We start from the raw sequence: 576,716 nt of genomic DNA on the forward strand, positions 1-576,716 counted from the left end.
CAGCTGAAATAAATATGTATTAAGTATTAATTAGCACTGCCCATGTGTAAATGGTAAATAATACCCAAAGTGATAATGAAATCCACTTAGTTGTTGTATTTGTTTGATGGCTCGTATGCACATGTTTAAAAGTTAGAAGCTTCTATGACAAACATGAAGAGTAAAAGTGAATACACAAAGTATTAAAAGCTCAAATATTTTAATACAGTGTCATCTTATGGAATATACACAATCCACATTTCACTTTCACAAGTGCGATAAGAACTCCTTTCTTTAAAGATTACTTAATTTGAAACTGAACAGCATAATCTAGGGGACAGCTCCCTAATCAAACACAACTCATACTATATCAACAAACATTAAGCGACTCAACTGCAATTTAAAGACATGCAAATCTGAAGAATTAAAGCAAGCTTTTAATTAGTAAAGAAGGGACTCCTCTGATGTGTGTGACGCCTGGAGGAACTATTGAAACAGGATCCAGGAAAAGAACCCCACATGATACTAAGTAACTGTTTTAAACGATTTATGTAGCTCATCAATATTCAAGTGTGTATAGTGCGCAGATATAAATTTCAGTGTAAAATGAGAAAGCCTGGTGGCCATATTTAGCATTGTAAATAATACTGTATGCATGCATAATTATCAGATTATGCATAAGGTGACTTTTTTTGTTTGTTTTTCTTAATTGAGAGTAATCAAAAGAAGAGAAATCCTTCTTCTATGAAACTACTCATTCTGTGTTGTTTTTTGGCTGGACTTGCACGAAGGTAATTACTGGCATTACTCAAGCGTGATGATTGACAATAACAATATATGTCTATATGGCTTTATGTCATGAATGAGATTTTAAATTCAGAGACAAAAATTTAACTTCTGAAATTTATAGTGAATAGTGGATCAATCATGTTATGTGTACACTGATTAGCAGTAATTCAAAATACCCCCAACTGCACCTTGACATGATAAAGTTCTACAAGTTGTAACCTTCATGCCCAAACAGCTAAAGGTTGTCCTGCAAAGGTTGTGTTTGCAGAACAACTAATAAGTCATCTATAAATGAGATTTTGCATGTTATTGCGTGTGTGTGTGTGTGTGTGTGTGTGTGTGTGTGTGTGTGTGTGTGTGTGTGTGTGTGTGTGTGTGTGTGTGTGTGTAGGACACACAAAGGTCAAAAGATTTTATCTGAATTATTTATATTGCAACTTAGTGACACATTAACACAGATAACACCAGAGAGACAGACATGGGAAGAGAGATGAAGAGGAGAGGTTGTCAGTTGTTACTTTTAACTGAATTTTATCTTAAACTCTTACTATGTTAACAAAATCCTGTAATATATTTTGATAAAGTGTGTATGTTTTTCTTTCTTTTCCTTTGTTAAAGAAGCATTGTGTTTTCTCGTTGCATTCTCACAAGTTACTGTATGTCAAAGTCACCTCTACTTTGTTGTTGGCCTTTTTGTTCGTTGATAGGGAGCAGAATTGGTGTGTTGGCCTGTGAAGGATCTTTAAGACAAATACTAACACATGAACTATATTAACACTTGAAAATTTTTGGGGAAAGTCCTTCTAGAGCAAGGTCACTTACATGGTCACTGAATGCATCATTAGGTTTGGTCTGACAAAATTGTATTGTTACATGTGCAGTACAAGTAAATCATTGTAGATGTGCACTCAGGGCTCACACACTACTCCATCTCAATGCCACCAGCATCTAGCTGGGGGTCATAGTTGGAGGGTAAAGTGGGACAGACTAGCTAAGAACCTAATGCTAGGAGGGGTTATAACAACCGTGGATTCATATATTTGTTTTAGTTTATGATTTTTTTTATTTTATTTCTAAGTAATAATCAAAGTAAACAATTAAATTGTCTCTCACCAACAAAGCAAATTCAGATATTTAAAAAAAAAAAAAAAAAAAAAAACACCAAAAGAAGAGAAAGAGAACGTAAACTGGGGGATGTCAGTTGTTAACAACCTTCATAGATAACGTGTTAAGAATGGATTAGCTATGGATTAAGTATGAGCAGTTGTTAAAGACAGCAATCCAATCTTAGATGTGACACCGTATTCATCATAATGAGCTATGACACAGCTTAACACCGTGAAACCCTTAATTTCAGAAACAGCCAGGGAGAGTGAGGCAGCAGCAGGTCACTCTCCAAATGATGTGACAGAAGATGAGCTCATGTCACAGCAGCTAAAAGATATTCCAAGCAATTATTTGTATCAATAGCAGTTTCAGCTTAAACTTTTACATCGCTGACATCAAGTAGCATTCAGCTTTATTGTAATCTGGACCAGTGGTTCTCAGCCCGTGTGCTGTGACTCTTAAACTGCTGCATAACTCTCATGTTCGATAACATGAACACTAACACGAACAAAAAATGGATACGATATGTCATGTAACTGCAGATAACGTAAATCTAATGTAACCTAATGCATTTTAACATGCAAGTACTGTAGTTCAGCATTACAGTTTTAAAAACATAGTACGGTTTGAACACATATTTAAGCTTTTGCATATTAACATTATTGGGTAGTACTTTATAATAATGTCACACTATTAATTGATAAGGTATTAAAAAGTGCTTAATTTACCATTCATATATAATTCGACAACCTTAATATGCCATTTATAAATACAGATATATTAATATGCCTATGATTATGACTATGATTAGGATTATTACTAGCAGTGATATAGTAGCACTGATAGCTGTACATAGTCACACCATGTACTGCAGTGATAGCTGTAATGGCATAACAGTAACAGTTGGATAAACATATCTGTATTTGTAAATGTCATATTAAGGAGCAGTAGTGATATAAAAATGATGACTTAAGCACTTGCCTTATACAGCCTTACTAATGCTTAATAGTGTTATGTTATAACAAAGTGCTAAAGTGCTTTGAAGCTGGATTGAGGATATAAGTACATAAAATTAAAGTTCTGAAACGTTTATTTCCATCTTGTTAAAGTACAGAACATCACATCATGGGGTTGGTTGGGTGGTTGCAGTTAACTAACTAGTGACAGAACTGATAAGTCAGTGCAAAACAAGGGGACCAAAACTAGCAATCAGTCTAAGGGGATCACTTTTTCACTTCAAGTAAACATACAATTTATGGTTTTAATGGTCGTTGCACATCTTCTTAAGCTGATAACTTGGATGTGTGTATACCAACAGACTGTCGAACTAGGCCAGTGTTAATGGGGTTAATCCCCAAAACCTTTTGCACAGTGGTCTTGTCAAAGGTCTTGCCTTGTTTAAACAATGAGGTGATGTTCAAAAGGACAAAACAAAGCACTCTTTATTCCTGTTTTGTTAATTTGCTCTTGTCACCCCAACTAACTAAATGAGTTCACATGAAAAAATATTGCGTGTGAGATCTGTACACATGTTTTTTTTATGGTGGAAGTAGATACAGTAGCAAATCTGCAATCTAAAAACTAAATTCCAAAAATCAAACTAACAAATTCTAAGACTTATGAAGCATAATGAACCAAAAGTAAAACTGTAAATTATGTATATGATCCTTTTCACAGCTTCATGTTATGTTATGATCATAACATTTTTAACTGTTGATAGAATCAGGGTAATTTTGTCTTATTTTAATGTAGATATTTAAGCAGTATTTATAGTATGGTATTTATTTAGGTATGGTATGTGTTTATATTTAGTATGATGTATTTTTGTATAAAATCACTTTAGCCAAAACATTTTGCTTGAATAGTTTTTTAACCTGATATACCTTGTTTTCATTCAAGGTATTACAATAATTTCAGTGTAATATTTAGATATTACACTGAAATTATTGTAATACCTTGAATGATCTAAATATGGCAATCTTTTCATAACAAGCTATTTTGGGATTACCATACCTTATTATTGTTGAGGGGTTTTATTGTTTACAACTTTTTAAATGGGCTGTGATAAACGGGTGGACATCTAAAGTGACTATAAATGGGCAGTTGCACAGCAAGAATGATTACAGCTTAATATTTGACCTCTATCACATGTTCTGCCTACTATATAAACGTGTCATTTGAATGCCAACCTAACGTCCTGTAAGAATGTCTGTTACAGAAACTAAATCAACATGTTTGATGGAAGCGTGTCAATAAACTACAGGAGGAAAGTGCTGCTTTTATGTTCAACGAATACAGTTTAATAGTTTCCCCTGTTTTGTATGCTCTCTGCTTGATAAGCCTGTCATTTGAATGACATCCAGAACTACTGTAAGAATGTCTGTCAGAGAAAGTTAATCAACATGTTTGATTTAGTTGTGTCAATACACTGCATCAGTAAAGTACTGCTTTTATGTTTAGCGATTACAGCTTCATATTTAACCACTGTTAGGTATGCTGTCTGATATGAAGGCTAACATTTGAATGACATACAGTCAGACATACAGTCAGAATTTCTGCTACAGTGACCTACTCAGCATGTCTGTGTTTAACGCTCCCCTGCAATAGTTCAGCTCAGGCAGCTTGAAGATTTTCAAGCTGTTTGTCCTTTTTTTCCTTAAATCATTACAACCAACCAAAGCACCAATGGCTCAACTGCCTTTTCTCACGCATGGTCATAAAGTGTAAGAAGAAGGTAAGATTATTTACTTTGGAACGTTTCTTTAAAGTGCCATACCAGAAATAAAAATAAATTAATAATATAAAACAACAAATTAATTAAAAGCTGGTCTGTATAGAGACGTCTTCAGCTGCTTTTTGAAAGAGTCAGTGGAGTCTGCACAGCGTAAAGACAGTGGAAGAGAATTCCACAACCTTGGTGCCACTGCCTGAAAAGCCGGATCCCCACGTGTTTGGAACAGAGTACATGGGGCCAAGAGCAACCTCTGACCTGAAGACCTAAGTGCTGGGGAAGAAGCATGAGGTTTCAACAGGTCAGAGATACATTGGGGAGCTTTACCATGTAGAGCCCTAAAAGTTCAAACTGAAATTTTAAATTGAAACCTAAAATTTATTGACAACCAGTGAAGAGAAGCCAAAAGAAGAGTAATAATAATAATAGTAATAACAAAGTAATAGGAGTAGTAAAGGAGCAGAGAAGCCTCCTGTCAGGATTTTTCAGTTTTACTTAATTTAGCATATTTAGAAATTCACTTTTCTCCGATTCAGACCAACACTCTGCAGTAATGGATGTTTTTCTAACACTTGTTTGAGGTTGGTTTGAATGTTATGACATATTATCAAATGCATGTTAGGGAAATCATTTCTGACAGTGAGGACAGTGAGATAGATAACAGTGAGGAGGAGTGAAGAAGAGATGTAGAAGGCAGAAAAACAGTAAAAAGGGTTTAAAATATTGCTTGTTTGGTTGTTACTGAACACATTTAACCCTCCTGTTGTGTTCGCCTCTCAGTAACAGTAGTGATGTTCCTGGGTAAATTTGACCCGGGGCATATTTAAACCGAATAGTTAAATAGTTTTAATAGTGTAAAACTTCTTTGCTTGGATTAATAAGTGTAATCACCGTAAAAGATGAAAACCTGCAAACCCTCCTGCATGTTTATATGGCATAGATACTGTTTGGGTCAGTTTGACCCAGCTGTCAAATGAACGTTAAAGACCTCAGAAGTGTCAAATAATATTTGTTTCTTTGCATTTGTGACAAATATGTCACTCCAATTACACACACACATAAACACACACGTGCACAGACTCCCTATCCTATTGACTTCATCTGTAAAGTGCAAGAATGTAGATGTTGTTGTGACTTTTGACGGGAACCTTTTCTGTTCCCATGAGCAAACTCCGCCTAGTGTGTGTGCACATAAGTGGAGATTCAGCAGAGAAGGAGTAAAAACTTAAAGATATAAAGGATTTTTTTTGTTTCTAACACTTTTAGGTCATTAACAGATGAAGTTGAGTGAGTGATTTATTTTATTATTTTTTATTTGACAACTTTTCTGAACTGGTGACTTTGCACCTTAAAAAATAATCATTTGTAAATATTCTTCTTACTCCTGCAAGTTTTCAAAGCTCCAATATGAATGCGATTTGGCACTGAATGAGTAAATGTGCAGTTGCACTGTGTGCATCAAAGATATTGTTTGCTCAGCAGGCAAATCTCTTGACCCCTCCTCCTGAGCAGGATGTTTAATTCCTGTGAGGGGATGCTCGGGTAGTAACCTAATAAAGCTGCTGGATGCAATCCCAGGGCACAATGAGTGGATCATGCTCATCTGACAGACCTGCTTTCTCCAACAACCCTGCGCACGCACGACCTGCTGCTCCTCTGTAAGTACTGCAGGTCACAGCAATTACAACTTGTACAGTAGATAAAATGAAGAGTCAAGTGTCTCTGCTGGTTGAAAAGATCATCAGGACGCATGAATGAAATATATTTCACGTTATGGGGACAAGGAGAGAGAGAATACATTATTGCTTTCGGTAAGTTTTAGATTTTTGTTTGTATTTTTTTTTCAAAGTTATTGTTTGTTGTCCTGCAGGTTTGCAGGTCTTATATTGTTTTTTGAACGTACATTTTTGTTTTGCAGATATTTGAATTCGTACAAAACAGATTCCTTTTAGCATTAATACTCAAACAATGTACAGTCTTTCCTCATCCTGGTTAAAGTCCACTGAGTAGCAGCAATTAAAAGTTGTATGCTTTGACTCTAAGAATGATAATTTGCCCTTATGTACAATGTTTAAAGAATGCTCTCAATTGCATTTTGTCATGGAAAAGTCACTTGCTTAAATCCCTAGTGGAGTTATAAATGTTTTGCCCAAAGGCAGCTGCTCTGATAGGGTTCAGTACAATTCCAGCCACATGCACACACTAGGAATCCACAAGTAGGCTAATCATTTTTCTCATTATTCTTTTTGCCAGGAGGTTGCTGTCCTGGTGTAACTGTCAGAACATAATGGTGGCATTTAAAGGGATCTGGACCAAGGACTTCTGGAGGGCTGTGTCTGGAGAATACCTAGCCACACTCATCTTTGTCCTTCTTGGCCTGGGCTCCACCATCAACTGGGCTGCAGGGGAGGAGAAGCCTCCGCCAGCTGACCTAGTCCTTATCTCCCTGTGCTTTGGCCTTACTATTGCCACTATGGTGCAATGCTTTGGCCACATCAGTGGTGGACACATTAACCCTGCAGTCACTGCAGCTATGGTTGTAACTAGAAAACTGAGCCTGGCAAAGGCTGTGTTCTATGTGGCAGCTCAGTGCCTGGGAGCTATTACAGGAGCTGGGATTCTCTACTTAGTCACACCTACTGCTGCCAGAGGGTCCTTTGGTGTGACCACAGTAAGAACTTGGTTGTTATTATGGTTATGATAAATGTAAAATAGGTTTTTACTATTGTTCCTATTGTTTCTTTTCATCATTTGTTTCCCAACCGCATTGTTTCCTAATAAGGTATTCTGATTCTGAATCCTAGGTGAATCCCACCATATCCGTGGGACACGGCTTTCTCGTGGAGCTCCTGATCACATTTGAACTGGTTTTTACCGTCTTCGCCACCTGTGATCCCAAACGCACAGACTTAGGTGGTTCTGCAAGCCTGGCTATTGGTATTGCTGTAGTGATAGGGCACTTATTTGCAGTAAGTAGCTTTCAGCAAGTTAAATAAATACATATAGATAGAAACAATGTCACATTCACAGGAATGGTATATTCAGATCACTTATATAAAAAAATTTAACTACATCAGAGCCTTAGAAATTTTCTGCAACCACATCTACATATCAGCTGACTCATCTAGTACTCCTACAACTAGCAGTGAAACAGATTTAAAGATTAACCTGAAGCTCACATTACATTCCCAAATTAAAGAATTTCAGTGCAAGTTCTTTTCAAGTGCAAGCTTTTTCAGTGGAAAAAGAGCAGGTGGATCAAGCATCTATTCGTGAATGTGTGATACTCACACTTGTCAGTGTTCACACCCACACGCCATCGCATGGCAACCAATCTCTGGGGGCTTCCTGAAACCTGCAGAGAAAATGAATGCACAGGGAAACAGATATCATCTCTCACAACGCACAACTGATTTCTCATTTGGGCTGTTTACATACATACACACACACACACACACACACACACACACACACACACATATTGATAATATGCAAATTTATGATGTACAGTCCTTTTAGACTAAAATCAGTATTATTATCCATATTGCAGATCCCATACACAGGAGCCAGCATGAACCCTGCCCGTTCTTTTGGTCCTGCAATGGTCACACTTAACTTCGAGAACCATTGGGTGAGAGATCCTTCTGTATGATGTTATTCTTACTTTAAGGAGTTTGTGCAGGCGAAATTTAATTCAGCATTTCTTCCCTGTTATAGCAGAGAAAAGTCAGTCTTTCTGTGTGGAATGTTATAAATGTTAAATATACAGTATAAACATCCTTTTTAGGTGCGAAGTGTCTCTTTAAGTTGGTTCAATGAAAAAAAAATGCTTCAACTGAGGGTGACTAGTTAGTTGTGAGTTTTAGAAATGCTGAACTGAGATCAATGAAGTGCTAATCCTAATTGAATGAGTTGAGTGAACCCTTGCCAGACCATTTATTTAACTCATCATAGCCTTCAAGGCGTCAAGTCACAGTTTATTAATGTGTAATTATTTGCTAATTAAAATAATTTGCCTAGCGACATAAAAATTGGGTGTTCCATGATGTGAATGACACCAAGTGTAACTCGTTCTCACTGTGTCTGCCGTCATATTCAGAAGTCACTTCAGCCTGCAGACACAAAACGTACCTACCTCTAACAAGGCACCGATTAACCAATTGACTAATTAAGGTGTATGTCTTGCTGCTTGTGTTAGGTCTACTGGGTGGGACCTATTATCGGAGGTATCTTGGCTGCTGGTTTGTATGAGTACCTGTACTGCCCCGACCCTGAGATAAAGAAGAGGATGAAACAAGTCTTCAAGAAGGACCCAACGGGGAAATACAGGGAAGTGGAGGCAGGGGACATTGCCGTCAAGCCCGGCTCCATCCATAACATCAACGTGGAGAAAGCTGATGTTATGTTAACAGGAGAAGTATGACTATCACGTGCACTGGAAATGGAGACTAATTTGTAGAGCACAATCACAATCAAACTTTGGGGTTATCCAACTTAAGACTGCCCCCCCACCACCACCACCACCACCACCACCACCAAACAGCTTTATATGTAATTAAAAGTAGAGGCTTTCCTTGTAATCATTAATCACATTACAGATCCCAAGCAAAGTAAGACAGCTCTGACAAGCATTATTATCAGAGTCAGAGCATTAAGTTGGAGAAAAATAAACACAGCTCATTTTGTTTGAAACACAATGTCTTTTGTTTGTTTTTTGTTAAATAAAAATCAAACTCCACTTTTTGCTGTTTATTTTTATCATTTTCCATTTCGTAAAAATGTCATATTTATAAAATATTTTTCTTGTTTTTTTGTTTTATAGATCTATATTCTTGTAAGTGTTTGCTTGGCTGTATATCATATCTTCTCTTTTTTATAGGATAATTGGCTAATCTATGTTTATGTTCAAGTATTATTCAGTTATTGTGCTCGCAATCTGGAACATGTAAAACTGTGAAGTTGCAATAATAAACCTTCTACTACTCAGTTATCATTAATAATTCATCTTTCTTAATATTTCAGCCTCCATAAGAAAACTAGTAATGATACCTATATGTTGTTGTTTTTTTGTTATCCATTCCTCTTGGCTCATTGCTTTCTTATGGTAGGTGGTAGACTCTGGGGAAAAGATAAGTCCAGATCACTGATGTACTGGCTCATCTACACATGGATAATGTCTCCCTGTGGCCCAATAACTGTCTAGGATGTGTGTTCCTTGTGAGTTAAGTCGCTGAGAATATCTCCAAGTAATCTCATTTCATCAACAAAGCACAGGAAATGATAACGCTTCTGATAGGAAATAGAGGTGATCTATTATAGGATTTTTTTTTCTTAACTGAAAAAAAAAACACACACACACACACACACAAAAAAAATAGGTGCTATCTCATCTTTTTCTACAACATGGAGGAAATGATCAGCCCCACTGATTCTGTTGCATCCACTGAATTTGTCTACATGGTGCAACTAGATTGCATTTGCAAAGTGAAAATACAAGTATGAGTCAGATACTGACTCAAAAGTGTTATTACTCCCATATTGATAGGATCATACCAAAGTCACTGGTTCAGCACAACCTTTATATGGGACAACAGCATCATCTACTGGCCATGGTGTGAGAAGGGTTCCCTTTTGCATTTCTCCAGGGGAGGGCAGCCACGAGCTTTTAATGGACAGGTTACGCTGCCATAGTCGGCAGACAGTTCGTCTTTTTCACAACTCTATATTTAAATCGATCTAGATCATCAAATGCAAAGTAAACAGCAGTATTAGGTCTTGTGCAGCCCCCGTATTAGTACAACAAGAGTCCCAGTAAGTTAATAATGTTTTTTTTCTCTTAAGGGTTGTATTACAAGTTTAAAAATTGATTTAGTTATAGTATTTATTTATTGTGTGCATTTAAGAATGAATGGCAACACTTTTTGTGTTACCATCAGTAATAAATATAGAGAAGTAATGAGGCAGAAACAAAAAGGTAATAACGTAGAAATAGCAAGTTATTACCACTTAATTTCCAAGGTAATGCCTAGGTAACTCTTTTTCTCACCACCCATTATAGCTGAGTAATATGAAAATACTCAAATTTGTACAACTGGTTATAACTAGAATGTAATTAGTAATAGTATAATAATATCCTGGTAACAAAACAATAACCTGATAATAATAAAATGGTAATATGTATGCATTAGAATTTGTATATGCTGACTTTTCAATACTACCTTATGTCCTCTGCATTCTTCTTTTTTTAAAATTAGCAATGCAAAAATGATGCTTCATGTTGTGGTTATTACCTGAGAACACATGCAGCAGTTTCTGTGTAATAGCCAAGAGTAGGGCTGCAAACCCCAAGTGACCATTTTCAACTAATTCCATGTTTGTGTCCCATTAAAGCAAACTTTAAGAAATTTGATGAGTACCTGCAGATATGTGGTCGTTTATGTGTTTACAACTAGAAATCAGGCACAGAAATATCCATACTATTCCAGCTCAAACTTTTTGAACTTTGCTTTAACTGGTTATTAATGTGGAATTAGACAGAAGGGGGAAAGGTTTGATTTTGAAGCCTTGCCTCCTATTTATTACACAGAAACTACAACAAATGTTTCCAAGGAAAAAGCCGCAAGATTAAATATAATGTTTTCATCATTATCGTCAAAAAAAAAGAATGCATTGGATATACCAGCATTATAATGTGGTAATAATACACTAATGTTTAAAGCATCAATAATATTGCCTTATGTTGCTAGCAGGTTATTATATTGTTACTAATATATTACTATACTGTCACTAATTGATTTGTTTCTACATTGTTACCTGTGGTTTCTGGCTTTTTATTACCTGATTACATAGATTTCAGCATAGCATCATTCATCATTACTTGGATAGTAGTCGATATTAATTTGGTAATTAAGTGGTAATAACTTGCTTTTCTATATTAGTACCTTCTTGTTTCTGCTGTGTTGTCCTACTATTACTATAACTGAACTGCATAGAATGTGCTACGAAATTAACTCCAACTGTGACTCTTCAGATACTGTTGTGTACTGGAGTTGAGCATTTACAGCACCATCCTTTACCTGCTTGCATGGGGCTATGTCCCTTAAGGCTTCAGTATTTTGAGTCCAGCACCCTTTCATTTATATAGCACAAACAAATGAGTACGTAAATCTGATGTTTTATGCACTGACTGTTTCCTCTCAAGACAGACGATGAGAAATTGATCGTTGGTTGGTTTGGATTTATTGACCCCACTCATCTTCAACTTACATTGAAGAAGACAGGTGACATTTTCCTGATGAATATTTGTGACCTGAAAGTATATGTGACTTTTGTTTCCATACACAGACATTGACTCTTAGATAAATGCGGGACAGTTGGAAATTACCAAACAACATCCTGAGCAAACCACTAGCACAAACAGACAGGAAGCCATTCTCATCAAATGCCCGAGCTATACATGTTTTTATGCCAGAGTACCCAGAGACACCATACAGACTCTACACAAAGGATGCCAGCCAGCTGGAGGGTTTGAACCCAGAAACTTCTTATTGTGACACAACAGTGTTTATCATTGCACTACAACGCCTCACGAAAGTATATCAAACAAATATATCCACTCTATGTTGACAAACTTTCAAAAGTTTGCCTCAGACCCCTCAATTAGGAAAAGCTAATAAAAAGTGATAGCAAATAATACACCAACATTTTTTTCAGCTGTTGTTTGTGAACATCTTGAATGGCTTGTCAGCAAGATGTTGAACAGAAAACTGATAACGCATGGCTAGCCCTCATCGCGTCTGCTTCCATGAGTCATTAATTTACATTCACATTCAAATACCAACAATGGCTATATGATGGGAATATTGTTATACCCAAAGATTCATTTGCACATCACATAGATGCCAGAAAATTATATTTCAAAGTGCACCCCGTCCTTATCTAATTGAAAACAGACCAATTTCTTGCGACCTCAGATTCCCCATTCCCAGCGTAGAATAGAAAGGGCAAAAGATAAAACATACACCTTAAAGATCATTAGCAATTAATATTTGGGGATTCGTGAAGAAAAACAGCGTTAAACACTTGTTTAATAATTCATACTATAAACAAGAAAGTCTCCCACTTCCTTAATAATTTAGACGTAAGCTAATGTTGATTTATTCAGGAAGGTCTCTGCCACCAGCACTGCCTGGAGTGCCCAAATTTGAATTAAAGTAGGACAGTAGCAGGCGAGTCTGTAATAACATTTGTATAATTTTATTATTGCTCTGGGCTCAGTTCATTTCCTCCTCCAGTAGCTGCGTGAAATTGTTTGATTCTGGAAACTGCCTTGAGTCTGCGGCTCTGGGGTTGGAGGGTGGTACAGGAACAGGAAGGCATGCGACACTCTCTCTGTCTGATGCTGTCAGAAACATAAACACAGACACACACCTACGCGCACACACACTAAACTCCACGTACATGTACATACACACATGCTGAAATGGAGCGAGAGAGAGAGAAATAACTTTGTTATTCTGGGTTTTGTAATACTGTTACATTGGCTCACTTAATAACTCAAGCTGTCTAGAGGATATGATTGATATTCTCACTCACCTTGTCACTTATGATAAATATTATGCTGCATTTATGTGAGATGGCTAGGAAGTGGAATAACTCGTTCATTACATTATCATATCACACAAATATGAGAGTTTGTGTTTATGTCCCTTTCTAGCAGGGAGATTGTCATTTCTTCCTAATATTAGTCCTTTGACTAAGTCAAGCAAAAAATGTTTCTGTGCAAAAGAGTTTGTTTGTAAAGTGGCTAATCTGATGACAGCCCAGCTTTTTTTTGGTAACTTTACCACTTGGAAAGCTTTAATTTTATTTGGCCCATGAGGAAGAATTAAACTCCATAATTATTTGGGGGGGGGTTGCTAGGCTATCAACTCTTATCATGTGATTTCTAGTTTGTGTTGTTCCACTACAACTATATTGTGATTTTGTTTACCAATGATAGGACTATCATTTCCAAAATGGTAATTTAGAAAACTCTGATTACTCTAACACAAACAATCAAGTTTGGGAGGTATTAGCTCATGTAACACACACCTGAGACCCCAATGGCTTTGACACAGGAAGGGAGGGTGGAGAAGTTCTGATTGGTTTCCTCGGGGCTCTGCTTCCAACTTCCCACCCGCACACATTCCCTCACTCCTCCCCGTCCTCCCCCTTCAATTCCTTTATGCAGAGCAGCCCAAACTGCAGTTTGATGAAACACATTTGTTTGACTTAACTCTTGCCTCCCCATCATGGCTAAATCTCGAAGGCCTGTCGTTGTAATGTGGCCCAACAGCAATTGGGTTAATGAGAGGATATATGTACAAGTGTGGGACTTGACCGGAGGAGCTGTTTTCCATTTGGGTTTGGTCTGCTCATGTTATTAGGGAAACCTTTATTATTGTTGCCCTCTAGTGGGAACCATATAATAGGATTACATTTTATTAGAGCCTCCCAGCATTACCCAAGCAGCCCCCTCCTCTTGTCTCTCTTCCCCACATAGTAGTGTCACTGACTTCTGTCCACTGTGGGTGGGAAGGGTACATTTGGCGCTGCGAGGGAAGCCAACAAGTGGGGAAACCGATGACACCATAGAGTTGAGATCTCTATTGTTCCTCAGTTACTGAAAAAGAAACTCGCTGTGGTAAAATCTTAATTTTTGCATAACAAACTTGAACAATCTCATGAACATAACAGACTCTGTCATGTTTTGTTTAATGTAGGCTAATAATCAGCGGTTACACTGGTCAGGGCTCTATCTCATCACTCTTCTGCCACATCATAGCTGATATATTGTTACAATTCTCTGTCTTAATATTTTTACACATTACTATATTACATTTTCTCTAAGACCATTAGCTCTAATAGCTCTAGCTAATTGCAGCTGAGGGGTATAAGAAAGGGGTTCCAGTTCTACTTGCAGTGGTTTCCCCACCTTTTGTTAGTCGGATGACGCAGGTGATGTGATAGATGCAAGCTACCTATGCCTAGGAAGTGGGAGAAATTATTCAAAAGTCGAAATGGAAATCTGGCAGGAGCCATCCTGAAGCTATTATATTAGGTCTGAAATATTCCACATGATGTCTTACCAGATATCTAGTGTGGATGGCATAACATTAGAGTACTACCAGAGACTAGAAAGAGAGGTCGTATTTCTCCCATATTAACTTCTCTCTGTTGGCTCCATGTTAAGTCGAGAATTGTATTTCAAATCCTTTTCCTCACAGATTTCTGAATGATCAGGCCGCATCATATATTAAATACCTCATAGTATCATATTAGTTCAATAGAGCACTTTGGTCTCAGAGTACAGGCTTACTCTTGGTTCCTAAAGTAGGTCCAAAAGTACAATGAGAGACAGAGCCTTCAGCTATCTCCTGTGGAACCAGCTTCCAGTTTGGGAGACAGACACACTCTCTATTTCATACTTTCCTTTTTCATAAAGCTTATAGTTAGATGATCCTGTTCGTGAACCACCCTTTGGCTATGCTGCTGTAGGCTCAGGCTGCTTGGGGACTTCCCATGATGAACTGAGCATTTCTCCTCCACTCCTGTCTTTTTACTCCCCATGCCACAATCGTTCATTTACTCCCACCTCCTTCATAGTATGTGTTTTACCCTATTTGGGGTCTCCATGTATTCCTATTTTCTGTCTTCTCTTTCTCCTCAGCCTTCAACCAAGGGGAGCAGATGGCTGCACCTACCTAAGCCAGTTTTTTTTTTCCCTGTTAAAAGTAAAGTTCTTCCTTCCCACCACTGCCAAATGCTTGTTCATAGGGAGTCATCTGGCTGTTGTGAAATTCTCTCTAGTATTAAACAGTCTTTACCTGAACATAAAGCAAACCTGGCCTGTTGTTGTGAAGTGGCACTCTAGAAATATAGCTTAGCTGAAATAAAATAAGATTAAACTTAATTGTGTAACTGGAATTAAACTGTTAAAAAAGTCTTAAATCACAAAAGTCTCTCTTTTTACTAAATGCCTTTTACCAAGCTTTGGGCCTAGCTGAAATAATCCAGTATGGGTTGCTTGTAAGCTCAAACTCAATTTAACCTTCCACGCTAGCATGGTTTGAACAGAATACCATAGCAAGTCAAACAGGCTGTTAATGCAGGATAGTCTGAACTATAGTTTTAGTATTGTTTGTGTATATTTTGCTAGAATATATAATATAAATTAATGATCCATTAATATAATTTTCTTTAAAATGATATTGATGCATAATGGCGATCGTGGCTCAAGAGTTGGGCGTTTGCCTTGTAATCGGAAGGTTGCCAGTTCGAGCCCTGGCTTGGACAGTCTCGGTTGTTGTGTCCTTGGGCAAGACACTTCACTCGTTGCCTACTGGTGGTGGTCAGAGGGCCCGGTGGCCCCGGTGTCCGGCAGCCTCGCCTCTGTCAGTGCGCCCCAAGGTGGCTGTGGCTACAATGTAGCTTGCCATCACCAGTTGTGAATGTGTGTGTGAATGGGTGGATGACTGGATATGTAAAGCGCTTTGGGGTCCTTAGGGACTAGTAAAAGCACTATATAAATACAGACCATTTACCATATTACTGTCTCCTACTTATGATAGCCTGACACCATTATTCCTGTGTGCTAACACACTAGAGTGTGCACTTATAGAAAGGTGTTTTTTCACACTACAAGCAGTGCGCATCAGACCTTACAGTTATTTATATACAGTCTGGCACATGCTCTCTATCATAAGCCTACTCTTTATAGTTTGTTTTTGGATTCAAATCCAGGAAGAAGTATGTATGAAGATATATTTGTTACTGCGGGTAAGTTGTGGCAACCCTGTAACAAGGTCTACACATACTACAAACCCCTCGTAACAGCCCCACAGCAACACTGAGGGAGGCACATGTACATGCAAACTCAAAAGAGTTTGCATACTGAAAGTTTCTATTGAAGGGAGTGAACAAAGGCTCAACTATTATGCAGACACTTGTTTCTTGTCTTTTTCCTGTTTGCTATTACTAATTGAATAAAAGAGCTTCAGTTATACAATTACTATAATTCATGTTTAGCCTTTCAAAGCCTGATGTGACTTGGACTATATTATGGCAAAGGAGAGGTTCTCCAAAGCTAAATTTCATTGTGCCAAAGATAATACTGTATTTGATGAACAGGTCTGGCCTCAAACTGTGCAACCCTGCAGGGCAGACTGAGTCAGGAGCTACAACAGCTACAGCACTTTCCCTTATCCATCCCACTCCCTTACATAACCACAGGCCATGAGAGGGGTGTGGCGGGTAAAGCAGCAGTTATTAACTTGGTCTCAGGCAAAACCAACATCTCTTTTAGTCAACACTGAATTGCAAAGAGAGGAGAGCCGAGTAAGGTACTATAAGTGCAGTGTTAATTCACACAATTTAGGTTTATCAACGGGTTTGGGCGCAGGGGTAGGGGGAGTGTCATGTGTGTAGGTAATAAAATATATATGCAGAGGGCAGTGAATTATTAATGGTAAATGGAGTTTGCTTAGAAGTTACATAAATTATCACTTTGTCCAGAACAGAAACTTATGGGATAATAATAAATGTTAACATGCAGTGTAGCTGTGGCACAATTAAATAATCACACAGTAAACAAGCTGACTAATCTAAATGTTGCACACCAGTACTATTTGAAGTTTGCAATCTTTAGCCACCATAAGGCAGTAGTTATTCTAGCAAGTTAGGGTGCAATTAGGAAAAGTCTAAAGAAAAGCTTTCCTGGACTTCTAATGCTTATTGAACTTCCTCTTTCAAAACTTACTCTCACTAAGTGTTAACAGCAGAGACCAATTGTCATGCAAGTAATCACACCTAGTGTTTCTGAGACATTACTGTAGTCCGTTAAAATAAATAAATAAATTAAAAAAAAGAAAAGAAAAATTCCAGCAGGCGGAGTGAGTTTTCCAGGCTTCCTCTCTGCTTTCTCCAGTGAGAGCATTTATAACCCTATGATGTCATTCAGGTTCGGCAGTTTCTGTTTGGGGCAAATTTAACATCTGCAACCAATCTGGATAATTTGTCCACCAAAATGTGGTACAGCCAGTGAGTGCAGGCCTGCTGTTGCTGCCATTATTTAGGTCTAAATCCAAGTTAAATACCTGCCGTTCACAGGGACATTGGAACAATTGCTTAGGTTCCTTTTTTTGGCAACCAACACCGCACTCATTCAGCAGTCTACCCTGGTTAGTTTCATGATACGCATTTTGAATGCTTTGAAGTTTATATTAAAGACAGCTTCACTCGTGCAGAAAAAAATAACATATGGGATTTCTATAAAGGTTGTTCATTCTTATGGCATCATGGCTGACACCTGATTCTTGAAGTATTGTGGCCCAAACCAGCAACCTGTGGAAAAAGTAACCTCATCTTAACAGTTGAATCCCCTGTCCCTGTGGGACGTGCTGGTCAAAAAGTGGAAAGTTTCATGGCCGAATTGGACGTTCATCCTCAAAAGGCAATTTTGTTTGTAATTTATAAAAGATCTGAGGACACCACTTTCCTGATGAAAAGAGCTGAAATATGTTTTCACATGGTTCAGTCCATCAGTCCCTAGTGACGTGGCATTGTTTCTCCACTGTTGCTTGAACTTCAAAACGAGCTTGGATTCAGTTTTGTCTCTGCGTGAACATTAGGCTACATGGCATGTTTATAAATATTTAGTTTAAATTGATGTCTTATCCATCTTTTTTTCTCTCTGGTTTCTCTGCTTTTTATGTTGGGTAAAGTTACACTAACAGCTTTGCTTTCATATAAGAAAGTTTATGTTCTGCCCAGTAGGGGGCGCAGGAGATATTTCAGCCTTCCTTCATAGTGTATGGTATGGGGATAACTATTAAGAATCTAAAGGAATAACTGTCAACCCTGTGCCCACATGTGCACAAAACACCACTCTTAACTCGGAAAGAATAATTATGCCTGTTGACTTGTAACTTTGAACATGTAATTCCTTTACTGTTTGCATCCCCAAAGTAATTCTAAAAGCCTCAGAAGTGCCTCAATCTTCCTGAAATCATGCATGGTTGAACATTTGAAATGAGCTCGCACATCACCCTCGGGCACTGATTCAGACTTGATTGAGGCAAGGCAAGCTGCAAGTGCTTATTTATACAACTGGTCTACGTCATTTGGAGGTTGTCCAAAGGGAGGAAAGAGACTGAAAAGATCACAAAGACCAAACTCGAGTGAGAATTTCATTTAAGCACATTCTATTAATTTCGTTGATTCAAGGTTAATCAACAAGTTGTCAGGGAGCACATGCTGCGTGTATACGTTAAAGAAGCAAACTAGTCAGGTTAGATGTCTGAAAAGTAAGGGGGAGAAAAAAAATCAAAGGACTCCACCAACAATCTATATAATTATCATCATCTGCTGCCTTTCCTCCCTGGCAGAAAAACACTCCATCCATTTGTAGAAATCGCCCGGGGGAACGTTACATCAAAACTAATCATAACGATTAAAATCAGCTTCTCTGCGAGACCGAGGCAATAGGCAAGTTGGAGGCAGGAGGGGTGAGGGTGTTGTAAATGCAGAAAGAAAAAAAATATTTGATTTTATAAAAACATAAACTCAACAAAGACTGAGGCACTGCTGCTGTGATCTCTTTCTTTGCTCGCGGTTTTATTTTGCAGATTGGTTTAGACTGGGGCAGAGACATGAGCTAATTGTATCCTGATCTTTGCCTTGAGGGGTTTCGGAGCCCTGGAGCAAGTATTCTCTGTATTTTGTTCTGTCTACCTTAGCCAAGCTATTGCATTTCTCACTGGTGTAGGAACAGAGGCAGATCGTGGGCCAAATCGGACGGAAAAGGTGCCCAAAAAGATACTTTATGCTGCTCTATGTTTCAGGTAAGCGAAGATTTATTTGGTTTGATTTTATTCCCGAGGTTGGATGGACTGGGACATAGAGGCGCAGCAGCTTTTACGCATGTGCCAAGCGATTCGAGCGGTACAGTTCTTAAAAAATATTTAACCACTTCCTGGCTATTGTCCCTTACTTACTGTACAAATGTATGCGCGTGACTACAATGTAGGACGTTCTGGTGCATCCAATCTAAACGAACAGCGGGCTCAGACTGTGATCTTGTCGAGCAAAGACTCTACTTATCCACCGTGTGAATTCGCTCCTGGCGCGTTTCAGATCGGAAAACATCGCCGTCTCCGTGTCTGCTGCTGCTGTGCAACTTGCTCGTAACTTACTTAAACCCGCGTTTGTCGTTTTCGTAAAGGTTTTTCGAAGTGAGTTTTGTCGTGAAACACTTCCATTTCCTGGCTGCCCTAGATCTTCTAATGAAAGACGCCATTGTGGAGTAATTTTGCCGAGGGCGTATTTCTTATTCTGTATGACAGGATGTACCTTTTACACACGTCAGTGCGGAATCTGTGAATCATCCGTTAATGCAAGCCATGTCCGCGTTATGAGATTCACATTTATGCATTTAAAGACGAAAATAGGAGCGAATTTAGTCTTTAGTCTAATCGCTTTACCACCGCGCCGTGCGTAATCAACTCCAAGGTCCGGATGCGAATCGGCACAGATATACTTACTCAGTAGTAGTAACAGTATCGACTTATTTCGCCTGTAGGACTATACTTTGTAAACAGACATGTACTCCGTTTAAAGTGTGTACTTTCTACAGTATTGCATGTGGTATCCTAAAATATAAAGATTTTTTTTAAATAAAATAAAATAAAAGATTGTGTTTGATTACTAAACATCTACCACTGGACCCCAGGGAGAATACTCAAATCCAGCTCTGGTCACCTGTAATGAAGCCCTTAGCCAGTTTCACGAGTTCCAGGGGGTGAATGAATAAAGAGAATGGTGGGACTGAGATGTTTGGTTGTCAGGACCGATCACCTGATGGCGCTGTTAAAAAGGGAAAGGGGGGAGGGGGGGAGAGAACTGTATATAGGGCTTCAGTTCATCTGTTTCACAGTGACAGTAGATTTACAAACAGAGCTCTGAGCTGAAAGAAGACACTTAACAAAACAGGCCAGAATCGCATTAGTGAAACTACAGGATCGGTTTGAACTTCATCTTTGCTTGCTCTCGATTGGAACACTGGGAGAGTGAAGGAAATTGCCTTCCCGGGTTTCCTCCGTGGCGTGAGCGATAAGCAGAGTTTGTCCTTTCCTTATAAGACTCCTAATTATTCAAAGTAACACTCAGGTATGCCATTCAGCGTGTTAGTACGAGCTCGGGAGCAGCTTGGGAGAACAAGAAAACAGAGACTGCTTTAGGTTGCCTTCCCAATCGACTCAAAGGTTTATTTGATACACAGCAGTTTATATAGATGAAAAAAGGTTCGTGTGTCAGCTTTCCCAGTTCAAACCGGTACAGACCAAATAAGGAAACGTCTTCCTGCCTTCTGAGCAAAGTATCCCTTGTGTAGTTTATCAGTTCAGCTACAATTTATGATCATCCCAGCAAAATACACTCCTAGACATAGAATACAGAGTTCTTTCATCAGTGAATTCTGAAACAAACCACCTAGCCTTTAACGAGCCTTTTCCAGGAGATAAAGAAAAGGGAGGATGGGAGTAAGGAAGTGGTCTCATCTCTGTGGTGTTTTCGACCTTGAGGTACCAGCCTGTAAGTCTCACATTAATTCTTGGGTCACAGAGAAAGAGAAAAACAACTAGTATATGGGCCTTATTGAGTAACAGTTTTCCTGTATAAAACAATATCCTGTAAATGCTTACCGTGGTATCAAAATATCATAACAGAGAGAAATGCTGTTATTGTATTTTTGTAGTGGCTCTGCCACTCCTGTGCCCTGGGATAGTTTGCTCTATGCCAGTGAACGTGCACTACAGTCTCTAACAGCCTGCGGCTACATAGCACTGATCACACTTCCTTATCTGTGATGTCATGCTGATGTACAGCTCCAGTAACTCCACAAAGAATCGTTTTCAAGTAGATTAGTACGTCTGAGAAAACTGAGGGAGTAATTGTGTGTTCCTGGTTGATAAATAAGTAAGCACTACTATGGCTTGTTTTATAGTTACCAGCTGTGTATGAAATTCTTGATCGTGTGGAGAATCAAAGCTTATCCGGACCACCGTGCTCTACTGGAAATGATTATTTTTATGCAAGTTACAGCCAAAAATTGAAATGGTGACTACACACAAAATCAACAAGATGCTTTAAAGTACGGTACAGGTTTGCATAGTATGTTCAAATGTGGTGATGTGTTTGTGTTTGTGTGGGCAACCTCTTCATTCTTTCATTTAATGCCTTAGTACTTTTTCATACTAAACACATCTCCACGGGTCATTTGAAACATACCAAATACTCCCTTTACTGTTAAGTATAAGACGTGGAGTCAGTTTGAAGACAAAGTCTCTGCAGTCATTGTTCAGAACTTATATGCTTATGTCAGTTGTCATCAAAGAGGGGAGATGTGAAAACAAAAACATTAATGACAATGACAAAAGTTTTATTGAAATGCGGTATTTTGGCTTTGCTGCAGCATGCAGTTACTTTATATTTACAAAGTATACAAAGTCCAGTGGGATATGCATTTGATCTAGCTTACAGTTTTTACCCAAACCATGCTGTTATAACAGTTCATCATTACCTTTTTCATATATATTTTATATATACAGCTAGCAGCAACTGATGTTAACCCAGAGTTTGTAGTTGTCTGTGTATGGACATTTCAAACAAATGGCCACAGGCAACAAAGCAGAGACAACCCATCCAGATTATGTAAATACCAGTCTGCCTGCCTTGAACTGAATGTTAATGCTCTGATCTGAAATGCTAATTGTATCTTGTGAGATATGTCGAAACAGTGAAGAGTTGCATTCTGGGATGGCCAACTTAAAGTCAGTCTGTTACATATGCTGAACCCCAGAAGGCCCTTCAATTATTACAACAGCAGACAGATCCTTGCTTTCTATGTTTTTGGATTAATTATTAGTGGAACACATACCCTGCTATTTCTTACTAAATATTCAACCTGAGCTACTGTAAGGTGTTAGTTCCTTAAAGTTTGAAGAAAGATGGTCTTGCATTAAAGGCCTGAAAGAAAACTGGTGAAAAACAACAGAAACAAAAGGGAGTAGCTCGACTGCTCCGGGCTTTGATGCTCTGCGCATGTTTTAGATTTGTTTGTGCATACTGTGGTGCAACAAAATTACACGAGCTGGATAAACGAACAGATTCCCTGAACACATACGTTTTGACTTCTTTCGCAAACATCCTAACATGCATGGGAGACTTCTGTAGCGCTGTGCCAAATTCAAAATGGCAACAGGTTGGAAAAGCGCTCGTGTGGCACATCTCAGGATTCGTGCTTGTAGATTCTGAGGACGCTGTGACCTTTGAACTGATTTTGAGCAACGTAGACACAGGTCCGACTAAAGGTTCACGACACGTCTTTATTTCCAGCAACTCGGGATGATTTTGTGATATGAGAGCTCATTCCCTCAACTGGCTCCCTCCAGCTCCCAACCCTCCACTTCCCACCCACCCAACCACCCGTTCTCTTTCACTCTCTCTTCTTTCTCCCCTGCAATTTTCCATAATGCCTCACAGATTTTACACTCAATCCACCTTTGCAATGACAAGGCTTTGAGGAAATCCAATTCCACCAAGCTGTTTTCAGAACTTACTCTCCACAGGCACACACTTTCTCTCACTCACTCTCTCTCACTCACACACACGCACACACCACCATCTCCACAAATTAGTCAGGGAACAAATTACCTGCATTCTGAGTGTGATCCCACGCACTTTGCCGGCTGCCTTACACAGGTCCCCTTTTGAAGAGCAGCCATGTGATTTCTCTCTCTTTTGCCCCGCAGGCCCCTTTGCCTTCTGCGAGGGATTCTGGAGTTGAATTTTAAAACTATGTATGGCTGCTGCCTGCGCTTATCAGCGCGTGCACAAGTGGCATGCAAATCAGACCAGGATCACACACCGCATTGGAGGCCTACACTCAAAGGCAAGCTTAATTGCTAATTGGGTATCTAGGTGTGAAACTCACACTGCCAATGAGAAACAGGAATGTGGATGTTTTAAGGCCAGTGGTTGAACTAATTAATTTTAATCTGAATGTTATTAAAAATTGTGGATTCCCTACATTTCTTCTGCGGAAAAAAAAACAACCCAGGAGAGTGCTGTGGCAGTACTTTTAACCGCAATTGGACATGTTGTGGTCTGGTTTTATACTCCACGATATCATTAGTGTGGTAGCTTTGCAATGCTGATGTGGTCACTGGAGGTGGTGTTAACACCACACCGCAGCGCTTAGACTTGTCAGACACAGAGCCAGGGAGAAACAGATGAAGAAGTTTAATAGCTGCTCTGAGGGTCACACCGTTGATTTGAAGGGGTGTTAGCTGGTACTTCACATGCAGTGTTTCTTTGCTGACCTCAAGGACGTTTAGTTATTGATAACATCTTGCTGCCTGTAAATAGTGAAGAGTCTTTTCCCTTAAAACATCATATTCAGAATGCATTTGGCCATCTAAAAAATAAGAGTGATGTTCCTGACTGCTTTTGTGTGACTGGAAAGCGCACAATCAATCAGGTGCTTATGGCTGGTAAGTGTGTGTATGGGTGGGGGGAGGTTGTATTTTGGGGGGGGGGGGGGGGGGTTGAATGGGCTATTGCAGTGGTATTTTTTTCTTTTCTTTTCTTTTTTTTGTCCATGTGATTGAGAAGGTTGGCCACTGTTTCGGCTTTGTCACAGACTCAACTTTGTTCGACTGATGTGTTGGAAGGCTGAACAAAAACTGCTGCTGAACAATGGGCAGCAACGTGTAGGGGGGGGGGGGCAGTGGTCGCGCGTGGAAACACTGCTCCGAAAAGGGGGGCAAAGGCCAGCTGTTCAAGGTCCAGATGTGGCGTGTTAACCCAAATCGCATCATAAGCAGACGATCGCATTTTGCAGGCTAAGGCAGGATTTGTTTCATTCCGCGAAAATGCGACACACATACCTGCCACTGAAACAGCGACAGCCCAAAAGAGCCGCGGGCGCTACAATGCTAATGTTGTCGGGGGCTTTGACTTCTCCCAGCCACTGCAAAGAAGCCGCTCCGTGTGACAGCAACGGCTTTCGCTCTCACCCCCGGTGCTCGCTATTTTTTTCACGCCTCTTCATTTTTGGCAGGTGTGTTGGAGAGGGTGAAAAAAAAAAGCCTCACTGCTTTCTCCTATCTCTTTGACCCTAAACGTCTGAGCCGTAATGGACGAAACGGATATCATGGACTTAACGCATCAGAAGGCGAGAAAGCGTCCCCGTCCAATCAGTTCCGTGGATGAGTCCGTGCACGCTTCCCTCAAACGGCTCCCGATCCGAGCGGCGGAGTGCAGGGAGAGCTCGCTGATGTTCGCTGTCAGAGGAGAGCCCGTTCCCGCAGCATCTCTGAAGCAAAATGACCATTCGGTGACTTCCTCTCCAACCACAGTGATGCCGGCGCAGGTAAACGCGTAAAAGTGTCGTGTTGTCTGGGGAGGGGGAGAGCGATTTAACTTTCGACTTTATGGAGCGAAGTGCCGGACACTTTGTTTTTTGGTAGTTTTGTTTTTTTTATTTACCGAATCGAAGAAATCATCACCTCGGTGCCCTCAACCGTAGACTGCGCACACAGTGTCAGATAGTCCTTCCTGTGCAATATACTGTAAAATGTATGTGTTGAGTTCACGGTTTTGTTTTGTTTTTATTTGTTTTGTTTTTTAAAGCAGATGTGTCTAATGTCCTGCTCACTCCTTAGTGATCGGGACACTTTTGAGGTTTTCTCCAATCTTCACTCAAACTTTTTCGGGTATAAAGTCATTTTTCATCTCAGAGCTTAACAGAAATCGTCTCCTAATGGTGTTTGTAGGTTATCGTGAGACGTTATTCTCCAAATCCTATTATAGTATTCAAATCAGGAATCATTATTGCTCATTTTCATGACTGAGATTGATGCTCCAAATTAATTTGGTTTTGGAGATTATGGCCCACAGGAGTGGATGCTTGTGGATTGTGGCAACATTCAGGTCAAGGTCGGGCTGCTCTATCTTGCACAGAAAAGGGTAACAAGAAAAAAACCCACCCTTGCTCTCCACTCCTGACTGCAGAATATATTGGATAAAGAAATGCACAGATTGTTGTCTCTTATTAGCCTTTCTTTCTTTTTGCTTTCCTAATATACTAATTTTTTCGATCTTCCCTAGAGTTGTTTTAATTGTCTGTTTCATTTGCAGCAGAAGATTACAATCTAATGTGTCTTCCTACATGCATTTCCTTTGTGCTCCCTCAGGATAATCGCTCCAGCATGTCCAGGCCCATGATCACACGGTCACCGGTGTCTCCCTTGAGTAACCAGGGCATCCCAACACCTGCTCAGCTCACCAAGTCCAATGCTCCTGTGCACATCGATGTAGGTGGGCACATGTACACCAGCAGTCTGGCCACCTTAACAAAATTTCCAGAATCTCGGTGAGTTTGCCCTGCCATACAGATGTATTTTAAGTGGAGGGGGAAGGTTAAGATCCAGGGTCAGAGGTAACCATTTGTGGCAGGATTTTTGCATGTATTGTGTGTTTTACAGGGATGTTTTCTGATGGAGCCTAATGTTTTTTTGTCAGAATTTCCTCGCAGTTTGTTGTTTATTGGTTATTGTTGTAACGCGACGGCCAGATGTCACATTTTGTAAAACTCTGCTATTTTAAAGGGGTAAACAATTTGTGAGCACTTTAAGTGCAGAATGCAGAGAGCAGACAAAGGCAACTTGGTTATTCTGACAGATGTCACAGCGGCAGTAAAGAGCCAAAGGGCATGGAGCCATCTGGAGGCTGGGAGGCCACACTGTCGCTCCAAGCACAGGCCCGCGGGTGACTGCCTCCCTGCCTCAGGCAACCAAGCACCAGCTGGCCTTGACCTCTCAGGACCTTCTTTCTTTCTTTCTTTAAGACAGATTTAGTGAGATCAAGTTTAGGTTTTAAAAATTGTTACAAGTATTGTTTGTGAGTGTAAAAAATACACTGATATGTTGTCCTCCTTCTTCCTTCCTTACCTCCCTTTCTGCTTAAATCACCACCCCTCCTCTCTCTCTCTTACGGGCAGAATTGGTCGTCTCTTTGATGGCACAGAGCCTATAGTCCTGGACAGCCTGAAGCAGCACTACTTCATTGACAGGGATGGACACATGTTCCGCTATATCCTCAACTTCCTCAGGACGTCCAAGCTCCTCATCCCCGACGACTTCAAAGTAAGTTGATGCCCATCCTAGAAACTGTAAATTCCCATCAGCCAGTCAGCAGTCCTACAACTTAACACACACAATGAATGCTAAGGCCGTGGAACGCCTTTGGTCACTGGTCCTCCCTGAGTTACTGAAAATGGTTCACATGCTGGAGAGAAAATATCAGGGCTCTACCAAACAAACCCCAATTGCAAAGCATTTCCTCATCAAGAGATGCAGTTTGATTCCTTCTAGCTACAAACTGGCAAAGATTCTTTTGCAATACATAAGTAAAAAAGCAGGCTCGTACTGAAACAATTATACTGACACCCATGGCCATACGATATCCTTTTTTCTGCAGCTCTCTGTGTTCTTGTGCCAAGTGTCCATCCAAGGTGCCTGTCACTGTATGTGGCACATAAGCAGCCCACCCCCCACTCAAATAGTTAAGCAATAATTATTGAACTTGCCCTGGGAGAAAACAAATAACCACATTATCAGATGGACTGTCCACTGTGCAAAAAGTATGTCAGTTAAAATAAGCAGAGGCAAAAGACAAGACCAAGTTCAGGCTAAGGCCATATGCTCAGTGAGTAGATGTTGAGAGGATCATGTGAAAACTGGAATGTGGTGCAGTTTAGGCCCTGCAGTGCTGTGAGTAAAGGCTCTGCTCCTCTAGCCCATGCAACCCTGTGTTACACGTCGCCCTGTATCTTCTCTACTTTGGATCTTTTGTAATTTTTCCTGAGTGGTGTCTCGACTAGGGTTTATTGTTCATTCATGTAGAACAGTGCTTTTAAAGCTTCCTTGTTCTTTCTGGGGGTTTTTTTTGGAATATCTCAGCTTTAGAAAGAAAATGACGACTTTTAACTGTTTTGCTTTTTGTGTCTTTTAGTATGTTGCTCTCTAGTATCCAGATTGTCCAGAATTCTGCATCAAGACTACCTGTGTAGAAGATAATATTGTACAATTAAGCATCGATCTAGGAGGGAAAAAACAAAAAATATTACAAAATACTTTGAAATCTAAACAGAATAATCAACAGGAACAACATATTTGATACAACCCTGAAAACATATACCATATTTACCATGGTTTTAATGTGTAAACCGTTAAGGCCGACAACTTCACATTTCTTTTTCGAGAATGCAATGATGTGAAAACCCTTCAACTTTTATATCCTACAGGACTACAGCCTGCTGTATGAGGAAGCACGATATTTCCAGCTGCAGCCCATGCTTGCTGAGCTGGAGCGCTGGCGCCAGGACCAGGAGCTAGGTCGGGTGTCCCGTCCCTGCGAGTGCTTGGTGGTGCGTGTTGCACCCGACCTGGGTGAGAGGATCACACTCAGCGGTGACAAGGCCCTGATCGAAGATGTGTTTCCAGAAATCGGAGACGTTATGTGCAACTCCGTCAATGCTGGCTGGAACCACGACTCCACACACGTCATCCGGTTCCCACTGAATGGGTACTGTCACCTCAACTCTGTCCAGGTTTGTATCCATCTATCTTGAAAACATAATAATTGATTGCAGTAATGTTGTGCTCATTTAGCCTTTTTCTGTCATAAAAAATTAGTTATGTCTGATTGCAGGCTTTCTTTTTTTTATCTTTTTTAATCCAATCAAATTACAAGAACGGCCTCGCAGAAAAATGGGTGCTTTGATGAGTTCATCAAAGCGCTAATTTAGAAAGCTATCATTACACAAGTCTACCACCATCTTTACTTTCTGTGATTTGTATGGAATAATAATGTTGACTGTAACTGGAGAGCTGAAAAAGGGCTGAGCTTCAGTACTATCCACTGATGTAACACTATGTTTTTGGATGGTTTTGAACATATAACATTGCATCACACAAAAATGAAGCTGTAGGTGTGCTTCATATGCCAAAAAAAAAAATCAGTTAATCTGGACTTTTGGTTTTACATACAGTTTGAAAGGTCTCTGTTCAACCCATTACTTCAGGTGAAACCATGTCTCACAACCTATAAACATTTTATTTTGGTCTCTTGGTCTAAAAAGTCATTACATTGGCCAGAGTCTTCCACCATGTGCTAGATGGTTTAAAGACTGAAAACAGAGACCAGAGAAGCTGAAGGAGCCTCTCAGCCCATTTCAAGTTTGTTGTGAATTATTTGAACAATGATGACCAAAACGCCAGCTTACAGTGGGCATTAGGGCCAAACTAATGAAAAGTGATGAGAAAGTTGTTAATGATGGGAGTTTTACATAGTGGAACAGCTGAGACCTTTATCAGTGGTGCAAAAGGAAACTGTAAGGAAGAAGAAAGAGGAAGTTCAGCGTGTAATGAAAACACAAGTCAGTAACTCTGAGTGTCTTAGTGGATCAACAGATTGACGTCCATTTTAAAATAAAATCAAGACTTTGATGGTGTTCTGTTCAAGTATTGTTTCTGCGTATAACATCCGAAAAGCATTTGGCAAGATTTCCTACTAAGAATTGGATGCCTTAGTGAATCAATACCAGCAATATCTTGAGGTTGTGCACTTCTGATATATTAGTTTATCTTTGTTTATTAAAGTTAACTTTGCCTTTGTAAACTCTTATAAGTTATTAGGGGTGTTATAAATCTAAGGGTTGGGAGTCTATTCGAACACCATTCATTACAAGGAGATAGAAAATAAGTTTGTTGTAAGAACTAGAGGTCAAGTTTCAATTTGCTTTCTATTAAAATATGATCCTTTCCCAGGAACTGTGTTTTTACCTGAAACTAATACATGCAAAACTGAAGCTTTTAAAAAATAGGTGTATGCTGCACACACAAGTAAGCCTTTACTCAACAAAACACTCTTTTTGTGTCAACCTCCATTGTTATTGTCTGCATGTATTTGGCAATCCTGCATTTCCCAGATTATAAATTCATACTCCAATAACTCATTGATGGTAAAATCCTCAGACATGCATCCATAAAGGATGAAGTAAAGGCATATTTGAAAAGATTTTACAATGATTTTGGACTATGTCTCCGTCTGAGGAAGTCAAATCACCGCCTCCTTCCCAAAAAACACACACACAAACCAGACTCTGGAGTGTGTGTGTGTGTGTGTGTGTGTGTGTGTGTGTGTGTGTGTGTGTGTGTGTGTGAGTCGTGGAGAGCAAGCAAGAGAGTGAGCATGCTCCCTAGCAGGTTGTCCCCAGGCAGGGCCCATAATCCTGTTTGGTTATTAAAGCACGCCGGCGGTGAATGCTGTATCTGCGGCTAATGGAGGCAGGGCGGGGGGTTTGAGAGAAGGAAGGGGAGCAGAGAGAGCTGCCAGCAGTAGGGGGACCTTTGTAGTTTTGGTGAAGGCTTGGGCCTGGGGGAGAATTGGGGAGAGGGTTTTTTTTTCCTGAGCAGCCCACACTGAGCCAAGTGGCAGAGAGAAAGCCTCACTGCTCCCTGGGGCCTCTTCGATGGAATGTGATCCTACAACCCCCTGGACACGTCTGTAGATGTCTGCGAGGCTGTGGGATCAGGAACAGCTACACACACATAGACAAACACACATATACACTAGAAAACAATGAAAATGAGGTATGAGGCAATATGAGAGGCTCTTGGTTTTGTGAAAGTCTTGTGAAAGTCCCATCCAAATTCCCGTCACAAGCCGTATGTTGCTGCTACTTACTCCCAAAGCTGTTTCCAATGCTAGACTAAGGCAGCAGCACATAATTGGAGGAGTTTTGGGTGATTGAATGCTCTTCAGCTTTGCAGCAGTGAACAAAAGGTTAGTGGTTAACAATTTAGCATCACTGTTGTAGCGACTCCCTGACTGGCTTATCACACTGACTTTTACCAAGAAATGACCAACCGTGTGCATTTCCTTCTATAATCAATATCTTGCTTCTGACATCCTCCCCCCTTCTATCTTGTTCCACATTTCCCAGGTTCTAGAGCGTCTCCAGCAACGTGGCTTCGAGATCGCTGGCTCCTGCGGCGGAGGCGTGGACTCATCCCAGTTCAGCGAGTACGTCCTGAGGAGGGAACTGAGGAGGACAAGTCAGCGAGGGCCCAATTCAAACAGGATAAAGCAGGAGCAGCTAGACTAGAAGCCTCCCAAGCAGCAGGAGGTGCTAGACTTTTCTGTGGCAGCCAAACGCTTGACGCTGCAGAGCTCTGTGGACTCTGTTTTTCTTTGTTCCCTTGTTGATGTTTTTTGTTTTCTTAAACTTGAGAATCATCTAAAGAATAAAAATGAAGTGCAACAGGAGATTTTTTTTTTTTTTTTTTTTTTGCCATAAGAAGATACAAGATATTTGATAAGTTTGAGATTGTCCCCCTAAACCAGTTTAAAAAGGATTTATATATGCTGGATCCCCAAACAAAGTTTGTTTTAAAACTTGGAGCCTACATTAGGTTGAATAGGAGTCCTAATTTTCCCATATAAATTAAAAAGAAAAGAATTTGTTGCTGATTTTATGTGTTGCATAGCTTTTTTATTTGTATTTTTTTCAACCAGTGACTTGATTCAGTGTCGCTGGCATATTGGTTAAATCAGTTTTTACCCCTTGTTTTGAAAAGGTCACTAATGTGTTGCTTACAGTGCAGAATGTCTTCGTTGTCATAAACAGTTAGTCTCAACAACAGCATCTGTTTTTCATATAATAACATGACGTTAAATAATTACGACACCAATGAAGTGTTTTTTTCTTTAATTGCTTATTTTATTGGCCTAAGTCAAAAAATACAGTTGACATCAAAATTTAACTTCAAAGACTTTTATTTATATATATATATATACACACACACATGTATGCAGTAAGGAAATAGAAGAAGCTACTTTCGTCTGCTCTCTTATTCACAAGGGGTCACCACAGCGGGTGGCTCTGCATGTTTGATTTGACAGATTGTTCTTATTCCGGATGCCCTTCCTGCCACAACCCCAAAAGGGATTTGTGTCTCCTCAAACTGGGGATCTTTCTTTTGTTGGGCAAATGTGTAAACCACTACACTATGGAGCTGCTAGATGCAGTAAGGAAATCATTTTGTGAATTATTATGACACACCATTTGCCTCATCAGGGACTATGAGCTGCAAACCCCCCGCGTCCTACTTTGGGAATTATTTAATTGGATCAAAAAAAATTCCCTTGAGTCATGACCTGTAAATTTTCATCGTATATGTGTTTGTGTTTTTTACATTTAAACTTTTTAAAGGAAATTTTGTTGCTTCAGACATGACTGAACAGATTAAAAGCTTATTGTACTACCCACTCCAAGATCACTTTTATTTGTAGCACATATTCATATGAAGTTGAATATAAAGTATTTCTTAAATAACTGACCCACCTATGCTCCCTAGATTTGAGTAAAGAAGAATGTAGCAAAAAAAAAAGTGAAATAAATCTCAGCTAAAGTAGTTATGGTGTCTGTTCACAGTTTTTACTTTGCTGCAGGGACTGCTTTCACATGTCTCACAGCAGTTAATTAGTAATTCCATAAATTTGATTTTGCTGCATCTGTTGTACCGCTCGCAATTATTTCAAGAAACCTGAATGTATTTATGGCAAACATGATAAAAAAAAAACCCAAAACATGACATTATGTAGTGTCTTTGCTCTTTCCAACCAGAGAGGTAAAGCAAACTGCCGAGGCAATATTATACCTTGGAGGATTTATGCTGGTGCATCAGTGACTACACAGGGCATTCTTTACTTAGTTATATTGAATAGAGCCGACTTCTCCACGCAAGTCCTGTCAGTTGTACTTCCACATATTCCTGCAGGGTCAAAATCCAAAGTGAAATCCCACACGGAGCCATGTTGTCTTGTCTCCATCCCTTTTGGCAGAATCTCCACTTTCTTTGGCTATCTACAGTTTATGCTATATGTCTCCCTTTCAGGCCCCTTTGCCCCAGATTCCCTTTTGATTGACTGTTATGCTCATAGGCTAGAGGTGCAACTGTGAGTGGTTCAAAGCAATGCTCTGTTCTCAGTCATAAAATCAAAAACAATTCCTGTGCACGTGGAAGAAACTTTCAACTTTCAATTAAAAGCACTAGAATTCACTCAATTAAAACTTTGTGTTTAAGACAATACATCATTGGCTAAACATTCTTTTAGCAAAGCTAAATATAATGCTTTAAATATTCAGCTCTTTTAATTTTTATTTCAGTACTCATTATTTAAAATGACTGATCATTTTAAGCAGAGCCATTTGCTTTTTTTTTTGAAAGTTAAGTGAAAAGGTGACATCTTGGCCAGGATATATTGCTACCAGTGACTGCAGATACATTTCTAAAAGCTAAATCATGATTGGAAGAGGTGACCTTGTTGGTTTCTAGATAGATGGGCATCACCCAATTTACAGGAACTTTACTTTGGTGCAACCAAAGCTTACTCAGATTGGTCTATAACACTCAGACTACGAATACACTACAAATCAGAAAGTTTCCACTACCACCAGTCTTATCCCTCCCCTACAGGGTCTGGATATTCACACAGATAGTGGTTTATAACATTTAACACATAGCATAACATATAGCAACAACCTGCAACGACAAAGTACAAAAACCTGCAAAACCAAAAGCCTGTTTTTACTTTACAGGCCAAACAAAGAACTTAATCTTTACATTTTTAGGATTGACTTAACATGTAGATGTTTACATGTAAAAACATGTAAAAACATGTTTTTACGCACACGTAAAAACATGTAAATATAGACATGTAGTTATCTTTGTAGGTGCTGCTGGATAGATTTTGTATCTACCGCTAAGCTAAGTTAAGCTAACCAAACCAGCTACTGGCTGTAGCCTCATATGCATCGCATGAGAGTGGTATGCCTGTCTCTCAAGTATTTCTATAGTAACTAGAGCATTTTTTTCTTTTAAAAACATGTTGCTATTCTTAAATAAGTTGTAATTTTATAGGTATATTAATCTTCTTATGAATAAAATGTTATTAAGGATAGTGTCACTCACTAAACCAGTGAGCTTTATTTTAAATTCTGTAGCACTCCTACTTTTTGTGCAACATATGTGATTTTTGTTCTTTAAGTTTACTACCTGTGGGGCAGCCTCAGTATAATGAGACCTTGTCCATCCCTATCGCTTTTCACTTCCTGGATTTAGACTAACTTGAAAAGGAATTAGAGATATCCTCCTCTCAGAACGCATTATGCTGAAGAAAAGATGAATAGTATTAAAAACTGACTTCCAGTTCTTTAAAGGGCAGTAGTTTGGAGGAGAATAAAGTAATCTGGGATCCTCCTCCTTCTTCTGTGGCGCCTCTGTGATTATGTCTCTTTCACTTGCTTTCTCTCTAGTGATTATTTCCAGTCATCAAAAGGCATTGCAGGGCCTGGAGAAAGTGGCTGTGGCCATCTTTCCCTCAATCCCGAGGCTCTGCTTACTCACCACTAGTGAAGGTCAGTGGATGGACTCATTCACCTCATCTTCAGATCATCAGCCCTCGCAGTGCTCAGTTCTACAGCCTATAGTGCAAGCAGTGGCTCCAGTTCCTAATGAATATACAAACTAAACAGACTTATTAGATCATGTACGCTGTACACCATCTTCCTCTAGCTGCAGTCTTCTCTCTTGTTCTGTGTTGATCTGTAGGTAATATTTTCTACCGTAGGTGCCTCCTACCTTTATTGAAAAAGCCTCTTGGCCATTTTATGCCAGCAAGATAATTATAAATGTAACCTATGGCAAAAAAGAAAAACACAACTCCCACATCTCTCCCTTGCCATTTCTCTCTCTCTCTCTCTCTCTTTCTCTCTTTCTCTTTCCTTCTCTTTCTCTCCCTCCCTTCCTCCCCCAACCTCAGCCTCAGGAGCTGATTTCAAATTTTCAAAGATATCTCATAGTGAGGCTGTGAGATTGAAGGCTCATAAATACCTTTATTATAATATAATGGTCACATATTTCCACCCATTATTTCTGGTGGAAAAGAATAGTTCATTGGTGTGATGAATGTCTCGCAGTCTTTGGTACTTTAAATGTTTTTAGTTGGACAATCGCCGGTAGAATAATATCTCAAACGGACACTCGCTAGTATAATGATATCTCATTGTGGCTTTGCTTCAGTTAACAGCCATTCTCAACCACTGGATGTGTAACATTGCTGACCTTATTTATCTGTTAAAGTCACAAGGCCCTGTCCGTCATGTAGGTTTTGGGAATGCCTACTTTCCAGTAATTTGGGACTATGTAAATATGCTGTCTTCTGGTTCCTTTTTTTCTTTTATAAGAGGAGTGATGGACAATGCTAACGAGGCAGACTTGGTAACATTTATGTATCACTATTCCCATTGGCACAAGCCTGACTGCATGTGCTCACATTAATGAATAGGTGTGTACAAGATTACCACTATGGAATGAAAACAATCTCAAGTCTAATCAACTTCATTTCAAATCTGAAATAAGATTAAGACATTAATCCATGAGGCAGTGTGCAAGGTGTATGGGCAGTTGCTGCAGCACACAGTGCACAGACTCTGCGTTTATGCACAATGTTGATCGAGTGAATTTTTGGGTGAACACTGACAATTCCTATTCCTGTATGTGCAACAAGCCATTTGCACTTCCGAAGAATCATGTGCAGACCTTAACTCTTTCCATCACTGTCATAGATTATATGGACCAGAGTACTGGGCCACATTACAAGTACAGAAGGCACCCAGTCATGGAAATCCATGCCAAAAGACCCTGGTTCACAGTTTTTGTGCTGCTGTTAATGTCAAAGTAGGTTTTAAAAGCTGCACTTAGTGGTCTGCCACTTTGTGGCTGAATTACTTTGTTTTCTATATGGTTCCACTTTGCAATAAGACTGCTCACCGATAGTTAAACAAACTGACTTGTTGCAGTTTTGTCATCCTATTACAGTGCTGAGTGAGCTCTTTAGAAAGACCCATCGTTTCCACAATTTTTGTATGGCAATGAGCCTGAAAGCACCTGAATTCAGATGAAGAGGTGTGGCTCAATTCTTTTGTTTATATAGCGTATGCGAATGAAGCTATGAGGGACACTAATGAGAGAGTTAACAGAATTATGATCCAGTAATTTATGATAAGTACTTGAGACTTAGAATGATTTTTTTAGGTTCATATGACTGCATTCAGCTTCATCCAGACATTTCCACAACTATAATGGAGCCAAGGTTCAGGTGCATACCATGTGTGTATCGACAGAGGTGTGAAAAAGTATTTACCCATTTCCTAATTTCTTCTTTTTTGATTATTTCATTTATACAGGGTAAAAATCTATCCAGACCTAGTTGGCATTGTGTGAAAGTAATTGTCCCCCAAGACTACTGGGAACACATTCTGTGCACTGTCCAAACTAAAGTTTAGCTTTTTGGAAGATTTGAGTCCCACTGCATCTGGCATAAAATTAACACAGAATTTCATAAAAAGAACATCATGCTTAAAGTCAAACATGGATTTGGCTTTGCTGCTTTAGGACTTGGATGACTTGCCATAATTGATGGAAACGTGAATTTTGCTCTCTACCAGAAAATCCTGAAAGAGAACGTTTGGCCTGCAGTTTGTGGTCTAAAGCTCAAGCCCACTTGGGTTATGCAACAAGACAGTGATCCAAAACATCAGCAAGTCCACCACTGAATGGCACCAAAAAAATAGATAAATAAATAAAAGTGCGTGTTGGAATGGCCTAGTCAAACTTAAATCCAATTGAGATGCTTTGCCATGACCTTAAACATGCTCACAAAACCTCCAGTGTTCCTTTAGCTGTACACTTGTCTCTTGTTCTGTGTTGATCTGTAGAAATATTTTCTACAGTAGGTGCCTCCCATACCTTTATTTAAATTTTGGTGTGGCACAGTCAATGTCGGGACTTAAAGCCAATTGAGATGCCCAGGCATGACCTTAAAAAACCTCCAGTGTGGGTGAATTAAAACAATTCTGCAAAGATGAGTGGACCACAATTCCTCCGCAGCAATATGAAAGGCTCATTGCCAGTTACCACAAACACTTGATTCCAGTTCTTGCTACCAAGGATGGCGCATCCAGTTATACAGGTTTGGGTGCAATTAGTTTTTCAAAGGCAAGTTTTGGATAGCTTTTATTCTGAAATGTTTTTCTCTGATGATCTGATGAACAAATAAGCAAAGATAAGAAATCAGTATGGGGATAAATACTTTTTCACAGCACTGTATGCAGATTTCTAGCACTTGTGGCAGCTAATATTGACTGTGGAGTCTGTAATTAGGTCCCATTTTTTCCTATGTGAAATACATGCTAAGCGTTGCAGTCTTTCGTGTGCTTATCCATTAATGTGACAACATCCAATTTAGACTTCTGAAATGTTGATAGAAGTTAGTAAAATTTGCTAAGTCTGACAGGTTGCTTCCTTAGTTTTTAGGAGAAAGTAACCTGGTGCTCATTCATGGCTGAAGCTAAATGTCTTAGATTAATTGAAAAGTGTTTATATCTGAAAGAGTAGCTTGGTATCTTTATGGATGCATCGTTAAAGCCCGCTCTTACTCCCAACTCATAATACGCTGAGGCTTCTCATACCATTTTAGCTTATACAGTGAGGAAAATTAATGTGTAAAATTGGCAGGTTTTATGCATTCATAAAAACTGAAATTATGTGAAACTTCAAATGGGTCGTTAGGATAACGTGGGCTTGAAACACTACATGTACTAAGAGTAATTTACACCATAGAGCCATACTTTTAAAAAAACCCTCTAAACAACTATTTCTTAAATATGGCTTTACAGAGTTAAATCTGTGTTTTATTTTTACTTATAAAGAGAAATACTTTGTGTATTGAAAACTGGTGGTAAAGGAGTACTCAGTGTAACTTAAAATGTGAAAAGAAAGGCTGATGACCAAGGACCTGTGTGTGGGATTTGGGAGTGACAGTGTGTTGGGGTGTGTTTTGGATATAAAACTGTTTAAGGCATGATGAATTCTATAGAGAATCTCTTACTTTTGTTGCAGGATACTTGTTTACACAAAATGAAAGGGAAACACACACACACACACACACACACACACACACATGCATAAGGCAACTTCGTATCTATCCACACAAGCATGATACTTTCATTGTATATGGAACATAGCATTTTACCTGGAGTTATTTGCTGAATTTCAAAGATTCATCCTTATGTAAATGAAACAGTCCCTGCAAGTTATTCATGTACAGGGAACTGTCCAGTCAGTCGTTGGGCTACAAGCTCTATGAGACTGTACTTTGAGCTGAGAGGTAGCAGGGTTTAACTTACTGTGTGTACATTTCTTTCGGTTTTGCAGTGTTGTACATATGCATCCTCCACCATGATATACAGAATACTGTCAAAAACAGTAGTTATTATTCCGTAGACCCACCTTTACAATGTAGCCTATGGTGTTTGCCCTATAATGTGCGACAGTGCTCCAAGTGGAGACATTGAGGTAGTGCTTCACAGTATGCTGTGCTTTGTATTGTTTATTTATCAGTCAGGCCTTGAATTATGGTTTGCTTGCAGTGAAGAATTTTAGACCGGACTACGGTCGCTGCAGGCCCCTTGGCATACACTGTACACTGAGAGGGAATCATTTATATTCTACTCCAGAGGTAACAGAAGAACATGAGATTGGGAAACAGCTCAAACACCACTCTGCTTGTGAGGCTCAAGGCGGAGAAAAGTCAAGCTGTTTTTTTTTTTCTTGTGGGCTGCAAAGCACATTCAAGCAAGTTGTGTTATTCTTTTCTATTTTTTAAACTTATTCCTCCTAAAAAAGAAAAGCTTCATATATAGGCTGTGTCCAGTTTCATTGCCATGCCTAGTGTCTCAGTGGAGGTCTGATGGAATGCTCAGCAGCACGGAAATCTGATCAGTGGAGCTACATGATTAAAGATGACATATTTTAACCTGTGCTGAGAACTGCAAAATCGACTTTTTGGCGAAAACACTAGCAAAGTTACCCCATCACAGCTTTTCTTATTTCCCCCCTCTTACCCTCCTTTCATTGGTTGAGAGTTAATATGAAAAAGCTAGCCTTGATCAAAAGGTCTCAACTATACTGTAACTGTACTGTTCACAAGGAGCACACCTCCCTGCACCAGTCTTTCACATGGGTAGACCTGCATGTTCGGAGTGCTCTAATGATTCTGGAGCTTGCCATTCGAGGGCCACCCATCCATCATAGTGGTAAGGCCAGCGGCTTTATTATAATACAGAGGACAGATATGCTCTGAGGCTATGTGGGACACAATAGAGGTCTTTCAACAGACCTATAAATACATGATCTGTCAGAGTTGCTATCCTGAGGGCGCTCTCAGCCAGGCTCTAGCCCTCCGGTTGGCCATCACTTATGCTAAGATATGCGCCAGCCCCCAGGCTAAGGCTAAGGCTCAGTTCATTTCAGCCCCTCATCAACCACCACATTCTACCTCCAGCCATGAGAATAAATAAGAACAAGATGAAAAAAAATGGTGATTCATTATGATGGAGTGCAAAACCTTAACAAAACAAACAAATCGAGGGAGTGAAAATAAGCAGTGATAGCCCACTATTGACTCTTTGGCAACAGCATCTGAACGAAAAAAAAAGAGCTGTTGCTGAAATAACACAGGGATGTTGATCCAACAGCACACTTCAATATGAGGCAAAAGCTGACTGAAAAGGCTTACATGCCAAGATATTTGCTTTGCTGCGTATCGCAATGGACGACTATATCAAAATTTCTCACAAACATCCCTGTGGAAGTGTGTGTGCTAATAAAAGAAATGTCTGGTGGGTAGATGTCACCTAGAGGAAGAAGTGGAACATCACTGTACTGTCTCCCATCAGCTCTTCCTCCAATATTGTGGGGTTTTTTTTTTTTCAAAGTATATTTTAAGTGATATATGCAGCTCCTCCTCTCCTCCTCATCTTATCTCAGGTGAGAATCTCTTTTCACTGTTGCCTCCAAGCCAAGATCAGCAATCTGGGAGTTGGGTGTGTTCTTTTGGAGATTAGTGCGGATGGAGGCTGTTGCCTGTTGGAATAATAAACAGGTGAAGACTTTAGCTCTGCATAATTCTCTATCTCTGCGCCACCTTAATGTATTAAAATCATATTCTTCCTCTGGGCAGAAAACCAGCAGCAGATTATGTCCGGGGCACGGTGAGTGGAAACCCAATGACAAATCTCACAACTCTCACAACAATGATCACCTGGGCAGGAGGTAGCCATTTATCATGCTTTTCACCAAACCCCAGTTTTCAAAGGTACGATTCGAGCTGTTTAAATTATAAGCATTGCTTAAGTGCCTGGTGATGTGGTAATGCCGTGTTTACACTGCGACACACTTCACTGTATCTGTAAACAACACCTTTCTCCAAACACATGTTCATGTACGCGGCCCTCCACCCCTAACCCAAGTTCTTCCTGTCCCCACTCAGAGCATACCTACAAACCTCAGCCCATCTCTGAGTTCTCCAAGGGTTATTCCAGTCACGCTGACAGCCAAGCCAGGTAGAGAGTTGTGTTTATAATGGCTGGTGTTCCCAGCTTTAGATTTTTTGTGGCCTCATCCATTCACACACTACAACACAACACCCCACCCCCCACCCCCCCTGCACCAGCCTCATCCACCCCCAAGCGCTCCCTCCCCAACTCACTCTCTCCTCTTCTTCTTCCCCCAGATCTCTCTTTGCCACAGCTGCTGCCTCCTGGCCTCACCCAGAGCCTTCAGGAGGCTTCCCAGCTCCCTCTCCTTTTCCCTGAAGCCAAGAAGGAAAAGCAGGCAAAGAAGGAAAATAAAACTTCAGGCACACCACGCAAGGCCATCTGGGTAATCTTGTTCAAAAGGCTTGAGGTGATAGCTGCAATTTACACAGGCAAAAAAAAGAAGAAGAAGAAGAAGAACAGACCTCATTTCCATACCTACCAGCCTCAAGGAGATGAAATTGAATAAACTAAGAATTAGAAAAGAATTACAGTAAAACCAATACGGAATATTCAACATTAGTTCATTTTGTCCTTGTAACACCCCCCTTTTCTCTCACACACACATACACACACACTGACACACACGTGCATATTTTGATTTCTTAAGAAAGAAACCGTTGCGCTGACATGAAGGTGCCATGGACTAACTAACAGAAGCACACAAGTTTACACACTCGGCTGCAATCACACGCTGAAACAGTTCCACTTAAATACACGTGCAGACACACACACAGCCGAGGGGGGAAACAATATATGTGATGAAAGCAAATCAAACTGAAATCCAACATGTTAAAGTCAAGTTGATTAGTGTGGAAATGTAAAAGCATCCTCAACTGGCATATCCCACAGTCATAAAGATATGTTAATTTGCAACTTAATGGCTGAAAGCATAATTTTGCTTATATAAACCTTGAAACATGCTGCATTTCTTAAATGTGCCTTAATTTAATGAAGTAAATACCACCACAAAACAATAAATGCCCCAATTAAAGAACAGGCATGAAGAGAAGTGTCTATTTCCCACTTTGCCCCTGCGGACATATGTATCCAAGCGTGTCTGTGCATTTACCCACACGCAGAAACATATGCATTGTGTGCAACTCATAAACATCATGCCTTCACGTTTCACATTAGCATATCTGCCGTGTTGTTTTAGATGTAGTTTATCTGGTGTGAGATCCAGGCTGCATGTTTCTGTCAATATCGGCGATTATGCATTTTAGTATGAGTGTGATGGGGGTAGGAATTTAACACGTAAAAGTACAGCAATAACTGCATAGCAATACTGTATAGTTAGCGCACAATGTAGACAGGGCTACCATTCATAATTGCATGCATGTTATTAAAACATATTGCGTATCGGAGGCAAGATGTGCCATCCTCTATTCTTCCTTCCTTCTTTTCCTGCCCCTGTGTCTGTATGTCATCTGGACTGCTTCGCACCCCTGGGGGGCATATCCCATCAGGCTTGCTGTGCTCCAATGTGTCCCGACAGACCTGATGTGATCTGAGTGGCTGACGGGTTTGTCCCTGCTGCCCGCTGTCTTTTCACTTCCCTGCTTCGCTCGCACATGTGCCTAAGAAACACACAACCTGATGCAGGCTGACTGGAGTTTGCACCTCCTGTGGAAAGCTTCCAATGTGCATGTGCAATCATCTGCTGCATGCTCATCCACCAAAACGTTTGCAGCTTGCAGGAGTCATGCACAATGCCTCACAATAATAATCTCGAGTTTAATCTCGACTTTCAGTTTCGCCACAGATAATTCCAGTGCGGAACGGGGCTACGTGCTTCACTTCTACTTTTAGTATCTATTTGAATGTGTGCATAAATGTGAATGTTCAATTATGAAACCCCGCTGGAGAGAAACAATGCCCTCTTGGTTCAGTAGCCATCTTACGCACACACACACAGAAGCCTGAGGGGATGCAGAAAGAGTGGGGGTTGGATACCATGAGACTAGGGCATCAAACTGGAGCTTAGAGACAGAGATATACCAACTGGAACCTTATACCTACAGGGTGTGTGTCTGTATCTATGTGTGTGTGTGTGTGTGTGTGTCTCCTCGCATCCTCATGCTAACACAAACTCACACATATGGAGGAAGCAAGTGTCATACTGAGGAAGGGAGAATGCTACATAGGGGGAATGCTGTTTGTGGAGGCTTTGTGTGTGTGTGTATGTGTGCTTGAATATAATCTAATTGCTTACTAGTGGAGGACAAAATTGTTTTGCCTGCAGGTATAAGTATGGGTGGTGCTGATGAGAACTCATCTGATATCTCAATCCACCAATCAGCTAAGCTGGGCCGCCCCAAAGCTTACCTCCTAAAATCGTGACAGTCATATTACAAATAGGGTGTTTGTGAGAGCATTTTTTAAATAGACAGTAAGGGCGATTTAACCCTCAAGAGATCAAGTCATCATAAGCAATGACCTAACCCTAAAGCCCACACTAGAAGATTCTCTACATGCGTAGAATGAACATTTCAACTTGTATTTCTCCAAAACATAGGGTTAGGACTGAATCAGCTAAGCTAGGGTAAAAAGGTATTTGGGTGTAAGAGTACCCACTCGAGTATGGAAGCGACAGGGAGCATCAGGCTTTTAGCATTCAATTAAAAAAACAGAAAGAAAGATCAAGGGCACTTTTATTGATATTTGTCTGCACACTTCAGGCGCAGTGCTATATTGCCCTAAGTTCACAGTAATGTTTTTTTTTCTTTTTTTCTGATCAGTGATTAACTACCCTAGTCAGGATCTCAGATCACCTTCAGGTGCTTAACACAACCTAGTGTGTATCACGGCTAAAATAAACCACAGCATGAAGGAAATGGCTGCAGAAATGGCTCAGGGAGGGCATTGATGAAGCAATGCTATTATCGCACTTGTATCCACTCAAGCAGCACAGCTCGGTATTTGCTTGAACTCAAGGTAAAGGTCCGACAAGACAGGTGCTTTCAATCACAAATTTGCTCTCAGTGACTGCCATCAGTATAAATGATGAATTACTTGCTTAGTTTTACTGTAGCGCTCAAACTCTTTCCACTTGAATAATATTGCAGCTCTACTGCTTTAAGATGACACATAAAGTTGGCCATTTCTGACATGATGTTTTGACACTGTCAACTTGGAAAATTCTTCCTCCGAAAGCCCAAGGACATTACCGCCATTTTGGGGGGGCACATGTGACCCTTATGTTGTTTGCGATCATTCTAACTGACTCGTTGAGAGGAGGAGAGGGGTTGCAAGAGGCCACTCAGGTCAGGAGTCAGTCAAGGCATGTGACAACCCCAGGGCGTTGTTGGGAGTGACAGGGAGACCAAGAAGCAGAGCTGTGATGTAGCTGCGAGCCCACGGGTGAAAAGGAGGTCACTGGCCACAGGAAGCGGTGTATAAGTGAGCCCCGAGCTACCGTCCTTAATGAGTGCACATCCCCTGGGGTGTATATCCCAGCAGCCTAACTGCCACATGAAAAACTCCAATCTATAGAGCGCTGCAGGCACAAGAGAGCAGCCATTTTCATGGTCCATTCCCTAAGCCAGGAGCCATCTTATGAGGTAAACAAACCCCAAGTACAAAGATGCTCACCTTGGTATGTGGCCAGTGTTGTTCAATCATTCAATCCGTGCTCTGTGATCCCCTTGTCTTACAATTTGTTTGGTTTGAAAAGCTCACGTCTCAATCTGGGCCTCCTGCAAAGCACTGTAAACTGATTTATTAATAAAGTTTGTGTGCTGCCATGGAACGGAGGCTAATAAAACAGGATCCCTATAGGCTGAGTGGGAGAGATACATTTGAAAATAAACTTTGAGTAACTCATTAGATTAGGAAAATTATAAGAATAATAACCCTGAGCGCTGCCCGAGGAGGCAAATCTCATTAACAGGTTTTTCGATTCCCCCTTTCAATACATTTGTTAAAAGTGCCAGAGAGTGTTCAATTATCACCCGCCCTCTCACCTCCAAGACACGGGGTGACAAGAAACCCCAGAGAAACCTGCAGGGCTAGGGCGGGACCGCGTGTACACAAGAACAAACACATATACACACAGTTTCCATTCATCCACCCAGTGAGTAATGGGCTTTCTGACCATTTGTTTAATACAGTCAACAAACAAGACAAGAGCTGGAGGGCTACTCAGGCAATGCAGTGCCACTTTTGAATGAGTATGAGCACATGAAACACACATATGCTCTCAAGTCTACACATGTCCGAGTGTTATTACCCGGAAAAGAAAGCGTTTGCCCAAATGTATCTTTGTGTTCCCAAAACTCTTTCATTCAGCTGGGTTTCATAAGAGGAACATAAAAGCCCCACCTAAGTTTTTTTCTCTCATCTCTTTCCAATCTTCCGATTGGCCTTTGGGCTATGTCCTTGAGGCAAAGTTTGGGAGGCTATATTTGCTCTGGAATTATTTACTCTGCCCTCCTCTTTCTCAAGACATGGCAGAGTGCCTAAGGGAGGGTTCAATCCAGCCTATACCTGGAGTGTCTCCACCCAACCCCCCTCTGGTGGTAGGGAAAACAGTGTGCAGCATTGGTTTCTGTCCCACAGGCCTCCAACTACTGCAACAGCTTAGAAAGACATCACAATCTGAAGATCATGGATGAACAAAGCCAGATCCTAAACATACTTTTCTTATGTATTTAGGTGAATGAACGGATTAAAGGCAAAGCTCTGTTAAGGCGGTACCCATTATCGTTTACAAGTCAAACCTTTAAAGCAGGGATTTGTTGCCAAGTAAAATAAAAAGGAAGCCGAACTTTATGCTGGAAGTGCATAAACACCTTACACTCGTTTATTTCTGGTACCAATTGGCTAACAGTTAGCGTCATTGCAGCAACACCTAGAGGTAACCTATTTTGCCAGCTAATACTTCTTAAAATAACCTTCAAGATCCATGCAAAGAAGGCGTAAAATGGACTTGCACTCAGAAGACAGCTAAGCAGCTTCCTCATTAGAAAATAAGATTTAAGTTGAGCCACATGTGATTAGGCTGCTTGCAAGTGCCAAATTCAGAAGATTTTGCACAGGCTAAAAATGACTTATGCTGTACCAGAAATTGAATACTAATTGAAGTCTAATATAGTTCTACTTTTGTTGTGATATGCGTTTCTCACTATTAAAAATAATTTAGATCATGTATTAATTTTTTGCAGAAAAGTGTGTCAAACAAAGAAAACACCTGCGCAATCTGGCTGTGAACAACAAGTAAATAATAATAACAAAATAAAATAACACTCATATGAAATCTGTTGATGGGTTAATACATTTCTGCATTTTAAAGGCAGGCATCCACTAGAACGGTCCTCTGGAATTCAGATTTGAAATGTACAAATTAAAGACTACAAATTAAAAATTTAATTAAAGGACACTGTTTTGTTATTTTGTCATTTTAAATGAAAGGGATCAGCATCTGAACCAAAATGATGGATTGTCTCCACGAGTTTCATAAAAATTTCAATTGGCACTTTTTGAATAACAGATGGTAACAGTTACCTCTGCCTCAGCTCTCTGGTACCTGGCAGAGGAACAATGTAAATAACACATATTCGGTACACTGAAGTGCAGACACAAATGTATGATGGCTGTGTGCTATACTTACACTGAGTGTATGAACACGTGTTCTTTTTTACATAAAGAAGGAAGAGGATTGGTAGATATATACATACACTGTATAAAGGCAAGAGAGGAAGTCATTTCTATTCTAGCCTTCTAGCTCCAAACATGGCATCATTCATTTCCATTTCTGTGTTGCCTACGCAACTGTTGAAGCTGCATCACATGCTTGGCTTCATTATTGGTTTCCTTTTATTTTCCGTGGATTGACACTTGGCGTGACAGAGGAAAAGGAGAATGAGTTTAAAAATCAGTCCTTTGAAAATTGCTTTTCATCAAGGAAACGGTGTCTGATGTCTGTGTTATGTCAAAGCACAACCACACACTCTGCAGAGTGGCACTGATGCAGAGGAGCAGAAATCTACATGAGTGCAATGACAACAGTTTTAGGCTTGTAGGGCCCAACCTCTGCCTCATCATGAAGACTTTAAACTTTAAATCTACAAGAGCAGGAGATTTGCGGAATAAGCTGTTTTCCCAGCAGACATTTTGACTTGATTACACAGTGATTATTACAAACTATGGCGCTGCTTTGTTTCATGTCCAGGTAAGCCAATACAGTGAGTAGAGGTGGGCGGATAGATCTAAATATCAATAGTATCGATACCAATTGGTATTGGTATCAGATCGACACTAGTGCAATAGGATTGATACTTTATTTCTATCCCGTAAGTTCAGTAAGTATCCCACTGAATTGTGTTATATAAAATATGTTTCAGAAATGAAAAGAAATATACCTCAAACATGCACTATGAAAAATGTCTGGGCCTTTTTGTGTTGACTGTCACATCTATATTATACAGCACGTTTAAACAAGAGTAGTTGACCCAAAGCGCTTAGGAGACATTTACACATTTACATCCCAGCGGTCCAAAAAACCCCAACTGTTTTTAAAATCAATGAAAAGGTGAAATGTGTGTTTTGTTGTGTAACTAAATATTGTGGTGATGTAGTGGTCATTAAAATGTGGTCAGAATTTGCAAATTCATGATAATTTATCTCACAAATCATGCCATACTGCTCTCCCCTACATAAATTGAATATATAGGTTAAGAGTCTCGGCAATGCTGGCCCCGTATTTACTAGATATAAGATCGGACCAAAATTTGCAGTATGGCACAGCACTAACAGTGAGCCACAAGCGTAATACCAGGAAGGTGAAGCAGCTAAATGGAGTTCAACTGTCATTAATTATTTAAAGCTGTTCTTCCTCTATTGTGACATATCAAAAAGTATTCATAAAAAAAGCCTACAGGCAAAAAAAAATTACTTCCATTTGCAATTTTGACAATAATGCCACCTGTGAGTGAGGCAGCAAGCAATGAATCATTTATTTGTGAGTATACATCTGTGCATTTAGGCCCACCTGTGTGGCCAAATTGAAAAAGAATACAAACACTAAGATTTGACAGATTTATTTTCATTGAAATGTACCCACCATGTATGAAAATATAATTGCATCTATAGGTTGGTTGTTTTTTTTTTGTTTGTTTGTTTGTTTTTTTGGGGAGAGGGGTTGTTTTTAAAGAAAAAAAGGGAACAGTTGTAAAATTTATTGTCTGCAGATGGTTTCATTTTATACCTGTCTTTGCCTGTAGGGGGCAACCTCAATGTGCCACCTAGCTTGAACAATTGTGGGTTCAATTCAGTGCTGTTCTATTTGCGTGACAAGGTAAAAAAAAAAAAAAGAAAAAAAAAAGCAAACTATTATTGCGCCGTATATGGCACACACTAACAACTGCTCCTTGTCTAAAAACACAGTCGTGACGCAAAGAATTTAAAACAGAGCTCCTGTTGAAGTGAAATGAGTAACAGTGCTTTCGTGATAGACTGTAGGACAAAAAAAAACTGCAGGCATAGACACACACACACACACACACACACAGTCAAAGTTTTAGTGCTTAGTTTTGATTCAGCTCCTCATTAGCCACAGGGCCCAACTCCGGTTAGCTCCAGTATTAGGCTCAATTAGAACAAGATCCAATTAGAGGGCTCCTTTCCCCTGGGGCAAGGAGAGGCAGGAAATGGAGACTGAGAAATGTATAAGTCGACAACATGCGGACACAGCCAACATAAACAAACTTACTTTGTTGATCTCTGCTGTTGCTACGCAGGAGTCCTCTGGGAGTTAAAACCCTGCTAGTCTAAGCTATGAGATAAAACAAAATAAAAAATAAAAAAAGAAAGCAAAAAAAAAAAAAAAGCCCCGCAGCAAAACATGAACTCTGTGAACACAAGGGCTCCGACACCATGAAGGGAACGTCTGGGCCCAGAAAATGAAAAGCCCACAGGCGTTTTCCATTTACAGCTAAAAATCCAGCACTAGCTTCTAGCCACGGTTAGTATCAGACTCTCAAAATGAACACTAACACTACGGGGGGAACAAATGAGTAGCTTTCTATTTTCGCTCTATTAAATCTGTCGGTTAATAGACATATACCTTACTACTGACAGAAATCAATAATGTACAATAAGATAAAGGGCGACGAAGAAGTGAAGAATAGAAGGAATAAGTAGGGGGAAAAAGAAAGACAGAAGATCCAATGAGGCGATTCTGAGCTCAGTATTTCTGTCCTCCTATCCGTATGGTTAGAGGTGGTGATGGCGGCAATGTTGTGCGAGCTGTTTGGCTTGCCCTTGCCTCGGGCCCCTAGTGTTCCTCCCTCAGGCGCCATGTGAGGGAAATGGTGTGTGGTGCGAGGGTAAACCTTGACCTGCCTGCCAGGAGGCTGCACACGGAATGAAATGAGCACAAACAAAACGGGGGAAGAGAAGAGGAGGAAGAGGAAGGGTGTCAGGCCAGCAGCAACAGCAGCAGCGGAGGAGGAGGTATATGGCTTCACTTGTATCACCTTTCTGCACCTCTTTTTTTTATTGCTGTCTGATCTGACTCTGGGTGGCAGGATACATGCCGCACATCAGTGACAAGGCGCACACATCTTTCTGATTGGGAGTGCTCAGGTGTTGTGGGTGGCATCCTGGTACGCCGGCAAAGATGGAATGTGAAATGAACCGTTTTTCCTTCATGCTCTGCCAAGTTGTGTTTCAGGGAAAGATGGAAATCCCATTATGTCACATGTCTAACTTGGCCCCATACAAACTCTGAAACTCATTTGTGAAATTGGGTTCAAATCTTAATGAGTTGCAAAGTGGTTTTGGCTGTATAAGTCTGCGGAGAATATGTTTGTGGGGACGTTACGGGAAAATGTGGCAATGCGTCAGCTCTGTTTTAAAAGTTCACTTACAACCAACTTGCAACCTGGAAACCCAGACCTACAGGTCTATTCTGCTTCTAAGTCATTTAAGTGCAATAAGTGCTGTATTTGAAGATTTGCTTATCTTTATGCTGTGAGGATTTTAAAAAGAAAACAAAATTAACAGTTTTAATCACTCGAAACAAGCATGTTGACAGATGTGTGTTTGCCACATCACCCTGCTTACCTGTGAAAAGCCCAGTGAAATCCATTACATACTTTAGAGACGACTCATGAATGGAATAATTAGCACAGCATGCTTTCCGCCCGGCTGGAAGTCTCTCTCGATAATGAACAAAGGAAAGGAAATTAGCTTTTGTCTCATAAAGTCACAACTTCAAAGATCCCTGCCATTGCATTAATACAGCCATAGCCTGCAGCAGCAGGGAAGAGAATAAAATAAGCACTCTCACTCAGACCCCATTCTTATCAAGGTCTTTCTCAGGACAAATACAAGGAGTTTGGCTCTTATAGACCACACATACACACACTGAAAATGGATGAGTGTACGAAATAAGAGGAAGGGGCTTGCACGTCTTTAGGTGTAACGCTATTTCAATGCATTATTCTCCTTTGTGTAGCTGGATGTACACTTAATCATTTCAGATCAACACTTTGGCCCAGGGCTTCCCCAGCTGTGGCCTGGGCGACCTGTGATGGCTGTCTCGCCTAACTGCTGTTCCAGTCAGCTGCCCCCAGGAGCGTGAGTGCTACACTGATCTGGTGCTGGGTCATCTGGCCTGGCACTACTACATTACAGCGCATTAACAAAGGCCTAAACAACCCAGTGTTTGTATCTGACCTGATGCAATTGATGGTGATGGATACAGTTTAGCTCACAAATCGAATCAACGTCGGCGGGGGGTTGGAGGTTTCGAATGCTGTTCTCTGCATAAAACATATGTGCAAAGCAAAAGCACATTGTGGGCAAACTAATATGTATTTTGAATTAGAAAGAAAATGTATGCGGCTGCAGAATGATTGGTGTTGTCGGTGTTCTCATTATCAGCATTAAGAGTTCTGCTCTCAGAACTAAGGGAAGCAGTGCTGATGACGAGGGCGAGGCAAGTATTGTCCAAGGCACTCTCTCCTCGCTTATCTGCTCCTTTATCTGCCGGGATCAGTTGTTAGTGCTGGCAGTTTTCCTCTCCTGTCCTCTGGAGAGAGGTGGCTCTCAGCTGGAGAGAGGTGCCAGAGGCTATGCACTGTCTCCATTGTGTGGAGAGACACACAGAGGCATTGAGAGACTCAGTGCAGGTGCAGAGAGGAGGAGTGAGAGGGAACACACCTGAGGGGGCTGATTTTTTTTTTTTTTTCCTCACAAAAGTCAGACTTGTTTTTTGAGGGCCTTTTTAGTGCAGGGACATTTCTTGTCTGGAGGACTTATTTACTGGAGGTGCACTATACTAGAGGGAGGGAAAGGGTTTGCAGTACAAATGCTTCCTCTCTGACTGCCAGAGATACTTGTTTACAGATAGAGGCTGCCAGAATAAATAAAGCATAAAGAACATAATGCAGGACAGCACTATCGCTGGTACTAAAACCGTCTCGTGAATTTAATTAGTCACTTTGTATGAAGAGCAGCCTATGGTATGATGAGGCATGAAACCGGTCCCTGCGTGAGGTCATATTCCTTCAATCACAGGGTGGGTGTTCCCATACAGGCAGAAGCCAAGAACCTAAAGCCGATAACCTCATCTCAGACTGGGAGTTTTCCTGTGAAAGTGATCCTTTTGGTAACTGTTTGTTTAAAAAGTGACAGGCTACAAGAGTCTCGGTGACAGCGTCTATTCATCTCAGAGTGTCAGTTGGAGAGAAAAAGGGAACGAGGGAGGCAGAAAGAGACAAGGAGAGAGGAAGGCAGAAGGAAAGATGCTAAAAGAAAGTCCAGTAAGGAGTAAACGGGAGATTAGAGTGTTTTCACCGAAGGTGTGATTTACCTTTAGCTCTTAACCATCTTCAGATCATCCTACTAGCAATTTCAGAAATTCATCTGTTGGGTGACTGAATGAGTGCTGATGTTTTCATCACTTTCGTTTTAATTATATGTCTCACTCAGCACAGTCTTCCTTCTACTCGGCTAATTTAGATTGAGATCCTTCCAGGCTTTCCCCTATCTTTCATTTCCCTCCCCTTCTTCTCTCCTCTCTGCATCCCATCAGCCCCTTTGTAGAAAAAAAGAGGAAGGAAAAAAACCTTCATGTCTGTGACTTTCTTGCCCTCCAGCGTATGAAGCCCTCTTTTATTTTGATCATCGCAGCACAATGGATTCATGCCATTCTGGCAACTTTATTCAGTATCAGCCCAAATTTACATACTGCTTAACAAGTTTGTGCGTGACTGTTGATGCCTCTGATCAAAGTGCTTTTGGAAATCTTTCTCATCTGATTTTTTTCCCGTCCTTCATTTCAAATGCATGCTGCAGACAGGCATCTTTAACTCAGGGGCAAAGAAAGGTAACCTTAGTGCTGCACAAGCCCAAATGTCATCCAACAAGGAGGGCTCATGTCCCGGGGATAAAGATAATGTAATCTAAGCAGTATACAGTGTGTGACTGTGTGTCTTTGAGTGTGTGTATCTACGCTAGCCTCAGTGTTTGTTGGAGGCTTGGGTTCGGGGGCGTAGGGAGACAGGGGATGACAAAAGTCAAAGCAGTCATGTGTCATTTTCAGTGCTGAAGGGCTGGGACCTGCCTCCAGGGCTGTCCTCTCTGTCAGACGCACTCAGATATCTGCGCTGAACTCTCTCGCTGTCTCTTTCTTTTCCTCTTTCCATCCTTCTCTCCGTCTTTATCTAATGCACGCGCATATGTGCAGCTGCACGTCCATGCACCAGCACACGCAACAACTCTGTGCTCGAAGAGCCATACAGCAACAAAGGTAGAAGAACATTTGCATAATAGAGACTATGCAAAACAGATGACGGTAAACCATAAACATCTGCTTTAGATATACAATATGCAATGAGTCATTTCACATTTCAACATCAGTGTCTTGACCGCGTGCCTGCTGCGGGAGCGAGACTGGAAGGGACGGGAATTGTTCCGTGACCAGAGACGCAACATGTAGCTCCCCACCCACCCAACCCCGATAGGGTCTGTGAAGACAAGTGGGGGAGAATATTTCACCACACTGCAAACCAGCGGTCCATAAATTTTCCACGAGGATAGAAAAGGCTTCACTGCAAAAGCCCTGAAGTAGCCTCTATTTACAATAAAACGGGACTTTTGTAAATTTATGTGGCTACCAGGGCAAACAAGGGAATTGAAAACATTCACTAAAACATAACACTAAGATTCAAAAAAATACAATGAAAAGAGGGTGTGGGTGGAAAGAGAGGAATCGTGGGAATGCAAGATTGCACCTCCCTCAGGCAATCAAATTATCCTATGGGCCGATGGTTCCTCCTTATGCGTCGGCTGACATTTTCTTGTAACCCCATCCCGAGTAATGCTATGTGATGTGTGTGACTGGCTTCTGCCACGGCCCTCAGAGGCCATGAAGCCCTAGGGCCATTTGCTTTTGGCCTGCAGCATCCCGGGAATTGTTTATTTTAGCTCTGTCTGCCCCCATTTTTTTTTTGCCTCTCCCCCCATCATTTCACTTAAGCTCTCCTCATCTCTCCTGTTCTCTCCGTTTCTCTTTCCTTCTTGCCCAGTGGTATCTACTTTCAATTAAAGAAGGATGCACTTCTATTCTTCTGTGAGACAAAACCACTGACAGGTGACTCTTGAGGGGTAACTTAAAACCATGCCTTTGGTCTCTTCACACAAACTGTTAGTAGTATCCCCGCACCTTTCAGAGATTACAAAGGTAATGACGGCTAACAACGACAGCGGTATCTGTTACTTGACTGTATGTGCATCTCTGTGCTGTGATGGTGAGAGCGGTAGGGGTATGCTGGAGAAAGAAAACAGCTGAAAATCAATGTACGATGTGCGAGAGAGAGAGAGAGAGGAAAGAGATTTGAAGACAGAAAAAGATAAGATGTGTGATAAGAGATAATAGAATGATATTCAAAATATATCCCTGGAGCTAGAAGTTAAAAGAGAACATTAAAAGAAAACATTTTTGGATAACTTATGGATATGTAAGCCAGTACACCAATACGCCCGAACTTTACTTCATACTGACGCAGAGCCCTAAAGGGCATTGGTGGAGGCAGGCCAATCTGCTATACCCAAACAATGTGTGTGTGTAACTGTCGACATGTGACATGCAGAAAAGGGACAGTGTTGAGAGCGTAGCCTTTTATGACCCAACACACTTTGACAGCTTGGCCATCGCTTGAGGACACAGGCAATGTTGCTTTTTCATGTGACAATTTTAAGCAAAACAACTCTCCCTCGATGGATTCGATTGTTTCAGAGAGCCTTTGTGGCCGTGTACGTTAAAGTACAGAGACACGTCACAGTGGCCAGTAGATTCTGCTCGCTGCTGGCTAGAGGAGTCATACTGTCAATCTGTAGAACAAAAAGTGAGAGAAAGTGTAAGCGATATGATGGAAACTGCTTTTATGCAACACTGCGCTCTGCTGGTAGAGAGGCTGCTAACACGTTGATTAATTTGGCACAAGGAGGGAGACAGGCTTTGCAGGACTAATGCAACCTTAGTTCCCCGAGGATGCGAGTGTGCTTCTATCCTTGAAGCAGTTACCTCATTTGGACCTAAGGACATTTTGCACTGGCAAATTTTAAATATCCCAGGAGGGGCATACTTTGAAATATGGCCACAGGGTGGAACATCAGAATGACAAAAATGTAGATACTTAAAGTGAAATCTGCCTGTGACTTGGAGACCAACTAGAGAGGATAGCATTGAACAAGAGGTTCTGACTGTTGAAGTAGATCCAGCAAATTGCTTAAATCTCATCCAGCTATTGTTTAACATCATCTACAAAATACGAATGAATGACGCTTAAAGTGTACATGAACGCACGCAGATGGAAGAGATGCAAGGATTGTTTTTTTTTTAAAAGCTCTGTTACGTGTTCACATTAATACATTGTGTGTGTGCAATTGGCCTGTAAGCTGTGTGTATGCATGCGCATACAAATAATGCACCGTCGACAGCCTGCAGCAGTGTGCATTCTTGCTCGGAGAGTACATGTCCCGAGGCCTTGTTCCTCCGTCAATGACCTCTGGTGAAGCCATTATTTTCTGCATTAATGATGAGTAGCAGCCAGCGATGAGAGAGATGGACTTAGTCCTGAGGCACAGTAGCACCGATTATGGGCAACAACAATGCCAGCAAAAAGAAAGACGGAAAACTCTTCCCACAAGCAGTTCAAACGACTCGGAGTCTTAGCGAAGAATAAGCTGCATTTGCCTTATTGGCAAGATGAATTAGATAACCTAGAGGATTACCCAGAATGCACTATACCTATAGCTTTTCGTTTGGCTAATTTAGCGTCTCTCTGTCCACAATATGAACACCCCCCCAAAAAAACTAATGGCCGCTACAGCCAAGTAATATTAAAATCCAACTGGAAATGCATTAGTGAGAGCAATTAGCGTATGGATGAAATGGCTGAGAGTGAGTTACACAAAACCCATTATGTCCTACAATATATTAACTTATTACATGGGAAAAGATATCAGAGCACTAATTGATCTCGGACATCAGCAGAAACACCAACCTGTAAAGACTCACAAACAAGACAAAGTGCAATTGCTCTAGTCAAGGCAGCCAGGGCACCCACTCAGGAAATCCTGGCTTGGGGAGATGACTCTAAATGAAGGACTTTACCATTCACCATTATGTCTTTGGTAAGAGTCAGAGGGAACCCCCGGGGCTCTTCAGCACAGCACGGTACAACTTTTCAAAGGGCTCCAGATTAAAGTCACTGAAAGTTCCCACTGGGGTCTGAGGCCAGGATCCCATTAAGCAGCCCTACCACACCGCCGGCCATAATTGTGTCGTTGAGAATTCAGAGCAGTGGTTGCTTGATAAGCGAATTTAGGGAGAAATAAAAAAGGAGAGGCAAAAAAGGGGGTCTCGTTGGGCCACCATTAGACACTTCATTCGTTCATCACTAATTCGTTTTAAATGACTGAGGGAAAGGTGAGCACTTTATAAAGCAATCCAAGCTTCCAGCAACTCCCCACCCCCTTCCATTTTCAGGTCTGTGCAACAGAATGCTGATAAATGAAAAACATTACACTTTATAGCCACACGCTTCACTTCTGCTGGTGGCGTTTTTAAACTGTAGTTATCTTTATCACACTACTTGCGTTGCAGTAGAATAATCAATAAAGAGAGTGAGGAAATCTTGTGCTCTTTTTCCAAGCCTCATCTTGAAGAAACCAGTCTTTGTTGCTAGGAGTGTCACTACTAATAATTTCAGTCATTTTTATACAATGGCTGTATTTCGTAGAGCAAGCTGGTATAATGGAGTGAAACAACTTTTATAATAAATCATACAAACAACTCTGCTTTTATTGAGTATTTTGTTTCATTAAGGTTCTGAGTATCACATACAGTTTATTTTAACACCGGGGAGTTATTAGAATTGTTTACTGAATGATAAAAAAAAATGTGACCATAGTTTAAGATCTGAACCCTAACCTGAGATCTACGACTGTGTGTTTTCGCAATAGTCAGCTCAACAGTTGGATGTATAATTCTGAAGGTCTTTACAACTGGTATAGCATCTACACAATAAGTGAAAATCACAAGTTATGAGTCATTTCTTTACAATGAAATAAATGAATAAACCTTCTGAAACCTGCTAATATTTGGAACTTAAGTATGATATCATCATCATCATCCAAGTGCAATAAGGACAAGATTTTATACAACTGCTTTATGTGGATTTTTTCTGCTTTTTCTTCTCTGCTTCTTCTTCTTTTTCCTTTTCAATCTCAGCCACCAGGGTCTCAATTTCCTTGGATTCCAAAATCTGCAAAGAACAAAATGCAAACCCATTAGCACTTTAGTGAACTAGTAGAAAAAATAAAGTAACATTTGCCTTGTTAATTACCTTCAGTGGCTGATTTCGTCTGATAACAGCAAGTTCAATATTTTTCCCTCCTGACTGGACAACCTGTGACCAGCAAACAAAAAATAAAGTGAATACTGTGACCAATTCAGGACACATTTACTACGCCTGCTAAGACCACACACACACCCACCCCCCCCATTGGAAAGCTATATAGAAGTTATAGTTTATTTGGCAGCAGTTTGTGCTCTTTGATGAAACCACGACTGTTTAATTTCACATCATAGAAGATGTAAATACACTGAGTTCAACATATATGGAAATGCAGAAACTAATCGTAACCTTACCTCAAGCAAAGCTTTGATGGCCAACTTGATTGCCTCATTGTCCCCAGCAATGGCTTCTTCTGTGTAATTCTTCTCCAAGAACTCTCTCACAGTTTTTGCGCTACGGCCGATTGCATTTGCCTGTTTTGTTGTTTTTCAAAAATACATTTTTTAAAAGTCATTTTCATACTTGTACAAGAAACCTTTTGGACACAGAAATCCTACTGACCTTCCAGGCATGGTACGTTCCTGACGGGTCCGTCTGATACAGCCTGGGAGTTCCATCGTAGTCAAAGCCAACAATTAATGCAGAGATGCCAAACGGCCTGCGACCATTGCTTTGAGTATAGCGCTACAAATACATTTAAAAAAATAAAAATTAAAAAAAAAATTTGACAGGTTATTCAAGACTCTGTACTGAAAATGAAACGGCTAGCAACCATGGTGCAGTGCACAAATGCCTACTGAAAGGAATAGCTAACACATGCCTTTTTGAAGGTGTTAACAGTAAACGACTGCTCAGATGCTTCCATACCTGTTTCAGTGTAGCTATGTAGCGTGTGATGTATTCCACTGTGACTGGGTCCTCAACTGTTAGCCTGTGGCTCTGGCACTCAACACGAGCTCTGTTTATCACAATACGAGCATCTGCGGTCAAACCTATAAAACAATGAATGAGGCCATTTAACACATTACAAAGCTAAAACAAAAATATAAAAGCCAAGTACTAACACATGACACAGCTGTCTTCTACTATGCCATGTTAAATAATGAACACATTATTCAGTTATGGAAAGAAAAGTATTATCTGGGATACCTGCAAATGCCATGCAGACGTGCTCATCCAGTGCGCATATCTTGCGGACAGTCCTTTCCTCCTGTAACTTTGCAACAGATTTCTTCTCCACACCAAGGACAACAATGTCTTTACCTCTGATTCCCACCTGCATATATAAAAAAAGAAAAAAAGAAAACATTAATATTAATTTTCTCCCACAGGCTAGCAGTTGACGTGAGTAAATAGTATACAGCAAATATTCAGATTCCCAAATAAATCTACAAAGCGGATACCTCTGCATGTTTGATTTGGCAGAGTTTTAAGCTGCAAGGCTCCAAATAAGTTTATGTGTCCAGGTGTAAATGAAAAATTCCCCAATAAGTTGACTAAAGAAAGTAAGTACACAATGCAAAGTATATCAGAGGGACAGCTCAGGTTGAGGTTGAGGAGAGATAGTGAATACAGTGAACAAGGGAGCTGACTATGGAGCTGCCAGGCAGGAGCAAATGAGGAAGAGCAAAAAGAAGATACATAAATGTAATGAAGGTGGACATGCAGAGGGTTGGCATGACAGAAGAGGATTCTTGGGATAGGGTGAGACAAAGGCAGATGATCTGCTGTGTTGACCCCTAAAGGGAGCAGCCAAAAAAGGAATTAGAAGAGAGTGATGACATTTTTCAGTTACAACTAGGGCTGCCACAAACGATTATTTTGATAGTCGACTAGTCACCGATTATTTTTGCGATTAGTCGACTAATCAGATCATCATCCATTGGACGTAAAACTACAGCTTATTGCACCAGCAGCATCTGCTCTTATATAACTATCATTAGCTTACAGCTTTAAGTGTTTAAGGTCTGTGCTAACTAAAAATAAAGACAAGATGATAGTTTATTAAATTTTAATGAAATTTGCAGATTGTTTCGGTGAAGTTTAATAAACTCCTTGCTATCTAAAATATAACAGGACACCGGAGTATATTCTCGAGCATCTCACACTTCTGATAATCAGTTGTCTGCTTGACGTTTATTCAGCTGTGTAAAAACTATAACTTTAATCTCAGACAAACTGATTTACTCAGGAACAAATAAAATACAAAAAAAAGCCAAACAATAACATTTTAAGTTATCTAAGTGACTCATATATATTTTAACCTGAGTAGCGCAAGACGGCGGTGGGTTTGAAAACGATTTGCGGGGAGTCCGGTGTTCTCACGGCGCTAGTGAGCCTAGCCCCCGGCTCGCTAACGAGCTAGTGGGTAACAGATGTCTCCGAAAACGTCGGAGCGCTTTTGAAAATATGTGGTGTCCTGATAAACTGAGCAGATATGAGGTTTACACAGCTACATTCTCGCCTGAAAATATGTTAAACGTTTATTTTGTGACCCAGAAAGAATAATAAGAGTAACATTAAAACTAACTAGCTGCCGCCATTGTTGGAAACTGCGCTGGGCCGCGCTATGAATTCTGGGACACAGCTGCTCCTTCTTCTTCTTCTTCTTCTTCTTCGGGGTTTAGCGGTAGCTGACATCCTTGTACATGCAATGCTGCCATCTTCTGTTTCAGTCCGTTATTACACTCTTAAATCCTGCCACTTATTCCTGCGTCTTTTGTGATCTTACAAAGCTTCAAACGACGCGTCGACTATTAAATCAGTCGTCGACGATTTTGATAGTCGACGTAATCGTGACTAGTCGACAAATCGTGGCAGCCCTAGTTACAACCTCAGTAAAACCCAATTAAAAACTCTGCTCAGGTCACAGGTGTTTGGGTTTTTTATTTTTATGTGAGGTTTTTTCTGTGGTCCACCTGTCCAAAAAGGAGCCCTCTACAAAGTAATCAGTTATCATAGCCAAATTTACTCAACAACCCTGATTAGGACTTATTTAAGATTACTCCCAAACACTCTAAAGTTAGAATTTTTTTTTTTGCATTTATTTTCATATAATAAATATAAACCGTTTGGTTTAGCCTTCATCGTTTCTCAGTGTCCTTTCTAAGCCACTATTATGACAGATGTTACCTGTAACCAGGGGAGCTGTGACTTAGTAGCTTTGTGAGTTTATAACCTTTGTCACTAAACCTTAACATAACTACCATTAGTTATGAGGCTACTACAGTGGCTTTTCGGTGATTTAGAGGGAGATATAATATGCTGAGTAAAATTCAACTTTCCAGACCAGGTAATAATCAATCATGGGTACTTGCAAACTCCTGTCAGTTAGTACCAACACAACGAAAATGAAAGTTAAGTGAAGAGTGACACAGCGACAAAATGCTAGCTAACGCTGACTGCTTTTTGTTTGCCATTTCCGGCATTAAAAATATGTATTACACATTAGCACGCCAACAAGCTCGTAAAATTGCAACAAAGCCTTTGTCCATAACAGAAGGTGTTAAGAAAGAAAACTGCTAAACACATAAAGGAAACCGCTAGCCGCGCGTTGATCGGCTAATCTAGCGTCACCCATGTTGCTATCGTTAGCTTTAGCATTAGTTTCATTTAAAGACTTACCGCTGTAGAACCTTTCTTTACAGCTTCCTGTGCATACTCCACTTGAAACAGATGACCATCGGGAGAAAAGACAGTAATAGCTCTGTCATATCTTGCCGCCATTGCACCGCAAGACGCGTATTATAGCAATAAACTGGAGAAAAGGCTACCAAATGATTCAGCTTGTTAGCAACAAGCGATTCACTCCGTGTGTTGAAAAGGGCGCCTGCGCATGACCTGTGAACTGAGACGATACCAAAAGTGGAGTCCACCCAGAGGGAACTTGTGATTAAAACATAATACTCTGTATAATTTTATTGGTTCTCCGAAAAACAGAAATCGTAAAAAGTAGAATATTACACTACGAGCATATACGGTATTTTAATATCAAGTTTCATTTACTTTATATATTGAGAGAGGTTCCTCCTTTGAATACGGATGCTATAAGAGTGAATAAGAGTACATAAATCCCAGGACTGATATTAGTTATTACTACCAAAATATATGCAATGTTATTTTTAATTAGATATATACACTAAACGCTCCGCTTTCCCCCTTTTTCTGGCAGTTTATTTTATATGGTCTTATGGTCTAGCTCTAGACTGTTCCATTATATGAAAAATAGGTGAAATTGTAATTTAATTAAGCCAAAATGTGTGTGATTTTAGCTATTTAAATAAATTTTCTTATATATTATGATTTATCTGATCTTAAGTTTTACATCAATTACTCATGTATGGTCAGAACAAGCAGAAATCAGTAACTATGAGTTAAAATGTGCTACTTCGTCCCCCAAAACGGACCACCGCATTACGAAATTGCATCGTATTCTCAACTGCTTGATCTGAGTTCTACCGATTTGTTCAGTGTGTTAGCTACTTTTAACTTTTATGCTGTAGCTTACGTTAATATTCTATAGTATCACCATGTCGGTGGCATTTGCACCTCACAGACAGCGTGGGAAGGGTGATATAACACCCGCTGGAATACAAAAGGTAATTCATCTATTTTAGCGCGTCGCAGAATGGAGGCTGTGGCATCAAACGCGGCTAGCCGTTGAGATAATCAATGTAGCAGTGCCCATCCAAGTCCAACTGTGAGCAGCTCAGGAACAATGTTACAGGGTCAGAGCGCGGTGAATATGAACCTCCCTGGAAACGGCACTCCACGTGTGGAGTACGAGTCTTGGGTGGATTTATCGGACTAACGTATAATTGTGTTTTAGGTTAATGGAGGCCTGTGGTTTTGTTAGCAAAGCACAGCTAGCTAGCAAGACGCGTCTTTTGTTGGCTAGAAACGCACACTCACATTTTACAAAACACGACCCTTCACTGTCTCAAAATTAAGACAGAATAACATTCGGCAAGTAAATTAATTGTCACGCCAAATGACCAAGTTCGTCTGCTTTATTATGAATATTTTGGGAAGTTATATTGAGTAACACACGTAATAGAAATATCTGAATTTACCATTGCAGTTACTTGATGAAAACAACCAGCTGATCCAGTGCATAATGGATTTCCAGAGTAAAGGCAAAACGGCTGAGTGTTCACAGTAAGTTATTTGAGTTATTAAGTTTTTTTATTTTTTTTATTTCACGTTATATTTATTTCAAGTTCCCATTCACTCAAACACTGCACTGTTCACTTGCCCAGGTATCAACAGATGCTGCACAGAAATTTAGTGTACTTGGCGACGATAGCAGACTCCAATCAGAACATGCAGTCTCTCCTCCCTGCTGTGAGTATGAATTCTTAGTGGTTGTTGTGAATGACTGAAATGTCTGACTGTCTTCTCTGTACCTGTCTTCTTCGATCATACCCAATTCAGGTCACTTGGGTGTTTTAGATAAATCATCAATGTTAAAGAAACATTTTTTTAATGAGATTAAGAATTTTGAACAAAGTCATGATTTTTTTTTTTCCCTGTCAGCAAAATTAAAATAAGTCTTTTGAAAACCCTCATTGTTATGGATGTTCAGTACAAACAGACTGCAGTATTTCTTTATGTATGAGTGCTATCTGTTGAGCTGTTGTAGCTGCCATTTAAGGATTTATTGCCAGTAGTGCTCATTCGCAAGGCTTCATTAAGTAGAATAAATATTTTGGGTGAACAAATTGAATCCTTTGCTGAGAAAATCTATTCATTTCTCAGTTTGGTTAAGCTCTCAGGCACTTGTTAGTAGTGTTTAATATTGATATTGTTTTTATTGGTAGTAGTAGTGTAATTATTGAGTCTGCTTATAGTTGGATTATCCATGCTCTTAATCATTTTGTAACAATTACCCATTTGAATAACAAGTAGGCTACAAGAGTCAAATATGTCAAAAACTAAAAGCACAATTTATTTTTTTCAAGTCATTAAATGTAATCTTGATTAACTCAAAGGAGTGTTTATCAACTAGAACATTTATTAAACCTCAAATAAAGGTGTGCTTTCCTTGACCTTTAAATATAACCGAATTCCAATAAAAGATGTAAATAGGTACATGGAGAGAGGGGGGAAAAAATGGTTGAAGTTAGCCCGAGAAAGCCCATCTCACAAGAGCAACTGCCAGTCACAGTGGATGCAGGCAAATGGGGATAAAGAGTCATCATTATATCTCGATTACCTTTGGAAGCCAAAACTTAATTCATATTAAAACTTGATCAATTACTCAGCCCTAAGGTTCCCAGCATCAACAAGCAACACTGTGTACAATGTGTCTGAACACAGTGTAGAAATGGCCCAAAAAAGGCTTTTATTTGCAGTTTATTTGGCGTGCTCATCTACGCAAAACAGTTGTCGGCATCGAATAAGAAGAATTGATAAGCTTGGAGGCATAGAATTTTATTAGACTTGATTAATTCCATTAAAATCTGTTATCGATTTTCAACTGGAACTATTCTTGCATTCCCATCCGTAGTTGCGAAGAAGCACAGTGGTTACAAAAGTGATTGAAGTCACTGATTTGCTAACAATCATATAGTAAAGGAGTGAGTGTATTCTTATGAGTAAATGTTGCTTACATACCTTAAACTCAGATGATGAGTGTGGGCACATTCATTTTCTTAATATGCTGCATGGTGAGCATGTTTCTGGAGGGGTTGTCAATGACTCAAACAGCTGAGATTAGGACCAGCTGTTTGAAAGAAATGCAGACTAGAGAACGGTTTTAATTGCTGCTTTTAAGCCATAAACCGTTTAAACTGCTGCATGCATAACAGTCTTAGTTCAGGCTAGTTTTTTAAGCCAGTTTTGTTCAGTTTGTTGCAACTTTGTCTATCTATGCATTTTTTTAATCATTGAAGGTTTCTAGCTGTTCCTTTTATTGAAAAACTTTTTTCCTTTCAGTGTATATTAATAGATTTTATTCTCCTTACATTAGTGTTCTACATGAATGCCACAATCTCTGTATCAGAGTTATCATATTTTTTTCAGGAGTTTTTATCTCGAGTGGCTCAGGTTGAGATCTGTTTTCAGAGAGGTCATGTGGATTTATTTTTTTGTCTGTGTTGTGCACCTACAGCCGCCCACTCAAAATATGCCCATGGGTCCTGGTGGCATGAACCAAAGTGGCCCCCCTCCTCAGCCTCCTCACGGTCACAACATGCCCTCTGAGGGTATGGTCAGCGGCGGCCCTCCAGCCCCACATATGCAGAACCAGATGAATGGACAGATGCCTGGTATGTGTCCCCCCCCCTGCCTTGTCTTTCTTTTCTCTTTCTCCTTTTCCCTCAGTTCCTGTCTCACTTGGGTTGCCTAGCAACACCACAGAACTGTGAGGGAGGTCGCTCTAAGGTATTATAGGCAAACATGCTGAAGGATGATGTCACCCATTTGCCAGCTGTGGTGGTCTTGGGCTTGATTCTCCATCTGATTGTGGTTATCCTTCTCTGCTGAAGTAGCATAGTTCATGCATGCATCATTGTCTTTCTCCTGTTATTGATTGTTTTGTTTTTTTTGGGAGGGAGCATTTTCTTTTCTTTCTTTTCTCTTCTTTTCTTTTTTTTTTTTTTTAAGAAGAACTGAATTAACAATTTTATAAAACAAAATGTGCTGACGTCTGCACCACATGGTAATTAACTGAGGAAAAATGAAAGATATTTGACAAGCCCTGGTAGTACACATTGTGTTTCCCATGTTTCCCATCATGCAGTTCTTATTGTTACATAACAAAGGTAACATCATACACAGTTGGATCAGACATTAAACAGTCTTTAACCTGCCAGCTGCGTAGCACAAAATCTGGGTAATGTCCTGTTGTAGCCATTTGAAAATTTAGGTATTTGTCCTTTGCTATTCACAGCAAGTGTGTGGGCATCATGTGCCTTTGCCTCCTGCACACTCGGGCAGCAAACTATAAGTGGAGTATTTCTTGTTGTGTGCTAGATACGAGAAAATGCAACAGCGAACAATCCCCTGACCTGATCGTTCAGCACTATGTGCAGAAATGGAGTAGTCACACAACATAGAAAACACTCTATTATTGTTCTCCTTCGAATTGTGATATCTGGACCCCGTGTTTCATACATTGCTTAGAAGATCCAGTATTAACTGTGTGATCCAGGATCAACTGATCCTTGCTACTGTTATCCAGTTTGTTTGGTTATTCAAAGCTGCAAGAGACTTAAATTTGGCAGGCTGGAATGAATCCTTCAAAATGACTGCTCATTCTTGTTGTTATCGACAAGGGAAAAATATAGAGACAAGAAAACTATGATTGTCAACTCTGTGATGAAATTATTAGAAAAGTCATCTGGATGAAAATAGCATCAATAGTAACTTACAATTCTACTGGAAGTCTCAGAATATATATATATTTTTCTGTTACCTTTCAAAGCATCATGGAGATCTTCTTCTTATTTTTCAGGACCTAATCACATGCCCATGCAAGGTCCTGGTCCAGGCCCCAACCAGCCCCCGAACATGCCCAGTGGCTCTATGAATATGCCCCCCAGCAGCCACGGCTCCATGGGTGGCTACAATCACGCTGTCCCTTCCTCCCAGGGCATGCCATCTCAGAGCCAAATGAATATGACCCAAGGCCAACCCATGGGAAACTATGGGCCTCGTCCAAACATGAACATGCAGCCCAATCAAGGTAAAGCAGAAAACTTGTTATCTTCTACTCAATTGCATTAATTTCCAATTGCATTATTGTATAAAATCGCCCTTCTTTTCTTTTTAGTCATCGTGGACGTGAAATAGGTCTAAAAATACATTCACAAAAGAAAAGTCTTTAACATGTTGAAAATGGTTTTGCAGTGCCTTGTCATTTCTCTGACAGCTCATTTTTATTTTTTATTTTTTTGTTTACTTCAGGTCCAATGATGCACCAGCAGCCTCCCTCACAGCAATATAACATGCCTCCTGGTGGTGGTGGACAGCACTACCAAGGACAACAGAACCCAATGGGCATGATTGGCCAAGTCAACCAGGGGAATCATGTCATGGGGCAAAGGCCAATGCCGCCCTACAGACCCCCACAGCAAGGTATATTCTTTCGGAGTGTGTTTCTTATGTGTGCGAGTTGTGAGTGTTGGTCTTTCCTCTCCCTAACCCACCCTCCTGTATTTCTTACTCTCATTCCTCCCAGTTCCCTCTTATTTCCTCCACTGTTGCTCACAGAGATGTTGGCGACTAAAGATGTAACCTAGAGCCTCCCGCCTCTATAAAAATTAGTCAAGTGACCAAAAGAAAGCTTTCTACTAGGAACTAGTGGCAAGGAATCCATCCTCTTTACTCTTCCCCTCACACAACCAATCCAACAACACCTTGAATCTACTTGTGTGTATGTTGTGTGTATGTGTATGTAGGACCCCCTCAGCAGTATCCAGGGCAGGAAGACTACTATGGGGACCAGTACAGTCACGCAGGACAGGGAGCATCAGAAGGTAGGAGAACCTTCCAGCCGCTTGGAAACAAGGAAAAACAAAAACCTCAACAAATGAACCCAGGACTTGTGTTAAAACACAAATGATGCAAAGAGACTGTGACAAAGCAAACACTTCAGTTTCTTCATTATTTTCTGGGGAAATCAAAGTAAAAAAACAAAGGTGCTGCTGTCCATTGATAAATCAGGATCTAAGCAGTCATACAGTTCTTGTAATGCTGACTCCGCTTATTCGTGAACGGGTCTCTTCGAGTTGGGGTGAAAGAAAAGTCAGGGACAGTCTTATTTGAGGCGTCACGGTAAAGTTGTGCAGAAGTAGCCTGATATCATGCTACTGCACTTTTTTGGTGCAGTAGCTGATAAGTACATATGTGTTTATATATATTTTCTATTTGAGCACTCAAGAGTTTTCTTCATTTACCCATTCACATACTCGCATTACAATAGATGCTATGGGGGAAACTTATGAATCACTATGTTGCCCAAGGATACTTCAACATGTAGATTAGAGGATCGAACTGCCAACTTTGCGATTTACCTCCTGAACCACAGCCACCTTATTCATATTTATAAGCACTTGTAGGTGTGCCTCTGTCCACTTCACGTAAAGCAGACTGACATTTGAAATCAAAAACTGTGGGGTTTGTTTAAGAGCCGCAGTAGCGACACTGAAGTCTTCAAATGTTTTTTTTTTTTAAAGTATGGCACCTTTGCATTCTTGTCAAAATATAACGGCTCATGTGCAGTAGATTTTCTTGTTGTTGGTGTATTTAGGGATAGTATTAATTGCATAAGCAAACACACTTTTAAGATTACCTACTAAAATGTAGCTTTTTTTTCTTTTCTTTTTTTTTCTTCAATTAACATTTACCTTTTTTTTTTCTCCTTTTGTTTTGATTTTCCCTCTTTCTACACTGTTTCTCTTTTGACCTTTCAAACACAAGTGATTTGCTTTGGGATTTTTCTTTTTGTTTGTTTGTTTTTCTTTTTAGTCGTTTTAATGGCAAAAATGAGGAAAAATATGTATGTTAAAAATGTGCTGCTATTAAATATGATTGTGTATGTTTGAAATTCACAATAATGACCTGTTACCTCTTTTTCCTATCTTAGAAGAAATTATTAATATGTAAACTTGTACTTTATTTTTATATTCGTACTTATTCATACAAAACTGATGTTAGACTTCATACTTCACACAAATCTGATATGGTGGCTGGACACTGACTTCTGACCCTGACACTCCCTACTACAGCCGTAGTGTAGCAGTAGTGTCTGAGTTTTATTTCCTCTATAAGAGCACTGGCACATATCATACTCTTACAAATCAAATTCATCTCTTCATTGGATAGTAAGATATTTTATTCACAGTCTTCCTTGCTTTTGTGCTGTAGTCAATAACATGTTGCTCACATTCGCTGCTGCCCCCTTCCCCCTCAAAGGTAATGCTCAATATGGCCAGCAGCAGGAGGCATACCAGCAAGGCCCACCTCAGCAACAGGGATATCCTCCTCAGCAGCAGTACCCAGGTCAACAGGGCTATCCACCCCAACAACAGGGATATGGTGAGTTACGGCAAAAATTTTATTTCCCCTGTAGGAGGCGCTATAAGCCCTCTTTGGGTGCCTTATAGCCGTTGAAAAAACATTGTTCCTTTATACACTGTTGCTTGATGTAACTAAGCTTTGTGCATATCAAGATATCATTTTGAGCAGAGAGTTGAACGACACAACCGTTCTTAATGATTACAGTTACTTAATTTTAGTAGTGCTGTGTAATATCATGTTAGCAAATTATACATGATAATAGAAACTGTCTGAAAAATAATTGAAAGTAGAAACATTCATGTTTTACAACAATACCTGGAAATAAATTTGTCAAAAAATGTTTTCCTTGCACTTTCAGTGTAGCTCTTGCAGCTTTTAGGCTTTTCTTTCCTCATCCCATTTTTCTCTGCAACTTTCCATCACTCACCCTCTGTCTGAGCCAGAGCTCATGCAAGTAATGAGCTACTGGAGACGCAGAGGTTGTGAGGTGAGATCCATCTGGCACATACACATGCCTGCTCTCTCAGGCCCCCACAAGGTTATGCTCAACAGCATAAGGCATTATGAGCGCCTAATGATGTTGCGTGGGCCTCATTTGACTTCAACTCCAGTCAGACTTTGCCCAGTCCTTCACAACATCTGTACAGGAGCATATATAACATAATAATATAATATATACACAACCTTTTTTTTCCCCCCCTGCTTTTTTTCCTGTCTTTCTGGGGTTTTTTTTTTTTTTTAAATGATGCTTGCTCCTCTAATGAAGACCAACAGAATCTCTTTGATGTCTCCTTGCATTAGGGAACCACTGCCTGTCTCCAGCCTGACTCACTCGCTCTCATTCATTACTGAGTCAGGCGTGGTGGAGGCAGCCGTAACAAATGGGTCTGACAGATCCGCTATTCTTTTTGTCATCCATCACTTTTTTTTTTATTGCAGCCCACTAGTTAATGTAAACTAACAGGTATTTCCCAAAGTTTTCAGAATAACAAGTCCAAAGCATAAGAAAAATGGAAATGAGTTTGGCAGAATCAGAGCCGGATTAGGACTTCAAGTATAAACCTGTTTTTGATGCTGCACCTTAACACTTCAGTAACACTGGTTGACAGTCAGTTTTTATAGAATTTTCCTGCACTGCATGCTTCAGTGCTTCAACCTAAATTAGTTTTTTTTTTGTTCCATATCCTTTCTTCTTCTTTTTAATAAACTGTGTTCATAATAAACTACACTGTGTGGAAGCATTTCATTTCTCTGTTAACAGTGCCCAGCAATCAAAGAGTTTTGGGTTCACTCAAGGCTGACAAGCATAAAAAGTTCTCCATTTATTAATGTGTTTGTTTGTAGGTCCCTCCCAAAGTGCCCCAGGACAGTATCCTAACTATCCTCAAGGGCAGGGACAGCAGTATGGGGGCTATCGCCCTCCACAACCCGGTCCCCCACAGGGCCAACAGCAGCGCCCTTATGGTTATGACCAGGTGAGTATAACGCCAACAATGGACAGTGACAGAGGCTTGTCTGTACATTGCACTTAGGCTTTCTCTTACTGTGTTTATTGCCATGCTAAGTTGTATGTTATATATAACTCTCAGTTAGACCAGTAATTAATGTAAGTGAAGTACGATGGTAAAAATTAAGCAGTAGTACGTTATGCATGCTGTCATCATATTCGGTGGTTAAATGTGTTCTTCCTAAAAGGGTTTTCTATGTTAATATTGTTGTGTTCTGGCTAATGTGGTATGCCATTCCAGTGAAATATGAGGGCTTTAAAGAAGATTCTTCCTTAAACTTGATGCAGACTGCTCTAGTGTTTAAAGGAAGATCTGTTTGTTGCCCTGTATTTCCTGTGGTCTTATGTGGGGACCACAGCTACACTTTGATATCTTTATCTTTGAATATTCAGGGGCACATGAGGAAATAAAGACCCGGGGATTTGAACCCCTGACTAGCTCTGTAAGAAGCAAAGGTAATGGTTGCTGTGAAGACCTCAACGTCCAATCTAGACGCTTGACCACCTAGCCTTAATTTGCATTTGTTTTGTTTCTTCTGTCTCTCGTCTGTCTTTCTTTACCCATCTTTTCTTTTTCTTAAATTTTTCCTTTTCTATTTTTTTTTCTTTTTTTTATTAACCAGGGGTCGAATTGTAAAGATATGAGGTCCAGAAACACAGCATTCTTAGATTGTAATAAGACAGACAGGAGCTCACATTCTCTGACTGTCCTTAATCTCTACAATGTATGACACTGGTCTTCATAACCAGTGTGTTTGTTGGATTTAAATTTTATCTTTCAAATCATTGTTTCCAAATTTGCTTCCATTGCATTTTCCATTAAAGTCAAACACATACTTCGACCCCTGTGTAGGAATAAAGAGAATACTGCTGTTCTTCCACTGAATTTGTCTCACTTGAAAATTAGTGTCCACTGTTTAATAAGGATTATCGTCCTCAGCCATGCTGCTGCTGAAACCTGAGGTAAAAAGTTCGAATTTAGAGCTCACAGGTTGTGAGGTTATGCTGCCATCTGCTGGTCAAAACCAGTCAGTGCAGGCATAAATCACGGTTTGCAGTATGATATGGTTGAAACCACAGATTTTTGTCTGCACCTTATTGAGATTTGTGAACATAAACTTCTGATTTTTTTATTTATTTATTTATTTTTGTTTGTTTGTTTGTTTTGAAAAGGTCAGTATCACGAGGATGTTGCATTTCTCTCCACAGGGCCAGTATGGAAATTACCAGCAATGAGAAGTGATCACAGCAACCAACACAGCTCTGCTCTGATCTCTAAGCTCTGACCTCTGGTCAGTTACGAAGCAGACTTTAATGATGGTTTTAATCTCTCGGACACAAACACACAATGCTCAAAAATACAAGATACAGTTTCCCCTCTCTTTGGGATTTTATCTTTGCTGATAAGATGTAGTCATGTTTATCATATTTGCTGACATTACGTCAAAGTCAGCGAGTCACCTCTGGTCCAGTATGTCTCAAAGCAGCAATGCCTTAAAAATGGAACTGCCTTATCCTTTAGCATTGCAGATTGTGAAATGGGCTAACAAAATTTTGGATAACACATGATGTAAATGTACAGTTTGAATCTACGTGGTGCATTGTTTCTCGATCCTTCAGCTCCCCGATCATCAGAAGCAATAATGCCAGCAGTAGGTAATTGTGTGGGGGACAGGGAAAGATGAAATGGTGCACCAAGTGAACTTCCAGCTAGGCCATGGTACATGTCTTGATGTATGTGATGATGTAAAAATATATTTTATGCTTTTTAGATCAAGCTAACTTTGTATAAGACATTGGAAACTAGTACTAAAGCTGTGTTGTTAATTTCATCAAGTGTATGTGTCAATGTTTTTGTTTCTTTGGTTTTTTTTTAATGCTCTTTAAGATCCCATCCAGCACATTTCCTTTAATTGTTTAATTGTGGAACAATTAAATTAAATCTGCAACATCAGCAGCGCGAACACCGAAATATAAGAACAGGGATTTTTTTTTGACATACACAGTAATTCATCAGTAAACAAATATGAACATCATACTTATCAGAAATCTGGTGTATTCTGCGAGTTCTTTAGATTTTTTTTTTTTTCTCTTAAAAAAGTGGGTGAGTAATTTTTTTTTTTTTTTTTCCCAAACCCACAGTACTTGACAGAATAATGGTTGTTGGCCTCTATTTCATAAATGCGCCCGAAGAGGTAATATGTAGCAGATGCCACTGAAAATTGTGAGTAAATGCTCTCTGGAGCCCTGTTTTTATTTTTTACTTTTTCTATACATGCACCTCAGTCTTGTCCATTGACTGCAAATTAGTGGATGGGGAAAGAATCCAACTCGGTATTACAAATATATCTGGCAAGTACTTCATTTGTTAGTTGATAACGTTAGTTTGTTCACAGTGCTGGAAACCCTCCTCCCCTTTGAATAAACGTCTAAGTTGATGCCATTCAAATAGTGTTGTGTGTGAATAAATGATTGTTACTGTCAAATATGTAACATAAGATGTGAAAATAATGTTCTGAAATCGATTCCTTAATTTCACAGTAAAGACTGGTTGTGCAGTTTTATATTACTGGCTTGATATCTGTATTATGGTGCATATTTTATTGATTCCCACGTGTACAGCGACATAAAAAGAGGAATTCAGTGTCCTCCTGGTATTGTTTATATGGTTGTTTTAATATTTTTCATTCTGCACCCCATTTAAGTGGTGGTCACATTTGTGTCATGGCAATGTATAACTGTACATTATAATAAATCGGAAGAATCTTTAATATATTTTGCCGTGTGTAATTTATAGATATTGACAGTTTATCAAGAGACTGTTTATGACACCAGAAACATTCATCCTGAACAGCATAAACAAGATGTGCACTATTGGTGCTGTCATAATGTGACAGTATGATATAATTGTTTTGTCTTCATCTGCTATCTGGTAGTCAGTTTCCAACTGATAATGACCCTGCCCTGCTCAGCAGCGTGTCTGCTTTGTCCAGATGCATCCAGAGAGGTCCAGACCACATTTACACCCAAAATTACCTTCCGTGTCCCTCTTTCCCCTTCTGCTCCCTCCAGAGAGGGAGAGGGACTACCTGTCACATTGGGGGGAGTGATACAGATGGTACACCAGATGTGTGGCCAAAGCACGTGATGGGAGAGCGGTGCGGTATTAAGAGCGCTGCGGACTGCTTGGGATGCCTTAGTGCTGATGAAATGTGTGTTTGGATTAATGAGTGCAGCAGAAGTGCTTTAAGAAAAGAAGCGAGAAAGAACTTTTTTTTTTTTTGCAGTGCGCCTGTTTTTATTTTTGCTTTATGTGCTTGTGTGAACATTTGTGTATCCCTGCTCAGGTTTAGTGGCGTCGCCTAGTCACCCCACCACCCTGCTGCTCCACAGCTGGCTGCCCCACCCTTCCCAGCTGCCACTGGGGCTCCCCCTGGCCCCTCTGCTTGGCAGAGCTGGCGTTTTGGGCGCTCCCCCACCAGTCCTCCCTGGCAGCTGCTGCCCTCAGCTGCGCTCTTGCAGACGGTATTGGGGTCGGACAAAGTCACTCCTCCTGTGACTGTGTCTCGGGCCGTCGTGGGAGGATGAAGAGGTGGCAAGGAGACTCTTGCTTCCTATAAAAGCTTTGCTTTTTAGGCTCTCGTGGATGCTTGAGGGTTGGAAATACATTCGACAAGCTTAACATTCGAAAAATCCACCTGTTTTTCCATTGAAGAAAAGAAGATGTCTTTGGCTGTGCAGATCTAAATAAGTTATCAAGAAAGCTTGCAGGAGAGCATTACACCATGCATGTTCTGTGATGGCAAATAGTGAAGTGGCAGCATCATTTAAGAGGATGATTATCTTGTTCAATATTTTGATAATTATAATTCAGGGCACCTTTCAGAGGAGGCTCCTAACCACTGAGGAGAAAATGACATCGTGATCATAGCTGGCAGGCAAGATGTGATCTCTCTCTCTTTCTCTCTCCCCCCCCCGTCTCCACACTAGCTCTCCTTTTCACTCTCTCATACCCACACTCTCAGTGTGACAGAAAGTCTATGGGGAGGTATAAGAGGTAGTTATGGGGGGAATGCAGCAGCCTCCACAGTTTAATTGGAGATGTGTCACACTAAATAAATGGTGCAAAAACAAGCCCTGACTGGAGGCTTGAGGGAGGGGCCCTGGGGATGCAGCCTGTTTTATTGGGCAGGAGCTTTGCACCGCTCCAGGGTGAAACGGGGCTATGCACTGCTGAGATACCCTCCAACCACCAAACCACCAGGCCTCCCAAAGACTACTGTGGAGGAAAAGACAAAGGCATCCATTTCTCTCTTGCAGGGGAGAAAAGAAAAAAAATTGGTGCTGAGGAGAAGGTGTGGGTGAGTATGGTGACCCGATTGTTTCTCGTCCAAACGGGAGCACATCATAGTCCTCATTCAGTTTCTGAACGCCGGCAAACAAATCCATAACTGAAAAGTCTTGAGTAAGCGCTGTCTGCCTCACTTACTCCTAGATCTTATATATGTCAATTTATGTTTTGAGGAGAAGGCAGCCAACAGCCTCCAGCTAATCCCATTTCCCTGCGTAATCCATAAATGACCTCCAAGTTAGCAGAAGAATGTGTTTTCCGATATTCCATCAATGTTGATATAACTGTTGGACCGCTTTGCTTGTACAGTGCGTGTCTGTTTGTGTGTGCGTGCATTTGCACCTCGGATTGCAGAGTTCACGGCACGAGTTTTGATTTACTTCTACAGTGTGCTGCGGTAATTGGATGTGACACCATTCTCTCTGCTCTCCCTGGGGGATATAACAGAAATCTGACTATTATGGCCCCAGTCATGAATATGTCAGGAAAGCTGCAAACAAAAGGCCCGCGATTTGGATAAGACTCCTTTGTATGTTGTCTCTGCACTGATGTATGAGATAAATGCTGCAAGAGTAAATGAGTTTTCCGTAGAGCAATTTGCTGTGTTTACAAAGAAAGATTAATTGTCATTGTTTAGAAGAAATCATAAATATGGTCGAGACAACGTTTAGTATCGCATTATGCCTGCCAGATACACGCTCGCTTCACGCATATTTGTGTAAGCTATTATATCTAGTTTCAAAACAACTGAAAAGATTTTTTGGACCTGATGATACACAAACAGGGTGATCCCCTAGAAAGACATTGTTTTGCATGCATTTGATGTGCAGAGCTTCGCTTAAATCCCATCGTTTGTTGAGGGTTTAGCTATCAAATCAAATTGAGTGTGCTGTTTTGTATGTGTTCTAGCCTCAAAAAAGTAGTCTCTGGGTAAAATAGCAGGTATGCTGATATTAGTATTCCCACAGCCTGCATAATTGCTGTAATTTGCTTTCCCTTTGGGTAATCTGTAAACATGGCTGTTTTGATGTTTTTGGCATCCTCCATTGGCTGAGCTCTCAACTCCTCCAGTGGAGCCCCCATCCCGGCCCAGGGTGACACAAATAGATCCTTCCCCAGAAGGTGCACGTAGTTCCACATGGGCACAATCAATACAACCCAGTCATCGCTGGAACTGTGGCGGTATTAAAAGCACCCCGTGAGCTGGTTCTCACCATGCCGGCATTTTAGGGAAATAAAGCTATTGATCCTCCAGGGCTTCTGGCAGAGCATTAACCTGGGCCTACAAATTAGAACGTGCTCATCTGGACACATCTGCCTGCAATGTTCCAAAAAAGCCAGTCCCAGGGAGAGAAAAGGAGAGCTGTGAAGCCTGCTGCTTCCAGTGATGAGAAGAGCGCTACTTGACGCCCATGTCAGAGCGGGGGAGGCATCTGGATGCCCAGGACTTCCATTAGAGGCCCAGGATGGTGGCATGGGTCGATGTGGTAAGGTTTTGTTGGGGGTACTCCATCTCAGATCAGTGTGGTTTCTTCTCCCTGTTGTAGGAAGAGGGGGGTTGACCCACAGTAATCCCGAGCTCCTGACTGGAAGGACAATAAGGTAAAGGGCTGCTGCTAATACTGTTTCTTCCAGCAGTGTTGAAGACCTTGCCTTTTTCCCCCTGCTTTTGAATACACTTTATGAAAACCAGACTGTATCTATCACTGTCACTATTCACAAAAATATTCAGTAGAACTTCATATCTCCGTTTTCAGATTATATATTTATTTGTCTGCAAAAACACTTCCCAACATGGAGATCACGAGGCTGTATCAGCCGCTGATTCAAATGTATCACTTGCTCGAATGTCATACAGGTCAGTAATTATTTTTGAGTGGGAGATTAGACTCTGTGTATTAACACACACATTTTCAATACTTCTACTCAGACTTTATTCTAACCATTTTCCTCTGGAATGTAACCCACCTATATGAGATGTGACACCAGTCTAACCCCTTCTTTAACACATAATAGGGTTTAATTGTGAATTCTATATAATACATTTTACATTTAAATGTCTTGCGGACTAGAGGTATTCTGTGCACAACAGGCTTTTGCTTGATTATTGTTTACTGAACAAGAGAACTGATGATATCCCTTTTAACAACGCATTTCACTGGTAATGCTCAAACAGATCGAGACACTTTGGAAACTCTCCCTTTTTTCTCAGCCTGCCCTAACAGTGGGAAGCTTGGAAGTTCTCTGCCCCAGTTCTCCATGTCCTTGAGAGTTGTGCCTTCAGGCCGGGGCTGGTGGGGTCCCGCAGTGCACAATGTGTGCTTCTCACTCAGGCTCCCGCTGTACTCCGCAGCCCCTGCATGGCTCTGGAGAGTTGCCAAGCTCTGAGGGGATGTCCGTGTGAGGTGGGGGCGTGCGCACGTTAGCACAGAACTACTCTAAACATCTCACTTCCTTTTTCCCCATGACAGTCGACCGGATATAAATCACTTTGCTGGATTGGCGGACTACAATGGGATGCTTGGGAAGATTGTTGTTATGAATAATCAGACTAATTGCAATAACCAGTGTGAAGTGATGTGCAAATGAATGAGGAGCTTGTTTTTCCACATTCTGCTTTTGCAAAGGTTAAACCTTAGGGCACGGTCTGATTCCTACTTAGTGAAGTCACTGAAAGCCTGTGTGGAATTTGCATTAAATGGGACGAAAATTAAATTAGTCGTGGTATATTTTTATTATTTTTTTAAGTAATTTTTTAGACATTATTTTATGTCGGCCTTTTGATTGAATTAACATAAGAGCAGAGTATAGGAGGTGGTCTTAATTTGTAGCTGTATGTATTTGACAAATCTCTTTATATTTTATTCAGTGCATTTGTATTGTTGTTCTTTTTTCTCGCAATTAATATGGATATTGGCCAAGAGCAAAGATAAAGATCCATTTTCTAATATTTTGTCCTTGGATTGTGCACTCAGGGAATTCACTCCCCTTCTTCTCTTTCGTTTCCCTGGTTAAGGCATGGGGAATTGGTGGGATGAGAGGCTATTCCCTAAATAGCCCATGGCAAGAGGTATCCTGATTAGCATGCTGCCTGCTCTCTGGCAGCAGTCCTCCAGGCCACCAGTGCTATCACTTATGTGCTGTTTGTATTTGTAGTTGATAGTGTGTGCTGTTATAATTGGAATGAGCTCAGGAACCTCGTTTGCTTTTGATCCGCTGCCAGCCACTCAGAGTGCTACTGGGCCACAGCTCTCACCTCAACACTCCCAGTGGATTATGGGAAACTGCAACGCTTATGTTCTAAAAAGCGCCTGACAGCATCTCACTCAAGGTCGAACAATACAATGGTGAGTGTGGGGAGTAGAACAAAAAAAAAAATATGGGGGAAAAAGTTGAACAGATATTTGATGTAAGACTGGGTATTGAGCTTGGAACTGTCAAAATGACATTTCAGACTTGTGAAACTGAGGCAAAGGGCTGAATGATTGTTTAGAATCATTTTAATAACAAACAACGATATGTGGATTTGCAACTCTGAGAGCATAGCCTAAATCTGCCTTTTTATGAAGAGCAAGATGAGCTACCGATGTGTCGGCGAATCCGTGCGACATGAGCACCAGATGTTTACAACAGGTATCGCGTGTTGTTATCTTGGAATAGCACAGGCCTTACTAATAACTTTAAAGATATGATCTTTCAAAATTTCAGTGCTCCGTTATTTGGCGACACCTATGGTTGGTGTTGGTAACTACAAGTGTAGTTAGATAAGGCTGAAATGCATTGAACAGGTAACAGAAGAGTGACAGCAGACTAAACGTTTGATTCATACCATGAGTCACCACAATCAGATTTCATGCGTCACATAATGCAAAGAGCTTTCTAAGCAACAGCAGGTCACCTCACTGAGAATGTGGATTTGTACATTCGCTCTGGCTGCAACTATTTCTGTCTGGCAGTGCACATTTCAGTTGTTCTTACTGTCTTCATTTTGAAAAGAAAAAAAAAGGTAATTTTCTAGTTTAAAAAAGTTAAAAATGTGGGATTTCTTCTTCACCAAAAATAGTGAATTCAATTCCACTTTTATTTTTATAACTCAAAGTCACAACAACAATCATCTCAAGGTGCTTTATATTGTAAGGTAAAGACCCTAGAATAATCCAAATTAAACCCCAACAACCAGAAAACTCTTGGCAAGAGCGAGAAGGAAAATCTCACTTTTAACAGGAAGAAGTCTCCGACAGAACCAGGAGGAAGATGTGGAGGGTGACAGGAAGAAAAAATAAAAGATAGTGACTCTGTATTTTGGCAGATTAATGTTTTTAATGTGCAGACACAGCAGGAGATGATGGATTCCCAACAGCAATAAGGTAGTTTTTGCGATAATGCTGCAGAAGAACAGCAGAGAAATAGCTGCATTGCCACTATCAGTGAAAACCATGAGAATAAGAGTATAGAATTACTGAAAATGGCCTAATTACAAAAAATCAGACTTGATTTAAAGACAGTCTTATTTAATTACTATTAAATAGTGATAAGTGATACTATTTCCCGGTGATAAGCAATGACACTGACATACAACAAACCCTAATTTTGTCTTATTATGAAAAATCAGGCACATTAAAAATTCTAGCTTCACTTTGGTTTTGTTCATATTAACATCATGGAAGTCTATAAGATGTGGAGAAGACTCTCAATCGATGCACGCTTGTAGTTCATTTTCTTTCACTCTGTGACATTTCTACAGTTTGATCTGCTGGCTCAGCACTTTTCCAGAGTGGACTAACTCTGGGGACTTATAGGAGTTTGATGCTCCCCTGCTGCCAAATGCCAGCAGGCCAATGAAAAAAGATATCTGAAACTCCGTAGCTCAATATTTAATCAAGCGCTGGGTTACATTTGCTGTTTGATTAGGTGAGAGAATTCCACCTCCCAGAGTCTTTGATTGCTTTGAAAATATTTGGCCAAAAAAATGAATACTTCTTTTTGAACTGCGTGCTCACAGCACTAATATTTCAGCATGCATAACAGTTTATGATTGTCAAGATTACATTGGTATTCTATCACAGATGGGACTCAAGTACTTTCTTCTTCTTCTATTTTTTCCTACGTCATTTATTTTTCTTCTTCTTATAATGTGTAGTAGAAGTAGTAGTGGTGGTGGTGGTGGTGGTGGTAGCAGTGTCACTGTGAGTTTTGGTTATTTTTTGTGATGATGATTATTATTATGTTGCTGTTTTTGTTGTTGTTACTGTCACCAGGTTCGGCAGCCTCTTTATTATCCATGTTTTTGTCCACAAGTCCATCTTGTCGCATAATAATCACACAGGACTGCAGAGATTCACCTGAGAATACTCCTGATGAGCTTGTTCCAGGAGGGCATTACCACTGGTTAAGTACAAACACCTGCTAAAATATTGGCAATTAGGACATAATTAGCTGCTAATGTATTTCTAATCCGAAGCGGGCCATAGATTTGTCTTTTTCTGCGTAGACTCCTTTTTTTTAATGTTCTCAGTTGTTATTGTTTTCCTCAGGTATTTGTATCCCGAGAACATTGACTAAGTGCCCTAGTTCATCATATGCAAATGGCTTATTAATTACACATGCATTATGCCCGTATTCACAAGACATCAAAGAGCCTGCGAGTCTTCAGATGGTCCCCCTCTGTACCACACTCAGGTTACAAATGCCTGCGTGTGCACTTTCCTGCATGCCTTTTCGGGCAGAATATCTACATCCTCAATTAAAAATTTTCACAGGAACCTCTCTCATCTTTCCTCCTAATATTTGAGAAACACCTCCGGTGGTCTGTGGTTGTTTGGGAACTGCAAATTGCAAATAATCATTTGAGCCTAGATTACATACCATTATTAGAAAGCAGCGAGTCTGTGAGTGCATCTTTGTAAGAAACTTAAACCAATGTTTTCTTTACTAACTCAGACGCATCACTACTAGTTATTTAGCTGTATGGCCCCCTTTTGTACCAGTTTTTCTCCTCACTGATCAGCTCTTTGGGTCACCATAATGACGGTCTAATATCAATTCGTTATCCTGAGCCTCAGACATTTGTGTTCAGCCTGTCTGCATGTTTGTTCTGTCTATCCCTCCCTGGTGAGTTCTCTGTTAACGACCCATACAGCAGGTGTCAGAGTGTGATTTATACAACCTATAATGTCTCACATTGATTAGCAATAGAGCTCTAATGGGATGCCAGCTCTTGAACTCGGGTTAAAAAGGGAACAAAAAAACCACGCATTGCACATCACACCTTCTTAATGTTGCTTTGTATCATCGCGCATCCTATTAATGCAGGAATATCAGCAACCTCAACCTGCCCAATGAGATGGCAAAGAGGAAGTGAGTGCAATCACTCTAACCCTGGGCAGTGCTCTGTTATCAGTCTCTTGTGGGCTCTGACTGGGTGCTACTAGCATAATTAGCACAGCACTCACTTTGATGATAAAAAGGGTAATAGAGCATTCCCCTCCCTCCCCTGCCTACCTGATTTTACCATAATTCATTGATCTAATTAAAATTATTCAGCTGTTAATGGTGTATTTTTTATAGCCGTCATTATTGAAAGGGGAGTTTTGATTAAAGATACTTAAAAATAACATGTGGTCTCCATTTTAACACTCATAAGACTTTAATTCTTTTATTATTTTCTATTCAACTGTATGTGTTTCTGTTTTGTTACCATCTGCAGGCCCAAATGCTTAAAATATATATTTTCTAAAGTCAGTCTGAAGCAGATATAATGTTCTCCATCCACCCAAGATGTCTCAAAAAACAAAAATCTCACTGAAAATATTGCGTTGGTGTTGAAATACTGTGGTAAACTGAGGCTAATCTAAGCTATTTCTCCTCTTTATTTATAGCAGGGTATATTGTACATCAAAGCCACCAGGTGGGGCCCATTCCTTCACAAGTACATCTCACTTTTGCTATTTTTGTGGAGAATCACAGAAAATGCTTAAGCGAGGTGTTACTCTATGGCATTTTTGTATGGCACCTCTGAAAACATCATTTCTCGTTAGGAGACCAAACTGTTTGTGGTTGTCCTCATTACTAAAAAGGTAGAGCTCTACCCCCAAAGGTAACTTCATCAACACCAGAGACAAATCTATCTTAGGTGCTCTATTTATATTTCTAACTCACTGCCACAAAGATTTATTCTGCTTTCCTGTCAATCCATCTCTCTAATGGGCAATGGCATCCTTTTTAGTTTAGTGCGTGTGTGTATATGTGTGTGCGTGCGCGCATGGGCCCACGTTCTTTAGCACCAGGATTTTTTTTTCATCAGATGCGCAGACAAAAACAAGTACCTCGAAGTCACAGGGCCTGTCTCATCTCTGAAGAGACTCATCTTTAGATAGAGAGCTCAGATGTCATGTAATTAAGATGATAAAAAAAAGCCCATTTGCACTTCCATGGGTTATTAATGTGGACTAATGATGCTCAGATCAACTATAAGATGTCTGCTAGTTATGGGGTTAATCTCCTCATTCTCGCAAAAGCCATAAAGATAAACATCTTTACACAGAAATGGGCTTGTGAGGATCCCCAGAGATCTGTATCCCAACTTCATAGGAAAGTTTGAAGGACCAGAAATAAAACTGCTGTAAAGACTTGCATGGGCATTTTGACAAAATAAATTTAAAACAAAGCAAAGAACTCTAAGAAGAAAATGCACTAATTACATTTCTATGTGGGTGGTGGTTTCATGCATCGTATATTTTATTTGATGTGTGCGGAACGAAAATGAAAATGTATATTATTAAATATTTGTAGTACGTAATTTAAATCATTCTAAGCATGCTAAAAGTCTATTCGATAAAGTCCAAAAATATGGACCCTAGCACCCTGGGCAAGAACAGGATATTTACAATATATGCAGCAAAATATCTCCGTGGAGTAACAAATAGCAGTCCCTATATTTATCAATGAGACTTTTTCTTGGCCTCAAAGATTTCAGCTGTTTCAGTGGAGTTTGTAATTCTAACTCACTAAAAGTGGAAACACAAAGTTTCTGGCTAAAAAGTAAAGACGGGATAAGTTGTTTCCTGCCTCTAAGGGTCACAAGTCTAAAGTTGAATGTGTAATCACTTCCCCACTTCTCAAATGGATAAAAGTGTGGCGGAACCTGGGTTCACCTGAGTGTATGGGTGGTAGAGCTCATGCTAATACATCAAAAGTGTAAGTGTCACGGCTTCTGATGACTTTATCATAAATGCTCTGATCATTACATTGTCATTAGTTAGCCGACTCGGTTGCATCTCGTTAATGCACGCAAACAATCCGAGGAGCAGCAGATAATGTTGTGTGGTGGTGGTAGTGTTTAATGAGGGTCTGCATTTGCATACTGGCCTCCACCCCCACTTGCATTCCCACCCCTCTCTCATTTATAAAAATAAATCACATTAGAACATCACCAGCTAATAAAGTCGACTCCGGCCCACATCCCACGTCCCAGTGATAGCCAAGTCTCAGTGCAGGAAATACACAAAGCAGTCTCCCAGGATTAGAGAAAACCTATTATAGAAAATTCTCATAAGGCACTGGAACATTCTTCATATTAACATTGTGCTGCTGAAGAAAATTATGCCAGTTGTTGTGCATGATACAATCAAATCATCTATCAAGAATCTCCTCTGGAAGTAGGAGCAAATGTTCAAAGTCAGCCTATCAAGTAATGCAACTACTTAGAGGAGTCAGATTTAATTACATATTCCATCACTGAAAATAGAAATAAAATAGGAGTGGGTTTGATTTTGAAGTAGTTTGTATTCTTGATTGCACTTAATTGTACAGGATACCACCTGAGGCGAGCCAGTTTCACTGCCATTTCTGCATTACCGAACAGCTTTGATTTGGTGAAGAAAAGATTGCACTTTGATTTTGAAGCAAATGCAGCTAATAGCAAAACCCACTTTTTCTTTTTTCCAACTTAAATAGCTCAACCTGTTTAATATGCTTTCCCGATATCATGCAGCGATGGCAACGAACATCGCAGCCAGAACTAGAGAGGTCAAGAGCTGCAACCTCGTAAGAGTACTTTGTCTTGTGTCGGTGTGTCTGTTCGAGTGTGCACACATTTGTGCCCCCAAGTCAAAACCCACTAAATAAACAGTGTGTTTCCTGATGCTTAACGGTGTGCACGGCCCATGCACAGCTGATGTCAATCCACCCAGGACTACCAGTGGCCCCACTTTGCTCACTTACTTACTCTTTGGCTCACTCCATCCTTCCTTCATGCTCAAATTGACACTTGGTGCAGAGGCAGTCAGACAGGGGGCCTCTCCGCCCTGCGCCTCCAGAGATGTGGCCCAGCTGTCAGCCGTCTAATCCAGTCCAACCTCCCCCTGAGCCAGGCAGGAACTCCAGGCTGCTCCCCCTCATCCTCACGCCTAGAGGCACAGCAAACAACTCAGCCTTTTTCAACACTACACACAGCAGGCCGGGAGGGGAGCACTTTGCTAGTCAAATCAGTCTGGACGACTCTTCATAAATCAAGCACAACTGTGTGATAGTGCACTCCAAAAGCCTCGTGATTGAGCTGAAAGACAACATGTTTTTGACCGTATGTCGATATTCTGTTGGTATCAGTTGCATCATATATCACCTGTTAATTTGATGAGAAACTATTGTAAAGATAAGGGATGTAAGGGGAAATAAGCGACACTGCTATTAGCGCAAAACACACACACAAATACTGTCAAATACTGTAGCTGTACACGACTGTTTTTGTTTCCACTCAGCCATCACAATCTGAACAAAGGCTCAACTGGCTGTATCATCTCCTTTTACATCCTAGGTGTAACTGTTGCCATTGTTACTATGGAAACAACTATAGAGACAAAAACAGCATATTGTCAAATTTAGATACAATGCTAAGAATGAATGAGACACAATACAATCGATTCTATCCAATATTAAGCCACACTCTGGGTAAGCAGTCTGCATCACAATTACTGACTATTTGTTAATACATAAAACAGCATTTTTAAAAGTGGATTTGCTTTTTTGTGCGGTTTGTGAGCGCTAGTTGAGGGCATGTGTGTTTTGAGGAGTACGTCTGTACCCTTTCGTGTGGATCCCCATGGCATTCCCAATATCTGTATTCCTGTAGATGTGTTTGATGTGTTTGAAGCCACGCAGCATACCTTGGAACATGACAGTAAACATGGCAGAGGCTCTCCCTCAGTGGAGCAGTGATGCACGTCACCCCTTCAGATGTGTGTGACGGGTGTACAAACCAAACCCACCGGGCCACGTTGCCTCCCGGGGATTTTCCTTTACCATGCAGCACTGGCTGGCTGCATTTTGCTCAGCGCTCTGCTGTTCTACCCTCGGCCTGAAAACAAAAGAGCAAACTAAACTGGGTGACGAGGAAAGAAAAAGGAGTGCATAATGTGGACTTGTGACAAGTTGCGGAACCCAGTTAACTGGTTATCTGACCCAGCAGCGGTAGATGTCATGATATATTGTGGTCTAATGTTTTCCCTGTGTTTCATCCTTGGAAAATCACTAGTGTATGTTTCCCGCATGCATCCCCGGGGAAATTAAGAGGCACACTACGTATCTCGGGAGAATTCCCCCAAGAATGAGAATAAAGCAGGCAGCATGAAAGAGTAGTGTTGGTGTGAGGGAGTTATTGGTCTGGCAAAGGAATTGCCAACACATCAAAATAGCATGGGTGTTGAACAAGACAGAAACTTGCACCATTTACACCTGCCAGATAGAGAGAGCGTGAGAGAGACTGAATGAGAGGGAGCGTTATTCTAACATGGGAAATTTCCATAGCCACATACGCGCCACCTGATGTGAAGTGCAAGAGTTGAAGCTCCATGTCAGACTGAATTTTTCAAAGTGACATGTACAACATGTTCACATGACAGAGGTGCTTTGAATATTATTTTTGGGTTGATAAGATAAGTCCTTTGTATACAGTAGCAGTTTTATAATATCACAAAGCTTTGAAAGAGAATGTGTGGACCCGAATTAAAAAGTAAGTGCACGAGACTTGACAAAATGCTAAGTAGTTTACAGTATACAGTATGTAGTTTATGAAAATGTATAGTATAGCGTTCCTAAATTCAGTGCACAGACATTAACGTGCCGTACTGGACAGCAACATATGTGAGACAATACTGAAAATGAAACATAAAAAAGTAAGAGTAAATGAGTTTGTGTTGTTTATTTTCTGGGTTTTCTACTTCTTAACATACGAGCAGAGACAACCAACAACCAAAAGCAAACTCAACTCACCATCTCGCCATGAGATCACTTCAGTCATCCATCAACATCCATTAAGTATTCAAAAGTCATTAGTACTTAAGTACTCAGTGCTGTTATGTTCTGTGATATTGTATTTATTTAATTGAGTTAAGTTGTTTAAATATGTGCACTGGTTAATTTTTAATGTCTTTATCCCTGTAAAATAATGACTTACTTATTACTTTTTCAAAACTACTCTGAGTGCCTGGACTTTAGATGTTTTATGGCTTCGTCTGCTCATAATTTCACTTTTTCTCTCTTTTTTCTAAGCTGTCTTTTCCTGTTTTGGCTGTTATAATGCTGTAATTTCCCAGATTTTAGAAATAACTAAAGTATTTCTTCTTTTTGTAGTATTATTACTGCCCATTACTGATCAAATTTGCCGTCCTGTAAAGTTTGTGACAGTGTTATTTCACATAGACAAATACTCAAAACCTCCTTTCTGGTAACTTTTGCTACAGTTTTGTTATGATGACACACGCACGCAGACTCATAGGTGATCCATCTAAAGGAAAAACAAGGCGAACACAGTGAAAACGTGTTCTCAAAACCAAATTAGTATGAGCTCTGATTTTGGGATTCTCTACCAGTTTTTTGCTGAATACAGAAGCAGCTACCGTAAGCAGCACTTGTTTTATGTCTATTTATAAAATGACTTAAGTCGTACCAAGATTTTAGAAGATTTCTGAGAACAAGTAAAAACAGGAAATGAAAGGACAGGGCAAAGGGAGAAGATGAAAAGGAGGGGCTGGAGAAGGGCAGTTCATTGAGGGCAGGATGACAGTAAAGAACAGATGAGATGGGGAGGCTGAGGAGTGTTGTTGTAGGTGGTATATTGTAGGAGGGAATAGGAAAGGAGGGGAGTAGTAGAGGGGGGTGAAACTAGGCCATTGTCCAGACTCAGAGCACCAAAGGCCCCGTGTCCCTAGATGCCCTGTGTCAGCCTTCTGACAGGAGAGATGGGACTTTAACACAGAGTTTCTCACCACCATACGCTCCCTGTCTCCTCTGAAGAATACCCCTCCTCCCTGACACACTCACCAGTCAGAGTTTGAGGAGAGAAATGCACTCGTTACAATAAGGAGGGCACATGGCATGGGACCTGAGGCTTTGAGTGCCGCCTCCTCCACACTCTCAGTAGAATTAGGATCTTTCCTGCAAGAAGTGTGCATTTCTAAAGTTGATGTGCAGTAAATAGAATGTTTTAGGCAAGTGCACGACCATATGTTTTTTGGTTTTTTTTTTGCTTGTTGGCCACAACCTTATTAACAGTGAATTCATGACTCTCTGATAGCTAAATTTGAATATTCCTCCTCATCCCTGCAGTCTATTCTGCTCACTCCTACCTCGCAGATAAAGCAGACTTATTGTCAGGCTTAATCAGGTGGTCTGTTACCTTGGCAATTAAAGCCTTGTTAGAGATATAAAACCTTGAGACTCAAATGGAGAGTCCCTAGTGAGTCAAACCACTGAGCAAATCCTTAAACCAAACAACCTTCCAGTGGGAACACTTCTTCTCTGAGGATAGATGTTTAATTATCTCTGCTTGTTTGGGGGGGAAAGGAAGGAAAAACTGTTTCACTCCCTCTTGTTTGTCTTAAAAGCTCATGAGTATTTATTGGAATTAATTAAAGTGGCAATCAGCGAGCTATGTTTGATTGTCACAATGTATTGACCTAAGATGGTGAATGATGGGAGCCGTTTGCGTTAAGATTTAAAATGACTTAGTGCGTTGTTGTGTTCACTGTGAAAATTAAGAACCAAAATCCAAACATAAAATGTCTGTAAAATAAAAAAAATCTTATTACTGGAATATTAAACAGATGCAGAGTTCTTAATGTAATTTAATGAATTAATCTTTAAAATATTGCTGCTAAATGGGAATCCATTTATCATTTATTCCCAGTTGATGCAAAACACCTAACTCTTCTAAACTAGGTCAACAGTTTTCCCCTGTGAACGTTGGAGTTTTTGGAAAATAACGCGGCAAAGTTGAGCGATATCAAGTGATAATTTATCATTATTTAATGATCTCCCACAGACAGTACATCACATATTGTGCAGTCAGTGACAACAGCTGTACGGCATGGCAACGTTCTAATCTCAGCGATTCAACGTTTCTGCACGTTCAGGTTCACAGAAAACTCTGACCCACGCTTTGGTGTCCACCAAAGGCCATTTCTGTTCCTCTCTGTCTCCCTTCATTTTGCCTTTTTTTTTTATCTGTTTCTCCTTACCTCTCTGACATTCTCCTCTAAATGGGCCTGGCACACATCCCACTGTCTAACGAAGGTTTTTGTGTGTGTGTGTGTGTGTGTGTGTGTGTGTGTGTGTGTGTGGGAGGTGTTTAGGGAGGTGAGACCTTCTCTGGGACACACTAATCAGCTCAAAGCCAAAGCCCAGGCAGGGAGGCGCTGGACAGGTGAGCGGAACCACTCAGTACACCTACTGGCTGATCTTTAGTTTGAGGGTCAAATCCATCCTTTATGCCACAGTCACTTCTTCATTCTGGTGTCCCCCACTCACCTGGCCTCTGTCCCAGGTTGCCAACTCCCTTCCTTGGGGTCTCTGTGGGAGGAAACAGCGAGCAGCTGCTCTACCAAGGGAGCCTCCTGCTGAATGCACCTTCTGCTAACCCCAAGTGTGTTAACCTTTTCTTTTAATTAACACTGTACCAACTCCCAGCTCCTGCAACCATAGTCCAGAGAGAGGTGGCTGCAACTGTCAGAGAAGCCAAGGAATCATCAGGGGACATGAAAAGGTGGTGGGTGGGTGGGAGTGGTGAAGGTGAGAAGGGTGAGGAGGAAGAGGAGGAGGAGGTGGGATGAATAATGCGTTCATGGCCTGGAAGTGAGGCTTCTTCTAATCCTTCAGAGCCTTCTTTATCTGCATGCCTTCACAAAACTCCAACACACCAGTCACTCTACACAACAACTGCCTATTTTCCAGGGAAAATCCTGAAGTAAATGGGACATTCTGATGAGAAGATCACTACTTCTAATTTACACTATAACTCATAAGGCTGCAGGATAATCAAAAAACCTTTAATTCGTTGTTTAGTCACTCAATTTGCAAGTGTGTGACATTTCAGGAAAACAAAAAAACAACAACTTTCGAACTGTGCATGTTTGTGTTTCTTCACCAGGTTATAAAAACTATAAGCAGTATAGAGGCAGCGGACACACTGAGTAATACATGATATACATTTATTTCTAATTTTATATGCTTCATTAACTTGTTAATTCAGTGTGAAATCCAGTGAACCAAATAACCAGACACCGGTACCCCTCCAGGTGTCTGTCTGACTGTGTAAAATGTTCTGTATGAGAAGGGGCTAGCACAGCTATGTGTGGCAGCCTAGTTAACTAGCACCATATAGAGAGGTGAGCATGCTTGATCTCACCTTAAAGTGAAGATCTCCTAATGAGAGAGTGGTAATGAGCAAGAAAAAGAATTACTCTCATTTCTCTTTTAAAAAAAAGTGTTGAAAGCATGAAAGTATGCTGTCTTTTCCTTCCGTCTCATGTGGTGGTGCCAAGTGGAAAGTGTCCATCTTTCACCGGGAGATTTTTATGTTCACCTTGGCTCATGGTAACGTCCCTGGGGATCCTCTTTCTTGGCATGGTCACAGTGGTCACCATTTGTGAGAGATGGGCTGCTGAGGTCAAAACCATTTGAGAAGGACATAAAACCTCTAAAATAATTTTTGATCACACTATGAAACCATCCCATTGTGGTCAAATAATATTCTTTAGGCCAGTAACGCATCACTGTGGAGGTTATTGTTAGAAAAGTAATTTTAGCCGGTGTATATTCTGGACATCAATGCAGCCAGCTGGTGAATGCTAGAGCTTTAGTTTGTCTGCTAATTTTTCATGCTAGCAATTAGCTAGCTGATGGTATTAACCACCTTTCATTGCCTGATCCAGCGCCACGGGTGATAATTTAGTTATCAAACCATGCTAAGACCCTACAATTCAGGTCGCAGCGTTCCAAGTGAGAGATATATGCGAATCTAACATCTCGTGACCCTCGGTTTTATGATGGAGTAAGTAAGGGGGGAAACTGCCAGGACCTTCTCCTCATGAAGACCCAGAGCAAGGGCACTGTCTCCCCAGCCCCATAGATCAGCCAGCCCTGAATGTCAAACTGCACAGCAGCCACTACAGTGCCAGGAGTCCCTCTCTCACTCCCTCTCTGGCCCATGATCTGCTGTCTGGTGACACCACTGTGCTAATGACCTGGTTTGGGATTTGCACCATGGGGCTCCTTGGCTTACGAAGATGGAAGTTGTGGATATCCAGCTGGAAGGTCACCGTTGACGACGTCCACTCACTCCACATTTCCTCTATTCCGTTGACATCCTTCAGTTTTCAAGGAGGTTGACACAGTGCGGCTGTCACCGTTTCTTTGTATATATTTTTTTCAATATAATACACAGTTTCTCAAATTATGAAACAATAATGTCGTTTCCACAGAGTTATTGAAATGCACTATTTATTTATTTATTTATTTTGGTAGTGGGGGACACAATGTTTATGTGAACTGCATGCATATGATGTTTTTGTTTTTGTTTTTTTGCTCCAGAGTTTAATTGCTTGACAATTTGGATAACAGTAAAGTTGGAAAGCAGCACTCACGCCTTGCTTGCCAACTCTGAAGCCTTGTGATTGTTAGCTCTCCATGTAGTTTTTGTTCTTTTTTTTTAATCAGTTTACTGTGAGAAAAAAAAATGCCTCATTGCTTGGAGAGGGCAATGTTTTCAGTCACTCGCTATCTTCACTTTTTTTTCAGCCTCAGGAGTTTGGCTTGTTGGAGCAGAGTGTAAAGTCCCTGGGGAGGAGCTCCTCTGGTGTTGGGGGCACTGCCTCGACCTCACTCATGCCTGGTGTGGGTGGCATCCAACAAGGGAGACACACAATGGAGAGCAGGACTTGAAGATGGTGATGCTTCTGGTGGGCTCTCTCAGGACTCAGCCTTATTCTCAGGGTCATGCATTCCAGCAATCTCTGTAATTATAAGCAAGTGAGAAAAAAGTCGAGTCTTCTGCCTTTCTCAAAATGAACGTGCCCCACTCCTCAAGGGAAACATTCACATCTCTGAGTTCTAGTAGCTGGACGGGTTTTAATGAGGCAAGTCAAGTGTGTGTGTGTGAGTGTGTGATTGTGCGTGGTTGGTGTACATGTACGTCTGTGTATCTGCCCTCTTCTAACGAGCGTAATTGACCGACTATGCTTTTAAGCCGCCGTTTTTCACCATTTGTGAGAATATTCTACTAAATAGCCTTCAGTGATTATTACTTCTACGGGAGACACTTCATTGGGATTAAAACTTTCTCTGAGTTTTAAACTTCAGTTACTACTTTTTTTTCCTCCCTTTTTTGACAGTGTACTGTTAGAGCCAAATGGACAGAGGTTGAAGAGGCCACAGGTCAAAAGGAACTGCTGAAGAATCCCACCACCCGAGGACCATGAATTCCACTGGGGAACATTTCACCCTGCTGAGAGGCAGAGTGAAATCTGTGATGCAGCAGCACACGCTCGCTCGCTGTGGTGCCTCGATGTCTAGCTAAAATCTACGGGAGATGGGGGGGAAAAAAATCTCTGCACAACTGCTCAGTTTTACTACAAATACCGTGGCAAAAAAAATAAAAATGGAAAAAAAGACTGTGCTTTTGTGCATTCGATAGCATTTCAAAGACTTCTAGTCCACATAATGACTTTTGGAAGCACAACACAATATTGGGGATTGATGTTTATGCAAATGGCTTCATGTGAAGCTACAATGCAGGCCTATAAAACAAAAGAAAATAGTTGAATATTGAAGGCACGTGCAGGTACATGCATGACCTTATGCGCTGAATAGAAATTTCCTGGCTTGCGTTGTTTTCATTGCAAACATGTCATCTTTTCTGTATAACTTTGTTTGATTCCCCTTTCCATTCTCCTCAGAGATGAGACTTGAAACAAAAAACAAAAACAAAAAAAAACATTTGTGACGATCTTCATTGTGCCTATTTGCTCCCAAAATTTCCACATGGTTCTCCTTTCCTTATTTATAAGGGTATCCCTAAGAGGGAAGCCATGTCAGACACGTTTTTTTTTTTTTTTTTTGGAGCTTCTTGAGCAACATTCCTCACATGAGGTTTCTTCTACTTGAAGAAAAAAAACAACTTCTGAGGAAAAGTGTACTGTAACTTAGAGACTTAACAGTGCAAGCTCTGAGTCAAGCCTTGCTTTGTCACTAATGAAAGTAGCAAAGAGCCCTCGAGGACTGAAGAGCACTGTTTGTTTGTGTTTGTGAGAGGAGGTGTGTATGTGGTGGGGGGGGGGGGGGGGGGGGGGGAGGCAAGGTGGTAAAACTTTGGGAGAGCCGCCTGACAGAGCGCTGAGACACCGAGGGGGGAACTTTGGAGCATTGTTAAGATTGAAGTTTTAAGGCAGCTGAGACCTCCTGACAGATTCCAAGCACCTACAAATAGATGTTTTATATGAGTGTGTTTACCAACTTTACTGTAGTTTGTGAGGGCTTTGAATTTACCAAAGCACCTCGTGTCAATCTGTGTCATACTACCTTTTATTGATCTTCTTCGAGCATTTTATGGCACCATGTGGGTGGGGAGATTATTCCAAAAGCAAAAGGTGTGGACTGCGATTACAAACCGGGGAAAGCTTTGACATCACATATACATCGAAAGCCATATCTTAGAATATTTTAGCCTTGCATTTACTACTGATTGGGGAGAAACGAAGGAAAACAACAAGGCCTCTTTAAAACACGAGCATAATAATGGCTGTCAGTTAATAGCTACGTCTTCTCCCTTATAGGTCTAAATTTTCTATTACTTGTGCATTACTTCTCACTAGATGATTACCTTAAATGCCTGTAACAGTATTGCCTCATTATGAACTCCAACGAGAAACTGGGTATGCCCTATAGAATAAGAGCAGCATTATTATACAACCACATCATTAACTTTTATAGTTATAGCTGACTTTATAGTGAATTTTCTTTAACAACATTACATTTGGCCACACTAAAGGCTATCAAAGGTTGCTGTTAATTTTCTTCTTCTACACCAGCCCGTATTCAGGAGTATATATATCCAGACTGACTGTTTCTCTCCTTCCCTTTAGGATTGCAGTTGAAAAAAAAAACAAACCTTTGGTTTCCTCTTATATTTGGCTCTGTGGATCAGTCCAAATAAGAATGCACTGAAAGTGGTGGAAAGCAGTTGCGTGACTGTGATTTTTAGATGGGGCCCCTGGCAGAGGCAGCCTCCAGCCTGCAGAGGGGAAGAGTGCAGAGTGAGAAGCCCACTGCAGGGCTCCTCTCTGGATCTCATTTTCACGTAGCAGGGGTAGGTTTGGGGCATGGACCTCCACATGCAGGTGAGGGTGTATTCCAGTGCACCGCTGTGAACATCTTGATAAGAAGGGAAAGGAAAAAAGAAAGAAAGAAAGGAAAAAAGCCATTTCAAACATCATTAAATTAAGACACACTAAAGTGATGATTAAAGAAATGATAAAACAAGAGAAATCACGGAATATTAATATTATAGTGGGTTGTTTTCATTCTATGTAGCCTCTTATTTGAAATGGAAGAAAACAATGTATTTCTCATGAATAACACTGAAATGATTAGGGGATAGGCTGTAATAGTTCTAGTCCGTAGTACGTTAAAAATCCCTCAATCTTAAAGTACACTCGATATCCCAATTCCACGCGTGCCGTTACATGTCATATATGTCAACAGCAAAAGAGAAAATGTCTTTCTGCTTAACCATTTCTACCAGAAGGGGGACCAGTCCGTCTGCCGTAGACGGAGAGTGGCCGACGGCGAGCTGAGGCAGAGGAGACGCCAGGGTGAGCAAGCCGACTTTGGGTTTAGAGTTCGACTCCGGATCCGGGGACAAGCAGATCCAGCAATCCGCATCTTGCCATGATCCCTAGGATTTTAATCATGCCTCTCTGTCTGTGTGTGAGTGCAGGCAGGCTGACAATGATTTCCTCAGTGATTACGTACAGAGCGAGTCCCTGCGGGGTAGGGGCCCCCTCTGGAGCCATCCTGATGGCTTTGGGGGCCTTGCTTCCATTTTCCATTATTATGTGGACTACCGGAGCGACAGCGCAGTCCAAGACCTTGCAGGTTTGTGATGAGGAGGGAGCTTCCATCTTCTCTCTGCTTCTTCATCCTCTTTTTAAGAGCAATTTAGACGTAGACTTAGATCAGATTCCGAACCTAATTCATGATTAGCTGACTGGAGTGAGAAAAGGAAGAGTCTGCAATAGTTTTGATGCTGTTAGGTGGATATGAAGTGAAAAGTGTTATTGTCATTTTTTTTTCCTCTTTTTTTTTTGGGTTTTGTTGCATTTTTGCACACTCACGGGAGGCGTTTTGCTGATGTCTTTCTCACGCGGATGCATTTGAGATGAGAAGCGAAAAGCAAATATTGCGCTTTTGTTTCTAAACGAACATCATGCCTACACGCGTGTGTGTTTTCCCGGAGAATGGACGCGCATGACGGGATTACTATATTCTCACACTTTTCCCGATACCTAGCTCAACTAAATAAAGTCGCCTATAGCGATCGGGCTAATTGGATTTTATAACATCCACCTACTCATCACAAAATAACAGCAAACTCGTGTACAGACGGCGCGGCCGGGGCTAAGTTGCATCTTTATGTAATGGTAAAAAGGCAGCCGCGGTTTTGGTCAGTCAATTTTAGAGAGACTATACCTTTAGACTATCCCGTCCTACACAAATTGTCAGGCAGAAACTGAGCAACTTCAGCGTTTTCTATAGGATGTCGCGCCGCAAGCAAGCTAAACCAAGATCACTGAAAGGTAAGTGATAAGCCTGTTTGGTGGCTCTCAAAACATTTTGCTTTTTAAGGACATGACACAAAATGTGGACGAGCATGAACTGAATGCTCGTGAAATGTAACTGTCTCTCCCCCCACCCCTTTCTTTCTTTCTTCCTTTCTTTTTTACGCATTTCGAAGTGTTCCTTCCTATTTGTGTTGCGCATGAAATCGACTGTTTACGTACTTGGCATCGGAGGGGGATAAATAATAATACTAATAATATTAATAATAATAAAAAATTAAAAACATGCTCGGCTTTCGGTTCTCACTGTATACTGATGAGAGTTAAAGAAGGGGCAGGGATACGTTTAAAGAGCAACAGTGCAGCGCGACGCTGGCGAACATCTGGATGCGTTAAAGACGCTCCTGGTCGGAACTTGAGCCGTCTGATGGAATGGGGTGCACAGTCACGTGACTCACCCCGTCTGAAAACTCAAAGAGGAAACATTTTATACGTTGGGGAGGGGGGGCTGTGATGTGCGTGCTCGCAAGTGTGTGGTGAGGTGCAAATACTACCCAACGTTTAATACTAATGAGACATTTCATTAAGAAAAAGAAAAAGTTCTGGATTTATCAGTCAGGTTGCTTAAAGCTTGAAAACAGCTGAATTTCATCGGTAACGTCTATGATGTTATTTGGGGTTTTTTTTCTTACTCCCCTTTTTGGTCACTTTTTCCCTTTTTCTTCTTTAAACAGTTGGTTTGGTGGTAATCTGATCTACCATTTGCCACAGAGTGTACATGTCTGTGAGAGTTTCAGAAAGGGGGAGGGAGAGGGAAATAGAGACAGAAAGGGAGAGCAACATACACACACACATACACACATATTCACACATTACTTTTCTCTGTAGCATTTTAGTGGGGGGAGCTGTAGGTTTTTGGAGGTTGAGCTCCAGTTCATCTGGCAGGCATTGTATTTTGCTCAGCAAATAATTGTCCACAATTTCACATTCCCAGCTTGTGGTCTGTGGACCCCTTTCTCTCTCCCCCCCTTTTCGTTCTCGGAAGTCTTCATCTCAAAGGAAGATTACATGGTCTGTGGTACATTCATGCAGCCACCATTTTAAATCAATACCCAGGAGAGAGTGGAAATGTGAGTGCATGCACATCTTAAAATTGTCACATTCTGTTTCCAGACCTGCACTGCTCTATTCGCGGTAAACAGCTCCATACATAGATTTCATATTTTCTCAGAGCAGATTGGCATTGGCATTATTTTTTTTTCTTGTTTAGTTGGTGTGACATTTGCTATTCTCAAAAGACATATCACATATAATCGTCTCCTGCCAGCATGCCTACATGCTACAAGTGTGTGTGTGTGTGTGTGAGAGAGAGAGAGAGAGAGACTGTGTGTGTGCATTCAGAAGAACATCTGTTAAGATTTGTGTACATCTAAGTGTGCGGCAGAGAGGGATGCAGAGTGAGCAAATCAGTATGCAAATGAAGTCAGAGTGATGACATTGTTTGTTTTGTTATTGTCACTAAAATTTAAATTGGGAAAATGTGGAGCACGGAACATCGTGACTTTTATGTCTTCATTCCGGCTGCTCAACCGGAGCAGAAATGCAGATACGTCATAGATATTCCCTTGTTTTGGATCGGACCCAAGGAAGGCCAGGCAGATGTTATTTATTGTTCTTTGTCCATCTATTTCCTCAGGGACAGAGATAAACTTATACAGATGTCCACAATAACTTTGTTTGTCTTTTTTTTTTAATTGACATTTGACACTTTATTCTTCTCTATTGTTCAAGGAAGACATGATTGGTCATTTTATTTGTAGTTTCTTGTTTTGTGGCATCTCCTAATTTGTGTCGCTCACATTCATACATGTGTGAGCCCGTGTCTCCTATTCCTGTGTCTTTTCGCGAGCAGACCGGGATCTCCGAGTTCAGATTTCACTTTTATAGGTTGTCTTGAGGCAGTGGTCAATGTGAACGTTCCAATTTTTTCCCCTTTGCTCAGAAAGAACGCATTGTTCTGCAGAGGGGAGAATGAACAGAGATGCCGATGGAACGTGGTGGGAAGGTAGAACGAGCATCATGTGCAGCGTTTTGAGGGACTGGTATGGATAGTATGGACGTGGGGTGCATGCAGAGAAGATGAGAAAATAATGCTGTGACAGTTGGCACTCCTTTTTCCCTTGTGTACCTCCAACACACACCCACTTGCTCAGTATTGGCTGCTTGTGGGAGTCAGAGGTTATGTTTTTGGTCCCATGGAGGAAAAGGGCAACATTACAAGTCCCGTTTCAATTAAGTCTGAGAGACAGATCCGGCTACGTTATTGCTTGGGGGAATAAATGGCACAGGACGAGACCATACATCATTCGCTTATATGCAAACACTTCACCCCAGCCACTGACATTTACTCAATCCTGAGCCTTCTATATTTCTCAACTGTAGGCACATTGTAATTTTGTTTTGATGTGCAGAGGCTTTGGGTCAGCACATTGCCTCAGTCAGTGGTGAGCAGCGAGGAAGGAGGATCTCACTCCAAATCCTGCATGATGACTGCCACGTTGCCTGTCCTCCACTACTTCCTGAATAACATGAGACGCGGTTGATATTTTCATTTGGAGCGCAAATTACACTCTCAGGTCTTGGCACTGATGTGTTCATTGGCCGAGGAGGAAGTTTCCAGGTCTGTCAATTGCATATATAAATATATTTTCTGCACCATTTCCATTAGGTATGGTGATCGCCATGAAATCAGGGCTGTGCCATGTACACCGTAAATATTTGATGATTTTAAGAAACTCAAATTCATCACCAGACAAGTGATCCCAGGAGGTTATCGTGCTTTAAATATACTTGACAGGAAATATCACTTTACACTTTAAATATACCCCTCATGCACTGGGTGGATTTGTAAAATCTGTAATAGGCCTGTAAAAATAAAATTAATGATTAAATTGTCTGTTTTGGGGGAGGGGTTGAATTCCTAAGCTTGTGCATAATAATTCGATTTAAAGTTTTTATTGACGTTTTTCTGGTATTGAAACCAGACCTTTCGGGAAAAACTGAAACAAATATTTACTTGCTTAATCAAAAAAAATTGGCCATAAAATTTGAAGCTTTTCCTTTTAGTGAAAACAAAATTGAACATTTGACACGCATAACCACTCCCACTCCTATTCTCTTCAGTACTTTGAAGCATAGGTCTGTGTATGTACAAAAAATAAATAAATAAAAGTGTGAAGGGGTGGTTAAAGCTTCTGTAGTTTAGTCGGAAACAAGTCAAAAACTAACTTGCCTGTTTTTTTGGGGTTTTTTTTAAGGCAGCCTGTTTGCAGTATGTTCACCGTTAAATGGTCTGAATGTCTAATCTTAATTTTATCAGCTGGAACGCAGACGCATGCTACAGTCCACTCTTTTTTTCTCTTTTCATGTCTAAAAGGTGCGTTATTCTTAGTTTACAGCAAGCTGCAGTATTCCAGTCTGTTCACAATTAATGATCTGTGGCATAACACCCATTAACACTTTTCTAATGTGACACAAAAATATGGATAGTATTATCATTAAGGAAATTATGATGGAGGCATGGAAAAATCCCATTAGCACGGCTGTCAGTGCTCTTGACATGCAGCTCAGTGTGTCGGACTGGGCGTCGCGGGAGCTGGCCGATATGTCTTCTTATTCCATGGCATGTGTCTCTCTTGTTGTCATGGATTGTCTGCCACATGGAGAAAGAGTTCTGATTCAGAGACAATGACGGATTTCCTCCACTGCCGCAAATGAAATGCTACGTTTCTGGGGTTTCTTTCTTTCTTTTTCTTGTCTTTTTTCCCCCTCTCCTCTTGTCTCGTTTGCATTTATGAATAGCATTAATATTTTTGGAAGCTGAAGTTGCAATAATTGCATAATGAGATTATTGATTTGTGACGTTTTTATAGTGCTGCTAGTGGAGTTCTCTCGCGCTCTCTTTCTTTTCTTTTTCTTTTTTCTTTTGCTTACAATGCAAGGCAAAATATAGAATATAAATATTATGCAACATGATTAACATGCTCCTCTATTGCAAATTATTTATGACACCAATCACCAGTTCAAATAATGCTCATTAAGAAAGTTATTCATGTGCAGTGTGTGTTCTCCTCCCTCCCTCCCCAACCCTAATTGAGGAGCGTTGACCTCGTGACCCGAGCTAAATTGAGTTGTAGTCCCTGTGGCGAGCGTCTCCTTCCCGGTCAGTCAGGGCGGATTACACAGCCATTGTGTTCGGCACTTTATCGTCCAAGCTGGCTGTAACCAAGCAGATGAGTCACGCATATCCAGGAACACACTCAGGGCTTTTTTTTTAAATGTCTGAGAAGTGCTGCGAGATACCCTCACACACAAACAGAGACACACCAAATTTGTGGCAATGCTCGCATAAAAGCGCAAGACATGTACGGCATTAAATACATGTATCTGTGCACATACACACTTCCCAAAGCAGCAGGAATTCATTTGATGGATTTGAAAAAGTCCAAGCTTCTGCGACTCTGCCTTATTCATCTCTGTTAAGCCATTAGTTGTTGCTGTTATGGCGTGTCATGGTTTGTGCGCATGTAAATTAGCGTGGGGTATTTTTTCAGTTGTTCAGTTGTGAGGGTTTTGGGGGGGTTTTGTTTCGTTTTGTGTTATTTTTTTATTTTTTGCTCCTCGTTTTGTTCCGATAGAAAATGAATTCATTTCCTAAAAAGTAAGCGTCCCGTCTTGGGAATTGTCACTCACGATATAATGACAGTTACTCCACATTCATTTTTTTTGTGTGTGTGTTTGGCCATTGTGTTAATTAGCGGCCTTTAATGCTGTGCCACTTGTTGTGGGATTATGTTTTTCCTGCTCTGCATTTTGAAAATCAAAGGAGCTGTGCTGAAATGGTCCCATGTGTGTTTGGTATTGTATCAACAAAACCTTGCGGCATGATTACAGTTTGTCACTGACTGAGTGATACACTGTACCTTGTCAAACATTAATTAACTGATAGCAGTGATGCAGTTACAGCAGTGTGGACTGAGTTGCAGTCAGCTGAAGTCATTATGAGGTAATCATGAGCTTCAGAGTATATTAATTAAAAGTGCCCACCCTATTTATATATGTACTGTTATGACTGTTCATCAAATGTCCAGCTAGAAGGAAACGTCACAGGAATTTGGCCTGACTTGACAGCTTACCCTCTATGATTGCTCCTAGCTAGCTATTAATTATCTAGCAGACAGGTGCAAATGAGAAAAGAATTTGCACGGTGATGGAAGTTGTTTACTTTAAATGGCAAAACTTTTAATAAGTTCACCGTGGTGACAAATCATCGCAAACTGCTGTAATGTTTAAGTTCTTATGGCAATGTAAAATAGAATTTTCTGCCTGAACTCCCTCATCTCACCAACAGGGACGGTAATCAAAACAAAAACTCCAGCTCCCACCACCAATCTCTGATAGAACCATGGGGGATTTATTAGGACCCCCTATCTCTAGCCCATTTAAATGATTCTAGATGCAAGGCGCTCAACGGTGTTAGAGAAACTCATTAAACTCTCAGGGCGCCAGCCACTAAGGCCTCCTTTAAGAGGACAAGGTTTCTCTGTTGGCTGAAACAGTCCTCTTTGGAGGCTCTGAGGGATATATACCTCCACGGTGTCCAACTATGTCTGCTCCATCACTTTTAATTGATTTAGCTAATTAATTGCTAGACCCATGACCATTTGTTTTGCATATTTTCTTCCTACATCAATTATAATTGTTGCTCGGGGAAATATTCAAGATATTCGGAAAACATCCCTATATGTAACTGAATTTACATTGTCGTTTCTTTACAAGTTTATTTTGAATAAAAGATTCTTTTTTTCTATATTGGAGTTCCTTGAAAATTCACTTTTGGCTGGACACCGGATGACAGCGAACCATAGTCGCTCCATCGTTTGCTGTCTTCATAAGAAACAGCTCGACACTTTCCTCTTCATTTTTCACTGAAGTTTGACACCTCACTTGACACTAACTTGTGCTCCCCTGTGGAAAAGGCTTCTGCCACCATAGGATCCTGGCTTAATTATGCAAAGTACAGGATATTTTGTGCGATTTTAAAAGTGCGCCAGTTTCTGCTTTGGCAGTCACTGCCACACTCCCCTACTGGGAGGTCCTGTCAGACTCCCCCTTCCTCTTTGCCCAGGAAAATGAAAGGCTAGAAAGAAAAGACATAATGGAGAATGCATTTCAACTGCAGGGGTGGAACGCAGAGGCGTAAGAAGTCCTCAGTGAGACCCTCATTTTACATGGAACAGGTGGGAGACTCTTTTGTTCTCTTCCCGCTGTTAAAATCCATTTCATTTCTTGTACTTGACATGCCACGAGGAACTCTCACCGGTTCCAAAAAGGCTCCAATGTAAAAGGTTCCTACCTTTTACTAAACATAAGTCGTGTTTTTCAAGGCCGGTGCTGTTGTCAGAAAGTCAAAAGTGGTTTAGCTGCCATGCACCTAATGAGCAGATGCGAGTGCCGATCAAGCCGTCACTATTTTGTCACCCACCCTGTTAAAGAGCAAAAACACTTTGCAGCCACTTTGGCTGCATCTATTTTCTATGTGTCTGTTGGCGTCTTATTACATTTGTATACTTTACTGTAGGTTTCATTTTGGATCACAGGATCACAGCTTTAGGAAGATCCATATTTATGCTGCAGTGCTCTTTTCATGATGCCAGTCTAACGTAGCTAACCAGTGCACCGTGCAACCTTCTTACTAATATAGTCATCAAGGTATTTTTCACTTGGTCACTGTTGATGTTGGGAGTGTGTTTCATGGGAGACGTTCATAATTCATCACGTCATTACTCAGTCCAATATGTTATTTACGTGGGTGGCTGTTTGCCTCGTTGCCAAACCTCATACATATGAAAGGCTTGTGCGGATTGCCAAACCACAGGTTGAGCTTTGGAAAGCTGCTGAAATCTCCTGGAGTTTCCATATAGAAAATCTCAATAGTAAATAATAGAAAAGAAGGAAATCTCAATGTGTCTAACTTGCTTTCGCTGTTAACTGTTTCTTTCCCTCTGTTTCTCCCCCTTCTCTTTTTCTGGCAGTAGAAGACAATGTGACAGAGGACCAGCACAGTCCTGGGCAGACTGCCATTCCAAGCGGTAATGCTCCATTTCATATTTCATCATTTTCGGCTGGAAAGTGGATCATGTGTCTCTGTGTGCGTTTGTGTGTGTGCGCCTATGTGTGTGCGTCTGTCTGTAAAATTTTTTGTTGGGATCAGAATGAAATAAAGTCTGTGCTTCCTGTTTCTGAGGTTTTCTTGCTGTAAACCGAATGGTTGCATGTGTTTTTTATAACTCAAGCGCTTTAGTGCATTTTCCGTGTTTGTGTGCACGCATGCAGGTGTGCCTATAGCTGTCCTTGTGTTTCTGTGTGTTCTTGCCTCTTTTTTTTTTTTTACGCTCTTTGTTTCCAAACCCTCTGTATGATGTAGAATAGAGCTACGCAGATGAATGTGTCCTGTCTCCACGCGTGCCATTCACAGTGGCCCTCCAGGAACAGAGCGGTAATTCAGGTCAGGCTAGCAGAAAGCCCCCTATGAATGAAGCCTGCTCCTGATGCACCACACTGTATATTTTCATTTCATTTGTCTCTGGTAAAGGTTAAGTCTCAGGCGTGGTTATTTTAAACCCGATATGGATGGTTTTGCCCAGCAGGCTGGGGACCCTGGGTACTCCTAGGCTGCCACATTAGTCCAGCATTTACCCATAGCGTTCTGAGTGCCTCTGTGTAAAATACAGGAGCTGTATGCATTACTGCAGTAAATCCTGGCTTAACTCACTTGCTCACTAGTACTCAGTAACTGTTTTTGTCTGATGTCTTGTTTGTTAGCTGGTATCTTAAGGTAGATGTGAGGTTCCTGCACTGATTTAGAAAGAAGCAGTTTTTGCACATACACTTTTCTGCTATCTGTTTCCGACTGAGCTTTTCCTCTTCATCAGACTTACTATTAGACCCTTTTGCCACATATTTGTGTATGGCTAAACTAAATAGCCGGGCCAATACATCTTCTGCTGTGTTAATTTGTATTGATGGCTATTGGTGGGTGGTTCTTTGAAAAGAATCTGCCTCCTTTGCCCATCTAACCCCGGCTCAAGGGATGAAGGACTGGGCATAAGAGGCAGACTTGCCTCGGAGACCTCCTGTCATCCAGAGCCAAAGCAGAGCTAATGAGTGTGCCTGATTACAACGACCCCCTCAGACACACGACTCTCCCCTCTCCCCGTCTCTGCACCGCCTCTATCTCCAGAGCGAGGGGAGACAGCCGCCACATGATCGATGTCTGCCTGTGGAGAAATCAGGAGGGCGCACAAATTAATTTCTCACTTTCCTCATTTGACTTCGTTTGACTGATTTATTTTTTAACCTCCTCTCAGGATGCAGCTTGACGAATGGTCAATGAGGAAATAGTTGTTTGCAGCGATGAACTTTTAAGATACAGCGAGCTTTCGCTTTGCCTATCTGTCACCTGTCTGAGTTTTAAAATGCAGTAATTCTACATAATGCCCCAACAAGTCCTCATAAAATCTAACTGAAAAGCAGCAGAAAGAGCTTACCTGATTGTCATGCGTTTGCTGCTTTGACGGACAGGGCCACAATAGCCATTAGACTTCTGACAAGCTAAGGGCTTCACCAGACATGGTGTCAGGATCTGCCTCATAAGTAGACCCCCAGTTGCGCTCTTCTGTGACTCTGCAAGCATTCTGCAGACCCTGCATCCTGTTTCTTATTCATGTTTGATATGTAGCAAAGGCAAAGGAGAAATGCTAACAAAAGAGGCCCTCTAAAAGATAGACAGTATTATGCATAGTATAGAGGGGCAGGAACAGTGTGATATCTGAGATTTAATGAGGCAGTGTGCTTTTTTACCCAGAGAGTCTGGAGCAGGCTTAAGATCTGCAGCTTGGCTTTACCACTGCGCTGCCTGTGTGTAATTATAACCACATGCTCAGTGCTTTTTCTTCTCTTTTATATATACATCCCTTTCTTTTTTCTTTCTTTCTTTTTTTTTTTTTGCTCTTGGCTATTACAGATTGAGGCTTTTTTCTTTCTTTGTTTCTTTTTTTTTTTTTAGAAGACTGTGTCAGCTCTGTCAAAGTGGAGTGGAGTGAGGCAAATAGAAGAGTTTCAGAGATCTGAAGGGGTGTCTGGGTGGCTAGGTGCTCTAGTGTGGAGTAGTGTTGCGTGTTGGTGCGGTGTCTGAGACTCTGGCTCTGGCTGAGGTTGAGGCTGCCCACAGATCAATGTACTGCAGGGCTCGCAACAGCAGGAAGAGGAAAAGGCTCTTTCACTACACCACTTCAGAAAATCATATTCTCTATTATTCATTTCCTTTGATGTTTTACTGCACTAATGGCATAGCAAGGCGCTCCGTGCAATATTATCACTGCCTGTGAGAGCGCGAGTGAGACGGCTGAACAAGAGAAAGAGCATTTGGTGTGTTCAAATGTTGTTTCTCATTCAGCTTCTTTGATTTCCATTCTTCTTTGTGTGCTCATATCTTTTTTTGGTGCAGAGATTTTAATGGCGGTTGATGCCATCTGTATACCTGTGATTATATGTGCTGCTTGCTTCATGAGCTGCTCTCTGTTGTCTCCGTTGTTTGTTCTTGTCTCTCCTGTAATTGTTTGACACCTTTTCTCCCTTCCTTTGCTACTCTTATCTTCATCTCAGCGTGCATCATAAAATTTTCATAAAAATACTACATGTTTATTTGTAATTTATAACAAGGTGCCAAACACTTTCTGCCAGTGCGCCACTTTAAGCTCGTCTTTAGTGCTCTAAGAGAAATGGCTTTTGACAAACACCTCTGCTAATCGGTGTTCAAATTTAAAATGGATCAAATGACTGACTAATAATTAGACTTAATAATTAATAATTAGACTTAGACACACACACATGTAAATTCTTGACAATTATTAACAATCTGGCAAGTGTCAAGCTCACAGCCCTGTCGCCGCATCATATTCTTTAATGATGGCGAATCAGTGGATGTGACGGTTTAAGCGGAGAGCCCCGAGTCCCATCCTCACAGAGGAGGATATACTTGGAGGCACATGTGGCATTAGAATGTAGTGTGACCTATATATGGTAGGTTCTCGGCAAAAAAAAAAAAAAAAAGAAAAGTTTCAGATTTTTAAATAATGAGGTGCCGGCAAGCGTGTGAAGGTTATTCAATCTTAATGTCCTCCTATTTCTGACAGCCTCCCTCACTCTGATAAAGAAGCGTGCCCACCTTTGATCAGGCCTGCCGACACGTGTCGAGAGAAGCTGCTTGCTGGTTGGAATAAATTCTTAATTCGAACTTGGGGGTGGGTTGTTGTAGGACGGGGTGCCATGGAGAGAGGGGAGGGGCGTGGGGTGGTGGAGTGGGGGCATCGTAAGATCAGGATCTTTGTAACAACATGGGGAAATGAGGAGATGGGTCCACTGGTAATGATGTTTTTGACACCCAAGTTCTTACGCTGCACAAAGGAGGCTCTGTCAGGCTAAACCCTGATGGAGCCTGTATCTACAGGCAAGTAAGAACATGGCCCTCAGTGGTTTCACACTTTTTTGTGCTCAGTATGTCTCAGATGCATTTGAGTCAAATTCAGATTAAAACCCTGACATCCGTTAAATTTTGTGCCTAGCATCCACAACTACTTTTTTGTCTTCTCTTTATTGTAGGCCCAAGTTTTTATGAATTTTTCTAGCTTAGGGTTAGATATTAAATCTCCAGTGTTAAGGTTCACGCAGAGACTTAAACTTTTTAGATTAAAATTCTATTAACAGGCTTGGCCAGACAGTTCACTTTATATTATTATTGTTTTTTATTATTATATTTTCTTCTATCCCTCTGTGCTCATGCCTCCCTCTCTCCCTGTGGTCAGTGTCTGCACCTGTCACAGTGTGTGGGCCAGACAGTGGGGGATGAGGCTACGCTTCCTTGCTAGGGACCACGGGTCCCTGGTGGGGCTAATGGAGCAGCGAAGAGAATATCAATTAAAAGGTTATAAATATTTAAAAGCAAAAAAATATTCAATAATATAAGGGTAGGGGGTCCAGGAGAGTCTTCAACTCACAAGATGAAAGTTGTGGCATGATAAATGTCACTAGGCACCATAAGAGATCATAAGTGTGCGCGTGATGGATGGATTTGGACCCGGACAGATATTACACGGCTCTAAAGACGTCAATCACCATTCAGATCCCCACATTTTATTAGTACAGTATTAATGTGCTTTTAGTACAATAAAGGTTTGAAATTTATCCTTAGAAATCATTTTGTTAGATCTTCATTATATCCCCCCTATGAATAATTTCTCAGTCGCAGCTATGATCATCTCCCTTTGAGCCGCCCTTATCAGAGTATGGATCAGCGGTCAGTGTAGCCTCTCTCTTGTCCTTACCTTCCACGCCGACGCTGTTAAGATGCTCATCGGAAATTAACAAGGGTGTTAATTCGAACCTTTGTTTTAAATTAACAAGGGCGTTGGGCCTGATGAAAAATTCTCAATATCTTACACATCTTCGCCCAATATTCCACAGCCATCCCGAGCATACTGGTATCGATCTGCTGTCCAGCCAGTAGAGGCTGGTAGAAGAGAATGTCCTGATCTGATGGATTACTGTATGAGGCCCAGAGGCACAGGAACCTCAGTATTGATGTGGCTCTTTAATCCCACGGTTGGACGTGACCTTGCCGTGTCTAAACCCCCACGCCCCCAGAGCGACTTTCCAAACCACCGCCCCCATCCCCTTCCCCCAAACATGTAACAGTTTACACTTCCAGTGCCGCATCGCTACAGCTCAGGTCGCTCACCTCAGCTGAGTGCAGTGACCCAGCTCGGATTCGCTGAAAGTTGGAGCAGAAAGTTGTTACCTAAAACAAGAGAAAGCAAGGGATTGGAAATCAAACTTACGAATGCATAACGCTGATCCTTTTCCCCGGTAATCATAAAAAAAATGTATTTTATTTGGTCGTTATTGTGGATCTATGAAATAATATGAGAATACCAGTGAAATTCATCCACGCTCTGCTCAGAGGAATGTATTTCTATTTCAGATTAGACATAAAATGCTTAAATGTAGCCATCAGTTGTTTTCCCTGACAGGACCATGCTGTAATATTAGAGAATTTAATGATTCATGAAGGCCTTTGGGAAAAAAAGAAAGTTTTAACCTCCTCCACAGGCACCCTGTAAAAAACACACACACATGAAGTGTTCATATTTCTGTGCATATTGTGAATTCTGTGCCTCTGTGTGCGGATGAATCATAACTCTATATTGTGTGGCTTTTGGCCTCAGTCAGAAGTGTTTCCCCCCAGAGCAAGAAAGGCCTGCATCTGTGAGGATTGGGTTGGGATTTTCATTTTCTTGAAACACCTTCTGTTCTGTTCTGCATGGTCCCACCGGGGACCACAGTGCTGATATTTTTAGAGGGCATGTTCCGAGAGCCTCAGTCGCCAAGAGGGAAGGACAATGGAGGGTGTGATGTTACATCAATACTTGGCGCAAGTGGGGGAAAGAAAAAACCCCTGGGTGGCCTTGATGAGTTCTCGACCGCCTTTCCTCAAGGAATTTCACAGTTTAAGAGCACCCTAACAGAAAGAGGACCTAAAATGGCCGCCCCAGTGCACACGCACCCAGCACCAGTACAGCCACACCTGCACGCTTTTGGTGCCACACACTCCTTGTCCTCAGGCTCTGTTAACTGTGTGCGGGGTGAAAAAAACAGGCTTACTCCTAACGTTCCCCTCCGGAGTTTCCAGACAAGCCGAGGAACACTTATTGGAGTGGGGCTTAAAATGGCTGCCAGTGAAGTGCAGAGGCTTTTCTTCCACCCCGCAAAAGCCTAACCAGGGTGGCATGATTGTTTGATTGTAAGTATGGTGTTTTAATTAGAAGTATTGTGAAGTGTAAAGGTCGCAATGTGAGGAGAGACAGGGCTGCGGGCCATTCTGCCTATTAATAAGATACTATTCCAAGCTGCTTTGGCTTAACTACGTGTCAGAATGAAGATATGCGTGGTACGCTGCGAGTGAGCGATGCGAGGTTTGATTTGCTGTCGGAACGCTTTAGTATCACGTGAAGAACTTCAGATTAGAGTGGTAATTTGAAAGATGGTTCCTCCTGATTCAGGGTAGTAAGTTGCCCACCCCTGGCACTGCTGCAGCACAAAGCCAACGAGAGACAAAACTGCAGATGGATTGAAGAATATTGATGTGCGCGACCCGCAGCTGCCTGCGAGCAAAGCTGAATAATTTAGGGAAGTGTGTCGTGACGACAGCCCAACACACACCAATCTCAGTTTTTGTGTGTCTTCCTGCGCTATGCTACATACATCCACAGTTCTGGTCTAAATGTCTGAGTAATATGGCAAGGTCTTTCTCCTCTGATAGATGCTGACTGATGCAATTCAGCACTCGCTGGCAGAATTTCATATTTCTTTGGTCCAGCCAAAACTGCAATCCAGGATTTATTAACTACACATATTCCCATCAGTCTAGTTTCATATACTGAAGTTTTGCTTGGGTGAAGCAGGGCAAACACAACGTAAAACCATTTCTAATAACAGAGGGTGCGTGCTTGTGTGTTTGTATGTGTGTGTCGGATTTGTGTGTGCGAGCGTCGTACCGCCTTCTCCGCCTGTATATCTCTCGCCCGCACCTGCCCAACAGTTCTGTTATGGCATGAGTGGTTGAGTTACAGAGGCCCAAATTGAACCTGCATTTTTATTACAGCTTTTATTATTGTTTTTATTAAATCCAGAGTCTAGAAATCCATTTTATTGTCACCCAGAGGAAGCCGTAGTACCTCGCTGTGTGGGTCACCCCTCTGACTATGTGGTGCTGTCATTTCCTGTGGCTCGGCAGATCCAGAGTGCGCCCTCGAGAGGGCGGCGGAGGATGGTGAGACCGGGCATCTAAGGAAGAGGCTGCTCTCTCCAGAGGAAGGAGAGGAGGGAGAGGAGGAGGACGAGGAGCCCGCGCTGCACAGCTGCGACAGCTGCCGGCAGGTGTTCGAGTCGCTGAGCGATCTCACCGAACACAAGATTAATCAATGCCAGCTGACAGGTAAACAACGTTCAGCCCACCGAGCCTCCCCTCCACTCTGCCACTCAGCTCTTCTCCCACTCTCACTCTATGCTTTCATCTGAGAATATGCCACACTATGTGTGTTAGTACACTGCACCAAGGGGAGCACAACACCAGACTACCAGTTTCTTTGGTAGATATCCAGCAGCACAGGCCTCCACACACATAGCGCATTAGTTATATTGTGGTGTACGTTAATATCATCAGAGACGACATCTAAACAGGCCCACACGTGCCCATTAAAATAGATAGCAGTATATGTATTTATAGTATGAGCCTCGTGTCCTTACATGTGTCAGTGCAAGGTTTTATACGGCACCATACTAATTCGAAACGTTTCAATAACACCGAGTATTAGTAACATGGAGCTAGTAGGTCCCACAGTAACCAGACCACCAACTGGAGATGGATCTTTGCTCCAGGAAAGTCCCTCAGCTGCTCCCAGTGCGAGCTAGCTGCAGTAGTAATACCTTGTGGGATTGAAAGAGAAGGATGCCATTGGCAGACTGTGTCATTGACCTGTTGATGGATGAATAGGACTATAAATACCCTGACAAGGTGGCAGACAGAACTAATGATGTGAACTGAAGGTTTCCATGTGCTTCTCCTGGACTTGCTGTCCTCCTTTACATGCCCTGACAGGCCCGTATTGAGAAACACCATCTGATACTCATTTCATAGTGTTTGGGCACATGTCTCGTCTCTTTCTACTGTCAAAAATAAAGTGAACTAAAATGTCCTATTTCTGTTTCAGATGTAGTACAGACGCTATTGTTTGTCATTCAACAGAAAAGCCCAGAGATGTTTACGATTGAGTTGCATTCAGTCTTTAAGTATGATGACTAGCCTGTTTCATTTGGGCTCAAAGTCCAATAAAGTCATGTAGTGCATGGTGTGTAAAAATGCCAGTCATAATTCTTTAATGACAGTCATTGCATGTGTTATCATGAGGATTTTTCTCTTTAATATGTTTAATATTTCTCACTGAACCCAGTAATCGACTCTTTTATTGATGCCCCAGGGATGGTAAATGGACACAAGAGGAGAAATTGCAAGCAAGAAAGTTTATGGCTTAAAGATACACTCGATAATTGAAGTGGAATAGATAGCACATTGAATTTTAAAAAGAAAATGAATGTATGTATAATGTATATATATAAATGAATGTATATAAAACATAAGACAGAAAAAAAAACTCAACTGCACTAGCAACATAAAAAGTAAGCTGGTAAGTAAGCATTTGCAGGAAACAACAACCTCAACCAATTAGAGATGTCGCTGTTTTCAGTTTTGTAGGGTAGTTCTTTTCTGTGACATTGCAAATAAGATGGGTTTCATGCAGACCTGTGGTTCCTACAAGAACACATACTGTTGTTTCACAGTGTTGTAGCTCTTGGTAAGTCTACATTACAACACCATGGCTCATAATCAAAACCCCTGCTTCTAGAACATCACTGTTGCGCTCCATTAGAGGTAGTCCTTTAAGCCTTGTGGTTATGTGCTCTAAGTTCAATGTCACAGCTTACTTTATCCATTTCAAATTTAAAGTCTTGGAGCACCTCAGTGCACAGAAACCCTTCCTAACAAGGCTTTTATTGTGAAACTTTGAAAGAAAGAAAGTGTCGTATAAACATCATATTGTAACCTTAGGTTGTTGTTTTTTTTTAACACAACTTTTTTTTGTTGGGTCACTCAGCAGCAGGATGTTATTACTGACTAGCTGACAGACACAGTTGTCGGGGTCATGCGCCTCTCTGACTGTAAGGAATCTTCCCCAGCTGGTAGAAACAGTATTTACGTGTGTTATGCCCCCTCTTAGAATGTTTCAGCTAGCACTTTTGTGTATGCCCAGCAATAGTCTCTTTTCTGTTTACATTCAAGCACAGTTTGATTTCATATTTTGCAACCGTCAGCAAACCACAAATTATAGGTTAGATATCCCATGAGTTTTACAAAGATTTTCCATTAACTGTGAGACAGCCTCAAGTCTCGTGTTTTTGTGTACTCAATATGTAAAAATGCCTTCTGTTACCCTCCTGTCTGTGTTAATTTGAGCAGAAACGCATACATGTGCATTGCACAATTGATTTTATGCCCTGCTATGTGTTTAAATTCAGAAGAAGCGACACTCAATCAGCTAAAGGTTTGAAAACTGACTGCACTCTTCACTTCTGCATTACTGTCATCCAACAAAAAAAATGACTGGTCTAAGGGAAAGAAAGTGCAGAGTCTCCTGTCACTCTTTTTTTTCTTCAATCTGACACCCAATTCAATCAAGTCATTGCAGATGTGTGGACAGTCTTTGTTTGGGGACAATTTGAGGAATGCAGAAAGAAAAGAAAAAAACCCCACAAAGGATTTTATTTAATTAAAGTTCTTCCTATACTTATACTGTTGCACAACACTGAGAAAACAATAATGTTATAAAGTTGTGTTTCTGATTCAGGGACAGGTCTTTAATGTTCAGCAGCATTTTCAGTATGTGGTCATGACTGACTCAGCCATATTTTTTTTCTATAATTAAGCCTGTCTTTTAAAAATGTCAATCTTATGGACAAATAACTCTTAATTGCTCAATGATGAAAAAAAAAAAACACAGTTTGGATAAGAGCCCCTGTGGAAGCCAAACAAAAGATTCTAATTGCCATTAGGGTATTGTGATTGTGCAGAAACACTCTATTAGTATTCAAACACAGTGGGAGAAAAGAAACTTCTAGATGGCATACTAAGTACTTTGAATGTGTGTGTGTATGTCTGTGAGTATGTGTTTGTGCATTCTCTGGAATATGGGATATGAGATTTCCTATGTGGCATTATGTAGACATCCATGACCAATTAATCTGCCTTACATCAAGTCTCTACTCACAGATGGATCCTTTATTAGAGCCGTTTTCTAATCAACCACCAGCACCTGCTAAACTCTCCATTTTTACGATTTCAAATATTTTATTTTTGGTTAACAAATTGCAAAAGCTTGACTGGAACCAATCCATGTATGAAGATTTGCATGCTGACACAACTCTGCATTTTTTCCCCTCCCATCAAAACATATACAGTGAGTTTCCTAAGACAGACAGCCCATATACAGTCAGTAAGCTTAAAAAATACATATTATAAAAGCAGTCGGATAAGGCAAGTGAAATAAAGTCTAAACAGATTCTAACTGTGTGTCGACCACACCCGATGGACAGAGAGAAAGAAAAAGATGTTACATGTCACTGCGATCAATGGCGGCCATTGTCTCTCCCCATCTGGCAGAGGTATAACACCTTCCCATGCACTTAAGCTGTGGCCACTGCAGTGCGCTAAGGGAGCACATGGGTATGGATTGCCTCGTGTCCCCGATGCGATCGGTGCTATTGATCGCACTAATGCTGGACTGCAGAGGAAGGCGAGCGCCTGAGAAAGAGAGCAAGGGAGAAGAAGGGAGATGTGGAGAGTGAAAGAGAGGGAGAGAGAGTGCTGCAGGAATGTGTCCCCAGGGAGCCCGTCTTGGGCTGGGGCAGGGCTTCAGGAATGCTCCCCAGGAGATCCCAGTGAAGGCTAGGGCAGGGCTGGAAGAATGCTCCTCTAGAGAGTTGAGAGTGGAGGCTGGCTGGGGCAGGGCTAGAAGAATGTTCCCCCAGAGCACCCCTCTAACTCTGGGGCAGAAGTAGAGAGGCTCTGAGGGGGGAGACCCCCCACCCCCCCCACCCCACCCCTCGGCTCCAGAATGGCTGCGGATCAGGTTTCCGTGTGGGGATCAGCATCCTGCCGACATGGCTTTAGGCTACCCTGGGGAAGAGACAGGAGGCTGGAGGCATAGCTATTCCATAGGACTTTCCAAAAACACTTCACAAATGCTTTGTCTCACTATCACGCTGCATTGTCTGCGCACACTTATATTGTTACCTATCCTTAATGGAGAAAGAGAAACAGTGTGTGTGTAGTTTGACTTTTGTTCTCAGTTGGCACAAGAGATGTTCATATGCCAGGTATGAGATTGCAGTGGTAGGCAAGGAAACATGCCTTCAGGCCTACTCGCCAAAGAAATACCTTGCTTCTCATCTCATTTCAGCTTGTGTTTACTAGCCCACACTGTAAATAAAAATAACACCTCTAGCTCAGAGTTTAATTCAAAAGATTGCATTTTCACACAGCCTTACTCGGTCAATTCTTCAATTCCGCGTCTCTGAAGGTATTTGAATAGCCTAGTGCACACATGGGCTGGCAGCCTAGTGGCCGTTCTTTCATTATGGGTCCAGCTCCCTTGAGCAACACCTTTTCTTGTGTCCTTCACTAGAGGAGGGGCATGTCTGCTCCCCCCAGAGAGATCTGTGCCCTGCTATTTTAACCCTCTGTGAGATGACCTTTTTAATAAGTGTCTTTCTCTGCTTTCCTGCCGGCCACTGTGCGAGCAAACAGAGCATGTCTTCTGCTTCCCTCAGATAAAGGAATCAATCAGAGTGGGTGCAACAGAGAAAGAGAGAGATAACTGGGCCATATATGGATTTATATTATGTAGATTTCCCCTTTTCCTCATCCCTGTAGACACTGCAAAATGCACTCAGCTTCAATAAAACACATTTCAGATTTATGAGAAAAATACAAATGAAACACTAATACTCACTGAAAAACAATAACATTTCCTCACAATGCAGAACATGCTAATATGATAGAAGCTCTTTCTCTGTTTGCAATGGGCACCATTTCTTTTTTAAACCTGCTGATCAATGTCCCCCCCTTCTATTCCCAACCACAACATGTTTGCTTGAAGTGTTTGAATTCATTTACATCAAGCCTTTGGGTCAGCAGCATGGAAACATTCAGTAATACCCTCAACTATGAACAGACTCCTGGCAGTCCGTGCTTTATACTAACTGTTTCCAACAGGCTCCTATTGGTTGTACTGTTTTTTTTCTACTAACTTTGTGTATTGATCCAACAGCTGCTTTGTAGCTGCCAAGAAGAATGTGCCAAACTGCAAAGACTTTATTCGCTTCAAAAGGGCTCACATAAGAAGAAAAGCGACATGACAAGACCTGATTAGCCGAACTCTGAGCCACCGCCGTTCATCAGAAATTCTGCTGTGTTTTTGCCGGGGTGTCTTGCGACATCCTGGTACAAAGAGCAGCACACTGATTACAAGGCTTTGAAAGGAGGAGAGGCGGTCAGGGGAGAATAGCTACTTCTGGCACAACGCAGCCACTGAAAAGAGACCTCATGCTAGAGTGAGCTCTTACAATTGGGCTTGAGTCTTTCCTGTGTATGTGTTTGTGTGGGGGGCATGTTCTACGTGAGCGTCTGAGAGAAAAGAAAAATAGGTATGGAGGGAAAGAGGTAGAAAAGATATTAAAGTAGATGTTGACTCCGTGGTATAGAGTCCCCGTGTATTTCCTCTTTGTGCAACAGTGCCAGCAACGTTAACAGGAATGTCATTAGGAATTCAAAGCATATGCCCTCGTGAGGACGCCCTCTTTCTCTTTCCCCTGTGCTCCACACGGCACATATTATGCACTGTATAAAGTATTTATTGGTCTTTGTCAGACGAGGGCTGCATTTTCTGCAGAAAAACCATCAAAATAAGAATAGAGGAACTTGCAGGGTTTTTTTGTGTGTTTTTTTGCTCGGCTTTGTGGGTTTAAGGCATAAACAACAATGGCTAGCACTGCAACTCTTTGCTTTTCTCGTATCCGCATCCCCCATCTATCTAACACTCTGTGTCTCTCACGTTTTCGCTTGTTCAATCAGTCATCCGTGCACACACAAACACTTATTAACAAGCACGAGCACACACGCTCCCTCTCAGCACCTGCGTGCCTGCACTTTGCATTTTAGACGACACATAATTCATCGCCCAGGAGGCTAAACACATGCCGGGACTTCATCCAGTTGACCTCTTTCTTAAGTAGGTAGCCACAAAAGCCGAGATGACATGTGGACAAAACAGAGATAATCTCCTGCACTCACCCAGAACTACAAGCTACAAGCACCTGAGCGAAAACCTATACCAACAACAGTGTTCTTATTTCCCCTTTTTGCTGTGTAGCGGTCCTTTGAAACTACTGTCTTCAGTTCTGAGACAATGACCAGCCCAAGAAGCGGTTGTTTCGGTTTCTCTCACACTCAGTATCTCTCCCTGGCCCTGGCTCTGCCTGCTCTTTGTTCACTCTCTTCCTCAGCCTGCAAGTCTTTTTCAGCGGCACAAGCAGAAGAATGGCACATTAAATCTTAATAGGACTGCGTCTGGCCGTGTTGAATTGCAGAGCGTGTTAAGCCGGCGCTTTCCTCCCCCTTGGCACACGCTTGTGGAAGTGGAAAACAATTGAATAAAAGAAACCGCTCTCTCTCTCTGTAACACAAGTGACTTCGGCTGTTCTGCTGAAACTATGAGATTGAACTGACTCCAGCTCACAAATGGCTTAAGCCCTTACTAAGAGACTGTAAAATAAACATTTGTACTTTTCAAGATGCATATGTGGAAGGTGCACAGAGGATTTACCTGACCACCCACAATGAAGCCGTCGCATTATTCCCTGTTCCAAGTGACAGCTGAAAAATGCTGCCGTAGACTCTGTGCTTAACTGGTGGCTGAGGAGGCAGGAGTAACCTCGCTAGGAGGGATATGTGAAATGTATGAAGAGAAGGAGATAAAAAACTGAATATTTAGATTGAATAAAGTCAGAAAAAATAATAAAGAAGTAGAGAAAAGACAGTGAAGGTAGGGAAGAGCCAATCTTAGCAGCAATGTGAGTCCAGGCCTTCTTTGTAAGGCAGTCAGAGGTGGTAATTAGCCAATGATGAGTTGACGGGTTGTGTGTCCAGTGCTCGGCACTGCTGGGTGGGGCTGTGGGAGGTAGATAAGGCCAGCAGTGGGCTTATCTCTGAGAAGGACAGGCACCAGGCCTGCCAGGCAAATCCACCCACAGACCTGCCGTATTTTATTAACAACATCATTAATGCCAGACAGGTTATGTGCGATGGCTCGGAAGAGAGACGGGAAAAAGTAAAAAACAAATAAAGTCTCAATTCCTGCTTGGCCGTCCAGTCTAAAGTACATAGGCACCGGTTGACGTGTTTTGAAAGCAAGGAGCTTGTGGAGATGTTTACCAGGTAGGCAGCCAACGGAAGGGCACGGAGAGCGAGCTTGGATCTTACCTCTGGGTTTTGCTCATTCTCCTCTGGGTCCCCAGAATTCAAATGATTTTCTTTTTTTCCCTTTCAAACGTGGGACTACTCACCAGAATAATGATGAAGCAGATACAGAGAAACATAACTAGACACAAAGAAAAGGCAAAAATGTTGGTTTTTTTTTACTTTACAGACATCCAGGGTTTCATTTTTAAACACATGCTTTGTAAAATGCTTAGTTTTCCCCATTTCTCTTTCTCTCGCTCACCTGCATCTTTCAATCAGGTGTTCAAAGTTTTGTCTTCTTCATGCTCCTTTAAATTATAGAGCATTAGTAATGCATTTATTACATTTTCTTTAGTTTGCAGTAATCTATTGACCTTGAATCAGATGGCACTATAACAGTTATCAGTTATCCTTTTGTATTAGTATGTGAAATATGCCAAATAGCGTTTGTTCAGTGGCATGTCTCCCTATAATAATAATCACCCCCAGGTTATGAGGATGTGACCTGGGTGCACCAATCAGTGTATACCTCACTCACCCCAATGCACACCTAAATGAAACAGGCTTTTGAATCGTCTTCTGCAATTTCCCCCAATGAAAAAAAAAAAGTCTTAGGATTTTGCTCATGTCTGTGTGGAAATGTACTGCACATTGATCCCCATAGGGCTTTTTCCTTACATGGCTTTTGCCAAACTCACCAGTAATGGGAGGAAAGGAAGGAGGGAGTCGGAGGGTGGTGGAAAGAGTGACCAGTCCGACAGGTTTATGTCTCCCTGCAGGCTGAGCTCTGTGGAGCGGGCCCACAGGAAGGAACGGAGCCAGCTGTGACGGCATCCTGCTAGCCACTGTGGTTTAGGAGCTTTGGGGCTACACTATCACCAACTCAACATTTCCCCCTCTCCTCTACCCTTCCCAGGGGTTGTTTTTGTTGGCCAGGGGGCAGTGTTTGGGTGGGGGCTGCTATGTGGCTCTGTGGAACAGCCACTCCTACACTTCAGGATATGGGAAGTTGAACCACCCGCAAGGACAGGGATTCTCAAATATCGTGTAAAGTAGCACATTTGTTCCTTAGCACTAATTGCCATTTTCAGACTGGAAGGTAGGTTCATAAATGTTATTTTATGGGCACGATGGGTGTCATTTAAGGTCTCCAAGGCCACCAGCTGGACTATGCTTTGGCAGTGAAAGCACCATGTGCTATAACAGAATGTAATGGTTCAACAGTAAAGACATGCTGTCAGGTAGCACAGAGACGTCCTTCTAATGTTAAGAGCAGTGGACAGATTGGGTGGGGGGGGGGGGGGGGGGGACTGAGAATGTAAAGGTTATCTGATCTATTCCACCTCCAACCTGCCTGGCTGATCAATCTGCTGGAAGAGTCAATCGATTTGATCAGAGAGCCTCTCCTTAGAGAGGACCTCCCAAGGAGTGGGTAGGATTCTGCGAAAGGCTGCCAGCTTGGAACATGTCTCCGCGATAAACCGAGACATTAAAATCCCTGATTAAATAGTAACTCACCACCTGTGGCAGCCATTCTCTAAATAAGCCACTGATTTAAGACGGCAAAGAACATCTACTGGTGCTGTCACTCCACCGTGTTATCAGGCTCATTATAAATGCAATATGTGTACAGTGAAATCACATCAACAAAATCCTGCAAGACTGACTGACAGCCAAGAGAGATCAGGCCGTAGTAAACAGAGTGGTAATCTTTATATTAGGACATTATGTGCCCCCAGTCAAAGCATGATGCATCTTTCTCATCATGAACTTGGTTTGTAGAACATACCCCACAAACAAAGTCAACAGACAAAACCATCTTATGATTGGATTTTAATCCAATTGCATTATTATTCAGGCCTCCCATTGGCCATTCATTACTCTCACATGGAGCCTGTGTGGGTTGTTATCACCCAATCAGGCTCAAGACTGTATTCTGGAGAGCATGCTTTCGTTTGCATCCTTTAAACCCTATGAGCCTTCCCTCTCTCTGGGCCCGCCAACGGAATACCTAATTCCAAAGTAAACTGATTGCTCTCTCCAACAAGATTACGCTGTGATGATGTTAGCCAAATGAGACTGCTATTCAGATGCAACCAGGGCAGGCAAGGATGCTTACCGCAAGATGACTGATCAGCATGTTAAGAGAAACAAGGTTGGGAAAAAAAGAGGAGAAAACGAGGGATAGAAATCGAAAGAGTGCGAGAGAGTTGTGTGCGTGGGGGTAAGCAGAAATGTAATTTGCTTCTCACCTCAGGCGACTGGGCTCTGAGGCCAGTAAATATGCAAACAAGCTGAGCCTGGCCATCAATATGAAGACCCTAGATGATTACTAATCTCCACCGCTGAAGTAGATTGAGGTCTGTTCAGCAGTGCCATGTAGCATGAGGGTAGGGGTGGGGGGGGATTGGGAGGTTAGAGTCCAAACTTCGTCTCCATGTTGGCTGCCAAGATTATGCACAATTTAGAGTTATAGGTGTAGCTGACCTTCAGTTTGGGAAGTGCTATACTATTTATGATGCATACCAATTAGCAATAGAGCGGCAATAAAAATGCAGGCGTCTTAAACCTATATTGTACATGTTTTTGAAAGGATACATTAATCATGTTGTGAATGTAATTCAGAAACTTCTGCTGCAAGTTTCCAGTAACTTTGAACCTTGTTTCAAACTCAGCCTAGTCTTTTCATCATGGAGAGCTCCTTGTCTGATATGAGCTCTTAGACGTGCGGCACAGTAGTTTACCAGCCCATTGTCATTCCCCATCCGTAATCCGGGATAAAACCTATGGGACGCAGACCGGTCTGGAGTCATTAGGTGTGTGCGTGGCTTACCCAGACAGCCAGATAAACCAGATGCCTCGGGATGGCCAGGGGTCATCTCTCTGTGTGAACACGTTGTTGATGTCCTTGTTTGTCTCTACCTCTTCTTTGCCCATATCCCCCCTCACACCCTTCATCATTCCTTTTTTTGCGTGCTTTCTTTCACTCCCTTGATTGCCCTGCACAGTCATCACAAACACAGAAGTCCGCGTTGGAGCTTAGCAGTCGAAGAACCTGTCAGCTAAAGGGAAGGAGGAAAGAGAGACAGGGGAGTTGACTGTGGCCCTAGGTTGAATGCCTGAGGGTGTACTACGTGTGGAGGATAGTTAGTGCAGAAGGACACGCCACAGTCTGCAGGTGAATTCTCTCATTTTGGGAGACTTAATGCATTTGAATCATCACCTCTAGGGGGACGTCTTACAGAATGAGCCTTGATATAAAATGCAGCAAAGGTTGTGTGTGTATGTGTGGTTTGTGTTTTTAATACAGCAGGAGGGCCTGTAAGAGGAATATATATATTCTAAGAAAGTCTTTCCAGTCCTAAACATAATTGACTATTTCTTGTATTTTGGAGTATGTTTCCAGCATTGAGCTTTACCCTCTGCAGTGAGTGCACAAGGCTTGAGGATGTTTACCTGGCATGGTGCCTGTTGTAGCTGCCCTCCTGTTGAGGAAAAGCAGGTCAGGGTATAGCTTTGTGTTTGTTTGTTTGTTTGTGCAGGTGTGTGTTTTTCTCGCACGTGTGTATTGTGTGGCTTGTGAATGTGTATGGCTTCGTGTGTGCACGTATGTGAAGAGGAGGGAAGATCATTAAGATAGAAATAGTCGGAGAGTGCATTACATTCAGCTAGTTAAAAAAAAAACACAGAATGTAATCTAATGTAAGCAGTTATTTTTCAGGAGAGGGCGGGGTGGTCAGTGATGGGGATGGTGGATGGCGGGTAACTGGATTCTCAGTTCACCTGAACCATCCATCTGCTCAGCCATCAATCTTCCTGCTTTCTAGCCCTCTGTTCATTTACTCATCCACCCATTTATCCAGCCTTACCCATGGCCAAAGGGCCATGTCTCTTTGTGGCCCTGATAATCTAGACCAATTTCCTCTGCAATTTATTTCCCAGCCAACCACCCACCTGGTCAAGCAGCATCAGGCTTCTCAAGGTAGAGCCACTCATCCCAGCAAGCCCCTTCCCACCAATCACAGCCTCCCCCCCCCTGTCCTCAAGCCTTAGATCTTTTTGTCTTTTGTGTTCTGAAGTTTCAGCTTTATACAATAGTAATGGAGCATCCTTTCCTTTACAGTAATCTCTGACACCACTCAGCATGTGTTGTTTACCTCTAATGCCTCAGCCCTTCTTCTTCTTTGATTTCTATTATCATTTCCTATTTCTACCACTTTCTGTGCTCCTTCATCTCCGTCTTTCTCTTCCTTTGTCACTTTCTCTTCCTCTCTTTCTTGCATTCTTTCCTCCTTTTCTCCATCCTGTCATGGCTCTTCAGTATTCTGCTGCTGTCTTGTGTAGAGTGATTTTGCCCAGACACGTCTGGCTCTGGGTAAAGTGCAGTCCCCAGAGAGCGTGCTCCGCAGCCCCCAGGTCGCCAGCACCATGAATACATTATGATCCCCATTTCCATCCTGTTGCCACGGCAGCACTTTTGGAGCCGCAGGGCGATTAAGACGTGTGCTGTCGATACCCTGATAGGAGCAGAAGTTGGATCTGGAAGCTGGCCTTTGATCAGATTTCATCCTCCTGCCTGCTATTGGTAGCTTCAGTGCAGGAAGACAAAGACGGAGTCTTGTGGGCTTTTTATTGGTTTGACAAGCTCACCTGCTGCACATAAGCATACCATGCATCCATCCTTGAGCTTTTTTTCCCACCTCTATGCTTTATCTCTGTCTTTCCTGCCTGAAACCATTTCCCTCCCTTTTTCTCATTTCCTTTGCTCCTCCCCATCACCGCAGTTCAGCTAAGGCAGCATTATACGCAGTCTCTCTCTGCTCTATGATATTCTGCTATGCTCACAAAGGAAGCAACTCCCTTACCTTTTATTGTTTCCTTTTTTCTTTGGGGGATGATGTATAAAACATGGTGCCTCAGGTAGAGGATGTTGGGTAGGAAGCCATGTCCCCCTAAATGGCCAGCCGTGTGCATGCGCCTAACACTTCACTGAGCAATCTGTCAACATGTCAGCAACACATGTTTTGTAAAAAGCCTCTGGTGGGAGCCAGGGGAAAAAAGGCACTCCTGCCAGACCAGAGAGGAAATGCTTTTTTCTCCTCTATGCAGTGGATTTTCTATTGCTGGTGCTCTGTCCCACGGGCCCCCCACCACCACGCTCTCCTCCCCCACACATACACCCGTTGTCTGCACTTCAGAAATTTGAACTGGGGACCCTCGAGGGGGTTTACTGGGAGGGTGGGGGTAGGCTGCGAGGGAGGGGCTCCCTCTTTTTCAGAGCGTATGAAATTGTGAAGGTATATTGTGGCAGGTCCCCAAGCGGTCTTTTCTAATACCTGAGTTTCTGGCGAAGCTGGAAATTACCAGCGGCTCCCCCGAGGGACGGCTTTATCCACACCAGGAAGGGGAGCAGAACTCAGTGGGGAGGTTACTTAATGCATGGCTGAAATAAAAGAATTTCTGAGAGACAGAGGCTGAAAAGCTAGCTTTTTTTTTTCTTCATTTTTCACCCCCCTCCTCTCTTACTCTCGTTCCCTCTCCCTTTCTCTTTTCCTCCCCAGTAGTATAGTTTACTACTCTCTGCCTTCTCTTGAAGGGTTCTAGTTTAATAAACTTTCAGAGGATCCTGCTGGTGCAGACAGCTAGACAAATACCCTTGTGTGTTCTCTTTTGTCAGAGATACAGCTTTTTGTTATGTTCTTGCAAATTTGATTTCTCCCTCTGTCTTTCGTTTTCTCTGCCGCCCTCTGTCTCTCTCCCTTTCTGCATTTGTCTTCATCTCCCTTGTCCTTCTCTTGCTTTCTGTCTCCCTCTTTGATTCACAAACACATAAATACACACACACACACACACACACACACACACACACACACACACACACACACACACACACGAAGTTAAACTCTCTTGTGGTTGAGTTTATTGTTTGGTCTGTCTCTTCGTTCTCCCCCTCTGTGTTCCCTTTTGTTTTCTGTATGTTTTGTTGTATTGTGCACAGAGGCTGAGATGCAGATAGAATGCAGACAGTTTGCCCTGGGTGAAGAGTGTGCACAAGCATCGCTGTTATCTATTTAACAAAACACATTATTCTATTTATACATGACCAAATTCTTTAAGTTCCGCCTACCGTTAAGGTGCAAAGTGCAGTATATTTTTCATCAAGGAGATTTAGAGCAAAGTGTTGGGGGCAATTTACTCATCTCTGTATAGTTTCTACTCACTGAATCCGGCTGCCTTTTTAATCAGAGCCTGTATCTAATGTCTGTGCATCATTAAGCTTGCCATGTTCATAACCTATAAAAAAACAACAACATAAAAATCTCATCCATGTATGAAATGCCTCTCTCCTTGCATCTTAGTTCCTCTGTCTTCCTCCCCCTCTGCTGTTGGTAAATAATTCAACCTTTCCCTGTAACAAGTGCTGGCCTTAATAGGGAGCAGTACCTGTAGTTGGGATAAACAAGGCAGCCGGCCTCACCAGTGAAACAGAGGGATTTGGGCTTTATGAGGGCAGAGGAATAAGTCGTTTCCTTCTGAAAGGCAGAGTAGACTGGCTGACATTAATTAAACCCTATAGGATAAAGGTTATCTGAGGCCTAGCAAAGCAGAGGCCGTGAATGCAGGATGTTATGTCTGACGAATCCTAATCAAGACTTCTTGGTGAAGCAACATGTACGGGTTGAGGCATTATATGTACGCTATGTCTGTGATATTATTATTCTAAAATCTGTGTTCCTGCGGGAACTAATTTTACAAAAGAGTGGTATTTCATCGATAGAGGAAAGGCACTATGATGTTTGACTGTCTGTTTTCAGTTGCAGACACATGCTGATAAAACAAAAAAATCGTTTAAAAAAAAAAAATAAAAAAATACGAAGAACAGGCTTTGCTAGAGTTTCAATTCCAAGAAATTTCCTGGAGAATTTCATGTTGAGAAAACACTGTTGCCCACTGTGCTCTATGGTGGAAATTGTGCCAAGGAGTCTCCCATGTGATGTGTGATCAGTGTCGGATGTAATGTGTTACTGTAATCTCATCAGCTTGTTCATGACACAGTAATGTAACACAAAACTGCGACTTAATTCAGTAATCATATGATAATCACTAATCAAACAAATCTGAACTTGCTTTTGTTACAGTTCCTCAATTATCTGCATGACGAGTAGAGGGCAAAAGAAAAAAAACCTAATTAGCTTTTTTGTGTGCGCTTACACCAGAATCTCCTCACCTTAATTGGTAAGAGGGTGAAAACATGGCGATGGCAAAACTGCAGGACGGTTTATGACTTTTGAGTTGTTAAGTTATGCACATTGCTTTGAATTTCGTTTGCACACTGTGTCCAGGACAAAAGCAGCTATCTACTGCAGCAAACACAAGATCAAGGCTCTCCAAGTCGCTGCAAACGTGACATGCTAACACAAGGTTAATAGCAAACCACCCAACCCAGAAGTGAGTGTATAACGGCCTCAACCAAGCAGTCAAGGCTAACAAAAGCAGAGATGAACAGGCTTTTAGCTCTGTGTATTCTGCAGCCAAAACACTGTCACTACATTTTCCATGAAGTGTGATTAATCGTCTTTGCGATAAAAGCTGAAATACTACCAGAAAGATCTTGGGTTTGCTTTCCTTATTAGGTTTAGTGATTTGCACATTATATGCAGATTTGACTTAATGCAGTTAACTGTCACAAAAGTAACTAAACAAATAGTTTCATATAGGCAGCAAATAAGGAAAGAAATGCATTTAAAAATAAGTAGTGCCCAGTGCCTTACTTTTTTGAATAACGAACAAAATCCTGCTGTGACTGACTTAGCTGACCCTAAGTTTGGCATGCCACTCGGGTGCCAAGGCTCATGTTTTACAAATTACCCAGAGGGCCGTGCATCACCTCTGTGCCCATATTTTCTCCCTGCTGTATGCATAGTGTGTGGGATTATATTCCCCCAACTCTAGCTCTTCCCTAAGACAATGAACAGCTGCAGAGATGACAGTCACCTCACTAACCCAGGAATGCAGAGAAAATTTCAAATTAGGGGAGAAGCTTCACTCTGACCTATTGGCATACCCCATTTGTCCTGGTTTTAGGTAGGTAAGGCTCCATGTATATGTCATCAGGACACCCGTGGAAATTAAAAGTCACCTTCTTTGAAATGGTCTTGTTATTTAAAATAGCCAAGGAAGTGGGCGAGTGACACGGGTTTTATTACCATCTCATTGTGTTCAGTTTCTATATTAAGGACTTGTTTTGTAACACTAGCTCATCCGCGCGAGTAGTAAAATAGTAATGTGCGCTCCTTCCATATACTGATAACAGCTGATGTCCGCTCATGAAAAGTAATTAGCTGATATGGATGTTGCTGTCAGTGAGAGCTGATATTGGCGGATTATTACATTCACTCTCCTTGAAATGAGTTCATCACAGTAAGCTGTACATCCAGATAGACATTAAGATTGCCACATGTAAGAAGGACAGCTTGTTATTACAGCAGGATAGGAAGATTCCAAGAGGATGTCACAAAACGGCCGCACTATCCACAAAAATTAAAGGACCGAATATATTCTTCTTCTTCTTCTTCTCCTTTTTAAGATATCACAGAATTTGCCTGTGACCGTCGATCTACTCGCCATATGTTGCTTCAGATGCAAAAATCATATGTAAAATTATACAGGGCATCTGAGATGTTTCCTCTGATTTTCTTGTATTGAATTGATGGTAATTCATGTGGGGGATATTTTTTGGCAGGCATGCCAAGCTCCTCTCCTGAGACTAAGATAAATAACCTCCCCAGGTGGTGTTTTTACTTAGTAAACAGGTACTAACCCAAGAATCGCTGGTTTTATGTAAATAGGGAGATAAGTATTTGTTGAGGTGTTGGAGTGAGGGGATGGTATTCAAGGGTGAGATGAACCTCAATAATCTCTTTTAAGGATTTTTCTACAGTGACCCTGAAAGTTTTCCACTAAGTACGTCAGCATGCAAACTTTTAGCAAAACAATCTAGGGGAAAGTGGGGTTTTTTTCAGCTGATAAATAGATAAACATGAATAAATCAATGTGAAGTGATGGATGAATAAGTAAAATGCCCTGTAGTCATTTGTCTAGTTGTATTCAGGCCTCATATCCCATCCTTGTTCTGCAAATGAAGATGAGGGTGAGGGGCAGCGAAGAACGTGCTTCGCTCGGTGAGGTGTTGGCATTTTGTTTGCCTGTATCGGCGTCTTGTGTGTGCATTTTTATCATCTTTTAGTATTAAGATAGGATGACGAGCTGCCTGGATACCAGCAGAAAACGATGGAAGGGGAAACAAAGCAAACCCCTAAATCTGTCTGCCATTTGCGCTCACATACTGTACACACATGTCATGAGTATCTTGGCACAGTTACTGGGCCAGGGAAGTGCTGGTCTGGGGCCTGGCCCATTCTCCAGAGACACCCCACCACCTCCCACCCCACCACCTCCCCTCGCCTCCTCATTCTCCCCCCCCCCCCCCTTCCCCCTTCCTGTGCAGTCTGTGGACGCAGTCTGAGGCGACAAGGTTGCACAACAGCTCTCAAAACCTTCACTTTGCAAAGATGATCATAAAAAAAAAAACACAGTCTGCCATTAGAAATCTGTTAAAGAAGGAAAATAATTAGAAGGACTGTGATAATTGTGTCAAGGGGGAGATAGATCAGACGAATTATGGGAAGAACCACAAAATCTTGCCATGGCTTTGTTACTTTGCTGTTTGGTTCATTCCGACATTGATCCACCCTTCCATCTGTCATCCTTTTCCTGTGCTCCTTCTTCAACTCTCCATTTGTATCTCTCTTTCTTTCGTTCTTTCTTCCTTTGTTGGATTCGAGAGTGGAGGAGCCTTCTGGCTTTAACAGAGAAGGGATGAAGATGTTTATTCATCTGGAGGGTATTAGAGCCATGATTAAGGAGGGGAGGGAGTAGTAAGGCTGATGCGACGTCTGCAATGCTCGTTCTTGGGCCGCCTTTGGGATTCTGGCCAACACACACCAGGAAAACAAGAAGTGAAGAAGAATGAAAAAATACTTGTAGTGAAATTCGATTCTCTCGGGAAAGGACAGAAGTTTGAATTTTAGCTGGCTCGCTCTCCCTCTCTCCCTCTCTCTCGCACTCGTTCTCTCTCCCTGTCCTCACAGCTAAGCTAATTATTAATGAATGCGGTTTCTGTTGAACCTTGGAGAGGTGTCAGCACTGCAGTCACTGAGGGTTAAGAAATCTTGACATTTAAGACAGGGATGCATGAAAATACATCGTCTTGCTTGAGTTGATGCTTGTTTTTCTTCCCCTCCCGCTTTCCTCTCCACGATGCATGTTTTCTTCTCCCTCTTGGGCTGTCTCCAGTTGTTTTACCACTGACAAGCTGGGCTGGTATTGAGGAGATATCAAATAAAGCCACAGTGTATTAATCGGGGGAACCAAAGGTCATGGGTCAAAAGACAGAGTCAGAGTTCGCTGATAAATGCTAATGCTAAACCTAACACAAGTTCATTTCCAGGTTGTTTGTCCACATGCATGTGATTCTCTTCGTTGTTTGCGATGAGGGGAAGAAAAAGAGGGAGAGATGAGGATACAAGTATTTTTATGGGCATTTGGCAAACTAACTGGCCCTTTTAAAATATCTCCAGTGCAACTTAAACTAATAAGTGAGACGATCCTTTCTTGAAGTCTAGCCCAAGTTTTATGGGTCACTCTGAGGTAGTTTGATTAAAAAGAATTAGACCCTATTTTCTGAATTCAGTCAGTGCTGTGTTGGGTTTTAAGTAATGGATAGCGTCTCTGGAAACTTGCAGACCAAACCCTATTTTAATGAAGCAACCATACAGTAACTCAGCATATTTCTCTATGCACAACAATTTTTTTCTGTTCCACGGTGATCACATAAATCACATTTCTGTGAGTAACTAAGAGTGTTTGTGGGGGGAGGGGGAAATAAAAGAGCATCCAAGTAAACTCCCGCACAGTGAGAAAATATAGTAGCGGCACAGTGCTGCAGCATCTCTCAAATTGGCTGACTGGCTGGCTGGCTGGCTAGCTGACTGTCCACTGGGTCCTGCGCCTGGTCTGCCGCAGTGTTGAGGGAACAGCACGCACACACGCAGGCACCCTTGCCTATTGAAGCCCAGCCCAGTCCAGTCCCGCCTGGCCCAGCACTCCCTTAGAGCCAGTGCAGTGAGGCAGGCGGTGAAGGGCCATGCTGAGGGACAGATTGTCATCCTCCTTTCTCCCCCTGGGAGGCTCACTGTGGCTGCTGGTCCAGCCAAGACCTGAGGAACAGCCTCCTTCCTGTTTGTGCTGAAGTCTACCTGAAGTGGTCAACGGTCCTCCTACCTTACCAACACCACCAGCTGCTCAGTTGAAGAGGAAATGATACCACTGCCACCGTCGCACTCCCACACACAAACTGCTCCAACTACATCGCAAATACAGCGTTGATCATAGATAGATAGATAGAACACCAACATGAGCCATCAAGCCCACCCACTACTACTCTGAATAATAACCTGCGGTGAACCCCAAATTCACCTTTTTGAATAATAGTTTAATTAAATGCCTTGATTTTCCGTTCTCTCGTTAATTTTCCTTTTTCTCATTTGAAAAACGGACTTAATTTTGAAAGGAGGAAAATGAAGCACTCCTGACAATTTAATTCCTCCGCTCCATGTTAGCTTGCCTCATCCTACTATAACACCTTCTTTTCTGGCAGAAAAACACAACAGGGCGCACACAGGGCCAAATAGCAATACAAGATGACATCCCTGCAAATGCTGTGAATTCACATTTTTACAAGCATCAAACGGCAAATTATTAAATTAAAAACATTTTCATAAATAAGTTCACATCTTCTATTAATATTAAGTGTTTTAAGTCTGTTGCTGGCTTCAGATATTTAATAGTATGCAGAATGATAAATGTGTTATCCAGCAGACAGACAGCCCTGACATGCTTTTAGAGTTCAGTCGCTGTGGTTATGGATTATGGTACGATGTTAGCTTTCACAGGAAATGCAATGAGTCAGATCATGCACTAAACATCCTCCCTCTTTTTAAGAAACCTTATCATTGATTATTATTATTCAGCTTGTCCATTTTGGCAGAGACGCATTAGTGCTGCAGTGACACATCTTTGCAATAAGTAATAAAATTCCTCTTTGGCTGTGTCTCACCGTCACAGAGAGAAAAAAGCATAGTAAAGGATGACTGGCCGCCCTACTTTTCTTGCTCTGGCCTTCCATTTGTCTAACTTTCCTGTGTTGCCACTGGGGCGCTGTGATTTCTGGGACAGTGACCAAGTGCTCCTGTCTGAGCTGGGGGACGTGGGTAATGTGGACAAAGTAGTTGACAGTTTGCCGCTTCCCCATGGTTGAGAGACAGAGCCATGAGGGCCAGAATAATGGACACCCAGACCACAGAGTCAGGACAGCGCTTGATGTTCCAGCTCTTTGTGTCAGGCCCTGCGTGAAAAAATCCCCATTGACTGCAATTTTCCCTTCAAGTTTGTGTGTGTCTGTGTGTGTGTGGATATGTGTTGTATTGCGCATGTACATGATGTTAGGCCAGAGTAACTTGCTGCTACGGCACTGATGAAACCGCGGGAAGTGAATCCTTATTCCATCTAATGTTTTTCTACCTTGTCCAGTAAAAGACAGCATCCTTGTTCGCTGATCCTCCAGCCGTCTCCCACCACCCCTCCTTCTCATCCTGTAGCATAGTGGATTTGATTGATCTGTAGCAAGGGGGGAGAGGGACCTGACATTTCTCAGCGATGTGTAAAAACATATTGTGTTTGCTAAGAAAAAAAAAGAGGAAAAGAGAGAGACAAACCCAGTATACACACAACACTAGTACCCACACACACACATACACAACACAATGTCTGAGGTTGGGGAAAAAGTGGTGAAAAAGCAGCCTCTTTAACTAGCTGTGCTTGTGCTTATTTGTGTGTGTTAATCAGCTGCATGGTGCAAAAAGCCACATCAAGCCACCTGGTACTTTTGTTGACAGCTACTGGGAATTATCAGTGCTTCATTTTGACTGGATTTGATGTCTTAAAACAGGGATGTAGCAGGACTACTGTGAGTAAAGCCCAGCACTGGGCCTCTTCCAATAGCTCTGTGTCCTCTGAGCTCTCTGTCCTGAATCAACTGAGTCATTTGTTCATCTGACTGGAATTAGTCCCCCCGAAAAAAAAAAAAAAAAAAAAAGAAAAGAAAAAGCTATCCTTGCCCACCTCATCCTGCTTCTCTGTCAGGAAAAAGAGCGCTAATATAGAAAAAAAATATATATATATGTATATTACACCACTTCTTCTATTAGATCTTAAGTGATTGTGTCACAAAGCGGCGTACATGAATACGTGTTGTTCAGACACGCACTGCTATTTGGACATCAGAACAGGGAAAAGTGTTGAGATGACACATGCATCATCTCATGGGAAAGGCTCACTACTTTTCCCAGTAACTGTAAAAAGATCCCCTCTCTGAATATGAAGTGGGGTCACGGTGTTACATCAGACAAGTTGTCAGCTTTTTGTTTATTCAATGAATCCCCAATCCCCAATGTGCCACAAATACACTCACACAAACACATCTCTTATGACAACCACTATGTACAGATCTCTGGTACAACACACAGGAAGATAAGGTTTGGCGACTGAAAGCCTGGCCATGCTTTGCTTCACTAGAATGGCTTTTGAACAAAGTCTAGCTTGTTATAGAAGTGGCAGATGAGTGATGGGGGGGGAAACATTTTTTCTGATAAGATAAGGTCCTGGACCTGGATAAGAGTTTGGCTTCCTAAATAGAGGAGATGTACTCTGTTGCTGTCAGACAGTGATAAGGCATCATGAACAGCTTCCAGTGCCTCAGACACGAAGGTCTGGGCACCAGAAGTGAGTTGTTCCCAAATGATGCGGTCCCTGAAAGGTTTAAAGAGGGTGTAACTGCAAAAATTACATTTTCTGAAACACAAAAAAAGGTAGATAATTGCTTTTTTTATTGCTTTTTTTTTTTTTGTACTTTTCATAATGTGGACTAAAAAAGTGTAGATACAAAAAAAATAAAAAATAAATTCCCCCCCCAAAAAAACACCTCTAAAAAAATGGTTGGTCAACTGAGGCATGGTTTGTATTTTGAGCCAGCTGGAATAAAATAACCAAGGATATTTTCAGTATTTTAAAAGCTCTGCACAAAATCAGCTTGAATACAGATGTAGCTGTTTTTGCTCAGTTGTTTCATATTGTATGAGACATTTCATAATTATCTTTAAAAAGCGAGACATCTATGTGCATGTGTATGAAAGCAATAAAATGCTTTTGCAAAGCAAGATGCAGTTTTTTAGGATATACATGCAAAAGCATTAAATATTATACCAAATGTCAAACCAAGCACCCATGCTTTATCTCAATTACATTTAACAAGAGACTCAGTTACATTTGTGTGCACTCATTCCTGTTACAAATACTTAAAGGCCATTAAAATATTTTTATAATCCCATTTTAAATTTTTTTTCCTGCCAGTTGAACTTTAATGTATACCTTTGTTTCCCTTTTTGCAGTCTCTAACGGAAAGGAGCTTTATTAGATTTTAATATCAATAACTTGGATATTTTATTTATTGGGCCACTGCTAAGCACAGCATACAGCCATACATTTGAAGAACAGTTTATGTGAAAATCCGTCTTTGTTGCCTTCTTTTAAACTCTTACGCTCAAATTATACTGAGACCCAATAGTATTTGTCTACAAAGAAATCAACAGACATTATTCTTTAAACATTTTTGTATCATTTAGCTTTTAAAACATAGACACAGTTTGCCACCATATGTGTTAAAGTCCAAAGGGAAACAATGTCATCATGAAAATTAATGACTTGCTCTCAAAAAATATTTATGCATGCTAATTTTCAAATGCATTAATTGCATAAATAAAAGATTCTTCAGGGGCTTGGAAAGCTATTCTGCTGTGCAGAAAAATGGTAAGCGTACCTGTTCCCAGCATTAGGGATCTTATTTGAACAGGGGTATTTACTTTGGGAAAGGGTGCTATAAATGAACACAGAGGAAGTGCTGCACAAAAGGCAGTTCAGACTGGCTTAGAGGAAACTGAGACCTGCGTGTGAATCGGGAATTCTCAGTGGTTACTTCTGCAGTACCAGGAAAAAAAAAAAAGAAAACACAATTTGTATAGAACAGAAAACGTCTTTATTAATTTAGCATATTTTGATCAGTGAACTTCACAGGCCAAGTTATATTTTTGTGACTTTTAAGAAGTTCTTAGTTACTTTAGCTTCGACTTTAATGTTTATCTTTCTGGTAAATGTGGCAGTGGCACATTTTGTGCCATTCCCTATAGGGGAACTCCAAATGAGGTTGTTTTGTTCCATATAGGAGACATTAAAAAAAAGGAGGGAGGGGGGTAGGGACAGAACTCCCAGAGAGGGACAGGCCTTAAGATGGAGGTCTTCCTCCCAGGACGTGACAGGCTGTTGGCTGGAGGATGCTCAGGAAGGCCTTGGCAGACCAACAAAGACAGCCCTTCAGCTGCAGGGTGTAGTTTTTCAGGCCCCAGCATCCCCTTTGGCAGCGGCACAGAGAGTGCTGGCGTGCACAGGCCCCCGGCCCGAGAGACAGGGAAGTAAGGCCCGTTCTTTTATTTACTCAGGCTGCTGCTGAGGCCTGGGCATTTCTTGTCTGGGTGAAGAAGGAAAAAAAAACAAGTCTCTCTCTCTTTTTCCTCTTGAGGTCTCCTGAGGAAGATTGCTCTTTCATCTGCAGTTGTTCACACACTTGCTTCGGCCATTGGACTTGTATCTGTGTATTCTATGTGTACATGCTATGTGTGCACATGTATATTCTTGTCAGTGTATGCACACAAGTGTGCTCTTGCTCTGTGTGCGCGTGTGTTTGGTGTGAGGTTGGGTGGGGGTGAGCGGTACACAGTAAAACTCCTGCAGTTCTATAGTTTTATCTATCGACTCACCAGAAAAAATAGGTGAAGAAGCACAAAAGGAGAACCTTTGTCTACTGGTTACAGCATGGCTATAACGTATTTGTTGGCCAGTGTGACTATACCCTATGCAGTCCAACGTGAAATCAAATGATGCATTATTACTAACTGTGTTATATTTGCTATCCAGACACAAATTTTAACATAGCTACTTATTCAAAACCCTTCATTGCAACTTCCATATATATGAATCAGATATTACTCTATATATGTCATCACCGTAAGGCCCTAAATAAATAATATACACTGAGCAAACAAACAACGAGAATGGAATGAGATTGTCCTGACAGCTTAGTAATGTCTCAAGGCATCAAGACATCCTCATTTAAGACAGCAGAATTTCATTTAGCCTTGTATACAGAACCATTTATTTGTTTGTTTTATACTATTGTCTCGAAGCCAATACGTTTGACTGTAAGGCATTGGCTGGGGTCATTCTTCTTGCACTGTCTTCTTCTCCTATACCCGGAGAGGCAGTATGAGATAGGGCAGATCCGCCCCCTCTGTGGAGGAGGGCATAGCACTGAGTCACCCATCCTCCCTCAAACCAGAGAGAGAGAGAGAGAAAACATTGAGACATGTATGAAAGATAAAGCAAGTAAATCAGGCAAGGTTTGCTCCTTCAGTGAGATGTGTGTACAGAGTGGGCGCCTTGCCAGGGGTGGGAGGTTTCCGGGAGGGCCACGGTGTGGAGGTGGGCTCTCAATGTGCCGCTTTCAGCAGTTTGGAGGGGCAAGGGAATGGCCTCCGACCCCATCTGTTTCCTGAAGATAGGCCCTGATGGGGGTAAGTGCTCAGAGAGGGCATGATATCCTGACAAAGGGCAGATCTCCCAGCAAAAACAACAGAAAGGGGGAGAGAGAGAGAGAAGACTTAGATTTGTCAGCTGAAGGAGAGTACAGAGGTTGGATCCTGGAAAGAGCTCGTGCTTTTCCTCCGTCCCTCTCATAAATCTTTGCAGCTTCCTCTTGTTTTTCCCATTCCAAGTTATGGCCTTTTGACATTTTTTTTTTCTGAAGAGGTTGGGATTATGTTGTTTTATTTAGGTAAGGAAGTTCACATCACTTAGATTTCAGCAGCGGGAAGAAGTGGCCTGTAACCTTTTGAACCTGTGGAAAGTGGTGCTCTGTTTTCCATGCATATAACCGCACAGTGAACCAGTGGATTGGAATGTTGGAGCCATTTGAATAGGAACACATTAAAGTGATTGTAAAAAAAAGTTGGTCATTCTCTGCACCTGCTTGTCCTTGACCGAGACAGTAAGCCACCACTAGCCACCTACCCCCTACCCCTCCTTGCATCAGAACATGGATGGCACGTTCATCCATCCACGATCACTTGCCTCACAGCTTAACGCAGACTGCACAGACAAATTTTGTAATAATGCATATTCTATAATCTGATATCTATTGACGGATGTTCTGATGGGTCTATGTTTCATGAAAATCATCCGTTTTGCAGCAGAGCGTTCCCAAAGGCTATGCATAGCTGTGGTTTAAATTGCATATTTAATCTTCTCCTTCATCCTTAAAACTGCTTTTGCCTGTTTTTCTCTTGTCTTAAGGTCATTTCAAGGGCTCTTGTTATTCAAAAATATTCAAGTAATTCTTCAGGAATAATAGAAATGTTCTAATTTACCTCATGCAGGGCTTACATCCTAGAGTAGACCCATTGTCTTGTGTTGGCTTTAAATGTCAGAGAGATTGTGTTTTGAGTCACAGTGGGCTAAGCCATTACATGGCCACATACAAGGTTAATTGTAGTAAAAGTATTTCCACTTATTCTCTTCTCTAATTATACTTTAAATTGCATATTTAATGTAACTTTTTAGATAACACCTAAGGAGAGGTATTGTTTCAGCTGAAGAAAAAATGGTCTACATTGCAAAGAATTTGAAAATCATACACCACAACCTTATAATTACTATGACAAATAACGCCACGGTGGCCTACCTTTTCAAGACTAATGACTTGCTAATATAGTGACTAGCTTACAAAACACCTTTCTAACTCACTCACTTTCTCCATTTTTCCTCCTCCATCTTTTTCCCTCTGACCTGCCCTCAATGCCTTCATTTCTACATTTCTTTCTGTCTTCTTCTCCAGACGGCGCTGATCTTGAGGATGACCCATCGTGTTCTTGGCCAGCATCATCTCCCTCTAGTAAGGATCAGACTTCTCCAGGACACTGTGAGGACTATGATTTTGGCGAGGAAGAAGGAGGCCCTGGCCTACCGTACCCATGCCAGTTCTGCGACAAGTCTTTCAGTCGTTTGAGTTTCCTCAAGCGTCACGAGCAGAGCCACGGTGATAAGCTGCCTTTCAGCTGTACCTTTTGCAGCCGCCTGTTTAAACACAAGCGGAGCCGAGATCGACACGTGAAGCTACACACGGGTGATAAGAAGTATCACTGCGGAGAGTGTGACTCTGCCTTCTCCCGCAGCGATCACCTCAAAATCCACATGAAAACCCACGCCTCCAACAAACCCCACAAGTGCCCTGTGTGCCGTCGAGGCTTCCTTTCCTCCAGCTCTCTCCACGGCCACATGCAAGTACACGAAAGGGGCAAAGATGGCACGGGCTCCGGTTTCTCTAGGGCTGATGAATGGAAGCTGAAAGAAACCCGCAAATGCAGCCGGTGTGAGGAAGGCTTCGATGTTCCAGAAGAGCTCCAAAGGCATATCGCAGAATGCCACCCTGAGTGCTCCCCATCAGAGGATGGAGGCCTGGGTGCCACCCTGCAGTGCATCTACTGCCACGAGCCTTTCAGCGATGAGGGCACCCTGCTGACCCACATTGACCAAGCCCACAGCAGAGATAGGAAGGGCCACACCTGTGCTATCTGCTCAGAGCATTTTCTGTCTGTTGAGGACCTCTATGCTCATATGGACATCCACCAGCTCCCTGAATCTAGTAACCATAGTAACAGCCCTTCCTTGCTGACTGTAGGCTACACCTCTGTGTCTAGCACAACTCCGGACTCCAACCTCTCCGTTGACAGCTCCACAATGGTGGAGACAGCACCACCTGTGCCCAAGACCAGGGGAAGGAGAAAGAGGGCTGCACAGAACACTTCAGACATGGGAGGACGTTCCTCTAAGCAGCCTAAAGTCTCTTACAGTTGCATCTACTGCAACAAGCAAGTGTTCTCCAGTTTGGCTGTGCTTCAAATTCACCTGCGAACCATGCATCTGGACAAGCCAGAGCAGGCTCACACTTGCCAGTTTTGTTTGGAAGTTCTGCCCTCTTTACTAAATCTGAATGAACATCTTAAGCAGGTCCACAATGCAGAAGATCACGCTGCCCTGTTAGCGAGCTTGCCTGATGCCCTCCTTCAGTGTAATTTCTGCCCCGAGGTGTTAAATGACCTAAATGCCCTCCAGGAACACATCCGCTGCTCTCATGGCTTTCCCAGTCCAGTGGCCAAGGAGAGCAATGCCTTTTTCTGCCCCCAGTGCTTCATGGGGTTCTTGACAGAGGCTACCTTGGAGGAGCATGTTCGCCAGACTCACTGTGATGGGGGGAGCCTACGCTTTGACTCCCCCTTGGCTGTAACTCCCAAGGAGCCAATAGTCGAAGTGTACTCCTGTTCATACTGCACCAACTCCCCCATATTCAACAGTGTTCTAAAGCTTAACAAGCACATCAAGGAGAATCACAAGAACATTCCACTAGCCCTGAACTACATCAACAATGGGAAGAAATCCCTCCGCACTCTCAGCCCCTCTTCGCCAATATCTGTGGAACAAACTGCCGTGCTGAAACAAGGTAGCTCAGCCTCCCGTGCCACCAGTGAGTTCATATGTAACCAGTGTGGTGCCAAGTATACAAGCTTAGACCTTTTCCAGACTCACCTCAAAACGCATCTGGATGGTCTGCAGCCTCAGCTTACCTGTCCGCAGTGCAACAAGGAGTTTCCCAACCAGGAATCTCTGCTAAAGCATGTGACAATTCACTTCACTATTACGTCGACTTATTACATCTGCGAGAGCTGTGACAAGCAGTTCACTTCAGTGGATGACCTGCAGAAGCACCTACTCGACATGCATACTTTTGTGTTCTTTCGTTGCACTCTGTGCCAAGAGGTGTTCGACTCAAAAGTGTCTACTCAGCTCCACCTGGCTGTGAAGCACAGCAACGAGAAGAAAGTGTACCGCTGCACCTCCTGTAACTGGGACTTCAGGCATGAGACTGACTTGCAGCTTCACGTCAAACACAGCCACCTGGAAAACCAAGGCCGTGCCCACCGCTGCATTTTTTGCGGGGAGTCCTTTGGAACGGAAGTGGAGCTGCAGTGCCACATCACCACCCATAGCAAGAAGTATAACTGCCGCTTCTGCAGCAAGGCTTTCCATGCCATTGTTCTTTTGGAGAAACATTTGAGGGAGAAACACTGTGTGTTTGAGGGAAAGTCACAGAACTGTGGCGCCAATGGTTCTACTGTAGTTGGTGGGGAAAGCCAGCCTAAAGAAGATGCTGAGCTACAAGGTCTCCTAACTAACAGCCATGGTTCAGGGGCAGTAGGTGGATCTGTGATGGAGTCCCAGAACAGCCATGATGGAAGTGAGGAAGAGGTGGACACTGCAGAGCCCATGTATGGATGCGACATATGTGGGGCATCTTATACTATGGAGTCACTGCTCACTAACCACCAGTTGAGAGATCACAATATACGCCCTGGTGAGAGTGCCATGATAAAAAGAAAGGCTGAGATGATCAAGGGTAACCACAAGTGCAATGTTTGCTCCCGTACCTTCTTCTCTGAGGCTGGGCTGAGGGAACATATGCAGACCCACCTTGGGCCTGTCAAACACTACATGTGTCCCATCTGCGGGGAGCGCTTCCCCTCATTGCTCACCCTGACAGAGCACAAGGTCACCCATAGCAAGAGTTTGGACACGGGGAGCTGCCGCATTTGTAAGATGCCACTGCATAGTGAGGAGGACTTCCTGGAGCACTGCCAGATGCACCCTGACCTGAGGAACTCCCTTACAGGTTTCCGCTGTGTTGTTTGCATGCAGACGGTCACCTCCACATTGGAGCTCAAGATCCATGGTACTTTCCACATGCAAAAGACAGGCACTATGTCCGCAAACCAACCCATGGGCCGCACCAATGCCATGTCTCAAAACCAGCAGCAACACCACGCCCCAAAATTTTTCAAGTGTGCCTCCTGCCTAAAAGATTTCCGGTCCAAACTAGACCTGGTAAAGCTGGACATCAACGGACTGCCTTATGGACTCTGCGCGTCCTGTGTGGCGGCTGCCGGCTCCAAGAGCTCCAGCCCAACAGTGAATGGAGGGAGGCAACAGCAGCAGCAGGGGGGAGCCACCACTCCAGCAACAACTACAGCCACATGGGTCCAAGGGGAGAGTCTCAGCCCTGGAGATGGAAAAGGAAAAGGTGTTTCTTCATCGTCCTCATCCTCTTCCACGTCGTCCTCGTCTGCAGCCAAGACACGATGTTCCAGCTGCAATGTGAAGTTTGAATCTGAGGCAGAGTTGCAAAACCATGTCCAGACAGTGCATCGGGAACAGTCTGGGGACAGCAACAGTGGACAGCTGAAGACCCCCCAGGTGTCTCCCATGCCAAGAGCCAGTCCATCGCAAACTGAAGAGGTATTGCTAAGTAGCCTCGCACTAAATAAGTAAATGAAAACATGCAGAGAATTTACAATTTACAAATGACACAAATATTTCTACCATATATCTTTTATTCACACTTGACTGTAATCCCTGTTGTCTGATTTACAGAAGAAGACATACCAGTGCATCAAATGTCAGATGGTGTTCTACAGTGAATGGGACATCCAAGTTCATGTGGCCAACCACATGCTGGGTAGGAGATAGCACTTTCTGATTCATTTATTATGGTTTCTGTTATACTCCAGAAACAAGAGTCATTAAATACAGTGCTTGTGTAATATATACAAATATGTTTGTCCAAATTTCCCAAGTGTTTCTAAAATCTAGCGTAAATTTAATCAACATATCTTTTAGGCATGCAATTTAAGTGTTAAAATCTCACCCGCGCAGTGTGCAAATTATTAAGAAAAATTCACCCAATTTCAGTGTTTTCCTACCTTTTTAAAGATGAATCACATACTAAAAATAAATGTGATATGTAATAAAATATTTGACCCTGTCTCATTCAGGCTCACAAGTATCTGGATCACATCACCAAATAGGTGGAATTATTTTTTTATTTGACCATCAACTGCATCCCCAGTGTTGTGCTTTCATAAACCCACAAGCTTCATTTCTCCATGCATGTGAATGGTATAATATGGTCCGTGTGCATGCTTCAAGCTGAATTTCTCCACTTCAAACCACTCTGTAATTAAGGTAGTTTGAAGTAGTGGAAAATAAAATACACAGATTATTCAAATATTGAAATATCAAACAGATTTGATCATTCTGATCATCCCAAAGATTATCAATCAATTTTCTGAAAAAAAAAAAAAGGTAAAAATTTCTCTAGTTCTTCTATATGTATTTTTGGTTTGTTTGTCTGTTGTACTTTGTCACACAAGTACTGTTTTCAGATGACTGAGATCTGCATACTAGATTTTATACTTTCATGCTCTCTCCTTTTATGACGTCAAATCAACTGAAAAAATGGATATTTGCCATTTCGGTGTTTAATATCAAAAGAAATATTCCAAATTTTGCATTTCATTTCGCAAGATTTCTCAGCTAAGAGTGCTGGTGTACGACTAAGCTCCACATTTTCAAAATGTCTCTACTTTTGGTTGTCATTTGTATGCAGGCAGAATAATTTATAGGGAACAGACAATTGGAAAACAGGTTTTCTTGCCTGCAGTAAGTAGGCGTCTGAATTCCGGTCTCACGTTCCTTTATTCATTCATTTATTCAGCTCGTTTGGCGGCTCTTTCATTACACTGCATTATCTGTTGTCTTCAGTGGGAGAGAGACTCATTGATCTGGAACCAAACCGCCTCTCTGTTTGGGACACGCTTCTAGGCGCAGGTGAATTTAAACACGGTGGGCAATTCTATCAGGACCGGTAGGCAATTCTATCAGGGACCCACTGTTTGTGCATAAACAATCAGAAGCATGTGATTTGTGATTTTGATGCTGCGGTGTATTTGCAAAAGAGAGAGATGAGCTGAGAGTGTGTAGGTGTGTATTTTGTATTCATCTTTGCGATCTGCTCACCCACTAGTCTACTGGGGGTGCCTAATACAGTACCATGCCAGCATTAGTCCTTTCTCTCGCAAAGGCAGGCACGGAGCACACTGGGAGGGTAGAAAACAAACCCCCCTACTGGTTATTTTATGTTTTTCAGCCGCACAAGCACACAGTTTCCCCGTAATAGTGGAATTCAGACAGCTTAAGATAACAGGAGGATAGGTGATTGGGTTATTGTCTGATGTCTTACTTCTCTGATATGCCATCGCTTTGTATTCAACATGATCACGGGTTTCATCTGACTTCTCAAAAGGGTTTCTGTTAGATACGTTTGCTTTGTGATCTCTAAAATAAGGAGAAAACAAAACTCATTGTAATGTGAAGTTGTCAAACAAACAAGAGGAAAACAGAGCAGAATGAAGTAAAGTTAAGGAAATGTGTTTAATGGACAAGGCGTGAGGTACGACATGTGAGCCGTGTTTCAAGCGCTGATCTTGTTCTTTTACGTACCCTCTGAAAAATTGCTCTGTTTAATTTGGAGCATGGTTAAATTCAACCCACACTTTAATCACTGAAGAGCCAATTTGGGCCAAAAACAACCCCCCAAAAAATGCACATTTGGAAAAGCTCTAAATATCTTTTCGACAGAAAAAAAAGGGACACTTTCTCCTTTTAATGACCATCTGCACAGGAGAGGGGAAACAGGGGGCTGGGGTCATCTCCGCTCAGCTGTCAGCGTTATTAGCGTAGGTAATGGAGCAGACGCTGGATTCATAGGGGTGTTGTTTTCATCCATGCCCCGCTCCATGGTGTCAGTTCACACTGATAACTCTATATATAGTGATGTGCCGTGACATAACCATAGTGCTAAGTGTATGGAACAACAAAACCTGAGCCCGTCTCACCCAGACGAGTCCACATTAGCTGCCTTTGTAATACAATAGTCTCCCTCAAACCCGGCGCAATGAGCCTCCACCCCTTACCTCCTCCCATCAGGCCGAAGTGGTCGCGGCTGCCTCTTCTGTCCGACTGCCAGCACATTTTGATGCATGGATATTACACTCAGATGATGACGCTCCTGGTTCAGACATAAAGGGCAGCTCTGGTGCTCAGCTACTCAACATTTACTATGATAATGGAGGTAAATGAAAGGGACGGAGGTAGCCGTGGGTGCAGAAGGGTGTGTTGCGGACCAGCCCCAGCCAAGCCTGTGAACGGCCCCACGTGTCTTAAGATGGAGGCTGCAGCCTGCTAGGGCCCAGATGGATCAGTACACATTTGCTGTACAGCTGGTCGCTCTGTTTGGGGACCTGGTGTGATACTCCTATGGAGAAAAAAATGATATCGCCACCATCCAAGGAGCAATTTAATAGCAGGCCAGAAGACAGCTGGCCACTCTTTAGTTTAGAGTTTTTTTGGCATGGCACACTTACAGAATTGAGGGTGTCCGATTTTTCTCCAGAGACACACAGATTTATACAGCTTTCAGCTGTCGCAGTCACTATCAATTCTTTAATTTTCTGTTTTTCTTTGAGATTAGAAGAAAGGCCTCTTCGTGAATAAAAATTTCTCATTTTGAGATGTAATAACTGCATTGCAAAAAAAAAAATGTAAATAGTAGTCCCCGTTCATTTTTTTTCTTTTCTTTTTTTTTTAAGAGGACCTTTGAAGGTCCTTCACTGACACAAAAGCCTGTTTGGTTTTATCAGCATGCCATCATGCCACCCCATTGCTTCACTTTGACCCCAGTGTAAACTATGACATTTGGAGCCTCATGGGGGGCACGTTTGGCCCATTTATCGCACTGTTTCAAATGTCCCTGTGTGGATTTTCAGAGCCCTGACATGTTTTGAAGCATGGGCTCTGTCTTAAAGGGTTCTGAAGGTGAAAGAGGGTTTAGCTTTTTTTGTGCTTTATCTGCTTTCAATCTCATTCTCATCTCACTTCTGTCCTTTCCAAGTAGCTACTGCCAAGGTGGCAGTACTGAGAAGGACAACTGTAAACAAACAAACCAAACCACATCCCCCCCCCCAAAAAAGTGTTTTTTGGGGTCACCTCTACAGATTTTTTGGGTTGGTGACAGCACAGAGCTTGAAGCCAAGTCAGGGAGGAGGCTTCTCTCTCAGAGTGGAGCCAGTGGCCTGGTCAGCCCAGGCAAAGGGGGGCACTGGAGGGGTGGAAAGGTTCGGGGGCGGAGAGGGAAAGGCACATTTGCTGTACAGCTGGCCGCTCTGTGTGAAGCAGGCACTGTGGGCCGTTACAGAGCTGGAGAGGAGAGCGAGTGAGAGGCCTTTAGCTCTCCTCTAGTTTCTCCTCCTCCGCTCTGTTCTCTCGTTCTCATTCCCCCTGTCCACTATCTCTCAATATTCCTCTGTCTCAGTATCTAGCGTTTGCATTTTCATATTAACTGAGCTCCATCCTGGCAAAACACACTGTGTTGGCTGTTATTGGAAGAACCGACAGGAGGCACACTGTAACAGTATTTGAAGCTGAAAGCCTTGTTTTGTTTCTTGCTAAGGGCCGCAAATTATCCTTGACACATATCCTCTTGTCTTGGGCCCCTAGAGCAGCTTGGCCAGTGTATGTTGATTATATGGTCTCCATCACTGTCTCTGCCCTGGTGGAAACACATTTACTACCCCATTAAGTGCTTTTTTTCCCTCTTGATACATAAGCAGAATGTGGTATTTTCATTCTTTGTTTCTTTTCCTATAATCCTCTTTGATTAGGTGCGTCTGATGGTGTTCCCTCCGTTTCTAGAGCTCATTCATAGAGCACATACACATGTAATCTGTTAACAAACATGACCAAACACTCCTCATTTGACTCCTAGGGGGCTAAATCAGAGTCAGAACTCAATAAACAACACAGCAGAGGAACAGGATCAATCGTATGAAATAAATAAGAGAACAGGTTTGGACCAGCCATTGGAAACAAAGGAAACCATGCATGCCTTATGCTGAGCGTGATATCTGCCTGCTTTTATTAATTGGTGATTAATAACGCCTCTCTGTTCGTTAGCATAGTCACCTCCCGTGCAGCCAAGTGTGTTGCTGCTAATATGCAATTATGCGCACCTTACTGCTCGTTACATTATACCTCTCCCTGACTAATGTGGGGTCCATGAGGAGAATAGAAATCAGAGCGAGCTGCATAAAAAAGAGCTATCAATAAGATTTTCGCACCCACTGTGTTACTTACCTGTCTGGATGGAAAACAAGAAAAAGTTGGGCTTTTTTTTTCTTTCTTTTTTTTTTCTTTACAAATTCCTCAATGTAACCAGGAGACTGTATTAAAAGTTTAACAGCATTGCAGAGACTGTTTTGCTCTTCCTGGTGTTTTTGTTGTAAAGCAGAGGTAATTGACATCACCATGGGGATGCTCTGTTGCTAGGCCAGACAAGCTCAGTCTGATGTGGTCCTTATCTATTGATTTTCCTGACATTTCCCCACACCTCACAGACTAGGCCAACATGTGAGAAAATATCTGATGCTCTCAGTTCATACAGCCTGTTTGTACAAACTCCGGGCGAACTCTTGCTGCCCCTGACTGCATCGCAATTGGTAGGTTGATGTCACCATGGTGACTTGGGGCAAATTCCTGCCAGTGATTGGCTGAAATCTGCTCAGTTGTTGAGTTAATCGTTGTACGGGACTAATAGTAGTTCAAAAGGAGCATTTAGATTTAAATACCTTGAATTTAAAGACATTCACTGGCATATTTTTCCAATTTTCCCATCCTAGGCTTAGTTAAGGACTTTGGCGACCTGAATAAAAGTAGGCTCTCCCTGTCCTTCTGTTATGTTTTATTGATATACAGGAGAGATGTCTCCTTTAGAGTGTTAATGCCAACCCTTGTTCTGAAGTGAAGCCCATAAATACTGGATGATCAGAATTAACCTCTGCATTACTCCACCTCCCCATGGTCTCTAAGATGTCACCAAGGCCGGAGGTGCATGCACACCCCTGGTCTGCTGGGGTTGCTTAGCAGTCTGACTGGAGGGGGGCTTATGGGAGAAGTGCAAACAGACAGTCCTGCCTTAGTAAAGGTCAGATCTGCAACCTACACCTCTCAAATCCCACTCTGGCCCTGATGGGACCTGGGTTCCAGGCGTGCCTAGAGATGCTTGTGGTAAGGGAGACTTGCAGTGAGAATGAAGTGGAGTGCAACCACTGAACTGCACTGCTTTTAGAGGTTGTCAGCACCAACAGTAGTGTGATAGATATGACCTAACTTTGTGTAGGGGCTCTTACCTGGCGTATTTTTGGAATGTCATTCTGTAGCTATCATATGCTGCTGAATAGAAATGGCTTCCAGTGTTGTTCTCAAAGCTGTTATTAAGCAAGCTTCATAGGTGTAGAGAGGTTTGTTTTAGAAAACAAACAGAGAACAAAAGAGTGCCGCAAAAAAGTTTTAGCTTTATGGACCACAATGGTGGTTTTCCAAAGTACCATGTAACAAATGACTATCCTCATCAAACTTTGGCTGTGTGAATGGTAGACAGGGGAGGAGCGGGGAGGGGAATAGGGTTCTGAAAGGCCCCCCAGCGTCAAAGCCTTAATAATCATGTGAGCAGCGCTGGACTTCATTACCCTCCTGTTCGACAGGCCGAGTGCCAGCCTGGATTGCTGGCTGGCTGTGGCAAGGTCAACGGCGGAGGAAAAACCAGTTACTGTGTTACTCTGGAGCGGAATGGAGAGGGGCGGCCATCTGTCAGCTCAGGCCTGCCATACCCGCAGAGCAAATGGACACGGGCGGCCAGAGGAGAGGCCACAGACACCCATAGAGCTAAACCCAGTGAGCATAACACTGAGGCATGGACACAAATCCAGCCAAAGTGATGGGCATTGGTACCACTAAAACACACACACGCACATATATCTATATATATATCTATATATATATATCTTTCTTTCCTCACAGCATATATATATATATATATATATATATATATATATATATATATATATATATGAAAGGCAAGGCTGCAGTCAAGAAATTTGGCAGTAAGCTATGTCTGTGTTTATGCATGTTTATTTTTACTATCAGCACACTATTGGGCCCCTACTGCTTTAAATCCAGATGGCAAACCATTTGATAAAAAGTTGACAAAAGTTTCGCTTTGCTTGCCAACAGTAAATGTGTTTAATCAGCTCTTTTATGGAGGCAAACTCCTTCTGAATATAAGTGCAGAAAATGTAGACCATTTTGGACTTTAAAAGACTCATGTTTTCTTCCTAAACACAGCAACATAACACAGTTTTTTTTTCTTCATCAAACTCTCCCATATCCAGTTTTTAGTGTTTCACCTTGCTGGCTGTTTGTCAGCATCTGAGTCGCATGAACCTTCTTTGCGAGGACCTTTATGATGCCCTCTGGCCAAAGTGGAAGAACCCTGTGGAATGTTCCAAAACTCTCTAATAGGTTTCAGGTGCTGCAGGCCACCCGCCAGCCTCCCCACTATCACCCCACTCTGCGTGTCTTGTGTGATAAGACTTCAACAGTCAGAGCACCAGCAATTCTCCTCCATGGGATTGAGGGCAGAGCTAAATGCGAAATGTTTCCCCGTCTCCATTATATATGAGTGTTTTCCGTCTCCTTTGACCGAAGCGGCGAAGTAAATAAAAGTATAGCTTCTCTCGCGAGTGTGGCTCAAGTTCAGACAAGAAATTTAGCAACTCCGCCATCCCACAACTAAGCACAGCTAACGCTCCTTTTTGTTTTCCTCTCGAACCCCCCGGCTTGAGCATCAACACACTCCGGAAAACAGGGAGATGGTCCTGGGCGATTCCCCTCACATTAATGGAAATCACACAGGAACTCCCTGGATGAAAGCCTTATGCGTTATTAAGGTTTAATGTTGATATCAGTGCTTATATGTTTACTTGAGTGCGCGGTGTTGCTGATGTAGAATTGTCAGAGAGGTGCAGATTTAGTAAGGAATTAGTGTACACCCAGGATTTAATTAAGCGGATCTATTTCCATCTTGTTAGAAAGAGATAATGTGAGTACCGCATGCATCATAGGTTACCATATTAAATGCTGCTTCCCGTAACAGCATTATATCTTCTAGAGTGGTGCTTGCAGATTATAGAAAGGAAATGCTATGTTTATCTGAAACAGTTGTCGCTTAAAGACGAGGGCTAAAAACACACGAGCTAGCACGTTGTTTGCCATACTTCTTTGCATACGCAAACATGCTCATTAAAAATGAATTTTAAAAAAAGAAAAATGGTCACACTTCCAATTTCCTTTTACAGATACCTTGTTCCATTTCTCGCATGACAGTGGAGTGTGAACACTGAAGCGACATGGCCTCTTTGTCTCTCCATTCGTCCCACTGCTGCCTAGAGACGTAAACCTTAAGCCACTCACTCGCTGATTAATCTTTTAACATTTATAATTACTAATTAAGTTAGTAAGAGACTTTTAATGTAGTCCTCCTTCAATGGGGAGCAGAGAGGACAACAGATCATTAGCTTCAATAATGAACGCGGATGAGACAGATAATGGCCTATGATAGGTGAATACTGACAGTTATATTAAATGAGGCGAGTATATGGGAAATGCAGCATGGATTCCAAAAGCCATGCAGAGACAAGGTGGTAAAGTGCACCACTAACTCCAGAAAAAAAAGCATGTGAGGCATAAAGAAGTAGCTTGTACTAATTAAAGCATGCATGTAGCTCTCTGATAACGTCACTTTTATATATGCGCTGTGTATTTAACATGCAACGATATCTATATCTGATTTGATAATTGTGTCAAAGCCAGTTTCAAGTGCAGATTTCATGCAGCAATTCACACTGGTTTCATTGAGTTTTTGGTCTCCCTAATGTCATCGGTGTATCTCATTATCACATTATTACATTAGTGTCTGCGTTATCCGTGGCTGTAAGTTGCTGCCCATTAAAAGAGTCATTTCATCTCAGGTTTTCTTGTCTTTTTTTTTTTTTTTTTTACCTTAACGACGATGCTACTCTGGCACATTTCGTGTGCTTTCCCACTTTGGGGAAGGTGCTTATGCCATAATGATTATTATCATTAAGAAGATATTAATGTGCTTAGTGTTTGCGACCCAGCTGCTCATCATGGCCCGAGCTACCTGCCGGGGGAAGGAAGTGAGCTGCTGCCAAAATGGACAGTGCACATAGGCCACCGCCCACCTGTCCAGAGGTTTCAGGGTCAGTGGAGGTCACACCTACCTCCCTTTCTGCACTCTGCTGAACTAGCGGAGGGATGGCTCAGAACATAAAATTGGAGGAGATGAATTGTGTTATGTGGGATGATGTTAAAAAGTGTAATGGAACGGGCTATGTTTCGGGCTTGACCGTGACTGTGTGCATCCCCTGTCTTATATATACATATTAAATAAATAGTAATATGGGGAATTATATCCTTTAATTCTTAAGTGGCATTAAATCGTGTTTCAGCCCATTTTAGAGGCACTACACTAATACTAAATTTGTTTGCATTAAACTAGAGTTTTACAAATACGTTTGTGTTAACTGGGTTTAAAAAAAATCTTTACATTTTGCACTGGCTCTTGTTTTGAAGCCTTATATCATCATCACCATAGATAGATGGTGCAAGCCAGACTGGCTCCACCTCCAGTCTCTCAGTTTCAAATTGCTGCTTCATTAGGACTTGGAAAAGAAACCCATGGTTACATTTAATCAAACGAATCTTTATGGCAGACCAACATAATCAATCACAATCCTTATCCAATATGCTACATTCTGTAACTACCAAGCTGGCTTGGAGAGAAGTCAATTATGGCCGTACTCTCTCTCATCCACTGCCGACGTAGCTGTGTGTGATATTATACCGTTTCTGCAGTTATTTTCATTATGCAAATCTGGACTGTGCATCTCACACGCGCAACCTTTTTCCTATTCGTGTGGTTAATTCCTGCTTCTCTCTTTTATACTTGCAGTTCTTGTATGATACATGAACTGGGGGGTTGTTGGAGAGTGTGATGTGCCATATCTAGAATAATCAAATTAAGTATTAATGATTTTTGCTCTCAAACTAACACTTGTGTTGCACAGTGGGCTGCAGTCAGTGGTGTTGTTCATATTTCATATGTTTTGTGTCCATACAGAGCTGTTTGCACTGAATCTTTGTGTGCGTGCGTGCGTGCGTGCGTGCGTGTGTCTATGAAATCATTTACAGTTTGTTTTTTCCATACAAGTTCTGCTCTCTCGCCCCATATCCTCAAGTACATTTATGTCTGGATGCAAAACACATGCAACTTCACACACTGCAAGCGCGTTTACACATTGTACAGGCGCTCATCGTTTAATCTATCAATCTGTTTTTTTTCCCTCCTTTCCTCCTCATCTTGTGTGTTCTTCCTCCACGCCTTTTCACTTCGGCACTCGGAATCACGCACAATCCACACACACCGCATAATACACATAAGCACGGAAACACACAGAGGCGCACGCACACACAAGGTAGCTTGGTTGGTGGGGGCCATGGCTGCAGCTCTTCTGCGCAGTCCCAGAGTGGCTCCCGGGGCTCGGCTGCCAGTTGTTTGCCAGCGTCTCCGGGTGGAATTCATTCAAATTAAAGCGGTGGAATGAGGCCCGAGTCCCAGAATGCCTCGTCCCTCTCCTTCATCAGCATTCCGCCGATGAGAGTAATTAAAGCAGAAATTAATTCTGCTGTAAGCAGAGGAGCCACAGAATAACTGATATTAGAGGCTGGATGATGAATGCTTGGCATCAAGGGAGGTCTCAGGGGAGGAAGAGGAAATTCACAGATCTCTCTTTCTTTCTTTCTCTCTTTCTTTCTTTCTTTCTTTCCTCACAGCCTTTTTCTCTATTTTCCCCTTTTCTGCCCGTTCCTATGTTTGTATTTCTTTATTTTTTGTCGTCTGCATTTCTCTCTCCTGCGTGGTCTATTACTCGTTTCTCATCTTTGCATTTCTTTCATCCTCCATGGCAACATTTGTCCTTCTGTGCCACCTAAAGACTGCTACAAAGCACTGGATCTATTGACTTTAAGCATGACTGAAGACATTGGGAGTAAGCCCCCTCTGCTCAGAAACAGTATTTCACATTCTGTCAGCACCGGTGTTCGTATTTTCAGTCAAAAAAAAAAGCATATTAGAGTGAGGTGATGCTGCAAATGCTCGTGCTTTGCTATTTGTTAACAGAAGCCGAAATGGAAAGTGCTTTCAGGTGAATTCTTTAAGGGCACAGTATCAGGCATCACAGAAAAATATAAAGCTGTTGTGATTAGAAATATAGATGATGTTGGCATGAATAAAAATATACAATTATTAAATTAGGGTGTTTATTTAAAAAGGCTTGGAAATAAATAATTTGTAATGTTTTTAAGGCAAGCTGCCTCTTTTTTTTCTCAGGCTTAATTTGAGACTGAACCTTGAATCTCTCCAGATGATGTGATATTCTACCCAGGATGATTCAGTGATCCCCCAGTGTCCCCTGACGCGTTATTTTTGGAATAGCACATCTTTAGCAAGAACAGTCACAAGACTGAAAGACAAACAACTGAACTCTTGAAACACCGGGCCTGGATGAGGCTGTCAGTGTTTTCCTCTCTTAGAATCAAATGGAATTGAACAAAGGTTAGCTCTTTGGGGCTTTATGGTAATGTGATATACGATGCTGCCATGGAATTTGCCAATGCATGTCTTAGCACTGTCTGACTCTAAGGAAGAAGTGAATGGTAATTACGCTGACCTCTGCCCCTCCCTTTCTTATTCTGCCCTCTGGGTAAAAAGCCCGAGGTGGTAATAAACAATAGATAGATCTGTCTTGTTTATATTGCAGCTGCCGCACTCTAATGACACACGAGATTGGTCTCTATTTTGAAAATAATGCATGCCAAGAGGTGCAGGTAGTAAAACTGCATTTTTAATTGGTTTTGTGCAAGAATATCTCAATCAGATGTAAATGAATGGAAGCCCAACCTGAGAGTTACCGACTGTTATTAAGAATTTAGGAGGCTGGCATGGAGTTGAAACACAGAATGAATGATTAGACACTGTAAAGAGCCCCAGATGCAAAAGAGATGCAGACTGGCTAAAGCAGCTACCGACCTGTTGATGAGGCCTCGCCGAATAGAGGCTAAAGATTTCGCTACTACTGCCCAGCAAAGGTGCCCTAAGGGGTCAGAGAAGGTGAATTGTACCCCTGCTCACAGTTTAAAGATGCATAAGATGTTAAAAAACAACATTTTTTTCACCATGATGATTATTTAGATGTAAAAATAATGAATTTCTCTGTTTTGACCTTTTTAAAGTTTCTGCTGAAACTATGAAGTCCTCCCCAATTCTTCCATGTCATTTTTTTTTTATTCCTCCTTTGGAAAGATGATATGAAGCATGAAGCAGAAATAGTGATCATACAGTAAAGACATTTCCTCTAAATTATTTAGCAAGAGTGGCTTTTTATAGACGCAAATTTACCTATGGACCTAAAAGCTTAGTACTTAGCTGCAGTTTTCTGAGAATATCTCTGCAGTGGATCATGTTGCTGTGGAGCATGATATTTCTCTCTATCATTCAAATGGTGTTGCCATTATGAACAGCGCTGGCCTATCTTGATGTCTGCCATCCTGGAAATGGCGGCAGCATTGTTTGTTTGTCTACTTGGTTCCATACACCAATAAAAATACACTCAAAATGAAACCTTGGTGTAACGATGACCTTAAACACAATGACACTCTTTCCCATAACATTGTCCTGTCCAATAGTCCAGAACTCCCCTAAGAGGCCTTACAGCAAGTCTAGGAGGAACCAAATGAGAGAGAAATCGATTACTTTCCTCTCTCCACTGTCTCTGCCCTGGCTGAATTACTGAAACAAGATGCTGCACTTAGAGGAGTCTTTGGAGAGGCAGAGGGAGAGAAAGAGAGGTGGGGAAGAGAGAAACACTTTTAGGGACATGGGTGCCATTTAGACTAGGACCATCTTCTCACAGAAAGCCACTAAAAGCAGTGAATGATCCTCTTCCTGTCCCAGGCTGGGAGTTGGTTAGCCTCCCGTGGTTAAGTGAATACAGAAAATACACTCAGGTTTGAGGTCAAAGCAAGATCATTAAAAACAATATTAATTTCTGAAATCCAAGCACAACAGTCATTTGCAGTCACCCCGAACTTGGCCGGAGCACACTCGACTGCTACAGTGTGTGCGTGTCCAAAAGCACAAGACCTACATGGCTACACGGATCCAGTCTGATGTTGTTTTCTGACTTCATAATGTCAAATGGGTGTTGTTTAACATCCACAGATTTTATTGTCTGAACTATGAAGATGAAAATGAAGCCCGCTCGTTTGGTAGATAGAACGTGGTGCTTAAGGGACCCAATCCCTGTAAGTGCCATTAAGTGGAAATTGCCGTTCACATATTCCAGTGGTTTGATTAATTACACTCTCTCATGTGCTTTCATAAAGGCCCAATGAAATATGGGGAGCAAATTGCATTGTGTTCCTGTATCCTGTTATGTAAAAGCAGTTTAATTATTGACACATGTTTTGCCACCTGGCAGGGGAGAGGATGGTTGGACATGAATAGAAATCAAACAATAGATATTATGAAAGGGTAGAGCTAGCACTTGAGATGCCATGTGTTTCCATATCTGTGACTCACTTTATGTCCCCTTCTTCACCTCGCCTCAGGTCCTCCTCCTGAATCAGAGCAAAGAGCAGTCGTGATCGGCTGCGTGTGTCAAAGTTGTAAGGGAAGCTTTATGTGGAAGTGAGCGCACTTTGAAACCTGTTTAACTTTGGAGGCAGGACTGCTTTTTTAAAGGTCTCTTCTAATAAATGTGTAGTTAATGTGATATTTTGTGAAGGCTTCATAGTCTCTCTAGAGAATTAAAAGATCCCTGCTGGCTTTGTGTGATATCTTAAGAAAGCTCTTTTTTGATCAGAGTAAAGACGCTACTTAGCTGCTGATACACTTTGAACTCAAGGAAGCGGTGTGAGAAGACAACAAGCAAAGTTGCAGTTTTAACATAAATGTCTTTATTTCCCTTTTCTTTCTTTTTTCTTTGTTCCTAGATAAGAGCAGTGCCCTCTACTGCCATGGAGACTGAATAACATGAGTGTTTCAGGGCAGTGTTTGCCTTCTGTTGTAGCCAGTAGTACTTAGGCTCCACTCTATTCTGTATTCTACAGTGTATGTGGAGGTATTAGCTCATAAAACCCTCCTACTGTCATATGAACCCACTGCAGTCCCTGAGCTCTATATGAACAGCAGGGCTCTGATACTTAGTCCCAAGCTGTTCCTGTTTGCCCAAAACGATCAGGCCTGGCCTCGTGCTCTCTACCTGATCTAGTTGACTGGGCTGTGTAAGTTAGGTAGGCAGTCCCTGTCTCCATCCCCCCTCCTCCCTCCCAATATGCACTTGGACCCGGGCTCAGGCTGCACCTTTTGTGTTCCACAGGGATAAGGGGGCCAGATGGAGGAATTTGATTAACCAGCAGTGGAGGACCAAATGTTCAATTGGATACAGAACCAGTTGGAAGACGGGAGGGAGCGAGGGATGAGGCGGGGTAGAGGGAGAAATCTAAAATGGCTGGTCATGTGCACCGGCCAACACTTTGCAAAGGGGAGCCCAAACAGACACTGAGGTGTAGTAATGCAGAAGCCCTTTTCCAAGTACCAGCTGGGCCTTTTAGGAGCCTCTATCCCCACAGCAGACACACGGCAGCCTCCAAGCAGCTTGACTTTACCATATGTGGAACTTTTTTATGCTCCACCTGGTTTCCCCAGGGGACCTGTGCCGCTGGGACGCCGGAGGCAGGTGAATTGCTCTTAATGCAAGGCACTGAATCACTAGGCCAACAACATGAGGGAAGTGCCTAGGGAGAGGAAATGGATCTGCAGAAAGACTGGCGCGGACTGGCGCGACCTTGGAGCTAGTGCCCGCTGTGCAGCAGAAAACTGTGTGACGTGTCACTGTGCTTCATCTTTAATAATATCCACACTTAGATTTCTTGCACAACATTATGTATTATTTCACAAAGTGGTTTTTTTTCCAAAATGGAACTGTTCCATTTGTAAACTGGCTTTAGTTTAGAGCCTCTGTACTCTTGCCTGAATTCCCCCCCCCCCCTCCCATTTTTCCTATTAGCATTTTTTTTCTTAGAATAATTTACTGATTCACAAAGATTTTGGTTTATGTAATACATATTGTGTGCACTTTGCTAATATTTCTATGCACTCCTGCTTAAATCTAAGTTACATCGTAGCTTCAGTTGTTTCTACTCCTTTACATAGTTTGTGCTGACTTCCAGGACAGGTACTGTAGGTCGAATGAGGGAAAATTTGGCCAAGACAGTGAGGCTGTGGTCACTCTCCTGCCTGCACCTGTCTTACTGAGTCTGTGGCAAAAAGCCAGAGGTCAGGGGTCACCACAGGGGGCTGTCAAGGTCAAAGGTTTATCACTCTCCAAGGGGTCCTGGAGCCATCACTCAGACCCTACAGTACACACGATCTGCCCAGTTGAGGTTTTTTTTTTTTTTTCCTTCCCTACTTTTTCTAATCCCTCCAAATGGCTCGGGCAAAACTCCTGACAGCAGCAAGAGAAACAAACTGTGGGGTGTGGAGCTCTAAGCCATCAGCTGGAGATTTCACTTTGAAAAGATTCCCTTTTACTCACTGCCCTTTCCACCAATCAGAGGGCTCGCCAGAGTCCAGGCACCCAGAGCTGCTGCCCTCTGACCCTGCCAGCGGTTGTTGGTTTATTTTGTTTGGGCATTTTGGAGAGGATGGGGCTGCTTTTGACAGTTCAGGCAGCAGGACTTGGATAAGGTCTTTAACAAAGACAGCCAGAGAGGGTGAGTTTCACAGCTCGAAAAAAGGCACAAGCTACCCTGAGCTGGTTTTTGCAGTTTCGGTACTGCACTCGTATTGCTGGAGAGGTTGTCATATTCATTGAGACATGTGGAAAATGGCCCATTTTGGAGGGGAAATAGGGGCCATTCATGCAAAGTCAATCCCATCAAGTAGACAGAAATTCCTCGATACCCATGTTTATGCAGCTGTGCCCGGCGATCAAATTACACCAACCCTCTTGTAACAACCTCGCCTCCTTCTGCCCTTTCTGCTTGTTCCCCCTGACCTCCTCTGAATATGAAAGGAGCCTCAGATGGGTCTCGCCATCACCGGGGAGCAAGGGAGAGGCAACGAGACAAAAGGGGGCACCTAACCTAGAGTTTTACCTACCCGCAACAGTAATTGGGTCAAAGCCACGGAGCTTCCATGGGTCAGCGGAGGGGCCCGTCATATGAGGGGCACATAGGGGCAGTCAAAGAAGGCCCGTCCCCAGAGAAGAAGTACTAACCGTCATGCTGTAGCACCAACTCTGACAGACCGCAGGGAACGGACCCACCGCATCGAGCTTGTCAGCTGTTCCGGCAGCGCGGAGCGATCGTGGAGCGCTCCACTGGGAGTGTATTACTGAAGGCTTTTCTTCTCTGCCTCTGTGTTTTATTTTTTTGGGTGGGGAGGGCAGGGTTGCAAGTCTGTGTGCAAGAGGGGGTGTTGAGGGGTATAATTTAGAGCACAGAGGGAGCTTCGTCTCTCCATCTTATGATTTGGAGGTGAAGACAAGCGCCCTCGGGGGCCCCCTGTCAGAGCTTTTGGGCGCGCTCAATGCAGACTTCAATAAAAACACACAAAAAGAATTCCCCCACAAGGGCGCCCGGCTGAATTGCTGACGCCAATGTAAAAGATTCAGTTTTCTGTGAATCATTTAGTACAGCGACCCTGAGCTCTCTACACAACGTGACAATAACAGGAAACCCCCCTCTGTCCTCCTCATCATGAAAAAACGAGACTTGCAACAAACAGAATTAGCAGAATTATTTTTTTCACACATACAATTTCACACATCGATCACCCTCTGCCACTCCTCCATTTTCCTCTTCCCCTCCCATCTCTCACTCCTCTTCTCTTTCCTTCTCTCACTGTATTCCTGTCATGACAAATGTCAAACACAGTCAGTTAGGAGAGCGGGGGGTTTTTTTCTAACCCTTTTTTTTCCTTCTTCTTCTTCTTGGTAACCAAGAGCTTGCCAAGACGAATGTGCGCTGGGACAAGACTGCTGCAGAAGCATCACATTGGAGCATCAGCATCAGATATTTCTGTGAAAGTAACAGAAATGTTTGAAGGTGTTGTCACAAGCTCACAGGTTCCTGCTGTTTGTGTGCACCAGAGGGAAATGGCGCCTTCTCAGCCCTTTTGTCTCCTCCCTCCCCATTGTTGTTTTTAAACTTATTTCTCTGTTTAGTTGTTATCACTTTTATTGTGGTTAAGAATCTCAGCATGGCTGTTTTTGTGGATTTTGACAGAGGGGGTTGGTGTTATAGTCAGAGTTAAAATTAGAGGAGTTGCTTTTCTGTGTGACTTGGAGACATGTCATCTTCTGGAAGCAGTGGGGAGTCTGTCAGTCACAGCCATGGTGTGTTTTAATCATCTCTGTCCCACTTGGTGAAGCGCTGACGGTTAGAGTGAGGGTTACCTCCCCTGGACAATACCAGTATGCTAGAATCTCATACACTCTGATGTCAGACATAGCAACCAGTTAAGAAATATGAGACGTTTCTTCCTCAAGTTAATCCTGCAAATTCAATGGGGGAATCAAGCAACGTCTGGTGAATCTGAAGATATATCACGAGTGCGTTTGAAGGGTTTTCTGATCTTTCAAAAGATATGACAGCTGGAAGGAGATTGGCAACAAAATAGCAGGAGTTTGTCACTATAATAAGAGCATGACGCTGATAGAATAATCAAAACCCACGACATCTTAGAAGCTTAATGAGTGGGGGCTCCCCCCAAGCGAGCAATAATAATAGTGTTTTGTAATTCTATCGCCATTATAATGATACTCTAAGGAATTTTAAATAGACATTTCTTTGTAAAACAAAGTAGGTTAGACTGCAAATTATATTTTCCATAATGAAGCAGCTGTGACTACAAGCATGTATTTACAGTGCTTGCATGTGACGACGCCATAAGCGTTAGGCCACACTGGCCTTTTTTACAGGACGCCCATCCTGCTCGTTTTCCTTTAACCCCTATCTGAGCATGCTCCCTGCTGTCCTCTCCAGAGATATGGATTCTCATTTCTGAGAGCATCCTCTGACAGTCTTAATGGACAAGTATTCTCTACGAGGATCGGAGAGCTCTCGCTGAAAAGACTGCTCTCGTCATCGCTGGAATAAGTACGTTTTTCTCCTCTCCTCTTCTGCCCCGAACCCATCTAAGGTTGCTTTTAAGGGGCAGAAATTAAACCGAGCCTTCAGAGAGCAATGAAAACAGAAAACAAGGGTGGAGAGCGGATGCTTTTGATGCCACCTTAATGTCAAACAAGCACTGTACAACAGAAAGCATTTAAATATTAAAGGATAAATTGCAAATGCATTAACAAATATGAATCCTAAATACCGTTTTCGTTCGCAGATGCATGACATAAGCCACTAAATTGAGCTTTAAACAGAAGTACTTAGAAAAATATTCCTGCAAGGCCCCAAGCAATTAGTCCAGCTGCCTGCCTTTGTCCACCTACCCATTGTGTTCTTTGTAAAAACCATTCTCTTACACCTCCACTTACTCCATCCTTTGAGACGCCATTGGAAATCCAGGGCTCTGAGTTGAACCCACAGTTGGTTTAAGTGTAATGAAATGTATGTCATGTCTCTGGCTCGCTCCCTCTGGCTTCCCCTCACCCCTGGCCCCCTGAAAGCACTGCCTTTGACAGGAAGGCCTCTGTGGCTTCTGCTGCAGTGATCTTTAGCCCCTTCAGGTCCCACTGACTATTTAGGATGTCCCTGTGATTTGAGGGTGGACTCAACCGTCCACACATGTTTCAGAGCACCAAGTGATAGACAGATAATAGACAGATAGATGAGAGTGGGAGCCTTGGACAGCTAAACAAGCCCCGTGGGAAATTTTACTCTGATTCCCGACTGCATTTTATAACAAATAACCTCTATCCTGTTACTATTTATTAATGTTTTACAGTACGCTTACGGAAAACACCAAGTTGGCTATGCTTATCGTACGCACTGGGAGCCTAGCAATGTGCACATTTACTCTGCGGTTTATGCTGTTTATCTGTTATGTGTGTTCTGTCCTACATTGTGCACATTATAGAGACCCCATGGTAACAGAAGTCAGATGCAGTGTCTGTAAGAGGACCCAAGCTGAGCCATTTCAGATGATGCGCATTTAAATTTGTACATATATTGACTATGGAGTTCTCCGTTTATTTATCATACATTCAATCTTTATGCAGATGAGGGTGAACGCATCATGCATGGCACACCTAGGTTGCATCTCGATGTGTGTATCTTTATGAGGCTTTTTTTGTTTTCTTTTTTTATTTACCTAAAGCTTTGTGAGCGTGAGACTCTTATGTGTCTGTGCATGGATATTGCAGCTTGGAGAGCGTGTGCATGTCCACTATATTAGACGGAGCGTGCGAGGGGTGCCTCAGCGTGAGTGTACTGCTGTCTGTTCAGAGCTCTCTGCACCAGCAGGGTGCGCCATTCCAATTTACCCATCAGCCGTGGAGGTAGGGGGTAAAAGTGCGGGGCAGCACTGTCGGAGATTTCACATTCGAGGGACGAGATTACCAGTCAGGGGACCCCTGTGTGGAGGTGATGAGGGAGGGCGACTGCAGGGGCACAGTGTGAGGGAGTTGGGGCTGATGGAGGATGGGGGAAGGGGGAAGGGGGAGGGCAACAAGACTCCAGCACCACCCTGGAATCCATGGGCTCTCTGTTTTCTGGGGAGCATAGCTGCCAAGCTGCACATCTGTTTGACACCAGGCGCTGTGGTATGGCAGTCAGGGGCTGTCTGTCCCGATTCACGTCTCTTCGCCCTCTAGTTTGTTGTAAGGATCTGGACAACTTTTGAAGCCTATCTCTTTTGAAATCCTTCTTAAAACTGTGCAGGTTTTTGGAAAAGAAAACCAAAAATAAAGGACAGATGGAGTCTCACTTTCATAACAGCAAATATTTATACTTCTACAGCTCTCTTTTTTTATTTCCTCTAATCACATGCTCGTGAAAGATTTGTATATCCTAAAACTCTGGAGCATAATCATGGCATTAAAAATCATCTTTAGCAGTTACCTCAGGCCCACAGACCAAGCCTGCTTTTGGCTGTACTCACTCAGTCTGTATTTGAGTGTCAGCCAAGTCAGCCGTGGCTGCTCCAGAGACCCAGAAGTCTGTTGGGGAGACAGGACATTCCAAACAGCATAACTCATTCTTTACACCATCTCCACCACTATTAGTTAATTATATGCAGGTGTTTTCCTTTCTGCTTTTTTTTCATTGTTGTTTTTTTTTTGTTTGTAGATCTAATAAAAATGTGACCAAAGTACATAAAGCCAGAAACACGGCGAAAAAAGAAGGGAGAGATAGTGTGGAGGAAGTGGCTGAATGTGCTGCATGAAGCAAATTATTGCCCCCATGTAGATTCATCAGTTCTCCCTGCTGGATTAAGGAAGGGCCTTTCTAATGAAGTTCGCCCCGTCAAAATGAAGGGACTAATTCTGATTTAGCTGAGGTAATGAACTTCCCCTCTCCTAGTGAGAGCAGCACCATGGGGTGGTTGTGCAGGGGGGGTGGGGGCAAAGGAGAGTGGCAGCAAGAGAGAGGGAAGACGAGACGGAAGAGAGACATGGAAGGAGGACAGATAGAGCTAGAAGGGAGAGAGAAAGCTAGGTGGAGAATGAGGGGGAAAAAAATTATGCAAAACGGCTGTCTCGTATTTGCTGAGATGTATTAAATTTCCAGTGCGGGTGCCTGTGTTATATAAAATTATGTTAATGTCTTGTGGCCCGCTGCGAATGGCGGCTTGCTGGTCCTGAGCATGCGTGGCTGGCCGCTACATGGAGCGCACTCAGTGGGACTCAGCTTTTCTATTAAGGAAAACCTCTAGACACCTGATGATGAATTCTCTCTCACCAAATGTTCCCCCTTTTTTGTGTCGAAAATATGAGCGCTTTTCTAAATGACTTTGGAGAGCCTGGCGTGGCGCTTGGCGGCCTCCATCGAGCAGGGGGGAAAGGGGTATGGGGGGGGGTCCCTCTGCAGCAGGCTAAGGGAGTCAATTAAGGCAAGCGCTGATAATTATAAGCCGGCAGAACGCAGAGGCTGGCTAATTGTACAGTGTTCCATGCCGCGAGCCCAGCCATGGGGCCTCTGCTCAACGCTCTCCTTCCCTGCTCCATTGTGCGGACCTCAAACCCCATAAACCCACAAACCTCGGCGCGACAATGCCACAGTGAGGCTACCAAAAAAAGCCGGTCATGTGTCCATAATGAACTTTTTACATTCAGGCCACTCACTCTGTCGAGACCTGAAAGAGAGTCTGGTCTGTATTCACATCTCATGTATTTCTTTTTTGCTCTTTTACGTTACTTTTACTTTCCTCGCTGTTGTGTTTCTGTTCTTCTTTGTAAAAAAATTTTCCCTCACTTTGCGAAGCAACTTTCATAGAGTACAAGATCCTTGGAAAGTCAGGGCATAGTCACTTGACCTTTGTTTCCTTCTAACAAGAAAAAAAGCCCAGCAGTTTAGAATAGGCACGTATAGAGTAAATTAGAGCATTTCAGTGTAGAATGGTGTTTGTGTGGCTGCAGGGGGTCCGGCACTCCATGCAATCCATCTCAGCAGCCTGCACTGTTTGTCCCCAATGGACCTCCGTACCTGCCTGCAGCTGCAGCGCCTACATATCATTCGTTAACAAGTATTCGCCTCTTGCCTTTGTTGTTGTAGATTTCTCCCTTTTCTTTCTTCTTCTGTTCTGTCTCCGTGACCTGCACACTGTTCATTTGACCGAGTTTTAGCCATTGCGGGCTTTAGCTGCGAGAATTGCAGGTAGCGTGGAAACACAAAATGGCAGCGCATTCTTCAAACGGTACTGCAGATCCAAATCCTGCTGAAACGCCAGCTTCATCTGGTTTTACCAGCTACTCTCCCTTTGGCAGACTGAAGAGTGAAACATTCAATTCACTGTTTCAAATCTAAAATTATCCGTAAGCACAAAAACTGAAAAATAGACAGTGTTCTGGCCACTACACCAGATATTCCAAGATATCTGGATTTATTTGAAATATATATATATATATAATATATATATTCCTGGATGAGAGGCAACAGGTCTGCATAATTTCCGTCCAATTTTTCTTTTATGTAGTTATGTAGTCAAGTTGTCATAAAGGTGAGTCATTAAACATAAAACAAAGCACAGAAGGCTCTGCACAAATACTGGCGTTCATGTAGTCAGTGGCACACAGACTCTTTTGCATAACTGGCCTCAGGTATTCTAGTAGAAAATGGTTTAATGTATTGTAGTAATTCATAGTGAAGCGGTGTCCTTAATAATTCAGTAATGACTGTTAATTATAGCCTTTTTCTATATATATATTACATTTTATTTACATATATAAAAATCTGAACATTGCTATATACATGTGTAGGGAATCGGAGCAAATAGCTCAACTAAAAATGTCTGCTCGTTGTGCTTATGGAGAAGGAGAAAAGTCCTTATGCTTGCATCCCTCTTGTTTTGTAAAACCCAAAAGGTGTTCTAGTCGGCTAAACCTTTTGTAACACCCATTCAAGCGTTACGCATGTTTATCTCGACACAAAAACCTGCCAGTTTGGTGTTTCTACCTCTGGCGTGGTAGCCAAGGGAGCTGTGAAGCGGTTAATGTAGGCGCAGAGTGGCTGATCCTAGCAGGAGCCTAGCCCTGCTCTGATTAGCACCTCCAACGAGCTGCCATGCATCAGAGCTGACATTCTCCGAGAGTCATGTTCCCCCAGAATCCTTTGCTCTCGCTGTGCGAGGGCGTCACCACTACTGACATGTCACAGCCAACAATCTCACTTCACCTCTCATTCTCCCTCTGGAGGTTGGAAAGCAGCATCAGCCGCGCTCCAGCGTTGGGACCCTGACATGGGGGCTCAGCTTATCTTTTTTTTTTACTTCTTTCTTGCAGACACAGGCTATATCTTTTCCACGCAGGTCTTACTACAGTACCAACACCTTTCATTTTGTATTGTAGTAAGTTCTCCAGTATCTCGATTCCATTAGCTAGCTCAAACACATTACCATCACTGTTTGTGTAATGCATTAGGTCTTTGATGGAGTGTGTGGAGGGGTTGGGGGGATTTTACAATGCCTGAGTAAAATCTTATACTTGAATCTCAAACATTTTGCACTTGATTGACTCTGTCCTTCTAAAACTGTGGAGGCAGGAGATAGATATTAGTGCTGTTCCCCCCGGGCAGTTCTCCAATCAGCTTCAGTCCAGGGGGAGTCCATCCCTTTGCGTTCCCACCTACAACCTCCCTACCCCCACATGCTGCATTCACCAGGCCCTAATGGGTGTAGCAATACTTCTGAAATGAGTTTATTCCTTATGAGCAGTGCCTCCACCTCAAGAGAGCGCACCACACAGAGGTGGAGTCAATTTGTATTCACCCATAATTCCCTGGGCCTTAATCACTCTGATTTTCCTCCCATTATCTGTTAATGGATAGTTCCCGCGGAGAGAAGAGAGAAGTAAACCCACCTACTGTTTACAGGCCTGAAGCTGTCTACTCTGCTACCATCCACAATCCCATGGTGGGTTGTATATACAGCAGTGAGTCCGCTGAAAACCGAATCTTCTTGGATTATTAACATATAACTCCAATATGTGGCTGAATAGCAGGAGACAGATGGTGGAATAGAAACCAAACTCTTGCTAAAGGTGAAATTCCTCATAAACAAGATTGTTCTGAAAATAAATGTAAAAAAAGGCATTTCTGTTTTTATGGCTAGGTTTGGCAGCTTAGAAACTCAGCACTGACCTGTTAGTTATAAATCGACCCCCCCCCCCTACACACACACACACACACACACACGCATTCTTCACGCATTCCCTGTGATTACTATGGTTGTTGTGCCTGTATCTTGTTTAAAACAACCACTAAATATTCCCAATTTGTTCCCCCAGTTGTTTGCTCATTACTTTCAGCGCAGAAGTGCCTTGATTGATGCCGTTAATATCATCTGCTTTGGCGACACGAGAAACACGGGCCCCTGTGAGCCTGAGCTTCAGAGAACTGTTCATTATGCCCCAGAGAAGAGCGCAGATCTAAGTATCAGATTTTTCTTGTCCAAAGTCAAATGCTGAAAGTGGTCCTGAATTCCCTTCGCATTCTCACTGCTCCTCGGCAGAATTGTTTAAAGGGAGAAAGGGGCAGTGGTGGTGAGGGAAGCGGTGGCGTTGGAACGGAATAAGCTGAGGGAGAGTTTTTAATTAAGCAATGCCCTGCGATATACTTAATTACACATTATTGTCAGAAAGTTAGAGCGCCTTTAGTTACATCGGTTTCAGTCACTGTCAGCTGACGGCTGTGCGTTTGTACTCTTAAGCACAATAAAACATCTATCAGAATCGCAGGCGCTTTTACCGCTGCCTTACAAAATTCAATATGCTGCAGCTGTGTCGCTGTTACATAAAGAGTTCACTAAACTATGCAAGCGAGACCTGCAAGCCCCAGCGTCCCAAACAACCTTCAACGGCACATGAACTTCAGCCTGGATACAAAAAAAAGGGAAAAAAGTAAACAGCGCAGAGAAATAAAGACCATTCTTTTTGAGAATAGTTTTTTCCTCTCCCCCTCTCCTGTCCTCCACATGGGAGAGATATTAGGCGTTTGTGTTTTAAGGAGCTGTGAAATACATAAACCATGAGCCACAGGAACGCAAGGCCCTGTGGATATGCAGATGGGCTTACTTTGCTGGTGTCAGGGATGCTTAGAGGGAGCAGACACAGGAGCAGTTCTCATCTAAAGGATTTTCTTAGGAGTGCGGAGGGACAGGGTGGTGGCAGTGGAGAACACCCGGGAGACTCTGAAACAGAGAGTGGGAGGAGGGAAAGGGAGAGAGATGAGGATAGAGAGAGAGGGCTGACAGTCCCCTGTGGCCCTGTAACTATATCCAGAGTCTGCTCGGTGGATAGAGAGGGGTGGGGGCTCACGCAGGGCCATGCTGATTGGGCAGCCCAAGAGAAGGGCTGGGGGAGCAACAGGAAGTGACCTCAGCCCAATGAGGCAGCTATAGGGGCGAGCAAGCCGACTTCCTCCCTTGGCTCTCACTAAGAAACAAGCTGCCAGCCTGATTCAACCCCTGTTACACTGCTGAATACAAACCCAGCCCTAAACAGGCTACATTAGAGGTGCTAACGGAGCAGAATTTGCTTGTGATAGGCCCTCACTTAAACCTCGTTTTCCTTCTCAGTCGCATATCCTCAACACTAAAAGATATTATATATCAACAGTGGCGTCATCTTAATGTTGACAAATCATGTGAAAATTAATACTTTGACTCCACAAGTATAAGTAGCTTTGTGGCCAAAAGCCTTGTGAGCATTGTGGCCACATAAAGTGCCTGTAGAGAAATCATTCTAAGGCATGGATTTGCTAACAGTAAGAAAAAAACAAAATTGCTCCTGTATTCTTTAAATTGGGAACATTCTGTTTCATTTATATCTGTCATTTTCACCTGATGCACCTGCTCACAGACACAGTCACACACATGCACACATGCAAGGTCAGTCAGGCAGGTGCAGAGTTATATGCATAATGAAGCAGGCCAGGTCTCCAAAGGGACCGCATTGTGCACTAGGGTCAAATGAGGGCTGCACATATGGCAGAAGAACAGATCTGTGCACGCTGCAGCAAGGTTGACCTTAGTGTACACCGTCACACAGATAAGCAAACTGAATGGTGATCAAAGAGGACAGTGATCCTCTTGCACGGCTGCGTGGATGCGCTCATGGCAAACACCCCCTCCCCTTCCCCTCTTTCGCTGATGCCTGCTGCTACACTCAGATGCACATGTAGGCTACAGAGTATCTCATCTGTCAAATGCATGATTGCAGAACACAGCATCAACTCTTTCCCTTTCAAACTACCATGAGCTGCTTTGATCAGCTTTTACCTTTTGTGAGACAGACATACAGGAATGTTGTCTGTGAGCTTGTGCTGATGCACAACTAATTTGGGTTTTTTTAGGTTTCAGACATCATATTAAAGGATATGCATGATGAAAGAAGATTAAGAAGAAAAAAAATGGAAAAAATGTGTTATAGTAAAAACTGCAGTGTACTGCAAAGAGCCTGACACTGTAGGAGATGTTTTCATTCCTTTTTTTTCCAGAATATTGGGGTTATTGGGTCACAGTTGTCTCTATTTGTCAGTATCAGTCGATGAGTGCAAACACTGCGATACTGCCTATTTTTATGTCTAGTTTCAGCTTTAAGAAATTCAGAAAAACATTTTAGAGCTAAGGCTTTTTTTTCATTCTCTAATATTTTAGAAATAATTGCCCAGTATAGCTTAAAATGTGGTGGCCAAGGTGACCATATTCTTGGAAAGCTTTGCTTTTCAGATTACTTGTTTGCCAAATTTGCCTAAAGCATGTTCAACTAACCCTCTACCTGGACCCACCAGGAATCAAGCTCTGCACAGCTGTTTAGGTGGATTATGTATACATGCTTCTGGCACCCAGGGTCTATGCGGTGAGCACTGGGCTGCAGAGACCTGGGGATAAACCATGGCTGAGTCCCAGAGGTATGCACCCCCGCCCCTTTGCCGTACAGTAGCAAGAGTTTGATCGAGCACTAGTCTGGCAGAGTGCATAGGCCTTTTATTGACACACTGGAGATGGGCGGTTCTCTAAAAGTCTGAGTCAGCAGATTGTTGTGCTGCAAAGAAATGTGCAGGTCTACCACGATGACATTTATTTAAGCTATCATTGGCTGTGGTTGAGGTAGTCAAATGTTGATATAGACATTTGGGTATTTTTAAAGCAAAGAAGATAATCTGTCGTGCAAGTGAGCGTGCTGTAAAGGACAGTTGGGTTTATACGAGTTGATGAGAGCCGAGATCAGGGACATATAAGTAAGGTTTGAGAAGCATTTTTTCAGTTATTTGGGGGGGGATTTTGTCCTTGAAAAACTGATAATGACCCTCTGCACCGTTTGACATGCACTGTTTGACTATTGTTGATTTATTTTTGATTCGCAGTCTGCGAAGCACATATGACTCTTTCCTCCTCCATTTAGACTTTGCAGATTTATTTTTATGTAAGTTGATGAAAAGAAAAGGGAAAAAAAGATGACACTCGCCATGTTCAAAGTGCAAGCCCTCGTCTGAGCTATTAGGACCCCAGCTGGTCATCCAATTTATGCCTGATGGGAGCAGATCACACAATATTTTTTTTTCCTGTTTGAGTCATGAAAATCACAGACACAAGAGTGTTCCTATAAATTTGTTAAATTTAAATTTCATGTTAAAAGGGAAGAGGGAAAAAAGGACCAGGACAAAGTGAGATCTCTGCAACTCCTCAGCCATTCATGCTCTGCTTCTTCCGCCTCTTATGGTTTTCTGCGTATTTTCTTTTTTTTGTTGTTTCTTCTCTACAGAGGAAGGATTGAACCATGAATGCAAGCTCTGCAGTCAGTCATTCGACTCACCAGCGAAGCTTCAATGCCACCTGATTGAGCACAGCTTTGAGGGCATGGGTGGAACCTTCAAGTGCCCGGTCTGCTTTACAGGTGCGTATTGTGCATGTGTTTGTGTGCATGCAAGCGTGTGTGTATCGTGCAGTATCAGCCCAGTGAACACATGGAAAGATTATAAATTAAAAGGTTTTTTTATGTTAACTTTTCTAACACAGTTACATTTTCAACAAAGCTTCTTTGCATGTTTTTTCTTTTTCGCTTTGAAGGCAAATGGGTTCTAAATGAGTTGGGAAAGGTCGATCAAGCAGGCCAGCTAAAGCTAAGAGCAGTTTGCTGCATGTGGATTTTTATTTAGTCAAATTGCCTCCAAATCAAGGCCAAAGAAGTGTCATGAGGTGAGAGGGGGAGAAAGAAAGAGAGCAGGGGGGAAGGCAGTGTGAGCTGAGGGGAGATGGGGGATTGAGGAGTGGGGAAAGAAAAGGAGATGTGCTAATTGTGGATGGCAGTGGTGCTGATAGCTGTAATGATCTCATCTGTCTCTGTGCGTGGAGGTGGAAGGACCGGACTCCTCCTGAGAGGATAGCGCCCTCCTTCAGTGTCAACAGGGTTAACTATCTCTATAATGAAATCTGCAAAGTCGTTAACTTCAGCTCTTCACTCTTTCTCCCATCTCAGCTCTTTACTCTTCCTAACACTTTTTTGGTCCTCAGCTCATTTCCCCCTCTTGTGCTTCCTGTAACCCCCCATCCACCCATTGCACAAAAACTAATTTGTCTCTCCTTCACTTGTTACATCAATTAACATCATTAGTTCACATTTTGCGCGTTGCTCAAAGTTGTTTTCACATCTTTTTTTTTAACTCCAGATCCCCCTCACATCGCCGCTCCTTCTTCCTTTTCCTTCTTTCTCTCCACTCCCCTCCCTCTAGTCTGCTCCACTTCTCTCATTGCTGTTTTGGCCTTATCTCTCTTTTAGGAGAGGCCTATTGATATTTCCCCACCCCGAACCCCCCCCCCCCCTCCTCCTCCTCCTCCTACCCCTCACAGGGGTCTGGGCATTTAATATACAGAGCATGCCTCCTTCATCTGAGCCTTCATTTTCCACCGCCGGCTTTGACAGACAGGTCCCCCCTCTCCCTCTGCGTCCATATCGATCACGGCGCATGAGAGAGAGGGATGCTGGGAGGGAGAGGGGAGGAGGGAGAGACAGAGTACACCCTCAGGACAGCGGTCGCAGTGCAGACAGACAGATGGGCGAAGGCCTATGGTAGCGGGGAAGGAAGGCTGTGGAGAGTATGGGATGAACGGAAAGGCCTCCCTCTGTTGGGGATGCAGGGGACAGGCAGACTGAAGTCAGAGCACTTGGAGAAAAAGGAGCAGTTGAGAGATTGGCTAAACAGCTGAATGTATCTCTTCAAGCTGAGCTTGACATAAAGTAAAGAAAAAACACTTGTTTAACACCCTAACATAACTCTACTTACAGTATATTGTCAGATAATATGCACTAAGTTCGTTTTTTTATGTGCTTCATTTCATGGACTTTTTTGGATTTTTTATCACTACACAGAGTAGTAGAAAAAGTTAATTACAACTTTTCATCGATAGAACATACATATTAAGTTAAGATACCAGTAAATTTAAGCAGCAAAAAACAAAATAATGTTTTCTATATATTTCTTTGTGTTTTACTGACACTTAATGGAAACCATAGAAGCCATTTAACTTTTGCACTTTAGTACTTTTGTTGCATTGTTGAGGCAGTAATGATGTAAAAAAAATAGTTTTCTACTAAAAAGTACCACACAAAAGTACTTTAAAGTAAATAAAAAGTACTTCAGTGTTATCAGAAAAATGTAGTACAAAAATTGCAAAAAGGTAAAAAAACAAACAAAAAAAACAGCTATTATGTACATTTATGAATGAGTTCTTATACATATGTTGCAACATACTTGTCCAAAGTAGAGCTAATTTTAACTGTTAGTTTAAGGTAGTGCATTAACATATAACAAGATTATCCGGTGATTCATACATAAAGTTGTAATATACAGATATCAAGTGATAATGGTAAATGAAACGGTTATATTCACATCGAAACACTTTAAAACAATACTTAAGTGTATTACCAAATAGACTGAAGTACTTTTTACTTCTGGTCATTAAAACTGTTTTGTTTTCTGAGAACGCTTTCTAAAATCAACCATTTTTGTTTGCACCATTTTAAATCCATATTTGCATATTAAAAGGATTCCCATTTTAGGTATAATGATTGGAACATGAACATGAAAGCAAAACTTTGATCAAACTAGGTGGTGGAGGTAGTAGTTCCTGGGTTATTGAGTCCGCTTGATTAACAAGGTTACTCTTTGTTTAAAAGATCATCCCCCCGTGATGCCCATGTTTTAGTTTGATCTACCCCCATGCGACCTGAAAAACGCAACGGGAGGTAGAGAATGAATGTCATTCTTTGACACACCTGATTACTCTCAATCCACACCAATGGGAATGGCGAGAGGACAAAAAAAAAAAAAACCTAGCACAAAACAGACCGGAGCAGAAGTATGGAGCGGGGGGAAAGTAAGTTGTCGATGGTGGATGAGGAGAGACAAAATAGAGGAGAAAAGGAGACAAACTTAGAGGAAACTGAGAAGGTTGCAACTGGCAAGTTTGGATGTGAGATGAAAGGAGGGAAGTGGAGGAGGAAAAGAGAACTGTGTAGGGGAGGGAGGGTAAATGGAGAGAGGTCCATAAGCCCCTGGATGATGAGAGAGAGGCTGACTCTCCCAGGACAGATTTGACAGGTTTCAGAAGTGGGGGAGCCTGCAGCTAGAAGTGTCTGCCTGCACCCTTAGGAGCAGTAGCGAGGGCTGGTGTGGAAATTGTGATTGGGAATATGTGCTTAAGACAAACAAAACAGAAGAAAGTGTGCCTGATGAAAGTCCTGTGTATGTGTGTGCGCGCGTGTGTGTCTGTACGTGTGTGTATACGTATACACTTTTCTTTTACTTATGTCACAGCGTGAAGTAGAAACTTAAAAAACTAGAGGAGGCGCTGCTTTAGAATCCACACGAGTCTGACAACTACAGTAGTTTAATTAGTTTTTTTTGTGTTTAGTTGCTGCGCATGTTTGCGCTGGTGCTTGATGTTAGAATTATGACATCTTACCACCAAAAACAAATAAAACACACGGGCTTAGCCTTTTCCCGAAATTTCGCAGTTATCGGCTCCATATCAACTCGCGCGGCCGACTTATTTGTGTTGCCTCGAAACTCTCGTATCGGCCTCTGCATTGTGAACCCTTGGATTAAGCAGGAACCAGTACGTGTAAGCTAGATGAATAAATAAAGGAAAAAGGAAAAAGAGGGGGGGAAGGATAAACTTATTTTTCCTCTCTGCACAAACAGCTCAGTATTGGTGCAGTGCAGCCTGCAGAGAGCACCACCCTGCCAAAATAAAGATGAGCTGGGGCCTGTAGTAAAGGAGACGTCTGCCATGGGCGGCCCCTGAGATCTAATCAGAGGGCTTAATATCCCCCACAGCGAGGAGACCTTGGCCCCTCAGCCCCCTCAGCCCTGACACCCCTGACGCCCAACCCGGCTCAGCGCTCTGTTCAGCTCTGCTCCGACTCCACAGCCAACAAACTCCACAAAGTTCTCTCTTTCCCTCTCTCGCTCCCTCCCTCTCTCGCTCCCTCCCTCTCTCTCTCCCTCGCTCATACTCAGCAGGGAGAGACACAATGGGCAGCCACTGATCCTGTTTGGATGTGGTTTTGGATTATTTCTTCCTTGTTTTTCTATGTCCTCATTTTAACCCTCTAGAAAGACATGCCTGTGTTCCTCCTCTAAATGGGCAATGCAATGGCATATTTTATATCTGACTCATGCTGCCAAATGCCAATGCAATGTCCCCCCATTGCCCATTTCAGCTTATCCCTTTATTACACGTTGCATGCTAATTTGAAAAACAACGACGAAGACAAAGGACTCCAAATTTGAACCCTGCTGTTAATTAAATGTTTACCACAGTAAATATTAGTGATTGCTGATTCTTGCAATCATCTTTAGTAAACATAAATACAGCCCGAGCCTTTAAAAATGTCAAAAACAAACATATATAAATTAGCAGAAAAGTATTTATTGGACTTACACTGGCATTAAAACATTTCAGGCCCCCGGTGCTTTAAATCAACTGTCACTTCCCACTTGTGTGTAAGTGACTGCCAAGCTATAAATTGATAAATGCGCTGCTGATTAAATGTAACTCTTACTGGAAGTGGACCAGAGATGCATGTAAATAGCAAGAAACAGCTAACTTGACATCTCAGTTGTGTTTGGCCCTATTGTACAGTATTTGAAGGCCCCCCAAGTCTCAAATCCATTTTTATTTTTGCTGTATTGACTTTTTCCTCCTCTAGCCAAAGACATAATGAAGGCTTCCTGCAGCTGCTGTGACCTGTTTCTGTACAGTATATGCAGACAAAACACAGCTAAAGAAATAGGCTATTGTTTATCAGCACATTATTTTTCCTTTCCAAGCTGTGTATTCCCCACAAAGAAAATTGTCATCGTTTTTGGAGCATAAAAGAGGCACAAATGTGCATGATAGCCGAGGCCTTAACCTTGAGCGGTAATATTTTGTAACCCGACTGTAAAAGCAGCCGTGTAGCCGCAGTTATGTTTATCCTCATATCGCCGCAGCCATTAGTTTCAGAAATGGACCATGGAGTTGTTTGTCAATTAGAGGAGGTTTGTTCATTTCTGGTTTAACATGCTGCCGTGTTCCAGAGACAGCTGTCACCCAGGCATTAGCAGTCGTAAGGCATCGCAGCACTGCGTCTGCTTTGGATCTAAACTTTTATTTCCCAGGTCAGGCGTGTGGCATTCGATGCGTCTCAAGTCTATATGACTCAGTAATTAATAACCCGGCTCTCACGTGAGCTCAAACTGGGACACGCTGAAGTTGCGGAGCCTCGCCAAGGGGGTTGCAGCAACCTCCCCAAAGCAATCGCCAGCAGACACTTCACCTTTTGTGGCTTTGCTCCCCCACCCCTCTTTCTCCTTGTGGCTCTCAGTGCATGCATTAGAAGAAAAGTTATTTCGAGCTGTAAGAAATTCAAATGAAGCCCCCACATGCTAACTTTTCCAGAGCATCCAGACCTTTGAGATTAGGCAGCCATCCTTAAAGCACAAGGGTCTGGGATAACAAACGGCATGTTTGAAGTGCTCCTTAGAGAATCCAGACACACACACATGTGCCAGACACATACACTCAAGACGCACACAGTTGCGTCCCCCTTGGCGTCTCAGCGTGGACTGTGGCTTAATTAAAGCACAAATGTACGGTATATGTTTTAAGTACCAGCAAGTTGTGTGTTTCCATGATGGTGAATGTAGTCTGCATGAATAAATAGCGCAACACCATGAATATTTATATTGTCAATATAATTAGCGATGTAGACTAATGGAGGCCATGTTTTGCACTTGAAGCCATGCCAATTTTTGCGGTTGTTTATTTTCCGGCTTGTTGTCCCCACAGTAGCGCTAAATAAAGACCGTTGTTATTCTCAAAACATTATGCATCCGCTAGCTGTGGCGCCATGCGTATGACCACTGCAGTTTTACTTTTAACACCTAAATTGTTCTCTGTTGTTTTTGGGGGGCTCATAGCGCATGCATTTGTTTGTGATTAACTTATTTTTCTTGCCATTTGACATAGTCTGCTTTTGATTTTTATTCGGGCTAAAGCACTCAGGACGTTGCCTTGATGGAAGCGACATCTTTCTTTAATTTAGCCCCATCAATAAGAAGAAGAAGCAGAAAAAAAACAAGTCTTAATCTTGCAGCGTGTAAGCTAATGTATGCTAATATTTATCAATTTATTCTCTACCCTTTGACACCCCCCCCCCCCCCCCCCCCCTACCTTCTCATGTATGTGAGCAGTGTTTGTCCAGGCCAATAAGCTCCAGCAGCACATCTTCTCTGCCCACGGACAGGAGGATAAGATCTATGACTGCTCACAGTGCCCGCAGAAGTTCTTCTTCCAGACAGAGTTACAGGTGAGCCTTGGGCCGGGGGGAGCTGAAGGGGCCTCTAGCAGAAACTGTGACTGCTAATCACACATGACAGCTTAACAAACACTAAACACCGCTCACAGCACTCTGGTTATCCCCCTCCATCCCGGCTGGGATGAGAGACTCAGAAGGAATTATTTCAGTCCGTTTCCAAAACTCATTTGTGATGTGCAGATATGATTTGATTTGCTTATTAGACCAGCAGAGCACTAAAATATCTGGAATTAGAGGATTAGTGGAATGTTCGTTTTTGAAGAGGTAATTACATACGGTGCAGAGGCAAAAACACAGTTGAGTCAATATGCCTGCATCTCCCCTTCTAATCACAGAGGAGGCCTCGTGGCTAAATATGAGCTTTGTCCTCTGGGAGACCGTATCTGCCCTTCAACAAAGTTAGTAGTTGGACTTATGAACTCGCAATGTTAGAGAGATAATCCATTTTCTAGCAATCTTTTTCCATGGTCCTTGGAGAACCTGAAAAAATGAAACAAACCTTATTATATTATTTCACTGTGGAGGTGCTTTCAAGCAGCTCTGTTTTGTTTGGGGGATTCTTTATCATACACATGGCACACTTCTCATATCCACATTTTTTCTCTTACCTTTTTGAAACGAAATCATTAAAATATGAGCGGTCTTAAAAGAACACCGTGTTCAGCGTAATCACTTAAAGTATTTTAATTCACCTTAAAGTGCTAAGAGAAGCCAGTAGCCCCTGACCATATCCTCTATGTGCATCTATTTGAAACTTGGATTAGCTGCGCCATGTATTAGCCGGGTAGCTGGTGGAAATATCCAGGGCTCGGCTGGCAATTGATCGGCAATGATTTTCATATTGAGATTCAGGTTGTAAACGCAGAGGTGTGCGTCTGCCAGGAGGAAGGTGAATGCGATCATTATCTGCTGGTCATTTGAGCATACAAACATGAATAAAACAAGGCCTGATCTACTGACATGCAACTCCACTGCAGAGAAGATTATTTAACAAGGCTCGCACTCCACCAAACTGCCAATGTGGAAGCCTTTCATTCACTTCAAGCTCTGCTATTTATCACATTTTCATCTCTCATTGGTACAAATGTTCTCTATATAGCGAGGGTTGTAGCAGGTACCTGTAAACAATCTCAAATAACCTGGGGATGTTTTCCTACTTTTTTTTTTTTTTTTTTTGTCTGACATTTTTTGGAATGAAGTGATCTCCACCTCCCGGAGGTGATGTTTCATGCATGATTATATTGTTTTACTCTGTGTGAAGAGACAAGAGCAGAACATGAAAGACCTATGGCACTCTCTTGTGAAACAGAGGGTTATGAAAGGAGAGCAGGAACGAGCTTGGGGGATAAGACGATCATTATGCTCAACATGTGCCATGCTCTCAAGGCAGTCCCATGTCTCTGCATGCTCACAGTCTCAAACATATACGGAGCACATATAGATACAAATATGTGCACTGCTTTCTTATGCAAAAACAGCGACTTTTTTTGTATACATGCCACGGCCAGCTCGTATCTTCAAGCTATTTTTTCACATTTTTATATTAGCATGCTAAAAATTGATTCAGTAAATGTTGGAATTGCTGCATCGCCCAGTTAAAACCTTACAAAGAGTGCAGGTTGGAGGCTTGTTTTTTAGTTGCTGTTTGTTTGCGGTTGCCATTTCCCATGCATCACACTTCAAAATGTCTCACTGACACAGGGCAGTCGTTTGTCAGTCTGTCAGAAGTGGAGCTGTCTTCCAGCAGCGAGAGCTCTCTCTCTTCGCCGGGTCTTGAGTTTGGAGTTTCTCCCTATTTCTCCCTGACACTCTGGCCCACTCACCGGCTGCCTGGGCTCCTCATCTCTCACAGTAGTCGGAGGGGTCAAAGGGCCGGTGCAAGCTGGGAGAAGGAGCGGCGAGAGGGAGAGCTGCCACGGCAGGTAAAGGGAAGCAGGAAAGATATTTTATTAATTTGCTGCTGAGATCCTGAAACAGACCAAAGGCTGTGACAGGTATCCAGCGCACCACTCCACATCATCCCCCCACCACCTCCCCCTGTGAACTCTACCCTGCAAGGGGCTAGCCAATTTTCGCCAGCCTGTCGAGATGGATGATGGGAGAGCATCCGTCTAATCAGCCCTCCTAGGACCCCCCGCCCAGCCACCCCCCTCAGACCGGCCAGATTGACTGACTCCTGGGCCTGTGTGCCCCAGAATCCATATTCCAATGGAGAATAATCTCTCTTTCTCTTCTTCACCTTCCCTCCATTTCTCAATTTCTCTCACAAAAATAAGCTGTGAGACGCATAGACCATCCTTCCCTTCGAAGATCTCCGGAGGACTCCCCTCTACCATCACAAACTCACACAGCCTGCACCCTGCGCATCCCTTTCCCTCAAATATGGAGCAGTCTAGATATTTCATGAAGTGCTGATAGGGAGGGCAAGGAGGCTGGCTGTGCTCTGCTCTCTCTGACCCTCAACTTCTGCCCACCCCTTGAGCAACAAACAGACATAGCTTCACTTCAGAATACACTCCCACCAAAATAAAATCCACTGTCTTCCCGTTGCTAGCGTCCCCGTTTGAGACAAAAAAAAAATGTCCCTGGGTTCTAATAAAGGCCATATTGCAATGTGAAACTTGATAATGAACTTCCTTTCCCCTTCATGTTGCCGTCGGATACAGTAGCTTTTCACATTGCAGAAAGAACAGAGCCACTGACAATGCTGCTAGGCTGGATTAATTAGCCAGATTCATTAACTGATGGATGCGCAGTATTAGCCACAGCTTAAATCTGACATTTCTCCGAGTGCAGTTCGTTTGTGAAGAAACGGACAAGTTCAGCTCTCGTACCACAGTATACTGGAGGGCTGCAATCATAGGATTCTCTCCCAATGATCTCAATTTCTCCATAGACAAGACAATGAGGCTGAAGTTACACAACAGTCAAGATGACATTTTCTGCGTGAGACTCCCTTGTTCCTTTTAAGCTGGGGTTGTCTCTGCTCCTTCCATCCTCCAGTTTCATTATCATTCCTTGGAAGTGACATGAGATTTTAAGTCATGTGTTAAGTCGCGCCGTGATCGACGGAGGAGTGGAAGGACTGAGATGCTGCATGACTTCTCCCTCTCTCCTCAGACGCCCGCAGGACACATACCTTAATTGGAGTGTCTTTTAAAAGGATTCCTTCAAAGACAATTCAAAGCTCCCTGGCCTTAATGAGTGCTGAAAGTGACAAGAGCACATCTGCATCATGTTCTACTTCCCCACACAAATGAGATTCTCCTCTCCCCGTGTGATACCCATTATTGCCAAGCTGTGTCCAATTCTGCTGTTTTAATTAAGCATATTTATAGGCTTTGCGGTCACCAGGTCATTGTAAACAGCTATGTATGTCATAACGTGTCCAGGATAGAAAATAGGGAGAAAAAGGGGACTGATGGACACCGAGTGAGAAGAAGGGGGTAGCTGTATTAGATGGAAATAATTGTTGCCAAAGAAATCAGCGCAGTGTATGCTTTGCGCATTACAATGCAGCAATGTCTGGAGTTGATTCTCTGAGTGATGGATCTTTAAAAAAAAAAAAGCAAAAACAATATTTTTGGGTTTTATTTCCCTCCTTCCTTTTCATGAAGCATTCTTCAGTCTGAAGCACAGAGACCCAATTCCCCAGAAGTTATTCTTTCTTTCTTTTTTTTTGCCTCATGAATTTTAAAATATGCCCCGAAAAAATGCCCTAACTGCCCCGAGTCCCAAACGTGCGGCAAAAAAAAGAAGTAAAGCTTCATGTGTTTGTCCCTAAGTGGTGCTCAAACACCAAATTTTCTCTGAATATCTTGATCTGCCAAGTGTGACAGCTCTTCACGCTTTTGGAAGTTGCATATATATTTATATATATTTCCTTTCATATGACAACTTGTTTTCTTCTTCATCACCCCAGGTGCTCCGCATCCTGTCACCATTTCAAAAAAAGTTGCACTACAAAATAAAAGAACAAGGAATTAGGAAGAAAGTAACGGTGGCTTTTGTGAGGTGCCATCATTAATATTTTAGCGTATTTGTAATTACACTGTACACACACGGCTCTGCACTGTAAATGGGGACATAAACTCTCTTAGACGACTCGTGATGAATCACTGGTGTTCTAGTTTTGTAGGTGGATCAGAATTAGACAGCATGACAGACCTAATGATCCTAGGAGGATATTCTTTTTCTTGGTGCAAGAGTATGTTTGTGTGTATACATCTGCGTGCGTGCTGTATGTATTTGTCTTTGTCTCCATCTCTCCCAGGGTCTGATATGTGCATGCAAACACAATGTCTGGAGGGAGACATGACAAAAACTCCCAGAAGCCTTTGAGCCACTCTTTTTTTTTTCCTTTTTCCTCTGTTGCACCACTGGGGAAAGTTAAATCCAAACAAAAGAGGAGACGCTTGGTGTACTGTGCTAGAATCCATCACCGGATCTCTCCCTCAAACATGTCTCCTTTACTTTTCTTAGTTGACTTTTTCCAGCAACTTTGATAAAATACCATTTCAAGCGCTTCCCAGGAAACTCACTACAGGTTTAATTTACTCTCCGTGGTGATCTGATTTTTCAAGTGTCTGTTATGCTGTTGATGTTAACAAAATGCAACAGAGGCCAAAATAAACAGCATTAGAACAATTATTCCCCCCTCGAATTTCATATTCGCACATCATAACAGCCAAGTAATTTGACTCTTCAGCTCTGGAAAAGCAGGCTGAATGGCACCAATTGTGGGTCAATTAAAAGTTTATTTTGCGATCCGCTCCTCTATTTTGGCGAGGAAAACAGGAGAGCGCAGCTCGACTGTCGCCTTCGTGTGAAAGCGTGGAAATGCAAGAGAAAATATAGTCCTCAAATAAATCGCTGCATTTGTGAAGTGGCATATCTACTGCAGCGGCGCTGGAGAGGTGGGGGGGGGGGGGGGGGGTGCTCTGTAGTATCCCTAGTCAAAGTCTGTCCCTGACTGAAGTGGTTAAATGTGAAAGTAATTGTGTTTTGTTTCTGGGACTGACATGTGGAACCCCATGGACCCCATCTCCCTCCTAGTGACAGGCAGAGATCCTCCCCCCTCGCTCTGTCTAATTAGAGGATGTAGCCCAGGGCTCATGTCCCAGGAAGACCCATCCCCCTCCCAAGATGGCTCCCCTAAGAAAGCCCTTAATTGGGTTCTTTAGTCATAGTCTTCATTTTGGCTGGAAAGGCATCTGTGTGTTGCTATCACCTCAGAATACAGTTTGTATCGCTCTCTTGTGTTTTTTTTTTTCGTTCTCTCTTTTTCTGCCTCTTGCTGGCCCTCTTTCTATTGCTTTTCCTCTCTCCCCTCTCCCCGTCTCCCACTCTCTCCTCACTTAATGAGGCCCCATAATAACACAGCAGTTGTGCAGTTGTTTTGCTACCTCAGTCAAACAGCGGGATCACTGCATAGTGTGTTTCTAGTACCATTCACTTGTCTACTTAGACAGGGTAATGAGTATCATTTGGAGCTACAAAGCACCAGCTCGCAAAAAAGGGTGGTCAGTCATCTCCAGTTACACCTCAGAAGTATTTGGTTGGGGTAGTTAGACATCTAATCAAAGCTTTTTTTGAACATTATGGATTTATTATATATTTTTACAACTGTTCGGTGTGGAAATGACTCACGTGGAAGACGCTGAAATCCATTGCTGTTGTCAACTCCACCCTAGCGTTTTGCTGTTACTGTATGACTATGACTCCCCGAGCACCTCGCTTCAAACAAGGCAGTCTGTTACCAAGGAGACCAGGCCGGTTGTGGCATAACAGTGTTTGGGGTCAACCCTCCCTACGGCCTGATAAGTGATGACTGTGGAGAATGCCAACCGCTGTATTATTTATTTATTTGATTGTGTTCTTCATTGGCTAAACTAGCCAGCAGTAAGCCTGGCCTCAGGTCAAAGCAGGAAGGGATTACTCCCTCAGTGGACTGGTCAACAGCAGAGAATGCACAAAGGGAGGACTGAGTCAATACTGGGCCGAGTTCAGCACACCATTAAAGATCAAGAAGGAATGCAACGCTCCTGTCTATCCCCACAGTAGTTTTGAACAGCGAGAAAACATTTTACGTGGCAGCAAAGCATGAATTGCAACCGCAAAAAATCACCAGAGAAACAGAGCGGCCATTACTGATCGAAGGCCGCTGTACATCTTTCGGTCGTTACGCAAACATAAATGAGCCTAAATAACTAAGTGATTAAATTCCTTCAAGTCAGTCTACAATGTGGAGGCTGCAGAAACGAATGCAGGTTCTTTGTTTTAGTATCGTTCAGTGACATTCTCTCTTATGCCTTAATTAAATTCCTGAGTGATGACTACGGGTATGCGTAGGTCTCAGTGGTTTTGTGCGTCGTCCCCGTGCTCCAGATGCGGCTATGCAGACTTACTGCATGCCAGGCATGTGATGTAAAGGCAGAGGCTTTCATTCGGAGCTTCGGGAGGGCGGCGTTTATAGTTTTGATTAGCTTTTTAAATATTTCATCATAGATAAATAAAAAAAGGAACTTGGGCTGCAGGTGTTACATGGATGTGCTGAACTCTTGAAATAAACAGTTTCTTTAATCTGATCTTTAATCTCCACTGTAAGTAAGTTTGATTTATGGATTGCTGTCACACCAGCATCTCCAATCATGTAAAGAAATGTTCTAACTCCAAGACTCTAACTCTACTTTATTTCTTTTTGTTAGAGCTTCCTTTACTAAAAATCAAAAGTGAGTAACATTATCATACTGTTTTCTAGCTGCATTTCTTCCTACCTTTGTATGGATTACTAATATAGTAATTATGCTGCTAGTGTAAATGTGACTTTATCATAAACTTCTTACGATTGTAGCTTATAGCAGCAGTTAAGCCATTTAATTACAGGTCAGTTACATTTTCAACACTTGTTTTTTGAGGGTGGCATAATGCGACAGATTCTGGTCTATTCACTAGTCAACGCTGCACAATGTTTTATTTGTTTAAGAAGCCTTAAATAGGCCATAGCTTATAAAGTCATTATTGTTCGCTCAGCTCTCTAACCACTCAATAAAGCCCGGGTTTAATGTTACATGCCGGATAACACCAGGTAGAAGAGCAGATACAATGTACTTAACATGTGCTCAGCAGGTATTAACATTATGCTAATCAAACATTGTTAGCTTTGTGATTAAGCTTTACATCCTCTCTCTGTGATGTTGGGCAATCTGAAGATTGTCTTTAATACGGCAAGATCAGATGAAAGGGAGAACGTGTCTGCTAGTCCACTGGCCTTCCTCTGCAGAGCTGATGTAAGAGATGCACCTCTGTTGCCTCACTGGAGACCGGGTGCTATCGATGGAGACCAGAGCAATGGGGAACGACATAAAGAATGATTAGTTAATAAATCAGCTCCCTAGCCTGCTTGCTCTTTCCCGGTCTCCGCTCTTCCCCAATCGTTCCCCATATTTTCCCCTCGCTCTCTCCTTCTTTGCAGCCGCGTTAAATTCCTAAGACATGTTGCACCTGTTTGCATGGGTACACAAGACCCCTGCCGGGTGTTCTCCCTTCTCTTCCACTACCCCTGAGGGCGTTGCAGTAGGGTGATGTAATAAGATGAAAGTGGTGGTTTAACGGTGGCGGGGAGTCGGTGAGAGAACGGGAGAGGAGGAAGAGGCTCGCTCCGAGCCAGTGCAGCCAGTGCTCATAAGGGAGAAGCGGGTGCGCATTATTGATCAGTGCAAAATTTAATTTAGTGGAGAATTGACTGCTATGGTTTACCTGAACACTGCTGGTAACTGGGCCCTGCAGCAGGCCTGTGTGGCCAGCAGGTGGTTGAAAGGATCGAGGAGGAGATTAAGGGTTGGATATAAGGGAAGGAAATGGATGATAAGGGGAATGGCAGAGTTTCAGGGGGAATAGGATGGCATTGAAGGAGGGAGTTAAGATGAGAGCTAAAAGGCTTAATGGAGGGCATCTAATCCTAAATTGCAGTGATTCTAGTGTGACACCATTAGTGACATCCTCCTTCCTAGGGCAGTGGACATTTTGGTCATTTTGATGTGAATAATGCGATTTTCTATGTAACGTGACATTTGTTGAAGCGCACCGTGGGTATTTTACTTATCCAACACTTGCGCCGAGGCACTCGAAGAACTTGACAAGGATGAAGACGGGAAAGTGAATTTTCACTCTCCCTCCCTTTTACCACCTTCCGCACTCGTACACAGAACAGTTTATAGCTACTCTGCAGAGTTCAGTATCCACAGAGATAAAGGTATCAGTTTCATTTTCTTTTAATGTTTTTTTTATTCCTCCCTCCCTCTTTTCCTCTATTTCCCTTTAGTCTGCATGGCTGCCAAAGCCACTGAAGTCGTTTAACACCGTCCTTGAGAAAGCCCTCAGTGAGAAAACTCCTGGCATGTTTAAGGAAAAGGTAGAATGCAGTGTGTGTCAGACAGAGCTGGGACATGCAGAGGGGGGAGCCATTCCCCAGAGGGGTTATTTTCCCCTCTAATAGCTGTTACGAGCCCTACATTATATCCAAGGAGCTACATTCCTTTGGGGTCCACAGACACACACACACACACACCTAGACGCACTGGCACACTCACACAAAGGCATGCACACTCAGTTGAGCACAAATTTTCTCTCTGTGTTTCTCTCTCTTTCACATACACACACACACACACACACACACTCAGTTCTAGCCGCTTTGCTCTCCCCGTGTCAATATCCTGCCATTTGAAGTCACGTACTGCAGGGGCTTCTGGGAGTCGCTGAGGAGCCAGGCTGACGGGTAATGGGCCGCATTCATTAATAAGGTTGCCGTGCTCCTGTCCCTCCTCAGCAACGCCAAGGATGTCTTCACCGGGGGGTAGGGGGTTGGTGGAGTGTGAGGAGGGGGAGGAGGTGAGGTGAGGAGAAAGAGAGAGAGAGAGAGAGCATCCCATGGGGAGTCTCCTCCCAGACTCACTTAAAGGAGCTTTATTTCAGCAAGAGAGGAAAGATGGAAGCAGAGGAGCTGTCCGGAGCCGCCTCTCTTTAAAAAAGGGAGCGCAGGGCCCAGGTGAGCTACACTAACCCGTACAGGGGTCACAATCCTGTTCCCCGTCAAACAGCTTATTACCCCACCTGTCGGGAAGTAATCGTCCTAGCTGAAAGGAAAGCTGTCGAGGCGTTTAAATGCTTTATATGGAGGCAGCCGAAAGGGTAAAGAGGGAAGGAATGAATGCAAGGGGGCTAATAGTTGCTCCCTACTGCTGCCCGAGGGATTCTGCACCACTGAAGGTGACTGCTTTGGTAAACCTTCAGACTGAGGTTGCGCTACTCATTTTCGGTTGTATTTGAAAGGCTAGTTAAGCAGTAAAAGTAGTGTAATTTCACATACTTTGATTACACATTTCCGTGCCTATGTGTAGGGTAAAATGTATGTGTGTACCGAGTGTGCGGCGGATGTGTGTATTTGTGCATGCATGCGTAGTGATGTCTCTGTGACAGGTGTGTCTAGTCCATGCCAGTTTAGAGAGTCCAAGGCTGTGTTTTAAACAGAGCACAGCAAGTGGGGCATGTAGTTTGCATTAAAGGGATTAGCAGTCACTTCAAAAGATGACCTGGATTCAGCCCACCAGGGACACCAGTTACACACCCCCTGGTCCACACTCCCTTTAAAGAACCTGGCACAGCTGCAACACTACAACCACTCTCGACGGTCTGTGTGTGTGCTTGCATAATTTTGGAAGATACAGCACAACAGTGCGATATTGTCAGCTTGTTATCCTGTCATAGTGAATTGTGCACAGTTAGAGACTTACAGAAGTGTGGAGGATCAAATCTTCTGAGGCCTTATCTGCGTGTGAAGTATTCCTTTTTTGGGGGTACATTTACAGCATGCTTAATGCACGTAGTCAGCGGACAGACAGAACTCCAAGGATGATATTCCATCGGGTCTGTCAGTGTGTTGTTATGGATTCGCTTTTGATTGGACAGGCAGGGTGGGATGTTATCGGTCAGTGGTCTTATGTGTCTGAGATTTAACTGTGGTATGGGCCCAAAGCTGACTACTATTGATCTACAGACCGATTTGACTTCCTTGCAAGTTAATTAGAAGGGAATGACGATGATATTCAAACATTGAGATGACCACACGGCAGTGCTCATGTCTGGATCATCGAATTTAAACAGAACTGTAAGCTTTGAGAACATCTACAGCCATATAAGGAGGTTTTGTTATGTCTTTTTAATGAAGGGGAAGGATTTTTTTTTTTTTTTTTGGATTTCTGTTTTTGCGGTGTATGCCATCATAATGTTTTCCCTCTTTCTTTTTGTGTCCTTGCAGAACCACACGTTGACTCAGCACAGCAGCTAACATGGCAAAGCTCAGCGCCGTGGCCGAGAACAAGGATCACATGACGCACAGAATTATGCCCGACCGCCAATTACCGTCAGTGCAGTTTCCCACTGACTGTCTTGCACTGAAATTTTCAGTTACACCACAAGAAACGATGCCAGAGCAAGAAAAAAGAAAAGCAAAGCAAAGAAAATAAAAGAAGGAGGGGGGGGAGAACAAAAAAGAAACCTCTCAGTAGGCCTACTTTACTAACCATTATTTCAGAAATAAAGAAAAAGCCAACTTGTTTGTACATAGACTTCTTCATGTGTTGCTTAACTACAGCTATATTGCAATCTTATACAGTATTTGCCGATGTACAGTTCAAAATGTTTGTCCAAAAAAAAAAAATGAGAGACAGAGAAGAGGGAGGGAGGGAGGGAAAGAAAAAAAGATTCATTACATTGTCAGTCAGACCAGATGGGACTGAAGGAGAAACAGGGTGCCACTGAGAGCATAGGAAGCTGTAGGAACTGGTGAGTGTTGTCAGGAAGACTCTTTTCATCAGTGCCACTCCTACTGCGCAGTACGTCACTCTGTATCCTGACATGGTCAATCATTATTGGGTGAAAAAAAAAAGCTCGATTCACCAGCGTAGGCTGAAACCTTGTCTGTGTGTTCGTCCTAATATGGCTGCCAGAGGACCAGCTGTGAACTGTGGTGCGACTAATCTCCACTGCCTGCGCTGGAGTTCAGACGAGAGGTGAAAAGGAAAAAAAATAAATTAAAAAATCATCCCAGAGAACAGAAAAAACAGGACAGAGGACAAGATGCTGATATATGCAAACGCAGTGACACAGATTTGGAAAAGGCTAGCTCCTTCTGTTGGCTCATGAACAGAGGCACGAAACTCCCATGTGGCTCTCAGAGCGTGGGGAAATCTCCAGCCCACTGATTCAACCTGTACATTTCTGTTATTAATGTTTACTGCTCGTTCAAGCCTGGAGATTACTGGAATAATTTTTTTTTGTTTATGTTTTGTTATCTCTACTTGTTCTCTTTTTTTTCACAATGGGGGAAGTAAATCCAGTTGAATTTGGGATCATGAACGCTGAACACAATTTCGGTCTGTCACGGGATTTACCGTGGTTGCAAAACTCCATCCCTGGCTCTCCTGGAGAGTGCCCAAGTACTTTTTCTTGTTGTTGTGTTTTTATTTTGTTTTTTTCTTTAACTTTTTTAAATTTTTTTGCAGTGTCCCATTGCTCTCTGCTCAAGCTGGAAGCCACTGTGGCATCATACACAACTTTAATCCATTCTGTTATGTAAATGTTTTGCATTCATTGAACCTGAGATGCACTTTTGTATGAAACTTTAATGTTTTGACATTTTGATCGAGAATCGTTCGTACGCAGTTTACAGGAAATCACCATCTCCTGCGGCAAAAAGACAGTTATCTCCGATGTTATTAAAATGTATTGTACAAATATGGAGTTCTGTATTTGGCAGACCTCATTTTTTTGTGTTGCACATGTGATGGAAATATTAAAAACTGTATGAGGAAATGGACTCCATGTCCCTCCATCTTAACAGTCTGTATGTTAATGTGTTGGTGTGTGCGTGTGAGTGTGTGTGTGTGTGTGCGTGTGTGTGTGTGTGAGTGAGCGAGAACACAATTAACCCATCAGACGAGACCTATGACAGCATAAACAGGATCATCATCAGATGCTTACACCGCTTTTTTTTTTTCATTGTATCAAATTGCATCCTATTTTTTCTCCCTCCCTCGTGGCTCACACTAACGAACATCTGAGCATCTTAAGGGAGGTCTGTGTTATTAATGACTCCATTACCCATCACCCTGTGCGGTCCCATTCTACACACCCTTGCGCTGGGTCTATTTAGGGAGCCTCCAGCACTCCGGGGGACAGAGGAAAAGATTCTTCTGCCTTTGCCGAATGGGACAAAACCCGCGCAACAACATCTGTCTGTCTCAGTAGATGATTCATCAGCGGTGACACACGAGCAGCATAACATTTGTTGAAGCTTTCAGTTTTGTTTTGAAAAGGCTCAGCGCTGCAGCTCAAAGCACTTTAACTGTGGTGAGTAACAAGACTGAAAAGTGATGGTTCATTTGAAATAAACAGTGGATACGGCTTTCGAGTTGTACTGTATCTAAAAACACTGCATACTTAACTGTGTTATGAGAACAATAGGAGGAAAAAAACACGCTTATATGTTATTTTGATCCATTAAGACCAGAATATATAAAAAAGCAAGGATGCGATCCCTTGGATTGGGATTTAAGCTAATTTGTGCCATGATCACAATCACAAGATCTGAGAATTTTATCAAACATCTGTATAATTCAGCTTTTCCTAAACATGCACAACATGAAATGCACATTAGGTTTTACAACATTAACATATTGGGGATTGTGGACAGGGCCTCACACAATGACTGACTTTCACCCCTCATCCTAATCGAAAGTGGTACATCCCAGCATTAACTGTCATACCAAATGCAAGCTGGGCATCCATTAAACAACTTTGCTAGCATCTCCCTGTGCCAGGCACTTTTAATAAGCTTCAAGGGCATTTGAACAGGTCCAAAACTTTGCTTTGCCAGAGATGGACTGGCCCACATCATCCATTACATTAAATTGGGTGGCGGCCTCCAGCTCATATTTATGATTTAATTAAATTCACTTGTGAGGCGTATCAGAACCACTGCGGCCTCCCTTTTAACGCCAGCCTAAGCAGCAAAACGTACACACACGCGCGCAGCTACACACGTTGTGTTTTTGACACTCGCCCAAGTGTGTGAGACTTTGTGGGCGCTTTGGCAGGGGGGTTCTCATGGGTTCATTTAAAGCAATATAATTACACAGCCCCCAAGTATTCTTCCATCAGAAAGCAGCAGAATGGATGACTTGTTCAGAGATAACTTAGCCTGGCTGATCCTCTGCGGTGTCGTCGTACCGAACATAACCTCAATGCAAGTGGCACTCAATGCTGCTCAGAGCCTGGCCGGTCCTTAGTGGAACTGGGCAATCGGGCCAGATGTTTGGGAGTCGCTGAAATGGCATTGTTCTTGTCCGGGATGTGTAAAATGGGATTTCTTTTTTTGGCGCTGTTGTTTTTGATTTTGATTTTTGTTTTGTTTTCCTATTCTATTCGACAGCCACACACCCTTAGTCCTCTGGAGTAAAAGTATCAGCCTGTGTAAGGACTATATTAAAGAATTAAGAGAGCTTACTGAGGCTGTGCAATGTGCTGCACTCCAGGAAGCTCAAAATGTGTCATTTCTCCCCCTGTATGGACAAACCCACACAAATCTAAGTATGCATTCAGTGCTCGTCCCTTGTGTTCCAGTGTCCTTGCTATTGCTCTTCTTTGGTGCAAAATTTAGTTTGGTGAAAACTCCACATTGTTAGGCTGCACATTCCTCCCACTGAAGGAGACCTCAGAGACCTCTTATGGCATTCAATATGTGCGCCCAAGCGTGAGATCCAGATCCATTTGGCCGGGAGATCCGCTGGGAGTGTCTGAGGTAACCCAATCTCTCACACCGGCACTTCACATCCAGAGAGCCATCTTTTCACTTCAGAACTGTGTCAGCAAAATGGACGCCTCAACCGCAGCGTGTAGCTCTGCCAGGGTGTTTTTGGACAGAGCGCCACGGCCTCTGTTATTGTTTGAGCATTTCCTGTGTAAGCTTGTGAACACCCTGTTTCTATTTATTTGAAATGCCACGAAAGTAATGAGAAAAGGAAAATAAACAACAGAAATGATATGTTGTCTTCCTCAGAGTGAAGTTACTTTAAAGACTTTTCTTCAGCAAATGTTTGAATGGAAAAAGAGCTTCATTGGGCATAATTAAGGACCACAATTGAAATTTCCAAGCTATTTTTCCTGTCCTGGGTCACAGGACAGGAAAAAGTGGGACGCAAAGTTTGTCACGCAGGAAATGCATGTATAGATAAACAAATACACTCACACTCTTTCCTCCTCTGTAGCCCCTTCTAATGATCCCCCTGCTTCCTGTACAGGGAGAAGTGAAGGTGAGTATCCCCCTCCAGTCATCTCCTTTTGCCTCACCAAGACAGACACCTGAAATAGACAAGGTACTAGATGGGCTAGGATTTTCAAAAATGTATTAAACGCCAAGCAATAAAAAATAGACCAGGCGGGGTCAGATTTACTGCAACTCTCCAGGCTCTAAAGCCAGTGTGGCTGGTGTGATGATATGAGGACAAGAGAAGAGTCGAACAAAAGGAGGGGAAAGGGAAAGAAACTATCAATAATGCAGGGTACACTGTATACAGCTGACAGTAAAAATGGAAAAGACACTGCCTAACAGAGAGGAGGGATGAGTGCATTGTATGTAAGTGCCAGAACACATCATTGGTCAAATTATTCAGTTTGGTTTTTTTTTTCTTTGTTTGTTTTTTGCAACTAGTTCGAATGGTCTACTTTTATGGAATAGTGTGCAGCAATGTCAGCACAAATATCTACACTTCTTAACATGTTTTTAACATTTTTAATGAGCAGGACTATTTGCAGTTTGGGTTTATTTAATGAACACATGGCGCAAATAGTGGTGTGTGTGTGTGCATAAAGTAAATGTGCAGAAGGAGAATGTAGAGCAATATGAATTTATTGTTTTTAAAAAGGATCATCTTTATTTTTTGCTTTATTTTTGTTGAATTTTAGCTAAACACATTGCTTCATATTTTCTACTCATTTTGCTCTCGTTTGCTTGTTTGTAAGAATAATGGCTTCAATCCTCCAGTGTTCCACACTTTTTACCTCTTCTTCTTCTCTTTCTTCTTATTTTGTCTCTATCCCTATCCCCCCCCCCCTTTACATTGGAGCATCCCGTTCGTTCCCTTCCCGTCTTTTCATCATTTATTCTCACCCTCTCTCACCCATGTCAGTCTTCCTGGCTGTTCGTCTTCCACCACTCCTCCTCTTGCTTTGCATCTCTTGTATTGTAAACAGCTCACAAAAGCATGACAAGGTCTCCGCTCGTGTTCCCTGTGCCTCCCTTCTCTGTTCTCCGAGCTATTTGTTATTGTCTCCTCGCTATCGTGCGTGTTTGTCTCTATCACGCGTTCTTTATTCTGTTTTTTTCCTCTGCGTCAGAAAAGCAAAAGTTAATTAAATATGGAACGAGATGGAGCAGCATCTCTTTAAACCATCATGTCATTAAAATGGCATCCCTGAGAGATCAGCTTAAAAGAAGTTGGAGAACAATGTCTTCTCAGTCAGATATTTATGGGCCTGGTTATGTAAACATGCTCCCTTTATTCACTATGTATATTTCATGTAATTATCGCTTTTTGTAGCTCTTTCCCCCTGAGATTCATACAGGCAAGAAGTTACTGGGGGAATGTCATTAGAAGAGACTATTGTTACAGCGCTGCTATGATACTGCACAGAAAGAAAAAAAAAGCTGCATTCGCCATCCTGGTGAAACTTTTATCTATATTTGACTTCATCATATTAAAAAAATCATCAATGTCTTGTTAAAATATATGTGCAGCTCATGGCCTATTCACACACTTACCCATATTTAACAACAACAACAAAAAAAGCACAGCGAGTAATGCATTCAACAGTATTTTTGCTCCTTCCAGCAGCATTTGATCTAGATACCAGGAACATTCACTGATGATTTACAGGTTTACGAAAAAACCTTGATGCCTCTTATTTAGACCGCCCATGCATTCATCTGTTAGACAAGCTAAAGATCTGGAGTGAACTAGATTCCTTCAGCAGCAGAGGCCAGCGACTGGTGCTTGAAGGCCTGGGTGCCAGCTGATGGAAGCCGCTAATTAAGAGGGCTGGAGAGCCAGTGGGGCGCCTTATGAAACAGGGGCACCTGGGTTTCACATGAGGGGGGCGGGTATCCATCACTACTCATCTGTGTTGCACAGCAAAGACGATAGTCGGCTCCAGCACCGTGCCACGTAGCACGCTTTCACTCAAGCCTAATGTCAAAATACAGCTCTCGCAACGACCTCCTCTGCCCTCTCGCAGCTTGTTTGCCATCACAGAGGGAGGTGTTATTGCATAGCATGATGAAATTGCACGTGTCGAGATGCATTTCATTCGAGCCAAATGGACTTAAATGCAGATGCAAAAAGAAACAGCCGCGTATAGACACATAATAGAAAATGAAGCGTGCACACACTCAAACATCTATACTCCCACATGCATAACTTAATGCCCCTCTCCCTTCCATTGTTCAGTGAGTCTTCTTAGCTGCAGGGTCAAAATGTCTCCAAGTAATCTAACTAGCTCCGACTTATGGGACAATATAAGGTCTGCCATGAGTTCTGTCGTTACAGTTTCACGCACCAGAGGCAGATACAGCTCTAGACCACCAGTGAACCTGCCATATTGCTATCCAACCTGACCCCGCAGTTGCAGTAAACCTAAGTGAACCGCAGTTTCGAAAGTCGACAGCAATAACCACTGCAGAATTGCTTTTAATCAACGTCTGAAATGAGGGTGACTTGAAGCGTCGCCCCATGCTGATTAAATGTAATTGTTTAATTGCCAAGTGCTGGGAACCCATCCTAAGAGGATTCCAATGGAATTATTTAATCTCTAGTCAGGAAGTACACTGCAGGAAAAAGCTGAGGGAAAACGAAAGCAAAAAAAAAAAAAGAAAAAAATCAAGCAGAATTAGCCTTTTTATATGTGTATTTTTGATTACATCATGAAATATTAACTGGGGTTTACAATTAGTTAGCTCAGAACAGAATGAGGTGGAGGACCATGATGCATTCACTAGTGTGGTTGCAGTTTTTGACCTGTCATGATAAAGTGTGTGATGCTGTCTGCAGGTTTACTTTTACATTCCAGCTTTACCCTGGAAATAACAAAACTGTAGAATATTGGCTCTACGTTGTAAAGAGTGCCTGTAGCTTTTGCCACATATTACCGTTGCTTCATACCACATCTGCCACCTTTTACAGTCTCTTTGGTATTATCCAGTTTGAAAACAAGAGATTCCAGCATTAAATCACTCCAACAAAGTGCTACAGGAGGAGCTCTAAGAGTTTACTATTCAAAGACCCTCATGGGGAAGTTAAAAAGGCCCTCTCCCCCCTCTGATCACCTACTGATCTCTGCTAATGGGGCTCTATAAACTTAAGGGGTACAGGTGTGCTCCATTTGAGGTCACAACACGTTGCTTGGGGTCACAAACAGCCACCATTAACACACAACACAGACATGGTGGGATTAAGAGCCACGTGAACACACATTTCTATGTGTTCGTAATTATTATCTCTCATCTGTATTTCCCATGGCGCTACCTCTCCTAGACCAATTTAAGCTGGCATGATCCCCAATTGGTTTGGCACACAAGCCATGACATTTCAATCTATCAACAAAATCAATAGCAGTACGCCTCTTAATATAACTGTACACAGTGCAAGTGCTCCACAGTAAAAAACGTTCTTGCTGTCGCATTCAAATAAACAGAGAGTAAAGCCAGCCTCGCCATTCTGCTGATAAATGCAGTTCTGCCCTCCCGAGGGAAACGTGCCTGCATCCCTCTGGTCAGAAGTGTGCTTCTGCCCCCCCATTCCCCCCCCCCCCCCCCCCCAAACACGCCACGGGCAGAGAGAGAGTGGGTTGGTTTGGGGTGGGGGTTGTGGGGGAGTAGGCAGAGGCCACTTCCCTGCAGCTGTGCCCTTATTCCCAGCACCTGACCAGGGGCCCAGATGTGCACACAGGCAAAAGCAACAATTTGAGAAATGTAAGTCCCCTGTGGGACCCAGGCACCTGCAAATGTAACCTCACTATCTAACATGATGGCGTAATTACAGGTCTAACAAGTCTACATCTGGAAAGGACTCATTTAATCTATCAAATCAAACGTTATCAGACTGGGGAACAATACAAAAATGGAATCGCACTCTCAGCATTTCATCTGCACATCAAACAAAGTCCACACTGCATTTGGCGCTGACCCAATTAGCCATCAAGTAGACAGCAACTACAGGGCACAGGGCGGTCATTTACAACACAACGCAGAGAGAAACTTTTATTTATTTCACTCCACGCCTGCATAAAGATCATGAGCCAGTTAAAGACACGTGTTTTTATATTTGCTTTCATTCTTTAAAAAAGGAAAAAAGCTGATGTTTAATACAGTGCGGTTCCTATGAGCCAAGAAGATCACATACGAGCCGTCACTAATAGTAACTATTACAGCTGCACAAATATATAGCATTTATAGCACCAATAGCATTACATCACACGGTGACTCTATTTAACATTAGCCAGAGCACAGAACATACTGCTACTGATTAGGTTTTTAAAATTTTAAAGTTGCTATATGCAGTTTACAGTAAACTGACTGGCCGACTTCACTTCATAAAGCTTTGCACTCAAAGGAAACTATAAAGGTTAATGGTGACATCTAGTGGCACATACAGATATATACACATGGTAATCACAGTAAAAATGGGGGTTTGGGCATATATAATCCATCACTAATATATAACATTTTACCTTAAATATAGGCTTTAAAAGCAGATCTCATTTTTAAAATTGCACACTTGAACCTAATGGCACTTTGTATTTTCCTCACTGTGCTTCTGGCATTACAGGAGCAGTAAACCTTCTGACAGTAGAGGGTGATAGTGATCTGTTTATTTAAGCTCTGGCCACAGTGGAGGAAACCCTTTAAATATATTTATTCTCACACAAAATAATCTATCTGTCGCTTAATTAAAAAAGACAATTAATGTGCCAATAAAATGAATTTCTTGACAATATTTCACTGACACGTAAGCTTGCAGATTATATTGCAATGTTTGGGGTTTTTTGCATTATATTTGTGTATATGTGTTTCACCTCCTCGTGATTTTTTTCTTCCTCATATTCAACAACTGACATAACACTGCTAATAGTTTTTCAGTTCCTTCTCCAGCATCTTATCAAAATACATTTGGGGATATTTCTATGCCTCTTAACACATCCTTTGGCTGAACACAGGAAAACTGATTGCTAAATTCTGATATGTTTTGCAGCAAAAATCTTGAACTTCCAAATGCTGAAAAACACAACTGAAAACTGTGAGTTACTTTCTATATAACAAACTATGGTGCACAGATTGGTTTCAACGGTTTATAAACACATCCATCAACAGTTCAGGCGCATTGTTCATCACCATCCATCCACAGGCATCAGTTTGTCACTGGCCAGTGCGTAGGACAGATGATGGGGGAGTAGTGTGCCGCTTTGGGCAGAGAATCTTGCTAAAGGCCCTGCGGAAGCTACTGTGGCACAGCGGGTAGAGGAATGGGTTAATAGCAGAGTTGAGCCACAGGAGCCAGAAGGTGACCTCGTACCAGTGATGCTGGATGCATCGCCCTCTGCAGGCAGCACGGATGATCATCAGTAGGGTGTACGGTGCCCAGCAGATGGCAAACACACATACTATGATGGCCAGAGACTTAGCAATTTTCTTATCCCTGGACAGACGGCTAGGATGGGCTGCCCTGCTGTTTGAGGCATCTAGCTTACCCAAACCAGGAGAGGATGTCTGGGAGTTGATAGAGCCTCTTACAGCCAGTTTTATCCCAAACCCCCAATTGTGGGACAGGGGGATACCTTCCCCCTGGGCAGAGGCGGGTTCACTTGCTTGAAGGTGAAGCTGAGCCTCCCTGCTGTGCAGCCTCCTCCTGCGTATACTGAGGTAAATGCTGAGGTTGAAGAAAGCCACAGAGATGAAAGGAGAAAAAAACTCCAGCATAGAGGCACTCAGCAGGAAGTACCAAGAGTAATAGAACTCTGCGAAGCACTCATCCTTTGGCACACGGCTTCTGCCCACCACCAGCTCCCAGAATATGATAGCAGGGCCATAGAGGACAAAGGCTAGCACCCAGACTGCAGTCATGTTGATTATGGCTTGATGAGTCATGCTCTGTCTGGCACGGTAGCTTACCTGCAGTAAATACATACATAAATCAGGAAATATACTTTAGAAATCCTGCCAGGGTAAAGACACTCAATTAGTCAGTTATTGTAGACATATTTGCAAATGGTTGTTTAGCTACTGCAGCAATACTGGAGGATGAGGCTTTCTGGCTGTATAATGCAGTTTTAGAAGAAGGACACTATATGAAAAAGGTCATATTACAGCCTAACTCTCACATTCACAATATTCTTGATAATAAATTACAAGTGAAACTAGACTGAAAAATTATTATGTTTAAAAAGAAGAAGAAATGTCCGTCACTATTTAGTATTGTTCTCCAAATTTTTAGCCTATTTTCTTCATAATTTACTACTAAATCGCCAAAACAAGTGCAAATTTTATCTGTCATTCTGTCTGAAGGTTTGTCAAGATTAGTTTAAAAACTATCAAAACTACAATGTGGTGGAGAGGTGTAGAATGGCCGTAGGAAGAAAACATTGAAATTTGGTACAGATCCAGATCATTTTCACTGGCTTGGCAGAGGATGAGCCCTTTGAGTGCCCTTCTAAACTGAGCTGCTTTAGTCATGCATGAATAAGTGTGCAGCGTCTATGAATATCTAGTCAGAGTGGGGTTTAATGTAACTGTTTTATATACTGCAATGTTAATAATATTTAGTAAAATAGTTTTTTAAGTACCAAGTAGTATTTGTTTTTCTCAATAATGTGAGAGTACAGCAAAAGAATACATTTTTCCCCTAAGTTGTATCCAAAAATTTATTTAGTTTTTTTAAAAACACAATTTTACAATTCACTGTCTTGCTTCAGCTAAAGATAGGCAGTAATTATGGTCACTGTGTCTGTAAGATTAGAGTCAGATGGTGAAACCCTTCAACACCAACACCTTTATTTTTAACTTGCAAAGAGCCAGAGTTTGTTGTCATTTTTAAGTTGATCTTGGAAATAGTTTTCCAGACTTTGTGAAGATCTTTCAAAGTTTTTCTTTGGACACTGCCTGCTTTTTGATTCGTTTTCAGCCCAGTCTTTTACCTGATCATTTTTATTTTCATTTAAGAGTTATAGAAAAAAAGGAAACTGGACAAGAGGAGGACACAGAAAGAGAAGTGCAGGATTACAAAGCAGGTGAAGATTGTCTTAAGGTCATGTCGGTCGAACGGTCGCTGTTAAGAAGCTCTTCTTAAGGAATGGAAACAGGGAAAAAATAATGTATCCCAAATTACACAAAAACTGGGCTTCAGTTCTTAGCTCTTACTGAGTGATGAATCCAAATTTAAAAAATTTGGTTTGAATTGCCATCAGTAGATACAGAGGATGCCAGGCGAGAGGTAAAAAAGTGAGTGTCTAGAACCATCTGTAAAACAAGGGGAGAGGCTCTACCATGGTTTGATGCTGCGTTCTAGCCAGTGGTGTTGGGAATCTTGTCAAAACTGCTGAATTGTGAACTCAGAAAAGTACAGCAAGATTTTGAGCCACCATGCAATACCATCTGAAAAGCATCTGATTGGAAATGACTTCATTTTTAAGCATGACAGTGATTCCAAACACACTGCCAATGCAGTAAAAGCACACCTGAATAGAAAAACACATAATGGACCGCTATCAGTCATGATCTGAGGCCCAGACCTTAATATTACTGAAGCAGTGTGGGATCATCTTGACAAAGAAGAGAACAAAAGGCTGCCAACATCCAAAGAAGAGCTTTGGGTGTTCTTGAAGAAGCCTGGAAAAGTATTCCTGAAGACTGCTTAAAGAAAAGACAAGAAAGCTGCCTAACAGACTGTGAACCTACCAAATATTGACTTTCATGCATGTTAGAATTGTACAAACTCTATTTTTGCCTGATATGCTTTTTTCGTGCACGTTTGCACATGTTTAAATAATTTACCACATCTATTTCCCCAAAAGATGAGGGATGACTCACCACTTTTGTACAGTACTATATTTATCAACCGTCATAGTATACTGATGGAAAGACCAAATAAACACATAATGAGAACATCAATGTAACAATGTGCAGTACAAAAGTCAGTGAAGTACCCCTTATCACCACTTGTCTCAATTAGTGTCACATCCTATGTCTCTGCCCACATTCTTGCCCAGCTCGCAGCATCTCTGAGCACACATGTTTGTCATCTTCTGTCTTTCTGATTAACTCAAGACCTTCTGCAAAGAATATGAAAGATGATTTCACTTTTGTTTGCATAAATTTGTATGACATGAACATGGCCCCTCAGCTATACATGTTAATCAGTTAAGACATATAGTGTTAACATGAGGCATGTTGACTCTACACTCGTAAATCAGTTTTTTTTATTTAAAGAAAACTTTGTTAAATTCTTTCTAAGATCTTAGTAGGCAAACTCCCTCTTACATTCCAAACTAGCTCATTAATTACGTTGTTTTCTCTCTGACACTGTGCTATTAGCATTTTAGAAATGTGTTGACATTTGATCTATTTAACAGTCAGTATTTGTCTACATCTTTTCATTTCAAAGACAAACTTTGTCTGTGACTGCTGCTGACCCTTTGTCTTTCCATGTTCAGAGAAAAATGCTTTTAGGAAAATGTTGCTTGGCTGCCGGTGGCCTGTTTCTACTACGATTGATCTCTTCAGGTTGGAACGACCATGGTACGGAGGAGGATCTCTATGATCAAAGCTTGCTAATTAAAGAAGAGCCTCTTTCTCTCCGGTGTTATTTGTATTCATTGCTCTGATGTTAAGTGTTTCCTTTCTGAAAGGAAACAGAGCCCTCTCTTTGTCCACTATGCCAAGCCTTGTCCCACCTTTGAGTTATCGCACATATCTGTAGGACACAGTCAGCTGTGTAAGGCACAGACAAGCCCCGACAACAGGCTAAATGGGGCTAACGTCTTCAGAAGTTACAAAAAAATTCTCCTCAGAAAGTGTGTTCCAAAGCAGGAAGAGATAGAGTATATACAGGAGCAGTGATGTACCATTGTCTTTCTATGTTTTAGAGGGGGGAAAAATCAATTAATTACTGAGTGGCAATAAAGCAGATTTTAAGATTAAACAATTTTTTTGACAGTGATTTATTGTATACTGAATATTTTCTGAAGCCCAGTTTGTCCCAAAGTCATAACGCAACTTTTTTCTATCTTCATCATGTGGAAAAACTATAATTAGCGGTGGCGCTGGGCCTGAACGGGTCAGGAATGATTAACCTCTGCAGATGGGCACATTTGGGAGACTGAGCTTCGATTGCCCCTACCGATGACCTGGGAGATTCATTGGAAACTAAGCCACACAGTGGAAGAATAAACACTGGTGTATCTGCAAATAAGTGAGATTTTAAACATTTAATATTACCCTTTAAAAGACTCATTCAAATAGATAAATGGGTGAATAGCAGAAAGAGGGCGACAATATTATTCTTTACAAATATGGGAGTTAATTTTGTTCTGTCAGAGTCCCTTAAATTATTTTTGACATCTGTGAGCATGGCAAATTCCACGACATATTCCACTCACTGCTCTGGTGACTGACAGGAAGCGGTCGTAGCTGATGAGAACAATGCTGAAGACAGACGCCGAACAAAGCAGGTAGTCCATGACCAGCCACAGCTTACACAGTCCTCGACCCAGCGTCCACCTGCCTGTGAGGATGTAGGGGATGTACACCGGGATGCAAAATGCTCCTAGAGAAATAGTGATGATGTAATGGGAGCAGAAACCAAAGCAAAAATAACAATACTTAGTATATTTTCATTTCTTTAGGGAGGAAAACATGTAACCAGATTATCAATATACCACAATACACTTGCTAACATAAAATATGTCTTTACAGGAGACGTTATGGTGGTGGATAATTAAAGAACACTTTAAATATATATTTAAATGTTATTACAACATTTCTGCATGACTGTTTCTATACTGCTTGCATTCTCTAATAAAGCAGATTAAACTGTAAATGTGAAAGAGAAGTGCTTATAAATGAGGCAAAATTCGCCCTTGCCAAATCAAAAATGTATCAAGCTCTCTGATTATTTATTGTCAGTCACATTCATTTAACTGATTAGCAGCTATTTAATCTTGTAATCTAGCTCCAGTCAATCAGTGCACAGGTATCTATTAGCAGCCATCTCCATTGCAGGGAGAATGAAAGCCATAAGAAACAGGTCCTTATCACTAAAATACTGTGGGAATTTCAAAACTTTACATATCATCGAATATTCACGCATGGATCATATGCTATCAGATTGCATCACATCAAAACATGTTAAGTTAATATGTGCATTTTATCATATCAACTTCACTAGCTTGTCTGATATTCCATGCTCTGCAAGGCAGACTGCGCTTGGACTTACCTACAAGAAAATCGGATATTGCTAGATTCAGGAAGTAGTAATTGCACTGTCTCCTCAAACTCTTGTCCACTTTAAATGCCAAGATAACGAGCGCGTTGCCTAAAACTATCACAACAACCAAAGTCACCATCATCACCATTAAAATGACAATCATGGGTCCCGAGAAGACGAAGCTGCTCTGGACTCTAGTGGAGGCATTGCCAAAATAGTACCCAGTGGAGTTGGAATCAGTTTGCTCCTCTGACATGGTCCTGATGTGAGGTGAATGCTGCGGTCGTTAAATCCCCAACGGGCCAGCTCTAAATGTAATAAGCAACAGGTGCCAGGCGAACGGACGCTGCGTTCAACACCCCATGTTCCGAAAGCTCCGGTTTACTGATGGAACTGAGCATTATGTCCACGGATATCCACGAGAGAGCGCAACGCACAACACGACCCGGGCACCTGATGAATTACGCACGTCTGTCAGCGTTTGTCTGGCATGAAGCACTTCGTTGAAATGAGAATTTTTCTCCACACAACCATTAAACTGCAATTTTAGAAGTGACCAAAGTCTGTGACGTTACTGGCACAAATCTTTAGTTTGGTTTTAAACTTAGGTGCGATATGCCTTTAATAAATAATTGAGGGAAAGCAAGCGAGCTTATATTTCAACAGCATCCTATCCGGTGGTGTTTATGGAAAGGTAGTTTCTGTCTTTTTACAGTAAATTGAGATGTCTCACCTCTGAATGCATTAGTCTGTGCCTTACTGACTTTCCCCCCCTTTAAAACATATTCAGGATGTGAATCAACACAGGAAGCACTTAATAGCCGTCCCTCGCATTTTCTTCGCTGAAATAAATTCATAAAAGTCTCGTATCTGATTCACAGACGCACATTCCCCTCGCCACGGCTCACACAAGGTGAAAAGCATGTGGGTGTGCGCGCAGCTCGCAGGAAGCCCATTTAGGCTATGCTGTTATAGTAATTTAATTCGCTATGGGATGATGCATACACATAGTAGCATGCTGAGGGTTTGACACCAGCTAACTGTCCAGACAATTACCTCATCCCAAACGCATCGTGAGTGAGCAAAAGAACATTTCCTTTAAGCTATAAAAAAACTTTTTTTCTTGTTTCGCTTGTTTACTTCCGTCCTTTGCTGTCAAAATGCTTCTTATATTGTTTTTTCCTAATCATGGAGTCTCTCTCTCTCTCTCTCTCTCTGTCTGGTTTCCTTGAAACCTCAACGTCTGAGGTTTGATTCTAAAAGAAGAAGTCTTACAATTTTTGTTGAGGATTCAATAAAAAAAAAAATGATAAGGCTCATTTACATATTATCTTGCCAGCTCCTCAACTGTGATCCAGGAAAAATGAGAAACATTAAAGAACAGTAGAAGTGACTGAAAGAATTTAGTCTGAATAACTGTTATTTTGGAGCCACCGTCATCTCTCAGTTAGCCGCGTTGGAGATGCAACACTGAGTAGCAGAGTAATGCAAGTACACATTTTCACACAGTCCATTTAGCATTGTTAAAAGAAGATGAGTGCGCTATCATGTGAGAAATGTTTCAAAATTGGTCAAACATGACAATGCATTTGTGAGTTTGAAGAAACAGGGACTGAGTGGAAATGTGGAAAGATAATAACAAAAAGCACACCGGCAGCAAGGGTAGGTTAGGGATTACATAAGAGGCTACCCTCTCATATTGTACTGTGAGTTGAGCATACAGTCTATGTAATGACAGGTCTAAAGTATGAACAGCTGAATTGCTTTTAGTTGGACATTTACATATGAATTGAACAAAGTCTTGGACTGTAACTACTCAAATTGTTGTTCCTTATAACCTAATTAACACAATGCCACAGTCTGCTAAGGATTGGTTGTCTCAGCAACATTTCCCTAAGGTCAGACTGTGCAATACTCAATGTAACAGCAAAAACATCAAAGTGGTACATCCCAGACTCTACAGGGCCCCAATTAGCAAACATTTAACCAATTGTTAAATGTCCACAATAGTACAGATTGACAGAAAAAAGCCTCTTCTGTCCAAAAGGAAAATGACAGCACAGCTTTCATCTTCAAAGTTGCATTTAAACAAACCACAAGATTTCTGGAACAATGTCCTTTATGTACAAAAGACCAAAGTGGAGACGTTTGGAGACGCAGCAGAGGGCTGATCTGGGCAGCTTTGCAGGCACTGGACCGGGAAACCTTGCAGTCATTGAGTCGACCATGAACTCCTCTGTTTACCAATGTATTCTAGACTCAAATGTGTCAAACAGCTAAAGCTTTCCTGAAATGATGTCAAACAACAGGTCAATGATCCCAAGCACACCATTAAATCTACAATCTGGCTGAAAAAGAAAAGAATGAAGTTGTTCTAATGGCCCAGTCAATATCCAGACCTTAACCAGACTGAAATGTTGTAACGGGACCTTAAGAGAGCTGTGTATAAATGCATCCCCCAAACCTCAATGAACTGGAGATGCATTCTAAAGAAGCCTGGGTCAAAAGGTATAAACGTACAGGATATTAGTTGAAGTTATTGCAGTTAGAGACTAGAGACCAGACTGCATAGAGTCCTAGACTCCTGTGAAAATTCTTTTTTTCAGATAGATAGATAGATAGATAGATAGATAGATAGATAGATAGATAGATAGATAGATAGATAGATAGATAGATAGATAGATAGATAGATAGATAGATAGATAGATAGATAGATAGATAGATAGATAGATAGATAGATAGATAGATAGATAGATAGATAGATAGACAGACTAAAGTATAGTTGGTGAAGCGCTGAAACAATTAAATATTGAGAACTGGTTAACATGAATATTCTTCTTCTTCTTAACAAAAGTGTGTCAGGAAAGCAATCTGTTTAGCAGGTGCACTGCTGCTGGATTTGGAAATACAAATGAAATACCTCATCTAAATATGGAGGGCACTCAAAAAGAAAGCAGTGTCATGGAGGGTACACAGAGGCTCTAGTGTTGCCTATTATACTGTGTCCTGCTGTGGCTCTCCATTACTCTAGTGCTCAAGTGTTTGCGTTTGGATGCTGGGCTGGAATACAGATGCTACAATACTGTAACAGTGTGCCTATCCACAGTAATCACCATCAAGATTTAACCAAAAACATGCACAGGTAAATGGCCTGTATTTGTATAGCGCTTTACTAGTCCCTAAGGCGCACACATTCATATGGTGACAGCAAGCTACATTGTAGCCACAGCCACCCTGGGGTGCACTGACAGAGGCAAGGCTGCCAGACACTGGCGCCACTGAGCACTCTGACCACCACCAGTAGGCAATGGGTGAAGTGTCTTGCCCAAGGACACAACGACTGAGACTGTGCAAGTCGGGACTCGAACCGGCAACCTTCCGATTACAAGGCAAACTCCCAACTCTTGAGCCACAATCGCCCCAGCAAATTTACACCCTGAGTCATCATTTTGCAAAATTGTTTCTGCCATTTTGTAAAAGTCTATTCCAGATTAGTTTTTAATGTGTAGAAATATATTTATATTTAAACTAAACATACTAAAGCAAAATGCATGGCTTCACACACGAACGCAAGCAATATTTGGGAAATATGATTGGCAAGAAAAAGGTTAAAAGGCCTTTTCACTATTGGTCATTGTTGTAAGTGGATTACAAAGGAATAATCAGAAAAATGCATTGACATACATGTATTCATTTTTTGTCTGTGGAGCTCAAAAATCTAAAATATGTGAAGTTTTTATAATTGCTGCCTTCATTTACTGTTTTGCAGCTTGAGACTTGATCTAAGTCTTCCTAAATGTCACACTGATAGCAAAATTGCAATCTTAAATCTCCTAGATAAATTGATTCCTGTCCTTGCTGATTTTTCTACCTGAAAGAACTCATGTTCAGTGAACACTAAACAGACCTATTATAGTGGATGGTTATGGGTGCAGATTTGTTTTCACTTGGCTCAGTTCTGAGGAGCTCCTGACAAGCAGCCAACTGCAACTTGGGTTTGAAAAAGCATTTAAAGAAATTGCAATCTGCCTCACACAACCCCAATAATAAAAAAAAAATTGAGAAAAATCTAAATAAAAACAGAACAAAAACACAAAGGGTCTGGAGTGTGGGCAGGCCAAGTTACCACCTGGATTCTTCTACTACAAACCAGCGCTGTTATAATAGATCCAGTATGCATTATGCAGTTTAGCATTGTCTTGGTCAAATATGTAAGGCTATCCCTGAAAAAGACGTGATCTAGATAAGTTGCTCTAATACCTTTATGTGAAAGTCAGATGATCCCTCTCCTCTTTTGTCCAGAGGATGCAGGGGCAATGTCCCCCCCCCCAAAAAAAAAAAAAGTGAACTTCAACTTGTTCCCATAGGGCGAGAGGCCGTGTGCAGCATGGACAGGTCGCCAGCCTGTCGCAGGTTGGTAGCTGGGAGAGGCTCCAGTCCCTCCGCGACCATGGATGGATGGATGTCATGGTCCTGGGTCGAGCGACCCAGTGTTTGAGTTTATGTATCTTTTGTATTTATTTGTGCCTTAGCTTAGTTCACCTAGTTAATTTCTAGATTACTGTGTAGTCCTGTTTCTTAGTTGTTTATGTCATCTCCCCCTGTACTAGTCTCCCTGGTTCATGCGTCATGTCTGTGTGGTTATGTTTGGTTCATGTCATGTCTAGTCTCCATGTTTCCTGTTTTACTTTGAAAGTCTGTATTCAATGTCAGTATATGTAGTTTCACTCTCCCTGTCCTGTCATTAGGTTCATGTGTATCAGCTGTTCCCCCTCATGTGTCTCCACTTCCCCTGATCACCTCATGTGTGTATTTAGTCCTCAGTCTTGCTGTGTTCAGTGTCACGTCGTCTGTGTTATCTCCCATACCCCTTGTCATAGTTTCCCAGTCTATGTTCAGGTTTTCCCTCAGTTACTTTGTTGTTGTTTTTTCCGTGAGTTTTCGGCCCTAAATAAAGGCTCGCCTTTTTTTAAGTCCAGTTTTGTGTCCTCACCTCTGTCTGCGCTTGGGTCCTCTACTCACTCCACACGGTCTGCCCCGGCAGTCCGTGACAGATGGATACAGAAAAGCTTTCTATTTTCCAGTTCAGTCCATTATAAATTAGATTTGGCCCAGAGAAGACTGTGGTGTCTTAGGACCATGGACCCATCACACATGATAGACCGTTAACCTGTATTTGTGGATGACACAGTGAACTGTGTTCACAGACAGTGATTTCTGGAAGGCTTCCTGAGCCCATGCAGTGATTTCCATGACAGAATCATGCCTGTACTTAATGCAGTGCTGCCTGAGGGGATACTCATTTCAGCTTTGTCCCTTACACACAAAGATTTCTCCATATTTCCAGAATCTTTTGATGATAGTATGTGCTGTGGAAGATGAGATGTATTTGAGGTCATCACAATTTTACTTTGAGGAACATATTTTGAAATTGTTCCGTACTTTGTAGACGGAGTTTTTTACAGAATGCTGAACGTCTGCCCAGCTTTACTTCTGAGAAACTTTGGCTCTCTAAGATGCTCTTTTTGTGTTAATAACACAAAAAGAGTGTGTTAATAACCTTTTGCCAGTTAACCTATAATTAGTTACAAAGTGTTCCTCCATGTGTTTTTCTCTTTAGCAGCACTCACTTTTCCAGCCTTTTGCTGCCCTTCTGCCAACTTCAGACTTTGTTGCTGCCATCAAATTCAAATTGAGCTTCTTAAAATTGTAAACATTTGATATGTTTTCTATGTTCTACCATGACTAAAATATGGCTTTATGAGATTTTTAAACCCCTAAATTCTGCTTTTATTTAGATTTCACACAATGGCTTTTCAGCTATTTTTATTTTTCAGCTTTATTTTTCTTAACTGTTAACTACTGTTGGACAGGGCTGCATCAATATGCTAGTATGGGCTAATTGCCATTTGGGCACAACAGATATATCCCCTGGTAGTCTAAGGCTTCACATCACATCAGCACTGTCAGAGTTTACATAATAAATGCTGATCATTAATGAGAGAGCTGAACTCATAGTTGGATGGCTTCTCAGTCTCACAGTCTGTTTGGGAAAGCTGCCTGTGAGATGAAGGGTGCTGGCATTTACCTTATGCTCTAGATCCACAGAAGCTCATTGAAATGCCGTGGGTGTGCCTCATCGTGACAGTATTTGGACTTGTTTAATTTTTCATCTGATTTTCAAAAGCTCCAAGCTGTTTAGTCCATGTATCTCTTTACCCCATCCACATGTCAAAATTTGTCAAGTAAGTCATCACTGCAAATATAACTGAATTGTATGTAAGTAAACATTAAGGGGAAATCCAATGCTTTAAGAGCGCGTTTATACTGCCATCACATTTTGAGCTGTTTGTGTGATTTAGAAATTCTTTCCTTTTTTAAAAGGTTCCCTTCCACCACGATGCAAACAGCTCTTGTGGTTTATTTTAATATCCTCTTAGATGCTGTGGAAAGACTTTCTGCTTTCACTAGTATTTAAATCAGTTTTGCTTATTGTGATGTAAATATTTATTATCATCTCTCCCAAAATAGCATCCTATCTAAATTGGAATATCAAAGTCTTATCAAAGCAATTATAAATGTCTTGACACCTATCAGTGCTACTGATAACAACTTTGTGAAAATAAACACAGCTGAACCTAAGGATCCACGGAGGTTCAGTCAATCAAGAGACAATTTGGAAGCTTCACTTTTTTTGAGAATCGATGCATGCACTCGGTTGATGAGTCATCCTTTAATTGATTGCAATAATTTATGATAAATGCTCTGTCTGGGCTTGATTTCCATGCGGTCCACGCTTTGTGATCCTGACCCGATCTTGAGCCTGATGATGGGATCCTGTGTGTATTTCCACAACTTGTTACTAAGAATTCCTCCTTATGTAGATACAGTACACGTTGATATACAGATCACCTCTTAATACGCTCTTAAATATTGCTGAATCTACTGTTACATACAGTACAGCAGGAATGCTGCAGATGCAAAGTGCTGTGTGTATTTTTGGCAGTCTTGTACATTGATGAGACATCTGCTTGCAAGAACTTTATTTTCTTTATTTCAGGTATTACATTATATGTGGTATGGTATGACAATGTCTAAGGCAGCACAAGCAGGGAGCATGGGGGAAAATATAATAAAAGGATAGAGTAAGAATAGAAATGCACAATGTATCGCCAACTGCTGCACCTCTAAGAAAAATCAAACATACAGCACCTGGAACACAAAATTTACAAAATACACAGATACATAAATCGACAATCTTCTTGTAGTGTGAGTGTGAATATGATACAGAGAGCCAAGAAAGTGAGAGTGCCTGTGTCTTTCTCGCGAATGTACTTGATAATGAGGGTGGAGTGTCGCAATAATGCCCCCCCAGGAGCCAGAGGCAGACAGAGAAGGAATCAGGAAACCCACACCATTGGCAGCCCCCAAGAGTACCAGAGACCTAAAGCCACACATCTCAGCAACATCTGCATATCCGTCCAAGCAGGAGAACGAGGGAAGCCTAAGATGGGGTGCCCAAGGACAAAAGGTGAGAGTTTACCCCACTAGAGGCTGCCTGGTACAAGTCAAGAACAGGGCTCCAAGTGGTGCGAGTCAAGAACAGGGCTCCAAGTGCCCAAGAACCACTTGGAGCCCTGTTCTTTACTCGCACCACTGCCGGGTACCAGAACCACCTGGCACCTGGCAGAACCCCCACGCCCCAAGAGGAGAAGCGGGCCACCAAGGGAGTGGGCAGGAGTGTTCAGCAGGGAGCAGTGACCATGTCCCACAGGGGCCAAAGCTCAGAAAGACCCAGACCCAGCCCAACACACTCACTCATACAGACCATTCACTCACTCACTCTCACCCACCCACTAATGACACACGGTTCGATCCCCGGGCTCTCTGTCGTGATCGTTGTGTCCTTGGGCAAGACACTTTACCCTACCGCCTACTGGTGTTGGCCAGAGGGGCCGATGGCGCGATATGGCAGCCTCGCTTCTGTCAGTCTGCCCCAGGGCAGCTGTGGCTACAACCGTAGCTTGCCTCCACCAGTGTGTGAATGTGAGAGTGAGAGTGAATGAATAGTGGCATTGTCAAGCGCTTTGGGTGCCTTGAAAAGCGCTATATAAATCCAATCCATTATTATTATTACCATTTTTAATAAAGGAATATGATTCAACCGTACCAGGACTGAGAGCTTGGTATAAAAACTTATACCTAGATATCTAATGTTACCTCACCTGTTGATTTATTCCAGTTGATGGAGTATTCCGATATAGATGAGACTTATGTATAAGTGTGGTTGTCTTCATAAGTGAGGTTTGTGAGCTCCTGAGGAAAAATAATACACCATCAACATATGGGCTTATCATAGGATCTGTATTTTCAGGTTGAACTCCTTTGATATCTACATTTTATCTGATTTCTCCTGCTAATGGTTTGATTAAAAAATAACACAAAGGGGGAAAGTGGACAGTACTGTCTGGTGCCCCGCAAGGTTGATGCTTGCAAAGCGCAAAAAATGCACATTAGAAGAAGCTTGTACCAGTCTGCACCACAGTCGAGCAGTCCCCGTGTTGCATTCAGACAAAGGGGACTTTTGATCTCTCCTTATTAGCTGAAGCATTCTTGACTGCATAAAACACAACAGAATCCAGAGTCACTTATTGATTGCCATTATCTTAAAAAACGTTTCAGAGAACAGTTTAACATTCAAAATGACACATTGTGAGTTAAAAGAAGAACAGTCTTTGAGCTCTGTTTCCTTTGGAGCCAATCACTTTACCAGGCAGTCAAATAAGCTTCTGCTATTCATGCTGCTGTATGTGAAGGGAATACACGCTGTTCTTTTCCCCCTACCTTTTCCCTCACTCGCTGTCTCTCTCTGCCTGTCCCTAAAATGTCCCTGCTGGGGATTCTATCTCCTGGTTCCTTTTGAAGCAGTGGCCTCTCTTTGCCTCCATTATCTTGTAATTTGTGAGGGATTACACTCTGGAGCACACACAGTCCACCCCGTTGCTTAAGAGCTGTGACAGCTTACAATAATTGCCATGCTAATTAGCAGGAACTAGCCCAGCGCGCTTCGTTCCCTCACCAGACCTGATTTGATGAATATGCTTTGATTAATGTCTGCAGTGATGTTTCCATAAATTTTAAGACCTTATAATTAACCAATAATAATGAAGGATATATGTTCACAAGTAAAACGTAGAGTGTATTTTCTCAGGATGAAAAGAAACGGCAGCGCTTGCTTCTGCTAGGCAGGAGCACAGAGTTAATGTGCGGAGAACATTTGCCTTTTTTTGTTCCAACTCTTTGTCAGAGAAGTTTTGATTGTCTTCGTTTGACATAATTGTGTTGATTTCCATGTCTTGTTACCCTTGAATAATTTCTGCTGTTGCTCTGACAGATTCAACAACAATTAAGGCACAGCTGAGTTGCCCACATTTCTTTAAAAAAAAACTTGCATAACAAAGCCCTGACGTTTTTTTAAAGATCAGAACACGTTGTTGAGGTTATTCAAACTCAACTAGCTAAACTTTGCGATGCTTTTATAAATGCAATTCAACCTCACAATTTATTTCATTGGGTTTTTGTGTCGTCGTCCCCCCCAGTCCCTACACCCCCATTTCTTCCAGGTGACTGAGGTTAAATATACCTCCATTATGCCGAAGACTAAGCAACTTATCTTTGAAGTTCTCGCAGACATGTACCTTCATTACAGCACGACCCTATCACCTTTACTCACAAATGTGCACATACCTCAGGGGACCTAATTGCTTGAGATAAGCAGGGCCTTTAAAGCCACACACAGAGAATTGACCTTCAATGCCTCAAAATGTTTGTAGCTATATAGAATAATAAAGTAACAAATATCTAAGATGTATGACCTTTAAAAGAACAGTGGTATGGTACCATTGCATTTTTTTCTCTCAAACAATGTAACTGTTTTGTGTTTCTGGGTTTCAGCAATGACACACTTGTGCAGACTCACCTGCTCCAGCAAATACCTACATCTAGGGAATAATTTGGTCAGACCAGTTCATTAACACTTTGCAGGAACAGACATATTCCACTGGGACACCGTTTGCAAATACTGCACGCTGCATGTAACGGCGTGATTTAGGATTATACTGTATATGTAATGAAGCACATACTTTCAAGGGAAAGGATGAAAGTATGACATTGTTTCAGGAATAGTTTCATGTCTAATTGTTGGTACAATCCACACTGATAATGCTTGTTTACTGTTACTGTTAATACTGTTTATCATTTTAATATGAACTTTCATGTTAACATCTGTCTCGCAGTGTTTCATAAATGTCAGTGTGGAAAACTAAGATATCTTTAACTGCAACCTCGTGTCTGTTATCTTTAATTAAAATATTGTTTTCTGGGCTGTTTACTTGTATTTATTTTCAGCATTGTGCTATTTCACAAATGTCATAGATGTTGGCTGGCAATTCCACCTGACACACTGTAGAGAAAGATAAAAAAAACAAACATTGCCATATGAGGTTTGTGGATATGAATAAAATCAGATTAATATGTTTTACTTTGAAGTTGTAGTTTTTTTTAATCATTTGCCTGTAAAGTAATAGCCGTCTTGCATTACTGAAATAACATTGACCTTGTGTTACTGTATGATACTGTTGTTGTGGATGTCATTATAACACAGAATAATGACAGTATAGAAACCAACAACAGAAATACTGAATGAAAAATTGAGTTGCAGAAACTAGGACATAAGACATGACAGTAAACTGTCAAGAGTATGATGCCGCTACTAAGAAAAGAGTCACAACTGAAGAGAGATGTTAAAAGCATGTAGCATGAACTAGTTTGAGTATTTTAGGGATTTTCCTACACAGCCATCTCTAGGCTTTACAGAGAATAGCACCAGAATCAGGTGCAGTTTTCTGTGAAAGAAATTCCTTGTTAATGTCAGAGGCCAAGTCAAAAGTGGCTCATATAAGAAGAGAATATCTGATCACACAACAGGTGGAACCTTGAAGCAGATGGGCTGCAGCAGCAGAAGACCGCACCAGGTGCCATTCCTGTTGGCTAAGGACAGGATACTGAGGGGACAGTTCACACGGAATCACCAAAATTAGACAATTGAAGACTGAAAAAAATGTTGCATGGTCTAATGAATCTTGGTTTCTACAGCAACATTCGTAAGGGTCAGGATTTGTTTTGGTGTAAAACAACATGAAAGCGTGTAGCCAGCCTTCCTTCTATCAACAGTTCATGCTGATGGTGGTGTAATGGTGTGGGTGGTTATTTTCTTGGCACACTTTGGGCTCCTTTGCAACAACTGAGTACAATTTAAGCACTACAGCGTAACTCAGTACTGTTGCTAACCATGTCCATTTCTTTATGGGCACAGTGTACCAATCTTCTTATGGCAGCTTCAAGCAAGACAGTGCACATGTCAGCATGGACCACCGTCTGAGGAAGGTTTCCAACACCTTGTTGAAACTATACCAGGAAGAATTAATGAGGTTATGAACGCAAAAAGGGGGTCCAACCCAGTACTTGCTAGGTATGACTAATGCTAGTAGCTACTCAAAAATACTCTGTCCGGTCACGTGGCGGCTGCCTGTCACCTGATTGAACCGATCAGATTTCAGCCGTGGCGTGTTGTCCCTGTGAAGCAGACCAAAGATTGTGAAAGAGTTTCAAATCCATAGCTACACGTAAGTCTGAGTTTAACATTTTATCCTCGCCAACGTTAGTAAGATAACTATTTAGAGTTACTTCCGCTCTTAGTTTGAAAGGTAACGCTGCTTTAGCTCAATAAAAACACAGTTGAGCTGGACAAACGTAAATAAAAACAGATATTATGTCGACCTCTAACTAAAACCTTAAATTCTTCACTTGCAGATGAGAAGCTGTATTAACTGCACCTTGCTTAACGTGGTTAATTGACCAATTTGAGCTAACTGCCTTGTGTTTAACATCATTTTTCATAAGTCCAGTGATGGAGGATTGCACACTGGAAGAACAACTTCTCCTTCATGCTAAAGAGGGCAACTGTCCTCAGGTTCAGAGGCTCCTTCAGTCGAGGATTCACCAAAACAGCTCTCTCAACATCAACTGCAGATGTAAGCTGGTGTGTGGGGGAGGATGCCATCATCCAGCTGCCCTAATGTCACATGTAACTAGAAAATTGCTGATTTTATTTTATTTTTTCTTCTTCTTTTTCTTTCTCTCGCTGTAGCTCGTTCGAAAACCTGCTCGGGATGGACACCTCTTCATTTGGCCTGCAGCTTTGGACACAGAGATGTTGTTGAGGAGTTGCTGAAGGTGAGAGCAGTGTATGAGTCACATCATTATCATGCTTTTTGTGTTCAGGACCTGCAGCCAGAGACATTTTTATATTCACCTAATAAAGAATGCATTTGCAGGCAGGGGCTGATGTGAATTTGCAGAATAACCTGGGTGACACACCTCTGCATAAAGCAGCATATGCTGGACGAAAGGTAAGGATAGAGAGGGGAAAAAGTAGTGCTTCCTTACAAGTCTGTAAAAGCACGGTAAACTGTGGTGTACCTTCTTCTTCTAACCTAATGTCAGCTGGATCAGCTGTCACAGAAACACATAATATATTTTCTCATCTCCCACTGAAGCTTTTGAGTGAAATGTGATGGTCAGGTTTTTTCTTTAATACCCCCCCACCCTTTGGACCCTTAAGGAGATTGTTCTGTTGCTTCTGCGCTATGATGCCTGTGCCAACATAATCAATGGAACTGCTCAAATCCCCAAAGATGTCACAGAGGACGATGAAATCATTACCATGCTTGAGGGTATGAAATCATGGGAGCGTTTTTCTTTTTTTTTTTTTCTTTTTTTTTTTTAAACGTCTGATGGCTTCTCATTACTGAAGATCAGCTGCCTTTGTTCTCAAGTACTGATTTGGTTTGTGCAGCTGCAGAGAGGAGAGCGGCAAGGCGGCATGAGGAGAAGCTTCTGGAAGCAGCCAGAGAGGGGGATATATCCACTCTGTCTAAATTGGTTAGTGTCTGACCTTTCAAAGAACTTTTGGCAGAAAATAGTATGCTTTAAGAGCATCTCTCCAAATTTCACACATTTAACAAGTGCCTTGGGGCCTTGCACACACTTCAGTTGTCTCCCAGAGATTGTTGAAATGCACCACCGTTATTACAAATACTCTTTATACGATTCGATATTTGTACAGAGTTCGGGGGGTCTGATGTTCAATCACAAAGTGACAAATCTGAGTCCACAAATAAGATGGCATGTGGCAACTTGCAGTAAAAGCCAGTTCAGGTTTTGTTTTGTTTTTTAAATCTCATTCTGTCTTGCTGTTTTTAAGATTGATCATTTAAATAGTTTTATGCATGTTTCAGATAGATGTATGTAAAAGGTTAACCTCATTTTCCTGCCTGTTGTTTCTGTCATTTCTCTGGTTTATATCCCTCAGCTCAATGGGAAAGATGCTCCAGATATCCACTGCAGGGATTCAGTGGGTAATACGCCTTTACACTGTGCAGCCTACAGGGGGCAGAAGCAGTGCGTTATAAAGCTGCTCAAGTGTGGAGCCAACCCTAGTATCAAGAACAACAATGGTATATCACTTATCTTGTTCTCATCATCAGCTCCTATTATTCCGGCTGTTTAATTTGTTCAGTGGTGTTTAAAATGGTTGTTTAAGAATCACACGTTATTTTCTAAGGATGGTAAATACTATAGTCCACCGGTTTTGTTCCAAGGAAGTGTCAAAAGGTGCATAATAATTTGTTTGTATGGCTGATGATTTTGCAGCTCAGACTGCATTGGACCTGGTTTGCACTGATGAACTGAAACAGATTCTAGCAGCCTATAAAAATAAGGTGAGCTCAAATGGCTGGTCTGTAATGTCTCATCCGCTTTGAATGATCAGGATGGGTTCTGCTAAGAACATTCGGCACAGCTGCATTACAAGTATGGTGTCTTAGTCGTGATCCACAAAGGATGATACCTTTTTGGTTACTTGATTAATTAGAGTACTTGAGCTGCCCCTCATTTCTTTATATTTTATTTCCAAGGAGCCAGGCTTTCTTGTAATTTTTCTTATAAAGTGGTTTTCAGCAATAGTTCTCCAGGCTTTCTTAATGTTTTGGGGGTTTTTGGGTAATTTGTTTTTTAGATATTTGCTGTTTTTTATAAATACATCTAATCCAAGGGATGAATTGTTGTGTTTACAGATAAACAATAATTTAAGTTATATCTTTAGGCACTTTGTTACTAGCAGCCTGTAACAAGGGGCATCAGTTGATCCCATTTCATTAGTTGGATCTGCAAAACATGTCATAGATAACAGTTTGACACGCATAAAATAGTATTTTTTTTTTTTTTTCGTGCCAGCTGAAAACGTGACATATCAGGGGGAAAAAAATGAGGCGACTAGGCAAGTGCAAGACAAAAGAGAAAATGTCAGGCTAAAAAAAGTTGTCTAAGCGTATATGAACAGTTTCTAAAGGTTATATTCTTAAAACAAATTGGGACCTAGACCGGCCCTTCACTTTTCACTGAAGTCTCATCAGAAGTGGAAAGAAGAAGTTGGAAGGGTGGCTGTCAAGACGTGTGTCTTAATAAAGAGAAACCAGGAGAAAAGGTTGAAGTGCGACTAGTTACACAGGAAGTGAACTGAAACTTAAAGGTAACAGGTCTTATGGGCTGATGGATCCAAATTCAAGTTCAAATTGTCATCAGTGTGTACGGAGGAGGTAAAACAACCGGGAGCCTCTGTCATGGTTTGGGGCTGCAATTCAGCCAGTGGTGAGAGAGGTCTTGCAAAAATCGATAGAAGATAGGTACAGAGCAAAATATCGTCAGACTTTGGTCCACCATGCATGAAGTGGAAATGTCTGATTGGCAACATACGTAGATGATGCTGCATTTTGGTTTGTTTTTGATTTTGTTTTTTTTAATCTGTCATGGACTGACCCTCCCAGAGTCCAGACCTCAACACTATTTAAGTAGTGTGGGATCATCTTGGCAGAGAATGGAACAAAAGGTCCAAAGAAGAGCTTTGAATGTCCTTCAAGAAGCCAGGAGAACTATTCCTGAAGACTGCTTAAAGAAATAACAGGAAAGCTTTCCCAAGAGAGTTCAGAATAAAGTTTGTCATACCAAATATTTATTTTATTTGTATAAACAGTTTTTTCCTTATATCCTGGATTTCTTTTACATTTGCACGTTTCAATGCATTCAATAAATTTCCCCTTTTATTAGCCATGAAATTTGACTCGAGGCTTTTGCGCAGTACTTGTCTTGTCATTTTTTTTTTTTTTTTTTTTTTTTTTTTTCACCAAATTTTATCTGGGAAAACTGCAAATCCAACTTGATGAAATTTACTGTGCTCATTCTTGTTTCTCACAGGGTTAAAGAGCCCATCACTGGAAACGTGTTCATAAAACCAAAAGGCACTTTAAAAAAAAAAAAAAAAAAATCTAAAGTCCATCACATTAATCACAGATACTGCAGTTCTCTGAACTACATCATATCGGCACTTTCTCTTCGTATGTTTTCATGTGTTCACACAGTTATGGTGACTGTAGAGGAAAAAGTCAGCTTTTATTAAGAATAAATACGTCCGTATCCATATGTCTGATAATGCAGCGTTAATGTGGAGCACCACGTAGTCATGGTGCAATTCTTTTAAAAAGACTGCGCGCTAATGCTGTTAGTATATTAAAAACGAATGATTCACACACAGACTATTCAACGCTGTACACAAGACTGATATTTCGTTTTTCTTAAAGGACATGAGCAGTGTGGTGCAGAAGATTGAAGGACCTCTTTGGAAGGTATCTGGATTTATGTTGTACTATTATTAGGTCAGACCATGTTCAGACTTTGACCTTTACAATTTGATGAAATTGACTTTTTTCACATTACATGACACAGAATATTTGAACTTCTTTAAAAAAAAGACTTATAGGAACTATTTATTCTTTTGTTTTTCTTAACATGCTACACTTTAATTTACAAGAAAAGTCATACCACTCTGGGATAACAATAATAATAATAAAACTTTAAAATTGATAATATTTGTTCTTTCTAAAGTCATTTAAACTAGATATGTAATGATGATGTGTAGTTTTGCTGCGTGGGGTATTTGTTAAATTATTGTTTCTCTGACAGAGCTCACGCTTCCTCGGATGGCGTTCCCACTGGGTTGTAGTTGAGAATGGAACTGTCTCCTGGTACCCTAGACAGTGAGATACTTTTATCAGCCGATTTTATAAAGCTAAACGCTATAGTATGTATATTTATAGTATTATATATTTCACTTTGTGTGAAATGTTGCTTATAATCCACTAATGAAATGTTTTGTTTTTTTAAAAAGAGAGAGGGGATATAAAAATAACTGTTACTGGAGATGACGTCGCCTGTGGTTTGCCAATTATACCGTTAATACTTACTTAAAAGTGGTAACTGTTAATGCTGCTTTATCTTTCACTGTGAGTGTGTGTTTGTGTGTGATTTTTCTGCATGCTCTTTCATCATTTTTGTTGTTGTTTTTGTTTTTTTTAGAGCTGATGCACTGGCTGGTGTTAGGAAACAGGGCTGTAAGTCTCTTTCACAAGCCTACTGCATGGTAAGTACTGGAGGTTTAGAGGCGTGTTTTCTATCAATCTATATTACCCCACAGATGCTCAGTAAATACATGTTTCATTTATTTTCAATTTGAAGCATGATGTTGAGTTATACTGTATCTATTGCAGCAGTGATTGCAGTGCATTAGTGATTTCTTGTTATTCCAGGTCAAACCATGGGATCACTGCTTCTTCATGCTCAGGTGCTTCGATGACTCTGTGCATTATTTTAAAGTCCCCTCGCAGACAAATGCTGTGGCAACAAGAAAAGTGAGATAAAATCGGTCACCTTCTTTATGGAAGAAACAGTATTATCTGTATGAAAGGACTAATATGGAAATGTTGCCGCCATTTATTCTGTTAGAGATGGCTGGATGCTTTTGAAGAGCATGCATCCTACTGCACTCGCCACGACACTGAAGAGGTGATTATAGATTATGCTGCGGGTGATGTGAGAGTGAGGAACCTTGAACAAGCGCTTCAGGTAAGACCGGGATCAAAAAGTAAGGTGATGATGATCAGATGGTTTATAGCACTATTATATCGAACCCAAAAAGTTGATTCATTTCATATCGACGTAGCATTTTCAAAAATTACATTAACCTGTGAATTGTGATGGATCACGCGCCGGATGAACTTCAGTGTCATTGACCTTTGGGTTTGAGCCATATAGGATTTCAAAACCCTCAGTTTTGTTGAGTTGTACAGAGTTCTAGTGTTAAGTTTCTCTCTTGTCTAAAATTGTTGCAGGCAGCCAGGGCCTTCCAGCAAAAATTGGAGAGTGAAGTGTCAACATTTCTGTCCATGGCGAAGAATGAGGAGAATTATGGTAAGTGCTTCAGACATATCCAGTTATTACTGTGCCGAGATATTTTAGGAGAGTATTTTTAGACTTGTTCAAAAATGATTATTCAGGCTGGTAAATGACAGAAAATTATCAAGATGACCAACCATTTATATCATTTGCTGTGGAAAAAGCATGTGCGGCTGGGATACCAGACCTCAATGCAAAATGTAGAATTAAATTTTGTTCTAGAAAATTGCAGCCACTTCATTAGCTACACCTGTTTAACTGCTCATTAGTGAAAGTATCTAATCAGCCAATCACATGGCAGGTACTTAGTACATTTGGGCATGTAGACATGCTCAAGATAGCCTTTCTTATTCATCAGAATGGGGAAGAGAGGCGACTTTAAGTCACTTTGTGTGTGACAGGCTGGTTTGTGTATGTTGGAATCTATTGGGATTTTCCCACATAACCGTCTCCAGGGAGAGAGAAAATATCCAGTGAAGAGCACGTCTGTGGGCAGAAATGTTGATACAGTACTGAAGTGAATGGCCAGACTGCTTTGAGCTGACAGGCACACAAATGAACTAAAATAAAAACACATTCCAACTAACTTATGGACAAGCGCATCTCTGAACACAGAGCGCAGTGCAGTTCGCACAGGCTCAACAAAATGGACAATACAAGGTAAGAAGATTTTTGCCTGGACTAATGAGTCTTGATTTCTGCTGTAACATTCATATGGTAGGATGAGGCATGAAAGCATGGCTACATCCTGCTTTCTGTAACCTTACCTTAACCTTAGCTAAATTAGACCCCATTTACCATGCTGCCGTAACGTATATAACAGGCTCACACTTCATGACTCATCGTTGCACTTTGTAAACCCTTGCTGGATTTACTTCACTCAATAATCAAAGGTTGAAGCATTGGGATATTTTTACATGCAAAGCCATTCTAAGAAAATTGCCGTCATATACCTACGCCAAGTTCATTGCCCTCCACAAGACCTACAATCTCAGAGCCAGTAGCTGGCTGCAGTTTAAAGTGTCCCTAGCGAGCACGGAGTGAGGAAAGTTTAGTCTATCTTTTTTTCCGGCCCGTGATCTTGGAATGATCTGCAGCTCAGGAATCTCTTATCCCTTTAACTACTTTGAAGTAAAAACTGACAGATGTTTTAGTCGCCAACTGTACCTGTAAAATTTAAATGGGTGGAATTTGATTTGGAACTTGTTTTGCACTTTGCAAACTGTGCTGCTTCTCATCTTGGCCAGGATATCCTTGTAAAAGAGATTTTCTCATCTCAATGGATATTTTTTCCTTTTTAAATAAAGATTAAATTCAAATTAAATAACTTGTTCAGGCTGGTGCTGCTGGGCTAATTGTGTGGGGGATATTTTCTTGGCATTCTTTAGGCCTTTTAGTAGTAGTTCAACAGGGTGCACATCTTCTGCAATAAATACACATGTACTCAGTTAATTGTGAAAAAAAAAACATGCCAGTAATGAAAAATGATGTTTAATTCCTTTTTAAAATATATAATATTGTGTACAGTATAAGCTAATACAGATACATTCATTTTATTTTTTTATAAAGAGTTGACTGGTACACTTCTGCTGAAAGCAAAAGAGACGAGTGAACTTTCCAGTGAAACATGCTCTGCTCTCCATCTGTGCCTTGAACTGCTGTCAAAGCAAGAAGAGGTAAGAGGAGCATATTACTCTTCTTGGGGAGGGCAAGTTGAGACAGTCCATCATCTTTGGATGGATTGTACTGCTTGAAAATCTATTATAGATTATTTAAAATAGTGTAAGAGTTTAATCTAATGCAGTGTAATCTGTGATTCTGATGTATTTTGATTCTGTCAGCTGCATGCAGTCTTCTGTAACCCCTCCACTTGATGTAAATAGAGGGTACTGTTGTAGATTAGCTGCAGCTCACTGAGCATGTATGAATCGTCCTCTCATTCATATACTTTCACCCGCATACTCTCCTCCTATTGGCTGAATAAATTATACTGACTGATTACAAAATCCTTAAATCCCTCCCCCTTACGTTAGCTCCTTCACACCAATCAGGTTTAAAATGTGTGTGTGAGTGTGTGCGTATGCAGGCGCGTGCGTGTACCAGTCCCTGTCCACTTGTCTTGGTGGCTGTGCTGTGCCCTTGGGGAAGCACCAGGACAGCGTGGTAATCACTGGCACGTCTGTAGGAAGGACGTAGGAAAGATCCGCTTTTATGCTTAGGTCTGCATTCAGCCTGCAGATCAGTGCAGACGCACACACGCAGACACTCTTGGACTCGAATCCACACACTCCCGCTCTAGGGGAAAGGCTGTGCGTTTAGTGAGGGAACCCAAGCGCTTTCATATTCACTGGCTCAGCCGCAGATACATGTATTCACGCTCGCATAGTGTGAATACACTCTCGCACGCACATTTCCATATGCCAGAGCATCCGAGAACGGGAAAAGAAGACACAGCGACAGCACTTTCCTCTCGCATCTACACAGGTAAAACAAAACAAACAGTTGTTGTTGTTGTTGTTGTATAAAATTTACAGCTTTGCCTTTTATTGTGAGCTGAACAACCGGCTGTGTTTGCCGGTTGTTCAAAGCGGCAAAAAGCGTTTTGAAGTTTGGAGCGATTTAATTTGATGTTACTTGGTGTATTGTTGATTTGAGGGTTGGTCTAAAGCAGTGGCGCCAGCGAGGGCTGTTCATCAGTATGCGGAGGTCATTTCTGTGGATTTAATGATCTGTATTTGGAGTGTGAAACTGAGCGTCTTTGAAGTGGCACCGAAATCTACACTGCTCATTACATCTTTATAATGAGATCATCTTATAAAGGAATTAATTCTGCCAAGTAGGAGCATAGATAGGCATTGATTAAATTGCACTGAGGATGCATTTGATCTGGTAATAGATAAATGGAAGGATTCAAAGCAAAGGTTTGTGGGTTTAACTATTTAATCATTCTTTATGTTGCACCCAAATTATTTCCTTTCTTCCTTTAGCAGCTGATTTTAAATTATCACTCTAAAACTACTACTCTGTGCTTACTGTATGATATACACTTAGACTGCCTGAAAACCTTTAATAAGGCAACTGTCTTGTTGACTTGTTCTTGTTAATTAAGCATGCATGAGAACCAATAAAACACAAGGGTGTTTAATATTTTGCTATAAATCCTAAATATAGCAGTATTGCACTGACTAAGAGTAATGTATTCATCCAAATCTGGTACAACTGTCATGTCACTAGGACTTAATCAGGCTTTTTAAATAAGAAAGCCGAGGACGTTCACTGGAATCTCATCAATCAAACATTAAAACGTTCCAATAAAACAAACTGGATTAATTTCTGACAAACGAATGTAATAAGAAGAAAATGTCTTAACAAGCATGGTAAATCTACTGGTGCCACGTTAAGCTAATGCTACTACATGTACAAAATGGATTATATTTTCTACAGTGCTGAGATTGCCCGTGTTAAGCTGTATTAGCTCTAATCCCACATTTCTATTCTCCCACCCCAGATGCTTCTGTTGGTCATACTTGTTTTCTACTGTCCACAGTCCATGGCAGTATTCACATTCTGTTGTAACTGCACACATGTTTGATACTGAATCATGTCACTTAATGGCTCAAAGGGTCTTTCACCAATTAGAGTATTGTCCTTCAGAAGTGTAGATGTGGTCTGACCCATTTCAGCAGGCGCTGCAGAAGTAAAGTATGCTAGTGGAAGTGCCACATCTTTACAGTACATGTAGGGCACACTGTGACTAGGATGTGAGTATATGGCATATAAAGTAAGGAGAATTGTGCTTTTAACAAATGGGTAGAAAGCTTCATGAGGAGGTTTGACGACACTCGCGTACCACAGAGATTTATAGGCCCCACTTTGCTTGGTGTTTGTCAGGCGGCACGATTGCCCCCCTGTCTAGAAAGCGAACAGAGGATTACAGTTTGCAACCACTTAGTGGTGATGTGCTGAAAAGCAGATCTGTCACTTTGTGTTGGTCTGACGTCAGGAATAAGGCATAAAGCACATTTATTTGATTGAAGTTATACATTTTTTTTTCTTCTTCTTTAGTCTGTCAGAAAGCCAGTTGACCTTTAAAACTTTGGGGGTTGGTGTGAAGACAGTGTAGCAATTGACCTTTAGTTCAGCCATTGCCACATAAGTAACAAACCTCCTGTCATATCCCAGACAGGAGATTTTTTACTGGCTTTGTTTCAGTAGAGGCTGGTGAGTGGGTGTATATATATGGATGTATTCAGTGCAGTTAGGTATGTAAACATGGTCAAGATGGTCTGCTGGCTTTAGAGTCACCTTTAAAGGTGACTTTAAGTCACTTTGTATGTGTCAGACAGGCTCGTCTGAAGGTTTCAGAAACTGCTGATCTACTGGGATGTTCCCACACAACCGTCTCTATAACAATAAAATCCAAAAAAGAGAAAATATCCAATGAGCAGCAGTTCTGTGGTCAGACTATCTGAGATATCCAATTCTGGCTCACCTAAATTGGACAATAGTAGATTGATCAGACCAAACATTTTTCCAATCTCGAGTTCTCCTATGATGTTTGGGTGCTAGGGTCAGAACTGGATGTTAACAACATGAAAGCATGAATTCAGTCTACATTGTATCCATGATTCAGGTTGATGGTGGTGATGTAATGGTGTGGGGGGTACACTTTGGGCTGGTTAGTACCAAGTGAGCATCATTTAAAGACTACCTGAGTATTATTACTAACCATGGCCAAGCCTTTCATGAACACAGTGTATTTCTGTTTATTCTGATTTTTGGGACTGAGGTTCCTCATAGCGTTTACTACATCTCTTACTATAAAGGTACTTCCTTTACTCTAGTTGAATGGCTCCTTTGAAGCAGGCTTTCCAAATACAGTTGGATATAGAGTTAATGTTACAGTCCAATGTATAGAGCTATAATAATATTGCCTCTGAGGTTTGCTTTTCTTTAAACAAGAGAGTATATTTCAGCACAGAATAAAATTTTTACCCTTTGGGGTGCTGGCCAAGGAGAAGCATCCCTCCCAGGCTCCAGTAACAGCTACAGCACAGAGCCTCAGCAGGGCTTAAAATAGCACTGTTTGTGCTCAGGCGAGAGGATGCAGTGAGAATGAAAGAGCTGGCTGCGATGGTTACACAAGTGTTCCATTCCTGGATGGGCTCTCACGCCAAGTGCCTGGGACAGGGAGTGTTAACACAGGCTCCTAGACAGGAAGATGAGTCACCTTTAAACTACAGTATATATTTATCAAATATGTTTGATGAAAATAAAATCACAATTCAGCAGACATTCCCATTGCACAAACTTTAAAGAAAAAATATAATGCTAAAGAATTTACTATTTTTATGCATTTTTAAATGATGCTGCATTTAAAGTCCTAAATTAGATGAACATAGATTCAGAAACACAGCTGTAATGGAAACGTTAACCTTAAATGTAGGTGCCAGACTTAAAGACTCGCTGCCAGACTTGTTCCCTAGTGCAGAAGAAGGGAGAATATAGAGAGTGCTGAGATCTCAGAGAGGCTCTCTTTGCTAAACCTAGTTATGGATCTGATCAATGAAAAGTATATGGGAATTTTCTATTAGCCAACACAGTAATTAATGGATCTACACCTGCAGCCTGCGGGATTCGTTACTGATCCGACCAGTAATTGCCCAGGACTAGATTAGATTAGATCAGTCCCAATCTCCAAGCTTACAAATGTACAGACTTTGAGGTCTCGGGGCTTTCACACAGTCAAATTGTCAAGTACACGAGACTCTTAAAAACCCTTTTGGTCCTTTACACACACTTTGACAGGCTGAAGCCAAATGTTCGACGTTACTTCTAATGTCTAATTGTTGAAAAATATGTGTGATTCTTTCTAATAATACTGTGTCTGCCTTGCGTTAAACCAGAGGGAACCAGAACAGGAATATAATTGTGCTTCTAATACAAATTACAATAAATTTGACCCAAGCTATCACCTTTTGTTAAATAGTCATTTTCTGATTTGCCAGTGCTGGCATTTCATTAACTGGTGACAGCTTCATCAGATCTTCATCTGACTACGGCAAAATAATAAATGATCTAAAGCTTATAGCTTGTGCAGACTTCTCAGTTGTCTTATTTTTATCCATTTTCCATCACCAACCTCCTGCAAAAGGAGCTTATAAGTGTCTGTCATGTTACCAAGACAAAAAAGGATGTTGAACATGTTGTAGTTCTTATGTTTCTAGAGAAAGTGCATCGGTACAGATCTATAGATGGTCATTATAGATAAGCTGGACTATAACTTGACAGAGGATGATAAATTTGAATAAACAAGGTGTCTTGAAATATACTCATCAGATATTGAATGAATACATAGATCTCCAAATTTAACATTTAACGTGTCACTTTTTTTTTGGATTTACATACAGTTTATTGGGATTTGACTGGATTTCAGTGATGCCTTTTTAAACCCTGCAATTTCCATAATAACCCAGCTGGAAGTTGCAGTTCCGGTTGTGCTGACCCAACATTTGGCAATCGGAAACAATCAATGTTCATTACAAATGGCTGGATCATGGTCTTTGGAGTAGGCATGCTATTCAGCAAGTAAGTAAATGTGTCTGGGTTTTCCCTGCCTCTTTTCTGTTAAGTGTATGTGGCTGATTTGATCAGATTCTACCACAAAGGCATCTGAAGCAGTTTATATTTAAGTCTTTGTGTTCAATCATATAATCATTTTATATATGCAGTATAGTAGCCGATGTTTTTGAGAGGATTTTTTGAAAATAATCAAAAGTTATTAGTTTTCTTCCAATCATCCCTTTAAAGGAAATATTAGACGTCATGAGAATCTGATGTCTGACGCAAAATCACTCATCTAAATCTTCTAAATGTTACATTTTTTTTATTCATGTTGTTAATCAGACAACATCCTCGCAGGGACTAATACACTCGATCAAAGGGAAATGGGTTAACCACACATACACGATTACAGTCATAAATTGCTACCTAGGCATCAGTAGCTGTGTCTTTGTGCATGTCTGTGTGCTCACCTTGTAACACATCGGGCACGATAAGAGATGACACAGAACTTTTCATCTTTAGTCGAAGATACCGACCTTGCTGTCAAGTCTCAGATTTGCAGTGTGATTTGCAAGCTCCTGTTTCTCAGCTGCCTTCTTCAAGGTGACACTGGACGTTTATCAAACTGGGAAGGCTGTGCTCAGTTTCTTTATTTTGCAATAATTCACTAAACTGAATTTACAAGAAGTAAAAGGTGTTACCTGTTTTTAAATAATATGTTGCTGTTAAAGCTTTAGTGTTATTTTTGTCATTTTGTTAGAGGCTGTGGATATTTGCTGGGTTTTCGACTCCTGTTGGTAGAGCTTGAACATCAGCAGCAGTGGACAATAGGACAGACTAATCTGGGCTGTCACGCAGTGGCCTGGCTCAGGTTCCTTTGAAGGGACACTCAATCCTGGGCTTCGGAGCTCTCTGAGACTATGGTGTTTGGTTCAGCCTGGAAGAAACTAGATCTGTGGGCAGGGTTAAAACAATGCCTGCGATCAAAACCCCAGACAGAGAGTCATGTTTGATTGACATCAAAATATTAATCTGCTTGTTCCACTATGATCATCACATTTTTAAGAGCAATGTTTTTCTGCAATAAAATGTTAAGTTAGTAGCTCTGGGCACGCTCTCTTCGGTCGCTTTTAACCTTCTGTCTGGTTGTCCTGTGTTTGCAGGTGTGGAGCCTGAAAGTAGAGCAGGAAGTGGAGAAGAACAAAGCTCTAACAGAAGCCTTGCAGACTTTGGCAACTGAGAACCACGAGCTCAAGCAATCCTTGAGTAAAAGGCGGAAGTCCTCCAACCTTAGTACTCTCAATGAAGATGACTTCTATGATGCCGTGTCAGGTCAGCGGCCTCTTGGTGGAAGTAATCAATCAATGTGTGTAGTATGTCTTGTTGGTTGGGAGAGATCGAAAATGCAATTGTTATTTTCTACTGCCCTAAAACATGCTTACAATCAAATGGATTTAGAAATGAGGCAGGTCACGTCGCTTTTTGCAGATTTCTTGTTGTAAATTGCATTTTAAAAGAGTTAAATATTTTTTTTTTTTTTTCTACTGCTGAAAAACTCAGTATGCGGAGTACAATATACAGTGTACATTTCAGTACAGTCCTATTTAGCAGACTTTCCTTTTTTGTTAGATTTTGTGTGAGTCATATAACTGAAGGCGTCTGGATTTGGACAGATATTTCATAATTGAAGCACCTGAGAACTGACATCTTCTGGTAATTTGATTCATACTTAAATACCACTTTTCTACTAAGACTTCTTACTACCAGCCTCATTCACTAATTCACACACACGGGTGAGTGTGTGTGTCTATGCCTAAGAATTCTTTCTAAGAGGCGTAGAAAAAATGCCTAAGAATTACAACCATCCATCCTGAGGTCCTTCCCTAAAATTTCCAAGAGGTTTTAGTCCGGGTTGTGAATTCTCCTGAAGCTACTCCAGCATACCCTGTGCTCTGTGCTTTGGGTCATTGCAATGATGATATGTGAATTATCATTCTAGTGTCTGTTCAAGGATCTCTCTGCATCCACCTGTATTTATCGATTAGTCAGTTCCTCCTAAGAAGCACTTCCATAAATTAATGTTGCCACCATTCTGGTTTATTTGAGGCATTCAGTGTTTAGTGTTCACCATCACTTAGTGCGTGGAGATCAGTTTTTCTTTCATCAGACTATAAAATCTTTTTCCTCTGTCTCATGGACAGATGGTCATCCTCTAGAATGTGCAGTGGACTATACTGCCCTTCTTGCACTTGTTACTTAATTTAGCTGCACAGATGCCTCTAAAAGATTAAAAGAGAGAGAAACCTGGTGGTTACAAATGTTCTCCTGTGGAAACACAGATCATTAGAAATAATTTTACACACTGCCCCTGATCAATACTGTTCCACAGCGTTATTGCAGAGGTCTGCAGAGAGGTCTTCATGGCTTGGTTTTTGTCCTGATAGGTAGTGTGATTTGAGGCACCTTTTTATATACACAAGTGTATACTTTTCACAGCTATGTCTGGTCTATTACATTTTTCCATTACAGAAAATAAAATTGCAGACATGTTTAAAGGATAATCAAAACTAACAAGATGCAACTGTGTCACCATGAAGGGCTGAATTTTTAAAGCAACGTTTTCATTCTTTTTGCTTTACTTTTAGCATTCTGAACTGCCACAGAGCAAAGACTGATGAACAAAATTGCAATTTTAGTGCATGTGCACCTCTGTTCATATAGAGCATGCTTATTATGCAGTGTTATATTTGCTTCTCCATCCATGTAGGTGGGTGGATGAGAAATTCTTTCAACACATAAGTCAGAATGCGGTATGTGATCGCACAATAAGCACCAATTTCACTCAAGCATATTCAGCTTCTCTTATTCGTCTTTGCTTTGTGATTTTTGACAGTAATGTCAGTGACAGTGCTTTCTAGGGGGAGGAGTACCATCCCAGTGAACACAGTGCAAACAAATGTTACAGGAAGCGAATCCTTTGTGCGGCCTCTCATTGGAACACAATCCTCAGGTGGGGTTTTGCATGGCAGCAGGGAGGGGGGAGTTTGGAGAGGAACTCGAGCACAAGTGCTTATTTGCAGATAGTAAACTGTTGAGGCTGGAGGTTTTTTTCTTTTCTTTTTTTTTCATTTCCCGAGCCAGCTACTGGAACCTGTACTTGCAAGCGGTTTGGTATGACCTGGCATCTAACCCTACAGAGTCTGAGTCGGAGCACTCGCTGAGCGGCTTCCTGTCTGTGGCCAGTTACTCCTGCGAAGAGGACGAGGGGAGAGACACCCCCTTTCTCAACACCCTCCGCCGTCCCAGCGCATACAGGGGGCCTTCCGGAATGTCAGGGGAGGGTAACCATGGCAACCAGCCATCCCAGCACAATGGAGTTAAGCACAGGTGAGCTGGGACTTGTTTCAGTTGATGATGTTGTGCTTGTTTACTGGATTAAATGATTGCAAAGAGCGGAAAATACAAAGGCTTCCAAGGCTCAGTGCTCGGCATTCAACTTGTTCACCGTTTGCTGTATGTGAGGCTTTGTTGAAGTTGGTGATAACAGGATTCGGTACGGTGTATGTTTACTTTGCCAAATGATGAAAATTTTGTGGATATGATTTGTTTGGTATCTAATGACAGGCTGCAGACCTCAGTCAGCAAGAGGATAGGTCAGTGGACAGAGCTGGTGTAATGGGATACCAGCTTTCCACCCTAGTCTGTTTTTTCTCATCAGGTGTTTTTTTGTTTTTTGTTTTTTTTGCTTGCTCGAGCATCCAGTCCACAGAGAATAGCCTGTTTTTGTTTTTCCTGACAGTTCCAACTCTCCAAGCCAACAGTCGTTTCAGTACTCAGTGCATCTTGCTGTGTTGTCGTGAAGATTTGACACTCTCTCTCATTTCCGTGGATGCTGATTCTGGCTTGGCCTGTCTTCCTCAGTCCAACAACTGATCCATGAATAATTAAGCATGTGCTGGCTCAGAGTAGAGTTGGAGAAAAGGGCTGCCTGGCAAGCTCTGTGTGCATATGTGTGGGCTCGTATGTGTTGTACATGAAAGATTTATGAGGTGTCTGTTTATTTGAAATTAATTCTGTCATTCAAAGGATGCCCGTCAATGATTGCCTACAGTCTGGTGTGTTTTTCTCTATGTTGAGTCATTTTGCCATTAATTCTTTACAAGATTATTATTACGCTTATTTAACCAGGAGATGGCCTCGAAATCAAAAACTTTTACAAGGGAGAGACCTGGGAAGGAAATAGCTGTAAAAACATCTCAAAAATACAACAAATATAGAATAAAATATAAGCGCTATGACATAATATACAATAAACAAATTGCAATAATATAAAACCTTCGTAGCCTCTCAAGAAAACCATCCACAGGTCTCCACAGTAATTGATACAGGCGTGTTTAAATTGAAGTCTTTCTCTGAATGATTCTATGAAAACACAGTGTTTCAATTATCTGTCAGAACTCCAAATACACCGCCTTAATATATCATTAGTACCATGGTGTTGTAGCTGTGTTATCTGTTTGTATATGAAATAATGATTTGAAAACTGAGCACAGTGCCAGCTGTAAGATATTTCTGCTTCAAAGTAGTTAAAGATTCGCTTGTATAGCATGTCACACCTCACTTCCAGGTGGGCTCATGTTTCAGTAACCTCAGCTGACCAGCACAGTATCCCTTAAATGCATTTTTAACTGTATTTTGGAAACAATCAAAGATAGATTTGAGCATTTTCCTCCACATTTAAAGGTAAACATGTTAAATGTTTGAAGGAAGAAAGAAGAAATGAAGAAATCCATCCATGCTTTAATAAATCTTGAAGCAGAGGCCAGTGGAACAAAAAATAGGCCAGGAGTATGGTCTGCCATGCATCACTGCTCTGCTCATCCTACAGATGGAGCAAACCCCCACCCCCCACTGCCCGCTCACTGTTTATTTAGCTGAAGTAATGGCTTTTATTTGTGTGTTGGACCAGCACTCTTTTCATTTTTTTTTTTTTCCTTTAAACAAGGACACCATCTGCCTCCAGCTACCATACCTGTAAAAGAGTCCATACTGCAGATGCTGGCAAGACTGCAAGATGAACTCAGTGACCAAGAAAACAAAAACAAGCACATACTTTAATCTAATTTGCATCTTAGCTTTCTTATGCGAAGAATGTTTCCAGATAACTGCATATGCAACAAGAAAAATTAAAGGAAAGCGTATTATAGTCAGCGTGCACACACACACACACACACACAGCTGTACATGCATTCATGGGTATTGCATGAGGTTGAACGGACTAGCTGAAAGCTTACAGGTGTCGGATAACCCTTTTTCCCAAATGGTTGTCTGCTCTGAAGCTTTTAAATAGTGCAGCTTCGTACCCACAGGAGACAGATTTATGTGTTTTTAATGTGCGCTTTACCCAAAACGTGAAGGTTTTAGAATTTAGCTCGGTGCCACATTTTAAAAGAAAAGCTGTTTGGAGTGTGGATGAGGCCAGATCATCTAGCATGAAGCCACAGTGTTTGCCTGCTTTGAATTGCACAGCTGAGACAACAAGCGATGTTGTAATTTTCCATATGTTAATAGAGCTGGATCACGTGATACAGGAAATCCTCTCTGTGTTTACCCTTCTTTTTGTTATTCATATTGCTTTCGCACAGAACATCTCTACCGGCTCCCATGTTCTCCAGGAACGACGTGAGCATCTGGAGTATCCTAAAAAAATGCATTGGCATGGTGAGAACACATCACTCTCAGTCCGGTAGATGTTTTGTTTTATTTTCCTCGTTGTGTTTTAATGTAGATATGAGCTTTTGTAATGTAGATTGTTGAATTAGAACCAGGATATGATATGGAAAAAATTAGGATTTATGAAAAGCGAGGGCTTTTTTTGTAGTTGCTTTTATGAAAAAAGGCAAAATGTGAGACAGTATAGTGTAAAAGAAGTGTAGAGGTGGGGTTTGATCATCCTCAGTCTAAAATATAATCAGCCTCTCTGTGCAGCACAGAGAGTTCAGTTCATTTTTTCCCCCCAAAAGAGCTGAAAGCCCTTGACACTTACCCCTTTTTCAAGGGAGACCTGGCCAGACAAAGCACACCATTACGTGGTTACCAAAATGATAAAATTGGGTATAACAGAAACAGATATAGGATAACAAAAACAGAGCAAATTGGGACAAACAAAAACAAAAAAAATAGAAGGCTCAGGTTATGAATAGTAGTGCTACACTCTTACGTTAACGAATCATTTTGAGTTTAAACTCTCCCAGGGAGAGCAAAAAACAAAAAGCCTTTTTGTGTTCTGAAGGTTTTCCCATAAACTTGAAGAATGCTTTTCTACAAAGTACTGAAACAAAATCTCAGTACACAAAAAACATAAACACAAGTGCTTTGGTCTCCTTAGGCTTAAGTCTGCTAATAAAGCAAAAACCATATCATGTTTGTCCTAATAGTCTTTTTTTATCTTCTCTAACTCTTCTTTGCAGGAGTTATCAAAGATTGCCATGCCTGTGGTATTTAATGAGCCTCTGAGCTTCCTCCAGCGGCTAACAGAATACATGGAGCACACCTACCTCATCCACCAGGCGAATGCCACAACAGACTCTATCGAGAGGATGAAGGTACCATTCTGGCCATATATCCTTTCTTCAGTTAAATAAAAACTCCAAAACAGATGCATTTTTAATAGTAGTGATGCATTTAATTATCTGACTGGGATCAAATCACTATCCTCTCATTAAACTGCTGAACTATTATTAAATGAGTGCAGAGAGGCTGTGGCGTCTCGGCACTATCAAAAATTGAGTTAGTTGCCTGTAATTTGATTAACATAAAACAATGTTCGGTGTAGTGTGTTGCAGCATTTGCTGTGTCAGCTGTAGCGTCACAGTGGGAGAGGACTGGGAAGCCCTTCAACCCCCTCTTGGGGGAGACCTATGAGCTAATCAGGTAAGGCAGCAGACTCATCAGTATTAGCGCACCTATACACAAATCAGCTTTTGTTTACTGTACACGTGTATTTTTGTTAATGAGCTTTGTCTTGTATCAAACATACGCCTGCTTGCCATCAGAGACGATTTGGGCTTTAGGTGGATGTCTGAGCAAGTAAGCCATCACCCTCCGGTTAGTGCCTTTCATGCTGAGGGCCTCAAGGAGGATTTTGTCTTTCATGGTTCCATCTACCCCAAACTCAAGTTTTGGGGGAAGAGCATAGAAGCTGAGCCCAAGGGAGTTATCACGCTGGAGTTACCCAAGTGAGCTCACACTGAAGACTGTTTTATAAATCTGTTCTGATGTATTTTAGTAAGGAATTGTTTTTCTCCTTTGCTGAGTGCTTTTTTGTCTCTGTAGATATAACGAAGCGTACACCTGGACAAACCCCACCTGTTGCGTCCACAACATTATCGTCGGTCAGCTTTGGATTGAGCAGTATGGCAGCGTGGAAGTGCTCAATCACAAGTAAAATATGTATTGCAGTGTTCTCCGTATCTGTGAAACACATTTGCATGCACAGAGACTTGGATGTAGGAATATATTTTTCCCTTGCTCTGCAGAGGAATGTTGATCTACTTTATAAACCTTAAGCTTATTGATCATGGAAGCAGAACTGGGACAGTCGCATGAGCAGGTTAATTAATGTTTGAAAGCTTCAGCTCGCAGAGGGAGAGTGAAAGAGAATTGGTAAAGAGGCTATCATTTGCTTGCAGAACCGGAGAGAGATGCAGCATGACTTTCAAGCCCTGTGGCCTCTTTGGAAAAGAGCTGCATAAAGTTGAAGGATACATCCTAGATAAAAGGTATCTTCGTGAGTTATTGCTGTTTAGTAATGCCTGTAAGCAGTAAGTCAATTTGTCATAAAGCGTTTCTTTGTGATTTACTTTATAATGTATATTAAAGTGGCGCAGTTTATATTGCACGATGGGAATGTTAGCGCTTGGTATTATCTGCACCTAAAGCTGTGATATATTAATATCTCATCTTCTTATGTTTGCAGCAAAAAGAAGCTCTGTGCAATATATGGCAAATGGACTGAATGCCTTTACACAGTAGACCCTGCGACTTTTGATGCCCACAAAAAGACTGAAAAAAAGAATCCAGATGAAAAAAAGGGCAACAAACAGGTACCACGTTTGACTGCTTTCAAAAGCGCCTTTGTTCTGTCTCCATTGGTTTCCAGAGTTTACAGCACTGGGCTTGTAGGTTTATTTGTTTTTGATGATCCCCCCCACCCCTTCATACCTTTTCAATATTTCACCCGGTAAACTGCTGAGGCTACAGCCCATAGTGTTTGTGCTGCACTTTAGAACCAACAAACTCTCCTAGTTCAAATGTGTTAATATTATAAGGTGGATGTAAACACTTATCTCATAAAGCAAAATGTAATTATTGTTGTATTTAGTCTGTGTCACTTTTTCTATACCTTTATCATTAATGACATGGTGCTGGAACTGCTAGCCACCCTGTGAGTGTAGCTGTGCATCGTTACTGTTTAAAGTTCAGTTCACGGTGTTTAACTTGTGTTTATGTACACAGCATTGTCCATTTTGGTTAGCTCACCAATACCTTTTAAATTACTGGTAGTTTCCATTTTGCACAGGTGACTGAACGGCTGCATCTTCCACCTGTAGAGACTGCCCTCTGGTGGTTTGTGCTTTGCAGTGCACACCACCTCAGTACAGTGTTGTCTGTATGAAAACAAAGAGGAGCATGTGTTTTATAGAGAGCATTGAAAAATCATGCTGGGACTTTACAGTAATCTACATGTAGATTAGATATGTAGTCCCCCATAACTGAGTAAGCTTGAACAAGTAAGGTCATGAGTATTTTTATGAATTCCTACAAGTGCAGTAAAGCAGAACCTACATTTGGTTGATATTTGGCCTTAAAGCGGCTCCATTTGCAGATCCCAGGAAGCATTCATAACTTACAGTTCTATTTATTTGGTCCATTTCAGCTACTTCATGTTGCTGCATGTAATATATTTAGATCACGGCTCTGAGGGAACCAAGTGGTTGCTGGACTTCTTGATCTTGTCACTGAAGACAGTTCCTAATGACACTGGGTGAACCCTAAGGGAATTTGTCATGGTGCAGAATGATCTCAGGCACGGGCACTCAGGCAATCAGACACTGTGATTTTTATCCATAAGCCAACATTAAATCCCTGCAAATAACATGGTCTGTGACAACGCTTCACTGTTGCCTGCAGACATTCACCATTAAGGGAGCCCTTTAGTGGCCTGCCTTCTGTTGGGGTCATGTCTAGAGCACCTCTTTTTTTGTCTGCAAGTATTGCCTAAAGAGCACATCTGAACAAACTGGACCAGATTGTTCCAGGGTCCCAACATTTTATTCTGCCAGCAGCTGATGGCGCTGCTGAATCTCTCCCAGTTTCACAGGGACACCTTGCTTTCGCTGTTGCACTCAGTTTCTACAATTGTCTGCTTGGGAGAGAAACATCTTATATTTATGATCAAGCTGTCACTTCTACAGCATCTTTGCCTTTTTAATGATGCTTTCACTGTGCAGTTTTTTTATCCCAACCCAGCTGTTTCTGTTTCAGTTAATGATTTCAGGTCAACCGACATATGTTTTTACATCTAATTCTTCCTGTTACATAGTATTTGTTTTGTGTGGCAGAGCAGAATCTGTCGACTGTGTTGTATTTTAGTCAGTTTAACAACGTGGAAGTTTCCTCGTGGATTGAACCTATTATAACTGTCAAAAACTAAAAGAAAGTGTAAAACATCAGAAGTACTTGTGTGTCTCTGCTCTGTACTGTATATATCTCTCTCTGTGGCCTTAGACCAGTGTCGATGAGGAGCCTGAAGAGATGCCTCCACCTGATACTGAGACTGTGCAGGTCATCCCAGGCAGTGAACTCATCTGGAAAATAACGCCACGTCCGGAAAACTCATCCAAGGTACAAAAGGAAATAAACGTGACATCGGTCAGATCAGTTTTGAATATTTTGCTTTAAGTTTCTTTCTTGTGTGTATGCGGGTGTTGCAGTTCTACGCATTTTCGACATTCGCCATGCAGCTAAACGAGCTAGACAAGCGCATGGAGGGCGTCATACCTTCCACAGACAGTCGCCTCAGACCAGATATTTGCGCCATGGAGAAGGGAGACATAGGTACAGTGCGTGATCTTGATTTCCTATGCTGAGCCCGCTGAATGTAATCTGTGGTGGTATTCAGTTTTCTGTATCCACGGCTGTTAGATCTGGCAAGTGCTGAGAAGAAGAGACTTGAGGAAAAACAGAGGACGGCCCGGAAGAATCGCACCAAATCAACAGAGGAATGGAAAGTGAGGTTAGTCAATGAGAAATGAAATTTAAATCGATTGTGGGTGGGCATTGACTGATTGCCTACATGTTGTCTTCTGCTATTAACTATGCATTTAACTTATTATAATTGAAAAGGAACGCTGCACTTGGCCCAAGGTTTGCTGCGCTTTTTCTGAGTGTTATTTTTCTCTCATGTGAAGTGCTGCACTACACTACACCACACTCCTCAGGACAAAATGCACACATGCATGTTTTTGTTGCTCTTGGTCTGTCTGTGTGTGTTTTCAGACTATGTCACATAAAAAGTCTGGTGTTTAATACTGTTCAGCTTTTTAACCTCCTAGGACCTGCCATCCACATATGTGGACATCACATTTTGGGTTGTTTAGACCAAAATACTCAATTTTGCTCTACATGGGCCTGATATCCAATTACGAGGACATACTGCTACTGTTCTATCGAAATTTTAAATGAATATCCTCATATGTGGATCTCATTTTTTTAGAAACAAAAATCAGGTATAAAATAAAAAAATCTGGTAATTCTTTGTTTTTATATTCATCGGGCTCCAACATGGCCAAATATCAAAGAGAAATTAAAAATGCATGCTGTGGAAGAGTTCGGGTCTTAGGAGGTTAAAGTTGTACACCGTGGATGGAGCCTTGCCATCAATTTGTCTTTGCTTAGTGTGTGTGTGTGTGTGTGTGTGTGTGTGTGTGTGTGTGTGTGTGTGTGTGTGTGTGTGTGTGTGTGTGTGTGTGTGTGTGTGTGTGTGTCATTCTCTTATGTATTTATTTAATCCTTTTGTTATTTCCAAGTGCTGTGCTCATACTAAATCTTCTCACTGTTCAGGTGGTTTCAACAAGGACCCAACCCACACAACAAAGCTCAGGACTGGCTTTACTTGAAAGGCTACTGGGACAGGAATTACTCTCAGCTGCCTGACATTTACTAATAAGTTAAAAAAACAAGGCAAAACTACATACTGTACAGATTTCTCACCTTTGGACTTCATCTGCTATACTGGGGGGTCATAAGCAACTATGTAATAGAGTATAGAACAACAGCTAATGTGTTGGTGTTCGATTTGAACCCAGAGACATATAATCCTCAGTAGGTCTGTGTGAGTAATAAAGCACAATACTTTCTTTCACTTATTTATTATTTATTGTGGTTCTTCTTGACCACTTGAGATACCGGCATGTTCTAAAAAAAAATCTAGAATGTATTTTTAGAAATGTTTCATGTTGGATAGACCGAGTGTTTAAATAGCAGGCTGAGCTCTACTGTCTGTAGTTTTTCCGTAATTCACATTTGGTCATGAAAACATTTTCCTCATTAGCTTCAGCATCGAGAGGAGTGACGATTCTTAAAATCACCTTTGGCTACGATTGACACTTGTGCATACATACTGTTATGCAGTGCGAAGTATTAAAATAGGTCATTTTGGTATATCGGCCTCTGTTTTCACTTCCTGTTATGAGTGCTACAGATATTTAGCGATTAACTGAATGTGTTGCAAATTTGCCTAATTTGTAGACCTCTACAGTCAAGTGAAACTGTGTGTGTAGCTATATCTAACAGTGTATAAGAAAGATGGCCAGAAATATGACAGTAAGACTTGTTTGAATATCTGATTAAATAAACCCTATACTACGTACTGTATAGATGTGCATAGCAATTAACAGCATTGCGTAAGTCTACCTGGTTCTGTAAACATAACTTTTTTTCTTAACTATACTAAAGCAGGGACATTGGTTCTTCAATTAGATTAGTGTGTGAGTGTGTTTGTGTAAAAGTCTTGATATAGATTAGAATAACTGGTGATCGTCTTAGTACTATGTGCATTGATATAACTGAAATCCAACTATCTCAAACGCATGTGCATCACTACAACTATGCAAGCCTTACCTCCTTTACAGTTAAGCACTGAATATTCATTACTCATGTAACAATAGCTGCTACATGTATACACTTTAGATGTGTTATCACTGTTTGGTTATTTAAACAGAATTTCTATGTTGCTAAATAAAAGCTTAATGTAAACTCGACGTTGTGGTTTTGTGGGTTTTTGCAGTTAAAAAAAAAAAAAAAAAAAAAAGAAATTCCTGTGTACATGGTTATGGTCATGAATGTTACATTTGCTATGACTGAATCAAGCAATCTGATTACCCAGAAGTTATCTTCTGTGGTGGCTGTAGCACAGCAGGTCATCTGAGAACTGGAAGGCTGGTACTTTGATTCCTGGCTGCTCCAGTCTATGTACCAAAGTGTCCTTAAGCAAGATACTGAACTCTGAGTTGCTCTTTCATTACTCTAAATTTTGTTTGGCATGTTTCCATTGGACAGCTGAAACAAACGTTGATCTTTTTAGCAAAAAGATGCCCATCTAAATATGTTTAGAGGGGCAGAAGACACACCATCACCAAAATCAGGACCATGAAACCTAGTATAAAGGGGGAATCATGGTTTAGCATTGCTTTGCTACCTTGGGTACAAGACACCCTGTCATCAAGGAACAATGAATTAAAACAGGTAATAAGTATTAGCCCTGTTACAGGCTGGTGGCCTGTGCGCCTGTGACAGCTGGGATAGGCCCAAGCTCCCCTGTTACCTTGAATTTAATAACCAGAAGAAGATGGATGTAATAACAATATAATAGCAGTAGTTCATAGATGAAGCTCGGAAGTTCTGTAATACAGGATAAAAAAAAGTTAACACAAAACAAGAAAATGGTAAGGAAAAAAAAAATGTCCACTTTCCATGATCTGAAGGCATCTGAAGCAGTTTGAGGAGGAATGATAAAAGATTCCTCATCATTGTCTGTGCCTCATAAGCCACTACAGGAAAGGCTTAATGCCCCTCGTGATTACTTTGATCACTAAAGAAGTACAAATTCTGTTGGTGAAGAAATGTATTTGTCACCTTTAAGCTATGACACTTAAACAGTCGACGAAAACAGATATTCAGTTTTACAATGTTGTTTTTATTATAACAAATATACAGGAAAAACTTTGCAGCAGAAAGGAGCGTTGTGCATTTAAGCCGCTCAAAGTGGCACATTTATTAAAACCTTTATGTGAGACATATTTACACTGATAAAAACGACTGCTTAAAAAGGGGCTGTGCTTTTAAAAAAACAAAAACAAAAGATTAATAAACTGCCTATAGATTAGCTTTACAAATGTCAAAGTCAACAACCAACACTGAAGTGGAAATATTGGCTTCTTAAAGACATTTTCAGAGTCATTTCTTGTAATTGCTTTGATGCTTAATACTTGATATGTGCCTTTACACAATCTGAAGAACATTTCCTCCATGTAAGCAATAATGCCTAAGATCTTACAAAACAAATCTACGGGTTTTCATTCAATTCAACAGGTATCTAGTTTTAAAACAAACCCTGAAGACAAAAACAAACAGTGTATTGTGCCGTACAGTAACAGATCGATAACACCTCTTGTACCTGTTTTCTTGTGAAATATTCATGTTTGTGTTCTAAATGATGCACTGGCTCAGAATCTTATAAGTATAAAGAAATTATTTTAAAGTGAAAATATCCATACTCATTATTGTGGCTTTTTCAAAGACATTTCAGATTAAAGTTCAAGGCTGGGCGGAGGCCGCCATAGAGGCGAAAGCTGAATGAATACGAACGTGGAGTCGGTTCTCAAAGTCATAGCCAGCGTAGTCCTCCTGCACGGAAAACAAAATGAATTTTATTTTGTTCGTGCTCTGCCCTCTAACAACCTCTGCAGTCAACACAGACAGATCAATGAACATGCTGACCAATCAGGTAAGAAAAACAGAGAGCCCAGTGCCCAGTGCTCCTCTTAGACACCGTGTGTCTGCCCAGACATGCAGAGATGGCTGTTACGGCTAATAGAGTGAGATCTAATGCAAGCAAGATACTTACAACACTGCTCTGCAGGGCGAGACTGCATCAGGCATTCAGACCATTTAATTCCGTTGTTTTCATTCTAATTCTGTTGTTTGTTTTAAACTTCCATTGTTTTCATTCAAATTCTTTTCTTTTCATTCTAATTCCGTTGTTTTCATTCAAATGCTGTTTTCATTCAAATTCCGTCGTTTTGATTCAAATTCCATTGTTTTGATTCAAATTCTATTCATTTCATTCTAATTCCGTTGTTTTCATTCAAATTCTACTCTTTTTATTCAAATTCTATTGTTTGTTTTAGAATTCTGTTGCTTTCATTCAAACTCTGTTCTATACATTCTAATTCTGTTGTTTTCATTCAAATTCCGTCGTTTTCATTTTAATTCCGTTGTTTTCATTCTAATTCTGTTGTTTTCTTTTAAACTTCCATTGTTTTCATTCAAATTCCGTCGTTTTCATTCTATTTCCGTTGTTTTCATTCTAATTCTGTTGTTTTCTTTTAAACTTCCATTGTTTTCATTCAAATTCCGTCGTTTTCATTTTAATTCCGTTGTTTTCATTCTAATTCTGTTGTTTTCTTTTAAACTTCCATTGTTTTCATTCAAATTCCGTCGTTTTCATTCTATTTCCGTTGTTTTCATTCTAATTCTGTTGTTTTCATTCAAATTCCGTCGTTTTCATTTTAATTCCGTTGTTTTCATTCTATTTCCATTGTTTTGATTCAAATTCTGTTCTGTTCATTCTAATTCTGTTGTTTTCTTTTAAACTTCCATTGTTTTCATTCTATTTCCGTTGTTTTCATTCTATTTCCGTTGTTTTCATTCTATTTCCGTTGTTTTGATTCAAATTCTGTTCTGTTCATTCTAATTCTGTTGTTTGTTTTAAACTTCCATTGTTTTCATTCAAATTCCGTTGTTTTCATTCAAATTCCGTTGTTTTCATTCAAATTCTATTCTTTTCATTCTAATTCCATTGTTTTGATTCAAATTCTGGTCTGTTCATTCTAATTCCGTTGTTTTCATTCAAATTCTATTCATTTCATTCTAATTCCATTCTTTTCATTGAAATTCCGTTTTTTTCATTCAAATGCTGTTGTTTTCATTCTAATTCTACTTTTTTATTTAAATGCTATTGTTTGTTTTAGAATTATGTTGCTTTCATTCAAACTGTTCTGTACATTCTAATTCCATTGTTTTCATTCAAATTCGGTTGTTTGATTTCAAATTCCGTTGTTTTCATTCCAATTCCGTTGTTTTCATTCCAATTCCGTTGTTTTCATTCCAATTCCGTTGTTTTCATTCCAATTCCGTTGTTTTCATTCCAATTCCATTGTTTTCGTTCAAATTAGGGCTGGGCCATATTATACCGTTCACGGTAATGCCGGTATAATGTTTGGCAACGATAGGAAAATGAAATATCGCGATAGAATATGAGTAAAACGCGCATGCGCAGTGCCTTTGTTTTCATACGCACATGGCCGATTGTTGAGTGAAACAGATGAACCAGAATTGGTTTGTAAAAATGGTGCAACTTCAGTGATGTGGAACTGGTTTGGTGTTTGTCCGTCAGATACACGACAAAGCACATTTTTTTGCAGAACATGCAAGCGGCTGTCGTTATTGTCGTATTTGCCGGACTAAGATGCTCTTAAATCTGGGAGTAATCTGGGTCCTAAACTCCCTATTCTTCAGATCAAACGAACACTGCAGCATCACTGAGAGTTAAAAACTGTCTCAATTCTTTCATCTTTAATAAAACGATCAGCATTGCTGCTTAACCAGGTGAAACTATGAAGTTTAACTTCCAGGCATCCATGAAAACAAAATTTGTTACATTTAACGGAGTTAGAAGTTAGCAGGAAGCTAGCGGAAGTTAGCTCGCTAGTTTCGCTAGTTACCTAAGCATGATATAGCATGTTCTGACAGAGATTTCTGGAAAAATTCAAACGTACAGCTCTGCTATCACGTCCAACATAAATGAAGACAGGAAACTAAACAGCAATGACGTTTGTAGGGTTACTGAAGTTGGGCTAGCTGGTATATAATGATGTGCTACCTGATCGCTAGCGACACAGCTATGTTAGCATAACATAAACAGTGAAGCTGGAGGACAAACACTAACACTTTTCCACTTATAAAAGTTAACGTTAAAGTTCCTGATAGTTAGAGACAAATGCAATCACATGGCGGGATGCTGTAAACGGACCAAACTTCAGTCAGGAGAACAACTGAGATAATCCATCCACAATACAAGGTTAGTCATTAATATACTGCAACAACATGGGAATAGAGCAGAATTCATTCATTAATAATCAATGGTACAGAAGTGGAGGAAGCAAGAAGAATGAGTTTAATAAAGTTTGATTTATCTGACTGCTTTGTTTCGCTTAATGTGCCTTATAATCCCGTGCACCTTGTGGTCCGAAAAATACGTACTGCTCACTGCAGTTTAATGTTGCAAAGCACCTCTTTTTAACTTCAGTGGATATTATACATGGTTATGCTCAGGATATGTCATCCCATTTCTACTGGAAATGCCTTTTGGTTAAACTTTCAGCAAGGAATTTGCATTTGCACTGTTACATTTTTATAAAGCTTTAATGTACATAAAAACCAGCTTCTTGTTTAAGTGAAAATAAATGGAAGGTTGTCTTTTTGCGCTAGTAATGTTGTGGAGTTGTATTTTGTCTCGCATCAATTATATCGTCAGTTATATCGTTATTGCAAATTTTCAAATATATATCATGATAAATATTTTTGGCCATATCGCCCTGCTCTAGTTCAAATTCCATTGTTTTCGTTCAAATTCCATTGTTTGTTCTCAAATTCTGTTGTTTTCATTCCAATTCCGTCGTTTTCATTCAAATTCTGTCGTTTTCATTCAAATTCCGTCGTTTTCATTCAAATTCTGTTCTTTTCATTCTATTTCCATTGTTTTGATTCAAATCCTTTTCTGTTCATTCTAATTCTGTTGTTTGTTTTAAACTTCCATTGTTTTGATTCAAATTCTGTTTTTTTCATTCAAATTCCGTTCTTCTCATTCTAATTCTATTGTTTTGATTCAAATTCTGTTCTGTTCATTCTAATTCTATTGTTTTGATTCAAATTCTGTTCTGTTCATTCTAATTCTGTTGTTTTGATTCAAATTCTATTCATTTCATTCTAATTCCGTTCTTTTCATTGAAATTCCGTTGTTTTAATTCAAATGCAGTTGTTTTCATTCTAATTCTACTCTTCTATTCAAATTCTATTGTTTGTTTTAGAATTCTGTTGCTTTCATTCAAACTCTGTTCTATACATTCTAATTCCGTTGTTTTCATTCAAATTCCATTGTTTTTGTTCAAATTCTGTTGTTTTCATGCAAATTCTTTTGTTTTTGATCAAATTCTGTTCTTTTCATTCAAATTCCGTTGTTTTCATTCAAATTCCATTGTTTGTTCTCAAATTCCATTGTTTTGATTCAAATTCTATTCATTTCATTCTAATTCCATTCTTTTCATTGAAATTCTGTTGTTTTCATTCTACTTCTACTCTTTTTATTCAAATTCTATTGTTTGTTTTAGAATTCATGGTTCATTCATTCATTGTTTTGATTCAAATTCTGTTCTGTTCATTCTCAGATTCTGTTGTTTTCATTCAAATTCCGTTCTTTTCATTCTAATTCCGTTCTTTTCATTCTAATTCCATTGTTTTGATTCAAATCCCGTTGTTTTTGTTCAAATTCTGTTGTTTTCATGCAAATTCTGTTGTTTTCATGAAAATTCTTTTGTTTTTGATCAAATTCTGTTCTTTTCATTCAAATTCCATTGTTTTCATTCAAATTCCATTGTTTGTTCCCAATTTCTGTTGTTTTCATTCAAATTCCGTCATTTTCATTTTAAATCCATTCCTTATACAGAGGCTTGGCTACAGTGTTGGCAAACTTTAGGTCAATGCAAAGCCAGTATACTCAGCTCACTAAGTTCAAGCAGCACTGGCACTCCAATAGACATCCTGTCACCTGATCAGACAGTGGGTGTCTTAATCTGATTTAGAACGATGAGTCAGAATGAAAAGATCCTGATCAGTTTTATAAAGAAAGCTTTGACCCGCAGCAAAAATAAGACAAAATCTAAACACTAATTGCTTTTAATTAATCAAATAAGACAGGACTTGTTACCAACTACTTCCAGTAGTAACAAGATCACTCATAGTGCGACTCGCCCCAAAGACCACGGACTACGCTAAAATTAATAAGACATGCTGACATCAGCCTGTTTTCATTACAATATGAGGATGTCAGCCTGTTACGGCATCACTGTGACATCACAAGCTCTCTTCATGACCTTCCATATAACATATTATACTCGATATGGTTTCTTAAAATGTTTTGCAAGACCAGCTTTTTCACCTTGGGCGCTAATAATGACGGTCAAGGTGAAATGCTTAGCCTACATGGGTGCTCATGTCCTCCAATGCCCAGTATGTTGTTGTGAAGTTTGAAGACGATCAATAAAAAGTTATGGCTAATATAAACTTTGTACTGATTTTCACATATGGTGCGACCTTGATCTTAACCAGATTTTCACCTAAATTAAATCCGCTCGAGCTGTTGGTAACTGCCATCACACAAAACTTAAAAATGATCGTAAACGACCACAGCAGACCCGATGGCATTTTACTGCTATTCAACATCTTTTATTGAGGCACACCATTTACACACAACGGCCGCAGCTATCCCGCTGCCAGCTGTACTCACATCAACACCACCTCTCCAACCACAGGACCCAGTACAACATTTAAGTCTGCGGTGCATGATTGCGGATGTGTGGCCTGCACGGCTCTGCAGGCCACACCCCGCCACAATGATATCTTAAAAACAGTGGAAGCTAGACTGCTAACAAATAGACAGGAAAAACAGGACATATTACCTCCTTTCAGGGCAGAGAATAAATAAAGAGTATTACTGTACCTTGGCCTGAAGCATTAGCATTCGGCCCTTCCCCGCAGACTAGAAAAAAATAAATAAATATTTAGATAGTGTAACTCCTCCAGGACCTTGGCCAAGAGAGACAGTTTAACTATCTCTCTCACACACACACACACACACACACACACACACACACACACACACACACACACACACACACACACACACACACACACACAAAACTTGCCTCTGGGGAATTCAGCAGCACACAGGCCAGTTCATAGCAAGAGTAGGGCTGCACATAAGAGTTGCTCAGACGCCCCCCCTCATCCCTTGCAGCCAGCTGGAAATACTGTTTCAAAAAAAAAAAAAAAAGGTCATGATACCAAAACAAACAATGATTATTGTGTTGTGTAAGTGCATGGACAATCCTTTAAGGCAGCCGGCGAGGGCCGTGCTTCATGCTGTGCATCAATTTTCCAAAAATGCAAATTGCATAATTAATTTAACACAAGAGTACCTGAATGGCATCTTTGGTATTATGTAGACATTTGCTTATGGCACCAAGAAGGAGGTTTTTCAGGCCTGCACACGAGGCGTCGTCAATCCCCTGTAACACTAAGGGAGGAATCAAAATTACAAACACTTTGCATTAGTGCACATAATGCAAGCGAGATATTAGTTTGGAATGCAGTACCTTGGGCCATCGTCTGCAGCTTGGCATTGGAGCAATTGGGCAGAGCTTTCCACAAATACAGAATCTCAATCACTGATAGGATGCAGAGTTCTTTGGATATACTGGAGCTCTTTAGCTTCTCAGACTGATTGAAAAACAAAAGTGCATCTTCACATCAGTGGCATTCTTAGCACCATAATATTCCTACAGGAAACAAACTAGTTACACACTCACCCTTTTCATGGAAAACATTTCTATCTGATTATTCTTGCGTTTGAAAAGTTTTTGAACGTCCTTGAAAACAGCAACGGCTCCTTCCAGATCACCAGTGGCTCCTTGGCACACTGCACCACACAACATACAATATGGATTAGCATCCACTACCGAGCTTACAAAATACCCTGAAAGCATTACGGTGCTGTAATTACCTCCAGTTAAATAGGCATAATAGCACTGGGACCAGCGAGATTCAGTCGCCAATCTGTCAAACGCTCTGTAGGCTTCTCTGTAGTTCAGTTCGATCATGCTGCACCAGCCTAAAAAAATCGATCAGAAATGATGTTGCATACTAATACCGAGTGAGGCATATTTGAAATATGAGAGAAATATGAGAGCCAGGCAGTACCTATTTCATATAAACAAACGTGCTGAATTTCCCTTTGGTCAGAGGCCAGATCCAAGGCACTACTGAAGGACGTCAAGGCACTACTGATCTCGCACTACAGAAGGAAACTTTGTAGTATGAGTTACAGTGAGACAATACTGAGCTTCTCCAAGTTAGAAGACTACTTCACATGGCAAAAGATAACAAGGTTTAGTATTCACATGTCTTTACCTCAAGGCGTTGAACTCTGCCTTTGAAAAACATAAAGAGGGAGGAGTTGGGATAAATAGCCTCTCTTTGTTTAAGAATGTATTTGGCTTCCATTAGGCCTGACTGTGTGTCTGTGCCATCCAGAGCAAAGAAGGGCTGCACTACTGTGTGGTACCACAACAGAGCCAAGCTGCAAGAAAAGCACAGAGACTGTAATGAGAGGGAATATAGCAAATTTCTAATTTATGATAATGACACACACACAAAAAACAGCACAATGTGTTGCGCTTTTTACAAAACTGAGGAAATACGATTCACAGCATTTTACAGTAATATTGCATAATGTGGTTATATTACAGATTTGTTAACTTGGCAGACATGACCAAATTCCCACACACTTGATTTTAATTAAAGGCTTGATTACAAACATGGTTCCCAAGGCACCCAAGGACTAAAAACCAATTTCAAACGATTCAGTATGAAGCAGGATTTGGAAAATTGTGCTACAGGGACCTGAGTCAGTCAATTATTACGGCTGTTCACACTGGGATCTCTTTTTTGTTTCCTTCTTTCCTCTACAAATTATGCTTTCATTATTTTATTACACTGCACACAACTGTTTAAGTTGCAAAACAGGATACAGATACGCAAACATACTCACTCACGTAGCTAAGGGGGCCTTCATGTCCTTACTTTCACTGGCGTAAGTGAGTGCTGACAGGCCCTGATGGCGGTCTCCGGGAAAGCCCAGCAGATTGACGATCTTCAGTAGGTGCGGTGGCACCATCGATATACAGAGGTGGAAAAGACCATAACCAAAACTGACTGAACCTTTCAGCCGATCCAGAGCCTCGGGACTGATGCCATCTAGCCTCTGTGATGGACTTGACCCGGGTGAGGGAGAGCGACTCTGGTGGGACAGAGCAGAGCCGGACGATGAAGACGGCGTCGCTTGCTGTTCAGAGCCCCTCCTCCTGCTGCCTTCTTGTAGACGTGTGATGTCGTTGTAACATTTGTTGTACATCTTCCAAGCTTTACGGAGGATCCAGCCTCCTTTGATATATGCTGTCAGAGGATTGAAGCTCAGATTAGAGAAAAGTCCTTTATTATAACCTCTTTGTATTTAACACATCAAATAAAAGGTGGATGACAAATTAAAGGAAAAGCTATCATAGCCATCAGAGGCCAATGTCAGGAAGGCTAGAGCACCCTAAAACCACTCTTCTAAAAGATTCTTCTGTCATGTGGTGTTTCAATGATGGCGCTAAAGAGTGCTGGCCCAAAATCTCTCATAGCTATTGAGATCTAGCGACTCCTTGTATCCCTGCAACAGTGGCTACCTGGGAGAGACCACCTCCATCACAATAAAAACATTCCATAACAGCTTTGTACTGATTTCAAGTGACACTTCCCTCTAAAGAGACAAGTGGACCCATACCAGCAAAAAAGCTTCCCAAGGCATAAAAGACAGGTTTTGTTTTTTTCCTTTAATTTGTCACCTACCTACGTGATACGTGTGGAGTGCATCACTGTCAACCAACAAATACCAAAGGTTCCCTTACATGACAGCTCTTGTTTGATAAAAGATAAAACCGCCAGGTAAACCTGGCAGTCTGCAATGATGATCTGCCTCTGGAGTCGGTCCACTGCAGCCACCCCTGACCTCTGAGAGTCCATCTGCCCACACAAACACCCCACATTTACAGGCTGATGACAGACAGGTATGCAGGAGAGCTAACAAGCACACGTGGGCGTTACAGGCCCAACATGAAATGCTTGTCTATATAATGATGTACAATACAGGCAGTTTAATCAAGTATTTACTCACATTGCGCTTGATCTTGCTTTTAATGGTCTCAATGACACCCATGTTTTCACTCTCACACAGTCTCTCTGTAGCCTTGAGGTCTTCAAAAGCCATTTGCATTTTTTCCTCTTCAAAAGTCATCATGGCGTTCTGCAAAAGGGAAACCGGATAAAAGCAATCAATTACTTACATGTGGTTCAAGAAAAATCGCTTACACTGAACACTCGACAGTGGAGTCAGAAAAAGAAACAAGAAAACGAAATCTAATTGTTCCAAATTGACAGATTTTGTACAAATTACACATACAATGAATGAATGAACAAAACAGGTAGAAGATAAAGGATATGCACTATTGCTAACCTAAATCCCTTTTTAAAAAAAACAAAAAAACATGAAGAGATAATTGAATAATTGAATGCCAAATTCTGGGATTTTGCCACATACTAAAAAACATTTAATTTATAAAGTTACTTCTGAATGATTATTTTTAATTGGTCAGGCTACTAATGAAGTACAATTATACACCAGAAACTCTGTAATTATTCTAGCACTACAACCCAGCTGCCAACTTTTTTTGCTTCGACTGAAACAAAGATCTCTGTGTTACTTGGACTGCAGTAACACTGCTGTCCTTTTCCACTGTCAAAGCTTTTGTTGGGAATTTCATTTTTCACATGCTGAGGTGCCTGGCAACTCGTAAGGGCTTTTGCTCTCTGATTTCTCCCAGTAAAAGATGAGTAGACATCATGGTGATGTGCTCTGCAAGTGTAACCTTATTCTATCTTTGCCCTTTAAGGGTCAATCTCACAGAAGTCCTCTGGAGTCATTAATGACTTGTTAAAAAATACCACTGTACTTCAGATGTTACCAGCTGACCAGGAAGTGGAAAATATTAAAGTATATAGTAGCTCTTCTATCAGCTCCTTTTTGCAAAGATAAATAAGCCTCATGTCATGTTAAAAAATATTATAATAATATTAATAGATGGGAATAGGTGCTTCAACACATGCAATCATCATGCAGAGAAAAAGCACATTAAATTAAATAACTCCATTTGTAGCTGTTCCCTACATTCTCGATGGGTAACATTAAACAAAAAAAAAAAAAGAGTATAATGCAATAAATGATGCATACATTATATGCTGTTTGCATCTTTCATCTCTATGACATTTATGTCATACACACTGAGCAGTGATGTGAAAGAATAACTCCCAAACGCATTAAAAATAAAAATAAAATAACGAGCCTGTTTTGAAAATGTGACTAAAAACAATCAAACAAAGATACTTGTGTTTAAATACAGGCAGTAAAACAGTACAGTAACAGTACAGAAATTAAGTATTTGTACTTTGTGACATCCCTCCCACTGCTGACCCAGCATGTGTATGATACCATCCAATCATGACAGCAGAAACTTGCAAAGTTTAGAACAAACTGTCAAACTCAGCTACGTTTGTAGCTGGGGGGGAAAAATGCTGATCAAACATAATTTAGAAATTTCTTCGCAAAACATAACAGCTGGCTTAAAAGGACTTAAAGGGAACACAAGGGAACTTCCATAAGCCTCACAAAGAAACCAAAAGCTCCCAAAGCAACATTTACAAAAATCTTCGAGAAGTTTGGCCACAAACCAAAATAGCAGCGAGTTGCTTTTCCACTCACCAGAAAACTCACAAAACTTGCACCGAAACTCATCAAAGGACTGTGGTTCCTGAAAGAAAGTAAAAGAAAAGAAGAAGAAAACAACCCCAAACATATAAGAGAAGTTAGTCTTTTCACATAATGTGATTTTCTCTGACAGTGTAAAGTTCACTGGAGAAACAATGAAAAGTATGTGGCCTGTTTCATGCATCAATAATGCCAATGTATTAGGACTACTGTAGGTTAGAAAAATACTAATGGGAAGGAGGAGAATATTCAGAAGTAAAACAATGAAAAATTAATTCATGAAATATAAAACCAAGATATTTTCCAACATTAAAGTGCTAAATAAAAAAAAGTCACATTTGATAAAAAAAACAGCTGACAAATTCTGAGATTAAAGATATTTAATAGAGGTTTTTTTTGTTTTGTTTTACATCAAGGAACCAAATTGAGTTTACTAGATAGGACCAGCGTCACTATATTAATCTTTATTTCTGTAAACATATACACTGTATGGACAATAATACTGGGTCAACTACAAATATTATACCTACAGGAGCTGTCAGCCATGGAAGCCCAAACCATGAAGCTCCCAGCACACAGTTTTTGTGTGCTGGTTTGGAGCTGTGCAGTTATTGAGTCAGCAGTGTTGGCCACTTTAATGCATTATGAGCACTCAGCGACCCCACTCTGTAACTTCACATCATCTGCAATGCTTTGGTTCCTAAATGCTTCCGCTTATATATACCACTTATAGCTGATTGTGGAGTAGCTAGGAGGGAAGAGATTTCACAAACTGACTTGTTGCAATGGTGTATCCTGTTGCACTACCACTCACTACCATTCACTTAAGCTCTTCAGAAAAACAATCCATGAATGACCCATTTTTTCCACAAAAGGCAGACTGCATGCTGTTGCCTTTAAATATGCAGAAACTCAGATTAGACTTTCTTTTCTTTGACTATTACCCTCTACCCCCAATTGGCAATTTTTGGCCTCACCCTCATAACTAACACACTTTAAGATGCCCTTCATCTGAAATTATCTTAGGGCATCAAAGGTGCTCATAATACACTGTTACACACTATTAACACAGCTTTACAACTGTCACAAGCCAGCTAATGCAAAACTTATCAACTAACTTTCTCTTTGATGAATTAAGAGATTCAGAAATTTCTACCCTATAATCAAAACATATACCCTGTCACAATTGACACATTTATAGCTACTAATAATAATCTTTTAGAGCTACACAGACTTGCATCCGTGTAGCTGAAAACTTGCATCATTTACAGAAATCAAAGGTCCTTTTGATTTCCATCTGTAGCTGTGTAGCTGTGTGGTCATTTTGGTGCAATAACTGAATTTCAGCAGCCTTATATTTCACTTTGAAGACAAGAGGCACCACGTGTCAGTCAAATTACGGCAAAATGTTTCAAATAATTGTGGAAAATTGACTTGGTACAGGTATCCCTGTGTAACTGTGATGGGGATTTAATTTATAATGGAACCACCTCCACACATAAGTGCAACATACTATACAAACGTAATAGTACCAGGGGAGCTTTAACAGAAACTCGTACATACTGCCAGTAAAAGCTCATTCTCAGACAGCTGTGTTTGTGTTTTTCACTTCCCTCCATCGTTTTGCTGATCCAGTCAAAACAGGATGACACCTAGAGCTTAATGCAATTAGCGGACGAGGTGACATTTACGCTTTCCCCAGGGGTCAGGAACCATAGGAGCTGCCCTTTCATGACATAAGCATTCAAGTTGAAAGCAAAGGCTGAAGCATGTGTAAGGACGTGTGCGGTTCAGGAGCAGGGATTCCCAACATTTATAACTTGTGACCTCTTTTAATGAATGCAAAATGCAAAAAGAAAGGTTATGCAGCAGTTTTCTCGCATGCCTACTGATTATTTGGCTGAGATGGGTGCTACTGGACTAAGAGAATAGTTTACCAGTTTAATGCTTGCATTTCGATCCTAAATGACATCAAAGACATTGCTTTCCAGAGCAAGGCAAGACATATGCAGCCATCCAATAATTGGTATGTGTAAAAATATATAAACCTAGACTTCTACAGGTGATGCTATGGATCTTTTAATATTGCACTCTCACCTAATGACAGTCTTCATGTATGCTTGTATGCCTCTTCATGTATGCTTTCTGGATCAGCAAACGAGAGACCATCTCAGAAACCTGGTTACCTTATCTGGACACATTGTTGTTATTGTTTTCCTCTAATATGTCACTCAACTGTAGATGTGAGGAACTAGCTGGGCCATGTTGACATATTTCACAAGAAGGGTACAAAGTACCTCAAAGCCAGACAGCGGTATAACAGGAATGGCAACCTGTTAAGCAAGCACTTCGTTGTTTTTTTTAGACATTTATGAAGACAGTCACCAAATCTAATGATGTGCACACATGTCACATATTGTGGTTGTGGATATTTGCTCAGGGTATTTAAACAACACTAATTCTGCTTGTGATCAGATCAAATGGTTCTCCACCAGACAAGCGTGACACGGGTGGTGGGCTTTTTTTTCTTCCTGTTTTTGTTTTTTCAAAGCTTAGACCACACGCTTTGATGCCTTCAGTTGTAATTGTATTGGTTAATCACAAGTTTGGGAACATTAGCTACACCTGCCATAACATTTAACACAAGCATACGCCTCTGTTTTGTTTTTACATACAGGAAGAGAAGTCACACACAGACCTGTATGTTCTGAAGAGCTCGTCGCTCTCTTTGAATCCATTGTTGAGCAGCATGTTGATTCCCTTCAGCGCCAGCTCTGCGTCGTTTATACTGTCTGTCTCCTCCTCCACGCTCGCCGGGGCTGGTTCCTTTCCGTCCGCCATTAAGACACCCGATATCGGAGGTGAGGAACTGAACGCGACCGGAGACAGGCAGGTAGGGCGGTATAGCTGGTTAGTTTACTTACACTCAGAGAAGTCTCAACCGGTGGCGCAGTTTGGAGCAAATGCTGGCATATTTACGTTCGTATAACAATCCGCTATTTCACATAACTAGCCGGTTACAACACAGAGTGAAGCTAACCAGTGTCCCGCCAGCTGGGCGGCCGTACTCTGTATTCTGTCTCCTGACCGCTGGTTTGCATGTGAGCCAGGAAACGTGCTGCCTTCATGTGCTATCGTAAAAAAGATTTCTAGCAGAAGAACAGAACTAGATGAAGAAAAAGAACAGACTATTCCTCTTATTGAATACATTAATGCAAACAGAGGTGAAAACGGTGAAACAAGCCACAAACAGAAAAGGTTTTGTTTGTGTTAAATTATTTGTCAACACATCTGTTCCTGCGTTTCTTATGCTACGACCTTTCCATTTTTGCCCATCAGGAAGATCGCATGTATTGTTTATGTATTTATTTTTAATTTGCAGCCACACTATAATTTTAGAGTTTCCTTTCCGTTATGTTCTCAGGCAATGGTGCGCTAACTGTAACTTTGCGCAATTTATGTGTCATTTCTGAGGGAAAAGAACGACCCTGAAGGCAGCATAGGAGTGGGCGTGGTCTTTAGCTAAAACGCAGAGGTGAGGAGTCCATACAGTTTTTGACGTTTTTGACTAATTACCAGTGGTTACCAATGGCAATAATGGATATTTTCTCAACTTTGTATTTTATTTAACACGTTTAACAGATATATCCCTAACAGGTTGGTTTTTTTTACATTTTCAAATCTTATGCTATCCTAATGCTTTTCTAAAAGTATACTTTCAGGAAAACTTCCTTACTTTTACCACATCTTCCCCCCAAAAAGTCTCATTTCCTCTAAAGCAATACTGAGGACAAGACCTCAGTGTGAGCTCTTACTCTAACACTATCTGAATTTTATAAAGGCCACATTTTATTGTGTTTCATATTTTAACACAATCAAAGTTTCCTAAATGCTATATAATTTACTAATATTAAAATGAGCTATAGTTACAAAAGAAATACTCACCGCACTGTGCAAAGGTCTTGACGGGACCTTCTGGTGTTTACATTTTGCTACAAAAAAGGGAAATAGGACTTTGAAACATGTACAAACATACATGGCACTACAGTAAGGCAAAACCAGAGTTTGTATAATTCTAATGAGTTTTGCAACAGGCTGCTGATACAAAAGTGCTTAAACTTACAGTTTAAGATTGATTCTTTTCTAAGTTGTCTATTATGTGTAGACTCAACACCAGTTCATCCCTTAATTTAAAAAAAACTACTAGAAAGTCTGGCTGCTTGGAAACAAAATATAAAGAAATGAGGGGTGGCTCAAGACGTTTGCACAGCAGTGTACATTAATTGTTTAGTATGAACCATAATGAGTGGAAGTTAACAGTTCCCAAGCTGTTTCCTTGATCAAAAGTCCATTATTTATTTATGGCACTGACAGGTATTCATAAAGAATATTAATCAGACAGGTTACATAATGGCTTACAAATCAGTTGCCACAAGACAGGAATGCATGTACAGTGTGTCCAATTTAATATGAATTTTACATCATATTGAGATATAATGTTATTTAAAGTCTGGCATAAATGCACAATTTAGAAAAGTAAACACCTTTTTTGTGAATATAAGTACCTAAACATACTTTTTCTGTTATTACTTTTGCAATGGTCCCAAACACTACTGACCAAACTTATTCTAATGGCATCTAGGTATATTGGTTATTTAACTGATAGAAACAAAATTTAGTACATGCTGTTATCTGGTGTAACTACTGTAAGATATACATCCATATTCTCATGCAAAGGGAATGCAAACTGGAAAATCAGATCAGAACAGTAATACAACACTGGGGGCGAAAAACATGTGGTTTGAAAACATGTGCAAAGAGTCCATGTCTCTTAAGCCAGTTAAAATGCAGAATTCTGCATGCTGGCATGTGGATATGAATACAGAATAGCTTAGCAACCCCTGAAATGTCACTGAATTGAGAATCATGGGTGTAAACATCATTTTTCTTAGTATAAGCTATTGAGTCCAACAAGCAAACCAAAAGTACATCAGTTAATAATCTTGATCTCTTTCGCAGCACCAAAGGCAATACTTGTTTTCTGAAAGTGCTGGGCTGACTGTAACGCAGCACTGACCACTTACAAGCATATTCAGTAGCATTTGATAGTCAGTAGAGACTGACTAGACCAACAAAGTAGAGTTTATTGCAGCCGTCAAAAAATGCATTTGTAATTGGTGAGGCAATACGCAACTTTACACTAAATAAATATAGACATGTTTAACTTAACAGCAAACATTATGAACCTGTAAGCCGCTGCTCATATATTTATTTTTCACGTACATTCATCCCAACACACTCACGCTGAAACACAATCGTCTTACACACACACTCTTACATGCTAACACATTCTCTGTCATAGTAACAGATTGCACATAGCTGGTGGTGGACATGGTCCCAGGGTTTGTTTACTGATGGTTTGAGGAGATCTTTATGTTCAGCCTGGACACTCCTTGAGGTTGACTGGACCAAACACGCTTGACGGCCTTTCGAAGGACACCAGTTCACCGTTGATCCCCATGTCCTGGATGCATCCAACAAAGGAGGATGTGACAGGAAGCCTCTGCTGCATTAAGATCGCTGTGGCAGAAAGGGACAGGTGAGTGATTTTATTGTTTCAGTCTATTTTATTTTAACCTTTAACCTTAAGACTATAACTAAAGTGTTTTTTATAGAAAGATGTAAGTTTTATTAAGGGGATAGACAATAAATCTCTTGATTTGTCTTGATAAATCTCTTGGTGTGTTTTGTATCTCCAATATGACTTTTTTTGTATATCTACCATATCAAAAATACGTCTTCCATCTATGTGCCAATCAGCTGGCAGCAACTCAATTGCATTTAGACATGTAGACATGGTCAAGAGCACCTGCGATGTTACAGATATCTCAGAAATTGGATGTCGGAAGTTCCAGAAAAAGCCAGGAAAAACAGGACTTTTAGAGCCATTCAGATATCACTAGCAGCAAAATAGCAAAATACTACAGCAAAATACTTATTTTTATGTGCTTTAAAAACACATTTATGGATAGAGCTTGATCTATGCCCTGCATCTGGTTTATTTAGTGAGTTAAAAATACACAACAGTGGCAGAACAAATTAAAAGTTTACAGTTTTACTACTGTTTACATTCAGTGCCGCTATGTTGGATAACTCATGGTATGTTGGTCAGCTCCAAATTTTTTGAGTGGAAAATCCAAATTGAGGGGCATTCCGACTGAGAACTGAGGAAATAGCATTTATCCTGGGATCAAAATGGCAAAGAAAGGTGATTTAACTGATTTTGAACATGGCATTGTTGTTGGTGCCAGATGGGCTAATCTGAGTTTTTCAGAAACTGCTGATCTACTGGGATTTTCTCACACAGTCCTCTCTAGAGTTTACAGAGAAACAAAATGGAGAAAATATCCAGAGGTCAATAAGAACTGCACTGGCTGTCCACTGAAAGGCAGAAGCTACAACTGCATGTCGAACCTTGAAACAGAAGGTTTACAGTCTGCTTAGAACAGGAAACCGAGGCTACACTTCACATGGACTCACTAAAACTGAACAATAGAAGATTCGAAAAATGTTGCTTTGTCTGATGAGTCTCGATTACTGCTACTGCATTTGGATGTTAGGGTCAGAATTTGGCATAAACAATATAAAGACATGGATCTGTCCGGCCTTGTATCAGTGGCTCTGGCAATAGCAATGGTGTTGTAATGGTGTGGGGGGTATTTTTCGAGAACACTTTGGCCCCCCTAGTAACAACTGAGTATCATTTAAACACCACAACCTACTTGAGTATTGTCCCCTGACCATGTTCATCTCTTTATGACCACAGTGTACCCATCTTCTGATGCTGCTTCCAGCAGGATAGCATAACATGTCAGAAAGCCCAAATAATCTCAAACTGGTTTCTTGAACATGACAGTGTTCTGTACTGAAAAGACTTCTTCAGTAACCAGATAATAAATGATCTAATCTAATAGAACATCTTTGGGATGTTGCAGAACTGGAGATTCACATCACAGATGTGCAACTGAAAGATTTACAGCTACTGTGCGATGCTGTCATGGCAGTATGGGTCAAAGTTTTTTAGGAATATTTTCAGTAAATTTTTGAATTTGTGCCACAAAGAATTTAGGCAGTTCTGAAGGCAAAAGAGGGTCTAACCCAGAACTAACAAATTGTACCTAATGAAGCTGCTTGTGAGTGCAAAAATATAGTTTAATTAAATATGTGCTCAAGTTTGACTCAAACAAAACCAAAAAAAACCCAAAAACTCAGTCACTCAAATTAGATGATTTACACTTACCAGGAATGCCACCCACATACAGTGGGTCTTTGGTCAAAGGTATATTGGGAAATGGTGGTCCAATCTTGTAGTTGTCCAGTGTGTCCACATACAATTGCACAACATTCTTCCTCTTGATTACTAAACATAAAAATAATAAATTGATATATTTTGTACAATGCATGTCAAGTCTATAAGGTGTTAAAGACAGTTTGAGTCATTTTAATGGTGTTTTACCTGAAATTTTATGGAATACTCCATCACATAAAGAAGCTTTTGGCTTTACTGACACCATGAATTCTCCATTTCCATTGTTTACTCGTGCAACCACCTACAAACAGGAACATGTCCAAACCCAGTGCTTTGAATCACACTTGCAAATTTAGGTCTAATATGAATTTAGTGTCTGTTTCTGCGTGCTGAACAGAAATGGCAAACTTGGTTCATATTTATTACACAGGAAGAAAAACATCAGTTTGATAAAGAAGATCAGAAGATATCAGAACCAAGAGACCTTGTTCTACTAATAAGTTCCTTTGAGCTTGAAAAAAAAAAAAGAATATGGAAATGACAAACAGATATGTGGTCTCACCTCTCCTCCGAGCATATAGATAATGAGATAGTGACCCATCGGCAGTCCATTTGGAGTCTTGCTGTACACACCTACATGAAGCAGGAGTCCCGTCAGACTCCTTGGACGAATGTTAAACAGCAGCTCAAAGCTGGAGCCCACAACAAAGGAATCATCTGAAATGCAGAAAATACAAAACGATTTATTAGTGTGAATGCTGTTTAAGCATTTACGCTGTCCTTCTGCACGTTTTTTGGTTTTTCTGTGATTTCAAATGAATGATCCCCTTCAAACCCACCCTATTTTGAAACTAAATTAGTTTAGCATACTTTGAACTATAGAAAAAATTAAAAAATTAAACATATCCCATGACCTTAGACTCTAAGGTAATGGTAATGGTAAAAATGAGTAAAACCTGAAGAGTCTAAGGCTTAGACTCTTCAGGTTTTACTCATTTATATATACATATATATATATATATATTTTTTTTTTTTTACCATTTTCAAACAGTAACAATTTAAGTTTTACAACATTTTCAGAGAGTTTCAAAAAGCTAATGGACGCACTTTTTGAACTGCCATTTCTCGGTCAATTTTACTGGTACAGACACAAAAAATGCACGCCCTGCTTCTTATACTCAAAGAGTCAAATGTTTGTCAGATCTACAACTTTCATATTGCTCCTGTTTGTTTCTGGGTATCTCAGCAGCAATTTCCTCTGTGTGTTGGTGGTAAGACAGACACAGACTCAAGCTGCTCCTGATTGGTGGATTCAAGTTCAGCAGATTCAGACTGTTTGATTGGCATAGAAACAGAAAGGCACACACTCTCACACCCACTGTTTCACTCCCGTCTGTCTGTGTGTGTGTGTGTGTGTGTGTGTGTGTACTTGTAAAAAGTTTTAGGAGGGGACATTTTGATGAGCTTGTGCTTCAAGTTGTGGTTCTTTTTTTTTCTAAATTTAAGTTTATACTTTATACTTTTTTTAGTTGTTTTTTTTTAGCACATTTTTCAGTTTACACATAAGCCAGATGATGTTTTGGTAATCTTACGCAATTAAGCTCATTCAGCAAGTTGAGCTTCTGATACTTCAAATATATTTAAGCAATTCAGGCGCAATCTTCACATTTTCAGCATTCATACTGCATTTTTGCTAGGAAATTGCTTTTTCTGGTTTATTTTGTTATTGTTATTATTTAGTCATCTGATATTACAAAATTAAAAAGAAAATTGTGATGATGTTCCTCAATCAAATGAACTTTAAAAGATTAGCTGTCAGATTGTTGTGAAGAAAGCTTTACTCACTGACAACGACGTGTGCTCCATTCCCTGAGAAGTAAGCGCCTCTTTGTGTCTGTCCCTCAAAGCAGGGGCCAGAACCATGATTCGCGGTTGGATTTGACATTTGCGCTCCATTCATCTTAAAATTGCGTACGCAGCCAGACACACTGTGCTTCGGAAGGCCCTTCGACTGAAAGTGAAAGCATAACAAATTTATAAAATAAATAGACACTAAATTGAATTAGTTGTGTGAAATTTGCATTGTTATTGTTTTAAACCTTTAACTCTTTGTGAAGGGAATGTGGGGTACTGCCCAAGTAGACAGGGGACAGGAATTGCTGCTTCATGGATGACAGCTCTGCATTAGTCAGCTGCCCATCCTGAGCTCTTATTCCGTCTACAACCAGCCGGAATTTCTTCTTTTCCAAACTGAACATTACCTGTAAACATAAAGTGTTTCACTTTTTTTTTTTTTTTTAGCAATTAGAGGGGTTTTTGTTGATATAAATGCAATGAACTGACCGTGTGCCACTTTCCATCATTGTACTTTTCTCGGTTGAAGATCTTCTGTTTGCCCACAGAAAGCCTGATCCTGCCCTTCGACATGTATAAAGCAAGATGAGATTGCCCTCCTCTGGTTGCAGCAAAGAACAGCATGCCTTCATGCGATCGAGTCCTGACTTCAAGAGAGAAATGCGGTCTGTGGAGAACCAAAAAAAGAAATAAATACTGATTTTGAATTGGTAAACTCAAACAAGTACACTTCACATTTATTAATCTTACATGTAAGGATTTATACATATGCATGATTGTGTATCAGACTGTTTACTTACCTGGGTTGCAGGACCTGTAGAGGAAGGCTGTAGCTCAGTCTGCTAACAGTCCCTCCAAGGCGATAAGCATGTTGATCCATGGCTGGTAACGCACATGCTGACACACTCTCATTGCTCACAGGTTTCACATCATCCTAAAACAACACAAACACAACAGAAACCCTCAGCAACAGTTTTCCTTTTAACAGCTCAAAACTCCTTTGTTAAGTCTCAGGATTTTTGCTTCCACTGTGTCAGCGATGGTACAAGATGTGGTTAAAAAAAAAAAAAGAATAACTGTCATATTGTACATGAAAATACTGCATATATTCTTTATTGCATCTTCAGAAAGTGGAAAAAAAAGTCCTCCCCCACCCACAGGTGTGAAATTTAGTGAATGAAGATGACCATTACTTTATTTATTAATTGATTTCCTGATTTTCTTTAATTACAGCCAATTATTGATCAATAAAATGCCAGAAAATATTCAAAAATCTCCAAGATTACACGTGTGTCCTTCTAAAACGTTTAATCTGCCAACATTATCTGCTTTTAATCACAGATTAAAAATGGTTTGGTCAAGAATCTTTTATCCATTATTCCTTATACATGTTTGGCTTCTGTTGTGATGCAGAACGTAAACTCAACACATTGAGAAACAGTTCAGAAAACTCGATTCATACATGTAGCTGTTAATGCCAGACGGTGGGTCATAACTGTAAGCACAGCAGCGAGTATGGTGGATATATTTGGAGTTTTAATAACCACATTCTCTTGGGAGTAGCATAACTCCCACCATCTTTCTGTTTACACACACGTGTGTGATTTGTGCTTATTAAACTTTCAGCATCAGCGTAAAAAAGAAAAAAGGTAGGAGCTTGCCAGTGTTTTGAGTGATTTCAGTCTGGCATATAGTCAAGAAAACAACACTGTTGTGGCTGAGGAGGTTGTGATATGATAAAAATGTAAAAATGGATGAGGGCCAGCTTACATATTGAAAACAGTAGGATAATTATTGAATATGAAAACCGAGTGGACCATGACCTTTTTTCAGAACACAGCATCTTCACCATTTAGACCTTTTAATATTTCTCTCTCTTTTTTCTGGCTTATTTTAAATGAAGTGTAGGGTGTAGTGTCAATTGATTATTATCCTGAATTTAAACCCATTCAGCAGATGAGAATTCATTATTCAATAAAATAATTGTGGTGGGTTGAAGGTTTTCAGAAAATGACTAAAGGCTAATTTTTATAGTGAGGGTGAGCATACGAGGGCAGCTGTGATCACAAGAAGTAGTGTGAGTTTCGTGATTTTGAAGAAAGATTTGAATGTTAATGGTACCTAACGAGTGAGCTCTACATATGGCGTGGCGAGGCACTCTCATCTAAACCCAGGATATGCTTCTGTACTCATTTAGTTTATACAGTGTACATCGACACACAAAATGTTACAGGGCTAAGGTGGTCCACATCAGCCAGGGTTCATGTTTGGTGTGTGTTTTAAACAGCATTTGAAATATATCATTTGGCCTTGTGTCAAATACCATAAATAAATACGTAAACTTTAACAGCTAAACAGGAGAATTTGCAAGAAAATGCTGATGAATCCCTGTTGTTTTTATTGGATATTATCAGTGTTAAAGGTGAAAGCAGCTGGTAAAGCATTATGAGCAGCACTTCATCATATAAGCGAGGGTGCAATATTCATCATTTTCAATAACGAGTCATAACTGTGCATCAGTGAGTTAGTGGGAACATGCTTGTGAATGATTATTAGAGTGTTACATGGAAGAAAGAGAAGAGACATGAAACAATTTCAAGGTTGTTATTAACAGATTTGTAGATACTTAAATTAAATAGAGTAGCAACTTTGAAATACAATACATTTTGTAATTATTATGGTTACTTGAAACATTCATGCCATTCATTTCATGCAAGTTTTTTTTTTTTTATTGAAGTACACTGGAGATGAACGGGCTGGTGCATAAGCTACATAACACTGTGGTTTGCAAAGGCAGTTTTTCAATCAGTATTAGATTCTTGACAGCATCAGCAGGTCTTAGGACTCCTTCTTCTTTATCTCTGGAAATGAGGCAGCAAAATATAACGTGAACATTGTCAACAAGGTGAAGACAATTAAAGCAATTTTCAAAAGAATATTAAACTTGGTGTAACTTACATCCAAGGAGAGAAATCAAGCTTCACATGTTAATAAAGTCACATTTTTGCTATCACATTATATGGCTTTGTTATATGGATTTAAAAACATGTTGATCTGGTTTGTAAAAAGGGAAATCATTTCATCCAAATCTATGGATTTTCCACTTGTGCACTTAGTGCCGTTAACACACCAAACTTATTCAAATGAATTCGAGTGTGTGTGGACATGTAAAACAATCTCTCACCTTCTTAGAGTTACGGTCCAGCATCAGTTGAACGGGAGACAAGGGAGAACACACATCCACGAAAACCTTTCCGTCAGGCTTGAATCTGCTGAGGTCCTCAGCCTTGTACAGACTGGCTGGCCTGAAATCACAGGGAATCACCGTGAATTATAAAATAAAAGAAACCCCATTTAAGAAAATGAATATATATGACATGGCACATAACCACAGTTTGACTCCATAAATGTTTAAAGTATTTCAAACTTGTGGGGAATTTTACCGTCTTGTGTAGAGGTTGGAAATGCAGCCTTTGAAATTCTCATTTCCCAGGACGAGAGAGCCACTTGTGTCAGGTATGAAGTGGTCCCTGCTCTCCTCCTGCCCTTTATCCTCATCATCAATAACCATCCGGATCCTGGAAAAAGGTTTTGTACATGTATGCTTTAGAAGCATTTATTAAGAATATTTTTTCAAACTACATTTATGTGTCTGGTGTTCGCCAACAAGGTATAAGCAGCTGTGCCCACAGTGTCCTTATCGATTTCCAAAAACGGCACTCACTATAAAAGTATAACTAGTTGTATTAATTGATCATGAATGAAAAATCATTGCTTCCTCCATACCCTCCGCTTCTTTTCGTCACAGTCACGTAATGCCAACGCCCGTCATTGTACTGTTTGGTAGATTTCCACATCTTGTTGTTGAAATAGACAATCACGTAGCCGTTTTCCATTTTAATGTCAATCCCATTAGCCTGAAAAAATAGACAAGGAAACCATTTCTGTATATGATCTAATTCTACCTGTTGTGAAAAAAATCTGGTCTTTAATGTCACAGTTGCAAGAGATGTCAAAAATAAGTTGGAAGCCTGACCTCCTGTTTGTCTCGCAAAATAAGACCCTCATTCTCTGTGCTCTTAAATCCAAGGGAAATGGTCACGTCGTTATCCAGAGTAAAGCCTTCAAGGTTACCTGAGAGAGTGCTTCCTAAAGTGAACTCTGCTTTACGTACACTCTGTAAGTACAAAACACAGAACATGTCAATTTACACAGAACACGCTGTGATTTGTGCAGATATATAAATGCCAGTAACTGTCTTCATACCAGCGATTCCACAGGACAGCCTTTAATGATGCCCACTTTTTCATCAAGGGGCTTAAAGCCTTTATTCAGCTTCAGATTCTTCAAGCATCCTCTAAATGGCTGTATGGTGATGTTATGCCTTTATGGGAAACCAAAAAAAGTTATTCTCAATAAAGTGGGAAAACGTGACAGAACACAACACAAACTAAATGGAGGAATCATGCGTACACATACCGTTCCCTCAAGTGTTGAGGTGCACCACCAATATAGACATCTTTAATGTTTTGTGTGTCGAAATCAGCTTGGGCTTTAGCAGCTTCATTACCTCCCACACGCACCATGAACTGTTTCTTTGTTATCACATAGACTTGTATATCAACCCAGTCTTCTGTCTGAAGAAAGCGAATAGAAGCAAAATTCAGTCAGACGACCAGTGCTTTGAATTGTAATAGACAAGTAATAGTAATTATCCTTAAGAACGTGAATGACTGCAAAACGTGAATGACTGCAAAAAAAAAAGATTTAAAAAAAGCATCTTACCAGGAAAACCTTCTGCTTATTAGAAGCTGGTGTCTCAAAGAAAGAACTATGTATAAAAACGACTGCCTCCTCCATGGTGACATAGAAGTACTGGTCCTGTGAAACAAAGAAGGTAATCAAGTTCTTGCAAAGAGTACATAGAATTTTATTTGCAGTGTATCAAGATGTGTGTCCATTTTTAAAGTTTCACTTGAACAGAATTTACCTCACTTCCTATATATAAGAGTAGGCCATTTTGTGAGCGCGTATTAACGGACATAGTGATGCTAAAGGTGGTCGCTGTATTATCCACCAGCACTCGGCCAAATCCGGTGCCTTCGTAGTAGTCTGAATCAAGAGGTTTAACATACCTGTAATGGAAAATCAGTGAGACAGTTATTACTTATTGCTAAACTTAATGCCATTTACATTGATTAAGAGTAATAGCATATAGTAACACATGCAGCACTGTGCAAAAGTCTTGAGCCACCCGTGATTTCTTTATATTTTGCCATAAAGAACCAAGACGAAAGATATTAAACACTTGATTAAACTGCAAGTTAAATGGCAGTTTCACAAAATGAAATGCTGTGAAAGAGACACTGTAGTGTTTAGCTGCACACAATACTAATCATCATATGACGTACCTCTTGCATGGAGACCCCTCATTAATATTGTCTTTTCTTTTGAAATTATAGAGACTGACAGCTCTGTCATTAAGAGAGAAAAATTCAATGCAGCCTTTGTAATTGGGGTATCTGAAGGAAGCTGGAGGCTGATGAGGAGCAAAACAGGAAAAGGTATTAGTAAAATCCATGCTGCTGCAAAACCGATACATAGTAGTATGTTTTATATATCTGTGCTCCTTACAGTGAAGTTGGCTGGGTAGCCTCCAACATAGAAAACAATGTCATCGGGACTGAGATCCAGGAGATCCTTGGATTCTTGTCCTTGAGTGTCGTCCTTAATTGGAGGTGGGGATTCTTTGTTTGAGGTTATAGCTTTGGTAAGGATCATTTCTGCATCCCGGTAAATTCTAAATCATAAAAGGGAAAACAAATAATTATTTTAATCACATCTACCATATTGGCATCGTTAATACATTTTTTATTTATGTTGCCATTTAAAATGCTGACACAGCATTTATAGAGGGAAGTTTTCAATTTACCTGCGCAGGTCCACCCTATCAAATGTTGCAGGCTCAAGTCCAGACCTAGTGATGGCTCCCGTTTTTATCTCGTACGTATCTCCATTGAGGTTGTACACACCATACAAGTCATTGTTCCTCAAAAACATACCTATGTAGTTCTTTGTGGACTGAAAGACACAGGTTGTAAAATCAGAATAAAAAAACATCACAGCTTTGAAATGTTCATCTGCAGTTGGGAATACTTACATCTCTGTTGCCAAGGTATAACACAAACATGTTATCTTCTGTGGCCTGCCTGCGTCTGCGTTTTCCATCTCCCCGCCCTGAAGGTCTCTGTAGCATCAGAGATATGGTTGTGTAGGCTTTCAGATCATCCAGATTCTTTGGTGGATGAAGCTCCACATGACCATTACCTTGGAAGTTTATAGGGACTGTAACCTGTACAAAACACAAGGGAAAAAAAGGAAAAATGAAGCCCTGCTAGTAAAGATATTATACAGGGAACAGGTATATTTCACTTTTGCTAGGGAGGAAAACCCATAGCTGTATTTACAGAACAACCTTACCTTGTTAGCTGCGTCCCTGGCTTGTTCAATTAGATCTTTGAGCATTTTGATGTTTTCAGATATGTTGCTAATGGGTGAAACCTGTGAGGTCAGGTTCTCTACTGTTGAGATCTTATTGGTCAGAGATGGGATGGTGTTTAGCAAATTATTCACTGGAAAAACAAGAAAGGTGAGAGAAAAAAAAAGTAAACATTTTCTAAAAGTGCATTAAAAACTGGAGAAAAAAGGAAATGCAAAAGTATTGCTGACTGGGTCTAAAAGCAAATTTTCCAAATCTCACCTGTCTGGTTGACATCGTCCAATATACCGTTTAGGTTAGAGCTCCCGGGAGACACATTGATCTTATTAAGTTCGTTTCTCATTTTGTTGAGTTTGTCCATTGTGTCACTGGCTGTTTGATTGGCTGAAGCAGCCTTCTGCTTGGCCTCATTTATCTTAGCTGCAATGTCATCTGGTGGGGAAAAATCAAAAGCAAAAAATAGTTAAGTATCTTACATCTACCAGAAACACTTTAATGTGATTAAAATCACCACATGATTTGCATTACTCTACCTCTCGTGATGTCTTTTAACTGTCCCTGTGCATCAAGAAGGTCTTTCTCAAGAGCTTTCTTCTTCTTCTTGGCATCATTAATGCGCTTATTCAGGTCAGTGATGTTGTCAGCAGTGTCTGTTTGTAGAAACCGAGAATTAGCATCTGCGCTTTTGGGTTATTGTAAATAAGAAGATGACTGAATACCATTAAGGTCTTTCTCTGCTTGCTCTGCCTCAGTCAGTAGTTCTTTACTCTGACTCTTCAGCTCTTTTGCCTTTTCTGTGAGCTTCTGGTTTGTTACATTCTAAATCAAGAAGAAAAAAACATGTTTTTAAACAACTCTGTATTCATTTGAAAATCCTTTCTAATACTGAATTTACTTCATGTCAAAAAGCATGCCTGTATATTTACTTAAATGTTTGACTTACATTTAAGGTGCTCTCTGCAGCAACTTTGGCTTCCTTAGCAGCTGCCTCGGCTGCATTTATGGCATCTGTGATATTCTTGTAGGCCTCAATAGCATCTTTCGCGTTGCGCACCTCAGTTCGTCCGCTTGCATTCTTCACGGCACTATTATACAAGATGTCATGGAAAGAAAACAACCCAGACACAGAGAGAATTATTTAATTAAACTTTTAAAAAACAAACAAACCAGGAAATCTTATATATCACACACAGCTGACTCCATGTCAATAAACCACTCATTAAAAATTTGGTTTACGTACTCCTCAATATCCTTTGCAATCTTTTCTAGGTTTTTAGCATGGTCTTCGGCAGCCTCCACGATGTCCTTCTTGGCCGCAGCCTTAGAAATTTCATTTACTTTCTTGGTCAAATCCGTCTTGGCGCCATCCAGCTGTGCTGCCAGCTGCTCATACTCCTACAGAGGAAAAGGGGCAGGTGAACGGGTGCAGGTAAAGTCACAATCCCACAAAACAACACTGACCTCACCCGCAAGCACAACAAGCAAAAACAGTGTTCAAGAGCTGAATGAAAGGTATGCTACATAGTTGAAATGTTTTGGTTCATATTATAAATCAGGTAAATAAAAGGCGCATAAATCTCAGTGGATGGAATATTTGAGGTAAAAAAAAAAAAAAAGCTTTGCCAAATGTACCGTTTTATCGTCTAAGAGCATTTTCACCAAATCTTCTGTTTTCTGTAGCTCATTCTTGGCCAAGGTCATCTGGTCCTCGACTATCTTCCGCTCATTTTTTAAGTCTTCGGTGCGTTTCTGTGGGTAACAAAGGAATCACTTCAATTAGAGAGACTAGCTCTGCTGCAATAAAACATACTACAAGAGTAACACATGAGGCATTTTTACTGTGTTGATAATATCTTATATTTACAATGCGAGTCAAAGTATTACACAAGATATATTTAACTACAAAACAAAACAAAAAAACAGCTTGGGTCTTTCACGCAAAGTTACAAACTATTAATTAACATGCATGTGTGGTCGTTAGCTAATTAGCTTCTTAGCACCTCTTTCATTCATTACCTGCAGATCTCCTAGTGTCTTAGCATTAAGGCCATTCTGGGCATTGGCATTTTTCACTAAGTCCGCTGCATCTTTCAAGGCCTTGTCCAGCTCTTTCAGCTTGGCTTCGTAACCCTCCAGAAGACCTCGAATCTGATCCGCTGCAGCCTCATTTTCATCACACTGCTTACTTACATTATTTTTGATGTAGTCCAGCACTGAAGTATAAAGAATAAATAATGGGAATGTTATTTGACGTTAATGTTTAACCGTTTCAGTATTCAGAATACACGTGTTATAATCAGGTGCTTCTGGGATTTTACTGTCATACATTTCTTGGCTTCATCGCTTTCTTTCTTTGCAGCGGTCATCTCAGGAGTGAAATTCTTGTCTTCCATCTCTTTCACCATTGTCTTAGCTTTTTCATAAAGCTGAAAGTTTTCAGCAGGCACATCACCCCTCTTATCCTCATTCTCAAGTTCTTTCAGGAGATCTTCAAGCAAACATAACCACACACATATGCAGTTAATATTAAAGGACTGACAGTAGCATTAAATCAGAAAATCATAGAAACTAGTGAACCAATTATAAACGGAACAAAGGACAGAGTAGGGGGACAAAAAAAAGTTTAAAACACAACAGGACAGCGACAAGAAAAGGGACAGAGTTTAGCTTCGAAACGAATGTAATGCTCCTGTTACCTTTTATTTTCTGCTCGATCTTTGATTTCAAATCCTCGGCTCTCTTGTGGGTTTTGTCAGCATCTCCGACTGCATTGTCAGCCTCAGAAGCCCTCTGGTCAGCCTTAATACATAACACAATCCCACACATTCACACACAATTCCTGACATATCAGCACATGAAAGAATATTAACAACGTATTAGGCATCCTATACCTTGTCTTTGAGGGAACGAATGTCGTCTTCAAGAGTGTCCATGTCATTTTCCAGCTGCTCAACTTTGAGTTTTTCTGTATTGACGTCAGAGCGGAATTTGCTAACAAGAACCTGCAAAAGTTACAGTAGCAAAATGTGATTTCAGTGGCGTCAAGTCAGACACTGAAACATGAGGCAGATGAGATTTGTTTTAAGACTTGTTCACTTGTGCCTGTGTATATGTGAAACAAAGGGAGCAGACAAATGTACCACAGAAATTATAAGTGGAAGAAAAATGACAAAAACACCCGTCAATGGTCTTTAACTGTGGAACAAAACATACTTTCACTGGTTATCATTATCATCTTGGAACATATTCCCATTGTGTACCATATTGTTTGTGTTTGTGTGTATGTATAGTGTGCAAAGGACAAATTCCAAACAATCCAATGGCTCTCTCAGAGTTATATGCGGGGGCTACAGTACACTAATGTGTTACCTTGGTGTCTGCCATAGCCTTCTCCAGCTTTTTCAGCCTGTCCTGAGAGGAGGCGCTGGCAGTGGCATTGCCCAGCTCAGCCTTGATCTTTACCAGGTCATTATCTAGCTCCTCTAAGTCATGTAATAAAGTCTGGGCGCAATTATCACACTCTGAAATACAAAAGCAAATGCAATTAGCAAAGAATCAAACCAAATTTAATCAAATAGCATGCCACGCCGTACAGCCTCGAATCTTTCTTTTAATTCACCTTGGCATTGTTCATCTGTGGTTGTGTCTCCTGGCTCCAGTGCATTCTTGCAAACTGTGAAAAAATAAACCCATTAAAAACCACATATTTAAAAATTAAGCCTGACATGATTAAAATGTAGCTTTTTTTTTTTTAAATTAGGTTCCACAAACTTACCTCCAGTTCTGGGATCACAGCTGTTGCCATTGCCAGCACAGTTACAGGGGCGGCAACTTCCTCTTGGGATCAGTGGATCGCCATAGTAACCAGGAGCACACCTATGGGAAAGAGATTTCAAAAAAAGAATAAGAAGACAAATTAGAAATAATCAGCAGTGTTTTAACCTGCACACAATTATATAACAGCCTGATCATTCTATGCAGGGACACTCACCTCTCACACCTGCTACCAGCGTAGCCTGTTCTGCATATACACTCGATGTTTCCATACACCTCTCTGCAACCTACCGCAAAACTGCAGACCCACAAGGAGATAAATTTTTGTCACTAAATTATAAGTGCAATTGTAATATAGCAGTTTAGGCTTTGATTTTTTTTTTTAACTCACTTCTTTGTGCTAGTGGTGAATGGGCATGGGCACGCTCTGCACGTCCTGAGAGCTGCGTCTCCATAGTAACCTTCTTTGCAGCGCTCACATCGATCCCCAGCTGTGTTGTACCGACAGTTCTGAAAAACACATAATGTACCCATTAAAACAGGGCAGAATGAAGATCTAAAAAGATAATAGTGGATATATAATGTGTGGAAAAAAAACCTGTGCGTACACAGCAGCTAGCATTTGACAGACATGTTTATCTCCCGGAAACCAAGCCTTTTTTATTACACTGGCACAGAAGCAAACATCTGAGGGGCAAGAGGGAAAAAAAACATGCCTCTGCTAAAACTATCAGTAGTGTGTTTGATTTACTTGTTGTGTCCATTTGGCTGTGAATGTGTGCATCCACGCATGCATTGTATCCACAAGCCCAGTCTTGAGTGTGTTGTATCATAATAATACAACAAAGCTTAGTTTAGGAAGTGCATTAAGGCAAATCTATCTATGTAAAGTAAGCGAGGAAGTACAAAAAATGGGAAATCAAATAACGCATAACAAAAAATTCTTTAGATGGTGATTTTTTTTTTTAAAACAAACACAGCAACAACTGAAAGGAGGCCGGGTTGTGCAATAAATGTGTGCCAAAAGATGTGCCCTGAAGGTGAGAGGGTCTGGACTCTGACTAAACGATGCATCACAATGGAGTCAGCTGGGCTGAAGTAGTCATTCTTGGTCGTTCATGTTTGTTGCTTTCTGCGTACCAGTGGTCATGGAGTCATACCAGGAGGTAAGAGTTAAGTGTATTTCTTACCAGGCACCGCCCTGTCCTGTCTTCACACTCATCGGAGAGACCGTTGCACTCACAGGCAACACAGAGGGCCAGGAAAGGACTGCTGCCATCTTTGTAGTAACCAGGCTGACATTTCTGAAGAAGAAAAACACAAATGCGAAGACATATAAGTACATCTATATTTAAGGCGATTTTATGTTCAAGGAACTTTGGCAGTATACTTAAAGTTAATTCTCTAATATCATTAAAACACAACATCATCGAGTATACCTTTGATAATATACTGAGAAATATGAGGGGAGGGCAGGGAAATTTGGTAATTTTTGAAGAATTATTTTCAAAAATCTTACTCATTAATTTGCAAACTACCATTAGTTATTAACAATTTTAAAAAATCTGTTTGCCCCTATTTCATATCATATTGCACACCTTTTGGACAATATGGAAAAAACCCTAAAACTCAATAAAACACCGCAAACATGTTGTCACACAGGATGAATGTAGCTCTGTTTGGTGTCAGGGAGTGTGAAAATTCAGGCAGAAATTAACTTTCAATCTTTAACTTTTAACCGTTATTCTGATATCATTTGGATTAACGGTTAACTCTTAGCACGCCCTTTGGGGTCAGAGATAACAGTCTTCCAGCGACTAGGGATCTACACTTGACACAGTGTAACCCAGAGTAAAAGTATAAATAACATATCACACCCTCTGATTTTTTACCTGAATCTGAGAACTGGCATCACTGTCATCAATAAAAGGATATTGAAGCATCTGTCCTCTGTCATTTATCGATGGATACTCAATCCTCTGAGTTCCCCGGTCGGTAAGCTTAGGGTATTGTATCCTCTGAGCCCATCTGTCATGAAGTCTGCTGTGCTGGGGTGGATCTGCTCTGTCAAAGGGCCTGTGCCCAGCGCAGCAAAGTCCAATAAAAGTCCAATATATCAGGGTCTGGAGCAGAACCCTTCTACGCCAATATCTATCCATATAGCTATCTGACATTCCCAGTGTTTAGTCCGCGTGAAATAATCTGACACCCTTTCCCTCTGCCTTTTAAATGGAAACGCTCGCACTCAACCGCACCGGTACAAAGAAGACACACCCATTTACCTGACTCAGCCTCTCAGCTCAGCATGAGTGTTTGCAGACACAAGAACACACAAGTGCAAGTGCTTACATGCAGTGTCTGCCCCATTCCTGCTCTTATACGCACACGCACACACAGAATGGTTCAAGACACATTTTGTAGACATAGAGATATTCATGAAGACTCAATGTTTTTAAGTTTTCCTTTTCGCTTGTTATTTTAGGTATATTTGGAATAAACTATTCTATTCTATTCCATTCCATTTTTTTCTATTCTGTTCTATTCGCAGTGAAAAAATGGGTGTAGGATGTGAATGCCCACAAAAGAAATCGGATGTCATCACAGAAAAAAAGAAAATCACAATATTGCTGTATTTACTTCAAAGTTAAAAGGCTGTGGTAATTGAGCCTTTTACTTGAAAAGCAAGTAAAACATTCAGCAAGGTATTACCATTCAGTAATATTCTCTGTATACGTGTGTGATTTATAAGAGGGCTTTTGCAAGAATACATGACCAGGAGGCTAGTTAGACATCGATAGACCGCACCTGAATCACGCTGCACAAACACACAGCAGACACAACTAGGCGTGCCGGCTGTATTTACAGACACACGCATATTAGGTGCACTAAGGCAAAATCACTCAGGTTTACGAGTAATGCTATGTTGCTATGCAACACACCTCACACATCAAGGCGAGGCTCGTTGTCATATAGCCTCTGGGCACATGTAGTCAACTTCCTATCAACACACCCAAGATGGTGGATCAAGCACACACACACACGCACACAGAGAGGGGGGCAGTTAGTAATCTATCGCAACAGCACTTCAACAAACAAGCAACATATCTAAAGCTTTTCATTTTTTCCCCTAGTTCACATAATATGTGTTCTCCTTTACACGTTGTTCTCCCCTTTAATAAGCTCTGTTATCATGTTTAATCCACTCCTGGGTGGAAAACTGCACACAAATCAAGTTTGGGAAGCACAAACTACATCAGCCTCTGGATCAACTCAGCCTCCTTTCCATTCAAGGAAAGATTTCCCTTCTACATTTCTCTGCGCTGTATCCACACCAGCGATTATAATTTTATAATCACAAATATTATGTCTGCATGATTGCGCGACGTATCCCAGCCCAGGGCTACATAATTTTTCTGCACAGCTCTCTGGATGTTATTTTCCATCAAATTCCACCCTTGTACATTTTTCTGAGGTAAAGGGTGCGGTTCTTGGCCCAGACATGTCAAGGCAGCCTAGAAATATGAAAGGAGGCCCAGCTCTTCAGTCAATGCACTCCTCCACACTTTCTTGCTTCTTAAACAAATGTTATTGTGAACTAAAGCCAAAATAAAAGTTAAAACTACGTGTGGAGAAACATCTTAGTTAATTGATGAGCTACTGATGTAGTTGCTCATCCCAGCTCATGAGCGATCACAAGTGTGAATCAGAATCAGAATACTTTATTGATCCCTAAAGAAATGATATAGTACAGAAGTACAGAAAGAAAGTGACACGTGTTCTTGTCATTGATTCGCTGTATTGAATTCAAATCTACTGAGAAGTTAAGGAGGCTTACAAAAAGCCAAACTAATCTCATTCACCATCAAAATAAAATATTTCAGTGCAAAGAAATTCCGGAAAAGCTGGGACACTGTTTGAAATGTAAATAAAAACAGATTTAAATGATTTGCAAACCTCATCAAGCCATAATTTAGTCAAAATAGAAGATAGAAAACTTATCAAATGTTTAAGTGAGACATTTTATTATTCGAAGAAAAAAAATGAGCTACTTTATGGCAGCAACACACCTAAAAGAAGTTGGGAAAATGAGCTGATATTTTTCGTGAAATAGTAAAATGTCTCAGATTAAACAGATTGTGTTCTATATGTTCTATTCAAATGAATAAAATACGGAATTGTCAGATTTGTAAATTATTGGGTTCTGTTTTGTATTTGCATTTTACACGGTTTCTCAGTTTTTCAGAACTGGGCTTGTATCACTAGATGATTTGTAGCAACAATGGCCGGGAAAGCATAAAAATATGTTAACTCATCAATGTGTCATTGATCATATTACTCATGTTGCCTTAATGATGATAGGAAAGTCCCAATCGTGCCTTCCTTAATATTAGATTTAACAGGATACGACCGGTATGGACTACATATACAAAAGCTATATTTCAATCACATCATTTGGTATTTCATGACGTTTTTTCTTTATCATTATGTGCATACAAATTTTATCAACACTGAGAATCTGATAAATCAACTTTAAATTTAACTGACTTGAATTGAACATTGTTCAGTACATCAGGAGTGAAGATTTATTAAGGTTAGGGAGTGAAAATGGAAAAGTGTCCATAAAACAGCAAATTTGACCTTGTTCAGTGGTTCGTTCAGTGGCTCGTTCAGTGGGTCTTTCAGGGGGTCTTTCAGGGGGTAAGGGCCCAATGTGTGTGTATGTGTGTGAAAATTCAATTAAAGAGGTGATCATCTCTTTTATATGTTCAAGTGCATAGTGTGGAGGATGTCATAAGGCCTTGAGGCAATCACATGTAAAACACAATATTTATGAGTGTTTTAAGTTGTAAATCAGTCAGATTTGACCCGAACGTGACAGGAAGCCAAGGAGAATGCAAGACTACCAAATACACTATGTGGATAAAAGTACAGGGCCACCTACACAATACACCTAGAGTAGCTGCCATGGAAATCCATGCCATGAAGCTCCCAGCACATAGTTTTTGTGCTGATGTTAATGCGAGAGGAGGTCTGGAACTCTGTAGTTACTGTGTCAGCAGAGCACTGGCAACTTTTAAGCAAAGATTAAGGGAGGTGGCCCAATACTTCTGTCCATACAACATATTTGATGGCCTTCAAACTCACCTCACAGGAGTCACCAGTATACTGAGAGGGGCAGGAACATTTCTCCACTAAGTTACTAGGACCTCCAGTCCCTGAGGTTGTGGCCCCTTCTAGGCCCACCTCACCCAAGCTGAGTCTCTGGCTCTGGGTGAAGTACAAGGCTCGGATTCTAAGGCCCACCAGACCAGCCAAGACCATCATCAGTTCCTCTCTGGAGACAGGCCTGTTGTTGATAGCGTGTCGCCAGTTCCCCTGCAAACAACACAAAGTTTACAGATTTATCCTGAGAAATCAGTATGGAGAGAAAGAGAAAATAAAATGGTTATAAGAAAGTGTAGTCCTTTACCTCCAACATCTGTACTCTGCCTTGATAGAGCCTGTCTGGAAGTGGAGCTTGTGGAGATGTGTGGATCAGAGTCATGTTATGACCCTGAGGAAAAAATAATGACATGGATAAATACACTGCCACTGTAACCAAAAAAGAAAGAAAGAAAAGAAAAGAAAACTCCTAGCATTACGTACAGTTAGGACAACATCAGGTCTTTTCCCAATCGGATTCATCCCCTCACTGGGAATCCCGAATGATTTGGACTGGTAAGTCAGGAAACCACCGTAAGATGAAACCTAAAAAAGGATAGAGACTTCTGTTAGTTAATTTGGAGAAAAAGTTGCATATAGACGGTTAGTGTAAAGGACATTTTAATATATATTCAACATAGATCCTTTTCAGTTGGGAGGTAATGGTGTCACGGCCAGGCGGATCAGCTGCACGCTGATCAGCCCTCTCTGTTTCTCTTCCTCTTCTCTCTCGCCGGGGCGGAACTCACTGTGGGTTCATGCCCTTGGCCCACGCCCTCGGGAGATGAGACCCAGGTGTCTCATTAAGGGGAGCAGCATTTAAGCCAGGAGGTGACTGCTGTTCGTCGCTGGATCGTTGTCTACCACGCGTTAGTAAAGTCAAAGCTACAGCAAGTTTAGTGAAGAGTGTTTTCCTCTGTGCATCGTCCTTAACCCTGTCTCCCTGTCTACAGAACCTCTTGGATTTTTCCCCGTGTGTTTCCCGTGTGGCAGTGTTGGAGTGTGAACCTGTGATCGTGTGAGTGGATATTCTGAAGAACGTATGCTTTCCCTTGGACTTCCCTGGAGACCCCTTCTTCCCCCACTCAGCTGTATATAACACCCCCCTGCACATTCTTGTATATACACCTGGTGACTTGTAAATAAACTCTTCTTGTAAGCATCAGTACCGGAGTCCTGCGCTTGAGTCCTCCTTCCAACCGTAACAAATGGTTAAACTTGTGATTTTTCAGATATCATATATCGTCATATATCATCAGATAGGCCTTTTAATTCCTCCTTTTAAATTGTTTAAGATTTTTGTTTAGAGTTTTGTTGATGTATGCTGACAGCCTTTCTGCACTTCTTCCTGTCTTAGCTGACAATGATGATTGGTGGAGAAAATGTTCCTTTAGCAAAACCAGCAATACAACAGTATAGAAATACCTAAAAAGAATATAATAATACTATAATTAAAATTAAATCATGTGTGGAAATGTAAAAAAAAAAAAACTGGAAGATGCAAAAATGTGAACACACCTGAAATATCGACAATGATCCTTTACTCCAAAACTGTATATATGCACAACAATTATCAGTGAATTGTCATATTCAGTCATGTTAAAGAAGTTTAAAACATGAACGCAACTGGGTTGCCAGATTCTTAGTATGGATCTTGATAATTATAGGTTTACTTTTCAATAGTCAAAGTCAAGGTCAAAGTCAAATTTATTCATATAGCATATTTAAAACAACAACCGTTCACCAAGGTGCTGTACAATAAAGATAATTAAAAGAAATAAAGACACAGGGTGACATGATAAGAGTTCAGAAAAATAATCATAAAATTAGAAGATTTGAATAAAACAGAGTTTTATTCAAGAATAAAAAAACTAAAAAACATTTTTGTGGAAATGACCTCCAGTATCTGTTTCTCTGTTTAGACAGCAGCACATATTCCCAATAAACAGCATTCCTCGCCATGACGTCTCCACTGACTCACCCTGTTTCCCAGATAGGACAGTGGTGCCACCCAGTGTAATGTTTGAACTGCGGGAGAAAGTTCCTGGATATCTGCCACCACCGTGTTACTGGCTTTGTTCAACACAGATGTAACCTCCTCTCTGTCGGGACTCTCCAAACGCCAGCCCTGCATATCAACAAACTAATAACAGAGAAACGTAAGAAAAAAAATAACTGTGTTTTCCAGATCATTTTTGACGGTAATGTTAGTAAAATGAGTATTATCTGTATTAGTAAAATAGGAGCACACTGATGACTTCTTAAACAGAACACCAGATTAGCAAAGTCGATAACTCCATTTCCAAGACAAGCTTGCAAAAAGGACTTTGCGCAAGACACGGGTGGATGGGTCAATGAGTTCATCCAGTAACTTTAGAGACACTAACAAGAAAAGCTCTATTATAAAGGCACCCTGTTCACAGTAAAACCTGCATCGCGTGGTGTGCATTTGATCTGCTTTACCATAGTTGTTCCTTTTGTGATCAACACCAGCTTTTATTAAAAAACCCATTGTTTGCCACATAACGTCTGTCAGCCAAAAGGCGCTGCAGGCAGAAAATTTTTAAAGGCATTCGTAGACATGCAGGAGCAAGAAAAGCCAACACACCTTCCCCCTGCGTTTGCTGGAGCTCTGACACTGGTCAGTGACTCCAAAGCAGAAGCAGCTGGTACAGCCGAGAGGGTTTGAGGGGTCAAAATAGAAGGACCTTTCCCGACAAGTATCACACCTGACCCCAGCAACATTTCTCTGCAAACGTGGCGGCAATGACAAAGAGAAAGTCAGACAAAGAACACTAAGAAACAGGGAGTTCTAAAATAAGACATTTCATTTATTGAACTGACCTTGCAGAGACACCTTCCTGTGTCTGGGTCACACACATTAGATGTAACTCCACCTTGATTACAGTCACAGGGCAGACAGTCAGGGAAGCGATAATAACCTGGAGCACAGCGATCACACTTCCGGCCTCCAATCCTCGGCTTACAACTGTGTAAAAATGCAGAGACATAATCACAATTAAAGATCTTCAGTGTACATTTGAAACAGAAATGGTCTCTGAACAGCTTGTATGGCAAAGAAAACTGTATGTTTACATCTTATGCATTGCTTTACACTGCTAGCTCCCCATTTCTATAAGAGTGAAAACAGTACTGTGTAATTGTAATATTCTATCAGTAAGGTCTGGATACCTTTAAAATAATCTTTGCATAGTTTTCAGTTCTCACAGCAACATCTATGGAGTTATTCAAGGTAGTTGGCAAGCAAGTTGCTTCAAACATCATTAAAAACTTACAGTTCACATTCTGATTTGATTTAGAGTTTAAGGCAAGAATGAGATGTGTTATCTGTTAGCTTGCGTGGTTGTTTTCATCGCTGTACATAGTTGTTGTTTTGCTGGCTATATGTTTGGACTAGATATGCTGTTGCACAATGAGTTTTTACGGACATGAACATGCTCTCTGATGTTATCACACTGCATAAGAATCTAAACACCTGAAATGCCTAGAGCTTTTTCATGTTACTGTTTTTGACAGAAAAGGAGATGTGTAAAACAACATGACTGGACCGTGAACTGTGAAAGTCAGGGCTGACACCAATGTTTAAAATAACAATTTACACAGCCTATAGCTGATGCTCGTGCTGTTTTTGATCATTTTGCGTAAAGAAATTAAAAAGAAAATTAAAAAATAAATTAGGCTCTTTGTCACATACTCATGATATCAGCCCATACCAACATTCCCCTAATGTACTGCTGCATCTGTAGACGTAACATCTCATTAATCATGTTGCTGTCATGCTTCATATCTGCTGTTGGAAGCTGCAGGTCAGATTCCAGTCTTTTTTTGTCACCACTCAAGAATCAGTGCATGACAGATTGTTACTCACAAGGGACAGGCATTACAAGCACAGCTGTTTAATAGAGAAACTACACAATCACATAATTAAGAAGAAATAGTTAATTATATCTATCCACTTTTATTCCATTTATCCAATTCAGGGTTTGCGGGGAAACTGGAGGCTATCCCATCCTGGACACATCACCCAAGCACTCATTTACACCTGCAACTAATTTTGAATCAGCAATTAAACTAACTGAAACTAATGTCTCTGGACTGTGGAAGCAAAGTGGAACACCCAAAGAGCACAGCTGGCAAGTGGATTCAAACCTGTGCTGTGTAACCACAGCAGCATTGTGCTGTGCTCCTGAAATATATTGGATGGATGGATGGATGGATGGATGGATGGATGGATGGATGGATGGATGGATGGATGCATGGATGGATGGATGGATGGATGCATGGATGGATGGATGGATGGATGCATGGATGGATGGATGCATGGATGGATGAACTGTCATGATCCTGGCTTTTCCAGCATTTTCAGCTATGGACTCACTTTCCTGTTTGATATTTTCCGTTCGACTTTGTTTTAGTTTTCAGTTTGGATATTACCTCTGCCTAGGTTATGTTTTCATCCTGATCTTGTTAGTTGTTAAGTTTTGAGTTTTGGAGGCACCGTCCAAAGACACAGGGGAAAATATGGCATGAAGTGACACAGTGTGTGCCTCTGTCTTAAGTGGATTAAAAAATTGCTAAAGTTGTTTCACATCGCTCAGAGGAACACATGTTTATAGATGCATCCCTACTGAACCCTAACAATGATTCTAGGACAGAACAGCAGCTAAAATAACTCAAATGTTAACCCTTTAACACATATTGTATCATATCTGATTTGAGTTTTTGAGACTTCTACATCATCAGTATGTTGGGTTTTTGGGGGGGTTTCTTCCTAAAAAAACTTCCATAAATTGCACAATACATTTTAAGCAATTTTAAAAAATGGTACATGTAGCAAATACTATGCAAATAAAAATCGTATGTGGAAATTAACATTATTTTTTAAACACATTTGGCTCAAACTCTCCATTTTGTTTTTTAATTAGAATTTTTTGGTAATTATTTCATATTTCAGGCTTTAAGGGGTCAATGATATGATATGAAGTATTTAAAGACTATCGCATGAGATCATAAGAACAAACCTCAGCTTCCATTTATCCTTAGTTAGCAACAGAGCTGGAAAAGTTGCTTTCAAATATGATTTATTTGGCCATTTACAAGGTAAATGCAAATATGGTAACCTGCACAGTTTGCTCTTCGTGTAGGTTTCAGCTCACCTGCACTGACCAGTATTGCGGTCACACTGAGCCCCTGCATTTGCAGCGATGCCGCTTGGGGAGCATTCACAATTCTCACAGCCCAGCAAAGGGTGGTAGCTGAAAGTCTGATTCTGACACACATCGCAGGCCGGTCTGACTGTCTGAGGAGGGCAGATGCAGCGTCCTGTCACTTCGTCGCATAGTCGGCGGCCACAATCACATGCTGCGCAGAGAGGACCGTAATGAGGACAAAATTAGATGCAAATTGTATTTTGAGAGTAAGTAACAAGGAGTGAATGATGACTTAAAAAGAAAAGAACTACAAATCAAAGGTAAATGTTGACTCACGTCTGCAGTAGGGAAATCCGAAGTATCCAGTGGCACACTTTGTGCACTGCCGCCCAATCACATGCGGCCTGCAGGGACACTGTCCTCCAACTGCATCACAGACGCTTCCTGTAGAGCCAGATGTGTCACAGTCGCACGGCAGAGCACCATCGTTATATGCTGCAGCAAGAGAGCGGGACGAGTCTCTGCAGAACTGGGAAGATGTTCTTGGGCTAAAGTGACACACACAAAGATTACTTTTAAATACAAATGTGGTTTTATACTCAAACATGACAGCTAGAGGGCACCATTTCCAAAAACATTGGTGTTTTGAAGGCTGTTACCTCAGCATGGGTAATGAAATATCCCATATATTAATATCAATATATTAAAACCATCAGCTACATATCATCACAAAAAAAACAAACATGTCAAATTGTTGAATGCTTATGTCATTATTTGTTGGATACCTACTCAATATAGAACCCTTCTTCTCGGCACTGCTGTATGAAATCTTCAGATTTATCCAGAGGTTTCTCTCTGAGGAGCTCTGGGGTGTAAACGCTATCAGGTACCAACATGATATAATCCTAAATAAAAGATAGAAACCATATCAAAAACAATCTCATATACCTTACATCTTTGTTTAAGTAATACAGAGTGATAAAGGATTTAAAGTTATTTCGGCTTTTTTATTATTTGCTTCAGCTTAATGGAGAAGGAAAATTAAAGCACACTGAACAGTACACAATCATGGCCCAACCTGCCCCCTGCCTTATACAGCCTGGAAGCTTAGCCTTTATAAACCCACAAGCCACTGCCAGGTAGAATACAGCCGTTTCATTGTTGTTGTTGGGGATATGGCATAACACTGAGGAGAGAGGACCTCAGGATGCCAAGTCCTCAACCTGAACAACACTAGTGCAAAACACAGGCTTCGCATGCCTTCAGACTGTAAACAAGTATTTTTATATTTCTCGCTCATTCAGTTCCGATGGTGTTTAACACATAACACAAAACACTGACCAGAATCAGAGTCTTTCTAGGTGGCACCCTCACAGAGATGACGGGTAGCTGCCAAGGATTTCTCTCAAAGTCAAGGGCAATGCGCCCATCAGCGATGACTACCTCCCTGCATCCTGAGACTGCTGGGCAGAACGAAGCATTTATCATGCCTGCAAGAAAAGGACATTTTAAATGGGTAAAGAGAGAAGACAGGAGGGCGCCGCACAGTGACTCATCGCCCTGTTAAAGCCATGTGGGGGAGCTGATCCAAGGCCTCTGCTCATTTTCTCATGAGCATTGGAACTTTATCTGCTCTTAAATAGGAATCAACACCTCTGTGGGAATGATTTCCCAGTCACTGCCAAAGTAAAGAAAAAACATCTAAGGGGAGGCAGTAAGGACTTCATTCCTCTCTAACACTCACCCTTCCATTCACGGCCCGCGTCAACTCGCACTTCCACAGGGAAGGAGATATGTTCAGGCTGGTGATAATGCACTATTATCACATACCCGCCCGGAAGAGGCACATTGGGGGTGAAAGTAATCTCCGTCTGTGAAAAAAAAAAAACAACATGAGAAAACCTGAATGAGTGTCTTTTGGTAAATAAATTTAAAAAAAAACAAAAAAAAAACAGCAGGACAGCACAAACTGAATGTTTTGGGGGCAAAGCTGCTAAATAATTCAACCAGCTGAGGAAGGGCACAGTGATACCTGTGGGAATTTAAGTAGTATCCCATCACACTCAGGTTCACGGACAGGGATCACCCCAGACTGTCGTCTGTGCCTCCAATCCTCAATCTCTCTTTGTTGGGGAGCCACAGCTGGTGTGGACAATAGCTGGCCATCGCGGGCTGCATACAGGATCCAAGCTGAAGTGGGTTTGTCAAACTGCCTCGGGACACAGTGCCAGCTAAACACAGTAAACAAGAATTCAGCTTCAACATGTTTTCACTCTCATATTATTTGTTAAGAATATACAAAAAAATAATTTCATCGTGATACAGAGGCCAATGTTTATAAAGTATCTGAATGATTTTAGAGGCTCAGCAGTGCGGAAGACATTATTGCGTTCATTGTTTTAAATTTGTGGGCATTTTTACGCTGAAGTACAACAACTGCAACAAGTCAATTCTAAGTATTTGTTTGTTGGCTTATTTTTCCCTTCTGAGTAGATTTCCTGTTCTCTGCTCAAGGTGACGTGCACAGCAAATAACAGAGCTCGACACTGACAGCTGGAAAAGCGGTAACATCCAACCCGCTCATTACATTCAGAGACGATTTAGTATGAGAGAAGACTGAGTTAGACTGTAAGTTCAGCCTGAGGTAAGTGAGCTTGCCAACCTCAGGGAATGCATACAATCACACCTGGAAAACAGCTGTGTCCGTTCAAGACTTACGTGTCTTCGGTGAAGCGACCGTGAGTGGAGACGCACAGGACTTTAGGGTCTACATACTCAATGGAGAACTCATCTGCAGGAACCGCGTACACTTTATACTACACAGAGAAAAAGATGTCTTTAAAGCTCCATGTTGCTGCCTCGATATGAAGCTGTGACGCATCTTTTGGGCAAACTTTTCACTTACCAGAAGGAATGATGCTGTGGAGGTCTGCAAGAGGACTTCAGTCCTGTGACTTAGCTGAAACACTGCTACTTGGTTTCTGTTGTCCACCGCCACACTTCGACACAGATTGCTGCACGGGTTAGGAAACACAACAACACGTACATGAAACGTGCACATATTATTTAAGCTTCTATCCCTCGGATATTGATAAGTATTCAGTTAATAAAGACCTAAATCAAATCAATATTACTACAAGTAATGTTATCAAAGCATCAAGTGTGGGATTCACCTGAAGGCACAGCTGTAAATATTAGCCCTGCCCATAACCGGGTCAACTGATTGTCCACTGATGAGTATGTTGACATTTTGGACAGTGTCCACCTCGCTGGCATACTCCAGAATAAGCATGTATGGCCCAGAATCAGGTACAGGCAGGCTGAGCTGCAGCTGAGACTAGAGGAGACAGAACATTTATTTAAGGGAGACATTCAGGCATTTTAGGATAATAAAACTGAAAAACATAAACCGCAAGAAGAATAAATCAAACATCAATATATAAGATTGATTGATTATCATTGGGAAGTAAGATCCAGTCTATAAACTGAACTGCAGTCTCGCGGTTTTATTCCGGACTTTAGCGCAGATAAAGGGAACCTGTTTTTTTCTTTTAATAGCTTAACCGTTTTTACACCGCACACGCAATTTTTACACTAACATTCATCTTTAAAATACTGAACCTGTCTCCCATTGAGAGCAGCCATTTCAGGGTGATCAGGGGTGAGGCGCCGCACACGAGCCTGTCTCCTCTTGCGCCCACGCCGGGTTGTGAATTTTCCCTGTGAGCCCAGTGCGGAGCTGAAGCCATCCAGGGCTATGTGCTTATACAACAGACAGCTGAGACACGCACACACGCAAAAAGAAAAACGTTAACAATCTACCAACAACAAGAAAGATGAGAAAAATAGTGGAGAATGAAATTTACTTTTCATGCTTGTTTGCGGTGGGTAAATATGTGCATGGCTGAGTGATCTTTTCCTGCAGGAGAGGCGCTTCATAGTAATCCTGGGGTAGTAACACTAAGTAGTCCTGATAAAGGCAATGACACAGAGTGACAATACATATATATATTGTTTTTTTAAACTTGCAAAACACCACATGACCAGTAATTTTCCACTTTTAAAATGACATCTATACATCAGTGATTTCTTTATAAACTTACCAGGAGAACTCCTTCTGCTCTTATGTGCATGATCCATGTCCCAGGAATCAATTCAAAGGGCTCAGCAAAGCCGTCTCCAGGCACAGTGAGGAAGGATGGGGACGGACTAACGGGAAATATTACTTCTTTACTCTGTTCTGACCCTGCAGAGCACCGAGCACAGATGGCTTTAATGTCAGACACTGGCAAACAGACATTTTCCAAATCAAGACAGCACGCCTGGATTTAGAATGCATGACGGGTTAGAGTTGACATTTTAATGGTGAAATATGGGAGATGCTTCCATTTCAGAGGCAGCCTTACCTGGAGTGCCTCTGCTATTGGTCGCCTTGATGCTAGCAATCACACGGGTGCTGCTGGGGTTACTGAACCGCAGAACAACACGGAACAAATGCTGCCTCCCATCTTTCGCCTCAACATGCACTGTTACTCTGACTTCAGTCTGCGGGGAGGACAACAACACACACAGCTGACTGCGAGGGTAGGGGTTTGAGTAGATGACGAAGGAACAACGTTAAAGAAAAGCAAAAGTTAAAACTGAAGTTAGGTGGATGAGAAGTCAGGCAATGAGAGAGTATTAATCAACAGGCAGCAAGCAAGGTGAAGAAAGCATAACAGGAGGAGCAAAGCAGACCCTTCACTTACAGTCACAGCAAGACTGATAGCCAGTTTCATCCACCACCAAGATCCAAGCTCGCACTTGTGCTCTCCCCTTATGTCGGGGGGTGGCGTAGTGCATTAGAATATGGAAAGGTCCAGAAAAGCCAACAGTGAGCATTAAGATCACCTCTGGCTGAAGAGAGAGAGTGTTAGTGCTAAGAGAGCTGATGTCCTCAATTGTGTATCAGCACTGAAATTACAAAAGGCTGTGCACTCAGGTGAAGATTATTTGTGCTGTGGCAAAAGCAAAAGAATCACAGTGGTAACAGAGAAGACTGGAAAAGGAAAATTGTGATAATACAAAAGTGGCAGACACTACTAGTCTCATGTAATTTATACAACAATGGCATTAAAGCATCCGATACATTAATGCACAAGTTTGAATGGACGAACCTGTGCGGGGGACATCACAGCGTAACCTCTCCAGCTGAAGTCTGGGAACTCCTGGGAGCTATAACCAAAGCGTACTGGTCTGGAATTTGGTGAGGTACCATCCTCCACCTCAAACTTCAGCTGGTGCAGAGTGGGAAAGTAGTAGCCAGGTGCTGGCCTGGTAAAAAAAAAAAAAAAAAAAAGTTAAATCGTTTGATTAAATGCTGCAAATATGTTAAAAAGAACCATTTTCATCCCAATTTAATGACATTAAAATCTGCCATGTCTTACTCGGTGCATTTATGGCCAATGATATTCCTCCGACACTGGCACTGTCCCGATATGTCATTGCATGCCATGCCAATGGCACCACCTATATCGCATTGGCAACCTTTTGAGGGAATAGAAAAAAAACAATCATTTTCTACATCAAACATGTTCCTTTATGTGATATTACACTGAAAATCAGTGCTTCTTCTCTGACCATACGTTGGAGTTGTTTTGGGGCACATATTATGCAACTGTCCTTCTGAATATGAAAATATTTACACTCAACCAGATGCCAAGATTTATCACCGGCGTTACAGAAAGTACCCTATTTAAATATGTCAGCATTTGGTTGTCTTTTGAAAAAACATTTTTTATTTTGCGCATGTTCTTGAAATCCTCGTGAGACTATCTTTTCACAGAAATACTTCTTTAGGAGACGTAGGTGTCAAAGCAGTAATGTTTACTACATCCTGGCATCAAGAAGGACAAAGACGACCACAAGCCCTCACTGGATGCACTATCACACATTTCTGAAGGCTGTTTTTCAACAGGGAGAATTTATACTTTTGTAATATTCTTTGGTTTACATAAGAAAAAGAAGGTCCTCTGTTATCTTCCTTAGATAGAAGATCCCTGACAGACCTTGGGGCCTCCCAAGATGAAAATAAGGGACGCCTGAGCAGAAACCACAAGGACGGCATCAGGGTTAGGTCACTGCACTCCTAATAAGCTGCACTAAGCATGACCTTTCAGACCTCACCTATAAAAAATATTCTGTGCACTTTGCCGTTTATTTTTATTATAATATATATTTAACACGTTAAGCCATAAGAAAGGATGATTTGTGCATTTTAACCTTTAGAAACTTTCATCAAAGATCATTAATCTGCATTCAGTATTGTTTTCAACAATGAAAGATAAAAAAAAAGCTTTGATGATTGAAATGTCTTGGTGTCCCTAAACTTCAGAGGAGATCTGTACTGTACTATGCATTAGTACTTATATACTAATAAAGTGGTTGTTCTTATTACTAAGGGACAATAACATTTAATGTTTAAATGTATCCAATGCAAAGTTTCAGGCTTAACAGAGAAACTTAACAACCTTGTTTATGTTCAACAGAGGTTTTATTAAAAGTTTTGTCAAGCAAATAAGCAAGTAGAATTAGTGCATTGTGCAAATATGTATCGGAATTTCAGGAGCAGGACCACGCCAAACACGCTCCTTCCGGCTGTCATCTATATAGGTTCCCCCAGTTCTGCAAGCTGATCATTCTCATTTACGTGCCCCACCCTCCCTCCCTCCTTGTTCTCCATTCTTCAGCTTCTTCACTTCTATTTACTACATGGGGATCTGCCAGGCCCGGGAGCCGTCGCCAGTCCCCTTCGAGGCTTTCTTCAAACCGCAGCTCAATTCATGTCAAAGCATTCACTTTTACCTACTAAAACGCTGTCAAACCTAAAATGAGGACATGGGCCCAGTTAGTGAAATGAGAATTAAAGTCCACTAAGAGGTCAAGGAGATTAAAAGACAGTCACATCAACGTAACTTAGTCTAATTTCACGAAAATCTAACCAATACTGCAGGACAACAAGGGATTCCTGTAAAAGCGAAAAAGCCCCCAAGAAATAACAAATATGAATTTAAAAATTTGAGTGAAGAGCCACTAGGTCATCACTGTTTGTAAGTTTAGCTGAATGCTGCCCACTACTGTGGCAGGAGTAGCAATTCTTATCGATTATGCTGTTGCTGACCAGTCTTTTGGCTGGTTAAGATAAAAGCTTAAAACAGCACTAAGGCACCTGTTTTTCAGTCAACGCAATAATTTCTAACAATAGTCAGTGTTGCACTGAGGTTGGCTCGCTAAATATTTAAAGTCATTGGTAAAAACAGCGAAAAAGGAAGTATGCTTGGTTGCTATTTTCTTTCTTAACTGTGTAGCCTTTAATAATACAGCACATGTAAGCAAGAACCAAGGTTGGAAGTTCAGCAAAGAAACACATTCTCACCTTGACACCCGTAATAATTCTTTTTCTGCAGCAGGAAGTATCCATCTTTGCAGGAGTCACACGCATGCCCGCATGTATTAGGCTTACAGTGACACTGTCCACTTTTCTGTGCAAGAAGACCATCAAGAGATGATTAATGCTGCAAATGTGCGGCTATTCAAACTGCTGACATTAACACGACCACATGAAAACACTCACCTGTTCACACTCTCCAACACCACTCAGAGTCCCTTTCAGGTCACAATGACACTCTGGTATGAGAGACAAAAATGGGTGAGGTTATGAAAATGTAAATGGGAGAGGGGGTGGGGGGCTCTACAGTGAATAGACACTGATTGCAGGTTTTTGCAAAATTCACGGGTGAAACACAACATTGTAAAACCCTCCAGCCTTCAGAGATTTGCACATCAAAGGTCCAAAGGAGCTTTTCAGGCTGCAGCTTGCGTTCAGCCGAGTGGGGAAAAAAAGAAAACTTTTCCCTCAATGTCCAGCCACAGTCAACCAGATGCATTCTTGGGATATTAAAAACACCCCACCCCACTCCTTCTTGAGCATTGAGGGAACGTGGTAGCGATAACAGTTTTGCAAGAGAGCAGAGCAGTAACAACAGACATATGTGAACAAAGCCAGGAGCTGTTCTCCTTAGTTTCCACTATATTAAAAAGTTTCAATTGAATAAAGCAGGAGCAGCTTTTGTAGAGGTTATAAAAGTAGATGTTCAGACGTTCTATTTTTAATGTGTCACTGGATACTTTTTTATGCAATCTCAGGAGGAAATCTCACAGTGGAAGCAGGCAGCAGGGATTTGCCTGTATAATGTGTTATTCTTCAAAGGCAGAACCAGCCTTGTTGATAGAGGTACGTTGACGTATAAGATGGGACAAAGCTCATATCAGTACCTTGTCAGATTGTTCCTGGCAATTTAAAAGCCTTGAGAAATATATGGTCAGAATTAGGACATTTTTGCCTCTATGGATGCCAAATAAGCATTTTTCTGTCATGTTTCCCCCTTTTTTCCTTTATTATTCAAATTCCTTTTTACTTACCGATACAGCCACGGGGATTGTCTACAGCTAGATTCCAGTATAGAGGTTTACACCTGTCACACAGGGTTCCCTCTACATTTGCTAGGCAGCGGCAAGAGCCCTGAAACAACAGATAAGGAGTCTGAGAATTGTTGAGACTGGTAGCTACTGTTGAAAGCCTTATATTTGTTTAAAATCAGAGCGATAAAATCAACTGCAAGTGCCTGCATTTTCTATAAAGATGTTTCTTTACACTGAAACTTGGCAGCATTTCTTTCTTTCTTCTAAGTGTGCATTATGCTCCAAACTGAAAGGTGACTCTCAGAAATACTTCAATAGATGCCTAAATAAATACTACGTGTTGTTTTTCCCCTTTATAATGGAAGGAAGCCTCTTTTCCTTTTTTAATTTCCTTTGGTTTTCACCAGAAAAACACTTCCTTGTGAAACCGCGCAGGATGACGTGGAGTTGTGTTATCAGTTGTAGGGCTGTTAGTCAATGCAAACCCACACCCATCACTGGATTTATACTGTGACCACTTCTATCAGCAAGGAAAATAAAAGCTTGTTCCAGATAGGGCCACGATGCACAGAAAAATGCAACTTAACAGAGAGCGGCTCACCGTTCGAGGATCAGACGCTTCAGTTCCTGCTGTGTTACACACACTGATGGAGGCTGGAAGGACAAAATGAAAAAGGAAAAGGTAATATTACTGAGCTTCAACAATAACCACAGCAACAGCAAACAATAATGACCTAAATAACACATCTACCCGCTGTCCATAAAAATGACTACTTTTATGAGTTTGATGATTTCAAGTGTTTACCCGAGCACTGAGGGAATCTCACACCAGAGGCGCAACGATCACACAGTTGACCCACCACACCTGGAAGGCAGAGGCACTGACCCGATAACGGGTCGCAAGTTGCGTCATATGAGCCTTCCTGTGAACACCGGCAGGCTGGGGACAGTTACACAAGCAGACATAAGAACTCTAAGCATTATTATGGTAAGTTGTCTGGTTCTTATACAGCCCTTTTTCCGTAACATGTCTCATTCACCCCTCCACACAAGCACTGTTTTCCACATGTATGTGCTTTGTGTCTACTATTCACATGCAGACGAATGCATCAAAGAGTAACATGTGGTTCAGACTGGGTGAGACAGGGATCAAACCATCAACAATTCAGATGAGTAGATGATGCTCTACCTCCAGAGCCCCAGCCATTGTCCTTAGGGATAAGTGAATCTCATAAGAAAAGAACAGGAATTGAAACTCTTGGGATGAGCTTGTTTATTTTAAGAATCAGATTGTCTTAAGTGATTCCCAGTTGTCTATTCTTGGGAATATGAGTCCATACAAGGAAGAGGTCTATAAATATCACATATTTCATCTCTCTGCGAAACATCGTGTCATGCAAATTGCATTAAAAAAATCAATTGAGGGGGCAGAGTGGGATTTTTGTGGATGCCGTGGGAGGATTTCTCCTTCAAAGTCATGAGAAGAGGCCACCATAAATCCAACCAAACCAGAAGCTACATTTTTTTTCCCAGCAGCTTTCTCATCAGCAGAGGTCAAAAGTACACAAGTGGTTTATCTACTGTAGTTATACTGATAGACATAGAGGGACAAATCCTACTTACCAGCACAGTCAGGATATCCATAGTAGCCTGGCGCACATTCATCACACTCCCGTCCCCCATAATTGGAGAGACAAATACACTGACCATTTGGACCGCACACGCTGTCGGCCACGCCGGCCCCATCACAGAGACATGCTGAAGAAATAAAATAATAAAGCAAAAATTTATTCTATTTTTATAGCTCTGTATAAACATTTACCCAGAAAAGACCTCATTATAAAAAAATCTGTCCGAATAAGTAATCTTTACATGCAAAAAATCTGTAAACATCAACTAAAACACACATAATACACACGCATTTTTCCACATGTACTTTGATAATTGTTACTGAAATCAGATTGTCTGGAGGGTCCATTTAAAGCTTTAAGGGTCAAGTGTCAAAAACCTTGAGCTAAGACTTAAAAAAGGCCAAATATGTAAGTGTACTTCCATCTGATAATACTATAAGCTCTCTCGTGGAGAGAGTGAAGTTTCTCTCTGTATTGACAAAGCAAAAGATTGCTGGACAAACTAATCCCTGCTGTGTAATTAAGTCACTCCAGTCACACCTATTAACATTTACAGCGCTGATTTGCTGCCTTTGTTCCTGTTCCACATAATAACCACTTGTGGCCACTTCTTTTAAAATAAAACTCCGGTTTCCTAATCATTAACCAGTAACACTGATGACTTTGTGTTTCTTTACAGTCTGCGGGGTTCAAATTCTATGTTGGCATGCACGTCTCTCTCACCCCGGCAGTTTGGGAAGGAGTGGTATCCAGGTCGACAGCGGTCGCAGCGCTCGCCCTCCACGCTCTGCTGGCACAGGCAGCGGCCTAAAGCATCGCATATCCCACCCAGAGTCCCTCTGTAGTCACAAATACATGCTGCGCACAAAACACAGTGGAAGCATTTAATTTAACAATAACAGCAAACAAATTAAATCTTAACAGAAATTCAAATGTGTATTCCTAGTGGAACATTAAGGTTTGCTTATAATTGAGGCTGAGCTCTTCCTTTAGTGGAACTCCAAAAAAAAAAAAAAAAGACTGACAAATACTTCCTTCAGTTGAACTATTCTCATAGTGTGGCACACAGTGGCACAGCTATGCTGGTGCCCACCCCACCCCCTGCCAGGCCCCGCCCGGTAGTGGTTCCCGAATAGGCTTGGCACAGCCACCCAAGAGACTACCATAGTTTTCTTTGCCTCTAAGCAGCTCCCAAGCATGAAGCCAGCTTTTCAAAGGCTGTTGATTGAAAGACAGGCTCTTGAGCCTACACGTTAGAGGTAAGTCAGTGTTAGCATACGTTCTCTGACAGCTGAATTGAGTGGGAGGAAAAGAATCAAGAACTGATGGTTTTCACTTTAATAGCAATGCCATATTACTGATAATGGATTTCCCAGCTTGAAGGAAACTTATAAATAATATTAGTTTCCACTAAATAGCCCCAAATGGCCACTGCTATCATGAGACTATTTGAACATAAAGTCCCATTGATGGATGAGAAAATGTAAGACCACTGAACTGTTATTCTGAACAACTGCATGCTATCTGGATGTATTATACCAGTATTTTGACCAGCTAAACACAATAAATGCCAGGTTACACATGGGCTACAAATTTAGCCTTCAACTTGACTGACCTCTAACACGTGTTCTTAAGTTTAAATCAAGACAAAACAGAGTCTGACTCAGTGGCACCACGTACAGACCGCTAAAGCTCTTTTGAAAGCCTCTAAGTAAAGTAAGTCTGGAATTTTTTAAAAAGGGTACCCTATAAAAGACCTTTGTAAAAGGCCAAGTTTCTAGTGATGGGATTTCCGGCTCTTTTTAGAGATCCGGCTCTTTCGGCTCGGCTCACTAAAAAGAGCCGGCTCTTTCGGCTTCGAAACGGCTCTTCAGGTTGTTTTGTTGCTTTAATTAATTTATCATTAACAATAATATAAAATTATGCAGAAAAGGAATTACTAATGTAAAAAAAGTGGTTTTATTTATATGTTTATATATGGCCCCTAGAGACAAAGCACGTACAAACTCTAAAGCATATACAAACTCCAAAACACATTTCTAGCTTTAACTGAACTTCCAAAACAGAGCTACCCAGATCACTTAAATTACACAATTGAAAGCATGTGTGTATTGTTTGTGTATTTATAGACAAGCACTCATATTTATTCAAATAATTTAAAAAAAAAGTTCATTTACCTGTTACTACCACACACCAAATCCGGTTGTTGATACTTCCTGGCTTGTGTAGCCACTAGGTAACAAAAGCTCAACACTGCGCCCTAGCATCCTGGAGCACTTCTGTTGTCTTTTGTACGTGCTTCTGAGTTTGTACGTGTTTTGGAGTTTGTACGTGCTTTGTCTCTAAGGGCCACCATAAATATACTTTATTTATTCACTCCACATAAAATGTAATAAATAAATCATATAATACAAAAAACAACTATTTACATTTTAAACTTTTAACTATTTAAATTTTCAGCTTTTTTCTTTTAAACAAATTTAACGTAAAACAACACAAAACACTGCAAACCACAACACAATTAAATATAAATTAAAATATTAAAACAAAAAGAAGATGCACATTCTCTGTCATATGGGCCTGCATGATTTCTGAATCCTTTATCATCTGCAACTGAAAATAGTGGATGATTACTATACCTTTCTAATGTGACGTTCTTGTCCCTTGTCCCTTCTCTCTGGCTCTGTTCCTGTGCTACTGCGAGTGTAACTAACGCCCCTCCCCCCTCTGGCCAGCGCAAAGTACAGGCCGCGCGTGCGGAGTTTAGCGGAAAAAAGGGCGAGAGAGAGGGTGAGAAAAAGAAAAAAAAAACCCTCATGGCTCCCAATAAGGGGTCGGCTCGCGTCGTTCACTTCAAAGAGTCGGCTCTAAGAGCCATTTCGTTCGCGAACGACCCATCACTACAAGTTTCAGTAACGTTTTCAATCAAGTTGCAATGAGTATAAAAGCACTGCCATGAAGACACTTCACATCAGGTCTAACCACACTCACGCTGACAGCTGGGCACGCCAAAATAGCCTGGAGGGCAAACAGTGGGACCTATAGAAGGAGAAAATAAGGAGGATGTAATAACAGCATTTTAAGCAGATGTTTAAAAATGCCTAAGTCTGATATGACATATTGGAAAAGTCTGTTTACTGATCTTACCCACAATGGGACCTGCAGGAGATTTGGTGGTCACTGGGTACACTGGATATCCTGATTGCAAAAGAGAGGAACAAAATTAAGACCTCCAGTGACTGGAAAATGTAATGAAGTAAAACCTCAGTGTCAACATTACTTATTGGTGCGGGGGAGGGGGGGGGGGTTTCTCTTGGTGCAGTAATTGAAAGCTACTCATATAAAAACAAACATCCCCCACGCCCGCGTTTTGAAGTTATTCACTTTCTTGCCAAGAGATAGACGAGAGGATCTAAGCAATGTTTGCATTTGAATAGTAAAGTCAGTGGTTAGGCAGCTCAGCTTAATGTAAACTGTACGCAGGGGGGAAACAACAAGCCTGGATTTGCACAAAGTCTAAAAACAACTTTTCATCATTTTATAAAGGATTAAGCACCGACTTTGCTTGGGAGGAGTAATAAGGCCTGAACAGTTCAGCACATCACCACTGTCACATCCATTCTTACAAGTACACGATGTGTATGCATTTAAAAAAGCACACTGTAACCTATTTAGTACTGAGCTTTAAAGGAACTGGTAGGCAGACTTTGTTACCTTTGGACAGACCAAAGAATGACATAGGCTCCTTTGTCTTGTAAAACCGCTCAACTATTTTAGGTATTGTTTACTCAGACTTACTTACTTACTCAGACACGAACCTCAAGCGTTTGCAGACGATGTGCAGTTAATGTTTCAGCTGGTGCTGCAGTTACACAGTTGTCAGATTTTATGTGTACAAGTTACACATCTTCAGTTCAAAATCCAACAAGCTGCAAACATTTCGTGCCGTGACAGAAAACACCAAGCAAGCGCCTCTTCAAACCCAAATAATTCTCTCATGACCGAGTCAACATGTTTAGTCTAGTTTGGCAGTGCTAACATGCTGATGATAAGGACCAAATGTTTAAAAATTCTGTGTTAGCAAAACACATCTTGAGACTACAAACCTGTGTTGCTGTGTTTGTGTAAGGACTGTCAATGATATCGACAATCAACATTAGATGATAAGACAAAAATGATGTGAGTCTTTGGATTTCTCTGTTGTCACACTGGCTAATTTTCAATTAAATATGAATAACTTTAAATTGATTGAAAATAGATGTGTGAATAGAGAAATCGAGTGCTGTAGGAAATTCAACAGAAGCCGGTTTTAAGCAGGTTTATCAATCAAAGACAGAGAAAAAGATCAATATTACTGTAGGAATGGCTTTAGCGCCTTAAAGAAAGAAATGTAAAATGAAACATCGAGCAGCTTATCTCCAGTCATAGCAGACTCCTGAATCTGCTGGCAGATCAGATCAATGAGATTAGATGGGGAAGTTTTTTTATGTGTCCACTACCTGTAAGGCTTACGCAAAGCATGAAATAACTTTACAAGTGTACTCCTGCAAGATGTATTTCTGTCAAAAGGCTTTGGACAAATGTGTTTGTTCAGGGAGAAATCTGAGAGTAAAACAATGTTGAATCATGATTCCAGCTGTTAACGACTGGGTTCAGGTAAACTGACCATGAATAGTTGCACCCTTCTATGACAAAGCAAAGTCTTCCCTTCAAGTCAAGATTCAAATGAGGTACAGGAAAGACTAACTGTACCTTTTTGTTGTTTGCCAAAATCATGCATTTAGCACATTTGTGCTAAATGCATGATTGCTCTCACATCTAACTTGGCATGTGAGAGCAAAACTAAACTTACGAAAGCAGTCTGGGTAGTAATAGTGTCCATCAGCACAGCGATCGCAGTTTTCTCCAGCAAACTGTGGCTTGCAGATACACCATCCAGACCCCATTTCACATCCAGCTGTAGTTCTTTCGTCACAGCTGCAAGCTGGTAGATGCCATGTGATTTTATGAAAAGAAAAAAGAAAGTGCCCATGTTAACATGTGCAAAATGTAGATGTAAAATACACATATAGACAAACACATGAATCATCAGAGTAAAATCCATCTATTTTCTTCCTGTTATCTACTTCAGGGTCACGGGGTGGGGTGGGGGGACTGGAGCATATCCCTGCTGCTATTGGGCGGGAGGCGGGGTACACGTTGGACGGGTCACCAGTTTGTCGCAGGGCTGACACAGAGACAGTTATCCTTTCACAGTCATATTCACACGTATGGGCAAATGAGAATCATCAACCTGTGTGAGGAGGTCAGAGTACCCACACAGATCCTGCAAACTCCACACAGAAAGACCCCGACCACATGGTCGATTCGAAACCAGCAAATTCTTAATGTGAGGCAACAGTGCTGATGATGATGCCCACTCAGAGCACAAATTGAGGTTAAATACCCAAAATTTCCACAAAGTAAAGTAACACGTACAGAAAGCTTTCAACCATCCCAAATCCCAAAACGAGAGCTCTTAAAAGTTAATAATGATGAACGTTTACTGACTCTGAACACTTTCGGCTACTAAGCTACTTAATTGAGTTTGTGTATTTTATGATTAAATTAAAAGCTCTTGGGTCAACCGCTTTAATTCCACTACTTTGTCATGTGCAAACACAACTGTAAGCTATTTATACCAAGAGGAATAGTGATGGACCATTAAAGTAGTGTAAACAATGGCAGAGCCCAGTTTAGCAATAAAACAAGCGGCGGTGCCCGTGGTGCTTGACAGTGGTGCCATCTGTGTCAGTCTAAAGCGAGGTGCTAAAGCCTTGCTTTGAATAAAAATACACTTTGGCTTCACTCATTGATCACACATGTTGTAGGTCACATAACAACATGGTGGGACAATAGTTGATTCCCAAACTATCTGTTGTCGTATCTTGAAAAATGTCAGAGAAGCTACAAAAACGGATTCCACAAAAATACACACACGCATGCATAAACAGCATAGGCTTATATTTCCACAGTCTTTTTCATCAGTACATAGTAAAGTTTTACAACATCAGTATGAAAACAGCATTTTGATGTGACAGACAAAAATGTGGCTTACGTATGCATCCGGTGGGAGACTCAGTAGGGACACCGTAAGGCCTGTAGAAGCCTTCAATGCATCTCTCACAGTTCACTCCAGCAGTGTTGTGCTAAAGAATGATACAGAACAAAATTAACTTTAGTCTTGAACAAAAAAATATGAGTTTAAGTTTCTAGCTTTGCATCAATCTATGTGGACATAACGCAATACTTGATATCCATAACACTCCATCTTAACATAACACTCAATTCAAGTTCATCTTGGCAAAAAGAAGGTCACAAAGTTCCTAGAAAGTTTCAAAAAGAACGTTTGCTTTGGCTCACACAGCAAGTTGCACAAGTTTCAAACTGAAGTATGCAATATCCAATCCTCTGCAAAAGACTTGAATGATATAGAGACATGCAGTATGGAATATTGCTTCACTTTCTATCCTGTTTTCAACCACACACATGCAAACATAAGAATCAGTTTAGACTTGATACCCAGTACATACCTGGCAGTTGATGCACACTCCTCCTCCATCAAACCTGCCGAAGGTGTCTAAACTTGTTCCCCTTTTTTCCACCTCTGGGTCGTAATAACAGTCGAAGGCATGGGAGAAACACTGGCAGGCTGAGGAGGAAACCCCCCAAGACAAACACACACACACACACACACACACACACACACACACACACACACACACACACACACACACACACACACAAACAGAGACAAGTATTATTCTATACTGTCAGTAAATTACCTCTGACTCCCCCTTTCCCCCTGTAAGTACCTTAAGCTACTCATTCTCTTAAAAGGAATATTAAGTCAAGGTTGTTAAGCATCAAGAGAAACTATAAAATCCAAAACTAAACAAGATGGCATATCCTCTTCCTGTAATCCACCCTGTCTTATTAATGATTATGAATGGGTTGGGTGCATTTGCACTGCATGAGTGCACTGACTGGATTACAAGTTTCCTTCCTTGCTTTACTTCTGTGGCTGATTCAAGGTTATGTTTCATGAAGGCCAAACTTGTCAACAGTGCAAAGCAATTAGATTCCAGTTGGCAAAGGCTCTGCTGATGGACTGAATGGCTCGCTGATAAGCTCTCACTATCTAGGTCGGCGCAGGGTTGACTAAGCTCATTGACCAGCTACCTAAACAGACAAAACCCAGTTATCCTGAAGCAAGTTGTGCACCGTGCTGTTCATCACACATACCATATCAGGAATGTCCTCCCAGCTCTTCACTGAGGCTCACCACAATACCATATCAGGGCATCCACAATAGGGCTTAAATATCAGAGGCAAGAGGACACTTCAGTCCTCTCTGGGGGTAGTAATTCAAGGAGCCAACAGCATGGGGAGTAGCAGAGTGCGGTTTTGGTTACACACTAAATGAAGTACTGTACATGTATACTTACGCTGACACTCATTCGGGTTGTCAACAGTTGCAGCGCGCCATGGCTTCTGGTTAAATCCTGGGCAGCAGCGGTCACATGACTCGCCACAGGTGTTGTGCTGGCACTCGCACTGGCGACTAAAGAAAGGAGACGAGACGCCTGTATTCAGTAGTAGTGCCAAGATGGGTTTTCAGAGAAAAAGTCCCAACTGTACATTGATATTTACTGGCACACACAGTCGGGTATCTACAAACTCAAGGACGCACAGCGGAGCACTAACATTCATTCTGAAATCTTATTTCAGACAGTCAGACAAATAGACATTCAAATTTGCTTCGCTTTAAGCCTTGTTTTGGTATCTGCGCAGCTGCTATTCAGCGTTAATTCTTCCTGTCTTCCGTTTGATGTTCAAGCTTTGTGTAGGTGAAAACAGCCGCTTACAGCACCTGGAAATTACAGCGATGAGAGCGATGAGACAACCAACTTAGTGAAGCATCCACGAATCCTATCCTCTTCTTTTTTCTTGGACTTTTTTGTTTCAGAGTACTAATGCTTACAATGGTTCAAAGCAGCGCTTTATCCCAAATCTTATCACAGCCAGTAATCAGGGAAACTAAAACAATCTACTGCTTTTTATAATGGTGAAGTCACTGCACAAACAACATAATTGTGCTTTTCAGAAACAAGTGATCACTCTTGATCTTATCTATGCTATACCTCATACACTAGAGGCAGCATTTGTAATCTTTGCCTCTTTTCTTTCAGAATTAAATCCACTTTACTGTAATAGTTGTACACAAGAGCCCCAATTCTACAAAAAGCTCACTGAATAAAGGCAAGTATATTTTAGAGCTGAAGGTGAAGTATGTATTACTAACCTATTTGGGTTGTCAGGGTTACGGCCTCCACCACACATCTGTGCGTGCCCGTGACAAACACAGCGTCCGCCAATGCTGATGTCTTTGATGCTGTAGTAATACTGTCAGCAAATAAAGAATATGTTATCAGCAGCATAATTTCCAACCATGTTATCAGCAACTTAGCGACACCAGTCACACCAGAACAAATGCCTGGCTCTGCTTGGCAGCAGAAGTGAGTCACACATGCTGACAAGTGCAAACTTAAACCATGACCCATGAGATAATGCTAGTTTTATGGGGTGAATCAGTGCGTGAGATAACACGAGATAAGGCAGCCAACATCACTGATTCCCAAAGGTTCGAATAAGGAAAACTAAACAGATGTTTTAGACACAATAGTAAATCACAAAGATACAGTGCTGTGCAAAACCATCATGTCTTTATATTTTGCCAAAACATAAACCAAAAAAAAAAATGGTTTGTTTAGTTCTAACAGGCTTGACAGTAAGTATTTGGTAGCACCATATTTATTCTTCAGCACAGCCTGAAGCTTTCTTATCATTTCTTTGGATTTTGGCTGCCTTTTGTTTCATTCTCTGTCTAAATGATCTCACATTGCTCCAGTAATGTTGAGGTTCAGGCTCCTGGAAAGGCCAAACAATGACTGATGGCGTTCCATTGCACGTTTTCCTTTCCAGGTATGCTTTTACTGCATTGGCAGTGTGTCTAGGATCATTGATCATTGGCACCTGCTGCCAATCAGATGCTTTCCAGATGGTACTGCATGATGGATCAAAATGTGATATTATTTTTTAAAGTTCATAATTCTACAAGTTTTGACATGACATCCCTTACCCACCGGCTGAAATGCAGGACTAAACCATGACAGAGTCGTCTCAATGTTTTACAGATGGCTGTAGACACTGTTGTACTTCTGGCTTCTTGGCAGCCACCTTTGACCATTTCTGATGAGGCTTCAGTGAACAATAGCTGGATCAACTCAAAGGTCAGATCTATCTCTCCGGTCCTAGGTCAGGATATTTTTCCTTCTTAAGGACACAACTTTCAGATAACTTTCATCGTTAGGTCTGCCGCTTTTGTCCTCCACAAGTTTCCTCAAAGTTTTTTTCAGGACACACTGCACACCATGCTGAGATATACAAAGTTTTCGACTAATAGCGCTTTGGGCTTTAGCTTGTTGCTGATAAAATGATTTTTTTTCTTCCTGTCAGAGTGTGTTATTTTTGACATGAAATGGAAACAAATAATTATTTGCAACTTAGGTGCCTTTTTATGCTTGAATTGTTTATAGGTGTTCCCCTAAAAATGGTCAAATATAAGGACTTGACTGAAAATAAGTGAAAAACCAGCCAGTTTCAAAGAAACACTATGACAGATCTTCAGAAAGCCTGGAGAAATATTGGCTACTGGAAGCAAAATATTAAAAAAATGAGGAGTAGCTCAGATGTTTTGCACAGTCCTGTACACTACTCTGTATCAAGGAAATTACCAAGATGACTCATATGATAGATAACAGACAGACCTGGCAGTGGGTCTCAACACAGGTGAACATGTGGGTAGGCCTGTGCGCTTGTTTCAGCAAAAAACAAGCTAGCAGGTGGGTGCTGCAAAGGCCAAATGGGAAACAAGAGCCTGCCAGCATGACACCATAGTGCGAGGTTGTTCAGTGTGTCTCACCCTGCGTGTAACGGTGGGGTCTCTCTGGGCCTTGGAGATGAGGTGGCCGAGCAGGGTATTGGTGCGGAGGAAGTGCAAGCGGATATTGGTAGCCTTTGTAAAGTCTTGCAGCGCAGGTGAGTAGGTAAAGTTTTTGGCCCCCGGACGGCCGTTGACAAGGGATATCACAACCTAAACAATACAAATTTACAATCCATTTACAATGCTTATTACAATATCAAGCTATTTGATTTACTTCAAAAAGAAAAAAGGAGAAAGAAATACATTTTTATTTTACCTCTCCATTCTCCAAAGGGATGATCCGTGAGTATTCTGTGATGCAGAGCTGGTCGTCATCATTTAATAAACGGGCATTGGGCTGCTTTCCAAACCTCTCAATACACTCACGTGCTGAATCTGCCAAAAAGAAGAAGAAGAAGGAGAAGAAGACACCCATTATTCTTTATATTTTTATAATAAATCATTTATTTAATTAATTAGTTCTCTTGACAATGTAAAGAAATTACATTGGCATCTTCACATGAAAAAAAGGATCATGTTCCTTTTGCATGACGCAAAAGGAAAAGACCAAAGAAGTATAATTTTAAATGGAAAAACTGGGATTTTAAATAATCTCAAATCTCTCTATATATATACACTGGAAGGAATGATATAATATGCAATTGCAGTGTTTATGCAGCTGGAAATAATTTTTTAAAGGTAAAGCTCAAGGTTAAGCTAATAGTCTCTAACTCATGATAGCTCCTGAAAGAACACAAACTTGAAGAGAAACCTTGAGACTGTAAAACAGATGAGTCACAGCTGTGTCTCCTGGCAGGCTCTGTGCACGCATCCCACCCTCCCTCAGATATCCAATCAGCACATACAAAATATGCATTAAGTATGTAAAATGGTGGCAGTTCAGTGTCAGATTTGCAGCGTGTCACCACCTGCCACTTTTAATACACCAAAATCAGTCATTAAGCTGACATTCTCGCATGTTTTCAACAAGTCAAATTTAATCAAAGGTTTTTGTTCACACCCACTCCCTGTCTAAATCTGTCTCTGATTAAACATACTGCAGTACAAAGTTTTAACTCTGTCCGCAGGCCTTTTTCTTTACAGAAACACTTTGACTTGTCATGGCAGGAAAGACACGTGTATAACTAATAGTGTTAATGATGACCACACTCTTTTTGCCTCTGCCAGTTCTAGAAATGTATAATACCCTGGATTGCTGTGATAGCTTTTGGTAGGCTGAATTTTAAATCCTTTCCATAAAAAGGCCCAAAGCTGTGTAGTGCAGAGACATGAAACTCTGCCCTATCTGTGTATTTATGACTGAAATTGATTTTTTTTTTTTATTTAATCCACAGAGAAAACCTTTATGAGAACAGAGTCTAAAAGAATCTGTCATCACTAATTACATCATTATAGACAACAATAGAAAACGGCACTTATTTATTTTAAAAGGCATTCTGCAGACCTGCACGTTTCCTTGATTTGAAACTCAGTTGAGTAATTGATTCAAGTTGGGACCACATTCAAGAGGATTCAATGTTTGATTCACAGCACAAAAAGTGCACCAGCTTGCAGGAGAAGGTTTTTAATGCATTAACATATGAACTTACGTGCAAAATACTGCCAGGGGGTGAAGGTTTTCCCATTGTCGACAGACCTCTCCAGCACCCACAGGTCAGGACGTGGTGAATTCGCAAACTTAATGAGGACATATGCGACATGGAAGAGCTAAAAATAAAAAAAATTAAAAAAAAAATAAAAAGAGAGAGAGAGCAAAGAGGAGGGTAAATAAAAAAGCACCCAGTGTTCAGAATGAATTTTGGCAAAATACAGTTTCCTGTACTTGCTCTGTCAAAGTTCCCTGCTTGACCTGGAGCTCTGAAGATATCATTTCCTCTCTTGTGAATGTATGGATACAACAACAGCTTGGCTGTATTATCTCTGTAAATGATCACCACAGGATTAATGGCTTTGAACGAGGAAGAACTTCCTGTTTTGAGCCCTTTTATTCTTGAGTCTCAGCTTTAGCGGTATCTGTGTGGCCAACATTTGTTAGAGTGTATAAACTGGTGCAGGTGCAGCCCACATGATCCCTGTATGCTTCCCCGAACTTTCTATCTTCACCTCCCATCAGAATACTCAGTCCACACGAGGCCAGAGAATGATGTCAGTGACGGTTTCTGCCAACACTGAGCTTTCTGTCAGGCCCGTGATATTCACCGCAGTACATTTCCTTTACAGTTCGTCAACATCGTTATCAAGCCCTAAAAGCGGGTGACTTCAGCTTGATTGAACATTGTACAAAAGAAATGTAATTTGTGCAGTCAAAGGTCTCTTTGTTATGACTTGGCATGGACTTGACATAGCTTGGATCGCAAACATTTGACACTATCCTGCACGTGACACCTGCAGTGTCAACAAAAAGGCCTCGTCTACACCCGACTACCACACCCGTCCATGTCTTGTTTAGCACGGTTTAGAAAGAGTTTATCTAAAAGCTGGCACGCGGAAACATTGCATGGTTCAAAAACATATAACCTGCAGTACCTGCACTCATTGCTAAGCTCATGAATGTAACTGCATCTACATAATGCGGTGCACTACTTCAATAACAGACATTTCTACAGACTGTCTGTCTTCGAGGCGGATGAAGGCAGGCCCACACTCGTCCAGCATCCCACAGCACATTGATGAAAGCCCAAGGAAGCATTTGAAATATTCCAGTTACTCACTTGCATGAGACGAGGAGCTCTAATACAAACATATCAAAGCAGAGCAAAGTCTGGCAATGCATCTGCTGTGGACTTACTGTGTCGAAAAGGACCCACAATTATACTGACAAGAAAAAACCTCAAGTTCAAGAAGCCCTTAGGTTGATGGATTTTGAGAGAGTTCAGAGGTCAGTTACGGAAACGTCCGCCTTTTTTTTTCTGCCTGAAGATTGCAGACAATCACCAATAAACAACAAAACAGTTTGCAAATCAGGAAACGTCTTTAATCAGGGTCCAAGCGGAAAGTAAATAAAACAACTTGCAACCACAGCTTTGAATAGGGTGTGTCCTAAAATTAATCAGAGAACACTTCCACCCGCATGCAACAGGATGCGCAACTAACAAAAAAAAGATGCACGGCTGCACGGGCTGCAATCTAAAAATAGAAGCAGGAGTTGCCTGTAATCAGCATGCTGGTTCTGATGAGGACCTGCAGGAAGTTTGGTTCACATGGGCTGCAGTGACGTTAAGAGATGTCAGGAGGGTGAGATGGCACGAGTGTAAAAAAAAAAAAAGGAAAGAAAAAGGGTCAGTGCAGTGGCGAGAGACTTGCTGGCTGGCACGCAGACCCATCTCAGATTCCAAACATAGCGCCACATTCCCCTTCCCCCCTAATGCCCCCAAAGCAGAGTGTGTCCCTGCTTACAGGAACCTGCTGCTGACATCAACGTTCAGCAGTGAAAATCTCCTCCACCACTTGTGATGATAAAGATGGCAACAAGATCCTCCAGTGTCACAAAAAATAAAAAAAAGAAGCCAAAGTCCAAATTAGAGTGCTGAAACAATCAGACACCAGCTGTGTTTCAACAGAGATTTGGGTTCAAGATGGGTAGTGCAACAAAACTAGCTTTTTGGGATACAAACTGAGCTGTAGTCTGCAAGTCGCTATGCAATCTCAAAGTTTAGTTACAAGTAATGCGATGATGACACAAAGATTCAGGGACTTATTATTGACTTGATGCCAAACACTGAGTGTTGGCAAGATGAATCCTCCGGAAACAAACACAGCTAGAAACAGACAGTGTGATCTTGGAAACTGCTTAAGCAAAGCCATGCCTGTCCTGGCATGGCTTTGCTTAATTTCAGGCCTGTCTTTCCAACTGTGTCCTGCCAGTCTAAACACATGCTCTTGAAATATGTCCAGCACCTACGTATTGTTTGAAGGAACCATGAAATACTGTAACAGCATGTTAAGTGCATGAGTAGTGGCACGAAAGACATGAAACACACTGACAAGCTTGAGGTAAAAAAAAAACACTTGGAATGGCAGTTGAGAAGTACCATCCTCTCCCCCTCCCAGCATCTGCGGCTTCGTACTGCCGTGAGGTCTGACTTCTCAACACCCACAACACAGGGCTGTGTGGGTGGGTGTCAAAAAGGTCAGAGTTTTAGCTTTGACAGGTTTGACAACTACCCTCTTCGCTTTTTACCACCCTTCTTAAATTCTTGACCTAGACCTGATGTCATATATATAAGGTGTAAAGCATCCAGATCTCCTCCAACCTCCTAATTAACGCAACAGAACAACAAAGCCATTCACATCCCTCGTGACCAAACACCTTTTTAACAGCATAACAACATATTTTCCTTTCCTTTTTGGGCCTGTAGAAATGTGTAAATTAATTCTGACACACACACACACATGCATACACACTAATCATTCCTAAACCCATCAACCCTTAACATGTCAGGCCCAAAACTGTCCACATGAATAACCCATTTTGTATGTGCGACAGCTCAGAAGTGATATACTTGCACCATTCAGTGTGATCTGCAGCCCCACTGTTGCCTCTACACAGAGGTTCTACCCTCTAACTTCACACATGCTTGCCCCTTCAGGTATTAGAGCTGTGGAGCTACAAGATCTCAAAAGAAAAGAGCTGATTGCATGACCCTTGGGTTGTTATACTCCTTTTAGGCATGCCTGCCACGTGGATCTCTTCAATTATAATCTTTTTGTGTAGATCAAATGAAGTGTACTGTAAAATGAACTGGTTAGGGTTTTCTCACAGCTTCCTCAATCATCAAAATGTTGTGTCAAACATTTCCATGTCTTTTATTTTATTTTAATGTTAAACAGGTAGGAAATGAGACATAAGCTAGCAATACTGTTAGCAATATTGAACATCATAATCCCAAAGTTCAACCAAAGGGTACAACCAAAAAAAACTAAATCTAGATTGAGAGCACAATCCTGACAGTGAGCGCCTGAAAATCTGATATAAAATCAGAAGAATGCAATTTAAAGGAGGGGAGGCATCACCTTCTGTTACAGTGGATCACCCGTGCCAGACAGGACACGTAGCGCAGTGGGGATGGAGCAGTTGCACTCCAGTCTGTAATAATGCAGTGTACAACTGTTTGTCTGTGTGCAACAGGTGGGCTGTGGAAGGAGAAGGGGGTAGTCTGGTATGTTTTTCTCTGTCTCCATGACAGAAGTTATATGGTGACGACGAGCAGTTGGCTAAAAATTGCACGAGAAGTATTTCTGGTAATAATGCCGCACATTTCTACTTCTGCTTTGAACATTATGCACTCAGTCGCCACTTTATTAGGTAAATCTGTTCAACTGCTTCTTCACTTAAATACATAAGTAGCCAATCACATGGGAGCAACTCAGTGCATTTAGCCATGTACGCTTAGTTGAAAATTCCTTGTCAATGTTAGATATTTGAGGAGAATTGCCAGACTGCTTTGAGCTTATAGGAAGGCAACGGTAACTTGTATAACCACTTGTTACAACCAAGATGTGCAGAAGAGCATCTCTGAAACTAGTTGAACATTGAAGTGTTGGGTGACAACACTACCACAACAAGTGCCACAGGAAACTGTGTCTACAATTCACACAAGAGTAACAAAGTTGGACAAAAGAAGATTGGAAAAAAGTTGTCTGGTCTAATGAACTCAAATTTCTGCTGGCAGGGTCAGAAACAATATGAAAGTATGGCTCCATCCTGAATGGTATTAAAGATGCAGGCTGGTGATGGTGGTGTAATGGTGGGCGTGTTATTTTCTAGGCACACTTTGCCAAGAAAATAACCACTTGAGCTTCATTTAAACACCCTACCTAATTACTGACCATGTACATCCTTTTATATCCACAGTGTACCCATCTTTTGATTGTTGCCTCCAGCAGGATAACACACCGTGTCACAAAGCTCAAATAATCTAAATCGGGTTCCTTGAGCATGAGTCTACTGTACTCAAATGGCTTCCATAGCCACCAGATCTAAATTCAAAAGAACACTTCTGGGATGTGGTGGAACAGGAGAGTCACATCATGGATGTAACTGTGCGATTTTAATATGGATCAAAATCTCTGAGGAACGTTTCCAGCACCTTATTGACTCAGTGCCACAAACAATTAAGGCAGCTCGGAAGGCAAAAGGGGGTCCAGTGTGACAGTAGTTATTCATTGGAGGATGTTTTAAAAGCAATGCAAATTCAAAACTGGCTGTAATGTGAAGAAATCAGCGATCTAATAACCAAGTGATAGAATCTGATTAAAAAATTGGCAAAAAAGCAAAAAAAATATTTATGGAACACAGTGCTTTAGTAGTGATGTGTAAAATTCTGCAGCTATGTTGCTGCATTGTGCTGCAGTATACATGGGTGTATATATGGGTGAGCTATTCATGAAACACCCCTGTCAAATGGGTCTAGGAAACTTCCCATTGCATCAATGCCTGCGTCAGTAAACCTGTGACCACTGAATAACATTACTATGTACAAACTGGTGGCGTGGCCCTTGAAAAGGTGAACAGATCCCACGTTAACCCCCACAAGCTTTTCCACATCACAGCTCCAGATTTAAGAGGAGCTGCTGTCCAACAGTCACCCGTGATGCACTCTGCTAATGCTAACTAGCACAGTGTGACTGTTAGTGTAGTTGTAAATATCTGCTGGGTTGGCCTGGTGCCTTGGGCAGCCCAGCTAAAGACGGGCACTTACATCACCTCCATCGTCACCGAAGCAAAAGGGATATGTAACAGCCAATGTTGTCTCAGGGGTGAGCCAACTATACAGTATGAAGAAATATTTATTACAAAGCATAGATAGGCAGTTCTTCTACAGCAATTTACTCACTTCTTTGACTGTTCAGGATTACATCGGCAAATCACAGCTTCAATTAGGATTACAGCCTATACAAAATACAAATCCGCTTCTAACATGGTTTCAAGAGACGCAGTGCAGCCATGCAAACTGAATCTGGACCCAGAAGGTCACCCATGCATACAAGTAAGCATCATGCAGGGTTGTACATTAATGTCTATTAGATTAAACAGCATCAAGAGTGCTCAACAAGCCAGGAAAATTTAATGTTTTCAGATATAACTTCTACGCTATGTGTGTTTTCTCTTTTCTCACCACCAAATTACACCACCTCTCTATTTCTAGCCATTTATCTTGTGAAAAGAGAAGGCCGGGTCACTTTCAGCAAGGCTTAAAAGGGCCAAACTTTTGTGAGAGTCTGAGAGCATAGAAAGGATGTCACACAATACCGCCTAGAAGGATTCTAACACAAAAGGGGGCGACGGCTGCAAATAAAACATTCAAACCAACTTTTGTGGGAGGTGAACCCCCGAGAAAGAGGATTAGGTTCCAGGGGAATGTCTCCAAAATTGAGTTCTTGGAAGCTTTTTCTCTTGACGATTGCTGAATTATAGACAGAGCCAAAAACATTGCATTAACCTGAGTCACTCTCTTGCCACTTTGTTACAAAGCTAAATCACAGATCTTGAACTTGTTCACATCTTCTAAAAAGTGAAAGGTCTCAGTGTGCACACTACCAAAGCCTTCTAAATGAATAACCTTCAAATCACAAATAACAAGACATTCTGCAATCAGAGGCTATTTAAAGCAGCAAAAGCACGAACATGATAAACACCAGACGACTTAAGAAATGCCTCAAAGCTAAAAAAGAATGAAACAAAACAAAACACGTAATTAATCAGAACGTCGTTTAAACTACTAGGATCCAATATTCACTCAGTCACTGCCTGACTTCTACCAATGAGAAGCAGCTCACTCTCATCAGACAGACTGCTGTAAGGCCTATAATGTTTGCCTCACATGGTCTACTCTGGGTTCACTCAGGCAGATAAGCACATGTGGTCAGGGCTCCTAAAATACATTCCCCAGAAAAAAGGAGTGACTGGTAGCCTGATACATGGCATAAATATTTAGAGGAACAATGGCTTACTTACTGTGCCCTGTAAATAGGTTCACAAGGAAAAAGGTTCTAGGAAGAGAAGCTACTTTTTGCCGTCATCAATTCATAATAAGTATGTTTCTGACAAAATGTGCTAAAATAAAAATGCACAACACAAAATGTGTATTTGTGCAACCTGCACATGCCTCTGTATAGTCCAAGTTATTCACTCTAAGCAAATTCCTAAACAAGTAAGTAAAGAAGCCAGTGACACCAAACATCATATTAAGGTGTTTAGGGGGAGTAACTGAAGATCACTGTGGTCGTTTCCTGACTGAAGGTAGGATTTGTCATGGGTCATAGGTCAAAAAGCCAAGAAGTCACAAAAACAGGGAGCAGCTTGCCTGCTTGCCTTGGCCTGTCTGAGACAGGGGGCCTGTGCAGTGTAGATTGCTTAGCTGCAGGCAATTTAGAAAGCGATCCTGCTACAAGAAGCATTTGACCTCTATGGCCGTTAACGAAAGCGGTGCGAGGTTTTAGCAAATGTTTGCCAGAGAACTGGTAAAAGGTAAAACGCATTGTGTTTCCAAATATTCAGTCTTGGTTTTGTCTGTTAGACTCAGATTAGTTTGTAAGACAGTTTTAATCATCAACCCAGGCAAACTATATGGTGACCTGATTACAGCACTACATAAATCAGAACAGCAGTTAAACAGCACAGACATCACCCAAGGCCAATACAGCGATAAAACATCACAGTCACTTAAAATAAATAATGTCATAAATACGCATGCCAGAGTTTTTGAAAAACAAAGGTGAAAAATCGAAAGAGTTTTTTAAAGTGTGCAATGGCAGTAAGAGGTCAGGACCAAAAAACACGGGTGTATCGGTAATCTTTTATCACGATGTGTAAATGCTGCACCTCCACATTCTCATTAGAAACTTTGTTCCTTAGTTCTTGTTTCTCTTCCCAACATCTCTAAAATCATTACTGTGAGGGGATACAACATACAAAAGAGATCTTAGTAAAGAAAGTGAGAAAAAAGTTGGCTTCATACAAAGAAATGCCCATGCAGCGACAAAGGTCTTGAGACAAAAGTCAAATATCAGGACAATCCATAACTGTCAAGACTTTTATTGTAAACCAAAAATGTCAGCCTCCTGTTGATGGCATAGGCAATATTCATTTTTCCAGGGATAATCTCATCCAGTAATAAGACAATAAATCCCCGGAATTTCAATGTCCCAATCCTGGCAATGGTTAAACTCTAAAAGTCACTTAATTTATTTAAAAAAATGGCATATTACTTTCTAAATATGCAAATTCATCTCGACTTGCCTGCGAGCCATTCCCATTTTCGCTCTTCCTCTCCAGACCAACTTGCTACATGAATGGAGACGCAGCCTTGCTCCACTCTGTGGAAGTGTTTGCTTTGTTAAGTTGAGGAACTTGGAGAGGATGCTGTTTTTGTGGGTCAGGGGAGCAAAAGGCCACAGAACATATTATCAACAATGGAGCTGTTAAAACATAAAAACTGGTTGGTTTTTTTTGCCTAAGTTGACCGTCCGTCAGTCCTAAACACCAGGACTTTTTTTGTAATTGTTTTTAACAAAAACTATAACCAAAATCTTATTAGCCTACTGCTCAAGTTAACCAGTTTTATACATATAAAACAACTAACAAACCACTTTGCTTTTAATGTATGTTTGGGATCAGTTTTCATGCTAAAAAATTAAATTGTTATCAATCAGATGTTTTCCAGATGGCATTGCATGGTGGTTCAAAATATTTCCATCAGTTCTGATAAGATCCCAACACCCAAATGCAGATCCAAAACATGACAGAGCTTGGGTTTTACGCTCACTCTTGTACCTCTCACACTCACGATGATTTGAATCAAATTCAAATCACATTTGGATTCATCAGGCCTGTTGCCATTGTTTTACAGTCCAGTTCTTCTGTAATTTGACATACCTTTTCTCCCTGTTTCCCTGTGGCTTCTTGACAGCCACAATCCATCTACTGTAGATAGTAGATTATAAATTGTGTGTTTTTGTGACACACAATTTATACAGTAACAAAAGGAAATACAATATAATTTAAAACCGTCTCTTTGCTAAGTTATCTGCTATGTGTAGACACAACACTGGTTCATCCCTTGAGTTAGGTGCCTTTTAGATCAGTTTAACAAACAAACAAAACACATTCTTTTGAAAAGAGTCAGGAACAATGACTGAATTTAAAATGAGTGGAAAAGATTTAAAAAAAAAACCTTTGAGAGCCCATCAGAAGGCCTGAAACACTATTGCTAAAAAAAATAATAATAAAAAAATTGCAACACAGGTAAGAAAAATATAAATAAATGAGGGGAAGCTCAAAACTATTGCACATTGCTGTATGTATAGATGTGAGTCCTCTGTATGCAGGATATTGAAGATAGCCTCCCCCCTCTTGCCATGAATCAACAACACAGGAATATTTGACTTGACTCTGTTATCAAACAGCTAATAACGAGTTCTTTTGGATTGTTACATGTAAAAAAAGAAAACCTTGCTGTCCGAATCTTTGTTTCTGAGACTGTTATTAGTACAATAAATGAAAATGCCCAGTTATGCCCTGACTGCTTCTTGTAGTGATGACACATGTTCCAGCCAAATAAAAAATCTAGACAAGTTAGCAAAAATAAAAACTTTAAATTTTAGTCCAACTGACAGAGTATCCAACAGAACCACACTGCCATTAAAGCCAAGGCAGCAGGATACTGGTGTAATTTATCATAGCAACCGTTCAGGTCACTTTATATCAGTTTAGTCTAGCTTCAAACTTGGCAAGCCATGCTTCAAACGGTCGTCTTTGAAAGAGACAGACCGGAAGCAGCTCTGTCAAAAGAGCCCCCCTCTTTGAACCTCATTATTCTAACATAAACATCAAGTGTGCCTTTATCTAATATCTCTCCTAAGAGCTGCACAGCCACCTGCGTTGCTCTTGAAAGAAACCACAGTACCCTTTCAGCTCAGTCTAGCCCACATATTTCACTGTATACACAATTGATCCTATGGATTTAAAAAGAATCTACAAAGCTATTAAAGTTTTACACAGAACACTCAAAGAACACGGCAGCTTAGAGCACTTTTCTGGATGATGCACAGGCTTATGTTTGTTTGGTGGAAGAAAGCCATGAAACACAGCAATAGGGTAAATAAAGCACACCCCAAACATCACATATACGAATGTAAGTAACCTGGTCAGGTACTTGATTTGGTATTCTAGAGCAAGGGTGTTAAACATAAGGCCCAGGGACCAGAATCGGCCCAGCCAACTGGACATCTTTGGAAAATATAAAGGACATTTTGACTTTTAACTGCATTTTCATACTGCATTTTCATACATTTTACAGCTCGTGCATTTTACAGCATTTCTTTATCATGTCGTAAAACTTAAGCGTGCTGTTGAAGTTGCACTTCTTATACTGAGATATCAGGGATTAATGTGCAGCTGAACGTCTTTACACTGTCAGAAAGAGGGTTTGTTACGGTGGCCCTGAGAGGCCAAATGGACTGCAACTTAAGAAAAAAACAGCAATAAGAAAAACGCTGCAAAAGCACACAAGATACAACGGAAATAGGAAAAACGACAACGGAAATAGGAAAAACAAAAACAGAAATAGGAAAAAACTGATTTCCAAAAGCACAAGGGAAGTGTTTCTGGAGAGAAAATAACCCGACGGACCAGTTGCAGGAACCAAAAAATGCTAAGAATTGCGCTGGGAGACACTCAAAAGAAGTGGAGGATCTATCGGTTTTGTGAGTTAAGAAAAGATGAGAGGTAAGTGTGTTAGCCTAACTATTAGCCTAAAAATCCGTCATCAGTATTATATGAATCATGATAAAACACACCCACCATGTTTTGGGTTCCTGCAACTGGTCCGTTGGGTTATTGTCTCTCCAGAAACACTTCCCTTGTGCTTTTGGAAATCTGTTTTTTCCTATTTCTGTTTTTTATTTTTGTCATTTTTCCTATTTCCATTGTGTTTTGTGTGCTTTTGCAGCATTTTTCTTATTGCTGTTTTTTTCTTAAGTTGCAGTCCGTTTGGCCTCTCAGGCCCACCGTAGTTTTTAATGACCTGGCCCACTTAAGATCAAACTGAGCTGTAAAATGAGTTTGACAACCCTGTTCTATGCATCAAGGAGCTGCAAACATATGATCATATAATTAAATTACAAAAACAAAAATATCTTAACACGATTTGAGCACTAAACATTAGGATGCAAGGGCAGCAGGTGAGCATTTAGAGTCGTGGTGGAAAAAAAAAAGAAAAACTGTGATATAGGTGAAACGGGTGTGTTGTGTGTGCATATGTAGTTAAGATTGTGTTGTATTGAAGGGAGGCAGGGTTTTGTTTGGTTGAGTTACAGTCCGAGATCTAGCAACACTCTTCTAGAACCCTATAATGCAATAATACTGCTTTCCCTGCTCCTAAATAAACTGAGCATTACCACGTATTAAAGGCAGACATCTCTAAAAGCCCTGCATGTGTCCATCCTCTTGGAAGCTTGGACTATATTTAACCATGCAGGAGCTTTGCTCAGCTCAGTCTGTCTAAAAACAGAGACAGAAAAGCCCACACCCATTGTCTGACACAGTGCCCACTGGGAGCCAAAGATGCAACACGTGTGCAGGGGAGCACTTTTGCTCCTCTCTCTCATTTATTTTTTTGAAGTCTTCTCCAAAGCTAGTCAAAACCCTGATCACGTAAGAGGTCCATGCCTCCACCTAAACTTCTCCTATTCGATTTTACATTCTCCTGATCCCTAATCCAGAGACAGCATTCCTCTCTTTCCTCACGGTGGATAATTGAGCATGAGGTGCTGTTTTATGGGCCGTTAGCCAAACTCCTGCCAGAGACACACAGCTCAGGATGGAAGCATGCTCTCCAGCTAAAGGGGCGTGAATCTGATTCCTGGCAAGAGTCCAACTGCAGCACATTATTCACATGATTACTGCTAGCTGAGGTGATGAAGCTCACACTGAAAACATAATCATGTTACACCTTTGGAATACTTATGAAGGGAAAAAAGAGAAGTTTTAAAAAAACGATTTCTTGCCGGCATATCAAAAATAAATCAGCAGCAGCAAAAACAAAGCAAAGACCAATAACAAAAAGACAGAAAGTGGTACAAGAATATAACAGACTTCCCATTTCACACCAGCAAAGGTGCTCTGTCACCTCACACAAATGGAATAACTTATTTCACAGCCACAAAGCAATGGCAAAGGAAGACATAAATGTTCCTCTTCTCCCCTTGTAACATTCAGGTGCTATGTTTTACTGACACCACTGAGCTATCATTATTCACACAGCTGGTATTAACCAGGAGACATCTGTTCATGTGTAGTGTGAGTTATGATAATCTCACCTGTCCAAGGTCCAGGGTAACATTCACCTCATTGTAGACAGTCCCCCTGGAGAGAGGAGGGCTCTGCCACCACCGTTCAGTCCCATCAATGGCATTGGTCACAGGGTGGGCTTTGTTTGGGTCAACGGAGTTGCAGTAGTCACAAAACTGACCCTAAAAGGTATCAGGTCGTTAGTATTCAGAAACAATTAGCAGACATGTTTAATAATGGTGGAGGTGCTTGCAAAAAACTTACCTGTACTGCCAAAAGCTTAAAACAACAACAACAAAACAACAATGACAAAAAACAAATAAATATGATATCTTTAATGTAGATTAATGAAATTCTTGACTTGAAAAAGCTTGGGAACGCATTTTATAGTATTATAGGGCTGTAAAAGCCTTATTGCCCTGGGAGATCTCCTAAGGAAATAAGACCCCTGTTGAAAGGGCATTTCCTTTAGAAAATGTGGAACTCAACTACAATGGTGTAAAACTATTTCTGGCAGTTGTGCAACTTGGTCAGGGTGGGCAGTTAATTGTCACGGTTCCCGGAGGGGTTCCTGGTAGTACTAGGAGCATTGGACTGGGCCATTAAAAAGGACGAGTGGGTCGCTAGTTACAGGAGTTCCCACATTACAATGTAATCACCACGTCCCCATCCTTTTACGCATGCACGAAGGCTTATTTCCTTACCTGTATATTTTGAGTAAGAAGTCCATTTGTAGGCCCTCCGACTAGTTTACAATATAAATCATATCTCGGTGTGCCAGCCTCATCCTGTCCGCAGGTTGCTGTAGCGGAGATCCCGGAGCCCTGTGCGAGGTTAAAGTATGGTGGATTCAAACTGAAACCTGTTAAGTCATTAAAAGTTTGTTGTCCGTCCGCGTCCCTGAAAAGCGTCAACCCAAGAATAAAAAATCCAAAGAGGAGATGAGCTCCTCTCATCCCTCTCGCCATGTTCCAAAATTACAGATCCGTGTTGCTGAGCGCAACCCGCAGCGTGCAGCGGGTCTTGTCATCTAAGGATCTCCATGAAATGCGCTAATGAGCTGCGAGTTACGCGTGGGGGCTCTCTTTTAGCGGGTTAACGCGTCTGTTAATCCCAAAACGACGCTTTTAAGTGGATCTTCTGCTGCTTGGAGGTGTAATCTATTTCCATCGCATGTCACCAAACTCAACGCAGACAGCACTGCGTGCTCTGAACCAGACGGTGCGGCACACTGGAGCTATCAGGTGTCAGGTCGATGGTCTGAGCTCGACGCTGGTCCGCTGAGTGGGGCCAAAGGTCTGCCGTCACAGCATTCACCAGAAGCTCATCTTTTGTCCTTTTTTTCTTTCCTTTTTCGGTGTAAAACTTTTTTAAAAGGATTTAACAGTGTAAAGTCACTGCGTGTGACCCTGTTTTGAGACTTCTAGGAGCTTTTAAACCAAAACATCTCCAAACACATGAAAGATTCAGACTTAAGCGTGGGGCGGTCCCAGCTGGTGGAGAATAGAGCTGCTGCAGGTGGAGCGCCGACAACCAGGGAATTAGTATACTATATTTTTGTATCAACCCTTAGCTAGCGTGAAGTGTGCTGACCACTAAATTTAATTTTCCACCAGTTAATGTTATTGTCTCGTTAAATAATGCGGTGTCCAATCCAATATTTTGGATTCTGAAGTGTGGCATAAAAAGGGAAAAATTGAATTACGACTGATTATTGAATAATACGTCTGTTTATAGAAAAAAAACTGTCTGTGAAAGCATTAAGCCTACACTCGGAACTTCATATCATGTTTTATTTGTATAGTTTTCGCGTGAATATAGAACAGCAGAATCTGGCGCGCTCTACACCTACGAAGTGCCCCCTCCCCTCCCCAGGAGTTCACAATGACCGTATACAAACTTTTATACAGTACGACTCGAACGTTGTTGACTCTTGCACGGTGATCTTGGGGCGACCTCTAGTGGTGCATATATCACATGTCGCATCAGAGAAGGGGATTTTAGTGCGTATTCGCACATGCGAACGTCCAGATTTATGTGCCTTTTAACTACTGCAACCGAGTTGCATCTAAAACTCTCTCTATCTGACTTTTATTTACTTTCTTATATGTGTGACGCCACCCCTAAATTTTTTTTCAGTGAAAGCAGACAATAAAATTCCGAACCAGCTTTTTCATGCTGCTGGACAATGATTCAGTGATTCAGCAACACGTATTGACTTTAACCAGCACAACAACAATTAAGTACAGTGACTCAGTGACAGGACGGGTGTCCCGCATCGTTCTCATTCTTTCTGACTGGCTGACTGGCAAGGCTACAATGCTAAGGCGGTGACAAGCAAACAGGAACTTCTGGCATTGTCGAGTAAACGAAACAGAGTTTCGGGTGTTGAATCTGTTGTGCTTCTTTAATTCGTACGGGACTCCTCATGGAGCCAACAAATCTGCAGGTAGGTTAAAAAAACAACAACTTTAAGGCTGGAAAACGTCGTGTTTCTTACGTGTTTGCAACTTCTTCTCATACTGGAGGGAAATCACAGAGGGTGTTTCATGTTTGCAGTTTTGCAGGTTTCGTTTTGACACGGTTGACTTTGTTGATACTTTTTGATCCGTGCTTTGTTTTCTAAGTTCTCTATTTGTGTGCCTCATTAGGTCACTTCCAGAGCTAACTGCATCACTGCCCGCAAAATAGGGTTGACATGAGCGCGGCAGATTCAGAGGCAGTTCGTGAAAGAAGTAACGAGGTGTTTTAGTCAGGGTTAATTATAATCAGTGAACTAACTAGTTTTAATAATGTATTTTTCTACTGTTTGTTAAATCTGATGACGGCAGTAAATACCCTCACCGACCACTTCATTAGATAAATCTGCTCAATTGCTCGTATCAGCCAGTCACACGGCAGCAACCCAGTGCATTTAGGGGCAGTGTTGTGCAAAAAAAAAAAAAAGATAGCCTGTATTAAAACGGTCGTAAATGACGTGTTGGTTTATAATCTGTGGAACAAATGTCAAATCTGTCTCTCGTGAAGTCATTCTGAGCCACAACCAACATTTCTGTCAAGAGGTAGAAGCTGCAATCAGTTTATTGGCAAAGAGACTTTTATATATCTTTTATAAATAGTCTCACTGACACTAAAAAGTCATGTTTAAGAGTGAGCTGCTGAAGAGGGCAGCAGAGATGACAAAAAATATAATGGTTCTGTAAAGACTCTTTTAGTCAGTGCTATTTTAAAATATATGATAACATATGTACAATAAAGCAGACCCATAAAGATACTTACAAAACAGGTCATTTCTTTGTTTTATATATAACCACCTGATAAATCTTGTTAACTGCAGTCTAGTTAACCATAAAAGAAAATGCATAGCACATAAAAGCATCTGATATCACTTTTTGACACAGCAATGTTCAAACTGGGCATCAGAATAAGGAAGAAATGTGATTTACGCAACTCTGAACACGGCGTAGATGTTGGAGGCAGACTCGTTGGTCAGAGTATTTAGTGGGATTTACCACACAGGGGAAAAACACCTTGTTGATGGCCAGACTGCTTTTCATAGATAGGACAGCAACAGTAATCCAAATAAGCATTTGTTACAGCCAAGGTACGCAGAAGAGCCTCTCTGAATACACAAGACATGTCTAACCTTGAAGCAAATGGGCTACACCAGCAGAAGACAACATCAGGTTCGACCCCTGTCAGCTAAGAACAGGGAAACTGATTCTAATTCTCATGTGTTCACCATAACTGGACAAAAGAAGATTGGAAAAATGTTTCCCAGTCTGAGTATCCGTATTCTCTGCCATTCAGGTGGTAGGGTCAGAATTTGGTATAAATAAAATTAAAGTATGGATCTGTCCTTCCTTGTATCAACAGTTCTAGCTGGTAATGGTGATATATTGGTGTGTGATATGTTTCTACAACACTTTGTATCAACTGAGCATCATTTAAGCTCCAGTATTGCTGCTGACCATGTCGATCCCTTTATGTCCACAGAATAATGCACTTTGTCACAAAGCTCAGATCGTTTCAGACTGGTTTCTTGAACATGACAATGACTTCTCTGTACTTAAATGGCCTGCACAGTCACCAGACCTTAATCCAGTAGTGCACCTTTAGTGTAGGGTGGAATGGCCAATTTGAATCATAAATGTACAGCTGACAAATCTGCAGTAACTGTGTAACACAATCCCGTTATTATGAACCAAAGTCTCAGAGGAATGTTTCCAGCACCTTGTTGAATCCGTGCCATGAAGAATAAGAACAGCTATGGAGGCAAAAGGAGGTCCAACCCTTTACTAGCAATGTGTACTTAATAAAGTGTCCATTGAGTGTATATTGCTTTTCATAATACACGAATGGGTAGCTAGAGGTGGATGGCACACAATAGCCTCTGCTAATTTTCCACATAGTTTTACATTGTAAGGTTCAGTCTGTTCACACAGATGAAAGACAGTACAGTCACATTTTATTTATGAGGTTTCTTTTAGAGATTGGCAGATAACAGCAACAGTCTTGACTGATTTTCACTGGCAGTTTTGAACAGGAAACACAAAATTGAAAACACTTCTATAAATTCAAGAAACATTTCCAGCTACAGAATGATAATAATGCATGGAAGTTCATTCCAATAGAAAATTCAGACCAAGGTTATGAAGGGAGCTCTCAGGGTGTCTATCTGCAGTGTGAACCTGATGGTTCATTACTTCATAAATGGTGCATGCATATTGATTACCAAATTTATTATAAGATGGGTAAATACAGGTAGGTCATCTTTAAAAGCCATGAACTTTTTTGGATTTTCACATTTAAAAGTATCAGAATTTAATTATATTTTCCTTTCCCTTTACTCAGCTTTGGAACGGCCCAATTTATGCACTAGCTCAAAGCCTCAATGTTTTTATTATTGTTAGTGTTCCTTCATAATCCATGTTTCTGACTTCAGATAGTGAAACATCAGGATACTTCATAGAACACTTTGGTGTTATGACCTGTTAAGGTTCATGAATGAACTATGCTGGTGGATGTAATAGAAACACAAGGTCTGAACTATTGATCCATGTCCTGTCGTTTCAGAAAGCTATTGCCGTAGCACAGAAGGCCTCAGAGGAGGACGAGGCTGGAAACTATGAGGAGGCCATCCGCTCTTACCAACATGCTGTCAAGTACTTTCTCCACATTCTGAAACGTGCGTCACCATTGTGACTAATATCACGCAGCTAATATCACCCTACTGTTATCTGAAATATTACAGTATACGCCGTCCCTTCACTCTGAAGGCGGCTGCACTATTGGACATCAGTGAAGGAATACACTCAACTCTTGGCTGAATTTGGCTGAAACATAAACAGCTACATAGTTTTAGGCCAACACATTTTTTAGTTGTGATGTGTGATGAGAAAATCTTTGTGTGTTTGCTGAAACCATTGTTTCATTGCTGTTTTCTTCTTTCAGGTGAACCTCAAGGTAAAGATGGCAACCAGAAGATAAGAGATAAATGTAAACAGTACTTGGACAGAGCGGAAGAACTACAGGAGTACCTAGTGAATAAAGAGGTCATTACAGATATGACAGTACAAAATATTCCCTGTACAAATGGATCATGAAAAAATTAGTGGGGTGGGGCAGTGTGAGAGTCCTGCCTATCATTTCAAAACTTCAAGAGACATTTATTTGTTGTAAACTAAAAATAATAATAATAATAATAATAATATAAAGAGGACAAACCACACACACACACACACACACACACACACACACACCACATGACAGCAACACAAAATTTATAGAGGCATGAAAAAGTTCATCCATACCCAGTCTTCACTTTATAGGTCTTAAAATACAAGGAGTGGAGTAAGTTAAGTCAGGAAGAGTCAAATACCTTGGGTCAGCCATTCAAAGCAACAAACAGTGCTCAAGAGAGGTGAAAAAGAGAGTGCAGGCAGGGTGAAGAGGGTGGAGATTAGAGTGATTTGTAAGACAAGGATAGCAATAACAGCAACAGAGAAGGTTTACAGAAAAATATAAAAACTGCTATGATGTATGTTTGGAAGTGTTGTCATCGACAAAAAGGCAGGAGGCTGAGCTGAAAATGTTAAGATTTTCATTGGGAGTGACCATAATGAAGAGAATTACGGGGCTGAAATAGTTAGGACAAGCGCAGTTTTTTGTTTTAGAAAAAAAGGGCAGCATTGAATGGTGACAGTTACTGAACTGCATCTATGACCTGTGTTTACGATGACTGTGTCGAGGCTACGTCTTGACGTCATTACATTTCGTGCACGCGAGTATCGACTTTTCAATGCGGAAGTATCTTCCTCGGCTCTGAGAAGGGAGCGTTCAGAGATACGAAAACACCAAAAGAAGTCAGCTTGAAACCTCGTTTGCGTGTTTACAGTCTACGCGTGTAGCTGATTTCTTAAGTAGAGTGTTTAAAAAATAGTTTACTCGCGTGGTGTTACGTTCGCTTTGATTACTGGGCAAGTGATCCGCCGTTATGGCTGCCAACAACAATTTACAGGTAAGTTGGGGGACCAACCCTAGAGGAGGCTAAAAAATAGCTTTAAAAAAAACGCCATAAAAGTTGTTTAAACGTTGAAATAAATTGGCTACAGTGTACTAGGTGCTAGTAAGAAACACTTCGGGGCTAGTTTTTAAGGTTTGCGCTTGGTTTCAACCTTTCCATCGGTGTTAAAAAACACAACATTAGTAACATTAGCTGCTAATTAGCATACTTGGCTAGCTTATCCCACAAGACGCCAGTGTTGTAGTAAGTAAGATACTGACCACTCAAACCTGATACTATGGTCCATGTGTATTACAAAGATTCAGTTTGGGGTTTTTTTCGTTTCTGTTTTGTTTTTTTCAGCTGAATTGTGCCGGAAGCCTCATAATATTACTGAGTTGCTAACAACTGGACTACAAGATACCTAATCAGCTTAACGCTGCTAGCTACTTTTAAATGGCTTCAGAAAAGATATCAAATTTAAAGAGCAAAATGGGGTATTCTGGGTTGTTCTCTGAACATGTAAATTCTGCTGAAGTTGCTCTTTATAGATAAACTCACAAAAAGGAAGTGAAAGAAAGCGTTGACTGTGTGTTTGTGTGTGCGCGCGGTGTCACCTCACTGCACAGGTGAAGCTTTACAGTAGATTACGACCACTTTATATTTTACTAACGTGAGCTTTAGGGGACATTTAGTAGATTGTTTTAATATTATTATCATTATTTCCTTACTCAGTTAAAGTTCCAACTTTATGTGCTGGTACTTGTCCTTTTCTTGTCTTGATGCTTATTTTGATTATCTATATGTGTCTCATAATCCAAAGACATGACTTGTAGGTTGTCTGCTCTTTATTCTTTTGAACAGCCGCGAGTTTCAACTGAACTGACATTGTCCTTTGTTATTTTAGAAAGCCATCGATCTTGCCAGCAAGGCGGCTCAGGAGGATAAAGCCCAGAACTACGAGGAGGCTTTACGCCTATACCAGGCTGCTGTTCAGTACTTCCTTCATGTGGTGAAATGTGAGGCATGAGACAGCACAATGGCACATGTGTGATAATGACAGAAATCATAGTTTGATAATAGTCATTGATACCTGTACGTTTTTGTGGGTCAGATGACAGATGACTTCATGTGACTTAAAAAAACCGTGGGCCGTTTTGTACATTTTGATAGTAAGAATAATGATAATAGTTGTATAATTTTAAAAGTACTAAAAGAAGGGTTTCGTTTTAAAGCAAAAAGGTTGTACAATAATTTTTGTTGGTTTGTTTTTGTTTTGTTTTGTAATGTATATTGTGTGTGTGCTGATTTCTGACAGATGAAGCCCAGGGTGACAAAGCAAAACAGAGCATCCGGGCAAAATGTGCAGAATACTTGGACAGAGCAGAAAAGCTGAAAGAGTATCTCAAGAAGAAAGATAAGGCCCCTGCTAAGCCTGTCAAAGAGTCGCAATCTGATGACAAAGGGTGTGTTACTGGGCGGGGCAGTAGAGCAAATCAGCTCATGTGATGCTGTTAATGTCATATGATTGGAAAATCAAGATAAAATATGTTTTTGTCTCCAGAAATGAAAGTGACGAGGGTGATGATCCAGAGAAAAAGAAGTTCCAAAATCAACTCTCCGGTTTGTAACATTTCTTAAATCTTTATATTAATATAAATCAATATAAAGACCACTGAAACCTGATGGCTTCAACCTTCTGGTGTTGCGTGCTTCTATGTTAAACCACTCTGTATAGTATGTATATTTTTGCATGTTTATTAGTTTAAATATAAGGCTTGTCAGTAATGTACTGTTTATCTTTTCCCAGGTGCAATTGTTATGGAGAAACCAAATGTTAAATGGAATGATGTTGCTGGTTTAGAAGGAGCCAAGGAGGCGCTGAAAGAAGCCGTTATACTTCCAATCAAATTCCCGCACCTTTTCACAGGTAAATCTCTGTGAATAAGAACCCACTTCACTGTGTGGTTCTTAAATGATAGAAGAAATAGTTGTGTGTCAGAGTGTAGTAAGTGATGTTGTGGTCATACTAATTTAGATTAAATTACCTCTTTGCTTGACTGACAGGAAAGCGAACTCCATGGAGGGGCATCTTGCTCTTTGGCCCTCCAGGTACTGGAAAGTCTTACCTGGCTAAAGCAGTCGCCACAGAGGCAAACAACTCAACCTTCTTCTCAATCTCCTCATCGGACCTAGTCTCAAAGTGGCTGGGAGAAAGTGAAAAGTGAGCAGCAATTCACAGAAGCACAAATTAACCATATGATTTTACTTTCTAACATATAATGTGCAATATTGGAATATAATATACAAAACTATCCTGCAGCCAGCTCTGGCTGCCATTTCATTTCCTTAAAAGCTTTCCTTTTGCTTCCCAGGTTGGTGAAAAACCTTTTCAGCCTCGCAAGAGAGCATAAACCTTCTATCATCTTTATTGATGAGATTGACTCGCTGTGCGGGTCCAGAAGTGAGAATGAGAGTGAAGCTGCTCGCCGTATTAAGACAGAGTTTCTGGTTCAGATGCAAGGTAAGGGTGATTACTAATTATGTATAAATAATAAGAGAAATGAATGTGGGATTTTTTTTTTCAGTAATGAAATATTTGTGCCATAAAGTGACTTTTCTATTTCAGTATCTTTCTGTATTTTAAAATTTTACTGACACCATGATGGGATAACCAAATGTATGTAAATTGTTGTTATATGACTATAAGGTACTTATAAGCATTCAAAATATTTAGGTTACTGAACACTGAACTTAAAAATGAAATAAAATCATACCCCATACATCCCTCTTTTATAGCTTAAAATAAATAATAAAGCTAAGTTACCTTTTAGGTAAGAGTAATTACTAAGAAATATTAGAGTTCCCATTTAATCCTGGATGGCTGCATAAAGCGTGTTCACAGAAATATGAACAGTGTAATTCAATCTGGTCTAATTTAGAAGTCATTTAGTACAAATTTTCCATAATCTGCTCTGAATCTGGACTTAAACTCCAGCTAATTTGATCCAGCTGCACAGATGTTATGTCTCTAACCTATGAGGTATCTAAACATCCACTTCTTTGCTCTTTGGCTGGCCTGTAATAGAAATCTTATGTGATTGCAGATTTTTAGTAGGAGGTGTTTGACAGTAAGAGAAGCTCATATTTAATTTGCACTGATTGTGTTTTTGTACAGGAGTTGGAAATGACAATGAAGGCATCCTGGTCCTCGGCGCAACAAACATTCCGTGGACTCTAGACTCAGCCATCAGAAGGAGGTAATCATTATTAGTCATTTATAGTTGCTGTTCTGCTGTCATTCGCCTGTGTGCTCACTGAGGTCAAATAAAACCATCACAGATTTGAGAAGAGAATCTATATCCCACTGCCTGAAGAGCACGCCCGCGCCTTCATGTTCAAGCTCCATCTGGGCTCCACTCCCAACAGTCTCAACGAATCTGACTTTAACACTCTGGGCAAGAAGACAGACGGATACTCAGGAGCAGATATCAGCATTATTGTCAGAGATGCTCTAATGCAGCCTGTTCGAAAGGTCCAGTCAGCAACCCACTTCAAACGGGTATGCCTTTCAAAATGTCTGTTTAATTCTAAACTGTAGTATGCTGTGAATGTTGTAATTAAATATTTAATTTGAATAAGGTACGAGGTCCATCAAGAGATGACCCCAAAGTTACTATAGATGACCTCCTGACTCCTTGCTCACCGGGTGATCCAAACGCAATTGAAATGACATGGATGGAAGTCCCTGGGGAGAAGCTGTTGGAACCTGTGGTATCCATGGTAGGAATATGAAAACCCTAAATTTTTCCACCCATTTCCGCATTGGAACATGTTCAAATCTTTATTTTTTCTTTTCCTTTTTCCCCACCCTGTTTTCAGGCTGATATGTTGAGATCTCAGTCCAACACGAAGCCAACAGTTAACGAACAAGACCTGGAGAAACTGAAAAAGTTCACAGAGGACTTTGGACAGGAAGGCTAGGTTGGGTGATTGAGCCAAACCAAGCGAAACCAAAGCAAAGGAATTGTAATTGTGTGTCTTTACTGTTCTTGTCCCTTTCCCCCTCCTCACTCTTTCCTTCTCATCCTAACCATTCACATGACCGCGAGGGTTAGTCAACTGGGTGAGATTACTATATTGTTTTGCCAGTCTGATAACCACACTAAGGGTGCAAGACTCGGTTTTATTTGTTAGTCACTATTTTCCAAAGAAGATTAAAGATTTCCCACCTACATCTGACTTAACTAAAGAATCAACACAACTCTGGAAGATAATTTAACTTGTTCATTAAAGTTTTCGATGAGCAAAATACTCATGCAAATTAGAGAAACTAACTGCAGTTATTCTAAGTAAGATTGAAAACAAAATCATGTATTTTACGGAAAGACTTTCTCTTGTACACCTCAGAAGAAAAGGACTTAGTCTCTATTTTTTAAATAAGAAACAAGCATTTTATAGACTATGTGGTACTTTGAGGAACATATGTATGAGTTCAAAGAATATTTTGTGGCATTGTTGGTGTCATTGGCTCCCAGTGGTGGATACAATTTAGAGAAAAAGATACTCAGGACGAGCAGTTCATTAGCCTCTGTGACAGTTTTGGATTGTTTATCCACTTTCAATACAAATTATGATTGTGTTTATTCATTTGAAATAAACATGGCTTTTAGGGTGGATCACTATTGGTGCCAGACCAGCATTACTTTCATTTATCAAGAACTTGTTAGCTTTGAATTGCTTTGTCTCACAGCTTGTTTCTTTTGTTTGGTTTTTTTGTTTGTTTAGTTTTTTTTTTTTAATACCTGTTGTACATATTTTGTATTTCTGTCCACAGGATTCACTAATTATCTGTAATAGCAACCGAAAAATTAAGCCTTATATTATGACAGCTTTAGCACCTCACAGCTAATAAGCCACGTGAAATGTTGAAGCCTCACACTGATGGCTCAGATGGAGAAATCTTGTGTACTTGACAACATAGAATGCATTTCCAACCATGAACTTTAAATAGCCATAAATGGCAGTGTGCACCGTGTGCCTTCTACAAAAGTTGCAAGGGCCTTTTTTGTTCCAACTGAATGGTTATTTCTATTGGTTTATTTCTAAATTTCTTAGTCCTACTGCTAATGTATCAAGTGAATTGTCACTACAACTAAGAAATGTATATTACTTGTACATTTCGTGTAAGTTCTTTTAGAGACAATATACAACCTTAGTCTGTTTCCCTGCAAACTGTCTTTTGATGGGGAATATCTTCATTTTACTGTAAATGTATAAATATATATATAGCCAACTCTCAAGCCTTTTCTTTGTGAAGAGGTTATCAGTGCATATGATTTTCTGTTTTTCATTTCCACAGTGTAAATAAAAGGTAAAGCAACAAAGAGAAGCTGTTTACTTTTTCCCTGTAATGAATCAACTGTGCTGTTGCCAGTAATTTAAGGTAGAAATGTAGTTTTAAAAAAGTCACAGAGTCAGCCTACCTGATGAATGTAAAGCTGCGTGTGTCAAAAAAACTGCAAGTTCATTTGGGTGTGTAGCTATTGCTCAAACGGATACTACGAATAAAAGTGGTGGTGCGTTGCATTATGGGAATTGCTGTTCAAGCCCGATGAGCCAACGTTGCAGGTTCCAGAGAGCAAGTGCATGCTTTAGAACTACAAGTACCACGTAGCACAGTTCGGCGTCCGCTAACACTTCGATTTGTTTTGGTTCATGTAGACTGCGCTTTGTCACGGGGGAGCCGAGATTCACCGCTGCACTCTAACCTGGTTGTTACACGTCTGTGACCTGCTACCGAGCTCTGGGGAAAAAAAAAAAAAACTCCTCCGGGGTTTGCATTTCGCCGCCCCCCTCTTTCAGCACCGCCGCCTACCTCGTAGCTCTCTTATCGGACCCCCAGAAGCTGGCCTGCTAGTTAGCAAACAAGCTAACGATTGCCAGATTTCACCCATGTCCTCTGAAGAAGGGTTCAGCTCAGCGATAACAGATTGGCTTTTTATCAATTCCTGGTGGCTCCTTCTTCCGTTCATCATGCTGCTTGTTGTCGCTGCCTTCATCGTTGCTTTTGTGTTGCTGTTATATATGATATCGCCCCTCATTAGTCCCAAGCCTCTGAAATTGAACGGGGCCCACGTCGTGGTAAGTGTTACGGTTTAGCTGGCTGGTAACGGTCGCTAACGGCTACTCATAACTGCAGTTTTAAGTTAGCCTAGCTGAGTTTAAGGTTAGCCATAGCTTTATATTTACGTTAGGTGGCGTATTCGCACTTAGCCTAAGGACAACAAGAAGTCGTAACTTTCTTTTTTCTTTTTCATCGTTTATTTTAATAGTAGCTGAGTTTATTGCGAAAGTCAGGTGTCTGTCGTGACACGCCCACATATGAGCTAAGGAATATTGCTTTAATTAATGCTTCAATCTTACTTCACAACCTGTTTTATACTTGGATAAAGTATAATCCACTGAAATAAAACCAGTGCAGTAACCACTAACTTCAGGTAATTCAGCTTGGTTAATGATAAACTTCGCAGGCAGGCCACTAAAGGTAAATATTGTTTGCTTTACCTTGATGTACCTAGTAAACTCTCAGAGACAACATTGTGGGGTTAGGATAATTTTATTATGCAATAATGCTAAAACAGTAGGAAAAATGACTTTTTAAACGATTAACTTTATTAAAGCTGCATTACCTTTTGAGAAACATAATTAACATTTCCAGGTTAACCTGTGCCCCAGTCTGAGTTGCATTATCATTTACCCTTTTGTTTGAACTTTGATTTAGGTGACAGGAGGCTCCAGTGGGATTGGGAAATGCATTGCTATTGAGTGCTATAAGCAAGGAGCGTTCATCACTTTGGTGGCGCGAGACGAGGTAAGCACAAACATTTAGCAGATCCTACCTTGGAGTGTAGCCTCGTCAACAGGCTGTTTGTTGTCTGAGCGCATCTGATGTCACACAGTCAAACTCTAAAGGTGAACTTGTTCCATGTCACTCACGTGCAAAAGTGCACGTGAGTTGACCCGCATTATTACATGTTTTCATTTAGTTGTGGAGTTCATGACATTCATAATGATATTTGCAAGCTTTTGTGTATATAACAGTAAACATGCATTTTTTTTTTCCTGTAGGAGAAGTTGCTTCAGGCAAAGAAGGAAGTGGAGAAATTTGCCATCAATGACAAGCAGGTATGGGTTCAGTATGTATTTCAATAAAAGATGCCTTTTATTAAAGAACTCATTAAAAGTATATTCTACATGCATAATCTTTCCTGCACACATTTTCCAGATGTGTAGGCTTAGAGAAATGATTAAAGTAAAGATAAATCATTAAAAACGCCGCATATGTAGGCTGTGAAAAGTGATTGCATTTTGCATTATTAAAATCTTGGTTTCCTTATTTAGGTGGTGCTCTGCATCTCAGTTGATGTTTCCAGTGATTACAGTCAAGTGGAAAACGTGATAAAACAGGTAGTGTTACCCTCTAATGGAACATAGCTTTAATAATTAAGAAGTACAGCAGTGACTTTTTCCTGTCGTGCAGGCTCAAGAAAAGCTAGGTCCCGTTGATATGCTTGTGAACTGCGCTGGAACTTCAGTTTCTGGAAAGTTTGAGGAAGTGGAGGTAGATCGTTTTAAAGTAAGTACCTGCAGTCATTGGATTCTTTAAGTTCCAAGGACTTTAAGCTTCTCATAGTAGTGCTAAAAACTGTTTAGAAGTATACAGTTATTCATTGCTGATAATTACAACCGGGTGAAAGATCAGAATAATAAAGCTGTGTTGCAGGGGTGTGTTTTTTGTTTTGTTTTGTTTTTTCCAAATTGAATCACACATGAGAATCGGTTTTTCCTTGATTATAATAGGCTTTTGGTTAGGTGAAACACATGTGGACTGTTCAGTGTATTTTTCCATTACTTCTGGGCATTTGCTAATCATAAATGTATTTTATGAATGAGCAAATTAAATCCTCCATAAATAAATGATTAAATAGATTTTTATAACCTGAGGGGGAAGGCCATTATATTCTTTGGAAGCTTCACAATTCCTTCTTATATGAATGGAAAAACCTGCCGCGAATTTAATAGGTTTGATCGAGAGCATTAATTTCTTTAAAATTACTTAAAATTATTGGCTGTCGACATAATACATGTGCACCAAAGCAGGAATTGGGTCTTTTGAAATGAGTGTCATACATTATGTTCTTATTAGAAAAGGTTTGATTTGTGACTTGGTAAGAAATCACATTACTGTCAGAATTTCTGAAGAAGTGGCTAAATTTATGGCCTTTGGCCTGCTGTGAATCAAGAGACTTTGAACTGCTCAGGTTTTAAAGTGACTGAAGCTGCCTACAATTATGTAATGTACCATGGACACTGGTTATAGTTTAATGTAGTATTAATGTAGCCTTCGTTTCCAGAAATTGATGGAAGTGAACTACCTGGGCAGCGTTTACCCAACACGAGCTGTCATAACCACCATGAAGGAGCGAAGAATGGGCCGCATCATGTTCGTTTCCTCCCAGGCGGGCCAGATTGGTCTGTTTGGTTACACTGCCTACTCCCCATCTAAGTTTGCCCTGCGAGGCCTTGCAGAGTCGCTGCAGATGGAGGTATGTGTTTTGCAAAAATTGCCTACAAACACGCTTGAAGCAATTCTTAGCATTCCTTAGCATAGAATATGAATGACATTGCACGACCAGAAGTAGGCAGGACTGAAGATAAACTTTTCTCAATTTCCTTCAACTGAAGTAACTACCAAAGAGAATGACATTTGATCTGAGAGTAAATGCATTAGAGGTTCATCTAAGCAGCCAGAGCCTGGAGTGTCCACAAGCACCCAGCCTTCATATGCAACAAGCCTGTATTTGTATAGCGCTTTTACTAGTCCCTAAGGACCCCAAAGCGCTTTACACAACCAGTCATCCACCCATTCACACACACATTCACACACTTGCAGTGTGTCTGCAGCTTGAGTGAAGATGATGATAAGGGACATTTCACTAGAGTCAGTGCTGTAATGATTATACTTTTTCTACATATAGGTAGCATTCAGGCTAACTTTTATTGCTTGTCAAAGAGCTGTTGAAATGTTAACGTATGTAGTTAGTTGTCATGGTCTCAGTAGTGGAATTGCTAAGGCAGTTATTGCTCTGTTTTCCTTCTGCAGATAAAGCCCTACAATATCTACGTGACTGTGGCATACCCCCCTGACACTGACACTCCAGGACTGGCTGAGGAGAACAAGACAAAGGTATGCAACAGTACAGAGAAATACTTACTTTTCTTACTTCCTGTTTCTTTATGTAAATTTTCTTGGAGGTGTTTTCCCTTTATTTTCACATTTTAGACTGCTGCTTAAATGCTTGCGGTCTTACCCCCACCCCTCTCTCTCTTTCTCCGCTTTCCTCTCCCAGCCTCTGGAGACCAAGTTAATCTCTGAAACCTCTGGAGTTTGTCAACCAGACCAAGTGGCCAAAATCATTGTCCGGGACGCAGTGGTAAGAAGCTCGGATCACATTCAGCGCCCAGTTTAAAAATGAGATGTGTGCTCTGTATTTTGTTTGTTTTTCCTTTGGCAAATGTATCTGCTTGTTTTTCGTTCATCTCACAGCAGGGGAACTTCAACAGCTCTGTTGGTCCAGATGGTTACATGCTATCAGCACTCACCTGTGGAATGTCACCCGTCACCTCCATCACAGAGGGTCTCCAGCAGGTACAGCCCTGTACATGATAGGAAATTGCAGGAAATTGCTCCTCAGCAGATCTGCAAATTTAAGCCTAACCTTTTATTTTGAAATTCCCGCACAGATCGTCACCATGGGATTGTTTCGGACCATCGCACTTTTTTACCTGGGGAGCTTTGACAGCATCGTGCGCCGCTGCATGATTCAAAGGGAGCAGTCAAAAGCGGCCAATAAGAGGGAGTAACAGCAGCCTTACCTTCACCTCACCCCGATGCCCCCAACCCTCTACCCACTGCCCTCCCAGCCAGTCCCTTCCTCCAGCTGTACAAGTGCACAACCGTAGGTGGGGGTGGGGTTAAAAAACAAAAGGCCATGTCAGCATTTCTGATGTCAACTTTAGCAGATGGAATGGAAGAAAGTGGCAGATGTTTACGTGTCTACTCCACAGACTTGATAGCCATTTAGATGTATTTTTTTCCCCTGGTGACTTCAGTTTAATGTGTCCACCTGCTTCTTTTGGAAGCAGCCTTACTTTAGAGGAAAGAGGGGTGACTAAAAATCCCACATCCTGATTTCCAGTATCTAGGCTTCCCTTCTTCAGTTTTTTTTTTTTTTTTTGGTTCCCACAGAGAAGAAAAGCAACAGCCCGTCTAACCGGTTGTGCCAAATATGGCCTGAATTTTTTATTTTTTTTCCCCACCAGAGGCTATAGCGAAAACAGAATAGTTGTTACTCTCTTTTTCGTCATGTTGTGCCGCATGTATCAGAGATTTCCATCTTTTAGAGAGTTTTTACAGTTTTCACTATATAAGCCCTTTCTTTCCCACCTTTTCCATACTTCAGGTCTTTGCCGGCAAAGATCCTTCCCTTTTTTTTTCCTCTCTCTCGCTCTTTTTTGACTGAATAACCTCTGTGTTTAAAAGCGGTCGTGACTCACAGTGTTTTGTTTATGCTGCGGGATATTTTTGTTTGTGTTTGTGTGTGAACTGAGGTCATACATTATACGACAGTACTCTTCCATGATATCAAAGGGCAGGAGAGAGCTTATGTTTGTCTTTAATTTTTTTAAAATCTATATTTCATAAAATAATCTCCACATATTATCATTATTATTAATAATAGTGATACTATTCCAAAACGTTACGTGCAGCGTTGTCGCTGAAAACCGTGGGATGTGCAAGTGTGTTTGCTGTGACTGAGCCGACCACCTCCGGAAAGAGTAAAGCCATTCGAAGTTTTTGTCTCGGGAATAAAGACAGCAAAAACGTTTTCCTCGTCATTCCAGCTAAGTGAAGAAAGTAAAGCAGGTACTATGGGTTGAAGCCATGAAGTCGTAAGATTAGAGTGGGAGGGGATACACAAACAAATAAACCAGCACATAAATTTAAGTTTCACTCATGCACTTGTCAGTTTAATTAAAAAAAAAAAAAAAAAAAACACTAATAAGTTGCTAAAGGAAGCATGAAGCGTATCATTTTTTACTTGCAGTTTTTTGTGTCAGTGCACATTCTCAGCCATCCCCAGTGAAGATGCATAATCTGTCAGGTTGGTGTAACTCAGAGATGGGCGGGACTCGCTGGTTCGGGTTGTGTCTCTGTACATCTAGTGAGGGCGCTGGTGAGTCATCTTATATAATGGCCAAACTTTTGGAGGAACAAGAGTGGAAGTGTTAGCCCTCATCTCTACGATGCTCTTTTTGTTGTTGTTGTTGTTGTTGTTTTTTTTTGTTTTTTACATGCACTGACGCTGTCGTGCACTGCTGGGACTTCAAAACTCTCTAGATTACAAAATATAGATTCCCTTCTGATTTCTGTCAAGTCTTAGTTACCATCTGACTTTCTTATTGTTTTGAATGCAAAAGGAAGAAGAAAATACAATGTTGACTCTCGCAAGTCTTCCTTTGGTCCAGTCGGAGAGAATGTACTTTATAACAAAGCGATACAAATCAGAACATAGGAACATTATTTTTTAAATACACCAATATTTGAATGCCAAAATGTGTTAAGACAATTTCTTGAGATCGCAGCACATTTATTTGTGGTTTATTTTGATGTCGCTGCTCTTTTGATCTTAGTGTTAGTTTATAAAAGCTGGAGAGCAGCATGCGGCCCATTCTACAGCCTTAAGACGTGACTACTGATGAAGCGAACGCTATGAGAGAGTGGACCCGTCCGCAGAACAATGTGACTTCATACGTTAGTGGATGATTGGTTTACCGGGTGATATTTTTTTTTTTTTTTTTTTTTTTTTTTGGTGACTTATTTGGTGTGAAATGCCAATTGTTTGGGGGGGGGGGGGGAGGGGTTTGGGTTTGTGTGTATGTGTGTGTGTTTGGTCAATTTCTAGTGTTTCTATGACAAAAGAAGCCTTACTGAAATCCAAGACATGAAATTGAGAATGGATGACTCATGTTTGATGATGTTCTCATTTGATATTGGTTAAAGGCGTACTGTCCCGCACTTGAGAGCTTTCCATAAATGTACATTTATTGCTTTAAGAAGGTTTTTCTTTTTTCTTTTTTTTACCTTGAGGTAGCAACACATTGATGGATAGAACATGTAGCTCATGTAAAAGCAGTTTTGTTTTCACTAACACAACTTTAAGCTATGCAAATGAAGCCTCTGCTAACAATATGTTTAAACATACAGTAAAGATTTAAGTTCTGTAAGAGTCACGCTAGTTTCCCTCGTTTAATGGTGTCATTATCGGATGCTCAATGGATTTAAAAGTCTTGAACATGAAAGTCATACTGCACTCTTTGGTTTCACGCTTTTTTCTGTTTTCTTTGCTTTATACTCTTTCTGCCAAAAAAGCTTAACACCTTCACCTTGTGTGCCATTGAAAGAAAATGTGAGGAGTGGAACATTTCTTTGTCTTATTTTCTTACATGATAAACTAAATAAATACCTGTGAAGAAAACCTAAATCCTTTTACTCCTGGGTGTCGTTGTCTCTTCTTAAATTGCTTTAGACCTCTTTGACTGAACTTGCCTTAAGGGGGGGGGGGGGATGATTAAATCTCAGCATGATCATGGTTCAGAAGTTTTGACAGTGCAGGGTTTGTGTAGGACTGAGGATGTTAAGTATTCTGTTTGATAGAGGATGACATTTAATTTTTTCATAAGGGAACTTCCCAAAGCAGCAGCAGCTCTCGGGTTTGCAGAGTGCAGGACTTTAGATGCTTCGTTAGACCTGTGGGAGAATAAGTAGATGACAAATAGGGGAGATGCTTTAAAAAAAGATGAGAAAAGTTTAAAGAAGACAGGGAAAATGTAGACTGGTGCATCAGTTTTGCACTTGTAAGGTTAAATCTGTGTCCACAAGGGGGTGGCTGGACTACATCAAAGCAATCCCTCGCCAGGGTGGTCCTCTGCCCCTAACCCTGTGATCTTTTAAGATTTCTGTCTTCGATCATAAAAAATATCTAAATCTTAAAAATATTCTTGTTTATATAATTTTCTGGGTAACGTGATCTGCCTTAAAACGAGGATGCAGTAATAATAATATGGCCTATAAATGGTTTGAGCGCAGTTCTTGGTGTGCACTTGGAGCAGCCAAAGGAAAGACTTTCCGCAGCTGACGTCAGGCATACCTCACTAAACAGTGCGGCCCACTAGCGGTGAGCAGGGAGCTGCTTCGGAGGATATGTGGAGCAATCGTGGAAGAGGACTCCAGTCCGACCTTGTCTGGCGCACAGTCCCGCGTCTGGTTCGTGCGTAAGGCTGCTAAAACAGTTGGCCGCCTTTAAAACCCCTTCAGGCGTGAACAACTTTGGCTTTCATTCATTTTTTTTTTAATCGCAACACATCCACGTCTGGGTGATGTGCACAGAAATAGAACAACACTACTCCCAACCTCTTCCGCATATTGGATTTCTATGCAAAGAGAAGGTCGCCAGTGTCCCTCCAAGGATTCGGGAAATGAAGACTGCTGCTGACACGGAACCAGCCTGTTTTGACTTCTAGTGCGTGTTTCTGTGCAGTTTTTTTTTTCAAGGGATTTCCCCCGAGTTCACGAGTAAAGTATCTCCTCTCTGTGTGGGATCATTCGCTGCATTACCTATTTGAATACAGCCCCAGCTTTTTGGACGAGCCTGTGCAGAGCATTGTACAGTGCACACATTTGGTCAAAATGCATTTTATTTAGGATAACCACTGGATATACAAAGTGCCAAATTTGAGCCGGAATGGAGAACGAGTATAATCGCAATATTGTGGAAAAGTATATCTGCCATAAACTCTCCAAGCGGGGGTTCGTGTGGGGATTTCGCGTTGTCCAAGAAGAAGATGCTGCTAATAACGGATCGATAACTGACCCTCCACCGACTTTGGTCCACCGGTGCCGAGAAGCCAGCACCGGGCCTGACGGCGAGAGCAACACCCACCTCTGCAGACGGCTCCCACAGTCCGACCCACACGCAGGCATCCACAGAGTCCTGCGCGAGGCTGGAGATGAACTTGAAAGACTGTACCAGCCGGACTTCACGGAGATGTCGCGGCAGCTGCATCTCACCTCCTCCACGGCGCAGAGGAGGTTCGCCGAGGTGATAGACGAACTGTTCCGGGACGGGGTGAACTGGGGCCGGATTATTGCTTTCTTCGAGTTTGGGGGCACTGTGTGCGTGGAGTGCGCTTCCAACGAGGGGATGTCATCCCAGGTGGACAACATCGCAGACTGGATGACGGAGTATTTAAATGGACCTCTTAACAGCTGGATACAAGATAACGGGGGATGGGTATGTCTGATTCCGTGTAGTTGAGCGCTTTGCAGCAGTGTGCCAAGGGGTCGCAAAAGTCCTCTTTTAACTGTGATTAAAAGGAATTTCAGTGACTTAGTTCGGTCAGTGTAGGCCTACATGTTTGACTGAGCTGAAAAGTGCATTTTGATCTGGCTTAACGGGGCTCAATATCGAAACCACATGTGTAGCTGATCATTAAAAAAAGAAAAGTCCCTTTTAGGGTGATCTCGTGACGCACGTCAGGCAGCGAGCGAGATGAACGGCTTTACTTTACTTGCTCTAACTGGCTGATCTCGTTGACTGTTAAACTTACTCGACCAATCAAACAGCGGTTTCTCTATCACACCTCCCGACGCGTCTCTATAAAAAACCCGCCCTGTCATTTGTAGAAGCAGAGGCAGAGCTGTCATTGGAGCACAGAGGTTATTATCTAAGGGGAAGTAAAAGCTTAGTTATAAAAAGAAACAGGATTGTGTGTGTGGTGTTGGAGAGAGAGGGCATTTCACCATCCACCTGTATCTGAATCTTCATGCAGGAAAGTGCTTCAGTCCCGCTGTCACGTGAGGCATTGCAGGCCCTCATTCTTGCAGAAGGGAGGAGGTCAGACACATGTCAGCAAAGAGCAAACTATTGAATTAATGTGTTTAGGCCTCTGGGCATAACTGGACAGGGTTCAGCTTATCAGAGGCCCTTTTTTTTGGCACAACACACACCTGGCTGAATGCATGCCCACACTGAATCTGAAACAAGCATGCATTGTCATATTAATTTTTCAGGTTTTTATTACAGCTGCAAACCCTCCTGCAAAAATAAAAAAGGGGGGGGGGGGTGCTGTGCACCTCAGTAGCCACCAAAACTGACTTGCAATGAATTAACCTTTAATTAGCCGAGGTGCTCTTAATGAGAGCATAACGTTTGCACTGCCTGGTTATCTTAGCTGGAAGGTATCATAAAAACGGGGCGTGTGTTGAGTGGGCTTATCAATGATTCATATCGAATGTTTCATCTCAAAGGATTAGACCGTTTAACATTCCCCTTGAGTCTGCCTTGCCCCTGGAGGTGGCAGGTTGTGCCACATATCAAAGGGAGGCAACAGAGGGAGGGCCCTCCAAGAACACAGAGTGCTAATCTGCAGCCACTGTGTTTAACATGCCGTCCTCTGTTTGCATCTTGGTTGGGACTCTTTTGTCTGCCTTTTTCAGACCTGTGCCTTGAAGCTGGCACAGACTGGGGCCGCAGAGATGCCTGCTCGGGGTCTCTGGAGCCCACTGTAGAATAATGTAGGTCATCATAGTTTGGGTTTTACAGCTGGGTGGAGATGACTGTATCTCTACATCCACTGGAGACAGAGAGAGAGAGAGAGAGAGAGAGAGAGAGAGAGAGCAAGAGCACAGTTCTTTAATCCAAAGGATTATTTAGGATTATTTGAAAGCATATGTCTGCAGTATAGGGAATGAATAACCTCATCCAATTAGTTTTAAGCTCAAAGTAAGCTCTAAAACAGTTTAATCCTGAATATGTTAGTGTTGGCTCAGTTTCTGTTGTAGCTTCCGCATATGCAGCCATGCACCGGTGTTGATTTATATTCATCTGAACGGGTGTCAGGTAGGGAATTTCCTGAGGTGTTATTGCATGACCTTTAATAACTGACGTTGCAAACACAGCGTTGTCTGTACTCTGGATTGGGTTTGTGAAAACTGGCTTTGCAGATGTTGAAATGTAATAAAAGTCAACTGTGTTTTCAGTCTGTGAAACAAAGCTGGGGGTTTTTTGCTATGTTTTGTCTCCTCCGGAGCCAAAACGGCGGCCTGTTATACACTGACGTGTTTGTGTTTTTGTATGTTTTTGAGAATGTCTGCTAAACATCGGGTTGATTTTGTACTGGCCTCTTCCTGAATTATGAATTCACAGAGGATATGCAGAGACTGTTAATCAGATATCTCTCAACAGGGATCTCAAGGGCATAGAGGGGATTTTTAGAGATGTTTTAGATCATGGAAACCTGTCCAGAGGGTCAGGGTTAGCAACATTGATTTAAACATTTCTTTTCATTATTTTCAGTTTTTTAGTCGCGCAAGTTCTTAATTTTCTTTTAATAAATTTTTTAAAAAAAAGAGATTTTTTTACAAGAGGTGAAATTTCAGGTAGGGGGAGTGTATAAATGAGCCTATGAAGTACAAAAAAAGGGGGGAGAAAGGATGTGACCTCAGTTTCCTCATTTGTAGCTGCAGAGCTCAGTGGGGACTAAACAATGGCTGCCACTGTTTGCAAATGATCTGGTATCCATTATGTTTTATTGTGAAAGCTTTGCATTGCTGCAATGAGACACATGTGCTACATTTCTGCATTAACCTCACCTGGGTCACCTGTTTTCTAAGGAACATTCACGTGCCGGGTGGCTGTAGCAGAGGAATGAGGATAAAACAGGTTTCACAAATCAGTCGTTTCTCATGAGCTCACTGTCGTTTGTTATAGTGTTCGACCTGATAATTCTAAATAAAACTTTTTAAATGGCATTTACACATCTTCCAAACAATGAAGACACTCGGTAAACACGGCTAAATGTGTGTTTAGACAGGTTGCATTTATGGTCACTTACCCTGTCCATTGTGTTATTGTGTGGAAGAGGTGAGTGCTGTGTTTTCCACCATTCTAAAAACAAAGGTGGGTGGCTAATCAGCCTATCACTGACATTTTGACATGTAAGAGTGGTGTGGAAACAGCTTTCTATCAGCCACCCTCTGTTTCCTATTGTTTTTGAGACAATTTAAGCCCAAAATAGTGTGAACGGTACCCACTAATCATTGTTGAGTCTAAGTGTTGCGAGTGAGTCAAATACACATTTAGTTCGGCGAAAATCTTCCCTTTAAAAAACTGACAAAGCAGTGACTGTGTTTGCAAAATCTCAGCTGAGGGGCCAAATGGCTCCCATTCAGCACAGATTGCTTCCCACACCCCGGGATGTGACACACCGTCCTTTCATTGTCCCTAACATTCAGTTAGAAACTCGGCCTTTTTGTTGACAGAAATTGCACTCAATCAGGGAACGATTGCATTTAGGCTGCAGACTCACCCACACGTGGCGCACCTGTGTTTATTTGCAGGCGCTTGCAGTAAATACCAAGTGATTGAACAAAGTGGCAGACGGCGTCCGAGTTCCGAAATTACATACTTGACCTCAGACGCTTGACTGGCTGAGAGGGCGGCACGGAGCGAAATGCCAAATTGTGCTTCAAGAGAAAAACAGCAGTTTCATAACTGGAGGTTAACCAAGAGCAGTGTCAGATATGATGTTGAGAAATGATTTTTCTTTATCTTTGTTGTTTTTAGTCACGCTCTAAAGATGGCATTGCTTCTTGGTCTTTCTCAACAACCCTAATTTGAATTCTCCCTAAAAAAAAATGTGTATGTGCTGTTATGGATGAATCTCACTGTTCTTGCAGTCTTCCCTGTGGCCACCAGTAGGTCAAAGTGATCTCTTACCCTTTGAAAACAGCACTATTTTTGATGGATTTGCACCAAGTCATTGTGCAGACATTCAGCTGTTGAAGCCACAGAAGAATAATGATCATGGCCTCTCCTGTAGTTGCACAATGTCATAAAATTGGGTCCACACATTCATCAGAGGGAACTGCCATGATTTTGTGCTCCCTGTATTTACTGCTAAGTTGTGGAAATATTCCTCAGATATGCTAACATGCCTCTAAATCCTTGCTTTTCTATAACAAGTGAGAGGAAGGAGTTAAATCACTGAAAAACCTTTCTTTTTTTAAGCCCCAAACAGTGAGATCAGGTGTCTGTGGAATGCTGCTAACCAGGTGGTCTATTTTCTGTGTCTCCCAGGTGTGTGTGTGTGTGTTATGAAAGACAATGTGCGTTTGGGTTGGGTCCATCCTGTGGGGGTTTCCCAGAGCACAGGCTGCTCTTCGATGGGTGGGACCAGCATGTTGCTATGGTATAGCAGGCATCTGGCTACGGCGCCTTGCTGAGGCTGAGTGGATGTGGGACAGCAAGGAAGTCATTAATCTCCATCTAGGTGACGTTTCGGCAGAGTAGAGACAAAAACCCAGGAAAAGAAACCAAACAAACAAACTAAATCACAAAGGAGGCACATGCAGCCATTCACAGGAGAGCAAAAGAAATTCTCGACCAGGTCTCACTTACATCCAATTTGCGTCTCCTAGATGCAAACTCAGCCTGCTAAACGCAAGTCAATACTAATCAGGGCGCCATTCAGGAACTGTTTCAGCTATGCTTCTTTTAGCTTTGAGCTCTTTTTCTAACACAAAGGTGTCTATGTTGATGGTGAACGCAGCGCTGCCTCTGAGGACACATGCTTTACAGCGTAATGAGCTCTGTAAGTCATGACTGACTTACATCCACTCTGAGCTAGTATTCCCTTCTTGTCATGCGGCGTGCTGTCACACTCAGTTACACCCTTTTTTTCATCCATTAATTTGTAGCTGTTTATCAGTTTTTGGTCTCTCATTACTGTGTGAACGCTGCCTTCTAGTTCTGAGCAATCAGACCGAGGAATAAATGATTACTTGCGCAAATAGCATTTTAGGCTTTCTCCCTCCCACCCCGTCAATTAACACTGTCATTCTACAGCTGGAGACGCAACAAAAATGTAAATAGCAAACAAAGAAACAAACTAAATAAGAATCAGCTTGGAGATTTTGACAACAACTTTACCGTTGGATGTGTTTGAGCTCTGTAATGGAGACTGTGCACCACAAAGGAGCTTAATGTGGCGAGAGGCAGCCAAGATTTTCCCCTGTACTGTACCCCTTTTGCTTGGGAGGCCTCGGTTGCTCACCATCTGCCACTGTGTTTACACCCATCAGCACAGCATCTGTAATCTCAGGAACATTTCCTACAGACGTGGGCTGCTGCGGGCCGCAGCTCTCTCAATCAGTCCAACAAGAACATTTTTCTTCCAGCAATCTCTTCGCTATCTGCGTCTCAAAGACGTTTGAGCCAAGCATTTAGTCCCGTGTGTGGATTTAAGAAGCACTGAATCTCTTTTCATTTTGATGTCTATTCAGCTTCAGATTATACTCTTTTGCCCGCAGTAAGTCACATGCACTCCATCTTCACCTTTCCAACCACGCTGGATGTCTCATTGCCGTTTACGGCATGATTGCAGGCCACAAATCCTGTTCTGTTGCACTTGCAGGGGATATGCTTTGCCGTCTTTCCGCAACATACCTTTACCCCAGAGACCCTCCACCCCATCCTGTGCTGTAGTTATTTCTGGGCCTTCTTGGGAGAGCTGGCAGAATGTCTGCTGGGAAACAGGGGCTGTAAATAAAAAACGGACACAACCTGGATTTTTTCCTGAGTGTCCAGCTCTTTTAGTTGGATAGTCATGTCAGTGGACCATGAACATAAGCTAACATCAGTGTTTTTTCTTTATTTTGTACTCTTTGTGTTGGACTTCTAGGATTACGCGAGTTTACAGATTGAAAGTTGAGAATTCATCCATATTACTGTTTCCTTTTGATCCCTTTTGCTCAAATAAGCAGTCACCTCAACCTTCTAAGCTCCTGTTTTATGAGGGACAAGTGCTTGAGCTAAGCGCTACCATCCCACTGAGAGGATACGCTGATAAATAATATATGGAGCAGATAAACTTGGACACTAAATGGATGTCCCGAAAGCTTTATGAGCTCCAGCTGAGAGATTATATCCTCTTTCCCCTCCTCTTTTTTCCCTCATCCTCTTCCTCCCTCTTACCCCCACCACATGAGACGTATTAACTTGCACACATACACGTGCCCAAACACACTAATACCCAGAGACCTGGCTTTCAGTGTCAGGTAACGTTCCAGATCCCTGAAAAATGCAGGGACATGCGAGAGGCCTCTAAATATAGAAGCATTACCATCACTGCTCTTGTGTGGTCTTCTAATTGTCATGTTACGCGTAAATCCCTGCCCTGTGTGCCTCTGTGATAGCGTCACATCACGAACCCACCGCCGTCCTCCATGGAAAAAATGTCCTAATGAACCATTTGAGATGGCAGATAAAAGAGTTTTCCACCTTTCCTGTCACGGTGGGAGCCGGATAATGAGAAGCCTATTGAGACGCAAGTTGACTTTGCCACTAGGCACACCCTTGCAAGCAGCGCAGCATATCAATATAGGGCAAGGTTAAATGGTTCCTCCCATTGTCTAGCTACTGTAGATATTTTTGGGTCAAACCCCCAAAAGGCTTAAAAAGAGATTTGATGTTTTCAATTAATTTCTAGGGCAGCAATATCCACTGTCATTTGAAGTCTAGTATGTCTCCTCACAAAGACAAAGCCTGTTGAACAGGTAGTGGATTGTCTTAGGTTTCCCCAATGAATGGCAGCTTTCACTGTGAATTAATTCCAGCCTGAGAATCTAAGATCTGAACTACAGATGTAGTTTCTGGATCTGAAAAGCGAAGCAATCCCAGGAGTTCGTCTCGTTCTTTTGGCTGCTCACTTTTAGAGGTCACCACAGCAGATCATCTACCTCCGTTGTTCACCCTATTCCTAGCATCCTCTTCTGTCACACCAACCCTCTGCATCTCCTCTTTCACTACATCCATCCCTTCTGTCTGCTTCGTTACACTTAAGCCAACAGCGAAATAGTTTCCATCAGTCCAACAGGGGCTGTCTCTTCTTTTTCTATTCAGGTTTTGAAGGTTTTGATTCAATTCAGTCCAAATCAAATCAGTTTTATTTATAAGCACCAAATCATAACAACAGTTGCCTTAAGGTGCTTTATATTGTAAAGTAAAAACCCTACAATAATGTAGAGACAACCCCGACAACCAGACGAACAGCCTATGAGTAAGCACTTGACGATAGTGGAAAGGAAAAACTCCCTTTTAATAGGAAGTAACCTCTAGCAGAACCAGGCTGAACCGGGCAGCTATCTGCCACGACCAGTTGGGGGTGAGGGGAGGAAGACAAGACAAAGACATGCTGCAGAAGATGTTTCACTTTGATGTTAACATTTTTATTTTTGGTGACAATCACAGTGACAAAGCCCTAGTCACGCAGACCTACAGACCAGCCGTCTGGCAGCCTCTGGATGTAAGTGATTGCTAGAGGTTGATGGGAGTTTATGGGAAAATGATTGTGAAAGTCCCTGTCACATGGACCTAGAGACTGGTCAGTGTCATCCCCACCACCACAACCACACAGACACAGACAACCACAAAACCTCCTTGGTCTCACGATGGTCTAAACCCAGCTCACGTTTCCTATTAGTGGGTGAACAATCCAACGCTTGGTCCCAAGCATATTGGTTCATGTCGGTTCAGTTGCCCATAGTTTGCATGAAGTGACAGATTTGTCTACAAATACTGAATAGCTACACTCCAAGCAGTAGTAAATCTGTGAAAAGTACAACACAATCCGGGAATGAAGAAGGTTTGCATCCAAAGTAAAAGTTGTGCCTAACAGTCACCAGGAGTTTTTTTTGTGCAACAACTGATCTGAGCCATAGCCAACCGACGAGAGAATACAAATTTTTCACTAGCAATCGATGATTGTCACATCCAATATGGCGGCCAACTCTTGAATGTGACCATGTTGTCACGTGAGATTACTCGGTACAAGTCTATGACAAAACAGCCCTCAGCTCTCTCAGCCTCTGACATCAACAAACCTTCTCCTGATGAGTTTTTGAGCTAAATCGCTAGTTTCATTTTCTATTGAATAAATCACTGAGTCAATTCAATAAACTATGATCATTATTTGAGTCAGAAGGGAGGAATATTCATGGTATGCTCATTGTCTCATAATATTCGCAACCCAGCCCAATCCACCCCTCAATCATCACATCAGGTTTCAACACACTGCCAAAAAAGACACTCAGTACAAGGCTTCGTATCAGGACTCACCAGTGAGTGACGTCACGCTCTTTTATATTGTTTATGATCTAAACACAGGTATACAAAAAAGAAAAACGTGACTTTTTTCTCTAGCAACAATTACTGCTAATGCTAGCAAGCTGAGTTAGGAAGTACGTTATGTCCATTGTATGGGTTATATTACAATTTCCCTCACCAAAGCTGAAGCACAGAGGACAGGTTGTTAGTACAAATTACCAAGCAGAAGGTCACATTACGTAAGAAAGCTGCTTTTAAAATGTCCCAAAAAGAACCAACGCCATAAACACAGCAGAGAGGAAATTAGGCAGAAAGCCCCAAAGTATTTCTGTACCAGGCTGTAAACATGTTTACCTGCTCGAAAGTTGGGTTTTTTAGCATGAGAGTCAGAAGCAACTGACTTCCCCTGTAAGGCGTCCTCAAATAGCGATTCGACCTGCAGTTTATGAAATTTCACTTTAAGATTATGAGACCAATTTTTTTTTATCGATTTTATTGATTTTGGGGCAGAGAAAGCAGCAGCAAAGACTAAAGCGATAATTAACAGCATTTCGGTGAAGCAGCAAAACAGGCTGCAAATGCAATACAAATTTAGCAGACAGAAAGCAGGATTAGCATCGGTCTTTACTCATATTTCCGGCGTCTAAGGAGTGTAAACTGAACGCTCGTGATGCAAGGTTGATGGGAGCAAATGAAGAGTAAAGGAGCAGGTTGCAAAACCAAAACAGTGAGCTTAAATGTTCCATAGTGGCAATGGTAACTGCAAAGTTAGACAGTAAAATCTCAACCTTTCAAATCCCACGCAGCCATTTACTCTGCTATTGATGCAAAAAACATGGAAAAGTGTACGTTTAAAACAAAAGCGAAACTATCTCCATGGCTAGCTGCTAATTTGTGGTTCAGGGTAAATTGACCTTTTAAGGCTTAAAGCATTGATATCCACACACGTACAGGCAAAGATAGAAGCGGATGTGCTAGTGGAAATCAATTATTTGCTGTCAACAAAATGGCTGTGTACACACTCACGGGCATATACATACACACATACACTGTGGCACATCAGTGTGTACACAAAGAAGCGGATGTGGTAGTGTGAATCAATAATGCTGTGTTGTCACAGGGTGACATGTGAGCCATGGCAGGGAGCAGATGGCCTCGGGGTGCCTAGCTTCCTGTTAGCCATGCCATACAGCCTCAACGCACACAAGCTCGTGCACGCTCACACAGACACCACAACCATCTCCACTGGGATTTCCCCCGGCGCAGCTAGCTACACCACTGGCCATTACCAAACAGCATGCCATTATTGACTCTTCTCTGAACTGTTGAGTACTCGCTCTTCCAAAAATGACAACAGCCAGATAATGGTAAATAGATTTCTCTGCCTCGTCTGTGGAGGTCTGGAGTAAATAATTCTGTGCACCCCATCTCTAAACATGATTTTTGGCATGAGAGCAAGTATCCCACAGGAAATCTGATCTGTTTCAGTCGACATCGAGTGAGGTCAGCCGATGCTTGGAAATCTATTTGACTACGGGGTATAGATTCAGCATTTCCAATGGTTTGCAATGGTTCTCTGAGCAGAGCCTCAATTAACACAGCAGACCAGCAGCTGTGAATGTCAGATTGTATGTGCATGTGATTAATCAAAATGCATCCTGAAGGAGAGTGTCTCTGTGGAAAGACCTGGGTGAGATCTTTTAGCACATTTTTAAAAATGTTTTAAATTTCCTGACTCCTTTCAGCTGGTGTGCGAGCTCTCCCTATTGGCACAGCTCATACAGCACCACCCTGCTGCAATCGCCTTTGATGGCGACTGATTAGGTTTGAAGTGCAGAGAAAACTATAAACCCATGACGCTTGGAAGATAAAAAGCTTTTCCAAGAGAGCATTGTTCTGGCTTCTACGTATTGTTTCAGAGTCTCCATCCTAAATTCTCTTGACATCTTCTCAAATCTACAATCACCTTCTGTCAGGATGCTGCAGCTGGCGCGGAATATTACAGCTGCGTGCTACTTTTGACACAGATATCTCGCCGGTAGGGGCAAACCCACTATTGCCAAGGCGTTATGTTGCAGCAATTTCACAGAATCTACTCTGCCTCTACGTTTAATTGGTTGTTGGGCTGTCATTACATCTTGAAATACTGACAGATACTTCAAAGAAAACATGAAGAAATGAATACCGTAGTAGTGACAGTGATTCCTTTTCTTCCTAGGGATTTTATTTCATGTTTTTTGCTATTTCTTTTGACAATACAGTGACGATTTATGTCTGTGTATGTTCTAAGGATGCACTCATTTGATGACTTATGCCAGAGCAAACTTTTATGGTGCCAAGATTTAGTGGTGACAGGCTTCATTTTGCTTTTATAGTGAGGTTTTAACTCCCGTCTAGACGAGGTTCATGTCGGCAAATCTAACCACTAGAAGTTTAATCAACTCTGCAAATTGACTTGTAAACTGCCTAATTTATTGCTCACATTTGAAGTCAGTTGGCGGTTGGACTGATGCACGAAGAAATAAGTACAGATGTGTTTCTTTTTTTGTTCTTTTTTTTAATCAGCTGAATTTCAGCAGGCACTATTTGATCAGCCAACTCATTTTCTGATACCACCAAACCCATCACGCTCAGACCCCCTGATCGCCAATGTTTTCCAGATTTGAATTATAATGAGTCCACATTCCTGTACTTCATGGAGGACAGGAGATTAAAAAATATTCCTGGGTAAAAAAAATTTTTTAAAGCCTGGACTTCAGAAGGTGTCTTTGATCAGAAGGTGAGGCTAACAGGGTTCTGGAGGAGGAGGAGGAGGAGGATGAGGACAGATGGAAGGGCATGAAATAAGAGGAGGCTTATAAAGCTATAAAAAAAGGCATTCCTATCTCTTACGGCCTCATCTGCTGCAGCCAGGTTGAGACGGAGAGGGTAATATCTGGAGCAGCCACCGTGGTTTAAAGCCCAAAGAATAATGACGCTAATAGAATTCAAGCTGTTAAATACAAAGAAGGAGATTTAGGAGACTAAGGTCAATCCAAAGTTACAGAGCACACTTGGATGAAATTGCTTGTTAAAGTCATCTGACTCAACAATCATCTGATCCTCAGCTGATCCATCTGCTGACTTTAAAGCAGAGGAATTTACTCGTGAAACATCCACATGGGCATTACATATCCCGAAACCTAAAAATACATACTGTACATGTGGTTTGCTTTTGTTTTTCTCCCGCATTATTTAACATCCAGCTTTGGTGCAGTATCTTATTCTTGCAGTGCAGTTTCAAGACAAGCCAGCTCACAGTAGGCAGGCACCGAACCCCATTAATGACATTTTCCATGGATTAGTCCAGAGAGAAACAGAAACTCTCCTCCATTATGAAATTGACATATGCCTCATTAGTTTTCTGTGCATTTTCACTCCAGACTTTCACTGTCACAATAGGCAACTTATTATCATTCATCGGGTAGGCTGTGCTTGTTTCCCTTTGGTCTTTACGTACAGACAGGGAAGGTCACACAGCTCTGAATGAGCCAAGCTGCTCAAGATAGTTCAAACAATGCGTCTTTTAAAAGCACGCCCTAGCTCTCTGCAAGGTCTTTGTGAGTCATGCTGAGTTTAGAGCAATGAAAAGTAAAAGGAGAAAGAAAAAAGAACAGAAGTAATGTCCACCTCTGCTCTTTGCCTGCTTGATTGGGCTTTCGTTGAGTAATTATTTTCTGAGAAGGATTTAGCCGAAGCTTTTTCATTACATAATTCAAAGGGTTTGCTGTAGCCGTGTTTCTCGCAGCTGACTTGGTTCAACTCGAGGCTCATTCCTTCTCATATCGAGCCTCTCGGGCAAACGCGCGCGCACACAAGCGGGGTTGTTTGTTTCCACACATCAATGCATTCCACTCATTCCTCTCCCCCAGCCTGGATGAAAATCAGCTGGTTGCCTGAGAGAGGTCAATGAACTTTCCCCCAGTGTTCCCGTCCTGAGAGGAAAGAGAGTGGAATTCTTTCTTTCACTTATTGTTTTTAGAGCTGACGCTCATGATACGGCCTCTGCTCTCAGATTGTCTGAGTGGAAGTGAAATTGCATAAGAATAATCATTGCTTTCCTTTCGGCCCCCCCCCCCTAAATAAAATGACCTCATCGTCCATGTTTAGAGAAGTTTTGTCATGCATCTCTGAGCTTTAACTCTCAGCCTGTGGGAAATATGCTTTCCTTCCCTTATCGGCTTTTGCTTTGTCTCCCCACATGATTTTTCTTCTTTCTTTCTTTTAACCCCCTCTTCTTGAAGTAACACTGTAAAGTGAACATCCTGCTTTTAGAACCACACGGAAAGGAAAATGAAATAAAAGGAAAATGTGTTTACCTCAACAAGGCACATTTCACATTTTCTGTGTTTTTTTCTGTTCTAATTAGATTGAGCAGAGCTGGAGACGGGTTCTGAGAGGCAGTGTCACATTTCTGCGCACCAATCAGGGCCTTGCAGTACTTTAATCAAAATGCAGCAAGAGCTGAATTGTTTGTTTATGAACTGTTTATTTTTATTGTTAAAGAGAAAGGAATCGGCAGTATTTCCCGCAGGCTTTAAGTCTAAGAAGTGACAGCATACTGTATGTAGCTGTGCTTTCCACCACCGGCAGTGAATACCTTCTCTGTGACTTTGTGGAAAGTTTTCAGTGCTTTTTCAGCTCCATTCTCCTCCACTTCAAAGCCGTTTCCTGAGGGAGCCGTACCTCAAACGGATGATTGTTTTCTCTGACATTATCGGACATCTGAGATGCTCAATCTGCTGCTCTCTGTTCTCCTCACAGCATGCCCCGTCCCAGACTCTGGCCTCTCTCATTTACATGGCCAACACGGGGAACCCAGCTACACCTGAAACCTGGCCCAGTGTTCTCTAATCACGTAAACCGCTCTGGTATCTTGTTGCCAAAACTGACAAGCTTTCATTTAGGGGCCGACTGAAAGAGGAGACCACGGGAGGCCCTGGGTGTCTAGCTTTGATCTTCTAATACTTTCTCCTTCACTGACACGTTTAATTCTCTATTAGATGATGTTACACTTGACTTGTTTACCCGTGCTTCCTAAATTACAACTTGGTGTTTCATCAAAGGAAAAATAACATCACATTCCCTCTAAAACTTGCCTTTTTATGGTCTGCCTCCTCTTATACTAGGGGCTAAGATTTAGGAGTCGCTTAATGGTTCAAAACAAATACAAATCTCTTAGTTACAGTCTCTAACCAACTGTGGCTCTCCCCTGCTGCTCCCCCTCCCTTTCTCCACGGTATTAGTATGACTACATGTTTGGCTTGCCTCGAGTCTTTCCTAGTTACCCGAACAGACTCTGTGATTTAGCCATGCTTGGCTCTACCACAGAGAAGTCATAGTCTCATACTAGACAGTGATGTCATTCCTGCACAAAAAGTGACTTAATGCTAACTACGCCATAGAGGTCCTTTACACCGCCTATCACTGCTGTCTGAAAAGCCCCTTTCTGAACATTGGGATTATGTAATTCTGTTACATCAGGGGCTCGACACAAAGAAGCTGCACACACAAGACCACAGTGACTGAAAGCAGAGCGCATTATTTCAGATGGCTCCATTTTTTGGGGAGGGGGGTCAAGTTCAGAACAATTAGTCACCACACACGTGTCACGTGAAGTTTGAAGCCCTGCTGCAGATGGTGTTCCCGCACGTCCCGCTCATTACTCCATATACAGTAGTCATTTTTAGCTGGGATTAGGCAGCCACTATTTTTGGAGTGGCTTTCTAAGAGGTTGGTTGTGTGCTCTCAAGGTCTAAAGGGGTCGGCAGATCTGACTTTTAAGGCTTGAAGCGGCGCTGCCTTCGTCACAGGAAATGGGCCTCTCCCATGGACTTGTGGGGAAGCAATAGGCCACCTTGGAATCTGTTGCTTCCCACGGTCTCTATCAGGACTTCCCATCTGAACTAATCAGTGATAGTTCAACAGTTGAAATTGGAACTGCAGGGGCTCTCATGCTCTCCTAGAGTAAGAGGTGCTTTGGTTCCAGAGAGCGGCAAATACAAAGCTTACTCAAAGCCGATAGAGTCATTTGAATGGTGGAAAGCTTTGCCTCTGTCTAATCATTAACCTACACCTACCTTGCCTTTTGTTCCATTGAGGCCTTCTGCATGTTTTAAATGCCACTTTCACTTACAAAGTGGGTCTTTATGCAAGTCCACTTTAACAGTCCTGTGAGTGCAACATTTGGACAACACGACCTGGGATGGAAAGGCTCACATAGTGTAAAAAAGAAAAGCACCACAGTTTATTGGCCTGCGTGCTGCTTACATGGATTTGGGTGTGCTATGCACAGCTTCCTTGACAAGAACACAGACCACTTAGACTCCCAAGTGGCAGACATCCTGTCTTTACTAAAAAGCCACTGCAGCCAGGTTTAATGCACTTCAAGCACACCCACACACGTGGACGATGACTCAGCTGCCCCTTTTCATCCTCTGCGCTCTCACTCGTCATCTGTGGCCTTTTAAATGGAGCGAGCAGCAGAGATGAGACTTGTTTTATTAGATTGGGAAGCCCTGAACTAGGGGCTAGGATGAAGCCTCTCGTTATTTATAGCTGCACAGCAGTTGCGTTCTCTCTATCTGGCAGGACTCTGTCACTTCCTCCTCCGTGGTAGGCCGGATGCGCTCAGTGCAGACATCCTCAGACGAGGCAGACATCCTCATTTAGCTGAATTGTATCTATTTGAGGGCTCCTTTGTGCTTTGGTTTGGGATGCTATGAAGGATTTTGAATCAAATGTTCAAGGTCAAACCACAAGATTGGCTCATTTTAAAGAATGAAAAAAAAAAAACCTCTATTGACTGAGCTGCAGAGGTTTATTGTGAGGGGGGGGGGGGAAAGGATTGTCTCTCTGTGGCTTTCCCTTAGCTTTGATGTCTCTTTGCTTTACATGTAAAAGTGATTGATTGTGTATAATACACTTTGAGCTTAGGTGTAGTCTGCTGATAAACCCTGGGTGCAGGGGGAAAGCTAGTGCAGTCTGCTTCTATGCACTTGCCTTCAGTCTTCTGAGACTGCAAGGTTACCCTGTCCTTCATTTCATGTTGGATCAAAGCTGTTCAGTAAAAAAAAATCAATAGTCTCAACAAGAATCAAGGAGTACATAACTGATCAGTCAAGGCCATGCAATGCTTGTCAATTCAAAATCTGTTTATATTTCCCCAAAATCCTCTGAATATTTTCCCCCCTGTACAAATTGGAATTGCTTTACCGTGGTTTTGCACCTCCTCCTTCTCTTCATTGATGGGATTAAAAAAACCTCAAGTTTATTGAAGCATTACATATCTTCAGAGAAACCAAAGTCTCCTGTGTAAAGTTCTGTTTCTCATTTATCTGGTAAGTTTAGACAATGAATAATGGAGACAATAAAAAAAAAAAACAGTGTCACGAGGAGTGTGGGTGATTTACTGCCGATCACATTTCATGTTCCAGTGGAGAAGGCTGACTCCCACGGGAGCGGGAGCTGTTTTGTAAACACACAAATGCTGCAGCCGCTGTTGCTGATGCAAATTTGAATATTTATGAGCCTTTGGGGTAGCATCCGACGTCAAAATTGTTTCTCTCTTTACGCTTGACTCGAACGTAATGACTGCGGAAGGTATGAAACCTGAGTTTGCAGTGAAGCTCAAGCGGGGGGCATATTAAAAAAGGTTTCCAATTTCCCTTGTACCGTGTCATGATCCCGCTCTGTCGGGCCAATTCTGTATTCTATGGCTTCCATATTGGCTGGCCATTTAAAAGGATGGCAATTCATTTGTAAAAGCGTGTGGACAGTCAATAACGCTCTTCACTTTCAAAGTTTACTCAAGCTTCTTACACAAGCTTCGGGGAGTCTTTCTCACCAAAATAATATTCAGTTTAAGGTGAGGTTAGTGGAGCTGCTTGCACAAACTGAATAAAGTTTCTATTTTCTTTTTTACTGCCTTCATTGCTTAATTAACTGTCTTTGGGTGTATAATTGTACCTTACAATATAAAACATCTTGATTTGGTCCCAATAAATAAAACTGAATTCAAGAGTATTTAATTCAATTGTGCACTCCTAAGCACTCCAAGCTAAGAAAAACGGGGAGGGTTGCATCAGGAATGGCATCGCACACAAATAGTCGGGGCAAATCAAAACACGTGGATCATTAAAAACATAAAATAAAATAAAATGGATGTAGCCCCTGTGTCATAATCAGCCTGCTCCAGGTTTTGTTTTAAAGCCTCAAATTGAGCATTTTGGCCATTGTCTTCTTGGTCTTTTGGAACCAGTGACAGCTGAGGCATGGATCTGACTGAGGAATTGAAGACGTTCAACTCAGATGCGTAATTGGCTTTTTAAAAATGATTATTTTTACTAAATACAGGGCCAAAATTAACAAAAGTAACATTATAATGTGTTAAATAAGGGTTCACACTGGTGACTGAGACCATAAACTCATCATGTAACTGTTCACCGACATCATAAATCAAGTCAGAAGTAGGTCATTGACTCATAAACTTTAACATAATCTGGATGTTTTAGAGTCGCCCCCTGGTGCCCACCTGGAAGAATGCAGGTTTAAAGCAAACACCTCGCTGGCTTTAATTTTTCAGACTCAAAGGATGTCGAACATCACAGTCTGTTATGTACAGATGTGGCAGTCTGCAATGGAAGATGCTCAGGCTGACTTCAAAATGATGATTATTATTAATGACATTCAAAGCTAGCCAATGATAAATGACCATTAGTGACAGTTTGTTAATTTTATAGACTGCTGCAAAACCAAAGCAATTTTTTTTATAAGCGACTCATCAGTTAGGTATCTTTTGTCACTGCATACGTATGTCCTTTGTTTCAAAGAAGCAAGTGTTATTGTTACTCGGGCTGATCCACTAAATACTTGCGCATTGATTGGGCTGGATTTGTACAGCTCGACATCCCACTTTGTCACGCTGGACTGCGAGGCTGTGGTTTCCATGTATTGCAGTATTGTCACAGGGCAGTGAAGGGCTCAGTGTCCTCAGCTCCAAGCTGTTTGCTGCTGCTGACACAGGGGATTCAACGGGTAATGAGTACTGCAACAAACTCCTCCGTCATCTGATTTTTGGTCAATGGATGCCACTCTGGAGAATTGATCGAAGCTGACCTTGTTCCAGGACAAGCGCTTGCAGTACTGTCACTGTCATGATGTCTGATCTGTTTATTTTTATTATTATTTTTCAGATGTTTTGAATCTGTATATGCGCTCGCACTCATGAAATAATAATGCACCCACATGAAAGAGAGCAATATAAGTGTATATTTTGATCAAAACAGATCTATTATGAGAAAATAATGCCTTCCTTGCATTTTTTCTCCCATACCCCTCCACCCCTGAAATGGGAGTTTTGTTTGACTTTAATTAGCAGTGGAGAAGTCTGCAAAAGGCTAATTAAAAAAATGAAAGAAGGGCAGCAGGAGCAGCATATGTAATTTTATAAGTACGCTACTATGTGAACGCTTAGGAAATAAACAGAGCGTGGGGAGAAGCTCAGTTCAGAGGTGAATATAGCAGTGAAGCCACAACGGGCACTTTAATTACAAGTTGAACTTTAACCTACATCCCTTTCTCTCAGTCACAGTCTGCCCGCAATTATCCAGAGAAGATTCCCAAAACAGAGACAGTTGTCTAATCATTATTCTGTTTTGGCAAAGTGCTGCTTGCGGTTTTATCGGAGCTAGTCAAGCACACAAGATCACTCATTATCTTCCACAGAAGCTGCAGGATCGTTCCCAAAAGTTTGTGTCAGTGTGTGGGGTGTGATACCCAAAGGATCTGGCAAATGTTTGGTATTTCCCGTTGCCCATAAGATAACGTAAAGCCATCCGAAGAAGACAGCTGTGTAAAATCTCTTTGTGTCCATGAGAAAGACACTGAGCAAAACCCAGAGGTGTAAATCATGTGAAAAACAAATCAGAGGTCGAGGATAGACTCTCTCCCGCTGGTGGGAAAAGCAAATTGTGTGTGAAGCTTCCAGCCTGGGTAACCGTGACACTCATGCAGTCAGTCGCCACCCCTCTGCTGCATATGGGAGACTCAAGTCCTCACCGCTCAGTCGAACTCTTTTGCTCTGTATGTAATTCTCAACAGGATTCATTGTTTGCAGTAAAAATGAAGGCAGGGTGTGTGTAAACCTGGCTAGGCATTTTCCCATTGACTCCAGGGTCTCTGTAGGCTGGGGGTGACCTTTTAAAAGCCACTGATCGAAAAAATTAATACTGTAGAGAACTGCAGCCTGGACTTTTATTTCCCAGATGCACACCTGCTGCTGATGGCAGATGGCTTTGCTGCGGGGCAAATATGAGCTTTTGGGGATTATGAAGTCTTTTGTTGGCCGTGTTTTTTTGTGCTCTCTTGTCCCTGTCAACTTCCTGTGTCCTCTTTCCCACCTGCTTATCATTATTTTTCTGTAAAGACTCCGCTTTTCAGAATGACAGTCAACACAACAACAGAAATGGGGCCAAAACACAAAGTGCCAAGGTTTGTTTTTCCACACTGCTCACATGTTTGTGGCAGCGCTGTTCGCTAATGCGGGGATGAAAAAGTTCCAGGAGCTGAAGTGGAGCATGCCTCAGTCTCATGATATCCACCTGACACCCCCACCCCCCTCCTGCTTTCCAGCTCTCCCCTGAGTCAACCTGGAGTTATTACCACCCATGCCCTTGTGGGATTCTTTTAAACATCCATCACAGCTCGTATGAACCTCTTATTATAATTGCCAGCTTTTGTTTCAGACTTAAATAGATGATAATCTATGGCGACTGTCTGGGACATATCAAGGACACACATGAGTTTGCCATTTTGTTGAGCTTTGCTAGTGGCTGGTCACATGCGCGCCTTGCTGCTGGCTGGAGTTACAGTTTCAGCAAACTGTTATTTTCCAGGCGTAGGTGAGGAAAAACACACAATGGTGTTTTTGCCAATCAGCACATTTCCTTCGGCTTAGAGGTGTGACTGAAGAGCTTGCTCGCTTATTAATACCTGTATCCTGGAGAGGGAGACGGGTGTCATCGTTCAAAAGCAGAGACTGTTCAGAGCGCTCCAAAATAAAAAATGCTCCCTGACATTTTGCTTTCCACACTACCAGCAAGGCTCCAGGGATGATGGCGGCAGTTGGTACACTGCTTTAGCCCAGACTGAAATATCTCAAAAACATTTGCATGGACTGCCATGAAATTTAGGACAGATACTCATGATGCCCAGAGGATAAATGTGTCAACACTTACAGGATAGATGGACACAGAGTTTTGGATTACATAGATTACATGGACTGTATGTGAAAGATGGACATAGCTCGATTTTAACACTATGACTGCCACCATCTTGTTTTGTGTGTCGTTGTTTGTGTGTTTGGAGCTGATTGTTTCATTGTATTTGGATGACAGGGTGAATAGGTGAGAAGTAAGAAGTTTATTCTAGCAAGCTAGCTTAGCAAAGTGCAAGTATGGACTATTTGGGTGTGTTAGGTACCTGCTGCTAAGTGACTATACAGTCAAATTAATGAATTAATAGCACAGCAAGCCAAAATAATTTTCAGACTGCTTGCATTGGTGTGTTATCTGCAGCAGCCATGCCTTAAATTTAAGCCTTAATATTTCTGTTTCTGTTTGGTGAAGACATGGAAAACCAGCTTCAGCTCTACTTTATGTTAACAGCCTGGCGTTAGATGGTTATGCTACGGTCACACTTGGGAAAACAGCAGTCGGAGAACGTGGCATGACTAAAATTATTGTGACTATTTGCACTGAACTTTTTGAAATATTTGCTTTAAAGATGGTGAGCAGGTCTGTGACTACTCCGAGTCAGTTGGCATTTGGCAACTTTGAATACAACCAGTTGAAAACCAGCTGAGTCGAGTTCCCTATTGCAAAGAGACGCATCACAGATAAGTTGCGCTCAGCACCACAGACTAATCTCAGACTGATTCCTACCTGTTGGCAATTTGTCTGGGATTATAAATAATTAGCAAACCTTCACCAGTCTGTTGAGTGAGACTACAATTGTCTGGGGACAATTTGTTTCCAACCAAGCAATCTAAGCAATCCCCTAGCAATCTAAAGAGGTCAGTTTAGGGTGCTGAACTCTGGGCCTCTAGTGTCAAACTCCAGTCCTTAAGGGCCGGTGTCTTCAAGCTTTTACATGTGTCCCTGCTGCAACACACCTGAATAAAATTAGTAGGTCATTAGCAAGACTATAGAACTTGACTGCATGCTGAGGTGGCAATTCAGCCATTTGAATCCTGTTACAGCAGCTCATGAATAAATGAACATGGTGCAATAAAAGTACTTTTAAAAGTACATTTTTCCAACACATGCATTCTGAGTGCCATTCTGATTTCACTCTAGTGTGATGCAACCAGTAAGCATCACACCATAGCTTTACCAATTTGAGTGAGTATACTTTTTGAAATTAGCATTTAGCTAATTTATAAGAGCCTTACAGTTTCACCGAGCTGTTAGCATTCCCCTAGACTACTGTCTCTAGCCCGGGGGTGTAGTTTAAAACGCCCAGCTGCAACAAAGAGAATGCTGTGTGGTAAAAGATATTGCCGGGTGATTTACGGAACACAGTGTGTTTTGACATCAGAGGGCCCAGAAAAAAAACTGCTGATCCTTCCTCCCCTCTGTCACCAGCCCCCAGCCTCAGGAATGCCACAGGACAGGAAGGGAAGCAGGAAATGCTTTTGTCTCCGTACAGCAGTTCAGAATAGATGCCTCCTTTTTTTAGTCCTGTGTGGGCTTTTTGTTTGATAAAAAGGAAGCTGTGTATTAAAACGTGACACTAGCGAAAGAGAGTATAATGAATCTTCTACTAGATCAAGGTCAAAAAAACATGTATTCCGATAAAAGTAACACAAAGCATAATTACTGTAGGTAAATTGACTTAAAACCAGACAGATTAAAATAGACTGGTAATAGATCCCCATGGGAACTGACACAATAATGTTGTAGTGAATCAAACTTAACAATTCACCATTGTTCACAGATCTGATCAAATTACAGATAGAGACTTCAAGAGATGGAGACTTCAAAGGAGATCAGATGTACAGCTTCACAACACACCTTCTAATGTGGTCAGCCTCATAACAAAAGAAAAATATTCAATAGGAGGTGTCCCCTAGAGCTCCCTAAAATTTCCTCTATTGTCGTTTGGTTCAAGATAATCTGCTGTGTGTGCGTGTGTGTGTGTCTGTCTGTGTGTGGGAGAGCATTTAGCTTAGCACCATTACTTCCTGTCCAGCTGTTCCTGCTGTCACCGCTTTTAAGCAGATGTCTGTATTTCCTCATCTAAGACACGCAGCCACGGTCTTTTCTGCACAGATGCTCCTCGTGTACGCTCACGTTTTTAACTGGCCTCCTTTAGAACTCCTCTTAGCGGCAGAAAGCTGAACCCACTGAGACACCGTGAGCAGCTTTAATATATTCGTGCTTGAGCACTGGAGTGTTCATCCGCGTGCTAGAGAAAGAAAAAAATGTTGCGAATGGGCCTTTTTGGGTGATTCCTGTGTTTGGGTAGTATGTGTTTCCGAGTGGGTTGTGTCATTGTGCATGAAAAGCGTAGGAGGGTGTGAGAGCCGATGAACAGTAGTGGATCTGCCTGCAGCATAAGTGTAATGACATTCTTTTCCCACCCATGTTTGGTATCAGCCAAGGGATTTACATTTTAAAGGGTCATTTCACCCAAATTAGAAAAAAAAATCATATTTACCAAGTTTTTTTTCCTATAAAATCTATGTTCAATACATGGAAGTGAATGAAACTTATCTTATTATTAAAACAAATGAAACCAAAACTACAGGCAGGAAAATGAGATATTAAATATGGCCTGCAGTGTTTTGTGTTTTTCTTGTAATCACACAAATTCCAGGAAGAAGATCAAAGACAACAATGAATTATTCCTTTAAGTGATGCATGTGTAGCCAACCTTCAAGTATGCCTTATTTGTTTGTGCCTCTTACCCACAACTTTTTCTTGTAAAGAAACGATTAGATAATCCCGAATAAACTGCAGAGCATGCTGAAGCATCCTCGGGGAAGATACTGAACCCTGAGTTAGCCCTGATGCACTCATTGGAGTGTGAATGTTAGAAAAGGCACTTAGGCAGTGCTATACGATAGAGTGAATGATGGCTGTCATAAAAACTGCTTTGAGTGCTCAATTAGAGTAGAAAAGCGCTATATAAATATCAATCCATATTGCTGCTAGCATGAAAGCTGTAGATTATTTTAAGACAGCTTCACGTGGACTTCCACATATCAGTCAATCGATGTCTTTCAGGCGACTGCTAAAAATAGTCCTCATCAAATGCAGGGTTAACCCCTGTTTGAGCAGCGTTCGGTTAAAACCTGCACTGACCGGCTGTTTAAGGCAGTTGCTGACCCTTCTTTTAAGGTAGAATGATTTATTTGTGACTCATGTCTCCTTTAAGAACTATGAGATGCAAACCTTATTTAAGAACTTGAAAAGTATTCATGCGAAGGTAACCATGTTATTCAGAAGCCTAATCAGTTGTCTCTGTCTCTCATCTCAGGATGCATTTGTGGAGCTGTACGACAGACAGAGGGACTCCGTCTTCAGTTGCTCCTGGCCCTCCATCAAGACAGTTTTCGGCTTGGCTGCGCTCGGAGCGGCCAGCCTCACCATCGGAGCATACCTTACACAAAAGTGAACAAGGCCTCTTTTCAATCAGCTCGACTTTTTTCATCTCAGCATCTTCCTCCTCTTTTTCCTGGTGCCTCTCCTTCTTTTTTTCCCCCCTCCCTGCACCTTTTTTAAAGATGCCCCTGACCCCTCAGAGACAACCTTCAGACTCTTCTGAATCTCTTCAAAGCCTCTCCCAGAAAAAACTCCCTCTTCCCTGCCTCTTCGTGTCAAAACATTCACAAATCAAAACAACTGAAGAAACCAGAGGCGAAACCCACAGAGCAAAGGATGCATTTTAGATGGAATCGCACTAAGCTGACTACAACAGCGGAGAAACGAGGAGTGCATGTTTTTGCCTTTGCTTTTTTTCGGTTTCTTTTTGCTCGTCCTGCTTCTCTAGGAGTTATAGCATGAACGTTGAGTGTTAGTTTAGACGTCGCATGTGTAGGTCCTCGGTTTGGAGGCCTTCGTGGTGGTAGTGGTGGCGGTAGGATGTAGGGTGGGGGGGTGCAAGGATGATGGTGACGATGATGCCAGGGAGGGCGAGGCCTCAGCCTCGACCCCGGCTCTTTAGGGTGAAGGACCCCATTTGAACTGTGGACTCCAGTTACCCCCACAAGTCGTCTTTCAAAGGACTTCCTCCAAACAGCAGCTGCTTAGAATGTGTAATGGAAACAGCTCGCTACAACCAGCGCAGTGTGTGTCTACTGCTTTCACCCCTCAGACCGCTCCAGTGAACTCTGAGCACACACTGCTCCATTATGCTCTCCCTGGCCTGTGATGGAGGACAGGCTGCTAGAAGACTGAGCTCTTTTGCAGCGCTTTGAAAGCTCCTGTGTTGGGTTTAAACTTTTGCAGCAAACCGAATCGAATAGTTTGCATGTGGAGTGTTTTAGAAAAAAATATGCAAAAGAAGCCTGAAAGATGAATGAGAGATGTGCAGCACAGCATAAAAGAAAGAGGCAGAAGTAGAATAAACCCTGTAGTAGGGTTCCTGCTGCATAAACAGTTTTAAGAGTGCATTCCTGACACACTCCTTTTCTAAAATCACTGCCCTACAAATTATAAATAATCACAGCTCGTACTATTAGCACACGACATCGTTTATTTTTTAAATTTGCTTTTACTGTCGAATGGGCTCGCTCAGGTTTCAGACCTCGCCCCGGCTGAGGTCTCACAGTGGCTCGGTATTGCCACAGAATGAACTCTGAACCGAAGGCAGTTTCTCGCAAATGACTGAGGAGATGCCAGCAGCAAAGCCAGAGGGTCCCATGTGTGAAACCTGAGATGTCCCCTCTCTCCAGCCTGCAAATGCATCCCAAATCATTGATTGGTTCCTTTCAGCCTGTTTTTGTAATCGATGTTTGTCTTGTGTTACAGTCCGACTGCAAATTTGGAAGCACTCAAGGCCTCCAAAATACTGCGTTGTACAGCAAGTCACTTGTGGAAAACCTTTTCTTTTCTTTTTTCTCTATCACTAAAACTCTTCAGCTTCTTTGTCGTTGCATGGATGAAAGACACGATGTCTTAACACAATGCATATCTGCTACGCGTAACCATATTTATAACAGAACAGGCAAGAAATAGCAACAAAGAGGTAGCATTTTTCTATTTATTCAGAGGTACCAGATCACAGATTTTTAACAGTTTCTTCTAAGGAATCACACTGTAACAATGTTATTTCCTGGCTGCTATTATAACAAGAAAAAAAAAGACATGTTTTAAAAAGTGATTTTTTTCCCCGTTTTGTATTATCATCGGCTTAAGGCTGCTATACTGTTGATTTTACTCACAGCTTAAACTGCCACAATTTTTCAGTATAGTATCCTAGAGAGCTGGAAACCAAAGTTAACTTGTATTAATCTTTCATTTCAAAAGGAAAAAAAAATGAAGAAAAAAATACATAATAGCTAAAAGGAGAAAACACTTTGCTTCAGTTCACTGAGAGTCTGTCCAGTGAGGTTTTGTGATCTCTCTGTGGAGGGTTTGTCTTGTGTTACTGTACTATATTAGCCTAACTTTTGTCAGCCTTGTGCTCCAATGATAACTCAGTGCTTATCTGTAAAAAATGTTGACCTACCAGACCTAAACCGTGTCTCAGCTCTCACGTTAAAACCACCCAGTTTTCATTACAACAGCTCACAGTGTGATTTGTGATGTGTGTATGAGCGTGTGTGTATGAGTGTGTGTGTGTGTAAGAAACTGAGGGTGCTATGAGCAGGAATAGGAAGACTTTAACAGCAATATACTGTAATTTTTATACTCTGTGCATATATGAATGTAGCACTATGGTTTCCGTGCTGTTTTATGTCTATAATCGCAAAACTGTAGCACTTAAAAGAAAAAGGAAAAAAAAAGAAAAGTGAATTGTGTTTCTGTTGTTTACTGCTATATCCACGATAAGCTAGTGGGATCATATTGTTCCTAATAAACCAGATTTTTCTCCAGCAGATGCAGAAGTCCGAGTTGATGCTGCTTTGGTGTCTTATTGATTCCTGTCTTGGTGTCGGAGCCAGTCAGCAAACAGAATAAGAGAGATGTTTTAGGTGAAGAGCCGTGCTCTTTTGATTATCTGTTATCCATCACGGCTCTGCTCAGCTCTGCTCTGCATAAAGCCTGGCTGTGTCAACGTGACAGTCTCCTTGTGAAGGACTGTGCAGAAGAAGCAGCAGCCGCACCCCATCAGACATCAAAGCTGTCCCCAAACACTGCAGTTGTCAGCCTCCCTCCTCTGCTCCATACGCCGCTAAACACGAGTGCAAAAACCCCAAATGCCCTGCGGCCAGGTTTTTGTACACCCCCTGCCTCTGTTCTGATCACACTTGTCTTCAAAGGCTATGGCGCCCGGGCTGTTCGGTGGAATTTGTGAAAAGCATTATGCAGTAAAACTAATGTTGAAAGAGTTGAGTGGGCGCGAGAAAATGAGGGGCGAGGAGCAAAAGAGAGCGGTGATGGTGGTGTGTACAGATATATCCCTGAGGAAAGCAACAGCGGAGGGAAGTTCATTTGGGTTGGATGCCCCCACCCGCCCCATCATCCCCCGAACCTTCCTCCTCACAAACCCCCACAATCCCTCCTCTCTCTTTCCCACTCGCCATGCATATAAAATGCATGACATGCTCTGAAGAGGAATTTTAAATCAAGTCCTAGACTTTCAAAAGAGAGTCCAGTGTGGGTGTGGATGGTGAATATGTGTGTGTGTGTGTGTGTGTGTGTGTGTGTGTGTGTGTGTGTGTGTGTGTGTGTGTGTGTGTGTGTGTGTGTGTGTGTGTGTGTGTGTGTGTAAAGAAGGGGAGAAAGATGGGCAGTGAGAAGAGGAGGGGGAGGATGGTGAAGCCCTTGTGCCTCTTCTGCTTTAGGGCTACAAGGTGTAAAGGAGGCTTTCCCAGAGCTGGATATCACAGGGGAGATTGGGAGATCAAAGCAGATTGTCTGGATTAAGTCTGGTCCAGCTTTACCCTTCATTTGGAAGTCCATCAGATCCACACATGATACCTTTGCCTCATTTAGAGGCAACCATTAAAACTTCCTGCTGAAATCAAGCCACTTCCTCAAAAGAGGTAAAAAAATAAATAAAATAAATATATAAAAATAGACAGTGTGGAAATCATTAATCTGTTATTGGAATGTAAATATTGAATGAGGCAGAGGAGGTCCTGTTCATACCAGGATGGGATCAACTGTGGAAATACGGCGTGAAGCCTCGTGCTGCCAGAGATTTGTACTACAGTGTCACCTTGTGGCTGCAGCACATATGTTCAACTAGCTTCCAACACAGGCAACGGTGGGTTTGTGACATGTGTGTCTGCAGACAGTTTCTTCATCTACAAGAAAAATGGCAGCTGATTTTACAAAGTGGGTCACATATACAGGGAGGACCACCACCTGCTGGGGTGTTAAAATTGTGTTTTAAAACGAGTCATCCTTTTCCGGCCACACTCTGGCACATATGGCTGCCTATCCCTGCTCTAAAATATCCTCAGTGCTGGAACCTCAACAGCTTCCAGCACTGGGGAAGTTCAGCTGTTTGTGGTCAGTGAAACATTTGCTGAAGAAGAGGAAAAATAATCTGAGACAGGAATCTAAATCTCATTTAAGGAGGAAACAAGACACTGATATTATTAACTACTTATTTCTTTAAAGTGTACAAGTAAGTAAACGCTACACACAGTAGAGTACCTCAATGCATTTATTCATGTAGATGTGATCAAAAGGCCCTGCTGAAGTTCAAACCGAGCATCAGAATGAGGAAGAAAGATGATTTCAGCGACTTTGAGCTTGGCATCTTTGTTGGGAGCCAGTTGGGCTGCTTTCAGAAACTGCTGATCTTCTAGGATTTTCCCCAACACAATCATCTTTAGGTTTCACGGAGAATGCAGTCATAATATCAGTACTGACCAAAGTCTCACAGGAATGTTTTTCAGCACTGTGTCGAATCTGTGCCATATAAAGGCAAAAAAGGGGGTCCAAGCAATCCAAGGTGGCCGGCGAGTGCATCGTCCTCATGTGTAGCACACCAACTTTGAATGCTGCACTTCAGGGTTTAGGTTCACTGGAGGGGTGTGGGTGTTAAAATTGGGACACTATTGCAACAGTGTTTTTGAGAGCTAACATCGGTCTATTGTGAAATGTGTGAGAGGTCAGGTGATCATGTGTTTGCATAGTGCCAAAGGCCTGTGTCCAAATCGGAGCGCACACATTTTCTCAGGGGCAAGTTTTACTGCTAATCTAAATATATTTAAATACACACATAATTAAAATCTTTTTCTTTCTTTTTTTTTTAAATCAGAATGCAAGGACTCAAACTATTTAATGAAAAGCATTTTTACACCATTTTATTACTTTTGTCCAACTTATTTTTCACACTGAACTGTATTTCTTCAGTTCCTGTAATTACATTCAAAGCCTACTAAATACATTTTTTAAAATCCGGTTTTATTGGTGCATTTTTAACATTTTACCATTTTTTGGTGCTGAAAGTTTGTATTTATTTACTTACCGCTGTCTCATTTTGATGTTAACATTTTTAAGCTTACATTTTTTGCATTATTAAATTTTCTAGAGGAAGCACTAGAAATGTGCGCATGAAAAATGCTATAAAAATACAGCTGAGTTGAGCTTCAATATCGACCGCTCCAGGATCAATACGTCTTGTGAGAGTTCACGTCGTGGAGCATCTAGCCTAGTAAGTTTGATCTTACTTTTTACCCCTAACATGCATGAAAACCCCCACCCCCCTCAAAAAAAGAAAAACATGGCTTACAGTACATTCAGTGTCTCTTTATTTTTCTGCAGCCAGAAAAATAGAAAAAGTAAAAGAAAACAAAAGAAAAAAAACAAACAACATTCATACTGCTGAAGTGTAGTTTCTCATGCTTGCACATTTACAGTACATGTTGATCCGTTACAAAGTTTCTCTGACCTACACATATTGCCACAATGTATTTACAAAAATAACATGAAACCTGCAGTCTCTCTTCAAACACGTCAGTGTTCATAAAAATAAAGCTTTCTGTGACACATTTCCCCAAAACGATCCTATTTACACTCGAAGATGGAGATGAGTCCTGTCGAGCTACAGCTGAGATAACCAGACTGATTTGAAGATTCAAAACTACTGAAAATAAATGGGAAGGAGGGGAGAAAAAGGGCCTTTTCAAATATTTAAAAAAGGCTTTTTCCCGAACCAGGTGTTACCATTATAAAAACCCATACTTAACTCTTATTGATCACTCGTGACTTAAAGCACTCCTGGCTGACAGAAGCGTGCATCCTCCCTCTGAGCACTGCGTAACAGCGCCAGCATGATTTAGGATTTTCTTTCAAGAATAAGATTTAACAGAACTTCTTGACGCTTCTGGCACAGTTTTAAATTTATGCCGCCCCCAAACCAACCAAGTTAATGCACACCTTTGAAGAAGCAGGTACAATTTGCACTCTGCTTCGATATTACACATTCATACTCATCATTGCACCCATTTTACAACATACATTTCTGTGGAGAGAAGAAAATAAAGGCACAAATAAATATTGGGCATTGAGTAGGTCTGTATTGGCACTGGCAATCAATGGCGTCAAGTGGCCACATTGCAGGTGACGTGTGGTTTTGCTACCAGTTAACGCTCGCCTTCCTACATGACTTAAACTTGTGATGACAGCAGCATGATTGTAACTACACAACCCGAAACGCTGAATCCCAAACCCACCAGAACCCGTGTTGACGTTTCCAAACTTTCCCCAGAAAGAGACCGTAATGGAGTTTATCTGTGTTAACAAGAATCAGCCACAACATAAGAACCACCGTCCCAATACTGTTGGCAGGTCTCCGTCACACCACCAAACCTGCTGTAGTGTATTGAGAATGGAGACAGGACCCTTGGGTGTCCTGTTCTATCTGGTATCATACAATGAGGGCAAACCCCTGGTGGATCAGGTCATACCTGTGCTCCCCAGGGATGACTGATTAGATTGGGATCTGGGAAGTTTGGAAGCAGTTTACTGAAGTGTTCCTGAGAATTTTTGCCTTGGGTGTCAGAGATGGGCTGGTTCAGGTGGTTGGTGGATGGCTATAGCCCCTTTCCACTAATCTGAGGCATCTGTACACAACTCATGAGCATCTTTGGCACTTTTTTTCCCCCCGAGTTTTCTGCAATAACATGCAGAAAACTCAGATTTTTAAAAACGTTCAAACACTTTTTCTATGACCTATTCTCGTTTCTTCTAATTTAGAGTCTAATCAGTCTTGTTTTAGCAGAATCATCAAGCAAGGAATGTTATGTACCTCATAAATGTCAGAACCCAAAACACAATTAGAACACACTGGACTCAATATTTACTCCGCCCATCAGTGGTTCTAATGTTGCAGCTGATCAGTGTCTACACCCTTAACATATGCATATCTGATCAGTGTTAAAAAACAAAACAAAACAAACAAAGAAGAAATTCAGGAGAGAAAGAAAAGAAAATCCAATCTTCAGTGCAGAAGTCCACTTCACTCAGCAGTCTAGCTCTTTGGGTTCCAAGCCTTTATTAGTGCATTGGTTTCAGGGGTATCTGGGACCTTCAGCCTGGCTCCACTCAGCCTTACACTCCCTACCTTAATGTTTCAATTTAATTACTCCCACCACATCTCCACTTAAGCTGATACATCCACATCTTATTCAGTCGCGTTCTCCTCCTTACAGGTATCTGGGGAGCAGAAGAAAGAAGGGGGAGAGGGGGGGGGGGGGGGGAGCACAAGTTATGAATTAACAGGGAAAGTAAATATAAATATTGCAGTAGAGACAGGAGCAGAGTTTAAACTTTAATTTGATCCTTATATTCTTTTTGATTTTTGGAATTAGGCTCGACACCAATGACTGGAATTTTAACAACCATTTCTGTGTAACTGCAGTTACACACCAAGGTCAATAAAAGCAGGTGTGTGAGCACAAGTCTGCCTGCTGTTACAACATCCCGCCAACTGAACTTCCTGTTTTATCAAAACAACATTTTTTTTATTCTCCTTAAAACTCTCCACAACTGCCCCGCTAGACTTTGTTTAGACTCAGGAAGAACCCGAAACGTCTTGAGAGACGTCAATAAGAGCTGGGTTAAAAAACAGAATTCATGAGGTGACAAAGGCCTGTGTGCTGCGTTTTCTTTCAAGTACTTTGCACCATCTCTTATCTGATGGGGTTATAATCTGAACAAACCACACACAAAAAAATAAATAATAACTGTGCAAGCATGTTAGTTTCTTTCAAGCACATCAATACTAAATGTAGAGCTTGCTGCAGGCCAAACAAGCCAAACATCAGCAAAGCAGAGCATACATAGTTCATTAAAGTGTCTGGAGGGAGCAAACATTTGGACCGCAGTGGAAAGCCCTTTGCAAAACTGAAGTACCGCACGTGTACAATGAATTCCAGTGCGATACTAACGTGGACTCATCCTTGTTAACAGAGGTTCCCTTTATCCTACTTACACATTATTCCTTGTTTCTAAACAAAAGCCACTGTATACTGAAAACCACCAAACTCTCATTTACTTTTAATTTTACTCAAGAACCGGCTGCAAGTTTTTTCATCTATGCATTCTGTCCAAACACAAAAATCCACACAACACTGCTGCACAATGCTGCAGCCAGCAGGACAAACAGGACACCGGACAAATGGCCACCATGCCTCTTCATAGCCAGCTACAGGTGATAGTCAGCTGCAAGCCAAACAGGCATGTTTCCTACCTCTGGCAGGGTTAGAGGGCAGGTGGGGAGAGAGAGCTCAAGGTCCAGGGCAGAGGGGGAGTTGACGCTAGCAATGCTGAGCATCTATACCTGCAGGACTGAGCACCAGCGCCTGAAGGATGTCTGACAGGGAAACGATGCCCTCGATACTGGAGCGCTCATCCACCACCACCAACCGATGCACCTGGAGCAATAACGCACAGTTACAGGTGAGCTGGAAATCAGCAGTGGGGCTACGCCTGAGGAACTGAATCCAGCGTCTCTGTGTCTTACTTCAGCTTTGACTATTCTGTCCACAATGGTCTCCATCGTTTCCATTTTATGGCACTTCATAACTCCTTCGAAGTACTGAGAGCGATGTTTCAGAGCCTGGGTCACTGAAATGTCCAGATTGTTGTACGTCTTCTCAGCAGCCAAGTTCTACACACAACAACACAATCAACAAACAACCAAACAACAGTATGCCCCAAGTATTTGATAAAGCAAAAAATGCGGTATGTTTAAACTTACAATCACATCAAACTTGGAGTAAATATCCACAACTTTGCCTGTAAGAAAAGGAACAAAAAAAAAATCTAATCAGTATAAAGTTGATTAGGTTGCGTTGATAAAAAGGTACACGATGCCAGTATTGAAGTTTGTGGTCTCACCGGAGTCATCCACCACAGGCAAAGCAGACACTCGCCGCTCCACAAAGATGTTGAGTGCTTTGATGATGGGTGTGTCTGGGTGGATGAAAGCAATGTCGTGGTATGTTCCGATGCCCAGCTCGCCAAGAGTCTGTTTCATAAAAGCTGGCTTTGGCATCTCACACATCTGAGGCACACAAACACTCGTAGTGAAGAGGCAGGAAGACGTCAAAACAATTCATCCAATTTCTTCCTTTTAAAAAGTTGACCACTAGGGGGAGCCAATTAAGTGAAAGTGAGAGAAGACTAGAGAAAGCACCTTGAAGGTCTCCAGCCTGCATAATCTTAATCAGTTTGTGCCCTGTATTGCTCTATATGTTGTTCTGATTTTTTCATGCTTAAAACAAATTTAAAAAAAGAAAAAAAAAAGGTTTGTTTCTTATTGAATCATGTATGTAGTTTAAAAGCCCATCTAAAGTTCATAATACACATTTGTACCTATATAAATTTTAAAAAAATCAATAAACCACGTTGATCTTATGCATGCTAATGCAAGCTGATGGGTTGGACTCACAAAGAGCTGGAGGAACTTGAGGATCCTCTTGTGTGTGAGAATATAAAGTGCATTCCCTGTAACGGGGTCGATGACAGGCAGCCGGTGAATTTTGTTTTTGATGAGAGTGTAGACGGCGTCAAATAGGCTGCAAGCACAGCAGACGTTAGTTGCAAAAAAATAAAAAATAAAAAATCCTCTCACTCACAAATACGTAACGAGACATTACACATTTTATTCCTTCTGAAAACATACCTTGCATCTGGTGATATGTTCACCAGAGGTTTGAATGTTGCTTGAAGGTAAACCTCTGCAAGGCAGGAAACAAAACAATGGTGGCTTACAATCACTTCTACACAGACAATATATGCATCCATATATTTAAAAGAAAAAACAAACAAGAATTTAATTATTTGCTCAGTGTTTTTCATACAGTCAAATGAAAAAACACCTTTCACAGGATTTTATGCAATACACCCCATAATTCACCAGCTTGTGGAACCGCCTTTAGCCTTAACAACTTGAAGTAATTATTTTCTCTATGGCTTTATCAGTCTCTCACATTGTTGGGGAGGAATTTTGGAGCACTTTCTTTTTATAACGTCGGTTTGAGTTAATTGACGTTTGTGGGTACTCGTAGCTCTTTTAACTGCCACAGCACTTCAATAAGGATGAGGGCTGGACTTTGAATCATTGCAACACCTTTATTCTTGCACTTTTTCAGACATTCTGTTGCAGATTTGCGGCTGTGTTTGGGAACACTTCCTGTTGCATGACCCAGCTTTAGCTGTTGGACCGCTGGCCTTCATGCGTGACTTCTGGCAACCCTTCCAAACAAGTAATAAGTGTTCAGTCATTTTCTAATTGTACCGTGATGAACTTTAACATGCTACTCGAGGCTCGCAGAGTTCTCAAAAACCCGAGTCTGAGTGCCTGGTTTTTGGCAGTTTCTCTGAGCACTGTGCAGTCTGACCTTGGGGACATTTTGCCAATGGGCCAATGTAGCACTGTTTTAACACACACCTGAATGCTCCAGACCAGTAAAAGCAAATCTGCTTTTACAGAGGTGATCAAAATTACTGATCATCAATTAATAAAGAGCATTTCATTATCAGCACCCAGCTGCTACTCTTAATTCCTGTGTACACAGTAAGGGTGTACTTAGTTTTTCCACATGACTGCACAGAGTCCTGTGAAAACCTTTGCATTCACATGACTGTATGTTATTCTTTCTAGTGGAAAGTTTGACATCATTTGTCTTATCCATTAAGGAATCATTTGGTCTAATGGGGTTTCATTTTTATTATCAGCGTGTCATTTCACACTTTTCTTTTTTTTGGTAAAAATGAAAGAAACCCTTACAATATCCATGCACCACAGGAGAACAAGCACTTACCTCTCCACGTCTCGAGCTTATGTTCCTCTAGTTCATAAATTTGCACCTGAAAGAGAACCAAAAGAAAACTGTACGTCTTGGTGGAACGAGGGGTAAATCTCACACGCCTTAGCTGTGACCTGCACCTACCATCGGTGACTTATAGTATCTGTGTAGTATGATGATGAAATCTGTGATTGTCAGCATTCCTGCAATGAAAACAGGCATTAAAAAAAAAATCACATTGAAATAATGAATAACAACACAGAGCCAAGCCTGCGTGCAGCTGGGTAGAGACAGCGCTTATAAGGGCGTGGTCTAAACAGCACACCACAGCTTTATTCTCACACTGACTCTGCATTCATTATTCATCACAAGTCGTTTCAGTAAAGCACAGCAAATCCAATTCACCTCTGCTCTGCCTTTTGACACCACTGTAGTGACAGAAGTTTACAGAGATGTTTTTCTCATTTTCTTTTTCTCATCTAAATTCTTAATACAGGATTTCTTCTGCATTTTATAGCTTATTATACAACTCTATTACAAGAACTTAAACTCTTGAACTTATACTCACACGGTAAAATGTGTAAAAGTCGAATACAGACCACAATTGACTGCATCTTTGATGGGGAAGCTTTTTAAATGTCAAAAAAAAAAAAAAAAACCCAAATAAAAATAGCAGGTCCTTCAATAAACTGTATTTTATTTAGTGAACAATAAGAAAGGGGTATTTGTCAAGTTTCTTACCCACAAAGCTTTGCTTCTCTGTGTCCCATAGTGGAGCAGCCCGCACACCGTTGGCTACCAGGGCAAAAAAGGCTTTCTTAACCTGCCAAAGAAACGTTGAATTGATTGCAGGTGGTGACTGTTCTGTTTATTATTCTGTGAACTCTTAGGAGTTAACGCCTATCATAAACCGATACACCTTTACCGGCTATTTTATTAGTTACACCTTCATAGTACTGGGTTGGATCTGCTGGAAACATTGCCCAGTAATTTTGTCAGCTGCACATCTACGATGTAAATCTCCTGTTCCACCACATCTCAAAGGTGCTCGGCTTGACTGAAATATGGTGACTGTAGAGGCTACTTGAATGCAGTGAACGCGTTTCTTGAACAATCAAGTTCAAGATACAAGTTTTGAGATAATTTGAGTTTTGTGACATGATGCTGGAAGCAGGTAATAGAAGATGGTACACTGTGGTCATAAAGATGACCATAAAGATGGACATGGTCAGCAATAATAATCAGGTACTCTGTGTTGTTTAAGCACTCAATTGTTACTGAGGGGCTTAAAGTGTGCCAAGAAAATGTCTCCAGACCATTACACCACAGCAGCCTGAACTTCATCTTGTTTACGCCACACTTTGATACTAGAATTGTAATTTTGCAGCAGAAAATAAGGCTCATCAGACCAGACAACATTTTTCCCATCTACTGTCCAGTTTTGGTGATCCCACACACATTTTAGCCTCTGTTCTTATCCAACAGGCACCTGGTGTGGCATTCTGCTTCAAGGTTCAACCCGTGGTGCTCAGAGATGCTTTTCTTACATTTTACGTAGCGAGTGGTTATTTTTGTTACCTTCTCTATCAGCTTAAAGCAGTCTGCCCATTTTCCTCTGACCTGACATGAATAAGCCATTTTGACCCAGAGAACTGCTTCTCATTGGATATTTTATTTTTTTCCAGACCAGTCTCTCTAAACTCTAGAGACGGTTGTGTGGGAAAATTCCAGGAGATCAGCTTCTGAAATACTCAGACCAGTTCATCTGTCACCAACCACCATGTCACCTTCAGAGTCATTAAAGTCATCCGTCTTCCCCTTTCTGATGCATAACTTCAACAGGTCACCTTGATCATGTCTATATACCTAAACGCACTGAGATGCTGGCATATGATTGAGTGATTAGATATTTGCATTAATCGTTGAACAGGTGTACCTAATGAAGTGTATAGGTTTTCTTTTAGGTCTTGTAGTGTTTTTTGTCAAAACCACAACATTTTAATATGACATGAAGAGCTATCCAAGTATTTCACAGACTAGATTAGATACATGAAAATTAATCCTGAATTGCAGTCTTATTGTCATGTTAAGTAGAACAGTACTCAAAATCTCTTGTGTAGTGTACCTCTCAATGACATTAGTTTTCCTTGGTTTTAGATAAGGATTATTAACCCATTGCCTTAGTGCATTTAGTAGTTAAAGATCTACGCATCAAAGACTTTCGAGGATTAGTGTTTAACAGCTTTATGACAGTTTGATCAGCCACTTCACAGAAACTGCTGAGAGGTAAAATACTTCAGCTTAGTTTATTGAACATTAACTTAGCCTGAGTGCCTGCTTCGGTTTTTAAACCAAACAACAACAACAACAAAAAGTCATAACAGCTTTGTCTGCAGTCAAAAGGACAGAGCATATTATTGTGCTTACTTGGAGTGCTGTGTCAAACACAACCAACTTGGAGCTTGTGGGGACGATGTCATAGCACTTGTGGGATTTCATAAAGCGCATGTAAATATCACTCTCGGGTTCAGCAGCTGCGAAACAAAACAAAAAATAAATAAAACCAGTGTGAAAACACTTCCAGACCAGTGTCATTCTATCAAAAAAGCAAAGCAAGCTGTGCTCGTTTAGTAAAATCTAAAAATTGGCATCATTTAAAACATAGTAAAGTGAAAGCAATCTCTCCTTTCATATCAATACAACATTCTGTCATAAAGCTGCTCACGTGCCAGTTTACATCCATCCTTTACATTAGCGCCATCTTGTGGCCACGATTGTCTCTGGAAACAGGCGCAACTCCGCTTACATCTGGTTTCACTGAAAACTGTTGCGTCTAGATTTCATAGTTATTTCGTGTCCTGTTAAAAATGGACTGAGCTTGTCAAGCTCGGAGACCAACAGCTGCTTCTAGTTGTCTGCACTTGCACATTGTGGATAAATCTCAGGCAAGCTGGCTCTGCATAGGGTGCTGTATTTTGTGTAGAAACAGAGCTAGCAACCCCAAGTAAACGGTTTCTCTGATTCATCAGCGTAATACAAGTTTTCTCTTACTAACCAACAGGGTCAACATGTGTAATCTAGAGGAGGTCAAAGTGTTATGTAAAATAGTCTTTAATAACTCATTTAGCACCTTATTAAAGAAAGTCCTGATAATGGAGACCAAACGTCAGCTCTTACAATGTCTGGTGGTGCAGATACCACCACCACCTTCAGTATAATATCAGTTGGGGGGGGACCAAATAAAGTTTAACCAGATATTTAGCTAAGACATCAGCTTCATTTTTAAAAATATATATATTTAATGTACTCTGCAACAGACTGCTGACCTGTTCAGAGTGCATCCTTTATTTTGTCCTACGTCACTTGGGAGAGTCTTCAGACTCTGAACTCAATACCAGGAGGCATGTCTGTGTTTCTGAACCAGTTATTTCAAGATTTGTGGTCCTACAGTACAGCTACATTACAAACATGTGATTCTACAGACTATAAGTTACTTTGTGTTCAAATTAATCTACAGTATTTAAAATATCCATATAACACTCACGGGGAACTTTTTCTGCAGAACAATTTTTTTTAAATTTTTAATCACAATTTGCCAGTGATATGATTTTATTTGTAATGAGGTGCTTTCATTGGGTTTTAGAGCTAACGGTTTTAAAACCTCCTCCAGCACTGTCAGCTAATAGTAAATATTTAGAAGATAACTACAGAAGTAATATTTTAATTTCCGTACAGAGGAAGGGGGAAATCTCACAGGGAGTATAAAACGAGAGCTTGGAAACAACACCACACACACTAACCATTACGGGACTGAACCACTTACAGCCACTTTAGTGCTCCATCTTAGAGATAATTACGCTTTAAACATAGAAGTACACAAACAGTGGGAAAACATGGACAGGAAAGTACTGCAGGAGATAACATCCTTGCAACATGTTGCCGTGACAGAAAATTCACAGATAGGTTCAAGTAAAAGCTCATAAGTGATTTAATGCATCGTGTAAAATCGTGGAAATTATTTCAGTTGCTTAAGGTCAATTTAAATGTCTTTATTTTATTTTAAGTTGGTTTAGGAGCTTTCATTAACATTTCGATAAATATTCGTTTTATATTTCAAGGAGATGACATAGTTAGCACACCAATTAAAACCCTCCCCTACATGCTGTGAAGAGTGTGTGTGTGTCTCCTTTGATTACCCCAATACATTGGCACCCAGCAGTCTGTATTGGTTATAATATGGTCTCTTGGGCAAATGTATGCGCATTGATTCGTCAACCCTGCCGCAACACTCAGCATTTAAAACAGTGACGACAAGGAGACGGGAGGCAAATAACGCAAACACACACACACACACACACGCGTTTTGAGAGCACACCGGTAGAAAGCAGTCTGTGGGGGCAATCAGCAGGGTGGTACTGACACAATTCGGATGAATAGCTGGCCCTCTGTGAACAGGTCTACACACGCGCCGCACACAGCGCACTGCGAACGGGGGGGGGGGGCAGTTTTTTTTATATTTTTTTTATTTTTTAAACGTGGTACATTCACCTGAATCTGGCAACACGTCTTGATCATCTTCACCCTCATTATACCGAGCCAGGACTGATTGAGGTGAAGATAGCGCTCACACGCGCACAAACACACACACACGCGCACAAACACACACACACGCGCACAAACACACACACAGGAAAAGGTGAGCACTAGATCAGCAAATATTGCAATTGGTAACTTACCATCATCGTCTAGATCAAGTTTCTCCAGCATGCCTTCGAATAAACTGTAGACCTAGGAGAGAGCAAAGGCACAAGTTCGCCGTGAAGAGCGCAGCAAGTCCCCACAGCACACACACAAAAACTTTGCTGTAAATTGTGAGAGCGCAGCAGCGACGCCGACTTTTTCCCCAGCGGCCCCAGGAGACTGTGATCGCACCGAACGCGGTGCGCAAAACAACCAAAACTACTAAACCGCAACGTGCGATCCTGTCGCTGTACCGATTACGTAAACCTACAACAGGTCCGCTAAATATACGCAGGTAACGCGATAAGAACCCTCGCGCAGAGGAGGTACAACTTTAGCGGCACAATATTAGACTTCTCACACACGCGCACACACCCCCTTAAAAACTCGCAGTGGAACAGTCCTGATCCATTTGCTGCAGCGGAGGAAACCAACGCTGCTCATACAGCCACTGCACAGACGCGTGAGCAGTAATCCAGCTGCAACGAATCGGCTCAATTCATTGTTAAAGCCTCAATCTGCTAAACTCACCACAATAACAGTCGCTGGCACGAAGAGTGTGGGGGGGAGTCGGCGGGGGTACAGATAGAAAGCAGGAAGCACCGTGCGCTCAGGACACACCCCTCCGTGCAGCGCAACCTGGGTGCTTCGCCATATAAGGAAATCCCTTGTGTTGCTTAGCAGCAAGAAGCTGGGGATTCCTTTGTCACATCCACAGAGATAATTTCTTCAGACATAACGAGACACATGGCTGAACTAAAGCAACTCTTTGGGGTCCTTGTAGTAGGAGCCCGAGAATATGGCATGCAGATTGTGCTGACTCCCTCTCCCTGACAGCACAGTGCAGTAGCCAGCCGAAAATATGCTGTGTCATGCTGAGATATTTGCATACTCAAAGTGCGCTTGTTGATACCCGATTTCCCCTGGCTCCTAATTTGCAAGCACATATTCACAAGAAGCCACTGCAGCACAACGGGAGAGCATCCGCATGCCTACTCGTGGATGTTCAACAGCCCCCACCCCCTTCCCCCCTGGTGTTGCCCTGCAACGGTGACACAGCGCTTCTCTTGTCCAAAAAAAAAAAAAAAAAAAAAAAAAAAAGAACTACCCCTGCACTTTCATAAATCTCTGGTTGCGGCATCGCAGTAGGCGCCGCTTTTGGGATAAAGGAGAACTACGGAGAAGCAGACAAGCGCGGATCTATGAATTTAATCACTTCTGGCCAAAATGTAAACTGCAACAACTTATTTTCCAAGTCTCCCTTAAGGTATGACAGAGGAAGTGCAGAGGAGCTGACCCGCACCGGCTCATCGCCCTCCAACCACAATCGTGTGTCCCTGGGTGTTAATACCAACCGTATACAACACTGGTGATGAAATATTGATTTACCATCGTTCCACAGAATCCACAATCACTCAAAGTAGACGGGTCTTCGGATAATTATTCATTAAAGCAGCACAGTGAGCGATGGAGTAATTCCTCTCTAGCTCAAAGAAATCTGGTATAAAATCCAGACACAGGCTGTCAGAATCCAAATAAACCTTCAGTGAAAAGTCTTGTGACAAAGACTGAACTTGTTCTCAGCTGTTTTTCCGGTTACAGTCAATTATGCAGCGGCTTAGCTGACACTGAAAGCTGTTTGAGTTATGTCAAGACAATGTTTACACCCTCTCCTCTGCAGCTAGAGCAGCTCAGAGCTTATGGTACAAACAAAGTCCTGCTGACGCAAGAGCAAGGCTTGAGGAAAAGCGAACCTGAATTAAAAGGATTTGCATCTCTGCCTTTTGTACACCACTTTGCAGATAAACTCATGACTCTGAGTAAACAAAGCACATGACTCATAGATGGGAGACATGCAAGCCACTGTTATTCAGGCACAAAGGGAAAAAAATAGTTATCAGCTTCCCATGGAGTCTTTTTTTGTTGCCAACACTGAACCGGTGCAAAAATTAGTTTACCTGCAAGGAAGGAGGATATGGCTCAGTAGCCTTGTTGTTGACCTAAACACACATATTTCATGCAGTTAATTCCTGATCCCTGAGACAGTTCAGTCAATGCCTGTGAACTTGTAGCGCTCTCTCCAAAAACTTCCACCTTGCATAGTTATAGCATCATTGATCTGTATCTGGAGTTTTGAGATGCTGTACATGAAGTCTGGCTTATGTTTTGTTTATTTTGGTGCAGGAATGTGCAGCAAACCATCTGAAAGACTCACTCTAACTTCCACTCTTTTAAGAGTTAAAGCTCACAGGCATTGGCTGAATTGCCCTGGGTCAAAGATAAATTCTTAAAATAGATTTTTTATCTTTTTTGACTCACTTGTTGTGAGGTAGAATAAGGTGGCACGGGGCTCGATGAAGGGATTGGGGGTTTAGCAGAAGGGAGGCTGAGGCGCTGTCCTGTGTCCGGAGGTGTGGAAAGGGAACGAGAGCGAGAGCTTTGCTCCGGGCGTTCAGGGCTGGGGCCGCTCTGCTGGGCCTCCTGGGTGAACACTGGTTGGCTGGATGCCTGGGTTGGGGTGTGGGGTGGTGTAGAGAGTCCAGAGGCTGAAGAGAGATACAGAGTCCAAAATAGATATCTCAGCTTATCTCTTGTTTCTCTGGATGTCAATCCATACCGCACTTTCAGCAACACCGAGACGCAGCGCTGATTGACGTCTATGATAAGCATTGCTGCTGGAGAAGGAGGTGCTACAGTGGTGGCTGCTGCAGATGCCGTCAACGCTGTCATAGGCAATAAACGGAGGAGCAAAAGCGATCTGAACTAGGAGATTTCCATGAGCTGAGAAATAACACAGATACTGAGATAAAGCTTTAGTGGCCCTGTTTTTTTTACACAGGGATACACAGCACTAGAAAATCAACATTTCAAAGACAGCTGTAAAATCGACTTCAGTCATGAAATTAGCAACATATTCAAGCTTTAATAGACAAGTGGGAGCATGTTGAAGATTAAAGAAAAATATGACACTGATTCAACTGCAAATCTTCAAGTTTATGCCTGAAAAGCAGCAATGACATCAAATAAAGAGTAACTGAACTAGAAAAGCTTAAAAGAGTTTCTGCACCCGCTGGGTGGCATGGTGGAGCAGTAGTCTCCATGTTCTCCCTGTGCATACACGTCCTCCAAATAATCAAGCTTCTTCCCACAGGCCAAAGACTCTATATAGGCCATGGATGCGAGGAAGCTGAAGCGCTGAAAGTATGAATATATGGTTTAATATGACTGGTAGCCTAAAGCACTTTGAGTGGTCACTAAGACTAGAAAAGCACAATTTAAATACCAGTTGATCTAATGTGGGTCACAGTGGGGGAAAAAAAGAAAACACTATTCATCATTGTAAATATTATAACCATAAAACATTTAAATTGTATGGTTAGCACTGTTGCCTCATAATAGGAAGGTCCTGGGTTCAAATCCATCATCTGTGTGGAGTTTGTACATTCTTTGTCTTCACCCACAGTCCAAAGATATGCACTTAGTGGGGTTTGTCCGTGTGTGTACAACCTGTCCAGGGTGTACCCCACCTCTGATTGCTGAGATAGGCTGCAGATCCCATCCCAAGTCCCTGAATTAGAAGAAAATGGATGGTACTAAGATAGAAATGCCTGAATTATCCATTTACAAACAAACAAAAGACCACGGTGGTGTTTGTGGGTTTCACTTCTTCCGTCGTGTTAGACGTCCTCTCGGGACTGTGTGGGATGTAATTACAGTCTAGCTGAAGTCTAATTAGCAAGAAGTGGAAACACCTGTGCGGGTGCATAAAGTCTTTTGTTTTTGTTAGTCCATCTGAAACTCAGCCTGGTTAGTGTCTTGGTATTTGGTGTTAACATTTCCCCGTCCTCACTTTAAGTCAGACACACTCCAGGTCTGCTGTGCTGAGAGGGAATCAGGCTTGAATCCTGAGTCCAAAAGCTGAGCTCCTGTTACTCATCTTTGGATTGGAAACTCATTAACGCTGAATTTGATGCATGTCGTTATAATTAAATGTGAATGTCTGAAACTAATCAGATTAAAACACAAGCAGAAGTAGAATAAAAATGGATTTGAAAGCTATTTAATGCTATTTTAATACGATTTTTGTTCACGTACACTGAAAATGTAATTTTCTTTACTCCTATGTTTACGCCACACTTTAAATATAAATGATACTGACTCATAAGTCATAGACTTTCATGAGGTATATTCAAGTTCATTAATTAAGTGGCTGTGTCTCTATAACCACCGAATCTAAACTGTAATTAAACCTGTGACATGTTCTTCAACATGACTGCAGAGACGTGACAGCTGCTGACTGCTGAAAACAGCAGGTCTATGGTCATCCCTTTACAGCTATAGTGTACCCATCTTCTGAAGACTGCTTCTATCAGGATAACGCACCATGTCACGAAGCTCAGATCATCTTAAACTGTTTTCTTGAACATGACAATGAGTTCACTGTACTCAAACGGCCTCCACAGTCACCAGATCTCAATCTGATGAAGCACCTTCGGGGTGCGGTGGAATGACAGGACCAACTCGGTGGCGCTATCATGTTAATATGAACCAAAATATTTTCTTGGATTAGTTTTGAAGACAAAAAAAAAAAAAGAGGGCCAGCTTAGTATTTGCGTGATGTACCTAATAAAGTGTCAGGAGTGTAACTGGAGAAAAGAAGGTCTTTCTTTTGTTCTTTGTGTCCCTCGAGCATAACCACGCCGATTACAACATAAGCAGCCACATTAAACATAACTCCACTGTGAGAGTCAGCTGTCCGTGACGCAGCTCCTCCCGGTGAAGTGTCAGATTGTAGGTGTGTGTCACATGACAGCCACCACACACGCTTTTCACATCAGGCGCCCACGATCTTACGCAGGGTGACATGCGACACTCACGCTGCACTGGCCTCATCCCAGTGACATATTTCTGAGGCCAGACAATGAGTGACATGCATGATGTGGAGCAAACGGTTCAGATTACAAGGCCTACAGCACGGGACATCCAGAACGGTTATTACTGACAGTCGGTCTCAAGCAAGCATCAGCATTAGTCAGTATTTATATTTAAATATTCCTAGGAAATAAAGCATGACCACTGTAAACTTAGTAAGCTGTATTTCCAAATGAGTCAGCTTTAAAGTCTGTGTATTGGCGTCGGTGTGGATTTGTTACTTTACCTGTTAAAAAAACAAAACAAAAAAAACAGTAATTACATGCCTCATAATCAAAAACTAATACTGGTAATGATTAACTCAAGTTATAAGATATCTTTTCTTAAAGGAGGCTCAGTGTTTCAAGCAAACATTTTTGCTCGGCCTGTCCAAGCGCACTCCACACTATCTCTTGACATTTAGTTGGCGTGGCCTCTCTGGTGTGCCCTGCTTCCGCTGTGTAGCCTTCTTATTTTAGCCACGCTGTTGTGGCACATTCCACAGGAGCAGATAACAGCGGGGTTGGGAGCCTTCTCTTTAGCCCAGTTAATAAGGGGCAGCTAGCCCAAACCCAGGAAACAGGAAATGGATGCCTTGCTGCAAGCAGTCCATCTAACAGGTTTTTCTTTTTATTATTACATCTAAAAGTGAAAATCTATGTGTGCAGGGAGATAAAAGCAGCAGTAATTTATCATCTCTCTTTAACCTGATAATGAAAGTGCCAATTCCTTATCACAGTAACACCCTAATTTGTTGATTAGTGTATTTTCAAGCACAAATACCAAACAGGATTTCGTTCCAGCATCTGAATTATGCGAATATGCTCTTTGTTTGTTTTATATCATAATAAATTTAACAGTTTTGGGTTTGCAAGTCAGACGAAAAAGAGAAATGCAAAGCCATATTCTTGTGATTTATAAAATCCCAATGACATTTTTCACTATTTTCTGATTTTTAACCTCTTGTCAGCCTGTCAACTCAGTTATCAGACTAACTGATAGAGAGTTCAGTTCTTGAAGAACAGTTTTATTCCAAAAAACAACATGGCTCTGCAGCCTTTAGACAAGTAAAAGTATAAGGTGTAGCTTGTAGAGATGGTAGGGATTTGCAGTCATGACACCAATCACCCATGAGGGTTTAAATAATTTTCTAGGAACAAGAAGAATTTGACAATTGGGGTCTTCGATAGGTTAGCAAAATCTCAAGTGTACTACTGACAGTAGAAACTCATGTACACAGCATTACCGAGTAGCAAACTGGTATCTAATTGGCTCTGACAAGAATTTTTACACGCAGGTGTCTACCTCCTTAAGGGTGCGGTGACTAATATAAGCGACATGGTTTACGTAGTGTAGATGCTCGGCGTCAAAGGACCTATGGGTCAGGCTGAGGCCCACAGTGCCCACAGTGAACTTCATACAGCCACATATGGACATGAGTCATTACGACAGAGGACTCTGCTCCTCTCGTCTACTCAGCCGAGCTCAGACTGGCTCTAAATCAGGAGCTGTGAAGTTTGCGATAAAGCGCCACTTGAACACCACAAAAATGACCCTCAGTGCTTTACTAACACGAACTAAACACATCACAAAAACTGCATTACATCTCCAATGGTGATCTGGTATTTTCGTTTGGCATCTCTATTACTTCTCGTTTTCCACGGCTTGCGTTCAATCGTGAAAACCTGAATGATGTACATAAATGTAAATGATTCACCCACATGTAAGGAGATGTGTTAAACGATTCAGCTCGGTGTGTTCTGATTATCTCTGCTTAAGCTTTAAGCTGAAATACTTCCTGACTATTTTAATGAAACACTCCAAATGGAGCAGCTACTCTGAACTCCCTTTGGAAATGGGACAGAAATAAGGACAATGAAGCGATGCTCATCAGGCTGAGTGCCTATAAATTGCTTCGTTATGACATAATGACAGGATCACAATAAAATAAATACATATAACTTTTGCATTTTCATCTTAAAGCAGACTTCCTTATTATTTAAAGTTTTTTCTCCTCTTTAATCTGTACACAGATTTTGGCAGTGAGCACAAAAGACCCACCGACCTGCTGATGTAATCTTCTGTTTTGCAGTGTAGCCAATGAGAACCAAGCTGGTTTAAAGGGAAGATGAACATAGGTAGTGAATGAAACCGAGAGACTTCACATTGCTAGCTAAAGGGAAATAAGACACGTTTTAAACACTACGTTTTGCAGACATACTTTAGTAGAGTTCATGGAACTGGACATGAGTATAATGGGTCTCCTTTAAGACATGAAACAACTAAAACACACACCTTAATCGCTAAATTAGCAAAGACAGACAGTGTGAATCAAGCACAATGCAGTACGTGCATGTATATGAATTTAGCCAAGCGATCACTAAGTGCTGACTCCACGTCAGACCCTCCTGCATAACTTTAGCACCACTGACCTGTGTCCAGTTATTTAGCACGAATGCATGGTATGCTTTTGTGAAACCAGAGATCAGCCATGAAACCAGCCACTAAAAGAAGCTCTAATGGCCACATGAAATTACACTTAATAACCACACATACATATATAGACTAAGAAAAAAAGAAAGCTGCTCTTATTTAATATAATTTGCTATGACGAGAATAACCTGAACGGTCAATGTTAAGTATATTTATTGAGACATTTATTCATGCATTTAAAGTTGTAAGTTGATAGCATGGACAAAATCCATGAAAAAGGAATTTATACAACATTTTAGGGCAAAGCTACCCAGGAGCCAATATTCTGAGGTAATGAGCACAGCTCTGTTTGTCCAGCACTGATTTACCATTTTAGCCTGACAATGAGGTTAAACTACTACTTTCATATCACATCACCCTGCTGATAGCCATATTTATACACAGGAGCGCTCTTTACTGCAGTATCTCATTTATGAGGTTATGGGTTTGGGTTTTGGGCTGTTGGCCAGCAAAAATCCTAATGGTTCTTTTTCACTATTTTCTGACTTTAAATTACTAAATAATAAGCAAATTAAATGTTAGAGGAAATTGTTTTGAATGTCTTTCTACACATTACCAGACAGGTAGGACGCCTCGGACTGATGCCTCCCGCCTAGCCCATCTTGCTCCTTCCGTTTCTTGCTTCTCCTCAAGCTGCCAAACCTCTTCATGGAACACAGTGGGTGGTGGGCTCTAAGCTAAATTTGACCATGACCATCCGCATCACAAAAAGAGCCCCATAAACTGCCCCAGGTAAGAGTCACTCCATTTGCTAGATAAACAAAATCGTAAAGGTTAAAAAAAAAAAAAAAAAAAAAATCCAGCCGCCTGTGTTTGAAGGTGTCTTTTAGGGAGGAGTTGGTCCTCTGGAAGCTGGATGCCTTCAGTGAGAGGGTAAAAAATATAACTATGCGAGAAAAACAAACCTCAGCTGTTCTGTCAAGTTCCACATTGCATTTGTTTTTTTGGAGGTACCTCTCTAGTTCTGAACAGAAACAGACAATCACAGCGGGTGCTGAGTACAAGCTACTCTACAAACCACAGAGCCAGCAGCAAGCAGGTCTAACACTCGATAGAAGAGAGTAGAAAAGCTGTGAATTCCACCGAGCCTCAGCAAAGAAATGTTCCCATTTGCGAGTGATGCAAATTGCAAGTGTGGCCAGACTTCAGCGCATTTCCCCCTGCTCTCAGGAGTGTCAGTGCTGTGACTTGTCAGGTGCAGCTGTGGGTGATGTTACTTTAATATAGCACTGGTGTCAGCAGCCTGTAAAAGGAGGCCAGTCTGGAAAGGAAACCCCACCGATTGGCTCAAGCTGCACATCTCCCCGCCTCCTGTCTGCCACTGCCCTCCCTCTGCTCGCAGAGTAAATTCAGCACAGGAACATCTGTTTCACTCCGTCTTAACACAATGTAACAGAGAGTGGGGATAACGCAACCTCAAGGTTCCCTTGCATAAACGTCTCCTTCATTTAAAATTCTTCTAAATCTGCAGTTCGACATCACCAAAGAGCTGGAGGATACGCACCACTGGCATTTGTGGAGGCAGTTGTAATTTTCGGGTGCCTGACATTTAAGATTGCTGAGGCCTGCCCCCATCAGATGACAGCAGGGGGACATCCCATCTTCTGTCAGCTGATCAGAAAGCTTCCATTCAATACCCTCTCCTACCCTTAACAGATGGCCGCCTCTTTGCTGCCCACATTAGCTGAAGCATGCCCAGCACAGATCTCAATTAACATGTTATGCAAGTGTTCCAATCTGCTCAGTGGGTCAATGGCTGATATGAATTTCAGATATCAGTGATTATCACCTAACAGTCACTGAATAAAGCCACTAAAGCTGTCATTCCACTGAGAAACCGAGAGAAAATCACTCATTTCAAGCCAGTTTGAAGCTAGTTAAGTGTGAAAGCCATAAAGCACTTAAAGTCCTTTGATCTCATCTGTGACTTTATAAAGTCATTGTGCCCTTGTAAGGCCTGCATTTTATGAATTTAGAAACTCCCTACTTCCTTTATTTACCGACAACAAGCAGCCCACAGTAGCAACAGAGAGAGTGAGAGGGGTGGAAAAAAAAAACCTCTGCATGGCTGTGTGAGGAGCTCCTGAGAGTCTGGTCACTTCCAGATAAGGCTATGAAAGCGCTACACTTGCCTTGAGCAGCGAGAGACTGACAATGTCCAGGCGACGTGAAAACACATATTTAGACCAGCGGGGAAAGAGGAAGCATTCTAGTCATATTTGCAGCAAGTGCACCTAAACATGAAAACCTGGATCCTGATGAATGATATATGTAAATGATCGAGACCACACAAACGTCTGCAAAAATACTCGTTTCCTTGCAAATATGTTAATAAAAGAGGTGACTACAAAGGTTCATTAGAAATAGTTTGAAAGTCAAATCAAGACAAACTAGGCCTTCAGTGCACCCTTGTGGCAAAACTGGGGTTACTACAAAAACATCTGACTCCAAAAAAAAAGTGAACAGATCAAGTGCCCACTCAGTGACTTTATATTTAGTTATAAATACTCTGTCGCTATTAGTCACCAATAATCTAAAGCCACATCATTAGTGAGCAGGAAGCGTGTTTTGCCTCAGACCACATCTTACACTACTAATCACCAGCAACTGGGATGGGAGGGATGGAGCAGTTGGGGTGTGTTTTGGTCCCCGTTACTATCCATAACAATCTCCAGAGGAAACTGAGCACACTGGCTTTTACAGTCTGGGCTCTAACAGAGCTATTCCAGCAGCTCTGCCAAACTGACCCTTTGCGAGGAAACAGAGAAGAATGGGTACTTGCACAAGCCAAAAAATCAATGACTCATCCTTTTAGCTGTTTGATGCTTGCTTCCAACAGGGCTGTTTCCATGTAGGCAGGGTGGGTTTTTTTGTTTTTTTTTAAATTTATGTAATGACCAACTACCAAAAAAAATGGAGACACAAGAGCTAAAGACGTGCCAGTTAAATCTGGTCTTCATAAAATGAGACCTTGTTCTGCCCAGTCTCATTTCTACTAATTTGTGCATACCAGTATTACCATTATGCAGCTCGTGAGTTTTTTAATGCGCGTACTGTGGCTGGACTCCAAACTCCAAGGATGCCGAGCTTGAAACCTAATAACAAACTGCCTGCACGGCTTAATGCTGGTGGGGGGGGGCGAGAGATGATAACTTAATTCTGATAATAAACAAAGCCAACCATTTCCTTTTCCTAGAGAAAGTTGTTAACATCTGAGAGGAGATTATGAAGAATGTCTGTCTGCACTCAAGCGACGGCCATCTGTCTGACAAGACTCGTGACCTTGTTGGCTGCAGAGCGGCACAAAACAAAGAAGTTACTTTTTCTCTTTCTACTCAGAGAAAACCAAAAACTCCACTTCCTTATTGCTACAAAATATGGAAGCTGATAAAAGGAGATACAGGGAGGGGTAGTGGGAGTGGTTCGGTGAATGAGTGTCTAATTTATACAGGTGTTTTTCTTTTTAAATTTCTTGTTATTTTGGTTTATTTCTTATTTATCTATAGGAGAGAGACTAGATCTGCAATTGTGAGAATTAAAGGTTCTCTGAAACCAGTCGGGTATCAAAAGGAGCGCACCGTTTTGTGTGCCGTTCTCTGGTGTGACAAAATAAATATTGTTCTCTGCACCTCACCTGATTGAACTTTGTCCTGAGGTGAACCGACATTGTCAGATATCTGATATCTGAACTGATGAACTGAAAATGCAGACGCCTTGGTTCCTGTGTGGGGGTTTTTACCTCATGTACGTACAGCAGGAAAACCAAATAATCTTTGAAATGACAGTTTCATCTATTGTGTCTTACTTCCTTTACAAGCGTCTTCCTCTTAGAACTCTGCTTTAAAAGAGGACTTCAAATATTTGCACAAGTTTCTTCCATGCATTCTTAAAACTATTAAAACAAAGATTCCAACAATGGATTCATGAACACTGCAGTGCAACAAGCAGGTTGCAGGCAGTGCAGTGTTTGCATTTCTACTTACCTCTCCTGGTTCTGGAAAAGAGTTTGATGCTCGAAGAGGGAGAACCGGACGACCGGAAGATACCGCTGAAGCTCAGTCGACGAGGGGACTTAGGGGAGTTCTGATGGGAGGGATAAGGGAAGATACTTTTGGGAGAACTTGAATTTGGCTTTGATTGAACTGGAGCAGACTGGGGACACGGAGGCAGTGTGGTGACGTCCGGGCTCTTGGCAGAACCTCCTTTGATGGGGCTGGCTGAACGAATGAGTCGCTCTCCCTGAGAGATAATAAGAAAGCAGATTTATTTATTTATGCACATTTGCAATTGCATGGTTTACGTTTAAGCGTGTAGCCACTGTTATGAGAGACAGCAAGTGCAGTGCAAAGCAAGGGGCTGTACTGAAAAAAGCAAAAGTAGTGAAGAGATTTATTGTGAAATGACAGCTGCTGATTGCACTTCTTTGGTCACTTCTCCTTTTTAAAAAACAAAACAAAACAAGTTTTGTATAGTTGGTCGCTTTGTGACAGTTAATGGTGTCTCCTAAAGAGCAGTATGAGAAGTTTCATATGCAAGCTGCAATAAGGCACATGTGCAATCACACTACAGTTGTGGTAAAAGACACTATAAAGACTAAAAATACTGATCAGTACACATTCTAACAACCAGGGAAAAAAAACAAGTGATGCATGAGCGCATAGATATTTGTTTTTCTACAAAGAACTGTGCCTTATCGTGCAAAACCTGTCTTTCTGTTATGTTGCCATGGTATGCAGTTCGGAGGAGCGCCACGTGATATGACAAATCAGTAAGGACACCATAACATCCACTATCAGACGATCAGCACTCCTCTTACTTAAAACTGCAGTAACAATATTTTTCAGTTGGGCCTTCTGTGCTTATGAGTGTGCCTTTGCAAGGTCGATATCGTGTAAACAGATGGAGAAATCCTTCTCTCTTTGCTGTGCCCATACCAAAACAAAACACGAGAGATGGCAGCCAATCTAGCTGGAGACAGAGAGGGCCTCCTCCCACCGCTGACGGCTGCCTGCTCTGGATGTGCCAACAACAAATCTTTTAACCGTTTGTGGGCTCGCCATACAGTGAAGCTTTTGATTATGCAGGGATCTCCGGCTCAGGGGCTGTTATTACTGAAAACAGTTAAATGCAACAGGGTTGTTGCAGTAACAGTCTGTGGAGAATAATTACTCCCACCGAAACAGATAAACTGCATGTTGTGGAGAGAAAAAGAAAATAAACACTGGGGTCTAATGGGACATAAAAAAGATGTCTGATATTAATACTAGAACTCAAAAAGAAGAAGAAATCAAGAAGAAGCTCCGTTTTGCCGTACGCTAAGGGCTGGTCCTGCTCCACAAACACATTTTTATTCAAACCAATCCCCTAACTATCTGAGAGCACACACCCATCTTTGTTGTTTGCCAACAAATCTCACCCTTTCATTGTGCAAGAGCCTGTTAAGGCAAGTGAACCAGCTATCAGGGTTTAGCGTGGATACAGATCTGCTCCTACAAAACACAAGGCGATGCAGGTTTTTACCTGCACCACGCAAATATTACTGAGATAATATGCATCTTGGCTGATATGAGGTAACAGTGGATGGTTAGTTGGTTCCTATTCAAATCAACTGGAGGAGACAGTAGGAAGAGACTGCTTTCTTTTAGAAAAATCAATTTCCTGTATGTGCTGGTGCTATGCCTGGACACTGTGGGAGTAATGTTACTGTAAGCCAGTGCGGGTTGGCAGAATTGGAGAGGATGACCTTGTCTAATATTTTGCTCTTGCAAATTCACATTTAATGAGCAGATAGATGCGTGGCAAGAAAAGCAAGCTCAGGAAAACAAAAAGAACAGTTGGCAGGTGAATGAATCATTTCACAAAAATCTTTCAAAATGTACCGTGTGGGCTCTGCTTTTGGTTGAGCCACTCGTCTCCACTTGAGGGGCATTAAACGCCCCGAAATCCTGCACATGAAGAGAGATCTGAGCATCAGGGATAAAGCAAACTTCCCCCGGAAACACAACAGAAACATAAAACTGACACTTTATGTCCTTTTGTCCGCTTTTACGTGAAAATAGGTTAACCCCACCTGCTTTTGACTCTTAGCCTGACATTCAAAAAGAAGGTAAACATGTGTTGCCACTGCGGAAACTTCTGCAGGACAATGAAAGGCAAAACTCTTCTTCCCCATACTGTGGGCTGGTTTTGACATTACACTTCAGGCCGATGATGCCATGCATGTTGCTGCAGAAAGGCAGTTTTAACTGCACAGACGTAACTAGGCGAGTTTGCAGAGCTGTACTGTTATTTTATTTTTTATGCAGCTGTAATAGACTTTCCACCATGATTTTTTTTAGAATGGGGAAGTTCACATAGCGATGGAAAGCTCCAACATCTAACACTTGAGCATTAACCACAGAAACAGAGCTGCATTCATAAGGTTTACGCCACACTGGGAAGGTTTTTCCAGCCTATAAAGCTGAAATTTTGCACTTGTCCATTTGTTATTCTCGAGCAAATTATGCAGCACACTGGATCTGATAGTGGATCCATGCAAAAACAAATGCTACCAGGAGAGAAGCAGTTGTCAGGACAGAGTGACCAAATTGTTTTTGAAACATGAGGTACAATAAAGCTATAAAGCCTCCCGCAATAACAACTAGGCTTTGTGGAGCTTGTGCAGAAAATGATTACACAATTGCAAATAGTTATTACCCAGTTTAATAAACAGAGAAAACTGTAAATCAGGGCCGTATTAGATCAGCAGTGTCATCGCCTGTTTTTGTGCCAGAGTAGACCGAATAATGTTGGGTTTGCATTAGAAAAACAGGATCTCACCAGGGACTCTGTGTTGGGATTTTTCTTTCCCCACAATTATTATTGGCATAATAACAAATTTTTGTAAACATGATATGTAAACAATAGTTGCAGCCCTAACATGGGAGGTGGCTACAATCACAATAAAGGTAGAACTGCTGCACATGCTCAATGCAAAGAGGCAAAACACGTTTTTGAGTGTTTATAGGGAGCGTTTACATGCCATTAGGACAGATTAACCAAGTCCTGACTCAGAGACAACTGTCAGTCACGCACGCTCTTATGCGTCGCGTGCGCTCGCAGACTGCGATGCACCGAAATCGGCTAAAGCCCACTCAAAGTTACAGCCTTTTACCCCACCCACCCCACCATAGAGTCTCAGTAAGAAGCCAAATTATTTGATACTTCACCGACTTACTGGCATGTTAATCCGCAGACTTCTCCTCTTCTTTGGTATTTTCTTTGAGCTCCCCTTGCTGGACTCCATCACCGTGCTTCCCATGTTTTGTTTTGGGGTTTTTTTTCCTGCAAACGCGCAACACCTTAAAAAATAAAAATACAAAATACTACTAATAAAGTGTACTGGGATAAAAAAACTGCTGTATCGCTTCTGCACACCGTCTACAGCCGCCTCCACCTTCCCTTTAGCCTCGACAACACTGAGGAGCTGCCTCATCCACCAGGAAGTAGGTTTGGCCGTAAAAAAAAAAGAGAGAGGCAGGGCACACACATGTTCACAAAAAATTAGAAGGCGTGCAACAGCGAGGACTGCTTACAGGTGTTATGTCACACTGTATTTAACCCCACCCTCCTCAGAAGAGGAAACTGAGACCTCCCGCGGTCCTTTTCGCCTCGGTATTAAATCTACAGAGAAAAGAAACGCCTCCGCCGTTTCATTTCTGAGGATAAGTGCGGTAAAAACTATACTTCCTGTAGCTTCTTTGGTCGCACAGCCCCGGAAGCTGCTGTCCGTGAATTTGTAAATCTCAAGGCACTGTTCGGTTTTCTGAAGCGTTGTTCTTTCACACTTCTTCGAGAAAAAGGCAACAGCAACAAAAACAAACCCCTAACAAACACATTTTAAAGGGAACAACATGTTTGACACAGCAGCGCGCGGAGCTGACTTGTGCAGATGTTTCACCGACAGATGTCAGTGCCACTCTGATTCTGGCTGGATATGAATGAAAAGCTTAAAAACAACAACAACAACAATAATTAGTGCGAATAAAATGGAGGAATCGTGACCGGTACTTTATACCGCCTGCATCTTACAGCGTGTTTATCTTACTCTTTCCGTGTTTCTTTCAAAGTTAAATGCAGGCCTGACAGCTCTGTGGTAACCTCCACAGCTGCAGGGATTTAAAAATATATATATCAACATGCTTCTCTGTCCTTAAACGGAGTTAAAAACATTTGTTTGATTTTGTAGTAGCTCTGTGCTTGAAGTTCATACTTTAATAAATCGTTGCTACTATTTTCACGTGCATCTCAAGGGTGTCAAACATAAGGCCCTGGGGACAGAATCGCCCCGGTAAAGACTTCCATCGGGTCCACTGGCGAGTTCTGTAAAATATGGAGAGACAATTTTGTGAATTTTAGCTGTATTTTCTGAAGTTTTTTCAGCTTCTGCTATTGATAAACACCTCCCCCGCAGGTATTTACACTAAACCAAACTAATTAAGTAATAAATAAACAATTAAATGACCAACAAGTTCCTGGTTTGTCTTTTTACCCCTCTATCTACTATAGAAATGTCATTTCCTTTCCCAAGGAGTCCACAGTAAAAATAAATAAACTTTCTGGGCAGCAAGCTACCAGAACTGTTTTTTTTTTTTTCTTATATAAAGATATCTCAGGGATTAAATGTGTTGTTACAGGGTTTTGGGGTTTTTTACACTGACAAGTTCTAAGTGTAAATGCACTGCATTGAGGTTATTTATAAGTTAGGATCATTTTAGTGATTTGCAGCAGTTGCTCAGTCACTGATCCCTGAGTCCACTACTGTACACTCTGTACACACATGACTGTGTTAGTACCCACCCAGACAACACAGTCATCAAGTTTGCAGATGATACCACCGTGGTGGGGCTCATCTCAGGGGGAGATGAGATGGCATACAGAGCTGAAGTTCAGAGGCTGTCAGATTGGTGTGTCGATAACAACCTGGACCTCAATACCAACAAGACAAAAAGAACTGGTAGTTGACTTCAGAAGGAGGAAGTCCGAGCTGCAGCCTGTCAGCATCAATAGGGAGTGTGTGGAAAGGGTCTCCAGTTTCAAGTTTCTGGGTGTGCACATAGACACAGACCTCCAATGGAGCTCTAACACCGCTGCGGTTTTAAAGAAGGCCCAACAGCGTCTCCACTTTCTGAGAATCCTCAGAAAAATGGTCCTGAAGAAGGAGCTGCTGACCGTCTTCTACCGCTGTTCCATTGAAAGTGTGCTGACATATTGCATCGGTGTGTGGTTCTCCAGCTGCACCACAGCACACAGAAAGGCACTCCAGAGGGCCATTAATATGGCCCAAAAAATCATTGGACATTCTCTTCCCTCCCTGAAGGACCTGAACAGCACTCGCTGTCTCAAGAGGGCACACAGCATCCTACAGGATGGAACACTCCCAGGACACCGGGTGCTTAAGCTGCTGCCATCTGGCAGGAGGTTCAAGCTACTGAGGTCCCAGACAAACAGACTCAAGGACAGCTTTTACAACAGGGCAATAGCCCTGATCAATGCAAATAGCTGACCTGACTGGCTACCTACCTGGACTTTTTTTTTGGGGGGGAGGTAACAATGTTTAAAACAATAATAATAATAATATTTATATTTATAACAAGGTGCAATAATAATTAATGTGCAATAATAACAGTGTGCAATACACACACACTTATTGTTCTTTTTTTATTAAGTTAATATACTGTGTTGTGTTGTTTGTGTTGCGTTGTGATGTGTCATATCGTGTCGTGTTGTGTTATATGTAGTGCCGACGTAGGACAGTTTTCCAATCTCATTGTACTATTGTACTATGTATGACTGTGCAATAACAAAGAGTTATCTTATCATCTTCATTGCCACACCTGACTCCACCTCACCCTGTCCCTACCATGCTCCTCTGTATGCCCAGCTTCACTATACATCCAGGAGTTTTCTCTGCAGGCTTCCTTTTTTCCTCCTGCCTGGCAGATCCATATTCAGCATCCTTTGTCAGTACATCCACTGCCCCTCCTCTGCACACATCCAAAGCATCCCAGCCTTGCTTCTCTAACTTTATCTCCAAACCATCCAACCTGAGTGGTCGTTTTCTTGAAGCAATTCCTTACTTTGACCATCCTGCTCACTCCCAATGAAAATCTCAGCATCTTCAGCTCAACCGCCCGTCGTTTTGTTATTTTCATTGTCTCCAAAACTTATACAATAGCAGGTCTCACTACCATTTTTTGTAAACCTCTTTCACGCTGCTATTCTTCTGTCACAAATCACCCTGACACTCGTCTCCACACACTCCACCCTGCCTCCACCTCTCTTGTGCACTGTCCGTTGCTTATGCTGACTTGAATTTATTTAGTTTTCTGTTTGATAAACTTTTAAAAGCTTATATACTTCTTGGCTTCTTTGTAAAAAAAAAAAACACATACTGTGTAAACAGCAGTCTTTAATTTCCACGTGCTTACAGTGAAGCATCTTTCTATACCAAATGTTGCATGAGGTGTATTGGTACTATTTAGTGTCCATCCACATGGGTAGTTTAAGAACATGAGCACCGAGCCCTCCAAGTACCAATCAAATGCAGAGTGCACAGCACAACAGAGTGTGTGTTTTGCCCGCTTACTCGTACCATCATGCCAAGATGCCACCTAGCACTATGTCTTCTATGTGTCAAGATGTTATTTAAACACAAAACGAAACACATAATTATGCTTTTAGCTATAATTAAACTCAGCTTTTATTTGTTCAAGCTCAAAGTTTATATAACATGTTTCTCATGGAGTGGTTTAAAGATGTAGCAGGGTTTTTTTGGTTTTTTTTTTTTTACCAACAGTCAGGTCCACAGGAGTGATACCCAGTAAATGTGCAAGCACAGCACACACAATTAACTAAATTTGGTTGAACGTTAACACGTGTTTTAGTGCCATCGAGATTGCATGCTAGCATAATGAGGGGGTTCCGGGCTCTGAGAGAAAGTGGGATCGCTACAAGATGACTGAAGACCCAAGAAGGAAAAATACCTCTTTTATAAATGTTTGGTTATTCAGTCGTTTTGACATAGTGGATCATTTAATGTGGACTCTGAACAATCTGAGAAGAACAACTCTTTGGCTTCCTTGATCACATGTCCATAAACAGTCATAAAGTCATAAACAGTCTGTGATCATAATAAAAGATTTTTATGAAAGTCTCTACAGCTGATGAATGGAAACATATCTAGAAGTCAGCATAGCTTATGACTCATTATTTGCCTATTTGCTAGTATGTTTGAAGCTTTGGTTGAACTAAACAGAGAACACACATCCACTCTGACCACTTTCTTCAAACTGAGCATCAGAATGGGGAGGGAGGGCGATTTAATTGTGAGCATGGCATGGTTACTGCTGATCCACTGGGATTTTCCTGCAGAACTGCAGTTCTCTGAGCAAAAATGTATTGTTGACATCACAGGAAAATAATTAGACTGCTTTTAGTTGGTAAGAAATCTACAGTAACTCAAGAAACAATTTGTTACGACTAAGCAGAAAAGCATCTCTTAATGCACAACACCCCCAAACTTGTAGCAGATGGGCTACAGCAGCAGATGACCACACTGGGTCCTGTTAGAGTTGAGCAGGAAACTGGGATAAAGTTCTCACAGGCTCACCAAAATTTGACAATACAAGACATAAAAAAATTTGTCTGACGAGTCTTAATTTTTGCTACGTTTGGATGGTAGGGTCCAAATGTGGCCTAAGCATGAAGCATAGTAAATGAACTGGTTCTTATACAGCTCATTTCTACTCTACCTCAACACTGAAAGCAACATGCCTCATTCACCAGTTCACACTCTTTCTTACGAGCACTTTTTCTAGGCTTAACTGCTTTCTGGCTAACATTTACACTCCAATGGATGCATCATAGAGCAACTTGGGGGAAAGTATCTTGCCCAGGTATATTTGGCATGTAGAATGGCTCAAAACAGGTATCAAACAAACAACCTCCTGAGCTACAGTCACAGCACTCCATCCCTGCATCTATTCTAATGGGCACACCTGAGGTCCCTTAGTACCTCATATCATTTAAACATCACAGCCTCCATGAGTATTGTTTGCAGATCATGTCCCTTTATGACAACAGTGTAGCCATCTTCTGAAATCTACTTTCAGCAGGATAATGCTCCACATCACAAAATTTAAATAATCTCAAATTGGTTTTTCGACCATGAAAATCACCTTCAGTCACCAGATCTCAAGAAAAAAAAAAAAAGCACCTTTTGGATGTGGTGCTGGCATCATGCCAATATGGAGAAAAGTCTGAGGAATGTTTCCAGGACCTTTATGGGATCCAACTCAGTGCTAGCAACATGCAACAAATTCCTTTTCCCAGCTTTAATTAAAAGAAAAGAAAGTGCAATCATTGAAAACACAAACAAATTGCTAACATGTAAAATAGTTTATTTTTGTAAATGTTTCTAAATTCAATTCCACAAACTCCAAACCTCATACTCTGTACACTTCAAAAGGCAATTCAAAAAAAGAGAAAGAAACAAAAAAAAAGAAACGAAAAAGAAAAGGAACAAAATAAAAACAAAAAGAAAAGAAATGACTACTTTACACGACCAAGAAAATGTAGCACAAACACACTGGCAGGATGATGTATCGTACAAGAGAAGAAAAAATATCCAAGAAACAATTTTGTTACAACCATTCATTGAGAAAAATATATACAATTGAGTCTTCGGAAAGTTAAAAAAATACATGCCATATACATTACAAGTTCTAAGACTGTCTCCAAAATTTTACAGTCAACTTGAAATTGTGCACGCAAAAACTCCTCTGCTTCTAGCATGTGACTTGTGAAGTGTCAGTATAAGAAATATTTCTGATTATAAGCAGGATGCCATCTCTTTCCAAAAAAACGAAACAAAAACAAAAGGCAGAACAACCTACAGTTCTCCATAGAATTCTTTCTGTCGCGCAGTGGTTCGTCTAAGTAACAACATTATTAGACGTTCGCACCTTATTTGTGTTAAAAGTAAAGTTTAAAAAACAACAACAACAAAAAAACAGGTTAACACATGTTGCTGTTTCCATTTGTGATAAAAAGTTAAAAAGCAGTTTTTTTGGGTTTTAAAACCTAATTCACAGTTCTTTAAAATCAAACCTGATTAACAGCAAACAGATCACAATGATCTTTTACTATCTGAAGAGTCTTTTTTTTGATTCTGTAACCGATTACTTGTTACATTAGTCAACAAAAATATTTCTTTTTTTTTTGAGAGTGGTCAAAGTAAGTGTAAGTCACAAAACACTACGCTACAATACCGTACTTTTAATACAACAAAAATACTTTGTGAATTATTGTGGTTATATTACAAATTCTGTACAGAATAATCATAATATATACTCTCAAACTGAAATAACGTCCATCTTAAATAAATTTCAATGACAAACAGAACAAAAACAATTTTTAAAAACACCCAAACATCGAGAAGGTTAAGGTAGTATTTGGTCGGTTATTCCTATAGTTTTTTTGTTGGTTTTTTTTATGTACATTTATACAAAAGTAACAGCATGTCTTCTTCAATCTTCAAAAACAATAGCAATCTAGCCTTCTTTTAACTCGATCTCATTTTGAGAATAAAATTCATTCACTCAGTAATAAATACAAAACCTCTCGAATTCCACACAAATCACATGACAGAGACCTATGATAAAACTGACTCATGGAATCAAGTATTTAAAAGCTTGTGTGTGTGTGTGTGGGTGTGTGTATGGGGTTTTTTTTGTTTATTTTTTTTATTTTTAGTGCAAGTTAATATTCCCTTCGCGGTATTCATTGCTGTACATTCCTCATTCAGTGATGTCTACATTTAGTCAAACGGTATACATTAACAGTATGAACAAAAGGGCCTGCCCTTAGTAAGCAATAAGGCCGCACCCCACACAGTGCTTTCTCATTCGCTGGTGGATTCCGCACCCCCATGTACACCAAACAAACACACGGATACATACAGACGGAGGCGTCGACAGAGCCCCTCACATATGGCACGAGTCATTTCCTGCTACTGTGTTATATTTCCCTTCCTCCGCCTATTTTTAATTCCACGTTGTTGACGAACCAACACCGATTCATTTATTTCTCCAAGGGCTCAGGCCTTCTGCTCATTCGTAAAATGACTTTAGTGTGAAGTCTCTTATTTATTCTGTGCAGAGATCACAGCATCCTCCACACGCTATGGCAAGGAATGCGTTTGGGTTCGTCGTTTCCATTTTGCTCAGTTAATCCACTTCCTGCATTCAGGAGCTCCACAGTGGCAAGCAATCTTGTGCTGGCCCTCAAAGCTGTCAAACTGGTAGTTGAAACACAGCTGCAGAAAACAAACACGGGAGAAACACCCATGGCTATATCACAACTGCACCGTTTACACCCACATATGCATGCAAACGAACAGGGATAAATTCTAATTACAGAAAATTTTATATATATATATATATATATGTGTGTGTGTGTGTGTGTGTGTGTGTGTGTGTGTGTGTGTGTGTGTGTGTGTACCAACCTCCTCTCCTTTTTCAATTCTGCGAATGCAGCTGATGATGATTTTGTAACCCCTCTCAAATGTTACCACCTCAGCAACACAGTTAGGGGCACAAGAATGATTGATATATCTGAAAAAGAAGCACGAGTCACGCGTGAAACAGCGTTCAGAGCATTACTGTAACATAGCCGACCACATTTAAATGATTGCAGATTCTATTTGCAACTAAAGGCTCATTTGCTGCCTCTGTGAGCTGATTCAGACACGCAGCGGCAGACGGTGATAAGATGAAAATGCCAACATTTAAAAAAACAAAACAATTATGACATTCAAAAGAAACTAGCTTTGTTTCCAACTTGTGAGTCTGTGTTTGGTCAGCATGGCAAAATGAGACGCAAAGGCAGTTTAGAGTATGTTTACCGGGGTTTTCATATCTGTGGATAGATTTTGTCAGTGAGAACTCATAACAAAGTAGTACTGACTACTGAGTGTTCATCTTTCACAAACTATGAAGAAGGGCATGAACCTGTTCCAACATGGTCTCTAGTTCTGGTTTCATGTGTGTTTGGGCCCTTTTGACAATGCAACTGAACTGCTATCACTTTGATAACAAAATCCAAAAAAGGCCAACGTCTACAGCAGCAACGAAAAAAAACCCCTGATGCTCATTTGCAATATGTACCAGTTTGCAGACAAGCCTCCCACACACAGAAGCAGAGTCTCGTCTGTGCCACTTTACTGGAAGATTATATCGGTAAGACAGATATGGAGAGGCTACTTTTAAGACGTTGAGGTGTGCACTCCACAAAACCTTTGTTCCATCTTAGCAGCTCATCAGTTAAGTCCTGTAAGAAGTAAGGCTGGCCATCCATAAATCTAACTACTTCTTTTTCCTTCCTCAAAAATCCCACAGATGCTCAAACAGACTTGAGATTTCAGGGACTTGGAAGCTGAGTTAACACCCTTTCCTCCTTTGGCAGTGGATAGTGGTCAGTATGAAAACCCTGTGCAGCACTGTGCATTCTGACAACTTTCTACCATAACCAGTTTTCAGTAAATTGTGCTGGAGGTGCTCTTCTGTGGGATCACAGAACCACCCTTTACTCCCACACATCAATGTGCTTTAAGCCCTCATCACTTGTGCTAACCACTGGAAACAGGTAACACCCCACCGGACATGCTGTCCTGGAGGTGCCCTGACCCAGTCATCTAGTCATAACAATGTGGCTCTTGTCAAAGTCGCTCAGATCAACAGGCTTGCTCATTTTTCCCTGTTTTAACTTCAAGAGCTCACTCTTCACTTGCAGCCTCTTGTAACCACCCCCTTGACAGATACCAGTGCACTGAGATCATCAGGGTTACTCACTTCAACCGCAAGGGGTTTTAATGTTGTGGCTCATCGGTGTGCTACACTGAATGACATTTGTTGCAGTAAGTGAGCATGAAAGAAATGCTACACTGTCATAAATACATTTATGAAAATGCTCAAACAGTTCGTGGAAGCTCAGAGTACCTTGCGATCCCTCCATTAAGTGTGGCATCAACAACATGTTCGCTGTCGATGCGGAACATGAACACTGCCCGGTTCTACAAGGAAGAGAAGAAATGCTCTTAGCTTTTGGAAAAGATCATTTTAAAGAAACACAATGTTGCAGCACATATATTTACCTTAGACCTATAGATTTTCTCCTTCCTGATGGCGACCTCATTTCGGAGGATGGTTCCATTGTACTCAATCACCATTGTCTGTTTTTCAATGTCTCTAGCAGCAAACAGCCCCAGGCCCTGTGAATATGTCAAATAAGCAGGTTTTCATTTAGTCAACAGGAAATGGAAAACAAAAGCATCAGTCTCACTCTGACAGTTTAAAAAGAATTTAAATCTGGTCGACTCACCTGGATGCGGGAGCGGCCCAGATAGACGTTGGCTCGCCACTCACTCTTCATCCAGCGGTACTGGGAGGACCTGGGGTGCACCACCGGAGGCTTATTATGGGGGGCGCCACCTTCTCCTTGGGCAACATTCTGGTTAGACCTGGCACTGCTGCTGGATACAGCCTGTGGCTGAGGCCTTTATTTTTAGGAGGGAGGTGGAGAAGGAGAACATTTTATTAACTCTGACTTATTTACTTGGAGACAGAACGTTCCCAGGAAGCTAATTTAATGTCAACTTCAAACAAAGTTACCTTATCACCAGTGAGGTGTAGGGAGAGCTTGTTCTTGGCTGAGCGCGGGCACAACCAGCTGGATTGAACATGAGAGGCAACTCCACGAGAGGGTTGCGTCCGTAACGGAACGAGTACCTGTCACAAGCTTCCACTCCTGGGAGCTGAAACCAGATGAAAAGCATCATTTAGAGATTTGTTGATGTTTTTAAATTCTTGCAGCTGATGAAATCCTCCAAAGTAGGTACAAACCGATTCTGTGATCTTGGCAACTGCAGGAACTGTGAGCCCAAACAGATCCTCTCCTTTCAGGTAAACAGGAAAGAGCTTCAGAGTGCCTGACTCAGCTCTCTTCTCAGCAACTGGGCCTAGCACCTTATCCCACACTCCTAATGACAAGAGCAGAGACAAGAACAGAAGCTGGTTAAAACTGTTTCATTAGCCACAAAAACACACACTAGTATTTTTTTTTCCTGAGGGCAAACCTTTAGCAGAGGTGTCAGTCAGGACCATGTCTTGGTAGCCTTGTTCGATGACTCTGATGGTAAACTCTGGTATCCCGTCTCTCTCTTCAACTGAACAGATGTAGCGACAGCGGCGATTGCCATGGCGCATGCTCCAGTAAATGCGGCAAGCTTCATAGCCAACTGGAAAGATGGCTGTTGAGGAATGGAAGGACGCCATCTGTAGCGGTGTGAGCTGGCCGATCGCATGCAACACCAGACTGCCTACCCGAAAGGTGTAACCTAACTCGGGCTGCTGCACAGCCGTGGCAATTTGACGCACTTCGTCTCTCTGGACATAAACACGCCGGAACACGGCAAAGCATCGCAGCTCGTGCTCCAGAGCATGTCCCGCTGTTCCCCGGGGCCTGTGGGCATGGCAGAGCATGGTCTTATCCTTGAAGAAGGTGCACTGAGCATGCAGGGCACAGGTGAAATGGTAGACATTGGTGCAGCGCAGGCGGTGGCAGCCGCTGGTGGCTCCGGTCTGCTGACAGTAGGCGCATCGTATAGTTTGACCACGCCGCAGCGCAAGCTCCACGTTGATGAGGGCGCCAGCTTGAGTCTCGTACACCTCAGTCGACCAAAGGGCACAGTTGAGATGAACCCACACATCGAGATCTAGATTGAGCAGCCTGGCAGGACCATCAGTCATTCCATCTCCAAACTGATGGCAGAAACAGCAGCGTCTCTGGTCCTTGAGTGACACTGGAGGGCGCAGGGAGGCTCCAAGCTTCTTCAGGAGCTCATCAATCTTATCCTCATCCGGGAGCTGCGAATTCCCTCTTGGCACCACCACCTGGACAGTCCATTTCCTCCATCGGAGTCCTTTCTGTCTCTTTCCCTGATGCCAGCCGTCGTGGGACCTTGGCCTGGACTTCAGCTTCACTGTCACTTTGAGGGCATCGGATTTTGCGTCAGTCTTGGGTGTCTCACCTGCTGAAGGGAATGGGATGGGAGGTGTAGAGGGGGGTGACTGCTTTGGCTGAAGCTGGGCCAGACAATGGACATCCAGGGAGGACATGTTGTTACTGTACTGGTGCTGAGTTTTAGAAAGGCTCTCTGTTTGCTCAGAGGCTGGGAGGAGGGACACAGACTCCTGGGAAGATGACAAGGGAAAAAAAAGTGCCAAACATAAAAGTCAAATGCTTTTTTAAGACTCAGATTTCTAGGAGATGTGCATGGGTTACAGTGGTACAAACCTTAGATTCTGTGGTTGATCTGGACTGCAGTGGTGGTGATGAACAGTAGAGAAGGAAGCAGTTGTGGCTGCAGAAGACCAAGTCGTCTTCAGATTTAAAACGGCCTTCAGATTCCTAACGAGAAGAAAATCAGTCCAAGTTTGAAGAAGCTGAATTAGGAATGAGGTGTAAGTCAACATCTGACTAATGGAAGCCACTCAAGGCAAAGCGATGTTGAAAAATAAATTATGCAATATTTAAATAACCTAAATACTGCTGTTTAACCTACTAACTGATCTGAAATCTATTTAACTCCATTAGGAAAGATTTACATAATCAGAGCACATGTTCAGTGTTATTCCAGTGCCGTGCATATGAATATATTGATAAGTGTGGCCCTTCAGGGTGAAAGGAGTTTTAATACTTCATTTCTCCGACGTAAAAATCTGGTAAGCCAACCAATCACAGCTCATATAATAATCTCAATATTATATGTATACATGACATTGAAATGATCCAAATTTCTGACAGTGGGACTCATTACACAAATCAAAGCTATAGTCATCTCCAAAATGCATAAAGTTAAAACAAAAATATAATTTCAACATATCAAGCAACATTAGTGCAAATTTGCATTTTGTACAATTTCACAGCCGTAAAAAGGAAAGGAGCTAAAGCTTGAGTTCTCGGATAACTTTACCAAAAATTCACATTTTAACTAGCTCATCGGGGCTTTGGCATGGACACAGTCATCATTATAAAAGGTTATGTGATGCATAAATGAAAGCTTTAACTAACTGCTAAGTTCACAGACTAATGAGTCATGCTTTTGGCTTTTATTGACAGCGGCATGCAGAATAATTTGCAGGAAGGAGCAGATTTACTTAAAGAACAGCAAAGTCTGCACGTATACATCGAACGTTATTTAAAAAAAAAAAAAAAAGATCAACCGAAGGAAGCATCTACCGCAGGACTCATTATTCACAATGAATTACTACCTTAAGAGGTTCAAGCTGTAAAGACAGAACAAGAACAAGTTTGAATCTGAAGACTCTTAGACTCTGTTTCACAAGGTGATAAACTGTGGTACCACAGATGCTGACCTGCAGAGTGTCTAATTAAAAAAAATAAATAAATTACTAAATATAGAAAAGTAATCTTTGTTAAAATATTAAAGCCATGTGTCATCTTTGACTTAATGCTTTTTGGAAATCAGCTCATCTTTTACTTGTGATAGAAATTTTGCTCAGGGGCAAAACTGTCACATGGCACTATATTAAAATATGGTGTACTTTAGTCAACGGCGTTAGATATCAGAGCCTTTTTGTTCATGAGAGCTGCTGACGATCAGAAGCAATTTATTATCTGTGGCCTTGATCTCTGAGTAAGGAATGGAGAAGCACTACATCCTCAGTCCATTCAGGCTTCCTGTAAAGGTTATAATTTCAACTTTTAGCTTTTATTTGACAGGTGGTGTGCACAGTTAATATATACATGACTGTGCAGCCAATGCATCTGGTACCTTCATGTGAACAGGGAGGTCTTTGATGGCTTTCTGCACTCCATTTCCCAGAACCACCACCTTACAGTGGCAGCACCACTGGGGTTTACATCCAGAGCTGCCAGGGATCTTGTGATCAGGTCCTCGAGCTCCAGCATTGCCTGATGTAACAGAAAAGTGATGCAAAATTAGATCAATTTTTAACATCTCTGACAGTAACCTACAGATGATTGAATCTTTAATTGGACTAAACAAACTTTAGCAAACAAAATAAAACAGCCTTTATAGAATTGGACTGTAGGCTACCTTCAGCCTCAGATAAATAATGGTACACTCAAAAAACTGTTAAAAAACAAAAGCGCTCCTATGGATGTTTAAAGGGAAGTGATTAGGTATCAAAAGAGTATTGCTGAATTGTGCTTTTTCACGGGGAGTGATTATATTTAGCTTAAATCAAACATGACATTTCAATTACAGGCTGTATTACTGCACCGGGTGGAATCAGAGATGCTCTTGTTTAATTTAGTTTTATTCCCTACCTGGGCTGTTGGGATGGAAACGGAAATGATGTGCCTGCTGCTGCATCATTCCCTGTGGTCCACTGGTTCTGATCATTTGTCCCGGCCGTCCATGCAGTCCTCCACTGTCTCCTTGTCCATTGAAAAGCATGGGAGGCCGTGGCTCCATGCCATGTGGGCCCACCCTTTGACCGCTGACCATAGATAGGGGCCCCCTGTCTGGGGTGCTGCTGACCTCATAACTGCTGGGGATCTTCACACACAAGAGGTCTGAAATGGCTGCCACCACACCGGTAATGTTCTGAAAAATAAATAAAACAAATAAATAGAAATTTAGAGCAATGCAAGTTGTCCTCTAAATTCGTCCACCATAGTCACCCAAGTGCTCCAAGTAAAAAGGCACTTAAAGCTGTTAAATGTTGACTTCTGTATTACTCCTCTGATTTAATATTAAGAAGTGAATCTCTTAGGAACTAAAATGCCAATATCAGCTGATTTAAAAGTAGTTTACTTTCTCATGTAAAATGAAATCTGCCAATAAACTAGGATAGCTAAGTTAATATGCAGCTTTAAATATCTTGCACGTGCAAGAATTAACAGAACTTGAATAATCCTAAAATAATGTGTGTAGAAAAATTAAGCTATTATTTTAAGAACTCTGTAATTTCTCAGAATTAGACTCTGACTAATAAAAACAAGCATCCTCCTTAAAACAAACCCTTGCAATAATTATCTTTCTCTTACTGTGTGGCCAGATTATGCACATGTCTGATATGATATAGAATGAGAGAACTGGGAAAAGAATTACTGTATTTTTCTGACCATAAGGCGCACTGTCAATGAACGGGTCTGTTTTCATACATAAGGCACACCGGATTATAAGGCGCATTAAGCAAAACAAGCATTAGCATTCACCTTCCAGCTTCACTGTTTATGTTATGCTAACATAGCTGTGTCGCTAGCGATCACGTAGCACATGATTACATACCAGCTATCCCAATTTCAGTAACCCTACAAACGTCACTGCTGTTTAGTTTTCTGTCTTCATTTATGTTGGAAGTGACAGCAGTTTATTTAGAAATAAACTGCTGTCACAAATTACTGTTGATGAAATTGATGAAAGAATTTAGTTTTCAGAATTCATACATAAGGCGCACCAGATTATAAGGCGCACTGTCGATTTTTGAGATAATTAAAGGATTTTAAATGTGCCTTATAGTGCCGAAAATACGGAATGTCAGATTTTTGTCTAACCTCAGTAAATGTTAAGTATTGTTACCTCAGCTGCAGCTGGTCTCAGAGTGATAGCAACAGAAACCATCCCTTGTTTGGAATCATTAGACATGGAGCCAAAGGGGGAGCCAAAGAACATCGAAGAAGGCTCAGTCTTGACATCCTGCAGTTTGATCTGGGTCCCTAATGAATTGAAAAAGCAAACCACTCTCAAAAACTGCTGCACTGTTCAAATGTGATCATACAAAGGCATACACAGCCATCTTCCACATACTTTTATGCAAACTGTAAAGGATTCTTATGCATACACATTCTGCACATGCACACTAAAAACATAATGGAAAGCCAGAAAAGGAGCACCATAGTTAAGTGTGTGCAACATCTCATTTGTGGAAGTTGCAAAGCTGGTGTGTTTGTATAAAGTCATCACATTGCTAAATTTTGGCCTTTATGCTGAGAATGCTGACCCCTGCAGATCTGGAAAGATGATCACATTTACATCAAATGGACCCTCGAGGATACACTAATGTGAAAACCACGAATTTACTTTTTAGTGGAGCTTTGTGTATATACTGCATAAAATAAATAACTAAATAAAACAGATATATGCGTTTACCTTTCCCATCAGGTGCAGGAAGCATGGGGAGGACAGGAGACAGGCAAGGGGATGGCGGCTCTTCCTTTACCAGAGACAAGTCTGGGTAACGGCTGATCTCCATGCCAACCACGCTCTCGGGAGATGAAGATGGAACAAAGCTGTCAGGTGTGTCCCTCTCCTTGCAAGGCTCCTGTCCTCGATTACTACAACAAGGAAAATAAATAAATAAATGAGCAACTCTGTTAAAACACTGCAGCCCAAATAAATCATGAAGTACTATTTTTTATCCGTTACCTGAGCTCTTCCTGGTTGTTGTGAGGTGGTGTGGGAAGAGAAGCTGGAACATCCACAGTTTTGGGTCCCTGAGCGATGGCCCGAGCTAACAGATCTTCCTCACTCCTAAATGGAACATGCAGCGGCTTTGGGACCAGGCCCTTGGAGACTGCAACAGGAAAACAACGTTAATATGTATGAATGCCTCCTTCCATTTTCTGCTCCCATTTTAAGATTATGGAAACACAATCGGTCAGCCCATCTTGGACCTTTATGAGTGCTTACCCATAGCAGCGGCTTTGCTGGCCAGCTCTTCGGTTGTGGCAAAACCGTTGATCATTTTCTGTCGGTTCACAGGTGGTGGAGTGGGAGGAAGAGATGCCGGCGGGGTCGGTGGATTGCTCAAATTACTCTGCTGTAGAAGCCAAGTGCAATGCAATGTCAGGCACACAGTGCCACAGACACACTTAACACACACCCACCCTTTGTTTATCTGGTATCCCCTTAGTGAAGCAGTAAGATCTCACCTTGTAGGCCAGCTGGGAATAATAATCAGAAACTCCATCTAGTGAGGCGCTGCCAAAAGTACCAGACAAAAGGTTCTCTCCATTGAGCTGGCCACTGCCGTAGGGAGCAAAGTGGGCAAAGTTGACCCCAATCAGAGGCTCCATGAGAGGCAGCAGAGAGAGCTGCTGTGTTAGCAGAGACAAGCAGACCGGTGGAAGGTTAGCAGAGAAGTCAGACCAGATATATTCTTGCACAAACCATCCCGACCACAATCACTGAAATGTCCTCAAGTATTTTAAGTTCAAATGAATCTCACATTCTGCCTTCAGACTACAGCCTTTCAAGCTAACAACACACAGCACCCATCAATTGGAAGAGGAGCAGGTACAACAACAGAACAATATATATATATATATATATATATATATATATATATATATATATATATATATATATATATATATAAACCAACTTACCTGTTTGATTTGGGTCATTACAGAGTCTGGTCCAGTGTGCATCAGTTGCCTTTCATCTCCTTCCTTTTTCCTCTTCTTGTAGCGAGAAACAGGTTTTTCTCCTGCTTTTGGTGCTCTCTTGTTTCTCCCTTTCTTCTTCTGCTCGGGGAGCAGAGGTCCAGGAAAGTCATGGGTGCCATCTGAGTATGCCTGGAGGTGAGACAGAAAAAAACAAAAACAAACAAAACATGAGCAAAAAATTTTTTACTTGAGCAGCATAATGACTTCAAGTTAGATGTTTTCAAACACATAACTATGACTCATTCATATTCTGACAGCTATGATTCATTCTAATTTAGCTATGATGACCCTCCCATTTGAATCACTCTGAATCACTCAGCCTGCAAATGACTCACTATGCTGATCACCCCCTCGGCATTCTGTAACTATATGATTAACACAAAAACTGACCCCATTGCTGTCCATGGAGCTTTGCCTCAGTAAGGTTTTGCAGTCAGTGGTTTCCTCCTCCTCTGACCGCAGGCTTTCCTCTGATCTCTGCTGAGACAATCCAGGTGGAGGTGTACTCTTGTTCTTCAGAAGGTGCTTCAATAGTTCATTACCAGCTTCTCCTTTGTTTGGACTCTGCCCAGCAGGGAACGGAGACACGCTCCCTTTGTTACCCTCTTCTTTCACAGAGCTCATTTCTGGGCCAATGGAACCTTCTTTTGGTCCGTGACACTCACTAGCATCAGTCTGCTCCAGCTTTATGTTGCTGAGGATTCTGTCATGTTCCTGAGCTTGTGCCTGGGCCCTCGCTGCTTCTGATGACAGAGCAGATTGTCCAGATTGCCCACCAGAAAGTTGCCGCTCAAGCTCTGAGTGACTGGGGGTGGAAGATCCCAGTAAAGGGGACCTGGACAGGTCCTGATCTCCAAAGAGATGGGGATTTCTGGTTGGAGTAGAGGAAGTGTCTGAGACACATGGTGTGAGAGGGGCTGTAAGGTCTGAGTGGGGAGTGGAAGGTGTCTTGACTGAATCTGCATCATCATCTTTCTTCTTTTTGCGGTTCCTCTTCTTTTTCCCCTTCTCATCTGGGATGATGTTGGAATAAAGCTGAATCAGAGACTGACCTGAGCCTGGAAAGTTGGATGGTAAAGGTGTTGACGAGTCACCCCCAAATGGTGGACCCTCACCTGGCATTGGAAGCATTCCTGGTCCACTGAACTGACGAGGCCTGGGCTGACCGTGAGGAAAGTTTGGTCCTTGCAGAGCAACATTATCAGGCCCCATCTCTGGTGGCATCAAGCCATTGCCCACCATGGCTCTCCTCTCACCCTGTATAAATGTTCCAGCCACTGAGCCCATACCAGGCTGCATACCCTGCTGCTGAGGAAAAATTGGTCCAAGTTGTTGTTGATGTTGCAGAGGAGGCCTTTGTGGCTGCATGAAGTCTTGTGGCAGCTCTGCATTAAAAAATGGCATTTGAGAGAGTGGTGCCATGTTCCCATCTGATCCCATCATCCCTTGCTGCTCCATTTCCATGCGGTGTTTAAGTGCTCTTTGACGTTCGACTTCCTGCATGAGCTGCACCCGCTGTCTCTCCTGCTGCTCCCGGAGCCGTTCCCTCCGCTCGCGCTCCTGGAAGCCTTCACTGAATGGGTTGTTGTCATCAAACTTCACACCACCTGCCTGCATGGGTTTTATGGCACCTGGAGGAGCAGGTGGTGCTTGGGGCTCCAAAGGCATTTGAGAGTGCTGCGGTACATTACCCATTGGCATCTGAAGCGGTTGGGCTGAATTTCCCATAGGTACCTGGGGAGGCATTATATGTGGCATTCCTGGTCCTCCCATGGGCATAGAAGTACCGGGATGCCAGCCAGGTGGTGCGTTGGGCATACGTGGAGGTACATTTGGCTGGCTGGGATGAAGTGGCATCTGCATCATGGGATTTATAGGAGGCTGAACCATTGGTGGGCCACTGGGCACCATGCCAGTGGGGCCTGGCAACGGGTGCATTGCAGGCATCATAGGTGTCATATTGTTTTGCTGCTGTTTTACTCTGTACTCCTCAATCAGTTCAGCATGCTCCTTCTGCTGCTTGCGGATCTGAGACAAAGTAAAAAAATAAAGTTACTTTCTATAAATTCACAAAATAACTTTTAACAATGTTCAAATTTTAACTCAGCAAAGTGCACTTTTAGAGTCAAAGAGGGCTGCAGTGAAGACATAAGACTGTATGTTTTGGTGAAGAAAAAGCAAATGCCTGTGGTTTGTGTCCTATACCCATAGAGAGTTTGAGTAAAGGCAACTAATATTTCACTCTAATTATGCCTGCTAAAATATAATATACAGTTAGAGATTATACCTTGCAATAGAAAACATCATATTCTTCAAAAATTAAGTGAAGGTAGTGAACATCAAAAAAAAAAAAAAAGGCAACAACTGTGTTTCTCTTAGATCACACATGTGTGGGTGTTTCTCTTTCAGAACATTGAACACTTCAAGTTTTTCCAACCTTACTCAGTTAGATCTTATTAAAGCTTTACCCTGTGTTTTGCTCTAATATTTGGACAAACAGTTTGGATGCAGGAAATACTTTTAGTATTCAAACTTCGGTCACAGGATAAAAGAAAGGACAGTGCTCATGCCAGTCTCTGTGAGAAGTGGGGGTTTGAGAGAATTCAGTACTAGAGCTTGACAGGCCAAGCATTTACCTGCTCCAGTTGTTTTTGCACTACACCCTGCTGCTCTGTGACATGTTTGAGCTGCTCAGCATCCTCCTCAGGGAACTCTCTCCCTGCCTTCTTAGCTGTTCTCTGCTTGGCAGACAGGGCTTTCTTCGACTTCCTGTGAGCGCCGATCTTCTCTTCCAGAAACTTCTGCTGCATTTGAAGTAGTTGCTGAGTCTCCTGGAGCCACTCTTCATACTGAGCCCTCTGAGCATTGTCTGAAAGAAGGTGGTAAAAAAAGCTCTTTTCTTAGCAATCTTGAAAACATAAAAAAACAATCATCTTAATATTTCTAGCCTGAAAAGACTATAAAACCCAAAACAGTGAGGCCGCAGGGATTCTGGAAAACTTACTGACAAATCCAGGTCCGAAATTTGGCGGACTTGGTCTTGTTACTTGTGTCAATTTTCCATCCTGAGATAAAAAAAATATATATTAAAAAGAAGGTTATAACAGATAAGAGCATTATAAAGTTTAGCCCCACCCCAACCCCCCAAAACCAAGAAAAAAACCCATTCATGTTACCTGTCCAACAACTTGTGGAGGAAGTGGTGCACTTTCAGGACAAGGTGGTGCTGGACCAGGTGGAAATCTGTGACACACAGAAGTCATTCCAATCAATTATGTATACTCCCCATATAACCATCTTATTTTCTACTCACTATAGAAAATGCATTCTTGTGGAATTCTTACCTGTTCATGACCATGGGAGGCATTCCCATGTTGTTCTGAACCATGACTTTGTTGATGCCTTTAAGAGCAACCATCTTGGCTTTCATGATGGGGTCAGTGATGGCATCAAAATCTGCAGATTAAAATAATGACTGTCAGAAATAAACACTGCAAAAAACACGAAGAAAAAAACAACAAAAAAACACAACAAAACAAATAAAATAATGATTTAAAAAAACCCAAAAAAACCAAAATAGCACTTAACTTAAAGTGACACCTAAGCGGTGCTATAAATTCATTTACCAATGTTGGGGAAGAAGTCGCTGCTTGAGCGCTGTCGTATCATTGCTTGCATCTGCCTCTGCTGCTGTTGCTCCTGCCTCTCCTGGTCCAGGAGGTCCTGCAATAGGAGTGGTTGCTCCTCAAGCAGAAGTGGCCGATGTTGTTGGGAATTCTGGCCCATTGCCTGGTTTAACACTGCCTGCTGGGCCTGGGTGAGACCGCTCTGGTCCACTCCAGATGTTAGTCCAACCTGATGGTCTGGCCCAAAGCCACTCAGGGGAACCTCTCCTGCAGTGACTGTGTCAGGTATTGTTTGACTCATTGTAAGTCCAGAGGTATGTTGAGCATCAGCGACTTGGTTCTGCTGGGCTATGAGGTCACCTCCTTGATTGACAGACTCAACAATTGGGTTTAATGATTGCTCTTCAGGCTGCTGCTTAATGAGTAAACTAGACAGGACTGGGGTGGAGTCAGAAAGCACTCCTTTCTTATCGGAGATTAAGGTATTTCCAGCAGTTTGCTGGTCTACTACATCAGGTGGTTGTTGACAATCTTTGACCTCAGCTTTAATTTCTTGCCCAGGAGCCAGAGCAGCTGAGTCCTTATTTAAAGGGACCTCCAGCTTGACTTCAACTGCAGACTGCTCACCCATAGTCTCTGACTTTGCCAGTACAGATGCTGAACTGGAAGAAGCCTCGGTTACGGTGCTTGCGCTTTTGTTGATATCTGTGGCATCAGTATTGTCATCCATAGGATCACTGAGATCCAGCTCCTCACTAAACATGTCTTTCTTGATATCATCTAGATCAGGGTCTGTGTAAGCAATGATGTCAAATTTCCCAGATGTCAGGAAGTCATCAAGGTGTAGGTCATTGGTCTCTAAATCAAGGTCTTTGCCATCTTCAGGATCCAGATTTAAGTTTTCCAAGTCAGCATCTACTAGATCTTTTACCTCCACGTCCTCTAGATCTTTGACTGCAGATTCTTCTGTATCTAGTTTCTCCTCCACAGTTTCTCTGCTCGTCACCGAGACAGTCTCACTCTGTCCAGCAGGGGGTGCAGACAGGATCATGGAAGCTGACATATTTGGAGTCTCATTTGAGGCAGGCTGGCTCATGGACCTCATCAGAGGAGACTGTTTGAGTGTGCTTCCTGGAATCTGGGTTTGCTGATGAAGATTGTCCATACTGGCAGAGAGGTGTAAATGGCCAATTTGGTTAGCCATAGGGTCCATCATTCTGGGGCCCTGATTTAAGGGGAACCTAGAATCGGGTGCTCCTGGAAAACCTGCAGGCCTTTGGTTCTGGAAGTTGGGATCCAAATTGCTTCCTTGCATGTTGGCAGGAGGGAATGGCATGCGTGGTCTGTTTTCTGCTGCTCTGTGCCGCAGTTCAATAAAAGGCTGCCCCATTATGTTGTGCTGCTGCATTGCCATACCACGAGGAGGGAAGTGCTGGGGCATCCCCATAGGGTTTGCTCCCATGTTTTTCGCCATTTCAGCAGACATAGACCGTCTCATTTGAGGAGGGACATCTTGCATTGGGTGTTGCCCCCTTGGAAAGAAGTCTTGAGACCGATGAGGTCCTAGAGCTCCAGGTGGAAAAGCAAACCTGTGGGGGAGGGATAAGAAAAAAAAAACTTATAAAGACATAAAGGGAAGACTTAAATTTGGAAACACAAAAAGTAATTAAAAGAATAACAAAACAAACCTTGGTCCCTGATGTCTCAAATCTCCAGGATGTGGGCCGCGGGGCATTTGACCTTCATTAGGAAAGGCTACACGCTGATCCCCTGGAAAATGTCCAGGAAACCTCATCGGCCCTCTAATAGGTCCTTGTCCAGGATAAGGCGGAGGAGGCCGGGTGAATATTTCCCCTGGTTGAGCAGGACCCTCTTGGGGCCATGGCCGTGGCGTTCCTGGGGTTATAGTGCCAGCAGGCTCCTGAGGGCCCCTCTCCTGTCGGGTGGCACTCCTCTGTTGCTGCTGTTTGATGATCAGTTCTCTAATTCGTTGTCGCTGTAAGTTTGAAAGATTTAAAATTTTAAAATCATTTTTAGCTTTTCAAAGAATTGATTTGGGGTTTTTTGGGGTTTTTTTGTTTTTTTTTTAGATAGCTGCTGCACAACATTATTTTATTTGAGATTTCTTTTAGTTTTCTGTATGTCCATATTTTGTCTGGAACAGTTGTGTTGAAGATAAAGTTTATAAATAGTCCTCTATTTTCAAGAGGACACTGTAAAGTATAAACAAACACATGCTATGATATGTAAATGATTTCATTTGTATTTTTTTTAAACTGAAAATGTTCAAAGAAATCATTGACCCTGCCCCAATATACTCATGAATTTAAGAGAAGCAACAATGTAGTTATAAAAATAATCTCATAATTCTTTAAAAATACATGGAAACATCTCACAGGAAACTTAATCTGTAACATGATTGGTATACAAGAAGAATCCCATAATACTTAGAAGTATAGATAGGGAGGGGTTTAAGAAGAGACTGAAATGTGCATTACACACTTTTTAAAAAAAGATTACATTTTAGTTTCAAAATGTGATACTTTGTCTTTATAGTATTTTTACTTGATTTGGTTTTTAATTTTGTTTTTCCTTTTACATTTTACACAGCATCATAAAATGTTTTAAACTACAGGATTGTAGAATAAAATTTGAAGTATCTGTCTGATACTCACACAATTTCTGAATATTGTAAATGTAGTGATATGTGTAGTTTTCTTGTTGTTCTTACCAATTTGGTACTGGCTATTAATAATATTATTAGACAGTTAACATTAATATTTAAAACTATAAGATTCAGAATACAACACAAACAGTGTTCACGTACCTGTCTGAGTCTTTCATCGCACTCAGCAAGAGCAACAGTTTGAGCCTCTGCTGCTGAAACAGGAATTTGTGGATTGTTGGACAGTTGGACCGGGTCCTGAAGGCCAGCTCCATTGTTACCCACAACTGACTGATCTTTCATTTCCATTTTTTCTGACTGTGGACGAGGGGTCATGGGTGCTTGTTCAAATGGATCATGGACAGGTGTCTGACTCGGTCTTCTTGAGGGTGACTGAATAAATCCATCGTCTGAAACACTGGGGTGTTTTGGTGTTTGTAAGTCTGGGTGAGGGAAGGGCTCTTGAAGTCTACCTTGGGTTGGGGAGAAAGGATCCTGGCTTCCCATTGGTCCTTGTCTTGGCCCTTGTCTGGTAAGCCCATCAGGACCAGGCCTCGGGGTGCCTGGAGGATGGCTGTAAGGATCATTCAGCATTGGTCTTGGGACTCCAGGCTGGGGAAACATGTCACTACTCCCTGGCCTTGGTGTCCCGGGTGTACTGGTAAATGGCTCCATTGACCCCCTCATGCTGCCTGGTGACTTAGAAAACCTTTCCCCCACTGATGGCCGAGGAGTACCTGGTGGCTGAGCATAAGGGTCCATTGAGTGCGAAGGGGACATCCTCTGTCCAGGGTGAGACTGATGAGAAAACTGGTTCATTCCACTAGGACGAGGTGTAGCTGGAGCCTGCGAGTAGGGATCTGAGGATTGGCTGGGGGTGTTTGGTGGTTGACCATAGTTGTCATGGGGACGTGGGGTGCCAGGTGGTCGAGCATAGGGCTCAAAAAACGGTCGAGGTTGAGCACCTGCTTCATTGATGGATCGGTGGTTGGCTACAGGCTGAGAGAAAGGGTCAGCAGCTTGCTTGCTAGGACCAGAAGGCTGGGCAAAAGGGTCATATGTGAAGTGGTCAGGTCTTGGAGTGGAAGGTGCATGTGCATAAGGATTTCTTGATATTTGAGTAATTGGTCCTGGCTGAGCAAAGGAGTGCCCCTGTGGGTGATGCTGGCCCATCCTGGGAGGACTGGTAAAGTTGTCATTCGCTGACGGTCTTGGGGTGTGTGGAGGCTGGGCATAGGGGTCAGTTTGCTGATTCTGGGAGAATCTGTCAGTAGGATGTGGGCCTGGTCGGTTGAAGTGATCCTGAGCCTGAGGAGGGGGCATAGGTGTTTTAAATAGAGGGACAGAGCCAGACTCATTGCTTCCAGGTATCGGCGTGAGTAAAGGTCTTGAATAAGGGTCAGACAATATCATCCTGTTCTGGGTCATGCGCTGATAGGCATCATTTCTTATCATTGGCCTTGAGTATGGGTCTCTGCCAGGAGAACCCATTGGAGGCCTTCCTTGAGCAGCTTGACTGCCTCTGGGGGGACCCATGGGCTTCAGAAAAGGGTCAACTTCACCAGTGGGTCTTGGGGTGTCAGGAGGTTTGGCGTAAGGATCACTGGTCATTGATGTGGGAGAACCAAAAGATTCATGAGCAGGAGAGGGCCTCCCTCTGTCCTGCTGCTCCATCAAGGAGGTGGGTGATTTACCAGATTCCATGGGCATTCTTCGACACGCATTTGGTCCGAGAGTTGGAGGTCTTGGGGTCCCAACCATCTTGGCATATGGATCCCATGGAGATGATGGTCTGGAACCAGAGGAACCTGGTGAGAAAACTTGTGGAGACTGAGGTTGGGAGGAAGGCCCAGAGGGAGGGGGAGGAGGGGGTCGCAAGAATACATCCTCTGAAGGACCTGAAGTGGGTGTCCCTGATAGCGTCCTGGAAAAGCTCTCTTTTGGGTTGACCTGCTGCATAGGGGACATGCTGCCATTACTGGGCTGGGAGGCTGGGCTTTGGTTACCACTGTTGTTGGCATCTCCCTCTGACTGACTAGTTTGCTGTTGTTGCTGTTGCTGTTGTTGTTGTTGTTGAAGCTGTTCATTCTTTACTTGCTCCAGTTTCTGAGTGGCTTCAATTTTGGCTTGCTGTTTGCTTTTCTGCCTCATTTGCTGTTGGAAGGACAGAGTGAAAAGCTGCATTAGATGACAAAAGGGGTGCATAAATTATCAGTCTCATGCCAAAAAAAAGCTGGACCTACTAGCCACCAATGTCATCAGGGTTAATGTGGAGGATAGTGTAGTTCTTTAGGGGGTGTTTTACTAAACCACCACTTCTTAGCTGTCTTAATATAAAGTGGACCTGCCGCTGCATTCGACTGACTGACTTCATTGCATACACTCTTACCTGTCTAAACTTCCACTCTTGTTCATGCTCTGACTCTTTTGGTTTCAAAGGGTCTTTAAACAGGAGATCTGTGTCTAGTGGTATGTTGGGATCAAACACCTCAGGGGGCTGTTGCTGTGGATGGTGCCTCTTCACGGTCTCATTCGACATCTGGACTTTGTTGATGCGCAGGGCTGCTCGGTTATCTCTTGCCTTTTGCTAAACAGCAAATCAATCACAATTGAAAAACAAAACAAAAACAGATTAGAGAGATTTGATAAATACAAGCTTATAGAAAAAAATAAAGGTTATCCATGTAGCCCCCAATTCTCTGTAATGTCTACTTACACTATTACAAACATTAGTACGCAATACTGAATTATAATTATTTCATAGCAGTAAAAATAATATTTTTATGATATGCAGGCATTTGTTTTGGATGGGATTGCCATGCTTAATCCTTTGGCTGCATAGCCTTTACATATTGTACATGGAGCAGGATGAAGGTCAACTTCTTATTGTTAAATTAGGTATCTCAATAGTTCATAACCAAGATGATGTATCACAATAGCGGTTTTAAAACAAGATTGCAAATAAAAAATACTGGCAGCCGCCTGTGCTATCCTCTCAGCCTCCTAACAGATGCACCTATGGCATAAATGTGAAAAGCCTACATGATTTTCAGAAAAGTTGACCTTTGACCGTGAGGTTGAGGTCACTGAGATTCAAACTCAATTTTTAGTAGATGCATCTATGTATCAACTTGAAAATCCTGCGTTGCTCCATTCTCGAGTTAGCATATTCAACACTCTCAACAACATCCCATCAGCCTTTTACAGATAAGTGTTAACCCCAAAACTAAACTCGCCAAGCAGAGACTGGGTCTTTAAAAGGGGCCTCTACCAGGTAAAATGGCTTCCAGTAAACTTAATTACAGAGGCAATAGGGAGCTTTAATTCTGAGCAAGACTTCCGCTGTTAATTAGTTCATCAGAGAATGACTGCGTTTCAAACTGGTTTGGCAAAAGGCAACTGGCCAGATACACGAGTGTGCCTTTTGCATACTAGGTAAGTCTGTGCAGCTACTTTGGTGTCCTGCATTGTACAGTCTTTGATTTAATTGAAACTAAATGGGATAATTGAATCATTGATCTTACCACATATGGGGCCCTGTCTTGTGAACTAGCTTTCCTCCAAAGTTTTGCAATTTGCTTCACTCTTGTAGACCAGTCTAGGAAGAATAATGGAGAAAGTTGTCAAGTCAGCAGCTCTCAAAGTGCATACAAGGTATGGTTTGTACTGTATGACGTAATGCAGTCAGTATAAAAACAATAACCAGAAATGAGCAGAAATAACAGGAATGACAATGTAAACTGGACCATAAAAAACACAAACAGGAGAGAAAATGCCTTCAAGCTTTAGAGCTATATACCAACCTGGGTATTCTTCTTTAAGGTTGGGGAAATTGATATTAGTATATAGCACAGGAGCAACGGTGGCTAGTTCTCCAAGTGTCTCCTCCTTTTCCCACTTGAGTGTACTCCTTTGGGCATTTGACATGGCTTCAGTGTCCCCCTCGGGCAAAGAACCAGGGGGTGTAGGGCCAGGGCCATGGGTAGGGGTGGGCCATGGACCAACTGCCTCTCTAGGCATCTGATTAAACTTTCTTTCCCTGTAACACAAAGAACAGAAGCTCCAAAGTTATACTTTGCTGATTTTGCTGAGTAAAGAAAAAAAAAATGCATTAACAGTTGAAAGGGAAGCATGACTTTACCTCGGATTGTCAGTGAAAGGCATACGGTTGAGGGGAGAGAAATTTTCTGGGATGCAGGGCCCTGCTCCATGATTTGTAGGGAAGCGTTGGTTTGGTCCCATCATACCATTAATCATTGGCATTCTTGGAAACATGGGATTCCCTGAACACAAGATTTGCGAGGTGAAGTAGATGGAGATTTTAAAAACATTTTGTAATATTTTTATTTGATCAGGGCAAAATGACTAATGATGTACCTGCATTGGGGTGAGGCATGCTAGTGCCAGGTGTGGCAGGGAGGGGCCCTGGACCCTGGGGGTGAGGCACCTGTGGTGGTGGTTGGCTCGTGCTGGGGCTCAGGACTGCTGTGAAGAGATCCTCCACATCCTTTCCTTCCAGCTCTGAAAAAGTTTGACAGCTCAGTGTAAGCGTACATGTGTATGAAATGTAGTAGCATACAATGTCAGAGAACATCCCATTACTGCTTTTAAAGGAACCAGAACATTCATTACACTAATCTTTATAACATTATATTGGTGAAATTGGTTACAACACTTCATCATGAGTTTAGAGGTCAGTTATGCTGGGTGGGAAATAACTGGACCAAACTTAAGTTTTCACAAGAAAGATAAAAATTACAAACCTGGAATTTTGTAAAGTTTGCTGAGAATTGACTCTGAAAAACAAAGAATCAACAAAAACAGATTATTATTCATTTTGAAGTTCCAAAGCAAAGGGCCTTAAAGTTGCAAAACAAATTTCTACTAAAAGCCAGAAGAAGAAGATGGGCTTAATGCACAGAAACTTTCCACAGAACTAACTTTGATCCACTGTTCTCTACATTCCCAATGTACTAAAATGCCCGATAAATATTGGATAAATAGTTAGCTGACGGTTACAACAACGTTTCAGCTGTTTTACTTCACTTTTGTTGGAAACTGTGCGACCCAAAATCAAGAACAAAATGCTCCCATTGGAGCGCTTCATTTCAAGTTCACACAGGATGTCTTGTTTTCCTAAATCCCTAACAATGCCTGGACTTCGTCATCGCTGCCTGTATCACAGAATTTCTTGCGTGTTGTTAAATTAAATCACAATGAACTAAAACCAAAAGCAACAACCAACAATGGTTCTTAATCCCTGTGGGAAGTTCCTGTGTTAGAACTGTGGCTAAACATGGCGCCTGGTCTCCCACACTGACCATCAGTAACCATTTTGTCCAGCTCTGGGCTGAGAATGCCGTCCAGGGGTTCCTCTGAGAGGGTTCGAGGTGTTCTCCGGCCTGCCTGAGACTGGGGCGCCACTGGGGAACTGTCTGCCAGGGGCCCAATGTCCAGACCAGCTGTGGAAACACACAGTCAATGCAAAAACAAATCATAACACAGACACATGTGCACACATACACAGCAACCAACAAAATACTGAGCAAGAACGAGATCAGAAATATAGAACTGAAGTGTCATAACAGCCTGTGGAACACAACCAAGACCAAAGACTATACAATTACAGCTCCTTGGGGTTCCTGTATTGTTTTAAAGGAATGTTTTAGGATATGTGAAAGTTCAGACAGGTCAGACTAAATCTGATTAAAGGTACACAAAGTCTGAAGGAAAATGCTGTTCTAACCCCTACATTAGCCTTCCATTTAAGACCTTTCTTTTTAAAAGAAAGCCATGGAGCTTCTTTTGAAACATTTCTTTCAATTTGAATTACATAAGAATTTATCAAAGCACGACTACCAACATAACACACTCCTCTCCAACTAATGTCTGACACTTTAAAGTATTTAAATAATTTCTTCAACACAAAACTAAATACCAATACAAGGATGGTTGCAAACATTGGTTGGCAACAGCAGTACAAAAACGAAATTATATAAGCCCTTAGAATATTTCAGATAAATAAAGTATTTCTTTTTCTTCTTCCAAAGAATGAAGGACATGAACTGCAGATGCTTTTTGCCATAAAGCCACAGGAATGAGAACTGAGGATTTCACCGTCTTCAGGAATTAGAAGGACATTTGCCAAGGCCTCTTGTTCTAAACTGCTCATTTCTTGAATACTAGGATGTCCTTGCCAATTTGTTTCTCTGCTATCTTGGAGACATTTTCGATTAGGCAGATAAGAACTTGCGTTAGGGTATAGGAAGTTTCACAAACAAAGACCCACACACCATAGGCGCTTGAGTGAATACCGTGCACGGTGTTAGGTAAGCACTAAGAAGTTAATGAGTGTTAAAACAATCTGAAATGGTTGAGAAAAGGTTGGTGTGAAGCAGCTTGTATACATGCACACTTAAATAGAGACACGGAGACACTGTAAAAGGGGGAGAATGCACTAAAGCAAGGGATTAGTAGGCCAGAGCACCCTTACCAAAAGGAGGAGGTGAGCTGTCAACCTGGAAGGGGCAAAAATCAAGACCTACAAGAACCCAAAACCAGATCAAATGAGTGGGTGGAAAAAAAAAATAGTGAAGACAGCATAAGCACAACACACTTTAGATGATGCAAACAAAAAAGAAAACAAAAAAGGTGAACAAACAAAAAAATATTGTGATATTAAAAAATTATTAACGTAGTGAAAGCAAAAGATTGTTTCTATTTGGGGAAATTTCTAATTGAGGAGTGAAACTATTTTATATACCCACGGCTAGGTGACTATTAATAAAATCTTGCCACTGTGACTGCCTGTGAGATACATAACGCACCAGAGTCATTGCTTGGCTTTCCGAGCATTCCCAAGATGTCTGCATCAGTGTTCAGAACATCAGATAGATCAACTAATGGTTCCTCAGACGTCTCTGTAGATGCGGGGGGAAAAAGGAACAAAAGAACAAAAAAAGGAAGAAAACCAAACTGTCACAAATCATAATTGATGATGATGAACGGACATGAATGAGAGTTGGAACCATCTGTTTGGATGCCTCATGTAGAATTTGCTGTTAAAAATAAACATTAAAAAATGTCACAAATAAAATAAAAAAAAACTCCAAATGTACCATATCAGATGTATCTTTCCAAAGAATGTATACTAAAGAATAAGTTTAATTATATGAACTGTAAGGTTTTCTGTCTCATGGATTTCGTCAGTGAAGGCCTTGACTGATGTGAGTCATTCGACTTCTAGCTTTTTGTCTCGTAATATAGTCTCTTCTAATAATTTTCTATTTTCTTCCTTAAAAAGTTGAAGTAAAAGTGTAATAAATAAATAAATCACCATTTTTTAAAGTCACAGTTGTCAAGGTTCCAGTGTTTTATTTTACTGAACTGTTAAAACTGCTGAGTTTCTTTCTTTTAAATGAGGCACACCAGATTCTGAATGGCAAAAAAAATCTGCAACCCTCTCGGGAATCCAGTATTCATTACTGTCACTTCCCAAGTCATCATGATGCCTTTAAACACAATGACAGCCTATTAAGCAAACTAACCCTAGTTTATGACAAATTTGTCAAATCAAACAGTAATTTTGTAATAAAAATCAAATATTTCTCTCTAAGAGCCAGGTAATTACTAATTGTGAAGAACTTCATAGACGCGTGTTTTGTTCGATTCGTGCCAACATAAGAAGCTACCAAATGTCCAGATATGTGGACAGAGTGTATCAAGTTTGGGTATTTAAATAGGCTGGAACAAGACTGAAAATTGAATCAGCAATCATACCACATCCCTGTTCACCTGTCAGTGAAATGGTGGGATTGTTTGATTTCAAACACAATCTAAGTCTACTTCTGCTACAGTCATCAGTCTTGGACACATCTATTTGACTGGAGTGCAGGGAGCGGCTAACAATGTAAAGCTATGGCGCAAGTTACAAACTATCTGCACTGCGCTTTAAATAATAAATTAAACTACTGTTAGAATACTGGCAAGCTTCTAATCTTTAATTTTATGGCAGTTTTTTGCTAAAAACCTTTTCTATCTGGACTCAGTCCTGACAACACATTGCTATTATTCAGGATATTACACTTCTGTTTCTGGCTGTGCCATCCTTGAGGTCAGTATAAAGGGCATTTAAAATTTTTTGAAAAATTTAGAGAAAGATCAAGAGAGCAAGACACACACAGTGAGTGTAGCAAGACAGAGCGAGCTTGCAAAGAGAACAGAAACTGAAAGTTCGCTGTATTTACTTCGCTTTTGGAATTTAAGTATTCTTTAATTAGTTTAGCTTTAGTTGGAGCAGCAGTCGAGGGTCTGAATGCTAATTATCAGAGATTAACCTCCAACATTTTGGTCATGTATGAATGGGGAATATGCAATTTGAACATGTGTTCAGTAAACATGTTTCAAACCCATTCAGTTCTGCATGAAGCGGTTAATACTCTCATTGGGGACAAGTAAGTACAAGGGAGACAAAATTCATTAAAACTTCATGCAACATGGACTATATGCTGTTTTACCCTTTGCCAAACACCTGCATTGTTTCTTTAAAAGCACTGGCCAAGTTCAGAGCATGCTCTGTCTTTGGTCATATCAAATATTCAGTGCAGTACGATGCTTTGAATCAGTGAATATTACATCTCTTGCTGCGGAGAACCAAAGTAATGTATATACATACGTGCTGCTGCTGGTCTGGGGGGAATGGATGTTGTTGATGCGCTAAGCAGAGGGTCTGATGAGGGATCCAGAAAACTGCTAGTGGGATGCTTCCTCTCCACTTGGCTTTGTCCGTCTTCTAGTAATCCTGATTCGACCCCCTGTTGCCTGCTCTGCTTGCTTTTGTCTAGCAGGTCCTTTCCAAAGAAAGCCTCCTGAACATGAAAACACAGGACACCAGCCAGTGTCACCTAATTTTTCTTGACATCATTCTTAGAAAACCATCCGCATCCATTTAAACCCCATGTGAACTTAAGTGAAACAGAAAAGCTTAGAAACTAACAGCGAGGTTACTCTTGGCCTCACCTTATCGGGCCAACCTCCCCCAACCACTTACACCCATAAGTCATCTGCTGTCCTGCTGCACTGAGAAACTAAAAGCCCAACCTGGTGCTGTCTTAATAACTAATGAAATAAGCTTCACTGTGTTAGACCTTTAGGTTAGACTCAATATCCCCCGTCACCCCTGTACCATGGTGGGATAAAGAGCAGCACTGACAGCTGCCGGTGGCTTAATGCATCACATATCCATGTTTTAGCCAACACAAGGTGACAGACGGATACTAACTGGGGACACAGAGCCTTGGAGTTACATCCATGTTAAGCTATTGTGTGTCAATTCACAACTAAAATAGGGGCCAATTAAAGGGTATGATCAAAAACATCTATCCTCTAATATGAGTATCTTTGGGCTTTTCCCCTTTAAATAAAAATAATAAAAAAGGCTCACAGAAGGAGCACTAAGCACAATAGTTCTGCAACTGGTTTCAAGGCATTGTACTTGGATGCACTTGAAATCCCAACCTTCCCAAGGGTGAGATAAAACACATTTAACAGCCATTTCATGATGTGATCAGACAATCTGCACAGGAGAGGAACGTTTGCACAATAATATATATATATATATATATATATATATATATATATATATATATATATATATATATATATATATATTTTTTTTTTTTTTATAGGGGTGCAACGATATTCGTATCGATATTGAACCGTTCGATACAGTGCTTTCGGTTCGGTACGCATATGTATCGAACAATACAAAATTTGTAATTTATTTTTATCAACTTTCCTTCTGAGATGCTGTCTGTGTTGAGCGCTCAGTGAATCTGCGTTCGACTACTCCGCCTAGGCTGCACTGTCGAGCGCAGATCCACTGAGCGCTCAACACAGACAGCATCGTCAGAAGGAAGAGTGCAGGGCAAGCTAGTGAGACAGAAGTTAAGCTCTCCTTGCAACATGGCAAATTGAACCTCCCCCACCCTCATTCAGATCTGGCGTTTGGAATTATTTTGGTTTTCATGTGATGTATGACCCTGAAGGTAAGCGCGTCATGGACTAAAGTAAAACAGTATGTTGGATGTGCCACGCAATGCTCAATTACATGGGTGGGAACTAGTGTGTTAGCGCAGTTAGCTTGTTAACGTGTTGGCCGTCTAGCCCCATGCACGGGGCGATCAGGGGTAGCTCGTTAACGGAGATTTGCCGTGTTGTGGCGTTAAGGTCATTTCAACGAGATTAACCTGAAAGCACTAGTGGGAACACAACGAATATGACTGCACATTTACGCCGACATCATCCTAGTGCAAAGAAAAGTGGAAGCAGACAAAAACAACAAGCACACGCTTCAAACTTTACCCGAGTCATTTAGACAGCCGTTAGCACATGATTCTCCTTATGGGGATCTGATATGTTTAATATGCTGCTGAGAATATAGCCCAGAAGAAGCGTATAGTATAGCTTTTATTTTGGAAAGAGCCATTTCTCTGTAATAAACTCTCTTTTCCAAAGATGAGTGATTCCTCAATCAGATACAGGGCTCGCAAAATCGCTAGCCCGACGTCCCGGGGCTAGCGATTTTTCCAGTTGGGCTACCAAAATCTATCTCTGCCCTGCCCGTCGGCCTATCGTAGGAAGGAAAAATATATGTCAATGCTTTTGCATTCTTTCAGAAATGTAGCTGGGTAATTATGTCATTGGCATCGGTGAGCCACTGTCAATATGTGACATATTGAAATCGCGTTTGAATTTGCGCTTGTTTTTTGCTTCCACTTTGCAATCGTGCGAACTGTGTATAGAGAGCAACAGCACTGATCTGTGAGTGATGATAATTTGTGCACAAATTCCTCTGACATCGTCTTATTAATCGTTAGCTTACTATGCAAACATGACAAGTGAAATCTCCCGCAGCTTAAACATGTGAGAGGTTGATCGCGCAGAGAATCGCTGAGCTTTTGTGAGTCGGTGTGTAAAAGCAGCAGGATTTATATTTGACTACGATGACCTGGATGACTGAGAACCTTCACAGACAGATATATATTTCAGTTCTGCTGAGCCAAATAAGACAGGTCAGGGTGAAGAAGTGACAGCCAAAGAAAAGCTTACCACAAAACGGAAAAGTTATGACAAATCAGACTATAAGGCAAAAAGAAAGTGCAGCTTTATGGTTTCATGGACAAAAGAATTTCTGTGGCTGCAATATGACGAGCTAAATAACCAGGGCTGCACATAAGTGGTCCGCAGGTGCGCATTCGCTGTCAAAATAAAAAACACGCACAAGGGTTAGGGTTAAATTTAAAAACTGTACTTTTGAGTTAAAATATATATTTATAATTTTAATAAATGACAAATTAAAAAGGCATGAACATTTTTTTTGTATCGAAAAAATATCGAACCGTGACACCAAAGTATCGAACCTAACCTAACCGTGAATTTTGTGTATCGCTGCACCCCTTATATATATATATATATATATATATATATATATATATATATATATATATATATATATATATATATATATATATATATATATATATATAAAAACTTAATATCCATTTCCAAAATTAAAAAAAGAACAAAAAATAGAATCAAGAAGTAAATCTATAAAATAAATTCCTCCATGATAGATATACTCCACAAGGTTAGCGTGATATAGAAATGTAACAATATATTCAAATTCTGTATATACAAGCAAACAGTGATGGACGCTATCACGGACGGCAGACCTGCAGGTAGGTTGGAAATGCCTCCTCCAGTTTTGTCTTCTTCTTTCGATATCGTTTCTTTATTTTTTCTGGAACTTCCGGTCCGGGGGGCGTCTCATCAACAGGAGTTTCCGGCAGTGCCTCTGGCCAGCCTGTAATAAACAGAAAAAGTATAGCCACTCTCTTCTAGTTCTACAGTTATCTCTTATTTTGAAAGACAGATTCACATACAATTCTGGTGCACAAACCTTCATCTTTTCCAATGAGATTCTCCGACACAGAGCCAGAAGAATCTTTTCTGCAGAGGGATCGTTTAGCCTTGCCCGGACCTTGGCCTGGACGGCTTCTTTGACGGACCATGAACCCACCGATACCTTTTAAGAAGTTATAAGAAATATATTTATAATACATATAAACATTTTATTTGCAGTTATAAAGGTTACTTAATTTTCAATATTTTAAATATAGACTGTCCATTGTATTCAGCTTTCGGCAGAGAGGCCGTGAGATGGCAGTGCTTCGCTACAGCGTCGGCCATGTACTGCACCATTTTACGCTTCAGAGGAGCTGTCTCCTTCAATCAGGTGCCCTACCCGGCCGGTACGGTTTCCTCTTCCTCTTCTTGCCGCCGTCAGCCCCCTTGGAGTCATCTTCTGCTGGCTCTCGCTCCAGGCTTGAGTCAGACTTTGCCTCACAATCTAGGAGCTCCGCCTCTGTGAGAGAGAGACAGAGCACCCAGTGATGGTGAGTGACAGCCTTGCAGCAGAAAACATCCCAGCCAGGCCCCTCAGAACAATGCCAGGGTAAATTCTTTGTGAACTCCACTTAGTGGCAGAATATTAGCCAGATTGAAATTAAGTTCACCAGTCCCATTAATCAGGACGGCAATTTCCAGTGAGGCCCCACCTTCTCTTTTTGTAATCTCATTCCTAAAACATTTTATTAACTCTGAGTAAGAGGGAGAATTTCAATACATGTAAGTAAATATCACGCTAATTCTTTTACTATTAACTCAGGGGAAATCTATGCTTTTTGGCTAAATTTTAGTTTGGCGTCCAGTCACACCCTGCTTTGAATATTCATCTTTTATCCATCTACAGTTCCCTATACCTTTACTCATTAATCACATCTAGCTAGCTCTCGGCTCATGTTATAGCAGCCTTCACATCAAAATACAATATGTCATGTTGCTAGGCAACATGGCATGCAGCGATTGTAATTTTACACTGGGGTTAAAATGATACCTTTGGCTTTTCTAGGAATTACTGCTAATATTTTTTTTCTTTTATCCTACACAACCAAAAATATACAAAACACCAGCCGGCTGCTACATATTTACATATGTAAGTACATATGTAAGTAGATAAATACAGAAAATGTGATAACAGGGTTAAAACCTTGGATAATCATCTGAAAATAAAGACGCTTCTGTGAAGACATGTACCTCTGTTGTCCTCCATGTCTTCATCACGAGAGAGCTCTGAGAGGGGGTCGACTGGAGCCTGAAGCACTGCCACGCTGTTCTGGTTAATGATCTTCAACTTAAGTTTTGGTTTGGGCTTCCTCCGCCGTGACGCTGTAGCAGATAAGCTCTGGAGTTGGCAAAGTCCTGACTCTGTCAAACAAACACCATCCTGGGTGTAGGTCCTTGACAGATCTGAAACGACCAAAAAATGTTTGTGTGTAGTCAATAAACTGAGGTTGTGCAAGAAAACAAACAAACAAACAAAAGAACCCAAATTGATCGTTTGTTTTCTGTTGTTCTTTTGTGACCTTACCAATTTCTTTAGCCTTTGTGACAATCTGTGTTACTGGTAGTGGCTCAGTGGTGTCTCTGATCTTGGTCACAACTGTAGGAACACAACATAGCCGCCATTAAAACAAACAAATGTCACAATTAGGGTGCGTTGATTTCCTCTTTTTGTTGAAACAACAAAATATGTTTAGCAAAGTTATGGTGCTCCCACCTTTAGTGGTCTTGAAAGTTCGGCACATTGTACAGTCAAAGCTGTTGTCTGCAGCTTTTTCTATGTCTTCCTCTGAGTGGAGACTTTGACATGACGCATGAAACCATCTGCGTACACAAAAAAAAAACGTCTTGATAAGAACCAGTTATTTTAGGAAAATTGGTAGAGAATGATCCTCTAGAGCTGATAGGTTCGTAGAAAAACTACACACCTGTCACACTGGCGGCACTGCACGATGATTGTGCCTTCGCTGTAGTCCACCAAGCAAATTGGGCATGTTGAAAGGCTGGCACAGGGAGCACACAGGGTATAATTATTCTGCCACTCACACCTTAGGCCTGGGGTGGTGGCACCGCACTGCGTACAGGACACACACCTGCAGGAGACAGGAAGGACAGAGGTCATTTAACCCAGGTTACTTGAAAAGGGATAACACAGTTGTATCTGTGCTGCAAAATCCCTTCTCCTCCCTACACTGTCTTCATGATGCTAATATGAAAATATTTTCTTTGTTTCCATCGCAGTCCATAAACACTTGTTGTTTCTTTGTGTATCTGATAACGTACACCATTTTTAAACAGACGTAAGCAAGTAAGCATTACAAGGCAAACAGGAAAAGGTAAAACATGGTAAATTGCCTGCGCTGCTTGTAACAATAAACATGTTCAGTCATTTTCAGTAATTACTAGAGATGGCACGATACCACTTTTTTATGTCCGATACCGATATCATAAATTTGGATATCTGCCGATACCGATATGAATCCGATATGGTGTTTTTTAATCAACAAAACAGTTTTTTTTTTTAAATGTCTTGCTGCATTTTGTATAAGTTCATACTCAAGTTTAAAACAACAACTACACTAAAGCTATTCTGTTATACCTGTATGCAAAAAAAAATATTTCATAGTTCAGCAATACTGATCAATCTAATAAACTTAAACCTACACCATCCTCCCTATTCTGGTATTTTAAAGAGTACTTAGCGTAAATATTAAGCAACCTAACTAATAGGGTTCCAACTCCCAGCAACAACAAAAATAAATAAATAAAAAATAGGGAACCACCCCTCACACTCCACCTCATGATGCTTAATCGACGTAATCAACCTTAATTTGATGCAGTGTGAAAAAAAATGCACAGAAATCAATTATTTTTCAAGAAATATTAAATAGATTCAACATCTTTCTTCAACAAAATTGCAGACTGCACAGATGGTACCTTCCCAAAGGAAAAAGTACTAGGGCAGGGATAGCTCAGTAGGTAGAGTGGTGGCCCCATGATCGGAAGGTCGGGGGTTCGACTCCACTGAACGGCTACCCTGAGGTACCCCTGAGCAAGGTACCGTCGCTACACACTGCTCCCCGGGCGCTGCACTGGTGGCTGCCCACTGCTTCACTGGGTGAATGGGTTAAATGCAGAGGAACTATTTCCCTATGGGGACTAACACGCACACTTTACTTTACAAATAGCTTACTAGGGTATATATATTAGACTTAATAGTTACTATATACAGTAATTGACTTCTATTCATTTTACATCAAATTAAAACTTTGGGTGTCAGATAATTATTTATTAAAAGCTAGACATTTTAAATGAGAATAAGAAAGAAAAGTATGTCTTTGTGCCCCCTCTTCCCTGTTAATGCCCTATCGGCCCCCCTGGCTAAACTTTGCTAGATCCGCCCCTGCACAGTTACCAGCCATCAACTACGTAGAAAAAGATCCTCGAGTAGAAAGTAATATTAAATAAATTCTAACAACAGCTTATCAAGCTTAAACGTGCTGCTGTTGTTTATCCGCTGGTTTCCTCTTTCTGGTGCAAAGTGGGCCAAAAGCAAACTAGAGACACGGACTCGCAACAGAAAAGCCGATCAGCTGATCATTAAGCAGTTTCATGATTGAAGTAGCAGCAAGAAGAGGCAGTCACTTGTTAAGCTTAACGCAGGAAAGCTTTACAAACATTCAGAGATGGACTTACACACTTGCTTTACTTCTCTCGGGGATAACTTTGTCGGAGATGAAATGCCGGGTTGGTAGCAAAGCTCCAAATGCTATCCAGACCACCGACAGGTCCCGCATGCCACAGCCGCTCTATCACGTGATGCATACTTCTCCGACGTGCTAACGTTCTGAGGCGAGTTACGGCGTGTCGCAAGTTTTGTGAGCTGCTTTTGTGATATTTAATGGATCGGATTACATTTTTTATTTTTCTCCGATATCCAATCCAGTAATTTAGGTCAGTATCGGACCGATACCGATACGTAATATCGGATCGGTCCATCTCTAGTAATTACCACATTAAAGTTTAGTTTTAATTTAAATTACTGCCTGTCTGAAGCAAATTTTGGTGTAATGATCATAAAGCTACTCACCATTTGCACTTCCAGCTGTCCTTGGGAACATTTTGCAGTGGAGGGTCCAGGCAGTATGTGTGGTAGCTAATGTCACAGTCGTCACATAGCAGCAAGCGGCCAGGATCTGTGGCCTGACCACAGGCCTCACATACGGTACACTCCAGACAGCGCCAGCCTTTGCTTAGCACCACCTTGGTGATCTACGGGGAAATGACAAGGGGACAGTTTCATGTAGTTCAGTTTGCCAAATGCCATTTCTAATGTACAAACTCAATAGCGACATACTATACCTTAATGCCGACACAGAATGGATGGTAGCACTGGCCACACTGAGCACAGGCCAGAAGACGGCCCTCTGCACCAAGACCAAAACTCCCACACACCACGCACATGTCCTGAAAAGGAAGAAAGACACTGACTTTCCCAACTTCCCAAAGCAAGGTTTAGAAAAACCCCTAACACACTACCGCTTAAAACAAAACAAATGAAATCAAATAAAATCCGCAGCTGCTTAATTTCATTTTTTGCAGAATAGGAATTCCTGCCTATTGTCAAACTTTTTGTCAAGTCTGCTTGTCACATACAAAGGTATTTATATTTTTAAAAAAACGCTTTTGTAAGAGACTGGCATGTTGATGTGCTGGTCCTTGCAGAGCTACATGTTGTAGCTGTCTACTGTCACCAGGGGGCAGCGTCAAAATATGTGGAACAACCCATAATTTGGGCTGTTCTTGTTATTGTTTGTGCAGTTGTCATTCCTTTAGCTTAGCTACTGAAGTGCAGAACAAAGATGTGACAATATACATATGCAATAACATACTTTTCTAAAGTGAAATGAAACTCAATTTAAAAAAAGAAAGAAAACTGCCTACTGCAGCCATTTTGGGGTGGGGTGGTTCAGAAGGTAGAAAAAGTCATCTGCTAATTGGAAGGTGGGCGGGTTGATCCCTGGCTGCTCCAGTCTGCATGTCAAATATCCTTGGGTAAGATACTGGACCCCAAGTTGCTCTGCAATGTGTTCACTGGGCTATGAATGAGTGTGAATGTTAGCTAGAATGCACTTAAATGTAGAAAAAAGTGCTTGTGTGAATGGGTGAATGAGAAATGTTGTTTAAAGTGCTTTGAGTGTAAAGTAGAAAAGCGCTATATAAATACCAGGCCATTTACCATTTTCTAAGCTTGTCCTTCACACTTAATCATATTTATTTTTCCACACCTCTCTCTTTTGTCAGAGGACAGCAAGCACGAATGACAGTACTGATTGCATTAAGCGTAAATAACTGCGCTGATAAGCAGTGGTCTTCTTAAAATTCTCTAAAAATTAATGTACTACAATACAAACCCTAGTTTCTGCTTACTTCAAAGTCTTGATTAATATTTTGCAGAGACTGTCAGCAATCACTCATATTTTACAGAGAAAAACAGCACACAGATATGATTTGGGGTAGAGAAAGTAAGAAATAATCAAATTTCAGTGTGATCCTGTGTTATATAATTGACTGTGTTTCCTGCAGGCAGTATCTCCACAGGAATTAATGATCTCCAGTGGGAGAAATCTTTTTAAGCACAGACTGAATTGCAACCCATGAATTTTTGCACGTTGAAGGTCTGAAATTCAAAATGAACCATGTCTGAACACTTATGTGTAAACATAGAGAAAAAACACACCTGTTTTAGTGTAAAACTATCATTGCTGGAAAATATGACCACTGTGTTATGCATTGCATTCTCCTCTTCCTCCTTGACTGGGTATGGGTTTTCTATTGTGGTGACCTGCATATAAGGAGAAAAACCCCCCACAAAATAAACAAAGTGTGACAAACAAAGATAACGCTGCTTGGAATATTTCATTAGGGTCTATAGCTGAAGGGAAAACTAACACCAATTTTAATGTAGTGCAATATCTCAAACGGAAACAGCACATACCCCAGGGTTGATGCTGGGACTCACTCCATTTTTCCCTCTGGCCCTGCCACGTCCTGCTCTACCTGACAGACCAGCCCCTCTTGGCCGCCTCCTCCCGGGAAAGCCTGAGCCTCGCCCCTGTAGATAAAGAGACCAAAAATATAAGCTCTGATAATGACTACATCACATTTTACAAACTAAAGCAGGCAGACAAAAGTGCCAAAGTTGGTTTTATGCTTGCATACGCAATTGATCAGTAGCCAGAGATTTAAAGGTTTCTTTTGTCCTCTGATATATTATTTGAATCTTTTTTTTTTTACTGCCCAGAGAGGTAATGATTTTCTTTGTTTATATGGATGCAAGCTACTACTGAAAGTACAGCCCGCACGATGAGTAATTTACCTATTGCAGTCTGTTAGTAATACTTGGCTTTAATGTGTTTTTTAAAAGAACTGTCAGCTTGTTTTAAGGGTCAAAACTACATTTCAGAAATATGTAACATTTGATCATCACGTCAGTGTTTGATATGATGGGAAAAAAAATCAACCTGGTTCTTGACATTCTGATAATTCATGGAAATGACTGTTATTTCAGAGGTACACTTCAATTTTTGCCAGACAACCAGCATGGGAGAAAGTGAAAGAGGCCTCTGAACTGCTGTTACAGCAATACAGTGTTCCACTCTGCCTTTTGCACCTTTCTGACAGCAGGTCTCTAGCTAATCACGAATGACTGACTTATGTTTAACTGAACTTCTCAGTCCCTGCCCTTAAAATCCCACAGTTGGCCCTGATCCCAAACTCAGGTCTCGCCTATTCAATATTCCTCCTAATAGGCGCACTGTATGATGGTATTTAACCTGAGTTACACCCCCTACCATAGAGTACAAATTAACCCTTACCCAGTATTGCTAAGAGTAATGGCTGTCACCATGGCAACAAACTGGCTTAGACTTCTCACAGAGTCTAAATCTGAGAGGAAAAATGTACTTTAATAAATACAGCTACATGAATGGGTTTAAGTACAACACAGAGAACACATTAGTGCATTGTGGACAAAGAGGAAATGGAACACTCAATGCAAGGATCAGCCAATTATCTGAGCTAATATTCAGCTTTTCGTTCCTCCTCTCTCCCAGACTGTCTATATAGTTATTATTTTTTACCATTTTATTTTATTATCTTGATCTAAAAATGTGTTACTTTGGCTCTCATGTAACTTTGATGTATCTGTAGTGACCGCTTTGTGGTCTCAATGCCCTGCCCACAGCTCCCGTTTGGTTAAATGTAACACTTACAGCTACTGTGCAACAAGGCAGGTGCAATGCACCTGGATTCTCATGAGACCATGATCACAATCACAAAAGAATCCATCTTGACTAGCTTTAGCTTTGTGGCTATAGCTGAAGTTGTTTTCCACCAAGTCTTTACCGTTCAAACTGTTGCCCTTTCTCTCTTTGTATAATCTGTGAACCTCCGTACTGATATGATTAAAATGGCGATAAAAACTGATACAATTGTACACTTGTGCCTGTAACCCAGCCATGGTGGCAGCAACAGAATGCTTTAGGTTACAAAAATCGAGAGGTGCACAACCAGCCAAAGTGACACCAAAATGGCCGCAAGCGTCGGCGGATGTGACGTCAAGGGAGCAAGCGGTGAGCATAAAAGTGCCATTAGGCATAACATAAGAGACTTGTTTTTATTGATAGCCTGCGAGGTTTTCTTTGGTATTCTTTACAAAGATGGCAAAATGAAAGTCTAACCACCTAGCCAATAAATGCACATGTATCCTCAGTGCAATTGGTAGCTCTTATTCTGCTCTCTAGCATTGGTGAGCTCAGCATAGCAGCACCCTTTAGCTTACACCGGATTGCCAAGACAGGACCTTCACTATTAGCTGTAGCAGCTTCCTTGGGAAGAAGCTACAATACAAGGTCCTCCACAATAGTAGCTTGGTCATTGAGCCAGTGGAAATTGGTTAACAGAAACTAAACACCAACATGAGAGCGAGAGGTTTGTCTACAAGTAAGTAAGTAAGACAGCCGATGGCTCTGGAGGGTGGAAAAAAACACCTAAATAAACTGGCGAATAAATGTAAAATACGTTACTGACCCAACTGGGTAAAATCTCTACGTGGGAGCTTTTGAAACTCCTCCCTGCGGCTGGTTTTTCTTCTTTGCCAAGCACTGTGCCCTACAGTATGTTGCCCTGATGGTTTGAAGTTAGCTTTTGGATTGATGTTGATAAACAGATGGGTTCATCAAGTATTTTTTAGAGGAAAAAACCAAAAACAAACACTTGCTAGATTGCTCTGTTTAAGGTCTGAAATTAACACCAAGAACCAAATGTAGGTAGATTTTCCAAAAACGGTAAAATAATACCTCCAGTCACATAATTAAAAAAACTAAAACAAAAAGAACATGCTAAATGTGTCAAACCTTGCTATGTTATGGGGCCCAATGCCCTATAACATTTTTTTTTTTTACACACACACACACACACACACACACACACACACACACACACACACACACACACACACACACACACACACACACACTTTCCACACCTGTATTCTGCAAAGGTCCGCTCCTACTGCATTTCTGATTCTGACATTTATGTCTAACCCTAACCATCAAACTATAATTATCTCTGGGGCATAAGTGGAGCCCTGTTAAATACCGCATATTGCTACAAAGACTGTACTCCCATGATCTATTAATTACAACAAGAATGTCCAGTTTTCCAGTTACATTAAACATGTGTCATTAATAGCTTTAGTGGTACAATACACTGAAAATAACAAAAAATACAACCTATTTGTATTACAATAGCATAAATAAGAGGATTTAACAGTTACGCATTGTTGTTATTACTCTAAACTGTTTTAGCCACTGTCTTTATTCTGCAAATGCATATCCATTTCAAATGTTGTTTGTCTTCAGCTTTGAATCCATCTGCATTTGTTTTTTTGTTTTTTCCTCCTTCACTCAGGATTATGCCGCTGCTGGCAAACAAAAAACCTTGAGTAATGCATTACCTTCACTTTCACCTGCTTAACGGCTTTTTGCTGTGTTGCGAGTATCTACCTGAACAAGGTTCAGAACACAGAAAGCAAACTATAGAAGAAATACAGAAGCAATGTAACCAGAGAAAACAAACCAGTAGACACAGCTCCTTTTGTGACCTTAAATTCTTGCGGTGCACCTCTAGTTGGCCTTTTCTGTATTCTCATCGTAAAATGTATTTTCTGTTCTTAAATTCACTGCAGCAATTGAGCCCTTCCAAAATTAACCAGCAAAATAGCATTATAGTCTGCTAACAGTACCAGCATTTAGAAAATGTTGAGTTCTCTTTCATAGCATTCGTTTCGTGTCTCACTATGGGAACGCCTCCTGCGTGACCTCATCAGAAGCTCAAATACCATTACGCCAGCCCTTACAGGCTGGCTAGGTGACGCCCATGTCAGGAGGGGCCAGTGCCTCCCTATATAATAGGCTGACATAGCGTCAGATGTCATTCAAAAACCTCTTCTCGCTTCTCACAGAAGCCTGTAGACAACTGTGCTATTGGGTGCTAAAGCTAAACTGTCCACAGATTCGAGTGAACAACTCGGTCGCCGGGCGCTTTGTTCCCAGCTTTCAGTTGTCCACTAGCATACAAGCAGTAGCAATACTGTTCTGTGGCTAGTGCGGGTGCCAAGTAGCAATACTTTCACCCAGGGAAGTAGCAATACTTTCCGAAAGCGAAGTAGCAACACTTTGCTAATAAAGGTACCCCTAGCTTCACCATCAGGTAGCAATACCCTTCGACGCTAGCGGTTTTACACATTAGGTAGCAATACCTGTAGAAAAGTAGCAACACTTTTCACCCCACGCTAGCGAGGAATAGCAATATTCTCCGCACTCAGTGTCAGTCTCGCTAACGTGCGCAACCCTCTAGCTAACCATGGCTACGACGGCCAACGAAGTTGCAAAACTTTGTCCTTGCGGCAAGAAGATTTCTGCCTGGGATACACACCCCTTGTGTGCGGCATGCCTGGGCTTATCTCACGCTCAGGCTGCCCTGACACCTGCACACGACTGTATCCACTGCGCGGCTGTCCCACGCAAACTACTCCGCCGCAGGCTAGCTCGCCGGGCTAACCTGTCGGGTGGCGACCCTTTGCTGTGTGAGGCTGCTGCGGCGCAAAAAGAAACTGAGATGCCCGATGATTTGGCCGCAACGCCAGGGCCGAGCTGGGCAGAGGCAGACCCTCAGCCCATCGCGACCGCTTTCCCGTCGCTGGAGGCACACGGAGATCGTGTGTTTTTCCGCGATGCTGAAGTCACCTGGGGAGGAGATGCTAACGAGGAGGACGATTCCTCCTCCTTGGCTAGCATCAGCTGGGCTGCAAAGCCCTCGGCTACCGGCGAGGTTGAAAAACCGACACCACCGTCTCCCCTGGATCTCGACATGCAGGACATGTGCAAGTGCGCAGCCGCTAGGCTCAACATCCCGTGGCCCACCATACAAACAGAGGTTGTAAAGTCTCGTTTTGACGGTAAGAAATTGCCGAAGGCGAAAAAGACGGGGAAGCATGTGTTGCCTGTTTTTCCTGAGCTACTCAATGAGATAGCGGTGACGTGGAAAGCAAAACCTTACAGCGAGAAACACCCCATCAAGGGGAGCTCCCTGCTGGATTGTGAGGGGATGGAGTCTATCGGCCTCCGCCGGATGCCACAAGTGGAGCCGTTGGTGGCGAGCCATCTTCACCTGAAGACGTCTCTGTCCTCATCGGCCCCATCTCTCCCCTCCAAAACAGACCGCTTCCTGTCTAGCCTTACAGATAAGTGCTACAAGGCAGCGGCTCTGTCAGTAAGAGCCCACAACGCCTCTTCTATGCTAATGGCTTACCAAGCTGAGCTAGAAGAGGACATGACAGCTAACACAGATACCACAGTGTGGGATGAAATCTGCGTTATAACTGACCACGTCCTCCGCCTCCACAAGGTAGCCATACAGGCTACTGGGAGAGCCATGGGCCTCATGGTTCTTCAGGAGCGAGCACGCTGGCTCGGGCTCACCAACCTGACGACTAAGGAAAAAGAGGGACTCCTCGACACCCCTGTCGTCCCTCACGGTCTCTTCGGTGCGGCTGTTACATCCATGCAGAAGAGATGTGAGGAGAAAAAGAGAGATGATGAGGCTCTGAAACTCTGCCTGCCGAGGAGGGCCCAGCACGCCACCCCAGCAGCGCCGCGCCAGTCATTCGCGCAGGCAGCGTCTCGCCCGGTCCCCGCTTTCAGGATTCCCAAAGTGCCTAAGACGCAGGCAGCCCCCCAGGCTGCCGGGGCCACTAAGAATCCATGGACTCGGAAGCAGTCTCCCCAGGCCAGACCTCAAGCGGCCCCTCCTCCCCCGCTGCCGCGATCGTGAGGAGGAAGAAGCAGCCGGCCTGACAGCCTCTCCTCTAGGCGGGAGCGAACCCAGTTTCCCCCCTTCATGGGCCGCCCTGCCGCCTCCCAGCTCCGTTCCAGAGCAAGTTCAACGGGACATGTTCCACACGAGCACTTCTCTCATGCATTCTGTATTAAAAAAGCCCCGACACGCGCATCCAGGCAATTTGCCGAGGGCGCTGTCGAGTGTTGCAAAACACATGAGAAAATCAAACATGCTGAAAAACGGAGCACCGTCTGCCATAACGCAGCCCGTGGAGACTCGCGTTTCCACGGCTGTGATGATGCAGATGAGCCCGTCACCTCGCTCGCCTGTGACAGAGGTGACGGGACGCCGAAATGGCGTGTGTTTCGCGCTGCGACCACAAGGGGGCGCCAAAACGCCATATTCGGTGGAGTGGCCAGTGAGCGCTCTGTCTCTCCACATGAAGAGCTGGGCCACCTGCACTCAGTCAGCATGGGTGCTGAGGACATTGAAAAAGGGCTACAGGCTGCAATTCAGTGTCGCTCCACCACAATTCAAAGAAATTGTTTACTCTCGTGCTCCGGGCGAGTCTGCCAGTTTTCTCCTGGAGGAAATTTCCACCTTGAGAGACAAAGGAGCTATAAGAGTTGTCCCTCCCGAGGAAATGCACAGCGGATTTTATTCAAGGTATTTCCTTGTGCCAAAGAAAAGGGGGAGGGGGATGAGAGCCATTCTGGATCTCCGTGCCCTGAACCGGCATTTGAGGACATACAAGTTCAGGATGTTGACGCACACCTCGCTGCTACGGTTTGTACGAGCGGGCGACTGGTTCACATCAATCGACCTGAGGGATGCTTATTTCCACATCCCCATATATCCCCCACACCGAAAGTATCTGAGATTTGCTTTCCAGGGGATGGCATACGAGTTTGTAGTCCTGCCTTTTGGTCTCTCACTGAGCCCAAGGGTGTTTGTGAAATGCACCGAGGCAGCAGTGGCCCCGCTCAGGAAAAAGGGCATTCAGGTGGCCACGTACATCGACGATTGGCTGGTGGCAGCCCCAACCCGCCAGGGAGCGACTTGTCACACAAATGCTCTCATACACCATCTGGAGAGTTTGGGTTTCCAGATAAACGTGGAAAAGAGCACATTGACGCCAACTCAATGCATTACTTTCATAGGGCTCAGCCTAGACTCCCTTCGGGTGAGGGCTTTTCTGTCCCCGGAGAGAACGGCGGCCATACAGTCATCCCTTGCACTGTTTCGCAGAGGCAGCACAGTGACCCTCAAACAGTGCCAGAGGCTGCTCGGTCTGATGGCTTCTTCTCTAGTGGCGATAACACTGGGACGCCTGCACATGAGAGGCTTTCAGCGCTGGGTGGGCTCGCGGGGACTGGACCCTCACCGAGACGGCCACCGTCGCGTGAGAGTCTCTGCAGACTGTTCACTCGCTCTCCGCGAGTGGAAGAGGCCAGGTTTCTTGTCTCAGGGCGATGCCATGGGGGCAGTTTCAGCCAGGAAGGTGATTTCCACAGATGCCTCTCTTTCCGGCTGGGGGGCCACCCACGAGGGCAGAACAGTGAATGGGGAATGGGGCCCTCACATGCGCTCCGCCTACATAAACTGTCTGGAACTGCTGGCGGTTCACCTGTCGCTAAAACACTTTCTCCCTTGGCTGAGAGGTCATCATGTTTTAGTGAGGTCGGACAATTCCACCGTTGTGGCCTACATCAACAGACAGGGGGGTCTGGGGTCCCCCAAGTTACACACGCTGGCACACAGACTGATAGTCTGGAGCAGTGCCCACCTGCTGTCACTGAGAGCAACTCACGTGCCGGGGATCTTGAACTTTGGAGCAGATCTTCTCTCCAGGGGCAACCTGCTGTATGGGGACTGGAAGCTTCACCCGGAGGTGGTGAAGCAGATCTGGCTGCGATTCGGTCAGGCGACCGTGGACGTTTATGCATCCAGGGAGAATGCTCAGTGTCCCCTGTTTTACTCGCTGCACGATCAGAGAGCTCCACTTGGGGTGGATGCTCTAGCTCACGAGTGGCCGAGAACCCTCCTCTATGCTTTTCCCCCAGTGGCCCTCATTTCTCCAACTCTGGCCAGAGTGAGGGAGAGAAGTCACTATATGATCCTGATAGCCCCGCACTGGCCAGGGAAACACTGGCTGGCGGAGATTTTTCAGCAGCTGTGCGGCCCTCCTTGGCCGTTACCACTACGCAGAGACCTCCTGTCTCAGGCACAGGGGGAGATATTCCACCCCCACCCAGAGAGGCTAGCTCTATGGGCTTGGGCCGTGAGTGGTTTAACCTGAACACGGTGGGGCTCCCTCATAGTGTTATCGACACTATTCAGTGTTCTAGAGCATCGTCTACTCGGACGCTATATGAGCACAAGTGGCGTGTGTTTGAAAGCTGGTGCTTAGAATCACAGGCCATCTCTTTTCAGTGCTCGGTGGCTGTGATTCTGTCATTTCTTCAGGCCCTGATTGATAAGGGTAAAGCCTTCTCCACCATCAAGGTGTATTTGGCAGCAATTTCAGCCTGCCATATTGGTTTTGAGGGAAAGACTGTTGGCCAGCATCCCTTAATATGCCGTTTCATGAAGGGTGCACGCCGTAAATTGCCTACGTCTAGGCCGTTGGCTCCATCGTGGGACCTTCCCACAGTATTGGCTGCGCTCTCCTGTTGCCCATTTGAACCCCTGGAACAGGTTGAGTTGAAATTTCTGTCCTTGAAGACGGCTCTTTTAATTGCTTTAGCTTCTGCTAAACGTGTGGGAGAGATCCACGCTCTCTCAGTGCATCAGTCATGCATTCAGTTCTCCTCGGATAATACGAGGGTCTGTATGCGGCTCAACCCTGCCTTTGTCCCGAAGGTTGTCGGCGCATGTTCCCCTATAGAACTGCCGGCCTTTTGCCCACCGCCTTTCTCCTCAGAGGAGCAACAGCGGCTGCATACCTTGTGTCCAGTCCGTGCCCTGCGCATTTACATGGACCGAACCCAGAGTGTCAGACAAAGTGACCAGCTGTTCGTGTCCTGGGCTAAACCACATATGGGAAAGCCTGTGTCTAAACAGCGCCTCTCCCATTGGATAGTGGGAGAAATTGCCTTGGCCTATACTAGCGGGGGCCTTCAGCCCCCTGCTGGCTTACGTGCGCATTCCACTAGAGGTCTGGCAACCTCATGGGCTCTCTTTGGGGGAGTTTCTATTCAGGAGGTGTGTGCAGCCGCATGCTGGACCTCGCCTCATACATTTGCTAGGTTTTACAGGTTAGATGTGACAGCACCTAACCTAGCACATTCAGTCCTCAGTGCAGGTTCTTCCCGGGTGGGGGCCTCTCCCCTGTGAAGTGCTGTTGGGGACAGTTGTCTTCTTAACAGGCATGTCTGGCAATCCGGGAGTCAGTATTTCTCCCATAGTGAGACACGAAACGAATGCTATGAAAGAGAACTTAAGGTTATGTATATAACCCCGGTTCTCTGAGTAGCATGAGTGAGTGTCTCACCAGACCGCCCTCCTTGCTATGGAAGCGAGGAAGAGGTGGGCTTGTTTTGAATGACATCTGACGCTATGTCAGCCTATTATATAGGGAGGCACTGGCCCCTCCTGACATGGGCATCACCTAGCCAGCCTGTAAGGGCTGGCGTAATGGTATTTGAGCTTCTGATGAGGTCACGCAGGAGGCGTTCCCATAGTGAGACACTCACTCATGCTACTCAGAGAACCGGGGTTATATACATAACCTTAAGTTATTTGTATTACATTTTAAGTTTTACAAAATGTTGTGTGCCACATTGTTTATCCTGTGTGTTATTAATTGACATGTTCAGCTAAGATAATATGGGTCCCTGTACTACACAGTGCTTCTCGCAGTATCAAAAAAACATCATTGGGGATACAGTGCTGAGAGCTACAGTACTGTGCAAAAGTCTTCAGCCACTCCCGTTTCTTTACATTTAACAAGGAAAATGGCCATAACAGAGTCTGCATGTTTTTTAGATGACTATGGACACTTACTGGTAAAACAGTGAGTGTCCATAGCCATCTAAAAAATGACTCTCCTGACCTCCTCCAATCATACTGACAATGATCTGAACCAAAAATTAAAAAATTTGGTTTTAATCACCCCATCAGACCTATTGTAGCTTTACAGACTACACTTACAGACTGTTACAGGACTTTCAGTTCAGTCAGTTCTTATGTAACATGGACTATCTCCACCTCTTCTCCCAGTTTCCCTTCCTTATGAATGGTTTGACAGCCATCCTTCGACTGAGATCATTTCTGATGAGACTTGAGTGAACAACATATCGATCAACTGAAGGACGAGATGCATCTCTTCAGGTACTGTGCCAGGTGTTTGCTGATTCTCCCCCCCCCCTCCAATGTCTTAAGGATATGGCTTTCACATACTGTTCATGTACTGTAGAAACTTCCTTACCCTTGTCACTTTTCTTTTGTTCGCCACAAACCAGTTTCCTCAAATGTGTTTTTAAGGGCACACTGCATACAATGTGAGATATGCCAGGATTTTAGCTAAAAGCTCTTTATGAATAATTTTGTTGGTGCATAAATATGCCTGAAAAACTGTCATCTTTGACAAATACAATTTAACACTCAAGATACAATTTAAATTTATTCTTAGCTAAATTATCTGCTGTGGGCAAACAACACTGGTTCATCCCGTGAACCAGTCCCTTTTTAAAAAACCTGAATGATTCATAGGTCAGTGTTAAGTGGCTTAATAAACAAAAACATATGGAAATGGTCAGGTACAAGCACTAGACTGAAAATAAGTGAAAAAACAGCGAATGTCCAAAGAAAACTTTAAAAGAAGATCACAAAGGCTGATGAAAAATTGTTCATGATCACTTAAAAAAAAACAAAAAACAATAAAGTCTGGCAAAATATAAAGAAATGAAGAGGCTGCTTGAGATTTTTGAACTGCACATCATGAATTTCGGCTTGACACCAGAATAGCGGCATGTTAAAAAATAATTACATAAATAAAAATAAAATCCTTTTTAGCACTATACCATACCCTTGATTACGCAACTCCAATCTGTAAAAGCACAAAATTATCTTGTTTGTACAGAGTAATATTTCACTTTCACCCTAAAAACGTCATTAGCTTAGTCATTGGTATGCGACTACCCCTCTCACTTTAAGATTACAGTAATTGTTGTTGTTGGCTTCAGTACACATTAGTGACATTCAGGAACACTCAGGGAGTGCGCGTCACTTTGGCAAACAGAGGGCTAACAGAGGGCAGCTGCTGCCCTGCCGTCTCTGGTGAGCCATGGTATTTACCACTCTGATGCTCCAGCCGGGACTGCCAGAGGACTGCCTGGTCTTTAGGACGTCCCAACCCTCTGGCTGGTCTGGTGACCAGGACAAGGGTGAGCTCACACTGCTATGGGGACTCCATGCACCCTAAGGTAAGGAGGGGTGGGTGAGAAAGTGAGAGAGGGAGAGAGGGAGGGAGGAGGGCGACAAAAATAAAAGAAAAAAAAATGCAGCAACTTAAAAACCAAGCCAGCAAAGAAACAAAACATACAAAGAAAGATGTTAGAGAAATGTAGTGAGCTCCTACTGTAGCCATTTGGGAATCACTCAATACACACCCAAACTGTGCAGAGGTACAAGAGAGCATCTGATATGCCAGACTAGAAAGAGGATGAGTTATTAGGTTGCATTCTCTGTTAAAGCGAACCCTTTCATGCACATGAACTTAAGAAGTATCTTTGGAGAGCATCACTGTGTTAGTTGCTTTTCAAGCAGCAGAATTTGCCAGGAGTATCAAGGCACCATAAAGCAGGAAAGGAGGCCCTGTTACCTCTTGCCATGACAACCGAGTATGTTTGGCATGTTGACAAAACAGGGGCACTGCGTCAGTAACTCAGTAGACGAGTGTATCAGATAAAAACATGCTAAATAGAAAAGCAGCATTCAAGTTTGTTGGGAAGAGATTTCTCCTGGCCTTGTGTAACAAATTAGTTGGATTCATATGTTGATTTTAGAAATGGGATATATGTAGAAAGAAACGGTGCCAACTGAGTTAGTCTGTCCTCACTGGCATCATTCACAGTGTATTACAGTCATGAGTGTAATTTATTTTGCTGACAGTCAGCTTTCAGTTTACATTATAAACTCTAAACACTAATATTATAAGATTAAATTTTTTTTTTATATAGCCACAAGTCACTCACTGTCACTGATGGTGTAATAATGATATAAATAGGATGTGATAATGGCAATGATCACTGCAATATGTGATTTGATGAATGCTCATCCTCAACAGGACTGATGTTTGTAACATGGACATTGGATGAACAGGGAGACTGATTGCTATGCCAAAGGTGGAAGATAGCGAGGGCCATCAGGAAAATGTGATTTAGCGCTAAAATTGCATCTCCTACAGAAAATAAAACACACTCAACTCAGATTTACATAAACACTGTGACTAATCTTGTGGTGCACATTCATGTAAAGAGAGTGCAAAGAGTGGATAGAGCACCATTCACTGTGTTGTCCTAAAATTTCATTGAAAAACATATACTCAACCCCACAAGTTTCTTCAACTCTTTCAACCCAACATAATCTAATTTCATAAACCCACAGGACACCAACCCACATAGATTTAGGAGTGCACAAGATACAAGCACCAGTTGTTCACCTACACTGATCTGGTTTATTAGTGGGACAGGGAACATCACAGAATCAGACAGACGGGGACAGAAAAATCAACAGTCGCTGTGACATGATGTTCAGGTTCCTACCTGTTTCACTCGTGGTCTCCCAGGTGAAAACTTCCTCTTGGTGATGGCTGGCTTTCCCATCCCAATTTTGGGGGTGAATGCTATGAGAGTGGTGGTGGGCATTACACTGCTGTGGTCACTCATTGATGTTAGAATCTGGGTCTGAGTTAGTTCTCTGGGAGATGTCCCTCGAGCCAGAGGGGAGGAGTTGGAAGGTGAAGAAACCATTTCAGCTAGCCTTTCCACAGTTGTTTTAAGGGGTTTCTCCTCTAAAGACAAACTGGGAAATGGCATACTTGGCTTTTCCGGTGTAGTGTCCATCTCTTCTGATGTAGAAGTGGAGGGCTTAACAGTCTCTGCCAGGTTTCTGTGAAAAATACCCTCTCTCCTATCACTGTTGAGTTCTTTTGGATTAGTTTCCAGGAAAGAACCCCTGACTACATCCATATTTGAAGGCTGGGGTAGTGCGACTACCATCGGTTGGTCCGTGAAGGGTACTGATGCAGTACCTGGTTCTTTGGTGGTTGAGATGATGGCCTTAAAATCCTTTGTGCTGGGGTTGACCATGCCCTTTTCAGGGCAGGCCTCAGTATTTGCTGGTTTGATTTGTATTGTGGTGTCCTGTGTCTGTAGTCCCTCCGTAGAGTGTTGCGCTGGAATAGACTCCTGGCTCAGAGTCACTGAAGACGCATGACTCTCTGTAGATGCAAGCTGGGCTCTTACTGCTGGTTTTGTTTCTGAAGAAGGAATTAGGTTATTAATGACAAAGATTTAGATTTGGTAGAAAATGTACATCTTAAAAAAAATTGACACATTATTTTATCTTTGATAATAAACCATAAGCATTGTAGTTAACCAAAACTTTATAAAAACTATTAGATACAAATCAATATGAGTAAAGTGGTAAATAAATAAGTGGCCTGTACAAACCTGATTTAATTTCTGCTGGAATTTTGACAGAAGGTTCAGTAACCTGCCTCTCTACTATGTCTGCTCCCACAGAGATGTCTAAAAGACAGATTCAATATTAACAAGATTAGGTATAAAATATACATCACTTCATTAAAAGCAAGAATAAGACTCTAACTTTGTTCACAATATCTTCAAAGTGGTTAAAGAATAAAGAAAGCAGCCCATAAGCACAGATGGATTTGGAAACCCAGCAAGAAGACAGTTCTCTAAAAATTATGTTTCCATTAATTCTAAAAACACTCATCTCAAATCAGCTGGTAAAAACAAGCAGAACTAAACAATGATGTAGTTTCCTGAGACAATGACACCAATATCACTTTCTTTCACTCGTGAAAGCACCGTGAGAAGTGTGTGAGAAGAGTTGATTTTGGGTAACAAGTGGTCGCAGTGCAAAAAACCACATGAGGTAAGCTTGTATCACAGACTTCATTTTGGTATTAATATAGTCTCTCCTGTTTTCTCTCATCACTTTGGTTTTGTAATGTGTACCCCCCTTTCTATTTGGTTTTATAGCAGAGACAGCAATGCGTTTGACTAGTCTGGTATGAATAGAACTAGTCATTGCTGGCTATCAGGAATCCAAACATCGAGCCAGTATTCTGCCAGACACCCTCTGACAGTACAGATAGCCTAGTCTTAAGGAGGCGCCCACCATTTCAATCCACAAGTTCCCATGTCATACTGATCCTGACACACACATGCACCTGCTACGCATCTCTGCCAGGGAAGGGAGTAACCATGACAACCAACATCCCAGGGTCTGTGTGCTCTGGGCTCATGACTGTGCAGCTTGCAGGTGCTCATCCGGTGCTGATGCCAGAGAGTCAATTAGAGAGATGGGCCTCCAACCATCTCCAGCCATCAGCTATTGACCAAGCTGAACACGCATTCACATTCATATTAACACCTTACTTCCTATATCTCCTACAGTGAATAAGGTGACGGTTTAGATAAACATGCAGCTCTGATTAATGCAGTGAAGGCCTAAAGTCAGGCCTCGCCTGCATTCACAGAATGGATCTAACAGCATCTGTCAGTTAAGTCACTGTAAGCCTGTTGTTAAACCCTGAGGGGTGGTGAATCCTGGCAGGTGATGAACAGCTCCAGTTAATGACTTTAATTGCATTACACGAGTGGGCAGCTGGCAGCATAGTCATCATCACATGTTTTTTAAAAAAAGGAAAAAGTGGGGGAAAAAAGAGCATAAATTAAGTACAGATTAGTTCTTTTTTTAAAGTGTCCTATTAATACCTAGTGAAAAATTATAACTGTTCAGTTCAGAGCCTTTAACCCCAAACACTATATTTTAAGTAAAAGGGGTATGACATGTTAAGAGAAGTGTAGGAATAATACTGTTTTGTGTTTACTGTTAACTTTAAAAAGTTAACAATTAAAAATGTATGCACAATATAACAAGTTCACTCCACATGTCTTTAAAAACCACAACCAGTAACTCACTGTCTCACCAGGTAAATCCAGTAATGAATAGGGATGGGTATCGAAAACCGGTTCTTGTTGAGAACCGGTTCCCACTGTTTCAATTCCTTGGAATCGTTTGCCACTTTTAAAAATGATTCCCTTATCGATTCCAGTCGCCCCGAATGACGTCATCACGTTGAGTAGCGTCTTTTACCCAGTAGGAAACACGGCGCCTGAGCGGCGCAAACGCTCAAAAGTTTGGTTACACTTTATGAGAAAGGATGACAACAGGGCAACGTGCAATACTTGCAAAGTAGAGATTTCATCAAAGGGAGGAAACACTACGAATATGCAAAAGCATTTGCTCAAAAAACACGCGATTGCTTTCAACGAATGTCGTGTTTTTGATCCGCTCCGGACTAGCGAAGCTCAACCCAGCAGCAGCGGTAGCGTTTCCACGTCCTCTCCCGTTAATACTGCAGGTAACTAATCAATTAGCATTGCATATTATGTTAGCGCGATTTACCTTATTACAAAACCTGCTATTACTGTGCGTTGCATTTAGATAACCATGATGAGAGAGACAGAGTCTGGCTGGCTCAGATGCTGGCAGTTCTCGCTGCAGTCTACCGGTAGCGTCTCCTTTCAGGCCAGGATAGACGAATGTCACCCAGCAGTGTCTAAGTTTGTGGTCAAAGGCTTGCACCCATTTGCCACAGCAGATGCCCCCGATTTCACTTTGGTAAGTGAATGTGTTTAATTGTAGGCAGGACATTACTGGATATTCTTGTGTAATTGCTACAGAATAATTTATGTTAAACTTTGTTATTGCTACAGGAGAATATTAATTTTATTATTTTACATATACATTTTTTTTCCTGGGGACCCTGTGACACCCCATTGAAGAGCCGTAGGCTGTGGATCTCTTAAGATCTCACTGTTGGGTTTGTAAGGCCATGTTACTCCTAAATTTCTATCTTGTTCAAAGAGAAGATATAAAACAAAGTTCTAAGCTAATCGACTTTAGTGTTCTCCTTTTTTAAAAAAAAGAATCGATAAGAGAATCGATAAGGAATCGAATCGTTAAACAGAATCGAAAATGGAATCGGAATCGTTAAAATCTTATCAATACCCATCCCTAGTAATGAAACAGTGAATAGCTACAGGAAAAGTAAAATGAGAGAACATTTATATGGTGAGCAGTGCGGCCAAGCTGTGTGAGTAATAATGAATGAATGAGCCAATATAGCTCAAAGGCAGGTTAGCAGTCAGGGGATCAGCGATATCACCATCATGCTACTGCAATCCATTCTCTCATCAGTGGAGTCTGCTGCTTAGACAAGAGTGGGCAGCAGAGCTGCCACTGGCAACCCCAGCTAACCATATATTTCACTGATATTGCACTCCAGTGCTGGCAAATCTCACAGGCACCAGAATTGAGATGCAGCTCTGAGCTTCATGCAAGCATTCCAACACTGTGCAACTTAAAGTGGCAATAAAGCTTGCACCATAATGCAATACAAACAATGGAACTACCAGGAAGAACAGTCAGATGCAGTTCAATTTTATTATTACATGAATGATGCTTCAGCTTCGGGATATCCGTAGAAAACTGGTGTGCACATCAAATCTTGAGTAGAAGTTTGAATTCAAGTTCAGTACTAAAACTCTTTGATGGTTATGCCTTGAAAACATCCATTCCACTTATCTAATCCTTGGTTGTGTAGGGGCTGGAACCAGTCCCAGTTGCCACAGGAAAGAGACAGAGTACACCCTGGACACATCACCAGTCATAGGGAGACAACCATTCACACACACATTCACACATATGGGGAATTTAGGATCACCATATAACTTAACCCCAATAACTGCATCTTCTGGACTGTGGGAGGAAGCCAGAGTAACCGTAGAGAACCCACGCAGACACGGAGAGAAAATCCAGACTCCAAAGACGGTGGACTTGAAACCAGGACCTGCTTGTTGTGAGGTAACAGTGCTAACCATGGCGCCAATGTGTTGACTTGAAAACAATATGTAATCAGTTGAAAATTTTCTTCTTACAGAGTTACAGTTACAACACAGAAAGTTCTTACGGAGGTACAGCTACAACACAAATGGTAAATGGAACGGTTCATATATAATGCTTTTCTACTCTGAGCACTCAAAGCGCTTTGCACAACTTGCCTCCTTCACCCTTTCACACCCATACACACAAGCACTTCTTTCTATGTTCTAAGTGGTTTCTATGTAACATTCATATTTGGAACTTAAATCAACGGCCATATTTTGAATCCAGCATGGCTGAGACAGCTTGCTGTGCATCATTACATCATAACCTGCTTCTGAAAACCACAAGGTAAGTGGGCTACGTTTTTTCCCCCCAGTGAAGAATCACTAGCAAATTTTGCCAAGTTGATAAGTTAGGCTGTTACCTGCAAAGTTTATTTAAAGCTCAAGCAAAATCTGTCAACTTGGTGCCCGTCTCAAGTAGAAATGTTTTATGTTAAATTTTGATGCATGCTAGCAATATTTGGAAAAAAAATAGGTGCTCCTTGAAGTAAAGCAGATGATCAGTTCTTCATTAATAGTGACAGACCTTACATATAATCTTCCCCAGAGACAGTATGGGGAAACAAAGTACTTTACATTTTCAAAACACAGAATTACAAAGGCTATAGAGTTGCTTTAATCTGTTGCTGGTAGGACACCATCTGTTTATTTGGGAGTCCTCATAAAGGCCTCCAAATAAAAGAGGGAGTGCTTCTCTTTAGTGTTTGCCCAAACAACTCTTCAGTACTTTAATCTGCAACAACTGTGACTTTCTAAACTTTATCAGTACTGATGTTACAGCACAAATTGATGTTTCATAGCCGAGACTTTCAACTGCTTCTGCGTGGATAGAGGCTGAGTCAATGAATCCTTAACTACAAAGACAAAGATGGTCTTTCATACTTAATCATATAACCTCAGTGTTTGCTATTTCATATAATCAAAAGAATAACTTTCCTTGTCCTTGCAATAACAAGATATGATTAACAAGGTGAGAAACAGCTTAGATTCTTATGAGGGATAAATTTGAGCACAGATGAAAATAAAAGATTTCAAGATATCAAAAGACAAGGTGAAAGGATCTTAGTGTAATCTGTGTATAATCTAATCTGGAACAAAGACCTACCAGGCTTCGTGTCTGATGTGGCCAGCTTCTCCTCCTGGACAGTAGCCTGTAGATGCTCTGGATCTGAGTGCAATGGAACAGCAAGTAATTCCGGTTTTGGGTCTTTGTGCATTTCAGGAGGCAGCTGATTGCCAAGTTCTAGGTCTGTGTGCTTTTGAGCCAGCTGTACGCCAGTCTCAGAGTTTGTGTGCATGGAGGCTGGCTGAGGGCTGAGCTCTGGGCCGGTGTCCATATCCTCTGGATGTAGCGCCTGCTCTGCAGCAGGAGACCTGCAGTTGGAACAAACATAGTCCTCTCTGGGGTGGATTTCTGCTTGGCCTGAGTTCTGACGCTCACACTCCAGGTGTAGCCATCTGAAAGGAGTGCAAAGGAATTTAAGAGAGTGTCTAATGGGGCAATCCTAAAATTTGAACTATCAGTATGCTATCCAAGTGTTTCACCATGTTACCATTAAACAGCAGTGTACACCATAGTAAATAAGGATTAAAAAGGAGCACTGCATGTGTGGTATTACAGTTAAACACAAGTCCCTTACCTTTTACAAGTGTGGCAGAATACTACGTCTTTATGGTGCTCAGGGTCCAAAATGCAGGCACACATAGGACAACACAGAGCAGGGTCCTGATTTTGGACACAGTTCTCACACAGCAGGCTGGTGTGGTGCCACTGGCCGCTGGTTCGCGTTCCACATTGGAGGCAAACTCTGCAGTTCTGAGGAGAAAATGAACATGAATAAATAAGTGTAGTATGAATTCAGTGCTTCTGCTACACTGATTAGACATTTCAACCATGGAGTGGGAACCAAGCATGAAACAAACAAACAAATTTCCCACGTGTGGGACTAATAAAGGTTATCTTATCTTATCTTATCTTATGAAATCTGTACATACCCAGAGTTCAGTGTAAACATATAAAAATCTCAGTGTGAGTATATAAAGATTTGTACAATGTAAAATCTAAAGATAGACCAGGGGACTGTGAAAAAACATAAACAAAAATAGTGTTTGATGAAAATGATAAACTGGGCAATTTTCTGACGAGGAAAATACTTTGGACAACTTTTCAAAAGGCACTTTTATTAATAATCCACATTTGAATTATTTCATCAGTAAGCATTTATATTTTTTTATTATTATTTTTGATTAAGAGCACAAAACTTTAAAATCTTGGCACCAAAATATTCAGGTTACAGCCGCAAAACTGCAGGATACTGCCAAGTAGTGCTACAAATGGCCAAGAGCTGGAATCCAAGTTGGATTACAATAATCAAAACATGGAGGACATCTGAGCAGCGTTTCTGGCTGATTCTTTTTAAACAGACAATTATCAGATGTAATCAACCTTTTATATTTTCCAGCTTTCTTTTCCCCCTGCACACACATACACACACCCTTTCCTGCAGAGAAGACATTTTTGGCAACACAGTTTTGGTAAATGGTTTAATTTACTCAAGCATAGACATTTCTATTTATCATATGGCCCAAAATAACAGGAAAATGTGTATATTTCTTTAAACAGGATAACGCAAGCATTGCCTTTACTGTTCGCCAATCAACCAAGCTTGCACGCTGAGTAACCCCTGTAGCGCTTAGTTTGAATGAGGGGGAGAAATTACTTGAAACTTATGATTAAAGCTGCAGTCCTCGTCAAGAGTCAGTGGAATGGCTTGTTGAGCACAGCTTTGTGAGTGACAGAAACACAGTTTAACTTGAGCAAATAAATAGCAGCCAGTGTTTTTAAGGGAGTTTCCACACCAACAATATGAACCAGTAAGCAGAGTTGTCTTGGGATTAAAAAAAAGCTCACTTGGTTTCGATTCCCCTAGTACGTCACTTGAGTGTCACTGTTCATTTAAAACAGGAAATGAAGAAGGACTATTATTAATATTATTGTATTCCTAGATAATCATTACACCACTACTGACTTTATCCACTGACATGCAACACACCAGCACATTGAATTTTTGCTGACATATTAACATTCAAATTTTTACTCTCTGAAAGAACCCCTCTGCTGGGGCTACATTTGCTTATTGAATAATTAAAAAAAAAAAAAAAAGATATATATAGATATATATATATATATATATATATATATATATATATATATATATATATATATATATATATGTGTGTGTGTGTGTGTTAGCTTTACTTTGATAGCAAGATTGTTAACACAGAGTTTGTAATTGCAGAGAAATACTCTATTAATTTTGAGGATGTCATTTTCGAGCAGGAACCTCAGAAATGTCCCTTTGGGTTTAAGAGGTTGGGGTATTAATGTAGTTTGAGTTGCTGTGGGATGGGGGTGGGGGTATAGTAGAATTTTTTGTATTCTGTCTATTTTCTGAAACAACAACAACAAAAAAAAGATTGAAAATGAGATTTTATATTGTGAGCACTTCTTTTCCACAAGACATAGTCATTAAAACTTGCCTTTAACAAGACTGTATGCACTTACTTTAAATTAGCGGCTTACTCGGCTAACTAGCCTCTGAGCTCGGGTAAACCTTTTTCCTATGGTACGCAGTCAACAATTCTAGTGTTCATACTTAAAGCCACATCACAGGAACTTCACAGAACACCGAAACTGGAACAATGACTCATTTTTCATTGATTTCTACTTGAGTGAGACGACAATGCTCAGAACAAAACTACCACATGAGCGGGGACATAGGATGTAGGCAAGTGTTCCGGAGAAGCAAGTGCCAAGGCTGTGTGTGTGTGTGTGTGTGGGGGTGAAATGCCCCTGTGCTGAGTCAAATAGAGAACCAAGAGTAAAGACCTTGCATCACCCGCTGTCTCTACTGATGTGCCCTACTCAAACTGGTGCTGCAAAAAAACATATTAGGCGGTGTGCTAACCAGCCAGCTGAGTGGCAAGCAAACCATTTGTGCATGAGCATTCACACAAACATAGTGTTATCTTCCAGCGCTGAGGCTGAACTGAAGTCTTTAAATGATCAGCTGGTCTGAGTCATTCGTAACCACAGAAAGCACAAATTGAAACCATCAAAAAGCTACATTCTCGTGGGTGTCATATGCAAGGTCCAACTAACTTAATTTCTTTTCCATTTAATTGTATTGTTCAATTTTGTGATTGCACCAGATGAATCAATGCAGTTATTTGAAACACTTTAATCTAGTGCAAATACTTTTACTTACAAGCCTGTTTTTTTTTTCTCTTTGTTTTCGGTTTAATTTTTTTTTTTTTTAAATTTCAACATTACCCATTAGTTGTTTCCTACCTGACATCTCCATCCGTTGGTGGGAAGAGAGTCTATAACAGGTTGCAGACAGAAGGTATGGTACCCTTTGTCACACATGTCACACACCAGCATTTTAGTGTCCTCTCCTGGATTCCTACAAAGAGACAGTAAAAAGGTTTTAGGGTTGAGATTTATTTATTTATTTATTTTTGTCTAATACAATGAGACAATGTCATTTATAATGATATAGCTCTATGCTTCCTTCTGTAATCCATTTCTTCTGCTAAGACCTGCAAGACCCGACCTCAACTGTCCTACTGCATCTACAGTTGAATTCTCTGAAAAGCTTACAAGTTCTTTGCTCCTATCCAAGTATAAATCAAATGCAGTAACTTTTCAAGTCCGGGTCACTTTCCAATTTCCATAAATTGTAAGGATATTACATTGACGTTGAAATTATGTTTAAAAAACAAAAAAACAAAGCCATTCATAGAGAATTGCACTGACCCATCAGACTGTAGCAGGCTAATAAGATCAAAACAGAAAGTGATTCAAAATCCCATTGCCACCAGTCATGGTTGATCAGAAACAGATTATTTCCGGTCACTGGCCAAATGATCAGTGGATCTCTGAACATTACAAGTGCTAAACTGTTTACATGGTAATATTCAGTTATTGTGAAATCTGAGTTAGAATGACAAGAAAAAGAAGAAGGAAAAGAAGTAATCATATCTTCCTAACAAAAAACCTTAACACTGTCAGTATTTAGACAGCTAATGTTAACGTAATCCAGCAGGTGGCACCGTCTAAGGATATTAACTTAATCAAAGGTTTAACAACATTGGAAATATTTTTAGGAGTAAGAGTCCTCTGCATGATATCAGTGGTAGACAGATTTCCCTAATATTTTTTATGTGTAGTTATTTATTTATTCATTTATATTGTACCCACCTTTGCTTTAATCAGCCTAGTGCTGTGTTTGCGGGTTTCTGAGTGAGTATCGGCAACACTGAATTTGCAGAGAGCCATCTGGTCAAAAAATATGCAATATAGCTCTTCATGGGCCATTACAAATGTTGATACAAATAGCAAATGGCTAATATTAGCCGATTATAGCCAAAATTAGAACTGATGTGTGAATGAAAGGAAGATTTCCATGTTAGATTGCTATACAAATAATTATGAAACTTCACGCAAGCCCCTTGTTCAGGAGGATGAAGGTAAGAAAAAAAATAGAAAGAAAAAAATAGCTAACAGGAAAGACCGCTTCATACCCAATTTATTAATAGCTTTAAATAAAACAAAGTCATCTCTATCACCACTTTTGTTCACACTAGCAAATGAAGTGACATTTGATTACTAGTTTTGCTAGTTGTACTGTTATACCCAGTGCTGAGTTTAAGCTATAGCTATATGCTGATGATGTCATTTTTTTCATTACTTAATGTTAGTAAAGAAATGCTAGTATGCTGAAACATTTGTCAAGCTGATTTACAGTAGCCTTAAGCATGTAGCTGTGCAAAGGTGTGAGAAGTTGCTGCGCTGTCCATAATGCCAATGAATTGGCTGAAGTAAAAAGATCTTTAAACTAATCAATTACACTATCTAAAACTGCATCGCAAAGCTCAAGATATTTTGAAAAATATAAATATGCAGCTACAGGATGGTAATGCAATATTTAATACTCAATAGACAGTGGTTACCCCAGGCAAACAGGCCTGGTTGCAAACAGAGCTCTTGTGCTGTTTAAATAAGGTCAGAGGTTATAAGACTGAGCTTCAGGGTACAACGTCCAGTCAGCTCCTCACAAACCACAGAGGTAAACAAACAAGCAGTAAGCATGAAGCCTGGTAGCTTTACAGAAATTAAGAAAGGAAAAAAGTAAACAAAAAGGAAAAACACAAAGTAGGGAAAACCGTTATTTAGAGGAGAGGGGAAGTGACTCACTTGCACGTCTGGCAGACTTTGCACTCAGGGCACTGCCAACCTGCCCTCCTTAGAGGGGTCACAGCCATGTCCAGGCATATCCCATGGTAATGCAGACCACAACTGGTGCAAAAGAGCTGGTCCAGTAGATCCCCTGGGCTATCACATAGTACGCAATTTATATCATCTACAACTGTGGACAGTTGAATGAAAAGAGAAGGCAAGAAAAGTTTATACAATGCAATTTAGTCTTAGTTTTGTTAAATATACATTATGTTATTTTCCTATGGAGTTGACACATCAAATTTTTCTGAACTTACATTTGTGAGTGGCCAATTCAATGTGTTCTGGGCATAAGAGTGAGAGACTTCTGATATCCTGAAAAGTCCCAGCTGCCCCCGCACAGGGGTAATGATAGAGTTGAGCACATCCTTCAGCACAGCACTTAATGGATGCTCCAAGGCGCTTACAGTATGCACAGTGCTGCGGAGAAAAAGAGCGATCTTAAAATATGTCTAAAATCTCCCTTTTCTCCAACTAAAACACATTTCTTAAACACTAACAAACGTAATGTTTAAATGGTCTATAAATGCCTGATTTCACGTTAAAAAAAATCACATCACATCACAGAAAGGTGTTCGCTCCTATGTTTTTTTTGTTTTGTACTTTAACCTGCCACATCAAAGAATACCTGTCAAATCAGCCAAGATCTGATGTGTAGCACTTCTTCTTTCTGGACTATTTTATCTTAGTATATTTTTGGGAAACGGTTTATTTGGATTAAGACACCTGTTCAAAGTGCCATTTCAGCTACCTGATGATCAGGCTAGAAAACCTCACCCCAATTCCATTTCTCTGAGTTCCATGAGTGTGTACTAGTAACCACTTGGAGATCAAGTGGCAGCACTACTAATGGGTAGCACACACGATGGGCAGCGAAAAAAGAATCAGAGCTCTTTAAGTAGTACCACTTCTGCCGCTAGGAGCCAAGCTGCCATGAGAGCTCAGCCCTGTTGAGTGGTGTGACCTTTTCCATTTCACAGCTGAGAGATCCATGCTGCCAGGCCGACCTTTACCAGCCAGTCTGATCCATCAGCTTTGTTGTGTTTCACTGAATCAGTCCCTCCCCTGCTGCCCCAACACATTAAGATGGTGTTAACACCCATTAGTCCACGGATGTTCTCCCTTGACTCACCTTTGTGCTCCCTGAGTCAATGGCTCTGTCCACATTAAGCAGAGATTGTCCCTCGCCCTCACAAACACCGTCGGACCACAAGGCACAACTCTGATGTGCCCAGCATTGCCCTACAATTTAAAGACGGATGTGACAAACAAATAACTGAATCAGAGACAAATTCAGTATTAGCATATAAAGCATGTACACTTGTTAACTCTCCAAGTACAAATAATTACTGTTAAAATGGGATGTAGAAATAGGCTGAGTCCATTAGCCACACCTGACTCGAAGAGAGACTGGACGTTGAGATCTTCTGGAAGGCCGACATGAGAAAGCTCGTTCCAAAATCGACTGGCTGGGTCTGGCTCATCCTCGCAGCCTTCAGACCCACTGGAACAAAGAAAAAGGTTTTTAAAAAAAAAAAGTCATCTCAGCACAGATTTTTTTTTAACGTAGAGAACAGCTTAAAAATGCACTATGCAAGAGAAGGACAGCCTGAATCAACTTGAGAATAAATTGAGGACAGAGACATAAAGGTAGAGAATGATGTGCCGTTTTTACAAAAGCAAAGAAATGAAGACAGAGAATGAGCTGGGGGAAAAATGTCTGTCCAAGTAAAAAGCTGTGGGGGAGGGAGGTGGATGAAGAGGAGGAGGACGGGAAGGAGGGCCATCTTTTTTAGCGTGTGCACAAGAGGCTGGCTGTTCTGTCTCATAAAATCTGTTGAAAGGGATGCGTTTCTCCAACTCCCTGGCTTCAACTATTGAGCAGCATAGGATGTAGAATACGTGGAGAGGGAGCATTAACATTTAAAAGGATTTCCAGGAAACAACTAACAGCCAAAATCAAGATGGGGGTTTCTGGGAACATGATGGGAACCTATTCCTTACACTTTTATTAGCAATTATGAAATGGTCTTCTCTCCTAATCTCTTTTTTTCTTCTTAATTTTTAGTCTTAAATGATATATTATGATATATCTATTCTCTCTCACAGCTAAGGGCTCAATGACCAATCACACAAACAGGACACCAGCTACTGGTTGGCTAGGCCTGTTGCCAAACCCATAATGCTGTCACTGGCCATTACAGTACTGTGAGAGACCCAGAGAGACAACCAACTGGTTTCAAAGGACCAAAACAAATCAGGCAGTTGTCCAATTGAGCGCAGGAAGGGTCTTTTATTTGTATGATTTGCATTTGTGTGCATACAAACACAAGGCTCTTGTGTAACCTTTGCCTGATCTGGCATCTCATGGCCTGGGGAATACTGACAGTTGGGTGTGTATGTTAGGTGTGACCATATTAACCACCACTACTGCTTCATATTACCAGGATAACAAAATTCAAGTCAACTAAAAGAAAAATCTTTTTGATCAGACTAACAGCTTTCACAAGATTTCACAGTAACATCAGTGTATAGAAGCCAAGGACAAAAAAGAACAATGAAGTAAGCTGTTAGCAAATTTTCATTTCTTGCAGCTCATTAACTCATGACAAGGAAGCATTACAGATTGTGTCTTATTCCTAACCAACGATGGCAGCCAAACTATTTGTGACAACAGTGTCAGCCAGGCCTACTTACTTCTTCTCCTTCTGTCCTGAGGTGGTCTCTTCGGCCATTTTTGGCTGAGCAGTTTTATCACCATCGCTGCCATCGCCTGTTGAGCTCCCATCAGCTTTGTGGCTGAAGAGTGCTTCAAGCTGAGACGTGACGGTGAATACTTGTAGATCCCCCTGACCCAGAAGGCTACGACCACCGCAGTAACAGAAGGCACAGAGACGCTCACTAAAAGAAAGAAAATGGGTGGTAGAGGGTGTTTAATTATATATACCTACTGTGACTTAATACAGTGCCATACATGTCACCATGAATTAAGGCCTCCTTCTTGTGGCACTGGGACTGTCTGTGCTGCAATATACATAAAACCTCACAAAGCAAAGCAGACAGACTATCACCACACATAGACACACACACAGTCTCCCAAACACATACTGCTATAAGCAGACAACTTGTAAAAATGATAATGTATTTAAGTAACACAGACCTTGTAATTTAGAAAGAAAGAAAGAAAGAAAGAAAGAAAGAAAGAAAGAAAGAAAGAAAGAAAGAAAGAAAGAAAGAAAGAAAGAAAGAAAGAAAGAAAGAAAGAAAGAAAGAAAGAAAGAAAGAAAGAAAGAAAGAAAGAAAGAAAGGCAGATAGACAAGTCCGGTTATACAACAGATATTTGGATGTGCTAACAATCAACATTTTAAGTGAGAAAGCCATCTTGGAGACAAAGTGGTAAACAGAAAAGCAGCAGAACAGTGGCCAAGAGCTGGAAAGTTGAGTAATAAAGCAAGCAGCAAATATTTATCACATTAAGTGCTGAGATGGTACTGTTAATAAGATCCCAGGAGAGGCTCCTGATCTGCTTTCCATCACCAACATCGATAGAACAGACAGGCCAGAAGACTGATTGCAACCTCTAACAAAGTGACACCTGGGAGGAAAAGGGCTGCCTCTACCTGCTGATGACTCCCACCTAATCCATCCATGCATGTATCTAGTATGTGCTAGACCTGTGCTTATTCATTCATAAAAACAATTTAAAAAGTAAAAAGATACACACAGAATCTCTCACACACATGCATGCACGGTTCTTTATTTCTCAAAAACAGCGATTCTGGGGAAGTGAAAAGTTTTTTTAACCTGCTTTTGACTTCTCTACTTGTTGGGACAGATGGTCCTGCTGAATTCTCGGCTAGAGGGCTCTGGGCCAGAGGGGAAGAGGGCCTGTCCTCCTCTGGCACCTCACTGGTCACTTCCACAGTCTCCACCGGCTGGATTTGTGTTTCTGATGGTAAAAATGAAAAAGACACGGAAGGAAAAAAGAGAAAAGATCTGTTAGGGAGTAGAGAAACAGCTAAGCACTGAATTGTTCCAATGCATCTGCCTCTGTGCTGGTAAATGCTCCTCAATTCACTGCCAATTATGACTGCATGTTTAGCATACAGCCCCTGACAGACACAGGCTGTTACAGGACAGGTTGGTTATATTCTAGTCTTTTTCCTCCAGGTCAGAAACACAGCCTTTTTTAGCAAGATGGATGGTAAAATATGGGGACCATATGCTCAAGCACTGATTACAATAAACTCAGTGGGAACATCAAGGTCTTGTACAGAATAGTGATAACAATAGAGGCAGGGAATAAAGGAGATGGCATGGCTGTCAAAATATCTCAAGTAGCTAGAATTAATATTTTGGGGGAATAAAAAAAGTTCAATCCTGGACTCATATCTGACATATCACGACTGCTTTTAATTTTAATTTAATTGACGAAACCCTCAATTCACTCTGCTAATCATACAAAACAACTCCCAGCAGTACCTCTCACTGAGACTTTGGGCCATGTAAAATGTTATTAATATTTCATTGGCATGTAATTAGGCTAATGCCACAATGATTATGTCATCCAAAGGAATTAAAAAAGGGCAAAATTCATATTAGGCTTACTACTACTTACCTACTGATAACTGAATGCATACGCAATGGATGTTTTACAATTATTTTTTACAAGACATCAACTGATTAAACTGATTGTTGCTTTTCCCGCCTCATTTTTTAGGTAATAGCTCATTATATTTGTTAAATTAAAAAAAAAAGGTTGTGTTATCCTGTTTAGCAGGGCTCCACAATTATGGGCACGATAATTATCACAATTACTGACATAATAATGTTGCCACACGTAAACATAACAATGCTTTAACATCCATGTCGTCCTACATTTCTGCTAATGTACCAATGTACAAATCTTTGCATCAAACTAAAATTGGTCCTCTTTATTCAACTAAATTAACTAAAGAAAAAATAAATAAATAAATATATATATATATTTTTTAAATAAACTGCAGCAGCACTTAAAGCAGGGTATGAGTTTCACATTTACATTGTGTTACATTCCTGTCAATTAAATAATAATATTTGCAGATATGTAAGATGTTTATTCACTTGTCCAGAGTGGAGGCATATAGTTAGGCGCTGATTTAGTGGCACGTTCGCTGCTTTTTCTTTATGTTTGTTTTGCGAAGCAAGCATTTTCAGATTCAATCAATCATGTTCATTTAATTGTTGGAAAAATAAAATTGTGACCAAGATTAAAATTTCATCAACTGTGCAGACCTACTGTTAAGTAAGATCAGATTACAAAAACTGATAGGTGACAGTACTACTCTTACCAATGCTAATGGATCAATTACTTTAACACAACTATGTAGGCATAGGATGCTAGTATACATAATACACCAAAGGGTGAGTAAAATTAGGAGCAAACTTTGCATTCAAAAACTATACTGACAGACTACACATTTCCACCTGGGCATTCAAAACACAAACTTGCGGAAACCAGCCCTGGCAGCATTGAATTGGGGGAAATTTAAAGCAAATTTAAATTAAATCGCAGCCATTGTCACCAAGAGTAAGGATGTTCTGCTAAGTATGTTCTGCTCAGTACTGCGGCTTTCCATGCCTCTACCACACTATCTGAGAGAGAGGGGTCGCTTTTGGGGGATTGCAATGAAAAAAAGAAAAAGAAGAAGCATTATAATCTCTAAAGTACCATAATCAAAACTGATAACGCCATGGCTTATCACTTTATCAGTCGTTAATTTCTCTACACATTCCCTAGATGCAATCACACTGTTTTAATGGTAATGTATATTGAAAATGTGAGCTATGTGACCTCTAAGTATAACAATTTAGAGACAGACAAAATAAACAATGCATTTAAAAGGCTATAATATACTGTGCTTGACCTCAGCACATATCACTTTAAGGACAAGACTGCACAGAGTCACAAATTTCATTTTGCCAAAAGCCCAGAGGCAGAGAGCCACTGAAGAAACCACTGAGTTTTAAGTGCATCTGGCGGTAGACTGAAAAGGCAAAGTGAATGCTTGGTTATTTCATAACATCATTTACAAAAAAAAATGTTGAAGGGTTTTAAACTCTGAAATATTGCCTTTGTTTGTTCTAAGGTAAATGATACCAGAAGAACGGCAAGTCATTGACAGCGTCACATTTCCAACTATCTTCAGCTCAGCAACAGGGCGGCACTGAAATGTATCAGAATGGGAGGCATGGTCACATGATGTGATGTACACACATAAAAAAGGCACATAAATGGGTCTGGAGAGACTGATGGGATTTTAAAAAGCTTTTAGAGGGCATTAGCCTTGGGCTCTTTCCCTCTGCACCTCAATGCCAATCTCAGAGCAAGAGGAGAGATGGAAGCAGTAAGGGGAGAAGAAAAAATACACACCCACTACAGCTTCACAGCTCAAGCTAAACCCATTCAATTATAGCCCTGAAAAAAAGGCACTGGGCGCTAAGAAAAAGCTCTCATCCATCCTTCTCCAGGAGAAGGAGACTCATCTACCTTTACTAACATACCCTTCAAAGCACTGCATAAGGCTACTTGGGGTGCAGGTTCAAGTCATATATCACTCTCAGTAAAACCAATGTGTATATAAAAGATCAAAAACAAAGTCTCACCTGTGTCCTGAGGGTCTATGGACTCTGTTATCTCAGTCCCATCCATGCTGTCCTCCTCATCCACAACAACTCTCCCTCTGGTGCGACCCCTGGAGTAAGAAAAACAAACAAACAAAGAAACAGAGGAAATGAAAAGAAATAAGACATTAAAACTACACAACTTCACCTCGAGACGGGGGAGTGGTGGTTTAGTCACGAATTAATTAAATATCGTCATGGCTTTCACTGATTTTTAATGGAGGCATTGAAGTCATGGGTAAGGCAAAAGGGTGGTACTGGTGGGGTGTTTCATACATATTCGTGTTACAGCTACAAGGAGAAACTCTGGTAAAACATAGAGGCAATGAAAATAAATGGGCGATTCAGTGATGATGGCGCTATTGGCCTATTTATGGTAACCACAATGGTAGCATCACAGTGACGTCATCACAGCCACCGTTTTACTGTTTCTGATGTCATGCCAGACTTGCTGAACGATAGGTGCTGCCACTCAGACAAAACCTCCTCATATAGTAGGAGACAAAACATGTAGAGGAAGCAAAGAAATCAATTTGTCCTCCTGAAAGTTTCATCTTTTCACACTATTGCAACATTCAACTCTGCATAAGCTGTGTCTTCAAACCAGCTGCGTGACCAACACAAGGTTAGAAAAGACACATGAGGTGCACAGCAAACTGAAACGACACCAAAAAGTGTCTCACACCAGCCATTGTGAGATCACTTTCAGCAAGAGGAGCGCAACAACAGCAAGTATAAATGGCCCTCAGTCACACCAGTATAGAGACTAGCTGGTAACCCCCTGGAAACCACCAGTTAGTAGGGAAGAAATCCGCATTACCCCAAACTGGTTAGTGAATGGTTGCTGGCTGTCATAAGATGAATTTGGTTAAAGAAAAACTAATCTACACTTACTGGTTTGGGGGAACTTAGAGCTGGGCGATATGAGATTTTTTCATATCACGATATGTTTTTTTTTCATTTCAGGCGATAACGATATCTATCACGATATAAGCCAAATAACTATATTTGTAAGATTTAAATGTGCCGTTGCTCACAAGTAAAATGTGAAATAATCAGCAGCTTGTTTTTATTTAAATATTTATTTCCCATAATAAGTTCAACAGGGTAGATGTACTTAAGGAACATGAGACTTTTTCAGATAAATAAAGGCAAATATTGCAAACTACACAAAAGGCAGCCGCTAAAGCGTTTAAGTTTCAAAATAGAACAAACGAAACAGACTAAATTGTCAATTCCACTTAGAAACAAAATATTAATTCTAAAAATAAATCTTAGTTTGTTTTACAGAAGAACAGACAAAACTGACTAACTTTTGTCAATATCAAATAAACTGAGAACTAAAAGGAAATTCTCAATCTCTCCTTGTTGTATAGCTGAGCTTTTCAAACAGTTTTAACAGTTACTTTAGTCTGACAAAAGCCGAATGACGAATTAGCGCTTCCAGTCAGAGACTGAGGCTACGTCCACACGTACACGGGTATTTCTGAAAACTGAAATTTTCCGTTTTCGTTTTAAAAAATAATCCCGTCCACACATAAAGGGAGAAATGAAGGAAAACGCTGCTATGAACATGCCAAAGCAGCAGGTGGCGCTAGATTCCTAACCGTGCAGAAATGTTGGCCAATCAGAAGTCTAGAAGCCTCGGTGGGAAAAAGTAAACAAAGCTGGGGCATAGAAGCAGAACCGAGTCGTATGTGTGGAGGGACAGTAACTGTGTGTATATGTAAGCATTTAAACACTGCAGAGAGTAGAATTAACAGTAACAGTATTGTAGAAATTCATTTCACCGAAACAATAACGTGGCGCACAGTGTGACGCATGCTCCAGTTTATTGTATTTCCAGACTTGCTTTCGGCACAATTTACAGTGCACGCTACTCTGTTTTTTGTCAGACTTGAAATAGCCGAAATACCTTCACACTACAGAACTTCTATGGCTCTTCCATTTGACAATCTCTCCGGCATTGGAACCATCATCTGTTTTCTCTTCGGTCACGCTCGGTTGATTTTTCTAGTCGGCACACTCATTTCCTCCATTACCCGCTGGCTGCTTCCCAAACAAACACACGTGCGGCTTGGCACTTGTGCTGTACGTAACAAGCCACGCGACATGACGCTGCGGCTGTGATTGGTTCGGCTCTGCGCTACTTAATTTGGATTGGCTGACCTTTTTTTTTTTTCTTTGAGGACAAGAGCGGCGAGGTCTATCGCGATAGCTTAATTTCTCTATCGAGTAAAAGTTATATCGCGATACATATCGTTATCGTTCTATCGCCCAGCTCTAGGGGAACTCAAAGAAAGAGTTTGTAAAGCTTTGGAATTACCTGGATTTCTGCATGAATTAGTCATACACTATGGTATGACAGTCATACTAAGCAACCATTCATGGTCAGTGCTGCAAAATGCAACAACCAGCTGTTGTCGTTTAGCTAGTTTGTTGTTCAGTTTGCTACTCACAATAACTAACTGCAACAATATCTGGAATAAATGTTCATATGCATGCACCTTTTCTTGTGTTAGAGCCCTGACTTCAGTTCAGGAGATGAGGCTTGAGGTGAGGAGGAAGAGGATGAGGTAGAGATGAGGGAGAAGACATAGCAGTAGTTAAGGAAGAGAAAGACATAATGAGAAAGACATGACGAAAGCATTCATGTACAAATGTTAAATAGTCATATAGAGTTTGAAAGAGCTATTTGTGATCTTTAAATTAAAACTAACTTGTAAGTGGGCTGGTCTCTATCCACATACATAAAACCCAATTAGACAGAAGGATAATGACCATCTTGGCCACTGTATTCAAGGTAGTCAAGTAACATGGTGGCTTCCACAAGATGATGCTCACAATTTTTTCTATTAAATCTAAACAAAGAAAAGAAAAAAGATCAAATTAAAAAAAAAAAAACAAACAAAAAACCAACTTACTGTACCTTTAAGGCCAGCATGTTCTTAAATTGTGTACAACTAGTTTAGGATTAGCGATAATTTTTGAGAAGAGGGTGTTCTGCAAAGATACCCCAATCACACCGAGTCCAATAATGCTGAAGCAGTTGAACATGAGGTCAAGAGAATAAGTAAAACACCAGCAGAAAACTCTACAGGAAATAAATTAATGAAACGGCAGAAATTTAAAAAATAAATAAAATACACATCTCAAATTTTAAAAAGGTCACTGTGAAACATGGAAAGTTTGAGACTGCTCTGCAACCTCGGGGACTGACATCCTGGAAGTGTTGAGGCAATCAAAAAAGAAAGAAATTACATTATATGATTGTAGCAGACAATAACCTGAAGCTTGGGGAGCAGCTGGATAGTGAAACAGACATTGACCTAGAGCATACAGATAAATACACAACAGAATAGTTGAAAAATAAAATGTATGATTTTTTTAACAACAGCAAAAAAAAAAAGAGTCTTAACCCAACCAACGTGCTTTGGCAAGATCTGAAGAGGGCTGTTTAATAAAACAGACATCCAAGAAATGCATTTATTTATCAATATAGCCTCTCAGATCTGTACACCTAACCATCTCCCCTACAACCACGCTGGACCAGGTTTTGGATTACTCAGTTTAACTGTGACTAAAATTCTCACCTCTAGCCCTTTAACCCTTTAAGACCTACCATAGAACCAAGTCCGCCAGAGCTTATATTATATTTTTACATGCTGTGGAGCCATTTTTGGGAGCATTTCAAGTTGCTATACATCAATACAACCATTATAGCCCAGATTTTAATAATATGTATTCATTAAGTGCATAGTAATTACATAAATTGCAAAAAAATGCAATAAACTACAAAAAAATTGAAAATCGTTTTTGATTTTTTAACATATATTTGTAGTAAGAGAAATTTAAGAGGCTTATCCCTCAAAACTGTAAATACAAAAAAGTTGCACAAAAAGTTTCCCACCACAGGAAATTTATTTTGAGTGTCTTCATAGTTTTATTTTTGAAATACACCAATTTTTATACACTGCAGGAAAAACGAAAATAAATATTATACTGCAAATTTGCAAAAAAGCAGCATATGCATCAAAATAAACTATTTCCAGCAGTGCAATATGAGTTCCTAAGCATCCCAGAAACGACACAGAAAGTCATAAAGTCAAAGATAACTTTTAAAAAGAGCAGTATAGGCCCTGAGGCCCTGATCGCAAAAAAGACTACATTTCCGCGAAAATGACGTCACTTCCGGTTTCGGCCAGGTAATGGCGGAAATGCAAAAGTTCGCGCTGACGTCTATTCCAACGTAGGAAGTGTTTTGAACAGCTGATCGGACCGGCAAAGCGTGTTTCTGGAATATTATGTTTTTGTTCCTGCAAGCGCTTTTTATGCAGTTTTTGCAAAGCTTTATGTGGAAGGAAACCGTGACCTAGGACAAGCTGATGGCACAATATGTAAGTACAACTCCTCCGGTTTCATATGCAAAAAAATTTTTTGCGCTAGCTTACGTGGTTGCAGTGCTACCGGGATTTAAAAATAGTTACGCATAACAGAGCGTTCCCGCTCCGATCGGCTCTAAAGGGTTAAGGTGATTGTCTGTGAACGATCATAATATGTGTAATGTTAGCTTTTAAAGAAGTCCTTAGTATCAACACACTTTTCTAACAAAGAAAGTTCCACCTTTCTTATATTTCACTGTATGTGCCATGTCAGCAAACAGACAACCACGTGTACATTTACAAACAGGCGTTGTGTGCCAACTCATACGCTCAGACACACCAACTCATACCTTGCTTGTACACACAGTATGTAAATATCTGCCAGTGTCAGCATCCCTTCAACGCAAGCTCAGTTAACCTAATCTTGGAAGCAGCATGTGGAGGGGATAATTGTCATGGATACAAATTAAATAGCAACACCGAGTGCTAGCAGGCTAAGTGGGGAGAACAAACACAGCCCAAAGGAGAGCAGTATGTCTCCGGGGTACTCAGGAGGATCCAGCGGGTGGGAAGTGAGGGAGGAGATTGGGGGTGGGGGTGGGTAATTTTGTGTCACTGGAGAGAAAAATCACAAATGGCTAGATGCCAAATCAACCCCTCCTTCTAAATGACTTCCATGGGGAATGACAGAAGAAGTCTCTAGCAAACCTTGGCTAAAAACAATTACCTGTGAGCTTGAGTCAAACATAAATAACTTGATGTAGAAACAAACAACTGCATTTTAACAGACAACTCTGTTATAGCCTATTACATGGCCTAGTATGAACCAACTACTGTAGTTCAGGATCATATGGAAGTCGGTGTAGATATAATCAGGAATGGTGGATGGCCTCTCTCAGTAACTATTCTATATCAATTTAATTTTTTAATGCTATTCTGAACAAATTTACTTTTCAGTTTTTAATTTTGTTATCTTTAAAAATCAAACAGTAGCTAAGTACATAGCAATAACAAAAGCCGCAGTCAGCTAGTCTTTATGGAAAAAGTTACAAATGAGGGTATCAGCGACTGGATGCCACCAGGGAGTGGAAGGAGATGTTGCTTTACTGGCCTTACTGCTTCAACTGTCTGGAAAGGGTCTGCATGATGGCATTACAGTAGATTGTCAAAGCCTGGATCCCAGTATAGCAGATGGATTGATGAGTGGCTTGCACAGCTTGGATGATTTTTGATTTATGTTGATATTTTAATGACGAGACTCTTCTGGTCTTGCAAGATCAAAAGACAGCAGTCTGTAGTTACTCATTTATTGCTTTTGGAAGACTAGAAGCAACAAATTGGCTTACAGGAGAAAATAAGATAATGTCCCAACATGAAACATGAGTGGAACTCTGCCACAAGCAGAACAGCTCATTTTCTGATTTGTTTTCATAATTCACTATTTTTTCAACACTTTTTTCCCCCCTTTAAAATAAATAAATAAATAAATAAATAAATAAATCAGAGGGTACTGTGTTAATTTTTTCACTGGATGCACAGTGGACTTACAGCAAAATAGTATCTGGTTCTCTTATAAGAAACAACTTTTATTTTAAGAATAAGATGAGCATAAAAATTTAATTAATCTCAGTGGATACTGAGAAAAAAAAGAAATTACTGAAGAGTGTTATAGTGGGGACTGTAGCTTGCAGGTAGCAGCACTTACTAGTACAAATAACCTAAAGGGCATTTTCAGTTCTTCTTTACCAATGACTTGCTGTCAACGATAACAGACTATCGAATTTAAAGTGTGGATCTATTAAAACAAGCTGCCAGCAGCAGCAGCACTATAGTACAATAGTAGTGACACAGCACAACTCAAATGTAAGCACAAAATTAGCCTAGGTAGCATTTTCACTGGAAATATTAAGTATAATATGACTGCTCTACACTTTAGTTTAATAATATCTAAGTTGAGGTAACTTGTCGTTCATCAGCAGCCTGCACAGTATTGCCACATAATAAAAAATGAAAAATGTCTTCCTCCTTCCTCCCTTTCCACCATTTGAATTGCTGTCATTTACTTGGCTAAACAATATGTAACTGCATCAGTGATTACCAGCCACCGTTTGCTCTTCCTGTTGTAAGAAGTATATCTAGCGAGTGCTCCAACGATGCTTGGGTGAGTCATTTGTTTACATTTCGGTCATACATCACCAGCTGATAGCCTGGTCGTACTCTGCGTTTTTTGGCTCAAGTAGTGAAACAAGTTTGTCGTTTCCGGCTTTCGCACAAATAATTTTAAGGTACTGTGCTTTGTTGGGTTTTTTTCAATGACCTCAGCTGTTACCAAATCGTCATCAGAGCCGGACACCTGGCTGTCTGCCTGTCGGACATGTCTGAGTGTGCCTCATTATTGTGTGCAATACGGAATATAAGTGTAGGATGCTGCTATAGTAATGATATCATGATATGACACTTAAAAAAAAAAAAAAACACATAAAAAATTATGCTGGTATTATTAGAACAGCCCTAGATTGTGTATACCAGAAACTGTTGATCTACTGGAATTGTCCTGGTCAAAATGCATTGTCTTGTTGATGCCATTGGTCAAATGAGAATGGCCAGACTATTTCCAGCTGACAGCAGTTCGCACAGGCTCACGAAGATTGGGAAAAAAGGTTGCCTGGTCTAATGAGTCTCAATTTCTGCTCCAACATTTGGATGATAGAACCACAATTTGGTATAAACAACATGAAAGCATGGATCCATCCTGCCTTGTAACAGTTCAGACTGGTTTTAATGACGAGAAAGATATTTTCTTGTCCCTCTTTGGTCCTCTTAGTATCAAACTGAGCATCATTTAAACACCACAGCCTGTCTGAGTTCTATTGTTGACCATGTCTGTCCCTTATAACCACATTGTATCCATTTTTGCATGGCTACTTTCAACAGAACAACAAGGAACGTTTCAAAATCATCTCAATTGGGTTTCTTGAACGTTACAATGAGTTCACAGTACTCAAGTGGCCTCTATAGTTACCAGATCGCAATCCAAAAGTGCACCTTTGGTCTCATGTAGAACAGGATATCTCTATAAGAAATATGCAGACAAAGAATCTACAGCAACTGTGTGCTGCTATTGTGTCAATATGGACCAAATATTCTAAAGCTAAAATGGGCTCTTACCCAGCACTGGGTAGGCGTACCTAACAAATTGTCCAGTGAATGTATATTATTCAAACCTGGTCAATATGGTAAGAACATGTAAAAAAAAACTCATGTCCATACCAATAACCAGCTAAAGATGTATAAAGGTATAAAAGAGCATCAAACCATTTATGAGATGACCATGTAGTTAGGGCTGCCACAAACGACTATTTTAATAGTCGACTAGTCACAGATTATTTTTTGCGATTAGTCGACTAATCAGATCATGCATCCATTGGACGTAAAACGTACAGCTTATGTGCTAACTAAAAATAAAGACAAGATGATAGTTTATTAAATTTTAATGAAATTAGCAGATTGTTTCGGTGGAGTTTAATAAACTCAGCCGTCTGCTCCTTGCTATCTAAAATATAACAGGACACCGGAGCATATTCTCGAGCATCTCACACTTCTGATAATCAGTTGTCTGCTTGACGTTTATTCAGCTGTGTAAAAACTATAACTTTAATCTCAGCCAAACCGATTTACTCAGGAACAAATAAAATACTGAAAAAAGCCAAACGATAACATTTTTAAGTTATCTAAGTGACTTATATATCATGTTTAACCTGAGTAGCGAAAGACGGCAGTGGGTTTGAAAACGATTTGCCGGGAGTCCGGTGTTCTCACCTGCTCTAGTGAGCCTTGAACCTCGGCTCGCTATCGAGCTGGTGAGTAACAGATGTTTCCGAAAACGTTGGAGCGCTTTTGAAAATATGTGGTGTCTTGATAAACTGAGCAGATATTTGAAGTTTACACAGCTACATTCTCGCCTGAAATTATGTGTAATGTTTATTTTGTGACCCAGAAAGTATAATAAGAGTAATATTAAAACTAACTAGCTGCCGCTATTGTTGGAAACTGAGTTGGGCCGCGCTATGAATTCTGTGATAGGTTGGGCCACGAAGTACACACCCGACCCATCCTTTAAATCTGGGGAAATGAAGGGCACATTTGTCGGAGTCTTCGAATTTGGACAGTCTTCGTCGTGTCGCTGTAACGTAATCGGCCTACAAATGCGGGCACAGGAGGATGCGGTTCCTGAATTTGGACACGGCTGCGATACCGGACACTGCTTCTTCTTCTTCGGGATTTAACGGCAGCTGGCATCCTTGTACATGCAGTGCTGCCATCTTTTGTTTCAGTCCGCTATTACACTCTTAAATCCTACTACTTATTCCTGCGTCTTTTGGGATCTTACAAAGCTTCAAACGACGCATCGACTATTAAATTAGTCGTCGGCGATTTTGATAGTCGACGTAATCGTGACTAGTCGACTAATCGTTGCAGTCCTACATGTAGTATGCTTAGTACATGGCCAACTGCTGCTACTACTACTACTACTATCTAGTAAAATTTTCATTAAATACAATTTTTATCTTTCAAGTATTTCTAGTATCTAATAGCAGAAACCAAGCCCAAATTGATATATGAGCAGTTATAAGCCTATGATCACAACCTGAAAACAGCTGTTGGCAGTGACGTCTTTGCACAGACCACCACACAGCATCAAGCTGTATATTATATTATTCAGAACTAATGAGATCAAATTGCAGCATTCAGACAGCCAGTTATGTCACTGACAAATGCAAAAGACTAGTGTTCGGGTCCCATACCCTGCACAACTTCCCCCCACAGTCCTACCACAGGGAGAGCGAGCAAGAGAGACAGGGAAAAGAAAAAAAAAAAAAAGAAAAGGTGAAAATAATGCTCTGGTAAGTAGTCCCAGCTAGCACAGTGCTGCCTGGAAAACCTGACAAGGATCATGTTGCTCTGGAAGAGATGGACTAGCAGATGGAGCATAAGTAAATCTAGTAAATTCTAACCAATCAGGTCTACAACAGCGATTTATAGAGCATCCACCTTTGTCACAAATCAATACCCTTAATCACACTTATCTATGACAATTTTAAAATTAAAACATACACCACAGAATGAAGCTGATTAGCCTATGAGAACAATTAATTGGTCTAGAATGACGTTATAAGTGTTCACCATGGTTCGATTACAAGTTACAGTACAGTTTAGAGGACCAGCCATTCCTCATTAGCCTGTAGGCTTTTATGACCAACAGTAATTAGAAATCGGGATGGAGTAAATTGTCTGAATTCACAAAGCTGTAATCACTGTGTTGGGGGTGTTTTATGGAATATGAGCTTGCAATTTAGCTTTCAGGAGGTGTTTGTATCTAATTAAATGAAATCTGAGAGGGGATAAATAATTGTGGCAGAGCTAAATAAGTGTGTAATCAGCAGCCTATTCTGCAAAAATAATGACATACTTTAAAATATATACAAATTGTAATTCTATTCTTGATTCTTAACAAAACCCTAGCCATTAAAAAGATATAAATAAAACTGCTGATGGTTAGTTCGTGACCAGTTAAACAACATTAAGTATTTCAAGTGTGTCCCTGGTCATCCTTCTACTGTGGCATTAATGTATTGTCTGAATACTTGGAGATTAAACGATCCATTGGGAACAGGGTATTAAGATTGAATGAGAGGACAGACTGAGGAGAGAGTTAAGAACCTTGCGGGCATTATTTTACAGCTCTAAGCTGCATTGTATGTTGCTAAGGAAGTCACAGAGAAGCAGGACACCTTGCACGGAGCCTAAACATCTGTGGTGGAATTACATGAAATCAAGCTGCTAAAACCCCAAGGACTTCTACAAAGGACTTAAAGTAGTAACTTATGCAATGCTAGAATGACCATAAAATATTTTGTAGTTTCAGACTACTTTAAGTAAGAAGTGGTCAACCACGGTACTATTGAGTACACTGCAAAAGGCCCCCACTTTAATTCCAGGAGGAAACACAAATCCCTTTGGATTCAAATAGGAGCAGCCAAAAGTAGGTTCAGACCACTTTAAATATGCCACATATAGTATAAGGACCATTTTCAGATTTAAACTGAGGGCTTTTTTCCCCAATGCTTCCTATGCACCACCTTGATATTTTTGTTTAATAACATGGGATTAAGTTTTAATGCCGTCTCTTACCAGGTAAGCACTGGATTTAATAAGCAGTAACACAGAATGGGGTATTTAAGCTCATGACACCTGACAGAATTTGGAGGAGAAGCAATAATAAAAGGCAAGATCACCCATTTTTCCAAAGCTGGTTTTGTGTACTTAACTTACCATGAATAATAAATACATAAAAATAAAAATAATAACCAGTGAAAGATTTTAAGTTACCACTGTTACTATGATTTCTTAGGTTTACTGTAAAATTTCACATAGAGTGATGTACATGGTGGCAGGAGTGCAACGGTAAGTCTCACCACAACCATCTTATTAAATCTTGCATAGTTTTCTGGGGTTTTGTTATCAAGTTTACAGTGTTATGTAAAAGTAAAGGGGTTTAAATACCATACATGACTTTCTAAAGTCTACGAGTCCGATTCAGCAAGTTAAATTTATTTTTCACTCTGTGTTGCAAATGTCGGTTACAGAACTGTAGCCTAATTTTCTAAACTTTGATCACAAGAATAGTTTAAGAAGAAAACCATGTATTTGTAATCATTTACGCGTATCAATTCTCGGTTGTGGTGAACATTGCAGATCTACTCCACTGTGCCCATTGCAACAGCAACAAATTCCCAAGGCTTATTTTTGGCCAAATATTAAATGTTGCCCAGGTTCAACACCCTTAATCATTGCTGTGATCGCATTCAGCAAGAATAACCAATTCAGCAAGAATTAAGTAATTCCCTATTCAATTTTATTTATATAGTGCTGAATCACATAAAGCATCAAGGTGTTTTATTTTGTTAGGTAAAGACCTTACAATAACACAGACAAAATTACAAATTCAGATGACTGCATGAGAAAAAGTGCTTGGTGACAGTGGAAAGGAAAAAAACCCTTTTAGCAGGATGAAACTTTAAAAAAAAAAAAAAAAAAAGCAGGCTTAGGGACAGGCAGCTATCTATGCAACCAGTTAGGGTAAGAGGAGGAAGACAGCACAAAAAAAACACATTAATGGAAAAGAGACAGAAATAAAAAAAAAATTAAAAAAAATCCACAAAACTAATGATTAAATACAGAGTGGTGTATAAACACAGTGAGAGGGGGAAAAGTGAATGAAGAAGAAGCGCTCAGTGCATTAAAGGAAGCAGCCTAGACCGATTGCAACGTAACTAAGAGGGTTCAGGGTTACACGATCCAGCCTTATCTATAAGATCAAACAGTTTTAAACGTAATCTTAAAAAGTAGAGAGGGTATCTATCTCCAGAATCCAAACTGGGAGCTGGTTCCACAGAAGAGAGGCCTCCCAATCTACTTTAAAATATCCTGGGTACAACAAGTAAGCCCACAGTCTGAGAGCAAAGTGGTCTAATGGGGTGATATGGTACTATGAGGTCTTAGAGATAAGATGGGGCCTGATTATTTAAAAGCTTAAATGCGACGAGAAGGATCTTAAATTAGATTCTGGATTTAAGAGGACGATAATTAAGAAAATCCAATATGAGAGACATATGGGTATGTCTCTAAAACCTCACCTGCGCTGTCACTAAGGGGAAATGGTGAAGCAGGTAATATCAGATATTTAAAATATATAAAGTTTGAAAAGAATATGGGATTCACACTTCTTCTTCTTTTGGCTCCGCACATCTTACAAATCCAATGTCAAGAAAAATTTCAAGACTAATTTAAAGTCTAAACCTAAGCATTTTATAGAGGGGGTCCGGCACCAGACCACTGCTTACAAAAAGTATTACATAAAGTTACTGCACTAGCAATGCTAACCAATTCAGCAAGAATAAGTAATTCCCTGAGCTTTAAAAATACAAACTGATTTGAATGTCAAAGGTAAAAACCTACTTTTTTCTGTTCTTAGACGTGGATAAGGGTGGTGCCTGGGGTAGGAGGGCAGCAGCATCCTTGCGCGGCCTGCCACGTGGTCGCTTGTCTGCGTGGGCAGGACTTCCTGTGGACGTGGCCCCTACACTGCTTGATGGCGGTGAGGGTCCCTGGTCAGAGGGCTCCACAGTCTTATCCTCTGATGACATTCTGAAAAACCGTTAAGAAAGACGAGGTAAGCAATGTTTGGAAAAAAGCAAAACGGATGCTGATTTGCACCTAATCTGAATTTATATTAACAGGTTTTAATTTAGTACATGTCTAAGATGCTATTTTTAACTGATAAAAATGGAAGTCCATGTTTTTTGAATAATTTTTGATTTATCTGTAAACTCAAACAGCGTAGTCAGAAAGCTTTTGTCGCCTTTGAAATTTTCTGCATTTTGTTCAGACAATTAAATTGATTTCATCTTTTCATATACAACTACTCTGATATGTTATTGAAAATCAGACCCTGGTAGCAATATTAAACTCAAAGTCTACTTAGGAATGATACATGCTCAGCACACCTAGGTTTTGATGCACATAGTTATATTCAAGTCTCTCCAGAGATCCTGTATTTCATAGGTGTCAAACTCTGGCCCGTGGGCCAGCCTAATTACATTTGGCCCGCATCATCAGCACACTTTTTTCCTGGTACTGATAAAGGAAAAAAGTGTAGGTAACACATTCGTACTTTTAGAGAAATTTAAGTTTGAAATAGTGAGTGCAAAATCTGTCTTGCCTTATTATAAACAGCACTAATTTCAGTGTTTCCTGCTCACACGCACCTATTGAAATTAATCTATTTGACAACATACTTTGTGGATAACTGCTTACTTCATTTTACTTCTTTGTGATTTTATCAAATTAATTTGCTAGCATTTGATTATTTTGGGGCAGTTTGAATAAGTGGCTTCCTGTGGAAAAATGGCTGCTCTGTTATACTTGGAGGTCTCTACCAATAAGACTGTGCAACTAACCCCCCAAGTGTTATCACAATTTTGTCTTAAAAAATCCCCCCAAAAAACCCTCAATATCTTGACACCACCCCCCCTTCAGTTAAATTACTAAATGGTAGAAATTGTGTTTAATAATTGCAATCTCAACATAGACCAAATACTTAGAATTGAGTTCTTTTGGGTTTTTTTCCTACATAAACACCATTCCTGTCCTCTTTTCAAATTCTGTGAAAATGCATCATCTTTGCTTTTGTTTTCATTATTGTGTTTTGTAACTGTTTTGATATGTAAACTACTAATTAAAGAAGTATGTATACTCATTTATGGCTGAAAATGAGAGAGGAAATCACGTACTTTGTTGTTTTTACAGGCAACTCTAGATTATTTGCTATTTTTAGATTCTGTTCTCTTTTTCATAAACAAGAGCATGTCTGACAATTCACTTTTATATACAGCGCCAACTCCCATCTAAAGCTGCCTCAAAGTGCTCTACATGGCAAGGTGAAGACCCAAGACCCTAATATATTAGAGGAACCCCCCCACCCAATGAATCAGTGCACATGCTTGGTAACAAGTGGGAAGGAAGAGCTTCCTTTTAACAAGAAGAGACCTCCAAAAAACAGGCTCAGGGATCTGCTGTGATTGGTGGGGGATAGAGGGGATAGAAGAGTACAGAAAGGCAAGAGCAAAAAGGGGAAGAAAAAAAAAAAGCACACACGGGAAAGTTAACAACATACAATAGTGTAAAAGAAACTGACATGCTAACCATTAACAGAACGTATTGAACACAAATTGATAATTTACAACTTTTGTTTTGACCTGAATACCTGCGAACACCCGATTTGTATACATGGTTGCTTCATTCACCATTTAGCCAAAAGAGAAACCAAACAGTTGCCACTGACCTTAGCCAATAAGCTCGCCAAACTTTAATGGTGAAGATTTAGCTTATAATAATTTTATTTGACTCATGTACAACATGCAATAGTTATCATATTCCCTCTTCTTTTTGAATCCTTTAGGGGGGGAAAAGGTGACGAATGTAAAGCTGGCTTCTTTGGTCCATCTCAATTTTTAAAGAACCCCCCCCCCCAAAAAAAAAACTTTCACAGAGATGTTTGTGAGCTTACCCCAACTGCCATCTACTACTCAGTGTATCCTATGCATTCACTTTGTTGGCTAGCTGTAAACAGTATGCAAGAAACTTGTTTTGGGAACTGTGTGTCTTGTTTTGTGATAGCTGCAGCATTAGCCCGCCCACTATGCCTGCAGGGAAATGAAGTAGTGCGCTCAGGAAAACACTGCGCCGCTGTTGCACATAAAATGCAGAAATTACAACTTTCTTTGGAACACTGTCATTTCTCAAACACTGGTATTAGTCATAAATTTGTGTTTTTAGAAACAGCAGAGTATTGCAGTATCCTTCCGGTATGTATACCATGCAAAACTACATTAAAAAAACTACAAGGCACAGCTTCAGTCTACCCATCCTGATATAAAGACCTGAAAGGTGCTTCAGTTCTGGTTGGTGTTCCCAAACTTCCATTTAAAAACAATGAATGATGATGAATGATGAATGCTCTTGGGCATTTTCATTTTCCAGAAACTTCTTGTATATTTGCAGATCTGTTTTAACACAGTTAAAACCTTTTAAAAAAAACTTAAAAAGACACAACCAGTGAGGATATGTCTCCAATCTATAACACCCACCTAGCCGTAGAAGCCTGATGTAGTCTTTCAATCGTCAGTAGCATTTAATAACACTGCTTTAGTGTTGTCACTGTACCTTACTGTGTCCAAATCAATTTTTAAAAAATGAACTGAATTCATGTTAGGACTTTTGATTACATAATTTCAAATAATTGGTTTTAAGCATTTTTGAGGTGGCTTATCTGACCAGAGACATCTCAAACACACCAAGATTACAGTTTTTTGGTAGAAGCAAACTAGGGGTTTAGAGAAAATCAAAAAATTCAATGCTGAGCAAAAAATTGTTTGTTAGCTTTTGACTACTGTAAGTACAGTGCAGTAGGATTTCTACTTCTTACTCAAAGCCATCTGTAATCACTCCACATACAGCCAGTTCACATTTTCTATTCTCTGCAACCCACACACTGAAGGAAAAGCCACTACAAAGCACTCAATGGTAAACAATGGGAATACTGCCCTTTACTTGTATTTAACAATACAAAGTAATTTTGAGATGGCAGGATTGTAGTGGTAAATGGACTACAATTCTAGTAAGACTAGAAATAAATGAATTTAAGCTTTGCTAGACCATTTATAACCATGCTCAGATTCCTGCAAACCTGATGTTTCTGGTAAATTTTAAAACCAGTTCATAAGAAAAACTGTACAGCTGGAACAAAAAATACTGGGTTGACTGTCAGCATCTAAAAGAATAAAAGTCCCAGAGTAGCTGTTTTATTTAAATGTTTTTATTTTTAATAATAATAATAATACGGTAATAATAATAATAGATGCATGGAGGATTAATATAGCTGATCACAGGAAGATGCATTTAGAAGTGGCAGATCAAAAATGTCAACACCTCTCATGCGTTATGGTTAAAATAGTGGAGACGTTTAGCAAAAGATATGTCTTTCTGCAGTTTTCTACACACTTGTTTATACTTAAAAAGAAAACAAATAGTCAATAACGTATTAAAGCAATGTACTTTAAAAACTTGTGAGCAACTTTTAATTAAAATATAAATAATTAAAAAACAAACACTTCAGTCTAAAGCTATGATGTACACCCTGCTATATATGCTATAGACATTGGAGAGTTTGTAAACAATGGTGTCACAGCCATTCAGCCTAACAACTCTGTGACAACACCATTCTTATATATACACTCTAAAATATTTTTCAGCTTACTACTTGTTAGGGTACCAACCAAGTTTTATCAGCTCTACTGAGTATTGATTCACACTAAATCAGTGAAAATTTTGGCACCGGAGCATAACTGGGTTAAAAGAAGAAAGAGAGCGAGGGTGCATGACATCAGTCCTGTGACATGTGAAGAATCGACACCGGACAGGACAATGGCGGTGGGGAGTTAGAAGCAGTCTCAGCCGTGGTTACACTTTTTAAAACTCAACTGCACAACATCTGTAGCACACACTGCAAAGCTGGTTATGGCGACACTTCTAGTCTGAGAAAATACCTGGTCAAACACAAAATACATCTAAAAGCTGAAGAGTGTGTTATATTTGACAGCCGAAAAGCAAATTCAACAAAGGACCTGCAGCTAACTACGAACCCTGGAATGATGGGCAAAGTTTAAGCTGTCAATATCTCTTTTAATCAGGTAATCAGGCTTTTTCCCCTCTTGCATTGATTGTCACTTTCACTGGCTGCACTGAAATTTTTCATCAGCATGCTATTTACAGTAAACACATTACAGTATGTCCAAAATCTTGATTTCTGACCATAACTAACAGTAGGCCAATATTACCATTTAATATTATATGCAAACACTGTAACAGGAACACTGTCGTAAAACTAACCGAGGCAGCTGGCAACAGTGTAGAGTGTACAATCTTATCAATAAAAAAAAAAAAGTTTCAGCCAATAATTATGGAATTATTTTATAAGAGAAGAATTTGAATTTGTTTTAAAACAAGCACTAAAAAAGGCACCATTTGTTAGGGGTACCAAATTCCAAGTACTTGTATCAATTCAAACATGAAAGGTAGCCAGCCCTGATTATATATAAAAAAAATAAAAAAAAAAATTGTAAAAATTGTTTCCACATTGGCACATACAGGACAATGTGGCAGATATACATCTGCTCAGTGCTGCTAAATTAAAGAAAAGATCTATTGGCATGCAATTATAAAAAAACAAAAAAACAGGCTGACTCTGAAATATTTAGATATCAAGTTTCGCATTTCCATCTGTAATCAAAGTAGTCCAAGTTATAGATGCCTTTTCTACTCTCAGCACTCTTAAATACAAACCACATTCACCCCTGTACACACACTCATATAGCTTTGTTCAATAGCTTTAACCTCTTTATACTAGAGCTGCAGCATTTGATTGTTTTAGTAATTGAGTAATCTATTGATTAATTCATTGATTAATTAGAAAGAATTAGGAAAATACTTTTTTTCTTATTAATGAGCAATAATAATTATTGAAAAAAACCCACAGGTTTTGAACTGCTCATTTGTTTCCATTTTAGTAATTGCAATGTTTTGAAGTTTAACTTCAATCAACATCTGTTAAAAAAAAACCAAAACAAACGTTATGATGGTGTAGTCATTAAGTCATATTAATAACAACCTAACAACCCCCAGGTCAGTGGCTCCGAGTTTCACTGATCCATGTACATTTTTATTGGCTTGTGAAAAAAAAGCTTTTATTTTCACATTTTGAAATATTAAATCAATTTCATTAATACAATATTTTATTTCACGTTAAATCTGAAAATGTTACAAAAGCCTTATGGCCTGGTAAACCCCATGCACTCCATTAGACTCAGCACTGTTTGTTGCACGTATGTCTTCCATGTAAAATAGGACAGCTGACATCAAGCTGTGTAGTTTTAACATGCTGTCAGACTAGGTTAAAACAAACAGCCATGGATGGAGCAGCTTCAAAGTTTGCTTTTCTTCAAGTCAGAGGTTGTTGATCAGGTGTTTTGAGGAAGCACTCCTACTAGCTTTTTCCCAGTGAAGGCTTTAATGGCGATTACAGGAACAGCACTGCTGATTTGGACGCTAGAAACTTGTTATCTTTCACTCAGCCTGAGCTCAAAATCTCAGTAACAGCTCCGCCTCTTTGTTCTTCTCTGTGTGCGTATTACTCAAATCATTGCATCTACACGCACACACAAACTCTGTTGGCTACATCAGAGGCAATTCAATACCATCGTCCTCAACATGTGGACTAGAGGAGTCTGGGACTGAAGTACTAACCTTCTGATTTGTACCATATTTTTCGGACCATAATCCGCACCAGATTATAAGGTGCACTGTCGATGAACGGGTCTGTTTTCATACATAATGCGCCTTATAATCCGGTGCACCTTAAGCGAAACAAAACAGTCAGATAACTCAAACTTCACTCAACTCATTTTTCTTGCGTCCTCCACTTCCGTACCATTGATTCATTAATGTTCAATTCTCTCACAGCTGCTCTATTCCCATGTTCTTGCAGTATATTAATTACAAATCTTGTATTGTGGATGGATCATCTCAGTTGTTCTCCTGACTGAAGGTTGGTCCGTTAACAACATCCTGTCATGCAATTGCATTTGTCCCTAACCATCGCGAACCCTTGCGTTAACTTTTATCGAGTGGAAAAAAGTTAGCATTCATTCTCCAGCTTCATTGCGTTTATGTTATGCTAACATAGCTGTGTCCCTAGCGATCACGTTGCACATCATTATATACCAGCTCGTCCAACTTCAGTAACCCTAAGAAAAGTCACTGTTGTTTAGTTTTCTGTCGTGATAGCAGAGCTGTATGTTTTAAGTTTTTCAGAAATCTCTCAGTCAGAACATTTATCATTTTATTAAAGATGAACGAATTTAGACTGTTTTTAACACTGTGATGCCGCAGTGTTCATTTGACTTTGGAACCTGAAGCGGACGGAGTTTTGGACTCAGATTACTCCATTAAGCAGTGCGGCTTTGTAGCTTACCAAAGTCGTACTAAAACCTTTTGACAGATTTTGAGTGCCATGTACCACATAAAATCGGTTCGAGGTCAGTAAGCACAACCAGAATTCATACATAAGGCGCACCGGATTATAGGGTGCACTGTCGATTTTTGAGAAAATTAAAGGATTTTAAGTGCGCAATATAGTGTGAAAAACACGGTACAAAAAAATGCTCTATGGCCTGCGCCACAGCTACTCCAATACTGACTAATCACATTTTGCTTTCATGTGGTGATATCAATGTGGAAAGCAAATAAAATGCATTGGCCAAAGAGCTTCGGCCAATATGTTATGACAAGTGTTTTAAATGCCACTTTATAGTTCGGAGAAGCTGTGTCAGGTCGTCTACCAATCAGGTTTGTGGCTCGATTCCCCGGTTACTCCAGTCTGCATATCGAAGAATCCTTGGACAAGATACTGCACCTCAGGTTGTCCCCTGATGCATCCATCAGAGTGATGTTAGTTCAGATCTGTTTACTACTACTACTACTACAATAAATTGTACTGACAGTGCTCAATTAAATACTCACTGGTGGAAATCAATTATGACACCCCCCCCGCTACACTGGAACCCCTAAGACACTGGCTGATGTTTCCAGAGGTTAAGCCATCAGAAAATAGCCCAGCATATCTTAGTTTTTTAGTGACTGACATTTTAAGGAGCCAGAATATTATATAAGGGCACATGAAAAATGTATTAATTTATTTAAAAAAGCATGGCGGTGATGGAGAATGAGAAGGGCGAAAGCGGAACGTTGAATGAAACAGATGAATCAGAATTGGTTTGTAAAAATGCTGCAACTTCAGTGGTGTGGCACTGGTTTGGCTTTCGTCCGTCAGATACACAACAAATCACTATTTTTGGTATGCTAGCGGGCCGTCGTTATTGCTGTGTTTTTTTTTTGTTTTGTTTTTTTGTTTTTTTAAATACGGCACACTTAAAAATCAATCCTTTGATTTTTCTGAAAATCGACAGTGCCCCTTATAATCCCCTGTGCCTTATGTATGGTTTCTGTTTGCGTTTACTGACCTCGAAACGATTTTACGTGGTACACGGCGCTCGAAAATCTGTTAAATGTTTTAGTACGACTTTGCTAAGCTATAAACCCGCACCACTTGATGGATTGTCAAAGCATTACGGCTACCGTAGGCAAGAGCCTCGCGGAGTGATACGTACTGTGCTTCAACATAATATTACCGTAGAGAGAGTGTGTGTGTGTGAGTGTGTGTGTGTGTGTGTGTGTGTGTGTGTGTGTGTGTGTGTGTGTGTGTGTGTGTGTGTGTGTGTGTGTGTATAACCTCTTTTGAAGTTTTGTGGATATTATACATGGTTATGCTCAGGATATGTTGGCCAATTTCCACTGGAAATGCTTTTGGTTAAACTGTCAGCATGGAATTTGCATTTGCACTGTTACATTTTTATATAACTTTAATGCACATTAAAAAACAAAACAAAAAAAACAAGCAACTGCTTGTTTAAGTAGTAGTAGTAGTAGTAGTATTTATTTATTGTCATTGTCAAGAACAATGAAATTGCGTTTGGGGCTTCCATACAACCAAAAAAAGAAGAAAATAATAAATACCCCTTAAAACCCAAGTGTACATATTTAACCCAGTGTGACTCCAATGCAATAAGACAATCCTTAGCAATAATGTTCATAGAAATTCAGACAAAGACCTGAGAAACATGACAAAATACAACAATGCAACCCGTTCAATATTATTGCACTGTGAGATATGATATCAGATATGATAGTTATCTATTTAAGAAAGAGGGGGGGGGGGGGGGGGGGGGGCAGGAGGGGGAAGAGAATAAAGATATGATGCACCAATGCAGACCAGTTCATTGCTATTAAGAAGTTGGATATGGTTATTGTCCGTGAGAGGGGGGCAGAGAGTTCAGGAGCCTCACAGCCTGTGGATACAGGCTGTTGGCCAGTCTGGATGTTCTGGCCTGTATAGACCTGTACCTTCTCCCTGAGGGCAGCAGATGGAAAAGGTGGCGCGCAGGGTGATGTTGGTCCCGCAGGATACTGTGCACCCTCCTCAGACAGCGAGTGGGGAAGATATTACTGATCTCTGGCAGACTTGTTCCAATAATTCTGCCAGCTTCTTTCACCACCCGCTGGAGTGCTTGCTGATCGGCCTTGGTGCAGCTGGGGAACCACACTAGAAATCCATACGTCAGAACGCTGCTGATGGCACAGTTGTAGAAGTTCAACATCAGAGATCTGGGAATGTGTGCGCTCCGCAGTCTCCTCAGGTAGTAGAGGCGCTGTTGGGCCTTCCGTGCAACTGAGGTGATATGGTTGCCCCAGGACAGGTCCTCGGTCACAGTTACCACCAAGAATTTAAAACTGCTCACCCTCTCCACCGCCTCACTGCCAATGAAGAGAGGCAGATGGTTGTTATGACCCCTCTTCCGGAAATCTACAATGATCCCCTTGGTCTTTTTGGTGTTTAAGACCAAGTTATTGTCGTGGCACCATGACTCTAGCTGTTGCACCTCTGTCCTACAGTTTGTCTCATCATCATTGGATATAAGTCCGAGCACTGTAGTGTCATCTGCAAACTTAACAATGAGATTGGACGCGCAGGAGGAAATACAGTCATGGGTGAAGAGAGTGTATAGCAGAGGGCTCAGAACACACCCCTGAGGGGCACCGGTGTTGACCACAAGGGTGGAAGAGGTGTTCTTACCCACTCTGACACTCTGTCTACGGTTAGTGAGGAAGTCCACAATCCAGTTGCACAGAGAGGAGTTAAGTCCCAGTTGGTGGAGTTTGGGACGGAGTTTGTATGGCCGGATGGTATTAAAAGCCGAGCTGTAGTCTACAAAGAGGAGCCGTGCATAGGTGTTCCTGTGTTCCAAGTGCTTCAGTAATGTGTGCAGCACTGTGGCGATCGCATCCTCGGTTGACCGGTTCTCCCTGTATGCAAACTGGTGCGAGTCCAGGGATGGTGGAAAAGCAGCTCTGATGTGTTTAATGACCAGTCTCTCCAGGCATTTGGCGGGAATGGGGGTGAGTGCCACAGGTCTGAAATCGTTCAGACATGTGACATTTGACTGTTTTGGGATGGGAACGATGGTTGCTGCTTTGAAACAGGATGGTACCAGTGAACAGGACAACGAGGTGTTATATATAGAGGTGAAGACGTCCGCCAGGTCCGCAGCACAGTCTTTTAGCACCCGGCCCAGCACTCCATCTGGCCCGGCCGCCTTCCTGGTGTTAATGCTCCGGAACACACGCCTCAGCTCATGAGTGCTCAGGACTGGAGCAGGATCGGTTGAGGGGAGAGGGGACAGGACAGGGTCGGTGTTCTCCCTATCAAAACGGGCATAAAAGAGATTTAGATCCTCAGCCAGAGTAGAACTGTCGGCTGAGGGTGATGGTGTTCTTCTTTTGTAGTCCGTGATAGCCCTGATGCCCTCCCAGACCTGCCTTGGGTTTGTGTTGTTCTCAAACCTGGCCTCGATACGCCTCCTGTGCTGCTGCTTGGCAGTCTTGATGCCTCTTCTCAGGTTGGCCCTGGCAGCACTGTATGCCTCCTGGTCCCCAGTGTGAAAATACATTGATGTTTTTTGGGTTTCTTTGCACTAATAAAGTTGTGGAGTTGTAAAGTATTTTGCCTAGTGTCAATTATATCGTTATCGCAAATTTTCAAACGTATATCGTGATAAATATTTTTGGTCATATCGCCCTGCTCTACTGAGATAACTTTTTCAATTTCTGACAGGTTGACTTCAGATTTCTGCCCATATAGAGTACAAGTGCTAAATTTATAAGTTGAAGTCCTTTAATGTGTAAGCCAACATCAAGCAAAAGTAAATGCTGCAACAAAATATGAAAAAAATACATTCAAGAATAGAGTTTTATTGCATTTGTATTTATTGGTAAAATAATAAAGGACAGGTCCAACATCCAATTTATTTTCTCTTTATTCATTTAAAATATTCACCAAATTTATTTGCATTAGTTTCACTTCAGTTCAGTGTGAAAATCATTACAGTGCACTATGGCCATTAACAGTCACGCTAGTTTCTTTTTTCGCACTTTAAGTTCTTCTTTCCAATACGTTGCCTGTGAAGTGGTGCTGAAATAATATTAATGGAGTTAATGATAAAACATTGTGTTACCATACATGTAAGAACCATTACACTGAATATGCAGCAAAAGAGAGGAGCCAACACTGGCGTGTTCTGAACTCATGAGATGCGTCAACTCGCTTGAGTACAATAGATAATTAGGCCAAAAAGTATTCCAAATATACAAAGAAAAGCTGCTGGTGGTGCAGTGGTCCAACTGATCACCTTCGGCTCTTAAGTGTCTCCTATGATACATTAGCTACACTGCTAGCAACTCATGTACTGCAGCAGCAGCAGCATGAGAGTAAACACAGAACATAAGCAAGAATAAAAATTAAAATATCAGCTGCAAAGATCATCACTTATCTAAGGATCACACTGATATGTGGCTGGGCAATTCAACAAAACCAACATTTAGAACCTCTAATCCATATAATCTTGACCATGTCTGTCATTTAATTTTTTATTAAATTCTGTTAATACTTCGTTATTATGCACAGTTCTCTTTAAAACATACTACCTAGTGTGTTCTCACTTAACTCCAGTCCAGTGTGCAGTACGGAAAATTGAAATACAGAGCAGATGGACAACTTGAGCAGTGTGTACCAAATAACAGCACCATGTCCATTGTCTGGACACATTTTATGTGTTAGTAAATACAACATAAACCAAAAAGAAAAACTGTTGTGGATCAAAAGTAATGCCACCAATCCCTTGCACCTTGAGCATAATCATATTACCGAAAAAGATATCCCAGTTTTAGTAGCTGAGCATATTTACAGTACAAGCCTAGTGAACTATATGCCTGTGCACGTGTAATAATCATTTACTAGTCAAGAAGTCAATTAATCTGGACACTTTACAACCTTAGATCCATCTGATCCAAATATTGTTGCATCCCTGGTGTTTGTAAATTTCTCTCTCTTGTTCGTAGCTTCTTAACCATGAGTGAGGTGGCTGTTCCATTCTGATATTAGCTGTAGTCTACTATGTCAACTAGAACAAAAGAGATGAAATATAAGGGGTGTGCTCCCTTGGTCTTGTTTTTTGCTGCTCTACTATAATGTGAAAATTGGATGAATTAAATTTTTAGTAGTGCATCCTTTCCTTGTGGTTGTGAGCTGCTTAAAATGTTATCAAGGATGCCCAGTGGCCAGAGGGCCATGTTTTGCACATCCTGTCAATAGCCGATGGACTGCCAGACTGAATTAAGACACTCAAATGAAGATACTTGAGACTGCCACTTCAAACCATTCAATGATACTAGTGCAACATAAGAACACATTTGCATTTATTATCTTCCTCCACTCTTTAGTTTTTTTTTCTTTTTTTAAAAATTCATCACCAGTTACTAGCATTTGCCTGGACACACATCTTCTACACAAATCTTCTCAGTTGAACAGCATACTAAGACTTAATGGAAATTCATAAATTTCCATGTCAGCATAAGCACTGCTGTGGTAGATGCTTGTGTAGATCTGGTCTACATGTGTACATGAATATTATGAACACATTAATCTGGCTACAGTAAGTGTTGCAGAACAAGTCTTTTTCTCATTACTGAAAGTGACATGGTTGTACGAGAGGCACAGATCTTTGTTTATCTGAAATAATATTACACTGCTATGACCTTCTCAGTGGCCATTTCCAGATGCTCATCCTGCCCAGCCCATTTAGGGCACAAAGACCAGACTTGCCTTCCGTATAAGTAATACTGCAGTCTATACAGGATGTATAATAGCTTGTATGCAATTTCTACTTGAAGCATTTTTATTAAGGCTTCAAATCTCTTTTGCAGACATTTCGCTTGACTGTGAATTGTGAGCACAACGCTGTCAAAAAACTGACTTCATTGCAATACCTTGTTGTGTTAACCAAGTTCACACAATGATGGCTGATGGCTTTCATTGCCAATGTGGACAAGGACAAAGTTAAGTGACTGTTGTTTTTTTCTTTTCACACACACACACACACACACACACACACACACACACACACACTAAGAACTGTTCAACAATACATAGTGACTCATTTTTTTTAATGTATGCAAGGACAACATCATTGCAGTGTCAACCGTAACATTTCTCATTTACAACACTACAGGAAATGAGTATTTTACTGAACCCCTGTATATTTTAATAAGACTGAAAACCAAAAACAAGCCAATTTTAAATCCCTTGTATACTGCTGGAAACCTTAATGTACAACAATAGCGATGTATCAGTTATGGGGATCTCACAATACTACTTTACAAGTAAGGACCACCACTGGATTACGAAGAAGAATCATGGGAGACGGAGGGGGGGGAGAGAGAGAGAGAGAGAGAGAGAAAGAGAGCGCAACTTCACAAAATGTGTGCCAAATTTAAGGAAGAAAAAACAAAAGCTGCTCGATGCTTAAGTTCAGCAACGAGTGATATTGTAGTCAATTCTAGAAAGAAGAAAAAAAAATAAATAAAATAAAATTCTCATTCCACCCCTTCGTGATTGCTTTGGTCACAGCATTGAGTCTTTATTGCCCAGTGTGAATGTCACAGAGACGATGCCGCTCGTCATCTCCACTGCTTTATCAACCATTTGATAAAGTTTTGAAGGTTCTTGGGCTAAATGTTAATAATAAAAAATTTGTGTGTGTGTATATATATATATATATATATATATATATATATATATATATATATATATATATATATATATATATATATATATATATATATATATATATATATATATATATATATATATATATATCCATAGGTCCCTCATCCTATTCATGTAGCCCCTTCCGCCGGGGTTGAACTACCAGAAGGCAACATTGCAGACATAGAGGACAGTTACAAGTACCTGGGGATCCCGCAGGCAAATGGGAACCATGAAGAGGCCGCTAGAAAGGCTGCAACCACCAAGTACCTGCAGAGGGTCAGGCAAGTCCTGAGGAGTCAGCTGAATGGTAAGAACAAGATCCGGGCCATCAACACATACGCCCTGCCCGTGATCAGGTACCCTGCTGGGGTAATAGGCTGGCCAAAGGAGGAGATAGAAGCCACTGACATAAAGACAAGAAAGCTCCTGACCATGCATGGAGGGTTTCACCCCAAGTCCAGCACCCTGAGGCTGTACGCTAAGCGGAAGGAAGGGGGCCGGGGACTGGTGAGTGTCAGCACCACAGTCCAGGATGAGACAAGGAACATCCAAGAATACATTGGGAAGATGGCCCCAACTGACCGAGTGCTCAGTGAATACCTCAGGCAGCAGAAACCCAAGAAAGAGGAGGGAGACGAGGAACCATCATGGAAGGACAGGCCCCTGCACGGTATGTACCACCGGCAGATAGAGGAGGTGGCTGATATCCAGAAATCCTACCAGTGGCTGGACAAAGCTGGACTGAAAGACAGCACAGAGGCACTAATCATGGCAGCACAAGAACAAGCTCTGAGTACAAGATCCATAGAGGCTGGGGTCTATCACACCAGGCAAGACCCCAGGTGCAGGCTGTGTAAAGATGCCCCAGAGACAATCCAGCACATAACAGCAGGGTGCAAGATGCTAGCAGGCAAGGCATACATGGAACGCCATAACCAAGTGGCCGGCATAGTGTACAGGAACATCTGTGCGGAGTATAACCTGGAAGTCCCGAGGTCAAAATGGGAGATGCCCCCAAGGGTGGTGGAGAATGACCGAGCTAAGATCCTGTGGGACTTCCAGATACAGACGGACAAAATGGTGGTGGCTAACCAACCGGACATAGTGGTGGTAGACAAACAGAAGAAGACGGCCGTAGTGATCGATGTAGCGGTTCCGAATGACAGCAATATCAGAAAGAAGGAACACGAGAAGCTGGAGAAATACCAAGGGCTCAGAGAAGAGCTCGAGAGGATGTGGAGGGTGAAGGTAACGGTGGTCCCCGTGGTAATCGGAGCACTAGGTGCGGTGACTCCCAAGCTAGGCGAGTGGCTCCAGCAGATCCCGGGAATAACATCGGAGATCTCTGTCCAGAAGAGCGCAGTCCTGGGAACAGCTAAGATACTGCGCAGGACCCTCAAGCTCCCAGGCCTCTGGTAGAGGACCCGAGCTTGAAGGATAAACCGCCCGCAGGGGCGTGCTGGGTGTTTTTTTTTATATATATATATAATTTTATTTATTTATTTATTTTTTTTTATACGTGACCTTAAGTCCTTACAGTCCACATCCATCTTTCTTTAGTCACAAATGTGAGTGAAAAGCTGTCATTTTTTTTTAATCCAGCACCACCAGTATTGTCTTTTGCATAAGTTTTCATTAATGATCCTCTAAATGTGGAAATAATGACTGCAAGAAAGAAAACAAAGTGAAATACTTGTTAGTGAGCATTCACTTCAGCCAATTTGTCTCGGAGGTTAATGGATTAACTGTGACTGGTGGAAACACCGTAACTGAACCTGTACCAGGGAAATAAACTTGCCCAATATTCCTTTGACTACACGTCCACAGGGTATGTCGAATCTTGCACTGATTTACAAGCAGACAATCCCAAATCAGCAACATAGTTTTCCTTGTCATGCTGGCTCATGACAAAGCTGGTTATTTATATTATTTAAGTCCTTACTAAGACATCGCCACTGTCTTGGACTGCAGGTGACAACCACAGTTGTCCTTCTACTGCAGAAAACGACTGCAAACTGCAGCACTATTTTTAAAAGAACTGGCTCATTCATGTACCACTACACTGAGCTTACCGAGGCAGCAGAGCACAACAAAGACCATCATCTCCAGCTATAGTCCAAGATGCCGCAATTTTGAGTGCATCCGCAGGATGCGACTGATTTGAAGCAGTTGATTATATAATTCATTAAAATGAGCCTAGCTCTTCTCACTCAAAACTTGACTGAGCTCAAGCACTCAACTGTATACTGAAACCCCAGCTTATATCTAGGGTAAACCACATACCTGATAGTATCAACATCAAACACTTTTTGGTCATTTGTGACACATACTAAGTTATAAAAGCAAACTCATTCCAAACTGCAGAAGCACAGTGTTTTGCTCAGTGAAACATAAAATTGTGTCTTATCAATCCCCATTATGTGCAGTAACAGGTACTGCTCATCTGTATAATAATGTAAATGAGGATACATGCAGTTCCAGATTTAATATGTGTGTTTATAATAAATTGTGCCATGTTAAACCTTTTTTAATTCAGTGCCATCCATGCCTATTCATGTGCAGACAGTGTGGTCAGAAAATGGCTTAAATTATTAGTTAGGCTTTTTCAGTGACTCAGAAGAGGTCTCACTTTGACACACACCACCTTTCGCTGCTTGTCTGTGGCAATTCAACATCTTTCTATCAATTATATTGACTTCAACAGCCTTTAAGAAGTCGTCCAACACCAAAACTGAACACGAAATACAAACCCTTTATAAAACTGCACAAACGCCAAGTTAGGAATGTTACCCCTGAGATAAAACAAACAAACAAAAAAACAAACAAAACTGAAGACATTGTCTCTTTAAACACTGTAGGATCTGATATGATAAGAAGTCGTCGGATAAGGAGCATTTTTGTACAACAAGCAAACGCTCAAAGGTGATGAGGAGAACTTTACTTGGGGCATCTGAGGTTAAGATCCGGTGACTACAAGGCAGTCACGACCACCACGGGAGCAACCAAAAACATGCTAGCGTTAGCTTTTGTTGACCGAAGCTTGGGCACAAAGCAGCTGCATCCAGCTAACGACTGCTAGCTTGTTGTGCTCAACTCTGTCGCCTTTTCTTCGTCGACCACAGACAAAAGTAACGTTGATGTCGACTAAATTTAACAGAAATTGGAAAAAGAAACGAAGTCATTTATCGTAGTTAACAACCGAAGGAGGACTGGCTTTAGAGACAACTTTAAAAGAGAGGGCCACCTATAGCAAACAGGTTACCTATGGTTGCAGTTAGTTGTCCAACTCATACATGCGACTAACGCCTACGCCAAAACACTAAAAAAGGCTTCACCCCTTTGTTTCCCAGTGCTAGTGTTAAACATGTCCATGGCTCATAGAAAACTTGTCGAGAAACCTTAAAAACACTACCCCTCCTTATAGTCAGCTTCAAACCGGGTGCAAAGCAAAGGGGAGCCCAACACACACACAAAGGCTCGGTCTATTCAATGAAACGGAACTATTCTAGGGAACTACAATGATGCACAAAAAGTGAAAATGATAGGTTACACAACCACCCAGGTTCTGATTTTTTTCCCTTTTAGCTTCCAACTAACGTTAGCTGTGTGTATTTGCACTGAATAATGCAGTAAATGTGTTAATATTTGCTTATATAGCACCCACGAAATGTTCAATTGAATGTGCCGTTCCGTTGAATAGTCTGAGTCATGAAAGCCAAGGCGGCGACAAACCCCCAACATCAGACTGGAGAAGGATAAGGTTGGCTCAGCCTTACGTGAAAAGGTAAATTCCCAACAAACTCAGCTTACATTGAAGTAAAAAGACGAAGAGGCAAATATAGCTTACCTTCCAGCCCTATGAATAGAGAGTTATCCTCTTCATGTCCAAAATAAGGGGGATGAAACGTCGCACTTATCACCCAGCTAGCTAGCAAGCTAATGGAGCTAGCTAGCCTCTCTCCAATGAAGCAACACCGCAGTTCTCAAAAATGCACAACGCATATCATTATATTCCAGCGCTGCAATGTTATTCCCAACTTTGCCCATTTGATGGAGAAGCGGATGATGTAAATCCAACAGAAAACCGCTTCATTGGCGCACGCATCTGCGGGGATCACTTTCCTTTCTCCAATGACAGCTGTCGTCGCACGAGTTCGGCTTATATAGCTAGTTGGTGTTAGCCACCCAAGTCTACAGCCAATAATTTTACCATTAACGTGTAAACATAACCACCTCGAAATCCAAGCGGCTGCTAAAGTCAACGCTCCGTGGGCCAAACATTAAGTAGGAATCCTCGGGGGAAAGTGTAGCGACCCGCAAAGCAATAGGGAAAAAAAAGCTGGATGCCGACCGCTGGGGGTTGGCAACTGGTTCTATTTTCTTCAGCTGCGACAAGCTGCGGGACCAAGCGGCCAGTTTAGGAGAGACTCACAGTCATCCTGCCACGCAGTAACAACCGCCTCCAAAAGACATGTAAAAACAAACATTAGCTCGCCAAAAACAACATCTCGCCTGCCGCGCTGACCGAGCTGCAAAATGACTATGAAATAGCACAAAATTAAGTTGAAGATGACGCTTCGGGGTGCTCTGTAACGGTGGCCATATCTAATGATAAGTGGCACCGAAGCACAGCCCCCCTCTCCAAGCTCCTCAAAAACTAGATCCGCCTCCTCCTCCCCCTGAACAGCACAACTACGGTGCACAAATCTTTCAGAATCGACGGGGCTCGCCAAGAAAGGGATGTTTCGCGAGTGTGAGGCGTGTTTAAAAAGACCGTTGAGAAGACGCGATGAGAAATGACAGATAAACCATTTTACAATTTCTTCAAAATACTCTCTGACCCTGCGGAGGGATATAAGCATTTAGTAAATAAAATAATGACTAGCGCGGGCCCGAAAAGATGGAGTCTGGATTTTTACCCAGTTGGAGTAGGAGCTGGTAAAAACCATTGGTGCTTGAGCTCATGCAAATCTTTGCCAGCTGTAGCTATACAGAATCCAACAGTCGGAAGGCTTCCTCGTAGCCGGGGGAAAATACACAAAAATGGATTAACTTTAATACGCCACGGAGCTCGTGGTTTAGGCTGGGTACGAATGTACCTCAGCTGCTCCCATACGACGGCGTCTCTACGCCTGCTTTACACCCCCCCTAAACACACACACGCCCAGTATACAGATTTAAGCGTTGCATTATGTGTTAGATAAAGGTACTCAACAAACCGACCGACCGACCGTACATTCAGGGGTTAACTTTCGGAAAAGCCCCCAGGGGTCGGCTTTCAGCGGCTGTACATAATATATAATAGAGGCAGAGAATGTTGTGTCTCTGGTTAGATTTTGCTTTCGATTTTAAGGCTCACTTAACTACAACTTAGGAGACTTTCTTCGAGTGAAGCCCCTCAGAAAATTAACTGGAAATAAACGCAGCCCTGTTCCTTTAAATGGTAGACCTTGGCACCTCCTTCCTAAACTGAGAGCTCCCCCTGCTGGCTAATCTAACGTGTTCATTATTATTAGTATTATTAGTATTGACAGCAATCATTTCGAAATAGTTCACATAAATCGCGCAGTGAAAAAAATGGTTAAGTGGCAAATGAAAGCAAGCACTCGGAAAATCAGAGAAATATAATGACTGTAGAGGCTTTTGTGGTGTGTATAACGCAGATATGTGCAATTGTGTTTGCAGTAATTAACTCTTAACTCCACTGATCATCAGTGAGAGTATTTGCATGTTAGACAAGCCACCATCACTGGTATCAACAGACCAAATGAGGGAGTGTGCTTTGTAAGAATGGTTTTCGTCCTTAAAGTAGAATTACAGAGACAATGCAAAGCAGCACAGAAGCTGTTTTCCAGGGCTTCTCCTTTACATAATCACTCATTAGTTTGTTTACTCTCAATAGTGAGCTCTGGGCTACAGAGTCAGAAATCTAGAATAATTTGTCTAACAGCACAATAGAAGTTGTGTATTATAATACGTGTGTGTTATCACATATGCAAGAGACAGCTAAACAGGCAACCTAAAAGCATGGAACCTGATAATGCTAACAATACATCAAGCAAATATAAACAAGAACGGGGGGACTAACCTGAACATCTACAATATAGGGAAAATACAAATGGGAGAGTAGATTTCACATGAATTTAAGACAGATGATAGGTTTGTAGTGGTCAATATATGGATATATGGACATTGTGAAGCACTGCCTTCAAGTACAGTCTTTATTTCCAAGCACTAAAATGATCACTCTGAAGGAGAAGCTAGTTTTAATGGTGTGATGCTTCATTTTTAAATGCACCATTGACTCATTTATAATAATGTTTTTGTCTGTTGAGACCATTGAGCAGGATGGACCTTTGGCTGCAGGACAGGGGGGAAAAAAGAAGCAGTTGCCAGTCACATGCTTTCCAGATGGTACTGCACAGTCTATCAAAATCTGATGGCACTCTTATTCATTATTCTAACAACTTTTACAGGATCCCCTGCACACTTGCTGTTTTTATCTCTCTCTTGATCTCCTCCATATATATTTGTTGACAATTTGAGTCAGAAATGTCAAATTTGCTTTAATCACTCATGTTGCCAGTCATTTTAAGTCTAGTTCTTGTGTAATTTTGCATACCTCATTTTTCTCTCCCTGTTCATTAACAACTACCCTTCAATTTCTGAGGCTTCAGTGAATAGTAGATGGATAAACTGCAGGATTAGATGCATCTCTCAGGTCCTTTGTCAGGTCTATGCTGGATTTGTTCTTGTTTCTTAACAATATGGATTTCAGATACTGTTTATCTGCTGCAGAGTTTGTTTGTTTGTTTGTTTGTTTGTTTTCAGGTCTGCCACTTCTTCTTCTGTCCTCCACTTGTTCTGTTTCCTCAAATTTTTTGAAGAACAAACTGCACACCATACAGACACATTCCAACCTTTTGGCAACTGGTCTTTGAGGATTTTGCTTAGATTCAACAAAAATAATAAACAAAAAATGTGTTTTTATGTCAGGCTGTTAGGAACAAAGTTTGGAAATATACAATTTATACCTGGCTCTTTGGAAAGTTTACATTAGTTCATCCCTTGAGTTAGATGCCTTTTTTTATACATGAACAATTCATAGGTGGGTATTAAGTGCTGTAACAAACAATAACATTCTTCTGGGCTGAAAGTGATTGAAAACATTGACTGACCTCAAGAAAATGTACAAAAAAGTTTTGTTCCTTGGAAGTAAAACAAAGAGATGATGGGTTTCTGATGAGTTTTTGCTTATACACATATATTTATTCAGGACTGGTGGGATGGTGTTAGTTCAGGGTTTATCTCCATCTTTCTGAGTGGAGTTTGAATATTCTCCCTGCGTTTTTGTGGGTTCTCACCAGGTAATCTGGCTTCCTCCCACAGTCCAAAACACGCAGTTAGGGGGATTAGGTTAATTGGTAATTCTAAAGTGCTCATAGATGTCTGTCTCTTTGTGTAAGCGCTGTGATAAATTCGCAACCTATCAACAGGTTCTCACTCCCTAAGCATAATATTTTACGCTAGGTGACAAATCGTCAACATTTTATGCTTCCGGGTACCCAACACGTTCCTAAATAACGAGATCGGGAAAATGAGAGAACATGAGAACCGTTTGGACTCAATCTACACATGTTCGTTCATTTTCTTAAAATCGCTTTGGAAAACACTATTTTACGTCATTTCAGTGCTGGTTAAGGTTAGGAATAGGGTTATGAATAGGTTATGGTTAGGGTTAAGGATAAGGTTAGGTTTAGGGCTGGAATACATGGCTGGAACGTGTATTACCGCGGGACCGTCATTCCACTGGAAATCATCCATAACCCGGGGCGCACCATAAGAACACGGAAGGTCACCTTTCGCTTTCCTCAGGAATGCCGCGGGACGTGACAACGCCCCGGGAATGAGAACCTATACCAGGTGTACCCTGCCTCTGTGGAAGCTGGGACAGGCTCCAGTCCCCCTCCGACCCTGAATTGGATAAATGGAAGAAAATGGACTGATGGAAGTGTAGGATTTCAGCTTTAATTCGTAGGGTTTAGCAAACATTTTGCATTAACTGGTTAGGAATCAGAGCCGTATTTATATGTAGTCCTTCATTTTCAAAAGGCTCAAATGTAATTAGACAAACTAATATAGTTTTAACTGTATGAAAAAAAAATTTTCAATAAGTGCCTGAGGTCCAGAACCCATGAAAATCCCCAAATGTTGTGTTTCCTCTCTTGAGATGCAAGGTCTTTCCTGTAGCTGCTTTCAGTTGCTGTTTAACCCTTGTGTGGTGTTCGTATTTTTGTTACTCAGCCAGTGTTCATGGGTCTGGTGGACCCGCTAGAGTTTTGGCTTTCCAAATTAACACTATCAAACAATTTTATGTTAAATTACTCAACAGATGTTTACTTCATCCCAATTACAAGACATATGAACAGCAAACATGGTTAATTTTTTCCCTTTACCTTTGTTAGATCACATTTATGAATAAATGTGCTTCTCGTTTTTCTTTTATATAAAATGTTATAAATAAATCAGTTATAATCAAGTGGAGTGAGTGGAAAGACACAACACATTTACACGTGAAAAAATAATTAATTGTTTGATTTTTCTTTTGAAGAAAAATGAACACGGGTCTCACAGACCTGAACACCATACAAGGGTTAATTGTGAGTCTTTCTGACTTTAGTTTTGTCTTAAGTGACTGAGAAGCTGTTCTATTGGGTTGAGATCAGGTGACTCACTTGGCCATTGAAGAATATCATATTTCTTTGCCTCAAGAAACTTTTGGGTTTCTTTTGCAGCATTCTTTGAGTGATTATTATTATTTGCACTGTGAAGCATTGTCCGCTCTTTTCCAGCATTTGGCTGAGTCTGAGCAGTGAGTATAGCCCTGTACATTTCACATTTCATCCTTCACAATTTAACCTGCAGTCCCATCATCAATAAACACTAGCGACCTGGCTCCACTAGCAGCCATACATGCCTATGCCTTAACATTTCCCCCAACATGTTTGACAGATGAGACACAAACAGGCTACACTTTAAATCCTTTGAACTTTTCCTTTACTTCTCCGTAATTACTGGGTACTACATAATCTTAGTTTCATCTGTTCAAAGAATTTGTAAAAATTTTTTTTTCCAGAACTGGACATGTGTTGCTGAGATAGCTTAACTTGATGTATATTGGACCAGGTTTTGTGAAGTCAAATTTCTGGTCAGCAGTATTTCCTGACAGCACGTAAGGATGAGACACGACACTCATTGGTATCGCTTTCTAAAATGTGACCTTTGTGTGGGTGCACGTTCACACCGTTAACCACCCATTGACCTAATTACCTTGAAAACACAAAGCTCCTGTTTAGCATTGCATCACTGATACTCCTGTTGGCCTAATTCCTACGTTTACAAACCCAGCACTGACTGATCCACAGAGACTCAAGACTGTAATTACTAGAGCGACTCTGTACTTAATACTGATTTAGTATGTTTTAGTATGCAATGAAAGCAATAATAACAGTAACATCATGTTTTATACTGGAAGTGAATTTCAATTTAAAGAGATCACGCAGCTTTTGTCAAAAATCATCCCTCTGGCCAGCATATAGCTTGACTCATCATGCCACTAAAAGTACATGCATTTGTAGTGTGACAAACACTGGCTATGTTTCAATGTAATAGTGTGCCAGCAGCACCCCCCCCCCCCCCCACCCCCACCCCCACCCCAAACCACTGATTTTTTCATTTACACCTGTGGTTATTTCTGCCACGTGTCAAAAAAAATCCCTGATGTAATAAACAAGCAACCCTTTCAACTCTTTCATGTCAAATAAAACACAAAAACCTCTTTAATATTTGTTGCTCTACACACACTAGCCACTTACACAGTGAAGAATCCTGCTTTACCACCATATGAGATATATAAACTATTCTTTAAGATTTAACAAGCATGTAATTTAATTTGCAAAGCTTAGACATGGTGGAAATGTTCCAAAAAGCTCATTAGTGTGGGATAAAGAAGTATTTTGGTATGTTACAGACAGAGGGCAGCATGGCTCTACTGTTTCATACAACACTGGAAATAGTAACAGGATCAAATTGCCTACTATAATTCAACATGAAAAATGCACCCTGTCTGTTTTATTTCTCTACCAATACAACATATTTTATATTTTCTTCAATTTTTTGCTATTGTTTATCTATTTATTTTATGGTGTTTAATGAAAAGCATCCTGTCCATTAATGTAAAGCAATATTAATGACAAGAGATAATTAGATGTGCTCTAAGACAAACATTTGTGTGCCATCTTCACAAAGTTTTGCTTCTCTTCAGGTAACCGATGGCCAGGTGAACCGTTCAAACTCAGTTTGTCTTCATGCACATTTCCTCATGTCGAGTGTACATTTATGGTGTAGGTATATATAATTATTAGCAGATAAATGTGCTTTAATACAATAAGTCTCATCAGTAAAACAAAGCATAATGTCATGGCGAATGGATAAATGCTCAAGGAGCTCTTTTCTGGTTGTTGAGCTTAATTGGTGCCCTTTGGCTATCAGCATTAAAAACTAATTTTCAAGAGAATACTGTGACTGCAAGATAGAATAGGCTTTTTTTAGGCTATTCAGCCATCACATTGCTAGCCTTGCGAGTCATCATTTGGGTATAAAGTGTTGCAGTGGATTTTTTTTATGTTGTTCCTGCAAAATAATTGCCTGTTCATGTCGGCTGCTGTTTTCAATTTACATGCTATACGTGCAATTAACAGACCATTGCATGCAAACTGTTATGTGTCATGAGCTACTATGGGCAACCCGTATGTATCTAAAAGACACCGTTGCTGAGAAATATAATCGACATAGACTCAGCAATATATTTAAAAAACAAACAGGCCAACATTATCTGCGAAAATGTTTAAAAAGAAGCAGATCGTTATTTTTGCTGCTGCAACTAGAAAAAAAAAACCTGCTGATAATATCAGTATTTCAGATAACAACCATCCTGCTTTTCAGTTTTACCGTGTATTTCTTTTAGGAGCCTTTTAGAAACAAAGCACCAGTGCTGCCTGAGGTAGAGGAGGAGGCAGCTGCAGAGTAAAAGGACAGACAGCTACCAGGTGAGCAGATGGATCATATTAATATAATAGAAGAGAGAAGAAACATGAAACCAAATGCTGGCTGAGCTCTTTCTCTGCAGAAGAACGGCGATTGTTGAATCAAACCCACAATAGTTCACTGCACAGCTAGATAATAATTTCCTATAGCTGCACGCAGAACACATTTCAAAACCATAGTATGTAGTGAAAAAAATTAGACTCAGCGTGAGTGGCGAAAACCACAAAGAGTACACATGCTTCAGTTAGATCTGGATAGGGAATCTGTTTTAATCTTTTATTTCAAAGAAATAAAATGTTTAAATATTTCACAGACAAATTTGCATCATAATTTCCTCTGATAACTTGGTGCTGAAGCCCAGTGTGGAAGAACTTCTACCTTACAAGAAAGAAGGCTTTCATTACAGTCTAATTAAAGAACAAAGAAGTCCACTTTTAAGAAGTTATAGAAAGAATTTGTTTGACTTGATACATTAAACAGACAGAATTGGCAATGCAGATATGAGAGAGAGCGGGAAAGAATTAATCTATCTCTTCTTGTAGACATATCTCAGACATCAAGTCTTTGGTCTTGACAAGCTTTGAATAAAGTGGAAAGAAGTGCGAAAGAAAAGTTTTAGGTCTCAGTGATATTAGAAAGTGCACTCAGTGTGCTTAGATGCTTGGTTCAGACACTGAAAAACTGCAAAAGAAGTCAGAATGAATCTATTAATTCATCACTGATTGATGAGGGGACATTTCGTGAACTGAAATATTAAACCTTCATGTCAGTGGTGGCAAGACAGCTCTAAAAACCAGCCTCGCACCACATCTGCGTTCTCTGATTTTGCACGACTTTCAATCATAAGGTCAGGTTGACCTTTTTTAGTCCTTTTGAACCATGAGGGAAATTGATTGCACCAGTGAATTATATGCGAACTGATAAAATATGGGAAAATTAATCCCTGCTTTGCAGAAAAAATTAAATTGAGGCAGAGGGGATTTGCTATTCTTCTGACTTTTGCAAAAGCTTTAATGTATAAAGTCTTCTGAGTGCAGTCCCTACTTGATGAACAATTCTATTGCCCATGGCTGGAGGAGCTAATTAGAATCTATTTATAATCATAGGGGAATATATCCAAAGAGCTAAGAGAGAGAGAAAGGATAGAGAAAGAAAGAAGGGGCTAAAGGGGGGGATGGTGTGCCATGAAATCAGTCTGCGTGCTCTGATATCTGAAACTCAGATATTCGCATCCAAGGAGCCAGACAAAACCAAATTAGCAGGTCTTCGCAGACAAGACAGAGTTTGCCTTTTTCTTCTTGTAGGAGTGGAAAGCCAGTTTACGGGACATACTTCAGTAACACAAGTGCACAAGTAGAAGATGAAGAGAAGTCATTTGATCCTTTTAAAGTTTCAAGTTTTGGAACTTTTCGCAAAAGCTTTCAGTAGTCTTATGCAAAAGTCTCATGGGGGAATATAAAGCAGAAGATCAGGACATGAGGACAAGGGGAAGAGAGCAAAGAAGCGAGCTGCATTGGAAATATGATTAAACTATCACAGCTTTTTATTTAATAAAATAGTGTTGAACTGTTTGCATATTAAATAAAAATTCATTTGTTCTCCGCTTTCCTTCACTTTACAGCGGTGTCATCAAAGATCCCACCGCTCTCTGCTTCACTGCTTTCTGCAGAAATGTGTCTCTGCTGTCAGTGCTCTGCAGCCAGACACTGATTTTATGCAACAAAAAAAACACAAGAGCAGCGGGAACTCAGTGAATTCAATGTGGACTACCCAGCATCCACTTACACAAAGCCATTAACAGTCTGACCAGACTGGTGAAATGCTAAAGCATCACATGCACATGGACAAAGTAGGAAACGCACGTGGACAGACAAGTCAATATAATGGGTTTTCATTCCTATTATATGAGTTGTATAAGTCACCTTAGTTTAGATGACAGTGACCTCTTTCAGAGTCAGTAAACCTCTGGTGTCCAGCTACCCACTGAACATGTTTAACAGCAACATAATTGTATTCATTTATCGCATGTTAGGGTCACTAGAAAACCAAAAGAAAGTACAAATGTTGAGCTGCAGACCTTAAAACATTTTAAGAGTATTTTGGAATTATTGGTGTTTGCACAGATTTGCACAAACTCTTAAAAACTGCACAAACGTTTTTTTTAAAATAAAATTACTTCACATTTTTGTGTCTATGTAAATGGTGAAACAGTACTTACAAATATGCACCCTTCAGTAGGTACTAGTACCAGGTTGGACCTGCTTTTGTCTTCAGATTTGCCTTAGTTCTTTATGGGACAGATTCACCAAGGTGCTGGTAATATTCCTCAGCGATATTGGTCCATATTGATATGATAAGGGTTAAGAACAATCAAACAGGTATAACTAATGAAATGGGTGGCTTTTTGATGTAATCCTCTTTGCTGTGGGCTCCTGGCGGCTTTATAATTTGTTCTACTAAACAAATTGACGGGTCACCCTTTTAGACTGTTTATGTCAAGTAAAGACTGCAGTGCATAAAGGCACTTCAGAAGCGGTGAGCCAAAATGCACCTACTTGAGAAGGTCTATTTAAAGGCAAAGAAACAAAAAATAGTATGAACTGAAATAGCACTGATCCACAAACAATGTCCCGATTTGCTCCAGAAATCATTCATTGATGTCACAGCATGAAAACAGTTGACCTGCAATAAAAACAACAATTTATCTGGTAGAAAATTGTGTTTCACTCTGTTTTACAGCATCTCCAGGTTGTCATCTTCTCTCTTCCCTGCTCAAACTGTCCCTAAGTCCCGCTGCGGAGAGACTTTGCCCCTCTCCACTTTTTTTTTTTAATAATAGTAAAAGAAAAAAAAATCAGCAAAGCGCAGTGAGCTCCCTCACAGGCACACCCAAGAGGCCCTATTAAAGCCAAGGTCAAATCCCACTCTGCTCTACACTTCATACTAGTATCCACTCTAAGAGTTTTCTAATATCCTGGATTCTCTGGTCCAGTCTAACTCTCCAGAGACACAGAGAGCACTGTACAATAATCCTGGTGGTGCAGGAAGGTGAGATGCTTCTCTGTTTTTGCTCTGAGCACTCTGAAGAAAGGAGAACAAAAGTCAGACATTAATCCACTTCACCGTAAATCATTAGAAGTGTTATATTTTTCCTCTTCTTAAATAGTTGTTTGTGGTAGAATGTTGTTGCATAGTCATTCTTTTTATCATGAAAATGTGTCACCTGTAAAAACCTTTTGTTTTGCATTATCTCTTTTATATATATCACAGTTTTTGGTCATGTGGTTCATAGGGTGGCCTCTTGTATCCATAAATCCGTTATCTGACTCGAATAATGCTTTATGGAATTTCTCAAGCATGCTGCAGCAATATAGAGGAGATGAATTTATGCTGCAAGTTGCCTTATAATCCTGGGAGAAAAGGTAGTGAGCCGTGAGACACCAGAACTGATGCTATGTCCTCCAGCTATATTGGGTAGTGAGGTGAATGTGACAGAAAAGATTGAGGTGGTCTTAGCCCTGAGATACCAAGCCCATTGACAGTGCAAAGCTATCAGTCACTCAGGGTAGAGCAGGGTGAGGGTGGAGAGTGTTCAGCCACTGCAGGCACTGTTATTCAATAAAATATGTCTTTGAAGTCTACTCATTATGCTCAGTATTGTAGTATTAGTCATCAAAAACATTACAATAAACAGTATCACAAATTATTCCCAGGAGCAACGGTGTCATACCAATTCAACTCAGTTTTATATTTATTTATTTATTTTTGGAAGGGGTTGCTTTATTGCAACCACTAACACTTAAAGGAGCATTTTCACATTTTGATTAATATGCCTATACACTTTCATGTTAAAATTTCAATAAGAAGGACAAATGTTTCCTGTAAGTGTTTAAAGAAAACTCCAGTGGAAATGATCAAGAAGTTATCTTTGTAGGCTGATATGACATTGCTTTGATATGTCAGAGTTATAATGGTGGCATCTTTCACAGATTGGACAGCCATAGTTATGGACTCACATTCATCTATCCATATTCTGCCACTTACCCAGGTCGAGGTCATGGGGGAATTAGTTTAAGTAGAAATGCCCACACATCCTTCTTTTTTTTTTTTTTTGTGTCCCGTTTGGATCTTTAGCCATCAGAATTGTTGTCTTAAGGCCAAGAAAGATGCCAAGCGGATTTATTTTACCAAGTGGATCATCATGGCCTTGCCATATTGGTCCATTTGATTGACCTTTATTATAATTATGAATTTATTTTATTTTCAGTTGCTACAAACGGGACAGACATGACTGGGGGATAGGACAGGGAGAAAGAATGAAAGAAAGAGAGGGAGAGAAAGAAAACCAAAGGGGAGAAGAGACGGTGAGAAGGGGGGGAAGAAAGAAAAAAACAAACAAACAAAAAAACAAAACACCTGGGTCACCTGTATGGAGAAAAAAAACAGAAGAGAAAGCAAACAACAAAGAGCAACATAATAAGAAAAACAGCACCATCACAATAAACTAGCTAGCAGTAGATATCAGTAGATACTAAATAATAAACGATATTGTGCAGCACGCAAGATAGACAGCGCACAATGTGCTTTGAGGCAGCAGCCAAGAAAGCTGTAGTCCGCGTCTGTGAACACCCGTGTGTACACCTGTGTGCATACCTGTGTGGATCAGCATGCTTGCATTCCAAAGGTTTCTCCATGTAACGATCTGCTAGGGAGTGTGGGGGGGCCACAGCCCCGTCCTCCAGGGTATGAAGCAGGTATGGAGGAGATCAAAACTCCAGACATCCAGAGGCCCCCAGAACACAAGAGACCAAGGAAGATCAACAGAGGGGCAGCCGCGCCACTGTCCCAGTAAGAGCTGAGGAGAGTCCCAGATGAGGGCTCACTCAGCAGCTGCGGAGCAGAAGCCAGGGGGAGTTGCAGTGACGCGCCCGTGAGCTCCGCCGGCAGCCAGCCGTGCCTGAGTGACCGAGCCCCAGGCCGAGAGGCCGGGGGCACCCCACCTCCGAAGTGGCCCGAGCGAACCCCAGGCTCCAGGCCCCGATAAGCGGCCGCCAAGGAGTGAGCCGGTGTGTACCCGGACGCCCACCCCCAGACACAAAGAACCACCAACGCACCGACACCTGAGGGAGTCCGCCACTGGCAGGGGAAGTGGTGGTGGGTGGAGATAGGCCTCCAAACCTTGGAGGGCCTGAGGTGTCCCCAGACAGGTGGCGTCTTATACCCAACCTGACATATAGACACAGACATACAGGCACACACAGACACAAACATCCATTCCCACCCTCATGCTCTCATATGCACTTACTCCACACTCAACCAACGTGGAGACAGACATAAAGAGACGCTGTACACACAATCACACTCCCCAAGCGTACTCTACGAACCGGGTCTAGGTACCCTTGACCCTGGAGGGGGGAACTGCACCCAGACCCAGGTGGTGTTACCCTTTTCCCTGCGGTGGGGGGAGGCAGACCGCCCCGACTCTGCAGCAGCAGGGAGGCCCCACACTCCAGACCGCAGTCGGACGGCCAACTCCTCCTAGCCCCCCCGCTCCAGCAGGCCGCAGAGAATGGGGGTGAGAGAAGACTCCAAACCTCCCTCCACCCGCTCATTGTAGTGTTGATGCATGTGTGTTCTAAGGTGCAATTAAAACCCAGGAAGCCATGGAGCTACCTGCCAGACAGCAGCAGGCAAGCGCATAGTCCCTCCTGCTAGCCCTCAATGTCTACGTGCATTTAAAATTGAAAGGTGGGCAACGACGCCAGGGGTGAGGTGTACACCCTGATGGTACTTTGGACTCCGTGTATCGTGCCCACCCCCAAGATCCTATATGTATGTGTAATGAGAGTGTGAGTAATGTGAATGTCTAAGTTGTGGGATAAAATTGAGGCAGAGGCAGCCAGAAGGGGACAGAGGGGGGGGGGGGGGGTAGCCTCCTCTGCACCCTGGTGACATACCCCTACTCCAAGGCCCTGCATGTGTGGGTGGTTGTGGTGGAGCGGGCCATAGTTATGGACTCACATTCATCTATCCATATTCTGCCACTTACCCAGGTCGAGGTCATGGGGGAATTAGTTTAAGCAGAAATGCCCAGACATCCTTCTTGACATCCACCTCCTCCAGCTCTTCTGATGTGACTCGGAGGTGTTCCCTAGCCAACCGAGCACCATGATCTCTCTGGTGTGTTCTTGGCCTACAACCAGGGTCTCCTCCCAGCTGAACCTTCCCCCAAGCACCTCATCTCTAAAGATCCATAGTGATGGATTTCAACACTTGGATTTGGAAGAGCTTGGAGCTTCAATTTTCTTTTTTTTTTACATTTACACAGATTATAGTACTTTTATGTATTTGACTATGATTTCCACCGCTGAAGCACTGACAGATCACAATTGCTCATATATTTCACACGCTTATTATTGGTTTTTTATTTTATTTTATTTATTTATTTTGTTTAAATATTAAACTTTAGGATACATTTGTCACACACTCTATATAAGGTCAAGACCAAACTTCATCATTTTCAGACCCTTTTTTGTAGTTTATTTAAAGTTTTGAGGAACATCAAGGTCAGTCAAACCTTTCTGTAATGTATTTCCCCATTGTGACAACCACCTGGGACATTTTAATAAATACTCAAACACATCAAAGGAAACTGGATATGTCTGTGTCTAATGTCTATTTCCCAGAATAATACGAGTCCAGATTCATTGAGCATTCATTGCAGCAATGCTCGTCAATGCTTTTGGAACAAGTCTGTAGCATTAGAGCACACTTGTTCCATTGTCAATCCATCCTTCACTGTGCTATGTATATATATATATATATATATATATATATATATATATATATATATATATATATATCATATTTCTCCTCAGAAATATGATTCCTGGTAATAAGTCTGTGCTGAAGTGAGAAATCTGTCACGGTTTGCTGCAGATGTGTTGCTGAATGCAGGACAGGAAATGTAGCTGCTCATATTTTGTGTAATCAAGCTGTCATGTAGTTTGTTTACACCAGAATGACCGATGATGAAGTGTGGGTGGTGTTTGGGAAAGGTTTCTTCTCATTACTGTCACAGACTGAGCACAGTTTCAGAAATAATATAAGAACGTTTAATAACTGTGATATTAAGGTGATGCAGAGAAAAAAAAACTGTCCTGAGTTTCTGTGCTTAATTGAGTAATTATGATCGTGTATGCTTCTTGAATTTTAATGAAAAGTTAACATAATTAAATTCAACTGTGTTGTGTAGCAAAAACTGAAGAAATGCATCTGTTTGGCATTTTTGCAGGGAGAATGTGAAATCCAACAGGAGGATCTCAGCGGCCATCCATCTGCCTGCTCAGGATCCAAATAAGCACTCACTGGGTAAAAGCCCTGACCTGGGCAAGTTGCCAGTCTACCACAGGGCAAAAACGCCCTTTAAAGAGCCAGGCAAAAGCTGTCCCTTTTAGTAGTCAACCAAATCTCCATTGAGAGCTTGTACCACAGTTTCTTAGCCTTTAAAAGATCACCTTTGGTTTCCCCTCAGGATTTGGTAAGCACAGTTTATTTTGTTTCCATTAAAAGTAAGAAACAAAATAATTCTGTAAATTCTCGCACTGGATTATAAGAGCCCAGTAAAATATCACAACTCAGCAGAGCGTGCATTACTGTTTGTTGGCAGTAACACTGTTCATATTGGATAAATAAAACCAGCAATAATATGATTCAACTGCAGTGCAAAATCCTGTATTTATTAGAAGAGATTTGCAAAAACCACCATGTCTTCCATGTCAGGAATGGACAAAAGCCATGTATGGCAATCAGAGACAGTCCATTTATATTAAAGAGAAACAGAAAGTGAAGAATTAAGTGGAGCCTTACTGCTTCCATTGGAGTTAAGAGGGCATGTAGAAGTTAGATGCTGCTAATGAAATGCACTTAACTGATCATCAGCAAGTGTGAGCGACTTTTGTCAGTCTGCTGCTCTGAAGCATTCAGGTGTCTGTTAACACAGCAGCAAAGATTTTAGCAGTGATCTTAGAAAAAACAATTGCTTCTGCCAATCAATCTGCGAAGGGTTATAAGGCCATTTCCAATTTGAAGTCCATCATTCTACAGAGAGAAAGTTTATTTACAACTGGAAAACATTCAAGACAGTTGCCAGTCTTCCCAAGAGTGGGTGTCCCAGAAAATTCACCCCAAGGTCAGATTGTACAGTGCTCAGAGAAACTGTAATAAAACCCAAGCGCTACATCTTGGACTCTGCAGGCCTCAGTTAGCATGTTAAAGGGCTGGCAGCAGTAAGGCTCTTCTCTCTAAAAAGAAAATTGCAGCACAATTTGTGTTTGCAACGTCGCATGTGAAGAAATCCCAAGACTTCTTGAACAATGTCCATTGGAAAGATTAAACCAAAGTAGAGATCAGCACAGCATATGAGGACCAACACCTTATACCCACTATCCAGGATGGTAGTAGAAGCGTGATGATTTAGGCTTGTTTTGCAGCCACAGGACCTGGGAACCTGGGAACCATTGAGTGGACCAAAAACTGTTCTGCATACCAATAAAATATAAATCAAACATGAGGCCATGTGTCCGACACCTAAAGCTCGATCGGAATAGATTCATGCAATAGGACGATTCCAAGCACAGGAGCAAATCTACAACAGAGACTGACTGAAAAAGAAAAGAACCCAGGTGTTTCAGTGGCCCATTCAAAGTACAGACCTCAACCTGATTGAATGCTGTGGTAGCATTAAAAAATAAATAAAAGAGCCATAAAAGACCTGTGCATAAATTATTGCCTGCACACCTCAATGAAATGAAACAGAGTTGTAAAGAATGGGCCAAAATTTCTCCACAACATTGTGAGACACTGATAGTCAAGCAGAAAACAATTACTTTAAGCTATTGCTGCTAAAGGTGGTTCGACAAACCGTCGAATCATGAAGTGTGCTTAGTTTTCCACAGGATGACATTCGTGGTCCTGAGGATGACTTTATTAATAAGCAGGATTCTGGTGGAAGCTCCTGGCATGTTTACATAAACTAAAATGGTTAACAGTGTAAACACCATTAATAATAATAATAATAATAATAATAATATATATACATATATATACAACATATATTATTTAGGCCTATAGTCATTAAATTAATAAATAAGAACCAGAAGATTTTCCAGGATAATGAAATATTTTGGCTGTACACTGTCACGGTCCCTGTGTCTGCCCGGCCGATCCAGAAAGGCTACATGCGTTTTCGTTTTGGGTTCTGCTCTCTCGCTTTCTCTCTCCTGTGTTCGCTCTTCCTGGGCGGAGCTCATTGCGGGTTCCTGCCTTCGGCCCACACACCTGTGAGTAATCACATCATCCTGCTTTCCCTGGCTGCTTCTTAAGATGATGGCTCAGTGCTTCTCGTCGCTGGACTGTTGTACGATGCACGTTAGTGTAGCCAAGGCTGAACAATTTCTTGTGTTTTCCTAGTGGCTTTCTATTAGAGATGATCTCTCGTCTTTGTGTAAATAGATTTCCTGGACCCATCCCTTGAGCCTCCCTTATATACTGATACCTGAACACGAGCGTTTGGCTGAGCTGCGGAGCGAGTCGGAGACTGGAGCGAGTGAGTGCACGGAATGAACAGAGTGTGGATCTACGAGAGGGTGTGGAGTGTTTTCCCTTCCTGTCCTGTTGATCCCTGTCCATTCCCCTCACATTTGTCTATAGCTCACTGGGTGTTGTAAATAAAGACTGTTTGGTTCAACCCTGACACACACAAACTCTGACTTTGTCAAAGTAATTATCACATTTTTCTGTTTGTGAGGCAAAAAAACACAAAATAAGACGGAAATTATGAGGAAAATTTGTTCATTCATATTACTGCTGCAATCTTGCCAAATGTCTGGTTACAGCTGTGCCCCCTAGACTGTGGAACAGAGCACATTAATTAGCTCGACCTTTCATTGACAAGTTGACAGTTGAATGACTGTTAGAGTGTTAGATTATGTTTTCCATCTCCATCTTGTTAACTTTGCCTCTCCTTTACAGTCAGATTTAAGGGTCCCTGTTTCCCAGGGGAACAAAGCCACCCTTTCAAAACAAACCAGTTTTCTTGAAACCAGCAAATGTATCTGTAAATCTATCAGCTGGGGAAGAGAGTCTATCTTTCAATAATGTGGTATCTACTCTTAGGAAATGAGGTTTGCAGGAAGTATTCATGTTACTCAAGGATTGAAATATCTATCATCATGTTACTCTCATCTAGCTGAAACCCCCCCAAACAAAGTTAGAGTCCAATAATTTATCGAGTCAGTTCTAAGTCAGTATATACTTGGATGTCAGTGTTGTTTCAGTGTTTGTGGTTTGTGTTTCCCAAAGCTACAAAGTCTGTCAGGGAGAAGATGCTGAGGTCAGCAAAACTCAGAAATCTATATGAAAAGGAATAGACAGTGCCTTATTGTTCTTGCTTGGAACCAGATATAAATTACGTAACTACTGTCTGGTTGTTTGGTGTAAAGTTAATATCTAAGTAAATCCTCAAAGGTAAGTGAAACTATAGAATAAACTGATTAGGAAAGGACTACAAGATATCTAAATAAGGTTACTTTCAAAGACCAAGGTGGATGGCTTTATGTTTTCATGTATTTTAGAACATGGTATTTGACAGTCCAAGGAAAGATGCAGTGAACCAACATGAAATGGGTGAAAACTATCCCAAATTCAGCTGCTGAACTGAAAGTAAGGCTGCTAAATAAGTCATGGTACCCAAGTCCATTAGGGAATTGCCAGAATTCTCTTTGCTGTCTACCAAGGGATCACGTAAAAGTTTGATGAGGCAGGTAACAAACCTGTATCTCACCCAAAAGGCAAAGCAACAACAAATTCATACAGAGCCTTGTTTGGGAGATCATAACCTCTTTAAAATGTTAAATATAATCTCAGTCAGAAAACAGTCCAGATCTTCTGTAATCATTAGACAAAAAGAGTGCCCTGACCAAAAACAGTCCCAGAAAATAGTAGGTAGTTGTAAACAATCTGTGGCTGAGAAGAATACCAAAACTGATCTCTAGGATCGTTGAAACTTTTATGTCAATAAGAGGGAGATGATTTAGAAAAATTGTCTCTGTTGGTGTACAATTGTGGTCAAATGTTTACAAGCCCCAAATTATCATGAATGTAATTTAGGGTTTTTAAAACTTTGAGGGAGGCGGGGGGGCACAGAGGGTCAAAAGCATACATACAAGTTCAGAAATAAAAAATCACTCCATTCGGTTTTAACCTCTTTTATCTGTGTTTGGGATCATTGTCCTGTTAGAACACTCAGTTGTATCCAAGTTTCAAACATGTAGTCGGTGATTTGTGGTGAAGTTGAAGAATCTGGAGCTCTTTCTTTGTTATTCCACCCACCTTGTACAATGTAGCAGTACCACTGGCAGCAAAATAGCCCTAGATCATGATGCTACGACATATCTTGAAATTTAAGTGACTTTATTTGGATGAGTTGGTAAATTACTGATTTAGCTAACGTTAGCTAACTTTGTTGTTAAGCTAGGTCCAGATGAGTGTAACGCACAGACACAAATATCTGCTAATTAGCAGGATGGCACAGTGGTGCTCTGGTTAGCACTAGCACCCAGAAAGTCCCGAGTTTGGATTCAGCTTTGCTGTGTGGAGTTTGCATGTTCTCTGGCTTCCTCCTACAGTCCGAAAACACACACGCACCAATTAACATCCATGGGTTAATTGATGGCTGTAAATTGACCAAAGTTGTGAATGTGAGCATGAATGGTTGTCTGACCACAGAACTGTATTAGCTCTGTGACAGACTGGTGCCCTGCTCAAGGTCTACCCTGCCTCTCGCCCTATGACAGCTAAGAATAAGCTGTCAGGAAATTGGTGGATGGAATACTAAAATAGTCACGAATCATAACATTAGTCAGATAATACTTCAAAATGCCCCAAAAAGCACTAACACGATTGAGAAGTTCCATTCAGTGACCTAAACTAGAGATCAGGCCTAGCAGATCCCAACTGCATAAACTAAGCTGTGTCAGGACACTTGTCAATCAAAGTGACTACACCCCCAATCCAGGTAAAATTCACTAGAGTTGTTTTGGAGAGGAAAACTATGCTTATTTTTGGAGCCAGCCTCAAATTGCCACTAGTGGACATGTTGTTGAAGTGTTGTTGTCACTTGTGCATTAATTGCTTCATTTCCCAGCTCTGGGAGCTGAAGTAACCTTACAGGCAGGCCTCAGATGACCAGCAAAGTGAAGCAACAGTGATATCCACTACATCACCATCCCATCCCTCTTTATATATCCAATTAAACAAAGTACTTTTCCAAAGGATACCTTGAAATACATGATGGGAAAGGGTTTTTTTTCCCAGTTTGGATGCTGTTCACATTGCTCTGTGTGCCTTACTTGCTCTCCAGTTTATTCACTCTCAGTTTCTGAATCATTAAAATTTCATATACATAATAACTGGATGGAAAAGTCTAAAATTTGTGCAGCAGCAATATATTTTCTATTCCTTTTTTCAACTTTTCATAACCCCTGAGTTTATAAATCCCTTTTACACTTGTTCACCAAATGTGAGATGCGCTCACGCAATGCAGTGGTGCTGCTTATGTGTTCCACTAACTAACTGAACAGAACTGCTCTTTCCCACAGTTAAAACATTTACACATGCAGGACAGGTTTGTTTTCCTCTCCCAGAGAATCATAAATCATAAACCACAAACCCCCACTGTCTCAAATCCAAAGATCCAGCTGCACTGACTATGGCTGAACACGCTGAAGTACGCTACAGTGTACATTTGTGGCGTGTCCATCCATTCACAGTGATGAATGGTCCCCCTCTCTTTGTCAAAACAACAAAGCGCATGGAGACAAAAGGCTATGATGATGAGTAATTGTTTCTGACTTGGAATATGTAGACCTTTGTGTGCGCTGAGCATTTCTGTCAATGTGAGATATTTGGTTCACTTTTCTCTTTATAATATTGCTTCATAAAGTACACATAATGTGCTACCCATGTAATGCATGAAGGTGGGTGTCTGCAGAATAATGTGATGGCGTAACAGCACCACAGCTACCTTTATGTGCAGATCTGCTTGGAGTGTAGATGACACTTTGACCTCTTGATGGCTGTAATTGAGAGCATTTAAAAGAGTTGCAGCTATAGTAAATTGCTGGGATTGCAGCTTTAGATGAGAAAAGGGGGAGATTTAGCTATGCTACGTGTACCTTACGTGACAGCCACTTACTCAGAGTGTGTGCACGTAATGTTGTTTGCTTAGTTCTTTGCTACAAAACACAATGTTGTGAGCCCACACAAATCAGCTCAAATCAAATCTCTTGCTGGCTTATTTTGTGTCTCCTCTCATCCATGCGTTGACAAATTCCATAATAAAATATGACAGTTTGCACACCGACTGTGTGGAGGTTATTGAACTGTTGCCTCATTTTGATGATTAATCTGGGCCAGCATATACCTTGTGGTGTTGTGAAACAGCATAGCCACTAATGGCATGATTTATCCCTTGAATACAATGAAGCGCTAACTCTGGGTTGGGAATTCCTAACACTGATGTAAAATTGTCATACTACACTCTAGGTGATGAATGTGTACCGTACAGGGCACTGACGCATGAAAGCAATGACAAAATCTCATAAGCAAATTTGAGTGGCTCAAACAATTCTATTGTTATACAGTTGAGCATCTTCACTTGCTCAGAAGGATTTCCACGATATAAACCACATTTATTTGTGTGAGGTGCCTTTTTATGCTTCTCTAATTCTGGCTGCCTCTAATACAGAGAAGTGTTTATTTTAATACAGACAGCCCCATTTTGTATCTCCCCAAACACACATATTCTCATCTTTTCTGCAACAAAGTGCTTAGGAGAGGAGGTTTCGCTATCCCCCGGGCACCAGAGAAAGATGAAGATGCACAATTCAATTTCAATATACGGATGTGGAGTAGCAGTCTGTGTGCATGATTTTTATATAAATTCTAAGAGTGTTGCCTTTTGGGGGTCAGTTAATTAGTATATGCAGATCAGGAGGCTGGTAAACAGGAGCTCTGTAATGGAAGTCGGTGAACTGGTAAACAGAAGCTATGTAGAACTTCACTGCTGAAAGGCAATACCACAGGAAGTTTACATGTGTCTTTTGACCACAGCCTGAGATAAAGTGGTTGAGAAGTCTGAGACCTGGCCCTGAAAGCTGATGCAAGGTGTGTGTGTGTCTGTGTGTGCGTGTTATAAAGCTTTCAGAGAACTATTTAAGGATAAAATGTAAAATTAGGTTTAGGTTAAGTGCAGTGCAAAAGCGAGCTGTGATATTTTAAGCCAGCGTGGAGGGTGAGGGAATGCATTATGTCTGTGAAATATTTTGGTTATTGATTAAAATACTAGTCAATTTAGTCATTTTTGGACATTCCTGGAAACTGTGTGAATTTGATCTGAAAACTGCTGTTCACAAACGCTGTCCATCTAACCTGACTGAGCTGGAGCTGTTTTGCAAAGAAGAATGGGCAAGAATTTCAGTCGTGCAAAGCTGGTAGAGACATACCCTAAAAGACTGGTAGCTGTAATTGCAGCAAAAGGTGGTTCTACAAAGTATTGACTCAGGGGGCTGAATAATTACGCGCACCCCATTTTGCAGTTATTTATTTATAAAAAAAATGTTTGGAATCATGTATGATTTTCGTTCCACTTCTCACGTGTACACCACTTTGTATTGGTCTTTCATGTGAAATTCCAATAAAATTGATTCATGTTTGTGGCTGTAATGTGACAAAATGTGGAAAAGTTCAAGGAGGCCGAATACTTTTGCAAGCCACTGTAGATCCTCTTCTACATACCTTGGTTGTAATAAGTGTTTTTTGAGTTACTGTTTCCTTTCTATCAACTGGAAGCACAGATTTGATATTTGGGCTTACAAGCAGTTGAATTGGTGTACCTAATAAAAATACCCTTTTGCTGTAAATACTCTTTCATGCCCCAAATAGGCTCCTTTAAATAGTCTTTTCATGAATGTATATACTTATCACTCTCTGTCATTCTCTTAAATTTGTAACTTCAGTAGGAAAAATAGAGTCTGGTGATTTAGACAAGGAGATGGCAAAGTTTGGAAAGCTAGACTGGAAACGAAAACATATTTGAATTTGAACGGTTGTAAACTTTAACAGAGGTACTTTATGGATCAATTGTAGTTGTTCTACTCCTCTGTTCAAGTGGATTATTTTGGAAGTGAGTCAACCTCTAAAGTGCCCCTCGCCAAGTTAGCCACCAAGAATGGATTTTATAACCACTGTATGACCAATGTTCCTGCAGGTAGCTCTGCTAAGTAATTCCAGGAGAAGTGGTACAGTGAAAAGGCAAGTTAAGCGCTGCAGTATTGCTGCTAACTGTATTCGGTCATATGGCATTCATGTCAGACCTTCAGTAGCCCACACATAATTAAGTGGAGGAGGTTTTTAAGCTGATAGCACTGCTTCCTCTGTTCTTTCAGGTTGTTATCACTCCAGGGTTTGGCTCTCCACATGCTGCCAGTGTTGCCCACATGTACACCACCAACCCCAGAGATCCCTCAGGTCTATTAAATCAGTGATGTTAAAAAAAAAACAGGGAATTATTTTATTTTTTATTTTTTGCCTCAGAGCTCATGTGGTGAAATTTGTTGATATTCTAATAAGAAACAGGGAAGGCCAGCTAGGAGAAAAATTGGATTTTCAGGCAGAATTCAATGACTTATTCTCCGTGTAGATTGCAGTTTCAGAGGATGGGACAGAATAGGTAAGCTATATGCAAAACCCATAAAGTCAACTTGGAAATTAATTCACCTTAGAAGATATCTGTGGCTCTGTCTTATCCTTATCAAAACTGTAGAAATGTTAAAATCTCCTCAAAGATTTTCTTTTCATTTCTTTGATTTGGTTTATTTTTCTGCAGATTAAAACCAAATCAGGATCCTTTGTCTGACCTTTATCCTGTCCTGCCTAATGTCTGTTTTGATAAATGTCTGCAGCATTTTTAGCCTCATCTAAATAAAGTGCTTATAGACCAAAGGGTCTGAAACAAGATCTGAAAATGCAGCATGGGATTTACACTGCTCTCATATACCATCTGACAGGAAATGGTTTCATGATGACAGGCTCTCGGGAACAGTGATACTTTGTAATAGTCAGCTGATTTCTTGCTAAAAACAATCAACTGACATGATACACTGGGGAACAGAGGACAATACAGCTATTATAAATTAAGTCATCACTGGAGATGCATTGATAATTATCATTATTATCTACACAGCTATGGCCCTCAGTTTCCTACTTTTTTACTGAAACTGTAGGAATAAGCTATAAAACAGTAAAGCTCTCATCGTTATGTCCAGAGAATCAATGATCAGTACAAAATGCATAACTTAATACACAATAGATTAACTTTGTGCAAACCTTAGACCAAAAGTGTGGCTATTTACCACAACTGAAGATTACTACGGTGATAACAGGCTTGGAGAATGACCTCTGGAAGCTCTTTGCAGTGTTTCATTCAAACTTTAGCCTGTCTGTCAGCTGGTGATAAAACTACAAAGCTGGGTCATAAAAATGGAGAAAAAGACAAAAAAGGAAGAAGCACCATAAAGCATGTTTGTTATGCAGATTTGCTTCAGCCTCCACCCACTCGATTCCATCTCGCTGATTTCCAATTTATTTGGGTTCAGTGTAACTCAGCTCCTGGTCTGAAACCTCTACTCCACTTCAGCATTTCCACAACAGCATAACAACTGTAATTGGTCTCCTGTGGCTTTAGAGCCCCCTTGCCTGTTCTTCCATTAACACCACCACAGAGCTGCCTGGCTGCCGTCCATGGTGCAGATATATATATATATATATATATATATATATATATATATATATATATATATATATATATATATATACACACATATATATATATATACACACATTTTTTTTCTGGAATATATGGACATTTTTTCTGGAAATGTCTTGAATGAGAGTCAGACAATGGAAAGGTCACCCTGCAAAACAAATATTTTATGTCAAATTTGAAGTGAAATGAAATTCTTCTGACTTTTTGTAAATAGCAGGTTATATCAAGTAGTAACTTTGCAACTATTTTGCAATTTCCCACCTGTGAACTGTCATACCTAAACTGTGCACCATGTTACTTTTCTACAACTCCGTTATTTGCAGTAAAGGTTGTCCACTCATATTACAGCTACTTACCAACTGTTTACCGAAGAAACTAGTGCAACAAAGCAGTGCCTTTACAGAATTTAAACACAATTATTTAAATAAATATCAACATTTTTCTTCTCACAAAAAGAAAGGTCTGTCCTACGTTCGTCTAATTAGCTGCAGCAGACTCCCCAGCCCAGCATCATTAGTATTTGCAGAGTGCGCCGCCACTTAGCTCCCCGTGGTTTTACTAAATTCACACTTTACTTTCTGTAATGAACTCTTGCATCCCCCTCCTCATTAGGCCCGCTGAATTTAAAAAAAAAAATTAAACTCCGAGTGGCTGGAGGGCGACACAGCTTCGCCTTTGATCAACTCTGACGGCTAAAAGCTTCTAATTGCAGCTCGATGCGGAAGTTTACCGGCGGAGGTCAAATTACGCACCTTTGTCCAACTAATAACCGCGTCAGACGCGCCCGGCAACTCATAAAAAGGTTGTGAGAGCTAAGTCTAAAGCTCCCAGTGTAGTCATGAGCTAGATACTGCTGTGAAATTAGCTCTCAGAAACGACCCATCCTTGAAATGCTCGCTTACGTGGGGCGTAACTTTCAGAAAAGCGTAGATAAGATGGCCAACAAAAAACCCGCATGTGCAGTTTGCCGATAAACAGTCTGCTTTACATCTTTGTAATGGTAAATGGCCTGTATTTGTATAGCGCTTTTCTAGCCCCTAAGGACCCCAAAGCGCTTTACACAACCTGTCATCCACCCATTCACACACTGGTGATAGCAAGCTACATTGTAGCCACAGCCACCCTGGGGCGCACTGACAGAGGCGAGGCTGCCGGACACTGGCGCCACCGGGCTCTCTGACCACCACCAGTAGGCAACGGGTGAAGTGTCTTGCCCAAGGACACAACGACCGAGACTGTCAGAGCCGGGGCTCGAACCGGCAACCTTCCGATTACAAGCCGAACTCCCAACTCTTGAGCCACGATCGCCCCGTTTGTAAATGCACAACCTATTATAAACGAACTCAGTTTATTCTGCAGGAACTGTACAAATCTATCAAAGAAACTCCATTTACTGACTGGAAACCTTTGTGAATCGTCATCCTTTAGAAACTTTCTGCTTTTCTGCGACTCATCTGTGTCGTTCAGGAGAGAAGCGCACACTGTACACCCCCGAGGGGATTCACTATCTCCGAAGCGAGGCTGCGCACAAAGAGCTTTGATTTACCATTGGACAACACTTTTAAATAGCCTTACTACAGGTGGGTGACGCTTAATCTGGAGCACATTGTTGGAACAGCTGTAGCTGAGACGCATGCACTTATCGGCGAAAAGGTACATTGGGCACCTTTGGCTCTACGATTTTAGACAACAAGCGCGCAGATCCTCGTGATTACCAGCTGAGAGAGAGAGAGAGAGAGAGAGAGAGAGAGAGAGAGAGAGAGATGAAAGTTGGTTGTTCAGGCGACTTCAGGTGAATATTTTGTATTGCAGACTATCTCTATTTATGGGACCATGAACTCATCTGCAGGTGCAGGAAACTATCGCAGAGGCTCCATCAAGGCAGACAAGGTAACTTATATTTAAAATCTCCGTATTTTAAGTAACATTACTTTCCTTAACTATTAAAATCTACCAGATTGTGCAGAATTGTTTGAGCACTTTTTTTTAAAGCCCACCGATGCGTAAAGAGGTGACCCCCTCCCCCTCTTTAAGTCCTGTGGACCGAACTGTAAAAGAAGACGATCGGGTTCCTATTACATGTTGTTGAGATGCAGAGGTGTAGCTGTCTTCTGGGTGCAGTATCTTGATTCCCTTTCGGTAGTTTTCCACCTGTTTATTTAAGTATAGAATCACTCAGCTCACGAGGATTGTTCTGGAAACAGTAGGTGTCATAAAGAATGTGCATCTGATTGTAGGGAGCCAAAGACGCTCACAAAATGTTGCCTCACTTTAGAAGTTAAGATTAAAGATGCCAAATAATCTGATAAAATGTCTGCAAATGTTTTTACTCCATCTTCCTTTATAGCTCAGTGGCTTACACCCTCAGAGTTCAAACAAGGAAACACATGAAATCAACAGACAATAAAAATACATCTCTTCTGACTTGTCCTGTCCTGTAATTCCCCAGCAACAGCACTTGCCTAACATCACTTCCGAGCAGCAGCCGCATATTGGAGCCAAAGTTAACTTGCATTACACCTCGGGGTGCATTGATTGTGGTTTCAGTGAGGACAAAATGCGTTTCCCTGTCCTGTGATTCTCTGTAGAGGAGCTGTGAAATATTTAAATTGTGACAAATTTGTCTGTCTCTAGGGGGCATGTCATCCCCAAAAAGGTTTAAAGATCACAGGCTGTAGTAGACTATTTATAGATGAATGTTACCCACAGTGCTACAAGCAAAGTACACTCGTTTAAAAATGCTCTTTTAAGTTTCAGATTAAGGATTGTTCATGTGTGTTGTTTGTGGAAAGCTTGGTGGTGTCGTTGCCTAATCGGCTCTCTGTCATTAATTTAATCACATTTGTGCTGCATTGCTGTGCATGTTTTCTTTGATACAATAGTGTGTAATTTAATCCTAATAAATCTGGATTATTTCCCAGTTTCTGTGTGGATTCACTCATCTTTTAGTCATAGATTAGACCGAGTCTTGATATCGTTCCCTTGTGCTCACGTTGGTTCACGCTGGAGTTAGTTTGCCACCTGCTGGAAGCACATACTCAGTCAACATGAGGCTTCTCTGCCAAGCTTCAGCAGCCTGCTGGCATGTTGACAGACTTTTCTCTCATTACTCAGGCTTTGCTGGACTCCAGTCACTTTTACTTAAACAAATTTCTCCACTGTGAAGAGAGGCTATACCTTTTGTACACTCCATATTTCTCATATTTCTGCTGACAGCTCCGCTTACAGCTCAGTGCCGTGAAAGCCCCAAAGCCTTGAAGCTTCTGTGACCAGTATTTTACTTATTAAGGATTCCCAGACACAACCTATTAAATTCTACCATAATCTGTGGACAATTTGCATAGAAAGGGAAATCATTAAGTCCGGCCTTGGCAATCCAAGCCGCCTACCCTTCTCTGAGGACAGAATAATTTTGAGAAAATGCAGACATGTCTGCACTAAAATTCATTAAACCTGATTTGGTTGGTGTGATTCTGGCCTGAGAATAAGAGAGCTCATATTAACAGTGACTTACTGTCAGAATCTACATTCTTATTCTCATTTCCCTTTTTGCTCTCATCTTCTTTTCCCTTTCCTCCTCCTCCTTTTATTTCATAATGGTATTAATTACTAACTAGCTTTTTAAGGGTATTTATGAACCTAATAAAAATATAATAAAACATTCAACTAATGCAATTATGTTAGTGTCAGAGTCAAAGGTCTTCTGCTACTGTATTTAAACCTTACACTCCCATCCAATCAGGAAGCATGAGGACTGTAACAATATGAAATGTTACTCTACATGATTATTGTGGTTTTAAAACACTACTGTGAAAAAGTCTTGATCTACTCCTAATTTTTTAATATTTTGCTACCGAGGAGTCTTGTCTCGAGGAGACCTTTGTTGTCATTTTTTTAAGTGGTCTTGAGCAATAGTGCGCCTGCTTTTCTGAAGGTCTTTAAACATTTTTATTTGGGCACTGGCTGCTTTTTCAACCTTTTTCAGTCCTTGCACCTGATCATTTTCAGACAACTCTTTTTTTCATTTGCTTGATTTTTAAGTCACTTAACACTGATATATAAATTATTCAAGCACGGAAAACGCACCCTAACTCTGGGAGCCAATTTTAAATTGTATCTCTAGACTCTTTGTTACTAGGAGCTTGTTGCAAAAACAAACCCAGTTCCCATGTTTTTAGCTGAATCTATAGGAAATGCCAAAACATAACTCATCAGAGGTGGTCTCAGTGGAAGGTTGGCTGTCAAGAAGTCATTCTTAAGGAAGCAAAACAGGGAGAAAAGGCTGAGGTATGCCAGATTACCCCAGAACTGGGCTGAAAATCAATGGTAAAAACTCTGAAGAAGTGATGAATCCAAATTTGAAAGCTGTCAAATCATCATCAGTGAAGGAGACATGCCATGAAACAAGGTGGCGATTCTGTCATGGCTTTGGGATGTATTTGCACCATAATGAGCCATGGTGGTGTTGACGATCTTGTCAGAATTAATTGAATTATTAATGCGTAAAAGTATCATCAGATTTTGATCAACCACACAACACCATATGGACAGCATGTAATTAGTAGCAGCTTCATATTTCAACATTAAAATGACCCCAAACCCAGTGTAGTAAAAGCATACTGGATAGTGTTCCATTGTGTGGTTTTCTATAAGTCATGGATTGGCCTCCCCAGAGAGTGGAGCTCAGCATTGTAGAAACAGTGTCATCTTGACAGAGAACAGAACAAAGAAGAGCTTGGAATTATTCCTAAAGACTACTTAAAGAAGTGAAGGGAAAGTTTGCCTAAGAGAGTTTATGCTGAACAATAAAAGTGGTCATAAGAAATACTGACTTTCAAGTTTTTCAGAATAGTATAAACTCTGATTTAACCTCAAATTCTGTGTTTTCCTTTATGTTTACACAAGCTTCAACAAATCGCTTCTCCTACTTCCCATTATTGTAGCAAAATATCAAGAGAATTGGGGTGGCTCAAACCTTTTGTGCAATACTGTATCTATGACACAATTCAAATATAAAAGACTAATGTTACGCTATCTTTCAAAATCCCTATTGAAAATGAATTACATTCAAAATAACTGAGGTGCAGTTGGCTATGATTTTGTTTAAGGTAAAATATTAAGAAGAGATTTTGCTGTTTATATAAGAAAGAAGCTGTAGTTGTTGGTCTGAAATGGACTCTGACACACACACACACACACACACACACACACACACACACACACACACACACACACACACACATACAAGGCTTCGATTTGTTGGTATTACCAAAATGCATCATTCTCCTCCAGGATTCTCTAATTTTGTGTCCAATAAAAGGTCACAAAGTGTCACCACATTAGGGAGTTCTATACTTATATTCATGACTATATTAAGCTTCTGCAGTGTTTGTTGTCAGTCTGAATGCTGCTTCAGCTGCTGTTGATGTTTGTTACTTGTAGAGATCACATCCATTACTGGCTTCATAATGAAACATTCCCCCACGAGGATGCACAAATCCCACAGAGCATTGTGGAAACAAGGCTGTCACACGAACCTGCTTAATTTAAATTTCCTGAATTATTTTAGGACTCTAATCTTGTCGCACATATCGTTGCTCTGTCGCAAATTTGGAGCGAAAACCTTTTCATTCATCATTTTTGAATCATTTACATCTGATGGAATGGTTACTCAGCATCATGTATTTATGCTTAGACATGCCCCCAGTTGAATCATTGGTTGTTTTTTTTTTACTTTACACCACAGAGCAGAAAATATATTTCTTTTTTTGCCTCACCGTATCTTGTCTCATCTGTGGTGCCGTCTGCCTCTGGTGCTGCTCGCTGACTGACGTTTTTGAGGCCAGTGGCTTTCCCCTGAGTCTAGACTTCCTTTATTTGCATTAACTAAGAGAGGCAGTCAGACAGTCAGCTGGCATTGCTTTCTCTTTCCCAGATAAAATTTCTGTTGTTTCACTCTGAGGTTTAGCAGAGAGTTTAAAAGAGTTTGTAAGACGGCATTATAAATTTGTCTGCGGGGGTCATACAGCATGTTACCACTCAAGTGTAGTTTTGTGTGTTAGTAAGCAACACGATTGTACCTTTCATCTGTTTGATCGTGTTAGTTTTGAGTGAGCTTGTATCAGCGCTGTTTGAAAGTGTGTGTGTGTCAAGGATACACTGGCACCCTGAGCTGAATGTTAAGGTTCCCTGGAGTAAAATTGTACAGACAAACTTTCACTGAAATGATTTGTATGCAGCAGGAATAAGGATGAAATGCCTTTCAAAAGCATTCTGTATTCATCTAGTGAGCCCTCAGTATTTCTGCATTGAACCATTGCACTTTGAATCGCCTGCTTAAAATGTTTGTATTGCTGCCCGCAGCCAGTAGTAACCATTATAAAATGACTTTCATTTTCCTGATGCGCTCACACGCACACATTTTCTGTGCACATTTTGATACCATCTGTTTATTTTATCCAATGACCGCTTTGAAAGTGATAATGCTGTTGCAAACAATAGCACATTGTTCAATGAAATGAAATTCGGAGACAGAAACAACCAGGGATGCCCAGAAGCAACAGACACCATTCAGCAGCAGTCATTTTTCACCACTAACTGCTATGCTGCGATTAGGCTCCCCAGGGAAGGCTTGCTGTAGATGAGAACCATGTTTATAAAAGCTGTCCAGGTTTTGCAGCTCCCGGCCACCTTTGAGCACCTAAAGCTCTTCATCCTGGACACAATCTTGCACTTGCATTGCTCCCTGGGGCGCAGGGTTCATCTGTTCCTGTCACCTGTGACAGATGACCTGATAGTACTCTGCCTGTAGTGAAGCCACTTGCTGATAAAGACACATCATAGCGTGACACACAGATATTCCCAGATTCATTCCTATTCTGACGAACAATGATGTTTTCTCTATTCATATCTTTGCACTGGTGTTGTAGCCTGAACTCAAACTGAAGCGTGTACGAAGTGCATACCAAGGACAGCAGCATGAATCTTTAGAATCCACAGGGAGGAGTGTCAGGGATAGGTGCCGTGGTCTGGCTGAAGGTCAAAATTAGAGCTGCACTGCACTTGATGCTGTTATCAGACACCAAGTTGTGAAGTGAAGGACACGTATAGAGGCAAACATGCATGCTTATGCGCACCTTTTCACACCTGAATGTTAGCGTTTTAGGATTTCACACAGAATTTTATCCTGTAGTTGTGAAATACTATCTCTGCAGCCGTGTTGAAAACATTACTTCTTTCAGTCCATGTGCAGTTGTGGTCAGAAGTTTACATATCCTATCATGGGCATGAATGTCCTTTTAATATTGGGGCTTTTAAGGATTTCTTTGAAGTGTTCCTCTTTTAGGGTGGAATGATTGAACAGCAAACATCTTCAATGACTTTAAAAAACAAGAAGGGAAGGCTGTTCCGGAAATGTAATGTTCGCCTGTTTTACCCATTCTAAATCCAGTTTTGATATTTGTTTGGGATCATTGTCCTGTTGGAACACCCAAACATGTCCAAGTTTCAAACATCTAGCTGTTGACTTGAAGTGAAGTTAAAGATTTGAGGTAGTCCTCCTTCATTATTTCTTCCACTTTGTGCAGTGTACCAGCACCACCACTGGCAGCAATACAGCCCCGGAGCATTATGCTACCACCACCATGCTTGACAGCCACATTGTAGCCAAATAGATTAATCTTTGTCTTGTCTGACCACAAAACCTTTCTCCAGATGAATTTGGCTTGTCTGTGTTGACAACTGGAAATTCCAGCTTCGGCACCCTCTCAGTCCACGGTCAGGTGAAACTTCTTTTATTGTGGACAGTGACACTAATGTTCCAGCAGTTTCCAGTTCATGGCAGGCTTCATTGTTGGTTGTTCCTTTGTTTATCATAAAACTGCAAACCAATTCCCTCTCATTTGAGTGAGAGGGAATTGGATCTTCTTCCAGATCATTGTTAACCATCCAAATAACTTCAACTTATGTACAATTGTTTGACCTGATCTTGTAATCTGGAGTTAACTAGAAATGGCTCCAGGATACTTTCTTCACTTGTGGAAATCTACAACTCTCTTATTTGGAGAGTATTGGTCAGTCCAATGAATGCTGTAAAAAATCCTTTTTATGCTGAGAAGTAGAAACTTTCCATCCTGTAAAAATAACAGCCCAAAGAATTTGTTAAAAGCACCAAATTTCAATGACATTCATGGCCATGATGTCTATATCTAAACTTCTGACCACAACTGTACGTGGGTTGAAAGGAGAAACATTTTCAACACTGCTGCAGAGATTAAAAAAAAAAAAAAAATCAAACAATTACCAGAAAATTCTGTGTGCAATGCTAAAACACTCAGGTATGATAAGGTTTGTATGAGCATGCATATTTGCCTCTGTATGTGTCCTCCCCTCTGTAACTGTGTCTGATGACATCATCAAGCTGTTATGTCCTTCTGACCACAACTGTGGAGCTGTTTCGGTATTACCAGACAAATTATGGTATAAAAATTCAATTAAGAAGCTGGATACACCATTGCAGCAGACACTTCCACACAAACCAAAACATAAACTGATGATTTCATTATCTCCACTGGGCTGAATGCTAAATCTTGTTTTCTCACTGAATCTGGAGGCCCATATGTGTATCACAGAAGTCCCTTCACCATGCTGATATATGTGATTTAAAAACACAGAAATGCAAACTGTCATTGCGATTTATACGCAATAAACTAATGTCTCCTGAATATTATTGCGTGCTATCAATTGTAGACGTTATTAATGATTGTGTTTTGACATCGGCTCTTAAAATGTGTTGATGGTTGCTCATGTTCTGTGAAATCAGCAGACGCTGACAAATGGACGGACTCTGTAAGTAAATATAAGCAGTGCTATAAGTTTTCAAGCTGTGCGTGGTTAATGCTCTGTCGGTGTGATAAAACACTACGTCACCTCTGTGCTCTACAGCAATAACCACGTTGACCTTTTATACTAATTGCAATTACAGTGACTTATTGTGAGCCAGCATTATTCATAATCATAGGAGTGTATGTCATAGCTGTAAATGTAAGAAAAATGAACGCAGAAGATGACCAATCAGGGGCTTGTTTAAAGGACCCTGGGGAAATGTCACGGCATAAAATGAGCTTGTTAACAGAAACAGCTATAACTACAACCGCCATTTCTTCTATGAACTTGAAAGACTTTATTATCCTTTGGTAAAGTCACCAGAGCAATTACTCTCTTTGATGAAACCTCATCTCCTGTGGCGCGTGTGAACTACAGTTCATCTTTATCCTCAGTGTAGAGTGGCCTTAAATGCAGGTCCTGTTAACATGAAGAAGAAAAAAAGCCTAAACAAGCGCAGCTGTTCTTCTTTTCTGTTGTTGTGGTTTAATTTAAACGTTGATCGTCTTGCGTGCAGTGATTATGCTGCCTACATTTAAATAAGCGCTGCAATTCATCAGCTGCTGCTGCGGAGTTGTTGTCTGTGTGCAAATCAAACATGTAAAGTATGAGCCGAAACCCGGCGGCCATTAGAGATAAACTGCTGCAGCTGCGGGGGAAGCTTCAAACAGGCTCATGAGTCACGGTCAAAAAGAAATGTAGCTGACTTTTAATGCAAGTATTTATGAACCACCGTGAAACCTCAAACCAGGGCTTACCACAGGGTGTAATACATGCCACCATCCATGAAACTTTATTTTAGTCACTTGCCCACTGACAAACTGTCAAGGTCACCTCCTGCTCACGAACGTCGAATTAGTTAACATGTTCTTTCATCTGTGAAGTGTAAAAGTTAGGGCAGCGTTAGCGCTTTAGTGACGTTGCGCTGTTTACAATTTTGATGTTCACACAACTTCAGCATCCTGAGTTCACACACAAGCAAAATGCTGGACAGCATCGACACAAGGATATAATTCAAACCCTGAGTCCATATCAAGCCTGGGTGTGAGAAGTGGCCTTGTGATTTACTACGCTTGGATCCTGCTGTGTGCCATTTTAAATGAATGAGTTATGAACACTTTGCCATTCATGCTGTCCGTGACGGTCCTCTTAGGGCGTCTTGCCTCTGGCTTTTGTCATATTTAGCCGGGCTAGATGCAGAAGGAGAGGGCAGTTTGGCTTTTCACTTAGAAATATCACCTCTTCTAGTTTTATAAAAGCCATTTCGTCGCTACTGTCTTGTGGCTTAGTGCTGCGGTTCGGTTAAATAAGCTGGTTACTCAGTCTCAGCCCTGGGATTCATTACGGGAGGTACAAATGCTACATAAATAAATCTGCAGTAGTGTTGCCTGTGCCAGGATTCTGTCCTGTCAGTGTAGCTTGATGGGTGTGTGTGTGTGTGTGTGTGCATGTGTGTTTGGGCAGGTGGGCGGAGTTGTATTTTATGATAGAGAAGACAGGAAGCATAAATATTACTTGTGCTTAATCACAACCCAGCTGCAATGCTGAGTGAAATGATCAATTTCTTGGTAATATTTACACACATTGAACACACACACACACACACACACACACACACACACACACACACACACACACACACGCACTCTCAAAGAGAAAAAAGCCTAGCAGGCAATATTGTTACTAATATGTTGAGGAACATGTTATTATTTACATGCTACAGTGTATTTATGTATGTGTGTGTGTGTGTGTGTGTGTGTGTGTGTGTGTGTGTGTGTGTGTGTGTGTGTGTGTGTGTGTGTGTGTGTGTGTGTGAGAGAGAGAGAGATTTACTTACACCATTCAACTCCACCTTTGCTGAGTAAAGTCTTGTCGAGAGAGTTTAAGCATATTTGTGTGCAGGAGTTGAGGCAGCGAGCGAGCCAGGGAGGGAGGGAGTAAGGGCGGCAGAGATAAGTAACGTTTGGAGGAGCCTGTACCACCACCTCTCCCCCCCCCCCCCCCTCCGCCCCCCTCTTTGGAAACGATGCCAGTGTCTGTGATTGATTCACCCGGCGAGTAGAGAGGGAGGCGTTCTCGCTGGGCTCCCGGACCCCCAGGTCATCCTTTCTCTTAGCTGTAGGGGAAGGGAGGGGAAGGGGAGGAGGTTGGCGGGGTGGGGGGGAGGAATTCTCAGACACCTCCAGCAGCCCCAACTTCACAGCACAAAGGTGTGAGCACAGCGAGAGGGGAAGGCAAGTGGCACTTCTCACCATGTCTGTCCTCATAGCCACCCAGCTGAAGATAGACACCAGCACTCCTTCCAGAAGGGTAAGAGGCCCTTTTAGCATGCATGACACGCTGTGGGGGAATGTCTGTGTTTGTGGGTGAGCCTCCTGCTACTGACAGAACAGGCTGCTGGCTGTTTTTGATAACAACTGGACAGGCAGGAAGAGAGCGGCGGGTCCTCATCTCCCCTCTGCCAGGATCTTGATGGACAAATGCTTACCACTTTTAATTTTCTTTCAAGAGGCGACTTCTAATGAATGGCTGGCTGCATACGCTGTGGAGAATACCTTGCGCCTCATTGTTAATCTTTGTGATGTTACCACATAATGACTTCAGTTCAGCTGCTCACTATGAGGAAAAGTTAGGTATGAAAGTATGATTGCAGTGCCATATTAGATGTTTTAAAACGACTGCTTTGCATTGCATTTTCTTTGCTTAATCTTTGCTTATGTGAAAATCCTCCAGACTTGACTTTGAGGTCAACTCATTAGATTAAATGCTGACAGTTTACTGCTCTCATGTTTGCATGCAAATGGGCTACAAGGGAGATTGATGACGAGCAGAAGTTGCTGTGCGACTTTGGTGTTCTTGAGCAATTAAAATTATGTAAATTGTAGCTTTCTGGAAGTTAGAGAAAGGAACGCCCGTAGCTCTAAAACTCTCTCCTGCAGAGCAGCGTTTAGATTTGTGCAGCACTCCAGATCACAAATACACTTACATTTTGTGCCACGTGGAATAATAAATGACCAGAAGGGTCATACCAATCAATAACTTGTGCAGGGCAGTTTGCATTAAGCCTTGCATGTCTCATACCATAAACTCCTTCAATTCATTTGTCATAATCCATTTTCAGCTCTCGTTTTGCTGTGCACACTATCTTTCTATCCGCACCCAAACACACATTTGACAGTAAATTTATAGTGACATGCTCTAGTTTGGTTTCTCTGTTTCCTATCTCCCCCTTCGATTCCTTCCTCTTTCTTCTCCCCATCATCTGCCGCCGCCACAATCCACAGCTGTAGTCTGCTGCTCCCCCTCAAACCACAGTCTATTCTACAGCATCAGCCAGCATTAAACTCCATTTCCTCAGTGACTTATCTGCTGCCATTTCAATTTGGGCTCAGTGCATAGCTTCCCTTCACTTGTAATACACTGGGAGAGTCAGCTCTCCATAAAAAATAATATTCCCCTTCCAATGGGACACATCCTCAACTAGTTTCACTCAGGGAATGGATTTTATGCAGGCAAATAAGGGCTTAGAACAGGTTAGAAATGACAATATTTCCATTTATGTGAATTTACAGTAGGAAGGTCATCAAATGATTCACACATAAAGTGTTACCTATATGAGACTAAATATGTGTCAGTGATTTGTAGCAGCTTCCTTCTTCTGTGCAGCGGACCAGAAGTGTAATGAATGCAGTACTTGCAGCCAAGAGTAATTGAAGTGACCATTGTTACATGGCCCGAAATGAGCCAAGTGTTGTAACATAGTCTTAGGGTGTAATTCAATGATAAGGACTGTGAGACTCTGCAGTCTCACAGACTTTGGCTTTCAGTGACACACAATTCAATTTTGATAAACACTGATGGAGAAAGATGTTTCTACCCTGTGAGTAATGGCTGATCGATCTATCCATCTATCGATCGATCTATCGATCTATCTGTCTGTCTGTCTCTTGTGGTATCACAATACAGAAATGCTGAAAGACTTCACACTTTGCATGACAATAAGCTACAAAAATCATGATCCCTGTGTAAACAAATACCAATATGTGCAGTGCATCGCAGCATCAGTGTGTGTATTATAATAATCGTTCCAATACGTCCGTTTGATTAATTAGCTCTCTGATTTCTTTTCCCACTATTTTTTCATCTGTGTTCACTCACATTGCAAGTGAGTGAACAGGCATCTGCTTTTCCTTCATTCATTTGATAAGCTTTGCCTCTGGAAGTCACGTGACTGGGGTAATCCATGCTGTGAAGGAAATGTGTTTAAGGTGTTTTAATAAAAACATGCACGTTTGAGGCCAGAGTTTATATATACGATGTGAGTTAATGCTTTTATACGATATATTGCTGTGTGGATGTTCTGTCCTAACTGTTGACAATGCTGCTAAGTGCGCACCAAACTGTGGCTGACCTGCTGTTGTTGTTACAGTGATGCCACAAATCTGCCCCTTTCACCTCATGCAGTATCTTCACCGACATCTATTCCCTCTGTTCTGTGCTCCCCCGAGGAGACGTGTCTTGCAGCCTGAAAACATTTGATCTGGAGGCATTTTAATGAGTTACGGCGTGCAATTCCTTCTTGAAGACTGCTTCTGATAATTGGACAAATTTGATGTACACAAGTGTATTTGTGATGATTTTTAATCGATGTGAGAGCAAGCTATTTACAGCTCGGTAATGGACTGTCTCGAGAAGAGCTTCAAGATAAAATGTATGTGCCCAGGCCACAGTGAAACGGGGCATGTAATCCGACACCGGCAGCGGGGTGATAAAGAAACTTGTTGTCATGGTTGTCCCAGCACAGCATCGAGAGAAATCACTAGTGTCCAGCTAATGCCGAATGGAGAATGGTGGAAAAATGTGATTATGATGGGCTGTAACTGAATCTGTTCTCTCTTACATGCATGTAAAGGGGTTCAGCAATTTCCTTGTTCAGCTGAGTGATGTTCAGAGGAAATTAGATATTACTGCACACCCGCAAAACATCGATTGATTGATTGATCGGTCTCCTCTTCCATCCAATTAATTTGTGTCATTTTGTTGTGCTGTGTGGAATGCTGATGGAAAGATGTTGGGCTGCAGTGGCATTTCACTTCATACAAATACATTAATATTGCCATTGTGAGTGATTAACTAAATTTATATAGGCACCACACTACAGTATGTACTGTATGGTATCCTGTTTATGGTAATAGAAATAACAGTATGCGTGATAGTGTTGCTGTGCAGCTTAATATCCAGCTTACCTTTGTTGTACATATTTTTAAAGATGTCAAACTTTAAGAAAATAAGATCAAAAACACTTAATTCTTAAAAATTTCCAAGCCAGGAGATCTAAAACAGAAAAGAGCAAACATTAAAATGATTTTTTGTGTGTGTGTGCAATTATAAAAAGATTTACTTTCCTTTTTCTCTCTCAGATTTCTTGGTTTCCCTCTAGTCTTTCTTGCTAATAATGTTTAATGCTATTGTGGGATTTTTTTTTTACCTCCAGGCTGCCTCAGAGTTTTCCGCCTCTCTGCGGAGAACATGATCACCAGTTTTTGGCGTTGTTTCATTTCATTCTAGGAGGAGAAAAATAATGACTTCCCTCTGGTCCTCATATAATAAAATAACATCTGTGCATTCAGTTAGTAAAATTTCTGGCAAAGTTGGTGTGTCAGTCCCTCACTGGAATTAAAAAATAAACTCACTGAAGGGAGTTTACTGCATAGCGGAGCTTCATAAAGCCATCACTCACAGCGTCATAAAGTGCACCAAAGTGCATCGTATCATTTGAAATAAAATGCATCTGTGACGTGTTTGAAATATAATTACGATGTTCCATATCACAAGGGAGGTAAGCTTTAGCTTGCACTGTCTCCAACAGTACCATTAGCTACCCACAGAGGTTTTACTGCAGCTATCATTGTCATTATACCTGGTTATTATATGCTTCTTCAAATTTTTACCACCTGTAATGCAGAGCTTGACTGCAGTGGTGTTTGTGGGAGCAGGGAAAGGCGTAGCTCCAGTCATCTGCTGTGTCTGTGTGGAGGCGATAGGGGAGTCAAGCTGAGCCCGGGCTCCCCGGCACTGTCCTGAGGGGAGCTTTAAAGCAGTGAGGCAGTTCACAATAGCTCCCCAACAAGGTGAGGGAGATTGGAAGACATCTATCAGAGAGGCTGGGATTGATGTCAAGTGACTCAGGCCTATTTCCCAAGGGGTGCGCAGACCCAGGAAAAGGCATTTATGAACTAGGGAAACAAATGACAAGGACCGAGGCAAGCCACTGTGGAAGGCGAGAGATTGCTGGAAGCCCAGAGATGTTCAGTCCAAAGCACAAGTTTCTGCTGAAACTCCAATTACGAGGTAGACAAAGCATCAAACAAAGTTCATTACTTTTTGAATCATACTTGGAGTCAAAGGAAAAAATGAGTCAAACTCACGAGGAAGGGGAGAATGGGGAGTAACGTCCACTATCCTTATTTTGTTTTGTTTTGTAAATGGCCAAACATTTGAAATGAAAATTCTGTATTCCAGATAGATTTACTATTAATCGGGTTGTATTCATAATTCAAGCCACGAATCAATGAGCCTTCAGCATTTCTTTCAGGACTCGAGATAACTCACCATTTATAAAAGAAATTTAATTGAAACTCACTCTTTATTCAGAGTTCAAGATAGACCTTTTTCATTTCTACTACTCTAGTCAGTTCACCTTGATTTCACTTAATGAGAGAGGCAAAACGGCGGTATTCAGCAGAGTGTGTGCAGAGCTGTTTGGAGCTGCGCTTTAGTGCTGCTTTGAAGTTGTACCCCTCTGAAGATGACCTATTTCCCAGAAATACAGCTCAGCACCAGTTGGGTGATAGTTTGAGTGAGAGGCCATGGCGTGTTGGCCTGTGGCATTCTTGACAGGAATGGCAGAGATTTGAACACTTTGACCCAAGAGCCTTTCCCTCCCTCCGTTGCATATAAGCCAATATTCTGCATTTACCAGAGCTGCATTGCTGTGGCCTCTGTGAGTATTTCAAGCATGAAATCACCTGCAGTGTTATGAGCTGAATAACACTTGTGGTTGTGAACTGAATGAAAATATTGGGCTGAAGTAGGGAAGGGGCATTTTTATGGTTTGTGGCACTGCATGTAGAGGGGCTTTCAAGAAAGGTTTTCATCAGGCTCTAAGAAGCTGCAAAGGATACGTTTAACCACGTTTGTACACATTTTAAATATATATTCCTTTTATTTTATCCAGTTGTGTGACTCAAATATATGCTGTGCTTCAAAGTATTTTCTGTTTTCTATCTTTAAAGAAAGAACTTCCCTCTTTGTTGTGTCACATGTGGAGTACACATCTTAAGAGGCGTTTGGTCAGCCTGTCCTAATCCAGCGCGCCACAGAGAGGCACTAGAGCTCCGTCCTGGGACCATACGCAGTCACATGAGAGGCAATTTTACAACCTCGCTCATGAAATCATAAATAAGAGAGGCTTCTTATTCTGCGCTTTCACGTCGAAGTCTATACAAGCGAATCTGTGCATCGCTGGCGCATTTCTGCGCGCAAAGCAGTGCACAAAGAAGTGCAGTGACAGTAGTGCTACAGTAAAGCTGCTCTCACAGCGATGGTCACTTCACATGCAGAGCGCGTCTGCGGTGAGTACCGTCGGGCTCTCTGCGTCCTTCACACTTTTCATATGTGAGGTCAGTCCGGTATACACATAGCCGGAAGAGTCGAATCAGTATCTGTTGCTCGTTTGTTTTTGTTTGTTTTTGGACGGGGGGAGGTGGACAATCACTCGGAGTCATCTGGATGATCGAATATCTGATGGAAACTCAGCGCATCCGCCTGCCATCTCTCTGAAAGGAGGCATCAGGAAACTGAAGAGGGGAGACAACGTGTCGTGAATACAGAAGAGAGCAACTATTGACACCTACAGCCCACCAGTCTGCCGTGCGCCTGGGCAAAGCTAAAAGGACACGGCTGCGAATGATCCGGCTTTATATTGGTCTAACACTCCAACGCCGTGAGTCATCCACACTATCCACAGATGCTTATTTACTAGCCAAGTGTCTTCACCTCGTCCTTTTTTTTTTTTTTTTGCTCCATCCCGGAGGTGAAAGCTGGCTGCCTGCCATCGGTTCTCTTCGAAGCGCAAATAAACCAAACAGACTGTCCAAGCCACACAATCAGACGAGACCTGCTTGTGACTCTGACATGCTGTAAGTTGCTTTTGTTGTTTTGTTTTTTTTATCTGAACCGGACCAGTATTATGGCTTCGCTGTACCAGAGATTCACCGGAAAGATCAATACCACCAATTCCTTTCCGCACCCACCTGAGGCCAGCCACCTTCTTGGTGGACAGGTTGCAGACGAGGAAAACGCAGCGAAGACCCCTCAGCAACTCCTCGATGGGAGACCTCACGTCCAGTACCGCAAAAAATGCCTGCGGGAGGATGAGGACGTAAGAAATGAGTTTTTTCTTTGTTGTTTGCATGCATAAAGCCACAATTATGCACATTTTGGACAGTAATTCTTCAAACACTCTCATTCAGACCCCAACAGGCCTCCCTGAAGCTTTCACTTTTAAAAGATGTTGAAGAAACTTTCAAAAGCTTGGTTTATATTCTGTGGCAGCCGCAGTCTTCCATTATTATGTTGCTTCTGCTTGTGTTGCAGTGTTTTTTAAAAAACATTCATCTCTTCCACTACTAGCAATGGTAGCATTAAAGCTCGACGTGCTTCAGGTGACCGTGATGATGATTTGACTTAAAAATCAACACTTTCTGCTCCATATGTTTCATATCTGTCTGCAGAGAGCCGCTGATGGGTTGCATGGTGCTGACCGTGGTGCTGAAACTGCAAACAGCACCACAGCAGTGTTGTGGTTATAGAAAGTGACAAAACATAAGCGTCTGACCCATTTTTGAGAGGTTCATGAAGAGGGTGTTTGGCCCAACCATGACCCTAATCCCCCTCCCAACACACAAACACACACACAAGCCTTTAGCATTTAGAAATTTCTCACTGTGGATTTTGATGGATAAGTTGAGGGCCAGCTCAACGAGGCAGCTGCCTGGAGCCTCAACAGCACAAGGGACGCAAAGGAGAGGAAGAAATATTTTGTAAAATTTATAGTTCAACCTTAAAAATATGCCACTAATGTGCCCCAAGCACTGTTAAAGACACCGGTCACAGTAAACAGCTGATCTAAAAGGAAGCTACGCATACAGATGTTCCCTGCAGCATTATAAATTGAAGCCACATGTGATAAATTGCAGTGTGGGTGCAGGCGACTCCTCAGATTGCCTGTAGAAGTCGGATTGTTGGTTTTACAAAAGAGAGGCTGTAGCGGGGAACTAGGATCTAAAAGTTGAACAAAATATTACTGTCAGGCTGCAGTGATCTAGACACACAGACGGGTGCACAGCCAGAACTGTCTTAACAGGTTATTAATAAGTTTGACGAATATTTAATGTAACCCAGGGGAATCTGAAGGCGATGCTTGCTGCTTACAGCTGTTTATTGGAGTCTTTCCTTAAAGTTCATCCAATAATCGCAGCTTCATGGGGTTACTTACAGCTGCAGAATCATCAGGAGGGTTTCAGCAGAGAGAGTTATTAATAATCATTAAATATTCTCAATGCGGATAGAATTAAAACACAGTCTGTATTTATTTATTTTTTACACATTAGTCAGATGACCTGTCACACTCACACACTTTTTGCAGTTAAATCATTTGTTACACACCAGCTAATCCAAGGTTGAGTTCAAATGTTTCCTAAGGCACTGCAGTAGCAAGAACCAGTCCTGGATAGGTGGTACTATATGGGAAAAAATAATAAGAAGGCTCAGTTTATGAAACATTGTTGGAATGGCTTTTCTGCTCAGTCCTGCTGGATTGTGTTTGGCTTTGTTCTGTGCTTTTTAGATTTAATGACAGGTACATCATCACAATGCTTTTTATTAGTTCACTGTTTGTCTGCTTGTAGCCATGACGTGAAATTGCTTCTCATACAAAAACCAAAATGCTCTACTTCAGCCTTTCTCTATTAGATTAGAAGATGGCTATTTGGACTTTGTGCCTGTTAGAGACGACAGCACCCAGTACCTCCAAACTGTAGTGGTTTATGCAATCACCTAACAAGCAAAAGAATCCTGGTTCATTTATGGCGAAAACACAAAGTGTTTGTGTCATTCTGTTTTCATTTGTGAAAACAAACACAACATGAAGTGCAGAGCTCTCAGACAATTTTGTCCCCTAAACAACATTTGTGTTACTGGTTTCTCTTTTTTTCAGCCTAAGAAGACTCATATCCATCTAGCTATGTAGCATCAGCCATGCTTCCACCAAATAGCGAAAACTCACAGAAGGTTTCAGATTGGCTGGAATCTCACATTCTGTCTGCACAAAGACAGAGTTGTTAGGAAATGTGTTGCTTGTTTTCTGCAGGAAATAGAGGTATAGTCCTCTGGCTGTGTCCTATACGCCTCTGGACAAAAAGAAATAACCTACCATTGCTTCCTTTAAGCTTATTACCTCATTTTTATGGATAATTCTTTTCTGGCGACTTGACAGTCACGATTTTCTTAACAAACAGACATCATTTTACCCGTTAAGTCAGAAGTTGTTATTGTACTGCAAGATTTCCAATTTATTACATTTGCACTATTAACCTTGAGGTCACCTTTAGTCCCAATGTCTCTCTGAGTTGTGCTGGAGCATGAAATTGCCTTTTGCCTCAAGAGATGGGGAGACCATTTCAAGAAGTACAATTTCCAATCCCTCCCTCCTTGGCAAAAGTTTGCCCGCGCTGTTGTTGTCCTCCTTTATTTTGCAGACGGAAGAAGCAAACAACTGAATCGGACATTCGTGAATTTAATTTCATTCATCCAAATATTTATGAACACTCGTGCGTCTGAGAGTTTACTCTGAGTTAATGAAAAGCACAAAGAATTACATTTTTTGTAAACAACAGTTTCATTTGTTTGCTGCTGTGTTCTTCTGAGCTCTTGGGTTCGCGAAATGCAGGCACTGCATCTTTGTTTGTCGGAGAGCTATGTGTGTGTGTGTGTGTGTGTGTGTGTGTGTGTGTGTGTGTGTGTGTGTGTGTGTGTGTGTGTGTGTGAGATGAGATTAATTCTCGCTTTGCACTGTGTGTCAGTGTTTCATGGTAGAGTTTACGTCACCTAGGGAGGTATCAGCAGTAGTTCGTTCTCCTCCTCATTACCCTTTACTGTAAATAGAGGCATGTGAACATCTTAATTAACTGTTGGATATAAAGGTGAAACAGGGTAGCATTTTGCCTTAAGGCTGGAGCCTGGAGACACATTCATGACTCGGCCTGTATTGACATTTTCTTTATAGGTTACATAACAGAAAAAAAAACCCCCACATCTCTTTTTGCTTGTGTCTCGCCCTGTGATCTGGAATAATGACATGTGACTCACAGTCAACATATCGAGTAATAAAAACAATATTCATGCTGTTTTTCTTTGACAAATAAAGAGGAGGTGGTTGAATTACCCTTTTTTATAGAGACCTTAAGACAAGTGACAAAACCTTATACGAACAAATATGAAAAAGAATCATTGTGAATTAAAGTAGTCCAGATTTATAAAGAGCCACGTGATAAAAATATTGCTCTCTTTAACATTTTCTTCTCGTTTCCTTTAAAAAAGACATCAAATCTAAATTCTTGTGATCAATGATTTACTAGAGGCCATGCTTATGGTTCATTTTCAGCTGTAATAAGCATCATCTGATGTAATGAGTAAGCCTTAAAAATGTATAACTACAAACGAAGGACAAAGTCAACCTCCATTTATACCAGGGCTTAACTTCTCATGATCCTTTTATGGAGCTCTAATCTAGATTTTATGATTTGGTGATGAAGGCTGTCAGTTTTCTAAATAAGTTGAACATTTTACTGAATAAAAGCCACAAAATCCTACTGATTCCCATCGTTTCTATCCCCAAAATAGCTAAAAACAGACCTCCTGCTGCTAATTACAATGACAGCTGTATTCATGTCTGACTATAAGTACTAGTCATTAGTGAAAAGCTCATTTCCCACAGGGCCACCTTAATCTCAGAATAGCACGCTGCTCTATAATGCATTAATATTTCGATCTCGGTCTGGGCTTCCGCTTTTAAAATCAACCGAAGTATGCTGAAAATGTGGTTTCATTTTACTTTTAATTAGCTCTTTTTACACATATGTAATATGCCCTTATGACAAAGAGATGGTGTGATGGCGTCCCTGAGGGCCAAAGAAGCATTTTTGAAATGGCAAAGTGGGCAGGCTGTATCTCTGGGGACAAGCACAAAGAGCTCTGAGCTCTCTGATTTCCCTTTAGTAATTACAGGAGTTTGTTTGTAGTGAACCCATTGTATTTCAGGACACTGCCAGCTCTTCAGCATTGAAAGCATCATTACACTACATATCCTCTTTTAATTAATTTAATTAAGTTTCCTTTCGGAAGGTTTTATCTGAGGAAAAATTCCCTGAGCACTAAATTTTCAGATTCTGTTTTGAATCAGAAGGAAATTGATGTTCAAAAGGAATGAATCATAAATCACCTTTGCTGTGTGACTTAAAATTGAATTCATGTTGGATAGACTGCCCAGGGCTTATACATACACGAACACGCACGCAAACTCGCAGCCTGTCCTCATGCGTCCCCTTAACTGTGCCTTCTGCTTAGACATACTCCAGATCTGAGTAAGACAGTTTGGCCCGGTTCCCAAGTCTTCGTTTAGCTCTGTGCTTCCTTTGAGGTCCAGAGCTCAGATAAATCAGCCAGACGGAGCTCAAGAAGAGCAGCCAGATAAAAGAAAGAGAGCAATGAGATGCGTTAGGCTGTCCTCATTATCTTTGAGGAAAGGCTAACTGTGTGCTTCAGATGACGACTGCTTACTGAAGGATGCCACCGGATTTGTTACTTGGCATGCTAATCCAAAATGATCACGAATCCTGAGGCAAGCTCCCTTTTCATCAGTGCAGAAAGCCAGATGTGAATGTTAAGGATGGAAAACGGAAAAAAAATCTACTTCCCATTACTTCCACGAACAAATATTTTATATGAGGAGCTATGCCAGGAAATTCTCTTGTCTGGATGCCACCACATTAGGCTTCAAAGGAAACAATCAAGACGCAAGCACACGCTCTAATTTTTAATAATTATGTGATTATTCCTGTAATCATAATTATGCTGTATGAGAGGAAAAATGTGAAGGAAGCCGCTTTAATGTGCAAATCATTGCATGAGACATATAAGTGCGGGAAAACATGAACTGTTGCCCTGTGTGCGTTCATAGCAGATTGTAGGTTGCTTAGTTTTGTCTTTATAAGCTTGTAGAGCTTTTAATGAAGCAGCTGGAGTTCAATATTTTGTGAGCCGGTGATGCAGAATTAGAACTTAATTGAAATTAAAGCTACTGTGAAAACATTAAGACTATTTTTCAGTTTCTTTCCCACCTGGGTGGACAGAAGATGGCGTTATAGTTGTGTATTGATCAAGCGATATTACAGTCGCATTTCACCTGTGACAGTTTCACTCTAATACCACAAAGATAAACACAGTAACTTGATGTAATCTGGTTTGTTTTATTAGCTTATGTGAAAAATATTTTGTCTTTACATTATTTTTCAGAAATATATTTGTCATCATATTTTTCTCTTTTAGCTGTTTTTGGTCTCCATTGTTCCGTGAGGGATGTTTCTGGCACTTTAGCCACTGTCTATGTACTAAGTACAGTTAGAATCAGGCATGTGGTGTACAGCTAAGTCTGATCCTATCCTAAAATAACAATAAAATACTAAATACTAAATATTAAATAAAAACAGAAACACAGACGAGTAAAAAATGACTTAAAAGAAATGGTGAAGAAATTTGTGCTGAGATGCAATTAAATAAATGAGAAAAAGAGGTTCTGCAAAAGATAACAATAAGGTTGTACAGTCACCAGCTACTTTATTAGGTACACCTGTTCACCTGCTCCTTATCCATTCAGCTAATCACATGGCACTAACTCGATGCATGTAGAAAAGCAGACACCAAGCATCCAAATGGTGATTTAAGTACTTTTGAACAGATCGTGGTCGCTGGTGCCAGACTGGCTGGTCAGAAATTGCTCATTTCCACCCCCAAGAATGGTCTGAACCACACTGGGTGCCACTTCTGTCAGCTGAGAACAGGAAACTGAAACTAAAATTCGCACAGGTTCACCTAAATTGGCAAAAGTGTTTCCTGGACCGATGAATCAACTTTTGCTGTGACAATCAGATGGTGGAGTCAGAATTGGTCATAAACAACAAGATAAGATCAATCCTGCCTTATATCAACAGCTTAGGCTGGTGGGGGTGGGATGATGGTGTGTGGGGGATATTTTCACGGCATGCTTTGAGCCTCATAATACCAAACATGGGTCAGAATCTCTGAGGAATATTCTAGAATTAAGGTACTTCTAAAGACAAAAGGTGATCCAACCCAGTACTAGCAAGGCGTACCTAATGAAGTGGCTTGTACTGTTGAATTATAGTAATTAATAGTTAAGTATAAAATCAGGTAAAACAGCATGAAAGTAAATATCACATGTGGAAAAAAACAAGCCAGTGCTTGGTTTCTGTACGTTTAAACCAGTGTGCAGTGCAGAGCACAGAAGGCAGACATGCTGTCACCCAGCGCAGCTCCTCCCCTCAGGACAACAAAGCAGCCGGCAGGACCTCATGCTCGATGTTGCCATGGTTGCAAAGGTGGAGAGGGTGAGGCTGTAAGCTCTGGGAACACACACGCTGCTGCTCGCTGGTGGCTCTGACTGCCATCTGGAGATGACGCAGCTCTCACATCGCAACCTGAATATCCTCCGCTCATACCAGCATACTGTGTCCATCATCATCACCACGATGTTAATTTTCCTTCTTGTTAAAAAAGTATGAATTCCCCTTTGACTCTCAATGAATACAAGCCTCCACTCTGGTTTCTGCACCAGGTCGCCATTGACAGACATATTCGACATCAGCCTTTTTTTTTGTTGCTGTTGTTGTTTGCTTTTTTAGCTCCTCTGTTCCCAGAGGGCATCTCAACGGGTCATCCATTCCTCTCCCCGGCACCTCAACGCTCTGTTGACACCCCATCGATCATCTCTTCGCGCCCTGCCCTCCCCCAGCACCACCTCTACAGACCTGTCAGCGGCACATCAGCTGACTGCTGCCTCGCTGTTTGACTGTCCCTCTTCCTCCTGATGATTTACTGTATTATTACAAAAGCTGACAGCGAGTATTAGTCAGTGTTTAAACAGAGAGAGAGGCCTTATTACGCCGTGATGATGCTGAGCTTCAGTCTCTCGTGGTAGATTTTCTGCTCTGAAGATCACGTGAAGTAAACATATCATCAGCTGTCATTAGGCCTCCACGTGGGTATTTTGTAATCAGTGGTGTTCGAACACCGTTTTGTCGCTTTCTTTAATTACAGTCTGCGTAGTTGAAATTTACCGAAGCCGATTAAATATCGATGCAAATGCAGAAAAAAGAAAATCACTCCATCTGTCTACCTTCATTTGCGATCGTCAGCTTAATAATGGCGGTCACATTCACTTCCTTCACGTCACAGGGGATTATCTCACTCTTCAGATGCAACTTCACTCTGGATCTTTTTTTTTTTTTTGCCTGTCCCATTTGGTTCTTTAACCGTCAGAATTGTTGTCTGAAGACCAACAAGGATACCCAATGGATTTATTTTGCCAAATGGATCATCATGGCATTGCCGTATTGGTCCATTTGATCGACCTTTGTTTTTATTATTTATTTTATTTTCAATTGTTACAGACGGGACAGATGCGAGTGAGGGATAGGAAAGGGAGAGAGAAAGAGGAAGGAAAAGAAAAACAGAAGGGGAGAGAGACAGTGAGAAAGGGGAAAAAAAAGAATAAAAAAATCTCCTGGATCACCTGTTGAGAGAAGAAGAATAGAAAACAAGCAAAAAAAACCCCAAAGCAATATACTAAACACAACACCATCGCATTAATCTAGCTAAGTGTAAACAGCAGTAAATACTAAATACTAAATATTGTTGTGCAGCACGCAGGACAGACAGACCCCTCGTCTGGGGATCCTCAGCCCTTCCCATGAGGGTGGCACGGATGCCCCTCCGGTGGTCCTCCTTGGGCTCTCACACTCTGGGGCCTCTGGATGTCTGGGGCCTGGATCTCCTCCATGCCTGCTTCATGCCCTGGGGGACGGGGCTATGGCTTTCTACATCCTCTTGCGGACCATTACATGGGGAAACCATTTGAATACAAGCGCGCTGATCCACACAGGTGTGCACATGGATGTTCACTGTTCGTAGACTTAAATCACACCTTTCTTGGCTGCTACTTCAAAGCACATTGTGCGCTGTCACTCTGGATCTTAAAGATTCCTGCAGTGTTTAAGAATTACACGAGAATGCAGCTAAATATAACCGTCTCTTAACCTGTCTTGCGTCCCATTTTCTTTTCTCCTGTGCTTCATATTTATAAATGGAGGCAGCATTCTCACTGATTTGTTTTGAGGATGAGCTTTATTAGGTGTGCAGCTGATAATCACCAGAGTAACTCCTTTTAAAACAGTCAGTTTTCTTCCTCCTGCTTTGCTTTACTCTATTTTTCACAGTTTATTGAAAAAATAAAGGTCATGTGCAGTAGGCAGTGTCATTTCACTGACATTTTAGATGCTGGAGACCATTTTTATGTCTTTTTCCTTGCACTGTGTCTGTTTTGCCACTAGAGACTGTTGTGTTCCAATCAATGCACCAGCTCTACGCTATGGTGAAGGCATCAACAGTGCAGTGGATAAGTGAGGCTTTGGTTGTAGTTAACACAAACTCAAAGATTTAATAGCCAAGCCAGTGTAGTGAGTAGTAGATCATTTATGTACCACCAAAGGCAATTTTTATTTTACCTCGCACTGCTTCTATAAATGTTATCAAAAAGCTGGCACACCTGATGGTGTCTCATCTGAGAAGAGGGTGAAAATGTCACCTCTCGTAAGGTTTGAAAAGGTTGTACGGTCATCACTTCACATTAAGAAATTGCTAAGACACTGATTAAGACTTTTTCTGCCAGTTATCAGTTGATTCACTTGATTGCGACATTTAATTCAAGGCTGTGAAAGATCAAATTGCCATATCCTCTCTGGAGTTAAATCAGAGGCTGACAGGTGCTTCTGTGTGGGTATTTTTTGCAGTAGCAACAAGCTCCATTCATGTATTTTTGAAAACAGCCCTCCTTTATTTAACTGAAACTCATCTGTGCCTCTGCAGCAGCGCTTCATGCTTAAAATTGTTTGATTCAGACAAAACAAGAACAAATCAGAGGTATAAATCTAACAGCAATGCGCACATAAATATGAACTATGTGGAGGAGATTTCTCCTACAGCACTTCAGTCAGTTCGAATCAAAGCGACGAAGCCCCGCTGCCATCTCTCCCGAGTCCTCTCGCAGTCGTTTTCCGGGCTGAGACCAGGCAGCAGTAATCTGTTGTGTCACACGGGCAGATTCTCTTATCGACCCTGCCATGATACAGCAGCGACACACTCCAGAGACATGCACACAAGCAAGCACTCACACAGGGGTACAAGCACTTAATTTAACTGTCATACAGACACAAGCACACACACACGTGCGCAGGGCATTTGAGAATAAAAGCAAAGTTTACAAGGTCACATCACAGCGTGATAAATCCTAGAGATATCCAGCAGCAGACACGAGTTGGACCTAATGCATCTGTAGTAGCTGTGTCACTGTGGAGAAATAGAAATAGCGATGCTAATATGATTCCTGTTGATGTTTAGGTCTGTCTGCCGATGCTGCGACTTTATTAGCTGTCTCCATGATCATTTTGTGGCTTTGTAGCATCGCTGCTGCCTGACAGCCTGTGTGAGAAACGGAAGATTGGTGTAAAGATGGCAGGCACCAAAGTTTCATTCAGTCAAACAACTTTATGCTTGAAGTAATACATTTTACTACAGCAGCGAAAGAGAGTCCGAGTGTCGCATCTAGCTCAAATGTGATCACACAGAAACTGAGGAGTGGTGACTAGGCAGCACCTTCCCCCTCCAGGTGTTTGCTGGGGTGATGGAGTGGGTTAAAACAGCAGGTTGGCAGACATGGAGGGAAGCAGTCACACCGATGTCACAGGGAAAAATGGGAAATTCTCCAGTTTAACCCATGCAAACTCATGGTCCAATTTGTATTATTTACATCTCCCATAATTTTCATGAAAGTAGAAACTAGTCTAAGTTTTAATGGGTTAGAAAAGGCTGCCAAGTTGAGAGTGTATGTTCAGGATATGAGGCTAGGATGTTAGGGTGTATGACGCACTGCAGCTACAATTACCTGCTGAATGAGCTCACAGGCTTCGTCACATTCACTACAGCGTCATGAAATATGTATTAGTATTCCAAACTGAAGCCAAGTTATAGCAATTAGCAACATCATAGCAAAAGTATCGGTCGTCAAAAGATACACGAAGAGAACAAATCATTAGTTGAGCCTTTCTCGTGTCTTTGTTTGTTTGTTGTTTATGTCACGAGTGACAAAAACCCACAGAGTGGCACCGTAGCTCAGTTAGTAAGGTACATCCATTATCACTGTGGCTAGCAACAAAGAAACAGGATCAAAACAAAATGTACTTAGTGGGGAAACCAAGCAATCGCCTCTTTAGAGAGACTTACAGTACAGCAGAACACTGGATGAGATGAAACAGCCCCCAAACCTGCCAATCACCACAGCCACAACACTCCGAATAATGCACAACTTACACAGTTTGTATGGGTGAAGTTATTAAGTAAGAACAAAGAAATAAAATTACAGTTGTCATAAAGACAGACATCTATAAAATGTTTCTGCACCGTAATGGAATGCCTGCTCAAATACAATATGTGGAGTGTCAGCATACAGAAAGAAAAATGATTTGCTAACAAAAACAGCTGCACAAAGCTGACAGGAGAATCCGCAAATCCACGGGGGGAGGAAAAATTCAACTAAACTCAAAGAAATAACAGAGACGAGTGGAAGCAAACAAGAGGAAAGCAGGACACAGGCAAGCAAAGCAGGTTGGCAAACAAGAGAGGATAATCAGACAAAGAGAAAGGAGAAGAGAGCAGCATGAACAATTAAGTGTTTGGATAGTGGCACAGTTTTTCTCATTTTGCCTCAGTGCGCCACCACAGTGCATTTTCACATTGTTGTGGTACGAGTTAATCCTGGTTTCATCTGTCCAAAGAATTGTTGCAGATGTTTTTTAGATGTTTGTTGGCAAGGTTGAGTGTAACTAGTGGTTTGCACTTTGTTGTAAAGTTTGCTTTCATGAAGATATCTCTTGATTGCATACTTTGACAATGACACTCCTTACTCCTCGAGAGTGCTCATGACTTGTTGTTACATAGTTGCTTTTCTAAATCAAAGAAAGATTCTGGGGTCATCCATTTTCCAACCAATACATGGCGCATATTACTTGCATCAACATCTCTTTGGACCTCATATTGAGAGGTTTAGTCAAAACTGTAGCTGCCAAATGCAAATTCAACAGTTTTATTTCCTTAATTTGTGAAAAAATAATGAGGGAACAGGCTTCACCTGACCATGAAACCGCTTGTCAGTCAATTGTGCATTTAATCACGAGCCACTGGAAATGTATGAGGATATGTATAAAGATGTAATTCCAGTTTGTTAAAGCTCTTCCCTCGCACGTTGACCGTTTGATTTGGAATCCACTCTGGTGGTGCACAGATGCAAAATTACAAAAATGTCATTGTCCTTAAATCCTTATGGACCCAGCTGTATCCACGCAGTGGTGACAGTTGCTTCGACACAGGCGGAAACAAGACAGGGGTGAACCTAATGAGGTCGGGACAGACAATCACGCAGGAGGGAAAAGAGCAGGAAACAAAACTAGAGCGAGACTCGTGAGAAAACTAACCTTCAAAGCAAAGTAGAGAGTAACAAAAGATTTATGACTAGCACCGAGACACGAAGACAGCATGATGGCAGAGACAGGGGAAAACCAACAGGACCACAAGACATACGTCATTTTGTTTTGGATTGTTTCCATCTATTGGATGAAATGCAGTTTTCTATAAATTGTTCTTTATTTCTTCAAACTGAAAGCTCTTGTGCAGGGGTGGCAATCTCATTTCACACTTTGGAACACATTTAGCCCACTTTGGTATTAAATGAGCTAGATCAGTTTAATTTACCTAAACATTTAAGTCTTTGGGCTTAAATTGTAAGAAATAAATGTGCAAAATTAGGGAAAGTTCTGTCGGATAATCACACAGACTTTCCTCTAATTTTAAAACTGAAGCTTTTTGTTAATTATTCCAACATTTCCTTTTTATGTTTTCCTACCGTGGTCACATTGTAAAAAACAAAGAAACAAACAAACTTTTCTGCCATTTAATTGTTTATCTATTACTTGCCTTGGTGTAGTATAAATAGCTGTGGGGGAGGTCTTCATCAATAAGAAAAGCTGTAAAACTCTAAACTGTAAAGTCCATGCTGTCCTTCACTTGTTCCAATGCTGTGTGGTGGACCCAATTAGAGTCTTCGCCAGGCCTATTTTGGCCCCCGGGCCTTATGTTTGATGCTCTTGTGTTTGTACAATGATGTTTGGTAAAGAAACAGATAAAACTGATAAATGGTAAAAATTTCGAAGCACTTAAAAAAATGTCTTTCTTTCTGTGTGTTTAAAATATTAATTTATGTAAACTATTTCTGTGAACCAGGTCTGCTCGTGTATTTTTTTGTGATGGTTAATTACTCACTAAATGCTTCTATACCCCTCCGGTGCCCCGTGTGGGTAACAGACCCCTTTTCACCTCAAACACTTTGACTGTCACCGCTTGAAAAGCAGATGTATAACTAATAGCATCAGCAAGCGCTAATGTGCATTCAGACATGCCAGTTATTGAATCAGCACCCACAATGCCCGGACCCTGGCATGGAAACATCTAAAAAAAAACAACCCTGTTATTATGAATCTGGTTAGTCACACCTGTTTAACAAGTCCAACTGTCTGCTGTGATAAAAGTCTCTTGGCTCAGTCACAAAATGATGCCGCAGCTAAGCGGGCTCTCTCCTGCCTCCGGGCTCTGGTTTAGTCTTCTGATGAATAACACATGAGGGTTTCCATGTCGCATCCTCGCCAGACCTTTGTGTGCATTCTGTTCTTGAGCCGAGCAACAGGGGAGAAAAGTTTTGTCCCTCCTGCCATGAAGGTGGGTTTTATACCTCGTTACTTTGGCTAGAAAATCTCAGCGTGGAAGCTGCAGGTCAGTTTCAGCACAGAGTTGTTTGCTGCATCTTCTGAAGCCGTAGCTTGTTGTGCGAGTGTGTCTACCTGCTAACTTACCCCTTGCCTACAGGCATATGTAGGTCATTGTCACCGTCGGGAGCTTTTTCTCTGTCAGCTACATTCTGTATGGCGGAGCTTTGGCCGCACATCAGCATCTCCGGTCAATATTTCCCTCCTGCTCCTCAAAGCCAGGAGTCTGAATGAGGCCTGGTGCTCCAGGGATAAGGGAGAAGATTGTGTTTTTTTCCCTGAGCTGGGAGTTGGGCTCTGACTTATGTGATGATGTTCAGTGTGGAGCTCATGTGGAGCTGAACAGAGATGGGGGAGATAATGATTGTTTGGTATAGCGGAGGTGGAAAGAACGGGGAGCGCTATTGAGTGATTCGCTATTTTGGAGCTGGCAGCCTGTCAAATCGTACCTCACCAAAGACGGGAAAGCCGAACCGGGATGATTGATGTTCCTCCCCTCACCAGATTGCCTGTTGCATCGTGGGATTACAGAGTTTTTATTGCTGAACATGTTCAGGAAGACCCCATGATGCGCTGACATGTTCAGACAAACATACCACATGATCAGCTTCACTGAAGAGACTCGGTCTGTCTTTACTGTATCTTTCAGCTGCTTATGTCTTATGCTGACACCGGTCAGAAAGTTCACAGCTCCCATCTTTGGTACATATAGAGTAACCATCAAACAGTTTCTAGTTTTTAGAGACAGCAACGATGTTAAATGTGTTTAATCTTCACCATGTAAGAATTTAGCGCTCTGTGTAGTTAGAAGCTTTGCGACAAAGCGCTAAAGTTCTACTGAAAAGTTGCCAGCTTCATTTCAAGTACATGTACAGCTTGTGTTGTTTGGTTTGGAACAACGCTGTCCTGTCGCGTTTCAGAGACTGGTTGGTGATATCCTGGCAACTACTGGTTGCTGTGGAAAAATGATCTTTCCTCAACTGGCTGGTGAGTGGTTTCTAACCAGTGGAGATTTCTTGTTTGTCTTACGTTAAATTGATCATTCACTAGCTGGACCCACGTCCTCATTTTAGGTCTGACAGTATTTTAGTAGATAAAGGTGAATGCTTGGACGTGAACAGCTTGCAGAACTGGGGGAACCTATATAGATGACAACTGGAAGGAGCGTGTTTGGAGGCGTGGTCCCGCTCCTGAAATTCCATAATCTCCAATTACATCAATTTAATGAAGTCCTTAGCTATTACTATAGTTTGTATGGAAGTTGTTGACTTGTCTACAAAGACTTGTCAACTACTCCTTAAGCAGCAATGAAATTGTAAGGTGTCCAACTCACACCAGAAATGGCGCATGTTTGCCTTCAAGGTAAAAGTTGCGTCTCTTGAAATGTGTTTGTTCCTGCAGTGTAGGCACAACTTTAAAGATGAACCTTCTCTGTTTCTGGTTTGTGCTGAACTTTTACAAGTTTAACTGCCGCTCAGTGGCTTGTTAGCAGGTATTTGCAGACAAATGAGCGTCTGATAGCAACCAAAACAACCACAAGTAGTTTTATGGTGCAGAGCCCTCTTTTGTGACAGATTTCACCTACAGTAGCAACAGCCAGCAACCACTCGCCAGCCAGACTGGAGGTTGGTAGGGAGTTGCAGACTGGTCTTCATGTCTGAGTAATTAAGGCTTAATGGAAGTCGCTAAGTGATATTTTCAATTTGAAACATGGCAAACATTGCCGAATGCACCCTCACCTGAGCAACAGCAAGTTCTTTCTTGTTTTCTTTTCAAAAGCTCAACTTGAAAACTGTAGATTTAAAAGTAAAAGTGATGTATATTTTTGTTAAATCCAGCTCACATATCTTATTTTTACAGTTAAAAAAGAATGCATATTTAAAGATAATCTTGTCTTTTAACTCATTCACTGCCAGCCATTTTCAAATCAGGTAACTCCCCACTGCCAGGGTTTTTGAGCATTTTTACTCATTTTTGAAGAGCCACAGAAAACTGTGTGTTATGATCATATAAACACTGAACCTACCAAAATGAAGAACAGACTCTCTTCTTTCATCCAAAAAAAAAGCTTGTTTCTACCATTTTCCATTCTTTAGTAATCAGCTGTAGAAGAGAGGTGGGTTCCACCAAAAATGCCTGTTTTGACCAAAAAAAGGGAGAAAACGAGCTTGCAGGTCGATTTTGTCATTACATACCATGAATGCAAGTCTGATATTCACTGACAAGCTGCCCGAGGTTGTATTCTAGCCCCTCCCATTGAAAAACGTAATTGACGTCTATAGACGTCAATGGCAGTCAACGTAAGTTTTTCAATGACGTCTATAGACGTCAATGGCAGTGAATGAGTTAAAACCTCTTTTGATTTCCGTAAGATTTCCATAGAAATTTGTAGTTCTTGAGTATTTCTTTTATAGAAACACTTTCTGCCTGATTTGTTGTTTAATCTTTCTTAAACAGGAGACAGTCCACAAGTGTCACATTAGACGGAGAGCACAGATAGCGTGAATACCATACCACACATTAGCTTCACTGAGACATTATTAGTTCATGTAAGCTCCCAAAACTGCAAGGAAATGGAGTCTGCACCAGCCTGCAGCTGTATGAGCTGCACTTTTATCAATTGAGAAAGGCTGTATTTCGGGTAAAGTGCTCCTGGGAGAAAAGCGGAGGGGAGACAGGATAAACAACCCTGGGTAAAAAGCACCATAATGTGGCTCAGCTCCGCATGGGGTGTGTAATGCTGATCTGTGCTGAACAGCAAAATGTAGCTAATGGCCCAGGTAAGTGGTTCAGTGCTGATTGTTGTGAAGGGGCAGAGCTCTCTGGCTTCATCCTTCACTCTTTTGAAGAGGTTGTGTTCCAGGTTTCAGCGCGGCCATCAGCAGCACCCCGTTCTTGCAGATCTCCACCCAGTAATCTGACAGGACCTCCTGTGGCGTGTCTGCAGAGGTGTCAGGTTCTCGTTGCCTTCCTGGGGTTTCCTTGATGACGTGATCTATACTTGAGAAAGCAGGGCAGTGTTTCAGGTGGAAAAAGTCTGTGCCAAAACACACCCACTCCCCCCCACAAACACACACACACAGGCATCGAACGACTGTGTGCACACGCACTTTAACTTAATGCGTGGATTGTGAAAGTCCAGAGATGCTGACTGTGGGTTTATTCCCAATGAGAAGTGAGGTGTGTCTTTTTGATGATGAGGTTATCATTCCCTGCCTCTCTTTAAATCCACATCAGTCCTTGCTTTCTCTCGCCGGCACTACATATTCCGCCTCTCCGCCACGATGAAAACACGCAAGTTGTCGCGGGTGGAGAGACTGTGGAGGGTGAGTGCTCAATTTGTTTAACGTCTTGTTTCTTATTTATAATTATGCTTTTAATCAGTCAGTTATGGAACACTCGATGGGCATGTTCAAAGAAAATTACAAAGTGTTGAGGAACGTGTCAGTGCTTTTTAAAAATGTATTTATTTTGCTTTAAACCATTCTGATGATATAATGAGCACTTGAGATGATAGCCCACGTTGTGGCTATTGAGATTGGATGAGTTTGGAGAAAAATCACAGTCATCACATCTGATAATGTCTGGTATTGTAAATTTAAGCACTGAAGGGCTGAAGGGCAACTTTTTGTGATAAGTGCAGATTAATCTGCGCCACACTGCAGATTATTCAAAGTTATACTAAGCATACTTTGTTTTAGTTACTTCAACGTCAATGTTACTGCTGTTTATGGCATTTTTATTACTCTATCGGATCAACATAGTTTTTTCCCGTGATGCCATACTTTACATGAAGCGAGCTGAAGTACCAGACACACAGGGTCCAGCAAAGAAATCTCTTAAGGCACTCTGTGTATAGGCATTAATTGTGGTTAAGCAAAAGATGCACTGTAATGCACAGAGTGCTTCCTCAGTCCCATCATGCAGTATCAGCTTTTTTGCTAAGAAGCATTTTTGCTATACCCCCACCTCGATGGTGTCCTTTAGTAGCAATCGACTGTGGGCACAGTGAGATAATCTGAAAAGGGCAAAGCTGAACATTTCGCTGTGTGCTCGCTCTGGATTAAGCGTCCGCTCAACTTTACAACCTCCTTCCTTTAATAGAAAAGAAAAACTGTCCCTTTAATACGTTTTTCCAGTTTTAATCAAATGCTTACTGACCTCAACAGACACATGAAACAGTTCAGCATTCATTAATGACACCGTCATACAGGTGTGGGCTCAACAGTGCAATATGTTTCACTTTCAAGCCATGGCACAGGAAGCAGGAGGTAACAACAGAGACACAGTCTGTCTGTCGTCTCTTTATTTTGCCGGGCATCCTTGGGTGTTGTCCTTGTCACTAGCTTGTTGCCTTATATGTGCATTCACGCGACGTCCTTCTTCTTGTCTTGTTGTCACAGAAACCTGTCTCGACAGAGAGCTGACAGTGTGCAGGCTGTCACAATATTTTTGCGTTTTCTCTGTTTTATAGATGCTACTGCTACTATCAGATAAACTCCTGCAAACACTACCCATGAGTTTTTGCCCTCATCACTGCGCTTGTCATTCAGTGTCCCAGAAGTATCACAGCGGCTGAATCTTATTACTCTGCGAGTCCCCCGACCTTTCTTCTAGGGGCACAGTAAAGATAACCTTGGTCGTTTAGGGTTAAATTCACGCCTCGTGTAGGATGCATTGTGATTGATATAACTTTAGATGTAGAGCTGCAGGCTGGCTGGATTTAAGCTGACATTGAGAGAGACGGGTTACGCCCTTTCACACTACACTGATGAGACGAGACTCAGGTGTACATCTGCATCTAAAGGACAAAGGTCACTCTTTCGAAGATGAGATTGTTCAAACTTTGGACTGAACAGACAGATGGTTTGAAAGAGGAGTAAAAGAGGGCAACTGTTCCATTCTGAACGACCGTCATTGAACAGAGGTAGCACCAGCTCTCAGCCACCTGCAATGCAGTCTTGAAATCCCTTCGCATGCAGTTCAACCCCTCTCACAACTTGCGTCAGGTGACCTCAATAGGTCACACGATAGGGTGGGGCAAAGTATTAGATTAATAGTCAATCACACGCCATAATGTAATGATGTGCATGATCAACGGTAGATCAGCGACCACCTCCGAAGAGGACTACCCCCATAGGGGTTAAATGCCTGGATCTCTCCGTATCCGCAGAGGTGTCAAAGAACTCAAAGAAGTCCAGTCACCTTCTTTTTTCAAGCTCTTAAGACCATTCACACTCACATCCAAACCTCAGATACACAAACTGCAGTACTTTTGTTTTAAGGCAGAATACATGCAGCAGTAATACTGTCATCGCATTGTCTGCACTTAGAATCTGGTGCTTTTTTACTGCAAATTTCTGCATACTAACAAAGGTAAGCCAGACAGCGTGTGCATGTTTCTGCACATTTCAGAATAAAATGCCTCAATGATGGAAGTGGAAGTGAATGGAATAAATGTTATTGCCAAAGATGTGGAGTCAAAAATTTGCAAATGAATTGGCTACTGTTCAGTTGGTTAAGCTTTCTGCTTATTCATAGTGGTCATCTTCTTTGCTTTCAGTCTCTGTGAAAGCATGTGGGTGTATGTATTTGTATGTAAAATATCCAATTTGGCTCTGAAGACTGAAAAACTAAACTAGATTCTAATTTTCTTTTTTTTTTCTTCTTTTTAGTAATCAGAAGCTTCCGGAGATGTGGAGCAGTCTGATAATAAAAACTTTGAATGGATAAAGATTAAGCACATACTCCTAATTTGCTTTTGATCACTTCCCCCTGAATCTCTAGGATTCCTTTCTCAAGACAAACAGAACAGCACTGATATATTATTCATCCCACGCTGCATGCGTGCGTCATTATCATTTCCTTTTGGCCCCAACAAAGAGGCTATTTTACACCTGCAGCTTTTGTTTATTCAATGATTTGTAACTCCCTTATCCAAACACATTGCTACTACTCCCCTCGTTACTGCCCTTGCTGCAGCACTTTATCATCAGCAAATTTCTATAACAACTTGCCAAAATGCAACATTAACTTGGAACTTTTTTTTTCGTCTCTTAATTTTACGACCCTCTTGTAAGTCATTGATGAGAACACATAAAGTTCACGAGGCTCGTAAGTCTGCTTTACGAAGACTGGATCAGCAGATGGGTTAATGCTTTGTAAATGCATGCTGACTCACCCCGCTCGTCTCTCTCTTTCTTTTATAGATGCCAGATGCCTCTGTGCTGCTCTTAATGAACAGCTCTGCTATTTCCTCGTTGACGTTGTTTTCTTGCATTTCTTGCTCATATCCACCTAACAGATCTCAACTCTATATATGCATCTTTTCTCCCCCCCCAATTAGAACAATCTCTAAAAGCCTCTGTGATAAAAGGGGAAACGCTTGTGATCTCTTTTCACATATCGGGTTAAGACACTGATGACAATGCTCCAGTTAGATGTGTCTAAGATACCTAAAAACAAATGTAATAAATTCAAATTCAAATTCAAATTCAAATTTTATTTGTCACACACACACAACCATACACAGTATGACGTGGGGGTGAAATGCTTGTAGCTGTACAATGCCCGACCATTAAATGACAGAAGAAAAGTTTTACAATATTTACAATTTACTACAAAAATTTACAAATTAACTTAGGAATTTACAGTAAAGAATGTGCAAATAGCAGAAGAGATTATAAAGATAAGGATTATAAATTATAGGAATTATAGGATTATAGGAAATGTGTGGTGGTGCGTGTGGTGACGTATGTGAGAGTCCAGTCTTATAGTGACGTGTTTGGGAGAGTCCAGTCCTACACCTGGTTCAGGGCCCGAATAGCCTGGGGGAAGAAGCTCCTCCTCATTCTCTCTGTTTTGGCCTTAAGGGAGCGGAAGCGCTTCCCAGACCTCAACAGTGAGAAGAGTCCATTGTTGGGATGGGAGAGGTCCATCATAATCTTCCTAGCTTTGGACTTGCACCGCTTGGTGTAGATGGACAGCAGGTCAGGGAGCTCTGATTGAATGATGCGTTCTGCCGAGCGCACCACCCTTTGCAGATCTCGTCTGTCCTGCTTGGTGCTGTTCCCAAACCAGTTGCAGATGTTTGACGTCAGGACGCTCTCGATGGTGCAGGAGTAGAAGTTCTTGAGCACCTTCAGTGGCAGATGGAAGTCTCTAAGTCTTCTGAGGAAGAAGAGACGCTGACGGGCTTTCTTAACCAGGGTGTTGATGTGACAGGACCATGACAGGTCCTGAGTGATGTGGACACCCAGGTATCGGAAACTGTCCACTCTCTCCACTGGCGTGCCACTGATGATGAGGGGTTTGTAATTCCTCGCCTGCTTTGTAGTGAAGTCCACGATCAGCTCCTTAGTCTTGCTGATGTTTAGGAGGAGGTTATTCTCCTGGCACCAGGTCTCCAGGTTCCTAATCTCCTCCAGGTAGGCCGTCTCGATGTTGTCGGAGATCAGGCCCACAACAGCAGTGTCGTCAGCAAACTTGACAATGGAGGTGGTGTCGGATGTGGCTACACAGTCATAAGTGTACAGTGAGTACAGCAGGGGGCTTAAAACACAGCCCTGAGGCACTCCAGTGCTGAGTGAGATGGAGGGGGAGACTTGTTTTCCTACCCTCACTGATTGGGGTCTGTCTGTGAGGAAGTTGAGGATCCACTGACACAGTGATGAGCTGAGTCCTAGATCCGTCAACTTGGTGAAAAGCTTAGAGGGAATTATTGTGTTGAATGCTGAACTGTAGTCCACGAACAGCATCCTAACATAATTCCCTCTGCCAGTGTCCAGGTGACTCAGGGATGTGTGGAGCAGGTGAGATATGGCATCGTCTGTGGAACGATTAGTCCGGTAAGCAAACTGAAGTGAGTCGATGGTGGCAGGAAGTGAAGAAGTGATGTGATCTCTCATCAGTCTTTCAAAACACTTCATCACAATTGAAGTCAGTGCTACTGGACGGTAGTCATTGTGGCAAGCGGGCTGTTGTTTCTTTGGAACAGGGACAATAATGGACCGTTTGAAGCACGTGGGAACCACAGCTTGGGCCAGGGAGAGGTTGAAGATCTCCGTGAACACCGGTGCTAGTTGATCAGCGCAGGCTCTAAGGACCCGGCCAGGGATTGCATCTGGTCCTGCGGCCTTCCTGGTGTTCACCCTCCTGAAGGTGTTCCTCACGGCATGCTCTGTGATGACGAATGCATTTTCTTCACTGGTGCACTCCGAGCGCGCGCAGCCGTTTGTTGTTTTAATTGCTGCGGCGTCGAAGCGAGCATAAAACGTGTTCAGCTCATCAGCCAGTGAAGCATCGGCATTCATCATTGAAGAAGCTGGTCATTTATAGTCCGTTATAGTCCGCAGTCCTTTCCACAGGCTCCTAGAGTCGCACTGTCGTAGCTGTGACTCTAGTTTTTCCCCGTAGCTCCGCTTTGCCTTTCGGACCGCGCTGCGCACGTTGTAGGACGCAGCCTTGTATAGGTCCATATTACCGGAGACAATAATGGCAAACTATGGTTTTGAATTATGCATTATTATTACTGCAGGGCTCTAGACTAACTTTTTGCCATGGGCGTACCGGTACACCTAACTTTTTAAAGTTAGGCGTACCGGCACAAAAGTTAGGCGTACACAAATTTTATAATAATTGATATAATATAATGTGTTTTTCTGGATACACTGTGCTTTTTCAGCATCCAAAGATTGATGACACCGTGTCAGAGCACTGGCTATGAATTTCAGAAGGATCAGGCCTTAACTTAACAGAAAAGTTAGCAATAGTTCTTTTCCTATTACAGCTACATCCACTTCTGTCGTGCCTAGGCTGCTCACTAGGGCTGGGTATCATCACTGATTTCTATAATCCATTCGATTCCGGTTTTCAAAGTCCCGATTCGATTCAACTTAGCCTCAGACAGTCAGAAATATTATAATTCTGATGATTTATCAGTACTGACTTCATCAGAATTGTGAGCATCACAGCAGATGCCTTTGTGTGAAAGTAACTGAGAATAAAACAGAAAAACATGAAGGAGATTTTCCTGGTCTGGCTTTTTATAGCAGATAACCTTAAAAATATTCTACAATGTTCTGCATATAAAGTTTAAATTTCTTCAGTATTGAGTAACAGAAAAAATAGGCTTTCTTGTCCGAGGTCATTTAAGTGAAAAAAAGAAAAGAAAAAGACAGCAGCCGACAGCGCTGTAAACAACGGTAGACTGGTGGGTAATAAGCGAATGAATAATACAGAAAACAGAGATTGGAGACGGGAAACTGTTCTTGAAGCACAGAGAGAGAGAGAGAGAGAGGGCTAGCTGTGCATGAAGTGTGATTTCAATAGTCGTGGAAGCAAAACAGCAAAATTCATGACGACATTGATCAAATGTGAAGCGCAGTTTGCTGCTTCTTTTGCTGCTGGCTCGGCGAATTTTGGTTGGAGAGACAAAACCTGCAGCTCAGAATCAGCGCAAAAAGACGTAATCACAGCGCAGACCGGACGCATCAGAATCGCTAAGCTCCGACAGCGTGTCCGTCTACGGGCCGTCGGGTGAGAAAGCCGAGAAAGACAAAGTTGATTCTGATGCGTCGGGTCTGTGTTTACGTCTTTGTGTGGAATGCGTGTACCTGCTCTCGTTTGCTGTTTGGTTGTTGTTGAAATGGTTTTGTGAGCTTTAATCTGAGAATCTGGCGTTTCTGGCAAAACACAGTTATATTTAAAAGTCGATTCAGGATTTAATGAATTGATATCGCTTTATTCAAGCTACTCACCTCCCACTTCCACCTACATTTTCAACTGGACCACGGCCAATCAGAGAGGTCCCGCCCCTGACTACCTCTGATTGGTTTAGTCCACGATAGGGGCAAAATGTGTGTCTGTTGTTGACCACAGGGAAGGTTGCAGATTTTTTTTTTTTTTTTTTGCTACCCGAACAGTTGGTCACACAGGTGCAACCAAATATTTTTTTTTAGTCGCACCACTGAAAATTGGTCGCACTCTAGAGCCCTGTTACTGCATAACTTGCAGGCTCGGGCCTTAGAGATAGATGCGCATAAAGCAAAAATCAAAACTCTTTTTGCTTCAATCAGAATTTTGTTTTGCACAGTTGTGCTTCGTTTGAATGCGTGACCTTCAGTCTACAGACTTTAACACTGGAAGGCTGTATTCACATTTTAACTGCAGAGTTAAATAGAGAAACACCAGATTTTAAGAGTACTTGGGTATTCTTGGAGTTTTTGAGATATTTCTTATGGTAATAATAAGAAATATGTATTGCAGGAAAAAGCATTGCTGGGTGTCTTATAAATGGACCACTGAGATCTAGTGTGAGAACTCAATTAGCATTGCATCGTGCGCCTCCATTATTGGCAACCTCAGTGCTGTAAAACTGTTTCCCACAATTCTCTCCAGGGTTGCAATTTTCTCCTGGAAGAGTCCAGTTTTAGTCGTCAAGGCAGTTACTTTTTGTCAGAAAGTGATGTGTAAAGATCTTCTTTTTTTCCTTTTGGAGGCATTTCCTGAGAAGCTTGCTCCAGACTGCCCGGCGGTGTGTTGCAGAGACACAATAATCTTTTTTCCTCAGGAGAAATTCATGGGTTTAAAGTTTTGATGTGCAGCTAGCAGAGCGCTGTCAGCTGTTTAGGTTCACAAAAGCAAAATACTTTGGTTTGCTGTGCATGAAAAATATATGAAATATATATATATATATATACTTTATTAGGAAGACATGTAAACAGAGTACAACAGTGTATAATAAAGCCAGGCTCTGATTCCTTTTTATGACATTGCACTGTGAAAAGTTTAGGAATAAAATGTTCTATATATCATTTAACATTTCGATGTTAAACGAACAAACCCTTATATAACCTTCAGAGCAGAGACTGGAATAAAACTGGATGGTTCAGCTTGAACTGTGACCCTGTTTGTTTTGACCTCTGATTCTGGTTTATGTAATATTCTGAGGGTAAGATTCTCTTCCTAGTTTCTATACTTGTGATCCCTCTGTTTAATATTTGTATTCTTTGTTTTGTTATCCAGCTGTTAGGTTTCTGTCATCTTCTCCTGTTTTCTCTGTCCTCTTGTGTTTAGTTTCCTTTGTTAGTATTAGGTGTCTCCCTGTGCAGTGAGTCGTGTCTCAATGTTTATTTGGCTTTGTTTCCCAGTCATGTCTCTATGTGTCTATCTGATTTCTCTGTGCTCTTGCCCTTGCGCTCTGTATGTAGTCAGCTTGAGTCTTAGTGTGTGTCTCTTATTTTGTCAGTCCCTCATCCTGTCTGCATTATGTTCTCTTCTGCTTCCCCTGCCTCATCAGTCAGACTGTGTTCAGCTGTGTTCCCCGGGTGTTTCCTCTCTTCACTGATTCCCTATTCTGTATATATGTCTGTGTCCCCTTCTGTCATTCTCACGATCTCCCTCATCCTCTGGCTGTGTGTTCTGGCCATTCAGTGTTTCATAGTTTTGTAATATCTCAGTTTCTTCCTAGTTTTAGTTTTGCATTTTGAATGCAGCACCAAAACTGTGTTTTTGACTTTAGTCCTGCCTGGGAGTCCTGCATTCCTGCCTGACACAGTGTTATGACATTTCTGACTCGGGGTATGAAAAAACAAATGTTATATGCATTGCAAATTTCAGTTTCCTAGCAACTGTTTACATTAAGACAATTATTTCTTGTATAACAAGTTTTCTGAAATTTTAACATCACATATGCAAATGATACAACCACTCATTAAACACTCACCTGTTTGAATTCATGTCAAAAAGACACTTCTTACGAGAAACATGGTCCGGAAGCTTCTCAAAATTGACCCGAGTGGTTGTTTTTACAGTATTGTCTCACCTGAAACTGTCTTGGAGGCGCTCTCTGCATAATCTAAAACTTGACGTTTTCAGCATTCAACAGGAATCAGCAAGGTGGTGGGAGGATGCGCTGACCTCGTTAATGCTTTATTGGATTTGGTGTAAATGCCAGCAGCCAATAAGGGGGAAAAAACAAGAGGTCAGCTTGCAAAAGCAAACGCAAGTAATAGGTAATAAACTAATACTATTTATAATATAGCCATTTCAAATTTAACTTGCTGCAGAGGACTGCACATTATGAAAACTTTGAAAGTTTCCAGCTTTAAAAATGCTAAACACGTAATATATTTGTTTAAAAAACCACCACAGGCTCAGTGTCAGGGAGTAATGCGAACCAAATGATGCTGTTGTCATAAGTTAACAAGTGAGTTTATTGGAGGGGTAGCCTTCTCAGAAAAACAATCAAGTATTGATGAGGGTCAAAGAATTAGGTCCAGAGGCTAAGGAATCATTCAAAGTTAATGTAATTTTTTCTCTCCCTGTGTGTTTTAATGTCTCCAACCAATTCAAGACAAGACAATAGTAGATTAATTGTTTCCCCCAGAAAGCCCTCTCTTGGTAAAAGACCAATAATGAATCTGATTAAAGACTTGAAGACTTGTTAATTACCACTCTGTAATGTCCAGACAGTGAAAAACTGCCTGTGCCTACAGTCTGAAAACTTCTGTGCCTTTCATCACTCTGTATGGAGGCGTGTTTTCTCAGGACTGAATTGATGACCCTTAAGTAAAGTAACGATCCGTGATGAACTGCTGCCCGCACGGCATCTCTATCCTTAACCTGTGATTTGTGGCTGCTGCATGGCAGGCAGGAACTGTGATGCGGACAGCAGTATTTACAGTAAGCGAGGCAGGTGTGCTGCCAGTTGGACAGCTGAAGGAGTCACGGCAGGCCGGAGGGCGTTGGGGGCATGACTGATGATTGAGCCGGGCATGCTGGCAGCTGGCAGGTCAGCTGAGTGGAAACAGCTTGTTCCTAAATCAGCCGCCCTCACTGATTGATGGGGTTTTACTGGAAATGCGCATAATGAGCAGATTAAAACATACGGTTCAAAAAGTTTTGTTTTCATTGAATAGATGGTGGCAAACAATAATTTATTTATTTTTTATATATATTCCTGAAGTCCCCTTTAGACATTCCTCTCCCCTTCAGACAAGATACCCAAAATCAAGCCAAAATCTTTCGAATTATAACCATATTTTCCTTTAGTTAAGGAGACCAGCTTACGCTTGATAAGATACACCACGACTTTATTTCTTCTCGTTTGGGACGCTGTAATTCTCCTCATCTCCATTAACTATAAGTAAATTACTTGCCTTCAGCTCCAGCTGTCTCAGGGATTTAAACACGCAGTTGGGAATCAGATCGTACCATTCCCATTTGTGCATCATTGCACTCAAAGTTCTACACTCGATTTAAAACTTTTGCTTTTAAGGCTTTTTAAAATCACAAAGAGTAAGATTGCTGATATATTGCTGTCTTGTGAGCCGCAGTTTGATATCTGCGCACTCCCTGCTGTTCAAATCACTCAGGTCTTTACCTTAGGTGCCCGGGATTTTTCAGCCTGTCTTTGCTTTTGCATTTTCTAAGTCAACTCAGTCTTTTTTGGGTTGCTGCATAAAACTTCCTGAAGGCTTTCCATGAAGTAAAAATAAGCTCTCTATCTTATTTCATTGTTATTTTTTTATGCTCCTCGTTGGTTTTCATTATAACGACTCCTATAAATTCTTGTCTACAGTTTTTTGTTTTAAAGTGAGTCGCTTTGTAAATGTACTCACAAAAACTACATTATAATCTTTCTATTTTTCATGCGTTAACTAGATTTAGAAAGCCTTTATTGTCCCAGAGGAGAAAAAAGATTGTAACAGTAAACAGGCAGGGGCACCGGCTGACATGTCATAGCAGGGCAGAGGTTGAAGATAAATGTCTTCTTTATCTTCTTCTATAGAATAAAATAGCACTTTATTGTCATTCTACATGTACAACAAAATTATTAAAGTATATTCTGTGTTTATGGCACACAAACAAATGCCTGCTCAGAACAAGCTCATTGTGGAATTTCTGTTTCATTTATCGTTCTGTGATTTTTAAAATCCCTGAATTGTCTCAGGAAAAAAAGTGGTGGGTATAGCTCTGCTGAGAGGTCTCTCCTATTAAGTCTAAAATAGGCTAAATACTTTTTTTTTTTTTACTATATTCAGCACAAATATACAAGTAAAAGCTGCACGGGCCACAAGCTGAAACATGTTTGTCAGACAATAACATTTTTCTTTGTAATACAAGTTTAATGGAAATTTTACATCTTGGCCACAGTGACATGCTAATCCTCTTTTACAAGACAAACAGATCTCAAAATGTTATCTTTTGCATTTTATGCTCCTGTGATTATTGTATCCTGTGAGAATGGCACGTAGATATCTTATCCTTATTCTTTTATTATTCTTTGCAAAAAGCCCTGCAGCCTGCTGTTGCGCTCTGTATTGTAGTTTTACAGCCTGTTTGTGTACATCAGTTTATTTCAAATTTCCACAACATTTAAAAAAAAAGATTTTAATTCATTTTGCAACAGCAGTCTGCATGAAATAATAACCAGAAACAGCTTATCTACCTCCCGTGGTCACAGGATATAATCAGAACATTACATGTAAAAGTGTGCAGACAAGTGTAATATCTTGTAATAGAAGATAGCATAAAGACAAAGCATGATGTGATGGAGCCTTCCATTCAACCAGGTCAGCTTAACATAGACAAAGAGCAGAATCCTAAAAATCTTCCATCATCGTATACAGAAAATACGCTCACGCTGCAACTGGCTGAGATTCAAATGACGGTTTTTTGATCTCAGCTGTAAAGTTTCAGGAGTTCATCTTGCACAGTTTCCATGTTATAATGTTGACAACATCTGAATACAGACAGATAGGCTGAGATACACCTGCCATAACTCAATTTGTGGAGGTTCCCGGTACTCTGAGAATCTCCAGGAGCACATTTTGTAGTGATGACAGGTGCAAGCTCTCTGGATGAAAACAATATCGGTTACAATATCAAGCTGGTAAAACATGAGTATGAAACATTAATAACACTACAGCAGCTAGAAAAAGTACATCAGCCTCTGAGTTTGCTCCTCTCTGAAACACTTTACACTAAATGTTTAGATTTGCAGAGGCTGTGTTTTGTTGCAAAGCTGTTGTGTTGTTTTGCGTTAGATTACGCAGATGTTCGTGTTATTGTGTGTGTCCCCTGTTCATCAACATAGTGCTGCTGTGCTTTCTTTGCACTAGAACAAAAACCCCTTGGGGATGCATTTATGCAAACACATGGTAGATAATGGTTTTCTGCCTTTTTTCTATGGCTGTGGCCTTTTCAGGCTTTCTGCTGTGCTGCTTGGCCTGCGGAGAGAGTTCAGCTGATAATGATCGTTTATCCAACAAAACTGCCCTGGCCTTTGCTAGGCGGACTCATCTCTTGCTCTTCTTCCTGTTCTCTTCGGTCTTAAGTGACAGGCTGATGGCTGTGCTCATTGGCAGAGGTGGACAAGCACTTTATTAACTCTCCAAAATCCCATGCAACATACTTTCTTCCTCTCTAAACTACAGTTTTTAATATAATAAGCACAATTTCTGTGAAAAAATCCTCAATATTGATTAGTCTTTAAGGTGTTGGAGAAGTAGTGATCACTGGGGGGCACTAGCATGCAGTTGAAGGCTTTCACAGCGTTTATTGACTGTTAAATGAATGGCACTTTGTGGGTCTTGTAGAAAGAAAAGGAAAGCTCTGCCAGTAATATAAGCAAAGATGCATTTACTGCTTGGAGCTTTTTGAAGGGCTATTGTAGACAAAGTGCAGCCTATATGAGTAACTGCTAAATGAGTAAAATATGAATGGATTTAATGTCAGTTAACTAATAGAAACTGACTAATAGGTGAGCCTTGTTTTTAAAAAAGCTCTGACCCTAAATGGCTCCACGTTGTTTGGTTTCTCCAATTAAACCTGATCCTGTGTTGTTTCATCGAATGTGTTGTGATCAATCGCCATAGCCTTCACCGCGTTTGAGTCTCATTTCTTGTTTGTTAGAGCTCTGCTGGTCGGATGAGCACTCTGCGTTTAACGCTGTTTATCTTGTAAATTGTTTCCTGTTGCTTCTCGCGTCTGCTAAAAACTTTTAAAAATTTAGTGCAGCTAATTGTTAGGAAATTGCTTCCCCTTCCTCTTCCACCTGATCTTTTCACTGAGCAGCTGTGGAAAGCCTGTGAGTGAAAACAGATAATAAAGGCAGGACAGAGACGGTCACACACTGAGGATTAAATCGTAAACAGGCTTTCCGCTCTTGTGTCAGTGGAGCTGTCCACGGCCGTGGTGCTGAAACCATTCTTGGCAGTGAGCTGGTTGTGCGGCTCCCTCGGGCCGTGTGAGGCGCTGTGCGATGACAGCAGGACCAAAATGCTGTGTTTGGTACTATCTGTGTTTAGTCCCATCATCCAGCCAGAAAGATCTGAGCTTCATTTTGCAGCACTGTGAAAATTTATCATTGTGTCCATCCACTTTGTCTCTACACTTGCTTCAGCGTGTTTAATTTCTTCCATTTTTCCATCTTCACTTTGGGCAGGTAGCATTTTACATTCTCTATAGCTGGTCCATTTATCTGCTTTAAACTTTTCTGTTGCTGCAGACTGGATGGTTTTTACTGACACAGTGATGCACAGATCTGAGCTTACTCAAAAAAAACAACCCTCACTGTGTAGAAGATTTAAGTAAACATGACCAAGGAATTAATTTTGTTGATAAATACAATAGTTATCGGTGATCCCAGCTTATAGTCGAAACTCTTGAAATATACAGAGGAGTAAACTGTGACCAGCAGACAGATCTAAGATATCACAACAACATTCCCTTTAAGATGCTTTAAGGTAAGATAAAGACCTAATAACAGAGAAAAACCCCCAATAATCAAACAACCCCCTTTGAGCAAACACTTGGCGACAGTGGGAAGGAAAAACTCCCTTTAAACAGGAAGAAATCTCTCAAGAACCAGTCTCAGGTAGGGGCAGCCATCTGCCAAGGCAGGATAAAAGACACGCTGTGGAAGAGCACATGACATTAATAATAACTAATGATTAAATGCAGAGTGGCGTGTAAATGCATAGTGAGTGAAGAAGAAGAAGAATGCCCAGTGCGCTCAGTGCCATCATTTGGCATGCAGAAATAATTATTTGTGAAGTATTAAACCTCATAGTTATTTCTGTTGTGGTACCTCATACACAGCATGATTTTTAACAGTGAATATGATGATTCTCAGGGCCCAGATATTTGGATTAAGTGAATCCTTGAAGATTTTAGTCCAAAGATCTGAAGAAATTCTCCAGCTGAGCACGAGACTCCTTCAAGTGTAATCAGTACTGTTGCATTTTTTCCTGATCTCACAGCCAACACACAAATTCCCAAATTCCCCAAATTTCCAAGTAAGCAAAACAGATCTAAGTGTAGAATATCCCTGAATGCATGGTGTATTTCTTAATGGTTACCTTAGCAAAAGCAGTCGACAATAAGTATTAATATTATGATTTTATATGCTTTTGAAACTTTGCATGTTTACCTTGATCTTTAGAGTTTGCTCTGCTCATTCTTGTTAATGTATTGATGCACAGATTGCAGAAAGATAACATGCCATTTCCTCGCTTGTAAACAAGCAATAATTAGCCCTTAGGGCTGCAACAAGTCCGCTGATGAAAACATTATATCAACTAGAGAATCTTTCCCTCATTCTCGTACGCAGGCTGTGTCAGTGACTCGTATCGCTGACTTTTTTGGTGTGTGTTTCTCTTTTACTGGGATTGTTCAGTTCCTTTCCCCCCAGCAGATGATCGGTTCAAAAGGCCAAGAGGCCTGCACAGACTGTGCATGACTTTAGAAGAAACTGTCTCTCCAGCACGAGAGCGCCCTGCGTGCGTGCGTGTGCGCGGCTGTGTGTGTTTTCATGTGTGGGGCACAAATAGGCAGACAAGCTGTGCTAACAAGAATGTGGATTGTGTGTGCTCGCAGAGATGTGGCGCACGGTGAGAAAGTTACAGTATAAACAATGTTTTGTCAGGAACCGAGACTATTTCTGCTCGATGTGGGAGGACGATATAACACTGCTTCTCAAGAGCGAGGCCAGCAGCAAGCCTTTGTTTTATTGGCAGACAGTACAGCAGCGGTGGCAGTACACTGGAGCGAATATGATTTTTATGGCTATAGACGCTCTATGCAAATCCATTCCCTAAACTGCAATGTAGATAGCATTAACAGCCATGAGTGTATTCAAGCTTTAGTAAGATAGGAACACCAATCCTATCTGAAAAGAGTCCACGCTTATAACTGAAAGTATTTTGTTCTTCTCGCATTGATTCTTGTTTCCATTTCCTGTATAATGGACTTGCCAGTAATAATGAGTGCCCGCAGTGATGTGATACAAGCTGACAGGTCTCCATATTATCAGTTGCTGCAAGCTCAGAGCTGAGCACAGAGGAGTCTGGTAAGACTAAATATAGGCCCAGGTGGAAGGACAAAACCTTGAGCTCCCCTCTACATTCTGCAAGGAAAGAAAAGGAGCAGTGCAGTGTTTTTGTGTGTTTTTATTGTCTAATACATTTCCTTATACGAATAAATAGTCTGCAGTCAACCGGATTCACAAAGGGGTTAAAATACAGAAATGACCTGTTTTGCAGGGGGAGGGGGGGTTATGTTGTTGATGTCCACATTTTAATAAATCCAGCCCTTTTTGGCCACTTAAAACACACACACACACACACACACACACACACACACACACACACACACACACACACACACACACACACACACACACACACACACACACACACATATATTTATTTATTTATTGTTTACTGCAATTTCTGCTGCCTTCTTGGCCCGATCTCTCTTGCAAAATGTCATCGAGAGTTTTACATGCATAAATAAAAGATATTAAAAAACTGATTGCAGCTTCTACCTCTGACAGAAATGTTCTTTCTGCCTTAAAATGACTTGATGTCATTCACGAGAGATATATTTTGACACGTTTCACAGATTTTAATCCAATTAATCATTTACATCCCGTTAAATACCGACAATTATATGTTGGCAAATACCGGAAATCACTTTTTGGCACAGCAGCTGGCGGCATAGCTCGGTTGTTTCCGTTTCCACTGCAGAGAGGTCCAGCCTGGTGGTGCTAAGTTCTGCAAAGAAGTCAATTTGACCTTTTTTGGTTTTTATTTTGGTTAACCTGACATTTCCTCTAAATTGACAATTTCTTCAAATAAGAGACCCGCAAGTAGCGCCGAGTCTAATTAACTGAAAAGAATCATGTAGGTTTTTTTCTTTTTCTTTTTTTCTTTTTTACATTTTTTAAGCACATCCAGCTGTCGTGGATGACACCACTCCCGCTCCGAGGTAAACCGAACCTCCCACATGGCAGCGGTCCACAGATTTCTCCACGTCAGCTGCTGAACTTTGCGCCGTCTGCACCCACGGTATCTCTGCGTTATTCTAGCAAATCACTCGTGGATAGCCTCGAACACTTTACGCGCATTCTCCCTCTCTCCCTCTCCCTCTCTCCCTCTCTCTCTCTCGGTGTGCTCCCCCTCTTTTCTCCGCTTCATTTTTTCTGCACCTGTCAGCAGCGGACGTGTGCGCGGCTCTTCTCTCCCCTTTTTCTTCTTGATTTGGCGTCATGACTTCGGCAAAAGACGCCGCTAACGGGCCGGGGAAAGTGGCTCAGCATCAGCAGCAGGATCAGGTAGGTCTTCAGGGGAGCTGACTCCTAATTGTTCCGCTCCTTATCTTTCGGAAGCAGCGGAGGCGCAAACAGTTATTTTTTTTCTTCACGAAAATCAAAGAAACATATTCGAAACAGCCTGGCTTTCTATTAGATTGCATGTTATCTGTCTGCGTGTATGTGTGTTTCTGTGTGTTTGACTCACGAATCAGCAGCTGGAAAAGCTTTTGAGTGCTGCAGTTTGAATGTATGCTGCCTCCTTCTAAACTTCTGCCTAAATATTGAATGAGCTCCTATTGAAACCTCAGCCCACAGGTGTAGCTTCTATAATGGAACCTGTTGGTGTCCTGTTTTCATTAACAGTTTGACAGCTTCTGGTGACAGCACAGAGTTTTTAGGAATGTTTGGTTGTGTTTGTGTGTGTGTCTGTAGAGGGGGGTGTTCAGTTGACAAAATCATGCATTTTGCATGTGAGCAACTGTGTGTGCCGGAGAAAAAAATGGAAAGAAACAGAATGCCAGAGAGTGGGCGTTAATTGCTCTGTGTTCTGTTAACTAATTCAGATTAAATTGTGCTCAGTATGAGGCTATAGGGAACACTGTGAGGTGATGTAATGGCACAAACACACACACACACTACTTGTGAGTTTACATAACTGAGCTTCTGGCATTGATGGCATAATTTAGGTTGAAAAGTGCTTCACCAAAATCAGCTCGTTTGGCCTATGGAGCAGAAACATGTCGACAATAAAACTAGTTGCATAACAGCTGTTCATTGTTGTTTTTTTTTGGCTCAAATGCAGCACTGAATACACAAGACTCATAATAAAGGTTAATTTCACTGAGGTGATGAGGGTTATTCACTGTGACTGCTGACTGGTCAGCGCGTAATGAAGTGTAGCATCTGTAAAAGTGGAACTCATCTGACTGCTTCCTGTGCCTCAACTTGCATGAAGTTTCTTTTCTCGTCTCTCCAGTGCAGTCACAGCACCTTTGAATATTTTAGGTGTAAAGTGTTTATTTTTGCGTCGCATTCATACATTTATAAAAGTGAGAGTGCGGAGTCGACAGCGGTACAGCAGATCTTTAACCGTGAAATCAGATCAATTTTTTTTTAAAGAAGAAAGAGACAGAGAGAGCGTGTGAGCTCTTTTGAAGGTTGAGAGGAAGTCGGGCCTCAGACGTGAAAAAAGGAGAGCTCGGAAAGCGAAAGGCACATGGGCTCATCTGCACATCACTGCAACTCACATAATACACAGCTATCACACGCACAAGCGCAAACGTTTCACTTTTGTTGAAGAAAGGAGCGGTATGTCTTTATTCCCATCCAGCGATTTCTATATGCGACCGGCCTCGACTTGCTTTGTTTCTCTGTGCAAAACACTTTGCACGAGACAACAGCAGGCAGCATACTTCCTGCTTGGATGGGAAGCTTGGAAAATATAACACTGACTGTGTAGCTCCAACAGTGACCTTGCTCGTTGGAAATATCAGCTTCAAATGCGAATGCCCGCCTTTATGTCTGCTCTTTAATGGTGCGGAGACAGAGGCAGAGAGATAAAGATGTCATAGCAGAGGAAGTAGCGTGCAGGGAGCAAACACATCTGAGATTTGAACACTGTCTGTAATGCAGGCTGTGCACTGCATCCATACAGACTTAATACAACTTGTATAGGGGAATAGAGGGAAACTTTTTCTCTCTCTTTAAAAAAACCAAAAAAACAAAAGCTGCCTTCATTAGGAAAGTTGTTACACGCCCAGGAAATGTACCTACATGCTCTTTATCTGACACGCCGTGATTATTGCTCTCTTTTGTTGAGCACCACTGCAACACTCTCGCATCATTGATTATCATGATGGTTTGAAGGCGCCGCACAAATTTGCCACTGCACAATATTTTTTTTGTTTCATGCCTCCTCCATTACTGTACTTGTTGTTGTTCAATGCTATTGGTTATTGTCTTGTTCAAGGTAGCAGGGCTGTAATTTAAACCACAAGTACCCATTCAGACAGGGGGGATCAAAGGTGAAGTGCAGGGGAAAAAAGAGAACCTGTTACCAGGTGAATTAAATGGGTACACAAGCGTCATCAAATGAAATTTCAATGCTGCAGATTTTATTTTTTCCTGATTCCTTATCATATTAGGTCCTTATTTTTCTGCAGGTAATTATTCTGAAAGAAGACGAGCTGTCCCCTTTTTCCTCTTAACTGAAAATGGATTTAATTTTCAGGAGCATATTTAGAGAGAAAGCATTCAATTTGAAAAAGGGGGATTTTAAAAACAGCAAGGGGCACTTCCAGCTGATCTGTTCTCCAGTGATTCCACTTCAGTCATGCTGTTGTGTGCAACAGTTCTTCTGATGATTGAAAGATAGCCGAGCCAGTTTTGTTCAGAGGCAGGCAGCGATTTGAGTCCTCTCAAAAAACCCATCTTAACCTCCATCTTCCCCTCGTCCCTAGTGGATAGAGTCGGGGAGTTTTAATGCTTTATCATTTTTACTTTTCTCATCTCCTCCCCAGTTTCTGTTATCCATTCCAACAAAAACAAATGAAGAGGCACACACAGACGAGAATATACTTTTTTATATCTCTGCTTTTGTCTTTTTTCTGTGCGCCTGAAAACAACGCCCATTTCCCACTTTGTCCCAAGGCGTCTTCTTATCGTTGAGGCGTACAGAAATTATTTATTCTTTGCAGACTGGATTTCCTCCCCATCTGTCTTGTGAATTTTTTTTCCAGACTATTAACATGAGGATGGGTCACCCAGGAAATCAGTGCACCTTCAATCATAGCAACACTGTAAGCCTCTTTACCTTGATGTAGTTTTTAGTTCTGGGGAAACATTAAAGTTTCCCGCTCACTCCCAACTGGTCACAGCAGATGGCCACCTGTCCCTGAGCCTGGTTCTGCTGGATATTTCTTCCTGTTAAAAAGGAGGGTTTTTTCTCCCCACTGTCGCCAAGTGTTTGTTCATAAGGGGTCCGATGATTGTTGGTGTTTTCTCTGTAATGTTACAATAAAAGTGCTTTGAGGCGACTGTTGTTGTGATTTAGTGCTATAATAAAATTGAATTAAATCATTGCCTGCAATCATTTTTCAAAATTTGGCTCATTTCTGGGATCTCTAGTGTGCATGTAGTGAGGAAGAAGCTGGCAGTGTAGCAACAAGGTCTTTATAAAGGCCACAGAAGGCTTCAGTGACTTCAAGTAAATCAAAAGTAGCAAAATGAGGAGAAGCGAGACTACAAAGCAGCGACATGCTAAAGCAGCTTAGGCCTGAGTAGCACTGGTTTAGGCACCTGTCGATGACCGGATGGCAAATGGTTGGTGGTAAACTAAACACTGAGTGTGACGCAAATCAGAAACGGAGACGGCTTTCAAAATTCAAAATTAAGCCATTTGAACTGTTTTGGTTGCAGAGCTAAAGCACAACTTTTACTTTGAAGGGGAACTGTCTGTGTTTCCAGTTTGTTTTGCACTTTTCAGTTTCTCTGCCGCTTGCTGAGTAGTTTGCGAGTGTTTGTAGGTAAATCGTGTCTTCCGTGCAGACTATTGGTGACCGCAGCAATCTGCTACCAGTTTCACGACTGCGTCCAACTTCAAACAACTTCCAGTTAGAAAGGAGCAACTTTTCCTTTGTGACTGGTGTTTACCAAATGATCTTTGGCTGGTCTCTAGGCCAGTGTGCCTGGGGTCTTAAATAACACACACTAGGATGTGTAGAAGGCCTGATGTGGGGTCTGCCAGGACTGTAGGATGAACTTGACTTTGTGGCCTCCCTTCACATTTACCTGTCACATTCATAGATGGTGAAGTTTCTCAGTCTCATTTCTATTTTCACAAGAAAGAAAATCCACCTGGAGAGAGAACTAGTGCACAAATGAGCAAAAATAATGAGGTAAACTTGTTGTTCTTATGCCAAAATACAAGAAACAGAAATGCTGGAACCTTATTTTTAAATTGTTTGGCACACTTTGCACTGTTTACGTAATTTTTGCTGAATCTCTGCAACAGTTTTGATTGTCAAGTAGAGAAGACTTCTCTGTAATGTTGCTGTTTAGTGCCTACTGTAAGCTGTAGATGAGTCGATGGATACGTAATTTGCTTTTTGGGGGGTTTAACTTGGAGTATAGTTGCACAGCATTTCATCTCAGAACATGTGTGTTTTTAAGCCATGTTTCTGACTTTATGTGCAAGATAAAGAGTCTTAAAGATAAGAATCGTTTATCTGGACTGCCACTCATAATAAGATAAGTGCGGCCCTTACGTTACTTCTAAATGAGTGGCTGGCTGGGTGTAATATAATTTGAGACGGTCAACATACACAGTGCTGTTGCCTGCAAAGACTGAAGTGTCTAGACCACGGAAGAATAAAAGTACCTCATCAGTTACTGAATAATTTATCCCCAGGTGAACACAGATAATGGCATAAAAGCCAGCAGCATAAATCATTTAATATAGTTTTGACTTGTTGTGAAAGAACCACTCAGTGCACTTGTCTTCTTCTCACTTACCACTCCAGTATATCATTGGTGTCGCTAATACTACTGCCATGCCATCGCAACTACGACCACTGCCACTCACAGAAAATAAGTAGGTCAAAAGTTTTTGGTCCAGAGCTGTACAGGTCCAAGTTTTTATACTAAGAATGGCTCCAATGATCTTTTCCCTCATCTCTATAAAGGCATTTAACCTTTTTATGTTGTTTTTTTTGCGGTTTTAAATTCTCTCATTTTATGGTTTGTTATACTCTCCCCCCACTTTCGAGTTACGCTGCAGCTGCACCCAGCTGTACACCATCAGTTCATCAGCACCAAATGGTAGAAAGACAAAGTTAGCACTGAGATGGTGAGCATTAATCAGTGAAGCAGCCAGGGACGTTTGCTGAAAACATTCTCTGGGGATTGGAGCGCCTTGCGAGCTGAGGGTCATCTTACAGATGGAGACGTTTGCTAAGTTTTTGCAGCTCTGCTACAGTAGCTTAGTCATATTATTAGATTCTCATCAGTGAAGAAGCACAAACGCTAAAGCTGTCTACAAAGCTGAAAAGAGAATAAGGTGCAGCAGAGCTTGTCAGTTTAACCAGCTGAGTTTCTTTATTCTTCTGTAGTGCCGACAAAAGGCGACCGAAACGATACAAAAGTTTTAACATGTTAAATTGTGGCTGCGAGAGAAACGACCCAAAGACTTTATTGCAAAGAATTTTCCTAACAGTGATGTAACGTAGCCCTACTTATCATTAATTTCACATCTAAGGACCAATTTATTACAATTCAAAAGCTTTTCCAGTTGCTAGTAATTAATTTGACAATAATTTTTTGACTGCACAGGCCTGTTTCACACCAGGACTCTAATCAGCTCTGCTGTCTTTATAAACATCAAATAATAAAGTTAAATTAGGAGAATTTTCCATGTTTTCAGTGTTTTGGATCACAAAGTCATGCACAAACAGATGTTTTCAGAGTATTGCGGTCCAAGACTCTTGCTTCACTCCTTTTCTATACAGTAACTTTACTCTCAATGTAAGTTCATGCTTCCTTTTTACTTTAATTCACCTACTTTGATTGTCTGTGTTATATAGAATAGCTCCCACAGTTTGATTCTCGTGAGTAGGATTGTCACGATGCCAGAATTTCAAACTGGATTCCGATAACCATACTGGTTGGTGCAAATGTATTTGGCTACAGCCCTGTTTATTTCCTTTGCTTCTGGTGACTTGGCAGCATATTATTGTTGCTGATCAAATAGAGTTGTTAATTTTGGCTGCTGCTGTCTGTCTACTTGTGGGTAGACTTTTGTCAGCTTCAATCTGGGGCTTTAGGAGAACAGTTTAGACACAAATAATTGTGGTGTGCTGTTAAGTTAACGCGGTTTATTGACGTTACAGACCAATTAATACTTCAGTACTGCTGTTGAAACAGGAGCTTTATTGATGAGGACAGGGATTTGGGCTTTTTAAGATGCTTCAGCACGTTTTTCGTGCTATTGTTCGGCTGGCAGCGAGGGGAAGAGCAGTGTGTGAAGTTTTGTGTCAGCTGGAAGAGGCAAAGATGCCACTGTTGGTATTAAAACTGTTGCAAATGAGTATCTAGTCTGATTATATGATTGTAATTTTTTTGCAACTTCCTACTTTACCTCAAAACTGCTATCATGTTTTCAGAGGTATAAAAAGTACTCTGGTTATCTTTGGCCATGACTGAGCGCGCTTCTTCTTAATGTTTTGATTACGTGTGCTGACTTATGTGCCCGGTTCTAAATACTAAAGAAGTGGCCTAACTCCTGTTCTCTTATCACATCCACAGCCAGGTTACTGTATGTCATCTAAACAGCCTGTTGTTTTCCTTTGTTTCAGTTGAGTTGCAGTTCAAAAAGGACAAAGGCTGGACGGGCACATTGAGGCTGGTGCCCTACTATTCATGAGCCAAAAGCCAGCTGGCATGAATTCTTAATCTCACTCGTGAATGGCCATGATTTATTGATGCTGTTCCAGAGGAAAAGTTTCCCCCTATGTCCAAAGGCTACTGCTTCACTCTGAAGTTTTACTGTCCCGAGACAGCGACTACATTACAGTGAAAGGATACATTGAGTTTCAAACATCTACATTCCCTTGTTTCCTTTTTTCCCCTAAATCCTAGGTTAATTTCTCAAGCCCCTTGTTTCCCACATGGCAGTCAGCGGTAATATTAGTCCCTGCTGTACTGTACCAGCGAGCACCATCTTCACTGCAAATCTGACTCAAACAGCTCTCTTGGTTCCCTTGGAAACCAGGTGCTCAAAGATCAGGAAAGATCCATTTCACACTTCAGCAGCGAGCAGAGAGACAAAGAGATGCTTAGACAAAGGGAAAGTGGGAGGGAGAGAGGATTAGAGAGAGAGAGAGAGTGGTAGGGGGGTAAAGGGAGCTTGACCTTAAAAGATGCCTTCTTTTTACAGCCCCTTTGTCTCGAAACAGAATGGAAATAGCAACAAATAGATCGGGAAAAATTCTTGTTGCGTCCTCTCTCTTGGGGTTTTCTGTCTTTTGAGAGATGCCAGTATGGGAATGGGTTTATTTAGATGTGTGTCTGTAGAGAAGAGGGTGGAAATGGCTGCAGTTCTAATTTATTGATGCAGCTTTTATTGTTATCAGCTGTAAGGCATGCATGCGTGCTCTTCACACACAGACTAACAGAAGGAGATGGCCTAATGCAGAGAGCCAGCCTGCATCTGAAATGCTGCTAAAGGTCAAGATTTCCACTTATACACAGATGCACTTTTTCACTTGTTAAGAGCTTTCCAGAAAACTCAACATCTCCCGCAAACTCCTACAGTTTGCTATATTCTGAAACACGTTGAACACCCGGGAAAAGAAACCATGCATCTAAGGTTAGATTCTATATATCTCTGTAGGGTTTGTTTTCTGGAAACTGTGGTGATAATTGTCATGCATTTTTATGTAAGTGAATAGAGTGGAGCTCTCTGTTCTGTGGTTGAGTAGGTGGGTGAAGCGTTGAGCGTTTTAAACAGGGATAAAGCACTCTGCACAGTTAAAGCAATCAGAGCTGAGACACTTTAATAACAGTGGGCTGTATGAGAGAGCAGCTCTATTTTAAAATATATGCTCTTAATGCTCTTAACTAAATAAATGTATACAACATAGAAGCTCATGCTGATGATCCTAACAGAAACGACAATAACTTAGTTATTCTGAAACAAGTCCTTACTGGTTTATACCCTCATTTTATTATATATACATATTCTACTGGTCGTATATCAAATATCTAACCAGTCATTCACATGGCAGCAATTCAATGCATTTAGTCATGTAGATGAGGCCAAAAAGACCTGTTAAGGTTCAAATTGAGCCTGAAAATAAGGAAAAATGTGATTTTGAACGTTTTATGGTTTATTTATTTCAGAAACTGCTGATCTGCTGAGATTTTTCCCACAAAGTCATCTCTAGGGTTTACAGTGACTGGTCTGAAAAAGGGAAAATGTCCAGTGAGCGGTAAATCTCTGTGTGGAAATGCCTAGTCAGAGGTCAGAGGTTAAAGAAAAATGGCCACACTGCTTGAAGCTGATAGGAAAGCTATAGCAACTAAAAAAAGACTCATTACAACCAAGGTATGCAGAAAAGTATCTCAGAATGTACAACATGTTAAACCTTGAGATCGTGCCGCTATAACAAGCCTGCAGTACGAGCAACCTTCATGAAAATAATCACGGCAAAGCATTTAAACAGACATTATTAACACAATTGTACATGTAAAAACATGTTAGTCATATTGCTTAATCGTGTCTGGCGATTAAGGACCCTGGAAAGTACTTCATACCTTCCTTGCCCACAAGCGACTTCTTGGCTTTAAATATATTTTCTCCTCCTGCTGGTAATGCAATTTCTGCATCGGTGTCCATTTCATGCTTTGGCGAGGCAAAGCATGAAATGGACACGATGGACTGGCGTGTCTATTACATGCTTTGCCATGATACTGGGTTGGGCTACAGCAGCAGCAGATCACATCAGATTACAGTACTATCAGCAACTAAGCATCATTTAAAAATCACAGCCTGTCTGAAAATTGTTGCTCGCCACCTTTACAAACCACAGCATTGAATAAATATGTACTTTATGTAATACAGTACATAAGTTTCACAGCTCTGAGGTGGAAATGCATTCATCTAATAAATTCAGACAGATAAAGGCCATCTCGTATTGGTAAATGTTCAGTACAGCTTCTTACAGCGTTGAGTAGCTTTGAGGCTCACCCTCAGTAAGTGCACTACTAATGCTCACCTTGTTGCAGTGGCTTTGTTGAATGGGCGTTTTAAACAGCTGTGGCAGCTGTTTTGACGGCTCTGTTGTCCACCGTGTAGCACAATAAACATCGATCTGATCTTAGTCAGGTCGGTGTTATGCATCCAGAAATATTGACATACCACTTTAATGGTGGCAACCGTTTCAACCTGAGCTGTTTTAATTTTTTAAATTTTTTATTTATATATTTTTACGGTGAAGAAGGCAAACGTCCAGCAGTCTTTGATTGTCTATTGATCAGGATTGCGGAAAAGCTCTTTGACTCGTAATTGAATGTTCGACTGTCTGTTTACAGAAACTGCCATCCTGGAAGGAAGCTGCTGCTCCTGTTTGTCAAATCATATGTATTCTGCAATTGCACTAGCCCACAGGACCTGTGGGAGATGCATTTGTGATAGAAATGGCGCTCTGCTGTCATTATAGCTGCATTTGTCATAGGTGGAAGAATTGCTGTAACTAAATGTCACAGTGTTTTGAAATATTGTGATGGGAGATTTTTTTTTTCCTTACTTTGTTATGTTGATTATTTACAAATGCCACGTGTATTGATTGATGTGTTACGCTGGACTGGATCTTGTTACATTTTTCGCACAGATACACAGACAACTCTATGAAGTGAAAAGTTAGCGGTTGCTGAAAGGAGGTCATTATCAGCAAAGCTGGTCGGAGCATCAGCGCCTTTTATTTCTGGTTCGGTCAGAAGTCTGAAGCGATTGCAGATATCGTGTCTTTCCTATTGGGGCGAGATAACACAGGGAGATTAATATCTTATGAACCCAGCATACGACTCCATACACGCTGTTGTGAAAATCCTTACCTCTGCAGCAATGCATCAGCTTATTGATGTGCCTGCTGTTTTTCTATATGTACTCACTGCCTTCGCTATTGATTTGCTTTGCTGTGAGACAAACTGTGCAGAGACAGTAGGTGCGCAAGCAAAGTAAATACACACAGGTGCCGTACACACAGGATCATTTTAAACATTTACTGTATCGTAACTTGCTAAAGTCTTCAAATATATAAGAAGCGCTGTCTCTGCTCACCAGTTGAGCTGTCTGCTTCTCTCTCCCGTGTACACGCACCCCTCATTAACTCGTGAGTGGTTCACTGAGCCCCTCCGTACCGTATAACCACTCTCCTGACTGCAGGCAGAGAGAGACCAGGGCTAATTGGTAACATGGTTATGAGCAGCTGGACTGATACGGGTGGCTGAAGCTGCTCACTTGTCTCACTGACTGTGACCAGAGGCATTAATGGGCAAATGTGCGTGTCTGTTTGTGCGGCCACATAGCTGGCAAGCATGATGCACGGAAATCATATCTGGCTGCAATTTCTAACCTCGACCCTTCAACACGCTGGGTGCAATAGAGTAGAGCGATACCCTAATGGGTCGCTTCAGAGCCTTCACTTTAAACACTTCAATTACAATTAAATTAATATAACTTTGCACACCAGTATATTAGCAATAACCCATAATTATAGTGTTAAAGCATGTTTTTGACCAGAATTTAGAAATTCTAGCAGTTAATTGGTCATCAGCACGTGTCGGGTCAGACTGCTCAGTGCTCAGAGAAACTGCAAAATAACCAGGAGCTACATCTCAGAATGTGCAGGCCTCAGTTAGCATGTTTAATGTTAAAGTTCATGACAGCACAATTAGAAAAAGACTGAACAAGTATGTCTTGTTTGGAAGGGCTTCCAGGAGAAAGCTGCTTCTCTCTAAAAAGAACCTGGCAGCACAGCTTTAGTTTGCAAAGCTGCATCTGAATAAATCTCAAGACCTCTGGAACTACTTGACCTCTGAAAACCATATCAGTGTAAGGCCCTCATACCACCTGTCAAGCATATTGTTGATCATTGAGTTGACCATAAACTCCTCTGTTCCAGAGTCAAAAGCTTGTCCAAAACCAGGTCATGCAACAGTACAATGATCCTAAACACAGCAGCAAATCCACAACAGAATGACTGAAAAAGAAAAGAATCAAGGTGTTGCTTTGGTTCAGACCTCAATCTGATCTGAATGCGCATCAACAAATGGCCACATACCTCAATGAACTGAAGCGATGCTGTAAGGGCGAAGGGGCACAATTCCTCCACAATAATGTGAGAAACAAGTCATACAGAAAATGATTACTTCAAGTTATTGTTGCTAAAGATGGTTATTCAGAGGACTGCTTGTGTGCACCTGTAAAACCTCACTCTCACAGTTCATTTCTCTCTGCCACTGTCTGCTGAAGGAAAAAAATGGCAATAGTGCCTTCCTCTGTGTTTAAATGGTAAATGGTCAAATAACTGGAGCAGCTGTGGAAACTCTGCCCTGTACGAGAGTGAGAAGGTTGGTGAGGAGATGGGCTGTGGTAGTTATTTTATTGATTGTTTCCATTTCTGTAAAAGTCACACAGTGTGCCACTGAACTGAAAACAGCAAGCTCTTTTAGAAAGTCGCAGGTCTCTTTTTTCTGCTTACACAGACCTGCAACTGTAACACTGATTCACCTTTGGCACAACACTGACCCAAGACATACTGCCAGGACAATGCAAAGTCATGACTATCCAGAAGGGCCTAGCCTGAGCTTTAAGCCTTGTGGGGAGACCTAAAGATGGCGTGCAAGTCAGTAAAAGGCTTATTTTAAATTACAAATTTTAGTTTTTGAGTTTCAATAAACTGAAAAATAGAGTCTTAAATATACAGCATACTAAAGTGCAAAAAACAAAACCCCAAAGTTGGACACTAATTTCTAAACGATCTATGTGTCAGATGAGGACATTTCTAAATAGTCTAATCGGTCTTGAAAATGGAAATATTTGACATGTGTGCCCGGCAAGCGAAGTTACCCCCCAATCTTAAAGGCAGAGTGAGTGAAAGCCAGCTCCGAGTTCAGGAGGTTAGCACTCATCTGCAGTTATTCCAGAAAACTGTCTGTTCCTGTTGCTTTCTAATGGACGCAGTGTGTCAAGAGGCGGTTGATGGTGCGTGCTTGTGCCGGCAAATCACACAGTAAAGCCACTCGAGGGCTTTTACATTGAAATACTTGAAGATGTGTTTTTGATTGTTGGTCAGTCTTCTCACTGCTGCATGCTGCACTTTTGGACTTAAAGTGTTTTGTGTGTCCTGTGGATTTTTGCAGTACGTGCGTTTCAAACAGTGTTGATTAGCCATCTACCATCTGCTGGGCTCCGTGAGGAGAGCAGCTCATTATTCTGCCTGTTGTGTCTGTGTTGAAGCCGTAGCGCCGCTCCAGCTATCAGGCGAAGCTGCGGGGACTCTTCGTATACGAGCAGCGGGGAGCAACTGGATGATGCGCTGTTACTGCGCACAAGTGGCTGAGTTGTCAGCATCTGTCTGACAGAATGAGCTGTCCTCCGGCCAATCTCTACCTCCAACTGTGACAGTACAAAATAGTTCTTTTTTTATTTATGATGAGGTGAACTCTAAACCATTGTACAAAAAATACAATCTCCTGAATGTCATTGTACAACATCTTCTACAGTGAAGTAGAATTGTAGCACTGGAAGTACTTTATTTGCTGCCTATGGGTGCTTGATAGGTGGTATTTTTTTGCTTCTGTTTGTTTTTGCCTCATTGTAATTTAATATTTATGTTTTTCAGGACCTTGTTGGCAGCGCCCCACCTCAGAGGAACTGGAAGGGAATAGCCATAGCCCTGCTGGTCATCCTGATCATCTGTTCTCTGATTGTCACCTCTGTTATCCTGCTCAGCCCTGGTGTGTATAGCCCTCTAGGAAATGCACACAAATACACAAACCTGCATGCAAATATGTTAACACTCAGTGGGTGTGTATTTCCAAGGATGCCAAGGATGCTTAATCCTCTTAGGTTATTATATTTATTCAAACAAAATGAGTAATTTGCATCACGTTACATATCCAGCTTCCTAGGAATTATGTGCATTCATAACTGACTATGGCAAGGATTTAAACTCATGCAAAAATTACAGTCTTCTCTTTAATATTTCCAGATACTGTACTTTTACTGTACTTAAGTGGTATTTTCAAGTATTTGTACTTGAGTTTTATTTATTTGACATATTTTTTACTTTTATTCCCTACATTTTTACACAAATATCTGCACTTTTTAATCCTTACATTTTCAGAACAGGACAGGAAGATGAGAGGATAGATTTAAAGATAAGGAGTTCTCAGTGGTATATGCAGTGTTGTGGAGTAACGGAATACATGTATCGCCGTTACGTATTTAAAATACAAAATATGAGTAACTGTATTCCGTTACAGTTACCGTTTAAAAAGGTGGTATTCAGAATACAGTTACTTTGTTGAAATAAATGGATTACACTGCGGTACTTTCCTGTTTAATATTGTCGCGGGTCAGGACTGTTTGGGTTTTGTTTGACAGCTACGTTCTGTTGTTCCAGGCGGCAGCGTTACGGTTGCCATGGTTACAGGGCGACGCTCTCTCTCTCTCTTTTGACTGTGTGTTTCCTGAGAGCCTTTTCGTTGTTGTTGTTGTTGTGCTAAGCTAACAGGCTGAATGCTACAAGCATAGCTCTAAAGAATGTAGCATCAAGGGCAGTGTAGTCCGTGTTGCAGGGAGAATGGACTGCCATACACGTTATGGGTCTGTGAGCGCGAGGAGGGAGAAAAAGGGGAGTGGAAAGGTACGAGTTGTCATTGAGGAAAAACGGGAGCTGGAAGCATGTAAATATAATAATAACCACTGCAGCCAAGAAGAGTGCCTGACGAGCCCAGTTGTAAGTAAGCTATTAAGACTCGACTGTACACCGTGTTCGTGTTTTCCTCCGAAAACAATAAGTTCCGTTGGAGCAGTCTTTCAACGCCTCTCTCTGTCTCTCGCAAGAAAAGTTGACCCACACAACAAAGTAAAGCTATTTTTCGGCTACGAGCCGACAGGGACCCCGCCGTATTAGTCAGAGGTCCCTTTACTACAGTTCGGAGACGCGGACCTTCAGTAATAGTAATAAATCACACAGCAATAGTACATTCACGTTGTTGTAAAAAGCATGATAATATATTAAGTAATCCAAAGTATTCAGAATACGTTACTGTCATTGAGTAACGTAACGGAATACGTTACGTTACAGAATACATTTTGGGGCATGTATTCTGTATTCTGTAATGGAATACATTTTAAAAGTAACCTTCCCAACACTGGGTATATGATAAACTGGAAATATAAAGCTTACATGTAGTGTCCTCATTTTTTAATCTTATATCGGATCTGTATATGAAATAAAGTTATTTTTTCATATTGTGAAACGTCCAGCAAACCAATCTAATTTTTATACTAACTTTGTGTTGTTCAAGTGCTCTGGAGCTTGGTGCAGGATAAACAGGTTAGCTTGTTGTACTGTGGTGAATTCAGTAACTGAATTCAGTATTTAGACCAGCTGCATACGGTCTAGGATAAAGACAGAATAAATACTATACTGTCAGTGTAGTTGATGGAAATCTGCCAAGAAAGTATACAAAAATCAAAACATCTGCTTGCCTGTTGCTGAGTTCAGTTGTGTAAATCCACCAAGAGCAGCAGTCTGGAGCTCACAACAAAAATTAATATGTTTCTTTTCTCCAACACTGAGCCAATACAACAACTTAGTGTTCCTAAGATAATTTGTTGTGTTGCCGAATCCCACTTCAACCCTTGTATTTTTTGTTTTAGTTGTGGAAGTGTAATCAGAAATAAAGTTTGTATTCCCGTGTACTAAAATTAATCTGTTATTGCATTAAAATATCATTAAGTTCATTTAGATTTGCACAACAAGAGCTCTAGAAAAGCTGCTTTTTACTGTTGGACTTTGAGTTCATTTCAGAGCATGTAAAGTAAATAAGATACATCAGAACTCTTACTGGAGTAGTTTTGAACACAGTTTTGAAGTATCTGTAGTTTTGCCACCTCTGAATTACTCTGACATGTTGATATTCAGCATTCAGACAGATGAGCTATAAATCAGGAGCTCTCTGGCTGAGGTACCAGTGCACACAATATTCCCATTTCTAAACCTATTTACTTATATGTATTTTAGTGCTGTCAGTGTTAATCTCGTTAAAATGACGTTAACGGCATAACAGTATTAACGTGGCAAATCTCCGTTAGTGAGTTAACACGTGAGGCTGCACGGCGTCAACGCCGTTAGCTCATTAACGCGTTAGCACGGTTAGCTTGTTAACACGCTAGCGCCGTGCAGCCCCATGCACAGGGCGATCCGCGTTAACTCGCTAACGGAGATTTGTGCATTAACGTCATGTTAACAAGATTAACGCTGACAGCACTAATTAATTTATATTTCTATATTTTTATTTATGTATTTATAACAGTAGCTCTTTTTTCCTTTTTCAAATGTATCTATTAGTATACTGTAGGTGGGGGGAGGGATTGAAACTGTGGTCTCAGTGAAGCATGGAGCTATGGAACTTTTTTTTTAAATAACTAACTAACACTGTCTAGTGTCTGTGTGTTTGAGAAGGGTGCCAGCTCTTTTCACTGCAAAATAAATCTACCTAAGGGTACTGATTAAAGAACCTTGAACTTGAACTTGAATAGCAAAACGCATTAGACAAGTGAGACGAAGCTCTGAGAGGGCAAGGCTCTGACAAAGCTACACAGTCACCTCAGCTGATTCTATAAAATAATAAATGCTAAAATAATTGCAATACAGTGTGCCAGAAGTTGCAGAAGTTATTGAAAATACCTCCAAAAGCCTTGGATTCTCATGAGCAGCTAATCATTGTTGGCTGTGTCGTAATGTCGCACCAAAACCCATTAGAATGTGTGAAGCTTTTAAATTTTCCTGGCAAGAAATCAAGGTGAGGAGTGAGAAAAGTACTCTAGTTGTTTTTCAGTGCACACAAATTCTACACACATAGTGTGCAGAAGGAAGCATTTATCTGGCCGTAAAGAGAGGCTCGTGCTCATGACAGGATTTAAGCATTAATGGCGTCCGTCTTAGCCGGGCTGTAATGTTTGAACACTGGAAAGACAAAAAAGTCCAAACGGTAAATAAGTATTCCTGAACTGTGGACAGTTCTCTGAAACAGTTCGGGCTAAAACGCTTTCTGCTTTGGTGAATTAAAAGATGAGTTGAGTGTCCTGATTGGTCCAGAGTGCGGACGCATCTTCATGATTGTTAAGCGTAATTCTTTGTTTTCAACTACAGACTTTCTTATGGATGTGGAGCTGTAATGAAGCTATTGACAAGTGGATGACCTTTTGAACAAAAGTGATGGATCCTCTGATGCATCATTAAGACTAAAAAACAGGAAACATGGGAAGCCTCTGGTCCAGCTGAATCTTCTGGCTTAATCAAAACATTCATATGATTCACAACATTTTTTATGGCTGTTATAAACAGAAGCTTTGCAGAAAGAACTAAAATCAAGTCCTTTTTGCAGTTTGTGAACCACAAGCCATGTGCTGCCTACTTTACTTAGTACAGCCAATATCTCCAAAACAATCTACATGAACTCGTAGCACTGAAAGAGGCGTTTGCTGAATCTCCCCATTGCAGAGACGCCTCACATGAAATCGCAGTTGTCTTGATTTGACAATCTTTTTTCCACAGGGAACGGTTTTACAGAGGACATTGTTTCTCTGCTTGTGATTTTACACCAGTTCTACCAGTCATCTTCTCACTAGCTAATGGCCCTTTTAATGCGCAATTCCATTCAGGCCTGTTTAATGGAGATCATTATGCTGTAAGAACTCCAGCCATTTGTCAGATTGGCAAAGCATCAGAACACTGTTTGCCTCGTGCCGGAAATTAGCTTTCTCCTCCTCACTCTGCAGATTCTTACCAGGCAGGAGAGTTTCTATGACGTTTCAAGTCAGTAAACACTTGACAGCACTCGATGTGGTATTTACACGCGCACATCTCGCCGCTCAGTCACAACGCGAAGAGTGCCGAAGAATCTGTCAACTTACCATTTTGTACAGTAAGACCGGGCTGTCAGCCGTCGTGACAACTCCTGTCTTAACGGTGCTTTTCTAAGTAAAGGTGTTCTATAAGATGCCAAAAGGGTTCAAATGTTCACCATTTTTCCTTCCTCACATCCAGACTCACTCGCTTGTTGCCCCCCTGTTGTCTGCTCCACCTGCAGTTCAGCTGTCGGCTTCAGATCTCATTTTGGGTTTTGAGTCGCCAGGCAGCTGCTGAGAAACTCAGCAGGAAGATGGGAACTGATGCTCTTAGACCAACAGAGCAATACCAGAGGCTCTTTAATGTTTGCTCTTTGTGCTAAATTGACCCTCCTGTAGCAGGGGAGTAGTTGCTGGATTCCATCACCTCCAGAGACAGAAGAGGAATGTACAGTAAAACAAACGTGTTGATAAAAAAGTCAAAATATTTCCTTCAGTGTTTGCTATAAATAATAAAATAAAAAAAATCTGGCAAGACTGAAAGACAGCTATACCGCAAAATAATTTATGACCGTAAATATGTGGGCTTCTGTGTGTCATGTTCAATTTATGCATGTTTATCCTTTTGTGAAATGCTCTTGACAGGTGAAGATGACAGCCTGGCCCTTAAGAAGAAAGTAACCGTAGAAGATATTTTTGGTGCAGACCTTCACATCCATGACCCGGACGCTAAATGGCTGAGCGGTGAGTGAGCGAACGTGTGTTTGACGTTTAAAATCCGTCTCTCGTGTCAAAACACAGAACATATCCAGACGCTTTATGACAGCCGTCACACAGAACATAACATCGGCATCAAAATCAGGCGTACACGTACATGCAGCAGCCCGGTTTTTCCACCTATTATTCAAGTTCAGGCAGTTCAACTGCATTCGATAACTGTAAACTGTTCAAGGTTTAAAAAATAAATAAAAAAATAAAAATGTGGGTATCATCGTATAAATTCTAAAAGAAGTCCGGCCTTCTTCCAGCGATTAACAAGTTGGATAACTAACATATTTCCTGCAGCATTGGAGTTAGAGGAAGCCTTGAAAAGTTGTTGCAAAAGTGTCCAAACATTTTGTTGAATACTTACAAAACACTCACTTACAAAAGGTGTTGGAACACCCTGTGTTACTAAACCCGCTGATACATCATTAGGACTATAGTGGTGCAGAAGGAAGAAGTTTATATTGGCATTGAAATTATGGGGAAAAGCTGAGTAACGCAGGAAGCCCGAGGGTTCATCCTGCAGCAAAACACCTTCATTACATGGAAAGTCCAGCTCAAGCTGGTTTGGGATGAAATTAATGCAGGGGTGAAAGAAAAAAAGCCTGCAAATGATACACCACATTTTTGTGCTGACCTTTTCAAAACCACTGATTTATATTCATTGCAGAAAGAATTCAAATCATGAAATCAGTTTGGCTGCTGGATGAGAAGAAAAACAGTTTTCATTTAGGATTTGAAGATTTCTAGAGAGAAAATAAAACTCTATTTATTCAGATGTTGTAAAAACTTTGATTGGTAACATATTTTCTTGGTTTGTCCATACAGTATAGTACAATAGAGTGATTATATTTTCTCATAAAAGAAAAATAGATAGTCAAGTCACACACAGCCAACGTGCTAGAGCAAGCCCAAAGCCAGACACCCAGCAATAAAGGGAGGCATAGAAATGATTCATAAAGAACAAAGAAAAGCAAAATGAAGGAAAAAGAAAGAAATGGTGCAAAATATCTGATGCTAACGAGTGCAGTGTTCCTATATCTAAAGTTTTGCATTTATTGAACTGTCCTGTAAGGACATCATTTGTATCTTATAAGGATAAGATACAAATGAGGGATCGGTTTTGAGTAAGTTGCTGAGCGAGGTGCAACAGCACAAATAAACTGATATAACTGAGCAAATAAAATATGAAATATTTTTAAACCTGCTTGTTTCTAAAGCTAATGGAGTTCCACACTACCTCAAATAAACATTACAATTAGTTCAACAAACAATAACTCTGATTATTCACCTTAAACACACGTTACATCCTTGGAGTCAGCCTTTAAGCCATGCAATACAAACTGAGCATGCTGTGTGCCAGTCAAAGTGAAAAGATGCACACTTAATCAGCGTCCCTGTGTCCTCTTTTGCCTTAATAAGGTAGAGAATAGGAAGCTGCTACCTGAGCTCATAAAAGCTAAGTCTGTGCCCCCTGGTGTTCAGCAGGAGAAGTGCTTTATGTTCTTGAATCAGCACTACTTTGTTCCTGTGATGGTAACTTTATAATAACATTGCATCATGATAGATAGATAGATAGATAGATAGATAGATAGATAGATAGATAGATAGATAGATAGATAGATAGATAGATAGTAGGGGTGCAACGATACACAAAATTCACGGTTAGGTTCGGTTCGATACTTTGGTGTCACGGTTCGATATTTTTTCGATACAAAAAAATGTTCATGCATTTTTAATTTGTCATTTATTAAAATTATAAATATATATTTTAACTCAAAAGTACAGTTTTTAAATTTAACCCTAACCCTTGTGCGTGTTTTTTATTTTGACAGCGAATGCGCACCTGCGGACCACTTATGTGCAGCCCTGGTTATTTAGCTCGTCATATTGCAGCCACAGAAATTCTTTTGTCCATGAAACCATAAAGCTGCACTTTCTTTTTGCCTTATAGTCTGATTTGTCATAACTTCCCCGTTTTGTGGTAAGCTTTTCTTTGGCTGTCACTTCTTCACCCTGACCTGTCTTATTTGGCTCAGCAGAACTGAAATGCTTTTACACACGGACTCACATAAGCTCAGCGATTCTCTGCGCGATCAACCTCTCACATGTTTAAGCTGCAGGAGATTTCACTTGTCATGTTTGCATAGTAAGCTAACGATTAATAAGACGATGTCAGAGGAATTGGTGCACAAATTATCATCACTCACAGATCAGTGCTGTCGCTCTCTATACACAGTTCGCACGATTGCAAAGTGAAAGCAAAAAAACAAGCGCAAATTCAAACGCGACTTCAATATGTCACATATTGACAGTGGTTCACCGATGCCAATGACATAATTACCCAGCTACATTTCTGAAAGAATGCAAAAGCATTGACATATATTTTTCCTACAATAGCCCGACGGGCAGGGCAGAGATAGATTTTGGTAGCCCGACTGAAAAAATCGCTAGCTTCGGGACGTCGGGCTAGCGATATTGCGAGCCCTGTATCTGATTGAGGAATCACTCATCTTTGGAAAAGAGAGTTTATTACAGAGAAATGGCTCTTTCCAAAATAAAAGCTATACTATCCGCTTCAACGAGCTATATTCGGGCTATATTCTCAGCAGCATAAGGAGAATCATGTGCTAACAGCTGTCTAAATGACTCGGCTAAAGTTAGTAGCATGCTTGCTTTTTTTTGTCTGCTTCCACTTGTCTTTGCACTAGGATGATGTCGGCGTAAATGTGCAGTCATATTCGTTGTGTTCCCACTAGTGCTTTCAGGTTAATCTCGTTGAAATGACCTTAACGCCACAACACGGCAAATCTCCGTTAACGAGCTACCGCCGATCGCCCCGTGCATGGGGCTAGACGGCCAACACGTTAACGAGCTAACTGCGCTAACACACTAGTTCACATCAATGTAATTGAGCATTGCATGGCACATCCAACATACTGTTTTACTTTAGTCCATGACGCGCTTACCTTCAGGGTCATACGTCACATGAAAACCAAAATAATTCCAAATGCCAGATCTGAATGAGGTTCAATTTGCCTGTTGCAAGGAGAGCTTAACTTCTGTCTCGCTAGCTTGCCCTGCGCTCTTCCTTCTGACTATGCTGTCTGTGTTGAGCGCTCAGTGGATCTGCGCTGGACAGTGCAGCCTAGGCGGAGTAGTCGAACACAGATTCACTGAGCGCTCAACACAGACAGCATCGTCAGAAGGAAAATTGATAAAATAAATTACAAATGTTGTATTGTTCGATACATATGCGTACCGAACCGAAAGCACTGTATCGAACGGTTCAATATCGATACGAATATCGTTGCACCCCTAATAGATAGATAGATAGATAGATAGATAGATAGATAGAATCTTCTGCCTCCATCTCTTCTATCCCGACCATCCTCTGTCACACCCACACCAACCCTCTGCATGTCCTCCTTCACCACATCCATGACTCTTTGAGGTTTTCCTCTTTTCCTCCTGCCTGGCAGCTCCATATTCATCATACTGTGTCTAATATATCCACCATCCCTCCTCTGCACATGTCCAAACCATCTCAGCCTTGCTTCTCTAACTTTGTCTCCAAACTGCACGACCTGAGTTGTCCCTCTGATGTACTCATTTCTAATCTCGTCCCCCTTCAACTGTGCCACCTGCAGTTCTGCCTCCTGTAATAAATAACACGAACAGTATAAATATAAGAAACAGCAGCAAGAAGGTTTGATACAGAGATGTCTTTATGTCCTGACAGGCGTGTTCACCTGTCACAAATAAAAGAGAGCTGTTGTACTTTTTTTTTTTTTTACAGAGGAATGATTTTTCCTGAGGTGTTCTTCATGTCAGCCCTGCTTCCTCTGTAGTGTGCAATGGAGTGGGTGCGATGGGTTTTCCATGTTCAGTGACCCCCTGTCTCTCACTGACTCAGTGCCTCCAGTGATGGCAATAATGATTCCAGTCTTGTTGATCCTGCTGGCATGTGTGGCACTGATGATGCCCTCCCAGTAAACAACAGCAAAACAAATGGCAAGTGTTGCCACAGACCACAGAAGTTACCAGTAGTTACTTCTTTTTAAGATTCATATCATACAGAGTGAATAGTATAAGAAGTTTTTAAAAGCACAACAAAGTTAAACATTAAAGCAGTGTTTTCTACCCTTTTGTCTTCTGGCTTTAGCTTACCCAGTACAAATGTCTCTGATTTTAATAGCTCATCCAAATCGTTTTTCCCTCTGAACTTCATTCTCAGTTTCATTCAGCAGGGTGTTAAATATTTAAAGCGCTACATTATGACACTGAGTGGATACTTGGGTAGGGCAGGGGTGTCAAACATAAGGCCTGGGGGCAAGAAACAATCTGGCAATCACTACAATCTGGTCCACTGGACATTTGGAAAATGTTGAGTGTTTTCCATTCATATTAAACCAAACTAATTAAGTGATAGATCCACAATTAAATGACAGAAAAGTTCCTGTTTTTTTCTTTTAGAAATTTCTGTTTTTAAAAAACGAAACAAAAAAAACACCCCAGATTTTTCTGTGAATTAACAAAAACTATATTTTATAATTACAGGATAGTCTGGGCAATGAACTGCTAGAATGGTTTCTGTAATTTTACACATTTGTCATGTAGCCTCACTGATCCAACCCACTTAAAATAAAAGTGGGATGATGTAAAATTAGTTTGACGTTCCTGCTGTAGGGGCTACAATGGTTGTAGTGTACATTAAATATGAATAACTTTACATAACGGCATATTACGTCACACTTGTTTTTGTTGCTCAACAAACTTATGTAAAGTAAAAATGAATAAAGTAAATAAAGCAAAATGAATGCTGATGCAATACTGTTCGCATAAAAGTAAATACTGCACAGAGAAGGCGCTGCCTTGGTGGAGGTTTGGGACCTTCAAAATAAAGTTCTGATTCAGATTTCAATAAACTTTTAACTCATCAAGTATCTCAATGAAAAACACACAGTCTAAGTCTAAAACAAAAAAAATAAATTGCTTGTAGTTTGTTTTTGTGCTCCCCTCTCTGTATCCACTACTTTTTCAAATTTCTGTTTGCCGAGAGATGAGAAGAAGGCGATTGATTAGGGGGGAGAAAAAGCATATTTGGTCAGACATAAAATCAAATCTAGAAGATGAGTCATAAAACATTTATATTTTCTGAAATTTTTGCAAATCTGAGTTCTGCTTTATGGTTCTTACAGTCATACAGAAAGGCTGCCTTGATTAGGAAACAATGTTCAGATCTTCTTTGAGAAGTGAAAGTGCTGCGTTCAACCTCTTCGTAAAAGTCGTACTGCGGTTATTAGCTTGACACACACTGCATGAAAACACCTGAAGACTCGCATGCGTACTTTTAAATGCAGCTGTTACTTTTCATGTAGCGCACAAGCACAAAACGACCTTACATCTGTCCTTTTGTTCCACTGTGCAGATTGTTCGACTGATTACTTACATTACAGGCTTATTAACATATAATTAGTTAAGTTTGCGTGTTTCTGTGCCCTTCGCTCACAGCCCTGATGAAAACGTCCTCGGCACCTGACAAAACTCCAGGAATCAATTATGTGACATTGCATCTTGTCAGCTACATTAATGCAATCAACCCCCATTTGGCGCTAATGACCTTCTGATAAGATACCCGATGGGACAAGCTCACACTTGAGCAGTCCTCATCAATATTTTGTGGGCTACATTCACAGCAGTGCGTAATTGATCCCCACTGCTCTTTGATCACCGCTCGCATCGGTAGTCTTTGGACTCACCTATGAGTTTCTCACAGACTCCGATTCAAAGGCAAAGTATTCGACCTTCGGATTGATCTCTAAAACAAAGAGCTCCCACTGTCTGTCTGAAGCGCTCGTATCTTTGAAATACACACAGAGAACAGAGCATACGGTATATAACAAAACTCACTCCATCCTCATTAAATTCAATCCATTTAATCCAGTTTTACCCAAGAAAGCCCTAGAAGAGTGAAGGCAACTTTAAACAGAGCCCTTTCGCAACCAACAGCAGCAACAACAAAAAATTAGTACATCCCTCCTCAGCAGACTCCCATCCTTTTATATTTTGCATGCCCGTCTTTATATTTGATGATGGACTCAATCTTCTTGGGCAAAGATGATGCCAGACTGAGGAGAAATGTTCTCCTCTTTCTCGCAGATGTTTTTCTTTTATCTGTTCTTTGCTGCGGGGGTTTTGTTGCTCTACCTTCCACTTTTAAAATAATCCAAAGATTTTCCAGTGGTTTTCATTCAGCGAGCATCCCTGCCCGTGTTTTCAGTTCTTGTCTTCTTTAAAAACTTTGTGTGTGTGTTAGGCAGCATGTTTTCATGTTTGAAAATACCTCCTTCATCAGTGTTTTGTGATCGGTAACACAGGTCACTGGTCTTTGCCGTGTCATCAGCATTAGAGCCACTAATAATGTTTTTCTTTTCCTTTTCATGATGTGTGACAAACATGAAAAACACTTCACTCTTGACGAGAGGACAGCTTCACGCGACGTCCTTCTTGTCTTGTTGTCACAGAAACCTGTCTCAATGCAAACTTGCATAAACTGCAAAATTATGCATTTTGCCCAAATCCTTTTGGCAATCCGGCTCCTCCCATACCTCAGCAGAAACAAGGGAGAGCAAAAATATCCACAAAGGTTGATATGACACACTGCAACACAGTTTGAAGGTCACTTCCCAACAGGGTGCATTCATTCTACACTCCTACAATTTGTCCACATCTACTCAATCATCCAGAAAAGGCTAACAGAACTCCTTCACCTTTAGTCTAGAAGGAGTGGAAATGTTATTTAGGCAAGATCACTGTCTGAGTTTCTAATATTAGATAGGAGAGAGCATCCTAGGCACAGATTTTGAGAGACTCTTGTTAGAGACTGCTGGGTCATCGTGACCTCTAAGTCCTTATAAAATGGAGGGGCCTGCTCTGAAAAGAAAAGCCTTTCACAGTCCCTCCTAACCACTGCTACAGCAATGTTTCAGCTTAAGGTCAGTCCTCTAGTTTGCTCTGCTTTGTTCAGGTGAGTCCTTACCAGGTGGCGTGAGAAAGCAGTGGCTTTCTCAGGCTTCCATAAATATGTCCATGCAGTTAGCTTTAATTGGAACTGTATAATTACTTTTGTTGCTGTAGTCACAG

At 41.3% G+C, this 576,716-nt stretch overlaps 15 protein-coding genes and 3 long non-coding RNA genes across 42 annotated transcripts in view; 10 read left to right on the forward strand and 8 right to left on the reverse strand.

The window, feature by feature from the left end:
• Nucleotides 1–6,036: 6,036 nt before the first annotated feature.
• Nucleotides 6,037–9,592, forward strand: LOC113010811 (aquaporin-4). 2 transcript variants are annotated; one of them, XM_026150030.2, is made up of 5 exons: nt 6,037–6,264; nt 6,860–7,277; nt 7,411–7,575; nt 8,157–8,237; nt 8,805–9,592. In XM_026150030.2, the coding sequence occupies exons 1-5, from the start codon at nt 6,173–6,175 to the stop codon at nt 9,027–9,029; spliced, it is 981 nt and encodes a 326-aa protein (XP_026005815.1). In that variant the 5' UTR covers nt 6,037–6,172; the 3' UTR covers nt 9,030–9,592. The 2 variants fall into 2 exon arrangements, with proteins under 2 accessions (XP_026005815.1, XP_026005816.1); XM_026150031.2 differs by having other exon boundaries at nt 6,154–6,417.
• A 9,403-nt stretch (nt 9,593–18,995) lies between these two features.
• On the forward strand, nt 18,996–32,184 carry LOC113010810 (BTB/POZ domain-containing protein KCTD1). 6 transcript variants are annotated; one of them, XM_080292292.1, is made up of 7 exons: nt 18,996–19,132; nt 19,413–19,488; nt 23,455–23,594; nt 25,900–26,078; nt 26,706–26,850; nt 28,011–28,316; nt 30,714–32,184. In XM_080292292.1, the coding sequence occupies exons 3-7, from the start codon at nt 23,505–23,507 to the stop codon at nt 30,873–30,875; spliced, it is 882 nt and encodes a 293-aa protein (XP_080148418.1). In that variant the 5' UTR covers nt 18,996–19,132; nt 19,413–19,488; nt 23,455–23,504; the 3' UTR covers nt 30,876–32,184. The 6 variants fall into 6 exon arrangements, with proteins under 6 accessions (XP_080148418.1, XP_080148419.1, XP_026005811.1 ...); XM_080292293.1 differs by lacking the exon at nt 23,455–23,594 and having other exon boundaries at nt 19,005–19,132; XM_080292291.1 differs by lacking the exon at nt 18,996–19,132 and having other exon boundaries at nt 19,231–19,488.
• Nucleotides 32,185–55,494: 23,310 nt separating this feature from the next.
• On the reverse strand, nt 55,495–59,865 carry psma8 (proteasome 20S subunit alpha 8). The gene is made up of 7 exons (XM_026149476.2): nt 59,648–59,865; nt 57,173–57,299; nt 56,891–57,015; nt 56,585–56,707; nt 56,377–56,496; nt 56,072–56,134; nt 55,495–55,990 (listed from the first exon to the last, which is right to left on the reverse strand). Exons 1-7 carry the CDS (start codon nt 59,747–59,749, stop codon nt 55,895–55,897), a joined length of 756 nt encoding a protein of 251 aa, XP_026005261.1. The 5' UTR covers nt 59,750–59,865; the 3' UTR covers nt 55,495–55,894.
• A 566-nt stretch (nt 59,866–60,431) lies between these two features.
• On the forward strand, nt 60,432–71,323 carry ss18 (SS18 subunit of BAF chromatin remodeling complex). Of its 6 annotated transcripts, none has more exons than XM_026149473.2 (11): nt 60,432–60,621; nt 61,104–61,180; nt 61,282–61,366; nt 63,135–63,291; nt 64,479–64,709; nt 64,931–65,101; nt 65,425–65,502; nt 66,941–67,063; nt 68,390–68,520; nt 68,946–69,008; nt 69,762–71,323. In XM_026149473.2, exons 1-10 carry the CDS (start codon nt 60,553–60,555, stop codon nt 68,961–68,963), a joined length of 1,140 nt encoding a protein of 379 aa, XP_026005258.1. In that variant the 5' UTR covers nt 60,432–60,552; the 3' UTR covers nt 68,964–69,008; nt 69,762–71,323. The 6 variants fall into 6 exon arrangements, with proteins under 6 accessions (XP_026005258.1, XP_026005257.1, XP_080149041.1 ...); XM_080292917.1 differs by lacking the exon at nt 60,432–60,621 and adding an exon at nt 60,643–60,988; XM_080292916.1 differs by lacking the exons at nt 60,432–60,621; nt 68,946–69,008 and adding exons at nt 60,690–60,750; nt 60,852–60,988.
• Nucleotides 71,324–88,659: 17,336 nt separating this feature from the next.
• On the reverse strand, nt 88,660–91,951 carry LOC145421924 (uncharacterized). The gene is made up of 2 exons (XR_013903301.1): nt 91,343–91,951; nt 88,660–89,189 (listed from the first exon to the last, which is right to left on the reverse strand). It is a non-coding gene; the product is annotated as an uncharacterized LOC145421924 (long non-coding RNA).
• A 16-nt stretch (nt 91,952–91,967) lies between these two features.
• On the forward strand, nt 91,968–180,875 carry LOC113011239 (zinc finger protein 521). Of its 3 annotated transcripts, none has more exons than XM_026150684.2 (9): nt 91,968–93,029; nt 100,106–100,162; nt 106,924–107,124; nt 132,383–135,894; nt 136,030–136,114; nt 136,431–136,463; nt 162,906–163,037; nt 168,880–168,995; nt 179,320–180,875. In XM_026150684.2, exons 1-9 carry the CDS (start codon nt 92,990–92,992, stop codon nt 179,347–179,349), a joined length of 4,206 nt encoding a protein of 1,401 aa, XP_026006469.1. In that variant the 5' UTR covers nt 91,968–92,989; the 3' UTR covers nt 179,350–180,875. The 3 variants fall into 3 exon arrangements, with proteins under 3 accessions (XP_026006469.1, XP_080149045.1, XP_026006470.1); XM_080292919.1 differs by having other exon boundaries at nt 100,109–100,162; XM_026150685.2 differs by lacking the exon at nt 136,431–136,463 and having other exon boundaries at nt 91,975–93,029.
• Nucleotides 109,477–114,134, reverse strand: LOC145421923 (uncharacterized). Its single transcript, XR_013903300.1, has 2 exons — nt 113,627–114,134; nt 109,477–110,919 (listed from the first exon to the last, which is right to left on the reverse strand). It is a non-coding gene; the product is annotated as an uncharacterized LOC145421923 (long non-coding RNA).
• Nucleotides 180,876–187,363: 6,488 nt separating the features above from the next.
• On the reverse strand, nt 187,364–193,979 carry LOC113010951 (histamine H3 receptor). The gene is made up of 3 exons (XM_026150252.2): nt 193,601–193,979; nt 192,765–192,931; nt 187,364–189,282 (listed from the first exon to the last, which is right to left on the reverse strand). The coding sequence occupies exons 1-3, from the start codon at nt 193,845–193,847 to the stop codon at nt 188,530–188,532; spliced, it is 1,167 nt and encodes a 388-aa protein (XP_026006037.1). The 5' UTR covers nt 193,848–193,979; the 3' UTR covers nt 187,364–188,529.
• An 11,167-nt stretch (nt 193,980–205,146) lies between these two features.
• Nucleotides 205,147–229,884, forward strand: LOC113010074 (oxysterol-binding protein-related protein 1-like). 3 transcript variants are annotated; one of them, XM_026148905.2, is made up of 29 exons: nt 205,147–205,275; nt 205,553–205,683; nt 205,800–205,885; nt 205,987–206,061; nt 206,274–206,385; nt 206,508–206,593; nt 207,024–207,168; nt 207,365–207,432; nt 209,347–209,391; nt 209,729–209,802; nt 210,122–210,185; nt 210,352–210,453; nt 210,548–210,667; nt 210,934–211,012; nt 212,567–212,673; nt 218,725–218,893; nt 220,759–220,948; nt 223,207–223,282; nt 224,032–224,166; nt 224,397–224,494; nt 224,617–224,799; nt 224,897–225,004; nt 225,253–225,342; nt 225,540–225,666; nt 227,351–227,467; nt 227,557–227,680; nt 227,768–227,858; nt 227,969–227,989; nt 228,686–229,884. In XM_026148905.2, the coding sequence occupies exons 2-29, from the start codon at nt 205,560–205,562 to the stop codon at nt 228,786–228,788; spliced, it is 2,919 nt and encodes a 972-aa protein (XP_026004690.2). In that variant the 5' UTR covers nt 205,147–205,275; nt 205,553–205,559; the 3' UTR covers nt 228,789–229,884. The 3 variants fall into 3 exon arrangements, with proteins under 3 accessions (XP_026004690.2, XP_026004692.2, XP_026004691.2); XM_026148906.2 differs by having other exon boundaries at nt 205,163–205,275; nt 205,558–205,683; XM_026148907.2 differs by lacking the exon at nt 227,969–227,989 and having other exon boundaries at nt 205,150–205,275.
• Nucleotides 229,885–230,798: 914 nt separating this feature from the next.
• On the reverse strand, nt 230,799–244,723 carry ttc39c (tetratricopeptide repeat domain 39C). The gene is made up of 14 exons (XM_026148908.2): nt 244,303–244,723; nt 241,599–241,647; nt 239,958–240,086; nt 239,692–239,806; nt 238,795–239,194; nt 238,151–238,319; nt 237,941–238,034; nt 237,744–237,851; nt 237,550–237,659; nt 237,337–237,460; nt 237,160–237,257; nt 236,887–236,991; nt 236,682–236,720; nt 230,799–231,529 (listed from the first exon to the last, which is right to left on the reverse strand). Exons 1-14 carry the CDS (start codon nt 244,443–244,445, stop codon nt 231,440–231,442), a joined length of 1,773 nt encoding a protein of 590 aa, XP_026004693.1. The 5' UTR covers nt 244,446–244,723; the 3' UTR covers nt 230,799–231,439.
• Nucleotides 244,724–245,935: 1,212 nt separating this feature from the next.
• On the reverse strand, nt 245,936–306,121 carry LOC113010073 (laminin subunit alpha-3). The gene is made up of 77 exons (XM_026148902.2): nt 305,545–306,121; nt 304,870–305,022; nt 293,139–293,256; nt 291,806–291,924; nt 291,529–291,699; nt 289,849–289,949; nt 288,992–289,107; nt 288,077–288,195; nt 287,602–287,692; nt 286,357–286,488; nt 284,652–284,702; nt 284,496–284,543; nt 282,228–282,362; nt 281,497–281,631; nt 280,679–280,813; nt 280,475–280,527; nt 279,874–279,973; nt 279,026–279,078; nt 278,828–278,933; nt 276,840–276,939; nt 276,570–276,726; nt 275,820–275,958; nt 275,517–275,659; nt 275,280–275,383; nt 275,035–275,191; nt 274,587–274,750; nt 274,319–274,427; nt 274,132–274,229; nt 273,446–273,644; nt 273,158–273,284; nt 272,755–272,903; nt 272,203–272,318; nt 271,750–271,961; nt 271,420–271,624; nt 269,087–269,231; nt 268,851–268,991; nt 268,224–268,385; nt 266,687–266,788; nt 266,511–266,594; nt 266,186–266,416; nt 262,231–262,344; nt 261,432–261,550; nt 261,258–261,338; nt 261,042–261,142; nt 260,886–260,939; nt 260,636–260,787; nt 260,158–260,268; nt 259,963–260,065; nt 259,593–259,754; nt 259,283–259,479; nt 258,899–259,015; nt 258,507–258,661; nt 258,210–258,351; nt 257,986–258,085; nt 257,800–257,916; nt 257,528–257,698; nt 257,248–257,399; nt 256,928–257,119; nt 256,700–256,848; nt 256,402–256,567; nt 256,179–256,306; nt 255,758–255,902; nt 255,553–255,648; nt 255,247–255,404; nt 255,034–255,151; nt 254,804–254,944; nt 254,554–254,684; nt 254,211–254,345; nt 253,952–254,072; nt 251,568–251,701; nt 251,257–251,434; nt 251,013–251,174; nt 250,759–250,924; nt 249,476–249,630; nt 249,121–249,214; nt 248,905–249,024; nt 245,936–247,184 (listed from the first exon to the last, which is right to left on the reverse strand). Exons 1-77 carry the CDS (start codon nt 305,806–305,808, stop codon nt 247,042–247,044), a joined length of 10,224 nt encoding a protein of 3,407 aa, XP_026004687.2. The 5' UTR covers nt 305,809–306,121; the 3' UTR covers nt 245,936–247,041.
• Nucleotides 266,412–267,407, forward strand: LOC145421934 (uncharacterized). The gene is made up of 2 exons (XR_013903312.1): nt 266,412–267,111; nt 267,196–267,407. It is a non-coding gene; the product is annotated as an uncharacterized LOC145421934 (long non-coding RNA).
• A 706-nt stretch (nt 306,122–306,827) lies between the features above and the next one.
• vps4b (vacuolar protein sorting 4 homolog B) lies at nt 306,828–316,732 on the forward strand. 2 transcript variants are annotated; one of them, XM_026148909.2, is made up of 13 exons: nt 306,828–307,289; nt 309,917–310,028; nt 310,295–310,395; nt 312,253–312,364; nt 312,664–312,811; nt 312,910–312,968; nt 313,156–313,275; nt 313,413–313,569; nt 313,721–313,869; nt 314,524–314,605; nt 314,688–314,907; nt 314,988–315,128; nt 315,228–316,732. In XM_026148909.2, the coding sequence occupies exons 1-13, from the start codon at nt 307,269–307,271 to the stop codon at nt 315,327–315,329; spliced, it is 1,524 nt and encodes a 507-aa protein (XP_026004694.1). In that variant the 5' UTR covers nt 306,828–307,268; the 3' UTR covers nt 315,330–316,732. The 2 variants fall into 2 exon arrangements, with proteins under 2 accessions (XP_026004694.1, XP_026004695.1); XM_026148910.2 differs by lacking the exons at nt 306,828–307,289; nt 309,917–310,028; nt 310,295–310,395 and adding an exon at nt 311,116–311,360.
• Nucleotides 316,733–316,936: 204 nt separating this feature from the next.
• kdsr (3-ketodihydrosphingosine reductase) lies at nt 316,937–323,953 on the forward strand. Of its 2 annotated transcripts, none has more exons than XM_026148911.2 (10): nt 316,937–317,489; nt 318,130–318,219; nt 318,477–318,533; nt 318,750–318,815; nt 318,889–318,984; nt 319,763–319,954; nt 320,512–320,595; nt 320,759–320,842; nt 320,956–321,057; nt 321,153–323,953. In XM_026148911.2, exons 1-10 carry the CDS (start codon nt 317,301–317,303, stop codon nt 321,270–321,272), a joined length of 1,080 nt encoding a protein of 359 aa, XP_026004696.1. In that variant the 5' UTR covers nt 316,937–317,300; the 3' UTR covers nt 321,273–323,953. The 2 variants fall into 2 exon arrangements, with proteins under 2 accessions (XP_026004696.1, XP_026004697.1); XM_026148912.2 differs by lacking the exon at nt 316,937–317,489 and adding an exon at nt 317,520–317,892.
• Nucleotides 323,954–324,085: 132 nt separating this feature from the next.
• Nucleotides 324,086–350,777, forward strand: bcl2b (BCL2 apoptosis regulator b). Its single transcript, XM_026150649.2, has 2 exons — nt 324,086–325,762; nt 348,215–350,777. Exons 1-2 carry the CDS (start codon nt 325,214–325,216, stop codon nt 348,350–348,352), a joined length of 687 nt encoding a protein of 228 aa, XP_026006434.1. The 5' UTR covers nt 324,086–325,213; the 3' UTR covers nt 348,353–350,777.
• Nucleotides 350,778–353,586: 2,809 nt separating this feature from the next.
• LOC113011208 (5'-AMP-activated protein kinase subunit gamma-1-like) lies at nt 353,587–379,010 on the reverse strand. 4 transcript variants are annotated; one of them, XR_003270486.2, is made up of 16 exons: nt 378,475–379,010; nt 377,138–377,203; nt 375,242–375,497; nt 366,174–366,400; nt 363,851–363,902; nt 361,542–361,648; nt 359,856–359,937; nt 359,259–359,317; nt 359,130–359,175; nt 357,989–358,043; nt 357,755–357,881; nt 357,202–357,367; nt 357,062–357,099; nt 356,825–356,971; nt 356,552–356,735; nt 353,587–355,515 (listed from the first exon to the last, which is right to left on the reverse strand). XR_003270486.2 is itself a non-coding variant. In XM_026150643.2 (16 exons), the coding sequence occupies exons 1-16, from the start codon at nt 378,730–378,732 to the stop codon at nt 355,484–355,486; spliced, it is 1,812 nt and encodes a 603-aa protein (XP_026006428.2). In that variant the 5' UTR covers nt 378,733–379,008; the 3' UTR covers nt 353,587–355,483. The 4 variants fall into 4 exon arrangements, 3 of the variants coding, with proteins under 3 accessions (XP_026006428.2, XP_026006429.2, XP_026006430.1); XM_026150643.2 differs by having other exon boundaries at nt 356,642–356,735; nt 378,475–379,008; XM_026150644.2 differs by lacking the exon at nt 377,138–377,203 and having other exon boundaries at nt 356,642–356,735; nt 378,475–379,005.
• Nucleotides 379,011–384,435: 5,425 nt separating this feature from the next.
• LOC113010745 (histone-lysine N-methyltransferase 2C) lies at nt 384,436–479,029 on the reverse strand. 3 transcript variants are annotated; one of them, XM_080292929.1, is made up of 59 exons: nt 478,250–479,029; nt 461,025–461,213; nt 448,606–448,694; nt 445,765–445,909; nt 444,657–444,860; nt 443,354–443,463; nt 443,092–443,201; nt 442,217–442,379; nt 441,918–442,089; nt 440,010–440,124; nt 437,299–437,474; nt 436,764–437,116; nt 432,128–432,205; nt 431,219–431,934; nt 429,750–429,872; nt 419,047–419,163; nt 418,789–418,893; nt 417,411–417,515; nt 417,139–417,320; nt 414,977–415,141; nt 414,766–414,872; nt 414,577–414,648; nt 414,243–414,455; nt 413,392–413,511; nt 413,047–413,172; nt 412,820–412,950; nt 409,762–409,954; nt 406,409–406,549; nt 405,851–405,883; nt 405,465–405,608; nt 405,229–405,370; nt 404,891–405,126; nt 404,612–404,685; nt 403,576–403,674; nt 401,250–403,241; nt 400,111–400,418; nt 398,423–400,011; nt 398,141–398,252; nt 397,973–398,039; nt 397,801–397,861; nt 397,433–397,665; nt 395,187–396,824; nt 394,737–394,925; nt 394,281–394,445; nt 394,039–394,168; nt 393,775–393,922; nt 393,499–393,683; nt 392,929–393,065; nt 391,671–391,950; nt 391,153–391,292; nt 389,652–389,765; nt 388,432–389,548; nt 388,199–388,335; nt 387,968–388,110; nt 387,678–387,852; nt 387,451–387,567; nt 387,296–387,369; nt 385,804–385,912; nt 384,436–385,614 (listed from the first exon to the last, which is right to left on the reverse strand). In XM_080292929.1, exons 2-59 carry the CDS (start codon nt 461,210–461,212, stop codon nt 385,522–385,524), a joined length of 14,700 nt encoding a protein of 4,899 aa, XP_080149055.1. In that variant the 5' UTR covers nt 461,213; nt 478,250–479,029; the 3' UTR covers nt 384,436–385,521. The 3 variants fall into 3 exon arrangements, with proteins under 3 accessions (XP_080149055.1, XP_080149054.1, XP_026005737.2); XM_080292928.1 differs by having other exon boundaries at nt 394,281–394,442; nt 403,477–403,674; XM_026149952.2 differs by having other exon boundaries at nt 403,477–403,674.
• A 25,106-nt stretch (nt 479,030–504,135) lies between these two features.
• Nucleotides 504,136–576,716, forward strand: part of LOC113009997 (A-type potassium channel modulatory protein DPP6-like) — a 96,739-nt gene continuing 24,158 nt past the window's right edge. The window contains exons 1-3 of one of the 3 annotated variants that reach the window (XM_026148743.2): nt 504,136–504,283; nt 564,565–564,679; nt 569,451–569,549. In XM_026148743.2, coding sequence (XP_026004528.2) covers nt 504,227–504,283; nt 564,565–564,679; nt 569,451–569,549 — 271 coding nt within the window. In that variant the 5' untranslated portion in view covers nt 504,136–504,226. Of the gene's footprint in view, nt 504,284–519,324; nt 519,720–551,936; nt 552,185–564,564; nt 564,680–569,450; nt 569,550–576,716 lie in introns of those variants that run through there. The other 2 variants (XM_026148741.2, XM_026148742.2) reach the window with 2 other exon arrangements.

Source organism: Astatotilapia calliptera, chromosome 18 (assembly GCF_964374335.1).
Source record: "Astatotilapia calliptera chromosome 18, fAstCal68.1, whole genome shotgun sequence".
Classification (NCBI taxonomy): domain Eukaryota; kingdom Metazoa; phylum Chordata; class Actinopteri; order Cichliformes; family Cichlidae; genus Astatotilapia; species Astatotilapia calliptera.

Excerpts from the sequence above, each read along its gene's own strand:
- LOC113010811 (XM_026150030.2), top strand. The coding sequence starts at position 6,173 with ATGCAATCCCAGGGCACAATGAGTGGATCATGCTCATCTGACAGACCT. Across the intron at positions 6,265-6,859 it reads GCACGACCTGCTGCTCCTCT|GAGGTTGCTGTCCTGGTGTA; the intron begins GTAAGTACTGCA and ends TCTTTTTGCCAG. Across the intron at positions 7,576-8,156 it reads TGATAGGGCACTTATTTGCA|ATCCCATACACAGGAGCCAG; the intron begins GTAAGTAGCTTT and ends TCCATATTGCAG.
- LOC113010810 (XM_080292290.1), top strand. The coding sequence starts at position 24,840 with ATGGACGAAACGGATATCATGGACTTAACGCATCAGAAGGCGAGAAAG. Across the intron at positions 26,079-26,705 it reads ACAAAATTTCCAGAATCTCG|AATTGGTCGTCTCTTTGATG; the intron begins GTGAGTTTGCCC and ends TCTTACGGGCAG. Across the intron at positions 26,851-28,010 it reads TCATCCCCGACGACTTCAAA|GACTACAGCCTGCTGTATGA; the intron begins GTAAGTTGATGC and ends TATATCCTACAG.
- psma8 (XM_026149476.2), bottom strand. The coding sequence starts at position 59,749 with ATGGCGGCAAGATATGACAGAGCTATTACTGTCTTTTCTCCCGATGGT. Across the intron at positions 57,300-59,647 it reads TAAAGAAAGGTTCTACAGCG|GTGGGAATCAGAGGTAAAGA; the intron begins GTAAGTCTTTAA and ends TTATATATGCAG. Across the intron at positions 56,135-56,376 it reads CCATCAAAGCTTTGCTTGAG|GTTGTCCAGTCAGGAGGGAA; the intron begins GTAAGGTTACGA and ends TGCTGGTCACAG.
- ss18 (XM_026149472.2), top strand. The coding sequence starts at position 60,553 with ATGTCGGTGGCATTTGCACCTCACAGACAGCGTGGGAAGGGTGATATA. Across the intron at positions 61,367-63,134 it reads TGCAGTCTCTCCTCCCTGCT|CCGCCCACTCAAAATATGCC; the intron begins GTGAGTATGAAT and ends GTGCACCTACAG. Across the intron at positions 68,521-69,761 it reads GCCCTTATGGTTATGACCAG|GGCCAGTATGGAAATTACCA; the intron begins GTGAGTATAACG and ends TTCTCTCCACAG.
- LOC113011239 (XM_026150684.2), top strand. The coding sequence starts at position 92,990 with ATGTCGCGCCGCAAGCAAGCTAAACCAAGATCACTGAAAG. Across the intron at positions 136,464-162,905 it reads TGGATCACATCACCAAATAG|AGGAAGGATTGAACCATGAA; the intron begins GTGGAATTATTT and ends TCTTCTCTACAG. Across the intron at positions 163,038-168,879 it reads GTGCCCGGTCTGCTTTACAG|TGTTTGTCCAGGCCAATAAG; the intron begins GTGCGTATTGTG and ends GTATGTGAGCAG.
- LOC113010951 (XM_026150252.2), bottom strand. The coding sequence starts at position 193,847 with ATGTCAGAGGAGCAAACTGATTCCAACTCCACTGGGTACTATTTTGGC. Across the intron at positions 192,932-193,600 it reads AATATCCGATTTTCTTGTAG|GAGCATTTTGCATCCCGGTG; the intron begins GTAAGTCCAAGC and ends CTATTTCTCTAG. Across the intron at positions 189,283-192,764 it reads TCCTGTCAGTCACCAGAGCA|GTAAGCTACCGTGCCAGACA; the intron begins GTGAGTGGAATA and ends TATTTACTGCAG.
- LOC113010074 (XM_026148905.2), top strand. The coding sequence starts at position 205,560 with ATGGAGGATTGCACACTGGAAGAACAACTTCTCCTTCATGCTAAAGAG. Across the intron at positions 206,386-206,507 it reads AATCATTACCATGCTTGAGG|CTGCAGAGAGGAGAGCGGCA; the intron begins GTATGAAATCAT and ends TGGTTTGTGCAG. Across the intron at positions 225,667-227,350 it reads AAAAAAAGGGCAACAAACAG|ACCAGTGTCGATGAGGAGCC; the intron begins GTACCACGTTTG and ends CTGTGGCCTTAG.
- ttc39c (XM_026148908.2), bottom strand. The coding sequence starts at position 244,445 with ATGGCGGACGGAAAGGAACCAGCCCCGGCGAGCGTGGAGGAGGAGACA. Across the intron at positions 237,852-237,940 it reads CGTTTGTTTATATGAAATAG|GCTGGTGCAGCATGATCGAA; the intron begins GTACTGCCTGGC and ends CGATTTTTTTAG. Across the intron at positions 236,992-237,159 it reads ATACCAAAGATGCCATTCAG|TATTTCCAGCTGGCTGCAAG; the intron begins GTACTCTTGTGT and ends TTTTTGAAACAG.
- LOC113010073 (XM_026148902.2), bottom strand. The coding sequence starts at position 305,808 with ATGGCGAGAGGGATGAGAGGAGCTCATCTCCTCTTTGGATTTTTTATT. Across the intron at positions 258,086-258,209 it reads CTGCAGAGAGCACCTTAAAT|AATGTAACAAACCAGAAGCT; the intron begins GTAAGTCAAACA and ends TTCTTGATTTAG. Across the intron at positions 254,945-255,033 it reads GCTGTCCTGTGGAATCGCTG|AGTGTACGTAAAGCAGAGTT; the intron begins GTATGAAGACAG and ends TTGTACTTACAG.
- vps4b (XM_026148909.2), top strand. The coding sequence starts at position 307,269 with ATGGAGCCAACAAATCTGCAG. Across the intron at positions 307,290-309,916 it reads TGGAGCCAACAAATCTGCAG|AAAGCTATTGCCGTAGCACA; the intron begins GTAGGTTAAAAA and ends CTGTCGTTTCAG. Across the intron at positions 312,812-312,909 it reads TCGCAATCTGATGACAAAGG|AAATGAAAGTGACGAGGGTG; the intron begins GTGTGTTACTGG and ends TTTTGTCTCCAG.
- kdsr (XM_026148911.2), top strand. The coding sequence starts at position 317,301 with ATGTCCTCTGAAGAAGGGTTCAGCTCAGCGATAACAGATTGGCTTTTT. Across the intron at positions 318,220-318,476 it reads CTTTGGTGGCGCGAGACGAG|GAGAAGTTGCTTCAGGCAAA; the intron begins GTAAGCACAAAC and ends TTTTTCCTGTAG. Across the intron at positions 320,596-320,758 it reads CTGAGGAGAACAAGACAAAG|CCTCTGGAGACCAAGTTAAT; the intron begins GTATGCAACAGT and ends TTCCTCTCCCAG.
- bcl2b (XM_026150649.2), top strand. The coding sequence starts at position 325,214 with ATGGAGAACGAGTATAATCGCAATATTGTGGAAAAGTATATCTGCCAT. Across the intron at positions 325,763-348,214 it reads TACAAGATAACGGGGGATGG|GATGCATTTGTGGAGCTGTA; the intron begins GTATGTCTGATT and ends CTCTCATCTCAG.
- LOC113011208 (XM_026150643.2), bottom strand. The coding sequence starts at position 378,732 with ATGAGGCAGCTCCTCAGTGTTGTCGAGGCTAAAGGGAAGGTGGAGGCG. Across the intron at positions 363,903-366,173 it reads CTTATTCTACCTCACAACAA|GTCTACAGTTTATTCGAAGG; the intron begins GTGAGTCAAAAA and ends GCTCTCTCCTAG. Across the intron at positions 357,368-357,754 it reads TCAAGTTCCTCCAGCTCTTT|ATGTGTGAGATGCCAAAGCC; the intron begins GTGAGTCCAACC and ends TGTGTGCCTCAG.
- LOC113010745 (XM_026149952.2), bottom strand. The coding sequence starts at position 461,212 with ATGTCATCAGAGGATAAGACTGTGGAGCCCTCTGACCAGGGACCCTCA. Across the intron at positions 437,117-437,298 it reads TTCTGCCACACTTGTAAAAG|ATGGCTACACCTGGAGTGTG; the intron begins GTAAGGGACTTG and ends CACTCCTTTCAG. Across the intron at positions 385,913-387,295 it reads CTTAATGGAGGGATCGCAAG|ATATATCAATCATTCTTGTG; the intron begins GTACTCTGAGCT and ends CTTCTTTTTCAG.